Here is a 576,716-nt window from a genome sequence, read left to right on the forward strand (position 1 = left end):
TATTATTTAGTTACAGAACGATAATATTTGGTGGCAACAATCTGAAAAATGATACATCACATTTAAGTGATTTGATGTATAATTCCATATCAAGACTAATAGCCTTCTAGGCTAAAAACACTAAAACTAATGGAACAAACACTGCTTAGATCTCTTCATGAATAGTCCAATCTATTTTTACTAGAGATATTCATACAAAATAAAATTTAATTAAAAATATAAGTTTCATCAATTAAATAAATTTCATTTATTGTTGGAAGACATTTTCCTTAGCAAAGGTTAGAAATTGAAAACTAGGAGTTTCAGCAATCTACTAGAAGAGTAGAGATGTGTTGAAAAACTGGGAGTATTTTAAATTACTTATAAAAAATGATACAAATAGGAATTTTTACCAAAATGGTTCAACATGGCAATAGAACAATATTGTCCTAATAAAAATAAATAAATAAAAAAAGAACATATACGGTAAGTATAACACCAAGATAAATAACAGAAAATGAGGAAATAAAAATACATAACTTACTAATAGAAATATTTATTATTTAAGAAATAATTTAGTATAAAACACTAAATACATTATTTATACATAATCTACACTTACATCACAAAACAGTATAAGCTAAACAGCTTTAAAAATTAACATAAAAGTTAGCTACATCAGAATATATGCCATAGGGAGCAGGAAATGGTTGTCAACTCATCTGTGAATTTGTTGATTCTTCTGAACCTTTGGAAGACAAAGATAGTTGGTCTATGGATGACTGTTCCAAAGACTGATTCATTGATGTAGAGAAAGAGAAGTCTAAGCCATCGCTCTCAGCAGTGCTGCCTTTACTAGAACTGCAATAACACATTTCTAATTAATATTTTATGTGTAAGTACTAAAACTAATACTTAACCCTTTGCACTCATATGTCACCATACAGTCGGCACAATATGCTTCACTATTGTGTTTATATGTCACCACAATATACTTTACCATTGCTCTAGTATGTCATATTACAGTTACCATTGCATTCGTATGTCCCCATCCTATTTTTTAGTATTATGCTCCCATGTAGTCTTTTCTCCCCCAGCTGATGTTGAGTGAACTGAAGGAAGTGGGACAAGACAGCAGTGGTTCCAGTAAACCAGAGAAGCTTGTCACAGTGTCCCAGGCATCTTTCTCCACTTTGCTAACTGACTTTTGGGGAATTTACTACAAAAGTGAACTAGACAATCATGTCTTTCAAAAAATCTTCAATGGATACCTTTACACTGTGAGATTTATGGGAATGAGATGGCTAATATGTTTTGCAAAAAAGAGGGCTACGATTCTCCAAAAGCCAAAAATGAGTGCAAGCCTCCATTCTATTAAGATTCAGACATCACTAACATATCAAAAGATTTTTAGAGATTTTGCCACTCGGGCTTGTGATGGCAAGCCTTGGTGTGTTCTCCCAACAAACCCAACTTTAGTTCCTGATCACCCGCGAACAGCTGCAGTTGCATCTTTTAGACTATTGATGGGGCATGACTGTCTACAGAATCACTTATTTCGCATTGGACTAGCTGATTCGCCTTTGTGTGTTTTATGTAATAGTGGACAGCCAATGGCGGCAGAACATTTTGATGAGTGTGAAGCACTGACAAATTTTTCTTGTAAATTTCAGTGCTATTGGCAAGCAAGGAGTTTAATGGCCTAATGGCCAATGTAACTGGCATTTGACAAATAAATAAATAATGTGAATATTTTCAAAATTTTCAGAACCTAGTAGTGCTAAGCAGCTAGGGGGGAATACTGCTTTATAATTTAAAAAAAATTATTGTCTTGAAAACATTTAAGAAATAAAATTATAATGGAATTTTAAAGTATAATTCAGCTTTGACAAAAAGCATTTGAATCACATGGTTTCACATGATCCTGTTCTTCAAATATGGTGAGAGGTAATGTTTCAAAAGTAATATAACCACAATGGTTTCCTAACTTGGCACAGTTAGCCTTTTTTAAATTAGAAATTAATGATAAAGCTGTAATCGTTAATAAATATAATAGTTGTAATGAAAAGAATTGTTTGGCGAAAAGTCTGGTCACCAAGTAACATCTATTTTAGCATATCTAACCTATTAGCTCCTCTTAAAAATAAACAGCTCTAAGGTCATATGCAGCTTACCACAATCGGACTATAGTGATCATGAATTTTATATGGACTCATATGAGAATGAAGAATTAGGTTGTGGTAAAAATAACTGCACACAGATATGAAGAAGAAAATATTATTAAACAATGATGGTGATATTGTGGTCAAAAAAAGAAGAATGAATTCATGCAGGAGGAAAGATGATGATAGATGAAAGAAGAGACAACTGTGGGCCATGGAATGACATCGCTATTCAGGGCAATATACCCCACAGTATTAATTTTACTTCCAGCAATAAAAATGAAAGGCCACAAATTCTTAGTTAACTGTGCAAGATTTATACATTTTTTTTAAGCTTTTCTTTTCTGATGAACTTTTCAGAAAAATTATGGGAGACAATAATTATATTCAAAATTAAACTGTACACAAAAAAATTATCCTGTATTTAGTCTATATTTTTAGTTACCTTGAGTTTATGTTACTGTGGAAAAATTTCTCGGAGTTGTCCTAAATATGGCCACAATTACAATTTTTTTTATTTACCTCCTAAAGTTGCAAATTGAAATGTAATACAGTGTGTTTCAAAAAGAATATATGTATTTCGAATGCATATATTTATTAAACTGTATGACATACGAACATGAAACTTTACACACACATGTACGAACCTCTTAAGTTCAGATTACAGATGTTCAATATGTGCTCCATCAGCGACACAAACAATATCACATGGGTACTCAAATTCCTCCCAGACGCAGGCAAGCATGTCCATCGTCACTCATGTTATGACAGTACGGATCCGATTCTTCACCTCTTCCAAATTCTGTGGGAGTAGTGGTACATCAATTGTCTTTAATGAAACCCCACAGGAAGAAGTCACAGGGTGTCAAATTCGATTACTGTGGAGGCCAGCTGAGACATGCTCAGTCACCAGCTTCTTGACAACTAATCCAACAGTTCGGTAGAGTTTCATTCAGATAATCATGCACTTGTCGACACCAGTCAGGGGGGTGCCCTGTCTTGTTGTAAAATAAAGTTGTCTTTGTGCAGCCTCGGAAACAACCAGTTTTGTAACATAGCAAGATACTGCTGACCGTTAATTGTGTTTCCACCAAAGAATGAGTCCTAAACAGATGAACAGATATCACACAAAACACATTGATTTTGGGCGAATCTTGTACATATTTAATGGCTGCATGTGGGTTCTGTAGGCCCTAAATTCGAACATTGTGTTTGTTTACATGACCACTCACATGAAAAGTCGCTTCATTCCTGAACATGATGCGTTGTGAGAAAGTGTTATCATTGTCAATGGCATCAATAATCTTGTTACAAAATGCCACACGCTTGTGTTTGCCATCAGGACGCAGAGCTTGTAACAAATGTAACTTGTATGGCTTCATAACCAACCAACGTCTCAAAACATGCCAAATTGTTGTTGCAGGCAAATGTAACTCTCGACTGGCACAACGAGTTGATTTTGAAAAACTACGCTGGAAAACAGCTTGAATTCGTGCAACATTTTCGTTGGGAACATGAGGGCGGCCAGGATTCTTTCCTTTACATACACATCCTATATTTACAAACTGTTGATACCATCTGTGAGTGTTCCACTCATTCGGAGGACCACTTTGGTACCTCAACTTGAATTGTCTTTGCACTGTAATCATGAAATTGCATTTTGCAAACTCAAGAACACAAAATGATTTCTGCTGCGAAGTAGCCATTTAAAACATGTGACGGCTACCACGCAAAACAGAAGGTAACTGACAACTAGCGGCTATTAACTCTTTCGCCGCCCTCTCCTGTCCACAAAAATTTTTCCCAGCGGCCCTCTGTTTTTCGCAGTGTGTAATGTTGTTTTCTCTGTACATACATAACTTTCGTAATGGATGAATGTAAATGAATATTAAGTAAAATTATAAGGAAATAAAGCATAATGGAAAAGTAATTATATCTCTGCTTATTTCTAACAGCAGGATAATTTGATAACATCTGATCCAAGTGGTCCACTCCTCCTATTTTGTTGATTTAATCTTTTACAATTATTATTTTTTTACAGTTCTTTTCTGTGTTCCAACATCAATCATTGAGTTATTATGGACTGTACTCATCAAACGTATATCCTTATTGTCTTTCTAATTCACAAGCTCATTTTTTCTCTTTTTCTACTGAGTAGACATTGAAGACATCACTCACTGTCTTGTATCTTATGTAAAATGGCACGAATATTCATAAAACTCAGGGAAAATTCTATTAGAAATGAAATGCCTGATTAGTGCTGCGCTCTAGGAGGTATTAGAACAAACAAAAATAAAAACTCAAACAAGTAAACATTTAGAAAGCATTTCAAATGTTTAAAAGTTTTTAAATGTAGAAGAAGGCTTGAAGAACAATATGGCCGACGAAGAGGTTAATATAAACTAGACCAGTGGACGGCAAAGTGCGGCTCCAGAGTCGCATGTGGTTCTTTGGCTCCTTAAGTGCGGCTCTTGTACAAATATCCACGGAAGGCGCAATATTTTCATTTAAAAACAAACTTGGTAAGAAAAAAATTACATCTTATTTTGATAAATTAAAATTCTTCTATAAATCGAGAACATGTATAATTTTTTGTTTGAGTAAAAAGTTAGATAGGTAATTAAAACTTTGTATTGTTGTAAAAATATGTAACGAACATCGAGTTTTAATTTTGTTACACATAAACCATGTACAAGGTACCAGCATGCGCATGCATGCTTTTTATAAAGCAGTGAAGGTGAAAATTGGCATCACAGAGCAGCAGTTGCAGTGTGAACAGTTTTGTCTTATCTACCGTGTCTGCCGTTGTCCTGTCTTATTAAAAGTTGTATTTTTTAATCTAGCTGCACATCTTACAGGTATTGTTATACGATTTTATTACACCTACTATGTATGTTTGTGGTTACGGTACAAAATTTGTAATCGATTTTTCGATAACTTCTATTTGTCCAAATGTTGGAAATTTTCTTCCATTTTTGGTTGTATTAAAAGTTTTGTTATTCTGATGATGGACTAAATTATTTTTTTCTTTTTAGTGCAGTTATATATTTTAATAAAATTGTATTTTTTAAAAAGATTTTTTTTTAATTTTTATTTCAATCAATTTAATAGTAATAATAATTTTGTACTGGTGGCTTTAGAAAAAAAATATATTTGGAATATTTTTATAGGCACCCCAATTAACATGGCTACCAAAAAAAAAAAAAAAAAAAAAAAAAAAAAAAAAAAAAAAAAAACGAAAGATGAAAACCGCGAATTTAAAGTTGAGTGAACCGAGAATTTCGCGTTCATTCAAAACTTGATTGGACTTCCAACATGTCTTATTTGTAAGGAGAAATTCGCACATAACAAGAAGTCAAATTTAGAGAGACACTTTACAAGAAAGCACGCGTCATTTAGCACTAAATATCATCCTACCGGTGATGCAAGGAAGAAAGCAGTTGAGGAACTTCAGAAGAATCAAGAGTCGTCAACTTCTGTGTTTAATAACTGAATGCAATCTTTCAGCAATATTAATATGGCAAGTTTTGTTTGTAGCCAAGAGATTAGGAAAACTGAACACAGACGGCGAATACATAAAAAATTGTTTTGTAAATGCATCCGAAGAGCTATTTCGGGATTTTAAGAACAAAGCAGATATTCTGAAAAGAATTAGAGTTACCATTATCTGCCAAAACCATTAAAGATAGAACAATTAAAACGTGTTCGAATATAACCACCCAGCATATCAAAGATCTGAAATTGGTTTCGGCTTTATCAATAGCAGTTGACGAGTCTTGCGACATAAATGATACAGCGCAAGTTTCACTTTTTGTAAGATTTATGTCTCATTCAGGCCCTAAAGAAGAACTTTTAGGATTCTCACTCAAAGGTTAGACGCATGGAGAAGATATCGCCAATGCTGTAATTGAGCGTATGTATAAACATCATATTCCCCTCGATAAAATTGTGTCGATTTCAACAGATGGGGCCAAAAGTATGACCGGCGTAAGAAAAGGGGTTGTTGCTATTATGGAAGAAAAAATTAATCACGAGATACTTGTTTACCATTGTATCATTCACATTCACCAAGAAGAGCTTTGTGCGCAAACATTTACGGAAGAAATTTGTAAAGTTATGAAATTAGTAATTACCGTCAACTCCATTTTAGATAAAGCTGTTAATCATCGCCAATTCAAAGAATTTTTATTCAAAGAAGAATTCAAAGCAGAAGCAATAAGATTCGAAAACAAATTATACATTTTTGCACAGGATTTTGAAAGGAAACATTGTTTCACTTTCCAAGCCTGCTGAAGCATCACCAAGAAAATAATTCCTCTATTGATAAACGCCATTTTAAAACAATAATTTTAAATATGAGGGAAGCATTTCTCAGCAGGTTTCAGAAATTTAAAAACAGCAGAGCAACTTTGGCATTTGTCAAAAATCCTCTTAATGCTACGATAACCGAGTTGAAATTTTCTCCTTTTGAAATTGACATTAGTAGCTTTGAAATACAATTGCTGGATTTAAAAAACAAGGAGATATGGCACTCTAAATTCGAACATCTTTGTGTTGAATTGGAAGTATTGGAGAAGAAAAAGTGTGATCTTAGTTCACAACACAAGTGGTTTGCTTTGAATGACCTGGAGAAGGAAGACATGATCATTTTCAACACTTGGAATAGTATTCCTGACTCTTACGATCAGCTGAAAAAGCTCGCGTTTGCTGTTCTTTCCCTTTTCTGTTCTATATATATATATGTGAACAATTTTTTCAAGCATGAACATTATCAAGAGTGAACTGAGAGGTCGTCTTATTGATGAAAACTTGGAATCATGCCTAAAATTAAAAACAACATACAAACCTGACTTACTCAAACTTTCCAAGGAGATGCAAGCGCATTGTTGGCATTAATAAATATTTATTAAGTATTAAATTTAGTTTTATTTAGTGTAATAAAAGTTTACTAAACAAGCAGATTTGGCTCCTAATTTTTTTAAATGGTTGTAATATTCATATTTGGCTCTTTGGCTAATAAGTTTGCTGATCACTGAACTGGCTTGGCTATTGGCAGAATGATCTATGTATTCATTCTGCCAATAGCCAAGCCAGTGATTGATAGTTTGGACAAAATGACATTTTGTAATACGTATATTCTTTTTGAAACATGGTGTATGTTCCCAGGGTTCGTACACATTTCTGCACATAGAAATTCAGTACTTTTAAGGACCACTAATGGAAAAAATTAAGGACCTATCAGGAAATGCAAACTGAATAAATTCAATTAAACATATTATCTATGCCTAAGCTGCACTTTTGTAATATCATCCATAGAATAAAATTGATCCGCAAGTAGGCTACATTATTATTAAACATAATTATAAAACAAATTTGAAAATAAACTTTATAAAATTATCAAGTAGCATTAAATATTTTAGACTTGTAATAATTGGGTATATTTGAAAGAAAATTAGTGGCATTTTATTTACGTTTTACTAACAACGAGCTTTGTGTTAATTTTTCCTTTTGTCTCATTTCATCAAGTACTTGGTCAATTTGGAGGTTTAGTAAACAGCAGGCAGATTTTATGTCAAACGGCATAGATTAAAATGAGAAGTAAAATCATAATCACTATGATTTGTAACAGATGACTGGCTGTTGCCATCGTTGTTGCTTGCCTAGAGAGAGACCTCCTGGTCAGAACAGAGCTGAAAGCCTGATTCTTAACACTAGAAGTGCCATTGGGGTCATTTTGACCTTTTTTTCCAATTTTACGCGTTTTTTTTAACATACAGCTGAGCTTCGAAGCTGATATTTTTTTACTTTTTCTAAAATGTTTCCAAGTATACTATGCCAATTTTTCATATTTCTACGTTAATTATTTAAACAAATAATCGCAGATATACCTAAAACAGCCAACTGGGGTCATTTTGACCCTCATAAGAAAAACGACACTTGGAGCACTAGGCCATTCAAAACTTTGTGCAGATGATTTGTGGAATAAGAATTAAGGACCACCTGCGTTCAAAGAAACAATGTCACGCAATCAGTTCCATGAAATAATGCGGTATCTCAGATTCGATGTCCGAAGCACCAGAGCTGATCGTCTCGCCACTAACAAATTTGCTCTCGCTTCTGTAACTTGGTACAAGCTAATGGAAAACTGTTATTTATGCTATAATCCTGGACCAGAAATAACCGTTGATGAACAATTGTTGCCTTGTAAATCAAGATGTAGATTTATTCAGTGTATGGCGAATAAACCGGACAAGTTTGGCATCAAATTCTGGCTAGCAACTGATGTAAAATCCAAATATGTTTTGAATGGTTATCCTTATCTGGGCAAGGATGAAGAACGACCAACTAATTTACAACTTGGGGAAAGTGTAGTTCTCAAATTACTGCAACCGCATCTAAACTCCTGACTCAATGTCACAACTGACAATTTTTTTACTTCTGTGAAACTTGCAGATGAACTTTCTGCGAAATAAACCAGAATTGTGGGTACAATGCTTCTGAATAAGCGAGAATTACCCCCATTGCTCGTGACACTTCTTCGGCACGATATTCATCTTTTGCACTGAAAAATGGAAACAAAATACTCACAATATATAGGTGCAAGAGCAAAACGAATGTCGTGATTCTGAGCACGATGCACAGTAATGTGTTTACTGACGACAGCATAAAGAAAAAACCGAACACTGTCACTTACTACAACAGTACAAAATGTGGCATTGATGTCGCAGATCAGATGCTGAGGAAATATAGTACAAGTATTGGAAGTCGCAGGTGGCCTGTAAATGTTTTTTACAACGTCCTTGACATTGCTGAACTCAATGCTTGGATTATATTCAAAGAATCCTTGGGCACCTCTATTTCCCGTCGAGAATTTATTCTTGCACTCATGGAAGAACTACGAGTTGGTGCACTACGCAACAGATGCCTCCCGATTGCTCAAATACCGACACTTAAAGGAAAGAAATGTGCATTTTAAAGTTGCAAGGGACAAAACAAGACTGTTGTCAGCTGTGAGGGATGCCAGAAACCAATTTGTGGTAAATGTGTTGCTGTCACTGTCAAGCGTTCATATTGTATCACCTGCGGTAATGTATAACAAACTTTGGAAAACTTTGCATGTTTATTCCCAATTTATGTTTTTTGTAATTTTTTGCATATGTTCTATTTTCCTCTTTTTGCATTTGTATCTTTTGTTTGTTTTTCAAAGATTTTGTTTTTGTTATCTTACATTGAAAGATATGTGCTAATTTGCGCTAATTGCACGAAAAAAAATTCTAAAATATAAAAAATAAATAAAAATCTCTAAAAACTCTTTTACGTGGTCATTTCAGCATCATTTCAATCATTTACTGTGTTTCTACTTACATTTCTTATGAGGGTCAAATTGACCCCCAATGGCGGTTTTCGGTTAGTCTGAAATTCGGCTGTTCTAGTGTTAAATGATATTAGGATAATTACACATTAAAAGTTATTAAAAGGTAAACTAACAACATACAACAAAAATGTTTATGCACGTTTTTAATTTGAAGCCTTCCCAGAAATTTTGGCTAATTTATATCAATTTCCTTCTCTTTAAGTATCTTTTCTAAGAATTAGAAATTTGTTTCAATATGTAGACCAATGTTCCTACTAATTTCTACTCACTTTATTTCTGAACTTGTCAATCTGTCGACAATGTACTTATGAGGTTTTATCTGAACTGGTAAAAGTTATACAGTCCCAAACCACTGACAGATGTGAAGCAAATTATTGCCATGCCTGAAAATAACTATAAAGTCAGATAAAGGTTTAAATACACCTCTGTATTTAAACAGAACTTAGAACATAAAGGCTAACAAACAAAAAAAAAAAAAAAAAAAAAAAAAAAAAAAAAAAAACTACAGCTTGTGGCGATGTGACTAAACAGGAACAGTCAAAATCAAACTAAAAATGTGGACTAGTAGTCAAAGAGTACACAGTTTAATTTTAGTCTAAGTTGACTCAGTAATTCTATCGTCGTAACAAATTCAAATGTTGGCAACAATAACGCAAAGAAAAATCTTGACAAATTATCAGAACTCTCACGAACTAATACAGCATGTAAGCGGAGCCTAGAAACTCATTCTGTCTTACAATCCAAAAACCTCAAGCTTAAATAATATTTGATTAATTCTAACTGATCTGAATTCTGATGAGGAAATGGAAAGAAGCTATAGTAATGGTTGAAATTATAAACAACTGTTTAATTTGTAGAGACATTAGGTATATATTTTTGGAAGCAGGCAAGATGAAAAATGAGCAAACGCCTTCGCCGGAAATCGAACCGCGGACCTCTGGAATACCGAGCCAATGTGCAAACCACTATACCACAAAGGCTTGCTAGGAAAGCGAGAGAAATACCTTATACATTTACATAATAATAACTGTACATAATTTCGAAGAATAATTTTCTTTCTCTTCGTGCCTTCAGTTTCTTCAATACATTTCTTCATTTTAGAATTTTGGGATTTAATTAAAGATTTCTGTTATTCTAAAAAATTCATTTAGAATACATAGAATAACCCATTAATTTCATTTAACATTCAGAATAAATATAAAATGATATATGTCTGGGCTGATTATAGAACTGGTGTGAGAGAATTTAGTGACACTCTGAGCAACAAAATCCAGAAATGGCAAAACTTTTAGAATTTAGGACAGGCATTGGGTGCACAATTTTGGAAGGCACTAAGCAGCAGTTAATTTAGGACCCACAGAAATTGCTTCAGGTGGGAAAAGGTCTAGCATTAGCCCTGTGTATGATTAACTGAGACATATAAGATTAATCTTTTAAATTGTCAGTTTTCAATTTCTTTATTAATAGGAAAATTCCTTTTAGAGATGCTTGTGTATGTGATAAGATTAGATGCATTTTTAAAATTTTCCATGCCTGTGTATAGTGAAAAAATGAGAAAATAAAAGGAAGATAAACGTGTTAAAAAAAAAAGATTTCTAATATCAGAAATAAAACATTCAAATATTATGTTTTCATTGTTCTTTCAAAAGTTCTTTAAAAAGTAAGAAATTCACACAAACTTTCTGTAAAATATCAGGTTTTAATAAAAGTTTTCCGCCACTGCAAATAGTTCATGTTGCCATGTTTAATCATATTTTGTCAAACAAATTTTGGCATTTGAGAGAGACTTGCTTTAGAATACTTAGTTGTGAAATTTGTAAAAAAATATCATTAAGTACAAGGTGTCTAAAATGGAACTATCATGCTACCAGATTAGGACCATCATTTACTTCCAGTTCTGTTGCAAAACATGAGGCACAGAATGTCACCAAATCATATGTACAGCTTTAGATACTAATATTGTATCATATGACACTGTGAAGGTTTGGTACCGAAAGTTCAAAAACAAGGACTACGATATTCAAGAAGAGAGCACTTTGCCCAGTCTAATGATGTTGATGAGGCCTGCCTGCAAGAACTTTTGGAAGAAGATCAGTATGCAACCACTTGAGAGCTTGCCAAGCAGTTAGATGCTAATGTCATGTCCATTAGTCACACTATGCATTGCATAAACTTGACATACAAGTTCAATCACTGGGTGCTGCATGAGTTACGTTGCAGATAAGGATAGACGTGGTCGGGGCTGCAATAATCTGCTGGAATATCAACACAAGGACAAAATTTTGGACTGGATCGTCACTTGACGAAAAGTGGATTTACTTCAACACAGGCCAAAAAGGGGGTTGGTCAGCACCCAGTGAGCCCATTGGAAGTGTCGCAAAGCACAATTTAACTAACAAAAAGATCATGCTTTGTATCTGGCGGGACTGGTGCAGTTTTGTCCACAAAGAGTATCTGGAAAAAGGCAAAACCCTTAACAGTAAAGTGTACAGGGAGATGCTAGTCCATGCTGACGAAGCTATCAAGGAAAAAGTTGAGTTACAGAGCAAAAAGGTAATTTTCTATCAAGATAATGCAAGACCACATGTGTCTACATTCACTGGCTGTACTCTGTATGGACTCCAATTAATCTTTTCCCACACCCACCATATAGCCCCGACAATGCTTCTTCGGACTTCTACTTTTTTTCATATCTGCAGCTACATCTTGCTGGTGGTTCATTCTGCACAGGATGCCCGAAATGAGGCTGACCTGCGTTTGGACTCATGGCCACTAAGTTTCTGGGCCGAAGGCTTTGAAAACTACCAAAATGTTGGCAGAAAATCATACATTTTGATGATGATTACTACCCAAACTAAAGGTACTGCTTTTTTTTTTTTTTTTTTTTTTTTTTTAATGAGGTTATTCTGTTTTTGGACTTGCAGCCACCAATTTTCTGGGCCGAAGGCTTTACAAAACTACCAAATTGCATCCGTTGGCAGATCCCACATATCCATCATAACTGCAGGCTGAAAATCATAGATTTTTTTTGGGGGGGGGGAAGATTACTAACTGCACTAAAGGCACTGCTTTCACGCTTCTTTATGAAATTTTATTAAGAATGTTTTTTGGCTGAAAATTTTTGTTACAACCAGATAACATCCATTACATGTTACTACCATGAAGACATTTTTCATTTTGTCTCATTTTTCTGGAATCTTCTAGAATTGTGGTTCTGTAAATCTTGCCTTCAAATCCTTCTAAACTTTCCAAGTTTCTATGTCTAATATCTGAAAGAAAAATTAGCTCTACCAATTCTGTAATGGCAAAAAGGCAGAAATATTTTGGGGGAAAGAAAATCAGAGGGGGGAAAATGTAGAACTAATTTTATAGAGAAAACTGGTGCATATTCTGAGACAATTACACAAAGAAAAACTCAAAAGAAATTTTTAATTAATTACATAGCTATTTTGCTTTTGCCAAGAACCGTTTCAGATATTGTGCTTTATAGCATTTATTATGTTGTTTATTTTTCAGATTCAAAATATTGTATAAGTCACTAAAACAGAAAGTAATTTCACTATATAATATGAGAAGGAAAAACAAAAATGGTTTAATTTAATGTTACTTCTTAAATAGAATTTCAATATATTATCATTATTTTAATGAAATTTATCACAATTATAATGCTTAAAAAATCACTAAAAAAATTCATAGATCTCCGAATTAAAAGTTGTTTTAAAGAAGTTTACCTTAAAATCTCCAAAATGTTGATAAGTTTTCATATTTAGAACTGTCTATAAAAGAATTTACAGCTCCAAAAGCAAAAAGTTGTTTAAGAGATCTTCATCAGAAAAAATGAAATAATTTCGAAATGCTTATATTTCACTGCGTGCCCAGAAACTTGAGTATTGCATGGTTTGTATTAGAAATAGGAACAAATTATAACCCATTCAAAAGATAGCCGTATTAGTCAGTCAACAAAAATATTCCCCCAAAATCCTAATTCACACTCAAAATGACAGTAGTATAAACAGGCAGAAATTTCAGATGATTAAAAAGAAGGATTTTCTGCTGATTTTTGCTGAATTTAAGGGCCGTGCAAACCCTGGTTCTCATAAAAATGTTTTCATCTTAATCTAATGTGAAAAACATTCTGAGTGGAAGTCTCCATACATATATACAGTCAAAAGTCATTAATCCGGACTCGTCGGGACTTCGGCGATTTCGGATTATCGGTTTTTCCGGATTATAGATCATGAGTTTAAATCTGGTAAGACGGCATGCAGAAATTATGAAATTAAAAATATAAAACCGTAATTTATGAAATAAAGAGCAATTATGATCTAAACAGTATCAAAATTTACCAAAAAAAGCTTAATATTTATTTGTTTACTTTATTAAACATTTCTTTCAACGCACGCATGCGTAAAGCATACATTACGCATAGTCGAAATTAGAAAATTACAACCATAAGACTATTTGATTTGTATTCGTGATATTTATGATGACGAGGAATTTGATTTAAATCATATCAAAGACGGAGTACAACGAGATGAAATACTACATTATAAGCCGAATAAAATAAAAACATCTGCCCTGAAGACAAGGTTAGTGCTCGCAGATCAACTTCCAGTTTATTGCACAATGTGACGTACCCCCCCCCCCCAGCGCAGAGCAGCGTGAAATTGATAAACAGATTTCGCAATGGTTAGAGAAACAAAGGAGCCTTTATCCATTTTTTGAAGCAATTCCACTTTTTGTTTCATGGACATCGAAACATGCTTTCTCTTTGTAGATCCAACATCGGAAATTCTATTTGACGTAATCGAAAGTTCCAACTTACTTTTATAAAATTGCTCTAACAGTCTGCAAAAAAATAATAAGCTGGTTCCAATTCGAAGATTAAGGGACAATGCAATCTGCAACATTAACTGAAATAGATAATTAGATAATTTTAGCTTAGCTTATACCGTCGATTATACATTAAATGCGCATGTGTTAACGTATTACGCGCATGCGTACATGCATATGCACATGCGTAAAGGTATTATGCGCATGCGTTAACACATTATGCGTTGGCGCATGCGCAGAAAGTTTGTAGCTTTGAAGTCCGGACTAACGACTTTTGACTGTATATACCAAATGTTATACGAGTGCAATGGGTAAATTGGCGTCTTTGTAATATTAAACTATCCAATAATATTATAGCTTATAGGTTAATTACACAATACAAAAAAATATCTTCCTGAAAATCACACATGCTACAACAATCTTTTTTCTAACTAAAAAGAGTGCAATCATTTTGAGTCACATTTTTTCAGATAACAAGGAAATGCTTTCAATAATCGAGGATATTTTTACTAATAGGAACAATAAAATATAAATACCAGAAACAAATCAAATATGAATTTCAATAATAGGAATAAATAAATGTTTTTAATAACAGAAATAAATACAACATTATTCAAGTAAATGTATCTACTACAATAAATTTACATGTCTATATCTAGTTATAAAAATTTTTCCATTGGCAATTATTTTTTTTAAACTGCTGAAGCTCATATCGACGTTGGAAGATTAATAATATTCTTTGTAACATGTGTACAGGTATCCCATGCTTTATAAAAATACAGCATTTTCTAAAACTTTTCACATGGTACAAATATCAAAGATGCAGTTATTGTGAGCTTACATAGGAAAACGTTTCTATCTCAAAAACAACTAGACATACACACAAAGTAATATGAGACATCTAAACTGACACTAAAAACAAGAATATTGTATTAAATAAATTGGATTGGTACATTTAAGACGGCCAAAACACAAATGACCAAAATCTTAATAAAAAGTACATGCCAATCATAGTAGTTGCCTTAGGCATTCAGGCATTTCTGTCAATGCGTCAAAATGTGAATCCAAGGCCTAAATAACGCTCATGGCTGTAATCTCAGTAATTTCACAACTACCTTACAAATATCGTTGTGATTTTCAAACCTTCATATTAAAAGAAAGTTGCCAAGGAGGCAAAAAAGATCAAAATCTTTTTGAATAGTCCGATAAATACAGCTGGTGCAGAAGAGTTCAACCAACTTATGTATGCAACACAAGGACATCAAATCTGTTCACAAATGCTGCCTGTTTCAGGGCAGTTGCTAATATTTTTTGCCCAGTCTGGGTTAATAACTATCTATAATGAAGACATTATTTTACCTAGGAAGACACTGTTAATGATGCTACTACTAAAGCAACAGCATATCTTGACAGGTGGTTTTGGGAAGTGCCCAAAATGCTCATCTGAATCTAACGATTGGTAAATCCACATATCAGATGCAACAGTTTAACTCTGGTAACAGTTTGATACAGAAGCTTCCAAATATTTTTCAACATGAGAAAAATGATTACGACATGCTTTGTTCATAAAATTATGATCACAGGAGACCACAGATTGAAATTATTCATCTATTCTATTGCAACAAGATGCTGAAGCATGGTGAAATGGTTGTCATTTAAGCTCTTTCTCATTGGGATTAGCTTCCATAATCTGCCTCATAGAAATATCAGATAAGATTGTAATTTATATTAGTTTAGTACGTCTTTTAATAGTAAATCACTTGTAAAAAAACCTCGAAAGCCAAACTATGAATGGTGTGTTTGCAAGCTGTATGTGATCCAAATGTTGTATCAATATTATCAGCTTTAGAACTGGCAGAGTGATCCAATTTCAGATCGCGAGGAAAAGTCACATTCAGTTATGCACAGTCCATTGTTCCAGCCATTTATATACCTTTGAAACAAATTATCCTAATACCATTTTTGCACAAATGCTGCTGAAAATTAATCAATTCTAGACAAAAAGAAAGAAATTTAGAACCAAATCCACAAAGATATGAAAGAAATAGAATTAATAACAATGAAATCCAAATTTCCCCCAAAATATGTAAAATTCTACCAGAATTCGTCAAATCCATGGAAATATAGAGAAAGGAAATACAATATATATATATATATTTTGTATTTCATTTACATATATATATATATATATATGCAGAGGAATTCAAATGAACCCTCTTGCCTTGGAAAATCACTGTGTTTCTGTTAATCCAAAATTAGCTGATGAACCATTCTAAATTCAAAAATTCTGAAATCCTCCTCAATGCATTAGTGGAAGACGGTTATAAATGAAGATACATTTAAGTTTGTACATAAAGATTTGTTTCTGTACTATTTCATTACGTTTGTGAATCAACTGCATAATATAATTGGAACCATACATTTCACATTACATTGTTTAAGGGTTGATACCATGGGGTTCTAAATAAAAACAATCTATGTTAAAAATAACCATAAAATTTTGTATCAAAATTTTTAAATCAAAGAAATATTTAAGTTTCATTTCAAATTGGAAAGAAGGCATCATAAGCCGAAGAATCGTATCTCCTTTAATCTAGAAAATAAACAAAATCTTACATTTTTTCTTCAGTTACAAAATTCATATAGAAAGAAATACCTGTTAGAAATATTCAATGCAACCCCTTCATCACTCTGCATATTGGAATGTGAACTTCCTATGAATTTACCTTCTACTAGTATCAACTCCACAGTTCGGTCATGGGTAGATGATATGAAGATAGACTGTTCAACATGAGCTGGACCCACGTATTGAGGTTTACGAGCTTTCATCACTCTTCGAATACCACTTAAAGAAAAATACTTGCATTATTAGCTTAAATGTTTTAATTTTCTGCATAATTTATTTGCATCTAGCCATAATCTTTCTTCGGTAGTATGTACATAAATCTTAAATTACATAAATAAATCAACTATTTTCAAACACCAAGAAAAAAAATTACAATCATTAAAATACATGAAAAAATCTAAATGAAAGTAAAAATAAAGCAATATACCCCCCCACACACACACACCCAACAAAAAAATTGAACTAAAAAGGATGATATCTAGTGCAAAGGTTTTTGAAAACATATGCCACAAGACAAACTTGGGTAGAAAAAAAATAAAGATAAAAAGCTAACAAATGCAATGCACTGAAATGCCTCGAGCCTCCACTATGCTGGCAATAAAGAAAAAGTTCAAATTGTAAATATAAATATGTGCATGTATTTTTGTGTGCTTGCAATGAAATCTCATTCACGTCTGAATTTAGAACTGAAATTCTAAAACTGAATTTCTGTTCATATCAATAGCAAAATTATTTATAAAGAATAGAAAACAAGAGAGAAATAAAAATGAAAGATTATTTGCTATCTTTTGCTATTGATATGAATTTCTGTTCATATATCAATCGCAAAAGATAGCAAAATTATTTATAAAGAATAAAAAACAAAACAGAAATAAAAAGAAAAATTATAAAATTGAATCTACATGATCACAAAATTGTAAAACAATTCTTTTGATATCACATGCAATAACCTACAAGGTGCAGCCATTAATATCCAGGAGTGATCTAATAACTCCAGCAAATATTATATGAAACATATAACCATTTAATAGCTTTATAAGTAACCCCCACCTGACTTAATGCACTTCTGTACTCAGCTGCGTAAATTTCGGAAACTTCTTTCAGCATGCTCTTTTAATGTGGATGCCATTGTTTTGATAGTTTCAACGTCCTCAAATCTTGTTCTCTTCACCAAATTTTTCAGTTTTGGAAATAAGAAAAAGTCTGCCAATGTTGAATCCAGAGGGTATGGAGGATGCTATATCTCTATGACCTCATGATGGGCGGAACACTGTCGTGCAAAACCAGCCGACTCCCATTCTGTTGAAAACAAGGCCCTACTCTGCAAACTCTTTGTCAATGTCTGGGAAGAGCTGTGTAAAACTGTCCAGTAACAGTCTTGTTGAAAAAACAAATTCCTGATGAAATATCCTTCGCTATCGAAGAAAGCAATTAACATTACCTTGATTTTGGACTTTGGGAATCAAAACATTATTGGTCTTGGCGAGCTTAGAGACCACCAAGTTTCGAGTCCCTGGACTTTTTGAAAAATATGTTTTCTCTGACTCTAAAGGAATTTTCAGCTAAATGTAAGCCTTTAACTGGGAGATTGCATTAGTAATTGTAATAATTTTTAAAAGGATTGAGACCTGACTATGAATAATTCAACAAACACATTTAATGGCTGCACAGACTATGGATAATTCACAATTCAAATTACAGTACAGATACATAAATGATATTTAACAATTTAAAGCAATTTATAATTTTCCCAGTAAAAATGTATTATGTAATTTTATATGAAAAACAAATTACAGTAAATCCTTAAATCACGAATGCCTCTCTTCACAAACAAATTATCTAAACAAACAAGCAAACAAAAAACATGCCTCGGATCATTAACGATGTCTCAAGTTACGAGTACTCAAGCCAGCAAAGTATGATTTTTAAATTTATTTTGAGAAAAACCACCTATAATTAATGCTCAAAGACAGCCGGAAACATTGTAATATTTTCCACTGCTTAATTTTTATTAAAGCATGGTAGCAAATAATTTGTAGTACTTTGAACAAAATTATGAACAGATTGATTTACAGGCCTTGAGCACTATGACACTTGGGACTTTTTGTTACCTCTGGGTCTAGAGAACCATAAAAAGGAGCTCAATAAGAAAAAACTACAACTTCAAAGACAGCATCAAAAGGCAATTGGAGGAAAAATGTCTTCCCCCCCCCCAAAAAAAAGAAAGAAAGAAAAGGGTTCTTAGTCTTCAAATGCAAAATGGAGTAAGATGCAAAATTTTCATGTAAGACCTTGATAAAGTAGTATCAAACTACAGCACAAATATTTGCAATTGCAATGTTACGTTTTGATTTAGAAACATTTTTAAACGCAGGCAGTGACAAATCACAAGGGACAAATTTTCATTCAATTTTTTTAAACATAGACTCGGTCTTCAGCAGCATCGAACAGCCCTTCGAGGAAAAGCAAAGATAAAAGAAGATGCTTCCTAAATTCATTGACCTGAATATTTTATGGGAGAAAATTTTGCTTCTATACAAAAATACCTTTCTCCTTTTCCACTTACATAACCCACTCGGCTTTGCACATACAAAATTAAAGCCAGTTCTCATCTATTTTTCTGTTTAATATTATGTCTTTTTTCTTTTAAATATATTTAACGGTTTCCATTGGTTTTAAGTTTTGAGCTAGTGCTGAAAGTACTATCGTAAAACTTGAATAAATAATAATCCAGGAATGAATTAATCCATTTTTAATTAATTCCTTTGAAGAAATTTTTTTTTCAAATAACGAACATTTCAGTTCACAAAAAAACTTTTAGAAACAAATTAAATTAGTGAACTGTAGTTTTAGCGTAATTCTGAGCTATTTTTACTTTTTGTACATTAACAAGCACTTTTGGATCTTAACCAATATTAGCATGCATTTTTTTTTTCACTTTTAGCACTATTTATATTTTGAAAATCTTAATAGGTATTACTAAAACTTAAATAGTGATTTTGAAAGCATATTTCTGAAATTGCTCAACACAGCAAACACAGGCGGGGAGTCTTAATTACACAATCGTTTGACATGATGCCGTATGTTAGTGGCAGTAAATCAAATCATACTATTTTCAAGGTTATGCATCTAAATATCTAGTTTAGACATGAAAAATTCAGAAAAAACACTTACGATTCTGTTACGTGTTGGGAAAGTATTTCTATGACTTCGACAGAACTGAAGTGAATGACAAAAATGTAAGGACACCGATATGCTAAAATTAAGAAGAAAAATTTCAGCACACAATTTTCTCAACTAACATGGAAAAAGTGTTAAAGGGGAAACAAATCTAAAAAAAACACAGGAACTTGTTTTTTACCAAATGATAATGGCAGTTTCCACTTCAAGTCTCCGGGCCTCGTTCTTTGCCCTAACTCATTTACAAAAACTCCCATTTCTGTAAAATAATAATGCAATGTTTTACTAAAAGTAACATTTTACATAAATTTCGCTTAATTACTATTCAGTTTCTCACGATTTATTGAATAAAATAATTTTTATTTTCTAATTTGCATTTCTGCTTAGGTGATAATGCAGTTTTTATAGTAATATTTACCATTGAAGCAAAGCAGATATTCCTCGGGGTCATCAGGATGAGCAATTTGAAATATAGCAATGGGGAAACTACGAAACTGAGAAGCTCCATATACTAGACCAGCCAAACTTGCATCTTTACTATCAAGAAACCCTAAAAAATATGTATTGTTAATATGTGCAAACATATCTTTAGAAAATTATAAATATTTTGTTTATAAAATACTTTTCACCGAAACCTTCAATAACAGAAATGCATTAAAGAATAAATTATATACTTCTGAACAAAATATTTACAAATACAAACTTGGAGGTAATATTTTATTGCAAAAATTCAGCCAAAAGTGAAAACTTATAAAACTAAATTTAAATGTCAGCACATAAACAGCTACATAATGTTCATGGGTGCAAGTCCAATGCAGAACACAGAAAAATAAAATTTTGATATAAGCGTGTTTCAAGTTTTCCTCCTTGGTTTTGAAATGTGGGAATCGCACACTTAATGAAGGGATTAAGGAGAAAGTATTACTAAATAGTTTCATGGAAGTTCTTTTAATAATTATATAACATTATGAAATTAACATTACTTAAAAATATTTTTTTAAAAACACATTATTTTGAACTATATAGAAAGTTTATGAAAAGCAATAATGTAAAACATTTAGGTATAAGAAATTAAGTTTTAGAGATACAAATTTGCATTTCTCCCATTCATGATTGCACTGAGCTAAAAAGGCTAACTATATAAGGTGTGCAGAAGGATTCCTCCCCGAGGAGACGAACAAAAAACTGTCTTCCCGATTCTGAGCGTCCTGAAGTTTAACCTCCCTGCTACGCCTATCTGATGATGTTTGGCGATGTGGAGCGATTCTCTCAAGCGTGGTCCAGAAATATGATGCAAGGAGTCTTACTAAGGAACAGTTCATTGGAAATAAGAATCTACACAAGCATTCTGAATTATCTATCTACATCGGGAGTCCAGGTCTCTGTCTACCAAGTCCAGCAGTAAGTTGAACATCGGTAGTGTTTTTTCCCACCCCAAAATTTTTCTTCTTTCCTAGGTTTTTTCTGAAAGTATATGTATCTGATGAAGAAAACAAATGCAAATATACAAATAGAGAAATTGGATAACAGTAATTTTGAAATATGGTGTTTTCAAGTGAAAATGGTTTTAATCCGGTCAGAGCTTTGGGATGTCATGAGTGGGCAATTAGTCAAGCCAGAAACATCCGAAAGTAACTTAGCCGAAGTTGACAAGTGGGTTTTGAAAGATCAAAAAACTTTAGCAATTATTGCTCTGAGCCTAAAATCATCTGAGATAGTACACATTGAAAAATGTCAATCCTCTTACGAAGCATGGATGAAATTACACAAAATTCATCAGCCTAAAGGCCCTATTATTAAAGTTAGTCTCATGAAGCAGCTTATCTCAAAAAGGATGAACGTGAACGAAAACACGCAGGAGTATTTAACTTCATTCTTTGAAATTGTAGATAAATTAGCAGAAATAGGAACTGAAATTCATGAAGAATTTCTTACAGTTTTGCTATTATGTAGCCTAACTGAAGAATTTGTAAGTTTTAGAATCGCGATAAATTGCCAGACTTAAAAACACTTAAAGTTATTAGAAGAAGCTAAAAGTCGCCAATTTAAGGTGAAAGAAAACAGCCACGCTCAGGATGTGTTAGTTACAAAATATCACGGCAACGCAAAAAAGACTAAGAAAGCAAAAACCTTCAAATGTTATAATTGTAACAGAAAAGGCCACAAAGCATCGGAACACAGGCAAACCAAAAACAAAAATCCTAATCAAGAATCCCCTAAAGTAAATTCTCTCACTATTGTGAATACAACACGAGAATTAGGAGCACATAAATGGTATCTTAATTCGGGAGCAATTGCACACGTGTGCAATGACAAAAGTATATTTACATCAATAACTGAGACAAAAAGTGAAGTTCAGTTAGCAAATAATGAGTTTTTATAGGTTAAAGGGAAAGGCAAAGTTGAAATTTATACAAGTGTTAGTTCACAAAGCCTAATACTTAATGATGAACTTAACTTCAGTTAAGTTCAACCTAAAAATGAACTTAATTTTAGTTAAATTAGCAACTCAACGTAAATGAACTGTTTACTTTAGAAATAATCATGCATGGATTAAAGACAAAAATAAATGCGTAATTTTACATGCAATGAAGCAAAATTGTTTATATGTTGTAAGTCAACAGGATGTAATTGAGGTTTCAAATGCGGCAAAGGGTAACATAAATAATTCAAACAGTAAACTGAAATTATGGCCCGAGATGTGGGGGGTAATGTTACCCGCGTCCGTGATTATCCTTAAGTCACACGTGCCCCCTGGGTGGTGCTTAATGGGTAACTGTCACAAAGTCCTGTGGTTTAGTGGGATGAGGTTCAGTCTGATGATGAGTAATCTTATGACGACCCAACGAACCACTCTTCCCTGGGAAAACCGACGATTGTGGGGAGGATTTGAAATTCCGAGGACCTTTGATCTGGAGAGGAGGGGTCTTGGAGGAAGCAGCCATGTAGAGGATAGAGGAGAAAAGCTGAGTTTTGCGTCTCAGGCCGCCAGATAGTACAGGAGCCTGGGGCAGCCTAACCAGCATGTCCTAGCTGCTCTATCAGCTGGTGTATAATCTCGCCTGCCTTGTAGTTCCAGGTGGTGCCTGGGTGGGGTCCTGCATGGCAGAGCGGTGGGCTCTTCCGAGGTCACTGCTGGCTGCTGAATCTGGGGCTAGCCCCTCCAAACTGGCTCTTAGAAAATCGGAAGGAATTTTTCTCCCCCTTCTTTCAATCAGATACCAAAATGGATGCTTGCGATATTAAATTAGATAAAAACGCATCTTCTGAAATCCCCACTATAACCACTGTAGCTCCTTCTGAGGGAGTGAATGTGCCCTCGCGTGCAGACGCTCTTCTCTTCAGGACTACAGAAACCAGAACCGCTGGTGAAAGGGTGAATGTGCCTTCGGACACGGACGCCTTGAACCCAGTGGGGATGGATACTGACTCCTCTGTCAGAAGTACTGTGCCAGATGCGCAAGCGGATGACCAGTCACCAATGACGGAGGTTGCAAATAAAAGAAGAGAAAAAAGGCAACGCCAGAAAGAGTGGAAACGGATGGAGAGGGCCATGGAAGGGATCTCGATCTCTGGGGAGAAGGGAACGAAGGAGAAAACAGATAAAGCTGGGACCTCTGGAGTGACCTCCAAACCGGTGAGGAAGAGCCATCCAAGCAATGAAGAGTCTCGTAAGAGAGAACGCATTGCTGGTGACACCCCGGAAATGGCCCTCAAGAAACGACGGCTTTATAGTCAAGCTGCAAGAAAGGCAATCACTCTGCGAATCATCTGCAAGGATGACTCCAGAGACATAACATCAGTGGATTCAGATTTCATCACCTCTATAATTGATGACCGAATTATCGATGGCTCTATCACCACCTGCAGGGTCCACAAGACAGTCCTGCAGCCGAATGGCCTCAACATTGCATGTGAGGACCAGGAGACTGTGGATGTCCTAAAGACTTTAATTAATGATCAACCTGGCCCTGAAGAAAACCATCCCGGTTATCATGCCATGGCTCCCGGGGACAGACACACCCCCATGAAGAGGTTTTTCGCTTGGTTTCCTGGTAACAGGTCACCAAAAGATAACATCAAGCTCCTTGATGCCTGTAACAAGGGCCTGGATGTTAAGAAGATCGCCGTCAAGGCAGTTATCCCTGGAGACAGAGGTAATACCTTGGTGCTGGGAGTGAAACATGAGCTTATGGATTATCTGGAGGCTCAGAATTTCAAACTTTTTTGTGGTGCCCATGGCTGTGTACAGCTGAAGGAACCAAGGCAACAGGAGAAATCAATTCCTCCGGCCAAGGATCCTCCGAAGAAGCAGTTGACGGAAGAAAAGGAGACCGAAAAGGAGTCGGAACCAGAGCTTTCTTTGGAGGCTCTGGGGAAGACATCTGAATACTTTTCCCCTGTCACTACTTCTTTGAAGTAGTGGGCTAAGGATGCGGCTTTTAACTAAGTCTCTCCTAAAATCCTTCAGGGTAAGTTCTTTTCTCTCATTTAACCTGTTTTAATGGTTAAGGTTAGTCAGTTAAACCTGCAACATAGCAGAGCAGCTTCACACAATTTAGCTGCTCAATTAGGTAAGCAAGGCACTTTCGTTGCCTTAATTCAAGAACCTTGGGTGTACAAGGGTAAAATCCTTGGTAGGCCCATGAACGCGCACTTCCTTTCGACAGACGGACCTGATAAAAGACCTAGAACTAGCATTTACATTTCTAAAAATATAAAGGCTATGAAATTATCCCAATTTACAATAGAGGACTTAACTGCTGTTTTAATTAAGGATATAAACAGTTCACTGAGAGGAAACATTTGTTTTTGCTCGGTTTACATGGCTTATGACCTTAACATTCCGCAAGAATTTATAGATCTTGTGAGTTTCTGTGAAATAAACAATATTCCTATGGTTATTGGTGGTGATGTTAACGCTCACCACCTACCATGGGGCAGTTCTGATACTAATCCTAGAGGAGAAAAACTCATGGCACTTATAATGAATACCAACCTAACTTGGGTAAAAAGGGGAAATTGCCCCACCTTTGTCAACAGAAGAAGAGAAGTCATTGACCTCACATTAACTTCTTCTGATATTTATAACCTTATTGAGAATTGGCATGTAAGTGACAATCCCTCACTTTCAGACCATCGCCTTATACAATTTTGTATTAGAGATGAAATTCCAGCTGAATATTTCAGAAACATTAAAAACACAAATTGGGACCTTTATAAGGACTCCCTGGTCTCTAATGTCATTAACCTTCAGGTTTTAGACAATAATTGTACAGTCGAGGAGCTTGATACTCAAGCAAACAATCTGACAAATATTATTATTGAATCTTATCATGCATCATGCCCTCTCAAACGAAGGAAGTACCCTCCTAGTAGGAGAGTTTGGTGGACCAAGGAGCTTGAAAGCCTCCGCCTAAAGGTTCGGAGAGCTCACAGGAAAGCAGTCAGAAATAAATCTGAAGTTAACTGGTCTAACTTCAAAATTCTACAAAGGAAATTTAAAAGTGAAATCAGGAAAACTAAATACAACTCATGGAGATCATTCTGCACAGATATTCTGTCCTACCATGAGACTGCCAGAGTATATAAGATTCTTAAAAGATCTCAGGCGTCTCAACTCTCATCGGTTATGTGACCTGATGGCAGTTATACTATAAACTCTTTGGATACACTTTCGACCATGTTGAATTTTCATGTGGGGGACAAAAGTGTCACCTCTGACCCCCAGGAAAATCCATAGGAACTACTTCATAATCCATTAGATTTGGATTTTGCTAAGACAATTGTGAACTTTGAAAAGGCTAAAGCGGCCCTTGATGTATTTCTTCCCTTTAAATCTCCAGGGAACGATGGCATTTATCCAATTCTGCTTCAGAAAGGCTGGGATATTTTTGGCCACATTCTCGTGGACATATTTGAATCCAGTTTGGTTTTAGGATATGTTCCTAAGGTTTGGAGAACTTCACGAGGTGTGTTTCTTCCTAAACCAGGAAAAGAAACATATGAGAAACCAAACACATTTAGAATGATCACGTTAACATCCTTCCAGCTTAAGCTGTTGGAGTGATTGATTTTCTGGCACCTCCAGTCAGATAATAATCGGAACCATACCTTTGGCTTAGACCAACACGGTTTTAGGCCTGGCTTCTCCACTGAGTCGGCCTTACACCAACTCGTGGGGAGAATAGAAAAAACAATTATAGATGGACACTTTGCCATTGGGATTCTACTGGATATTGTAGGAGCCTTTGATAACATCGGTTTCGAGAAAATACATAAGGCCCTTACTGGAAGTCATATTCACCCTATGATAACTAGATGGGTCATCTTTATGATTAAAAACAGGAATATCTGTGTTAATCTCTCTGACTATGAAGTAAAGAGAGATATTACTAAAGGGTGTCCGCAGGGTGGTATTCTTTCTCCATTCCTGTGGAACCTGCTATTCAACTCACTCTTAGTACTTCTACGGGAGGAACCTGGCATGTCACAGGCTTATGCAGATGACCTTATTGTGTTATTACAGGGTTTCAATATCGGAACCGTACACAATCAAGCTCAGCAGATCTTGAATAAAGTTTCACACTGGGGTGATACAAATGGCCTATCTTTCTCTGCTGAAAAATCTGAGGTCATAGTTTTCACGTGGAGAAGGAAATGGAAACTGGCAGATTTATATCTGGGTAACCAGATTATCAGACGTAAGGAATGTGTTAAATACCTAGGATGTTACCTGAACAGTAAACTTACATGGATCACCCATATAAAAGAAAAGGCACAAACTGCCACAAATGTTCTAGTACTTTGTAGGCGAATCGTTGGTAAACAATGGGGCCTTAACCCAAAATCTACTCTATGGATTTATACTGCCATAGTCCGGCCAATGCTTTCTTACGGATGCGTGGTCTGGATCAATGGTATTAACAAAAGCACATATTTAAACATTTTACAAAAGGTGCAAAGACTTGCTTGCCTAAGCATTAGTGGGGCTTTAAATAGTACCCCTACTGCTGCATTAGAATTTTTATTGCAGATTCCACCCTTGAAATTATTCTTGAGCGGAGAAGCAATTAAAGCCATGAGATTGAATAAAAATGGCACATGGTGCCAAAGGACAGGTTTTGTTCATAAAAGCCACCTGAAAAGCCACATTGACATATGTCTGGACTTGGGCAATGAGATCCCTAAAATCTATATGCCCAAAGATGCAAATACTAAAACAATAGTTCCAGATAAACTATTCTCAACTCATATACCAAAAAGGAATGAGATAGAATCTCTATTTGACCTAATTCCAACAGGATCAATTGAATGTTATGATGGATCAGATGGATCAAAATCCAACTTCACTGGAGCTGGAGCTATTATAAGAACCAAGGGATCTGAAGAAGATTTCATCTATACCTTGGTAAATTAACAACTGTTTTCCAAGCCAAGGTTCTGGCGATCAATATGGTCGCCAGGGAGCTCTTAGCTAAAAATACAGATGATAAGTATATATATATATTCTCTCTGACGGCCAATCAGCCATCCTTGCCCTGGCTAATCGTGTCAAGTTACAAAACTGTGTTTTGAACTGTACTCAAGATCTCAATTCTCTGGCTCAGGCCCATACTACCATTAGTTTAGTCTGGGTCCCGGGTCATTGTCATTTTGCTGGAAATGAACTAGCTGATAAAGTAGTTAAAGATGCTTCGTAACTACCCATGTCTGGCCCAGAACCATTTTACCCAGTTTCATATCAAACTGTTAAAAAAGAAGTAAGAAGTTGGATAAAGAACAAACATGATGATATATGGTTTAAACTACCAGACTGTGCTCATTCTAAATTGGTGCTCAGTACACTTAACTTATCAGGTAAACTCATACACCTCAGTAGAACTAACTTACGCCAGGTAATTCAAATTGTTACCGGACATGCTTATCTGGCTAAGCATCTCCACAAATGTGGTCTTGTCGAATCTCCTCTCTGCCCAGCTTGTGGAGAAGAGGAGGAAACACCTTTTCACTTTCTGGGATGATGTCCGGTGTTTTCTGTCCCTAGAAACAAATTCCTTGGGTTTTCCTATATTACCTTTGATCAAGCCTTCTATACAAAGGGCTCTCTGGCATAATAGGGTTTCTGATGTATACTAAACACCTACAGGTAAGGTGAACTTGAAACCACAAGAAACAAGCATTGAGATGCCCTGTAAGTTCCCCCCTTTTTTTTTAAGAAACTATGCAGGGATTTCCCTCTCATAGCTGTGTTTTGGAATATAATTTGAAAATAGATATCAAACCTTTATACACTACCTGGTCAATTGGCTTGAGAAAGCACCTCTGCCCTCCTTATTTAATTTTTTTGGGGGGGGGGGGGGGCACTCACCATCGCACTCTTGTTTGGTCAAGAATTTGCGTTTGGTGGTTTGGGAGGGATTGAATCGGCTCTTCATCCAATAGGGAAGTAAGTTTTCACGATCCAACCGACACCTCGAACTTAGAGATGGGATCTTTTGCTGATACTATAGATTTGGTGTCAGTTTGGGATCTTATCTATTTATTTATTACTTACCTTTTACAGGAGTTACCATTTAAATCCCTTGATTTAAATGATCAAATGGCGGAAGAGTAATGGGCAATATTGCCTAAACTCTTTTCCTTCTTTTCATAAGAAGGAAGCGCCATTAAATGTTATCTTATGTTATGGCCCGAGATGTGGTCACTTAAAAAAGAATGCATTCCCACAAGTTGATACATGGTCTAAATATTCTGAAATGGAATAGACAAACTCTATTTTGTGAAATTTGTACAAAATGCAAACAAACAAGATTACCGTTCCCAAAGAAAATGAGCACAGTAAACTGTGACGTACTTGAACTTGTACACACTGATATATGTGGTCCTATGAATGTCACATCTTTAGGTGGTGCAAAATACTTCACAACATTTGTCGACGACAAATCGCGAAAAATTACTGTGTACACCTTACACAAAAGGTCCGAAGTTCTTGAAGCATTTAAAAAGTACAAATTTCAGGCTGAGAAAAAAAGGCAACTGAAAATACTCCACAGCGATAATGCAAAATAATTTAAAAGTCAAGAATTTAATTAATTCTTAGAAAAGCAGGGCATTAAATGCCAATTTTCAGTGGCATATAGATTGCAACAGAACGGAGTTCCAGAACGCGCCAATCATACCCTAGTTGAAATGGCCAGATGTCTACTATTCAAAGCAAAATTACCTCAAGGACTGCGGCTAGAAATGGTGAATACTGCCACTTATATTCGAAACAGATGTCTGACTAAAAACAAATCAAAAACGCTGAAAGAAATATGGTCTAAAAGAAAGCCTACAGTATCTAATTTCAGGATCATAGGAAGCAAAGCTTTTCGCTAACAACTTCAAAGAAAAACAAATTTCTCCCAAAAAGTGAAGAATACATTCTTGTTGGATATTCTGAGGAACTGAAAGCATATCATCTATGGAAACCTGGAACTTCTGAAGTAACACAAAGTCATGATGTCACATGACTTTGTGTTACTTCAGACTGTGCGGATAGCACAGTCGATCGGTACAAAGCCAGACTCGCCGCCAAAGGATGCTCGCAAAAGTATGGAAATGATTATACTGAAACCTTTTCACCCATAGTTTGCTACAACTATGTACGAACATTGCTCGCTTTAGCTGCCGAATATAACCTCAAAATACATCAAATGGATGTCCAAACAGCTTATCTGAACGTAAAAATTGACAAAGAGACCTTTACATCTCAACCTGAAGGTTTTGTAACTTTCAAAGGCAAAGTTTGCAAGCTGAAATATCAATCTACGGACTCAAGCAAGCGGGACGAATGTGGAATCTGAAATTAGATTAAACTTTGTGAAAACTTAAATTTGAAAAGTTAACGTCAGATAACTGCATATATGTTCAAAAAGGAACAGATGACTGTATCATAATCGCTATTTATGTAGATGACTTGATAATTCTGACTAAAAGTGAATCTTCCATGATACACATTAAGAAAACTCTCAGCAAAACCTTTCAAATGAGGGATTTAGTTAAATTAAAAACAGTGTTTAGGAATTAACATTGAGCATAATGAAAATGTATCAATTAGCCAAACTCAACACATAAAAGAACTCTTGGCTAAATACAGTATGCAAGAATGTAGATCTATATCAACACCATTAGATCCCAACATTAAACTATGCAATTCTTCAAATGTCGCCAAAGAAACGTGTAGACAAAATTAAGTATCAATCATTAATTGGATCCTTAATTTACTTGGTTGTATCTACATGACCTGACATTGCAAATTCTGTTAGTAGACTTAGTCAATTTAACAGTAACCTGAAATATTTTCACTGGATTCAAGAAAAATGCGTATTATAATACCTTAAATCTACAATAAATGTGAAGATAACTTATCACAAAACAAATGTTATGTAGACGCGAAATGGGCCGAAAATACTCTCAACAGAAATAATTTAGCGGCTATAGTTTCATACTAGCAGGAAGCCCGATTTCTTGGGAATCGCACAAGCAAAGAACTGTAGTGCTATTAAGCACAGAAGCAGAATACATAGCGTTAACTGAAGCTTCAAAAGAAGCCATGCACTTGCGTTTGCTATTAAGAGAGCTAGGTTTTTCGGAAAAGGTAACAGAAGCAACTGTATTATACAATGACAATCAAAGTGCACAACATTTAGTGAAAAATCCAGTTCATCCCTCTCGAACAAAACACATCGATACTCGATTTCATTACACCAGAGAGTTATACAACAATAAAGAAATTGACATTAAGTATGTGTCTACAACAGAAATGCCAGCCGATATTTTAGCGAAGAATCTCGGCAAGGACAAACATAGGAAATGCATGAATTTATTAGGACTTGAAATTTAACTAATGAATGTCATTTTTTATTTTGTTCTCTTTTCAGCTCATCGAGGGAAAGTGTTAGTGATAGAAATTTGCATTTCTCCAGTTGGCAATTGCGCTGAGCAGAAAAAGTGAACTATATAAGGTGTGCGGAAGGATTCCTCCCCGAGGAGACGAACAGAGAAAGATAGTCTGTCTTCCCGATTCTGAGGGTCCTGAAGTCTAACCTCCCTGCTACGCCTATCTGACGATGTTTGCCGACGTCATTCTCTCAAGTGTGGTGCAGAAACGTGATGCAAGGAGTCCTACTAAGGAACAATTCATTAGAAATAAGAATCTACTCAAGCATTCCGGATTATCTGTATACATCGCAAAATACATGCCTATATGAAAAGGACTGTTAAGCAGGGTCAAGTCATATTGTACCAAAATAATTCTAGTACAGTTTCTACGTTATCCATCATATAAATTCATTAATGTGTTAAAGTCCGACACGATACATTCATCTATGTTGTTGAATCTTAAGGATTGAAGACACTGATTAAATTTTATGTTTAATTTTCCAACATGGTGTATTTTATACTTCTGTAGCAGAGAACCTTGGTTTCTATACCCACCACTGCGCGTGACTCTCAAAATTCTGAAAAGAACACCAAATCTTCAAATATAACAATTAATAATGTTACCACACTGTGATATAAACTAAAAATTATAGAATAGCATTTTTAATGTTTCTCTGCTACGTTACTAATCAAAATACAAAAGAGAATGAATAATTTTTCAAGCTTAGATTCACATATGTTTCTAAATAGAATTAATTTTTTTAATTCAAATTTTAGATTGCAATAAAATGCTGAATAACAGCTTGCTGTTGTATTGCTGGCAGTTAAATTTCAGATCATCAAATTTCTTAGATATCGCAAAAGGTTTGCTATAAGATTTTTTTTTTGTTTTGTTTTGTTTTGTTTCCTGGAAAGACTGCACACTTTTCCTGTACCTTGAGGCTTTATGTTGACATTTTAAAAATAGGTTTCTTAAAAAAACTATAACAGAAGCAATTTAATGATAGTTTTTCTACTACTATGAGATCCTTTAGATCAGTAAAGTTGCCATGTCTCATTTTTAAAAGTTTGAAAAGGTTGCCTTCTTTTTTTTCTTTTTTTTTCCCCCTCCAGTTCTTATTAAAGAGGCATACTGAGATGGAACAGTGATGAGGCCTGATTTCAATGACTTTCACAGCCTTTTCAATTAAGCAATCCAATCTACTTCATTTTACAAGTGACCAACAAGCAATTCATCTGCTCTGCTTTTACTCTTCAAGCATGCCAATGTATACAAGTGACAGACAAACTAAGATGTGTCAATATTGCAGCCATTATATGTGAGAAATCAAAGAATGCAACATAGACACTACTGTCACTTATCAGTGCAGTCTTGAAATTTGCTATACCAACTAAAATATATGCTAGTATTGCTATTGAAAAGAAGATATTACTATGTTCAGAATGGTTGTAACCCAAAATTCATATTTTTTTAGTGCCAGTATTGCAGCCCATGAACCGGCCATCTAACTAGCTGCATCCATCAGTTGAGGTGAAGATGAATACCAATTTATCTTTATCTACTATTAGAATGAAAAAGCACTTTTGGTGCTATAGCTTTTTGCCATGTGTATCATTTAACATTTTTGCTAAAGTGAAACATTATTACATTATTTTTACATTATTAAAATAATAATAAATAAATACATTTGAATGTCAGAAATCTCAGCTATATGTAAAAGCTGAGATTTCGGACAGTCTAGTTAAGGTTTAGATTTCTTTTCTGTTAGGGCTAGATTTCTTTTCGGTCTAGTTAAAAAAAATAAAGATGCTAAATTTTTTAATTTTGATCATAAAAAGTTAAATAAAAATAAAAGCATGATTAGTTATCATTAATGATTATTACACAAATATCTAAGATAAAATTCCCATGAGGAATTTTCTTGTGACACATGTCTAGGTGCAATTAAGAGATAATGTTTTATAACATAATTCAAATGAAATTTAATTTTCATTCATAATTTCACTAGATTTTTACTGATTAATATTATAATATATTAAATTTCAGAGCTACTTGAATAACTTAAAATACCTTTCAGGATTTTTAATGAAACTCCACTGTTACATGTTAATAAAAACTTACTTTTTACACTATACAACTCCAGGTTCAATTCGTAAAAGCCATCAGTACCAAATATAACACTATTTTGTGAAAAAATAATACAGCTGCAAGGTTCATTTGTTTCAATAACCTTAAAAAAGGGCAAAAAATACAAATTCAGCAATTACTATCGATTGTAAATAAAATTTGCAAAATAAAATAAGGGAAGGATAATTACATACAAATGTTAAGTAATATGCAAATGCTACAAATAACTAATCTGTGAAAAATTCAATTTTAAAACCATATTACAGTTAATCTTTTTACATACATTATGAAACACATCATTGCATAAAAATGATTTCTGGTGCAAAAGAGAAGTGAGTAGCACACTAATATGAACTTCAATAGTAAAAACAAAACAGCAATTTTTACACTTGAAAAGTATTAATCAGATATTTCAAGTACTGAAGAAACTAAGCCCTGCCATTCAGATATATTCGTAATATTTTGCCATTATTGATTATAGAACTGCTAATCTAACATTAATATATTAATTGCATTTTCTTGAAATTAAGAATAAATTAATTGAAATTAATGCTTTCTACAATGAAATGTTGTGGGATATGAATAGAATAAGACAGTTTAGTAGTTTAAAAAGAAATTCTACAGTGTTTTAGTAAAATTGCAAATAGCTTCTTTTTTTAGAATGCAAGTTCTCTGTTGCCATCAATACCATTTAAATGATGTATTAATACTGAAAAGTAATGTAAATTCAACTTCAAATTGAAGCTGATTTTGAAAAAAAAAAAAAAAAAAAAAAAAAAAATCTCAAAAGCATTTCAAAAGGATGACCCCTCCCTTTTCTTAATATTCTGCACTGCAATTGTTTTCAACATAAAAGGGCTTTTTATAATGATTAAAAAAGAAAAATGCCTCATAACAAGCAACTTTGGTTAATGCATTTATTTCTTTATTGCTATATACATTTTTCTTCTACCTAACAGATTTAACGCACTTTGAATAATTTGTCACTTACTCTGTCTCTTGCTGCTTTTGAATGGTTGTGTAAGTTGCATAATCTTGTTTTATTCTCTAATTAATATTTGTATCAAATCTTGAAAATATTCTACACAAATCAAGAAAATGTATTCAATAGCTCCTGTAAATCACACCAGGTTTTGCAGTCACTGTGTTTCTCATCAACCCACAAGCCAAGTGATTTACAGTTTAGAATTGTCATCTTTATTTAGCATGGATTTCTGACAGGTTTCATTTGTGTTTTAAATAGGTCATTAAAGGAACTTCCTCTTTTGAAGAATATTAAGCAAGTAAATAATATACAAATGCAATATTTTAAACAGCAAAAAAACACAAAGCAATTGCCAAGCCTTTCTGAATACTCATCACCAAGATCCTTATAGTGCCATTTTACAGATGAAAAAAAAAGTGAAAGAGGTGCCAGATTTTAGGGTGTGCTGAGCCAGATGGGGGGAATTTGTATTTGTAACAAAATTTATATTACCAAAATTCTGGAAATGACTCCAAAAGTTTGTAAGTGAAAAGGCATCGACTGTAAACTTTTATGTATTGCATTCTAAATTAATAAAAATGGAAGTGTAATAAGACTATACCCATTTACTTTGGTAAATGGTACAGGTTGAAACAGGTACAGGTTATACCAGAAAAACATCTGATTGGCAAAAAAGCACTTAAATAATTCAGTTGCTGCTTTTAAGATTCATTCTTTACAATCCCTAGCTTTTAATAATCATATCTTTGACAGTTGTTCCTATTGACAGAAATATTTTGTCTTTGTAACTTCAGTAACGTTTAAAGAATTTCCTTCTAACCATCAAAAAAGATATTCTGCCTTTGGGGGGGGAGAAGAGTTGTCAAACCACTTTTTACATTGCAAAAAAACTGCCCAGATTTTTCTGAAGTCAAATTCCGGGTTATTTTTATTTTTTCCTATTGTAAAAACATGAAAAAGGCCTTTTAACAGCAAACATGAAAAAAATGCCTTCAACAGGATTCCAACTTCAGATCTCCCAAATGACAACAGAATGTGCTTCCAATGACACCATACAGGCATGTAGTAAGGAAGGAGAAAATTTCTTACATTCTCCACCACTTAAATGGTAATTGGAGAGAAAGGGCCTTAATTGTCAAATTCAGGTGGTGACAAATTATAGCCCACTATATTTTAATTCAGCTGCCATTTGTACAGTCATTAGGTTTGTTCTGGAGCATGATATATGAAGAATCAGCAATGCCCTTGCCTGGAATCTTAACACTGGACCTTCCTATTGCTAGCTAGATGCCCTTTCCAATCACACCAAGAAGGCTTATAGTAAGGATGAAGAAAAACTCCTTACACTGAACTGATTTGAAGAAATTGCTTTTATGAGTGAATTGACTGATTCTAGAAAATGAAATTACAGCTCTTTTACGGTACACTAACAGCTTTTATTATAAGCTTGCCAAGAATAGAGATCTGCTCTTTGTTCGCAAACTGGTTCATTTTACTGGGTGAGCTAATGTCAGACAGGTGAAAAATGAAGAATGCTCTTGTTGGAAGTATCCCAGGAAAGTTTGATTTCCATTTTAGAGGACAAAAGAATGTTATCTTCCTATGTTAAAAGTTACTTTTTCATCATTTCCCAACTTTTTGAAAAAAAATTATTCTAGAATTTTATTATTATTTCTGTGTAGAAAGGACGTTTTAGGCAATCTCAGAACTACAGTTGAAAGAAATCAATTCCAGGGGTTCGATGGAGTCGATTCTTCCAATACCACAACTTGCTCAATTCATTTCGGTCTTTGTTCCATCTTGCTAACCTCTCTAGATTCCTACTTTGTTCCTGACTTTTTTCATCAAAGTTGTCATTAGTACGCAATAAGTTATAAAAAAATGAACCGATTCATTTCGGTGAGCAAACTGCTCCCATGAGATCTTATAAAATAGTGATTTTGTCTGAATTCTCAAACGTTGTACTTCAAATTTAAATATTTGGCAAGGACCATATGAAACTAGATATCCATGGCAGAACCTGTTGCAGTGTAACAGCAGGTTACTTTATAACCTCAAAGTAAGAAGTTATACAGTAACCTATAGGTAATACAGTCAAACGCAACTTATGATGAACACAATTTTTTGATGCCATCCAATTCCATATAAATTTAATGTTATTTTACATTGCCATAGTGAACTCCTAAATGTATATAAATCAGATACAATAAACTTTGTTGGACATCTTGGACTGAGAATTGTAATTTTTGAAACATTTTCCCAGAATTTCTGCTGTTTTCAACTGAAAAATTACTAATTGTATAATTGTATCCTGATTAGGTATTAGAACAACAAGAAACACCTTTAAGTTTGTAGCGGCAGTGCCAAACAGGCGATATAGACTCAAAAACTCTGGAGAAAAGCACCAATTGGCGAAACAGTAAACCTGCTTGTCCCTACGGGCTGACGAGAAGAGAAGAATTTTCCACGGCAGTCCTGGGTAACAACTTCAGTCTGTGTGTGTGCGTCTGTGAAACAATGTGTCTTGTGCCTTTCACGTGATATGTAACTTCGATCTGGGACTGTACGCTTCCTTAAGCCATTATTATGTATCTATATTACTTCTCCTTATTAAATCTTATTCTTAATGTTAAATGCCTATCTCAATTAAGATTGCTATTTTTCTAGGTAAGGTTATCTATACTTTTTTTTGTAGGCACGCGTTACTCGCGCGTACCTCAAGTTATTTTTCTTTTACATTGACCCTCACTTTTCTCTGAATTTTAAACAAAAGACTATGTGAGGCAGGTGCAGCACTGAATTCCTAGGAAACCAGGACACATAATAAACATGTCTATGACAGTGGTCTCAAACTCATGGTCACTGAAGCAATTTTATGCGGCCCACAAAATATCTTTAAACCATGTATTTGTTGTGAACACTATGTTTATAGTTTTAGAGACAAAGACATGGACTGAGGTTATGTGTGCACCAGCTATTGAAGGAAAAAAGGCAGAATGAATAGTTTGGAGTTTTGTCTTTGTCATAATATGCTTATATATCATGCTCTGTGATTAAGGTAATGTTGGGGACTTTCTCACATTGGCACAGTCAGTAAATTAATTTTGCCAGCCAACAATGGGTAGCATTTCAGTATTCTGAAATTTCTGGTTAATGTTAAAAATAACTTATTTAGTAGTTAATTCAACTTATGAGAATTAACTGAATGAATATCAGTCTATAATATAATATTAGATATGAATGCATTTGAATTGCAATGTATAACCAGCAGAAATTTCTGGCACATATAAACCTTTTTCAACAGAAAATAAATATGAATTTGAATTTATTTCTTTGCATTATCATTAACCTTTATATTCTGGTAAATATTTAGTCAGCAGAATTATAGTAAATCTTGTTTGCTTTCATCACAAATGTTTTTAAACCTTGTTAAAAATTGTTCAGGGCTGTCAGATCGAGCATGTGGCCAGCATGCAATTGCCCCTAGTGGTCCGAATGCATTATGCATCAAGCCATTAACATGGGAAGATAACATTGAGTACCATTAATACATTAAAACAAAATACTTGAATCAGTTCTTGGATTCAATTCAAATACTTTCATAAAATTGTATTTATGTTTCCCTTGCCTAACGCTAAATCAGAAGTGAAAAAAATACAGCTGCTTTAAATACCATATGATGATTTGAAGGCTTCTTTTACAGGGTATTTACCCCTTTTGTTTTTGCATAAAACAGTCAGTAGATAATGGGGAATTTATAACATTTCTCTTCACTGTAGTTTTAAACAAGCAGAAAAGCAAAGAGATTTTAAATTCCCATAGAACATAACTCTTGTATCAAACATCTGTCAGCCTCTTAATCAACTTTTAAAATTTAGTTTGGCTAAAATTATTCCTCTCCCTCTTTTTAATTCCAATTTGTTTCTTAAAAGTACTTTAATAACTTGCCAAAACTTTTTTTAACTTTCAGATTCTATTTTGTTTCAAAAGCAATTGCTGTTATTTTTTTTTTTTTTTCCAAAATTCATATTTTTATTTTCCTATTTAAAAATGACATACTTCAGAGAAAATACTGCAGAATATTTTTTACGTCTAAAAAAGGTTGGATATGAATCAGATTCCCTAAGCCTTTCCATAAAATCACTATGAAAGTTGAATCCAAACTCAAATTTTGCCCAATTCCAAAAATTGATCTGCTTACAATTTAAAACAAGCTAAACAGGTAGCAAAATTGTACAACGGAAGAAATTTAAAGCAAAACTAAACAGGTATTTCCCCCCCCTCTAATACAGGTAATTTCCTTTCCTGGAAACATTCAGTAAATTAGATCAAGGTTTCCCAAACCTTTTCTTGCATAGACCCCTTTCAAAATAGCTAAATACACAATTTTTGGAAAAAAAAAAAAAAAAAAAAAAAAAAAACTGCTTATTAGATTTATGTTTTATTAGACTAGAAGAGAAACACGCTAATGTGACAATCAAAATCGTAAAAAACAACCTTATATTTAGCGTAGGTATAATGAAACACTCAATCGATTTCGAGGGCAGCTAAAGGTCCCTCCTCATCAGGAGAAAGAAATACATAGAAAGAAGAAAATAGGAATCACAGAAACACGTGGTGCTTATCAGCACTGCACGTGGTTATAACTAGATTTTTAATCAGAGTTGCACTGGCCGCCTACTTTTACTGAGCCAGGCTGTCTGATCAAGAATAAAGAAATATTAGCGAAGTTAAAATAGGGAGCGAGGGGCAAATGCACATTACGCTCAAAATCTGAACTTCAAATAATGGAAATGGTTGCTTTCCATTATTTGAGCGAGGGGCAAATGCACATTACGCTCAAAATCTGAACTTCAAATAATGGAAATGGTTGCTTTCCATTATTTGAAGTTCAGATTTTGAGCGTAATGTGCATTTGCCCCTCGCTCCCTATTTTAACGTCCCTAATATTTCTTTATGCTTGATCAGACAGCCTGGCTCAGTAAAAGTAGGCGGCCAGTGCAACTCTGATTAAAAATCTAGTTATAACCACGTGCAGTGCTGATAAGCACCACGTGTTTCTGTGATTCCTATTTTCTTTTTTCTATGTATTTCTTTCTCCTGATGAGGAGGGACCTTTAGCTGCCCTCGAAATCGATTGAGTGTTTCATTATACCAACGCTAAATATAAGGTTGTTTTTTACGATTTTGATCATGTTTTATTACTTTTAATTTTATAAATTTAAACAAGTTTCAAAAACCAGCTTTTAAATATACAAAATTTTGACTTTAATTAATGTGATGACTGCATCTGATGTTCTGATGGTTTTTTATTTTTTTATTTTAAATTATATTAAGCACAAAATTGCTTAACTTTTCAATGATATTCAACCTATTTCTTGTTTTTTGTAGTAAATTATTGATTTGACTAAAGCCTGCTTCTATTAGGTATAAGAAGAGAGCTGTAATGATAGTTCATTGTAAGTGTTTTTTCTCAGTTTTGGTAACAGTAAAAATTTCTTTAGTTTTGACTTGTAATTTTCCTTGCATTTCGCAATTTCTTTTTTATATTGCATAACAAATTTTTATATTAAAAAAAACCACCAATTTTTAAAATATATTACACTTTAGTGAATATGAAATTATATTATTTCTTCCTTACTACATGATATAGCTTTATATCAATAAATAAGTAACTATACATTTTATAATTGATTTTTTTTTGGTAATCAATGAGATTTTGATTATTAGAATTTGTCTTCTTTTAAAATTTAATCGACTCGTAGGGGATCAATACCAACTACGTTAGGAGCTCCGAGTTAGGTAGAAACCTTTCACTTTACCTTTTTGGGATAAAAGTTCTTTGAAATTGGTTCCCATTGAAAAAGCCTTACACTTTCTGAAGTTGCAATGCAAATATATGGTGATTCTGTACAAATATTCTCTTCCAGAGCGAACAAGTGGCAGTCTTTGATGTCAGCCAAAGATCTCAGAGTTGGCATTTGATTTGAAGAACTGTGTAGAGCACTCTGAAAGGCACTTAAATTTGCAAGACTTAACTTTCGATCTTCTCCTTAAAGAAATGCAATCGTTGTCATTAATGTGGGTATAAAAAATAAATAAAAAGATGTCATGTAACTATAAACACTCAGTAAGAAAAAAAAATGTATTAATTTTAATTTATATATATATATATATATAAAAGTACAAAGTCCGAGATTTGAACTCATCCAGAAATTAGATCATCAGTTTAAATCTAGTAAGATGGCATGTAGAAATTATAAAATTAAAAATATGAAATTGCCATTTATGATCTAAAGGGTATTAAAATTTATGCACACACACACAAAAAAAAGCTTAATATTTATTTGTATTTTCTTTTTACTTCTGTAGATAAACAATTTCTTATTTGGTTGCAAAGTTCAATTGTTCAACTTCTGTAATTGCTGTGCCAAGAATTCCGACCAACTTTTCAGTGGAAATTTTTCACTCTCTATCACTTTCTTTGCTATCAGTAGTGATATTTTCTGGATCTAGAACCACACTACAGATTTACCATCTGTTAATTGATTGATGATTAAGGCACTGTCATCATAATGAGAAACTTCTGTTATATCATCTTTATTTATTACTGCTTCTTTGCATTTCTTTACAAAATCCATTAATTGGAAAATTTCACCTCTGGTTTGCGATATCTGAAAATCTTTAAATTTGTGGCTATCATCTTCATCATCCTCACCATAAAATATAATAACTGGCCATAAAATATGCAACCATTTTTAAAAGTATCTGCAGACACATCCTCGCACGATCTTGTGATGCTCCACATAGAAGATTTTATGCTAAAATATTTTTTAAATTCTTAAATAGTCGTGCCATTATTCAAGAAATTTAGCATGGATTTTATAATAAAATTACCTAAATTTTAGCATTACCTTATATTTGCATTCCAGCATGTGCACTATTCCGATATACACAGATAGTGATGAACGTACAATTTGGAGGAAAGACTATTATGGATGCATTATATTTTACTAAAACTTCAAGTGAAGTATGAGCCAAAAAGTTGTGTACAATCAGGACAATTTTTTCATCATCCGGTAAACCAACCAAATTCAAATGTTGCCAAGCCTCGGTATGAAATGATTTTTCAAACCAATCGTTCATTAACACTTGTATTATCCATGCTCTTTTATTTTCTATGATATATAAAGGGGAAAATCCTTACTCCTTTAAATGCCTGAAGTGGTGTAATTTTTCTGATTATGCAAAGTCTACACTTGTGCATTCCTGCAGCATTTGGGTATGCTAAAATGCTAGTCTCGCTTTGGAATCTTTGACACCAGTTGAAGCCTTTTCTGTAAAGGTTGCCAAGATATTTCATGGTACACTATTAATGAGTTCAATGAATTCATTTGTAAATAGTTCAGCAGCTTCAGTATCAGCTGAAGCTTTTCTACCTGAAATTTTTAATTACCTTATACCATGGCAATTTTTAAATTTGGTGAACTAACTTGTTGAATATGTGCATTCAGTTTTCAAGTTCATTTCTTCATGAAATATTTTGGCTTGAACCATTAGCATTGGATCTATCAATGGCACCCCTCGCTGCGATGCTGTCTGATTCATTCAATCATCACTTTTAGCATAACGAATAGTTGTTTTGTTATTCATTGCAAATGGAGTGTCAGAATCCACAAAAATTCCCCTTTTTCTGTTTTCTTATGTTATATACAGTTGACTTAATGCCATACTCCTTGCATAATTTTGAGAAAGCTACACCTTTATCCAATTTTTGCAGCAATTACAATTTTGTTTAATGAACATCGAAATGTGCTTTCGCTTCGTAGATCCTGTAGCAGCTCCAAAATTAGAAATTCTTTTCGACATAATCGAAAGTTCAAACTTTAATTTTCAATAAAATTGTTGTAATAATAACACCCTGCAAAAAATAATAAGCTGGATCAAATCAGAAAATTAAGGAACAGTGCAATCTGCTATATTAACTGAAATTCCTTGGAATCAGTAAAGTTTAAATTTACTGATTCCAAGGTAAAGTTTAGCTTCAGTAAAGTTTAACTTTACTGATTACTCATGCCTAGCTTAAGAGCATCTACTATACATTATTGGCTATGCCTCATGAGATTAGTGATGAAAGACAAGTTGTTCAGCTAAATTTTGCCTTGCTTCTATTGTGCACCGAGACAACTAAGCTTGTATTATTTAAGTTATTTATCATACTTACTATTTCTTGCACATACTTAAAGTTTATATGAGTCCTGAGTAAATAAATTCCCACATATACTTAAGGCTTATCAAGGGCCGGTGCTAGCTATCTTACCACCTGATGCAGTTTCTAAATTCTGCTACCAAGCACCTCCCTAATTTCTAAATTTTGGTTCCCAGTGCTTTCTTTTCATAAATTCTTAAAATTTTGTCATCACTTAATTTTGTTGCTTAGTGTTTTGTAAATTCTGCCACCCAGTGCAGCCATAAGAGCTCTGGTGCCGGCTCTATGTTTATGTGCATTACAAATCAGTTATTTTTAATTCAAATAGCACTAAATGCAATATTTTATCCTATGGGTATCATTAATAAAATCTATTTTTAGCATATGAAAAGATTTTTGTTAAGTTTTTTATCAACATTTCTTAGTGTATTTAATTTAAATCTGTAATCATCGCTAACTGTAATGTCAACATAAAAGGTTACAATGCTTTTTGTTACTTAGTTACTATTATAAAAGAAACTGTTCAGACACTGCAGCATGAGACATTACTCAAGTTGTTATGTGTTGATAACCATGCAGTGTTTACATTATGCCAAAGGGGCATTTCTTGAACATTTTGTGTGGTACCTTTATTTATTAAATATCATGTTCTTTGCACTTGAACCATAAAATTAATTCAATAGCAATATTGCAAAATAATTTTTGAATGAGCAAAGCTTTAGAATTTCCGATACACAGTCTTGCGCACTGGAGATAAAAATGTTTCCCCACACACACTTTTCTGTACAGTTTTGACAAACAAAATTAAATGCAAATATTAACTGAACAAACTTTTTTTTTAATCTTCATAAAATGTTCCACAAATATTTGCAAGAAATTAAAAATTCAGATCAAATAAAATTGAATAAGAAAAACTATGCTTAATACCACTAGGAATGGGCCAATGGAATTTGCACAAGTTAATAAATTTCATTTATTGTGGAGAAACATTTTCCTTAGTAAAGGCTAAAGATTAAAAATCATGAATATGGGGGGATGCAACAGGGAGATGCAAAGAAAAACTGGACAAGACAGCAGCTTGCATTATGTACTGCATAAAACACAAATAAATTAAAAAGAATGTTAGAATGCTACATATAAAATGCATTTGTGAGAATTATAAAACTGCATTTACCATGAATTAATAATACAGCTCCAGTTTCTTCATTGCAGGCCATTTGATAGATGCAATCAATTCCTTCCATTCTATATCTCAAAGAACACGTAAACTTGTTAATGACTTTTAGGACAAACAAACCTTCTGCTGCACCCATCAAAATTATCTAAATTAAAGATATAATAGAAATATCAATTAAAGAAAAAGATTCAGATGTATAAAAATTAATTACTTAAAAAAAGATTAGAAGATTAGACAAGACTTACATTTTCATCAAAAATGACTGTACAGTTAGGTTCAATCAACTTATCTCCTTTCAAGGTCCAAATGGGTTTCCCAACAAGTTTCTAAAAAGTAACAAAGAATAAATTTTATTACTTTAATAAAAAATAGGTCTGTATAGCACAGCAAAACGTCTATGCAGAGGACTAAAAGTCCACACTGCTTTGGATGAGGTAGTATGGGTTTTAGAGTTTTACAGATCAATAGAGGTGGCCAAATAGCTCTGGTGACCCAATGTCCCATATGAGTGTTGAACCAGTTACCTGCGGACACAGACAGCCATTGTTAGTGAGCTTGCCAAAGAGATTTGAGAAGAGATAGAGGGGCTGATGGCCGGTATCTTCTGTAGGCTGGGCAATGAGAGAACAAGGCCATAAACCCAGTGCAGTGGGACTATACTATACAACCAATGGTAAATTTCTGGTGTTCTGTTCACTTCTACCTGTATTTATTAAACTGCTGCCCAGACAGGATAGTGATGGTGATTGCCATACTGAAAGGGGCAGATTCGAATCCTGATGGCATGGAAGTTAGTAAGCGGCAAGAGCAAACTCAAAATACATGGCGAGACAAAAATCATCTCAACGGGTTGGTGGTAGGGGAAGAAGTGTGAGAGACTCTCCCAAAATCCATGGACACTCCCTTGGAATTCCATCTAGAGTGGAAGCTTAGCAGTTAGCAAAGCCCAGCAGTAACTAATATGCCTACTTGGATGTACAGGTGTCAGCCTTTCTTCAACTAGTACCTACACTCGTTAAATTAGTTTGGACAAGTTAGTGATTTGAAAAATATTTTTAGAACTTGAGTAATATGCTGAGTAACACTTGATGTATTTAAGCGCTATTGTGCTGAACAACTAGGCTGAAAACTGTTTTTTCTCATTTTTGTCATATTTTGTCAGTTAGAAAGGTATAAAGTTTATGTTTAAATTTGTTTTCTATCTTTTTAATGGCATCAACAGCAAGGATAAATGTGTGATCACTTGTGCATGATGGTAATGATTTGACAATTTCTACATAATATACAGTATTATCTGTTATAAAACTGATATGTAGAACATTGGTTGACTGTGGATATTAGATTAGATACCGTTTGATTTAACATCACTGCATTTCTATTTGTTCTTAACACATTTATCACTGTTTCTATTTGTTTGTTGGGCGCTTCACGTTGGTGCATTATGGCGGGAGCGGGCGATTTTTTGAAAAATCCTCGCAAATTTTGTTGTTAGGTAAAATCCCTATAAATTGAAAACTACTTTTAATTTTTTATGAAACTGATTTTCTCAACTTTCTCAACTTCATCGTTATTATGAAAGATAAGCACTTTTTGTATAAATGAATATAGATGGTTATTTAATTACGGCAAAGCCTTGAGGGCTATCTGCCTAAGGGAATGGATGCATTCGTGGAGGACTTTCTAAGGGAAACTGGCTCGTATACACGTTACACATGGGGAAAACCACGAAAACACCCATGCAACCGTTCGCGGGATTCGAACCTCGGACAGAACTACCAGTGTTCAGCAACTTTACCGCTCGGCCGCTGGTGGGCCTAAATGAATATAGAATATACAGTTGAAAGTACAAAAAAAGAAAAAATTTATAATTTTCGTCAATATTATTTATTATTGAAATTTTTCAATAAACAAATAACTTAAGTAAATAATGAACACTAATAATGTTTTATAGTGTGATAGCTCTCAAAACATTTACCTCTATGAAAAGGTACACTGCAAAATTTACACATAAAACAAGTTTCACTTCGCACTTTTGAGATGCACACACTCGACATTTTCTTTTCTTTCTGGTTCCAACAATTTTTTCTAGAACATGTTTTTTCATATCCATTGTACAATCTTCCTGGTGGATCTTGTTTAGGCATCCTTTTCCTGAAAGTGAATGGTGCTGGCTCTTGATTGTTATCTTCGGTTCGTACTGAATCAGTAACCCAATGCAAAGCTATTTCATATAAAAATTTCTTATAGTTTACATTGTTGCTTTGTGTTGAATTAATAGACAACAAAGGTATTGAACAATGCACAATTTATCATGTACATTGTTACTTGTTTTGTCCATTTCATCGTCTTTCGTAGTATTGAATAGTAAGACAAATACTGATCTGATTGGTCAACACCTTTCATAAAGTTTTTATAATCAATCAATGCATTTGGTTTAGTTATTTTTTGGCATTTTGTTCTGTCAATATGACTCTCTTTCATTTCCGCCGAATATATAGACAAAAATAAGGCCCACTTCTTTCTTTGATAGCCAGATTTGAAGTAAAATATCCCCTTTACGGCGAAAGATTGTCTGTCCTTTTCTGAGATTTGTCTTTTTTAGACACTCAGGTAAAACTTTATTTTTTCTGATGGTTCCCCATACCCTACTTTCTTTCGAAAACGGGATTGAGTGTTATCAACACTATTATAATAATTATCCATATACAGATGGTGCCAGACATCTGTATATGGAGATAAAACTGTCTGTACTGTCTCTGTCAGCCGTGATCCCCTGAACAGAATAAATTTCAAAATTACAGATGTATCCTGTATCGCTCTCACATAACATTCTCACGAGTATGCCATATTTTATGAGTTTCTCCGCATTATAAACTCTGAAAAATAACAGTCTTCTCCAAGGCATAATGACTTCATCCAAGGATACTCACTGTTTAGGTTTGTATATGTTCACAAATTTCGGAAGAAAATAATCAATTATGGGCCTGACTTTGGTCAATCGGTCTGATTCATTGTTGATATTCTCGTTATTGTTGTAATGCCAAGCCTTCCATATTTGCCGAATCTATCTCTAGACATTGTTTTTGACAAAGAATGGCATTTCTGTGCAAGGATCTGTGGTCCAGTACTTGTCTCTTCTATATTTTCAAACTTGCTCCATGAAAATAATCAGTCCCAAAAATTTCTTCATTTCCGATATCGTGATATCCTTCCATTTCACACTTTTTTAATTATTTTGAAATTATTTATATTTTGGTAATAATACCTATTTGATTCTTCTACAAAATATGTGAACAAGTCATCTCCAATAAACAAGTTAAACGCATCAGTTGTAGATTCGGGAACAGTATCAACATTTATCCCAGGGGGACCTAAAAACTTCTCTAAGATCAGTGTATTATCAGTCGATGACTATTCTTCATGTTCATCAGAACTTGATTCAGACTCAGATGGAATAGCTCGACAGATAAATCTTCAAGGTTGTGGAGTAACGTCTTCTTTGTCACTCTCCTCCTCACTCTGCCTATCGATATCACTATCACACAAAAAATCTGACAAATTGTCCGCACAAATTTCCTGGTCACTGTATCTCATTTTCTCAGTATTTAGATATAAAAAATAACTATAAAAACAATTATTGAAAGAGTTCGATAGCAAATTTGCTTCAAGATAATTATAAAAAAATACAAAATATCACTAAAAAACTCACAATTTTTGAAAATAATATAGGTTTGCAATGTGGAAAATACCATTCTTCCTAAGGAGACGTCTAAACACCAAATTCTACCCGAATTCACTAAAAACAAAATGACTCAAAATTCGTAAATTTGCAGGTATAATGTGTTGTGATGAGCTCATTTATTGCTATTATTTATGACCTTACCACCCCATACCTAATCTGTTGTGGGAATGTTTATACCTGCGTAGTACTATGTATAACTAAGCGGCATAGAAAACATACACACATGTAGTAACTCGTATTAGCTACGTTTCCCGTGTTCTACCAGCAGTCCATAAAAATTGTATTACTACGTAATTCGCCCTCTATGCACAGATGGCAAAAAACGGAATGTTACGTGTCCCTGCTCATTTATCGCTATTATTTATGACCTTAACTTTCCATACCTAATCTAATGTGGGAATGTTTATACCTGCATAATACTATATATAAATAAGTGTCATAACAAACATATACACATGTAGTAACTTGTATTAGCTACGTTTTCCGCGTTCTACCACCAGTCCACAAAAAACGTATTACTATGTGATCCACCCTCTATGCACAGTTGGCAAAAAACGTAATTTTATGTGTCTCGACTACAATGTATTAATATATATGCCGCCCAGATAGGAAAGTGGTTAGTAACTCTGATTGCCATACCGAAAGGTTCGGGTTCAAATCCTGGAGAAGGTATCCTGTAAATCGTCTGTCCTTTCATAGGTGGCAATGGTGGCCCACTTATTAGATGCCTCCATAATAAAGTGAACACCGCTTCCAGCCTTAGTAGTGGCCAGTTCCTATAACAGCTAGTACCTGCCAGTAGAGAGGGGGGATATTATCTAATAATGTCTCTTTTAGGTACAAGCTTATGTTCAGAATACAGGATCTCCATTAATTTCATGCAATGAGGGGTTTTCTATAATTATAAAATGATCCCATCCATTGCATAAAAACTTATGTACTTGATGATCTGCATTAGATTTTTTTAGAAGATGGCGTTTTTACAATATATTTACTTAGATCATGCACTATGTGTGCTCATTTTCAGATTTATACTTCAGACTAGATAGGTATTATGCTAACAGGACTTGTTTAAAACATTTTAAACAATTTCACTTCTCTGATTAAAAATTATTGATTTTTATTACCTGATTGAAATCAACAATACGAGTATTTGAAAAAAAAGTTCAAAGGCAAATTCTTTACCATTTAGTAACTACCAAATCATAAAATTCACCCCAATTCCCTTGCCAAAGTCTTCCACTAAAAATACTTCTGTATAAAAATATCTAGTCATGGAGTTGGAGTCATGTTTGGTGGAGTTCTTAGTATAAAGCTGCTATGTTTGGTGCATGTGCATACATTTTAGATGGAATACTACCAAAACTCTAGGTATTGTTATCTTGTTCAGTTTATTTGATCATGTAAAGCACATGAGGGCTATATGCTTGCTATTTTGTTTGATCAGTTTTCAGCTATAGGCAATTTAAATTAGAACTTCAAGCAAAATACACATTCAGCATTAATTGCAGAAGAAATAGTCAACAGAATGCGGTACAGGAAAACTATTTGATACCAAGAAAATTCGAAAAAGAAAATGAAAGCTTGAGTACTTTTAAATATGATGAAATCTAAGTTAATAATTAATGTACGATAAGGCATTTTTTCCCTCCTTCCAGCATGTTTTCATGGTGTAACGAGTATGCATTCGAGCATGCATCCCTGGTGTAGCACCACACTCAGTGTGTATTTGAGAAGTCCAGGTTCGATTTCCTGCAAGGGCACTGTTAATCTTTCATGTCTTCTGCTTCAAAATAACCTAAATGATTCTAGAACAAAATATTATTTGGATAAACTTAGTAAAATACTATTGGAAAGAGGGTCAGTTTAAACAACTATAAAGCACCGGACCACTAACTTAGTAACCTATCATCTATTGACATACAACAAAATTAAATACAAATACTAGCTCATTAATTATTGTATGAATTTTCATAAAAAGCTTTTCAGATGTCCAAAGTAGATTATGACTATGCAAATCAAAATAATTTAATAAGAAAAATTACACTGAAAATCAAACAGTTGAAAAATGAAGTTTTCAAAATTTAAATTAAATCAACATGTATAACTTATGGCTAAACTTTTTTTCCCAAAGTTATTTTCCTTAATAAAGACTGAAAACTGGAAGATGTGATGAAAGATGGGCAGTCAGTAGCTAAAGAGATTTCCTCTTTTCAATTTCAGTGTTGCATAGCTGCATGAAAATCAGAAAATAGAAATTCATTAATTCATCATCATCAAAAAAACAACAGCTGATCAACAATGATGATGGCATTTATTTGACATAAGAACTTTGTTAGGTAACAAATAGAGTACAAAGTCTGTAATCCGGATGTCCATAATCCGGACCTCAAAGCTACAAACTTTATGCGCGCGTTTAATGTATAATGGACGGTATAAGCTAGGCTAAAATTATCTAAGGCATTTCAGTTAATGTTGCAGATTGCGCTGTTCCTTAATCTTCTAATTGGATCTGGCTTATTATTTTTTGCAGACTGTTAGAACAGTTTTATAAAAATTAAGCTTGAACTTTTAATTATGTCAAAAACAGTTTCCAATTCTGAAGCTGCCAAAGGATCTACAAAGCGAAAGCATGTTTCGATGTCCATTAAACAAAAAGCGGAATTGCTGCAAAAATTGGATAAAGGCATATCCGTCTCAAAATTATGCAAGAAGTATGGCATTGGAAAGTCCACTATATATGACACAAGAAAAAGGAACTTTTTGAATTTTTTGTGGAAGCATCTTAAACAACTCACATTAAAAGAAATGTTTAATAAAGTAAATAAATAAATATTAAGCTTTTTTTTTTGTAAATTTTGATACTCTTTAGATCATAATTGTTCTTTATTTCATAAATTACGATTTCATATTTTTAATTGTATAATTTCTGCATGTCATCTTACCAGATTTAAATTGATAATCTATAATCCAGAAAAACCCCTAATCCGGAATCGTCGAAGTTGCGATGAGTCAGGATTACAGACTTTGTAATGTACTTCATACTCAATTAAGAAAACAATGAGGGAACTTACATTTTTTTGGATACCATCAACTTCAGTCTGACTACTTTCGGCTAAATTTTCCAGTACAGAGACCCACATCTGCTTATCACTGAAGTTTAGAGCCATAATATACAAGCACCTAATTTTTTTTTTTTTTTTTAAATTTGAAAATAAAATAAAAAAATATTATATATGTAAATACTCAAATACTTTTTACTGCATTGTTGTAATACTATGCATTCAGCTAGTTACTTTTTTATATCTTATATGTAATTATTGATTTTTTTTTTATATATATATATATATATATATATATATATATATATATATATATATATATATGTGTGTGTGTGACAACATTCAAATTATAAAAATAGCTTAAAAGTGAAACTCCAGATATGCTCTTCGCGGCCCTTAGTGACCGGTCCTTCCCAAAATTTCCAGGAAGTTCGTGCTGCATCAAGCCTGTGCCCATGTAATGCCAGAGATGTGGATCATTGAGACTGGTTGTCATAGATATTTATTATTCAGCTGCAAGAATTAGCGTTAGCTGAACTGCGAGTTTACTCTGCAAATGATTTTAGCGATCAATTATATTTCTTGTGCATTAAGAGAAGGAATCCTTTTATATATATATTCTGCTTAAGCTATTTGAAGATATTTATTCTGCTGTGTAAAGTAAATTTTTATAATAAATTATTAATTTCTCCCTACTTATCCAAAGTGAACATTCAGAAAGAGAACTGGTAGCTGACAACAATATTGTAGAAATAATTACTCAACTGACCTCACTATTAAGTCAGATATGCAAAGGATAATTTAAAATGCTAGTTAAATGATTTAATGCTATGCTTTAAAAAAAAAAATCAGGTTTACAGTTTGCCAATGAAAAAAAATAAAGGAGACTAGTTATAATCAATATGAAAGAAAATACTTATCTTTTATTAACATGTTCACTGCCAAAGCAGGTATGGTGCATCTGTTCACATGGAACAAGATCCTATCTGCATTTTTATTATTTATTTTCCTATCTGCACCTAAACATTATATGCATTTTCTATAGCAATACTCACACTAAGTGATTTAGATAAGGCAACCAATAGCAAGTTAGCATATAACTGGCAGTAAACTCAGTTTGCAATCTATGAGTATTCTCGTAGATAGCAGCAAACATGCTAACTCATCCACAACCAACTTCAAGACAAGATGATGAAAAGGTTTCATTAAATTGAGAAGAAAAAGAAGATTTAATTTGTTTTCTTTTTACTGATAGTTGAAGGCTTGATGAAAAGGTTTCATTAAAATGAGAAGAAAAAGAAGATTTAATTTGTTTTCTTTTTACTGATAGTTGAAGGCTTTAGTTGAAAAGAAGCAAAAGTTGCTGGACTTATAAAGATATTTCAATACATAGCAATGTCTTGTCCACTTCTCTGTGTTAGAACATTTCTCAGAATGGCTTTTTTCCTTCTCATAGCAAGAAATTCTACAAAACTATCAAAAATTGTACATTTTTTATTACAGAAATTGAAAGAAAATTTTTGGAATAATTAGATGTGAAAAATCATTCATTTATCAAAAATAAATACAGAGCTAAAAATTGCAATTATCTCTGTAATGCTGGCTTTTTGCATACACATAAGTACGAGAAATTATTTATTTTACATAAAATAAAATCGGCTTTTTGAACACATGCAGGTAGTAATAAAACATTTTGCTTTATAGTTCATAATTACTACACATCTCAAAACTTTAATAATACTTTAATATTTCATTTCTGTATAGTCTATAAAAGTTTATTAACTTGTAAGAAAACTTTACTAAGTGAAACATTAAGCATATGCAACAAAATGTATCTGTCAGAAAGCAGATGTTTCACAACAAATTCAATAGCAAAAGAAAATACCCTAAAGACTTGTTCTTAGAGTCTGCTAACATCTGAAACAGAAAATTAAACCAGAATAAATAATGTGGGATACTCAAAAACTAAAACTTTGGAAATACCCGTACATGATCTGCAAAAAAAGTTGCCTATGATGCACGGGTAAAACTGTTAAGCGGTTAAACCACATCGTAGTTTGGCTAAGCTGGAGCCATGCAAATTATCCTTTGTTAACTTAACAGAAGTTCATGCTTCTTTTGCTAATGCTGTATTTTACTTTATAGTGAAAACTCTTCAAAGCTCATCTTTAATATTTTAAAAATCCTTTCTAATATTAACCAAAAAGATATCTAAATGTTAAAATATTTTCATATTATCCTGCTATGCTTGCCTTTATGTGCAAACATGCCATTGCATTCAATGTTGATCTATATCAATGCTGAGTTACTCCATACATATCACCCAAAGTATTTATGAATACAGATTTTAACTACGACAAAGAGTGAATGTTGTTCACGTTCACTCTTTGAAATTTCTCAATTGCCAGTTTCAAGTGATGAAAATAGACTATGAAAGATAGAGGGCAAAAATAAACACGAAAAAGGAAACACAATGAGAACAAAATCCATATCAGGAACAGAAAAAAATAATTTTAAGCATTATATAATAAAAGTAACAGAAATTTTATTAATAGATGTTCAGAATCAGTGTCATGGATTAAATAAATGCTAAAGTTCTGATATTAGTGTCAAATGAAATTTATTGGTAACACTGCCACAATAAAAAATAATGCAAAACTGAGAAGACAATACAAAAGTCCACTAAGAATGAGGATAACTCCAATACAAAAGTTCCTGAAAAATACGAGTCATCCAAAAATTTGGACCACATTATAAATAGTTGTACTGTGCGTAAGTACTAATACAGTGATTTTGCACAGCAAAAAACTACTTTTACTTTCTGCATATATGATTACCAAAAATGCATAGCTTTTAAAAATAAATAAATAAACAAAAAGTTAAAATCAACTTTGCAAACATTAGCATTGCAAAATGGGGGGAGGGATAAAAGACCTGTTATAAGTAAGCTTACCCGGCACATTCGTTTGACCAGTACTGTCCCAGTTTCACGATGTGGACCCTGCATGGTGTGGTGCTGGTGGCCAGTTTGTGATTTTGTCCCAGTTGTTTGGTAAAATTTTAAAAGTGCTAATTATACAAGAAGTAAAAATACTGCAGCCTCAGGTAAAATGGCAATTCAGCAATAAGGAAAAAAAAACTCTGTTACATTCATTGTTGCCAGTCTATATATATTGTACGAGGGCATTTCGAAAAGTAAAGATACACCGTACGCCAGAGGAAAAGAAAAGTTTTGGTGAGTAAGTTGGCAACACAGGTGTTAACCTTGAACCATTAGCTTTCTCCTCGCGGTCATTCGGCATTTCAACATTGATTCTGGTTGGAGTAGGTTGCGTTTAAAATGGCTGTGCTGATTCAGAATGCCGCCAAATGCGAAGTGCGCTCCGTCATACGTTTTCTTCACACAAAAGGTCAGCGACCAGCGGATATTCACAAAGAAATTGTTTCTGTTTACGGGAACATTATGAATTGACAAAATGTAACGAGACGGTGTCGTCATTTCTCTGAAGGTAGGACCGATGTTCATGACAAACAAAGAACAGGTCCGCCATCTGTGATCTCTGATGCCCTTCTTCAGAGAACAGAGGAAGCAATTCGTGCGAATGGATGTCTCAAATTGAAAGAATTGCATCAGATCATACCGGAAATGTCAATGACAACTCTGTATGAAGTTGTGACTGTCAAGTTAGGGTACAGGAAATTGTGTGCGTGCCGGGTTCCAACAGGCGGCAACCTTTATGATTGTGGGATACAAAAGCTTGCGTACCGACTTAACAAATGTTTGGATAACGGGGGTGATTATGTCGAAAAATAATAAATAACCCAGTTAATAAGACGTAACTGACGTTTTCTAAATAAATGCTTTTTTTTTTAAGGAATGAGAACCATTGTATCTTTACTTTTCGAAATGCCCTCATATCTGGATCTAAGTACTTTTTATAATGTCTAGATCTGGGACCACTAAATTTGCAATTTCAAATTTCATGGACCACTAACATACATCATATAGCCTCTAAATGTCTTTTCCCAAAAGCAGCAATTGTAAAAGTTTTTTTGGTTAGCTAATTATAAAGTTTAAAAAATTAAAAATTGTGAAGAAAAATTTATACAAATTTTCAATCATTTAAAAGAAAAAATACTTCATTTCCCAGTCTTGAGTAACAGGAAGAATATTCTCAATAATGAATATTATATGGTCTGAAGAAAGAGGCAGGATGGCTGAATCGACTGTAAAAGCTTTACAAAGATATAATATTAACAGTGAATTTTTTATGCCATTAAAAATAAAAAAGAATTTTTAAAGAAAGTAGTAATAAATATTAATTTCTTAATAATAAGATATATTCAATTGAGCTGTTAAAAATTTCTTTTAGCTGTTTTTTTTTTTTTTTTTTTTTTTTACAATTTATTTGTATTGAAAAATACAATCATAGGTACTTTCCTAGTAGATTTTATTGTCTGTTGTATTTTCCCCAAACTGTCCCACTTTGGGTAAAAAATATTATGGTAAGCATAGTTACAAGTATTAAAGTATTCGTTTTAAATCTAAATTAGTTACCTTTCTGGCCAACAGGTGGTACGTGGAATATATTCAACCTTCAACACATATGGAAGATCAGAAGTTGCAGCATAAGTCAATTCCGTAGCAGACACAGCACTAGTCACTACAATTTTTTCTTCGTTGTTTCCAAAATCTAAAGTTGATAAAGCTCTGTTTAAATCTTTCTCTTCAGAATTTTCAAAAATATAGAGTACAGTCCCAATAAGCTTCAGATATCTTCGATCCCAACCTTGCTTATTACTTCTAAATAAAAATTAATAATATGAGTTTCTTTTATATAATTAGCTAAACAAGTCAGTTTTATACGTTGAAACAATAATAAAAAATGAATTAATTAAAAATAATAATTAAAAAAATCTGATGTGTACACCACATGACTTCCTTGTACGGGATATTAAATTATACGCATTTTTTTCTTGAATTTCATTTAAATTGATTGGATCGATTTAAATCTACTTCGTCGACAGCGCATAAACCACAATAGAATAAATGCACTCTTTAAAATTCACTATATTTGTTTACTATAACGACACTCTGAATGCACAAAATTTATATCATTTGAAGAATTATCTTATCGTTGCCACATGTTCTATTCAAATACTATAATAAAGCTAGAACGATGTTTGAAAGAAATTAAGCAAACAAAACAGAAAAGAAACAGTTTTTCACAGACGATTTAGTATTTCTCAATTAATTAATTCAGTTCTCCTTTCGCGACAAAACAAAAATACATAAAAACTCAAAATATCTGTATTAAAAATTACGAAGTAAATCTTAAACACTTATTTCCTCGAAAAAATTCCAGAAAGGATTAAGCATGATTTAATTCGCAATAATAAATGAAGGCATTATTTTTGTTGTTGCGAAGCTTAGTCTCTCCAGATTGGCAACAAATCTATATATAATACAAATATGTCCGCCATGTTATTTAAAACTTAACCGCACTTAGACAGCTTTTAAATTGTTGATAATTGTACAAATATTGCTTCCAGAATTACGAAAGGCATAAAAACCTTAGACGGAAGATAAGAACAACATAATTCAATGATTTTTAAAGCAAAAAATGTACAATTTACAAACATATACGAGTAAAGGAACTGAGATCACTGTGCCGAGTAACAAAGGAGATATATATATATATATAAATAAATATAGTATTTATATACATTTGGTGCGGCCGATTGCAACCAAAATACGAATTGCACATCTACATGTTATAGCAGTGCTATATACAAAATTTCAACGTTCTGAGGCTACTCGTTTTCGAGTTATGCGAGATATGTACGTTCGTACAGACGCCACGAAAAATTCTCTTCAGAATTAATTTTAAAGCAGTTTTATAATTTTTTTGGAGGAAACGAGTCTTTTATTCTGTCCTTACGTACAGATATCACGCAAAAACATCGTTAAATTGCATTCGATAGCGGTCAAAATGGATATTTTTTTAAAAATATGCTGCCTGAAACTTTTCGCTATTACAATACTTCCTTTTTACTTCGTACAAGGAAGACTAACTCCCTTGGAGAAATCAAGTTTTTTTTCCTCCCCACCATTTTTAACCCCTTTGCAACAGCATGTTGCTGAACTGAAAACTCTCTGCAGATGGGTGTGCCATATATACATCAGTCCCAAATGCCACTAACAGCTGTGTGATGCACTAGTGCATGGCTGCTTGCATTGATCTTCCAAACGGGTGTGTCCAGGGTTCGTACACATTTCTGCAGATGGAAATTAAGGACTTTTAAGGACCATTAATGAAAAATATTATGGACCTTTCAGGAAATGGAGCTGAACAACTATACCACGAAGGCATCCCAAAAAGGTGGGAGAAATACCTTATATACCCCTCTTTTAAAGGGTTACTGGGGTTTTGGGGGGACCCAGTCACCAAATCCTGGGTGCGGAGAAGCATCATCCAATACCCTTTTAGTTTGGGCGCCACTGTGGAGACATTAGGTAATTTGGAAGCAAGCAAGATGAAAAATTAGCAACACCTTCGCCGGGAACCAAACCGTGGACCTATGGAATACGCATCCAGTGTGCAGACCACCACACCACGAAGGCATGCCGAGAAGGTGGGAGAACTGTCTTATAACATAAACATCACTATCTCATAAATATGGTCCGTATATGTTGATTTTTTCTTTTATGTCTAATTTTGCCATGTACTTAATCTATAGGTTTAGTAAATAGCAGGTAGATGTTATGTCAAATGGCATAGATTAGAATGAGAAATAAAATCATAATCAGCATGATTCATAACAGAAGATTGCCGAAATTGAAGGCTGTTGCCAGTATTGCTGCTTGCCTAGAGAGAGATCTGTGGATCAGAACAAACCTGAAAGTCTGATGCATAGACTCCAACCTTCAGCAAACCTTGTCAGTAGTCAACGCGCGAACGACATTTTTACAACTTTGAAAATGTGCGCGTAGCGTATGTTGTAATTAACCATTCATTAATTTTAAATTAATAATTAATTGTAATCAATTTTATTACATTTAAAATCCATATACATATAAAACTGAATAATTAAAAATATACCTTGTAAATTATATGCACATTTAATTAGAAATTTTCTTTTAACTCCTCAAGCATTCACTAATAAAAAGCACTTCAAATCACTACTAATCATAGAAAAAATCAGAAGCTATAAATCATATCTTTATTCTGGATATGATTTCTACAGGGAAATAAAATTTAAATAACCAAGAATGATACATATAAGTATTAAACAAAATACATATAATTTATGAATGCAAAGATTTATATGTAGCATGCTTAGCAAGCTTAAGTTCTGATTTTGAGAATGTTTTTTTATAACACAGTTCTTCATTTGCCTGCATATTTATTTTTTCAATCAAAACTGCTTCAAGAGTTTTAAGACCTAAATTTGGTCGAAATTCCGTCTGATTTTTTTTAACAATAGAAAAAATTCTTTCGCAAGCTGCATTTGAATGAGGTATTATTAAGACAGCAAGCATTACAGAAGGCAATACTTTGTATTTAATACACCCATTCATATTTTTTAATTTGGCAATTTCTCCCCATGCTATATCAATACGCAAATCTACAATTTCTTTCAAATCATCTACTTGATACATGGAAAATTCAATTTCTACTTGATTAAGACATTTTTCATCAATAATGGATGGAAAAGTATTCATCAAGTAAAGAACAGATGAAAATGAGACTTCAGTTGTCAAGTTGATGTCAGCAACTTCAGCATGTTTTAGAAATGGATCACTCAGTGGAAATTTATCAATTATATATGAACATGCAGTTACAAAAAATGCTCGCACAGAATTGAAAAATGATTTCACTTCACTTTCATTCAACTTGGCATTTTTTAAATATAGTCTTGTTTCCGCACCAATCACTAAATTTTCATTTTCTTTTTGTTTACTATACTTCTGAAATGGAATAGACGTTAGAGTAACATCTTCATTTTCTTTAGAAATTACTGATGGTTTTACGAATCTAACAAATAAATTCATTAAAAGTTCAAAAAGTTCTCTTCTCAATTTATGTATATAAGGAGCTTGTTGTTGCAAATTAATATTTACTGTTATAAACAAAGGCAAAGTATTTTTCAAAAATAACAAGTACAATTTGGTGGTCGGTGACTGTAAAATTTTTTTAATGTTTTGCAATCTCTTTCCTTCATTCTCACTGTTATCTGGTTTATCTCCAAAAAAATTTATCACAGCATCCCACTGTTCCAAAATCCTTGTTATAGATTCTAAAAGAGACAACCATCTCGTACTGCAATATTTCAAAATTTTATGAGATTTTGCATTCTGTCCCAAAATTTGTTGAGCAACTTTGAAGCTATGCTTCCGTTTCGAACTTTTCTCCAAGTAAAAATATATATCTATTATCAACATTTCAATTTCTGAGCCAATTAATTTTTCAGTAGCTTTTTTTGCAGCTATATGCAAGAGGTGGCACGGACAACCTCGGGTGATTATACTTGGTTGATGCATTTTGATAAATGATGCTACACCTTTAAACTTTCCAATCATATTACTAGCATTATCTGAAGAAAATGATAAGCAATTTTTCCATTCTAAACCTTTGTTTTTAAAGTTTTCATTTATACAATTAAAAATACCTCCTCCTGTATTATTCGTGCATTCTAAAATAGAAATCAATGAAGTAATTATCACTCCCTTTTCTTTACTGTAGTATGTTATAACCAATGGGTACAGTTTGTTATCATTGTTATCATTACTTCCATCAGTACTTAGAGAAAATGATGTACTGCACACTGATTTTATAATATCAGCAACAGTATTTTCTGCAAGCGTTTTCATAATAGCAGCAGTTTTGGTATGACCGCAGCTAAATTTTTTTGCTATGGCAGAATCCAGAAACATTGCTTTGAAAAGCTCTTTGGAATGATTTGAAACAGAAAGCGGTAGATTATGTTCAATTAAAAAACGAACAAAATAGCATTCAGCTTTTATAGGATCTGTTTCATCATCTTTTATTAAGAAATTTGTTATTTCTTTAGATTTTACGGTGCCAAGCTCTATATGCTTTTGAGAAAACACATGCCGTTTACAGTCATCTTTTCCGCCATGAGCAACTGAGAAGTCTTTGTTGCATACACTGCAGTGTGCGTGATTCACAGAAATTTCGGACGCATTAATACATGGAAATTCTGAAGAATATGAATCTTTAAACTTCTGCTTTGATAATTTTGGCTTCTTCGTTCGAGGCAGCATTATGATTAAAAATCTTTCACCTGATTCACAGTTCACAAGACACACGCTAAGCTCTCGCCGTAAACTACACAATGCAGCCGAATGCAGCCTAAACACTCATCAGCGAGGAACCTGGGAGACAGACAATTGGGTGGAACTATTGATAAGTCGTTAACGGTTGGAGTTACTGATCTACGATTGGCTAATTCTTCAAAACTAGGAACGCACTCAACACGTGATATATGATAACACGAGTATTCAGCCAATCATCGGATGAATTAGTTGGTTCCGTTTTGCGTACTGGTTCTCCTGCTCTTGTTTCTGTAAAATCCGTAGTTTTTTCCATACTTTTCGTAGCTCGTAGTTTTTCATGAATTTCCGTAGAAACTACGGAGAATCCGTAGTAGTTGGAGTCTATGCTGATGTAGTTTTGAAAGTTAGTTGTGCTCCATCTGTTTGATGCAGTTAGTGCTATAGCAGTGCAGTTAGTGTTAGTTCCTGAGATTGTAACCTATTTAATATATTTTAAGGTAAGCCACTAATGCTCCAGAGGTGATAAGTAGTTTTGTATTATTTTAAGTCTCACTAGATGCAAAGAATAAGTTTTACATTAACTTTTACATTGTTGTGCTGTATCTTGTGACTACAGTAAGGATTAATGAAAGGCAATAACTTGCTTTAATATGCAGAGATAACTTTGAAAGGTGAGTAGTTAGTTACAAATTATTAAATTAGGTAGTTAAATACCCTTAATCATTATACAATTAACATGACCACTATTAACTTTTATTTATTTTTTAAAAACATTTGTTGAAGAAGCAATATTAAAACCACAATCTAATAAATTTCGCACTTTAAAATGCATGTAATTTTAAATTGTCAGTTTTAAATCAATGTCATAACATTGATTCTTAAACAGTATCAGGGTAATCCCACGTTAAAAGATACAAAACATTTATCATTTATAGCAACAACACATAAGAAAATACTTATGCGTCTTTTTAATTTGAAGCCTTCCAAGACATTTTGGCTTAATTTATATCAATTTTCTTCTCTTTAAACATCTTTCCTAACAATTATAAATCTGTTTCAATACACAAACCAATGTTCCCACTAGTTTCTGTGTGCTTTATCTCCTAATTTGCAGGTCTCTTAACAGTGTACATTACGAGGTTTTACTTGATCTGGTAAAAGTTAAATAGTCTAAAACCTCTTATAGACATGAAGCAAATTATCGCTATGTCTGAAAGTAACTGCAAAGTCATATAAAGGTTTAAATAAACCTTACCTTTTATTTAGAAAAGAACTTAGAACATACAGCATGTTTCTATGTTGACAGAATCAAATACAGCTTGTGGTGATGCAATTAAACAGGAACAGTCAAATTCAAAGTAAAAATGTAGACTAGTAGTCAAAGTCTACATAATTTAATTTTAATCTCAGCTGGCACAATGCAAAGATGAATAAATACAAATTATTAGAGCTGGCAGAAACTAATGCAACATCCAAGTGGAAAGCAAAAACACTACCTTTCAGTCCCAAAACCTCAGTTTAAAAACTATCTGATTTGCATTATGGTGAGGGAATGAAAAGGGAAACTTATAGTAAAGCTAAAATTATAAACAACTGGTTAATTTGCATAATAATAACTGTATATATCATTGAAGAATAATTTTCTTCCTCTTTATGCATTCAGTTTTCTTCTTTAATTTTTTCCCTCTGCACTTTAGAACTTTTGGAATTGATTAAATATTTCTGTTATTCAAAAAAACCAAATGCATTTAGAATGTAAAGAAAAAGCTGATAAATATGAAATGATGTATAGAAAGGGCTGGTTTCAGGGTCGATAAGGCAGAAATTTTAGAATTTAGTGACACAACAAGCAACAAAATTTAGAAATGACAAAACTTTTAGAATTTAGGGCAGGCAGTGGGAGCAGAATTAAAGATCTACAGAGATTGCATCAGGTGGGAAAATGCCTTGTGTCAGCCCTGTGTATGTCCATTGAAACATACAAGGTGAATCTTTTAAATTGTCAGTTTTCAATTTGTTTATTAATAGAAAAATTCTTTCTTATAAATGCCTATCCATGTGAAAAGATTAGAAACATATTTGATATTTTCCAAACTTGTGTCTAGTAAAAAGTTGAGAAAATAAAGGGAAGATAAACATGTTAAGGAAAAAAAAAAAAAAAAAAAAACTTCTAGTATAAGAAGTACAACAATCAAACATTATGTTTTCATTGTCCTTCCAAAAATTCCCCAAAATGTAAGAAATTCATAACAAACTTTCTGTATAATACATCCATTATGTTTTAATACAGTGTGAAGACATTTTCATTCTGTCAATTTTTTCTGAAGCCTTCTAAGAATTGGGGGTTTGTAAATCTTGCCTTCAAATATTTCTTAACTTTCCAGGTTGCAGTTTGCAAAATCCTAAAGAAAAATTAGCACTACCAATTCTACAAGAGAAAAGGGCTAGAAATATTTTGAAAAAAATTAGTGGGAAAAGTGTAAAATTAGTTTTATAGAGAAAACTGATACATATTCTGACACAATTACATGGGAAAAATTCTTATCATGAAAAAATTAAAAGGAAGAAATTTTTAATTTATTATATAGCTATTTTGCTTTTGCTATAAACTATTTTGTAAACTGTGCTTTATAGCATTTATTACCTTGTTTATTTTTCAGATTCAAAATACTATATAATATGTCGTCAAAATGGAAAATATGCCATTTTATAATAGGACAGCAAAAGAAAATAAAAATGTTTTATTTTAATGTAATTTAAATATATTACCATTATTTTAGTTAAATTTATCAGTGTTATAATGTTTCCAAAAAAATTGTCGGAAAATTTCCAGATCTCAGAATTAAAAATTTTCTATAGAAATTAATCTTAAAATTGCCAAAATGTTGATAAGTCACTAAATTTAGAGCTGTTTAATAAAAGAATTCACATCCCTAAAAGCAAAAAGTTGTTTAAATGCTCTTAATTAGGAAAAAAAAAATAATAATTTTGAAATGCTTATGTTTGACTCCTTGCTCAGAAACTCCAGTATTACACCCTTTATATTAGAATTAGGAACAAATTTTAACCCATTCAAAAGATAATCATCATATATGTCAGTGAAGTGTCAAAAATATTCCTCCATAATGATAATTCACACTCAAAACAGCAGTTGTAAAAACAAGACAGAAATTTCAGATGATTAAAATTAAGGACCTTCTGTCGATTTGGCTGAAATTAAGAACTTTTAAGGACCAAAAATCGATTCTAAAAAACCTAAGGACATTTAAGGGCCATATGAACCCTGTGTGTCATATAGGCACATTCAAGTTCTTTACAAAAATTTTTTAATTGCTCTGATGGCACTTCGTGTCTACTATAGTTAGCTTATTTGAACATACACATTGTTGAGCTTGTGTTCATGAAGTACTTTCTGATTCTGGTGATTTGTTTAGATATACGAGTAGATGATATAAAAACAAAACCCAGCTGACGTGAAGTTCAGGCTTCATGTGATATAAACCAGTGGTCGGCAACTGGTGGCCCGTGAAGACCTTTTGATGGTCCGAACAAAAATTGGGACATAATATATATTTTTATGAAGGTTCAATTTAAAAAAAAGACGAATAACAACGCCTATTATGGAATATGGATTATACTTTTTTTTTTTAAATTTTAGCTACTACTTTTAGCAAAATTCCTTTTGAATTTAGGGACTTTTTAGCTATTTTTGCAAGTGTATCTAGTGACATTTGAAAGTGAGAATTGGCATCCATGGATATGCCACTTGTTGTGTCTAGCGGTGTGGGTTCAGTGAAGTGCATGACGCAAACAAAACAGACTAGTTCACGGCACAAACATTTATTTCTAACTCGTAAGACAGTAGCCATGCGCTATTTACGCAGTTACATTATATTCTACTCTACTCTCGTTCACAGAGGTTCTCGGGTATAAGAGTACTGATACTCTCGAAATCAGATGCTACATCCCTCCCCACTTATTTAGAGATTTAACTTCTGAGGAGCTTTGTGGATGCGCGAAGATCGTCTAAGTCCTGGCTGAGGTTGCTGCAACTCTTTATCAGGATCCACTGGAATGACTGGCTCAGTTTTCCTTGGAATTGACAATGTTTCAAGTCCGGCTGAAGTTTGCACAGCTTCACTTCTTTCTTCAATGACCTTATCCGGAGCCTGTGGCTTCACGTTTCCATCTGAAGTAGCAGCCATACGAGGTTCATAGATTATCAGTGCAGACGGAACCTCGCTCCCTACCGATATGATCTGATTGACGTGCCGGCGCAGTACAGTTCCTTGAACGTCAATGGTATAATGCAGCGCTCCATCCTTATTTGTCACTCTGCCAATTTTCCATCGGGAATTTGGCAATCTATAATCCCAAATGGCAACCTTTCCTCCGATCTCAGAATTTCTGTCTTTGAAATCATATATATTCCTTCGGATGCATTCTTCCACTCTTCGGTTAAGATTCGGAACAACTAAATCAATTCGAGTTCTAATTTCTCTTTTTAAGAATAACATTGCTGGACTTAACAAGGTTGTCATGTTTGGTGCCTTTCTATAATTCATGAGAAATATGGCAAGTTTTTGCTTAATATTTCCTGGATAACCTTGCATTGCACGTAATGCTTGTTTAACGGTGTAAACGTACCGCTGTGCTTGCCCATTACTTGTCGGTTTAAATGGAGCACACGTTTTGTGTTTAATTCCATTATTCCCTATAAAAGTTTCAAATTCCCCCGATGTGAACTGAGGACCATTGTCACTCACCACTACTAAAGGCAGTCCGTATCTTGCAAAACAGCCTCTCAAACATTCAATTGTCTGAAAGGAATTTGCTGACTTTAAGGTATACACTTCTAGCCATTTACACAGTTCACAATCGACACAGTTCCTAGAAACTTCTTCAATATCATGATCAATTCCCTTCCAAAAGATGTAAGATCTGGCGATTGCCTTCATTTTAATGATTCCTAAATGTCCTTGGTGTACCTCTTTGTGAATTTTAACTTGGAGTTTTTTCGGAACAACTACCCTCTGACCACTCATTATACAGTCATCTTGTGAGGTATACTCTGCTTCTCGACCTTCCAAACTTTCTTCAGATTTTCATTTCATATAAGGACTATTTAATTCTTCATCAGCTCGCGTTTCCCGAGCTATCTCCCTAGCTGTTACCGGAAGAGTTTCAATTTGGGAAAGTTGGAATATTTCAACATTATCCTTAATGCTTAAATCTTCGGACTTAAGAGGTAGGCGAAACAGGCAGTAAGCATTACCGTGTTTCTTGGCATTTCGATACACAATATCAAACTGATATGGTTGCAATATCAGTGCATAATGTAAGAGTCGGGTGGCTGTGAGAATAGGAAGTCCTCTTTTCGATTTGAAAATAGACACTAAAGGTTTATGATCTGTCACCAGAGAAAAGCATCTCCCCTTTAGATATAGATAAAAATTTTTGACAGCCCAAACAATTGACAGTGCTTCTTTATTGATTTGGGCGTATTTCTGCTCTGTGTTAGTCAGTGTCCTCGATGCGAATGCTATAGGCCATCAGACAAAACATGCAAGAGCACTGCCCCAAGACCTACCGGAGATGCATCAGTAGCTAGCATTAACGGTAATGTGGGATCGTAATGCATTAAAAGTGTGTCTGAACAAATTTCCTTTTTTATTTTTTCAAATGCGATTTGGCAGTTTTTTGACCAACTCCATTTAACATCTTTTTTTGTTAAATTATTTAAGGGATGAGCCAAAGTTGCCAGATTAGGGCAAAATTTGGCATAAAAATTCACTAATCCCAAAGAGCTTTTGATGTCTTGGACGCCTTTTGGCGTGGGGGCATTAGCAATTGCCGAAATCTTTTCATCCATTTTATGCAATCCATCGGCATCAATTTTAAGCCCTAAAAATTTAATCTCATTTTGAAAAAATTTACTTTTAGTTAAGTTTAATTTTAGGCCGTGCTCCTTGCATTTTTTGAAAAATATTTCCAATGCTTTTAAAATGAGACATCCGGCCCTGTCACTCGAGCATCATCCATAAAAATTTTAATTCCTTCGATCCCCTGAAATAATCCCTCAACATAGCGCTGCCAAATAGCTGGGGCAGCATTTAATCCATACATTAAGCGTTTACAAATATACAACCCCTTATGCGTGTTTATTGTTAATAACCGTTGGCTCTCTGGATGCACCTTCATTTGTAGATAAGCATGACTGAAATAAAGTTTCGAAAAATTTTTACCTCCATTAAGGCATGAAAATATTTCTTCAAGTTTTGGTAATGGATGCTGTGGCACTTCCAAATTAGGATTCAGAGTTACAGAATAATCAGCACAAAGCCTAATGGAACCATCAGATTTAACAATTGGCACAACTGGTGTTGCCCATTCTGAAGTCTCAACCCTTTTAATGATACCTTCTTTCTCAAGCTGATCAATTTCTGATTCAACTCTTATTTTTTAATGCGAAAGGTACCGGTTGTGACCTACAAATTATTGGCCGAGTATCAGATTTCAAATTTAGTTTTACTTCATTATTGTTAATTTCACCTAATTTACCGTCAAAAATTTCCTTATACTCCTCAAGCAATTTTTTTAAATTCAATTCACTAGAAGTTTTCAATGTTTTGATGGAATTCCAATCGAGATTGATTTGATACAGCCATTCTCGGCCGAAGATTGTGTGTTTTCAATGTTTTGATGGAATTCCAATCGAGATTGATTTGATACAGCCATTCTTGGCTGAAGATTGTGTCCAAATTTTCCTTTACAATGTACAGATTTAAAAGCAATTTTTGACCTTGGTATTCAACTTTAACAGGAACATATCCTAAAGGTACCACCTTATCACCCCTGTAAGTTTTAAAAACTAAATTTGTAGGCTGAATCTTTTTATTGGAAATTTTTCTAAATTTACTTATCGACATTACTGAAACTGTTCCCCCAGTATCAAGTTCCATGCTAACTGGCTTGTTTTCAATTTTAACTTGAACAATTATTGGCGGTCTTTTCGGCTCTTCCTCTCTTAACATGTGCGTTCTGGAGTTAAATCCATAGATGGGGACCTCATTTTTCCTAGACAAATAACATGCCTTTTCGATATGTCCAATTTTTTTACAAAAGCGGCATTCACTTGTTGCAAATCTACAGTTGTTTTTATTGTGATTTGCTTCTAAGCAACGCGAACAAGTTTCATTTCTACCCTTATTACTTTTAGCAACAAAGTTTTGTTTCTGCGGTTTGGACTCGTATTTCTTGGTTTTAAGTACCTTCAGTTCTACGGAATTTCCTATAATCTCATTTGTACCCTTAGCCGCCTTTTCCATTGCCAAGATTAATGTTTTCTCTAAATCAATATCATCTTCCTGAAATAATCGATCTAAGATATTACGATCTCGTAGACCACTAACGAAAACATTCCTTAACATGGTATTCAGCATATCCTCTTTATATTCACTAAGGAATCACTAACAAGCGTAATTCTGTGACATAACTACTAATTGATTCCCCCTCATGCTGTTTTCTATTAATAAACATGTGCCGACTAGGTATTATTAAAGCTTTAGGATTTAAATGATCCTTAAGAAACTTTTTTATTTCAGTAAAATTTTTATCTGAAGGATTATCCGGACAGAGTAAATTTTTCAACAAATTATACAATTTCACATTCAAGCTTGAGATCAGAACTTTCCCACGTTTTGCCTCTGGAACATTTTGAATGTCCAAAAAAGCCTCAAATCGTTCTATGAACGAATCAAAATTTTCTACCGTTTCATCGAACTTATCAAAAGAAACAGAAATTTTGTCTTGTTTATGTCCCGATTTCTCTTGCAATGCGACCATTAAAGCTTCATTTTGCTTTATTAATTCTTCAATTAACTTCTTTATCCTTTCAAAATAAAAATCAAATAACTTTTCTACCTTTTTCAGTTTTTGGGGAATACCCTAAATCCAAGTTTCGGTTTTGCCACTACGTCACGCATGTAACCGAGTGCGCCGAGTCGGGAACGATTTTCTTCTCACACAGCCTCATCGCCAACTTGTTGTGTCTAGCGGTGTGGGTTCAGTGAAGTGCATGATGCAAACAAAACAGACTAGTTCACGGCACAAACATTTATTTCTAACTAACTCATAAGACAGCAGCGATGTGCTATTTATGCAGCTACATTACATTCTACTCTACTCTCGTTCACAGAGGTTCTCGGGTATAAGAGTACTGATACTCTCGAAATCAGATACTACACCTCTGTTATCAATAATAGCACGAACTGGAATCCTCTTTCCTTTTGAATTACAAACATATGCTATTGTAGTCATTAATGACACAGTTTTTCTCTGTGTCAATAGGCAACTTGATGGATTTTTACAAGAACCATCTGCATTCCTGTTTATAATTGCATCACTAGAAGTTTCCGCTTTTGTTTTGTCTAACTGTTGATCGATGGCACTATTGCTGAGTAAACGATGATTATTTTGTTTACAATAATTAAACATTTGCGGCATAACACTATCAGTTTATTGATATTGCTTTGCGTTTGCCGGTTTGTTCTTGCTTTTCGTGAAGTTCCTTTTCAGTGATATGGAAATGTGAAGCTTTCTGTACAAGAAGGCAAGACTTTTGTACTTTTCATGTAATTTTTCAATGTGAACGAAATATGTGTAGTTTGCTGATTATTATTGTATAAATGTATTTACCTTTTTTTGAATTCATATTAGTGGTCCGCCAAATATAAAATTATATATGTAGTGGTCCGTGAAGCTCTAAGGATTGACGACAGCTGATATAAACATTGAACACTTTCCAATGCTTCAAATTTGTTTTTGTTTTCCTATGAGAAGATCAGGAACGAAGCTGTGGTTAGGAACTCCAGTTTGTATTCAGTTTCCATCTTCTTTAAATAGCAAACATAAGTTTTTTTTTTTTTTTTTTTTTTTTTTTTTTTTTTTTTGTACCAGTTAAGAGAGTTAAACTAATAGTGCAATGTCACAACTGTTGATTTATAGCTACTCCTTTGTAAAGGCAGTCATATTGTCAGATTCCAAAAGTGCGCTTCAAGTCCTTCTGAATAATCAATATAGTTCCCAAAGAATCTTAGACTGTAGGACTTTGTTTAAGGTAATGGCACACAGTATTTCTTTCCAATGGATTCCAGCTCACTGTGGAATTATGGGAAACAGAAAAGCTGATACATTGGCTAAGAAAGGAATTTTGGTAATGCAATGCATTAATCAACCGCTTTCTTTTCATTCAACTAAATTGTTTGTTAACCTGACTCTTAAGAAAATTCTTTAGCAAGATATGATTCAACATGCTATGGATAAGAGATGAAGGATTCTGGAGAAACAGACAACTTTCATTCCCAATCTTCCAAAAAAGACAGCAGTAGCTCTATTTAGATGTCTGACCAGACATGACTGTTTGTGAGACCACCTCTACAGAATTGGATTCTTCAAACTGCATTTTGTGTGACTCCAATCAGCCTATGATTTTTGAGCATTTAAAAATTGTATTGCCCTTTCTCGGTATGAGGACATTGTTAAAAAGTACTGGAGAGCCCATAAATTAATGCCTTATGTGCCAATGTTTGGCATTTGTAAAATAAATAAAAATAGTGCGATGTATAAGAGGAAAAAGTTCTTAATGGAAGAAGAGTATATTCGAATTGCAAAGCCTATTAAGTGTCCATTCGAGCCCATGAATCACTATTTTGACACCGAAGACTCTAGATTTAATGAGTATAGCGATTTTGATACCGAAATTTTGCCAGAGACTGAATTGGAAGTTTGTTTTGCTTTCACCTCACAATCCAGCAGAACAGTAACTACTCCATCATGAATTTGGATCGGTTAAGTAATTGAAGCCTTATGAACTTAGGGGAAATGCAGAAGTAAACTTAATTCAAAGTTATTTGGATGAAACTGATTTTTTCACCACGTTTTTTTGATAATCTAATGAACATAATAAATGAAGAAACTAATAATTTCTATGAACAAATAAATGAGTGAAAATCTTTCTTCATCTAAAGTCTACATACTCCTGTAGATGTGCCTAAAATGAAGGGATTCCTAGAATTAATTATTTTGTGGGAAATAATTAAAAAGTTTGACCTGCAAATGTGTTTCAATACTAATGAAATTATAGCAACTAGATTATCACACATTGCCTCCTTTCTGGATCATTAAGAATTATTAAGTTTTTTACAACATTTCATTAAAACAAGTCAAATATTTTATTTTGCATTTAGATTTTAATTATTATTATTATTATTTTTTTTTTCAAAATCTCTTGATATTCTGTATTTATAATAATATTACTATTAGATACTATGACAGAAAAAATCAAAACAATCGATCAAAAAACATTATATATATATATATTTTAAGTTAGGTATAGCAATCTAAAATACCCCATCTTGTGATCGTACTACTGCAACAACACACCATCTCCAAGGTGCGTTGTGCTGAGTGGCATACCATCACATAACAGGATTAAGTACTGATGCATATATGATATACCCAGCATGAAGGAGTTAATACAGAAACTCTTATGCAAACATACTTTCATACAAAGTTTGCACATATGGGAATAGCAATAAAATAGAAAATAATTAAGTACATATTTATGAATTTTAATTTCTTAGATTTATACTTTTTCTGTACCAGCACAATAATAAATGAAACTGCTAAAATGGTAAAAAATCACAAATAAAACAAACTTTTGAAAAGTCATTCTCCCAGCATCTATATTTGTTAAAAGTTATTAAGTAAATAATCAACATAGGTTAAGTTTTACAAAAATTATTTGAAAGAAAATTAAATTTTTCAACAAATTTTCTAGTCATGTAAAATTTGGACCATTTTTAATATATCTGTTTTTAACTTGAAAGTAATGTGAAAAGATATTTTTTTATTATTTTACATAAGTTTATGGTATTGCCAGATTTTTACTTAAATCAACTAAGAAATCTTAATTTAATTTAAACTGAATACATATACGTTTTTCTTAGCTAAATAAAATGAAAATTTCTTCTAATTAACAACAACAACAACCAAAAAAATTATATGCCTATTTTTTAATCTATGTAAATAAAATTAAAACAATATACTAAGCATTTAATTATAAATGTAAAAAATTATTAAATTAATGAAGACTTAAGTTTGTATAGAATGATATCACAAAAGTTCTGATTCCCAATATTTATTAAACTTAATCTGTATGAAATAAAAAGTGCAAATACAAACATAACAAATTAAAAATACCCTTCTTCAATATACAGATTAAAATATGATCCACAAAACCAATTAAATTTATAAAATTTTTTATTAAATTCTTTAACCATTTAAAAAAATAACATTTCTTACTTTGGCATCTTAACCCAACCTTCAGATATTTTATTTTCTGATTCATCCAAAGTGTTTTCAGATGAAGAATCGCCAATCGTAGATCTGAAGTGTTGTATAAATCCAGAAGGCAAGCCACATGTATTTGGTAATGAAGAAGCACATTTGGGATGACACATAATTGAACACTCTGCAAAGGAGGAGAAAATAATGAGAATACTCTCATCAAAGAGAAAAAGATTCTAACTGAATATAGGAACAGCTAGTAGAATAAAAGAAATAGAGGAGAACCTGGTAAGCTTTCCCCTCTAAAAAATCTGATTTTAAAAGTTCTAAAATAAATCTAAAAAACATACACTAACGCTGCTGAACTATAAGAGTTCTGATTAAGTTTCCTTCCTTAAGAAGTGAGATGTTTAAAATCACAAAATAACCATACGCTAAAGCTTAAACTAGTTAAATTCCAATTTATTGAGTTTTTTTGAAAAAGAAATCTGATTTTTAAGTTACAAACTAAATCTCAGAAACCAGATACTAATGTTTCCTACTTATAAAGTTCGAATTTATCAGATTTTTCTGCCTAAGAAATTTAAGTCCATGACTCAGAAAGTATATATTTTTTATGAAATTTTACCCACTTAGTTAAATTTTAAAGATATTAACAGTTAAAAGTTAAACTGACATGAACTCAAAGTTAGGTGGTTCCATTACTTCCCCTCAAGTTTCCTACACAATTAATGCCATAAAAATCATTGGAGAATCTTCCGTAGAAGTTTCTTGAAAAACTTAAAATATTATCCAAAAGCAAATTTTTTCTATCTTTTTCAAAAACTAGACAAAATGATGTCAGAAACTAATCAAGTTACTCTGTAACAGTGGTTGTCATTCTTACAAGCAACTGGATTAGGAAATCAAAAGCAATGATGTCAGTGAGATGCTCGACTCGAATAGCAAAGAAATGACAATCAATGAGTTTATAGAGATCTTAAACAAATCCTACTGAACAGGTAACACCTCAAAACCAAATTCATTAGAACAGCACTTGATAATATAGCTAATAATAAGCACAAGCTTGATGGAAGGTCTCAGCTCAGCTGAAAAAAAAGTTACAAATTTTGCAGAATATAGGCTCCAATGAAGAATGTGTTCCAGGAATAAAAAATATATATATATTAGCTTTCTATGGAAGAAAACTTATGTGCTAAAAATGTTAGAGTCATCAGATGAGGTTTTTTAAATTTTCTGAAAACATGGAAATAACTCTAATATGCAGCACAATTGTTTTAATATATTTTGTATTGGCATGGATTAAAACAACATTCTTCATTATGATAGAGTCCCATAAATTTGACCTAACACCAACTGAGAGGATGTTGAATTGCCAAAAATGTACAGTTTTACAGGGGAAAAAAAAAAAAAAAGAAAAGAAAAAAGTTGAGTGGTACTTTTCAGTTTCGCCAGTGCAAATCTCGCCAAACAGACTTTATTGGCGACAACAAACAGTATACACATAAAAAATTTTTAACAAATGTTAGTTTTAAGAATTTTTTATTTTTGAGGGCATAAACATTTTAATATCATTTAAAATTTTGTAAAAAGCCAATAAATAAAGAAAATAAATTTGTAAAAAGGCATTAATTTAAGAATTTACTATGCTTTCATGTTTCAACATCCTGATTCACCGGTTCATGTCACGTGACCCCATCACGTAAACTACGCTACAAAAATCTAATTCTCTCGGTAATTATCTACATTAATTTCAAATTAAATCTTAGTTTGTAATACAAGTTTAAATGCAACAATTATTTCAATTCATACGAATAGCTTACTCAGAAATTATGTAAAACCCCAGTGCTTTACTTCCCTAGTGCATTCTTATTAGAATCGATGAATTGACTTTATTAGAATTGAATCTATAACTTTGCCTTTTCTATATTTTCGCCTTCGGGCGAGCGGTGTAATTGCATTCTAATTGACTTAATTACCTTGAATTCCCTTAGGACATAAAATTGAACTATCTGGTAAAAATTCTATGTAGTTGTATGCCAGTACTGAAAGAAACAATCAATCTGAGAAGAAATGGCTGCAACTTGTTTTGAAAATGAGGCGTTAAAGGCTACCAGCGAGGATGTTCCGTTTGACATCGGTTGTACCATTATTGGCGACTTTATTGCTCAGCTGAGTTATTCACAACTCAATATTTTGTATAGATTTTATATTATCAATATTTTATATCCACGGCAATTTTATTAATATTTCTCTCTCTCTGAAGGCATCCAGTTTCATTTCTATTGTCATGTTAATTTACTATTACTTCTCCTTTGACATTTTCACTTGCACACATAGGTACAGATAGAAATGCATGGACATCAGAATTTTACCTCTGATCATACATATATAGTCCTGCTCCATTTTGAAAAAGAACACCCCAGGAGGGCAGACTGAGGGTCTCTTGCCCCCTCTTTTCCTACCATCAACCTCTCAAGAGGATTTTCAGATAACCATGTATTTTGAGTGCCCCCTTGCCGCTTAAGACACTATATGCTTACAAACATCCATGACGTCTTTGAGATTCGAACACTGCCCCATCGGTATGGCAGTCAGCATCCCTAGCCACTATATCATCTGGGTGGCCACTTGCACAGACACAGTCCTTATACGCATGGATTTAAAACAAGGACCTCTATACAGCAGTGGTTTCCAACCTTTTGTACCCGCGCCCCCCTTTTTTTTTAAAAAAAAATTGGTGCGCCCCCCTTTAAAAAACAAATTGTTGCGTCCCGTTAATTTATCTTAAAATCAAATTTCATAAATACTCAACTGATATTATAATTTATTTAATGGGCTACAAAATAATATACAATATTATGTAAAAATATAATACATTTATTATAAGAAATATAATAACAAAACAAAAAAGAATATATAATTAATACTACTACAACATAAAAATTTAATGCGACGGTTGAGCTTGTTTTTCAGCTCAAATTTTCTCAAACCGTGGTATCATTGAAGAAATCGCAGTTCTCAGTTCCTTTTCAATCATTAAGCAAGATCGATACTTTGTTTTTAAGACAGCTACTGCAGAAAAACCAGTTTCACATAGGTAAGATGTTACAAATGGCAAAAAAATTTCTAAAGCTTTGTTTGTCAAATTAGGAAAATCGTGCTTTACTCATAGCCAAAACGTAATGATATTATTTTCATCTCAAAACATCTGCTTAATGTGCTATCACTAGATAAGTCAACTATCATTTCCTGCTCTGCTGTCGTAAGGCCAAAATCATCATATTTTTCAATCACAAATGGGTTTCTAAATCCATTCACATTTGGACATGTCAAGATCTTTAAAGTACAACGAGAATTGCTTCCATAGACTGGTCAAATGATTATTAATAAAAACTTTACTTTCTTCTATTTCATCAGCAAGACAGGTAATTTTAAAAGTGGGAAACATGTCAAAGTTATTATTTTTCAAACTTATTATCCACAGTTTTAATTTTTTCATAAATGCAGTAATCTTGTCTTTCTGCGTAAAAGCATGAATTTGAGCCCCTTGCATTGATTTATTTAAAATACTGAGTCTTTGAAAAACATCAACAAAATACGCAAGTTTTACAAGGAATTTCATGTCATAAAACAAGTGTGCTTCATCTCTATTATTATCACTAAGAAATATGGCGATCTCTTAGCTCAACACCCTTTGAAGTACTTTGGCACGAAAAAGCCAACGTGCCTCAAAATAGTATAGAAGTGATCTATATTCTGAACCCATGTCATCACACAATTTTGTGAAAAACCTTCCTCTTAATGGGCTATTTTTGATAAAATTTACAACTCTTGTAATAACTTCAAATACTGTTAGTAGATCTTCACTCATATCTCTTGAAACAAGTGATTGTCTATGAATCATGCAATGCGTCCAAACTGCACGAGGAGCCACCTTTCGAACTAGTGCCTGTAGACCAGCATTTTTTCCTGCCATAGATGGAGCTCCATCTGTGCATAGTACAACACAGTTCTCCCACAGAATGCCATTTTCATTAAAAAAATTATCAATGATTTTAAAAACTTCCCTTGCTGTAGTATTGCATTCAATAGGTTTACAGAATAACATGTCTTCTCTAACATCAGTTTCCACAACATATCTTACATATGTTATCAAGTGTGCATCCTTAAGAACATCGGTAGCCTCATCTACTTGCAACGCGAAAGAAGATAGTTTTACTTTTTCTATTAATCGATCGCAAAGATCTTCAGATATATCGGATATTCGTCTTCCCACCGTATTATCTGCAAGTAAAATAATTTTAAGTTGATCAGCATATGATTCACCGAGCATCGTTTCTATCATGTCAATAGCTGCAAGTAGCACCAAAGTTTCTCCTATTGAATGGGGTTTTTTGCATTTAGCAATTCTATAAGAAACTTTATATGATGCAAGCAATGCTTTTTGTGTAACAGACATGGTCTTTGAAAACATTTCTTGTTGTTTATTTAAACTCTCTAATTTTCTTTGGAAAAATTCTCTTGTCTTGCCAACGTGATCTGCATGTACTTTTTCAAGATGTCGTTTTAATTTATTTGGTTTCATGCTGTCTGAGGCCAAAGTATTCATACACAGCAAACACAATGGTCGTTCTTGGCCATTAATAACCTTATAGGTAAATCCTAATGATAAGTACATTGGATCATATTTTCTATATTTAGGTTTACTATTTTGCGAAGATGTATTTCCGATAATTTCATAATCTTTTCTTTTGCCCTCTGCTTCTGCTTCATTTAATTTTCTTTTCAAGCCAGTTACGTATTTATCCATCTAAAAGGGGTATTATTTTAAATCAATAACTTTATATTAATTTAAAATACAATACAATTATATCAATATTTTCTTTTAATTTTTTGTCAAAATTAATTGCTGAAATATAAACAACATAAAAATAACTTGCGCTCTTCTTACATAAACGTGAATTTTTCCAATAACAATATTCATATTACTCAATTAAAACGGTTACTGGTAAATTTACGAGAAAGTAAAAAAGCGCTAGTAGTGAAAAAATAGTATATTAACATCGGTCAGGATGTTATTTTATTGTTTCGGATGTTTATAACCCTGGCACTTCGCGCTCGTGCCGAAAAACTACCTCAACATTAAATTAACATTTCCTGGTTAATAAGGTACTATTATAACAGTTATGAAATTTACCTCAATGTTAATTTATTTAGAAGTTACCAAAGTGAAGTGTTTCATTCTATATATCAATGTGGTTATCGCAAGCACTACTAACGAACTAATTCTGTTCACAGAAAACAGAAACAATCAGATGCTTCTGTTTACTGAAGTTTGGCGCGAGTAAGCACGAGAATACCCGGGATGTTGCGAGTGCTTATCATTTGATTCCACGCCCCACCGGTGCTCGGCTCCAAACATGAAAGCGAGATATTTCGTTCCAAGAAGAGTATGGATGGTGTAACAACAAAGTTCAAATGAATAAAGGTAAAAATATCTCTTACCTTTTCGAATCCGGGCGGCGAGTATTCCATCGACATGAAGATCGTCAAAACTGTAAACTAAATTTAAGGCACATCCTTCTATAGAGATTACAATAAAATTATTATTATTATTATATACATATATACAGTCATAATTGATTTACACTTAACATCCATGATAATTAAACGCGCTTTCAGATACAAAGCGGTTCCAATTCTTCTACTGCGTAGCAGTCCGACTGTCTCCTCCTACGCAAATCGAGTCCAAAGTTTTTTACTTAGGAATTAATTCTAAAGTTTGCTAGATGGCGTTGGGAGTTCAGAGTCAAGTTGTAACAGATGGGATGTTTTAGCATTTGTACCCAAAAAATTCACGGCGAGGATTGTGGATTACGTATACTGCTGATTCATTTTTTTGACATCTATTCGACTTTTTTGGTTTGTATTCGAAAATGATATTTTGGAAACAGCTGCATGCCCCCCTTGCAACAGTCTCGCGCCCCACAGGTTGGAAACCACTGGTATACAGAATGGATTGAAAGTTTAGCTTACAATGAGGTAAAGCAAAAAAATTAGCTTTATACAGTAGGATACAATCATAAACCTACTAACAGGCAGCAACAGAAAGGAGGAATGCAAGTGGTAATCAACAGTGTTATCTGAACTTACAACCACATCCTTTGGAAATTATATTTGGATAATTTTTCCCTCTTGATTTTCGTATGATAAAATTAGTAAAAAGGGGGGAATATATGACTAAAAATGGTATTTTAAAGTACTTACCTCTACATTTTGCTACAGGTCGACCAAAATGCACAGAATCCAAGCAAGCACAACACTTAATGCTTCTCATGCATGTTGTTTCATTAAATCTGTGGGGAATTTTATGCTTCATACCAGGAGGTTTTGTAAACTTACTGGCCAGTTCTTGGGATAACAGAACAGGACTATCTACTGAATTAGGAGAGTAGTTTGGAGAAAAAGTCAATGCAGAATGCACCGCTCGGGACATAGGAGAAAGAGGAATTTCACTATTGGAAGCTGCTGTCTTCATGAGGTTGCTAACTGAGAAAGATATTTAAAAATTAGCAAAGAGATATGTCACATTAGTAAATAACAAAACAAGATACCCACGATATATCAGTTTTCAGTTATTCAAAATAATGCATTATTTCTCATTTGATTTCCTTTAATCACACATTGCCTCTATATTTTTTATATAAGAAATATAGATTAGATATATAAATATATAAAAAATAGGTAGTCTCACAACAGGTGACCTACTGCCAGAGAACTATGGTCAAAACAAACAAAAATTACTGTACTAAACCAGACAAAAAGCAGCAATATACAAATAAAATACAAAGATTAGTTACTTTTATTACATTAGTGGATTACTACATTAAATTCTACAACATTACCAGAAAAATGTATTGATGTAATCCTAGAAAGGACCTATTATATCCCTTGGTAAAACAGAAAAACACGATCTAAGGCTGTACTCTTTTTTGATACATTATTCTCAACACTTTACAATTAAAATGCTATGCTTTAGAATAAATAGAAATGAAAGTTTAGGGCTTTATTATTTTTTGAACAACTATTAAACTTCTGTCATTAAAATGCAATGTTTTAGAATAGACAAAATGAAAACTAAAGCTCTATTCATCTTAAATTATTAATAAACTTCTACTACCAACCCCTGTGGCCATATTAAATTTATGTATAGGTATCATCTTGTTGGAATCAATTTTCATTGAACGAACAGTAACACAAAATATGCTAGATTATGAAGCTTGTCAACTTAATCTAAGATTAGTATGTTTTTTTGCTGTGATGGCTGAGAGCAGACATATGACTGAAGCAGTAAAAAAGCTTTCGTGGAAAAGAGTAGAAATATGCAGGCAACGTGTTAAACGTAGGGTTTTTACGATTCTGCAAAATATTTTACACTTTATAACAAATAAAGTAAGCAAGCAATAAACCAGTCTTATACTAAGAAAGAGAATCATTTTTTTAAACGTGTTTCACAATTCATACTCATTTACCAATCTCTTTTGCTTAAGGTGTGGGGTAATTTTGAGAATGTAGTGAATCATCCTGATGTAAGCAAGACCACAGAGGGAGTCAGTCAGGGACAAATCCCGATTTGCACTCATAACCAAATGCAAATAAATACAGGGTAAAGCACCTGTCATAGATATTGTCCAGTAAATCACCTATTGCAAGAACATAAAAAAACATATATAAAATATTAATTTTGAAGATACACAAAATAAAACTTACAGACAAAAATTTAAACTGAATTTAAAGACCTAAAAGCAAATTTAAAGAAGGGGCAGAGAATATGAAGGAAATGTACATAATTGAGAGAATTTGTTCATTCAACTAATTAATTTATATCACATTGCTAGTTTCAGTTACAGTGAAAAAAACTTTTTTTAATTTCCAAATTGTTAACTTTTAATTTTTAAAATAAAGATAAAAATCTTTAGAGATTACCATTTTGTATTACTCAAAACTTTTTGATATGTTTACTAATAATGTATTAGAATTATTCTAATTTGAATGATAGGTTATACAGAGTTTGTTTGCTTGGGGAGTAGTAAACAATGGATATGGAAACAACAAATATGGAGGCATAACTTCAATTACAAATCCCTAAAAAGCTACTACGAAAAATTTATGAATGATTGTATCATATTCAGATTAACAAAAATTATTTGTAAAGTAACGTCTGATGGAAATTTTAATGCGACAAAACCATAGGTTCCAGAAACCGCAACATTGAGTACAAAATATCGAATAAAAAGTAATTACCGAATAATGACGTCATAATCACCAAATAATAATGAGTCAAACAGAAATACTAAATTATTGACATCATGATAAAATTTTTTCCACCTCTAATCTGCATCGAGGTAAAAAAGCAGATGATTCACTCTTCTTTTAAGTTCACGATTCACGTTGTTGTATTTTCTGAGCTTTGTTATTTCACGAAATTATTTAGTGCTGCCTTTTTTTTATCCGGATATTTCGTGGATAAATTAAAAATATTTTTAATTTCAGCCCTTTTTAATACAATTACAGATAAGAAATGCACTCAGGATTTTACTGCTTGCAACGTTGAAAATCGTAAACACGTTGCATTGACGATAATGCAAAAAGTGCAAATTCTGCAAAAGATGGAAACAGGTGCTACTCCTCGGTTTGCAGTAGAATCATATGGAATTGTGACACGATTGTGTATGATATAAGGAAAAATAAAGAAAAGCTGTTGAAATTTTACAGCAACAGTGATTCTAACACCATAAATCCAAAACCATAAATCTTTGCATGAGGCAAAATCGGCAAATCTCGATGCTGTAATACAATGAATAATATAATGAATTTATATATGTAATAATAATTTAACGCATATAATAAGTTATTGCAATAATGTATATAATAATTTAATTAAATGTATCTAATATGCCTTATTTATTTTGCACTTTTAGTCTGAATATTAGAATTTATCTTTCCTGTCCTAAAATCTGCACAACCTCTGGTCCCAAGCTCTGCGGATTTCTAGACTTCTATCGTATTTACATTCTTAAACAAGATACTTACATTATAAACTTTGCATTATTACATTATGCTCAGATCCATGAAAATATGACTTACTTTCTCTCTGTAAAGCCATATTCTCAGCACGTGCTTGACTCAACTGATCTTGAAGTCTGCGACACCTGCTTTTTTCTGTTTCGAGTAGTTTCTCGACATCTCTGTATTGCCCAGGATTTGCTGGTGTGCTATCTTTTTTCCCAAATAGTCGAGAAATATGTGGCTGCGAAGAAAGTCAATAACCAATGTAAGATTTATGATAACTACAGTTTTGTAAAGTACCTGTTTGAAAGAATTCGAATTATCCAAGTTTTGCTTAACCCAAAGTTCCATGTTATCTGAACCCAATGCAATAAATAAGAAAAAGTCATTGAAATAGCCTCACTCAGAATTTAAACAATCTATAGACATGGGTTTTTACCAATAACTCAGACAGTGAAGATACGAACACTATTGTTACCCCCTTTGAGCTTAGTCTCGATTCATGCACACTTTGAGTAAAAAATCAGTTGGTTTTTAGTTTTTGCATTGGAGCTAAAGTATGTGGCTAGTTGTGCAACAGCAAAGCAGTACGAGACATTAGGGGCTGCTTGTTGAATAATGACTGGTAAAAGGAAACGTGTGGTTTTCATCACTAGAAGAAATATTTACTACTATTAACAGACTAGATCATGGTGAAATAATTAAAAAGTGGCTAGTGGATTGGGTATTGACGAAGTGACAGTTGGTGATAGTAGCAGGAAGAGGGAGGAAACTACAAAACTGACAACTCAGCATATATACGTACCTGGAAATGATGCCACAAAGACAAGAAAAATAATGAAAGATAGTGATTATGAACAGGCACCAAAAGCATTGTTTTTATTGATTTCAGCAGATGAGAGAGAAGGGAAGTCCACTATCTGGTACGATATTATAAGCTAAGGCTTTGGACTTTTCCCAGCTTTGTAAAGACGGTGAAGAGGAATTGACCACCAGCTCAAGTTGGCTTGATCCTTGCAATAAATGGTATGGCATGTGACAATTAAACATTGCAGGTGAGATTTTGTCAGCTAACTCAAGTGCAGTGACTTTCTTTATTAACAAGTTGAATATTCAAGAAAGCAAACTGAGATCACAGAAAATTTATAGCTGTTATGAAGTGGGTCTGAATTTCAAAAGTCAAGAAAGATGCTAGTGTAAAAAAATTTAACAGTTAGTTTCTGGCTACCAGTAAAGTAAAGGAAAGGTGACAGTTTTAGCATATAAGAAGCTTAAGCTTTTACTTATAGGAACAGTAAAAAAAATCAAAGGTGTTTAAAAATATGAATGTTAAAAATCTCCCTATAAAGTACACAAACCAAAAAGGTATTTGAATGGATTCAACAATATTCAAACTATTGTTCTACAAAGAGTTTGAATTACACATTCAGCAATTTTTGGATGAAAATTATTTGCCCATTATAAGATATTTCTCCCACTTTCCTAGCGTGGCTTCGTGGTGTAGTGGTTCTGCACGTTGGGCCGGTATTCCAGATGTCCGTGGTTCGATTCCTGGCAAAGGCGTTGCTAATTTTTCATCTCTCTGGCTTTCTCAAAATACCTAATGTCTCTACACCATAACACAATCTTAATTTTGAGGAATGCTCTCAGTCATCCTGATGAATGCCAGTTGGTTAGTGGAAAGATCTGGGCTATTTTTTTTTTAAGGTTACAGCGGATTCAGCATTTGGACAAAAGCATTTTAGAAAACCTAAAATGGATGCAAGCTCTTGAAACATTTATTAAAAGATTTCTTAAAAAAAAAAAAAAAAAAAAAAATGTTGAAAGGCTAAAACGGATTAAGCTGAAATATGACATTTACTGGCTGGGAGAATAGTGGAATGACATGAAAATCTCCCATTCTGAAAAGCTGGAATGATATTTTACTGTATGACAATGACGCAAAGTCAGGAAGCAAACGAAGAAGAATCAGTGGCTATCTAAAACCAGCTACAAGTTACAGAGGCAGTAACGAATGAAGATGTGAATAATTGAATGAAAGATGGTGAACAATTTGAACTGTCTGATGAGACCCTTTTATTAGTCATACAGAATGAAAGCTCTAACGACGAAGACGTGGGAATTGCTTAAACCAAGATCAGTTACATAGATGACTTGAGCACAATAGAAAAGGCACTGCTGTATATGAACAGCAAGACAACATGCTACCAGCCAATATTATGACGTCTACCCAATACAGGCAAGGCAACGATGCAGTACAAACAGAAATCTGTTACTGATTTTTTTAAAAACAGTGATATGTTACAATTTTTTTATTGTTAAAATAGTTCCTGGGGACTAATTCATTTTATAACAAAATTAATGAAAAATAATTCTCAGTCAGAGTTGCTGCTTCAAATTAATTTTATGACACTCTGGATATTAGATTTATAAAGATGCAGTACAAATGGACTCCTTAGTGAAAAGGTGTGCAAAAGCTAGATATAGTTATACAACGCGTGCCGATAAAATGACCAGGCAAATTAAAAGACCAAAGGATAAAATAAAAGAGTGAAAGAATAAATGCATGTTTAGAAAGAGTTAAATATCAGCTCTTGTGTCAAAGTTACTTAAAACTGGTTACTTGTTATTCGCATATCAAAACGCCACAGTTGTTTTCATTTACTGAGAAAATGTACAAAAAAATTTGCTTCAGAATGGAACAACATTATAACTTTAAATTTTGTTACAAATTAGGTAAATTTGCTACTTAAACAAAGATTAAGTTTAACTTAACTTGATTACTCTTCAATTTCAAAGAATGAGAGAAATTTAGAGAAAATTCATTCCTTAATAAAAGCTGACAGTCATATAACATTTTAGTAACTTTCAGACATGCTTGGGATAAGCAAAGAAATTTGTACGTTAATTTTAATTGAAAATCTGAAAATGAGGAAAGTGTGTGCCTGACAGATTGATTTTTTGATATTGACACAACAGCAAAAAGAAAATAGAAAAGCTTGCTGTGAAGATTTGCTGACCACTGCACAAAACAGAAAAACAATTTCTTAAAGCATATCATAGCACAAGCTGAGACCTAGTACTTACAGTATGACCCAGGGAAGGGAGAAAAAAAAGATAAAGTCACATGGAATGGACTGTCTTCTGCAATACAAAAGAAAATACGGATGTTAAAATCAAAGACTAAGGTGATTCCGCAATTCATGATTACAAAGGACTGACAGCTGGTCAAGACCGTCTTGATCAGTTTAAGCCATCTGGACCTATTCATGGCAATACTCCTCCAGTCTACCACATATATATATATATATATATTAATGTCATCCTCAACAGTAACAACCTTTTTAGCAGTAGGGCCACTAACAGAAACGACTTGGTTGCCGAGGGCCAGCAGCGTATGGAAAAAATGGGGAAAGGGTGATCAAAGCAATAAGACTGTTAATTTGCAATTCAGACATGTACACCGCTTTAAAAAAAAAAAAAAAAAAAAAAAAGAGGGACAGTGATCTCTCGTTCTACTGGGGCGATTCACAAAATTCAAATTGCGTTCTTCATGTCTCGAAAGCGCGACTTAGGATATATATTAGATTTATATAAAGCACTATTCTAACATAGGTATTTTGACACAAAAGCGGACTTTTTCTGAAATAACATACCAATATTTTTACATATTTCGATTCTACGACTCAAATTATGCCAGAATACCAAATTTTGTAAAAATCGTGCGAGTAGTTTCTAAAATGTTAGCTCTCAAAATTTTAGTTCCTCAATGTTAATTGAATGTGGCAAATATTTATTAATATCTCTTTTTTTTATTAAACTTTTTTGATTTTTTCTCTCACATTTCGAAATTTACATTTTTGTGTTTTATTTTTTAAATTTCTATTTTTAAATAATTTTTATAAATTTTTCGAAAAGAAATTTGAATTATAACCTATAAAATTTTTACCATCATCTTAAAGTAGGTGTATTTTTAAGCTATCTGCAAAAAATTAGATTTTTTTATTCAAAATTTTCTAAGATATACACGAATTTACATATTTTCGCGTTTTAAAATTTGGCATCTTTTTTTTTTGAGCGATAATAACGCCAAATGTGGTCTATGGATTTTTGTTACAGTGAATTGCCACAGCTATTTTTAAACTTAAATTTCAAGTAAAATTTTACAGAGAATTAATTATATGACATTTTCCCCCTCAAGGATGTGTAATAAATATTTATTAATACTATATGAAAAGCATTTTTTTTTTAAATTATAGATGATATTATTCGGTTTTTTTTTTTTTTTTTTTTTTTTAAATAAGAGTAAATTTTTACCTTTGGCGTTTTACCGTCTGCTACTTTACTTCTGTTTAAAACTGAGAATTTTCGTTTGATGTTTATTTGAATTTTATGACATTAACTGCATAATTTATTTCTAAACAAACTGTTGTTTTTGAAGTGGCTGAAAGAGCGGCTGATACTATCATCCATATTTTTAAAGCACAGTATATTTTTATAGAAACATAAATTTAGAATAATCATTTTTTATAAAAGTCAAATTATGATATAAACATACAACCCTCTAGAGACTGAATTAACGGAAGTTCAATGGTTATGTAGAAATGATCTGCAGCTACTTAATGGCTGGATAAGTCAGCAGATTCTGTGAACAAGTAAGAATAATTAATTATATAAACGACAACAACATTCTGGATTCAATTAACAACAAGGATACGATGTTTATTAAATGAATTTAAGAAGTTTTAAAACATAAAAAATCAACTCCTTTTTTGTCCTAAAATGTATTTTTGTGCGTAGCATATTTTCATTATATCCTTAAAATTCTAATTTAGAATGTAATTGTCAAGAACTGAATCCTAATCATCAGTAATATAATAAGTAATTATTACAGTTATTAATAAATCCTTCTTATAAAGTAAATGCAAATATTTCAAAAAACTTTCTGTCTGAATGCAAACATTTTTCTATGCAAATATTTTTAATTTTATATTAATCAAGATTGCACACCATATTATTTATTTGCACTTCAATTCTTACCGTCAGTTCTAGTAGAATTTACAAATCAATTATATTTAATTAAGGATTGGATTGAATTGGATTGGATTATTTAATTACGGCAAAGCACACGAGGGCTATCTGCCTAAAGGGAGGGATGCCTTCGTGGAGGACTTTCTAAGGGAAACTGGCTCGTATACACATTACACATGAGGGGAGAACACGAAAACGCCCATGCGGCCAGCCCATTTGCGTGATTCTAACCTCGGACTGAACTGCCAGTGTTCATCGTCTTTGCGCTTGGCCGCTGGTGGGCTATTTAATTAAGGAATGACCATCTAAGTTTAGAAACAGCGTACGTAACAACAATTCAATTATTGGCGCCGTATCTTTCATGTTACTCCCGATTGGCAAGCTACATGATTTTTAATGAGTATTCGGGCTTTGCTAGTAACTTCATTTGGAAATCGCGCTTAAACTAGGTTAGTTGCTTATTTGAACATAGAAAGAACATGAGAGCTATTTGATTAAGTTGCTTTCATAGAGAACCTTTGTAAAGAGAACCTAGAAAACTACGAAAACCAACCATGCAGCCTGGGTTAGACTTCGCAACAAACAATTAGTATTTAACAATCTTCAAATGCTAGGCAACTGATGAGGCTCCAATTAAATCTCCAATTTAATATTTTATTTGTAAATATTTAAAATATCGTTGTATTCTTAGACACAAAAAGCAGAATTTAAGTTTTGTTAACTCGTTAGTAAACTACCAAACCGTAGTGCAAATGAATATTCAATTTCTTTTGCAATAATTGTATTCACTTAATATTCTTGGAATATGAGCTAAAGAAGGAACGTTCTCGGAAGATTAAAGAAGTGTTTAAATCCAGTGATATTAGGTTTGTCTTACAAGCTCAGGATCAAAACGATTCTGCAATTGCATGAGTAGTTGAATTAAGCAATGACTTTTAATCTTACGTTATTCAGCCAGAAAACGTATTCCAAATATTTTGTATTGCATGACAATGCATCTTTTCATTATTCAATAACCAGTCGGAGAACTGCTTGTGCTCCGAAAATAAATATGTGTACTCAATCATCCTGCATGTTTTTCAAATTTGTCTTCTTGTGATTTTTTTGTTTCCCAAGAACTAAAGTTGCCTCTCAAAAGAAGGTTCTTTGACATTGAAGAGACAAAAGGAATATGACATCTACTTTTAGAGGCATGTCAAAAACAGATCTCTACAAACCTTCTCTTTCATTACATGTTTTGCAGTAAGACAAAAAGTTGCATCAGCGTAAATTCTATAATCTATTTTTATTACACTCTGATTACTTTATTAACATACAGTGAATATATACTAAATCTTTTACTTCAGATTAAGTAATTCGGAATTTTTGACGGAATTGTTGTCAGAACTAGGACTTAGAAGATAAGTCAAATTAAATATTTCGATAACCCAATAAATTCACGGTCGAAATTTCAATATTTTATTTTCGGAGGGAGGGGAAATTTTTTAAGTTTTGGTCCATTATACTAAGTATATTTGCTTCGATTCTTTATTTTTCCATAAAAGCGAAACTTTTACGCATGGTATACATATAGCGCATAGCTTCAAATTAAAATTTAATAATATACAGAGTGGTTATAATTAAAGTTCCACATTTAAACAGTCATAAAAGGAAAACTACTGGATCAAATGTTATCAAACTTGGAAATCGTGTATAGGAGGTCATGGGATTTTATTTTTCGCGAAAAAAAGGAAGTTTGAAACCTCACCACCAGGGGGGAAATGGCGATGTATGCAATATTGTTAAAAGAAATATGGGTCGGAATCTAACTTAACCTTTTGTTACACGGGTTTAATATGTTGTATACCCTAAAGAAACTTTCAAGTAGGCAAATTACCATTTAAAGGCATTAAATTCGATAAATGTCGAGTGTGCCATCCCTGTAAGTGAGAAATTCGTCCGTGAAAACCGCGAATTAGCGATTAGAAAACGTGAGATCGCAAATCACTCTCACAAGTGCGTACAATCTGGAAATCGTTTCCTTACAGATCGCTAATTTGTAATTTTTTAAGCCTGAATTCGGCACTAAAACATGAAGATACGGATTCAAAACGCTTTTAACCGATTTGAGCCAAAGAAATTCCTCATGTTATCTATCTAGTTCCATTGCATTCTCCTACTGCATTTGATTGCATAGCAGTCATTCCACACCGTTTACTGTTGAATGACAGCTAGTTTTATAACTGAACCATTTTTCTCTGAAGAGCAGTTGACAGCTGGACCACTGCGATTGCAGCTCAATTAGAGTCAATATTAAAATGTTTTGTGATACATGAACTGCAGTAACGTGGCATTTTAGATACTACAATTTTTATGCAGGGCTGCGCCCGACCTCACGAGTGTCGCACAGTTACTTAGGCAACATTTCACGAATGAACGTCTTATAAGCCAACACTTCTCCTCTTCCCACCAGACCTCAATCTCTGTGACTTTTGTCTAAGGGGTTATCTCAAAAGCACTGTTTATGGTGATAATCTAAACAATTTGGCAGAAATGAAAAATGTGATACACTGATAGCATTCCTCCCGATAAGCTAAGAGCTGGTGTTGAGAATGCTGTAACAGGATTTAACTTGCTTTAGGAAAATGCTGGACGCTACATTGAACATGCTTTGTAACACGTTTCGGAAAATATTAAACACATTTTAAACAGATGTTTTCGTGTCTTATTTCATTTAACAATATTGTATACAGTGCCATTTTTCCCCTGGTGGTGAGTTTTTTAACTCTTTTTTTTCCGCAGAAAATAATATCCCATAACCTCCTTTACATGATTCCCAAGTTTGATAACTTTTGGTCCGGTAGTTTTCCTTTTATGACCATTTCGAATTGAAACTTTAATTATAACCACCATGTAAATTAAACTTTAAAAGTTTGACAGTTTGGTTAGAGTCCCAGCTTTAAAAATATATATATAAATATAACCTTTTATATTAATCCTCTTAGAAAGAATGTTTTAAGAAGCTAATTTTTCTCTCGCGTTATAGATTGTATAAAAAAAACATGATCTTTAGTATGATTTAGATTGTTTCAGCCAATATAAGAATCGGGTCACTCGGTGGTACAGAACAAACCCTGCTGGACTGTTCTATTTCTTTGTCCTTTAGCAAAAATCTTTTAATTAAAATATTTATCTTTTGGACTTCGCTTTAAATTTTATTTATAGTTAAAATGACTAGAATGTGAAAAGCTGTCTTCAGCTGAAACGCAATTCATGTAACTGATATTTAAAAAAATTGACAAGAATGCAAAATTTATGGAAGTCTAGCAATCTAAAAATCTTAATTTTCTTGTGTGAGCACTGAAAATAACTGTAGAAGGAAAGAAGAAAATTAGGGAGAAAAGTAAGCGAAAATTTGCAGGGAAATTTGGCTGTCAGACATACCAAGATGTTTCAAAAAGTTGGACGCTTTTGAATATACTTTCAGGATACTTCAAAGAATTTAGGCGTTCAAAGAGAAAACACTTGGACGTGTACACCAGCAAATACCATCAATTGAGCTTGTGTTAGCAGAAAAGACAAAAACGATACCATTGCAAATTAAAGTGAGGAGCGACTGGTTTTAGACTATACGGTTGTATAAATTTAAATTACGTTATAGAACATCATATCGTATCATAAATGGAGAATCTCATGATTTTCTCAGTCGAATTATTTGAAGATTCAGGAGTTTATCCAGTATTGTATGTGGATGTCACCTAAAGGCGTTTTTTTCCCTCCTGATAAAACAGCGGCCGAGCGGTAAAGTCTCTGAACACTGGTAGTTCGGTCCGAGGTTCGAATCCCGCGAACGGGCTGGTTGCATGGGCGTTTTCGTGGTTTTCCCCATGTGTAACGTGTATGCGAGCTAATTTCCTTTAGAAAGTCCTCCACGAAGGCATCCTTTCCCTTAGGCAGATAGCCTTAGTGTGCTTTGTCATAATTAAATAAACCAAAACCTCTTGATGAAACCAGTCTTTCCTTTCATCTCATGCCTTCAAAATGTTTAACCTCTAAAGACTGATAAAGGTTCTGACGAAATACTTCGTGAAGAACTTTCTAAGGGAAACCAGCTGGCATACACAGTACACATGGGAAAATTCACGAAAATTCCCATGCAACGAGCCCGTTTACCAGGATTCGAACCCCGGAGTGAACTACCAGTGTTCGGCGACTTTACCGCTCGGCCGTTTGTGGGCCTTTATGAAATGGAAGGCGATAACTTTATTTAAAATGATTGTCAGAAATATCAAGATATTTCGAAAAGTTGGTTACTTTTTAATATACTTGCAGAATGCCTAAAGAAAAAAGAGCAAGAATAAAGTAGAATGCCTGAAGAAAAAGAGGAGAAAAATAAATTTTTGCGTAAAATTTAGTATTAGTATTTTTTTAATTTAAAAACTTTTAATCTTATGATATTTGATTCTTGCGATTTCAGAAATAAAATATATGACTAAAATATGAATAACATTTTAAGAAACTAAATGTAGGATAAAATTGTGTAAAGCAATGGGCACAATGATAAAACTGTTTAAAGCAGTGTATGCAAGTCATCCTAAGTTAAAATGTCGGTTATACATCTCTCTTATTTATATATATCTTTTCTGAGCGGAACATTGAAAGGCGTGTTAACTGTGCTTTACTGTATTTTCTCTTTTAATATATGCAGTATTCAAATGCATCGTAGTTTGGGTTGCAAAGTATTCTTCTGAAAGAAACGCAATTCAAATAAATAAAATCAAATTCTGGAAAATTTATATTAATAAATATATTTAAAATGCTCAGTTTGAAGGAATAAATAGAAAATTTTAAAACAATTATCTGAGGAGACAATGCAACACAAACAATTAAAATAAAAATATAAAAATTTTAAAATTACCTAAAATAATAACTATGACAAAATATATATATAAAGAAAACTATTTGAAAAAAATAAACGCTGCACCTTTATTTACGCAGTTCAAATAGGTAAATAGAAATTTTTAAAACAGTTATTTGAAAAAAACATGCAACTTAAGCAATTAAAATGAAATTCGAAAAAGAAAAAGTTACTTAAAATAATAAGTTATAATTAAAAATATAATATAAAGAATATCATTTGGAAAAAAGGAACAATGGTGACTTTTTTTCCTCTTTCGGGAAAGGAAACTAGGTTGCCATATATTAAGAAGTTCGCAAAGTGAACTACTCTTGGCGCAAACTAAACAAAAAGTGCCAACATAAATTTCTGAAATTTCTCCGTAAATTTCGCGCCAAATTTTACAAAATTTAATATTTAGGCGTAATTTGAGTCGTAGAACTGAAATATGTAAAAAAAATTGGTATGTTATTTCAGAAAAAGTCCGATTTTGTATCAAAACATCTATGTTAGAATAGTGTTATATATAAATCTAACATATATCCTAAGTCGCGCTTTCGAGACATGAAGAACGCAATTTGAATTTTGTCAATCGGCCCAGTAGAACGGGAGATATAGCACTGTCCTTTTTTTTTTTTTTTTTTTTTTTTTTTTTTTTTTTTTTTTTTTTAAAGCAGTGTACCATATCAAATTTAAATTGATTTGGTGACTATTATGTATGTATGTAAGCAAAGAGAGATGAGGTTTCCCTTTTCCCTTGCATGTGCTACTGGGACCAAAACACCCAGTTCAGCTTCCACCCCCCCCAAAAAATACAATTTATGCTTGTGCATGATAATTTAATACTTGTATACAAATATTTTAATAAAAATGTGTACAAATTAGCTATACTTAAATACATTAGTGTGATGCTCGAGTCTTAATTTTACCAACATTTTTTGATATATTTGGTTGAAAGGTAATTGTTGATATTTTTAAGACAGATTGCAAGTGCTGATCCGTAAGTTTATTTCTTAATTTTGACTTATTTAGATTCATAAGATAAAATGTTTGTTCACATATATAAGTACAACCAAACATGGTAGCACATCTGCTTGCATTATGTTTTAAGTACAAAAATTTGGCAGGTATAGAGTTCTATAAAAGTCCAGAATATTTAAATCACAGAATCTGGATTTGCATAAGTTAGAATTTTGTAAATCAATAAGTTATATTTAAACATTTTCAGGAGCTTCTTCAACTAAACAGAAAATGGATTCCCGAACAGTTTAAATTTAACATCATGCAACTCAAAGTCTGCAAATCGCTTTTCAAAATAAATAAGCAGCCTCTTCATTTGATCTGAATAATCCAGTTGTTTATCAGGAAAATTTTCTTTGAGTGTCTTCAGGTAAGGAAAGTTGACAAAATTTTGACAGCAGCTGGAGTTTTAGCTTGAAAGCAGATACTGCATTGGTCAGGTGATTTACGAACTGGTTTTTTCTTCCATCAATTTTTTATTTAAGTCATTCAGATGAGCTGTCACATTAACTAAAAATGCTACGTCACTCTTGAAAGATGGTTCCTTTAACATCCTTGCCATTTTCTTCAAGGAATGGTATTATTTCATCAATTAAATCAGCAAATCTTTTCAAAACTTCTCCACAGGTCAACCATCATACTTCAGAGTAATATATGAGATCACTATGTGGTGCATCTGTGTGTTCTAGGATTTCCTTAAATTATCTGTGGTTTAAACCATGTGAGCGAATAAAATTGATTGTATCGCTCACTACTTTCATTAGGTGGTCAAATCCTAGTTCTTTCGCTCATAGCTGTTCTTGGCATATGATACAATGATACTGAAGCAAATCTTTTCCTCTATCATCCAAATGGTTTCTCACTAGACTCATCATTGCCATTGTGAATTCCAATCATGGCTGGAGCTCCATCAATAGTGATACTAACAAGTTTGTTAATATCAAAATTACGTGCAGAACACAAATTGAAAACTGAGAGTAAAATATCAGTTTCAGATTTTCGCCCCTTCATTGAACCCATTCCAACAAGTTCTTCAGTTACTTCAAAATTTTCAGAAATTCCTTTGACAAACAAAAGAAGTTGAGTTGTTTAAGTAATATCTGTTGACTCATCAGCTGCCAGAGAAAAGTACTTAAATTTGGCAGCACAATTCTGTAATTGTTCAGTAACATCATCAGATAAATTTTCAATTCTTCTTTGAATTGTCATTCTGCTGAAACTTACAGTTTTAAATTTTCACGCAGCTTCAGGGCATACTTTCTCGTAAGCCAACAATATACATTCCTTTGCAAAATTGCCATCAGTAAATAGGCGACCACTTTTAGCAATTAAGGTTGCAATTCCCAAACTAACTTCAACACAGTTATCTAACTGTGAAGAAGCCTTTGTAAATACGTTCCTTTGAGCAAAGAGATTGGATTTTACGATTTTGATCCTCTCCCTCAAGTTTTGAAAATGTTGAGTGTTTCGTATCGCAGTTTCGCTTAATGTTATACTCCTTGCAAACACTAATCATAAAATTAGATATCAAGAATGTAATTCTATTACTTTTCTCCACAAAAAAATATTTCAAAGTCCAGGCCTCCGAAAATTCCCTGTTATCATCCTTTTTTTTTTTTTTTTTTCATTTGCATCCATTCATCATGAGAACTATCAAAATCATGTGGAACAAAAATTGCAAAAATTCCACTTTGGTTCTACTTTCAAAATAATATTTAAACAAAAAAGTGAAATATTCAAAACATGAAACTTCTTAATGGTCTCGAAAAGCAAAATAAACACACACTTGATAAAACAATGTATAGCCACGAAGCCAAAAGTGCAACGATGCCAAGCAAATGTATGCACCGCCTCGGATCCAAGCAAATATTTTTCTCTTCCACTTTACTAGCACATGCGTGCAAACACACTCGTGCTATGTCATACCACAGACGCTTTCTCAATCTTTTACAGGTGTTGGTCCTACAGGCTAGGAGCAATTTTTGTGTTCAGGCAGTGGATACAGCCTTTGGTTGACGCCGGGAACTTGACTCAATGGCAAATCTCACTTTGAGGGGACAGAATAGAATGAGTAATGAAGGGGAGAATGGTGAAATTTTTTCTGCTCGCAACTCCTTCTACAGATATCTGATATGTTAAATCACAATAAAAGTTTGGAAAGGTCTCAACGGGCCACAAGTTGTGCATCCCTACTAAAAAGCATCAAGCCACCTAATTGGTGGCCTTCCTTGCTTTCTAGCTTCCATAGGTTTGGAAAGTGTGAGTTGTTTTACTAGGTTTGTGTCTTCAGTTCTGTATAAATGACCCAAGCATCAAATCCTATGGCTTTTTATGACCTTGACAATATCAGGCTGTCTAAATTTTTGGTAAATTTCATTATTATACATTGACCATTTTCAATATTTTTCTTAGTATTTTACATTTAAAGATCAGTAGTTTACTTTCAATTATTTTAGTCATTGCCCAGCACTTGCAGCCGTATAGTATGATGGGATGTAACAGGGTTTATATTAATTTTAGTATTACGGCAGATAAATCAAGGTTTGAACTAGTTTTTAAGACTATGGTAGCATCTATTTGTGATGAGAAGCCTGCTATTAATTTCCATAAATAAATCATTATTAGTGACAATAGTTCCAAGATATTTGAATTGAGCCACATTTTCAAAAGCGTAGTAGTTCACTGTTAGTGACGATGGATTAGTTGACTTATGGGCAACTTGTAAAAATTTTGTTTTATCTTCATTTATGGTTAGGCCTGATTTTCTTGCCTCAGCTCCTAATAGATTGAATGATTCTGCGACATACTTTCTGGATCTACCCACTAAAGTAATGTCATCGGTGAACAATAAGATTTTGTATTGTCTTATGGTAAATGATTCCTCTATTCATAAGACCAGAAGCTCTGATAGCCTTCTCAAGGGACAGGTTAAATAGTAAACAGGACAGAGTATCACCCTGCCACAGACTTCTGTCAGTATAAAAAACTTCAGATAAATCATTCCCAAGTTTAACTCTACATTTTACCCTTTTAAATGTAGCTTTTGTTAGATTAATTAACTTAGCCGGTATTTCAAATTCCTCCATTACCTCGTATAGCTTCTGCTGAATAATGCTGTCATACGCAGCTTTAAAGTCAACAAAAGGATAGCAGATGCTAACATTGTACTCTCTTATTTTCCCAAAATCTGCATTCAGGGCATAAATTTGATCAGTACTTGACCTTCCCTTAAGAAATCCACAGTGGTACCATCCAATGACTTTCAACATGTGGTAATAACCTCTTGTAAGGAACATTTGAAAAAATTTTAAATATGGTACTCAAGAGAGTAATTTTGCAGTAGTTGCAACAGCCTTGTCTATCACCTTTTTTAAAGATGGGACAGATAAAGCCCATATCCCATTCAATGGGCAGCTTTTCCGATGTCCAAACCCTGCAAACAATAGCATGTATAGCCTTAATCAGATCAGGTTTGTCAACCTTCAACAACTCATTAATCCCATCAGGGCCTGCTGAACTGTTTCGATTAAGTTTCTTGATTGCAGATTCAATCTTAAAAAGACTTGGTAAAGTTCTTGTTTATCAGAATAGACAGGAAATATAATTCTATTGTCTATATCGCCTTTACCATGGAGCAAATCCTTTAAGTATTTCCTCTATCTTGCTACGATTTCACTCTTTTCATTCAGGAGGACACCATCTTTATTTGTACAGCATATTCCATTTGGCATGAAATCTTTACTAATATTGTTTATCAGCTGCTAATATTTTCTTTTTTCTTTTTGGAACTTGAAGCTTTTTTACAAAGGACTTATTCACTGCACATTTGCCCTCAAAAATCACTAATCAGTATTTTTACAAGGGTATGCCTTTTCAATTAAGAAACAGGATAAGGCGAGTTAGGAAGGAACATTTTTTATTGCGGGCAATAGTTTCTTTTACAAGACAATGTCAAGCTCCATACAGCACAGTCTGTACCAGAATATTTCATAAGCATTCAGTTGCAAAGCTCAATCACACACCATATTTTCTCGACTTATCACCAGCTGATTTTTTCCTTTTCTGAAACATAACATGGCCATGAAAGGAGAGAGATTTGAAAACACCTCAGCTGTTAAATCAAACGTTACATGTATTTTGAAATGGTTAGTTCGGACACCTTAAACAGTGCTTTGATGAACTGAAAAAAGGTTGAAAAAATTGTAGACTCCTCTGGTATTTATTTTGAGAGAGATAAATTTATCTGAAGATTAGAAATCTTTTGCTTATTTTATAAGAAATTGTCCAGTTATTTCATGGGCACACATTATAAGTAAACACAGTAGAATATTAAAAAAAGTACAAAATGCAATCAGCTATGGTTAGTATTTAAATGTTAAAATTAATAATTAAAAACATTCAATGTACATGATCGAATTCAAGCCACCCAACCTACAAACTTAGTGAAAATAAACAAAAATATCCCACAAAAGCATTTTATATATTTAGCAATATACTTTTATAAGTTTCTAATAGTTCACATTAAGGAAATGAAATATAAGTAACTGCATACATAAAATATAAATTACATTAAAGGTCCATTTCACACACGGATATCTGAAACACTACAGTCCAAAGTCCGAAATCCGGACTCCTCAGGACTTCGATTCCGGATAATAGATCTTCAATTTAAATCTGGTAAGATGGCATGCAGAAATTATAAGATTTAAAATATGAAATCGTAATTTATGAAATAAAGAACAATTATATTCTAAAGGGTATCAAAACCTACCCCCCCCCCCCCAAAAAAGCTTAATATTTATTTGTTTGCTTTATTAAAGATTTTTTCAATGCAAGTTGTTTAAGTTGCTACCATAAAAAATTCAAAAAGTTTGTTTTTCTTTTGTCATATACAGTTGACTTTCCAATGCCATACCCTTCGCATAATTTTGAGACGGATATGCCTTTATCCATTTTTTGCAGCAATTGCACTTTTTGTTTAACTCTTTTGCATCGAGAGACGACCAAATCTGTTTTCAACAAACATCGGAAACGCCCGTGTTTACGAATTTGCCTTGGAATAGTTTTCCTTTCCCCCTTCTGCAGTTTCATCCATTTATCCATTGTGTGCAGTTTCACCTTAGGGCTGGATTGCACCTGCGAACGTCAATAGCTTTCCGTATTTCTCCTTTATTTGCTTCAAAAGAATGATTGACATATCTTTTAACAACTCGCGAAACCAATGAGCCATACACTAACGTGGAGGGGAAAGAACTAGGTAGAAAATAAACGAGGCGTTGGGGCGGTTTGCCGTTGCCTGAATGAACGGGCGCTACGGGCAACTTCGATGCGAAAGAGTTTATGGACATCGAAACATGGTTTGGCTTTGTAGATCCTTTTGCAGCTCCAGAACTGGAAACTCTTTTCAATATAATCGAAAGTTCAAGCTTAATTTTTATAAAATTGCTGTAATACCAACAGTCTGCAAAAAATAATAAGCTGGATCAAATTAGAAGATTAAGGAGCAGCACAGTCTCCTGCATTAACTGAAATTCTTTATAGTTTGATACACAAGTAATTATACAGGGGTTCTACTCATTTTGCAGTACTTCCCAGTAAAAATGAGATAATTCCACAATGTGCATGGAAATGATGGATCCTGAATGAGTGAAATGCCTTAGAATCAGTTAAGATAATTTTAGCCTAGCTTAATAGCATCCATTATACATTATTGGCTGTGTATAACAAGATTGGTGACGAAAGCCAAGGTGTTCTGCTAAATTTTGTCTTGCTCTTATTGCATACTGAATTAAGCTTGAATTGTGTTAGTTATTTACTATACCTACGTTTATTTCTTACACATGCTTAAAACTAATCTGAGTCCTGAATAAATAAACTCCCACATATACTTAAGTATATACATACTTTTATCTAGGGCCGACACTAGATACTGCCTGGTGCAGTCTCTAAATTCTGCTACAAAGCGCCTTCCTAAGTTCTAAATTTTCGCCGCGCCTAAACTTTGGATCCCTAAATTATAAAAAACTTCTCATCTTTTAATTTTGCCGCTTTGTGCTTCCGCAAATTCCAAAAATTGTGTCTTCTCTAAATTCTCCCCTCCAGTGTCTTCCCTAAACTCTTCCCACTTCTGGGTTTATGGTGAATAACATAGCAGTTATTCTTAATTCAAATAGCACTAAATGTAATCTTTTGAACTATGAGTTTCATTAACAAAATCTATTTTTAGCATATAAAAAGAAATTTTTATTGAATTTTTCCTTGTTAACATTTCTTAGGGCATTTAAAAAAATCTATAATCATCGTCAAACGTAATGTTAGCAGAAAAGGTTGCCTTGCTCTTGTTATTCAATTACTAATATAAAAAAAAATTTACATATCACTGAAGGAGTTGTTACTGAAGCTGTCATGTATTGATAAACATGCAGTGTTGAAAGCAAAATATAATAAATAATGACTTTTCAGGTTGGTGTCAGGGATATAAAATAGGTGAATGTTTCGGTTTGAGATGTAATGCTAAGCAGTCACTCAGCTGCGGAGCCAAATTATTAATCTCACAAATTTATGCTTACATGATTGTTTTTTCATAACAATGTATTTTATTTAGTGCCTAAGTGAAATTAAGAATCGAAATTTTTAAGTGAAAATCTCCACGTTTTATTATGGAAGGAAAAATCAAATGCGCATACGTAAAACACACCCGAAAAAACGTTTGTGGCTTTGATGTCTGGATTTTAGATCATTCCGGATAATGGACGTCCGGATTTCGGACTTTGTACTGTATTCACAAAATCATATTGCAATTTGCATCAAAGTTATTTATGATTAACTAAAATTATTGCAATTAAACATTAGAATGACACCCATAAACTGTTTACCCTTTTCCTCTTTTCCATATTTTCTGTCTTTGATTGGAGAAAGTCAATTAATTTTGCTTGTTGAGATATGGTTTCTTTAAGCTTCACTTTTTCGTGTGCATGATTGACCTGCAATAAATCAAAAACTTAACATATTACAGAAATAATTTAAAATTTTTAAAGAGAAAATATTCAGGCATATAAACTTTAATACATTACAAATAACTTATGTTACAAAAACAAAACTTTCAGTTTACCTTTTCACTTTCAAGTTCATTACACAGATCTTCAATATTTGACTGTGCTTTATGCTGATTTTCTAAGGCATCATTAATTGCTTGAGTAAGTTTTAAGTTACTGGCTTTCAAAGACGATATCTGGGTTATGTGTCGAGCAGCCTTATAAAAAATAATAATTTACTACAAAATATGAAAGAAATACAGAAAGAAACAGCTAAATTCTATAAAATACTAAAACATAAAAAACCAAAACTAAAATTCTAATTCTCTAAGAACTTAACTTAGAAAGATTTGTATCTTATGAAATTATAACTTTTAAATGATGTTTAACAATCTAAATCAACATATTTATTAAACGCATTATTTTACAATCAATTGTATATTTTTGTTATCAATTGTATATATTTTTAAAACTAAATTATATAACATTAAAACATAAAGCAAATTATTTATACTATTTTCTGCTACACATTAAAAATATTTATTTAAATTAAAATTTGTTATTTTCTTTAGCATTTTAACATGGAAGATCCAAGTTTAATTATGAAATATCTATAAATATCAGTTTTTAACTTTCAAAAATTTTAATTAAGCTTGCACACCCAAAAGATACTGGTGTTTCACATGTTGCAGTTTAAGAAAATGTGGAAGTAAAATTTTCCATCTGTGGGCATATCAGTAAACAACAGGTACACTATGCAGCAAAAAAAAGGGGGGACAGCTCTATATCTCCCATTCTACTGGGCCAATTGGTGAAACTTAATTTGCATTTTTCATGTTTCGAAAGTGCGACTTAGGATATGTATTAGATTTACATATAGCATTGTTTTAATATAGGTATGACACAAAATCAGGCTTTTTTAAAAAATGACATGCCGATTTTTTTTCCATATTTCGATTCTATGACAGAAATTATGCATAACTGCCAAGTTCTGTAAAAATTGCTCAAGTAGTTTTTAAAAAATTAGCTCTCAAAATTTTAGCTCCTCCATGCTAATTGAATTTGGTATATATTTATTAATATCTCTTTTTTTTATTAAACTTTTTTTTATTCTTCCCTTCCCATTTCGAGATTTAGGTTCATTCCAAATAAAATTCACCCATTTTTTATGATTTAATTTTTAAATTTGTATTTTTAAATAATTTGAATAAATTTTTTGAAAAAAACTTTGAATTACAGCCTATAAAATTTTTACCATCATCTTAAAGTAGATGCAAAGTCTTTAATCCGGACATCCATAATGGGGAATGATTTATAATCCGGACCTCAAAGCTACAAACTTTCTGCGCATGAGTCAACGCATAATGCGTTAAGGCATGTGCATAATACCTTTACGCATGCGCATAATACGTTTACGTATGCGCGTTTCATGTATAACGTACGGTATAAGCTAAGCTAAAATTGCCTAATTATCTATTTTAGTTAATGTTGCAGAATGTGATGTTCCTTAATCTTTTAATTGAATCCGGCTTATTATTTTTTGCATACTGTTAGAGCAATTTTATAAAAGTAAGCTCGAACTTTCGATAATGTCAAAAAGAATTTCCGATTCTGGAGCTACCAAAGGATCTACAAAGCGAAAGCATGTTCCGATGTCCATCAAACAAAAAGTGGAATTGCTGCAAAAAATGGATAAAGGCATATTCTTCGATTCTCCAATCATTCCGAAATATGTTTATCAATTTCTGTGGGGAGATGACTCGGTGCGCAATGAACTGGAAGTTGATCTGTCAGCACTATCCTGATCTTCAGGACAGATTTTTTATTTTATTTGGCATATAATTTCTTACTAAATGCAGTATTTCATCTTGATGTACTCCATCTTTGATATGATTTCAATCAAATTCCTCGTCATTATAAATATCACGAATACACATCAAATAGTTTTCTGGTTGCAATTTTCTAATTTCGACTATGCGTAATGTATGCTTTACACATGTGCACATTGAAAGAAATGTTTAAAAAAGTAAACAAATAAGTAAGTTTTTTTTTTTCTTTTCTTTTTCTTTTCTTTTTTTTTTTTTTTTTTTTTGTAAATTTTGATACCCTTTAGATCATAATTGTTCTTTATTTCATAAATTACGGTTTCACATTTTTATTTTTATAATTTCTGCATGCCATCTTACCAGATTTACACTGATGATCTATAATCCGGAATCCATGAAGTACCGACGAGTCCGGATTAAAGACTTTTGACTGTACATGAATTTATGTCTTGGTGTATTTTGAAATTTGGCATATTTGTCACAAGCGATAATAACGCCAAATGTGGTTTACGCACTTTGTTAAAATTATTTGAAAGTATGAACGATGTGACATTTTTTCCACACCTGTACAGTTAAAAAAGCAGAGGAGAATAGGTTGCTATAAATTAAGAAGTTTTCAAAGTGAATTAATTACTCTTGGCACAAACTGAACAAAAAATGCGCCAAGATAAATTTTTTAATTCCTCACCAAAAATTACAAATTTAACATCTAGGCATAATTTGAGTTGTGGAATCGAAACGTGGAAAAAAATTGGTACTCTATTTCAGAAAAGTTCGATTTTGTGCCAAAATACTTATATTAGAACAGTGCTATATATAAATCTAACATATAACCTAAATCGTGCTTTCGAGACATGAAAAACACAATCCAAAGTTCGCCAATTGGTCCAGTAGACAGGGAGATATAGAAATGTGCCCCCTTTTTTTAAAGTCAAAAAGAGGCAATTTGCCCATAAGGACTATTAATTTCGTTTTGGCATTTTGCGTTGTTTCACTTTTCAAATTGTTCCCATCAAATATCATCACCCTGTATTATATTTAAAGAAATTAAATAATGAAGATCTGCAAAAATGTATGTATGTTTCTTGCAATGTGATAAAAACAACAGTACCTAGAGCCATCAGATTTTCAATAACGCAATCCTGCTGCAAATATGGCCATCCAGAAACCCAAATTTGAAATTTGTTTTATTATCAATTTCATATTTTGTAAAACTTTAAAGAATTTTTGATTGACAAACTCAAGAATTTCAAAGGGGCATTTTTTGGAAGCAATGGCAATGTTGTACAGAAAAAACATTTTTATCTGCAGCGTGTGAGACTGTGTATCGGAAATTCTGAAGATATGCTCATTTTAAAATTATTTTGCGATATTGCTCTTGAAGTGAACATTATGGTTTAAGTACGAAGAACATGATATTTAATAAATAAAGGTAACACACAAAATGTTTAAAAAAAATGCCCCTTTGAACATAATTTAAAATCTGAAACCTTTCAGTTATCCCCCCCCTCCCCAGCTGAAGCATTATGTAAATATACGCACCATAAGTTTTAAGTAAGATGCCATGTCAGAAGGATCAATTTTGAAATGATGCATTTTAGAGTAATTTATTATCAGCAGTTTCTCTTTTAGGAAAGAAAGGGGAAGCAACCAAATTAAAACAAAAAGAAGGCCTACGGACTATTGCAAATTAAAGTGAGAATTTTGATTTGCATGAACTTACATATTCATATACAGGGTGTTTCACAGATTATGGGACAAACTTGGAGGGGTGGTGCAGCATACTAAAACATGCATTTTTTTTATAGGAATGTAGGGTCTAAAATCAGGAAAATATGTTATGTACAAAATCAACGCATTGTAGCAATACAGTATTCACAATAAATGTTCAAAATTGCGACCACCAGCAGTAATACATGCTTGCTAACATTGCAGAAGGGATTGACGAACATTTTGAAAAATGACAGGCATTTTGCTCCCACTTGCAGCCACAATGGATAGTCGTGCAACAAGGTCCTCCAGTGAGTCATAAGGAGTCTCGTAAATGATGCTCTTCAGATGGCCCCATAAAAAATTCCAAGCTGGATAAATCTGGTGAATGGGGTGGCCATCGAACGGGTCCACGACGGCCAATACATCGACCTGAAAATGTCCCATCCAAGTAATTGTGAACCTGCAGGTGGTAATGGGCTGGTGCACCATCATGCTGGAACCACGTGATCATGAACGACAGCCGGAACATCCTGCAACAATTCTGGTACCATCTCTTTCAGAAAAATATGATAACAAAAGCCATTTGTACGTGCAGGTAAGAGGTATGGGCCTATGAAGTAGTCGTTAACAATACCCGGCCACACATTCACGGAGAAGCGGGTTTGGAATGCATGTGGAGTGTGCCATGTGGATTATGAGTTGCCCACACGTGAACTGTTGTGGTTATGGAAGATGCCGTCCTGTGAGAAAGGTGCCTCGTCCGCGAATAGCACATCCAAATGGAAATCCGCCTGTGCCACACACTGCTGCAAGAACCAATGACAGAAATGAACTCAAAGAGGGTAATATGTCTCTTGCAAGGGTTGGACTCTCTGCAAATGGTATGGGTGCAAACCATTTTCATGCAATACTCTCCAAACGGTGGAATGACTCAGCTGCAGACGATGTGCAATAGCTCTTGTACTTGTTTGAGGTGATTTATGCATAATGTTCAAGATGGTTTCTTCAATGCGAGGTTGTTGTGCACTCCTTCTTCCACTCCCAGTGTCAGAGGTGGCTTCAAATGACCTGTTTTCACACAGAGACTGATGCAACCTCTCGAACATTGTGTGTTTCGGCATACGCCTGCTTGGAAACCATGCCTGGTACAACTGTAGCGCTGCTCTGTCATTCCCATTAGCAGCACCATACATGAGATGCATGTCAGCTTTTCCCTGTGTGTAAACTAACCCATCACGCTTGACATCAGAGTTGCGAATGATCCTCTGATGCATCGGATCATGGTTTGTCTGGCTCACTACTGCCCTCTACCGCTGCATTGCCAGCCAATCACAGCTGTAGTTCCTATTACTGTTAGTGTTCCCCTTTTTGAACATTTATTGTGAATACTGTATTGCTGCAAAGAAACTTTAGACCAAAACTTCCTTTAAGGCAATAATGTTATAGCCAATTTATTAATACACATACATTATGAGACAAGAACTATAGCTTGCTTATACAAGTAATGACTATTAATTGGATTCATTCTTATTAGCAAAGGAAAATAAGACTTAAAGAGAGAAAAAGTATTAAAAACAAAGCTACTTCAATTTTAAAATAATTTTACTACTTGATCACTTAATAAAAAATGTTATTTAACTTTTCAAATGTGTGTCAACATTAGACTAAATTTATGGATTAAAACAGATAAATCTAAGTGAACTAAAGATAGATCAGAAATGGTACTTACAGACTTTTATTTCCCCCAAATACTCATTTTATATTTATACAGGGAGGGGGAAAAGAGGGCACCTAACAAGAATTCAGTATGTTGTAAAATTAGCTTAACAGGGTGAAATTCGCTGCTTTACACTACTAATAAATCCATTATCACATTTTTTTAATATCACGATGCTGTCAATCTTCAGCAACGTGTCTTCTTCAAATTAGGCAAAATAGCCAAAACAGATTTGAAATTAGCTGATGTTATACAGAAAAAATTATACAAAAATCATTATGATTTAGGTATATTTACATATAAATGGGAATTTGCAAAATATTAATTCCTTACCAACTTTTTTCGGAAGAATACATGAAAGAATTAATACTGAAGTACATAAAGCCTACAACTACTTTTCTTCGAAAATCCTTGTATATTCATTTCACTCCTCTGTAAGCCCTTACATTAGTGGTCTTCAACACTTGTGACCCGCTGAAGGCATTTTAATGGCCCTGCATTTGAATTTGAAGAATCTTAAGAAATTTGATTTCAAGAAAAATTGCTGTGTCAGCTTTTTGTCGAAAACAGAAATTTTTCCCTCTTATTCTTGATATTTAAAACATTTTATTGACATACCTGATATTATTTGTGATAAAATTGTCTGAAAATGACAAATTTAAGCAGTTTGCTTTATTTGCAATGACAATGTAGATGTGATGAAGGAATGCAACATTAAAAGACATTATGATACTAAGCATAGTGAGAAATATTCTGCATTGGAAGGTCATTTGCATTGGTAGGTGAGTGAATTAAAATCAAAACTAAATTTTCAGCAGACTTTCTGCATCACAGCAAATGAAGAATCAGAAAATAGTGTTCGCGTTAGTTACATGATAGCAGAAAAAATTGCTAAGCCTGGAATACCTTTTGTTTATAGAGAATTTGCAGAAAAATGTCTTCAGAATGCAGTTGATGTGCTTTGTCCATCAGAGGTCCAAGTCATATCGAATATTAGCTTGTCTGGTGTGACAGTAGCTAGGCATATAGAGGATGTTGCAACAGATATATTCAGTAAATTAAAATCCAAAGGCAATCAATTTGAGTTTTATTCTGTAGCGATGGATGAATCAACAGATACTGCACAAGTAGCCATTTTTATGCATGGCATTGATAGAGACAATTGTAGAGGAATTAGCCAATGTCGTTGCACTTAAAGGTATAACACGAGAAATAGATTTGTATTCGAGTCTGACACAAACTTTGGATAAATGTGAGTTAGATTTCAGTAATATATCTGCTGTAACCACAGGTAGTGCTAAATCTATGTCTGAAGAGAAAATAGGAGTAACAAAATTATTCCAATCTGATGTGAAGGCAAGTGGAAATAATACTATGATGACTTTTCACTGCATCATCCACCAAGAAAATTTGTGCAAGAACTCCTTCTCAAACTTTGAACATGTGATGAATGTTGTTTCAAAAGTGGTTAGTTTTATCTGGTCTAAAGGACTTAATAGCAGACAATTTCAATTGGTTGAACTGAGGAAAGATGCTTCCGCGCCTGTTTTCTTTGAAAAGCGAAGTTCAACAATTCATGGAATCTAAAGAGAAATCTATTCATGAGTTCAGTGATGAGAAATGGTTGAGAAACTTTGCATTTCTTGGCAATATTACAGGTCATCTCAAAGATTTAAACTACCACTTACTGGGAAAAGATCTACTTGTTCATAATTTTTATTATTTTGTGAAAGCTTTTGAGACAAAATTAATCCTGTGGGAAAGTCAGTTGCTAAATAAGAATTCCACTCACTTTCCAAAATTCATGGAGTGTAGTGTATGTCATGTCTACAATATGAAATTCATATAATTATGTACAATGCATTTCAAATTTGAAAGAGGAATCCAAAAGCAGATTTTCCGATTTTCGCGAAAATGAATTTTTTATCAGAATGTTCTCCTCGCCATTTTCAGTAGACGTGTCAAGTGTTCCACCTGAACTTCAATTAGAATTTATAGATTTACAGTGTGACTGCAGTAAAATGCAAGTTTCTTGAAAATCCTACTTTAATTTATTTTTATTCGAAGTACGTGACCGAAGACAAGTATCCAGGAATTCGTAAACATGCACTCTTTCATGTCTTCTATCTTTGGCAGTACCTACATATGTAAACAGCATTTTAATAAAATGAAAATCCTAAAATCAAAAACAAGAACACGACTGACAGACAGACATTTGGAGGAAACTTTACGAACTGCAACAATACAGATTAAATGGGATATTGAAGCTTTAATCTAGCAAAAACAATGTCAAATTTCACATTAATACTAAATTAACTACCATTTCCCACAAGTAATCTAAGTTTTTTTCCATTTTGTTTATTGTAAATACATTTTGTAGCATTGCTCTGTACAATCATATTTATGCTTTTTTTTTCATAGTTAAAAAAGTTGCAAAATATTTTAATTTGATTTCCATTTGACTTATTGGAACCAATGTATATATATATATATACACACACAAATCTATAACACTCTTCGCCTAGAATCAATTGTCGTCTTGCAAAACAAACCTCCCTTTTTTTATAAATTTTCTGACAGACATGTGGCCCGCGAATCTTTGTGAAGTTATTGATGTGGCCCTCAGGCGTGAAAGGTTGAAGACCCCTACCTTACATTATCATTCAAAAATGTATAGGAATAAGAAGAGAGAACAAACAAATAAAACAGAAGAGATGTGGAACTTTTAGACAACAGGAATGAAATACAAAATGACCAAGATAAATAACTTCTTCTTGCTTACTTCTTCTTTAATTTCATATAACTGGGTTTCTAAAGCCAATATTTTTTCTGTATACTTTTTAGCATCCTGATTTTGCAAAGACATTTCTTTTTGAATCTGAGCTGATTCTTCTGCTAGCTCAGAAGCAACCTTCTTGTAGTGCTGAAGATGATCTTGCAAAGTCTGAAGTTCAGCTTCATGTAAAGCATTTTGGCTTTCCATTTCAGATGTCAGTTCTTTAATATGTGTTAGAAGTTCATCTCTAAAAAATAAAGAATTTTCTGTAAAACTGCAGTAAACAAAATATTTATATGAAATTTCAGTTAGAAATTATATATCAGCTTTAGTTTTCCATATTAGTTCAAGGTTACAAATTATATATGTTGTTTATTTCCGCAATTAACAAATAAAAGCAACAATAAAAGAAGCGTTTCATAGTCTTTCACTAAAAAAAATTAATATCGAACATTTAACAGAAACTGTTGCAAATTTATGTAAATATTTGTGTTTGATTGCATTTTGATTTTTATGTACTTTTATGGTGTAATGTATTGTTTCTATTTATTTTATGTAATACAGTTATTTATTTTATTTTAACTGGATATGTAGCCACCTACTATAAGTCCTTGTGCATCATGCTGTAGATTACATAATGCTGAATCAATCAACATGTAATTTTAAGTATCTCTGTTAGAACTGCAAATACATGCAGAAGTTTCCGAGTGGGTCTGGACAACATTTCATGATTTACCATAATTTAGTGGTATTCTAAACATTTCTGAAAAATGCATTTTCAAAGCCTCAGAGAAGTGACTTTTCTTCTAAAAATGCTCAGGCAGCACTATAAATATGGATGCATTGAAATTGAGATTCAATCAACTCAGGTTTATGTAACTGTATTACAATCCTGATCAGCCTTTGCTTTGTGACTAATTTTTAGTGCTTTGCAGTATTCTCTGCATAATAAAAATATACTTCACCTCTGCTCCTTGAATTATTGATAGTTGTATTCTTTACCATACAAGTACTGTTCAAAAAAAGATTTAATTTTTTAAACTGTGCGCCAATGGCTACAGATAGCCTACTGCAGCTAATATTCTCACTTAGCAGTATCTTGGTAACATATCGCCTTTTATTCGATTCTCATTTGTGCATTTGTTGTCAAGAAATAACCAAATGAATGAGATTGTGCATAAGCTGATTTGGTGGGTTAGGGAGGGAAAAAAAAAAAAAAAAAAAGAGTTGTAGGAAAGCACCGCGAGTGCAAAAATCTGCGTAAGACGGAGGAAATTTTTATAGAAGCATTTCAAATGCTTAACCATACACAAAGATGACTGCATGAGCCGAACACAGTCCTATGATTGGTTTCACCATTTTAAGGAGGGCTGAAGATTGGTTGCCAAAGATCCAAGGATGGATTGAACACAATCTTCCACGTCAACAAATGATCAACATGTTCAAAGTGCATTATGAATTTGTACTACATGGTAAGGCAGTAAACAAAAAAGTCTACCACAGGATTTTAACATGCCTGAGAAATGCTGTGAGTAGGACAACTATGTCATAATCTCCTGACTTGGTTCTGGCAGATTCTCCCCCCCAACCTTTTCATGCATCAACCACTCTTAAAGCAATGATTTTCCCCTTATATTTTCTCTAAGAATAAAGCTTAAAAAATAATCATAATGCAAATAACTGCATGTAAATAGCTTAAAAATTGCAATTAGATTAAGCATATGAACAAAAGTTTAGGAAAATTGGTAAATTAAATTCATGTTAAATTATTTTTGTATTAATATATATACGTATATATATATTTTTATTTTTATAAACATAAATGACTCTTCAGAAACAAAATTACAGTTTCTACTGCATAAAAGTGGTTTTGATTGATGTAATAGCTAAACTTGACGTAATGCTGCAATTTTTTTAATATTCGGCATAAAACTGCCATTCTAGTTTTGCTTTCTTCATTTTTTAAGCATATTTTGTGTTTTACTTTTTATATTGCTGTTATTGCATAAAAAATGTTGTATTTTAAAAAATATTGATTCTAAAATAATTTTAATGTATTTTTCCCTTATATTTATTTCATATAATTTCATTTTTACTACATGATACAGCTTAATTAATAGACAAATATCAATTTTATTACTATTTTTTATTTTATTTAATTAATTTTTTGTAACCAATGGGATTTTGATTACGCAGATAAATTGCCCATGCACATTTGGCTGCTGATTATTGGTTCACTTCTTGATCACCGTTGACCCTGTTAATATCGAGCCCATCAGGAACTCATGCTGTAGATGATATCACGTTATGTTGTGTAGAAGAATCTAAATGATTTAATGTTTACCTACAGTCAAAGCAGTAGAATTAAAAATTACCATCTAATGAAATCCCAGATGTATGGGGAAGCTTAGCAGCTGAAGCAACATGACAATGGCATAGCACAATATGAAGTCTATATTATTAGGACAAAAATAGTTGTTATATATCAGAATACAAGATTATGAATCCATGAAAATGATACCAAGCTGAGAACAAAGCTAAATTAAAAAAAAAAAAAAAAGTTTTAAATGAACAATTTGGTTGTACCTGGTGTATTTTCTCCACACCTTTTAGATGTATTTTTCTGTCCTTACAAAATTAACTTTCTTAGAAATATGACTTAACACCACTTGTGTCTTTTCCTATAGTTTAAAGTTAGCTTTATTACAGTATAGTTTGCGTTAATGACTACATATACTGAAATCAATAAATATCTTTCAGATAACGTGAAATAGGAATTCTCCGGATTCTAATATCAATAAATTAACTTTACAAAGCAACTAATTTTTTCACACTGTTCGTGCTGCTGTATTTTCAGAAATAAACAGACAGCTACGCAGGTGTCGCAATATTTATTACATATGACTAATTGTATCAAAATGAATTAATTTCAAACCCCCTAAAATGAAAAGAATATTTGGGAGATTGAAAATATTTTACCATAGGTATTTTACAGATGAATAATAAGGAATTTAAACATACCTAGATTTTTCTTCCTCACTGAAAGAAGACTTGGCTTGTTTCAGAGATTCTTTTAAATTTCTGATTTCCTTTTCTAAATTACCCCTGAAATTTAATCAACGTAACATGAAATAGACATACATCATAAAAGGAATTATGCAAAATGAATATGATAACTAATGCTGGATTTTCCAGTAAATGCAAAAATTATGAAAATGTTTAGTCTAACACAAATAAATAATTTGCCATGCTCAAGTCAATAATGATACTCTCCAAGCAGCATTGGTCTGCACATAACTTTCTGTTAACACAATGAGTGCCACCATACAACAAAAGTTTTTGTTTTTGATTACTACTATTATTTTTCGGGGGGTTAATATATCAAATGTTTCCTAATGTCATGTAATATCATTGTAGAACATATTATATTTATACTAGCTTTCAGGACCATAATTAGTTTCATTCACTTGGTTGCATAAACTCCAAGTGAATGCAAACTAAACATGCAGACAAAGTGCCCAAATGTGTATTTTTTCCCATCAAAGTTTTATGTAGCACCAGGGCCAACTGAAATCATTACTTTGTTCGATATTCAAGCATAAAAAAGAACTGTTATTTGTAAAATCAAGTATATCTTTAATGATTGGTGGAAAGAGAAATGAAACATTTTGGGGAAAAAGGAAAGATTATTTGTTGAAATTTTAAGTACCTAAAAATATGAGAATGATATTTGATTTTGATTACAATGAAAAAAAATTACTGGACACAGGCACTTCCTGGCATACCTGAAAATATTTAATTTACAAAATAATAGTCTTTGCGGTTTTTGTAGTGCTGAAGGCAATGCACGACATTTCGTTGAAGACTATGTATTATTGCGACATGTTAGGGGAAAAACATGATAACATAAAGAAATTCTACTGCCACATTAAAGAGTTTAGATTTGCAAGAGATTTGATGAACTTTACAAATGGCAACAGAACAATACTAGGAATTTTGGTTTGATGTTTTTAACTGTATTTCTGATTTAATGTTTTAACTGCATTTTTTTTTGTCTGTGTTGGGTGTGCTGCATTAACCATGAGGACGATTATTATTGGTCAGAAGGATTGCAGCACACTCATATTACGTTACATAGAATTTGTTTCCTTTACAATAAATACAATGGAATCTGAATGTAAGTCACAATATGCAGACAGAATAGCAATAGGAATGGGATATCATACAAAAAGGAAGGACTGATACCAATAGATGTACAGCTACTCAACAATCAACCTTTTGAGTGGCCTGACAGAGATTTTTTGATTCTTGTTAAATATTAGCTTATCATTTTGAGATATATTCTTCCTTACTTCCTTTAAAAATGTAAGTCATCTTAATGAATGTAAATTTATGAAAATAGAGGTAAAAAAAATAATTGTACAAATTTAGCTAATAAATGCTGTTTAAATACAGATCTCCTTCAGAGATCCAAAAACCTGCACCGCTGAGACAGTTAAAATGGATTCTATCAGGCTATGGTCCATTTCCTATCTACTTTCACTCTAGAAGCATTTCATTTATAGATACCTATAGCTGCAGTGAATTAAAAAACTGCTTGTATTATCTATTCAAATGCCCATCAATAAAATATTTTTACATTTGTCATCCATCACAAATAACTCTAAAATATTTAGCCTTCCTTATGAAAAGGAAAGAACAAAGACCAATCATCATCAAAATAATGAAACTGGTAAAAAACATAGATAGCATTTCTGTCAACCCTGATCAAGTTTTCCATCAAAAGGAAACCTCCATTTCATCAAATTTCTCACCAATTCTTTTTTGGCGGAGGGATGTGGAGGGTGGCGGGGGAGTCTTTTACACACTTAGAACATGCATTAAATAATTAGCTTTCACTCTACAAGATCTGTTATAAGCCTCATTCCAGGCAAACACTTATCATAAAAAGTTCAACAGCCTCGCATGTACTATGAATTCATTCTCGGACCTGCTCAAGCATTAATTATCAGATTAATCTTGGGGAGAGGAGACCTACCCTACATTAAGTTGCATATGAATGACCCCATGGTAAAGCACTGATGCCCTCACCTGCTATCAACTGTCAACTAACTATCCAAACAACTGGCCTGTTAGACTAGTATACATGTATATAGTGTGTATTTGGATATAAATGAGATTTAATGTGTTAAAATCATTTAACTCAATGACTTCTCATTCTAGAATTTCCATGGCTAGTGCAAAAAGTAGGGGAATTTTAAACAAATGTATACAGTAGATTTGAAACAATTCTGAAAAATTATAATTTTACAAGAAAAATTGTGCTGAAAATCGATAGGGTGTGAGGGAATGAAATTTGCAATTGCTAAAAAAAAAAAAAAAAAAATTCCTTAGCAAAGGCTAAAAATTAAACACTGTGAGATGTGTGGGAAAATCAGGACAGTTGGCAGCTTTATTATTCCCATAATAACCCAAGGGAAAGGCATTTGTGAAACATCAATTCATATTACGAATGGCATTGCAGAAAAGATTTCATTTGTCAGGCAAAAAAAAAAAAAAAATTGTTTACTGTATCTTTTTATTTACATTACTACATTATCAATTTATTTTAATCTAAATTATTATTTTTTATCAACTTTACATTCCTACATCATAAATTTTAGTTATTCAAATTACTTGTTTTTTGTTAGTTCAGCAATAGTTTCTCTTCTTGCCTCCACAATAATTTCAAAGTCTTTGAGCTGTTCCTCCATCTCAATGCATGTACTTTTAAGTGTGTCATTAACCTATAAAAATAAAATAACTTAATTGCTCGTATAAAGAAAATCCATAAACTATTAGGTTTAAATAACTGTCTAAAAGCTGAGTCTTCTAATTATATATATATGTGTGTGTGCAAGAAAAATAAAGAATATGTAAAAGATCAAATTACCAGTATAAATTAATTTTCCTTCTGTATTCTAAAAACAGAAATCTCTCTGCACAGCGTCATTTCAAGATTAATCCATGTCACATGACTCTTACATAATTCTGATAATGTAAATGGAACTAAAACAACCAATAGTAATTTTATAGCAATATTAACTATCCAATCAAAATGCATTGAGAATCAAAACTAATTTAGTCTAAATTAAGATTTCACCCTGAACATAATATACTTGCTTACTACACTTTCGGCTCTTTCTTACTGCAAATTTATCTAAAACGTAAACTTTTTGGAATAGGCACAATTAATGTACCAACTTGTTTAAGGCCACAACATGTTTGCTGAAGTAAAAAATGAAGATTAAATTGCCTCAAATTTCCTATTCATTATGGATAAACACTTCTACGCCATCAAAATTCCTGCTGGTCATTACTTCAGAGTTTGATTTTATTACACACACACACATATATACATATATATATATGACTGGTACAAGCACACAATTATCTGTCTAAGACAACCACCTCCACAGAACATCTATAACAGAGGTAGTCAACCTTTTTATACCTACCCACTTCTGTACCTCTGTTAGAAGTAAAATTTTCTAACCACCCACCGGTTCCACAGTAACGGTGATTTACAAAGCATAGAAGTCACTTTACTTGATAAAATTTATAAAGCTGAGTTACAGCAGATTAAAACATGTAATAATAATTACTAACAAAGTACATTATGTCTGATTTTGCAAAGTTTAACAGAATAAATCTTTATAAAACAATTTACTATAGTTAAATATATCTTTTTATTTATACTTTGCATGCACAGAAATTACATTAGTTCATTGAATTATTAGCGAGGTACCCGAGGCTGATGCTAAGAAACTAAATATTGAATATCCAGTTAAATTTTTATGGGGGAACAAAGGTCTCCCCTTTCACAAATATTAAGGCAGTTTCTTTCTTTGGCCAGAATATGATTAACAGCACTAAATTCTGGTTCCACAAGATATGACATAGGGAAAGGTATCAATAAACTGGATACCATTTTCCACATATTTAGATACAAGACCAACATTTTTTATTTTTTTATTTTGCCATAGGTTTTCATATCTACCATTTTGGAATTTATGCTTACTTTTTTTCATCATATCTAATTTCTAACATTTCTTCTTGGCAAGTTGTATCAGCCTCTTCAGTATTTGCAGAACAAAAAGGATTTTTATTCAGTCACATACCTTCAGTTTCGAAATATCTTCAAATAATTTCTCTATGTCCAATTTAAGTTTGTTGAGGTGGTTAATGAATCTGCCAATATCCTATGAAGTTACATCATCTTTTATAGATGATAATTGAGGAAACTGATGAAATTCTTTCTTCAATAGATTATGAGGACATAGTTCAAATAATAGCACAAAACTTTTGCTACCTATAAGAGTTTCATTAGCTACTTGAAGCTGTAAATTGACATTGCTAAATCTCTTGAAAATATATGCATAGTAAAATGCATTTAACTGTTGACACAGTCTCATTATTAATTCAAAAAATTGTATAACATTATCATAAAATGTTACAAACTTAGACAAAAATGTACTCTTTGAAAGCCACCAAACTTTTGTGTGGTATAGTAACTTAATAAAATTTTCAATTATTGTCCAAGCAAAGGCTAATGAATGAAGACTTGTACTTAGATGTCTTCCTACAAGATGTTGTCTATGCACCACATAATGAATACTTAAAACATTTAGCACTCCCTGCTTCAAATAAGAAACAAATTGACGATAGTGAGCTACCATTGATGGTGTTCCATCAGTAGCATATGCAACAATATTATTTAAAGGAATATAATTTTTTCTGCATTATGTTCTCACAGTATTAAACATAGAAAATCCTTTTGTATCTGTGACGAGATTTATTGTAAATAGCATTTCTTCTCATAAAATATAGTTTTCAACAAAACAGCATAGATATGCCATCAATAAAGCATTATTACCTGCAATGGTAAGCATTATTACCAGTTGCATGAAAAATGAACAGTTTTGGAGAATATTTATAAGTTTGTTTTCAACATTAACTGACATTTCATCAATTTGTCACTTTCCTATGCTAGCGCTTAGGGCAATATTTTTAAAATTTGAGGTATATCCTGATGCATTACTGTTGAGATAAATTCTTTTATAGAGAATGTTATTACACTTTCTCCAATAGTATAGCTTTTACCACTTTTTGCAATTAATTGTGAAATGTGATAAGTGGCAATTAATCCTTCTTTGTTCATTATATGTTGTTTCTTAAAAGATGCAATAATAATTAAGATACAATAACACGCCAAACAAATATTAATTTAGAATTCAAACAACAAAAATCAGCGTTATATTTTCAAATTTTTACAGAACTAGTTTCGATGGTTTTACTGAACCATCATCCTCAGCTTCAAAAGCGCAAATGAACGAGATAAGATATAAATCTCGTTCATTTGCGCTTTTGCAACTGATGATGATGGTTCCGGAAAACCATCGAAACTAGTCCTGTGAAAATTTAAAAATATAACGCTGATTTTTGTTGTTTGATTTCTAAATTAATAGATGCAATAATAGTTGAATAATTTTTAATTTTTTTATATATTTCCTGAATATATTCAGCCGGCTTGACTTCATCATTTGGATGCTTTGCAGAAAGATGTTCTCGTAATTGACTTGGCTTCACTGCCTTATTTAGTATTGTTTTATGGCACAATAAAGTCACTGGATGTTGTTTATCTGCAACAGATTCTATGAAACCCACCTTCAGATACTCTGGCAAATAGTCGTGAGGGTATTTCTTTTTTTGAGACACGGGCTCACGATGTTTCACAATATTTTGTTGTAAGCACATGCTTGCTCTCAGAAACCTAACTACATGCCAGCTTTAGATTTGATTATGGAACGATTTAGCTTCACTTACGTCATGTGAACAAAACTTATGCACACAAAGTTATTCGCATGGTCGCAACTTTTGGAATGCTCTAAGCTTTTGCAATCCGGTATGCAAGATGTCCTTCCTGTTTCCTGGCATTGGTCAGGCAGGATCAGGTGGATGCAGACCAGGTGGTCGCAAAGGAGGTCTGGTGTGGTCTCTGTAAGAGAGACACCAGTCCTGGTCTTGACTGGTTAACAGTTAGTCAATTAGTATATAATCGCAGCGACAATTGGTTGCTCAGCTACCACCCACCATGAAAGCTGGAACACCCACTACAGGGCAGTAGGGACCAGCTTGAATACCACTAATCTATAAGAGTGAGGCAAAATCTTTGCCTTATGTAGAACTGTAAATATTTATCTCCGGTTATACTACAGTTTGGAAAAAAAAATCGTTGGAAAAGGTTATTTTAGGATCTTACATGATCATAAGGAGATAATAGCTGTGGCTTTGAGGGTACTTTGAAAAATTTACATGAGATCAAGTTAAAAAATGTGTGAATTTACTGCTTATTGTCACTAATTTATAAATAAAAAAAATACTATTTGAATACAGATGTATTTTGGTATATAACCAACTTGGTATATATCCTATTCGGAAGCAAAAACACTTTTGTTTTGGTACATGACATTTGTTTGGAATATAACTCGAATTCGATGAGTTATGACTTGTTGCACTATATTTTTTTACCTCTTTCAAAACATTGCTACAACTGCCCAACAACATCAGTACACTCTTTGTTACTATTCAGTAAACAGCCTGCCCTTTATAAGAATTTTTAAGGGATTTCATATTTTTTCTTTCATATATTTTCCCATAAATTAATTAATAATGAAAAGAGGAAGGTTAATGAGAGTTCTAGGAAAGTTAATGAGAAGAGCCAATTAACAAAGAAAATGGTTAGGATCAGCATATAGGTAAAAAAAGACCATCGAAAAGTACAAGAATGACATGCATATTTGGAACATGGCTATTGTTATGTAGAGAAATTATCTGATAGCATTGTAAAAACTAGGTGAATGATTTTATGATTTATGGAAATTTAAATTTTATTTTGATTCTGAATTATTTAATTTAAGGCTTTAATTTTGGGGAAAAACAGATGCTTCTGGAAATATTATTTAGTTTAAAAGAGTATTATTTATTTTCCTCTATTTGTAAATCTTGTACAAACTTTTATTCATTGTGAAAGAAGCAGGGAAAGGGAGGCAATTTTCGCCAAGTCATGATTTCGCGCGCTTTAGAATGTTCGAGAAAGAATTTTCATTGTTAGTTGACCTTAAGAGAGGAAAGTACGTGATGGAAAGGTCAAAGGTTGCTACTTGTCTTTCAATGTAAGTCATTCAGGTTTTGGCGATTGACGGTCCGGTTGTTGGCTAAGTGAAGAAGGGCGCGCATGCGCGATCACCCTTATTTCCGCATTCTGGAGTTGAAAACGAAGATTTTGCGATAATTAAGGGGGCGATAAGTGAAGCCATAGTGGGAGCCCGTTTGGTGAAGGACAAGAAGGAAATTTGAGTTGGACACACTTACTTTTGGCTGACTCTCGGACTGACTCGCTGATTTTTGGGCTTGCTGGACAAAATGTAAGTGACTCCGAGAGGTGTTTTCCGGCGGGGAGCGGCAAATATGCTCCCCGGCCGCGTTTTGGTTAAGAGGCGAGACTCTCTTACACACTTACTCTTGGACTCGCTGACTTTCGGGTTTGCTAGACTTGTGGACGTTGCTCTTGAAAACTGGCTTGAAGAAAATTGGAGTTTGATTCTCTCCCTTACTGACTGGTGGGTGGAACTTACTTGGGACGTTACCCGTGAAGCTTGGGATAAGTAAGAACAAGCTCTTGGGATGAGTAAGAACAGGCGAGCAGTAATTTCCTAGCAACAACGTTTCTGACCGACGAAATTTGAACGAGTTACCTGCGTGTTGACATAGGACTTTCAGGACCAAGCGGATAGCCGTCCTGGGCAGCAGTGCTCCTGTTTCTGTTCTACAGTAGTGAAGTGGAGTCTACATTTTTAGAACCAGTGTCAAGATGAGCCCGGCCGACATCAACGCGGGATAAGATAAGAGTCCTCCGCTTCAAGATGTCCCTTCAAGTTTTTTTTTTTTTTTTTTTTTTACTGCTAAGGACGTTTTTGAAAAGCTTTCCTAAAGTTCAAACACACCAAAAAAAAAAAAAAAATAAAACTTATCTTGAAGGGACATCTTGAAGCGGAGGACTCTTATCTTATCCCGCGTTGATGTCGGCCGGGCTCATCTTGACACTGGTTCTAAAAATGTAGACTCCACTTCACTACTGTAGAACAGAAACAGGAGCACTGCTGCCCAGGACGGCTATCCGCTTGGTCCTGAAAGTCCTATGTCAACACGCAGGTAACTCGTTCAAATTTCGCCGGTCAGAAACGTTGTTGCTAGGAAATTACTGCTCGCCTGTTCTTACTCATCCCAAGAGCAAGCTTCACGGGTAACGTCCCAAGTAAGTTCCACCCACCAGTCAGTAAGGGAGAGAATCAAACTCCAATTTTCTTCAAGCCAGTTTTCAAGAGCAACGTCCACAAGTCTAGCAAACCCGAAAGTCAGCGAGTCCAAGAGTAAGTGTGTAAGAGAGTCTCGCCTCTTAACCAAAACGCGGCCGGGGAGCATATTTGCCGCTCCCCGCCGGAAAACACCTCTCGGAGTCACTTACATTTTGTCCAGCAAGCCCAAAAATCAGCGAGTCAGTCCGAGAGTCAGCCAAAAGTAAGTGTGTCCAACTCAAATTTCCTTCTTGTCCTTCACCAAACGGGCTCCCACTATGGCTTCACTTATCACCCCCTTAATTATCGCAAAATCTTCGTTTTCAACTCCAGAATGCGGAAATAAGGGTGATTGCGCATGCGCGCCCTTCTTCACTTAGCCAACAACCGGACCCTCAATCGCCAAAACCTGAATGACTTTCATTGAAAGACAAGTAGCAACCTTTGACCTTTCCGTCACGTACTTTCCTCTCTTAAGGTCAACTAACAATGAAAATTCTTTCTCGAACATTCTAAAGCGCGCGAAATCATGACTTGGCGAAAATTGCCTCCCTTTCCCTGCTTCTTTCACAATGAATAAAAGTTTGTACAAGATTTACAAATAGAGGAAAATAAATAATACTCTTTTAAACTAAATAATATTTCCAGAAGCATCTGTTTTTCCCCAAAATTAAAGCCTTAAATTAAATAATTCAGAATCAAAATAAAATTTAAATTTCCATAAATCATAAAATCATTCACCTAGTTTTTACAACGCTATCAGATAATTTCTCTACGTAACATTCTTTTCCCCTAAGGAATTAAATTTTGGTTTACCAAAATTTAGCAGACAGACACTTCTTGAAATACCATGACTCATACTGTGCAATAAGGCTAAAGGATAACATAATGTAACAATATTTCACACGACTACTTGGTACAGTGACATTACTGACACATTAAATTTAAAGTCCAAAATGTGCAAGTAAAACAACAAGATTAATCAAAGCAATTACTAATTAAATATTCAAGGAAGATCATTAAAAAAACAATTAATCAAAACATCAATTAAATCACTTAATTAATTAAACCTAGAAATACTCAGAACACATACAAAAATAAAAATAAAATATAAGGCATTAATCACAAACAAAATATGTCTAAGATCAATCAATTTTATGACAAAAAGAATTTCTCTCTTTTTTTTTTTTTTTCCAGTTCATTGCATCACATTAGTGTTGCAGTCTCTGTGTGGCCACATTTCTGAACGTTTATTTATCTATTCATTCCTTTTCAGTCCATTAATGTAAACAATTTCACCTGAGGTCGAACACATTCTACTATTGTGACAATTTCTGCTGAGCACAATCATGGAGTACATTAAATGAGTACGGAGTTGTCAATGCAAGCGAGGGAAAACCCTGTCGTTAGAAATCATTGTGTTAACAACTCCCCCCTGCAGCCTTCAACGCGAGAAAATGAAAGCAACCAACCCCGGAATGTGAACTCAGCACCACAATACTCCTTAGTAGAGGAACTTGACCTTAAAAGAAACCAGATTTCACCCTCCTACGTCTCACCTTCGACCAAGGAAGAACAATCACTCTTTCAAAGTTGAAGAAGACTTTATCTTTCAATTTTTCCCTTACGATAGATAAGCCACTGAATGTGTTCGAATACACACACCTGAAGAAAGAAATAATCTAATCCAATTGCTCACACCACAAAAAAAATGAAATAAATAAAAATAAGATAATTAACGCGCCGCAGATACATAAAATACATTCCTGAGAAAATAAACACACTAATAATTCAAACAATTCCAATTAAAATATGTCACATGAACGTATTCAAATAAGGAGTAAAGACCCCTAAGTACTACGAAATTGAATAACTTCTAAGATTGAATCCCAAACAGTCACGTCTAAGAACAGAAGCGGCCTGATCAGGGCCAAGCATTAGAAAAGAAAAGAACGTTACAACACAAGGAACCTCGGAACCAGCCAAAAATACCCCACACAAAGATCAGAAAGAAGGAAAACGTGATTGTCCAAAAATTCAATCCAACCAAAATCAATTCCGAGAATGAACATAACGAATACGCTGTGCCAATTAGAATTTTATCCAAAACAATACCAATTAGAATTTTATCCAAAACACACAAAAATAATAGTAATAATACAACCTAATGTATATACAAAATGACGTTTGGCCAATAATTACAAACAGATACTACCAAGATACACATATAGACATAAAATGAAAATACAATTAAACTGTAAAAATTTCGTACATAATTCAAATGAGCAATGAGATCAGCGATACTTAAAAAAAATTTAAACTGCAATACCTAAACAAATACACAAATAGTCATTATGTTAAACCATATCAAGTCAAAAAATATTTCACTGTAATTCAAATCAAGCCAAAAAAAAATCAACCAGCAAGAGTGAAGTGCCGCTAAAAATTTCAAACCTCACGGTAAACACTAGTGAGTAACAACACCAAACTTAAGTCCCCTTAGTAAGACAACACCAAAAAAAAATCCAGTAATTCTAAAAATCCCTTAAGTCCACGAGAAAAAAATTCAACCTAGTCAAAGAAATCAATCAAAGCTGGACTGAAGCACGTTACTAGAACACTAAATAAAATATCACAAATCAAAAAGGTGTTCAAAACAAACCCCCCCAATTTAGGCGAAAACTGAGATCTATTCTGAATCAGACTCTTCCAAAACGTTGTATAGTAACCTAAGTAGCAGCCTTCAGCAACACCTCCACCCAAACAAAAGAAACAAAGTAACTCTTTACCGCGTCCATGTAAGCTGAGAAAAGCGCTGTATTATGAATGACAGACCCAAACTTTACGTATCAAGCAAACCTCCAGACACGTTGAAAGAGAACATAAGATCTCTTATCTCGGAAAGAAAAGTGCGCTGACTGAAACGTTACCAGTCTGAACCAACACAATGAAAAAAGATACAACAATAGTTTTCTCAGATAACAAGTTCCTGTTTCTCCCGGTGTAAGAGGTCAAGTGCCACCATGAAGTGCAAGTATTTACAAGAAAACGAGCTTTCAGGACATTACAACTTCACGCAAGACCTAACTGCAAGCAACAAATGCAAAGTTCTCAAAAGTGCTAAACTAAAAAAAAATACTCATAACTCGTAACTCAGAAATCCCTAAAAATCACACAAATGAAATTCATAACTCAAATTCTACTATTTTCCTATGACCACAGAAATCTCAATTCTTCCACAGAAACCAAACATCAGAGAACTTACATTTTACGGACCTTGGCAGAAACCACCAAAACAAAACAAAAACCTGATACAACTATCTTGATACTACCAATTCAAATACAAAACTCAAGCCAAAACAAGAATTAACCCCAAATTCAGCAACAAGTCCAACCAAGAAAGAAATTCAATAACTCAAATCAATTCTATTACGATTCACTAGCAAATTCAAGACAAACTACTTGTAATCAACAGAAAATTCCCACACATGAGTACAGAGCAAAAGTAACTAATCTTCTCAAACTTATTTCAAAAAATTCCATAAAACCAATTCCCGTTGTCACCAAAATTCTCATTAAAATTCACTTTCTACAATTCACAAGACTAACTCAATTTCTACTGTTTAAACAATTCTCACCTGACAACTTTTCACAAACTTAAAACTCAGAAGATAACTAATCCCAATTACTCTGACTCATTAAACTAATTAGAACTTCACTCAAGCTGATGAATTCAATCCAAACAAATTAAATATGCAAACATCACTATTGCTGATCTCAGGCAAAAATTCAAATCTAACCCATGTTCACTTTAAAACAGAATTTGGCAATTGAAAAACAATCTACAATTTTTACTCATTCATTTGTATCATTATGCCTTCAGAACTTATAAAATTCATTGCTCAATACTAAATTAAATTACTAACACATTACACAATATACTGGAATCATAATAAAACATTGTAAATCAAAAAGCAATAATATACTACGCTAGAGAATCATGAAAACATTGCATACATTTCACAAAATATTATTCAATTAAGTCAAAAAATCAAAATTTCTCTAACGTTACCCCTCACAATTACACATTTCACAAGATTCTAGGTTAAATAATTAGCAAAAACACACACAAAAAAAAATTTCTAGCTACGCATAGCTATGGCTTGTCTCATTCAGTAAAATAATTAGAGTCTTTAATCTCTTTCTCTTAGAAGTGCTCAAAAAAATGAGTCCAGTTTTTACCGACAAGCACTCGAAACTTTATACAAGGATACACAAATAGCATAGGATTATCGTGAAATAATTCATTTTCCATCTTGTATCAGAAATCAGAAATCAAAAGTATACATCCAGAAAACACTCAAGGATTTTCTACAGTAAAAATATACAGTATCTATTCTCCTACATTAAAAATATATATTTTTCCTAACTTTAAAGTTCAATTCTGTGTGCCTAACGTTAAAGTCCAAAATTCCTGAAATTCACACACATTTTCAAACTTTATCACTCTCGTATTAACAAATAAGCAAACACAAATCAAAAACTCTAATTAATCCTAGCACCTAAAATTTAACACCTTCTTAAAACAGTAAGTTATACGAAATAAAAAAATTCACAAAATCAGTTACTGATTCGATCCTTCACTAAGCAGAGGTCACGGCACTAGTGTTAAATAGCTTAAGTTCACGCCGGGAAATAATGTTATGAATCTTACTTCACGGCACCAATGTTATGTTAAAAAGTTTCGACACCAAGGTTAAATAGTTTTACTTCTAGGTACCATGTTATATCCGAAATTCCTATATTGTTAAATGTTAAATATGAAACTACTTGCCGTTAAAGGGAGTGATCGTATAGTGAAACGTGTACAGCATTTTTGCGTTGTGAAAAAAATGCATTCCGGGACCGCGCCGTGAGAGGATCGAAAACATAAAACATATACAAGATATAAAGGAAAAGTTCATATTAAATATATAAAGAAAACATACTGTAAGAGGTACCAGATTAAATATCAGTTTATTCAATTACAACACAATAAGAAAAATCTTAACCTCATCTGAGAGTCTGTTCATTTAAATTCATAAAAAAAAACTTAAGGTTTGTCTGGTGATTTAAAAGAAAGGAAAGGGAAACAATTTAAGGCCTGAGAGTTAACTTTTAGATTTGACGTTTTTTTTTTTTTTTTTTTACTGCTAAGGACGTTTTTGAAAAGCTTTCCTAAAGTTCAAACACACCAAAAAAAATAAAACTTATCTTGAAGGGACATCTTGAAGCGGAGGACTCTTATCTTATCCCGCGTTGATGTCGGCCGGGCTCATCTTGACACTGGTTCTAAAAATGTAGACTCCACTTCACTACTGTAGAACAGAAACAGGAGCACTGCTGCCCAGGACGGCTATCCGCTTGGTCCTGAAAGTCCTATGTCAACACGCAGGTAACTCGTTCAAATTTCGCCGGTCAGAAACGTTGTTGCTAGGAAATTACTGCTCGCCTGTTCTTACTCATCCCAAGAGCAAGCTTCACGGGTAACGTCCCAAGTAAGTTCCACCCACCAGTCAGTAAGGGAGAGAATCAAACTCCAATTTTCTTCAAGCCAGTTTTCAAGAGCAACGTCCACAAGTCTAGCAAACCCGAAAGTCAGCGAGTCCAAGAGTAAGTGTGTAAGAGAGTCTCGCCTCTTAACCAAAACGCGGCCGGGGAGCATATTTGCCGCTCCCCGCCGGAAAACACCTCTCGGAGTCACTTACATTTTGTCCAGCAAGCCCAAAAATCAGCGAGTCAGTCCGAGAGTCAGCCAAAAGTAAGTGTGTCCAACTCAAATTTCCTTCTTGTCCTTCACCAAACGGGCTCCCACTATGGCTTCACTTATCACCCCCTTAATTATCGCAAAATCTTCGTTTTCAACTCCAGAATGCGGAAATAAGGGTGATTGCGCATGCGCGCCCTTCTTCACTTAGCCAACAACCGGACCCTCAATCGCCAAAACCTGAATGACTTTCATTGAAAGACAAGTAGCAACCTTTGACCTTTCCGTCACGTACTTTCCTCTCTTAAGGTCAACTAACAATGAAAATTCTTTCTCGAACATTCTAAAGCGCGCGAAATCATGACTTGGCGAAAATTGCCTCCCTTTCCCTGCTTCTTTCACAATGAATAAAAGTTTGTACAAGATTTACAAATAGAGGAAAATAAATAATACTCTTTTAAACTAAATAATATTTCCAGAAGCATCTGTTTTTCCCCAAAATTAAAGCCTTAAATTAAATAATTCAGAATCAAAATAAAATTTAAATTTCCATAAATCATAAAATCATTCACCTAGTTTTTACAACGCTATCAGATAATTTCTCTACGTAACATTCTTTTCCCCTAAGGAATTAAATTTTGGTTTACCAAAATTTAGCAGACAGACACTTCTTGAAATACCATGACTCATACTGTGCAATAAGGCTAAAGGATAACATAATGTAACAATATTTCACACGACTACTTGGTACAGTGACATTACTGACACATTAAATTTAAAGTCCAAAATGTGCAAGTAAAACAACAAGATTAATCAAAGCAATTACTAATTAAATATTCAAGGAAGATCATTAAAAAAACAATTAATCAAAACATCAATTAAATCACTTAATTAATTAAACCTAGAAATACTCAGAACACATACAAAAATAAAAATAAAATATAAGGCATTAATCACAAACAAAATATGTCTAAGATCAATCAATTTTATGACAAAAAGAATTTCTCTCTTTTTTTTTTTTTTCCAGTTCATTGCATCACATTAGTGTTGCAGTCTCTGTGTGGCCACATTTCTGAACGTTTATTTATCTATTCATTCCTTTTCAGTCCATTAATGTAAACAATTTCACCTGAGGTCGAACACATTCTACTATTGTGACAATTTCTGCTGAGCACAATCATGGAGTACATTAAATGAGTACGGAGTTGTCAATGCAAGCGAGGGAAAACCCTGTCGTTAGAAATCATTGTGTTAACAACTCCCCCCTGCAGCCTTCAACGCGAGAAAATGAAAGCAACCAACCCCGGAATGTGAACTCAGCACCACAATACTCCTTAGTAGAGGAACTTGACCTTAAAAGAAACCAGATTTCACCCTCCTACGTCTCACCTTCGACCAAGGAAGAACAATCACTCTTTCAAAGTTGAAGAAGACTTTATCTTTCAATTTTTCCCTTACGATAGATAAGCCACTGAATGTGTTCGAATACACACACCTGAAGAAAGAAATAATCTAATCCAATTGCTCACACCACAAAAAAAATGAAATAAATAAAAATAAGATAATTAACGCGCCGCAGATACATAAAATACATTCCTGAGAAAATAAACACACTAATAATTCAAACAATTCCAATTAAAATATGTCACATGAACGTATTCAAATAAGGAGTAAAGACCCCTAAGTACTACGAAATTGAATAACTTCTAAGATTGAATCCCAAACAGTCACGTCTAAGAACAGAAGCGGCCTGATCAGGGCCAAGCATTAGAAAAGAAAAGAACGTTACAACACAAGGAACCTCGGAACCAGCCAAAAATACCCCACACAAAGATCAGAAAGAAGGAAAACGTGATTGTCCAAAAATTCAATCCAACCAAAATCAATTCCGAGAATGAACATAACGAATACGCTGTGCCAATTAGAATTTTATCCAAAACAATACCAATTAGAATTTTATCCAAAACACACAAAAATAATAGTAATAATACAACCTAATGTATATACAAAATGACGTTTGGCCAATAATTACAAACAGATACTACCAAGATACACATATAGACATAAAATGAAAATACAATTAAACTGTAAAAATTTCGTACATAATTCAAATGAGCAATGAGATCAGCGATACTTAAAAAAAATTTAAACTGCAATACCTAAACAAATACACAAATAGTCATTATGTTAAACCATATCAAGTCAAAAAATATTTCACTGTAATTCAAATCAAGCCAAAAAAAAATCAACCAGCAAGAGTGAAGTGCCGCTAAAAATTTCAAACCTCACGGTAAACACTAGTGAGTAACAACACCAAACTTAAGTCCCCTTAGTAAGACAACACCAAAAAAAAATCCAGTAATTCTAAAAATCCCTTAAGTCCACGAGAAAAAAATTCAACCTAGTCAAAGAAATCAATCAAAGCTGGACTGAAGCACGTTACTAGAACACTAAATAAAATATCACAAATCAAAAAGGTGTTCAAAACAAACCCCCCCAATTTAGGCGAAAACTGAGATCTATTCTGAATCAGACTCTTCCAAAACGTTGTATAGTAACCTAAGTAGCAGCCTTCAGCAACACCTCCACCCAAACAAAAGAAACAAAGTAACTCTTTACCGCGTCCATGTAAGCTGAGAAAAGCGCTGTATTATGAATGACAGACCCAAACTTTACGTATCAAGCAAACCTCCAGACACGTTGAAAGAGAACATAAGATCTCTTATCTCGGAAAGAAAAGTGCGCTGACTGAAACGTTACCAGTCTGAACCAACACAATGAAAAAAGATACAACAATAGTTTTCTCAGATAACAAGTTCCTGTTTCTCCCGGTGTAAGAGGTCAAGTGCCACCATGAAGTGCAAGTATTTACAAGAAAACGAGCTTTCAGGACATTACAACTTCACGCAAGACCTAACTGCAAGCAACAAATGCAAAGTTCTCAAAAGTGCTAAACTAAAAAAAAATACTCATAACTCGTAACTCAGAAATCCCTAAAAATCACACAAATGAAATTCATAACTCAAATTCTACTATTTTCCTATGACCACAGAAATCTCAATTCTTCCACAGAAACCAAACATCAGAGAACTTACATTTTACGGACCTTGGCAGAAACCACCAAAACAAAACAAAAACCTGATACAACTATCTTGATACTACCAATTCAAATACAAAACTCAAGCCAAAACAAGAATTAACCCCAAATTCAGCAACAAGTCCAACCAAGAAAGAAATTCAATAACTCAAATCAATTCTATTACGATTCACTAGCAAATTCAAGACAAACTACTTGTAATCAACAGAAAATTCCCACACATGAGTACAGAGCAAAAGTAACTAATCTTCTCAAACTTATTTCAAAAAATTCCATAAAACCAATTCCCGTTGTCACCAAAATTCTCATTAAAATTCACTTTCTACAATTCACAAGACTAACTCAATTTCTACTGTTTAAACAATTCTCACCTGACAACTTTTCACAAACTTAAAACTCAGAAGATAACTAATCCCAATTACTCTGACTCATTAAACTAATTAGAACTTCACTCAAGCTGATGAATTCAATCCAAACAAATTAAATATGCAAACATCACTATTGCTGATCTCAGGCAAAAATTCAAATCTAACCCATGTTCACTTTAAAACAGAATTTGGCAATTGAAAAACAATCTACAATTTTTACTCATTCATTTGTATCATTATGCCTTCAGAACTTATAAAATTCATTGCTCAATACTAAATTAAATTACTAACACATTACACAATATACTGGAATCATAATAAAACATTGTAAATCAAAAAGCAATAATATACTACGCTAGAGAATCATGAAAACATTGCATACATTTCACAAAATATTATTCAATTAAGTCAAAAAATCAAAATTTCTCTAACGTTACCCCTCACAATTACACATTTCACAAGATTCTAGGTTAAATAATTAGCAAAAACACACACAAAAAAAAATTTCTAGCTACGCATAGCTATGGCTTGTCTCATTCAGTAAAATAATTAGAGTCTTTAATCTCTTTCTCTTAGAAGTGCTCAAAAAAATGAGTCCAGTTTTTACCGACAAGCACTCGAAACTTTATACAAGGATACACAAATAGCATAGGATTATCGTGAAATAATTCATTTTCCATCTTGTATCAGAAATCAGAAATCAAAAGTATACATCCAGAAAACACTCAAGGATTTTCTACAGTAAAAATATACAGTATCTATTCTCCTACATTAAAAATATATATTTTTCCTAACTTTAAAGTTCAATTCTGTGTGCCTAACGTTAAAGTCCAAAATTCCTGAAATTCACACACATTTTCAAACTTTATCACTCTCGTATTAACAAATAAGCAAACACAAATCAAAAACTCTAATTAATCCTAGCACCTAAAATTTAACACCTTCTTAAAACAGTAAGTTATACGAAATAAAAAAATTCACAAAATCAGTTACTGATTCGATCCTTCACTAAGCAGAGGTCACGGCACTAGTGTTAAATAGCTTAAGTTCACGCCGGGAAATAATGTTATGAATCTTACTTCACGGCACCAATGTTATGTTAAAAAGTTTCGACACCAAGGTTAAATAGTTTTACTTCTAGGTACCATGTTATATCCGAAATTCCTATATTGTTAAATGTTAAATATGAAACTACTTGCCGTTAAAGGGAGTGATCGTATAGTGAAACGTGTACAGCATTTTTGCGTTGTGAAAAAAATGCATTCCGGGACCGCGCCGTGAGAGGATCGAAAACATAAAACATATACAAGATATAAAGGAAAAGTTCATATTAAATATATAAAGAAAACATACTGTAAGAGGTACCAGATTAAATATCAGTTTATTCAATTACAACACAATAAGAAAAATCTTAACCTCATCTGAGAGTCTGTTCATTTAAATTCATAAAAAAAACTTAAGGTTTGTCTGGTGATTTAAAAGAAAGGAAAGGGAAACAATTTAAGGCCTGAGAGTTAACTTTTAGATTTGACGTTTTTTTTTTTTTTTTTACTGCTAAGGACGTTTTTGAAAAGCTTTCCTAAAGTTCAAACACACCAAAAAAAAATAAAACTTATCTTGAAGGGACATCTTGAAGCGGAGGACTCTTATCTTATCCCGCGTTGATGTCGGCCGGGCTCATCTTGACACTGGTTCTAAAAATGTAGACTCCACTTCACTACTGTAGAACAGAAACAGGAGCACTGCTGCCCAGGACGGCTATCCGCTTGGTCCTGAAAGTCCTATGTCAACACGCAGGTAACTCGTTCAAATTTCGCCGGTCAGAAACGTTGTTGCTAGGAAATTACTGCTCGCCTGTTCTTACTCATCCCAAGAGCAAGCTTCACGGGTAACGTCCCAAGTAAGTTCCACCCACCAGTCAGTAAGGGAGAGAATCAAACTCCAATTTTCTTCAAGCCAGTTTTCAAGAGCAACGTCCACAAGTCTAGCAAACCCAAAAGTCAGCGAGTCCAAGAGTAAGTGTGTAAGAGAGTCTCGCCTCTTAACCAAAACGCGGCCGGGGAGCATATTTGCCGCTCCCCGCCGGAAAACACCTCTCGGAGTCACTTACATTTTGTCCAGCAAGCCCAAAAATCAGCGAGTCAGTCCGAGAGTCAGCCAAAAGTAAGTATGTCCAACTCAAATTTCCTTCTTGTCCTTCACCAAACGGGCTCCCACTATGGCTTCACTTATCACCCCCTTAATTATCGCAAAATCTTCGTTTTCAACTCCAGAATGCGGAAATAAGGGTGATTGCGCATGCGCGCCCTTCTTCACTTAGCCAACAACCGGACCCTCAATCGCCAAAACCTGAATGACTTTCATTGAAAGACAAGTAGCAACCTTTGACCTTTCCGTCACGTACTTTCCTCTCTTAAGGTCAACTAACAATGAAAATTCTTTCTCGAACATTCTAAAGCGCGCGAAATCATGACTTGGCGAAAATTGCCTCCCTTTCCCTGCTTCTTTCACAATGAATAAAAGTTTGTACAAGATTTACAAATAGAGGAAAATAAATAATACTCTTTTAAACTAAATAATATTTCCAGAAGCATCTGTTTTTCCCCAAAATTAAAGCCTTAAATTAAATAATTCAGAATCAAAATAAAATTTAAATTTCCATAAATCATAAAATCATTCACCTAGTTTTTACAACGCTATCAGATAATTTCTCTACGTAACATTCTTTTCCCCTAAGGAATTAAATTTTGGTTTACCAAAATTTAGCAGACAGACACTTCTTGAAATACCATGACTCATACTGTGCAATAAGGCTAAAGGATAACATAATGTAACAATATTTCACACGACTACTTGGTACAGTGACATTACTGACACATTAAATTTAAAGTCCAAAATGTGCAAGTAAAACAACAAGATTAATCAAAGCAATTACTAATTAAATATTCAAGGAAGATCATTAAAAAAACAATTAATCAAAACATCAATTAAATCACTTAATTAATTAAACCTAGAAATACTCAGAACACATACAAAAATAAAAATAAAATATAAGGCATTAATCACAAACAAAATATGTCTAAGATCAATCAATTTTATGACAAAAAGAATTTCTCTCTTTTTTTTTTTTTTTCCAGTTCATTGCATCACATTAGTGTTGCAGTCTCTGTGTGGCCACATTTCTGAACGTTTATTTATCTATTCATTCCTTTTCAGTCCATTAATGTAAACAATTTCACCTGAGGTCGAACACATTCTACTATTGTGACAATTTCTGCTGAGCACAATCATGGAGTACATTAAATGAGTACGGAGTTGTCAATGCAAGCGAGGGAAAACCCTGTCGTTAGAAATCATTGTGTTAACAACTCCCCCCTGCAGCCTTCAACGCGAGAAAATGAAAGCAACCAACCCCGGAATGTGAACTCAGCACCACAATACTCCTTAGTAGAGGAACTTGACCTTAAAAGAAACCAGATTTCACCCTCCTACGTCTCACCTTCGACCAAGGAAGAACAATCACTCTTTCAAAGTTGAAGAAGACTTTATCTTTCAATTTTTCCCTTACGATAGATAAGCCACTGAATGTGTTCGAATACACACACCTGAAGAAAGAAATAATCTAATCCAATTGCTCACACCACAAAAAAAATGAAATAAATAAAAATAAGATAATTAACGCGCCGCAGATACATAAAATACATTCCTGAGAAAATAAACACACTAATAATTCAAACAATTCCAATTAAAATATGTCACATGAACGTATTCAAATAAGGAGTAAAGACCCCTAAGTACTACGAAATTGAATAACTTCTAAGATTGAATCCCAAACAGTCACGTCTAAGAACAGAAGCGGCCTGATCAGGGCCAAGCATTAGAAAAGAAAAGAACGTTACAACACAAGGAACCTCGGAACCAGCCAAAAATACCCCACACAAAGATCAGAAAGAAGGAAAACGTGATTGTCCAAAAATTCAATCCAACCAAAATCAATTCCGAGAATGAACATAACGAATACGCTGTGCCAATTAGAATTTTATCCAAAACAATACCAATTAGAATTTTATCCAAAACACACAAAAATAATAGTAATAATACAACCTAATGTATATACAAAATGACGTTTGGCCAATAATTACAAACAGATACTACCAAGATACACATATAGACATAAAATGAAAATACAATTAAACTGTAAAAATTTCGTACATAATTCAAATGAGCAATGAGATCAGCGATACTTAAAAAAAATTTAAACTGCAATACCTAAACAAATACACAAATAGTCATTATGTTAAACCATATCAAGTCAAAAAATATTTCACTGTAATTCAAATCAAGCCAAAAAAAAATCAACCAGCAAGAGTGAAGTGCCGCTAAAAATTTCAAACCTCACGGTAAACACTAGTGAGTAACAACACCAAACTTAAGTCCCCTTAGTAAGACAACACCAAAAAAAAATCCAGTAATTCTAAAAATCCCTTAAGTCCACGAGAAAAAAATTCAACCTAGTCAAAGAAATCAATCAAAGCTGGACTGAAGCACGTTACTAGAACACTAAATAAAATATCACAAATCAAAAAGGTGTTCAAAACAAACCCCCCCAATTTAGGCGAAAACTGAGATCTATTCTGAATCAGACTCTTCCAAAACGTTGTATAGTAACCTAAGTAGCAGCCTTCAGCAACACCTCCACCCAAACAAAAGAAACAAAGTAACTCTTTACCGCGTCCATGTAAGCTGAGAAAAGCGCTGTATTATGAATGACAGACCCAAACTTTACGTATCAAGCAAACCTCCAGACACGTTGAAAGAGAACATAAGATCTCTTATCTCGGAAAGAAAAGTGCGCTGACTGAAACGTTACCAGTCTGAACCAACACAATGAAAAAAGATACAACAATAGTTTTCTCAGATAACAAGTTCCTGTTTCTCCCGGTGTAAGAGGTCAAGTGCCACCATGAAGTGCAAGTATTTACAAGAAAACGAGCTTTCAGGACATTACAACTTCACGCAAGACCTAACTGCAAGCAACAAATGCAAAGTTCTCAAAAGTGCTAAACTAAAAAAAAATACTCATAACTCGTAACTCAGAAATCCCTAAAAATCACACAAATGAAATTCATAACTCAAATTCTACTATTTTCCTATGACCACAGAAATCTCAATTCTTCCACAGAAACCAAACATCAGAGAACTTACATTTTACGGACCTTGGCAGAAACCACCAAAACAAAACAAAAACCTGATACAACTATCTTGATACTACCAATTCAAATACAAAACTCAAGCCAAAACAAGAATTAACCCCAAATTCAGCAACAAGTCCAACCAAGAAAGAAATTCAATAACTCAAATCAATTCTATTACGATTCACTAGCAAATTCAAGACAAACTACTTGTAATCAACAGAAAATTCCCACACATGAGTACAGAGCAAAAGTAACTAATCTTCTCAAACTTATTTCAAAAAATTCCATAAAACCAATTCCCGTTGTCACCAAAATTCTCATTAAAATTCACTTTCTACAATTCACAAGACTAACTCAATTTCTACTGTTTAAACAATTCTCACCTGACAACTTTTCACAAACTTAAAACTCAGAAGATAACTAATCCCAATTACTCTGACTCATTAAACTAATTAGAACTTCACTCAAGCTGATGAATTCAATCCAAACAAATTAAATATGCAAACATCACTATTGCTGATCTCAGGCAAAAATTCAAATCTAACCCATGTTCACTTTAAAACAGAATTTGGCAATTGAAAAACAATCTACAATTTTTACTCATTCATTTGTATCATTATGCCTTCAGAACTTATAAAATTCATTGCTCAATACTAAATTAAATTACTAACACATTACACAATATACTGGAATCATAATAAAACATTGTAAATCAAAAAGCAATAATATACTACGCTAGAGAATCATGAAAACATTGCATACATTTCACAAAATATTATTCAATTAAGTCAAAAAATCAAAATTTCTCTAACGTTACCCCTCACAATTACACATTTCACAAGATTCTAGGTTAAATAATTAGCAAAAACACACACAAAAAAAAATTTCTAGCTACGCATAGCTATGGCTTGTCTCATTCAGTAAAATAATTAGAGTCTTTAATCTCTTTCTCTTAGAAGTGCTCAAAAAAATGAGTCCAGTTTTTACCGACAAGCACTCGAAACTTTATACAAGGATACACAAATAGCATAGGATTATCGTGAAATAATTCATTTTCCATCTTGTATCAGAAATCAGAAATCAAAAGTATACATCCAGAAAACACTCAAGGATTTTCTACAGTAAAAATATACAGTATCTATTCTCCTACATTAAAAATATATATTTTTCCTAACTTTAAAGTTCAATTCTGTGTGCCTAACGTTAAAGTCCAAAATTCCTGAAATTCACACACATTTTCAAACTTTATCACTCTCGTATTAACAAATAAGCAAACACAAATCAAAAACTCTAATTAATCCTAGCACCTAAAATTTAACACCTTCTTAAAACAGTAAGTTATACGAAATAAAAAAATTCACAAAATCAGTTACTGATTCGATCCTTCACTAAGCAGAGGTCACGGCACTAGTGTTAAATAGCTTAAGTTCACGCCGGGAAATAATGTTATGAATCTTACTTCACGGCACCAATGTTATGTTAAAAAGTTTCGACACCAAGGTTAAATAGTTTTACTTCTAGGTACCATGTTATATCCGAAATTCCTATATTGTTAAATGTTAAATATGAAACTACTTGCCGTTAAAGGGAGTGATCGTATAGTGAAACGTGTACAGCATTTTTGCGTTGTGAAAAAAATGCATTCCGGGACCGCGCCGTGAGAGGATCGAAAACATAAAACATATACAAGATATAAAGGAAAAGTTCATATTAAATATATAAAGAAAACATACTGTAAGAGGTACCAGATTAAATATCAGTTTATTCAATTACAACACAATAAGAAAAATCTTAACCTCATCTGAGAGTCTGTTCATTTAAATTCATAAAAAAAACTTAAGGTTTGTCTGGTGATTTAAAAGAAAGGAAAGGGAAACAATTTAAGGCCTGAGAGTTAACTTTTAGATTTGACGTTTTTTTTTTTTTTTTTACTGCTAAGGACGTTTTTGAAAAGCTTTCCTAAAGTTCAAACACACCAAAAAAAAATAAAACTTATCTTGAAGGGACATCTTGAAGCGGAGGACTCTTATCTTATCCCGCGTTGATGTCGGCCGGGCTCATCTTGACACTGGTTCTAAAAATGTAGACTCCACTTCACTACTGTAGAACAGAAACAGGAGCACTGCTGCCCAGGACGGCTATCCGCTTGGTCCTGAAAGTCCTATGTCAACACGCAGGTAACTCGTTCAAATTTCGCCGGTCAGAAACGTTGTTGCTAGGAAATTACTGCTCGCCTGTTCTTACTCATCCCAAGAGCAAGCTTCACGGGTAACGTCCCAAGTAAGTTCCACCCACCAGTCAGTAAGGGAGAGAATCAAACTCCAATTTTCTTCAAGCCAGTTTTCAAGAGCAACGTCCACAAGTCTAGCAAACCCAAAAGTCAGCGAGTCCAAGAGTAAGTGTGTAAGAGAGTCTCGCCTCTTAACCAAAACGCGGCCGGGGAGCATATTTGCCGCTCCCCGCCGGAAAACACCTCTCGGAGTCACTTACATTTTGTCCAGCAAGCCCAAAAATCAGCGAGTCAGTCCGAGAGTCAGCCAAAAGTAAGTATGTCCAACTCAAATTTCCTTCTTGTCCTTCACCAAACGGGCTCCCACTATGGCTTCACTTATCACCCCCTTAATTATCGCAAAATCTTCGTTTTCAACTCCAGAATGCGGAAATAAGGGTGATTGCGCATGCGCGCCCTTCTTCACTTAGCCAACAACCGGACCCTCAATCGCCAAAACCTGAATGACTTTCATTGAAAGACAAGTAGCAACCTTTGACCTTTCCGTCACGTACTTTCCTCTCTTAAGGTCAACTAACAATGAAAATTCTTTCTCGAACATTCTAAAGCGCGCGAAATCATGACTTGGCGAAAATTGCCTCCCTTTCCCTGCTTCTTTCACAATGAATAAAAGTTTGTACAAGATTTACAAATAGAGGAAAATAAATAATACTCTTTTAAACTAAATAATATTTCCAGAAGCATCTGTTTTTCCCCAAAATTAAAGCCTTAAATTAAATAATTCAGAATCAAAATAAAATTTAAATTTCCATAAATCATAAAATCATTCACCTAGTTTTTACAACGCTATCAGATAATTTCTCTACGTAACATTCTTTTCCCCTAAGGAATTAAATTTTGGTTTACCAAAATTTAGCAGACAGACACTTCTTGAAATACCATGACTCATACTGTGCAATAAGGCTAAAGGATAACATAATGTAACAATATTTCACACGACTACTTGGTACAGTGACATTACTGACACATTAAATTTAAAGTCCAAAATGTGCAAGTAAAACAACAAGATTAATCAAAGCAATTACTAATTAAATATTCAAGGAAGATCATTAAAAAAACAATTAATCAAAACATCAATTAAATCACTTAATTAATTAAACCTAGAAATACTCAGAACACATACAAAAATAAAAATAAAATATAAGGCATTAATCACAAACAAAATATGTCTAAGATCAATCAATTTTATGACAAAAAGAATTTCTCTCTTTTTTTTTTTTTTTCCAGTTCATTGCATCACATTAGTGTTGCAGTCTCTGTGTGGCCACATTTCTGAACGTTTATTTATCTATTCATTCCTTTTCAGTCCATTAATGTAAACAATTTCACCTGAGGTCGAACACATTCTACTATTGTGACAATTTCTGCTGAGCACAATCATGGAGTACATTAAATGAGTACGGAGTTGTCAATGCAAGCGAGGGAAAACCCTGTCGTTAGAAATCATTGTGTTAACAACTCCCCCCTGCAGCCTTCAACGCGAGAAAATGAAAGCAACCAACCCCGGAATGTGAACTCAGCACCACAATACTCCTTAGTAGAGGAACTTGACCTTAAAAGAAACCAGATTTCACCCTCCTACGTCTCACCTTCGACCAAGGAAGAACAATCACTCTTTCAAAGTTGAAGAAGACTTTATCTTTCAATTTTTCCCTTACGATAGATAAGCCACTGAATGTGTTCGAATACACACACCTGAAGAAAGAAATAATCTAATCCAATTGCTCACACCACAAAAAAAAATGAAATAAATAAAAATAAGATAATTAACGCGCCGCAGATACATAAAATACATTCCTGAGAAAATAAACACACTAATAATTCAAACAATTCCAATTAAAATATGTCACATGAACGTATTCAAATAAGGAGTAAAGACACCTAAGTACTACGAAATTGAATAACTTCTAAGATTGAATCCCAAACAGTCACGTCTAAGAACAGAAGCGGCCTGATCAGGGCCAAGCATTAGAAAAGAAAAGAACGTTACAACACAAGGAACCTCGGAACCAGCCAAAAATACCCCACACAAAGATCAGAAAGAAGGAAAACGTGATTGTCCAAAAATTCAATCCAACCAAAATCAATTCCGAGAATAAACATAACGAATACGCTGTGCCAATTAGAATTTTATCCAAAACAATACCAATTAGAATTTTATCCAAAACACACAAAAATAATAGTAATAATACAACCTAATGTATATACAAAATGACGTTTGGCCAATAATTACAAACAGATACTACCAAGATACACATATAGACATAAAATGAAAATACAATTAAACTGTAAAAATTTCGTACATAATTCAAATGAGCAATGAGATCAGCGATACTTAAAAAAAATTTAAACTGCAATACCTAAACAAATACACAAATAGTCATTATGTTAAACCATATCAAGTCAAAAAATATTTCACTGTAATTCAAATCAAGCCAAAAAAAATCAACCAGCAAGAGTGAAGTGCCGCTAAAAATTTCAAACCTCACGGTAAACACTAGTGAGTAACAACACCAAACTTAAGTCCCCTTAGTAAGACAACACAAAAAAAAAATCCAGTAATTCTAAAAATCCCTTAAGTCCACGAGAAAAAAATTCAACCTAGTCAAAGAAATCAATCAAAGCTGGACTGAAGCACGTTACTAGAACACTAAATAAAATATCACAAATCAAAAAGGTGTTCAAAACAAACCCCCCCCAATTTAGGCGAAAACTGAGATCTATTCTGAATCAGACTCTTCCAAAACGTTGTATAGTAACCTAAGTAGCAGCCTTCAGCAACACCTCCACCCAAACAAAAGAAACAAAGTAACTCTTTACCGCGTCCATGTAAGCTGAGAAAAGCGCTGTATTATGAATGACAGACCCAAACTTTACGTATCAAGCAAACCTCCAGACACGTTGAAAGAGAACATAAGATCTCTTATCTCGGAAAGAAAAGTGCGCTGACTGAAACGTTACCAGTCTGAACCAACACAATGAAAAAAGATACAACAATAGTTTTCTCAGATAACAAGTTCCTGTTTCTCCCGGTGTAAGAGGTCAAGTGCCACCATGAAGTGCAAGTATTTACAAGAAAACGAGCTTTCAGGACATTACAACTTCACGCAAGACCTAACTGCAAGCAACAAATGCAAAGTTCTCAAAAGTGCTAAACTAAAAAAAAATACTCATAACTCGTAACTCAGAAATCCCTAAAAATCACACAAATGAAATTCATAACTCAAATTCTACTATTTTCCTATGACCACAGAAATCTCAATTCTTCCACAGAAACCAAACATCAGAGAACTTACATTTTACGGACCTTGGCAGAAACCACCAAAACAAAACAAAAACCTGATACAACTATCTTGATACTACCAATTCAAATACAAAACTCAAGCCAAAACAAGAATTAACCCCAAATTCAGCAACAAGTCCAACCAAGAAAGAAATTCAATAACTCAAATCAATTCTATTACGATTCACTAGCAAATTCAAGACAAACTACTTGTAATCAACAGAAAATTCCCACACATGAGTACAGAGCAAAAGTAACTAATCTTCTCAAACTTATTTCAAAAAATTCCATAAAACCAATTCCCATTGTCACCAAAATTCTCATTAAAATTCACTTTCTGCAATTCACAAGACTAACTCAATTTCTACTGTTTAAACAATTCTCACCTGACAACTTTTCACAAACTTAAAACTCAGAAGATAACTAATCCCAATTACTCTGACTCATTAAACTAATTAGAACTTCACTCAAGCTGATGAATTCAATCCAAACAAATTAAATATGCAAACATCACTATTGCTGATCTCAGGCAAAAATTCAAATCTAACCCATGTTCACTTTAAAACAGAATTTGGCAATTGAAAAACAATCTACAATTTTTACTCATTCATTTGTATCATTATGCCTTCAGAACTTATAAAATTCATTGCTCAATACTAAATTAAATTACTAACACATTACACAATATACTGGAATCATAATAAAACATTGTAAATCAAAAAGCAATAATATACTACGCTAGAGAATCATGAAAACATTGCATACATTTCACAAAATATTATTCAATTAAGTCAAAAAATCAAAATTTCTCTAACGTTACCCCTCACAATTACACATTTCACAAGATTCTAGGTTAAATAATTAGCAAAAACACACACAAAAAAAAATTTCTAGCTACGCATAGCTATGGCTTGTCTCATTCAGTAAAATAATTAGAGTCTTTAATCTCTTTCTCTTAGAAGTGCTCAAAAAAATGAGTCCAGTTTTTACCGACAAGCACTCGAAACTTTATACAAGGATACACAAATAGCATAGGATTATCGTGAAATAATTCATTTTCCATCTTGTATCAGAAATCAGAAATCAAAAGTATACATCCAGAAAACACTCAAGGATTTTCTACAGTAAAAATATACAGTATCTATTCTCCTACATTAAAAATATATATTTTTCCTAACTTTAAAGTTCAATTCTGTGTGCCTAACGTTAAAGTCCAAAATTCCTGAAATTCACACACATTTTCAAACTTTATCACTCTCGTATTAACAAATAAGCAAACACAAATCAAAAACTCTAATTAATCCTAGCACCTAAAATTTAACACCTTCTTAAAACAGTAAGTTATACGAAATAAAAAAATTCACAAAATCAGTTATTGATTCGATCCTTCACTAAGCAGAGGTCACGGCACTAGTGTTAAATAGCTTAAGTTCACGCCGGGAAATAATGTTATGAATCTTACTTCACGGCACCAATGTTATGTTAAAAAGTTTCGACACCAAGGTTAAATAGTTTTACTTCTAGGTACCATGTTATATCCGAAATTCCTATATTGTTAAATGTTAAATATGAAACTACCTGCCGTTAAAGGGAGTGATCGTATAGTGAAACGTGTACAGCATTTTTGCGTTGTGAAAAAAATGCATTCCGGGACCGCGCCGTGAGAGGATCGAAAACATAAAACATATACAAGATATAAAGGAAAAGTTCATATTAAATATATAAAGAAAACATACTGTAAGAGGTACCAGATTAAATATCAGTTTATTCAATTACAACACAATAAGAAAAATCTTAACCTCATCTGAGAGTCTGTTCATTTAAATTCATAAAAAAAAACTTAAGGTTTGTCTGGTGATTTAAAAGAAAGGAAAGGGAAACAATTTAAGGCCTGAGAGTTAACTTTTAGATTTGACGTTTTTTTTTTTTTTTTTTTTTACTGCTAAGGACGTTTTTGAAAAGCTTTCCTAAAGTTCAAACACACCAAAAAAAAATAAAACTTATCTTGAAGGGACATCTTGAAGCGGAGGACTCTTATCTTATCCCGCGTTGATGTCGGCCGGGCTCATCTTGACACTGGTTCTAAAAATGTAGACTCCACTTCACTACTGTAGAACAGAAACAGGAGCACTGCTGCCCAGGACGGCTATCCGCTTGGTCCTGAAAGTCCTATGTCAACACGCAGGTAACTCGTTCAAATTTCGCCGGTCAGAAACGTTGTTGCTAGGAAATTACTGCTCGCCTGTTTTTACTCATCCCAAGAGCAAGCTTCACGGGTAACGTCCCAAGTAAGTTCCACCCACCAGTCAGTAAGGGAGAGAATCAAACTCCAATTTTCTTCAAGCCAGTTTTCAAGAGCAACGTCCACAAGTCCAGCAAACCCGAAAGTCAGCGAGTCCAAGAGTAAGTGTGTAAGAGAGTCTCGCCTCTTAACCAAAACGCGGCCGGGGAGCATATTTGGCGCTCCCCGCCGGAAAACACCTCTCGGAGTCACTTACATTTTGTCCAGCAAGCCCAAAAATCAGCGAGTCAGTCCGAGAGTCAGCCAAAAGTAAGTGTGTCCAACTCAAATTTCCTTCTTGTCCTTCACCAAACGGGCTCCCACTATGGCTTCACTTACCGCCCCCTTAATTATCGCAAAATCTTCGTTTTCAACTCCAGAATGCGGAAATAAGGGTGATTGCGCATGCGCGCCCTTCTTCACTTAGCCAACAACCGGACCCTCAATCGCCAAAACCTGAATGACTTTCATTGAAAGACAAGTAGCAACCTTTGACCTTTCCGTCACGTACTTTCCTCTCTTAAGGTCAACTAACAATGAAAATTCTTTCTCGAACATTCTAAAGCGCGCGAAATCATGACTTGGCGAAAATTGCCTCCCTTTCCCTGCTTCTTTCACAATGAATAAAAGTTTGTACAAGATTTACAAATAGAGGAAAATAAATAATACTCTTTTAAACTAAATAATATTTCCAGAAGCATCTGTTTTTCCCCAAAATTAAAGCCTTAAATTAAATAATTCAGAATCAAAATAAAATTTAAATTTCCATAAATCATAAAATCATTCACCTAGTTTTTACAATGCTATCAGATAATTTCTCTACATAACACTATTACATAACATAAACCAAGTATGGTGGTACAAACGCGAAGAACAAAGGTGCTACTAAATCAGCTAATGTTGCAAAAGGGTGAAATCGATTACCAAACATCAGAGACATTAGAGAATGTTGACATGTTGCTTTTGATATGAATAGCAGAAAAACATTTATGTACAGTAACATGTGCAGTGCTTCATTTATGCAAGGTATATATTTTTTACCCACTGGATTTGCATTTTAGCATTAAACACTATTATAATAATAACAAAATGATTTTTATTAAAACTGAATCAATTATTTCCCCTTTATTTCTTTTCCTAAGTTCATATGATGTACGTTCAAGGATCTGAAATGGATTTATGACATATACCAAGGTACCACTGTATTTCAACACTGGTATTTTTTTATGCTCAGAAACACCAGTCAGTTTCAGAGGTGTCAAGAAGTGGTTGTTGTGCATTTCACTATATTAGTGGTTTTTTTATTTTTATATAATAAAATTTTCTGCAAAGAATTTTAAAAGATACATGTACACTTTGAATGAATTCAGAAAAGTTGCACAGATTTCCCATTTTATTTTATCAATACTATACTACCAAACTGACTTTTAAACTGAAATTTTTTGGGGGTTATTTAAAAATCATAATAAAAATAATTATTACTTTTTTATATTTGGAACATTCATTCTGCTTCTGTGAGAGATCACTTCTCAAAATTTTAATTTCTTCTAATAAAGCAGTTATTGTTTTGTCTTTTTCTTCACATTCCTTCAGCAAATTCTAGAAATTAAATAAAAATACGATTAAAATTTTTATAGTCCAAAACCTAGTTATAAAACTTAGATTATTGGTATAAATACACACCTTATTTTAAATAGAAAAACATACCAACAGTTCAAAAGTTTAGCAAATTTCAATAAGCAAAAGCTTTGATATTTATCACTTTTACCAGTAAACAGCAATTAATGTTTAAATGCTATAGTGAACCCAAAACTTTAATTAAAGCCAAATAATAAGAAATGTGAAATCATTTTTCATTCGATTCCCCCCTCCCATCTAAGATTTAAAATGATGATGATCAGGAGAGTTACCAGCTATGTGATATGCTTATGTACATGTTTTGATGACAAAAGTAAAACTCTTTCTTCATATTTTACTTTCAGCGACAGAGCTACAGGGTGAAGCAAGGCTGGCATCTGTGCATTCTCAAAGGCATGTTAGGTATCTCCCAGACTCAGTGACTGTTCAAGGTGTCTCCATTTTTTATGAACATCCCCGGGTTCTAAATTACCCAAACCTCATTTATCATGATTTTTCCTTCTTTCTTTATGAAGGTTTGTTAAAAAGGGAAAAAGGGGTTGTTTGCTCCCACTGCCAGTCGACCCTGATAAACTCAAAATATGCATTATTGTCTATCATGTTTATCAACAGCAGGTATGTTGTTGTTTCAATGGGTTGGACACTTGCAATGCAAGTGATCCATCAAGAATGGCCAGTACTCATCGGTCATTTAGCTGTCTCACCACTGAAAATGCTGCCCAAGATGGAGGAACAAATTTATGCCCACAAGAATGGAGAAAGTTCTGTCATTACTTTGATGAAAAACCCATTGGGGCATGGATACAACATTTTCCCACCTCTCTTCTTCCTTTACTACCAAACCATATCAGAAAACTTTTGGTTCCCCAGATATTTTGAGTGCCCCCTGTCAGACAGACATCATATACACTTACAAACATCCAAGCTACCACAGGGTTCATTGTTACAATAGTCAGCCTAATTTTATACCATCTGGGCAGCCTCCCATAGAGTACACACACTGAAAGTTTTACATATGCATCTATTATTGCATACAATTTTGATTTTCATCATTTTTACAATTCATCCTGCTTCTTATTTCCCCCTGCTTAGCAAACTGAATTTTTCAATATCATTATTATCTCTTTTAAATGAAATATATTGTACAAACAAAAACAGTGCTTCTAATTTTTTAAAAGCCTTTAAAGATTATAAAAACACCATATTTAGCATTATTAACATAATAAAACTTGAATGTACTAGAATAATGTTTAACTGTAGCAATATAAACAAACTCAGTTTTTCCCTAAAAGAAATTATTATCACTTAAAATATTTGTCACCTGTAATGCAGACACTACATTTTCTGATATCATATTAAAGTAACTACATTTTCTAACAAATTAAAAAAAAAAAAAAAAAAAAAAAAAAGACTGTGGTAACATACCACATTTTGCTTGGCAACCTCTTCATACTGCCCTTGACTTCTGGCAAATTTCTGGTTAATGTCACTGGACGTCTGAGGGGGGGAAATATAAATCGTAAAGATAATTAATATTCAGTTATGAAAAGGAAGTATCCAGTTCTAAGAATAAAATATTTATTATTTGTATTGTTTTTAAAACATTATATAATTTAGGAGGAAAAGAAAAAGCAAACAAATAAATAGTTTATGTTTTACACATACTTCACATGTATCTTTCATAGTTTTTACTCTTTCTTCAAGCTTTGCTTTTTCAATCTGAAATCAAAGAAAATAATCACAAAAATTAGTTAAACATACCTCTTAGGCATTAAGGGGCACAGTTTTTAATTTTTTAAACGTGTATCAATCTTACATATGCAAAAGATGCACATCAAAATTTTAATAAATATTTTATTTTGAACTTTTCTTAGGTTAACTTTAATTTTAAAAAAAGGAGGGATAAAAAAAGAAAATGGTAGCTCAAATTATTACTAAGAAATCACCAAGATTTGTTACCTTATAACTGAAGCCACTTGAGCAAATTTATTCCTGATAAGAAGGCTTGCTTTACTGAGAGGGTGGCTTGCGATTTAAATAAATTTACTTTGTGCTCATTTTTTTCATCCAAAAGATATAAGCCTTACACTAGCATTTTCGTGAAAAAAAAAAAAAAAATACTACCACATAGAATTACTATGCATGTGCAAGGAGGTACAAAATGGATGGATTAAAACTTTGTCGTGAATTAGGTAAAATCTGTACTAGGAACAAGAAGAAATGCATTTCAGGCCTTCATTCAAAAGTTTAAAAGTAATGAGCAAAGCCTGGATCTTGATGACATATGCATTTTTTAATACTATTTTCTTTTAAAGCATCTTTTAAGTTTTGGGGGCATTTGGGGGGCATTTTAAAGCATTTCTTTGAGCATTTTGAGTAAGCAAACTATAAAATAAAGTTACCCTTGAATCACATGCAAGCTATTCCAAAACACATTCTTGGGATTACACATTCACAGCTGTGTGCAATATACCTTTCTACCTCAATAAAAACCCTTTATTTATTTATCTCAGCTGGTTAGTTGTACTTCGAATTAAATTGCTAAGAATGACAACACTCCACAGACAAAATTGAACAAACTCTGACATCACACATACAGCAAATCTACAGGATCTTAATTTAAACTATTAAATCCTTACAAAAGCAAAATATGGAACTTGTCGATGGAATAAATTACACTAATAAATTAGGTGACATTTTGAAAGAAGTTTGTATGCAAAGTGGTTGAACTGCCATTTTTAAATCCTTTATATGCCAAACTTTACAATGAAAATGTCATTCTGCTTGAAATTTCAAATGGCATTCTTGCTATTTTTTCCCCCAAAGAAGCCTTTCTTGACCAATGTTACTGAAGGAAATAAGAATGCACTTTTATAAAGTATATATTTTACTTATGATCACACTTGAATCTTTCTGTGAACAAAGAGGCGGTGCTAGGCCCTCATATTAGATTCTCAATAAAGACGAATGTATTTTATATATATATATATTTTCAACACTAGATTTTACACTATATGTATTACTTCTTGCGTCCTCTCTTTAGAGAGGAAGTAAGAAGTGATAGCACATGCCCGATGCCCCCCTAGGTAATACTCCTAACACTCCCTCAAAATTTTACCTTTTTTATTGTTAGGAGGGTCAACTATGGTTAAGAAATTGGCTTGGGTTTTTGCATACTTTCCATACCAGCCACTATCCTCTGAACATAGTTTAGCACAGAAGTACTACCACACACAAAAATTTTTCACATAATTTGAGAAAACTAAAAATTTTCTTTCCTTTCTTCTTGTTGTAGGGTAATATTCATTTCTAGTTTCCAAAATTCTAAAAAAGACTAACTTGATCACACAAGTTATTTGTCTTGAATTTTCATTTTGTAAACACTTTGATAAAACATAAACCAGTTACCAAAAACCAGTTACCTTTTATTAGGCAACAGAGGTTTTTTGATATTTTGTACTTGAGCACCCCCAACCATCAGCAAATTAATCATGCTGATTTGTTGGAGAGGACACTCCAAAGAGTAATTCAAGGTTTTATTGTCTTCTTAAATACTGCATTATATTATTAGAGATTTATATTCAATTGTTTTCTTAAGGTATCATAATGTTTTGTATTGAATTTTTATATTCCTTTAAAATATGTAAATGTATTGTTAATTACCTATGACGAGCGGAATGAATGGAAGTAGTACATAACACATAAATTGTATATCTTCTAAGTTTTATATAAAAGATGTTCCCTGCAAAATTTCACAAACTTCTATTCAAAACTTACTATGGAACCATCTTTATTGAAAAAAAGTATTGTGGAATTATTTTTATATTGTGGACTTAATGGCATTAAGGGATTAAAAAAAAAAAAAATACCGAGAAAGGACTTTAAAGCAAAAATTTCACTTTTCAATGGACATTTTGAAGAAAATTGAGGACTTTTATGATTCAAATTTATTATTTAGTATTATTCTTACATATATTATTGTCCTATAATTCTAACTTAGATGTTTATTTATAAATTATAGGCTCATCGTAAAATTATATAATTAAGTATTTTCTAATTATATGAGAAAGATCTATAATACAGATTATATGAGTTATGATACATATATATATAGATTATATGAGTTATGATAGAGCCTGTAAGGTATGGCCTGGATGTTTTTCTTCATATCTTTCCTCATACTCTAAATTTTTCTTGCTATACTAATGTACTAATGCTTTACTCTCCCGCGTTCTCGTTTCAAAGGGGGGGGGACATTTAAAACATAAAAAATACAATGGCTTTGCTCTACGCGAACAGGCAACCTGTAATTAATTTTCCGCAATTTCAAGATCTTTTCCTAGACCAGTACTTTTGAAAACATTCTGGCATGTTGCATAATTGCTACTATAAATGAAGAGTTTGCTCCATTTTTCGTCAGATTGCTTTTCTCCTCCTGCCGCTTAAGACCTTTTTGCTGCCGCTCTGCCCCTTCTTAAAATAGTTATGATGTCGTAAACTTAACTTTAACCTTACTTTTATTTAAATTCTTATTGGATATGTAGTTTTGGAGAACCTTAAAGAATAATGATCTGCTATTTTAAGTGAATAATGACATAGAGTTTTAAAAAATTGAAATTCTTCTGTGTCTTCAATCCGGCTGTCTTCCACTTTATAACAACCACACCCGGATTCTGATTTGACCAGATTGCTAAACTTCATCATTTCCAATGCTGATCTACTGCAAGTATCATATATATATATCTACATGTTCCATAATTAATATATATATATATATATATATATATATGCATGTTCCATAATTAATATATATATATATATTATGGAACATGCAGAATACAATATAATCATAATACAAATAATTACGCATAAAGATAATTAGACTAAGAATATGAGCAAAAGTTTTGAAAAAATAGTGTATTACATTAACATTTTATTATTCTTAATTTTACAAATATAAACAAGTTTTCAGAAATTAAATAATAGAATAAAATTGCACAAAAATTTGATTTTAATTAATATGATGGCTGCCCTTAATGTATCAATGCAATATTTTTAATAGTTGGAATAAAATTGCGCAACTCTTAAAGCACCTTGTTTTATAACATTCAGACTGTTTCATTTTTACCACAGTAAATTACTGACTTGATTAAAGTTTGCTTATACTAAATACAAAGTGGAAAAGTCATTGTCAGTCAGTAATATTTTTTTTTTTTTTTTTTTTTTTTTTTTTTGGTTGCATAAAATATTGATATATTAAATATTTTTTGTGTATTTTCTCTTATGTTTATTTTATGATTTCTTCCTTCTGACATATTTCTGGTTTACATCAGTAGATTATTAATTATCAGTTTAATAATTAATTTCATTGTAATCAATGTTATCTTGATTATGCCAATCACTTGGCAGTGCACATTCAGCTATCGATCCCTTGTTTATCATCTACTACCTCTAAAGCGACGTTCCCACTGGGGTTTATCTGAGCTAACGGAGTCAGTTCCATGTGTCGATTAGCTCCGCAGGGCCTGCAGTTCAGATTTTTCAACTTGCTGCCCTATGGGAAAAAAGTGGTTTTGGAAATGGGTCGACTACATTAGTTGTGTTCGTTAGCTTAGATAAACCCCAGTGGGAATGGTCTTAAAATTTCATTGAGCCCTAGGAGGTCAATGCTGACTTCATTGGGAACTTCTACTTTAGTGGAAAGACAGATATTATGGCAATCTCAGCTGGTTGCAGTCCATTGGCTGTTGGCATCACAAGCCATCTCAGACACTAGTCATAAAGAGGTTAAACCTGAGGTTCCAAATGAGGTCTGCATGGATCCCCAGGGGTTGATGAAATTTAAAGCAAGTCAGTGATGATCAAGAAGTCGATAGCTCAGTGCACCAATTTTTGATTGGCATAATAAATATACTATGGATTAAAAATAATAATACTAAAATCGATAATTTATTATTTATTGATATAAAGTTATATATAGTAAGTAAGACATCAAAATAAATATATGGAAAGAAATACTCTAAAATTATTTAATATATTTTTAAAATCAATAAGCTTGTAACAAATAAATATACATAAATTTGTTATGCAAAAAATAAACACAAGAAAACATAATAAATAAATAAAACACAAAAAACGCAAAACTAAAACAGATGAATCAGGCTGTATATTTTTGAATGAGGTCATTTTGAAAATTAAGGAATCTTATGCCAATTATTAAAAACATTGCATCAATATATCGAGTACAACCATCCCATTAATTAAAATCAAGCTTTTGTGCCCTTAGAATCTGTGATTTTTTTTTTTCTGAAAACTTGTTTATAGTTGTAAAATTAAAAATAATAATACAAAAAATAATTTAACATAAATCTAATAAACCTTTCCCTCCCAATTTTTGTCCCTATTCTTAGTTTAATGATTATCTCTAAGTTATTTATGTGCAATTATTTGTATTATGATGTAGGTATAATATGAATATTATAGCAAAAATACAAGGGTGTTGAAAAGGAGAACATTCCTTTAAAAGAGATTAATGGAAGAAAAAGGGTCTGAATCCCTGGGTTAAACTAGTAACTTTACATTTTTTATCCATAAAGACTGGCCACCAGAGGATACAAATTTTTTAACCATCATTTTGGCGACCCCATTAACTCACGAGTTCCACATTTTATGTGTATCAAAATGTGATCAGCACTATACTATTACAGGATTCATATATTTTGTATTACTCACTGTAAATTCTTAGGGTGCTAGTGTTATGTTACTTCTGAAAATATTCAAAAAAAGTTTAATATTGGCATAACATAATAAGTCAAACCTTGCAATAATAAACTTTAAAGAAATGGAAGTTTTGTTCACTATATCTGATCTGGTAAGAAAAAATGGATTATCTCACAAAAATTTGTAAAAATTTAATGATGAATAAAGAAAATAACTGATTAACATTCTCACATCTACCAAAAGAATTGAATATTTAAACTAATTAAAAAATCATACCACAATTTAATTGCAATCATTATTAAGCACAGTTATTAAATTGGTTTCACTTCCCCCAGCCTCTCTGAATTGTCATTGCTCTTAGTTTGAAGCATTTTCCAGATATTGGCAGATTACAATCTTTGGATGGTTAATCATTTCAGCAGTGCTTCTTTATTTCCCTGCGATCTACCTTTCTCAGCTTTACCTCACACCCAAATTGTTTCCATGGGAAGAAATTATACAGTTTCAGTTTTTTTCCTATGACACACCAACTGTAGGTTAGGTTTGGTTGTGATTACAGCAAAGTCTCGAGGCCTAAAGGAAAGGATGCCTTTGTATAGAAACCTTTGTCTTAGAAGCCTTGTATAGACATACTCATGGGGTAAAACCACAAAAATGCCCACAGATCCAGCCCATTCATGGGATTCGAGCCTCGGATAAAACTACCAGTGTTCAGAGACTTTACTGCTCAGCCGCTGGTGGGACCTGTAGATTTGGATAACCACATTTCTGACATATATCGATTTATCTGCAACCATTCGGTATGCTTCTATGATACTTGCTGATGCCTTCTACATTAATGTAGAAGCTTTACGTCAACAGCTCCCCGTACATATTGATTTTTCACACAGAAGTAGAATGTAGAAAGTTTGGTAGAAGAATAAGTGAGAGTTTTGCTCTTTTGGAAAAGATAAAAAAATGAAGATAATTTTGTCATCTACAAGTTTTATTAATGCCAACTGACAACAATTATTTCTCCCAAGATATATATAGTATCAACATAAATATTCAATAACCTTTATAAAGAATTATATGTCTTACAAGAGAAAAGAATGCAAAACATTCATTTGAAGGATAGAACTTGGAGAACATGTATACTCAAACAAAACAAACTGATAGATAAAAGATTTCCATAGTACTTCTACTGATGGAAATGGTACTACGGAAGTTACATAGTACTAAATTTAGTACTTCTTTCCCTAAAAAAAGACCAAAATTAAAACTGCAAGCTTGCAAGATTCACAATTGCCTCTTTCCCTGAATGATGTAAATTTCAAAATTTTCAACATATCATCAGCCTTAAAGATAGTTAAGTCTGGCAACTCAATCAAAGAATTTGAATGGAATTAATAAAAAAACCATTCAGATTTTTTTTCGGGGGGGGGGGGGCGCAATGGTCATGTACACCACATGGTGCCTTAAGATGTGCTTATAATAATCTCATTCTCCCAGAGTTGGGTGTCACATCTGTTCTAGCATAGTAGTTATTTAGAACACAGAAATCCAAAATATTTCTTTCATTGGTAAATTCGATTTTCTCAAAGATCCTCACATCCACAAAGATTTATCTTGTTTAGTTAATGACTTAATTCTGATCCAGTTTTTCAAAATGCTTTTAAAATTTTATTAACTTAATTTCCCAATTTTTGTCACTATTTCTGCCAATAGATAGCGCTACCTCCTTGTTTGCATTACTTTGTTGGGTAAAAATACAATAATTTGCTAATTTTATGTTTTTATTTAGGTGTATTTCTCTTCTGTTCTGATAAGTATATATTCTGGTTAAGAAATCATTTTAAAAATTACCTCATGCAACTTTTCCTTTTCAGTGAATTCATTTTTCTTTAGAGAAAGCTCATCTTCGAGTACTTTCACTTGCTCCCTCAGTTCCTTTTCAATCTTGCTTGCTTCTAATAAATGGTCTTCCAAGCTTTTTATCTTCTCTCTTAGGTCTCTGTTTCTCTCACGCAAAGAACAAGCAACAGATTCTGCTTGTTGTTCTTTCCTTGTGGATATTTTTAAATCTAGCTTTGTTTCAGATAACTCTTTCTCTTTCTGTAAAAAAGAAAATTCTTAGTAAATTTCAGTATCAACAAAAAAGCATAATAATAATAAAATAACCAAAATATTTTATATATAAGCAATAAACATTTTTATGTATAAGCTTTTATGTAAAATGATAAAGCTTCCAAACAAGTACTAAAATGATGTTGGTTTAATTGCGTTATATATAGTAGTAATTACACTATTAGTTAAAAACACCATAAATATAAATAACACACACATCAATCACATATCCTGCACCCCACTTTTTTTTTTTACTAATTTTACCTCTTGAAAATGGAGAGAGGAAAATCAAGTAATGCATACCATCTCTGAGCAGAAGGTCTAAATTTTAAATTTTTGGGAAAAGTAAGTCCAGTACGAAAAACAAGTGTACTTTCTGATTAAATTGAATGTTGCAAATGATGTTTAAAGTAAATGTTCAAAATGGTGGCCTTCAGTGGCGATACATTTCCGAGTACGCGTCACAATCGATTCCGTACTTTGTGCCAAAGAGCCCAATGGGACTTTTGTGCACATCGCTTAAGCTCATCCCAAAGTATGTCAAGGTCACGAGGTTTATGAAAGTACACCTATCTTTTATTATGCCCCATAAAAAAAATCGAGCAGTGTAAGGTCTGGAGAGCATGCAGGAAACTCGACTGGTTCCTTGCGTCCTGTCCATTGGCTTGGTACATTTTGATCCAGGTATGCTCACACATCCCTATGATAGTGAGGAGAAGTGTCATCTTGTTAAATAAAATAAAATAATAGTAAATAATAAAACTTGGCATTACCATACATTGCAGAATGGCAGGCAAAATGGAATCAGCAATCTTTGTTAGGTACTTTTCTCCAATTACGGTACCTTCAAAACGGAAAGGCTAAATGAGCACCTTAGGAGACAAACCACACCACACAGTTACACCCCGCAAATTCACAGCCTTTTCAATAGTAATGCGAGGATCATCTTCAACCCAGTACACATAATTATGCCTGTTAGCAGCTCCATAAAGTTTAAATTGTGCTGCATCCGACCAAATAATGCTACTCATAAATCCCAGTTCACGTGTAAACATCTTCTGAACCCATTCACAAAATTGTATCCGACACCCATTCACAAAAATGTACCACTCGAGACCTTATGCTACTCGATTTTTTTTATGGGGCACAGTAAAAGATAAGGTGCACTTTCATCAACCACATAAGCTTGACACACTTTGGGATGAGATTCAAGCAGTGTGCGCAAAAATCCCATTAGACACTTGGGTGCGGAACTTGGAATCAGTTGTGACTCGTACTCAGAAATGTAGAAGGACACTATTTTGAACATTTACTTTAAACACCATCTGTAACATTCAGTTTGACCAGACAGAACATTTATTTTTTAAAGTGGACTATAACCTTATTTTTCCTAGAAACTTACTAGGTTTGAAAATAAATTGTCTATGTGTTCAAAGTGTGTATATATTTTTCTGACGCACCCTGTATTTTAAAATATCAGGTTTTTTATAAATCTTGTAAAGCTCAAAATTGTATCTCCTTCTCCACATATTTTCATTTATACAACTAAGAATAATACTCAGCAGAATTTTTCTTTCAAAAGTTGCAAAGCAATTTTTCTCAAGTTTTGTCACTGTCTAAGTCTCAGAACAGTTATGTTAAAACAAGTTTGTCAAATGTAAATAAAAAAACTTAATTAAAAAAAATTATTATTTATTTTATTTCATTTTTTATAGAAATCTAGATCTGAAAAATCATATTTTCTTCCTTTAATAGCTTTTCTACATAAATCAGAAGCTTCTAAATCATATATTGAAAAAGCTGGGGTTTATACAGGAGGTAAAGAGGAATATACAAGTAGATACTGTATATTTTTATATCTCAGTAATTTATTGGCTGTATTTATCTTGAAATAATTTAATTCAACATTTCCTAAATTCTAATTATAAATTATGTTTTGTGCAAATGTCTTCCACACAAGTAAAAATACACATAACAATTTTTCATTTAAATCTCATTTACTCGTATGCAACAATATTTCGCGGTAGCAGAGGACTACAAACCCTTATAATTCACCAATAACAAAATCAATAAATATCTGATTCTTCCTATAGACTCAATTCTTTTACATGCTTGAAAGTATATTTTACCATTTCCCTTTTATTATAAAATATACACAAGTTTTTAATAACTTAAGAAAAATTAAAGAATCATCAACTTGCCTAATTACTAATTATCAATCAGCAGATTTGTAAATAGCACTGCATGACCAATAAAAACATACCATCGGTTATCATGTTGAAACAGATACAGATTTCAGGAATTTTTTTTAATTGAACAAAGGCATGAAAATTAGTATGTAAAAAGTAGGTTGCTGCTTTGTATTCTAAATATCTAAAGAGAAAATTGAAGCAGCTATTTTAGAAAACTGATTCTAAAATATGGTTTGAAAAAGAAATTCAACAGAGAGAAACAACAGGCAGGTATAATGTGGTACAGTGATCAGAATGCACGAACTTCTTGATACCAGACTATGAAATCAGTTTTGCAGCACAGATTCCTCTTTCCAAAAGTATCTCCAAGAATGGCTTACAGTTTTGACTATAGTGCCTACTGATATTTGCAAATAACTTCAGAAATTTAATTGGACATCTGAGCAGATTCAGTTACGATTCCCTCTTGCAGTAGCATTCTTAGTAGCAGTGTGAAACTTGATGTGACTGAAGTTTAATGCTATCATTCGGTATTATAATTGAATTGCCAAAGCCCCACCAATTTATATATGAAAACATGGAAATATGTCAATGATTGTTATCAACAGATTGGTTAATATTATCTAAATAATATTAGAGAATGAATATTTTAAGCTGAACAAATGTTGCCAAATAAAAGATAAAACTGCCCAGAGCTAGGTCGTAAAGTAAGGGACAAAGTCACCAAGCATCTTAGATTTTGATTTAAGGCAACATTTAAGTCTTGGAACCAAGGCTCAGAGAAGGCAATAAAGAAGTGCTTTAAGCATGCCAAATTTTTAATAGTTAATAAAATAAGAGGAGATTAAGAATTAAAAATGTCTCCAACTAACATGAATCGTGATAAATTTTATGCTTGGATGGACATTGATGAAAAACACCAAGTTCCAAGTTCAGTGACAGAAGAAGATACCTGATAACTTTCATCATAAGCGAAAAAAATGCAATTTTAAATAATAAGAATATGAAATATTTGAAAAGACTTTTACTCTTTTCAGTTTTATTTGAAAAGAGTAAAAGAATAAAATGAAGAATAAAAAATCCATGGAATAAGAAGAGTTCATTGAGATATACTTTACCTCTTTCAACTGTTTATTGAAATCTGAAGAAGAATTATCTTTATTTTCAATATCTTCTTTAAGCTTGGTTAACTCAGCATTGACAATTTCAAGTCTAGTCTTGAGGTAATCATTCTCTTGCTTCAGATCAGAGTGTTCAACATAGCTATGTCTAATAAGATGCAAAGTGAAAATTGAATTAAACAAACATAAAATGATAATACAAATAGAACAGCGAGATATTGCTTTTTACATATAACATAACCCTTAATTATAACAAAATTATTCCTTAATCATAAATATGCTTCACTCAAAAAATCAATAATATTATAAATTATATTAATAAATAACTGATAACACTGATAAATTATAAAACAGAAATACGATGAAAATATTATGTAAATTGTGCAACTGCAAAAATAGAGAATTTAACCCCAATGTACAATTACATATGACCATGGCATGGAAGATGCTGCACATTGGTGTCCCCACTTACAAAATCCAAACCCTTCTAAGTGTACTTTGAAGAGTTCTTAGTTTTGCCAACATTGCACCTAAACTATAAATTTATTAATATAAATTTTGAATACAGAATGGAGGGAAGTGCTGAATTTATGGATAAGCATTATTTATAAGCATCCACTTCTCTTGTTCATGTCATTTTAATGTCTGAGCTGCCCCAGCAACCATCTAAATGCAGAAGAGAAAACAAGATGAGGTACAAAAATATAAAAACTGGTTATCCCGCGATTCTTTGAGTGAGTGCATAGACAATTTCCTTTCATAAATACACGTCCATCAAATTGCTCAGAAATTTAACAAAGTCATTATTTTCAATAACGATATTAGTCAGAACAACCGATTCACAATAAAAAAAAAACTGAAAAAACTTATGCCAAAGCCTACTTTAAAGCAGCAGTAGTTTGGCACTCATTTGACTCTATTGTTGAACAGATGACGGCAGCAAAAGCTATTAACTTGCAAATAGTGGCAGATATTTTTACAGAAGTTAAACTAATAGACTTAATGAATTTGATTTTCCTAAAATAGAAGACAGCTTTGCCCTGAATCCTTATATTTATGAGTTGTAAGTAGTGATGTGTTGCTATGAAATTGATTTTAATATTTCCTTTCTTAAATTCTGACATTTAAATGTATGAGTTCTAAGAAATTAATGATGTCATATGAAATCAATATATGAATTGCAGCCATATCACATTCATTAAAATCAAACTTTTGTGCAATTAGAATCTGCGATTTTGTTTTCGAAAACCTTTTTATTTTGGTAAAATTGAAGTTAATAATATTCAAAACATAAATCTAATAAACTTTTTTTTATACTTTTGAACATTTCTTAGTCCAAATGTTTGCTTTAAATTAATTAAGTGCAATTACTTGCATTATGACTTTGGTGCATATTATACAGAAAACTGTAAAAGAGTCAAAGAAGAAAAAACATTCTTTTAAAAGGGGTCAGGTATGAAATATGCTGAGAATCTCTATCTAATCACTGGATCCAATGTTCCTGCCCTTCCATATAACACATATGAAAGATAATTATTCAGGCCTACACATTGGCTTTAGTAGCATTTCACAGTTATAAAATAGCAGGTAATTATGTATTATTCGGTTGGCTGTGAAACTCTCCTTGAACAATAAGATTTAGTGCCAATTATGAATAAGTGTGACTTAACACACTTATCCATATCTATGTTATGAGTGTGACTTAACACACTCATAACACTTGGGCTTTCATTTTACATAACCCAAATGATTCTCGATTTAGGCACTTTTCCTAAGAACACAAATTAACTATTATTGTTGCACTTTTTCTTTTGCATTTTGAAAATATACTTAGATAGATAGATATATAGGACTTGTCTTCTATAGACCAGCGAACAGTATACTATTTTCAAAACTATGGGATCCTACCATAAAAAAGTGTGTATTTAATAGATACAATATGGTCAGCTGAATATGCTCAATAAAACAGTAACAGATTAAAACAACTGTTTAAGGAAGTTCATACTTGTGGCATTCTAAACAGAACTCCCTATAAATCGGAGGAAATAATAACAACAGAGGAAAGGCTTTTCACAAAGCACAAAAATGAAGCAGGTTGACTATTGTTTATTAAATAAACAGGTGTTAAGTTCCTTCAGAACTCTGTAGGAATGATTGGCATAACTTTGGTGGATTCTCTGCCAATTTTAATGGTTTGAAAGTAACCAACTTTCATGGTTGATGGAATAATATTCAATGCTAACACCACATTGTACTTAAATTAAGACAAAATAACTGTTTATATGTCACATAATAATGAAATTTTTAAGAATAGTTTTCTGACAGTCATTTTAAGAAAAATATGGCACTTTACATTTGGGCCAATTTAGCAATTTTAAAATATGTTTTTATTTTCATTTATTGTGCTGGAATACAAAATCACAAAATATCTCGAATTTGCCCTTTTCTATTCATCATTGATTTTTTCTCGAAATTCACTATGAACCTTTGAATTCTTTGATAAATAAAAAGCAAATCAAAGTTTTAATGTGTACTTTAGCACAGTGTTTTTCAAACTTTTTCTAGTCGGGACTATTTTCATTAATCTGAATGTTCTGTAGACTACCTTACATTTGGCATCTTCGAAGCCGGTTATTTTAGCATATGTTACTATTAGCATACTTATATTTTTAAAATGAAATGAAATAAAACTCCTTTCACTTTATATTGGTATTAAGTAATTAATATTAGAAAATGTATACTCATTTTTAATAATACAAGGTTATTAAAGTTTGGAAAATCTTTATTTCATCAACTATACATTAAATAAATATTGATACTCATATAAATGAGATGGATGAGCCTGTCAATTCTAGCACAGCTGTTGTTCTTATGCTTTAAGTTCTTATGCTCCACAGTTCTTATGCTTTAAATCCCTCTCTTGTTTGCAGAGACTAGAATGGAAGTCCATATGTAGGAAACTGGTAATAAATTTCATAAAATGTCAGTCTTGGAAATTAAAGTGATGCACGACTACCCTGTGCAGTTTCAAAACTCTGAGATTTTCAGCTATAATGTGGTATATGAAGTTATTTTAAATGTATTTTTGTCTTTTGTTAAATTTAGGAACACAATAGGGGCAGGCTCTGAAGACCGCAGATTGAGAAAGGCTGCTTTAGCAAGTTACTGAATTCAACTTTGGAATAAGAATTTCCAAATAATTTACTATTTCTCAATTAGCCTGCTCTGCCAAGCATATTTGAATACAATTCAAAGTAAATAAAAAGAAATTTTTAAAGGAAAAGAATTCAAGAGCTGAATATTTAAAAAACTTACTGCTCTGGTTTGCCATCATCAGGACTTGGAGATTTATATGAAATGTAAGAACCATCTTCAAATGGTTTCTTTAATTCCTGAATTGTTGAAGGCTGCAAAAATAAAAATATAAATTGATAAACATTAATATTTGAAAAGTACTATATTCTAATGTGAAGATTTAAACTTTTTAAAAATCTTAATTCCCAGAGCATTTGTAAAATTTAAAAAGGAAATTAAAAAATTTTTATGTTTTATTATTAAGGATTTCAGAATTAAATAATTAATTTATAATTTAAGGTTAAGTTAGAAATTCTATTTTGCATATATTTATTATTCCCATAGAATTTATTTATAAATTCAATATCATGTAAATTGTTTTTGCATAAAAATTCATTCATTCTTCTATCAACACATGAAATGTTGCATATTATGAAATGTTGCATGAGATGAAAATTACAAATTTTCAAAACAAGTATAAAAAGAAAATAAGGTTTCATAAAAGACCATTTAGAAACCAGAAAAATATGATTGTTAAAGTATATAATCTTTTTTATTATTAACTTTTTAAAAAAGAATCATTTGGAAATGTTACAGATCCCTTACAATGTTAACAACTTTTTTCTCTTTGAGAACAGATATTTCTTCTTCAAGCTCCAGGACAGAGTTCTCCAGCGTTTTCTTGGTTTTTTTATGTTGTTCTATTTCTTGTAATGAATTCTACATGAAACACAAGTAGAATTTTCTGAGTATAAACAATTGCTCCCCCCCAAAAAAAAAATTATACTTGTGAAATCTTGAGCTATAAGAAGGTAAAACTTTTGATGATGCAATAAGAAGATGATAAAAAATTTAACATTTATCTTTACACTATTCACAACTTTTAATCAGAAAATATTCTAGAAGCTATTAAATGTTTATTATTATGATTTTAGAATTTGTACACTATAGGAATAATTCATGAAACTGACAACAACAAATATTACATTCTTTCAATTGAAATTTAAACCCATTTATAAAAAGAACTTACTTTAGTAAAATTATTTATAACTGCCTCAAATACTAACAAAGAAAAATTATACTTCCTTGTTAAGATTGTACTTAAATCTAACATGACAATGTTTATAATGGGACCTAAATTAATGTTACAACTTATGAATGATCGATACAGTATAACATTCTAATATATTTAAATTCAATGGTTTATATGAATTCATACCTGCAAACCTACGACACTCAGAAAACCAGAAGATTTTTTTTATAGGAAATCAGGCAAATTTTCTCAATGACAAAAAGATTTTTTAAATCATAAAATATATAGAAAAAAATATATTTTTAATAGGGAATTAACTTTAAAGAGTAACTAATTAATACTTGAAAGTTCAATTATTAATTCTTAAATGAAAATAGTACAAATTTATTATTATTATTATTATTTGTACATTTTATTAGAAAATTAGCTATTGTATAATTGCTGAGAACAGTGACAAATTTTGCTTTCAGTATGAGCTTCCTAATTTTGTTCATAGCATTTGCCATGTAAGCCTGCTTTTGCTAATAAAAGTTTTCTAGTATGTTATTTCTAATACTGGATCTAAATTTAGTTCTTGTTTTAGTAACAACGCTGAAAATCCTCTCACACTCCACATTACAATGGGCAACTGTCAGAGTGAGTTCACTGTGCTTTAAAATTCCATCAGAAACTTTCAGTTTTCCAATTTAACTCCGTCAAATGTCAATTCTTGTTGGTTTTATAACTTTATCTAAGATTTCTCTATTTGTAAACTGCAAAATTATGACAATTTATCAATTGCAACATTAATATCATAGTCTTTCAAAATTAAATGAAGCAAAACTGGAAATCTATTCAAAAATTATGCATTTGCTAGAGCAGAAAACACCTGTAACTTTAGCACATAAAATCACTTCAACGTTGACTGAAAACTTAAGTAGTATATAATCATATACTCAGCAGAAGTAGCTTCTAATGTGGAAATAAAACATTTTTGTCGTCCTCTGAAAATTCTTCCACTACATAGTTGCAGCTCCTACTACCAAATCTTAATCTTTTTTCTCATTTTCTATTTTACCATAAATTACATGATACACAGAATTAGAAGACAAAACAAAAGTTTGTTTCACAAACTTGATAAAATGTCTTTAAACAGATACTAACCAATCATTAGTTGCAAAACACAAATTAATGGAGTTCTGGACTGTAGGACCATTGAATGATGGCAGAAAGAAGCATACAAGAAAGCAAAAAGCTTTGTTAAGATATGAAGACAAAAAAGTAAATATTGCTCTTCACAAGTTTTGGAAAGGAAAATGTTTCTCTTGTCAAGCAATTTCTTCATTTTGAGAGAACTTCATATCAGCTTTATGCTTATATTTTGTAGCATTATTTTGAGAATTGCCAATAAAATTGCTCACAGGTGCAGAAATTACTTTATTTTTCCCACACTTCTTATTAATAGTGAGAATAGTAACTATATATCAGTTTACCTTAGATATTTAACTCTATAAGCATTTATTTTTTCCTTAAAAAGTGTAAGAAGTGGGTTCCATTGGTTGAGGATTCTAGATAAACACTTCTCTAAAGATAACCAGGGTGTGCATACATATTTCAAAATTGTTTCTTATTTCAGTATTATGCAGCTGTGGGAATTGTTTCAATTTTCCCTTCCTTTTAGAACTATTTTCAAGATAATAATAAATATCAACATTATGTTTATCCACACTTATTGGTAAAGAAGCTGCCCCTTTTTCAGCCACTAAATTTAAAAGGCACAGGTTCATCTGATAATTTGCAAATCTGAATTTTCTTTAAGATGTTCGCAACAGCAGTCTTCAAACCTACCGTTACTGGTGGATTTTCATCACCAAGTGCTAAGCAATTATCCAGAGGAATTGCATTTTTTTTTTTTTTTTTTCTATATTTAATAATTAACTGTGCTACATTAAAGCTTGCCAAATCTTTTAAAGTGGGGGAAGAAAGTAAATTACATTCAATTTCTAAAGACACTCGATTAAACAAGAACCAAAAACTGGATACAGTTTTGCATCATTATTGTTGCATTAAAACAGCTCCATACTGCTCCACAGAGACAGAATGGAGCTGTTTTAATGCAATTAATAACTGAAGATTTATTTTTCATATCCATTCCTTCAACTATTGCAGGAATTTTTTTCCCTTGCACTTGAGTATTTCTTAGTGATTTCGCTATCGAGAAACATTTTTCTAAATAAAGCTGCAGCATGATAAAATGCATTTAATGGCAGGTTGTGCTCTAGTAAAAAGGCAGAGAACAAGTATTCTGCATTAACAACTTTTTGATCATTTGCTTTCACAGGAAAATTATTATTATTATTATTTTTTTTTCAATACAACTTCTATCCTTGTGTTTTTGTGTATGTACATACTTAAAAACATCGGACCATCCATTGTGTGAAATCAAAAAATCATAACGGCACGCATTGCAAATATATTACATTTCCTTGACAAATTAATAGAAGGAAAGTACATGAGTATTTTACCTTTTCTGCAGACACAGCAAAGCAAAAAATCGCAATTTCTTAAACTACTTCTCGAAGGCATGTGAAACTCTCAGCGCTCAGAAGCGAAATAACAACCTCCATCTTGCTTTGTGCTCATTGGCTAATATATGATCCGCAGTGATGCTTGATGCTCATTGGAGAATTGGAGCAATGTTTTAGGACATAAGCCATAGCAAAAGCATGCCATAATGTCTCACTAATGTAGCGATTCTGGTTTTCTTTCATATGTGATTCAGAGAAAAACCAAGCACTTTCAGATGCCAAAAAAACTTTTTTGGGGTGTAAATAACACGTAACTTGGTTAATAAATATTAAGCAAACCCACATAAAATCATAAGAAATTTTAAGAATAAGAGGAAGTCAGAAGAAATTTATTATAAAGTGGCAGGAGTACATCAGAAATCATGAGTTTCCGATACATTATTGACATTTCCATTAAATATGAGCATGAATAAAAAGCCAGAAAATATATAAATGGAGCTAATTAATTTATAATGTAATATAAATCTTATTCAAAGATTTGAAGATACAGATTTGATGAACTTATATTTGTACTTGACCAAAAATAAAAAAGCTCAATCATGAATTTTTGCACTCAGAATAATCACCTTGTTTGAGAATACAATTATACGTCATCTTTTTTATACAGTTAAAAATTATTAAGAAATAAAAAAAAACAGATAGACCAATGCTGATCTACAATCCATGATGAAGATAATATCTAATAATATTTCTCCAAAGCTATAAACTTTATCAGAATCAAAACACTACGTAGTGTCAAGTACGGAAGTAAGGAAGAAAGAAGTTTATAATTATTTATATAGAAATATGTGTATTTTTATTTATGTGTCAAAGAAAAATTTAATAATATGTAAAAGAGACAATGTTATTATTTAGTCTCAAATTTTAACTCATTTGGAAAATTTTCTTTAAAAAATCAGAAAGTTTTTAAAATTTGTTTTAGTTTAAATTAAATTAACAATTTTTAGTTTAGATTTATAGTTTATTTGGTTTAAATTTGTTTATTTCTAGCAAGTTTTTTAATGATAAATTGAACATAATAGAATTCTTTGAAATAAATGTCAGCCTGAAGTACTAATATTTAACCTCAAGCTAACATGAAGAAAAACATGTATGCATTCAGCAAGTTTGAGACCACTGCTTTATACAGTTTTATATGTGACAAATCTCAACCTATTTTTAATTACACAAAATTAAGTAATGTATTGAAAAAGCAGCTTTACATTCTTGATAGCTTCTCTTTGAGTTCTGAGTAATGCTATTTCTTCTTTAAGCTGTTTTACACTCTCCTCCAAATTTCTGTTTTGCTCCTTGTAGAGCTCTAATTCATGAATAGAATCCTATGGAAAAATAAAATCAATTTACATATAATAAATAAGTGGATTAAAAGCAAGTTTGAAACAAAATAGGCCATAACTAACCCTCACTGCTATTACAGGTTTTTGAATTTTCGCATCTTAAATTAATTTGGTTTCATAATGGCAGTTTATGTACTTATCTTCACAATGGGGGAAAAAAAAAAAAAAAAAAAAAGGAATATATACACAAATATTTTTCATTGAAGTCAACAGATTATTTGCAAAATGCATATACCTAAAGTAAAAGCAAATATTCCAGATGAATAAGAAAGGTCCACATTTGAATGATAAATGAGGAAACAAACACACAACTCAATTTCCCAGGGACAGATTAGCTGAATGCTTTCAAAGACAATAAGTTTGCTTATTATAGATACTGCAGAAATTATTATAACAAACTATGAGTGTAAAACTAATATATTTTAAATTAAAATACACATTAATGCATTTAAATTCATGAATCAATAAGCCCATATAATACTAACTAACTGCAATTTAAAATGATAATATACAACAAAAAGTCTGAGATCCAGACAGAAATTTAAATTTTAATGATAATGAATCTCTAAAGCCTGCAAAGTCTTTATACAAGGTAAGTAAACTTCGCAACCTTTTCAAGAAGAATGTACTGAATTTGATTCACTCAGATTTGCGTGGACCTATGATAGCTGCATCCATACTAGTTTGTGTTATTTTGTTCGGACTTCTGCAATTCCAGATCCAGGATTTTTCTGGATATTGGATCATTAGTTTAAATCTAGTAAAATGAAATGTAGAAATTATACATTTAAAAATGTGAAATAATGAAGCATTTAAGACCTTAAGGAAATCAAAATTATGGGGGGGGGGGTAAGTGCTCTACTTATTTATGTTGGATTCTAAATATCGACAATTTAGCTTATGAGCTTTCTCCTGATGCATGTGCAGTTCGCACTTATCCACACCATGATGACGTAATTTCTCTTTCGAATGTATGTATATGAATATGCCATTTTGCTTCGCTTTTTCTCCTGTACAAAACCATGTATATATTAATCTCATTAAAAATCTTGATTTGCTTTATAATCTGTTAAGCTCATTTTTCTTTCACAATTTTTGGTATCATTTTAGATTATTACTGTAGCTATTATATATGTTAAAATTAGCATTTAATAACTTTTTATCTTTATTTTACATGAAAATATATTTAAGAAATTGCTTATCTTGTAAAATAATTTTCGGAAGCGCTATTCAAAGTATTCCAAAGTTTTAATTGATAAAAATCCATCAATAAAGTTTAAAATTAATAAAACAACACAATAAATACTTTTTACAGTAAGAAGCAACAAAATTTAAAGACTGTGGTAAATCTTGAAGCAGGGAGAAGTATCACTTTCTAACTCTTTAGAAAATAAATCATCACACTCATCTGTTTTAGTAATTGGTTCATTAACCATACGAGTGTATTCTTCCTCTGTTAAATAGCACATTCACGCCATAACAGACTGGAGGTGAGGCTTTCCGAAATAAAAAGAGAAGAACCTAAAATATATCTGAAGGCAATGTAAAACGTAACAGAGCTCTACATCATAACCCTAAAAGACTGTACATATTAGAGGAAAAATAGAATAAAAAAAAAAGGAATTGGATATAAATCAGACACATGAATATTTATATAGCATGTGGCAATTTAAAGAGCCCACCTCTGTTTACGCTTCCCCCCACCCTCCCAACAGTTGAGCAAAATACAAAAGTCAGGCAAAATATATCAAACTCAAGATCAGGAACATACAACTGTCTCCATTTCAAAAGTAATGGACATAGGATGCCATCTAGTGGTCTTCAGAAAAATGTTCCAGCTTAAAATATGTATACACATTGCCCGTCCTCTGAATGCAATCTCTAGTGATGCGTAGATGGGAAGCCCAGTTGTAAGAGACGTTCTTAGGGTATGCATATATGGGACGCCTGTCTGGAAAGAGTTAAGCCTAATCTAGTGCAAGAGCTGTTAAGCCTAATCAAGGATAAGAACTAATCAGCTTTCTATCCAGCCTTTTCTTTATTGCTCAATCTTGTTTTGGCTGTGAGAAACTAAATTGTATTATATTATATTGCATTTGACTACTATACACAAAAGCTCACAAAAAGTAATTTTGACAACTGGAAGCCACAAATAGGAGCTGTATTGGTTAAAAATGCTGACTGGAATTATGTGACTGGTAAAGAACTCAAAGCTACTTCAAGGAACCAAAAATGAAAAGAAATGGCTTCAAGCTGATCAAAAAGCTCATGCAAACATAATTCTTGTCATTAATCCTAGTGTACTGAGTCTTATAAAGCACTGTATAACATCAAATGCTGTGTAGAATAAACTCAAAGCTGTGCATAAATCAAACAGACTTATAAAGAAGGCCACACTATTGAAATACCTTTTGTTTAGCAAAATGATGGAAAGTGAAACGATGTCTAAACATTTGAACAATTTCTTCAAAACAGTTGAAAAGCTTAAAGAAATGGAAATTGGCATAGCTGATGATTCATCATCGATTTTTCTGCTCTACAGTATTCAAGAAAACTTTGAAATTTTAAATGAACAATAGAATCAAGAGATGAAAAACCTAGTCCCGAATCTCTGAAAATCAAAATGCTAGAAGAATGGGAAGCAAGAAAAGGGAAAAGTCTCAAGATTCACAAAATGTATATTGCACTGAAAATAAAGGAGATCAACAGACTTCCTCATGGTGTTTAGGTAGTAGTTGCACATCTCACATATCAGTGACCAAAACCCATACTTAGAAATGTGCCCTGGAATTAATTTACTGTCAACATCTAAAGCTACCACAAATAATCGTTCAATGCTTCTTACAGAATAACATGCTAAAATAATAGAACTAATGGATCTATACCAGTGTAGGCTATTTGTAATGATGATCTTTATTATATATATATCCAAGCACTGGAAGAACTTTAATAGCACAGGTAAATAAATTTGTAAAGTGGAATCTTAAATTAAGTCATTTAAATGAGTCTGATTTGAAAAGACTTATATCTGACAACATGGTCAGAAATTTAAATTTTAATGATAATGAATCTCTAAAAGTCTTTATACAAGGTAAGTAAACTTCGCAACCTTTTCAAGAAGAATGTACTGAATTTGATTCACTCAGATTTGCGTGGACCTATGATAGCCCCATCCATACTAGTTTGTGTTATTTTGTTACCTTCATAAACGATAAATTATGTTATGTCGAAGTTAGTTCTCTTAAAACTAAAGTGAAAAATGTAGTCATTAAATGCAAAGCTGTCGTGAAAAATCGTTAGGAAAGAAAATAAAAATCCTTCATGCTTATAACAGTCCCGAATACTGCGGAGAAGAATTTAATCAACATTTTTAAGAATGCAGGATTAAGCGAAAATTCGGAACACCCATAACTGCCCAACAAAATTCAAGAGCTGAATACATGAACCGTACTTTTAACTAAAGTGGTCAGATGTTTGTTATTACAAAACAATCTTTCCCAATCTTGTTGGGCTGAAGCCTTGAATTGTGCTGTTCATATACGTAATTATTGCCTCACTTGAAGCCTGGGAGTAAATAAAACAACATAAGAGTAATTTTTTGGCATCAAGCCAAATGTACCTTAGTTCAAAGTACTTGGACAGAAATGTTTCATATTTAATAAAAGGTCTAAAGGGAAATTTGATCCTCAATCAGAACATACATTTTTACTCAAATGAATTGAAAGCATACAGGCTGTGGAATAAAAATTCTAGAAAAATTGTTATAGGGCATTATGTTAAATTAAATTTTCAAGAATTTGAAAATTGTAACTATCATAAAGATTTAGAAGTGTTATTCTTTGAAAATATTTCTAATAAAAAGAAGGAAGAACCTTTGAATGTACAGCAAATATCAGCTGATGAAACAACAAAAGACCCCTCGAATATGACAAAAGCATCTGCCGAGTCATTTGATAATGAAGATCTTGATTCCGAAGCAATAACTGAAATGCAGATTAAAAGGGGCAAGGTCGACCATAGAAAATCAAGACTGGATATCCAGGTAGACCAAAAATGCATTACCGTAATACAAATATAAAAAATCTGATGTATACACCACATGACTTCCTTGTACGGAATATTAAATTATATGCATCTTTTCTTGCATTTTATTTTAAATTATTGGACTGAATTAAATCTACTTCGTTGATAGCGCATAAACCACAATAGAATAAATGCACTCTTTAAAATTCACTATATTTGTTTACCAAAGCGATACTCTGGCACTATGTTCACTTAACAGCGTTACATTTCGTTCATATAAAAACTTGGAATGCATATAAATTTATATCATTTGAAGAATTATCTAATCGCTGCCACATGTTCTATTCAAACACTATAATAAATCTAAAAAAATGTATAAAAGAAATTAAGCAAACAAAACAAAAAAGGAACAGTTTTTCACAGACGATTCAGTATTTCTCATTCAATTAAATTGAGTTCTCAATTCACAACAAGGCAAAAATACATAAAAACTCAAAATATCTATATTCAAACTTATGGAGTAAATCTTAAACATTTATTTCCTCGAATAAATTCCAGCAAGGATTAAGCACGATTTAATTTGCAATAATAAAAGTAGGCATTATCTTTGTTGCTGCGAAGCTTAATTTCCCTAGATTGGCAACAAATCTGCTATTTTGCCAAGTTTAAAATGTAAACAAACCTGTCCGCCATCGCAAAAATAATTAGGTATAGCTGCACTTAAACAACTTTTAAATTGTAGATAACTCCACAAATATTGCATGCAGATTTAATAAAGGCATAAAAACCTTAACCCGAAGATAAGAACAACATAATTCAATCATTTTTTAAAGCAAAAAATGTACAATTTACAAACATATAAGAGTAAAGAAATTGAAATCACTGAGCCGGGTAACAGAGTGGATATATGTACAGTGGTGGCCAAAATTGTGGACACTTTTGGAAATTTTTATGTTTTTAACTTTGTATGCTTATAGGAAATGTTACGTTTCGCAAAATGCAAACTTGTATATATCATTTTAACCCTTTAACTGTCAAGTTATTTTGATGATTTGGGTACGCAAATTGTCAAATTTTTTTATTGGAAAAACCAAATGTAGCCGAAATAAACATCTCCCGATATATAATCATCGGGTATGACAATACGATGCACTCAAAAAAAAAAAAAAAATTTACCCCGAGAAATACTCGGGCGTGACATTTTCGAACACCCGAGATAATCTCAGGCATGACAGTTAAAAGGTTAAAGAGAATGTATTACTGAATTCAATACAAAACACAAAATTCAATTATTTGCAGTACAAAAAAAAGTTATATGTACTTTAATATAAATAAAAAACACAGTTATGAAGTGGTTTGTAATGTCTAGCTTTCCTGGCAAATCACTGTTCTTGTTCTGAGAACCAATCAAATGTTAGTAACTGCCAGTAGAAGCTGACATCATGTTTACACTTGAAAAAATTCATTATTTTGCTTTGTTCTGTACAAGGAGGACCTGTTTCCTATACACTGCGATTACAAGTAGGAATTTTTGTAAAAATTTTTAATATTTAGTCAAGAAGCTATGACATCAAATAAAAGAGTAGATTGGATACCTAGAAAGAGATGTAATATTATTGTGTTACGAGAAAGTGGTCTTTCCTATGCTGAAATTGCAAGACACGTGGGTGGTTCAGTGACTACATCTGGAGTCCAAAAGTTTTGTTTACAATATCAGGAGATAATTCAATAAAAAACAAAGAAGGAAAAGGCCGAAAAAGGTGCACCACATCTATTGATGTCAGAAGAATAAAAAGACTATGTCTTCAAGATAGAAAAATGTCATCAGCGGCCATCAGAAGTGATCTGAATGATGCTGGTGTTTCTGTCAGCTCAAGAATAATCAGGAGAAGATTAATAGATGTTGGACTGAGAGGTAGAATTCCACGAAAAAATACTTATCTTTTTTCAGCAATGAAAAAAAAAAGACTACAGTGGGCAAAGGAACACATTAATTGGACAGATGATCAGTGGTCACAAGTTATATGGAGTGATGAAACTAAGATATCGTTATTCGGTAGTAATGGGCGAAAATACGTAATATGTAGAATAGGAGAAGAGCTACATCCTGACTGCATTCAAGCAACTGTGAAGAACCCAGTTAGTGTTATGATTTGGTCATGAATGTCAGCAGATGGTATTGGTCACCTTCATGTCATCGATGGGACACTGAATGCCAGAAAATACATTGACACTATTCTAAAACCAAAACGTCTACCTTCCATCAGAGATCTCTTTCCCAAGAATGCTTCGTTTATTTTTCAGCAGGATTCTGCTCCTTGCCACACGGCCAAAATATCGAAAGAGTTATTTCGTATGAAGAGCATTAAATTGTTGTCCTGGCCAGGAAACAGTCCTGACCTCAATCCTATCGAAAATTTGTGGCACCGTTTGAAAACTCTTGTCCGAATGAGGCGCCCATCAAATAAAAGGAAACTAATTGAGGCTATAATTGTTTCCTGGCATCATGTAATAACGAAAGAAGAGCTTAAAAATCTTGTCAGCTCAATGAAACGTCGATGTGAAGCTGTAATCAAAAATAAAGGGTACTCTACTAAGTACTGATAACTCACTGCAATTATCACTATCTAATGTATATCTCAATAACTATTATCGTTTAACTTTTTTTGTATTGCAAATAATTGAATTTTGTGTTTTGTATTGAATTCAGTAATAAATTCCCTTTAAAATTATATATACAAGTTTGCATTTTGTGAAATGTAACGTTTTCTATAAGTATACAAAGTTCAAATACATAAAAATTTCCAAAAGTGTCGACAATTTTGACCATCACTGCATATATATACATACATTTATATATATTTGGTGCGGCTGATTGCAAAATACTAGGTGCACATCTACATGTTATAGCAGTCCAATATACAAAATTTCAACGTTCTGAGATATGAGAGTTTCGAGTTACTCGTTTTTGAGTTATGCGAGATATGTACGTCTATGAAAAATTATTTTCAGAATTCATTTTAAATCAGTTTTATAATCTTTTGAGGAAAAATGAGTCTTTTATTCTATCCCTACATATAAATGCCATGCAAAAACATAGTTAAATTGCATTCGATGGCGGTCAAAATGGATATTTTCTTTGAAATATGATGTCTGAAACTTTTCACATATTGCTGAAGAAGAAGATAAAAATCCAACATTAGAAGAATTATTATAAATAGAAGTTATGCTGAAAAACGGCATAAGGCTTTGCAAAGTGAATATGATGCACCTGTTAAAATCGGTGCATGGAAATCAGTAAAATGATCTCAAAACAAAAAAGTAAGAGGATGTTGCTGGATTCTTAGAATGGAATATAATGTAGATGGAACAGTTCAAAAGAAAAAAGATCAATTAGTTGCTGGAGGTTTTACACAGGAACCTAGAATAGACATCAATGAAACTTTTGCTCCAGTAGCCACAACAAGCTCTATAAGAATTGTGCTTGCATAGTGCTGAATAAGACTTTATTCTATACTGACTAGATTTTGTAATAGCTTATGTTAATGGAGATTTAAAAGAAGAAATTTTCATGCAACAAATTAACTAAAATAAAACAAATAACTGTGATTTATATGTTGAACTTTAAGATTAATTTATAATCCAATTAAGATCTTTTTAAAGAATTTCATGTTAAAGATTTAGGTAAACTTCATTATTATCTTTGAAGAGAATTTAATCAAGATAAAAATAATAATCGATAAAAATAATAAAAAGATAAAATAATAAAAAGATAAAAATAATAAAATAAAATAATAATCAATTTATCAACACAAATATGCTGAAAACATTTTACAAAAGTTTAATATGCAAGATGCAAAACCAGTACCAACTCCTTTAGATCGTAGTGTAAAATTAAGTAAAGAAATGTGTCCTTCTTAAACTCAAAAGGTGTGTGTGTGTGTGATTATGGCAAAGCCTCGAGGGCTATCTGCCTAAAAGGAGGGATGCCTTCGTGGAGGACTTTCTAAGGGAAACTGGCTCGTATACACATTACACATGGGGAAAACCACGAAAACGCCCATGCAGCCAGCCCGTTCGCGGGACTCGAACCTCGGACCGAACTACCAGTGTTCAGCGACTTTACCGCTCGGCCGCTGGTGGGCTAAACTCAAAAGGAAGAAATAAGCAATGTACCTTATCGCTGTCTAATTAGCTTGCTTATACTGAGCCAGATATTATATACGCTGTCAGTCATCTGAGTTAGTTTAATTACAACCCTGGAAAATTACACTGGTAGGCTGGAAAAGATGATACTTGAAAGGAACTAAAAATTATTGTTTAAAATTCCAAAAGACTGGTAAAACGCTCACTGGATACACTGATGCCAAATGGGCATCTGATGCTAAAATTAGAAAATTCTGTACAGGTTATCTATTCAAAATTGCCTGAAGTATGATGACATGGGATTCACAAAAGGAATAAACCATTGCATTATCAAGTACTGAGGCAGAGCATATCAGTCTTTCATAGAGTGGTAAAGAATCAGTTTATTTAGGTCATTTCTTAAATAATTAAATTTTAATTTTGAATATCCAACCGTTACATACTGCGATAATCAAGGTACACAGAAGCTCACAAAAAACTCACTTTACTACTAATGCACCAAACATATAGATATTATACATCACTTCATACGTAAGATTTATGACAGAAATGAAATAGATGTTAAACATATGCCAACTGAGAAAATGCCAGCTGATATACTGACAAAAACACTGATTCCTTTGAAACATTCAAAGTGCTGTAAATTAATTGGAATAACTGTAAACAATTTAATGCTTATTGTTTTAACTGCCTTAAGTCGAAAGCAGGATTGTTGGATTATAAATGTCCGCCGTTTAGCTTAACAGCTTTATCCTGCCCCATGTGCAGTTTCTGCTTATCTGCACCATAATGATGTAATTTCTCTTTCGTATGTATGTATATGCACATGCCTTTTTGCTTCGCTTCCTCTGCAGTACAAAACCATGTCTTTGTATAGCAGTAGCAGAGTAGTGCTGTACAGAATGTATATATACGAGGGCTATCCAGAAAGTAGATTACGTTTTGGAATAAAAAAATAAACAAAGTATAGGAAACAAATTTTATTATATACAGATGAAAGCCACACTCAAATACTACTTTTCTACATAGTCACCATACAAATTAAGGCATTTATCGTAGCGATGTACGAGCTTGGAAATTCCTTCGTCGAAAAATTCGGCCGCCTGCGCCTTCAACCACTTCGTTACCTCTTCTTGCCTTCCATCTTGCACAAAACTTGTGGTAACCAAGCTTTTCGCTGATGATTTCGTGCAACAAACTTCGCGAAATTTGTGGAAAACTCAAAGAAAGTTCCGTTATTGTGAAATTTCGATTTTCACGGACTTTAGCATCGACTTTTTCGAGAAGTTCGGCGGTCACTATGCTGGGTCTCCCACTTCGATCTTCGTCGTGAACATTGGTTCGGCCATTTTGAAATCTTATGACCCACTGACGCACTCCAGCTTCAGTGATAATGTTGTCCCCATACACTTCACGAAGCTGCCGATAGATTTCTATCGGTTTAGTTTTTTGCAGTCAGAAACCTTATTACTGAGCGCAGCTCGCGGGATTTTCAATTAACGCAGACATTTCAAACCGTCACAGTATCTGAACGGAGCACAGCACGAACCTCTCACTAGCACGGCTAGATGCAGACTGAGCTGCGCAACGCTCTGACCCCAAGATGGCCACGCTAGCCCCGCCCCTAGCGGACACAGACGGAAACGTAATCTACTTCCTGGATGGCCCTCGTACATACATATAAAAGAAAAATTACATCATCATGATGCAGATAAGAGCAAACTGCGCATGTCGCAGGAGAAAAACGGTGGACATTTATAATTCAACAATCCTGCTTTTGATGTTTGACGGCTAAAAAAATATATATTAATTGTTTACAGTTATTTCACAGTTTACAGTTGCAATCTATGTACAGTAGTACGATGAAGCAATACCTGTGTGAGCATATGCAAAGGAAGTTCTGCTGTTCCGTTCATTTTTCCCTGTTCCTGTTAATCTCTCTCATTAAAATACTGATTGATGTTAGAATTTGTTTAGGCATATTTTCCCTTTAATTTATTTGCTTTATGAAAACATTTCTTTCAATGTAAGTTGTTTAATTTTTTGGGTTAATATTATATCTGTAATTTTATAAACATTGTCAGTTGAGGTTTTTTTTCATCCTCCCTCAACAACTTTTCATCTCGCTCTTTTCACTATCAGTAGTGATATTTTCTTGCTTTAGAATTACAGTACAGATTTTGCTGTCCATTAGTTGGTTGATAATTGGGGTATTGCCAATGCAATGGAAAATATTCTGATCTATTATCTTCATTTATTATCACTCTTCTACAAATTTCCTTAACTGGAAAATTTTAGTTTTTGTTTGCAATATCTGAAAAACTTCAAATTCACAGCTATCATCATAAAGCTTAGCTAGCATCCACTATACATTATTGGCAATGAGTCACAAGACTGGTGATGAAAGAATTGTAATTCTACTAAATTCTGTCCTGCTGCTATCACATATTGACAAAGTTAGGCCTGAATTTAATTAATTATTTATTATATTAATGCCTATTTTCTGCACATGCTTAAAAATTAGTAGAGTCCCAAATAAATAAATTTGTTCATATATTTAAGGCTTATCCAAGGTTGGCATTAGACATTTTGCAGCTCAGTGTAGCCTCTGCAGGTCCTAGATTTTGCTGTCATGCACATCCCTCAATTCCAACAAATTTATATTCCAGAGCTTTCCCTAAACGCTTAAGATTTTGCGATACCTCAGTTTTATTCCTCAGTGCTTCTCTAAATTCTAAAGAATTTGCCTTTAGATAATTTGAGAAGTAGATTCTTCTTATAGTAATATTGTTTTCTGCATAACTGCTATTATGTTGTGTTTATTTTCAAGTTCTTTCTCATACTTCTTTATGGAGGTCACAAACTAAGGATAAATATTTAACATAAAATCCAAAACCAAATTTTCTATAATAGCAAAATTCATTTAAAGCTAAATTCTACTGCCTAGTGTGGTCACACCTGCTCTGGCATCAGTCCAGGATTTATCTGAATGACAAATCAGTTTTTCTCAATTCAAACAAATGTAGTCTTTTGGCCTATCAACATTATTTATGAATTCATTTTTGGATATGAAAAGATATTTCTGTTAAATTTCTTCTTGTCAACACATCCAAAACTTTGCAGTGAAGTTAGCTGAAGTCTCTAATCATTAGCAAACATGAAGTCCACATAAAAGATTACCATGCTCTTTGGTATTCAACTAGTAAAATTTAAAAAATTGTTTAGGCATTGATGTGCAAGTCATTTCTCAAGCTGCTGTAGATTGATATTTATGTGATGATGTTGATAGTTATGCAGTAAAAAAAAAAATAATAAATAATGATTTACTAGTTTGAGATATGTGACAAGCACAAAGACAGCTACACAGTCAAATTACTGATATATAGATTTAGGCTAATAAATGATTGTTTCTTCAATACTGAAGTATTTTAATTAATGCCAGTATGACGTTTTATTATCAACAAATATTACATGTGCAAGGATAAAACAAACCAAAAAAAGAGGGGAAAGAAGAAGGTTCCTTATTAGTTCGAAGCCGAAGTTCTGGACTCAAGATCATTCCAGGTTTTGGACTTTGTATATACAGAAACACTGAAAATATGAAAGAAGTAAATAAGAAATCTTAAAGTAAGTGTGTATTCCAGGGCATGTAAAATTCAGTTTTGAAGAACTGGTATCTAGCTAAGAAGAAGTTTCAGTTTAAAACTATGAAATATAGGGAATGATTAATGCTTTGTGCCATATGTAGTATTCCATCAAGTTAAAGGTGAATATCTAACAGATAATTTTATCAATATGTATGCAATGCATAAGTGCATTCTAAGTATTTAACAGAACCCTTTCAGGGATGGTAGTTTTGCCTTGAAACCGCATTTTCAACATTTTTTTAAATTTAGAAAATTTGGTTTTATTTTCTCAAAACCGCTCCTAAAATTAAATTAATTCTTAAAACTGATAACAGATGGCAGCACCAAACATTTCTGGGCATCCATTAATTGATATGAATCATTCAAAAATAGCTTCTTTTACACACTACTCTTTTTGACCCATTTTAAAAACAAAAAACCCAACAATTTTTAATTTTTCCACAATATATTTTATAAGCACGCATCAATGAATAATGAAATGTCCTTAGTTCACAAAAAAAAGTAATGGAACCCTTTTAATTTTGAATGTTTTCATTGCGGTTTCAGTATGAAACCACCGCCCCTCTGAGACATCGAAAAAAGGATCAGATGACGCAGTTGCAAGATTTTTTGCAGTTGTATTTATTGCTTTTGGATCACTGCTGTAAACAGTTGCGCCATATCTTCATTTGAGTGGCTTCAAAGATGAGGATTTATGGGGCTTTTGAGCGAGGGAAAACATTTCTTATTTTTCACAGAGACACAGAGCACACTGAAAAACACTCACAGTTGCGTTTTTATTATGCTTCTCTTAGCGGTCACTTTTCTCATGCTTCTAGTTCATAGTAAAATAATTGTATGCATCTTGATTTATTTTATTTTTACATATAATTTTCTTAGTTTTTAACATAATTTTAAAAAATATTTTATAGTTTTATGTAAGTAATTTAGTGCATTATTAGTTACTTTTTGCCTGATATTTTTGTTTCCTGTTTTAAATTTTTTATTTATAATTAAAAATGTGTGTTTATGCAAATATTACTTATTTCATTAGTTGTTCAGTAATTTACTAGTATAATCTGCAATTTGGGTTACGTTCAGATACTTTTCAGCAAAGTAAAAATAAATAAGCAAATGTTTAGTCTTAAATGCTCTAGATGGGCGCTGGTTTCAAGGCGAAAACGGTCCCCTTTCCATAAAGGGGGACGAAAAATTTTTTTTGAAACTCATTTATGTTGTCTATAGGACCATTGCATGTCATTATGCTTATTTTTTCGTAACTTTTAAAAAATCATAACATTGCGCCCCTGAAAGGGAAATTGATTTTACAGATCCATGCTTAGTACAGTAAAAATTGGAAATCTGGACATCCAATACAGATGTCCAGATAGAAAAACTGAACCTCCAAGAGTACCAGCCAAAAATAAATATAATAATAATAAAAAAAATTCCTCTTGTCTAGGAATGAAAAATATTATAGCAACAAAAAGCAGGTGCCTGTCTCTAGATTAGAGGTTTGTGATTGAGATCCATGTTATTTTCAAACACCAGCTATCTAGGAGTCGCACCATGGCCAATAGCAATGCATTGATTAACACTGTAATGATGTTGCCCAGGATCACACTTTCGGGCCTTGAGTAGATGTGGGTTTGACAGGGCCACAGCTACGGATTTTGTCATCCAATGCAATCTCTGCAAGTCCTAAATTCTGCTGCCGATACCTCTCTAAATTCTAAAAATTTTACCATCTTTAAATTCTACAGTTCAGTGTCCCTTACATTCTAAAAATTCTACCATCACCGATTTTTGCTACTTACTGCTTCTCTAAATTCTAAAATTGTTGCCTTTTCTAAGTTTTCACACTGGTTTTGGCCAGGTGCAACAATAAGTATGGCCACAGCAATTGCCATTGCTCTGGCACCAGCCCTATGTGTTATGTGTGAGGGGGGCAGCATTTTTGTATTTGACCTAAACAATAAATGAAGTTCTAATGTTGTCATGTCTATACGTCATCAATAAACTACATACAGTAAAATATGTTATAAACTAAACTGGAAATTCAAAATTTGGGTTTTCAGGTAAAAATTTTCAGGTGCAATTTTATGCGTGTTTAAAATCTGGTGGCTCTGATGCTACCATTTTTTCACAATGTGGTTAAATTCAAAGGACAAATACATTGTGTTTTGTAAAGTGGGAACATACTTATTTTACACAGCCTAAATTTGAAGCAAATACCTTACACTTTGTGAAGTGACAACAAAAAGTGCTTAAATCCCCAAGTTTTTAATCTGAAGTTCATTAAATTTGCACAAAATACAAAATAATTTTTGTATTTTGTGCAAATTTATGCCCTATGTGTTATGTGTGAGGGGAGCAGCATTTTTGTATTTGACCTAAACAATAAATGAAGTTCTAATGTTGTCATGTCTATATGTCATCAATAAACTACATACAGTAAAATATGTTACAAACTAAACTGGAAATTCAAAATTTGGGTTTTCAGGTAAAAATTTTCAGGTGCAATTTTATGTGTGTTTAAAATCTGGTGGCTCTGTATGCTACCATTTTTTCACAATGTGGTTAAATTCAAAGGACAAATACATTGTGTTTTGTAAAGTGGGAACATACTTATTTTACACAGCCTAAATTTGAAGCAAATACCTTACACTTTGTAAAGTGACAACAAAAAGTGCTTAAATCCCCGAGTTTTTAATCTGAAGTTCATTAAATTTGCACAAAATACATAATAATTTTTAAAAATTTAAAATTCAGGCTTCAAGGTTCCTATGTTGAGTGGAGGAGTACACATGTTCACGTTTAAAAGTAGAGATAATTTAGAAGATATAAATTACAGTTATATAACAGACAGGAAAAAAAAAAAAAAAAACTGGTCAGAATTACATGAAACCAAAATCTTATGAGTACATTATGACATCTCATTTACCCATTGCTATCACTAATTCCCACTTTCAGCCAAATACGATCGATAGGAAAATATATCAGTAGAAAAATATGAAATGGAAAAAACTTAAAAAAATAACCATATTTATTTACCTCAAGTTTCCGTGTAATTTGAGAAGTAGATTCTTCTTGTAGTAAAACTGTTTTCTGCATATCTGCTATTATGTTGTGTTTATTTTCTAGTTCTTTCTCATACTTCTTTATGGAGGTCATTAACTAAGGATAAATATTTAACATAAAATCCAAAATCAAATTTTCTATAATAGCAAAATTCATTTAAAGCAATACTCCATCTTTCGTAATAAGTGATAATAAGACTGCTGAATGCAGTCACAACCCAGAGTAAATTACCAAAGTTATAGAAAATTTCTTCAAAATTACCCCTAAGGTGGTAATCAAAAGAAGTTTTTCAATAGACACAGTATTTAAATATCTTTAATAAAGAGCATCTCTCAAACTTTAATCCTCTTACATTTGCAAAAATGTTTCATTGTAAAGGAAATTACCAAAATTTTATACCATTTCTTTCTGATTACATGTGTCCAAGTAGACAAACATATCTTTCTCAAAATTCAGTATGCTCAAAATTCGATATATTCTCAAAACTAAATGAACTATGTCTGTAAGATAATTACTTGACTTCTCAATGTACATGAGAAATGGTTTTTAAGTTTGTGATAAAACTTGGTTTGCAGGTTAATTGTGTAAAACAAATTTTCATGACTTGCAGCCTTAGGACATTTTTTAGTACAAAATTATATCGTTACTGAGAAACAATTATGCAATGGCTTATTTCTGCACTTCAAAATTCTGAGATCATAATTTGAAATTTATTGTCCAACTGGTAAATATAATAAAAGTTTCCTCTCTCTCTCTCTCTCTCTCTTTTTTTTTAAACCTTTTTATTGTGATTCTGAAAATCAACTCTCAACGAATAAAAGAGAACAGTTAACCAAACTCTTTAATGATTCCAGATATAAAATGAAATTCCAAGCAGAAGGTATGAATCATTTCTGGACACCACTGAAATGAAACATGGTGAACTGTACAATGGTTCTTTAAATATCATAATTCAGTTTGCTTCTATGTATCTGTACAAGAAAGGGTTTTTATCACTAACTCATAAGAACAAAGGACCAAAATCAACTTATTGATCAAAATCGATGTATGTTCCAATCTCAGAATTAAGCTTATTAGCATCCATTCAAACATAAAATAGCTGTGCAAAAATAAGCAGGCTCATCCAAATCACTGATATGAGTATCAGCAGTTCTTTAAATTTTAATTAATAAGATAAAAGTTATCAAAACTCTAATAGCCTTGAATTTGAAAAACAAGAGAAACTTCCATTTTAGTAATTTAACTGGCTGATAGTAATGTAGAACTAAATTAATTTGAATTAAACATATTTTAAAATATAAGTAAACTGTAGTAACATAAACTAACAAAAATTATTTCTAAAGGGGAGAAGACTTAAATAATCTACAAAACATTTCGTAGACATTAGGTATTTTTGAAAGCATAAGAGATGAAAAATTAGCAATCGCCTTCGCCGGGAATTGAACCACAGACCTCTGGAATACCGGCCACCATGCAGAACCACTACACCACGAAGGCACGCTAGAAAAGCGGGAGAGATACCTTATATACTCCCCCTTTTAAAAGGCAAATGGGGTTTTTAGTGGGCCCAATCGCCAAATCGTGGGTGTGCAGAGTCATCATCCACAACGCTTTTAGTTTGGGGGCCACTGTAGAGACATTAGATATTTTTGGAAGCATAAGAGATGAAAAATTAGCAATAGCCTTCGCCAGGAATCGACCCACGGACCTCTGGAATACCGGTCCAGCGTGCACAACCACTACACCACGAATGCATGCTAGAAAAGCAGGAGAGATACCTTATAATTCTAATTTATAAAAGTTGTCCCCAATTGAACAAAGTCTGAGAAATGCTGGTTTATAAAACTCAAATGAAAAAAGGGGGAGGAGAACAGAATTCAAAAGCATTGATTAATAAAATTATAATACTAAATGCAATATGACCAATTAAAATGAATAATTGGCAAAACTTAGATTTAGGATGATAAATACAGAAACACATTATAGAACCATCATGCAAGAATATTTCTTTATATGCATAATTTTAACAATATAATTTTGGTTTTACAAACCTGTTCATCTTGGGTCGGACATGAAACCTCAAGATTTTTTCTCTCCATCTCTTTCATTTCATTTTCTAACTGAACAATAGCTTTTTTTAGTGACAGAGCCTGGGCCTCGGCTTTCTCTTTAGCAGATGTTGCTGCTTCCAATTCCTTTTCTAAGGTTATATTCTTTTTCTCTAGCTTCTTAACAACTTGTTTTAAATCCTAGTGTTAAAACAGTAAAAAGAAACATATAATGAGCCAGTCACAAAACAAGAGCATTCTGAGGGAAAGAGAAAATGCAAGCAAAATAAGAATATGATTGCTAAAACAAAGTAATTAAATCAATTTTTTTAACTTGACAGATTTGAGATATAATATTTTTACAGATTATTATAACATGCCCCATTACTTATTCTAGAAATTTAGTTCATTTTCCAATAATAAGTACTTCACATATGTAGGCATTTATAATTTCTAGTTAGCAGTTAACTACAATAACATGTTGAGGGTAGGATGTTCATATCGAATCAAATTTATTGACACTTTGTTTTATTGCTAATAAAATTCATTTAACATCAAAAGAATGTATTTTTAAAGTTATACGCCAAACTGGGTTTACAGCAAAAATGTAAAAGTCATCGAAGTGACTTGCTCCGAATGGCAACAATCATAGTATATCAGAATGTATGGGACGATGATGTACCTTTCAGCAGAGCAGGAAGACATATAATATGGCCTTAGTGTTGCAGATTATACTTATATAACAGTATATCTACTTAATCATCTACTACCTTTTTTCCATCAAAAATTAAAACGTGATTTTTCTCGAGACACTTTTTTTTTTTTTTTTTTTTTTTTTTTTTTTTTTTGGAGGGGGGAGCATGTGGTACAATCTAGCTCAATTAATTGACTGATTGGTTTAAAATTTCACTGAAACAATTTTTTAACTATTGAACATATCTTCAACCTAATATACCATTACAAAATCAGCAATAAATATTGTTCATAATTGACTGCTTGTAAAAAGTAAATAAATTTTTTTTGGCAATGTATACTAAGTAGAATGACCTCTAGCCTGCACGGCTTTAAACAGGGAAAAAGTCAACTTTGAGCAACAATAGTGGCACTATTTTAAATTCTTATGACATAAGAAATTTTCACTTATATCCTATCCTTCATTGTCCGTATTACAATGTTCTTTACCAAAATTTAATAAACCTTTTCCCTCTTTACTCTTATCAAAATTTGTTTAAAAAAGAAAATCTGAAAGGTTTCAGATTTTAAATTACATCCAAAGTGGCATTTTTTAACATCTTGTGTGTTACCTTTATTTATTAAATATCACATTCTTTGCACGTAAACCATAAAATTCAGTACAGTGGCAATGTCACAAAATAATTTTAAAATGAGCATATCTTTAGAATTTCCAATACACAGTTCCGCACGCTGGAGATAAAAAGGTTTTTCATCCCTCATACAATGTTGCCATTGCTCGTTTTTAAATCATTGAGTTTGTTAATCAAAAATTCATTAAAGTTTTACAAAATATGAAATCAATAATAAAACAAATTCCAAATTTGGGCTTTCAGATGCTTATATTCGCAGTAGAATTACGTCATTCAAAATTTGGAAGGCTCTAGGTACTTTTGTTTTATCACAATGCGAGAAACATACATACATTTATGCAGATTCTTCATTATTTAATTTCTTCAAATATAATACAGGGCAATAGTATTTGGTGGCAATGATTTGAAAAGTGATACACCGTATATAGAGTTCCGATGTAAAATCATAAAACGAAAACAATAGTCCTTCAGGGACAAAGCCCCTTTTAACTAAAAAGGGCTGTTTACATGATCCTTAAGCATCATATCAGTCTCTAGTGACTGATGTAATTTACGGATGGACCATGTCAGTCACTGGTGACTGACACAATACTTTTTTCTGGACACCATACTTTACATTCAGGCCCTGCAAGTCATTAATAATTGATGATGTATAATTTCAAAAATTAAAATCTTTCATCAAATTCTATTCATATCTCTGGACACCAGAATATTAGTAAAATCAAATATTGCAGGTTAAACAGAAAGGAAAACAAAACAGGCTTGGCACCTAACATGTTAACTTGTTCATTAGAATTTTTACAATTGTTTATAGAATTTAGAAGAAAGAAATAACAATTATGAAACAGACTTTTATCGCCCTATATTTAAGTAAAATTGCTTACTTTAATGCAACGTGAAGACTATCAGATTGTCCAGAAAATAATGCAGGCTTTTGCAATGCTTTATCTTTCCTGTACATTTTTAGCAAAAGAAATATTTTGATTTACATTGGTTTATATATCATTTTGAAGCTCTATTTTCACTCTATATCCCTATAATAATCATTTTGTTCCAAAATCATTTTCAAAAATATTTACTACTTTTTGTTTAGATGTCAAAACGGGATTTTCCGCAAATTTACTTTTATGAGTACAAGCTAGGCCACAGCACAGCACAAACGGCTTGAAATGTCAATGAAGTATGGAGCGAGAAAAGTGTTAATGAATCTACAGTTCAACGGCGATACCAAAAGTTTTGTCGTGGAGAATTTGATTTCGAGGATCAAGAGCATTGTGGACGTTCTTCAGCTGTTGATGACGATGATTTAAAGATTTTAGACTGAAACAAACCTATGCATAACTGTTAAAAAACTTGGCGTATGCAAAACAATGATTTCTGATCACTTGAATCGTAAAGGAAAGTCAAAGAAGCTCGATAAGTGGGTGCCTCAATTGAGCAAAAATTTTTTTAAAAATCGCCGTTTTGAAGTGTTGTCTGCTCTTCTTCTCCGCAACAAACACAACCTTTTTTTTTGATTGAATTGTTACGTGCGATGAAAAGTGGATTCTCTCCAACAACTGGTGACCTTCGGCTCAGTAGCTCGACTGCGGTTACCCAAAATTGCAACACATGTGCTCAACAGAAAATGGCCACTTCTTCTCCATGACGAGGATCGACCGCACGTCATGCAACTGACCCTACAGAAATTGGATGAATTGGGATAAGAGACTCTCCCTCTTCTCCCATATTCACCTGACCTCTCGCCGACCAATTACCACTTTTTTAAACATCTGGATAACATTCTGCAGAAGAAATGCTTCAGAAACCAAGACGAGGTCAAAAACGCCTTTGACAGCTTTAGCACGTCCAGAACTCCAGAATTTTATTCTACCAGCATAAATAAACTTATACCTCGTTCGCAAAAATGCATTGATTCGGCTGGTACTTATTTTGATTAATAAAATTGTTTTTGAGTTGAGTTATGATACTTTAAAGATATAGGTTAAAAACCTGCATTATTTTCAGCCTAATAACTTAGTCTTACATAAGCAAAGCTGCTTACTAATGCAATGTAACAATCACAGTTTAAAAGTCTGTATTTTCAGCTGACATGAGCTGATGCAAAACTGACACATTTATAGCAGTAAAAGTTTTAGACCAAACGGAGTTTTCATCGAAATGTATAACAGAAGCCTAGTTGATTTGTAAGTGTAAGTAATTTCAGATAACCAGCAGTGTACAGAATATTCCATCTAATTCATATAATCTTAAACAAATACATCTACAAAATTTAAAAAAGAATAATTCCATGCTGTTTTAAAGATCAAATCAATGAATATATCAAAAAATAAAAAGGTGGACATTTTGCCCATGTAAATCAATTTTTTTCAAAAAAACGACGTCTGCTTTCTCACCAGGCACCAGGCTTATGAAATGATATGCATACTATGCATTGGACATATTGATTGCCTTTACTTACTATCTATTCAGAAGAACAAGCATGAACTACATGAGATTTAGTTTGTTTATTTCATTACAGCAAAGCATGTGAGGGCTACTTGCCTGAGGGATGCCTCCATAAAGAACTTTCTAAAAGGTACTACCACATTATCCACTCGATCACGGCAAGAATCACTGGGCAAAGCACTATGTTGAAAAAGTAAGCAACCCCCAGAATTTTACAAAAATGTATTTCATCTGGCAGCCCACTAAATGCATACGATTTAGAAGTTTGAGGATTATGTTTATGGTTTCTAATTGTGATTTTTTTGGGGGGGGTGTAACAAATCATAATGCAACTGTGTAGCTTCGCTTCTAATGAAAAAGAAAGTGCTGCATTTTCAGAAATATGGTGTTCTGCCTAGTAGTTGTAGTAGAATGTAGAAATGTGCATCTTATGAAGTTGTATTTTACAAACAATTGAATGTCTGAGTTACCTTGGGTAATTCATTTGGAGAAAATGTCTGATGAAGGTAACAAAAAAACTGCTTAAGATTTTAAAACACTTTAACTGAGATTTTAAAACTTTAACTGAGATTTTAAAACTTTAACTGAGATTTTAAAACAAGTATATGGCTGAATAGTATCCAACAGCTACAAAAATGTAAATATTATCCAGACTGACTTTCATCATCAACATTAAAGTAATGAAATGATAACTTGATTTAAAATGATGCATTAATTTATCTGTAACATTATTATAAAAATCTTGCAGCTTGAAAGTAGTCTTTGAACTGTTCTTGGGTAACTGTGATAATAACTTTCTCCAAATAATTGCAATTCTCTGAGGTCTTTTAAGCGAAAAAAAATTGATGTGTACATGGAAAGCAGCAACAGTTTGTTCTGTAAAGCAGATACTTCTGCAATTCACCATTTTTTTTTTTTTTTTTTTTTTTTTTTTTTTCCCCCTCCAAAGTTAAAACAAAGTGCTGTGTACACATACGAAAAGACTAAGAAAATATAAAGTTAACAGTTTTATTATGGACGTTTAGGTTTTTAATTTAGTTAAATTTGTCACTGGTTTGTGAAATTTTGAATGCTTCATTATGTATGTTTGCTTAATGTAATTTTTACTGTTTCATTACATATGTTTCATGCATTTTTAATTTCATTAGTTTATTGTTGTTTTATATAATTTTCAGTGAACTGCTATTTTTTAAAATGGCTACTGTTTTTCACACGTTAGATTGGCGAAAAATTAGTCACCCGCGATTGGACACTATCATGGAACAGTTTAGCAGATAATGTGATAACTTGCCCTTCCTCCCCCCTTTTTAAGATATTGTAAATAATAAACAAATGCATTCAAAGCATATTTACAATTTCAGTGGAACTGCAGCTCGTTTCACTTTCATTCAGAGTTGAATCAGACGTGAATGAAAGAAGTTTTTGTTCCTTCTGCAAAGAAAAAAAAAAAAAAATGAAAATCAGAATATAATCAGAGTAATAATAAAACACAGTATGAATAAATGATTTCATGTACTTCAGAACAAATAAGGCCAATTCTACAATTGGAATTGGTGAATTTCGTAATTACTTTCAGAAGTATATTATATTGAAATAAAAATTATTTCACTAAATTAAGTAACTGTGGTATCACTATCCCACAGCAGCATTTGCATAACAAGAATTATTACAGACGTCATAGCAATAACAATTCTTTATGACAATTTGCCTATTCATTAGTTAATGGATTGGCACAGTTCTTAGATATAATTAACTACCAACATTCTTCTTTGCAACAGACAGCTAGCTTAAAAGTTCTAGTACGCAGTCGCAGACTAGAAGATTCCATGCTGAGAATTTTTTGCCCCCTCTGTAGCTCCTCCAGAAAGTTAAGTAAATAAAAACAGCTCTGAATTACAAGAAAATGATGGAAATGAAAAGTTTTTCTTATAGTTTATTCTTCTAAAACAGTCTTTCCCAAAGTGGGCAATAACGCCAACTTGTGGGCGTTTGAGACCTAGAGGGGTGCGTTAAGGGGCCCAGAAAAAAATGGGGGGGTGTTGACGTGGGTTAGGGGTGCGATGGTAGATTTGTAATTTGATTTACTTTATATTTTAAATTTCACTAGAATTAAAACCTACCTGCTACACAATAACGAATACTTAGTTTATATTTCTACCCTGTATGATGGTATAAAAACTTAAAATACTTAACATAGATTTCATAGGATAGCCCGCACGCCATATGCGCGTATGTCGTAAAATGACGAAAAGCATACAGCTGTGTAAATGCATGAATCGCCAAATGTGGCAAACATTCCGGGGGAAAAGACTAACTGCGGGAGCTGATGCACTTATGATGTTGTGCTCCGTAGACGTACTGTCCGTTTTCGTTTGGAGAAACCTTCAGCGCTTTTACACATGCGTCAGGTCTGCTTCGAGTTCATCAAAATAGGATTGAGACAAAAGAGAAATGTTTACTTAACATGCGTGCTTCCGTGCTTCTGAAAAACTGATCTGAGGAAAAAGTCCATCTCAGCGTATTGCCCCTTTTCAGAATAGAATCGTCGACAGGTGGCGGTTTTGCAATACGAAAACGGACTGTACGTGGTAGCAATTGGCTGGTTCATCGATACTTGTCCTAACTTGCTCAGTATGATTGAGCGTCGAAAGAGATAAACGAGTTTGTGCATGTTTGTCTTATTCCTGTCGGTGCTTGCTGTATTTAAATCCTATATAAAAGCTCGTAATTCTTCTTATATTTTCATTAGTGGTTTCACGCGCTATCTTTAAACGAGTATTTAAGTTCAACACTTTATTTACATATTAAAAAAAAAAAAAAGCCATGTCGCAAGCAAAAAAGAAGAAACGGCAATACAGTGCAGAATATATTAAATATGGATTCATAGAAAATTCGACAAACCCATCTTTGCCTTTGTGCCTTCTTTGTTCAAAAAAATTTTCGAACGAAGCGATGAAGCCTTCAAGATCATTTAAATAAAATGCATCCAGATAAGAAGGACAAAAATGTAGCCTATTTTCAAGATCTGGAAAAGAAGCAGCCAAGTGTATCGAAACTTTTTTCGATGGCTGCCAAGCAAGACGATGACGTACTTCGAGCTTCATACAATATCTCTCCGTTAATTGCTCAAACAGGTAAACCACACATCATCGGAGAAATGTTAATTTTGCAGCAATAAAAGAAGTTATAACTACTGTGCTCCATAAACTGGCGGCAGATATAATTCGAAAAATTCCTTTGAGCAATAATTCTGTGCAAAGACAAATTGATGAAATGGCTGAAAACATTGAAGAGTCATTGTGCAATCATCTGAAGACTAGTCAATTTTCAATTCTGTTGGATGAGTCCACTTTACCAACTAATGAAAACAACTTTACCAACTTATTATTTGCTAGAAATTTAGAGACAGACACAAAAGGAGAAACCATATTTAAAACACTGGAAAGTTTTGTGATGAAAAAGGAATTCCCTTGAAGAATATTATATCAGCTGCTTCAGATGGTGCTCCAGCAATGACAGGGTCTCAAAAAGGCTTCATGTCGTACTTAAAAAACAAAATTCCTAATGTGATTGCTGTACATTGCGTTATACATCGACAGCATTTAGTTGCTAGAAATTTAAGTGAACGACTGTTTCAATCATTGCAACATGTCATCAGAGCAGTCAATAAAATCCGAAACAACTCTTTAAATGACAGATTATTTAATCAGCTTTGTGTTGCTAATGATGAATATTTCAACAGATTGATCTTTCACACAGAAGTGCGTTGGCTATCAAAAGGAAATTGTCTGACTCGTTTTTACAATCTGTTTGACTCTGTCATAGAGTTCTTCGAAAACAAAGACACAGCATTGCGCGAAAACCTCATCACATCAAAGAATTATATTGCATACCTGACAGACCTTTATACATCGTTTAATGATATGAATCTCCAACTTCAAGGCGATGACTTGAACTTAATAAAAACAAAAAATATCGTCGCTGCTTTCGTAGCCAAGCTGCTCTTACACAAGAAGAATATCGGCAGTTGTAAGTTCCATAATTTTCCCAATTTATCAGTATCCTGCAACAACGACGACTTGCTCGTCTACTGCCAACATTTGGAAAATCTTCACAGAGATTTCATTGAAAGATTCCAGGACATTTTGAAATTGGAAATACCAGACTGGGTGTTAGATCATTTTTCAAAAGTCAACATAGCAATATCACCCCAGCTGGAAGAAGAACTTATAGAACTGACAACGAACGAGGAAATAAAAAGCAAATTTAAAAATGGCTACCAACAATTTTGGCTACAAAAGTCAATTCCGCAGTTGTACCCTGGATTGTGGTCGATCGTTCAACAATTTTTGATATCATTCCCATCGTCATATTTGTGTGAACGAGGATTTAGCGCTGTGACAACGCTGCTTACTAAAAAGAGAAATCATTTGCAAGTTACCAAAGCAACTTACGACTGTTTTTGAGTAAAATCGAACCTGATATCAACAAACTTGTTAAAAATCATCAAATTCATCCATCCCATTAGATTAGTTTAAAAACTAAAATTGATTACCTATCTATATTGTTTCTTTTAATTTGATTAAAATATATTAATATTATAAAGTTGCATTTTAATTGCTCTCACTGGTAAAAATTTCTAGTTTAGAATGTAACTTTAAACACCAGAACCGACTAATATAGCACACTTAACTAAATTAATTAAAGTAATCAAATTGTGGTTTTTAAGTTTTATAGGTGTATAAAAATGCGGGGGAGATGAAAAATAATTGATTTTCAAAGGGGGCGGTAGAAGAAATAAGTTTGAGAAACACTGTTCTAAAAAAATATGAATATTACAATAAACTGAATGAATTGATTTAAATTTGAAACTGATTTGATGGGAAACATTAATTTTCTACAAAACAACTTTTCTTTAACACAATATCTTTTGCTTTTCAGAAATACACAAGCTTAGCTATATGCACATCGCATATTAATTTCAGAAAACTACTCTTATCAGCTTTTCAATTCATGTAAATTAACACAAATTCTTCAAAAATCTATAAATTTGTTTGTATTAAAATCACATATAATTATGAATTTGTAGTTTTGTGCTCAGAAATTTAAATTACATTTTTATGTATTATATTTTAAATTTCCTTCAGAAATTGCTTAGCACATGACATGTTTCCTTAGCAAGGTTTTACTGTATATGTCTAGAACCAATATGGAAATGCTCTTTGCACCAAAATGAAACAATTTTTCTTATAAAAGCAATTACACTTTTGTAATTTATTCATTTTAGATCACTGGTTAGCGAGTCACATGTAGCTCTTCAACAGTTCAATGTTGGCTTCAACAATAGCTTAAAAACAGTGTTGAATGACCAAAACTAATAGGCAATCATCAGATCCAAAAATTTTATTTCATGGTAGACTTCTTCTGATCTATATAATTTTAATCATGAACTATAGAGGAAATAAAACAATTTTTTTTTTATGTTGCAAGAAGTCATCTCATTTTAAAACAAATTACCCCTTTTTGCTCGAGATTCTGAAACAGAAACATTAACTCATTTTCCAAACCTGCCAAAACATCGCCAGGAAAATAATTCGATAATTGGCATTTACTATTTCAAACAATTTTGTATCTGAGGGAAACTTTAGGAGTTTAGAAATAACATAGCAACATTAGCTTTTGTTAAAAAAAACTCTTAGTGCTGATGTCATAGAATTGAATTTTTTCCCTTTAATATTAGCAATGGGCATTTCTGAAATGCAGTTACTGGAGTTAAAAAGCAAAGAATTATGGAGATCCAAATTTAAACACATTAAAGCTGATATGGAAAAACTGGAGGAAAATAAATGTGAACTTGGATCAAAACAAAAGTGATGTGCTTTGAAAGTCCTGGGAAAGATAGATATAATTTTCAACACCTGTAAACAGTATTCCTGACTCACATGATCAGTTAAAAAAACTAGCATTTGCTGTTCTTTCATTCTTTGGCTCTACATATTCATGTGAATAACCCTTGTCAAGCAGTGACCTTATCAAAAGTAAATTGAGAACTCTTCTTTTTGATGAAAACCTGACATCCTGCTCAAAATTAAAAACAATGACATATAAAACTTATCCAAACTTCCAAAATAAATACAAGGCCATTATTCACATTAAAATATTTTTACCTTAATGTAAAAAAAATAATAATATCTGTCAGTAAATGAGATTATTATTATGATATATGGCTTTATTTCAAGTTACTAGTTTAAACTGACTACTAAAAACATGATTCTTGAAAAGAAATTTTTGCTCTTAAAAGAAATCTTGCTCTTAAAAGAAATTGTACAACTCATCTTTGGCTCTTCTGACTAATGAGTTTATCAACCGCTGTCATAGGTTAGAGGGGGGAAAAATGTATATTTTCAAATAACATTTTGTCTCTAATATCTACCAACTCAACATATTATTTACCCTCAAGCTGAAATTCAACTATAAATTTCAATCATATAAGGAATATTTTGAAAGGGTCAGCATTTTCTGAAAAGTATTTCTAATTTTATTCGCTTTAATAAACAAATCAATATTCCCACTAGTTTTTTGCTTCATTCCCAATTTAGTTGATCTTTTAAAAACATATCTTTGAAGAACAAGTTATTTTCTCTTTATGCAATCATTTTCTTTCATTATAAGTTCCTCTCAATTTCAGAATTTTCAGATTTAAAGATTTCTGTTAATAAAAATACTCATTCTGTTGTTAAAAAAATGTATGTATTTAGAATGAATACAAGAAATTGCTAATTTTATTTCTTTGGTAATTTGAGATCCCTAAAGATTGTATCCGACAGCAAAATGCCTTGAATCAGCCCTCTGTATGTTGCACTAAGAAATATAAGAAGAATCATTTAAATTACCAATTTTCAGTTTTTATATAAACAAAAAATTTCTTTCATTTGACAAGGTTAGAACCCATTTTGAAATTTTCCATGATTGTGTCTAGTGAAAGCAAGAGAAAATAAAATAAAAAATGTTAAGAGAAAGACTTTGGGGATCAAAGGTAGGAAATTCAAATAATTTTGTTTTCATTGTTCTTCCAAAAAATAAGAAATTTCCTGCAAAACACAGCCTTTATGTGTTAATACCATGAAAACATCTTTCATTTTGTCACATTCTGATGCAATCGTAGGTCTATAATTTTTGCCTTCAAATCTTCCCGAGGTACAAAGGCTGAAATATGAAAGAAAAATTATCCCCACCAATACTATACGAGTAGAAGACTTTTGATTTTTGAAAAAGAGCAGTGTGAAGTGAATTTTACAAAGAAAACTGACACACATTTGAATATTCTGAAATAATTACATGGGAAAAAGCTCTTAGTTCACCAAAATGATTTTAAAATATGACAGAGGAAATCAAACTGTATTATAGAAATGTTTAGTTCTTAAATAAAATTTTAACATATTATTTTTAATGATACAGTCAAAAGTCGTTAATTCGGACACCCATAATCCGGAATGATCTATAATCCGGACCTCAAAGCTAAAAACTTCCTGCGCATGCGCCGCGTTGGCACATGCGCACAGGCGTTTTACGCGACGACCGTGACTACTGCGCATATGCGTGTGCGCAAGTGCAGAATACGTTTTCGCCAGCTCGTTTAATGTATAACGGACGGTGTAAGCTAAAATTATCTAATTATCTATTTCAGTTAATGTTGCAGATTGCGTTGTTCCTTAATCTTGGAATTGGATCAGGCTTATTATTTTTTGCAGACTATAAGAGCAATTTTATAAAAGTAAACTTGAACTTTCGATTATGTCAAATAGAATTTCCGATGCTGGAACTTCCAAAGGATCTACAAAACGAAAGTATGTTTCGATGTTCAACAAACAAAAAGTGGAATTGCTGCAAAAAATGGATAAAGACATGAAGAATGTGACAGAGAGGTTAGTGAAAATGAAAAAATTTCGATTGACAAGTTAGTCGGTATTCTCGGCACAGCAATTAACGGGACTTGAACAGCGGAACTTTGTAACTGAACAAGAAATTTTGTCTTTTTATAGAATTAAAGAGAAAGTATTATAACATAAAATGAAGCACCTTAAACAACTTACATTGAGAGAAATGTTTAATAAAGTAAACAAATAAATATTAAGCTCTTTTTTTTTTTTTTTGTTTTTTTTGTAAATTTTGATCATAATTGTTCTTTATTTCATAAATTACGGTTTCATATTTTTAATTTTAGAATTTCTGCATGCCATCTTACGAGATTTAAACTGATGATCTATAATCCGGAAAAATCGATAATCCGGAATTGCCGAAGTCCCTATGAGTCCGGATTAACGACTTTTGACTGTATTTATTAGTGTTGTTACACTTGTGTTAAAAAAAAATTAGAAACTCTTGCATATTTCCGAATAAAAACCTTTAATGCAAACTTATCTTGAAATCGTCAAAATGTTGAAAAATTTAGCACCACTCATATCTCAAAAGGAAAAAGTTGTTTTTGATGTAATATATCTTGAACTTCCAAAAAAAAAAAAAAAAGAAATAATTTTGAAATGGTTATGCTTCGATTGTAATATAGCCCCATGCGAAAAAATAGTATTCCACTGTTTATATTAGAAGTAGGAATAAATTCAAACAATACCATCAAATACATACTTGTCAATGAATCGCCAAAACATATTCCAGAAATGTTAATTCACACTCAAAATGGCAGTCACCAAAAGCAGACAGAAATGTCAAATGACTAAAATTAATGGGCTTTTGTCAATATTTGCTGAAATTAAGGACTTTTAGGGGCTATAAACTGTTTCCAAAAAATCAAAGGACTTTTGGAAACTGTGTAACAAGTTAAAAATTTTGTTTCGTAGAACATTCCACCCAAGCATAATTTTCACTTTCTTAAAATCTACACTTTGTTTTAAGAAACTTTGTGAGGATGTTTATATCTAGAATCAGTATTTGGGAAAAAATTATTGAACACTTAATATGTAATTTTAGTGTTTGTGCACACATTTATTTTGCATATAATGTAAATGCATACATTTACTTACAAAGAGTATTTCTAAATTAATGTAACAAATGTTAAAGAGTAGAAGATACACATATTAGATTTACATATAGAATTGTTCTAGCATAACTATTCTGACATAAAAATCAGACTTTTTTCCCATATTTCGATTCTACGACTCAAATTATGCTAATGTGTCAAGTTTTGTAAAAAAATGCACAAGTATTTTTTAAAAAATTAGCTCTCAAAATTTTAGCTCCTCAGTTTTAAAATATATTGTTACGAATTGTTAAATTTGGTATTGTATTATGTATTAATATCTCTTTTTCTTATTAAACTTACTTGATTTCTTTTTTACAATTCAAAATTTAAGTTCAATCTGAATAAAATTCACAACTATTTTCTAATTTATTTTCAAAATTTGTATTTTTTAGTAATTTTTATAAATTTTTTGAAGAAATACTTTAATTATAACTTTAAAATTATTTGAAAGAATGAAAGATACACCTTTTTCCCGTCGTGCATAATGAAAATATCTGATTTGTACACTGCATTACTTCCTTGTATGGAATATTAAATTATATGTGTTTTTTCTTGCATTTCATTCAAACTTATTGAATTGAATTGAATCTACTTTGTTGATAGAGCATAAACCACAATAGAATAAATGCACTCTTTAAAATTCACTATATTTGTTCACCATAGTGACATTCTGGCGCTAGGTTCTTTTAAAAACATTACATTTCATTCATTTTATAACTCAGAATGCACAAAATTTATACCATCTGAATAATTATCAAATCGTTGCCACATATTCTATTCAAACACTATAATAAATCTAAAACCATGTATAAAAGAAATTAAACAAACAAACAAAATAGTTTTTCACAAACAATTCAGTATGTCTCATTCAATTAACTCAGTTCTCACTTCGTGATAAGGCAAAAACACATAAAAACTCAAAATATCTATATTAAAATTTACGAGGTAAATCTTAAAACACTTATCTCCTCGAATAAATTCCAGCATGGATTAAGCACGATTTAATTTGCAATAATAAAAGAAGGTGTTATATTTGTTGTTGCGAAGCTTAGTTTCTCTAGATTGGCAACAAATCCACCATTCTGCTAAGTTTCAAATGTAAACAAATATGGCCACCATGGTAAAAATAATTAGTCTTAGCCACACCTAAACAACTTTTAAACTATTGATAATTCTACAAATATTGCATGCAGATTCACTAAAGGCATAAAATCCTTAACCAGAAGATAAGAACATTCTAAGATCTATTGGGAGACCAGGAGAGATGATGAAAAACCAGTAGCGCTAGCAGCTATAATTATTGCATGATTTTAAAAGATATGGGGAAAATACATGAAAAGAACAGGAAAGAAACTTACCTTCAAATAAATTAGATTTTGTTTTATAACATGAAATCAAAAGTAAACATTCTATTTGAGAGAGATTTAAAAAAAAAGTGAAAAGTTCCATATCACTTCATGGTATTAATAAATTATGAATTTGTGTATTTCTTAATAAAAAACAAATAAATGTCATTGTATAAATAAATGAAAATTAATCAGTCAAACGAAACAATAATTTAGCAATGATTATAGAGGTCTTACAAAATTAAATATTTTGAAAACTAGAAAAAGCAAAATCCTTAGCTAGAAAAATTAATAAAGAAATGTTAAAAGTTATAATATGCAGAATGGAATATTCCATCACATTACCAACCTCATGCAACTTCTTTTGGCATTCCAAAAGTATGAACTTTGTGTCTTGCAAACTTTCTATCAATTCAACTTTTTCCATCAAAAATTCATCTATTTTTGCATGTGCATCTTCGAGTTGCTCTTGAAGGCTGAGTTTTTCTTCATCATTATCTTTGTTAAATTCTTGACTTAAATAAAGAAAAGAACAGAAATTAAAACTTTACAAATTAAAAATGTACAGAAATTAAATTTCTATCAATCATTTCAAGATAGTTATTTCTATACTATTTTTTACACAAACATGGAAAAAGAAAAAATATAAAAGAATATGTTACAGCAATTAGGAAATATTAAAATCAATAATTTAAATTCAGGAAATATGAATTACAATAGCTTACTTTTTTAACATTTGTGTATTACAATGAAATTTTTTATCCTACTAACCCCAGTTTAAGAAACATTTATCAGAAAATTTGTGAAAAATATATTTATTGAACCATAGAAGAATATTACCAATTTTAGTTACCACATTCTATATGACCTCATCATCATCACCAGAAAAAATACAAGACTTGTGTCATAAAATTGCTGGATTTTTTGCTTGTTGATTATTGAGATAACATAAATGATCTTGGATATCCTGACTAGTATATGTTACAACATCGTGCAAGCTGAATCTTGTTATATGTGGTGCTTGTGAGTCTTCAGCAAGAAAGAAGGTACTTGTGTACTATTGCAACCACCTTAGAAGCTGCCAAATTGTCAGTATGAGCCAAACTCTGGCAACATGTGCATAACCATTCTTCAGGCAACCAGACTGATAACAATAATTCAGTTAAACAATGTTGCCATTTTCCTTTGCATTCCTTTTATTGTATTCCAAGTTTAAACTCATTTCATAAATAAATCTTGATATTTGTTGCCTTAATTTTAAAATTGCTCGCGGAATTTTCTAGCTATGGACGGATATTGCTGAGGTTTGCATAATAAAAAGTCTGAAATTTTGAAGTGAAAACAGATCGATGTGTACTTGGAGAAGAACAACACAAAAAATATATGAAAAGATTTGGAAATAAACATAAATGCTTTATTTTTAATGTGCCACATAAGCCTTATTTAATAATAAAAATTTGCATTTTAAATGTATGCTTTAATGCACTTCAATGTTTCTCAAATGTATATTGAAGGCATGTTTTCTTTTTGTATGTTGATAATATTTGCCAACTTTTGATAAATAGCAAAAATTTAGGAATCTTTCCATAAAAAAAATTGTAGAAACCGCTACTTGTATTTGATATGTAACTTTTAACTAATTCATCTGCCAAAAAAAAAAAAAAAAAAAAAAAAAAAAAAAAAAAAAAAAACATCGAACTGCACCAAGATGGTTATATTAATGCATAAGTACTGCAGGAAATACCTCATAAAAAAGTGTTCATAACATACACAAACATTTTTACTAGGCTTTGCAAACAGTATGAAAAACAGCATGTGTTGTATTATAAGAAGGTGGGAAATGCTGCCACATTCCTGCTATAGTTGAGATTCAGCCCTCAGTATTTCCCAGCCAACCAAAGCATCATCACCTTATTTCAGGAATGAATATACATATCCCTTCAAATACCTTCTCTAAACAAGTAAAAAACTGCTTCCAGAACTTCAGGAAACAACATGCTTTCCAATACAGTTCAAGTGGATTACTTTGATAAAACAGAAGTTTCACAAGTATGTAAGGGTATCTCTCCCAATTACTGCATTCATTGAAGTCATACATGAATGCCCTAATATAAGTACAGTAGGCTTTGGATTAACTGAGAAAGGATTTGCCAGATTGCTAATTGCCACCTTTCATTTAAAAATAATATTTGACATGACCCTCAGGAATCCAATAGCAATGAGCTTTTAGTAAACTATTGAGCAATAAGCTTTCAGTCACCTCCATTGATTGTTTGTAAATAAAATCTAATTTATTTATAAACTTTATGGCTCAATGTTAATTATAAATGCAACTCCTTTTTTATTACTCTGTTATCCCATGCAATGGACAGTGCTATACACATGCTCATGTACACCATCCCTTTTCATGCTTTAATATGAAAATATCACATCAATCATGGTATATCCTCACATCATATAATGCTTCGGATTCACAGATCAATATCTTAGCAACTACAAAATGTTTAAAAGCGTCATATCTTTAGAACTCTCGATAAAGTGTCACCATACATTTATTTTTACATTTGCTACATTATTTCTTTAAAAATAAGACAGAATAACATTTGGTAGCAGAATTCTTTTACTTGAGAAGTGATTCAACACAAAAGTGAAGTAAACACAAAACTGAGGATAGAGGCTAATGCATTTAATTCGTTCATAATGAGAGCTCTTCTTCATAATGAGTTTATTCTCATTGTGCTTTAGTCTAAGAATACATTTAATGCTTATAAATGCAGTATGTTATTCTCAGTCAGGTACCTTATTTTAAATAGCGAATTTGAGAAGTTTTGGATATCTCATAATGTAATTTTTAATGAAAATATGTTCATAACTTCAAGTAAACTATTACTTCCAGTTTGCTGTTCCCATTGATATAAAAGTTTTAAATACTAAAATAAAAAAATTTTGGATTACATTTTAATATAGCTTTCCATTAAAAACTGTTATGGGCTATTGGTCAAGCAAAGCACTAATTCTGGTCGTCCAGTTTTGCCAAAAATCATATCAAATCTTTGCATGAATTTCAAAAGCTTAATTACGGAAGCTTAGCTTTATGACTTAATTTGGTGTATGTGATTACAGTAAAGCCTTGAGGGCTATCTGTTTAAGGGACAGGATGCGTTTGTGGGGGAGAACTAATTTGTATATACGTTACACATGGGAAAAACCACAAAACGCCCATGCAGCCAGCTCATTCGCAGGATTCGAACCACAGACTTAACCACCAGTGTTCAGCGATTTTACCACTTGGCCGCTGGTGGACTCTTAGCTTTTTGGAAGTTTGATATAAAAATTATGTGGACAAAAAAAAAAAAAAAAAAAAAAGGTCACTAGCAGACAGACGTGATTGTAAAAAATAGTCAAAACGCGTTGTAGGGACCCTAAGTTCTTATTATTCACCATCAGTTTTTTTTGGACCAAAAACATTACACCCCTTATTTATGTATATAGGTTGATGGGAAATAAAAAGGTTATTTATGATGAAGCAATGGAAGAATTAACAATCCCATATCATCAGAATACAACAAAACTGTTCGTGTAAAATACAGAAGGAAAAAGAGCACGTGGAATAACAGCAATGACAACATTATAATGTCTTCAAATTAACGGTTTGCAATCCAAAACAATTCAAGCAAGTTCTCTGCCAAGGAGAACAAAATTTAGGGGTACAATTTTCAGAAACTTTATGAACATAAATGAAGAGAGAGGAACCTAATTAAAATGCGATTTGAACATGCAACAGACATTAAGTGGTTTCTGAAAGCAGGAGAGATGAAAAATGAGCAATGCCTTTGCCAAAACTTGAACTATGGACTTCTCAAATATGCGCCAACTGTGCTGACTACTACGCAACAAAGGCATGCTAAGAAGGCAGGAGAAATACCTTATAAAAGTACCTGTTTATACATTTCTAGTTACATTAAATTAGTTAAATTCTATTATCTTTTTGGCGAATATTCTTTCTTCATCATTTGATGTTGTCAAAACATGCGTGGACAAACGTAATCACAATTTAGTGGCACATACTGTACTGTACTTTCCACTGAGTTTGGCAACAGCTTTAGAAATGTGTTAAAAATATTCTCATAATTTCTTTTATAGCTTCCAAATTTGAAGTATGAAAACGTTTTTGCAAGAAAACTAGAAGCATTGGGATGGTTTCGCATTATGCAGATATGCTGTTTCAAAAGAATTTCAAAGTGACTTAAATTTAATTTATAATAAGTGATTCAGATTATAAAACAATTTATAATATGGTTCTGGTATAAAATATATTAATATTTAATTAAATATTCTAAATTTTATGACAACATTTTATAAATTTCTGTTAATACTTTTATTGTGTTATTTATGCTAAAGCTTTAAAAGAAATATTTTGAATACAAATTACTATTCTGTACTTAATGTTTTGAATTTAAATAATGAATTTTGTATTAATTTGTATAAGCAATTTGAAAAGAAATAATTTTTATTTAAAATGTTTCTCAGTGCCTGTCAGAGTTCTGAAATGCCACTCACAGCAGCTATGATTACCCTCATTAAAACACAATATGATTTTGAAATTTGTCAAAATCAAAAAAAATTTCAACTTTTTTTAATATTTTAGAAGATTTATGGTTAGCCAGAACAGAAATAGTTCCCCCTTTAATATATTTTGAGGTTAAATTTTGGTAGTGACTCTAGTCACAAATGATTCTTTGACATACTCCTGAATCAAAAGAAAAAAGCCATTTTTCATAAATCAGATGGTACTAGAACTACTGAACAGCCAAATTTTAATAACTCATATATAATAGTATACAATCGAATTTTAATAATCCATGTATGATAATATACAGCCAAATTGTGCTAATCCATGTATGATAGTATACAAATTTATATTAAAACTCAGTTCAAATCAGTAACAAACTACACATGTGATGATTAAAAGTCAGAAATCACAATACACAGAAATGCACACTATTTATCAGTTTGGATAGGCAACAGAAGGAGTAGCATTTATAGATGGTAATTTAAATAGTATTTATCGCACACGAGAAAAACCATAAAAACTACATGCTACCACTCCGTTTTGCTTTAAAAACTTAGTTCAGAATTACATTATAAACATTTGAAAATGTTATTTCTTTCATTAATATAAGGCCTTCAATAGGTACAAGTTCCTTTAGCATTTTATACTTCAGATTATAGTGATAATTTTCATTTTAATATATTTCTTTGTTTTTCAAAGAATTCTTTTAGACCTGCCTACTATCATTTGAGCAGCTTACTTCTTACTAAATTTTAACCTTTTGAAGGTCATCAATGACAAACTCAGATTGCACTTTAGTTATGCACTACAGTGTCCACAAATGTACACAGCTCACATTACAAGTTTCTCTTTGGTGGTAACAAATGAGTCCCACTCCCGAATTAGAATTTTGTTTCGATATTCACAGATGAAGGTGGGCTCATTTTTCAAAATAATCCAAAGATTTTTAACTTTATGAATAGATTGAACTTCAAAATTAATCGATTTTACTTAATGTAGATGGCAGGAGGAGTACAAGATAATTTCCTGCATAATAAGTGTGAACTTGGCAATTTTTTCAGGAATTTTTATTGCTGTATTTTGAATATGCATTACAGCTAGAAATGGTGCCATAGACAAAGAGACTAAATGATTTCTTATGTACTTCACACTCATGAGGTTTCTCTACTGTGAGTAACCATATGCTGTTTTAAACTACTTTTCTGAGTAAATGACTTTTTACATATATCACATACATGAGCTTTCTCTCCTAAGTAAATAAGCATATGCTCGTTTAGACTACTCTCAATACTCTGAACTAATCTGAGAGCTGATACTCTCTCTTTTATATAGTTTCCCCCATCCGCCCAGAAATTTCCTGTACCTTCAAAGCTAAAGCACACTTTTTTGAATGAGGAACCTAATCTTGAGAATTAATATTTGGGAAGAAAGAATACCTTAATCTTTCAACCGCTAAAGGGTTAATTTTACAATGAATTAGGTAACTTTTATAAGTAACTATATGTGTAAGATATGGGTTAGGCCTGACTATATGGGTTAAGATAACTTGACTATATGGGATAAAATGGGTAACTACATGGGTTAAGATATGGGTCTACAGTGACATACTCTCCGAAAAATTTGGAAAGTAAACATAGAAATTATGGGGAAGGGAACTAAAAATTTGTATCTTAAGCTTAGCACTGAGCTTGGAATAGATACAGGGCATCCAGTAACATTCCACTCTATACAAATACATCATAAAGATACGAGTGTTGGCAGCTTAATCTAGATGAATAGCAAGATAAAATTTTACAGAACTGCTTTCAAAGCAGAACTTTAAAATCCTGATTAAGTCATTAAAAAGTTATTACTGGTTACAAACCAAGCTGGTTACAAACTTTCTAGAAATCTGGTCCTCCCAGCAAATTGTGGAAAACTCACGAATACATGAAAGAGTAAGTACATTAGATAATTATCATACCATTACTGCTAATTAAACACCTAATTTATTTACATAATCAACTATTCAAAAACTTACTTGTTTTTCACTTCCCAAGACAGAAAGCATTGGCAAAAGGAAAACAGAATATTTTAAAACTCAAAAGTGATATTGCAAAAGTAATAAACCTTATAAGATCATTAAATTGTAAGAAATACACCAAAAAGCCATTACATTATAAACACCCATCTTAGACAATGGACTTCCTCCAGTTCATAAAATAAGGGCCATATTGATAGATCTCGATTCTATGATTCGGCAACAGCCAGATATTGTACCTGATGTATCTGGTAACATAATCTTAACAGCAAGTATTCCATTTCTTAAATATTTCACAGCAGTAATGAAGCAACATGTACTCACTTCTATATATTGTTATACAAAAGTTCAATCAGGTTTATGGCATTAAATGAAAAACAAATTCATTCAAAAACAAAAAATTCAAATAATTTCTCAACAATTCTTGCAAGGTATAATGACTTATTGACCTACAGGTAGGCTAATGATAATACTTTTTCTCCTCAAACCAGGATAATTTTGGGAAAATACTCACAACAGAAAATAAAACCTACTATGATAAACACATATGATTGAAAATGCTAAATAAAGTTGTTAAAGCAAAAACAAAAATCAGTTAGAAGAAATTTTTAATAAATCAGTTAAAAAATAACTTAAGTTAAGTATGTGTCACTACTGTGAATTATTAAAGTTATTAGTATGTTATTAGTATGTTATACTAATATGAAAGTTATTAGTATGTGTCACTACTGTGAATATTCTTTAAAAATTCTTTACTGGCATTAAAAATTCACTCCAATTTAGTTCACTGTTAATTTAGCAGCTTAACAAAACTGTTACAGTTAACTCAGCCATTCTACTTTTCATCAGACCATACAATATTCTTTAATACTCGTTCAATTAGTGCCGATATGTCTAAAAGGCTGAAAATGTATTCTCTTATTCCAACAAGATTAGGTAATGAATTTTCCCCCTTTGGAATAACCGAAAAGTTGTATCTATTTTTCTTCCCAATTTTCACTTTTACAGATTTTATAATTAGCTGACCAAAAAGCTTTTGCAATCCTTATTTCATCAAAAAGTTGGTGCACATCTATTTTATTATTTGTGACAGTTTCATAAACTTTTTTCCCCCTACCGAAAGTTTCAATTTCAGAGCATGTTAAATTCACTGTTGTTTACCCAAATGAAAGATTCTGCTCCACTAAAATCATATTTCCATAGCTCATTGTAAGAAAGATAATTGTCATGAAAAGCAGTAAATTCTTCTTAGATTGTACTGATATTAATAATGTATATTCAGCACTTTAAAAAATTACCAAGTAACTGATAAAACATAATAAACTCACCAGGATGCACAGACCACTTCATGAAACCAGGACTGTCCTGGTCAAGTGGAATGTCTGGTATATCTACACATAACAGCCTAATATCAGGTCCTATAACAAGACAGTAAGGCAGCTATATTTAGTTGAGAATATAGATGACCCGAATGGCTTGTATGGTATGCTGCAATGTTCAGACACTTAACAGTCGTCAAGAACCATAATGAGCTCTAAACTTTTGCATGAAATCATCACTGGTCCTTCCATTCCACTGTAATTCAAGTATGCACACTGGACCATCTACATGTTGCACCAGGAATCTGCATTCATCAAACTATGAAATTTCCTTTATTCATCCATAACACCTGTAGTGTGAAAGATATATCCATTGTCCCATTAACTGTCATTGATGGAACATACCGAGCATTTGGAGCTACCTAGATCTATTGATATGAAGAAGAAATTGATGAACTGCATGCTGCAAAACACTGTAGCTTTAGTCACCTAACAGCATGCTCAAATGTAAAAGCATACTATGTTAAGTAGAAAATGTAGGCTGTCATCTGTGTGATGTACTAGAAAGATTCATCAAGCCAGAAAACGTTTATCAGTTATCTATGATCCTGTATTCATCTCGAACTCTGCCATCACTAAAGCGTAATCATTTTTTTAGACTAGACTAAGTTTATAGCTATACAGAATGAAATGATATTCAAAGAAACATAGTTTTGCTCGCCACTTTTGTTAATGATGTAGTAGTGACTGATTCATCAATCTGTGACTTCCTTGTAGTGAAAAGTAGTACAAGGATGGACAAATCACAGTCATTTGTCCATCCTTGTACTACTTTTCATGCATAATTATGACAGGAATATATAAGTAATTGACAAACTCTGGGTGAATATAAGCATTCACATCGATTTAGAAGTCAAACTTCAAAAATCAGCATTTTACTTGCAAATAATTTTCACAGGACTAGTTTCGATGGTTGGCAAATGGATTGCACTTTGGCAGCTGAGAATGATGGTTCGGTGAAACCATTGAAATTAGTCCTGTGAAAATTTGCAAATATAATGTTGATTTTTGTTGTTTGACTTCTAAATTAATATTTGTTCGGTGTGTTATTTTAACCTAAATTTACATTGATATTTTTAATCGCCATCCAAGTTACTCAGTGAGTGAAAATCATCGATGAACCAGTTTTCCTTCTCTTGAACTGTGAACAGAAACAGAAGGGCTTCGGCTGTGACTTGTATACATACTTTGAAATTGTTTACTTGAAGCTAGCAACTTGTTATTGAAAACATAAATTAAAGTAGTCGTTTCAAGTAGTTTGTATTAGCATCTTCGAATAAATTCTTCCATCCGAGAAGAGAATTCTTTCAGCATAAGGGACCAGGTATTCAAAACTTGACCTTATATTCTTATCTACATGGCACCATTTTTACTTTTTTTCTTGCTATGTGATATCTGAGTTATAGCTTGTTCCTAGGAAAAACAGAATTCCATCACTGTGTGAAAAATTGAACAGAATTTCTTCAGCAACATGGATTCCTCATCTGATATTTTATATTTTAAGTTCTTGTGTACACATTTAGGAGCATGAAAACTGATTTTTACATTATGGTTTGCAAGCTATAGGCTAAGAATGGTTAATCTACATCATGACTTAAAGATGGTTAATGCTCTATAAAGCAATGCATTTCTTACTATCTAAGGTAAATTTGTCTATTAGGCACACATAATTATTTTTCACCTTAAATTAACTCTGCAGCCTTTTCATACCATCCCTTATGGTAAACATAAAACTAATATAACTATTTGATAAATTAACATTTCGTCTCATGACTTTCTAAATTTCATACATCTAACTTAATCACATTTTTCAAAATTTCTTTACACCATGCATATTCAGAAATACTAGTTCTGAGAAGCAGTATTATCACAATTTGTTTTTTGTCAAATTGTGATAAATTAGCAATTTTTCTCATTCTGACATGTAACACAATGGTAAAAGAAAATTGGTTTTATGGTCTGTGCATGTGTGTGTTTGTGTATGTACACATGTATGTGTATGGTTATATAGTGCCTTGTGACACTAAGAAATGTATGTATGCTTTACAAGTGAGCTTTCTTTAGCCTGGGGATAGTCATAAAGTAAATGTAAGTCCAAATGTACAGTGGAACCTCAAAATATAAGTTAAATTTGTTTCAGCATTGAGAGCTCGTATAGCGAATTTCTCTTATCTAGAAAGAAACTTCCACATTGAAAATAATGGAAAATCCAGTTAATTCATTCCACACCCCTAAAAATATCAACATAAAAATCAATTTTTCTAATAAATAACAACGGTAAATAAAAACCGTAGTTTACCTTTATGAAGAGTCTTGACTGGCGTTAGGGAGATGAAGACAAAACGGGTTACTGTGGGGGAAGGAGAATCTCCCTCTGATTTAGGAAGGCTCTCTCTTCCTGGAAATTTTACCTCACGGGAAGCAGGTTTTGGGTCAGAATCTTTTAGTCGCAGGTTGCTTTACAAAAATCTTATCTAATAACAATTGCTTCTTTCTAAGATGCCTCTAAAATGTGACACTACATTGTCATTACACATGTTCAAGGTGTGCCCACACACTGCTTTATTAGGGTGATTTTCTTCAAAGAAAGTTTTCACTTCTTCCCACTTTGCCAACACTTCTTTAATTTTACTGAAAGAGAGGGCCTCGTGTCTTGTTCCCTCCTCCCCTAACGAAAGTTTTTCTACCACTTCTTGCAGCTGTTCCTTGTGAAGTTCTTTAAGTTGGTCCGTTGTAAGTCCTTCACTATGCTCCTCCACTAACTCATCCAGATCAGCACCATCCACATACAGACCCATACTTTTCCCCAGCGATACAATTTCTTCGACTAGCTGCACTGTGTTGTCCACAAGTTGAGGATCGAAACCTAAGTCAGGGATAATCTGAGACCACAGTTTTTTCCATGCTGAATTTAGGGTCCTTACTTCTTCCCAAGCATTATCAATAAGGTTTAAACAATTTAGCATATTGAAGTGATCCATCAAAAATTCTCTGAGGATCAGGCTTGTATTTTCGGTCAGTTCAAAACACCTTTGAAACAAGGTCTTCAAATACAACTTTTTAAAGTTGGAAATAACTTGCTGGTCTATAAGCTGGAGAAGTGGAGTGGTGTTGGGATGAAGAAACTTTACTTTTATGAGCTGTAATTCCTCCAGCAAATAAACTTCAAGCCCTGGAAGATGTGCAGGAGTATTATCAAGAATGAGCAAAGCCTTGAGTGGCAACTTATTTTCATGAAGGCATTTCCTCACTGAGGGACCATAAACTTTAGTGACCCACTCGATGAAAAATTGCCATGTTACCCAGGCTTTGCAATTGGTCCGCCACATCACACTCAGTTTATTTTTATGCAACTTCCTTCTATTGAAAACTTGTGGATTTTCTGAGTGGTAGACGAGCAACGGCTTGATTTTACAATCTCCACTTGCACCTATGCAAAACAAGAGGGTAAGACTTTCTTCTATTGGCTAGTGGCCAGGGAAAGATTTCTCCTCTTGCATGATGGAAATCTTAGGTATTTTCTTCCAAAAAAGAGACCTGTTTCATCACAATTAAACACCTGCTGAGGAAGAAACCCCTCACTAGTAATAAATTGTAGGACCTCTGGCTAAAATTTATCAGCAGCAGCTGTATCAGAGCTCGCAGCACCCCCCCCCCCCGTCACACAACACTGAGTACACCGATTTTCTTTAAAAGAATTTTTAACCATCCACGGCTTGCCTTAAATGTCATCTTATCTTCAGTCAACGTACCTGGTGTTTTCGGAGAAGATCCAAGTACAGATTCTTAGCCTTAACGTAAATGATAGCCTCTGACAACGAATCACCTTTTAACTGCTTCTTGTTAATCCACGGACAGTGCTTGGAAGTAAAGGTAACATCAAGTTTCTTGATTGCTTCCTTCTTCATCAGAATAGTGTAGATCAGTGTGGTCCAACCTTTAGTTACCCGAGGGCTAATCAAACATTAGTACAAGACAGTGAGGGCCAGAGACATTATAAAAAAAAAATGAATTACATATAAATCACTAGTGTAATACATCACTTTATTTTACAGTCCAGAAATTAATATAATGATTGGCACTGCTTTTTTGAAACAAGTTTATCAAAGTCCACTGTAATTTCAGTAAGGCAAAGTCTCAGGCTCAAAGCACTTTCAATGCAATTTCTTGTTTTTAATTAAAATTTTTTGAGAGCAAGCAGATAAAGCACTTTCCCACACATATGTACTAACAAACAGTGATAACATTTTCAAAGAGAATTTATGCAGTTTGGGAAAACGGTCTTTAAAAATCAGTTTCCAGAAATGTTGAGTGGCATCAACCTTTTTAGGCTGGTAGAATGGATCTGCCTGAAGATCACAAACTTCTATTTGAAGGTCGCAAGGCCCTTCACTTACATCAATCTTCATGGGGTTGCTTAATAATGAAAGTTTTGTTTTTAGGGAATCAAAATCCTGGAACTCTTTCTTGATATCAGTAATTATTTCATGAAACATACTAAAATTTGTGTCATTTTCTTCTTTCAGCTGCTGACAAAATGGGAAATGTGCCGTATTATTTGCATTCAATGCAATTTGCATTACATTCAGTTTTTTGCGAAAGTCTTCAATATGTCAAAAAGCTGGGATATATTTTGTTTTCTGCCTTGTAATTTCAAGTGTAAAGCATTTAGATGGGTTGTTAAATCTGTCAGAAAAGCAAGATTATTTAAAAACTGGATTTCTTACAATTTTTCTTGATACTCATGCCCAGTGTTTTCTTTTTTGAGGAAAGCAAGAACTTTATTCCTCAATCCAAAAAACTGTTGCAGACAATTTCCAGCACTTAGCCAACGTGCTTGACAGTAGAATGAAATGTCACCAAACTCAGCATCCAAATTGTCCACAAATGCAATAAATGCTCTGTGTCTCTGAGCTTTACCTCCCCTTATTATATTTACAATATTTACAATGGTTTTCATTATCTGAGCCTTATAATTTTTGTTATTTAATCATTATATTTATTATTTAAAGAAGTAAGAAGGGTCTTTTGTTTTTCCAAATGTTTAACTAATTTATTTATTTATTTATTTATTTTCCCAGTAAAGAAGGGTGAGTGCCAACAAATTGAATAAGAGGGCTGCATGCGGCCCGTGGGTTGGACCATGCTGGTGTAGATCATTGATATCGAATGGCCGTAAGTCTTCGCTAATTCCATCACTCTTACACCATGCTTATATAAGATTTCTTTCTTAATTTCGACGGCCATGGCTTTCCTCTTTTTCTTTGCAGCACTATCTGAGGCAATAATCTTCTTGGGAGGCATCATGAAATAATTATTTTCATGTTAACTGTAAAAAACAACTTATAAGTGCACAAACATGTAGATCAAAGAACACTGAGCGATCTGACGAGGGGATTCCCCGGGTCGAGCCGGATCGGGAAAGAATTTGGAATGCCTCTTATGAAGTACTTGCTTTAAAAGTCCAGATGAACACTAATCCATATGAGACACATCAGGGAACTTGGGTGAGATGCATTTAAAAGGAATGGCTTCAATTCCACTTTCATTTCTTATTTTTTCAAAAAACAGAGCAGTAGATTTAAAATCCAGTAATAGCCATAAAACCTTTAGAAAAACTTTCCTTGTTTTCTTTGAACCAACATATTAAGTCTCTTTCTCCTCTTTTCTGGTAGTAAACTTATCTTTTTCTATTACAATCAGATAAGTATAACCAAACGTCACCAATTGTAACTAAAGTCAAAAGTCGTTAATTCGGACACCCATAATCCGGAATGATCTATAATCCCGACATCAAAGCTACAAACTTTCTGCGCATGTGTCGCGTTGACACATGCGTAAGACCTTTATGACTGCGAATATGCATGTGCGCATGCGCAAAATACATTTACGAATGCACGTTTAATGTATAATGGACGGTATAAGTTAAGCTAAAATTATCTAATTATCTATTTCAGTTAATGTTGCAGATTGCGTTGTTCCTTAATCTTCTAATTGGATCCGGCTTATTATTTTTTGAAGACTGTTAGAGCAATTTTATAATAGTAAGCTTGAACTTTCGATTATGTCAAAAAGAATTTCCGATTCTGGAGCCGCCAAGGGATCTACAAAGCGAAAGCATATTTCGATGTCCATCAAACAAAAAGTGGAATTGCTGCAAAAAATGGAGAAAGGCTCCTTTGTTTCTCTAACCATTCTGAAATCTGTTTATCAATTTCACGCTGCTCTGCGCTGGGGGGGGGGGGGGGTGTTGGAAAATATGGCCTATTTTAACCCTTTTTCTGCATCATCTCTCCTCCTTGAAATATTTATCTAGTTTAGTTCTTATTTTAAAGGGATATAGTAGTTACTTCTACTTCGTTTTTCACTGCCACTGTTTGTATTAAGAACGGACTGTTTCAGCCTAATTAAGATGGAAAAACGAAACTTGATGTTACGTCATCTGGAAAGCCGAATCGTGCCAATAGCTGATTGGTTGCCGTGAGATGACGTCATGTCTACTTCAGGTATAAGTATCTCGCATCGCTCTGGCTCATTCCTTATAGTTCCTGTTTCTTTCCTCCTTGGTGTGCAGTTTCCAGCCCCCATTGGAAGACGATATTGCGATGCGTACAGTCCGGTGATAAGTACCGTAGTTCCAGTCTACAAGATGACTTTTCCTGGATTCTCAAAAGAGGATATGATGTGAGCGACTGCCATAGGCAGCATGCATGTTCTTCATGAAGGTGGCATTTAATACAAGTTAGCGGCGATGTTTTTCTAAGCTGTGATTCCCCGTGTTTAACTATAGTGAGCAGCGTTTTGCCGGTTTCACGTGCTTTCAAGGATTTAATTTTAATTTTTCAGGTGCCTTCTTGAACATGAAGAACCGCATAATTTCTGTTTAGTGATATGTTTTTCGCGTATTGAATGCCAGTACTTGGATCAGGTAAAATATTATTTAATAGTGTAACATTCTTTAAAGTGATATTGTTTAAATTTATTCATTGTGTTTTTATTTATATATATTGTTAATAAATTAGTTAAGTTTAAAACCTTTTTTTGTTCTCAATGTCTGCACAGCACATAACTTTAGGGAGCTTCTATTGCTACTGCTGCTAAATGTTTAATTTTTACAACTTTAAACTTTGTTTTTGCATCAGGGTGGGAACGCTGCAGCACGCAATGAACTGGAAGTTCATCTGCAAGCACTATCCTCATCTTCAGGGCAGATGTTTTTATTTTATTCGGCTTATAATGTAGTATTTCATCTCGTTGTACTCCGCCTTTGATATGATTAAAATCAAATTCCTCGTCATTATAAATATCACGAATACAAATCAAATAGTTTTCTGGTTGCAATTTTTTAATTTCGACTACGCGCAATGCATGCTTTACGCATGCGCGTTGAAAGAAATGTTTAACAAAGTAAATAAATATTAAGCTTTTTTTTTTTTTTTTTTTTTTTGATAAATTTTTATACCCTTTAGATCATAATTGCTCTTTATTTCATAAATTACGGTTTCATATTTTTAATTTTATAATTTCTGCATGTCATTTTACGAGATTTAAACTGATGATCTATAATCCGGAATCACCGAAGTCCCGACGAGTCCGGATTAACAACTTTTGACTGTATATACAGTAAACTCTCGCTACAACGATACCCGATACAACAATAACTCCCTCTACTACAATAATGTTTTGTGGTCCCGGTGATTTTGCATATAAACTAATGTTAATCTCCCCTCAACATTGCTATATTCTCTAGAACAATAAACCTCTGTAAAACGATTTTTTCAATCTAAATTTCAGTATTATTTTCTGCCTTTATAATAATATTTTGATTTCCAAATGCTTTTTTTTTTTTTTTTTTTTTTTTCGTTTTCTTTTGATATTTTTTCCGTCTATTAAGACTCATTGTGGATATTCAACTTATCCCTGAATAAATAGCTATTGTTCAGATTTCAAAACAGAGGAAGACCACCCTTTTGGGAATTGGAGTGGGTGAGGTGGGTGAGGTGGGTGAAGTGTAAATGTATGCCTAGTCTCATTTCCCAGTAAACTTTGGAATTCTGATAAGGTTTAAGGACATCTAGACCTGTCTGGTCACCTTGTCACAGAACAAGTGCCCTTTGTTAGAGGAACAGGGGGAGATGGAGGCGGGGTGTTGTTAAGTGACGTACTGAAAAGTGAGTTCAAAGGTTGTTTTATAGTCTTTAACGATTTTGAGTTCTACGCGAAACATTTGGTTTAAACTTTTCTTTCTTTCACGCGATATTGTTCCCTAAGATGGCAGGGCGAAAGCAACTATCTTTTCGAGATAAACTGAACATTATCAATGATATTGATGAGGGAATGAAGCAGATTGATGTGGCTAAGAAACATGGATTATCGCAATCTACAGTTGCAACGTTCCTAAAGAAGAGAAAGCAAATCGAAGATGCTGTAACTTCAAATGAAATTAACCCAGAGCGAAAACGACTGAAAGTTGCGACAAATGAAAACATTGATGCTGCTGTTTTAAAATGGTTTCAAGAGATGAGAGCAACAAATGTCCCAATAAATGGACTTTTTTTATGTGCAAAAGCACGGAAATTTACAGCAATGCTAGGGAAAGAAACTTTCAAAGCTAGCAATGGTTGGTTAATGCGTTTTCGAGATCGTCATGGAATAACTTTCCAAGAAGTTCAGGGATAGAAAAAGTCAGCCCCGATAAACGACGCAAATGAATAGTGGCAAAACAAGATGAAAGAAATCTTAGAAAAGTATGCTCCAGAAGACATTTATAATGCAGATGAAGCTGGGCTGTTTTTCCAACTCCTACCCGATCGAACATTGGCATTCAAGGGTGAAAAGTGTTATGGAGGGAAGAAATCAAAGCAGAGACTTTTGTTCTTCTGTGTACAAATAGCACAGGAACGCATAGAATACAACCTCTCGTCATTGGTAAATCATTGAAGCCAAGGTGCTTTAAGAACGTGAAAAGTCTTCCCGTGGAGTATAAAGCAAATAAGAAGGCTTGGATGATGTCTAAATCTTTTTCCGAATGGTTACAGAAGTTAGACAATGAAATGAAGAAGAGAAAGAAAAAAATTGTTTTGTTGATAGATAACTCACACGTCATTTCCAAAGCTACAAAATATCGAAATCGCTTTTTTCCCTGCCAATTGCACTTCAATTTTACAGCCTCTTGATATGGGCATAATTAAGTGCTTCAAAGGATATTACAGAAAACGGTTGGTGGACTCCATACTTGTAAACTTTGAAAATAAAGTAGAAGACCCTTTCAAAGCTGTAAATGTCAAGGAAGCGTGTGACAACATTGCTGGAAGTTGGTGGGAAATAACAGAAAAAAACCATTCGGAATTGCTGGACAAAGGCCGGTCTTTGTGTTATGGAAGATAAGAAATCTGATAATGATGAAAATTCCATAGACAATGATCTCTCAGATGATCAAGAATGTGTTTTGCACATCAAAAAAATCCGTATCCCAACTTGAGGAAACAAGCGGTAAAAAGTTTGGAATTAGTATAGAAGACTATTTAACAGCAGATGATGATCTTATGGTTTTCGCAGGAGTTACTGATGAAGATATTCTCTATGAAATTACTGATGAGATAGGAAACAATGATGAAGATGATGATGATATTGATGATGATGATAATAATACAGGTCCATCGCAGTCCTTATTGTCATCCCAGGAAGCTCTTCAATCTGTGAATTCTCTATTTCTATTCTTATTTATTTATTTTTTTTTTTTTTAGTATTTAAACCACTACTAATAGTATTTTACATATTAATTTCTTCTAAATATAGACTTAAAAGTAGTATGTTATGCACCTTAAACTAATAATAAAAAAAAAAAAATCTTATTAAATGCTCAAAATATGTGGGCCCTCGATATAACAATATGCCTCTCTACAACAATATATTTATTTGGTCCCTAAAATATTGTTGTAACCAGGTTTCACTGCATTTCCATTTTTCACCTGCCAAATAATTTTCATACAGCAAATCTGCACAATCTTATGCTGAGAAATAACATGTTTCAGCATTAGGCAATATATATATATATATATATATATATTAGCTTTAAATCAGATTTTATAATTTTGTTCACAGTTCCTACAGAGATACTAAAAGATTTCGCAATAGCTTTTTAGGGGGCTGGATTTTCCTTTAAAACACGAGATGCGATTTTAGATTTAATAAGAGCTATACGTACCTTTGTTGGGTATGCATTTTTTTTTTTTTTTTTTTTTTTTCCTTTTTCCAAGTTAGATGTAAACTTTGACCTTTCTTTCCTTTCATATTAATTATGTCACTTATTTTGCATGTAGAAATATTAAAACCATGCTTTTCACTTCCTATTTTTAATAACTGAATAAGAGTATTTCTCTTTGACAGAGCAAAAATATAGCCTTCGATCCATTTATTTTTCAGCAACATTTTAAAGAAAAGAATATTTTTAATGCTGAAGACGATAATTAAACCATATTCCAATTTGATGCCATTATGTTTGTATTTTAAAATTAATATTTAAATTCATGGACAAAATCAAAATTGTTATAAAAATGAGCAAACACCGTCTGTACACATGCATATCAGCCAACTGCTACTACTACTCTCTCTTCCATTTGAAATAGTTTAAACAACTTGCTGCAGCTCAGCTCATACCCATAATTTTTACTTGCAGAAACCCCTGTAAGCACTGTTTTAAGTGATACAATGACATACTAAAATCTCAAGACTATACTGAATCATGCCATCAGTCAGTGAAGATTAGGAGTGGTTTCATTACCAATAACACTGCATAATAAATCACATACTGCATTATATAATTTTTTAAAAAAATGTGAGACCACACAAACAATTTTTAAATTAAAATAAACTATCTATGCAACATTTATTTAATAGATGAAATAATTACCTTCTCATTTTTAAGCGTAGAGCATCCTGCCTGTGCTTGGTTTTCATGCAGCGAACAAGCTGAACTCCTTTTTGTTCAATGAGTACCCTGTGCTCACGTTCATAACTGAGCAGCTGTTTTACTTGCTAAACAAAAATAATAAATTTCAGTCTTCTGTGGCTCACATTAATGTGATAGAAGTAACTTTGCAAGTTTTTTGTCAAGATACATAATACATACACACCATCACATTTTGGGAAGGGAAATGATTACATTAGTAAATTTAAAGCTATTAAAGAAATTACCCAAAGCTACAGAATCTTTGGAAATTATAACAATGAACTCGCATTTCCTGTTTGAAGAGAGCCTTATTGCATTTAAATCTCTTTATGTGAAAAATATGTAGTTTATTTTTAAGAAATGAACTGTAAGTGACAGCACAGTACAAAGTCCGAGATCTGGAATCTTTCGTGCTTCAGTTGTTCAAAAGATTTTGGAAATTTCTGAATTTTAGATCAACAATTTAAATCTAGTAAGATAATATGTAGAAATGGAAACTAAGGCTTACTTAGAGGCTGTTTAGGTGAGACAGGAAAATGCTAACCCTCTACAGAACTGGCACAACAGCAGATGTAAACAGTATAGGAGCACCGAGTGTCGGATTTAGGGAAGGCACAAATTTTAGAATTTAGAGGAGCACCATGCCGCAAAATTTAGGAATGACAGAATATTTTTAGTAGAGGCATTGGGCAGCAGATTTTAGGAGGTGCTGAGCAGCAGAATTTAGGACCCACACAGATTGGCACTGGGCAGCAAAATGTTTAATGCTGGCTTTAGGACCTCGACTAGAAGGTCACCATTAATATAATGTTTACCAATGCATTGTTACTGGTCATGGTGTAACTCCCTAGCCAGTAGGCATTTAAAAATGATATGCAGAAATCTCAGTCTGGAGAAAAATTATTAACAGCCCACCTGCTTTCATTTGTTGTTATATTCTCCATTACTAGACTTTGTGAGCTAGGGTGGGTAATATTGTATTCTATTTCATTTATATTTATGCTGGTTATCTGGATTTCAGACTTTGTACTGTGCTGACTGCCACCTGCAATACAGCCATCGCAATCTTCTCCATTAAAAACACATTAACACATTTAAAGTAGCTGGAATAGTAAAAAAAACATTACAAGCTCAATAAGCTGAACTATCCAGAAAGCTAAAAAAACACTGCATAATAAAACACATGCATGCTGGACAAGTGAAAATTCCTAATTCTTGAATGAATAAAAAAATGCAATTCATGCTAGAAAAGCTAAATGAATGGAAAAAGAACTTTCCAGTCTAAAATTATAAAAACAGTCATCTTATTTGTTATCAGCTTGAATATCAAAAGCCTATATTAAAAAAAATCAAGAGGGGTGCGTTTCTGACATAAAAACTGATACCTTTTTGAAGGCTTTAAATATATGAAAGTAAAACATCTAATTTGATTAGAAATCTCCTCACAAAAATTGCAGAGATCCTATCAAACTTGCACTAGTCATTGTGGCAGAAGTCTGGAAAAACAAATCACTCTTTATTTAGTTAGATTGCCAAGAAATGCAAGTTATGGATATAGCATAATAATTATACCCGTTACTAATCACAGTTTTTTTTTCCTGTTGTTTCAAGTCATAGTTCTATATGCACTTTGTGCTGGTTTAGCTTATTTGCTTTTCTTAAAAGGAAAAGACTACTAAAATTTTTAAATATTCTGGTTTCTTGAGTTTTCTGGTTAGTTGAATGCTGTTATTGTACTTATTGCACTTTCCCTCTGACCATGAAACTTAACAGAAATTCAGCCTAACAAGTGCAGATCATTCTAGTGGAAATTCGAAATGAACTGATTGCTACTTTTATTTAATTAAACCAGCTGTTTACACTATCAACCACCTAGAATAATTACTTGGATCGTACAGAAATGATTGATTCAATGGCTCTCACAACGAAACTATTACACTATGCGAAGGGAAAACAAGTTAAATAGACACAAGGATGCATGAGCTACTCAGAATGCATAGATGAAGCTGGCCACAAGCGAATGGTATAAATCAGTGTCCATCCCTTTCGCCATCGTGTCATCATTGAGAGAGTCGACAGCAATGATAGAAGGTGACTGTCACAGTCAGTGTTGGACAGCCTGATTCCTATGGAAGGAAGGGATACAGGGTAGTGAGATCCATCATTGCATGGTGTCGGTGTACAGGAACAAAGCACCCTCAAGGCATATCATATCCCGTTGGTTGACCAAGTTCTGCAGTGGAGTGGAGATTACAGCCACAGGTGTCAGCACAGGACGACCAGCAACATCGCATACAGCAGCAAATGTGGCAGCTGTGTCGGATTCGACCATGGCGAACAGGCACATAACGTTCAACAAGATGCAGGAAGAGACAAGACTTGCGCAAGAAACATTGGAGGCAATTGTGCGTGGTGCTCTGGAGATGACAAATGTGTGTGAAAAGTGAGTGGACCTCGGACCTGAAACCAAGACCTCACACTATGCCTTGCTTGACAACATGAAAGATGCAGTCAGGGGCCAACATGTTGAATCTTCTGCCGAATTGTCCATAGATGGTGCACCAACACCCCACAGACTGGTTTACCAAAGTCCTTCGGACCTCCCAGCCAGATGGCAGAAGTGTATTGACAGGGACGGGGATTATTTCTAACTGACGTACTATCAGTTTTTTGTTAATAAATTGTATTCTGCTCTATGGCAGCATTTCTGTCATTCACTTCTGTACAACTTAAATATTATAAAATGAAAAAACATACAGTGGTTCATATTTGTTTTCAGATACTAGTGCTTTTAAATTTTATTCGAAAGTATCAGTTACTAAATATTACTCTGAAATGACTTCCTTTTCTGTCAGGTATGCCACTGATAACACTTTTTTTTAAATCTGCTTGTTTTGAAAAAAAATTACTCCCATGTTTTTGGTTTTAAAAAAAGGTTGTTTATTCAAAAAGCTCTGAAAATTAATTTGTATAAGTATCCGAAAACTTTGGACAAAGAGTTAATATTTAATAAAAACATGAAAATAACAGGAGATTCAATATTTCATTGGATATCCTTTAACTAAAATTTTAATGAACTTTTGCATAAATTTTAAAAATGTTTTCATATAAGAATGTTCCATTTAGTTCCATTCCTCCCTAATATTTGCTTTTAGAAGAGCTTTTGAAAAACAATCATGTTTTTTAATTTTTTCCTCCAACTCACTCCATAAACGTTTGATAGGATTTAAGTCCGAAGAATATGGAAGAATATTGATAACTTCAGAATAATTGTACACTAACAACAAGTGAAAATTTGGGGCTGAATGTTTACGGTCGTTATTCTGAGGCAGTGAAATATCACTAAACAATTATGGCTTCACTTTCATGCTTAAGTAGGTAGCCAGTAGGTTTTTTTGAATTCAATTCTTCATTCAACTTTCGCCAATTAATAATTTGTTCATTGTACCATAATAGAGGGTGTTTATAAAGACCCGGACCCATTTTGATGTTTAATAACTCATAAAATAATAAAGATAGATTAAAATTAATAACAGAAATGGTTACATAGACTCAAAAAGTTTCATGACCCTTGTCAATGAACTTCCACGTCTGCCCCCTTCGTCGCACGGAGAATAATAAGTCAATATTCAATTTCACGCCAGGTACCGGCAAGCATGTCAGCATCCACAGAGGCTATTGCAGTTGTAATTCTGGCTTTTAGGACATCAATGTTTGACACTCTCCTCCTGTAAACGTTGTCCTTTACAAATCTCCAAAGGAAAAAGTCCAGTGGCATTATATCAGGTGATCTGGGTGGCCAAGGAACCCTTTCTTGGGTGGCCAGGAAGATGGGTTGGCCTCCTCGCCCAACCCATCTTCCTGTAAAATGGTCATTCAAGGAACTACGAACGATGGTACCCCAATGAGGTGGTGCACCATCTTGTTGCAAAAAGACATGTGGCTGAAGCTCTTCTAGTTGTGGAAATACGAAGTTTTCCAACATGTCTAAGTATACGACTGATGAGACCGTCTTTTCTGTAAAAAAAGAAAGGCCCAATGACTCGGTTGTGCATTAGTTCACACCACACATTAACCTTTAGGGAATCCCTTTGTGCCTCACGGTATTCATGGGGGTTTTCAAATCCCCGTATGTGCACACTATGGCGATTAACAATGCCAGAAAGATGCCAAAAACAAAAGAGAGAAAAATGCAATTAATAAACAAATGATATTTAGAAAAGTACAGATATTTAGACTGGAAAATGAAATTATCTGAAATTAACCACACGAGCAGACGATATTTACAAAAGTAAAGATATTCAAACCTGAAAAGGAACATATATGTTAGTCCATCAATAAATGCCAAAGCTCTTCTAGTTGTGGAATGAAGTGTGCTTACATCTTCATTATTTTATGAGTTATTAAACATCAAAATGGGTCTGGGACTTTATAAACACCCTGCATATTGAATTTTGACTCAGTTGCAAATGCAGTATTGCTTCAATGCAATAAATCTTTACTCAGCACACATTTTAAGAATGCCAAGAGTATTTTCTTGTTTTCTTGATGACAAATCTCCTTCTGGCTGATCATCTATCATATCCATGTGGCCTAATAACTCTTCTAACAGTCTCAGGCTTTTATTAAGCCCAGGCTGTAGGCTTAACTTTCATTAAGCCCGAACTTCATTAACTGTAGCCCAGACTTCAGTGCATTTTGAAGAGTTTCATGCAGCATCTATTATTTTATTATACGGAAGACAGTCAAACCATCAAAAATTTTTTGGATATTTTGAATACTTTCAACATTTATAATGGTAAATAATTAAATTTCTAACAGATCTTATTAATGCATAGCATCTAGCTATGTTCATATCAGCTACAAAATTGTTAACATATTTTGCTGAATAAGTAGTAATTTCCAAATGCAGACCACATTTCTTGTGATGTAGTTTCATTTAAAACAAAAATTTATTGCATGAAATATCACCTGCTAAAAGATCCCAACAAAACTTTGAAGTGTCCGAATTATTATGTAATTGTTGTTTGACATTTCATGAACAAATTATTTTATTGCAAAGGATATTTTGATATTTATTTTGTAACAAGCAAAGCTTAAAAAAGAAAAAAATAATATTTTAGAAAACAATTTGGAATCTATGTTTAAATATTTAGTACGAGATCCATGCAAACATATTTCAAAAATACAGTTATCTGAAAACAAATGTGAGTCACTGTATAATGATTTTAATGAATCCAGTTAATGTATAAAAATATTTAAAATTTTTAAATACACGTCTCCTTTAAATGCCTTTTTATTTAAATTGGTTGGATTAAAAAGTAGAAAAAATATTATTAAGAACTGAATTTATTGCTTTTAAATTTCTTGGTTTCTTAATCATTAACAGATAGATTCAATTTGAACATTAAATATCTACGCTTTACTGAATGGCAATGCAATGAAATATGCCGATGGAAAGCCAGGAAACAGTAAAATAATTTCTATGCCAGGTAAACATATAATCACACAAAAAAAGGAAGCCAGATTTCATAACTTGGCTTTAAATTTGCCACTGTGACTCTTTTGTAAAATACAAGCAGAAACAAATGACGTTAATTTATACTTACTTTTACTTCAGCTTGTAATTCACTAACTAAGTGTTCTAACATTTTTTGTTCATTTCTACAACTTTCAAGTTCATTTGTTTTGGTTTCCAAATCTCTTTTCAAGTTTGAAATGTTTCTTTTTAATTGATTTTCCAGATCAGTTAATTCAAACACTTTAGACTGTAAAGTTGTTATTTCTCTTTTCCTTGGAAGTGAATCAAAATCAAGAGAAGAACAAGGAGAAAATGTACTTGAATCATCAGCAGAAGATAACCTGAAATTTTAGACAGAATAATTTGAATAAATACTGAAAGACATCTGTTGTTTCCTTATTTTTTAAATTCTATGGAATAAATCATTATACACGCAAGTTACGAAAATAATATAATGAAATACTTGGGAAAGTTTAATATAAAATACTTCAATGAAACCAATCAGTAAAAAAGAAAATCCAGGATATTACAAAATTTCGAATCACATATTTTCAAAATTTATTATACATTTTTGTTCATATTCATAGTCTGTTGTATTTAAAATATTTATTCACAATCATTTATATTATAATTGTGTCGTATGCTGTATATTATATTGTAAGGGAGCCAATTAAGTTGTCTTTAAAAGTAAATGAAGTGGCCCATTCATTTAAAAGTGGTCAGTGCAAGAAAAAGGTTTGGAATCTTTGGTCTAAATATGTGTAGTCTTTTCACTACTCATTGTATATCCTTAGATTGCCTCAAGATTACTGTTTCAGAGGTTATGGTGAATTTAGAAAGAAAGCTTAGGCTGTCATCTCCAAATATGGTGAATTTAATATCAGCTCAAGGTATTAATAGGAACTATTTCTACAACAAGCACACCATTTTATAATAACTTATCTAGTCACATTTGGAATTGTCCAGATTTTAAAAACAAATGGCTCTCCATCTAAATCTGTCATTTAAATGTTTGTAATTTCAAAGTCATTTTATTGAATTACAAGCTACCTGACCATAAAAACCACATAAAACATCACATGCTCAAGTATCACTTTCTGTTCACTTCATAAACTGACAATTTCTGGCAGCTCCAAACCAAATGATATGCAAATTTCATTTCATCCATATATCTTTACAGTTTCAATCTAAACAAAATATGTGTAAATCTCTAATAAATCAGACTGGATCACAGTTAAAATAATAAACAGAGGAGCGTTCTTCCACACAACATTTATTCACGAACACCAAAGACGAACTGATACATATACATAATTGACATCACAGTTTCTTTTTACAAACAAACACTATCGCCATCTATTGGCGATCTATGGATACACAATCCTAAATTTAACACTCCCCCCATGCATCCGTAAACGGATGCATCAATTTTACTGAACTTCAAGATTATAAAGTCTTTCAATTGATCTTTTAACAACACCCTTATCCAACTGAATCTCACAAGTTCTAATTCTATCATCTCTTCCATGAAATAATTCCTTAATTCTACCTATCTTCCAGTTACAGCGTTTCACATTATCTTCTCGTACAAGTACAACATCATTAATTTTAAACACGGGAGAATTCTTTGGAGTTTTTGAAAACATGACTGATCTTAATTCTAACAAATATTCTTTATAAAACCTTTTCCAAAAATGCTCTAATATTAATTGCCTATGCTTCCATCTTTTAATCAATTGAGATCTTGTAGATTCTAGTTTAGATTCAGGTGAAGGTAAAACAGTTAATCTAGATCCAGTTATAAAATGAGATGGTGAAAGAGGATCAGGTTCATTTGGTTCATTGTATACATAAGTTATAGGTCTAGAATTAATAACAGCTTCAACTTCAACTAAGACAGTATACAGTTCTTCATAATATAAAGAAGCTTTACCTAAGATACATTTTAAACAAGTTTTTACAGATCTTACCAAACGTTCCCAGAATCCGCCCCACCAAGGAGCACCTTCTACAATAAATTTCCATTCAAACCCATTTTTACCAAGGAAATTTAGAACCTTTTCATCTTTACATAATTTATACAAATATTTTAATTCACGATCAGCAGTCTTAAAGGTTTTAGCATTATCAGAATATATAACTCTACAAATACCCCTACGTGCAAAAAATCTACGTAAGGCTTGAATGAAGCACTCTGTACTTAAATTTGATAACAATTCTAAATGGATTCCTCGAGTCACTGCACAGGTAAACAATGAAATATACACTTTTGTACCATCCTTTAAATACAAAGGGCCAGCGAAATCTATGCCACTTACCTCAAATGGTTGAGCTTTCTCCACTCGGTCAGCTGGAAGAGGAGCCGATATCTCGTGTCCAGCTTTAGCATTATATTTTTTACAAAATCTACAATCATGTAACACAGATTTTACAAAACGTCTAGCTTTTAAAATCCAAAATTTCCCTCTTACTTGTGCTAAAGTTTCATTTACACCACTATGAAGTACCTTTTCATGACAATTCAAAATAATTAAACGAGAAAAATAATTATTTGGTAATATTATAGGCTGAATTTCATCGACATCTAATGATGATTTTACTAATCTACTTCCAACTCTTAAACAACACTTTTCATCCATTACTGGATTTAACCCAAACAATTTGGAATTATGAGACAATGGTTTTTTACATTTAACATCATTCAACTCTTCAAAAAAATACTCACCTTGTGATAAGATAATCCAATAACACATAGCATTACGTATTTCATTTTTGGTCACAGGACCAATCACTCTATTCTGTGACTTTAAATTATTAATGAATCTAAATACATATGACGTGACTCTTAAAAGTTTACCTAAGTCACTAAAGTTTTCTATTTTTAACACAGGTTGTAAAGGTTGAACACTGCTAGTAACTTGAGTCACAACTCTTTCTTCAGCACTATCTACTATGTTACAATGCTCATTCACTTTAGGCCAATTTATTTCATCTTGACGAAGCCATGGAGGTCCATGCCACCACACTTGATCTACTACAAGATCACTCACTTTAACACTGCGTGTGATTTTGTCGGCTGGATTATCTGAGCCAGGACAATGATGCCACATACTCGGAGATGTTTTGTCTTGAATTTCGGACACTCGATTTTGTACGAATGTTTTCCATCGCCGTGGTGAGTTTTTTATCCAATGAAGCACAATAAGAGAATCTGTCCATAAATGAATCTTAGCTTGAGGACAATGCACACGGACTGTAGTTACAAGTCTTGCACCTAACACTGCTGCCATAAGCTCGAGTCTTGGTAAAGATAATTTTTTCAGGGGAGCCACTCTGCTCTTGGCTATCACTAAACTTGTTCCACAATATTTTAAGCTACGGAATTTCATGTACACTGCTGCTCCGTAAGCACTTTGAGATGAATCACAAAAACAATGTAGTTCTAGTGTTTCAGGTGTTTCATCAACATCACGAAAATACCACCGAGGTATCTGGATATTAGGTAGATCACATAGTTGCCTATACCATTTGTTCCACTTGTCTTGCAATTCTGGTGGGATAATTTCATTCCAATCAACACCTTTCAGCCATAAATCCTGAAACAGAACTTTTGCTTGAATAACATATGGAGCAAGAAACCCAACAGGATCGAAGATTTTTGAAGCAGCTTTTAAAACACAACGTTTTGTTTGGTCATTTGACCAGATGAAATCAGTAACATCTTGTGCATTAAAACAGAAGATATCCTTAATTGTATCCCATTGAAGTCCAAGAATCTTTGAGGGGGAATCACAGTCAGGCAATTTAAAGCTAACGAAGTTGTCACTTGATTTATACTGGTTTTTTACAGTATCCGAATTAGAATTCCATTTGGTCAAAGTCATTGATGCCTTTTTCATTATATCATTGGCTTCATGATATATCTGTATAGCTTCCTCCTCCGTATCTGATCCACAAATAAAATCGTCAACATACATGAAGTTTTCAAACATTTCTACAGTTCTGGGACGGATGTCTTCAAATTTCTTTATATGATGCTTAATGCAAGCGCTCAGCAAAAATGGACTTGATTTTGCTCCAAAAATTACACGACACATCCGATAAACTTGAATTCTCATCAATCCACAAAAATCGCATTGAATCCTGATCTTCAGGTGCAACAGAAATTTGTAAAAACGCTTTCTCAATACCTGACGTAAATGCAATTTGATGAAGTCGAAAATTTATTAAAACTTTCAAAAGTTCAGGAAGAAGATTTGGTCCTTGTAGTAAATTATCATTTAGAGATTCATGATTTTTTTCCTTTGAAGAAGCATTATAAACAATGCGAAGTTTCGTAGAATTATGATCTTCACGGATGACAGCACGGTGAGGTATGTAGTAAGTTCGTCTCCCAGATGGAGTACCAAGATCGACCTTTTCTATGATTTCTTCCTTAAGCTGATAGTCAATCACTTCTTTATATTGCGCATAAAAGTTCAAGTTTGATTTAAATTGTTTGATCAGATTTAAGAACCGTCTTTCAGCATTCTTAAAATTGTCTCTTAAAGTCACATTCTGATCTTTCCATGGAAGTCTAACTTCGTATCCATCACCTTTTTGTGTAATCGAGTTGTTAAATATTTGCAACGCAATTTCATTTTGTTCTTCGTCAGAAATATTTTTAATTCCTATAGATTCAATATCCCAAAACGATTTGACGCTTTTTAGAAGTTTCTCTTCTACACTTACGTTTAAACACGCATCATGGATTTGAAAATCTGATGAAGGAAATTTGCCTTGTATACACCACCCAAACAAGGTTTTCATAGCTACGGCATTTCTGTTTATCCTTTTTATTTCTTCGCTTGCTATTTTCCACATAATGTCTGCGCCGATTAAAACGGAAATATGATTCATTCCGTCGGCGCCGCCACAGTCTGTCAAAGTGACGCCGAATGCTTGGAGTTTGGATTTCATTTCTACATCTGGTACTCGTATATCAGCATTTGTTATGACTGGTACTTCAATGACTTCGAGATTTATGGATTTTTCAGGGTCATTAATATTTCGGAGCGTAAGTTCAACTTTCTTTCGACGCCAACGTTTCCCGTTCTTTTCACCGAAGGTATGCAGATTTAAAACAGTTTCTCCTTTCACTGGTAACTGTAATTTTCTTGATAAATCTTCTCGAATTGCAGAGATTTGGCTACCACCGTCAAGAAGACATCTCACAATACAGTTCTTATTTCTGCCCTCAGCCACAGCATATACCGTTTGAAGCATAATATTAGATCCAGTTTTGGCAGAAGAATTTTGAACAATTTCCGCGGATGTTTCGGTTTCCTTATTTTTTACACTGGAGACAGCTGATGTGGGATTTACACACACACTTTCATGATGTTTACCGCGGCACTTTTTGCAGGAAAACTGTTTGTTCTTACAGTTGATAGCTAAATGTTTACATCCAAAACACAGAAAACATTTTCCTGTACGTTTCAAAATGTTTCGTTTCTCTTCAGAGTTCACCTCAGTATATATATATTTCGTATGATCTTCTTTATCACAAAATATACATTTGTATCCAATTGTTGATAAAGCTGAAGCAGTCGGAACTTTCGGTTTATAATTCGGATAAACTTTTGTGCGTTGTTCATTTTGACGAAAGTATGGTTTCTGATTCGTTCTCGCAGAGTTCATTAAACTTGCAGCTTCTCGACAGTTAACTTCCTTTTTTAAGAATTCTATAAGTTCCTTTATATCAAATCCTGCTTCCATATTTCGACTTCGATTAAATTCCAAATTTAATTCCTCTGGAAATTTCTGCAAAATGATAGGACAGAGAATATTTCCATAACTTCCAGAAGTAACGTTTAACGATTCTAAACTTCGAATGTTAACTTCGCATTCATCGTACAGCTTACGCAGTGCTTGAACATTTGAAATGTTTCCCACTGGTTCAAGGGATAATAATTTATTCATATGTGAAGTGATAACAACATCTTGTCTTCCAAAATTTCTACTGCAGAATCATAATTCTGGTCACTTAAAGCGAAACCGGAAATGGCAGCTAAAGCATTATCTCCAAGTAAGGATTTTAGGTACGCAAATTTTTCAGTTTTTCTCAATCTACTATGATTATGAATTGTATTTTCGAACTGGTTCCAGAAGTCTAACCATTTACACGAATCTCCGTAATAAGTTCCGATTTGCAGACGTGGTAACTTCACTGTTTTCGTTTCAACTAGAAGTGCAACATTAGCCGTTTCATTCTGATGAACTGTTCTAGAAGATTCCGAATTCTTCTTCAAAAATCATTGCATTCTTCCTCTCCATATAACAGTTTTATCCTGGTATTCTTGACTTAAGGTAACTTCATTTTCAATCTCCTCCGAAATTACTTTCGTTTCTATTTCTGAATCTAAACTTTTCAGTTCATTGATTTTCTCAATTAAATGTTCATATAAATCATCGATTATCTCAATTTTCTCATTTAGCGGAATATTATTTGCTAAATTTGATTCGACTTTGGTTATCAGTTTCGTAGTTAATTGTCTAACAACCGATCGTTTCTTTTTCAAATGTTCAAGAACGCCCTCCATTTTCAAAATATTCAGTCTGTCAATTGTCTGGTTCGTAATAATCCCGGTTTGCAGGCACCATAAACAAAATATGTGTAAATCTCTAATAAATCAGACTGGATCGCAGTTAAAGTAATAAACAAAGGAGCGTTCTTCCACACAACATTTATTCACGAACACCAAAGACGAACTGATACATATACATAATTGACATCACAGTTTCTTTTTACAAACAAACACTACCGCCATCTATTGGCGATCTATGGATACACAATCCTAAACTTAACACAATCCTTCCTACTGCTAAATGTACAATAATACTTTGAAAAATATGTATTACCTAAATTTTGAGCACTAAGACACAAAAATGAACTGTTATTCTTGTTATCATGTTAAAAATATTCACGTTACAGCAAAGAATGTCTACTGTGAACAATAATGTTAAACACAACACACATTAAAAGAAAATAAATGTAATGTCTATAATATTGAGATAGCATATATTTCCTTCAGAGAACACTTGTGTATAGCTCACATAAATGCTTTTAATAATGCAGAATAAACAAACTCTTTAATAATGCAGAATAAACAAACTCTTTAATAATGCAGAATAAACAAACTCTTTAATAATGCAGAATAAACAAACTCGGTTTCTACAGTGTCATATGTAATTTTATTTATAGGTTTTTTTAATGTGTTGGAAATTTTCGTATGGACTTTATATCAAGAATATTAACAAAAAATTTTTAAAAAATTAAAGAAATCTAAGAACAAACTTTTTTTTTACAAATTCTTCTGTTTGGGATATTGGCAAGTAAACAGTTACACAATCACGAAATAAAAAGTTTATTTTTCTTATCATAACTCACCTTTCTACATGAGTTTCAAATGGTGAAGTGTAAGTAAAGCCAATGAAAGGTAAATTCTTTCCAGAAAATTCTCGCTTAGATTTCAGATCTCCTATAGATGGCCGATTTTCTGGCTCAAAATCATCAAAATTAGAAGTGTCATCGACACTTGATACATTTGGCACAAAAGGTGGGGCAGCTGTAATTAAAAAAAAAATAAGGTATAATATATATCTAAATGATTACATATAATAATAATAGTAACAATCTTTATATGAACACATTAAAATGAAAATCTGAAATGATTCAGATTTTAATGTCACATTAGAGGATTTTGTTAAGTTTTTTTAAAACTCGCATCGAGCACTGAATGTTATTAATCTGCTCTTGAAATCATTCCTGTTAACACTTTTTTTTTTTTTTTTTTTTTTTTTTTTTTTTTTTTTTTGTCCTTTTAGCTTTACTAAGCATCACTTTCTTTGCACTTATGCCACATAAAGTTCAAGAACAAAACCATAAAATATTTAACAGCAGCATATCTTTAAGAATTGGATGTTGCTATACAATTTTTCATATTCGCTACACTAGTGCTTTTTTTAAAAAAAAAAAAAACTAGCTGTTTAAATGGCGAACTGGCTAAAAGAATTAGAAAAAAAGAAAAAATACGTAATGAACAAGATTAAATTTAAAATGCATTTTTATTCAAATCAACTGGATTAAGAAGTAGAAAAAATACTCTTAAGAACTGCATTTATTGCTTTTCAGTCATCTGGTTTGCTACTCAATAACAAAGATTAAATTTTAAAATTAAATATCTTACATTTTACTGAATGAAAACACACTGGTGCATTGAGATAATGAGGTAGTGGCAAAACATTGCTTTCAAACAGTCAAATCTGTGGATTAAAACTGAAAGATAAACATCTTACATTCTGCCAAATGGCAACAGTCTGGCATCGTGGAGATAAAAGTACTATATTTCAAACAGTATTGCCATTTCTCATTTTCAAATTGCTGAGCTTGTTAAACAAAAATACATTAAATTTGAACAAAATATGAAATAAACCAAAAACAAATCTAAAATTCAAAATCTGGACTTTGAGTTGGCCACGTTTCAGTGGTGGACTATTATTCAAAGTTTGGTGGTTCTAGATGCCATCGCTTTTCACAAGGAGCATACATACATGCATGCACTCAGATTTTTCATTATTTCATTTTTTTTTAAATAATCCATCGCAATAACATTTGGTGGCAACAATCTGAAAAGTGATTTAAACAAAAAGTGAGTTTTGAAACTAATCTACATCTTTGGTGCTAAAAATGCTAATTATACAAAAGAGATTCTACATTTTCGTCGAAATTTAGTTTTCAGTCTATAAAAATGATTTTAAATGTTTAAAGCTTTGAAAAAGAATAAAACATAATACTCACTGTGGCGGATATTATTCCAGTCTATATCTATAAACAAGGGATGAACAATAAGCTGATCATAGCCAAATCGAAGAGAAGCCTCTTGAAGCAAGTTTTTTATCAAGTCTATCAACATTTCTGAAACTTCTGATTCTTCAGGTGGAAAATTTAAAGAATTCTGAAACAATTAACTCCAAAATATAACGCTGTGTATAAATTTTTAAATTATGTAATATAAAGGAAGGAATACCATATAAAATAAAAAGTTTACAGTCAATTTTCAAACATTAAAACATATCAACCACTAAATAAATATATCAACGATAATCATAAATTTTCAATAATTATTCTATTTTAAGTATTATTTTCATTAAAATCAATTTATAAAGAATAACTCCATATTACACTATTATACACTTTTGGAGAATTGTTAAATGTAATTCAAGGACAACAAATACAATAAATGATCAAGTAACACAATTCTCAAGACATTTTATTTTAAAAAAATGAGATATTTCTAATTTTCTTAATTTATATATTCTGTTAGGATAATACATGTAATCTCTCACTTACAATTTTCACTTACAAAAAAAAATAAGGTATAATATATATCTAAATGATTACATATAATAATAATAGTAATAATCTTTATATGAACACATTAAAATGAAAATCTGAAATGATTCAGATTTTAATGTCACATTAGAGGATTTTGTTAAGTTTTTTTAAAACTCGCATCGAGCACTGAATGTTATTAATCTGCTCTTGAACTCACTCCTGTTAACACTTTTTTTTTTTTTTTTTTTTTTTTTTTTTTTTGTCCTTTTAGCTTTACTAAGCATCACTTGAAACAATATACATTATGGAAAACAATATACATTATGGAAAAAAGTACTGTGAATTATTGGGGGGGGGGAATCCTCAGTTCTAGTAAACAATAGAAATTCTAATCAGTCTTTACCCCCATATTTTAAGGAAAATATTTCATAATTGTTTTTATTTTTTCATCAATAAATGTCACTTGACAATAGATGGTGCTTTCATCAATAGTAACTTGACTTCCTTCTGATTCCTATTGCCTTATCACTGGTTTCTCTTTTGTCATTTGCATACTTGCAGCTGAAGAGGAAGGTTCTATATTTAAACCTTCTAAACCAGTCCTTCAAACATGAATATTATGCTAAATCTTGTTGCTTTAAGTTCTCCAATGATCATTATTCGGGTGATATTTTCAAGTATTATGAATTCAGTTCTTGCCCCTGACATAGCAATATGCAATATAGTACAACAAGCAAAGCACATGCAACATGCCAGCAGTTAAGGATGCTAATGACAATCCATGTGATATGTTCAATTACTCAAATTCTAAGGTCAAAAATTGGTGACTGTGTAATTTACATAAATATTTGCATTGATTTTTCTGTGTATTTTGTTGCATATTGAATTTTATGCATTTTAAATTACTATATGTTAATTTTTACTCATTTAAGCATATTTTAGAGTAATTTTGTATTCCTTTATAATAAATTTCAAGTAATCTTTCCTTCATCACTTAAAACACTTGTTAGGTATTCATCTGCTTCTACTAGGTCTTAAAGACACTTTATGAAACTTCCAGGAAACAAATTCCAGGATTTTTTGAAAACTTAGAGGAAGTTTTTGAGAACCTCACTGACAATTATTTCTAGAATATTCTGGTAATGCCCTTCACTCTTGGTCTATGGTAAATAAGAAATAAGTCATTAATCAAGTGAAAGTTAGTCAACTTAAATAGATGGTTCAAGTTTCGTTCCTCATCTATTAGTATGGAGGTATTAGAGGTAGTATTAGAGGTTCCAAGTATTAGAGGTTCAGCATCAGCTAAATAATTTCCAGAAACGATATAAACTTTTTCATTGAAGGCATTATGAACAGTTCGTAAATAAATTTTTGCCCTTTCCTAATTAAAATGCTGTGAAAGTACCTGACTACATTTTTCTGGTTACATTTATATTAAATTAGTTGAATTCCATAGTTATTTTGAAGGCATTTTTTCTCATTGTTTAATGTTATCAAAATAGTTGTGGACAGACATGATCACATTAGGTGGCACCTACTGTATTCATTTGTATCTTGAATCACATGCAATGCACAGCAGTCTCTAATTTAGAAACACTATACCTACTATAATAAATTTGCATCTAAGAATTAAATTACTTTAACACTTTTAACATTCTTTGTGCTTACTGAGGGTTCAACTGCCCATAATAATTAATCAATGGTGAATAACAGTTCACCAGTACTCTCTTCCACTTAATAGTGCAATAAACAACAAATTAAATAAGTAGTCAATACTTTCGATTTCGAGATCAATAATTTTACCTGAGTATAGATTAAGTTTTCTGAAAATTCAAAGCACATTAAGACTATGTTATAATTAGGACACTAATTTTATTGCAAGAAAAGGCAAAATTCCTGACGGTCAATGATTAAAGATGAAATATATATACATATATAGGTTTCTTCTTTTTTACTATAATATTCAGTCTAGTAGTCAGTCTATAATTCCAGCCTAGCCACATAGTGCATGTTGGCTGAGCTAAGAGTAAATTATAGTACCACTCTAAAACACAAAAATTTGCCGATTACATATGACTTTGATAATTTAAAAAAAAAAAAAAAAAAAAAAAAAACACTTCCTTTGGGATTTACAAAGCATTACTAATAAGAGTTGTTCTCAATAACTTTCAAATCAAGTTTTTGCCAAACTAAAAACTCAATATACAATATTTACATACTAAACCAACATTCTCTTTAGCAATCAATTGCATTACAAAATTAGTTAAGTCCAATTAAAGTACTTTCTTAATTTCCCAAAAAGAATACATAATTTCATACTGGCTGTTACTTAAAAATTAATTTTACATGCATGAAAACATGCATTTACAAAAGAAATTAAATATTTACAATACAATCCATTTAAGTAATAAAAAAATCAGAAATTAAATTCTTTGATTTTTCAATGCCATGTATAAATTTTTAAATACTGGATTTTTTCCACTATTAATTGTGATAAAATTATATCATGAATGACAGTTTTTTTGTTTTAAAAAGTATTGCACACAAATTCTGGAATGGAAGCTATAGTTTACGAAATGGTTAGTGGGGGAAGCAATTATATCTATCCTATTAAATAATATGTAATTGCTGGATCATCACTTGTATAATATTACGACAGTTACAAAATTCTGAGGGGTCAAATAAGCAGTATTTTTTCCCTTTTAAGAAGTCAACAGAATTTTGAAGAAAAACGTATTAGAATTGAAGACTCTCCCAAAAAAAAAAGGGGGCATTTAGAGTATTTAAACGAAACACTAATAAAAAATTTCATTTATTGTTTTAATTCTGCAGTTTGCAAGTCAATTGAAGAAACATCTCTGCTCTTTTTTTAATTACAAAATTTTAATCTGCACTTGTGCTTTCCCCTTTTTTTTTTTTTTTTTTTACTTTTACTTTTACTATCACATACCTTTTTGACTTTGAGTGCTTGACAATATGCAGCACGATCAGATTTGGTACATCATAACAAATCAGGAGTTATATTAATATTCCTCATACCTCCACTAACTTTTATGGCACAATAAATAGTTCACATTGCTATTTCTGATTGCACTATAAAAATTTACTCTATACCTGCTGGAATGATGCTCACGCAATACATAATTCATCAAGAAAGTTATCTCCTTCCAATGTTGGTTCAAAAAGCACTTTTTTGGAATATCAGCATATGAAATTCCCCAATTTTTCCAGATTTGGGATAAAATATTTAAATTCCCTGACTTTTCCCGGTTTTCCAGGTAGGATGGCAATTCTGTATTTATACAGTCAAAAGTCGTTAATTCGGACACTCGTAATTCGGAATGATCTCTAATCCGGACCTCAAAGCTACAAACTTTCTGCGCATGCGTCAATGCGACACGTGCGCGTAAGACCTTTACGGCTGCGAATATGCATGTGCGCAAAATACGTTTACGAATGCGCGTTTAATGTATAACGGACGGTATAAGCAAAGCTAAAATTATCTAATTCAGTTAATGTTGCAGATTGCGTTGTTCCTTAATCTTCGGATTGGATTCGGCTTATTATTTTTTGCAGACTGTTAGAGAAATTTTATAAAAGTAAGCTTGAACTTTCGATTATGTCAAATAGAATTTCTGATATATATTTACTAATATGTAAAGGATTTACAAAGCGAAAGTATGCTTCGAAGTCCATTAAACAAAAAGTGGAATTGCTGCAAGAAATGGATAAAGGCATATCCTTTGTTTATCTAAACTTTGCTTATCTTTAACGCCGCGGCATGCAATTAATTGGAAGTTGATCTGTCAGCACTATCCTTATCTTCAGGGAAGATGTTTTTATTTTATTTGGCTTATAATTCTTTACTAAATGTAGTATTTCATCTTGATGTACTCAGTCTTTGATATCATTTAAATCAAATTCCTTGTCATTATAATTCGCTTGCGATAGCGAAGAAAGTGACAGAGGTTATTGAAAACGAAAAAATTTCGATTGACAAATTAGTTGGTATTCTCAACACAGCAATTATAGGACTTGAACAGCAGAACTTTGTAACTGAACAAGAAATTATGTCTGTTAATAGAATTAAAGAGAATGTATTATCACATAAAAAACGAAGCAACTTAAACAACTTACATTGAAAGAAATGTTTGACAAAGTAAACAAATAAATATTAAGCTCTTTTTTTTTTTTTTTTTTTTTTTTTTTTTGTTTGTAAATTTTGATACCCTTTAGATCATAACTGTTCTTTATTTCATAAATTATAGTTTTATATTTTTAATTTTATAATTTCTGCATGCATCTTACCAGATTTAAACTGATGATCTATAATCAGGAAAAATCGATAATCCGGATTCTCCGAAGTCCCAACGAGTCCGGATTAATGACTTTTGACTGTATATACTGTAAACTCTTGCTGATTTTGGACTTGCAGAATGAGATTTTGCATATATGCGCTATGTTAACTGCCTTCCTTTAATGTGTCCAATGCGAGAATTTCATTTATGCACAGTACACTACAGAGCATTGGCTGCACTGTAACAGACTATTTAGTTTGAAAATTCATTAATTAAAAAAGTCAAGCATTACTTAGAACAGCAAAATCTGGCTTTAAAATTCTAATTCTTGATAATGCTCCAGCCACAATGCTGATGTCCCCGTAATATTGCATCCAAATGTATAGGTTTTATTTCTTCCACCGCACACCACTTCCTTAATAAAACCAATGGATCAAGGAATCATTAAAACATTCAAAACTTATTATGTTTATATCTCTGCAAATAAAGCACTAGACAAAGCACAGCACAACATACTAATGGCATTTTGGAAGCAATTCAACATAAAATACTGCACAGAAATGACTAAACTTGCATTAGAAAAAGTGAATTCATCAACAATAAATACTTGTTGGCATCAGCTCTGGCCTGAAGCTGTAAACAATTTTAAAGGATTTCGGTCAAATGAAAATAAAGCCATGGAAATCACACAAATTTCAAAATAGGTGGCTAAGAATTTTCAGATATGAAAGAAGGAGAAATCAAAGAAAGTTGAGAATGATGATCATGAAATGACAAATGAAGAATTGGATTATCTTATAACACCAGCCAACAGTGAAAGCAGTAATCGTGAAGAAGACAAAGAGCATTTAACATACCAGAAGTTTAACCAATTTTTAAAATAGGCACAAAAACTGTCGAATTCTGTAATCAAGATTGACACAAGTGAAGAAAAAAAGACACTTTGTGAGAGTTATAAGAAAACTTTGTACTCCTTACAGCAAAATGTTTAATGAGCTGCATCAGACGTTGTCCCAAGCAAAAATCACCAGCTATTTAAGAAAAAAAAAATGATATATTTGCTTATTAAGCAGTTATAGAAATCCTTTCAATTAACATTTATTTTATTTTCCCCTTCTCATTACAATACTATTTATGTTTATTTAAATTATACATATTTTCTTAATCTGAGAATGCTAACTTTGTGGAATGCAGTTTTGCCATATGCGCAATGTGTTATCAACATAATCTCCAAATTCGGAAAGGGTTTACCGTAATGGAAAAAAATTTTTCACAAGTTGCATTCGAGTGAAGTATTTTTTATTATGACAGAATCCAGAAACATCATATTTTAAGACTGCTTTGAATGACCCGAAAACTGAAATTTGAAGATTGTGTTTTAAAAGTCAATTTAAATAGTTTCTGGCTTTAATAACATCCATTTTATTAAGAAATTTCATAATTTTGATTTGTTTTTAATTTTATAGTGCTAATTTCTTTATGCCTTTGAAAAAATACATGTTATTTACAGTTACCTTTTATCCTATGCGCAACCAAAAAGATTTTGTTGCTAAAAATGCATGATTTACTAACACTTTAGAAGGTTTAATGCATGAAAATTCTGTAGAATATGAGCCTTTAAATTTCTGACATGATATTTTTGCTTCATATTCTGAGGTGGCACAATGCACAAACTTAAAAAATTTCCAGTTTAGTCATAGCTCACAAGAAACGCGTTACATTTTCTTGCAAACCAGATGAGACCTGCCAGGTAAACAAGCCCTTCATTGCAGGATGCTTGATTGGAAAGATAAGGGTCAGAATTCATTGATCTATGATTGCCTACTCTTCAAAACCAGTAAGACTATTAACTTAACACGCGATACATGCCATTAGCATTTCACCAGTCATTGGATAAATAAGTTGATTCCGTTTCAAATACTAGTTCTCTTGACCCCCTTTCAGTAAAATCCAGTTTTTTAAGAAATTTCCATAAAAATTATAGAGAATCCATAGCAGTTGGATTTAATATCAATTATGAATAAAATAAGCATAATATTATTAAAGCATGTTACCTGCTAATCGGTACACAATCATGCAAACTAAATTAACCAAATAAATATAATCAATCTATTTATTTATTTATTATTGATATACAGTCTTACCTTAAAATTCATGATGTTATTGTAGGTGACGAGGACTTTCTCACTAGCAAATGGCGTGCAGCCAAATACCATTTCATAAGTTACTATACCTAAAGACCACCAATCACATTCAACTCCGTAACTTTTGCTGTTACTAGGACCAGCATTCATAGCAGTTAAGACTTCTGGTGCAACGTAATCTGGTGTACCAACAGGCATGCTACTTATAACCTAGTGTAAAAAAACAACACCCATGAATATTAAAACAGAAGTAAAATTTAACTGCTAGTAATAGTAAATTAAACATTTTTTCTCTAAGCCACAATGTATGGCATTCAAAACAATTTTTATTAATTACAATAATGCTGCAAATGTTCTTGAAAATTATTTGTATATATTACATATTAAATGTACTTTAAATTACAGCAGTTAAAATATTAACAAAATAAAAACTAGTGCATTTAACTAGTTTCAAATCATCTATTTTTATTGAATAACAGTTTTATTTGAAACAGAGACTGAATGGCAGCACACAACTAGCTATTCACCAGATAAGCATCAAGGTTTCTTTATTTAAAAAAATTATTTCATTTACTTTAAAAACGTGATGGGGTTTGACAAACTGCTGTAATAGAAACACCACATACTACACACCACCACTTAGATTCATATTTAAAGCAATTTATGTGGTGCAGATTTCAAGAAAAATATTTTGTCGCTCTTTTAAATGCTGTTAAGGACAAATTTATTAAAACTGATGCCAGAATAATTGGCACCAGTTTTAATAAATTTGTTTTGTCAGACAATCACAAGGCTTAAGCTCATGTTTATTTAATTTTTTATATGTTATATTCATAACTTGCAGCTCTTGCTTATCTAAGTAATTAAAGAGTGACCTATTGCTTCAAAATTCAGTCAAAATTATTGATGCAGATTTAGAGCAAAAACTGCCAATTTTTGCAGCCCACTGGAAAATATACAAGTACCAATTAATTTTAATAATAGGATAGGATAAAGATTATTTTTAGATATGATATTTGTGTGATGTACACCTTGTATAAATTTAAAAAAAAAAAAAAAAAGAGAGACATTTCTATATCTCCCTTTCAACAGTGCCAATTGATTAAACTCGTGTTTATTATGTCTCAAACGCACGACTTAAAACAAATATTAGACTTGTACAATCAAAAGTCGTTAATTCGGACACCCATAATCTGGAATGATCTATAATCCGGACCTCAAAGCTAAAAACTTTCTGCGCATGCGCCGTGTTAACACATGCACATAGGCATTTACGCGTGCGCGTAAGACTTTTAGGACTGCGCATATGCGTGTGCACAAGCGCAGAATACGTTTTTGCGTGCGAATTTAATGTATAACGGACGGTATAAGCTAAAATTATCTAATTATCTATTTCAGTTAATGTTGATGATTGCGTTGTTCCTTAATCTTCGAATTGGATGCCGCTTATTATTTTTTGCAGACTGTAAGAGCAATTTTATAAAAGTAAACTTGAACTTTCGATTATGTCAAATAGAATTTCCGATGTTGGTGTGTGGTGGTGTATTTAATTATGGCAAAGCACACGAGGGCTATCTGCCTAAAGGGAGGGATGCCTTTTGTGGAGGACTTTCTAAGGGAAACTGGCTCGTATACACGTTACACATGGGGAAAACCACGAAAACGCCCATGCAGCCAGCCCGTTCGCGGGATTCGAACCTCAGACCGAACTACCAGTGTTCAGCGTCTTTACCGCTCGGCCGCTGGTGGGCATTTCCGATGTTGGAGCTCCCAAAGGATCTACAAAACGAAAGTATGTTTCGATGTCCGTCAAACAAAAAGTGGAATTGCTGCAAAAAAATGGATAAAGATATGAAGAAGGTGACAGAGAGGTTAGTGAAAACGAAAAAATTTCGATTGACAAGTTAGTTGGTATTCTCGGCACAGCAATTAAGGGACTTGAACAGCGGAACTTTGTAACTGAACAAGAAATTATGTCTGTTTATAGAATTAAAGAAAAAGTATTATCACATAAAACGAAGCACCTTAAACAACTTACATTGAGAGAAATGTTTAATAAAGTAAACAAATAAATATTAAGCTCTTTTTTTTTTTTTTTTTTTTTTTTTTTTGTAAATTTTGATACTCTTTAGATCATAATTGTTCTTTATTTCATAGATTACGGTTTCATATTTTTAATTTTAGAATTTCTGCATGCCATCTTACGAGATTTAAACTGATGATCTATAATCCGGAAAAATCGATAATCCGGAACTGCGAAGTCCCGACGAGTCCGGATTAACGACTTTTGACTGTATATAGCACTGTTCTAACACAAGTATTCTGATAAAAAATTGGACTCTTTTAAAACGAAAATTTTTTTTCCATATTCCAATTCTCTGACTAAAATTATGGCAAAGTGCCACATTTTGTAAAAAAATCGCACAAGCAATTTTTAAAAAATTAATTTGGCTGCTCAACATTAATTGAATTTGATATATGTTAATTTATATTTTTTTTTATTAAACTTACTTGATTCCTTCTTTCACAATTCGAAATTTAAATTCAATCCAAAAAAAATTTGCAGCTATTTTCTGATTTTTTAAATTCGTATTTTTTACAAATTTCTTTAAATGTTTCGAAAACAATTCTGAATATTAACCTATAAAATTTTTACTATCATCTTAAAGTAGACGTACTTTTAGGCAAACTTACAAAAAATGAGATGTTTTATTCAAAACTTCCAAAGATACATGTGAATTTATATAATGGTGCACTTTGATATCTGACCCATTTGTTTCAAGCGATAATAATGCCAAATGTGTTTTACGTACTTTGTTAAAATTATTTGAAAAAATGAACGATGCACCTATTTTTCTGCTCGTACACAGTGAAAAAAAGAAAGGAAAATAAGTTGCTACAAATTAAGAATTTCACAATATGAATTATTCTTGACACAAACAAAAAAAGTGCGGCAAGATAAATTTTTTAATTTTTTGGTAACTGTCTCACCAGATTTTACAAAATTTAATATTTGAGCATAATCTGAGTTGTAGAATAAAAATAATATGCCATTTCAGAAAAAATCCAATTTTGCATCAAAATACCTATGTTAGAACAATGCTATATACCAGACATGGCCAAACTGCGTCTCACGAACCACATGCGGCTTTCTGACACCTCAACTGCGGCTCACGATCTACTTGGCATACTTTGCCATCTGAAATGTGACTTGTTTTGAATAAATATAGTTTAATTTGTTTAATACAAATGGAAATTGAAATCATTCAGTGCCACATTTTTTTATTAATCGCTAATTTAATTTCTGATATTATGCATGTAAAAATTTGACAGATTTTAAATCTGCTGCTGGCTTATCGTCAGAGCAACAAACCTATAAAATAACAAATAATTCCATTTCTGGTAGTTACTGTTCTGGTTATGTTACTTTTTGAACAGCAATAGTCATCGGAATACACTAATAAAGTTAATCTAAGACGCAATGCTAATGTTTTTGTTTAATTACTCTCCCTAATATTTTTTCTCTGAAGTTCATTTTACTTCAGGCAGTATCTGCTTACATTCCTATGTGATCCCATTGTTCACAACAGTTGTGATCCACCTGGAAAACTTGCTACTCATTGTAGGGTTGGACCTTTTATTAAGTCTTTAAATGGCATGAGTAACTGCTGAAGAATCTGTTTCGCCTTGCAGTCCATATAGAGCTCTTTAAATCTGAAGAAAATTTTACGAGGATATTATTTTGGTGGAGTGAAACATCAGCCTCTCACTTAGTTAGGAGACTTTTCAGTCAAACTGCTGCAAAATTAACTTCCTAAGCAAGTCGGGCATTTTTATGCAGTTGCTTCATTGATTTTGCAACTATTCATAATAATATGCTCAATGATAATTTTTCCCACATGAAACTTGTATCCTTCATAATCCTAGGCAGAGATCATAATTTATTTCACCAATGGTTGTGCATGCTGAAATATTTGAAGTCGGAAGAATTACTGCTTTGACAACAATTCAAATTTTAGTCAAAATGTTTAATTCTCATTTTATCAAATATTGTTATTCCAGATAGAAATCTTTCACAATCATCAAATCTTCATATCAATGTTTCATCAAGCAATGAGAGATCAACAGAGCACAAACGACTCTCTTCTCCTTATTCTAATGATAATTTTTCGTCATCAAAGTTTCTGTCAAAATCGGCATACTGATATTGGTCAAATGTTTTCAGCTTGTGATATTTCTCGTATTTTTCGATTTCTTGTTCGATGACCTTCTTTCTTTCTACCTCGCACTAGGTTATAAGGTATTTCTCACGCCTTCTTAACATGTCTTCGTGGTATAATGGCCAGCACACTCAGCGCATATTCGAGAGGTCCGAGTGTCAGCAAGGCAACTGCTCATTTTTCACGTTACCTGCTCTGAAAAAACCTAATAGTCTCTACAGTGGCACCCAAACTAAAAAAGGTGATGGATGATGATTCTCCACCACCAGGATTTGGCAATTGGGTCCCCTAATCCCCAGTCATCCTTTAAAAGGGGGAGTATATAAGGTATTTCTTCTTTCTTAGCATGCCTTCCTGGTTTAATGGCCAGCACACTTGGCGTGTATTCGAGAGATCCGAGATTCAAATCGTGTTTCTCATTTTTCACGTTTCCTACTCCGAAATATCCTAATAGCCTCAACAAGGTTAGAGGCATATCTAGAATTTTTTCATCCCTTAGTACTGCCGCTCAGCAGCTGCACTGGTTGCCCCGGGGCATATATATATATATATATATATATACGACCTTCCAAAATGCTATCATTTGCATTGCGAAGCTACCAGTAAAATTATTTGCAAAGATTTGGAATGCATGACCTTGACATACAAAGAAGGATATTATTTCAGAGAAAGGGGGAAGACCTGGGGAGGGATGTTTCTAAAACTGCGAAAATAATGACTGCCCAGTTATTAGAAGTGTTTCTGTTTGAGTAAAGCGTATTTTAGTTATTGCGCGTCTTCCATTTCCGTTTACTGTTTGTAGTAGGTGCTTTTTTTGTGAATATGCATGCCACTGAAATAGATGATTACTTTCCTTCATCTTCAGGATCAGACACCTCAGAATATGATATTACGTGAGATGAAGAGGATTGTGACCATTCTCCAAAAGATGCTTGACATTGGGTATGTATGACTCAATATGAAAAATTTGCCTATGCCGCCTCCCCGCTTTGCATTTAGGTATATTGATTTTACAAGGTATAATACTAAAACCTGACATTACACTTTATGGGTTTAAAAATAAATTGATTGAAACTTCATTTTGGGGATCTTTTTTATTGTCTTTTTCAATATACATCTTTTTTATTATACAAGCATCATTCTTATTCATTATTATACACATATATATTATTCATTATAATATACATCATTAAAAAAGTTAACTTTTTTTTATTATACTTTTGCAATTTCGTATTTTCATTTTTTCTTTTATTCTTCATTTGTGAAAGTAAACAGGTTTTAGACAGCAAAACTTGCGTTTATTTTCCCCTTAATATATTGCATAACTATGCGCGTCTGTGTAAAAAGTGGTGGCACTGGGGAGTGAATTTTGTACGTTTTCTGCAGCAGTTAAGCGGTTTTAATCTGTTGATATCTTTTGTCTCCCTATTTTTCGATCAAAATGTATGTCTGACACATCCTTCATGAAAGCTCAGTAGCCAAACGAAATGTTGTACAATGATCCACTGCTTGATCACTACAAATTTCAGGCAATGTGAAATTTTGCTCCTGTAATCGTTTATTTTTAAAGTCTGATCTTTTATTCTTTAAAGTATCCTCTGCCTACAGACTCCATTTGACATTTATTTTCTGTACACAGTTTAGGTAACCCAATGGAAAGTTGTACTACGTAACCATTAGACTAACAATAATTTATTTTAAAATTTCTTCTGGGTTATTTTACTCAAATTCAAAGCGAGATGGTAAGTCATTTGACTGCCTTTATGGGTCCAATAGTTAGAATATGGTGGATCTGTATACCTATTTGGCAAGAACTTAGGAACTAGCTTAGGAACTGTGCAGATGTCTGCCGTGTTACAAAAGATCTCCGAAATCGAAGATCTGTCATGTCCATACAGAAAAATGAAGAGTTACGCATTCATATTGTATCTACATCTGCGAAATAAATTCATTATACTAGTGACAGGTATGGTTTCTTTCTGCAACACTGGTTTTGATTTGTATGTATTTGGAAAACAGATCAAAAATAAACAGCTAGATTGTTCAGCTGGTAGACAGAGTTCGGCTGGTAGACAGATGGAATATGTGCTTGTCAAAGCCTTTGTATAGCCCAGCATGAACTACTAGATTTATTAGCAATAGGTTATGTATGTAAAGAATTATCATAAAGATTCAAGAGGTGGTTTTGAGAATTTTCAATGATGCACATGGACTTGATTATCTATGTCCAAAATTATCAGAACAATTCAAGAGATAGTTTCAAGAATTTTCAGTGATGCGTTAGTTATTCCAAAGTTTTGAGAAAAAAATTTTAACAGTTTTTTAGGTTAAGATCCAATGATTTGAATGATCTCAGTATGTCGTTCCTTATGGTAATTTTGTGTAGAAACAAATTTACTTTTTAAGCAAAAGCCTAAAGAAGTTAATAGGTTATTTTTAAATAAATATGCTTTCTCAAATAACAGTTGCTCTGCAATGCATGTTGATATATATATTATTTAATTTACTCTTTCTAAAAGACTGCTCATGAGTTAAAAAAATTAAAAAACTCAATTTTCTTTTACATAATGATTTTTAATTTACTCAAATAACATTTTTTTACTTAACTGCATACCAATGAATATGCTTCCGATTAATTTTACTTCTACTAAAAACAACAACTACAGTCAAAAGTCGTTAATTCGGATACCCATAATCCGGAATGATCTATAATCCGGACCTCAAAGCTACAAACTTTCTGCGCATGCATCGCGTTCACGCATGCGCACAGGCGTTTACGAGTGCACGTAAGACCTTTACGGCTGCGAATATGTTTGTGCGCATGCGCGTTTAATGTGTAACGGACGGTATAAGCTAAGCTAACATTATCTAATTCAGTTAAAGTTGCAGATTGCGTTATTCCTTAATCTTCGAATTGGATCCGGCTTATTATTTACTGCAGATTGTTAGAGCAATTTCATAAAAGTAAGCTTGAACTTTCGATTATGTCAAATAGAATTTCGGATATATATTTACTAATATGTAATTTGTATCTACAAAGCGAAAGTATGTTTCGAAATCCGAAATCTGTTTATCAATTTCATGCCACGGATTGGAAGTTGATCTGTCAGCACTATCCTTATCTTCAGGACAGATGTTTTTATTTTATTTGGCTTATAATACCTTACTAAGTGTAGTATTTCATCTCGATGTACTCCGTCTTTGATATGATTTAAATCAAGTTCCTAGTCATTATAATTCGCTTGCGATAGTGAAGAAAGTGACCCAGAGGTTATTGAAAACGAAAACATTTCGATTGACAAATTAATCGGTATTCTCAACACAGCAATTATAGGACTTGAACAGCGGAACTTTGTAACTGAACAAGAAATTATGTCTGTTTAATAGAATTAAAGATCACATGAAAACATGAAGATTAAAGATCACATGAACAGGAGATATAGAACTGCCCTTTTTTTTGTGTGTGCAAGGTTTATGTATGTGATTCAAAATTTACCCTTACGTTCAGTTTACAGATCAATAAATTTCAAGGTACGGTTTGATTTATTTGATTATGGCAAAGCCTGCAAGGGTTACTTGCCTGGTAAATTTGAAGGAATTGAGTAATCTGGAGCAGTATATCAAAATAACATAACATGAAGATGTATGCAGTTCCAGCATCTAATACATTCATAAGTACATTTTATAATTGGATTTTTAATTAAAAATACAGTTGTAGAGACATCAGGATTTTTTGGAAGTAGAAGACATGAAAAATGAGCAATGCCCTCACTGGGAATCGAACCACAGACCTCTCAAATACGCGCCGAGTGTGCAGATCATTACACCACGAAGGCGGGAGAAATACCTTATATACTTCCCCTTTTAAAAGGCGACTAGGGATTAGGGGACCCTAGTCGCCAAATCCTGGTGGTGAAGAATCATCATTCACCACCTTTAGTTCCAGTGCCACTGTAGAGACATTAGGTACTTTTTGAAACAGGAGACGTTGAAAAATAAGCATTGCCCTCGCCGGGACTCGAACCACGGACCTCTCGAATACACGTCAAGTGTGCTGACCACTACACCATGAAGGCACAAATCAGGAAAAGGAGAAAGAAGGCAGGAGAAATACCTTATACAGTAATACAGTCAAAGAATATTTATTCGTATATAGAAAAAATTATAAGATTTACTTATGAAATATTAATTTTAATTTACGCATGAATTGGGAAAAATCTAATTCGTTTTTTATGGCCATAAGCCCAGTCGGCGGGCAAATAATGCATATGGTCAACGTCATACTAGGAAAAAGAAATAGCCGTGCGTTTGTCATAAATTATGTTGAGTGCGAGCGATAATTTTGTCGAATTTACGACAGATGATTTCCAGGCGGCCAGGCACTCGAGGATCCAATAATATTTGGTTTACTGGGCCGCTGACAAAAGATATATATTGCAGGGCTAAATAGCTGAAGACTGTCGCGTAGTTTTCCAGAGATCGGTTTGTTTTTCCTTTGGAAAATCGTGGACCTCGGAGTGGGCTTTAGTTGGACGAACATTGACCCGCCTCTGATTAGAAGTACAGGGCCACCCATGCATAGTGGAGAAAATCTGTGACTTTTTGGGAAATGAATATGCCCCAGTCAACACTTTTTTAATATATAGTGTGTGACCTAGTAATGAGGGATCATTATTGAACATTTAGACGACCTAAGTTTTACTAAGTTTAGAGTTGATGGCAAGAGAGAAAGAGTACTGTTAGTGTGCAAGTATTCTGTGTGAAGTGCCTGTGAGGTCAGTAGAGTTCCGACATAACGAATTATCTGAGCCCACATTTCTTCCGGTAAGCGTAACGGTAGTAAAAAGTTTCTTTCCTTCTAAAAAGGCAGTTAGCATTTTTCATTTTTAATTTTTCCTCACCTAAATATTAGATACAATGAATATGGAATTCAGTGATTCGTCTGAGAATCCGTATCTGGAAGCATGTGAAAGAGACGAAGAAATAGAATACTTTCATCATCATCGGACACGGCAACTGATAGAAATACCATGGAGGAAGAAGTTTGGGAGTCTGATGTATTTGACCAAGATGATGACGCAGAATGGCGGAAAATAGCAGAAAAATCTGCATCAGAGGAAGAGTATTTGGAAGAAGAAGAGCTACTGATCGAAGAGATTGACTGCGACGATCCTGTTGCATTATACAGTACAAAGTCCGTAATCTGGACCTCAAAAACACAAACTTGTGTATGCGCGTAATGCACTTACGAATGCGTGCTTCCGATAGTGAAGAAAGTGAAAGAGAAATTATTGAAAACGAAAAAATTTCGATTGACAAGTTAGTCGGTATTCTCAACACTGCAATTACAGAACTTGAACAGTGGAACTTCATAACTGAACAAGAAATTATGTCTGTTTATAGAATTAAAGAGAAAGTATTAACACAAAAAACGAAGCAACTTAAACAACTTACATTGAAAGAAATGTTTAATAAAGTAAACAAATAAATATTAAGTTTTTTTTTTTTTTTTGTAAATTTTGATACCCTTTAGATCATAATCGTTCTTCATTTCATAAATTACGGTTTCATATTTTTAATTTTATAATTTCTGCATGCATCTTACCAGATTTAAACTGATGATCTACAATCAGGAAAAATCGATAATCCGGATTCGCCAAAGTCCCGACCAGTCCGGATTACAGACTTTGTACTGTATAAATTATTCTTCACAGACGAGACATTGGAGATCATCGTTGAAGAGACAAATAGGTATGCTAAACAGTGCATAGTGAGTGCATATGGCAGGAGACAACATCAACAAGCATGGAACTCCGCTACAAAAAGTGAATGGAATACCTTTACTGGTATCTTGCTTATTATGGGTACAGTGCAGGTACCCAAAACTCGACTATATTGGTCCAAAAAGGAGATGTATGCGAATGCACGTATACAGAAAGCAATGAAACGAGATTGATTCTTAGCAATATTGAAATACTTGCACTTTTCTGATAATGAAATGGCTAGAACCGAGGATCGGTTACATAAACTCCGAAATGTAGTTGATAAAATTCTTTGCACATTTAAAGATGCAGTAAAATCCAGTAAAAATATAGTAATTAATGAAAGCATGGTTCTGTTTAAAGGAAGCCTTAGTTTTTGTCTATATATACCAGGTAAGCAGCACAAGTACGGAATAAAACTGTACAAACTCTGCCCTCCGGGCGGATATACATATAATATGCATATTTATTCCGGAAAAAATGAAACGAGAATTGTAAAATCACGTTCTCATGATGTAGTCATTAAACTGATAGGAGATCTATTATTCAAGGGCCGGATTTTATTTACCAACAGTTTTTATACAAGTATTCCTTTAGACGAAGATCTTCTCACTAAAAGAACATATATTTGCTGTATACAGTCGAAATGAATAGAAAATTTCTACCACCGTAGGCAAAGCAAAAACAGAAACGGGGCAACATTATATCTCTTGAAAATCGGAGCGGCATAAAATTTTTAAAGTAGACCAACAAAAGACACCTGTGCATGTTAACCACTTTGAGATCTCACAATTGCGCCTTTCTTCGTGGAAAAGATAAATTAAAACGAGATACCGTTTTTTCTTACAATAGTGCGAAAAAGGGTGTTGATATATCTGACCAAATGCGTTCCTGTTATAAATGTTTACGGAAAACGGTAAAATGGTATTGAAATGTTGTCATGGAGCTAATATGCAGGACCTCTTTAGTGCATCCACAAAAAGTGGGGAACCAAGCATTACCAAATTTTAAAATTTAGAGAAAAATTTATTGATTATCTATTGAAGAGTGTTGAGAATCCCCCTAGTGAAGAATTAATAGTAAGTAGATGAAGGAAACATTTTTTAAGTTCACACCAAGGATCCACGAGGAAGATGAGGAAAAGATGTAAAGAGTGTTACAAATACTTCACAAACTTAAAAGGTGCACAGTACGCCACAAACAAAACAAAAAAAGTAAAGACCTTTCGTAGCAGTTGTCCAAATAAGCCAGCACTTTGTTTATATTGTTTTAAAAAATTGCATCGGTAACATAAGTAGTTATATTTTGTTATATTTAATGTACTGATTAAATTATAAGTTATGTATTTTGCGTTAAATGTTTGATTATAAGGTAGAAATGTTAATGTATAATGTTAAATCAATAAAATTACTTTTTGTACTACGTATTTTTTTATATACAAACGTGGCCCATCGGTGATGCATGCCGCCCCATGGAACAATCTAGTAAGGACCACCGGTGGGTCAGGCCGCCCCATGGAACAGACAAGCATGGGCCACCGGTGGGTCATGCCGGTGTCAATGTGTTGAAGTTAAATTAATTTTAATTAATTCTGCAGTTATTGTGTTTATTTAGTCGACTTTGATTTTTGAGTGAATTATAAAATTTTCAATTCTTTAGGTTCACTTAATTTAATTTCAGGCATAAGAATTGATAGGTAAGAATCCATTTGCTTTGCTTTAATTAGAGATTGCTTTTCTGTTGTCTCCACAGAACCAGATAATTCTGCATATTGTTTTCCAGCAGACAATCATTTGCACTTAATTTACAAGGGTAAGTTGAAAAATAAGTTTCCCCTGTCGACTGTGGTCAGAGTTGTGTATGAAAGTCAAAAAATAGAATGAGACATTAAAGATATGACATACCTTTATTTTTCCACATAGGTACCAAGTACATTGAGACATTTGTCATATCGCTTGATAAGCTTCAAAAAGCCCTCCAGGAAAAATCAGGGCTTTGCATATGGAAGAAGCGTTGAACAGCTTGTTTCACTTCAGTATTGCTTCCAAAGTGCCTTCCCCCCGAGATTTTTCTTCAAAGCTGGAAACAGATGGAAGTCGCTTGGTGTGAGATCAGGGCTGTATGGCGGATGGTGTACGCGCTCCCAACCAAGAGTTGCAATATGGTTTTGCGTTGCCGTCACCGAATGTGGTCTGGCATTGTCATCCAACAGCAGAACGCCAGATGTGAGAAGGCCAGACCGCTTTTTCCGAATCACCTCTTTCAATTTCGACAGGGTGTCACAGTAGCGCGTAGCATTGATGGTTCCAACCTCCAAAAAGTCCAGCAACAAAACTCCTTGGGTGTTCCAGAAAACTGTGAGGAGCACTTTACCTGCAGAGGGTCTTGAACTTCTTTCGGACAGGTGATGACGGATGTTTCTACTCCATAGATGCTGCCTTCGATTCTGGCGTGAAATGGTGGACCCATATTTCATTCCCCATCACAATCCGAAACAAAAAGTCATTGCCATCTTCATGGTAACGCACGAGATGTTCCAGGCTGACCCCCATGCGTTGTTCCTTTGTGTGTCGAGGTCAATTGTCGGGGCACCCATCATGCTGACACTTTTCTGTATTGAAGAATGTCGTGGATGATGTTTTGAGCTTACTCGTGTGCGATTCCAAGTTCTTCCGCTACTTCATCGATGGTGATACCCCAGTTCGCTCTAATCATGTCATCCACCTTCCTGACATTTGCATCTGTAGTGGCCGTGCGCGTCCGTCCAGCTCTCGGTATGTCCTCCACTTGCTGACGTCCATCACTGAATGTCCGACACCATCTCCGCACCATTTGCTTCGACATCACACCTGGCCCATAGACTTCCACGAGGCGGTTATGAATTTCTGTTCCTGATACTCCATGTGCCCATTCATAGCGGATAACCGCTCTCACTTCCTCCTTTGACCACGAATTCAAAACGCACCTTCTCTCCATACAGGGTTCATAGCCACATTTTAGTTAAAAAAATAAGCACCTATAAGCACTTTTCAAGCACATTTTAAGGAAAAAAATAAGCACCTGTCTAATTACATTATACACAACTGCATAACCTTAAAAGAAAAATTAAGGCTTGTAATTTTAAATATAAGCAATGCGATATTTATTAAGAAAATGAGCATTACTTCAACCATGGAAAACAATTTTTTTTTTTTTTTTTTTTTTTTTTTTTTAAATTTTAAATGACAGTTCAATTTACAGAATTAGTGTACAATGAGAAGAAAAAAAAACTATGCAGAACTAAATTATATTACAAGATTTAATGATGAAATTTCAGTTCAAAATATAGAAAATAAATAATAATAGGCCATATTAATTGTATTCGTTTGGCACCTAATAAAAAATACAATTTATTTTTCCACTCATATTAATATTTAAATAATTTAACTTAAATCAAAATTCTGAACAATTTCTAAATTTTCATTGCATAACAGTTTTCTCTTAACATATATTCCAAGCAAAGTAATTTAAGTAAAAAAGAGGCCCATTTCTGAAATCAAAAGACGGGATCATGCAGTCTCCTTTAACAGTAAAAGCTTAACTAACCCGCATACTCGGAAATTGCCAAATATTCCGGATAGTAACTGGAAAAAAAGGAGTGGGAGAGATAGTAGCTGTTCTTTAGATTTCTCGGCTAAATAAATGATTTTGACATTTCGATATGTGCATCATATAAAAACAGACCAACGGAACTGAGAAATATTCTTTCTGTGCTTAGAAAGCACAGAAAAACTCTTTTAAGTGTTCATAAACAAATCTCAGACTGAACATCAAAATGAATTATCTCTGCAAAATACCGCAAACGTTATTGCGCAATACGTGCGGCGTAATTCTTCCACATGTGATGTTGCGCAATCGGAATCAACAGCTGCCGGTATTCGGAGAATAAAGAATAAATAAAGGAAAAGAAAGAGACCTACTATTTTGGGGTGTTTCTGATTCTAAGTTTCAACAGACTGCGTTAAATTTCCGGAATAGAATCAATCTTCGCTTAGGTTGGGTAGACCGCAAAAACTTTTAGTCCTATTCAATCCAGATTGGACAGTGTGGGGGGGGGGGGGGGAGAGAAATTATTTTGACTATTCGATTACTTTCCTTTTATTTAAGCCATTCTGAATATTATTCCCTAGAAAGCTAATCTGTGTAAAAACACACCCATTTTTGGAAATTTATCTGTACTTCAGCAGTTACTGCAACTATATTTTTATAAATATTCATGCATATACTCATAATATAAGCATAACGATCATAATAAACATGAATATAAACTGACCACGCGGAACGAGAATGCAAATTATTAAAATCTTGATAGAAATTCAAACGTGTGTAGTATTTGGGTGGGAGGAAAAGAATACCGAATGTAAAAGAATTTTCTACCATTTTCGCAATTCTTTGACCAATAGAACGACGTGCACCTGTCTGTACTCTCACGCGCACCATAGATTACGGTAATGCAGAGAAAGGGGGGGAAAGCAATTTCCGGGAGTATGATTCACCATCTGACGTTGCATATAAGGAAGAAAAGTTGTTTATTTAGTTTCGGCTTTGGTACGGGAAAAAAATGCACGTTCATTAAAAAAAAAAGGATTAAAAAAAAGCACTAAAAGCAAAAAATAAGCACTAAAAATTAAAAAAATAAGGGCCTTAAAGAAAAAGTAAGCACTTATAAGGGCCTTTATATTTTATTTTCAAATATAAGGACTTATAAGCACTTGTAAGGACCGCTAAGAACCCTGTCCATACCTAACGGGGCTCAAATGAGAGGCAGGTCTCCGCTTTGCGCAGGCACTGCAACAGCGCCATCTGCTTAATTTGCAGCGACCTCTACCCAATGGTGTATCAGTGACTTGCGCGTTTTCCTGCTGTGTCGCCTTTCACCCATAGCCGTTCAACGCTTCTTCCATATGCAAAGTGTGAATTTTTCTTGGAGGACTTTTTGAAGCTTATCAAGCGATATGACAAATGTCTCAACGTACTCGTACGAGAATAATAAAATAAAGGTATGTCATATCTTTAATGTCTCATTCTATTTTTTGACTTTCATACACAACTCTGACCACAGTCGACAGGGGAAACTTATTTTTCAACTTACCCTCGTATAATTGCACTTAACTATAAATCTTGTGTTAAGACGCTCTGTAATTCCACCAGAGAAAAATTTAATAGTTGTTCAACGATATAAGAAATAGTTCTTAATAAAGGTATACTGATTTTATAAACTGGTGAATGAGTTATCTAATTATTATTAAAAAAAATGATAGAAAGTATTACAGTAAACCTCCCTCCCAACACAAACTCGCTTAACCCTTTGAGTATTGAATTATTTGAAGATTTTTATGGATTTAATTTGTTGCTATATGGATTAATGTGTAAAAGGAATTAATAAGTAAAAGAATTTTATTTGGAATATACTTATATTGGTGATATAAATATATTTTTGAAACAGCATTTTAGTTACAAAATATAAATAAATATATAAATGAAACAAAATAGAAATATTTATATAGAACAGGGATAATAATAAAGATAAGTGGGATTAATCTTATTTGCAACTGTAAAATATCATAAACAAATGTCAGGCAAATGTTTGCAATCATTGCCCACTGGCAGGGGTGGCGCAAACATCAACACCTGCTTCTTAAATTCAGATGGCGAGTCAGACTCGTCCACCATAACTTCGCCCAACTAAGCAGATGACGAGTCTCACTCTTCAAATGTACTTAAAGGGTTAATGTGAATACTCTATTAACATGAAAAACATTTCAGTCCTGGCAGCGAAGTATTTGATCCTATAGGAAGTATAGATTAAGACGAATTTCGGTTAGCACAAATTACAAACTCTCTTTTTAGTCCATTGCGTCATTAGATTTTATCATTTAACACAAGCTTTAACAAATTTTCATATTTTTTTCCTGTTGTTTCTCTGCTAGGGCTGCAATTCAGAAATGTTTCATCTTGTTAAATGAAAACTTCCCAGAATGCAGTGTCTTTTTCAACATATAGCCAGCATGAATAATATTGCTTGATAATCTTGATCATTGCATCAACAATGAGTTTCAGGCGCATTACCATTGAGCTTCAATCAATAAATGTAATTCTCTGTTCAGATGTGCTTTTCCTTAAAAGTTAGCTAGTACGACAAATGTTAAATGTTGAAGTATTCTGAATTAATTAAAATTACTATTTGCCTTTTTCAAATGGTCACCAGGATGACTTAGTATCTTCTCTTCTTCCTAAAACTCAGTAGGAGACAACATATTAAATGAATAATTCCAGTTAAAAATTAAATGAATTTACAATAAAATAGTTACATAGATTTACCGGACTTTAGTTTAGTTACACATGAATTTTCAGCATGTATCAACAAGTCTTTATTCTCCGAAAGTTCTAGCAGCACTGTCCAACAGACCTATTAATGTCACTGTGGTAGCTTTCAGGGCACTACAACTAATATCAAATTGCAAGCAGTGAGAAAGGTATGCATTAAAATGCACTGGTGTATTAAAACAAATATTCACAGGGGGCATAAGTTATCAGATAAAATAAACAGATGTAATTAGTTCAATATATTAATGTTCATATAATAAACTAATTAGCTATGTTAGTATTTTATATTTAAGCCCTCTGAACAGATGAGAACTCATTTTTTTAACATAATATTAATTAAAATTAGATAAGATGATTTAAGATAACAATCCTAACTTCCATACACTTTTGGTCTTTTCTAAAGGTTGTCTTAGAGAAGACGACTAGTGGAGATGATAAATATCAATTTGCATAATGGTATTCACGAAGCCTTTGTGGAGGACTTTCTAAGGAAAACTAGCATGTATTCAAGTTACACTTAGGAAAATCATGTAAACACCCATGCAGCCGGCCTGTTTACCAGGATTCAAACCCCGCATGAATTAACAGTGTTTGGCAACTTTACTATTTGGCCACTGGTGGGCTCAAAACATACTGAAGTGTAGTTTGTTGGTTTAATACTCTTGTAATAATGAAATTATTAATTCATGACAAAAATAAGTACTCACTGTACTGAAATACAGCTTTGCTGCGAAGTGAGAACTGAATTAATAGAATAAGAAATATATCTCTAATGAAATTCCTGGAAATAAGTTTAAGTGAAATGCAGGTGAAAATGCATATACGAGGGCTATCCAGAAAGTAGATTACATTTTGGAATAAAAAAATAAACAAAGTATAGGAAACAAATTTTATTATATACAGATGAAAGCCACACTCAAATACTACTTTTCTACATAGTCACCATACAAATTAAGGCATTTATCGTAGCGATGTACGAGCTTGGAAATTCCTTCGTCGAAAAATTCGGCCGCCTGCGCCTTCAACCACTTCGTTACCTCTTCTTGCAGCTGTGCGTCGTCATCAAAACGCTGCATAGCCAGCCACTTCTTCATTGCTGGGAATAGGTTGAAGTCGCTCGGTGCCAGGTCGGGACTGTACGGCGGATGAGGAAACAACTCCCACTTAAAAGATTCAAGAACTTTACGAGTGACATTTGCCGTGTGGGGCCGGGCGTTGTCGTGAATCAACAAGATCTTAGAGCTCAACATTCCTCTGCGCTTGTTTTGAATTGCTCTTCTGAGTTTTTGGAGAGTTTGGTAATACCTTTGAGAGTTTATTGTAGTGCCTCTTTCCAGGAAGTCCACCAAAATTACACCTTTTCTGTCCCAAAAAACAGTCGCCATCATCTTCCTTGCCGACATTGTTTGCATGCATTTCTTGGGTTTTTGGGGAGAACTTGTGTGCCCCCACTGCATTGATTGCAATTTCATTTCACAGTTCACATGTTTCACCCATGTTTCGTCACCAGTAACGATGCGATCGAGTAAAGAGTCACCATCCTTATGGTAAGCGTCCAAAAAGTTCAACGCTGCAGCCATTCGCTGATTTTTGTGGTCCTCTGTCAAGATTTTTGGAATCCATCTTGCACATAACTTGTGGTAACCAAGCTTTTCGCTGATGATTTCGTGCAACAAACTTTGCGAAATTTGTGGAAAACTCAAAGAAAGTTCCGTTATTGTGAAATTTTGATTTTCACGGACTTTAGCATCGACTTTTTCGAGAAGTTCGGCGGTCACTATGCTGGGTCTCCCACTTCGATCTTCGTCGTGAACATTGGTTCGGCCATTTTGAAATCTTATGACCCACTGACGCACTCCACCTTCAGTGATAATGTTGTCCCCATACACTTCACGAAGCTGCCGATAGATTTCTATCGGTTTACAGTTTTTTGCAGTCAGAAACCTTATTACTGCGCGCACCTCGCAGCTTGCGGGATTTTCAATTAACGCAGACATTTCAAACCGTCACAGTATCTGAACGGAGCACAGCACGAACCTCTCACTAGCACGGCTAGATGCAGACTGAGCTGCGCAACGCTCTGACCCCAAGATGGCCGCGCTAGCCCCGCCCCTAGCGGACACAGACGGAAACGTAATCTACTTCCTGGATGGCCCTCGTAAGTTAATATTCTGTACAAGAAAGTCATGTGGTGTACATATCAGATTTTTTTTTTTTTTTTTATTTTCAGAACTTGGCATTAATTTAATTAATTTAAGCTAGAGGGAAATATGCAAAAGAAATATGATAATACTTTTTGTTCTGCAACTTTACTTTTGTAACAACTTTTCTTTGTTAATCTAAACTTATTATAAAAGTTTATTAAATAATTAATTATAAAACTTTTAAATGAAATTTTAAAGGAAGAAAAACTACACACACACGCATTAAACATATAGCTTATATACTACTATACATATAGCTTTGGAATAAACAGAACTGATTGCATCATAATAGAAAAAAATGGGCTTCTAGTATTTCTGCTTGTCAGCAAATTTGCATTCTCCCTTCCAACTGTGCATTGCTGAAAATAAGCAAATTCATATGTAACTATACAGTCCCATAAGAGTGGTGTAATATATGGAATCCTGACATGGAAAGGAGCTGTCAGATATTATGATGGAAACAGAAATCTAGCCGAATGCCCTAGACAGCATTTACATGAAGTATCATACAAAGCTGTTGCAGCCAGTATCCGACGACATACCAGTCAAGTTGATCACTTGTTATCCATCCTACATCTTCTTCAAGTTATGCTTTCTCTCACATGCCATAGGTTGACATACCCTATTCATCAGTTTTTGTCAAGTTCCCAGAAAGTACCTATTAAAGTTTAACTTACAGCATGTATACTCTTTGCTAAAACTCTCAGCATCATCCAAATTAAAATTAAACACTGCTTAAACATTGTTTTGTCAAAAAAATACTATATACAGTTTAAGAATTTCATAATTTCTTTAACAAATGCCGTATAAATAATTTCTGGATCAAACATACATAATGAATTACATCACTCCAAGAAAGGAAACTAAATATGATTAAAAATGATTTAATATCAATTTCCACAGAACTTTTACTGTCATGATAGAAATTAAAAATGTAACTCTTTGATTTGTTTAGTACACAAAATATTTTAGGTTGATTGTTAAAATATACATTTTGGTAAACATTTTAATACGCAACATGACCACAATATACAACGCAAGTCTTTATCTCGGCCTTTGTTTTTGCAATTATTAGATATATACATATACTTCTGATTATTAAAATGTTTTAAATATTTTGCCATTTTAAAATTTGAAACACCAGTTTTGCAAATATTATGAAACCACACTTTTTATAAATTCCTCTATTCCTTTATTTAGAAAAATTTTGCATTCCTCATAAAATACAAAAGGTGTGACTCCAATTTGTCACCAAGATATTTAATTACGAAATCTGTGATTTTTGACACATTCAATTTTCATTGAAGGGTCAGTTAGTAAATGAATTAGAACAAATCAAGGTTGATTTTTCCCCTTAAATGCCATTCAATGATACTGTTTTGTGATTTACTCTGTGTCTTTGTTTATAATTTTGTTATATTTTGTACGTCTAAGAATTAAAATAATTTTAAGTTTTCAAGGTCTGAAACTACATTAGTAATATTCTCAAAGTTTTACTACTTTAGAATCATAATCTATTAGTTGTAGAAAAAATTAATTGAAGTATATAAATATTTTTCATTTTTAATTAATGCAAATAATATTATGAAGTGGCTATGTAATATTATGAGGTGGCATACACTGACTTTTTTAGAACATAAATTCTCTAAGATTCTCTAAGAACATAAATTCATAAATAATGAATAAAATCACCATTTTAAAAAAAAATTATTAATCAATATTTTTCATAATAACCTGCACAGAAATGCTCATCATGGAACCTCAAAACATCAGAAAACTTTCTCTAAAATTTTGATATTTTAATTTTAGTTATGTGCAAATGCAATATAATTTAACTCTTTTATTTATGTACAGAATGATCAGATTCTCAATTTTAATATCAAATATCATGGTTAATTTTTGTGATACAAGAATCAAACTTTTATTTTTTATAGTGCAAAATTTTCCTAAATATAAGTATAGGAATTATTATATATTACTGGAGGAATGAGTAAAAACTTAGATTTCATATTTTATACAAAATTAATTAAAAATATCAACATGAATCTTTGCAACATTCAAAACATTTTTATAAGTAGAAGGATATATAGCTACAACCAGCAGTTACAAAAATAAAGGCTGGACATGTTGCACATGTGATGATCTCTGTCATATTAGGTAGTGGTTGTCTTAGAGATTAAATATTATGATTATCAATAAAGGATGTTTCCTCATGGTCTTAAAAACATTAGCTACTTTTACAGATGGTTATTTTGGGAGACAATTGTCATAAGAGGGAGCAATATATTTTGCTTTGTTTCTTTTAATATTCTAGATATCATCCTAATGATTGAAAGGTTATGAAAACAAAAATTTAAGTAATATAAAACTACCTAATAAATATTGTGCAAACTGAGTTCTTAATCAACAGATCCAAAAGAAAGGAATATTCATACTGACTATGGCCCACAAGGGTTAATATTGATTTCGAGATTAGATTTGTTTTGACTCAAAACACTAAAAGACTATCTGCCTAAGGAGATGAATGCCTCCATAGAGGAAGTTTTAAGGGAAACTGGTTCACATTCGTGTTAGATATGGGAAAAACATGCAACCAGTCTGAATTTGAACCTAGGTTGAACTATTAGTGTTCTTACCACTTTGCAGTTGGTAAGTGCAATTTTTAAAAATCTTCAACACACATTTCCTCACACATAAATGTGCTAAAAAGACAAATTTTGAGATACCATAATATACATAGAAGTCAAATATATATAAATCCTATTTTTAAAATATAAAAAATCTAAGAAATAAATTTATGAAATAAAGTGCCTTACTTGTTTATGAGGATTCAGTTTGGAAGCAGAACCAAAATCTGCTAATTTAATATGGCCCGTCCGATCAATCAATATATTGTCAGGCTTTATATCCCTATCATTAAAAATATATAACTTAACAATAAAGAATAATAGAATATACTGTATAAGAGTAATTTAATTTAAAAAATTCAAATTAAAAATCATAATGAATGTGTAATCATGCAAAATCATAATGAATTAAATAATATACTTGAGATCCAAGACAGCAAATCAATGCAATAATTTCTCAATCTGCAAATGGGAACCTAGTGTAAAATGAATGGAAATCTTGTATAAAATATGAACAGGAATTTTGTGTAAAAATTATGTTACCTTAATTTTTATTTTTAAGGTCCCCACAAAAGGAAACTGAAGAATTCGGTGAACATTTTCCAAGCTTTTGTATCTTAGGGAGCCTTTGAATTAACACATTAAAGGCAGGAGTCATAGTACTATGATTTATCTCTACTGTAGCTTAAAGGTGGGAGTCGTAGTACTATGATTTATCTCGACTGTAGCTTAAAGGCGGGAGTCGTAGTAATACGATTTATCTCGACCTTAACCTTCGCATTTATCTCGACTGTAGCTAGCACATGGATTGCGCAATGTGGTTTGCAATCACATTGCGCATTTCATGCGTCCCTTTACATTTGTATTTAGTATGTTTTGTAGTTTGAAGCTATTCGGCTGTTCAAAGTCTACTTACAGTAAATTCTGAAATCCTTCAATATGGTTTCACGTGAAAATAAAGATACATATGCAGACGATTTGATGGACATTGAAGAGCCACAACCTGATACATCAAACTCGGCACCACAGACTCCACGATATAAAATTGATCTGCCTAGATGTCTTTCGCTAGACATCAAAGAGCACAAATTAATTCGGATGGAAAATAAAGGCAAAAAGCTATATGCCCAATGAAACTGCGTAGTCTGTGTGGCACATTAATTTGCAATGCACCTCTTCACCGTGGCGAGTGTTATCAACATTATGACACTCATAAAAAAACACTAGATTCTTCTCATAAATATGTACTTTACAACATTTTTTGTAATTAGTGTTTAGTTCTTTTTTAATATTTCTTGTAGTTTTAAGAGTTTAAATAAACTTTTTAAAGTCTAAATTTTTTTTACGATTACACAAAATATCGCCCGCTCTAGGACGAAAAACGATTCAAAGCGGTCGCCGCGTTACCTAGGATTACTTTCGTCAAGATCCCCCGCCTTTAATGTGTTAATATAAACATCTTGAGAAACTCCTCACTATTCTGCCTCTTTCACAAACTTAAAGAAAACAGTGTATTTCTTCATAATAATTGATTCAGATAAAAGACAATTTGCACTTTTTTTTCCAAACTTGTGATGCATTTAAAAAAAAAAATTTAAAAAACTTTCCATTGAATCATGCAGAAGAATTAAGCCTATACTAATAAACATACACACAGAGTGTTGCCAGATCTTGGAATTTTAAATTTACTGTTTTTGACAAACATGCGCTCCTAAACTTTATGCAATTTTGCAACTTCATCATTTTACTGTGCTACTTCTTGCTATCTGAAAAAATGTTTAATGTGTCATAAAATATGTGTATGCTAATATAGTTTATATATTAATTTATAATAAAAAATAATTTACTTCAATAAAAGTTAGCAGCTGACAATCCTGTGATCGTTATAACCTTAGTTTAATATCTTGGTATATGGTATAAACTACAAGATAAGTAAATATATATTATAACATAATTTATGAGTAATATGAAAAATTCATCACCTTTCATAACATTTTGCTTAAAATTATTATGTTTGAAAACTCATTACAAAGAATGAAAATATATAAGACAAAAGTATATTACAGCTATGTAAATGTGAACTGAGTACAGGTAAAAAATAAATCCCTAATTCCAAAGAATTATAGTGTAACAATCCAAATGTGAGTAAGCATCTAACAATGGATATTGAACAAATTAACTAAAAAATAATGATATAAATTAACTGAGAATTAATTTTAAAAAGAAATAGAAACTTAAACAATGAAAAGCTAGCAATATGGTTTTGATATTTTAGTAACTCAAAACTAGCATACATATAAAACGAGTAAGAATCAAATTACAGTCCATAGCTTACAGCACACAGAAACTGACTTTGTGATGACATCAAAGATCATGTAAACTCACGTACCTATAATGTAGAAAAATAAATAAAAATCTGAAAGCTTTCAGATTTTACATTATGCCCAAAGGGGCTTTTTTTTAACGTTTTGTGTGCTATCTTTATTTATTAAATATCATGTTCTTCGCACTTAACCCTTTCCAACACATTACCTTTTAAAGTTGGAATTTCAACAAAAAAAAAAAAAAAAAAAAAAAAAAAAAAAAATTGGTAGGCAGTCTAATCAGCCCTAGAGGAGTGATTACACTGGTAAAATTTTGTAAAAATAGCTCTTACCGTTTTAATTCTGTTGGTGTGCCTGGAGCAAGCGAGCATTGGTGGGAAGAATGTAATAGAGTAAAAGATTTTCCCTAAGATTAAAAAACACTAGATTCTGAATACGGTAGTAGATTTAGCATTACCCAGGGCGTGCCACGGCCAGGCCTGCTACTCTACCCCCCCCCCAAAAAAAGCTCTTCTTGGAAATATGATTACATGTGTATAAGTGAAAATAAATAACTTGGGTATATGATATTTACATTTTTAAGATTTCATATTTACACTTTCATCTATTTTTTTCATGGTGGTACTTTTTGAAGAAAGTGACACCACCTTCAGAAAAGCACAACCCGACATTGCATGTTTTGCACATGTAGCGAGATCTACATCAGATTCACTATCTGAAAGTAATTCGTCTAGCACTTTCAGTGCTTCAGAAATGGTTAGCCCTCTCCGACCCATTTGCAAAATAATTAAAAATCAGAAAAAATGAACTAATATTATATCTACAATTATAAAATTATAAAATTTAAAGTATAAAACAAAATGAAATAAACGTCTACAACTCAAAACTATTAAAACATAGAGCTAACAAAACTTCTTTGAACGAAAGCAAAAGAGAACTGTTCTAGTGAAAAACCAAACAGCTGACTGATAAACTTATTTTGACTTTCAGAAAATCACCCCCAACAATTTCTTATTTGATAACCAAACCTCCCCTTGCCCCCCCTGCCAAAAAAAAAAAAGAAAAAAGAAAAAAAGAGAAAAACAGGAAATGAAACACAGATGTGGATCCACCTTTCTGTTATCAATGACCTGACCGATGAGCTGCAGAGAAACAAAGATACAAGTTTTGGTCTTGTCCTAGCCTATCAATGAGCCCACTCTGGGCACACTTGATGCTCGCTGTTCAATTTTAGGCAAGATATCAAGGTAAAACTTTAAAACTTATATAGAATAAGGAGAATAGCATACAGCTAGGAAAATAACATAGAATTTTCGATTCAAACAATTCTTTTATAGCCTTAAAAAAAAAAAAAAAAAAAAAAAAAAAAAAACTGGAAGATTTCTTTGCAAAATGTGGGTCTTTAAAAACTAAATATGGCTAAAATATATGAACAGGTTCATGTTGTGCTGCCATCTAGCATAAATAAAGAGGGTTCAGAGTAACCTATAAATCCTTTTTTATTCAATTTTTCTGTGTGTACGGAAGGAAATTTTTATGTGTGCCCACAAAGAGTTAAACCATAAAATTCAGTTCAACAGCAATATCACAAAATAATTTTTAAATGAGCATATCTTATCTATCTGAGCAGTTGTTTCCAAGAATGCTGGGACAGGATGCAAGCACTCATTGCCGCCCACGCGACATGTATTACTATTACTATATACTACAGAATGGCCCTTATTTAAAAAGCCTGCACCGTATACAGTTCTAAACAGCCATTAATAACATCGAAATGATTAATAAATTCCTTTAATAGTACTCAACTGACATATATTTGGGCAAATTTCAGATTTAGAAAAATTATACTGATTTGTAAAATTAATAATATCAAAGTGAATTAGCATAATTACTAATATAAAAATAAATATACAAATTACTCAAAAGTGAATTTACAAATGCACTTGTGGGTACATTACAATTGCCCTTAAATCATAATTTCTCACAAAATTCCCAGAAATTTCTTGAATAAATGCAAGCATTCCAGTAAAACACAGGTCTAGATAATTGACTGTGACAAAGCATTTTAAAGCTATCTCCTTTAGAAGGGATTATTTTAAAACACTCTAAGGAAAATTGATTTGTATTAATTTTTGCTTATAAAGGACTCTTTTTTTTTTTTTTTTTTTTGTTTTGTTTTTCCCCCTCAAACATGGTGAAGGAATGAAAATACAATGCAGCCAACTTGTTTAATTGTCATAAACAAAATTTATTTATTAACCAACAACTCAAGGCAAGATGAGAGCAACATCAAATATCCAAAATTTTAAAATACCTTGCAGAAGAGTCAAACTTCTTTTCTTTTAATTTTTTAAACATTTTCTTATAAAATCTTTCTTTTTATATATTTCCTTATTATCCTTAGGTCTAGACCTAAGGATGCTGTATAAAATGTTAATTTTTTTTTAATTTAAAAATGACAAAATATGAACATTTGCATCATTTAAAACATTTTCAAAGAGATTGGTTTATTTGATTACGGCACAGAATGCATTGGCTCTCTACCTAAATGGAAGGGATACCTTCACAGAAGAATATCAAAGAAAAACTGGCTCTTACCAATATGCCTACGCAATCAGCCTCTTCACCTGGAATCAAAGCCAAGTCAGACTACCAGCAATCAGTGATTTTACCATTTGGCCACTAGTGGGCATTTTTTAAAAATGGAAGTGTATCTTTATTACAAACAGTTGCAAAAATAACAGCAGGATAAGAACTTTTACAGATATGGTTGTATGTGTATATATTTATGTACTATAATACTTTTTTTTGCAGCACCTTTACATATATGTGTGTCTTGAAATATGTTCAAGAAATTAAGGCAGAATATTAAAAGAAAAAGAATCTATGTATAAAGTACTAAAGGTATTTTGATATTATAATTTAAAATAAAATACTGCTTTCTTATGGAAACTTTAGAAAATTTAGGATTTTGGAACAAAGCCGATGGCCTGGTCCTTCGAGGAACCAATTCCTTGAACGGCAAACCTCTTTTTCATAAATCTTAGATTATATTGGCATACCTGCCAACTTCGAAATATGAAAAACTGAAAGGTTCTGGGATAAAAACCAGGAGTTTTTCGTGCTACCTGATGGCCTTTCAAAAGAACCCCAGACAAACCCCCTTAAATTTGTTGTATAATGCATGTTATACAAATACTTAAGACTCTAATGTAAAACATCTAAATATTTAATTAGATACACAAAATCCTATATCTCTGCTTAATTTCCTTCTTATAATTGTCTTACACTTTTAAACTTGAGAAATACCAAATAGGGAAAGGAAAGTTATAATTTATCGAAGTATTTTGAAAAACAACAAAAATAAAATTAATAATTAATCTACATACTGTTGTGTAGATGAACTTAATAAGGTACATATTAATGTAAAACCAAACTGAATATATATTAACTGATTAAACATTACTTAAATTTTCATATACAGTTCTACATATGTCTACAATATATTAAGGCAATTCAGGTGAAATAAAACTTAATAAGAAAAAGTTGAAATCACTAGGGGTTGGGGAAATAGAATTTAGACAATCTAAGTTTCATTTATTGCTGAAAAAAAAATCGCTTTCATAAATTAAAAAAGGGGGGTTAAAAATTAAAAACTGGAAAATGTGTCAAAAAAGAAAAACTAAGAGAGTTGCCAAAAATGCATTACAATTAGAGTTAAGAAAATTTCATCAAAAACAGAACAATTATGGTTTGGTTTTTACTCCAATGCAATAATACTAGGTATGATAACACAGGTTTAAAAAAATACTAAAAAGGGAATTAAAATATACACACCTGTGCACATAGCCCATTGTATGAAGATTATGAATTGCAAGAACTAGCTCTGCTAGGTAAAATTGACACATGTCTTCAGGAAGAACATTGTCATACTTTTCCAGCAGTGACAGCATGTCACCACCAGGATGAAATTCCATGATCAAATACAGGTTCTGATTGTCTTGAAACGCATATTGAAGTTTTGTCAGCCAAGGACTAGTTGATTTAGCCATAATATCTCTTTCCTCTTCATAAAAGGCTACCTACAAAAATTTAATAATTTTTACATAAAGCAAAGTAACAAGATATTTAGAATCAAAATTTCATTATTTTTGAATAAGGACATAATAAAGTGGAACCTCGGATAACAAGCGCCTCACTTTAAAAACAGTTTGGTTCATGAACAAGTTATTTGAATAAATAAGTGCCTTGAATGACGAACAATGTCTCGAGATATGAAGACTTATTAAATCATGATTCATGATTTTCATGGTGTTTTATGATAATCTATCTCATATAATTAACACTCAGGGACTTCTGGAAACATATTTTTAATATTTCCCATTGCTTAAAACTTATTAACAAAGACTGGAAGCAAGTGATTTACAAGACAATGAATTCTGCCTGGAGGAAGATGTTATTTCAGACATGTAGGATATCCACGAATTCCTCTGGCTCTGATATCAGTTAGAGTATATTTAAGTGTGCCCCTTGGATTATCACTAAGCTGTTGTTTCATTTATCACCAAGTTGTTGTTTCATTTATGGTATGCTGAGTAGTTGAATGTTTTGGAAACCCTATTATGACATAATTGGTTGTGTGATTGCTGTGAATTTGAATGACGGGAAAAGATGTGTGAAGGCTTGTTTGTGTGTTGGATGTTGGTCAGGACAGCGATTGCCAACCTTTAGAACTTCACGAACCACTAAATGTATAATTTCTTATTTGGCGGACCACTAATATGAATTTAGGGTAAAAAAAAAGGTAAATACATTTATATAATAATAACCAGAAACCATTTATTTCATTAATGTGAAATGCAGCTATTAAAGGTAACAAAGTTGTACAGCAATTATTTAAAAAATGAAAAATTTAAGATTATTTTAAGTATTACACATTTTTAGTGTGATATCTGTTCCTGTTTGTTTGAAATTAGTTTATGGATTTTTTTTTTCGGGGGGGGGGTCTAGTGATATTACAGCAAAAAGAAGAGCCACGTTTATTTCAAGCTGAGATCTGTGCAGAGTTTTAATTGCTGTTAAATTGTAAACACCTTTTCGTGCAAATATGTTGTTAAAAATTTTCATTCCATTTCCACTCACTGATGGGTATTCATTTTTTATAGAGAGACAAAAATAAGGTCTTAATAAAGATTGCTGGAATTTAGTTTTTAAATTGTCTCGCAAAACAGATCAATCTGGCTTTCTTTTTCATTCATGCTGAATTTGCTATCTTCAGTGTTTGCTGACAATGGATCCATTATCCACATATTTCCTTGCCTAGGATCATTTTACTTTAAGTAATGACCAAAACATTCTGCCAGTGACTGTAAGTGCTGTTGAATAATGGATACTACTTGCTGGTTGAGATCTTTCTCTCCCATACTTGCATTAAAATTTATAAACATTTGTATATTTCCTTTTACAATGTTTGCCACAGCGATATTGTTTTTGAAAAGCATCATTTTACTTGTACTGTAAACACGTGCTTAAGTTGCACTTGCATATGTTTAGTTCTAATAACAGAGGAAAAACATCTGCCAGGTATGCAAGCTTGGCTACTCACTCATCGTCGGACAAGAGTTCTTGAAATTCCGGATTATTCTGCTGCTGAAAAATAATTTGATTTCTTCACACAGGATGAACAGTCGAGTCAGTATTTGGCCCCTTGAAAGCCATCTCACCTCAGTGTGAAGAAAAAAGGTAATTATACAGGGAACCCATTTCTTCACAAAATGTTTCAAATAGTCAAGAATTAATTGCTTTGTGTCGAATTTCATTTATGATATTAATAACATCTGATAATACTTGGTGCAGTACTGGGGCATTTTTTTTTTACCACAAGATGCTCACTATGTATAATGCAGTGTGTAGACAAAAAGTCTGGATGACTTACATTTTTCACCTTTGCAACAACTCCTGAGCAATGTCCAGTCATGTTCAGTTCAATCCTGGGCTGAAGAGTTTTAGCAGACTTATTACTTTCAGTTTAGGAATTACTATTAGTTTCTGTACAGCTTTTTTTTTTCCAAAAACCTTTTCATAAGCTTGCAATACACAAGGCTTAAATAATTCTTCTCCGTATATGGCTTTTTGTTTTTCGCTATTTGAAGTGCTATCAGATAGAAAGCCTTTGATACGGACTTATCTTAAGGAAACATATTTTTAAGGTATCTATACATTTTTTGAAAATATTCAAATAATTTCTCAGCTAAATTTGGGTGTTTTGATTCCAAGTGTTTTTCGAATTTTGAAGGTTTCATGGCATCATTAGATTCTGAGAACAGGTAATACAAAAAAGCCGTGGATTCAGCTAACTACCGGGTTCTGGAAAAAATCTAAATTTCAAAGTAGTCTGAAACATTCCCCCCCCTACCTCCAGTTTGTTTAAACTTTCTTTCTAATGCTGTCTGAACGTGATGAGGAACGTAGATGCTTTGATTCATTAATCACCTCCCAGTAAGTGAAATACTGTATTTGCCAGTGTATAAGATACACTTTTTTCCTTTGAAAATATGTCTGAAAAACGGTGTGCGTCTTATGTGTCGTTTGTGAATGGGTCAAAGCTTCATGGGATGCTGTGAAAACAGAGACAGTGGTTAAATCATTTAAGAAGTGTGGCATTAGCAATGTACTGGATGGTACAGAGGACAATTTGTTGAATGAGGATTAAGATGCTGATTTAGAAGAGGCTTCAAGTGACTCTTCATTTAGCTCTGGAGATGAGTGTCTGGATTTGACAAAAAAGATTGGCTAATCTTTGGAATATGGTAACAGGTAGTTTGGCGACATTTTGGTAAGGCGATAAAGGTTACTAGCTAGGACTTTAGCAATAATCTTTGAAGTACACAGCTCGAATCACAGATTATTTTGTCTCGGAGAAATGATAGATTATGAGACATGTAATGTGAGATTTTCCGGAAAATTCCGATCGTGATTTTAACTAATAAGAACTTAAAAACAATTTCGCTGCTAAAGTGCAGAATCGCCTACTTATTTGTTTGGCGTTTTTTACAAGAGTAAGAAAAATTGGATTATTGTCAATTTTCTTTGGCTTTTTAAGTGAAAATAGGTCAATGTGTACATAGATAAAGTCAAGAGTGTGCGCAATGCCATTTTTGTGCAATTCTGGGATTTTTTTTAAGTGAAAATAGGTCGACGTGTACATGGACACCGTGTATGTGCAATTCTTAAAAACACTGCAAGCAGTTTGCGATTCTGCACTTTCTCCCAATTTTGCACCTAATCTTCGTCATAATTAAGCATTTTTGTTCCATAAAAGTTCTAGTATAAGCGTAATTTGGCTAGCAGATTGTTGGAAAAAATTTTGAGTAAAAAAAAAAAAAAAAAGAACATGCCTTTACTTCGTGAAAACAAAATGGCGTCCAAAACAAAACTAGCAGGTTGCTATAGCAGAGTTGGTCGCCACATTTTCGCCAAAAAATCGCCAAGTTATTATAATCCGAAGATTCACCAAAAGATTAAAAGGTGTTCTTTCCCAGATACATTGGGTATTTGCAGAAACCATTACTTTGTATTTGTATTATTTTATATTTAAAATATTGTAAATTCATTATAATAATCAGTAATAAAGTTTTATCTTTCAAAAATGTGTACAAAAAAGAGGCTGCGTCTTAGATGCTGGCAAATACGGTAATTCCAATTTCACTAGTTATTCTATCTCTAGTTTTACTAAAGAAAGGCAAAATATTTGCTTGCTTTTCTCACTCATTATGCGTCTACTATCTATTTTATTTGAATCTGAAAACCATAAAAAAATTAAAGAAAATTATTAACGAGTGGAAAATGCCTGTAAAAAGAGCACAAATTATGTCCTAATTTTTTTGCAGATCATCAAAAATTTTCCATGGATCACTAGTGGTGACCATCAGTTGGTGACTGTGGGGTTAGGAAGTACATTGTTATTTTGCGATTTACACAGTAAAATGGCTGAATGTGGTAAGATTAATTTGAAGTTTCTGTACGATTTGGAATGAAAAAGGAAAAGCACTAATTAACTAGTGTGTAAATGAAGGTTTACTTAGTAGCCATTATAAGTGTCCCGTTTGTACGAAGAAAATGCGTATGGTCGAACATCGGAGGATACTGGCACTATAGAGGATATTTTTTACTTTTATTTTTGTGAATTTATGTGGCGATGCCAGTATACAGATTCTAGTTCAGATAATTTTAGGAAGTTTTGGGATGCTGTTAAGGAATTATGTTTTACTGAAGACTTGGAAATTTCTAAATCTGGTAAGCGGATATTTCTTTTGTGTAGTACTAAGATAAATTTCCTTTTTTATGCTATTTGATTGTTTGACTTAAAATGTAGTTTATTGAGATTATATATTTTTTGTTGGCTGTTCCATTGACTTTTTTAGTGAAAATAAATCGATGTGTACATGGACAAAGTCACGAGAGTGTGCAATGCCAAGTTTGTGCAATTCTCTGATTTTTTTTTAAGTGGAAATAGGTCGATGTGTGCATGGATACCGAATTTGTGCAATTCTTCAAGTTGTGTGCAATTCTTCAAGTTGCTTTGTGTAGCAGCGATTTTTGTCCCAAAAATCACCACTACATAAAGTCAAAATAACAAGTTGAACAATTGCACAAACTCGGTGCCCTTGTACCGCCAAAAATCGCCAATTTTCGCCAAGGGGCACCCGTAAATATATTTTTACCCTGAGGTCTTACTTTTCTGGCACTTGCTTTAGCTTTTTTGAACATTATAATATTTGACAAAGTGGGGTATCTACAAAAAATTCCTTATGCTTTACTCTTTTTACAGTGCACCATGGCAATCACGATTCCACCATTATTTGGAATATTTTGCCAGTTTCCCTGATGTTTTAGGTATAGAGAGTGTAGCTGCCTGAAAACAACATTAGTAATGCCTTTCATTGCATCATCAATGTGCACATCTTTTATCATTTCCTTTAGGAGCCCTGCCACAGATGAAAATAGTTCTGCCTGCTCTATCAAGTAGAAAACGAGATCTTCACATAGGGTTTACTCCTATTTGCGCAAGGGATACAAAAATGGGAAAATGATCTCTATTATATGGATCATTACTAACACTAAATGTATCGCAAAAGGACAAAAGAGACGGTGAACAGATGGCAGGGTCAAGAGTATGAAATGACCTTGTAGGCTCATGGAAGTACATGCCTTTTTCATTATTGTGGAAATAAAGATTCCTTCGATCATCTGCTCAATTTGTCTTCCTCAAGGATTTGTGTCCTCATTTTCCCAGAGCAGTGACTATGACTGCTTGCCAATTTTCGCCAAGTCGCCTATCATAGCAGACTATGACTGTTAAAGGTTCAGGCAGCTGTTTTACAAGATAATTTAAATCCCACTGATAAATATGATCATTCGGAGCCAAATAAAGAGAACAGATTAAAACTTCAGTATTCAAATTTGTTTCTGTAGCAGCAACTTGGAGGGACACTGTCAAAGAAAGTGCATTTAATAGATAGTCAAGCGAGGACAGCAGACTTACACCTTCACTGCCACTCACCTGCTAGATTATCTTTCCTAGTGAAATAATATCTTTTGCCTTGACCTGTACATCAACCTCTTTGTAGGCAACCGGCTGCAGCCCGGTTGCCACTGACTTTCGTTTCAAAACTTTGACTGCATGCATAACTGCCGCTTGGATTTCACTGGAGGAAAGGCACTCCCATGGATCAACTTTGGAGGTAGAGGTGCAATAACATTTTAAGGGCTTGCAAAAGCCCAGTCTGAGAGTCTCCTCACTCTGGCATACTGCCTGGTCAGTCCATCAACTGACCTTTCTTATGCATCTTGATCCACCGAGCAGTACAGACATTTTGCCAGGATTACGCATCGACAAAAGTTTTATGTACTGAAACAGATATAGCAACTTGCCCAAGATTGGATCCTTGAAGCAGAGAAGCAAACTGCATAACCAAAATCATATCAATTTGCAAAGCTCCCAAACGGAGATGCTTTATGTGTCTTGGCTCAACAAAGCATGCCTGAATATGCTTGTTTATTACAATGGAAAAATTTTTTGCAGTTTACCAGAAGAATAAATAATACAAGGAAATGGAGTCTGTTACTGGTTTCATTGCCATTAGTGAAGGTATATATTCATTTCACAGATATATTACCAGATTCAGTATTTTGTTTCTAAACTTCACTGCTTTGAGGTTTTTCCATCATGCTAATATGTACATTTGTTGAAGCCATATTTGAACAAAGAAAAAATTCGGGTCCGAGTGCTCCATCCACCATCGAACCCTACAAGGGAAAAGAGAATCCTGTGTTAATGCTAGCTATATGTATACGCAAAATGAAGCGCCACAGTTGGTTTTCTCGAAAGCTATCGTATGTTATCCCCAAGTCATAGATACTAAGGTCGGAAAACAGCAGATTGACACCAGTGAAAACAACTATATGCCTCCTGTTTAGCCAAAGCAAAGGCCAAAGTAAAGAATTGAGAACAGTACCTCACTCCTCAACTACTAGGACCCTCCTTTCCAATGGCACAAGTCTCTACGCATGGCAAACACATGGACAGTTTTCTTGCCAGTCGTAGCTAAAATGAGAGCTTTAATAGCCTATTATAGCGAGTCCCAACCTCTAAAGAGGAAAACCACAGGGGAGAGAAACAGGAGATAGTAGTAGCTAAGAGGAGAGGAAAAGAGAGTAAATCATTAGGGATCCAGGATCGTGACACCCGTCTCACCAAGATGATCCCCTGAAGGTTTAAGTTACCTTTGAACTGCCACACCCATACTCACAAAAAGTGAACCTCTGTGGGCAGTTAAATGAATTAAAATATTAAGTAGGTTGATACATAATTGGAAAAATTGCTTGCCATAAGGAATGATTAAAATCTTTAATATATCTCGAAAAATGAAAAGAAATCTCTTCACAAACTCATCTTCAAAACCAAGAAACGAAACCCAACAGACTGAACTTCTGCCTCTCAGAATTAATCTCTTTGTTATCATTAATGGGAAGTGAAAATAGAATTATCATTCTTGTTGAATTTCAAGCTGACATAATAGTCTCCCATACTTTCATGAAGAAAGTTTTCCTAACAATTGAATGGCTTTAGATTAATGATAAAGACAAGTCATTTTATCTGCATTTCATTTTTTTCTTGCATTTGAGGAATTTAAATAACAAATACTTCAGTTACATACCAACAATAATACTTAAATAACTTTATCTCTTTATTATTCCTTCAAAACATGAGATTAAAAATATATCAATAGACAAAAAAAATGAACAAGTTATTGAAGCAATTATTTTTCTATATATATTTTTCATTTTCTATTTCAATTTTCATTTCATTTTATGGTGTATTTTATTTTTATCTTTAAATACTTAAAAGGTTATGCAGAACGAAGCATGTTACAGCTCTCTTGGATTATTCAAGTTTGATATTTCAGATTATTACTCTTTGAGAAAACAGTTTGAAACATAATACAATATAGATTATTTATATTTTTATATTATTGGTATTTCCACGAATAGTAACGGATCATTTCTAATTTTGATTTATAATTGAAATGTAATAGGTTTCTTTGTACAATTTTAGCATTTTCTGGGATGATTTAATCTACTTCTACTAAATTATTAAGTTTTTGAGAAAATAGTGATATATATAATCGTAGAAATTCAACTAAGAAAATGAATAAGTAATAGATACTTTTTTTGCAATTGTATTTACATTTTGTTGAGAAAGAGTTTCTTGCTTGCGAAGCACTTTCATGGCATACACATCTCCAGTCGCTTTCTCTCGCACCACTTGAACTTCTCCAAAATGGCCCCGGCCAATAATCTTCTTAACTTCAAAATCTTTCAGATTTACTCGCAGGGATTTTAGTTCAATCATTACACCTTTAACTGTTTTTATAAAGAGGAAAAGAAATCCATGATTTATTGAGCAAAGCCTCTAATTATTATAGACATTTCAGAGATTAATATTACTTCAATTTTATAAAAGCAAAGAACCATCATTATCTGGAATTTGCAATAAGTTTATGTTTGGGTTTAATTGGCAGATTTTAACAGCCATTAAAAAAAAATCAATTTGAGAAACAGACTTCAATAAAAATAAATAATAATTGCTGTAACCTTTACCAGAAAAATACAACCTGACATTTCAAATTGACCATACCAAAGTCAGGCCCGCACTAAGCCTAATCGGTGCTGTCGTGCAAATGTCTAGCGAGGGCCTTTATGCAGTGGCGATATTAAAGGGACATTGCTTATAATTAACATTTAAAATGAAGCATTATTAACATAATATGAAAAACAAACAACAAAAAAAACATTTTATCTTTTATCTAAATATGAAAATATTCTGTGCTTTGTTAAAAACCACACTCAAACATATTCATTGAAGAATTATACATTCATTTATGTTATAAAAAGCCGCTCAACCGATACAGTGGTTAGCGTTGCTGACTGACGTGCCGAAGGCCTCGTGTTTGAATCCCAGAGAAGACATGGATGTTTGTAAATGTATAGTGTACATGCGGCATGGAGGCACTCAAAATAGGCGAGGCGAAAGTCCTTTTGAAGGGATGGTGGTAGGGAAGAAGAGGTGGGAGACTTTTTGACCCCCTCAGGGTGCTCTCTATCAAAATTGGGGATGAAACTGAGCTAAATCGCACTATCACCTGTAAGGTGCTCAAGGCTGTTGCCAACGACAGACGTATCTTGCAATCATTGCCACGAGGAATTTTGTAGGCTTGGGCTGACTATAGGCCAGACAAGTGAGCATTAGTCAAGAACAACATGATATAAAAAAGTAACATTGCAAGCGAAGTGAAATAATATACAAAATGCATTGCATGCCAAATATCTAGCTGAACATTATTTTTTATCTTAAAAACAAATTAATATACATATCTAATAAGCTTGCACTGAATAAATTGTTGTTCGCAGCGTAGTTTACGACAAGGTTCAAACTGTGATTACAACAGGGCCCAAACAATGCTCTAGGGCTGATATCTAGGGATATATCCAAAATTCTTTTCTGCACACCGCTATGTTGTTGACAATGATATAGCGTAGAGTTTCAACTGGCGACGCTACATTTCCTCCAAAAGTTTACGAAAACTGCAGTTCATGCATAAGACCTATACTATTTATATCACTTTGATTTTTATCAGTTAATGCTTTTTGCAGTTTTTGATATAAGTTGAGATGATCTTGTAAATACACTTTTGCAAAAAAAATCGAAGCACCAAGAAGGACTTTTGCAATCGTGACGAAATTTGGTATGCAAAAACAACTTAATCGAATATGCAAATGATCAAAGTTTCAAGGCAAATGAACAGGAATTGCGATCATAGCGTGCATTTCTAGTGTGCAATTTGCAAAGTATAAAACCAGTAACAGAGGTGGCAAATTTATCTTTTTTTTTTTTTTTTTTTTTTTTTTTTTTTTTTTTTTTTGTTGCTGCCACTGCAATTCCATAAAGAAGCAAGTAAAGATGCCATTACGACAATATTGAAGACCTTACAGACAACTAAATGACTTCGAACGCGGTCGCATTGTAGGGTTGCGTGAAGCTGGGTTGTCATACCGAGCAAAAGGCCGCCACCTGCAGTGCACAGACACTGCTGTGCAAAGATGTTGGCAGCAATGATTGCTACAAGGAAATTGCTGACGAAATGAAGGCTTCGGAAGGCCAAGGAGTACAAATGCAAGGCATGATAAAACCAGCGGTATCATTGTTGACTATTCATGGTACCTACAGCCACGTCTATACCTCCCGTGGTACCGTCCACCATCTCACGGTGCTTGTCCTGAGGCGGGGTTATGCTAACGGAGGCCTTTAAGACGTTTGCCTTTGACCCCACCACATCGACGGAGTCGTCTGGAGTGGTGTCGCAGCTGATCATCATGGCTGCTATCAGATTGGCATCGTATAGTGTTCAGCGACAAATCCCGCTTCACTCTTGAAGCAGATGACCACCATGTTCGTGTCTGGAGAGGACGGGGCCAGCAGTCCCAATCAGCCAATCAAAAGCATACAGACATAACCCCTGGTGTGATGGTGTGGGGCCCTATTTCTTATGAAAGCAGGTCATCTTTAGTCATCCTCCGTTCATCTTTAACATCTCAACGATATGTTGATACCATCCTGCAGACGGTTGCATTACCATTCATGGCACGTCATCTTGGGGCCATTTTCCAACAGGATAATGCCAAGCCACATACCGCTCACATATCACTGGACTGTCTCCGTGCGGTTGATACTCTTCCTTCGCCAGCAAGGTCATCAGACCTTTCACCAATCCAGAATGTCTGGGAGATGGTAGGCCGCCAGATTCGGAAATATCGCAGATCTGGAGCGACAACGGATGAATGCCTGGCAGAATGTGTCGCAGGATGACATTAGGAACCTCTACCACTCCTTACCTCGGCGAATTCAAGCATGCATTGCCACCAGGGGTGGTTCGACCAACTACTAATTATAACATTCGGTGGGTGATTGTAAGCCGTGAACAGGTGATATGACCTTGATTTTTTAATCATTTAATTATCTATGTATGAGCTATACACATATTCAATTTCGTCAAAAACAACAACTTCCTTCATGGTGCTTCCTTTTTCTTGCAAAAGAGTGTATACGTGAATGACAATTCGTGATGCCGATGCGTATGTGAGGGTACAGGGGGCACCGTAGACGCGTTCGACAAATTGCTTAGTCCTTATTTTGTTCTACAGTGTTTAGTTATTTGGGCAACATTTATCTTCTTTTTTTGGGAGGGGGGGTTGATTGCTTGTTATTGTTATTCTACGTAAAAAAAAGGTACGAGCAGTTACATATTATGTTAAACTTAGGTTAGCTTTTTAATTCAGAAAAGTGGCGATTTGAGCATAATTACTCGAAAAATGTGTTTCTTTTTACATGAACCATTTGTTTATTATAGTAAAAATACTTATCTTTCGAGAAGAAAGGATTGACATATTTACAGAGTACCAGTGAATTTAAAATATACCTATTTGAGATTTGGAGTGAAGTAAAAATACAGAAGGTATTCTGAAATCAAAAACTGGCCATTTTCCGATTTTGAGCTATACGGAAAACCGAAGGAAAACGTTTCGTCATTTTCATTGTCTTTAAATTTTATTTATTTACTTTAATAAACAAAACAGTACCACCCCCTCCTTGAATTATTTGGTACTGACCTAATAATTAATATATTTTCCAAGCAATGGTTAAGATATACTCACTTTTTCAGAAGTAAGGTAAATTATTTCAGTGACTTTCCAAATGTTTTTAAGAAGGAGTGTTTTACGCAATAGCTCTTATAATAGTTATTTTCTGCTTATATGTTTATTTCCACTTTTTCTGTTTTCATTTTTCCCTAGATGTCAGAAGAAAAAATTGTTTGAGTATCAGAATGTAAGAAGGTTAAAAAAAAGGTGAAAGGTAGACCTTAATATACCAGAACTTTGAAATTACTCAGTTTTTCCAAAACCCTAAGAATACCCAAGCTGATGCTACTAGCACTAGTTGTCCATCAAAGTATCAGCTACCATTGAAATTACCAAAAGAACCTAATAATCAGAAAGAGTTTAGAAAGTGTTTTCACCCGAGAATTACCTTTAACTTCAATGCAGACGGTCCAAAAAAAAAAAAAAAAAAAAAAAGAATAAATACTATTGAAATCTACAATTTCTGCAGTAGATATGCATTTGTCTGTGTTTAATGATTCTGGATTATGCCCAAGTGCATTACTACCATCCCAAGTTAGAGACGTTAATAGAAAATGGTCCTTGGAGATAAAATTCAAAATAAAATAATTAGCTTATTAGGGAATAATACAAAGCAAATTATTTTAAATAAGGTCAAACAGGCAAAGCATTTTTCTATTTTACTTGATTTGACCCCTGATGCCAGCCATCAAGAGCAGATATCAATTTGTACGAGGTTTCTTAATTTAGAAAATACAGACATACTGTAAAGTGCTGAAGAAAGGTTTTTAGTATTTTGTATTACCACAGATACGTCCAGTGGAAGACGAACAACGTTCTTATTAAAGACTTTAGAGGAAAATGGTTTAGATGTTAGTAATTTACGCGACCAAGAATACTACACAATGGTTCAAATATGAGAGCTAAACAGTTTTTGAGTACCGTAATTTCCGGAAGAAAGGCCGCATCAGCGTAAACGCCGCACTCGAGAAAAATGGCGGGGAAAAAAATTAAAATTACACAGAAACGCCGCATCAGCGTAAACGCCGCAATAGATTCAATTGCGCGTGACATCGTCGTGGGCCGTATAGATGCAAAAACTCAACCTAAGTCCTGATATATGACATACCAGTTAAGAAAAATGCATGAAATGAAACCATAACTCAAAAATGAATTAAAGGTAAGAAATGTATAGCTTCTGTGCCGTTTAGAGACATTTTCAAAAATTTTCCGCTCCCTAATTAAAAACTATCTAACAAGTACTTGTACCCAAACTGATGGGATCTGTATTTGGCAGAATGCCAAGAAAAATCAATTCATGCTGAAAGGAAAATACGTCAGAGTTCGTTATTTCGAGGCAGGTGGAGTCGTGTCCGCCTTTGAAAAAAATTGCAGAAAAGGCAGGGGTGGGGAGAGGATGGGTCCTGGAAGATTCATCAAATGGCAGAGGAGAGAGACTATTCAAACTGATGAGAATGTTTATTTGAAAGGGGGAAGAATGTTATTGTTCTGAGATCTCGTTTAGGGTGAATAAGGCATGTAGGTCCGTTCAAGGGAAAGAATGTAAACAAAATAACATTCCCAAAGCAACTGAGTGGTCTTTTGTGTGGGAACAGCACCAGTCTATGCAGGCCATCCAAACTATGTACAATGACCATCATAGGAAATATTTTATTTTTAGTGCACCTAAACGCCGCATGGGTAGAAATGCCGCACCCGCTGAAAATTTAAGTTTTAAACATGTAAACGCCGTGGCGTTTCTTCTGGAAATTACGGTAATTATGCTCAAATCGTTGCTTCTCCAAATTAAAAAGTTAACCTAAGTTAAACATAATATGTAACTACACTTAACTTTTTTTAATGTAGAAAAGCAATAACAACAAGCAATAAAAAAAAAAGATAAATATTGCACAAATTACTATGTTTGCAACAGTAGACGCAAAATAAGGATTAAACAATTTGTTGAATGAGTCTACCCTTACATATGCTTTGGCATTAAGTATTTGCAAGTTCAAATAAAACAGAAGAGAACACCAGAAACGAATCCTGCCCGTGGTTATAATTAAATAAGACAGTGTGCTACAGCCTGAGTAAAAACTTCAAGGCCAGTAAAAATTTTTAAGAAAACGTAAAATGAAACAAAAGGGATTCAAATAATATTAATTGTTAAAGTTCATTGATAAGAAATAAATGCTATAAACATAATTTGTAAATACATAATTATGAGAAACGTGGTTATTTACAAAGTTAGTATTTCTGCTTGAGTAAAAACTTTAAGTCCACCAGTCATTTTTTTAAAAATAAATAGAATATAATCATGTAATTACCATTGCAACTACTAGCTTGTGATAACGCTGCAATTTTCATATTTGTCATACATTTCTTCGAAGTATTGGTGATCTTTGTGAAGATGGCGAAGGGTAAGAAGTTAACTGATCGTGAAAGAGGAGAGATCGAAGCTTTGTCTTCAACAGGGATGAGTAGTTGTGCTATTGCGATAAAGATAGGAAGATCAAAGACCGTAGTTAATTTTTTTTTTTTTTAAATTGAAAGACCATTATAGTAAAAAGAATACTGGGGGAAGATTTAAAGCTTTGTCCTCGCGTGATGAAAGAAGAGTTTGCCAACTTGTATCTACTGGAAAGTACTCAACCAGGAAACCGATTCCGACGACAGGCTTGAAAGTTTGTCAAAAAACGATTTATAACACAATTAGACGGTCTGGAAGGTTCACTTATACAGCAAAATTGACTAAGCCTAAGTTACTGCAGAGAAACAAAATAGAACGTTTGAACTTTGGCCAGAAAGTCATGACCTGGGACAACCAATCGATAGAAATTATTTTTTCTGGCAAAAAAAAAAATGGAATTTGGATGGACCAGATGGCTGGAATTTCTACTGGCATGATATAAAAAATGGAAAAGAAATATTCTACAAGCGCCAATTAGGTGGAGGCTGTCATGACTTGGGGCTGTTTTGCTTACAATGGTGTGGGATCAATTGCATTCGTTTCAGGTAGAATGAATTCACAAGGATACCAAAATGTCCTAACAAATCATCTTTTGCCAAATGCTGAATGTCTTGCTGGAGAAAACTGGAAATATCACCAAGACAATGCATCGATCCATTCGAGTAACAGCACAAAAAATTGGTTCCAAGTCAACAATGTTGAAACTGTGAAATGGCCAGCTAGATCACCTGACCTCAACCCAATCGAGAACCTTTGGGGTGACTTAGCAAGAAGAGTTTATGCAAATGGGAGACATTTTACATCAACAACAGAGCTGAAATCTACTATCGAAGATGAATGGTATAAAACCGACCCCACCCTTTGTCAAAAATTCGTTTCATCCATGAAAACAAGAATATTTGAAGTAATTCGAAGAAATGGCTCCTACACAACCTTCTAAGAATTTGTAATTTTTTTCTCATATGTTAATTTCCATGTTGGTCTTAAAGTTTTTATTCAGGCTCAAATATTCATCTGTGTGTTCTGTAATATTTTCTAATGATAAAATATTTGTAAATTAATTTGTCTACTTTTTTTACTTTTATTTAAGCTCAATAATTATCAATCAAATGGTATTTTAATCCCTCAGTTTAAATGTTTCCATTTTCTCAAAAATTTTTACTGGCCTTAAAGTTTTTACTCAGGCTGTAGGAGGAAGAGGCACTCAGAGCTGGCAAGCTCGAGGCTGCCCTAACACAGTTAAATGCCCCAACCCCTAAAGGCTATCCAAGAGACCACTAACCTATCGGTCGAGCAGACGAGCTAAGACTAAGCTGAGTCGACAGCAATACTCAGCAACTCACATTCCACGTCCCTGTTCTAGAGGGATGATAAAAACATTTGCCATCAACAGGGGCCCCAACCCCAGACAGCAGAACTAAACCACTTAGACAGTGTCAGATAGACCGGGCCACAAATCCGGCCTGCTAACACTACATCATGGTATACAGATGTCGGCTTTAGGCGCTTTCCCAAGGGGAAACGAAGGAAGGATATGAACATGCAGTTTTGAGGCCCCAGTCACACTGGAAACCTGAAGCAGTTAAAAGGCTCGCTGAATTTTCCAGCTCCATCGACGGGATTGTTTCACACCGGCCAACCATAAATATCTGACTAACCATGAATATATAGCTTCATCCCAACCAACAGAATGGACAAGGCAGTACCATATGGTACCTGTCGAGACTAAAACAGCCATCACCAGCGATGACTCCAGTCCTGTGGAGACTGATTTTAAGCACCCTTGACCGAGACTGCCTAGGTACAGATCCCAAACAGTAGCTTCTCAGGTTTCACCTTAGTCGATCCCCCCCCAGAAGGGCATTCAAATGGGATAAGAATTTTTCTGTTCAGACAGGCAACGATACAAACAGCTTGTTTTAATGACTACCCGGTGCCTTTCTGAATTGGCACTGTCGTGCACCGCATGAGCTTGCACCTATTGTCGCCACAGGCCTGACCAAAGTGTAGGAAAAGATGTTTGTAGACACTGGAATGTTGGTAATCTATCAGCCAAAAGCCAGTATTAAAGCAGAAAATTGTATTTACATTAATTGTTTAGCATTTTAATTACATCCTTTAACCCCTTCGAGCTGGGTAGCGTAAACGCGCGCTTATCGCTGAGGCCGGCAGTGTCTTACGCGAGCGTCTCTCCAGGGCCGGGGGCTTTTTTGCTACTAAGCCTAAATCCGTGAAATTTCCGAAGTATCAACGCATTGTTTAATAATGCTCTATAGAGTATTTAAACGGCTTATGCTTTATAAATATTTTTATATATATACTTTAATTACCTTATTTCTTGTTTAAATGCATATTTTACACATTTTATTTTAATTACTCACCATTTTATGAATTTTAACATTATACATCTGAAAACTAAATATATTACTTAAAATTCTCTTTTCGTATGAAAAATTTGAAAACAGGGATCTACTCACAGTCCTACGTTACATTCCTTGCACTCGTAATAACTCATTTGCCGTTTTGAAGGATTTTTCCGGGAATGTGAACAAACGAAGCATCGTCGTCTCATTTTCTTATCAGTCTCTTCTGAACAAAGTTTTGGAAAATGTCTTTCAGTTAATCTTTCAGAATCAATATCAGAATATCAGAATTTCAGAATCAATATCTGAAATATTTTGCATCATTTCTGCTATTTCATGCTCTGTTAAACATTTTCGACGCTTCGACGTTGCAATGGTAAAAACAAAGAATTCACATCTAACAAGATCTAATTATTTTCTAAAAACTGAACTGAAAACCGAAATACCCAACGCTTTAGAGCAAATAAAATTTTTCTACTTACAGTAAACAACTACCACGTGCGAATAAAGTGCGATTTAAAGAGACGTCATAAATCACGCCATTCGGAAACATTTATTTCCCAGTTTGTTTATATAATCAAAAACACGTGTAGGTGAGTCATGCTTCTCTCATTTCGAGTAGAAGGTCTAATTTACATGTATCTGAAACCATATGGACATACAGTGCCATCTTGTGACAGAAATTATAGTTTGAAAAACGTTCCAAAGTACTGGCACAAATACGTGACAGTCGGTAGAGAATGGAACAATCCTCTGGCACACCTGCGTGTCGGCCGGTAGGTAAGTGCGTTCGTTGCTGGCACGTATACGTGACAGTCGGCACGAAGGGGTTAAAAAATTTTACAGGGAGGGGAAAAAAAACCTTTAAGAATAGGCATAGCTAACAAGTCACACTATGTTCAAAATGCTGAGACTGGACAGAGCTCAATATACAGCAGAGCCCACAAGCTCAGCCTACCATGGACTGAGAACGATACAAGTTACTAAAAATGCAGAGTTTCATAACAAAAAACGACGAGTTAATCAAAACTCGTACTTCATTCAACTCCTATATCCATGGCAATTTTATTAATACTGTTTGTTCTCTTAAGGCATCCACTTCCATTTCCACTATGATATTAATTTGTTTTCTTCTTGTTTGAAATTTTTACTCTTACAGACAACATAACACTTGTAAACCTGGCTATAAACTGAGACTCCCCCCAAAATGAACTGAAAGTTGAGCATACAGTAAGACCCCGCTTAACGCGGGGGATACGTTCCATCAAAGTAGAGTGTCATGCGAAACAGCGCTAAACGAGGCTATCTTTACATGTAAATATTGGGGTTAGGGGAAGATGGCTAGGAAATTGGTTAGGTATTAAATTTAAAAAGTATGTTTTTTTAATAAAAATAGAACCAAACATTTATTTCTTAAAGCCCAAATTAATACCACATTATTATTTCTTGCAAAAATAAAAACAAAATATAAATAACAAAACGAATATTCTTAAAAAAAAAACAAATAAAATTCTCAGTCAGTCATATTTAGTTAGCCTTCTGCGTTTTCAGTGTTCTGCCTTTTTGTGACAAAAGCATCTAATGTTGTTTGCCTTTTTTTTTTTTTGCGTTGTTCTCTTAAAAGTTCTTCATAAACGGATAGAGCATCTCTAACACCACGCCTTACTTTTGAGCTCCTGTCAAAATTCGGATCATTTTCAATGAATTGATCCCTTATTTCAGTTATGGTAGACAAACTCCTTTTTACAAACGTCATCGAAAGTTCTTTTTGCTCTTCTTCTGAATCACTGCTGTCAACATTTTTGTTTTCTTCTTGTTCAGTTAATTCCTTGAGCTCATCATTAGAAAGACTAGCCGCTGCTTCTTGAATTATTTCTTCGACATCTTCCACATTTACCCCTTCAAAATATGTCTGTACAATACCGCACCAAACAAGAAATACAAGTACACTCTTTCGGATATGTATTTGAAACCTATCGCTGCATAATATTTCGGGGAATCCCCATATGCTGCGAGCGATTTCGTGGAATCCCCGGGTTGATATAAAAGAGCGCTAAACCGAAACAGCACTAAACGAAACAGCGTTAAGCGGGGTCTTACTGTATAATATAAAACATGCATAAACATTCAGATAAACCTGATAATAGCTAGCAACAGAAAAGAAAGCAAGTGGTAATCAACAGGAGTTACCCGACTTTCGTTAACCACTTTCTTACCGAGAGGAGGAATGGGATAGATTGAAATTTCCCTTAAAAAACAAAAACATGTTGTCAGATTGTTATACAGGTTCCAAGAAGTAGTGTCACAGAGAGAAACTGATAAAAATTACAAAAGTGGAATACAATAACAAATCTTTGAACAGAACAGGAAAATGTACAGCACATAATTTCATTTCACGATCTTTCAAGCACCATTGTTTATTTTTTATCATGCCTCTTATTTGAAATTAATTAATCACAGACTTTTTATCCACGTGCAATTCCAAAACTGTGAATCCATGGCAAGTGGGGGGGAATGCTTTAAATAAATATTTGTTTCTTGTGAAAAATCCACAAGCAAAAAAGAAATTGAACTTGCGAATTGCGCAAAATTGAACTCGCAAACTGTGTTAGGTTTTCAACAATTAATTAAACATCACTTACGTCAATAACAGTTTGGCAAATTTTTTACGGCCCTCAGAAAAGGAGTAGTGCCAAAAAAAGTTGGGAATCTTTGTGATATCCATTGTTTTCAGCATGCTGAAGCAGAAGATAAATTCTCTACATAAGTAACAGGCTATTTTAAGTATTAAACTATTTTAATTCTAATACAATTTTTTCCAAAATATCCCCCTTGTCAGATGTCCTATTTATGACTTTTCACATAATACACAAAGAATTTCAAGATAACAGTAAGTAGAAGGATAAGCTTTATAAAAAATTCAAGCTTCGACCCTTCTCAAAGATCACATTTTTATCACAGTAAGTTAAAGCATGCAAAATCGTGGCACTTTTGTTGACAGATGTTATATGACTGGCGAAATTTCATTCACGTACGTGTTATGGTAAGTGCATTTTATTGTTTTCATTTTGCAGAATGTTATGTTCCTTGTTTTTTACTTCCTTGTACGAAGTAACAAGGAAGTATTGTAATCGCGAAAAGTTTCAGGCGTCATATTTCAACGAAAATATCCATTTTGACCGCTATCGAATGCAATTTAACGATATTTTTGCGTGATATCTGTACGTAAGGACAGAATAAAATACTCTTTTCCTTCAAAAAAATTATAAAACTGCTTTAAAATAAATTCTGAAGAGAATTTTTTGTGGGGTCTGTACGAACGTATGTACGTATCTCGCATAACTCAAAAACGAGTGGCCTCAGAACGTTGAAATTTTGTATATAGGAGTGCTATAACATGTAGATGTACACCTCGTATTTTGGTTGCAATCGGCTGCACCAAACGTATATAAATATATTTATATATATATGCACTCTGTTACCCGGTTCAGTGATCTCAGTTTCTTTACTCTTATATGTTTGTAAATTGTACATTTTTTGCTTTAAAAATGATTGTATTATGTTGTTTTTATCTTCTGGTTAAGGTTTTTATGCCTTTAGTAAATCTGTATGCAATATTTTTAGAATTACCAACAATTTTAAAGTTGTCTAAGTGGCACTAAGCCTTTTTTTTTTAATGGCGGCCATTGATGTTTACATTTGAAACAGGAGACTAGTGGATTTGTTGCCAATCTAGAGAAACTTAGCTTCGCAACAACAAAGATAATGCATTCATTTATTATTGCCAATTAAATCATGCTTAATTCTTTCTGGAATTTTTTTCGAGGAAATAAGTGTTTAAGATTTACTTCGTAATTTTTAATATAGATATTTTGAGTTTTTATGTATTTTTGCCTTCTCACGAAGTGAGAACTGAATTAATTAAATGAGAAATACTCAATCATCTGTGAAAAACTGTTTCTTTTTTGTTTTGTTTGCTTTATTTCTTTTATACATCATTCTAGGTTTATTATAGTATTTGAATAGAACATGTGGCAACGATTAGATAATTCTATTCTTTAAATAATATAAATTTTGTGCATTATGAGTTATAATATGAACGAAATATATACGTTAACTGTTATATAATTACTGGATTATATAACAGTTAACTTAGTTTCCGTTATAAAATTATTATATAGGTTAACTGTTATATAATTATTAATACTGTTAAGTGAATCTAGCGCCAGAGTGTCGCTATGGTAAACAAATACTAGAATGAATTTTAAAGAATGCATTTATTCTATTGTGGTTTATGCACTGTCGGCAAAGTAGATTTAATTCAATCCAATAAGTTTAAATGAAATGCAAGAAAAAATGCGTATAATTTAATACTCCGTACAAGGAAGTCATGTGGTGTACACATCAGATTTTTTACTATTCATTTCTGTTGTTATATGTATTGTTTGCAATTTATTTTAGTTCATTTTGTTGATTTATGCGCAATGCCTAGAATGTGCAATTGTAGATGTTTTTTTAAGTTTAAACAGAGCGCTGTGTACATGGTATTCTTTGAAATTTATTGTTGTTAAGTTAATTTTATTAAAGCAAGGTGCGTATAGTTCGTAGATTCTTTCGCTGCCTAGATTGTGCAATTTGTAGATGTCTTTTTAAGTTAAAACATATCTTTGGGTACATGGATTCTTGTCAAATATTTTTGGTTAGAAACTTTACGTTTTTGCTATCTAAATTTTTTGTTTTCGTTTTGGATTTTTAGCTTAAATTGTGTGTGCAAAAAACACATTTTTGGACACATTTCAGGCTTAAAGTTCGAAATGTAGACCAAAAATTTAGATAGTAATATGGCACTGTGGAGTTTCTCGCCAAAACGTTTGGCAAGAAATTTGGCGACCTGAGGACGCATATAAGAGTAGTTCCGTACTTTTTTAAGACTATTTCCTAGAAACCTTATATGAAATTACAAATATAAAATAAACTTGCACTAGTAACATAATAGATATTAATAAATACATTCCTGCATTACAAAGTATTTGATAAATAAATTAATTAAATGACATTAAAGAAAAATAATACTCACATTTATCAATGAAATTTGCTATGTGTTTATCCTTCCGCAAATAATCAACATTGCATTCCTCATAAAATGCACACAAAGCATCAAGAAGGCCATCTCGGTGCAGCAAATATTTCTTTGGAATGTTGTAACTTGATTTTCCAAGCAGCAGCTGATTCAGACGTACAAATCGGCTAGCAATTGTTTCTTGAGTCTGGTCAGACATTTTAAAAATAACTGCAAACAAAAATAAAAAACTCAAAAAAAAAAAAGTCTTAAAAAATTCTATACAGTATTTATTTTAATACAATTAGTAAAAACAAACTACTTAACCTGCAAATAAATGATATGAAATGAAAATCTAAAAATAAGATAATAGAGTACAAAGTCTTTAATCCGGACTCGTCGGGACAGGCGATTCCGGATTATAGATCATCAATTTAAATCTGGTAAGATCGCATGCAGTAATTATAAAATGAAAAATATGAAACTGTAATTTATGAAATAAAGAGCAATTTTGATCTAAGGGGTATCAAAATTTACAAAAAAAAAAAAAAAAAAAAAAAACTTAATATTTGTTTACATTATTAAACATTTCTTTCAACGTAAGTTGTTTAAGTTGCTTCATTTTTTGTGCTTATACTTTCTCTTTAATTTTATAAACAGACATAATTTCTTGTTCAGTTCCACTGTTCAAGTCCTGTAATTGGTGTGTCGAGAATACCAACTTGTCAATCGAAATTTTTTCGTTTTCAATAACCTCTCTGTCATTTTCTTCACTATTGAAAGCGGTACATTGAAACATGCTTTCGCTCTGTGATCCTTTGGCAGCTCCAGAATCAGAAACTCTTTTTGACATAATCGAAAGTTCAAGCTTACTTTTTATAAAATTGCTCTAACAGTCTGCAAAAAATAATAAGGCGGATCCAATTAGAAGATTAAAGAACAAGCCAATCTGCAACATTAACAGAAATATATAATTTTAGCCTAGCTTATACCATCCGTAATACATTAAACGCGCATGCGTAAACGTATTATGCGCATGCGTAAACGCATATGCACATGCGTAAACGCATATGCACATGCGTAAACGCACATGTGCAGAAAGTTTATAGCTTTTGAGGTCCAGATTATAGATCATTCCGGATTATGGACGTCCAGATTAAAGACTTTGTACCGCATACTGTCAACTTCAATTAGTAGACATCAAAATACAGTACATGGCAAAAAAATGGGTACTTTTCCGTTTTGCCAGCGCAAGCGATAAAGTCGCCAATAATGGTACAACCGATGCCAAACGGAATATTCTCGCTGGTAACCTTCTACGCCTCATTTTCAAAACAAGTCGCAACCATTTCTTACCAGATTGATTGTTTCTTTCAATACTGGCATATAATTTTTATCAGATAGTTCAGTTTTATTTCTAAGGTCATTTTCGGTTATTAAGTCAATTAGGATGCAATCACAGCTCTTACCCGAAGCTGAAAATATAGAAAAGGAAAGTCAAGGGTTAAATTCATCAATTCTAATGAGAATGCATTAGTGAAAAAAAGCACTGCAGTTTTACATAATTTCTAAGTAAGCTATTCGTACGCAGTGAAATATTTCTTGCATTTAAACTTGTGTTCCAAATTAAGATTTAACTTGAAATTAATGTAAATAATTACTGAGAGCATTAGATTTTTGTAGAGTAGTTTACGTGAGATGAAATCACTTGGGGTCACGTGATATGAACCGGCGAATCAGGATGTTGAACCATGAAAGCATAGTAAATTCTTAAATTAATATCTTTTTACAAATTTATTGTCTTTATTTATTGGCTTTTTATAAAGTTTTAAGCGATATTAAAATGTTTATGCCTTCAAAAAAAGAATTCTTAGAACTAAAATTTTTTTAATATTTTTTATGTGTATACTCTATGTTGTCGCCAAGTCTGCTTGGCGAGATTTGCACCGGCGAAACGGAAAAGTACCAAAAAATGATTAATAGCTAAAATGCTAAAATATTTTTAGCTCATACTAAAATATTTTTCCAAACATCAGTTTCCATTTAAAAGAGTTTTAATCTGAAAATTTTAAATGCAATTTCATATTTTTCATTAATTGAAACTATTCAAATTTTGATAATGCAAGGTAGATAACAGATAAAACACTGCATTTTTTTTTTTTTTTTTTTTTTTTTTTTTTTTTAAATAATAGTTACCTGACACGTTTTCAAACTATCATTTTGAATTTTGAATCAAATTACAAGCTTTCTAATGAAATATTAAAATTCTGAAACATCATGAAAAATGCAGCTAAATCAAAAACCAAAACTAAGAATTAGATTTATATGCAAAATAGACCTTCCCCCCCCTCCGAGGAAAAACTAAGTATTTATTAGTTTTAAAATAAGCTATAATGCAAGTGTTTAGTACTTAATAATACTGACTTTTAAATCATATCGGTTTCATATTCATTGTTGTATCAGTTTTAAATTGATTCCTTTAAAATTAAAATAATAATATTGATGTTTAAAAAAAATTTTTAACTTTTTCATTTCTCTTATTGCCCTTAAGTTCAGATGAAAACTTGCAACCCAATCAAAAATAATGAAGAAATCGGTGATCTGCGCAGTTAAAATACTATTTTTCTAAACAAATATTTAAAACATCCTGTTAACAGCGAAAAGGTATTTCTCAGCATTGGGAAAAACTCAACAAACGATGAAACTAAGCATGAAGTTATGCGTTTACAAAAACATACATTCAAAGCTATTCGGGCGTAACGACTGTAGTTGTCTTTCATAAAACCAGAAATGAAATTATCAAGCAATGAAAAAATAATAAAACTTAATAACTTAAAAATAATAAGTGGAAGCTTAACAACCCTAGTTCAATTTTTAATTCTTATGAACGCCGCTTTAAATTTCACTAACGTATACCAACGACTCTGAATGATTCAGAAGCGCCGCTAAACAGCATTCATAACTTATGCAACTATTTAAGCCATGAGAATTCAACTTACTGCGAAAGAGGTTGTAGATACAAAATTAATCCATATTCATTAAATAATTAACATGACACCACCGCTTCAAAACTAAATAAACCGCCAAGCGTAACGATTTAACACTTTCAACCTATCGCGGTTATGATCAGAATTTATTCATTAATTACGATTAGCAGTTACGAACTTTCTCTTCTTGAAACCTTTTGCTCTATGTTATGAAGTTAAAGAAATATTAATCAACAAAAGCAAATAAAAATTATTATAAAAGTAGAGAAACCCAATTTTTTCTCTGAGTTTTTTCAAGTTTTATTAAATTTCTTGCCTTGTTTTCCAAGTTGTTTAATTTTTAAGGTTTTACACGTTGTTCAATGAGTTTGCACATATCATTAAACGAATCAACAAAATCTGCTAGTTTTTATTCAGAATTCTGCACTTAGAGTAACACTTTTTCCTGTAAAATTTATTGTCAAGTGTTCTAGGGTAAAATTTTCCGTTTGGACACCGTCGAGACGAAACGACCGGTTTTACCGCCCAACCGGTATAGCGATTAGCGATACTGACTTTCGTACCGAAGAGCCTAGGTTCGAATCCCGCTGAAGGCATGGATGTTTGTTAATGTATAGTGTCCGTGAGGCATGGTGGCACTCTAAATATACGGAGAGCCGCAAGAGTAGTTTTAAATTATTCGAAAATAACTATGGATTTAATATGAAAAAACACTTTAATTGCAGATATTTACAAAAATGTAGAAGCAGTTTTCTTACCAAAACGATAGAGCTTAATTTTAAAACATAAAACTTAAACAGAGTTGAGTTGTAGCTGGTATTACTCAAACAACCTCCCACCTTGCAATTTATAGGATACCTATAAATTGCAACAAAAGTTATAAATAAAGTCTATTGGGAATTTTAACACGTCGACCAGCTTTAGTAACAAAATCTGGGACTTTGGGTGAGGAATCATCATCTTCGCTGGAATCTGAATCATTAGCTGCAGAGCGTAGAGGTATATTCGTAAAGGCACTTTCATCCCTTGGAACATCTTGGGCAATGAATGGTAACTTTTCCGAACTGTTGATTTCTAACGGATAAAGTCTTTGGAATGGTCTCAACTTCTCTCCATCAGCTCTTCTCACTCTGGCAACTCTTGAGTGCCCATCTGCTTCAGAAAAGACTTCAATGACGATTCCTAAAGGCCAGTTGATACGCTTGTCATCAGTTTCTGAAAGAGCGACCTTACCAACTCTTAAAGATTCTTCCCAGCTCTTACCTTTATGAATCAACATTGCTAAATACTCATTCCGAAATCTCATTCTTAAATCCTGACTTAATTTTAGAGTAAGAAAGAAGCGGGAGTTAATGGCTTCAGGCTTTCAGAATTGTCTTCAATATATGTAAGTGGCCTAGAGTTTATTGTAGCTTCGCAGTCACATAGAATAGTTTCCAACTCTTCATAGTCAAGACTTTTCCTGCCCAAAATTCTTATTATTATCTCTTTCAACATTCTAACCATGCGCTCCCACCATCCTCCCCACCGGGCGGCTGTTGGAGGGTTAAAATTCCATTTGATTTTCTTGATAGTGGAAAACGACATGATCTTCCCCCAATCCAAATTTCTTAGGGCATTGCTTGAACAATGAAGTTTCTACCGTTGTCAGTGTAGATTATATTTACTCTACCTCTTCGAGCAAAGAATGTTCTTAAAGCCAAAATAAAAACTTTTGTAGACCGAGAATTGACTAATTCAAGATGGACAGGCCTATAAATGGCACATGTAAAAAGTACAACCCATGTCTTTTCGCCAGAGCGCAAATACAAAAGGCCTGCGAGATCAATCCCCGAAACTTCAAAAACTGCAGCAGCCTTTATTCTGTTCTTAGGAAGAGGTGCAAAAGGTGCTTCTGTAGGTTTGGCCTTGAATCTTTTACATGAAATACAACTAGAGCTAACTTGTTTCGCTAATCTATTGATCGAAATAATTCAGTAATCTTCTCTTAAATTGGCAATCAGAGTTCGAAGTCCTGCATGTTGTAGTTCACAATGCTTTTGCCTTACCAGTCGATGAATAATCTCATGGCTTCCGGGCAACAATATGGGCACTTAAAATTTTCCTCTTCAACTCTCAAGAGAGAAGCTTTGTTCTGAGTCGAACAATATTATTTTCGTCTCTAAATGTTTGCATGTTCTTCAAGATTTTCATTTTTTTTCCGGCAAAACTTTCCTACTGAATTAATTTTAGTAAACAATGTTCCGCTGATTGAACTTCTTCATAAGTCAACTCAGTTTTCTTAAGTTTTTCTTTTCCTTGGCAGTTTTTAATGAAACGAAGTAGCCGGGCAAGTATTCTAAGAATCTTCGTATATTTTGAGAAATAAAGTAAATTGTCAGGGAAGTTAACTGATCCATGCTCCACATTACTGATTATCATTTTTCTCTCTTTCGATCTAACCAAATTAATTTTCATCAATGACTTGTTTTTCACTTAATGGACAAAATTTTTGTGACTTCCATAACCATTCTGGACCTTCCCACCATTTGCTTTTCAATAAATTCTTAGCATCACAACTTCTTGAGGGAAATCTGCTGGGTTAATATGCCCTGGCACAAAATGCCAGTCATTCGGATTTGTATTCTTTCTTATTTCTGTGACTCTGTTTCCTACAAACGTATTCCAAGAACTCTCTCTTCTGATTTAAGTTAAAGCAACAGTTGAATCAGTCTAAAAATACGCTGTATTGTCTTTCAATTGCAGTCCGTCTACGACTTGACCATATAATCTTGATAAGATCAAAGCTCTCAAGACTTCTAATCTAGGAATTGTAATCTCTTTGGTAGGTGCTCTTGACTTACGCGTTACTAACTTGACTGAAATCTTCTCATTAAATTCAGAACGTAAGAAAATACAATCAGCATAGGAAACTTCACTGGCATCACAGAAACAATGTAGACTTATTCGGCATTCTTCAAATGGACCTGCGACGAGTCTACGTGGAATCTTACATTCTTTCAGTAAAGATAGTTCCTTGACCCAGGCTAAAAATCTATTTGATATATCTATTGGAAGTACATCGTACCAATTAATTTTCCTCTTCCAAATGCTTTGAAGCAATACTTTTGGTATCAATGAAACGGGACATGTTATCCCAATAGGGTCAAATAATTTTTGGGCAGCCGATAACACAACTCTTTTGGTAATCCCCTTTTCTGGAATTTCAACCATACTGCCGCAAAAATGTTCATCGGTTTCAGTGTCCCAAGAGAGACCTAGAATTGAAGTGAATTTGACATGTGTCTCTTTTGAAATTTTTTCAGAAGTAACCCAGCCTCGTAATTCGAATTGTGCTGAAGACATCAGCTCCTTAGCTTCAGAAATAAATTTTTCTGCCTCTTCTTTAGTTTCTAAACTCGTAATACAGTTGTCCACATAAAAAGATTCTTTGAGTTGACAAACTGTATGTTTCCTTTCATCCGGAACGTTCTCTAGATGGTAAGCTATAGTTGCTTCTAGTAAAAATGGACTAGAAGAAGCACCAAATACCACTCACCAATGTCGGAGAGTGGTTATTTCTTCTCGTCTTGATAAATCCTTCCACCACAGAAATTTAAAATACTCCCTATCCTCTGGATTCAAACTGATTTGTAAAAATGCTTTTTCTATGTCTGATGTTACTCCAATTACGTTTTTCCGAAACTGCATTATCAATTTGGGTACCAATTCTAATAAATTTGACCCTATTTCTAAACAATTATTCAAGGAATTTCCTTTGGAATCTTTCGTCGAAGCATCAAAAACCGGACGAATTTTTGTTGTTGTTACACCAGTTTTTATCACAGGATGATGTATTAAATAGTATCCTTTTTTCTCGTCTTTATCTACAATTTCAATAACTCCATCCCGAACCCACTCATTAAACACATCATCGCATTCTCTTAAATGTCCAGATCGTATGAGATTTTTGGTAGTTGACATTAACCGTTTAGTGGCTAATTCTGTATTCGTTTCTAATTCTGGACGTCCACTTTTCCATTGCAAACATACTTCATATCTTTTGTCTTCTTTTCTTTTAATAGTTTTACGGAAAAAATCTACCGTCTCTTCATCGGTTACCTGCCTTGACTTTACTTCTGAGGAACATATTATACCGATGACATCTAGGCTCCATAATTCCGTCAAATCTAAATTATTAGCATATACAATACTATCCAAAGATTTTGAGTAGTTTCTTTGTTTACCTTGAAGCGTTCATCCAAGTTTTGTTTTAATAGCTACCAAATTATTATCAATGGGCTCAATTCTCCCAGCCAATAATGCGCCAAGATAATCTGCTCCTATTAATAAACCTGTTTCAGGCACATATTCTCCTGTATTACTTAAGCGTATATTTTTCTTTTTAAAAATTGGATAAATATCTGGATCCTCTACACGTGGAATTATGCCACATATATGTGGCGCAATTCCACGTTCTTTTCGTCCAAAACTGAAATAGTGTACTTGAAATTTGAACAGAAGCTTTGTAATTTAATATTGTAGACATTATGGGACTCTTGTTTAGTTTCACTGCCCCCAAAAAGACCATGACTCATCATTTCTTGATCTACAAGTTTCAATCTTAGTTTCTCCGCAATATCTCTTCGTATGAAAGATCTCTGAGCACCAGTATCAAATAATCCACGAACGATTCCGGACTTGTCACCATTGATGATTTTCACCAATACAATTAACAATAACGTTGGAGAATTTTTTGGTGACAAAAGAAGCTGTGCATCCGATTCAGATTGTTTGTCTTGTTTTGATTGATTTATATTTGGACACATAATGCTGTGGTGTTCTTTCTTGCATATAATATACTTTAAATAAGTTTTGCAGAACTTAGAATTATGTCCTTGTTTCAAACATACGAAACAAGCTCCCTTTTCTTCAATGTTTCCCTTTTCGCCTCCAATAACATCTTGGCAGCTTTAAAACATTCTGAGGTACTATGAAACGACTTATTACAAAATATACAATGTTTGTCATTTTTCTCAGCTCTTTGCTTTTCATTAGATACAATACAAGCTGCAGTGGGAATTTTTTTTTTCGTTTTCAATTTTTCAAATTGATCATTCGCAAACCCTGATCGAGTAACCGCTTGTAACCGCTCTTCACTTTCGACTTCCAAACGAAGAAATTCTAATAAATTTCCTAACATGTTCATCTTGCCTTTATTTTCTACACGGTTATGTATGCGTTCCCACTCCTTGATAAGAACTTCTGGCAGAGCTGATTCTACTAAAGGATATAACATTGCTTCATATTTTTCAGACATTACCCCATTACCAAGTCTCTAATGCTCGCAGCTGAGTCTCCAATTTATCATAAAGAATCCGCAAAGTAAAATTTTCGCCACTTTTCACTTGCGTTAAAACTAGATTTAAAAGTTCACGAACATAAATTTGAATTAATAGTTCATCTTTAGCAAAACCAGATTTCAGCTGTTCAATAGCATTATAACAGTTTTCGTCAAGTGATGGAAAACTTGCAACTAAATCTCTAGCCGATGAACCTTCTTCAGTTGCTTGTAAAAGATACTGAAATTTATCATCTGCATCAATGCTATCATCATCATGAATCTTTTTAAATTGTTCCCAGAATCCTAGCCAGTTTTTAATATTACCATCAAAACTAATTCAGAAGTCAAACAACAAAAATCAGCGTTATACCTACAAAATTTTCACAGGACTAGTTTCGATGGTTTTACCGAACCATCATCTTCAGCTGCAAAACCGCAAAGGAACAAGATAGGAAATAATGATTAGATAAGATAAGAAAGCCTGGACAAGAATAAGCAAGTGGCGCCATCTGTTGGCGAAACCAGAACTAAAACATAATTTCTCTAAAAGCCGAAGGCAAATTTGGATTGGAATTAGGATCGTTAACTAGAACAGAAAGATTTTTATGAATGTGAAATGCCTCTAGAAAATCCAGTTCTCCAATGGAAGATGTTTTTTGAATAATTTTGGCAGCAGAAAAATTGAAAGTGTGATTTTCGGACCAACAATGTTGAGCAACAGAAGACCTCTGTGTTTCCTTTGTTCTAACATATGCCTCATGTTCTTTGACGCGAAATTTTAAGGCTCTCTTAGTTTGGCTAATGTAAATTAAACCACACTGGCAAGGAATCCTATAAATACCCCAGGAATTCATATCCGGAATGGGGTCCTTGAGTATAGAAGTTGGAATTTTATTGATGGGAGAAAAAACAACCCGAAAGTTAAATTTCTGCAAAATATGTGCAACTTTATAGCTAATTGATGGAAAGAAGGGAATGACAACAGAATTTTTATAATCTCCTAAAATAAGAGTGTGGCTTTTAGTGTGTTGAGATGAGAATTTTTTAACTGCTTGATTAATAATGTTGGATGAAAAGCCCCTGTCAATAGCTATTGCTTTTAAATAATTTAGTTCTTCATCAAGGGCTAGTTTGGAGGAGCAAACTTGAAGAGCACGGAAAACATAGGAATAAAATGAAGCTAACTTTTGTTTAGTCGGATGACATGATTTAAAGTGTGGTGGAAGGCAAACCGATGAAGGTTTACGGTAAACTGTAGTACTGAAGTTGGATGTGTTACGTGTGACCAGAATGTCGAGAAATGGAAGAGAATTACAAGTCTCAAGTTCAAAAGTGAACTGAATAGCAGGATCAATAGAATTCATTGTTGAAAGAACTTTATTTAAATCATCTTTATTACCTTCAAACAGGGTAAAAGTATCGTCTACGTAGCGGAACCATGCCGGGAAGTTTAAAGTTTCAAACAATTTTGATTCATAATAATGCATGTAGATATCAGCCAGGATGGGACTGAGGGGACTTCCCATGGCTAATCCCTCAGTTTGCTTGTAATATTTATTTTGGAAAACAAAATGTGTTTGTTTCAAACAGAGTTGAGTGAGAGAAATTAGCTCATCAATTTCGATGTAAGAGAAATGAAATTCGCGAAGTCTGGTTTCTAGACATCTTAATGCACCCTCCACTGGGACATTGGTGAATAATGATTTTACATCAAAAGAAACCATGAGTAAATTACTAGGAGAAATGTTTTTAACCTTTTTTACAAACTCTATTGAATTTTTTATGGTGTAAATGTTATTGTCTAATAGAGTGGAAAATCTAGAAACTAAATATTTAGCTAAAGGATACGAGGCAGTACCTAAATTTGATACAATAGGGCGGAAAGGAATACCACTTTTATGAATTTTGGGAAGAGCATATAATCTGGCACAATTCGCAACAGATGGGATAAGCGAATGTTTTAAGTTGCTTGAAATGATTTGCGAAGATTTGATCGCAGTTTTTATTTTGGATAAGTCCGAAGGTGAAGGATCTTTAGGGATCGGATTACATGGTCCTTCGTTTAAGAGTTTAGTGACACCATCGATGTAACCCACATAGCACAAAAACATCCTTGGGATATCCCAAGGATGTTGCTCGCGGGATATGCGCACATCCTCAGGACATCCCGGAATATCCCGCGAACCTCCTAAACACCTCCTCCCGAGTGCTTAATGTCACATCCCGGGATATCCTCAGGACATCCTAACCAAGTCCCATCGACAGCGTGCGGGATGTTATTAGGATATGAACTCCTACTTACTACATCCTCAGGACATCCCGTAATATCCCAATTTCCTCCTAAACTCATCCTCCTGAGCGCTTAATGTCACATCCCAGTATATCCTTAGGACATCCTATCTACGTCCCACCGACAGCGTATGGGATGTTATCAGGATTTGAAACACTAGTTACAATATCCCTTTAACCTTTTAAATACATACTCTCAACTGCTTAGGGTCACATCCCAGTATATATAATATACACATCCCAGTATATACAAGAGGAAAATTCCAGTGAAAGTATGTGAAGGTGTGATGATCTAAAACCTACTTTTTTTTACACATATAGTCTTAAATCGTTCTCCTATGGTTACTATGGAAAAATCAGAAATGTTGAAAATATTTATACAACTTATTTTGTTTTTAAATCTGAATTTGTGAATATATTAAAACTGAGCAAGGAAATTAAAATGAATTATTAATACAAAATATTAAAACTGAAAATTTTGCTTTTATTTTTAAGATATTAAAAATCTTTTGATCATTTTTAAACATCCAATAGCCCCCAAATTGAATTATTCATAATTAAATTATTTTACAAAATCAGTTTCTAATTTCAGTTAATTTGTATTAAAAAGTGAATAATAAAATTACCCATTTAATAATCTTTACATAAATGAATCATCTTTCTTTAAAACACGTAAGGAATTTATAGTGTTTTGATGACACTGTTGGGAAATTGTTAAAAGGAAAAAATTGTATTTTTAAAACCAAATCAATTCCTAGCCTCAGAATAAATAAATATGTTTTCATAACATGAGAATGCTGCAGGCTTTTTTATATATTTAATATTTAGTTGTAAAAATTTGACATTATGTTAACAATTCTTTATATCATTCAAAAGGTAACTCAAGAAGCTCTTTAAAATTCTTTCTGCTCACAAAATTAAAAAAAAAATCTGAAAGGCCTCAGATTTTAGCAGTCACTCAAAGAGGCTAAAAGCTTATGAATGTATAGATTATCAATACAGATGGGGCAGTGGAAATAGCAAAACATTTTATAAGATACTGACACCAGAAAGTTATATATCTTCTATATATTTGAAAAATGAAGAAATATATCATGTAATTATGTAGAAATATTAAAATGTTTTCAATTAGATATATCATGAATTAAATGCATTTTAAATCAATCAGATTAAAAATTAAAAAAAGCATTGTTAAGAACTGTGTGCAATGCTTTTAAATAGCTTGGCTTGTTAGTCAATAATATATTAGATTTTAAAGGTAAATATGTTAAATTTTGCCAAATGGCAAGACTTGAAAAAAAAGCGAAACAAGTTTACGACTGACGATATGAAGTCAAAAGTTCTGAAAATAATTTGCAATGGTTCATTGGTATTATTTTATGCAAAATTCGGTAAAATGAAATTTACCCGTTGAAATCAGCACCAAATTAAACTTTGTAAATTCTAGCGCATGTTAAAGGTTGTCTCATCCAGAATTTTATTACTAACCATTCATTTCAGAGCAAAATAAAACAGTAATTGCCATTTATATGACAATCAATATCAAAAATTTAAATCTGCATTTTACGCAACATAGAAAAACTTCAAAAAATCTACTGTTTACCATGTAATTAAGGCATTTTATTCTGCTATCAACTCTACCAATTATTAATTCTATTAAGTATATTCAGTTTACTTTTTCTGCTCAATATATGCAATGTAAAATTTTCCATAAATTTATTAATTCATTTTATCTTGAGGTGAGCTTTTATTCAACTCTCAATGTCAACGAAAATGTTTAGTTCATTTTTTATTCGGTCTCAAAAGAGAAATCAAAATACGTGGATTTATGTACGTGTATTTATGAATCAAAATACATGAGAAATCACAGTGAGAAAAGCACTGCTACCTTAAACTGTGATTATATATAACAAATGCAGTGAATTATAGTTAAAAAATAGTGAAAATATTTATATTTCTGAACTATTTCATATATAACATTTTCAGTTTCGCATATGTGGCAATTTAAGAACTTTTTTACGTATACCAATTTTTTGAAATATCTGCAAATTTTTGTATCTTCAAGGAAAGCTTATTCTTCCACTTTTAGTATATAAGTAATGATAATTTACCAGATAAAATTACTTAATGGGGAATACAGAAAAATATCTAACCACTTACCTTTGTGACTTCATCTGCAAAGAGACTAAAAAAATAGTTCAGCTAAATCTGCTATAATAAATATTTATAATAATGCTAAATTATGCAATATCTATTAATATGACAAATTTTTGTAAAGCTATTTATTTGGATGAAAAATAAACACATTCAGAAATTTATGGCACTATATTATGATTAACAGAGGAAAAACACTTTTCAAAATTCAAAATAGTTTTTATTAATCCAATTTATCACATTTTATTTGAATTCATGAAAAACAATCTTATATCCATGTATTCTTATGTATATAAGAACTCTTGATAAATTGGATCTCTGTCATTGCCTTTCACAGCACCTAAAATAAAAAAACACTCACAATTACTATATGTGAATATAATTCATAATTAAATTTAAACAAATGACTATTAGAATGCAAATTAAAGGAAGCATTTAAAATATTTTAACATTTAGTACCTATAAACAGAGTAGCAATTATTTGATTTTTCGATTACAGTAAAATAAACATGGGGGTGCCTTTTAAAATTTTTTATGTCAGAAAATAAACTCAAACCACCAGCTGAACATATGATCAGTTTTATCAATCAGCCACTGGTAGGTAACCTGGATACCGAATCAACATATAAAGTTGCCGAGATAAAGAGAGAAACAAAATTATGATAATCACATCTTACCTATTCATAAAACTATTTTAAATTTAATGTGTAGGCAAGTCCAAAAAGAGTGAGAATGAATTTATTTTGCAACACAAAGTAAAGTCTTGCAGGAGCAAAAAAAACTTGTCTCATGAGATTGGCAAGTAAAAAATAATTAACTGCATCTGGTAACATTTATCTGACAACACATAAGTAATTGTTAGCTACGTGCAGAAAATAAAATCTGATCAGGGGCGTAGCTAGAGGGGGGCAAGGAGGGGCATCTGTCCCCGGGTGCAGAATCCAAGGGGTGCCAAACTGATGTTAGAACATTTTAGAATTAAATGTTTTCCATCCTTGGCAAGCAGTAGGGGGCGCGAAATCTTCAGTTGTCCCTGAGCGCTGAAAACCCTAGCTATGACTCTGAATCTGATCATGTTAATGCAATTTTAAACTTTTGAATTTAACTGCAGAAATTTACCAAAGAAGTACTTGTAGCAGTAGTAAATGAAGATGTGGCTAATCTTTACTGTATGGTACACCTTGGTTTCTGTCTGAAAAAAAATCGCAAAGTGGTATTGGTTGTTTGTGAAATGTGGAAGCCCATTGCGTCAAATAAGTTTTTCGGTAACCCTAATGTTGATAATGTTGACGAAAGTAGCCTTTGGGGAAAAAAAAAACTTTTTTTTGTCAATAAAAAAAAGTTATTTCTGCAAATATTGCCAACGTGCTGTGATAAATTTAGTTTTGGGCTACTTTTTTTAATAGTAAACCTTTTGTACGGTCCCAGGTTTTTGGTTCTTACCATTCTTTTCAATTGCTGTGTTTGGTTGCACGGAAGTGGTATGGTCTTGTATTTTGAACATGCTATTTATTATTTTGGTGTGGGTACCATCGTTTGAGTATGTCTGAGGTGACTAAGAGACGAAAAATTTAATTGAATTGCTTACCTGGAGGATGGTGGTGGGAAGCCTAAACATACGCATGTGAAAAAAAAGGTATGTTAAAAAAATGACGTTTCATTAATTTTTTTGTCTCTGTGTGTTAATTTTTGTTAGAAGATTTGTTGTTTAATGTTTTTATGTTAGGAAATATGTATTTTTGGTAACTTATTCCTCTCTGTTTGTGTATTTTTGGTAGTCTGTGTGTTAAGACAGTGGCGAATTTTTCTGGTAACTATATTTTTAACTTTTTGATTTTCTTAAAGTGAAAATAGATCAATGTGTACATGGACAAAGTTAAGGCAGTGCACAATGCCCAGTTTGTGCAGTTCTCTGTTTTAATAGGTCGATGTGTACATGGACACAGAGTTTGTGTATGTCTTTGACTTCTTATTTTGGTTTTGTGTAGCGGCCACCTTGAAATTGGTGCCAATCCTCTCAGGTGACGATCTTGATATAAAAAAAAGAAACGATTCGCCAAGGGTTACAGTAGAGTAAATTTTTACCAAAGATGTTCTACCATAATCACCATTTCAGTGGTTTAAACACTAGTGGAGCAGTATGCAGAGATGAAGATTTGAGTTTTGTTTACACAGCATGATGGTTTAGGCACTTCAGCCATTACAGTGAACAAAATTATAATAAACATAGCCACAATAATTGTCTATAAATATTAATGTATAACACTGCATTAACTAATATATTTCTTATGCTAGTATATACAGAATCCTTAATCGAAGGGAAAATCAGAAGACTGTGCATGCATTTTCCTTTAACTGAAACATGGATTCGACCATACAAATCTCAGTCTTACGGGACATGCCACACTATGCAGATAGACAGTAAAAAGTGCTTGTGTTGTTTTTATTCGTTAGAGGTATGAAATAAATATACTTCTAGATTTTAATTTTTTCTTTTCTTGTTTTACATTTGGATTACCTATCAAAAGTAAGGAATTTTGATATTATTACAATATCGGAGTTAAAATAACAATTATCGGACATGTTAAAGTAATGAAAATTTTAAATTAGGTTAAAAAGTAACCCTTAATGTGGCATATTTTTGAATTAAACTCTATCGACATTAAAAACAACAAAACGTCCCTCTTTATTAAAGACTTTAATTAACTAATTTTAAATACGGAGCTATGAATGAATTTTTTCCCTTGCATGTTATAATAACTGAAACAAAATTACTCTGATACAGTCAAAATTCCTAAATACAAGTACATAAAATTTACTTTAGCAATTTAAAGAGATGAGACACACTGAACACATGAATAAATTTCTATCAAAGAATAATTTATTAAATTTGGCCCATTCCATAGTAAACTTTAACCATTAGATTACATTATTACACCATGTTATCAGTTTGAAAAGCAAGTCATATGCCAGATCTTGGATGTAAAAGAAATGCACAAAATAATATACAGATTATTGAAAAATGATGTATACCAATGTTTATAGATATGATTAAATGTAACAGAAAATTTACTGTCACAACCACATTTTTAAGTGAAATGTATTATTTTAACATTTTACAATATTTAAGGTATGGCATTAAATGCAACATTATGTGCCTGGATATAAGTTAGTAAATTAAAAAAAAATAATAATAATAATCAAAGAATGAATGTCATGAAAAATTTCAAAAACAAGCAGAATTTAATTTAGACGACCTTTAGACACTTATGATAAATAAATTTGAGGATTCTTCACCCAAAATTAAATTATAATTAACTAAAACCAGTTTGACTGACCTTCTACAAAATCCTTCAGCTGCAATTTTTTCTAGCTTGAAAACCAAATTCTTCTCCACATGGTAATAACATCTTAACCAGTTGAAATTCCTGCAGAAAGTTTGATAACACAGTAATACAATTAATAGAATAGAAAAATCAACACAAAAGTATAGAACATCATTTAAACTTAACATTATTACAAATTTTGGTGCTTTCTGACTATCTGCAAAGCTGTGAAAATTGGCAAAATGGTTAGTTTATGGTTCATATCTACTGCTCTGTTTACAAGTAGTAATTCAAATAAGCACTTTATAAGAAACAAGAAATTTTAGGATGCACACACACAAAAATATATACATTGGTCAATATTCACATATTTTTCATCCAATGGAATACTATTCAGAAATAAAGATTAAATATAAAGCATGTAAATACATGTGTGTGGTATGCACATTCATAGTTTGCTATTATCGTGTGCATACTCTTGCTGTTTTAGCATAAGTTGAAGCTGTGAAGGCAGATGATAAGAAAGTATCAGAATTTTTCATGTATAAGAAAAGATTGCCCTGACAATAGTATCTCAATTGTTTAGCACTGACATTTACATAGCACATTAGAAATATATAGTAATATATGTATAATAAAAAGATAATTGCATATTATTAATTCATTTTTTAAATGCCAAACTTTAACAATTCTTTCACATATAATTAAACAGAATTCTTTCACATGAACATCTAAAATCCATTCTTAACTAAAGAATAAATAATAAAACCGTGTAAATTTCTTATCAAGCCCATCATTTCCGAAATGTGTACTTCTGAAAGTTCCCAGCATTTCTCAATATATTATTAAATTACTAAACTAAGCATCAATGATCGTCATGTTTGCTAATGTGGCAATATCTTTCACATTTCTTTGTTACCACAAGTAACAAGTAGGCTTCAATAAATCTTTAACTGTTACATGCTACTTTTGTCTAAAATTTGTACAAATAAATAAATTAAATGAGCTCTTTATAATATGCTCAAAGAAGTAATTTTGTATGAAAATTTGTATGTTATATATTGGCCTGATTAATGATTCAGGAAATAATTCGGGTTTTCAAAGTGCTTCCAATAATTAAAATTTCAGCTTGTGTCAAAATAAAATCTATAACACAAAGATAAGCAAATTTCCTTATGAACAATGCATTTTAACATTATTCAATCACTGGCAATCACACAGTACTGATTGCTTCAATAAACATTACTGTAACTGTGTTATTTAAAAGACTGTAATGTTTTATTTCTTTAATTAAAACATTACAGTCTTTTCCTCCTTCTAACACCAAAAGAAAACCCAGATAAGAAATATAAAAATATCAGTAAAAATAAATTATATTATTGAATGACACTTTACATTAATTACACTTATGCATATATTATTTTATTATAAATTATTTCAAAATCAAAGAAGAGAAGGGGGAGAAAAATTTAATATTGACATTTCTAAAATGATATAAACATTAATCATTTAGTACAGTTTGTTATTTCAGGCAAAAAGAATTCACTTTTCTGGATAGCATTTATATTTCCATCTCACTTTCAATGAAACATTAAGAGAAATGCATATAATTTAAACACCAATTTATTTTATTTATCAGACAGATTATGTCAACTCGAAAAAACCTATCAGTAAAATTCGGTAGTAATAATTCTGAATGTTAGGCAACTTGCAAGATTCAACAAAAATTATCAATATTTTTATTATAATGACAATACTACAGTAACATGAACATAAAATTAAACTGCATATAACTATAAAATAAGCCAGCATATAATAATGGTGCATTGGTTTCTAAAACAATGGACTCGATGAAAAAATACATGTATTATGGTAGCTATTCATATTCTTCAGCTTTTCTAATATTCTCACGTTCACTTTACATAACTAAAGTATCTAAAATACAATAAAAATGCAAACAATATTTAAGAGAAAATGTTAAAAGCAATCATAAGCATTTGATTGAATGACCATATTTTGTCTTCCTGCAAGTCGAATCTTAAAATGATATGCAGTTTGAAAAATGCTTAATCCTTTTATAAAATATTCAAAAAAGATTAAAAAAAGGTACTGTTCTGTTATCAGGACCGGGTTCAGAATTGTATTTATGTATGCTTGTATATTTGTATGTTTGTGTGTCTACATATACACATACTTACGAACACAGGTTCATACATTTCCGATTCTGGTCCCAATAACAGAACAATACCCCCAAAAAAACTTGAATTACAAACTAGATTAAGATAATGTTTCAACCATACATATTTTGGACAAAACAATGCAAACTCTTATTTTAATACAATTGTTCAAACTATTTAACATAAATTTATTGCTGCAATAAAATAATAAGCAATCTGATCACACATATTATTTTGAAACTGAATGCATAAACTAGACTAAAAAAAATTCAGTCATAAACATTTGGATAGCAGGGCAAATTAGATATTTGAAAAGACAGCCAGCCATTGAGATACACTAATTCACGACAGAATGCTCATGGCGCAGCCATTTTGGATTTCGTTTCAAATCAGACAGATGTTTACGGATTTGCGGAAGAATACGAGGAACTAGTAGTTTGCCGGATACAATGTGCAATGACGCGAAAGAATATAGTTCTGTAGAAGTTCTTACATTATTCCGTAATAAACAGTACTATTTCCTAATTTTTAGTTATCTAATTAATTAATTAATAGGGAAATAGTTAAATAATGCCGAATTCATTTTTAATGAAATGTAAAATTTTGCATGTATGGGACGACCACCTTCCGTCCAATATTTCTGAGAATATAAACAAATTTTGGAATCTGAGAGTATCAGTAAATAAATATGTAGAATATCGCCTCTCAAACGACCACTTCTGAAAGTGACCAATAGTTCTGAGATTATAAATAAATATTGATATTAAGCATTATTTCTATAAGACGACCATCTCTATATAAGACCAAAGTTTCTAGAATCTTGGATAGTCATCAGAGATGTATCTTTACTGCGAAATTATCGCACGACTGCAATTCAATATCAGTAACAGATCGCGCGATTGAAAAACATTTTCTGTCCTGTACTTAGAGGAAAAAAATTTTCCTTATGAGGTATTTCTCCCGCTTTCCTAGCGTGCCTTCGTGGTGTAATAGTTCTGCACGCTGGGCCGGTATTTCAGAGGTCCGTGGTTCGATTCACGGCGAAGGCGGTTGCTAATTTTTCATCTCTACGGCTTCCGAAAAAAATCCTAATGTCTCTACAGTGGCGCCCGAACTAAAAAGGTGTTGGATGAGGTATATCCACACCCAGGATTTAGTGATCGGATCCCCTTAAAAAAAAGTCGGCCTTTAAAAAGAGACGTAATATAAGGTATTTCTCCCGCTTTCCTAGCGTGTCTTCGGCCCACCAGCGGCCGAGCGGTAAAGTCGCTGAACCCTGGTAGTGCGATCCGAGGTTCGAATCCCGCGAACGGGCTGGCTGCATGGGTGTTTTCGTGGTTTTCCCCACGTGTAACGTGTATACGAGCCAGTTTCCCTTAGAAAGTCCTCCACGAAGACATTCCTTCCCTTAGGCAGATAGCCCTAGTGTGCTTTGCCATAATTAAATACACCACCACCACACCTAGCGTGTCTTCGTGGTGTAGTGGTTCTGCACACTGGGCCGGTATTCCAGAGGTCCGTTCTTCGATTCCCGGCGAAAGCAGTTGCTAATTTTTCATGTTTCCTGCTTCCAAAAAAAATACCTAATGTCTCTATACCCAAATTTAAAAAAAAAAAAAAATCGTTTCCGTAATTAAATATATCTATATCTAATTTTACCTATATTTGTAGTAGGGTTTGTAATCTGTAAGTAATTATACATGTAATTTATACATTTTTTCTAAAAAAAAAATATATGTTATTTAGAATTTTGCAAATATTCTAGAAAATGCTAATCCATTGAAAAAAAATCTTTTCCATGACTAAATAAATTTTTAAAAATGTCAGAAAAAATAGCAGTTAAAATTAATAACAAAATAACAAGAATAAATCATCAATCATATCAATATTTTTAATGTACAGCATTTAGAAACAACTTAGTAAAATACATATGAAAAATAAAATAATGTGCAAGTTTCAGATGTGCAATGTCAAAAAATTAAAACTGGTAAATTTGAGAACAAATATCCTCAAAATGTTTGACAACGAAAGTCCTCCGGACAATGCAGAATGAATGTCCTCAGGATGTGAAATTGGTGAACTCCTCAGGACATCTGAAAGTCAACATCTTCAGGGCATCCTGTCATATCCCGGGACATAGCGACTTAAATAAGACATCCTCAGGATGTTAAATTACGATCTCCTCAGGACATCTGAGAATCAACATCCTAGGACATCCTAAGTATGTCCCGGGATATTGCGACTTAAATAGGACATCCTGAGGATGTTTTGTGCTATGGGGGAAGTGTTCTTATCCATGACGACTATCTGGCCACCTTTGTCGGCCTTTGAAATGATAATATCCGGGTTAGAATGAATTTCGCGCATTGTAGCTCTTTCTCTCGCAGTTAGATTTGGTTTCAAAGGTTTATTATTGAATTTCACATTATGAGCGATAAGATGCCTAATCATTTCTTTCTGTGAATCTGAAACTTTACTGAACTTGAAAGCTTTTTCGATAGGAGCCAAAATCTTTGGAATCGAGGGTTTACAGGTTTGTGAGAAGTTAAAATTATATTTTAGAATTCTCTCTTGTTCTTCTGAAAGACTAACATTAGAAATATTAACTATTGGCTTGAACTACTTGAACTGGAAGACTGTAAAAGAAGTTTTTCGAATTTAACTGCAAGGGTGTTTTTATGACGGTTAACTGCATTCTCCGTTCTAGACCAAGACTTTTGCTCAAGGCCAGTGAATTTTGGATATGATTTAGCGAGTTCCAGATGAAGCTTATAGAGTTCATGTTCAACTTTGGACAATTGTTGACGTGTATCCCTTATAATACGTGTATCCTTTATTGAATTCTAAAATATAATTTTAACTTCTCACAAACCTGTAAACCCTCGATTCCAAAGATTTTGGCTCCTATCGAAAAAGCTTTCAAGTTCAGTAAAGTTTCAGATTCACAGAAAGAAATGATTAGGCATCTTATCGCTCATAATGTGAAATTCAATAATAAACCTTTGAAACCAAATCTAACTGCGAGAGAAAGAGCTACAATGCGCGAAATTCATTCTAACCCGGATATTATCATTTCAAAGGCCGACAAAGGTGGCCAGATAGTCGTCATGGATAAGAACACTTACATCGATGGTGTCACTAAACTCTTAAACGAAGGACCATATAATCCGATCCCTAAAGATCCTTCACCTTCGGACTTATCCAAAATAAAAACTGCGATCAAATCTTCGCAAATCATTTCAAGCAACTTAAAACATTCGCTTATCCCATCTGTTGCGAATTGTGCCAGATTATATGCTCTTCCCAAAATTCATAAAAGTGGTATTCCTTTCCGCCCTATTGTATCAAATTTAGGTACTGCCTCGTATCCTTTAGCTAAATATTTAGTTTCTAGATTTTCCACTCTATTAGACAATAACATTTACACCATAAAAAATTCAACAGAGTTTGTAAAAAAGGTTAAAAACATTTCTCCTAGTAATTTACTCATGGTTTCTTTTGATGTAAAATCATTATTCACCAATGTCCCAGTGGAGGGTGCATTAAGATGTCTAGAAACCAGACTTCGCGAATTTCATTTCTCTTGCATCGAAATTGATGAGCTAATTTCTCTCACTCAACTCTGTTTGAAACAAACACATTTTGTTTTCCAAAATAAATATTACAAGCAAACTGAGGGATTAGCCATGGGAAGTCCCCTCAGTCCCATCCTGGCTGATATCTACATGCATTATTATGAATCAAAATTGTTTGAAACTTTAAACTTCCCGGCATGGTTCCGCTACGTAGACGATACTTTTACCCTGTTTGAAGGTAATAAAGATGATTTAAATAAAGTTCTTTCAACAATGAATTCTATTGATCCTGCTATTCAGTTCACTTTTGAACTTGAGACTTGCAATTCTCTTCCGTTTCTCGACATTCTGGTCACACGTAACACATCCAACTTCAGTACTACAGTTTACCGTAAACCTTCATCGGTTTGCCTTCCACCACACTTTAAATCATGTCATCCGACTAAACAAAAGTTAGCTTCATTTTATTCCTATGTTTTCCGTGCTCTTCAAGTTTGCTCCTCCAAACTAGCCCTTGATGAAGAACTAAATTATTTAAAAGCAATAGCTATTGACAGGGGCTTTTCATCCAACATTATTAATCAAGCAGTTAAAAAATTCTCATCTCAACACACTAAAAGCCACACTCTTATTTTAGGAGATTATAAAAATTCTGTTGTCATTCCCTTCTTTCCATCAATTAGCTATAAAGTTGCACATATTTTGCAGAAATTTAACTTTCGGGTTGTTTTTTCACCCATCAATAAAATTCCAACTTCTATACTCAAGGACCCCATTCCGGATATGAATTCCTGGGGTATTTATAGGATTCCTTGCCAGTGTGGTTTAATTTACATTAGCCAAACTAAGAGAGCCTTAAAATTTCGCGTCAAAGAACATGAGGCATATGTTAGAACAAAGGAAACACAGAGGTCTTCTGTTGCTCAACATTGTTGGTCCGAAAATCACACTTTCAATTTTTCTGCTGCCAAAATTATTCAAAAAACATCTTCCATTGGAGAACTGGATTTTCTAGAGGCATTTCACATTCATAAAAATCTTTCTGTTCTAGTTAACGATCCTAATTCCAATCCAAATTTGCCTTCGGCTTTTAGAGAAATTATGTTTTAGTTCTGGTTTCGCCAACAGATGGCGCCACTTGCTTATTCTTATCCAGGCTTTCTTATCTTATCTAATCATTATTTCCTATCTTGTTCATTTGCGATTTTGCAGCTGAAGATGATGGTTCGGTAAAACCATCGAAACTAGTCCTGTGAAAATTTTGTAGGTATAACGCTGATTTTTGTTGTTTGACTTCTGAATTAGTATTTATTCGGCGTGTTATTGTGTCTTAATTACCATCAAAACGTCTCAGTTCTAACTTGGGTAGACGGAAATTTCGCTTGGTTTCATTTACTACACTGGAAGTATCACCCTTTCTTTCAGTGGTTGATAACATTAAATCAACTTTCGTTTTCACAGCAACCCACTGATTTCGATAGCTTTCCGTTAAATCCATATCATTGGAAAATTCATCTTCATTCAAATTTTCAATTTCTAGCCATTTTACTTTAACGTTTTCATCTAACTGAAATAATCTGTCAGCTTTATCATTAAATATATTAAATACAGGTATTAAATCAATCTTACTTAATGCTTCATCTTTTAGAACAGTGTCCACTTCTTTAAAAGAAGTTGTGAAATATCGCAGTAATTGTGTTCTTTTCCGTCTTAAATTATCCATAGTCCTGTTCTACGGACGCCAGTATTTTAAAGGATTCGAAAATAACTATGGATTTAATATGAAAAAACACTTTAATTGCAGATATTTACAAAAATTTAGAAGCAGTTATTCTTACCAAAACGATAGAGCTTATTTTTAAAACATAGAACTTAAACAGAGTTGAGTTGTAGCCGGTATTACTCAAACAGGTAGGTAGGAGAACAGGGTGGGGAGATCCTCACACCCATCACCCCCGGGTGCCCTCCATCAAAATTGGGGGCTGAACTGAACAAAGTCATACTGTGACCTGTATGGTGCTCAAAGCTCTTGCTAACGACAGGCGCAAACTTGCGCTCCTTGCCATGACGAACTTCATGGGCTTATTTTGATGTTAAAGACAGAGAAGTGATATAAGACCCAACAACAGATTTTTAGAGCCATTTTAGAGCACTTCTTTCCACAATGAACCTCGTAGGCTTATGCTGATGTTACAATCAGCGAAGTGATATTTATTTATACAAATGCCAGACATTAAGCCACTAAGCCGTTAGTCTTGATATTGCTTCCCAACACCTAAGAACAATAGAATAAAAAGATATGAGTGAAGTGCATTCGTCAATATGCTTCTTATTCATGAACTGTCCAGAATTACAAAGAGTACAGACTGAAGAGTCCTTCAGTCGAATTTTGAAAAGATGGGCATATAGCATTTCATCATGCGAGCAAGAGACGCCGCAACAGCCAATCAGCAAGAGGCGCACATCATCATGTTTTACGTCACATCTTCTCTCTCGCCTTACAGCCTATTTTGGCCAGTGCTGTTAGTAGAAAGAGGCTACACAATTCTCCCGGTATAAGTTTCATTCCTGTATGCTTAATAAAATATATTTTTACATCAAATGCTGTTTCATTCATATCCAGGAATCAGATAAACCAATCTTACTCTCCACCTTTAATGGTAATCTCCTTCAGTCATTCAGTCAATCGTGTCTAGTCAAAAGACGAAATAACGCCACAGCTACAGGAGGAGGAAATTCTCGAGCAACTGGCATTGAACTAGTGAGACACTTCCGGGCTTTTTGCTTAGCTTCATTTGATAGGAAGGAGGCAAACGTCCTCTTCTAATTGAATTGGGAGTTTTGTAGAGTTAAAAGTGGTTATTAGTGGTTTGTGGAATAGTCGTTCCTTCCTTTGCCAGGAAATCACCTCTTTCTTTTCCTCGATACCACAATGAGCAGGAATCTACTGCAAGATAATTTAGTCAGCGAGAGTGTTAAAAATTTGAAAAATCTTCCTACATTTGTAAATTAAATCGGAAGTGCAAAATTTATTGTTGGAGATAGGCTGCAATGCCGCTTTTCTATCGGACAAATTAACAGCCCGAGGGAAAGTGCTCTTCCAAACTCTTAATTGATTCAGAGCAATAAATATAGCCTCAACTTTTCCATAAAAACTGGTAGTATCTTGTCCCACTGCCTTATAGAATGCAAGATGGTTACAATAAATTCCTGCACCAGCTCCAGTACCTCGCTCAATCATGCATCCATAGATGTAAACTTGGGTCCAGAAATTACTGGGATATCTTCTCTCAATAGTTTTATAAACAATGGTTCTGATCTGGACAGTGGACATCTCTATCAATTTCCTCGTCAGGCTTAAGATATACCAAGAAGTCCCAGTATTCAAGAGGGCACAACTGTACAGTGATTATATTCATTTCTCGAACAAAGCCTAGATCATTTGCTAATTGATAAACATTCTGATTGAAACCCACTTGTGTCTTTAAATTTCTTTCATTTTTAAAACTGTTATTCCTTCAATTTTATTATTTGGCATCCTTAAAAGTTTTTGAAACAAAATTGCTGCATTTTTACGAATATCATGCATGACAGGAGAAACAATGGTTAACCCTTTCATAGCGGCTATGAGGGTGGATTCAGCTGCACCTTTTATTAGTGCTCTTCCAAACTCTTAATTGATTCAGAGCAATAAATATAGCCTCAACTTTTCCATAAAAACTGGTAGTATCTTGTCCCACTGCCTTATAGAATGCAAGATGGTTACAATAAATTCCTGCACCAGCTCCAGTACCTCGCTCAATCATGCATCCATAGATGTAAACTTGGGTCCAGAAATTACTGGGATATCTTCTCTCAATAGTTTTATAAACAATGGTTCTGATCTGGACAGTGGACATCTCTATCAATTTCCTCGTCAGGCTTAAGATATACCAAGAAGTCCCAGTATTCAAGAGGGCACAACTGTACAGTGATTATATTCATTTCTCGAACAAAGCCTAGATCATTTGCTAATTGATAAACATTCTGATTGAAACCCACTTGTGTCTTTAAATTTCTTTCATTTTTAAAACTGTTATTCCTTCAATTTTATTATTTGGCATCCTTAAAAGTTTTTGAAACAAAATTGCTGCATTTTTACGAATATCATGCATGACAGGAGAAACAATGGTTAACCCTTTCATAGCGGCTATGAGGGTGGATTCAGCTGCACCTTTTATTAGGCGAAAAGATTGCTTTTGTAATCTTGCCAAAACGTCGACTGCATTGATGGAAGCAGTCACCAAAACTTCATTACTGTAAAAAATAATGGTCGAATGTACATTTTATATGTATTTAATAAAGTTTCAATGTTACACCCCATCGACAACCCGGCAGTCATTAAAAAAACTGGAAGTTCTCCTTTCACTTTTTTCCTTTATATATGAAGAAATATGTTCATTCCAATTCAGACGTGAATCAAGTTTGCATCCCAAATAGGTAGCGCTATTACTAACAGAGATTTTTTTACCACGATAAAGAAGGTGGGACAAAAGTGCTATCTGTTCAAGGTAAAAAACTAGCAATGAGTTTTGTCTAGATTTAAAGTCATCTTATTATTCCTTCACCAAAGATCCAATCCCTCCAAAGTATCATTAAGATTAGCATTCAGGCTTTGCTGTCGATTCTTTGGAGCACAGCTCCAGAAGACTAGATAATCAGCGAACAGTGTATTCTTAACTGCGTTTTATCAAGGGTAGACATCAGAATATCTAACAAATCGTTTATATAAATATTAAATAATAAGGGGCTCATTCCAGCGACGTGAAGGAGACCAGACAAGTGATTTAAGTCATAACAACAGATTTTTTAAAGCCATTTGATTCATTTGCAATAGACATACAAAAAAGCAAACACTTATTGTAATGATATTGTAAAAATACTGATAGCGTAGAATGTTCATCCATAATGAAGAGGAAATGGGTGTCAGAGGAAGATTAAATATTCACCTTCATTTTAAGAAATACGTTGGAGGTACAAACAACTTGGATCACTAATCGTACCTATTTCAAAGCATTTACATTTTTTATCGCTTTGCAGTAAGAAGAGAGCAGCAGGCAACATCCTACTAGGCCGAAGTGTAGAAAGCAAGTGACTTCTGCTCAGGATGAATTCTTAATTCAGAATGGGTTAATGGCTCATTCAACTGAAACACCGACGATCACTCAAATGACGATCGTTGCATCCAGCGTTAACGATCAAGTTTAAAAACGAGTGGTTTTGGCAATCAGTTGAAATACTTCCCTGTCTTCTAGGGCTTTCCTTATTTTGCATAACAAATTTATTTTAAGTTTGGTACCTGTACTGAACTTCTCCACTTCCCCTCACATTTTCTTGCCAGGATGTAAATTTAAAGTTAAAGGAAGTGAGTATTTAAACGGGTGAATCTCTGAGTTTATTCAGGGCGTGTTTTCGCTAGTCAGCGCACGTTCCGTTGCTATTTTGTTGGTACGGTAGTAAGCTTCTTAGCCATTCCGGATTACCATCCTGCCGTTAGGCTTTTGTGAGTCGACCTGTTAGGCGTAATTTAACGTGTTAATCCAACACTACTTTATTTTAGATTTTGACTTGAATTATTCTACGTATCAGTTTCACCGCAAGTTGACGGTGCCATTGTAAACCACGAAGATCGTGCCTTTCTGTTAAGTATTTGAATTAAATAAAGGGTTAATTTCACCCCTCTTTTGTGATGGTAATTTATTCCCGTTTGTACGAGAATTCGCCAGGTTCCTTGCAGAATCTAATTTAGTTTATGTGGAATAACAGAGAGAGAGAGAGAGATCTTACAAGTGGCGCCCGAATTCTTCCGAACTCATGAGTGATAACGAAGCTACAGTTGAGGCAGCCCCACCGCCATCGCAAATTCCACCGGCTCCTGATAATATAATGGAAGGCTTTGGTTATCCCGTTGAAACAATGCGGGCCTCCATGAAACCCGCATGTTTTTCCCTGAATAAACATGAAACATTCCCTGAATAAACATGGATGGAAGAACGTCGGTCACTAGCTACCTAGAAAATTAAGATAACCATTTTTTTGCTTTAACCCGTTCCCAAAGACCAGAAGTTTACTATAGTAACGACCGCCTTACGAGGACAGGCATTAAGCTGGTTTAAAGGTATCGAGAAATTTCGTCTGGGGAGACAGGCAGCACCACATATACACTGGTTATCATAAATTAAGGAAAAATCACAAAAATATCGACAACTCCCTCAAAAATAAGCCAAACCGTGTAAAATTTGAATATGTTGCCAAGTAAGAGTAGCTAAGTAAAACTGCTCTGTGCAAATTAGTGGCGCTGCTTTCGGAATACGTCATCTGCGAGGAGCATAAAAGTCCATGTTTGAGAGCAAGCCCACATATTTCACTGTGACAGTGACATCAGAAATCTGAGATAGCCAATTCGTAACAATGACCTCCAGGTACCATTTCCCTGCAGAACTGCGATGGAGAGCCATTGGGAGACTAGAGGCAGGACAAAGTCAAACAGAATTGGCCAGATGGCTAAATGGGAGTCCTTCTATGGTTCATAGACTTTGGAGGCAATTTCAAACCACAGATTCGGCATCTAGGAGGTTCAGCCAAGGACGGCCAACTGCTACAATGAGCGCCGATGACCGATATTTGGCATTATGTGCACGCAGGAATAGAACCGCTACTCCGACTCTTCTTAGATCCTCCCTTGGGGCAGCCACCGGAAGGTTCGTGTCAACGTCAACTGTGCGTAGAAGGCTTCACGAAGGTGGTCTGTATGCGAGGCGACCAGGCATTTGTGTGCCGCTCACGACAACATGTCCACTGGAGGCCTAATCAATGGAGGGCGGTTTTCTTTACGGATGAGTCCATGTTTAGTCTAGAAAGCTATAGTAGGAGTTATTTGATATGGAAATAACCTATAACCCGTTATTATCCGTCAAACATGCGTGAAAGAGGTGCATATGAAAGGGGCAGTGTCTGTGTTTGGGGTGACATCTCTTTGGGAGGACGCACAGACCTCTATGTCTTTCCAAGGGGAACCGTGAATGCTCAGATTTATAGAGATGACATCCTTGATGTTTATGTGCGCCCATACGCCGGGGCAATAGGTGATGCTTTCCTGTTACAGGACGACAATGCAAGACCACACAGGGCTCGCATCGTATATGATTATCTTCAACAGGAAACAATTATGCGCATGGAATGACCAGCTCGATCCCCGGACTTGAATCCTGTCGAGCACGTTTGGGATGCTTTAGGGAGACGTCTAGCTGCTCTCAATCCGCCCCCTCAGACCATTGTCGCTCTTGCAACTGCTTTGCAAAAGCAATGGCTCTCGCTTCCTATGGAACTGATTGACCGCATAATTGAAATCATCACAAATCGCTGTATGGGCTGTATTGCTTCTAGAGGCGATCATATTCCATATTAAAGGTACTTTTCCTATAGCAAACTGACACCTTCGATTTGTTTATTTTATACATGTGCTAATTTCTATATTACCATATTTTTCTGGTAATTTCTTTTTATGTTATTTGATACATTAGTATGTGTTGTATATTGTGGGTAAGTTTCATTAAATTCTACATGTAACTTTTTCAGTAATCGTGATTTTTGTGATTTTTTCTTAATTTATGATAACCAGTGTACTTTCAAAAATTTTAAAGCTTCTGTGGTTAAAGCGTTCCCTATGGTCAAAGACAGAGCTTTGTCTTTGACCATAGGCAACGCTTTAACCACAGAAGAGAATTGTACAGCAGAAAAGAAGAGAACTGTACAGCATTGTTTTAAAGAGAATTGTACAGCAAGTACAAGGACTGTCGTATTTCATTTTACGCAAGGTCCAAGCTGCTAATTTGTTATATATGGTAAAACCCCGATGCAGAGTTAATTCAAATTATCTTGCCTTGACTATTGTTGCAAATTCAGGATTATACTGAAGTGAGAAACCAAGCACTCTGAAACAATTGCCTGAGCTGGCGGTGAAACTCGAGAGTAGGAGGGCAGCAGAAAGTACGCGTACGAGAAGTTTTCGCCAGATACCAAACAGACAGTTTTCTAGGCCGTATGCAAAACAAGCAAAGAAATCAATACTGGGGATACGTTTTAAGATAAGAAGAAAGGCAACTGCCAAAATAGGCCGCAAGATTATAAAAAGAGGGCAGTTCACAAGGAGTAAAACTAGGACGGGTGGCTAACAAAAGGAGGGTACAGTCACCCTACTTGGATAAAAATCCCTCAAAAGTTCTACTGAATGCGGTGATAATAAAAAATTTCTCCTTAATTGTGATTGATATTCGACTAAATAAGGTGCCAACAGAGGCCTTGGTGGATAAAGGGGCGCAAGCAAATTTTTTGTCGGAGCATTTTTTTAGAAATTTTAAAAATTATAGGTTATTTACAATCCAAAATACTAAAGTTTTTGTTCATGCATAGGTAAAGCGACATTTAATGTGGAGATAATAAATGAGGTGCAAAAATCTATATTTTTTGTAGTTCGAAATCTACAAGCTTCGGTAATTTTAGGGAACGATTTCTTGAAAACAGCGGAAGCCCAAATTAATTTTAAAAATAGCGATAACTCCCTCAAAAATAAGCCAAACCGTTTAAAATTTGAATATGTTGCCAAGTAAGAGTAGCTAAGTAAAACTACTCTATGCTGCGTATGAAGCCGCTAGAAGTGGAAGCTGTGAAATAGCCCGACGTCAACCTGGAACATGTGAGAACCGAAGACAGTAGAAAATTACAAGAGCTGGTAAGAAATTTTTCTGACTTTTCGGAAAACCTGCCTCACCCAGATTGCACATCATGAAATCAATTTAAAAAGTGAGAAGCCCGTGACAGCCAGGCCATATAGATACGATCACGTTAAAGAAAAGATTATAGAACAGCGTATTCAGCACATCCTTGAAAATAAAATTATTAAATCTATAAGTAGCCCTTATGCTAGCCCAGTAGTAATGTGTAGAAAAAAAAATTATCTGCCTTCCTCAAATTAAAGCCTGGAGGCTAGCTATCGACTAGAGAAAATTAAAGAGTTTAACTAAGTACCCAGTTTACCCCTTGCCTATCATTGAAGAAATTATACGAAACATTAGGTCAACCAAGTATATGACCACGGTAGATCTCACCTCAGGGTATTTTCAGATAGCGATGAAACCCGAGGATGTGCCCAAAACGACATTCATCATGAAATCAGGCACTTAATGCTTTTCTTAGAATGAGTGCTTTTCGGCTTATGTGCAGCCCCGGTGACTTTCCAACGGACTATGGACATTACATTAAGACCTGTCCTCGGTAAATCCATGTTTATTTATCTCGACGATATCATTGTCTCAAGCGAAAATATTGAGGCACACATAAAAGATTTAAACGAAGTTCTTACATTATTAACAGACGCAGGACTAAAACTAAATGCTAGTAAGTGTAAATTCGCGGCAGAAGTTATCAGGTACTTGGGCTATAAGGTTTCAAAACGGGAAATTGAAACTGAAGATTCGAAAGTAATTGCAATAAAGAATTACTCACCGCCCAATACGGCGAAAAAACACACTTCTTTCTTAGGCATGTGTTCTTATTATAAAACACTTATAAAGGTTTTAGCACAGATAACCAAACCGCTGTTACAATTGAACAGAAAGAAAGCCAGATTTTCGCGGTGTATTTAGTGGTGGGGTGTATTTAGTTATGGCAAAGCACACTAGGGCTATCTGTCTAAGGGGGGATGCCTTCGTGGAGGACTTTCTAAGTAAAACTGGCTCGTATACACGTTACACATGGGGAAAACCACGAAAACGCCCATGCAGCCAGCCCGTTCGCGGGATTCGAACCTCGGACCGAACTACCACTGTTTAGCGACTTTACCGCTCGGCCGCTGGTAGGCTCCAGATTTTCGTGGATAGCTGATACTAACACGGCATATGAAAGACTGAAAACGGGGCTAATTCAACCGCCGGTCTTAAAATTTCGGGGACGAAATTTTCGGCTGATGCTTCGAATTTTGCTATAGGTGCGGCTTTGGCACAGAATAAGCAACCCATGGCGTATTTTTCAAAAACTCTACATCAAACACAGCGTAACTGAAAGGCTACCGAAAGAGAAACTTTGAACGTACTTTTAAAGTTTATTTTGGTAAGAATAGAGTTTATTCGGAGTTGTGCTTGAAGGAGAATGTGATGTTGGGTGGGGAAGAGGAGATTGTGAAAACTGATAAAAGTAAATTTGGTAAGTAAAAATATCATAGAGGGAAAAGAGTCGAAGAGAGATGGGTGTTTGGTTTGCTTGAGAGAGGGACGGGTAAATGCGCGTTTAGAGTGGTTGAAAGCAGAGATGCTGAGTCATTGTTAGAAAATATTAAAGGGATCTCTCCCAGGATCAACAGTTATTTCGGATTGCAGAAAATTCTTTATGAAAATCCCAGAAGTGCAAAACAGCACAATTCCCGTATTGAATTAAGACTATGAAAGTAAAGAAAATCGCGAAAGGCCGCTTGCGGTACTACGTAACCTGAATTAATTTTTGTTTTGATCAATCTCGCTATTGCTGTTATATATTTATTTCTGTTCATGTTCTTCTTGTCTTTTTGCTACGCATTATAATTTTCTATGCATTTTAATTGTTATGTATCAGTATTGCACACTCACATGCACATCCAGAACTGTTTTTGGCAAATAAGGCATTTCTTTTACTGTCAATCATTACTATTCTGTCATTAATTGCTGTGTAATCAAGTGTATGTTTTTGCGCACTTATTCTTCTACTTCAGCGGCTGATAGTTTCAGGTGTTACTCTCGATCGGACTCTTTATGTGTTTTCATTGTTTACCAGACTTTGCTACCCGCGCTATACATTTTATTATCAACTGTGACTTTGCTACCCGCGCTGCACATTTTATTGTGAATTGTGACTTCGTGTTCATTCTTCTAAAGAATTATTCAGAACTCACACAGAATCGAAAATCGACACCGTATTACTCCGGGTTAGTGATCACACGCGGGAACCCATCACAGCAAACCTCTCATGTTTGCCTGAGCCGACAATTTTTACAGGTACCATATTAAAGTGTAACTAAGGCTGCGTTCCAGACGGCGGCGTAAAGGGCGTAGAGGCATAGTCATAAGGATATAAAATACGGGAGTTCCGTTCACATCTGCGAGAACGGGGTGTAAGCCGTGGCCAATGAGAGAAGCTAAATTTGCGCATGCGTTGGATGTGTCTACAACTTTCCCGCGTTGTTCTCCTGCTCGATTGATTTCCTCGCGTTCGCTCTGCTTGTTTTGTGACCGCGAAATCTTCTGTAGAAAGCCGCTTCGTTTTAGCTTCGCTGTGATTGGTCGACGCTTATCCCAAACTCGGCGTAAAGTTGAAAACTTTGAACCCTATGCCATGAGCCCTAAACCAGATTTAGAGACGTAGCACAGACTGGTTGCCTTGGCAACGGAGCTCGGCTTTAACCACTTATGCCTTTTACGCCCTCATCTGAACGCAGCTTAAGTGGCCGTCGTACTTAGCTAAAAAAATTCTTTTCTTTTTTTTCGAAAATTAATCCATTCTCCCCTACGAAAAATTTCAAAATTTCAACCCTTTGTCAATTTGGCCAATATATACCAAACTATGCTAAATTACCTAAGATCTAAAAGCACATATGGGATCTTTAAGAATCGAAAAATGAATTTTACTGATAGGTGAAAAAAATGACTTAAATGTTGAACTTATGGAGAAATCGAGAAATTTTGTAATTGATAGTAAGTTTAAATAATTATTGGATACGTGTCAGCTTGTAAGCATACACTTTGGAATTCTAAGTTAATGTTGGAAGTGAGGAACCTAAGAACTGATAAGCGAACAATCGCTAGAGTTCGAGGACAAGAAACAACAAGAGAGAAGGGTAAATAACCCTTTATTATTTTGATAAGACTTAACAAAACTCCGCATGGGAGTGTACAAATAAAGTCCGCACTTTGGACTTGAACTTAAAAGACTAAGAATTAAACTAAAACTAAGATTAACTAACTAAGTATAGCCAAAGCTATCAAGGTTCAATGAGAGTTGGCCCCTTAACTTATTTTACTACGAAGCTTAGCAAGGGCCTGAGTACGGCCGAGCGTAAAAATAGCTTTGAGAGAGAGAGCGGCCAAAAAGGCAGACGCGCGTAGCTCAGAAACTCTGATTCTCTCTCTGTCTCAGTAAGTAACTTCGTGGTTTAAATACCGCTCCTTCTCATTAAATATTCAGAAAATTCCAAAACTACATTCTGGCCGGAAGTAGTAAGTTGAAGTTAAGAATTTGACAGGAAAGGAAGTTTAACTTAAAATTTAACTGTTAATAAAATTAACATAATCCTTACATAACTTCCGACCAGACTTTAAATACTCGAAAAATAAGGTCTCAAAAACAAGGTCGTTTTGAGACCTTAACGACTAAACGACTAAACCTTAACGACCTAAACGACTCTTCCAACTTTTAAATTAACTGAAAACTTACTCCAGCTACACTCTTCCAACTTTTACATTAACTAAATGACTTTAAAGTTTCGTTTTTAGGGCCAACTTTACAACAATTATAAAAGCTAGACTAAAGCTAGGAAAAATAAAATTTACAATGTGTCCTTTCTGGACATTATATCTTGTCATACATCTTCTTCCTACATAGACTCTTTATTCTGCTAGACTTATGTCAGGTCTTGATCCTTCCATATCTGGAAGGAAATGTCATTAGTAATGCATTTTACAAAACTTTACTTTAAATCCTAGCTTTACGCTTTTAATTCATCATTTTGCCCTTATGCACTTTCATTCATACTACAGATTTATTTTACCCATGCTTTCCAGAAAATGTACTGGAAATGTACTTAGGGTCTTCTATGTTGTGTTACCGCGAACAAACTACCGCTACGCAACACCTAACTTTGTTAAATTTGACACACTAGACCTGCCAAGACTCCCTACACGAAACTGTTTCCTACTGTAGTAAGCAAAAGCTTATATTTTACTTTTAAACTTGTTAACTGGAGAGCCTAACATTAAACACATATATATAAACATTCCATTCTTCCATAACTCCCATACACAGAAATAAAAAATTATTTTGTACGTCATTTTAATCTTTACGATATTTCAACGCCAAGATCAAACATTTCTACATGAACATGAACATTTAAATATTTACACATCACTTTTGAATTCATTTTACATCAACAGTCATAGTTGCTTCATTACACTTTACCAAAACTTACACGAAATCTTAACTTTACGTTAACAGATTATAGTATTCCAATAGTCTTCCGACTAAACTTATTCACAATTTACTTCTCGCAACTTGCGAGTTCTTAACAAAAAGTATTTAACGCTAGTAGCTTCTCGCCAAATTACTAACATAAAAATCTATGCTTATGAACATTTACAATCAAAATATCGCTATCTGCGATTTAAGTTTTCTAAACATATTTAGCAACTTATAACAAGATGATATAATTTGAATTAGCAAGAAAAATTAGCAAAGAAATTTTCACTATCTTTTTCTGTATTCCTGCATCCTGTCATTACAGAACTGATCAAAATGTAGAAAACCTGATAACCTCCAATCTTCTTCTCGATGTTCGATGTTCCGTTCCGTTTAGTTCCAGTGCTTTCCTTTTTTTCCCTTATGTAGGAATCTGGGACTCTTGCGGGCAGTTTGTGGATTCTGGAATGCCAATTTCCTTTTTGGCTCCGGTGGGGCTCTCCGTCCTTCAGGGTCTTTGAATCTTCTCTTGGCCCTTCTAACTTGTTGCTCCGGCACGGTTGTGTCTACTGGTCTTTTCTGGCTTTTCGATCTCCACGCCGGTCCTCCTTGGGTCTGCCTTGTAGTTGTTGATGCTGGAAACTGTGCTTTACGTCTAGTTTTAATTCGTCGTTGAATTTTCTCCATTCCTGGAACCTTGTCAGCAGGCCTTCCTCTTGTGGTCGATGGCACTTGAGTTTTTGCAGCATCCTCGGTTCTGACTCGTTGATCTGTCGGTGCTAACTTTCTCCTTTTTCTTGTGTGCTTGTAGCATTAGTAGTATGGGTTTCCCTGGTCGAAGCTTGCTGGCTCTGCTTTCTATTTTGCGTTGGGAGACTCGAGCTGTACTCCTGAGCTGGTAGGCTCCTCTCCTTACTTCCAGGATCCTGTAAAATATCCTGCAATATTTTAAAGTCAGTGCGGCTGTAATAAGGTTTTAACTGATCGATATTTGCCACCAGTTGTTTGCCATTTTCGGCCTTTAAATAAAACGTGGCTTCTCTTATTCTTTCCACCATGTACGGCCCTTCAAACCTGGGCTCAAACTTCGCAACTCTGTGCCGACGATAACGAATATTTCAACTTAAGAACTTTTTGTCCGACTTTATATTCCAATTCCCTTCTATTTCTATCATAATAAACTTTTTGTTTTTGTCTTGCTATATCAGAACTTTTAATTGCTTCGTCAATAATTTTTTGAACGTCTTTTAACTCGAATTCTTCTTGTCTTTGTTGCACAAAGAACAGCTTATCCAACGGCGTTATGATTTTTCTTCCTAAAAATAACTCCGCGGGGGTTTTTTGCGTAGTATCGTGCTTTCCGGTTCTCAAGGCAAAACCTAACTCATTGACACAGCTGTCGCAGCGGTCATGAAATTTTTTCACATATCCCCTGATAATTTTTACAATATTCTTATTTACGCGTTCCGCTATAATCGACTGCGGTCTATATGGTACCGTTTTTAGATGGCGTATGCCAAGTCCTGTGCATAAATTTTTAAATATACTACTAACAAACTGTTTTCCGTTATCTGATATTTCTTTTAGTGGGGCCCCGTATTTTAGTATATATTTATTTAAGAACGAATCTGCGACTATTTTAGCTGAAGCTCGTTTAAGAGGGATTATTTCTACCCATTTTGAAAAATGGTCAACGATTGTTAAAAGATATCTGTTTTTATTTATTTTTGTCCTAGGGTAGGGTCCTAGCAAATCTATTCCAACTATTTCGTTTGGAAAAGTGGTCTTTATGTTTTTTAAATACCCGGCCGAACTGTAATTAACATCGTTTATTAATTGGCACATATGGCACGACTTAACATACGTCGTAACAACTTTCTGTAACTGCGGAAAATAAACCGCTTCGCGTACCCTCTTTAGTGTTTTTCGTATCCCGAAATATGCTGCAGAAGGTAGATCGTGCAATTCCTCTAAGATACTTAAACGTAGACTCGCTGGGATTACTGGTCGGTATTCCTGATTTTCATTAGTTACCTTTGTGTAAAATAACAATTTGTCGATTATTTCGTAATGCTGTGCCCTATTGCGAATAGCCGTTAAATCTATATGTTCAAATTTTTCAGGGTCTTCCAAGTATGCGTAAATATCTTCAAACTCTGGGTCCTTTTTTAATTCTTCGATTATTGTTTCACGGGACTCAATAACTCTTGAGGTGAGCATGGCACACTTGATTGTGTTTCCCTCTTCATCAATTTTTATTCGCGAAAGGACATCGGCGACCAAGTTTTCCTTTCCCGGTGTGTGTTTTATAATTAAGTTGAACTCTTGTAATTTTAAAGTCCAACGTATCAAGCGAGGCGATAAATTTTTTCCTGAATACAAGCGACCCACTGCCGCGTGATCTGAGTAGACCGTTATCGGTGAACTTCCGAAGTAGACACGAAACTTCTGAACTGCTAATAACACAGCGAGCGTTTCTCGCTCAGTAGCGGAATAGTTCCTTTGGGTAGCATTCAATGTTTTCGAAAAGAAGCTATAGGTTGCCCATTTTGGGAGAGCACCGCTCCAACTGCATAATCGGATGCATCCGGTGAAATTTCTAGACCTTGCTCGCCTTCTGGGAATTTAAGGACTGGAGCATTGATTAGGGCATTCTTTAGTTGTTCAAACGCGGTGTTCGCTTCGGCTGTCCAAGAAAATCTACTTTTCTTTCTTTTTAGCACTAGAAGAGGCTCAACTATTTTCGCAAAGTCTTTTATGAACATTCTATAATAGGAACATAAGCCCAAAAATGAAGACAATTTCTTAGCCGTATTTGGGGGAGGATAACTTTTAATTGACTTAATTTTTGAATCATCAGTCTCTATGCCCTTATTAGAGATTTTGTACCCGAGGTATCGCAATTACTTTGCCGCGAACTTGCATTTTCTTGCATTTATTTTGAAACCGGCCTCGTTAAGTAAGGCAAAAACTTCTTCCAGATGTTTCAAATGTTCCTCTAATGTTTCGTTGGTAACTATGATATCGTCAAGATAAATAATCGTACTTTTACCTAAAACTGGCTTTAAGACTATGTCCATAGCTTTTTGGAACGTAGCTGGCGCTCCGCTCAAACCAAAGGGCATTCTTAAAAAGGCATAGACGCCTGACTTTGTTATAAACGCGGTCTTCTGGACATCCTCCGGCTTAACGGCGATTTGAAAGTAACCCGACGTGAGGTCTAGGGTTGTCATGAATTTAGTCGAGCGGATGTTTCTAATTATTTCGTCAATTATTGGTAGGGGATATGTGGGATACTTTGTTATACTGTTCAACTTACGATAATCAACTGCAAACCTATACGCGTCCGGGTGTTCAGGCGGTAGTCCGTTCTTTTTTTTACAAAGGACCACCGGACTTGCGTACGAACTCGTGCTAGGCACGATTATTTTATTTTGTAGCATTTTTTCAATATGTTTCTCTATAATTTTTTCTTTATTTTTGTCGTATCTGTATGATTTCGACCGGACTGGAGGGGACCCAGTGTCTATGGAATGACTAACTACCTGACAAAAACCAGGTTTGTCGTTAAACAAAGAATTAAATTTTCTTACCAATCCTTCAATCTTCTTTTTCTCTTCCAGATTCAAATGTTGTAGATTCAATTCCGGCATGGAAATTTCATCTTCTTCTACCGGGTCCATGTGCACCTGAAACGTAGAATTCTGAAAATTAAGATTTGCGCCTGATGCGCGTATAAAATCGATCCCCAATATCACTGACGTGAGCAAATTTTTCACAACTAAAAAATTAATTTTTAGGACCTCGTTTTTAATCTGAACATGCAGTGCGGTTTTTCCCAAACATACGCACTGTTTGCCTTGGGCGGCAATTACTTTTTGTCTCGTCGCTTTAAACACTCTGTAACGACGAAAATGTTTTTTGAAAAAATTTTCCGATAGGAATGAACATTGTGCCCCTGCGTCCAGGAGTGCAGTGGTTGGTACAATATTTACCAAAATCTGTACCTCCGGCATAGCAAGATTTTGTACTACGACTGTATTTAAACAAATTTCTGAGGGGTCTTCTGTCCCACTCGGTGACCGTTGCCCCTTCTCGATCACCGGTTTGCGTTTAAAGTCTGGTTACCTGCCGCCTCTTTTCGCTGATTTTTATATCCACCGCCCTTAGATTTATCTGCGCTCCTGTTATTAAACTTTTCAATTTTTTCCCGTCTGCCGATACGCCGTGTGCTGAACTTGTGGTTTCTTTTGGGGAGTAAATCTTGAGTACTGGCCAAACGGACTTGCACGCGCTTTCTCTGAGTTGCTTCTACTTTGAAATTTCATTGCAAGCTGAAAGAGAATTTCCAATGTTTGCGGATTACGCACTTCGAGAAAATCTTGCGCTGACGGTAGAAGACGTGGCAAAATTATTTCAATAATTTCTTTATAGGGCTTTTTCCCGTATAATAGATTAAAAATATGAACTTTCCTTAAAATGAATTCTGTCAAATCCTCGAAACCGCCTTGGTATTTGCTATATAATTCTGATTCAAGCTTCGCACGATCTTTAACAACTGGAAATGCTTTAATTAATGCAGATTTAAAATTTTCCCAGTTATACGATTCAGATCCTGGGTCCCCCATTGCCATCAAAAGTGTCTGTTGGTTTCATGGCTGCATGCAGCGTTTCCACGAGGAATCCAAACCTTTCTACTGGATTCGTGGATGTTGTAGGCACCTGAAAGTTCGGAGGGGTCAACGTAAACTTCCCGGATTCTAACGACATGGTCCGTTTATAATTCTTTTAGGGCGCCAATTGTAAGGTACCTCACCTTGGAATTCTATGTTGGAAGTGAGGCACCTAAGAACTGATAATCGAATAATCGCTAGAGTTCGAGGACAAGAAACAACAAGAGAGAAGGGTAAATAACCCTTTATTATTTTGATAAGATTTAACAAAACTCCGCCTGGGAGTGTACAAATAAAGTCCGCACTTTGGACTTGAACTTAAAAGACTAAGAATTAAACTAAAACTAAGATTAACTAAGTATATCCAAAGCTATCAAGGTTCAATGAGAGTTGGCCCCTTAACTTATTTTACTACGAAGCTTAGCAAGGGCCTGAGTACGGCCGAGCGTAAAAATAGCTTTGAGAGAGAGAGCGGCTAAAAAGACAGACGCGCGTAGTTCAGAAACTCTCATTCTCTCTCTGTCTCAGTAAGTAACTTCGTGGTTTAAATACCGCTCCTTCTCATTAAATATTCAAAAAATTCCAAAACTACGTTCTGGCCGGAAGTAGTAAGTTGAAGTTAAGAATTTGACAGGAAAGGAAGTTTAACTTAAAATTTAACTGTTAATAAAATTAACATAATCCTCCCAAGCTAAACGTGACTGTCAGCTAAACGTTACTGTCAGCTTAATGCCCTGTTGACTAAATGCCTTGACAGTTAAATGTCTCTTATCTAAATGTCCTGACGGCTAACTGTGCCGGCTAAATGTCCGTATCGGCTAAATATCCTGTCGGCTGAGTGTCCGCGTCGGCTAAGTTACCGTGTCGGCTAAATGTCCTGTTGGCTAACTGGTGTCGGTTAAGTGTCTTGTCGGCTAAGTGTCACGGACCCGTTATGCAGATGATATGGCGATTTGGCATACTTACTACGGCAATGATAAATCTGCTTACATTTTAAAGCAATCTCTAAGAACATTCGCAATAGGTCTCAGAACCTCAAAATGAAATTTAATCCACAAAAATCACTCTTCACAGTTTTCTCTAAAGATCAAAGGACAGAAATCATATGAGGCCCATCATTATAATGGATAATATACCTCTAGCACACATAGATAACCCAAATTACCTTGGAGAAACTTAACTTCACAAAATAAATCAAGAATTTCGGAAATAAAGCTCTAAAGAAACTAAAAATCATAAAAGCTGCACTAACTGGGGAGTAAATAACTTTCACAAACATAGTAAGACCACACCTAGAATATGCTACCACAATCCAGGCCAGTGTTTCAACAACAACACTCAATTACTTAGCGTTCAGGTCAAAAGCAGTAAAAATAATTAGTGGCGCAGTTTCCTCTGCCAACAGTGAAAAAGGTGGTTCATAAATGTGGCCTCAAAACTCATAATAATAGAAGAAAGTACCGAACCATCAGCTTCATTAACAAAGCTAGAAGCTGTTATTCCGATCATCTCAAGATAAATCTTTGAGAATTGGTCCAGGAAAACCAGAATTAAAAAATCATCTGTTTCGATTTTGAAATAAGACAAATGGTCGGTCTTGATCATTGCACTCTTTCAATACTTAAAGAACATTTACTTTTCACGACTATTTCCAAGAACACTACAACGATTGTACGAATTTGCACGAATCTCATTGAACCACGTTCGAAAAAAGAATTAGCAATACTATCTTTCCAAAGGATATGCAGACTATCGAAACAATATCAGAAAGTAACCTCTTCCATGCATATATAGTGACTGCTAGCTGATGAAACTATCCAAAACGACGGGTTTGACGTACATATAGTGCTACCGAATGGTACAGTACTACACATAAAATTGGTACAGGCCTTAAATTTCACCAGCGAGCTGACAACAATAAACAGATCCTTACATGGATATTATTTGCTTGAGAATACGGAAAAAGTAAATGGTTTGGTTATCATCTGTGATTCCAGAGCTTCATTAGAGGCAATATTTAAAAATCAGTCAACACTTATCAAAGATACTCAGCATCAACTGAGGGAAACTGACGACTTAAATGATCTGCATTCTACAGTAGATACCTGCTTAAGTTGGCATTCCCGGAAATGAAATCGGAGACAGGCTTTCAAAGGAGGCAAGAGATCTCAACGACGGTAATAACATTTAAATTACTCTTGAAGATGCATATACTATCGTAAGGTGTCGACTTTGAGAAAATATCATAAAAAAGTACCAGATTTATGAAATTAATGCTATTCGAGCATGACAAAAACTACAACTCGACTCAGAACCCAGTACTTTTGGGGTATAGGGATAGAAATAGATGGCACTACGCCCTTCAAAATCCTATTCCCTGCAATAACTGTGACCTATGGCATTGAGTCCTGGCCATATTTTTGACTGTCTCGCAATTATAAGTTGCTTATTCCTTTTGATCCCTAGTGGTTCTATTTTGGGAAAATCAGTGAGATAGCTGGCTGCCTCTGGTCTACACATGGACTTTTGCGATTAATTTTGGGACCTCGTGGGCACGATACCGCCATTATCCATTAAAAAAGAACTCTTAATATTTGAACTTAAGCTTTATGTAACCTTTTTTAATAAAAAAAAACATGTTTTTTTATTCGGTTTTAAGGAACTGAAATGCATTATTTTTCTATCTTAACTCTATTATCTCTGATGAAACTACACTCTATAAGTAAAAAAAGTCTTTAATTACAGTATAGTAACTGTATTTCGTTAAAACCATCTCGAAAAGCTATCTAGAAGTATCTTTGTAACTATCTAGAATGTACTGCTTTTGGCTACAAGGAAAAGATTTAAAAGAACTACCCGGATGTTTTGTCTCTCCGGCAGGACTGTAGTCCAGTAACGTAGAACTCAGTATCAAATACCAAGTACTTCATAACTTCGGTTATTTGGAGTTTTAAAGCACTTGGTACGCATCCGCAATTAGTTCAATGAACAGAAGAGAATAAATATTCTGCACATGAGCTAACTCTGAAAGGTTACCTATAACACAGTACCAGCAGATTTAGCACCAGACATGCTGTTAGTCTCGATCATATTTTTTTTTTTTTTTTTTTTTTTTTGTTTTTGTTTTTTGTTTATATCACTTTCCAAGTAAACTAATATCATCACTAATGTAACCATGTAACTAATATTATTTTTTAAAAAATGATTTAGATAATGTAAAAGAAGTATGGCAGGGCAAATAAAAGGATGTTGCCATTAAATGTTATCATCATGCTTAATTTTTAAAGAATTGTATAGCAACACTTAATAAAACACATGACTTCTGGCGGGCATTCTAAAGATTTGCTGGTTTAAAATATTTTATTGTTGCATTTTATGTGGCTTAAGCGCGAAGAAAGCGATGTTCAGTGAATTAAGGTGAAAGAACAGTAGGTTAATAATAAAAAGGCCAAAAAAAGTGCGTAAATAACTGAACATTGATAGCATGAACTGAAGAGATCGTGATGTTTAATAATAGATTTGAAAAGACAAAAAGAAGATTGTGTCAGCTAGGGTGCGTACAGGAGCAGATTGCTAAACTGCTCCTGTACGCACCGAGAGGATAAAAAATTTTAAGAAACCTTCTGACGGAACGTTAAAATCTGAATCCTTTCTGATTTTTTTTCTTTCTTTTGAAAAATGACCTTTTTATATTGCTTTGATGTGTATGTTTTCTTAATTTTATAAATAAATAAAAGGTTCAAGACACATGTTCTGTTCCATAAATACAGACATATTTACGGAAGAGTACTTCACATTCCCCACAGAAAAATAATAAAAAAAAATATGGTTTTAGTGTTCATTACTTCTATTGCGGGCTTTTAATATCGAGAAAGTGGAGCTTACTGGTTTGCATACTTATAGAAAAAGAATGCTGTATATTGCTACAAGATGAACCCATAAATTGTAAGGTATTTTCTCTCTCCTTCCAGCATACCTTCGTGGTGTAACGGTAGCACACTTGGCACGTATTCGATAGGTCGAGGTTCGAGTCTCGGCGAGAGGATTGCTCATTTTTCGTGCACTCTTGCTTCAAAATAACACAATGACTCTACAGTGGCATCCGAACTAAAAGGTGGTGGACAATAATTTGCCGCCACCAGGATTTGGTGATTGGGTCCCCTAATTCCCAGTCGCCCTGTAAAAGGGGGAATATGTAAGGTATTTACCCCTCTTTCTAGCATGCCTTCATGATGTAACGATAGTGCACTCGGCATGTATTCGAGAGGTCCAGGTTCAAGTCCCGGGAGGGTATTGCTCATTTTTCATGTAGTTCTGTTTCAAATTAACCTAATGACTCTACAAAGTAGCTGGATTAATTAATAGACCAAGTGATAAAATAAAATAGTGAAAGAATAAATGTTTACTTAGAAAGAGTTACATCCTAACTCTTGCCAAAGCCAGTTTAAATTGGTTATTTTGCAGTTGTAAGGATCCTAAGTTTTACTAACGTTTATTTTATTTTAAAACTGTACTATCCCTTCTTATTTTCTACTTCCGGCCAGAATTAAACGCTTTAACTTATTTATGCAAATTGTCTTGCTAACGCCAAGTACTTAAGTTGTGGCTTTTTGTCAAGCAAGAGAGAGGAAGGAGTTATTGGAAGCAAGCCGCTTGCCACTGTAGTTTTACGAGTTTTCACTCTGTTGCTGGTTGCCTTCAAGGCCAGAGGTTTAGCCCTCTTGATAATTGCAGACGTATCGTAGTTTTAGCAGCTCGGCGTACTACATAGGTACCTTTCTTTAAATGAAGGCCAATCGTAGTGCTAGGCACTTGTATACTAATTCAAAGTTAGTTTTTAGTTAGAGTTTTAGTTAGTAGTTTTTATATTCTTACGTTCAGACCACAAGTGGCTGGTCTCTGTATTCCGAAGTTTCGGCAATTCCTGTAAAGTATAGAAAATAAAGCGTTTCGTATACCCTTCCTGCTTGTATTGTCTACTTCCCACATTCTTGAACATAGCTGGAGTAAGCTCCCTGTTCCTATTCAGGACCATTCATGTTTCCAAAGCAAGTCAAAAGAAACACTAGTCCTGATAGTGGCGCCCGAAGAAGAATAACCATGGCCGAGTTTCAAGAAGAACCTGAGGTGCCTGCAGCAGCGGCTCAGAATCCAGAAATGCCAGCTGCCGCCCTGGAAGGATTTGGTTACATCGTCCAGACCATGCGCGCATCGATGAAACCAGCAGCAACCTTTGATGGAAACTCACCGGTGACGACTTTTTTCGTAAAATTGGATGACCACTTCATGCTATATCCAGTCCATGAGTTCCAGAAAGTCACCTTAGCTACCAGCGCTTTGAGGGGCCAAGCGCTTAATTGGTTCAAATGTATAGGAAGAAACCTCTTAGGTCAAGCGGGAACTCCCACCTATACTTACGAAAATTTCAAAACTGCCTTAGTAAAAGCCTTCCCTGTTGTAAGAAATCGTGCAAAATTGGAAGCGGAACTCTTCAGCATATACCAGCAACGAATCGAAAATCTTTCAAGCTTTATTTAAAAAAAAATTCACGTCTTTAAACTCTTGCATGGAAGCCGTTCGGATCCTGAAATAATCCAAGTAATTTTGCCTAGGTTATTTTCCCAAGTACAAGACTTTATTGAATTAAGGAACCCGACTACACTGGAAAAGTTATTTGAGCTATCAATCCAGTTTGAAAGTAGAAGAACGGCGGACATTGAAAGAAGACGCCAGTATGAGCAACGAAGCCAGTTTGGTGCGCCAAGACCACAGCAAAGGCAAGAACAGGGCTACGGAAGCAAGTCGAATCAGTGGTCAAGGAAAGCTGAGTATCCAAAAACAACCGTCGAACGTCGACAGTTCAATAGTAAGCGAGAAAAAAAGTCTGAAGGCCAGCGGAAAAAGAAGGAAGGCATGGAAAGGAAGAAAGAAGATTTAAACTAAAACGGATTTCTGCTGACGGGAGGGTGCGGAAATCCGAAGGCCAAGAAAACCCCTCTTCTTTCAAGTTAAATACAGTTATTGTGAAAAATTTGATTCTTCCAAAGATTGAAGTTTTGGTGAACAATATACCAGCCACCGCACTCCTGGATACAGGCGCGCAGTGTTCCTGTGTGGCAGAAGATTTTTTTAGGAAATGCTTCCGTAGATACAGAATATATAATTCGTATAATACGACAGTGTTAGCTGCGCAGGGGGAAAGATGCAAATGCATAGGTAAAATACCACTCTATATTCGTATTAAGGATGAGCAAGTAAAGGTCATGTTTTTTATCGTAAAAAATCTACAAGCACATGTAATTTTAGGGATAGATTTTCTTTCAGAGGCAGAAGCAACGCTGGACTTTAACCAAGCGTCCCTTAAGCTGACCATGAAACCAGTGCTAGAAGAAAAAAAGAGAACCACCCACGTTAAATCTTAACCACCTGCCTACGGGAGAGCAACAAAAAATCCGCCAAGTGGTAAGTGAATTTGCTTCGTTATTTAGTGATATTCCCGGATTTACTCAAGTGACGAACCATAATATCGACACAAGAGATTCACTGCCAGTTCGCCACAAGCCGTATCGGTACGATAAAAATAAAGAGAAAATTATAGAGTGGCACATTCGAGATATCTTACGTAAAAAGATCATAAAGTCCATCTCAAGTAGTTATGCTAGCCCAGTTGTGTTATGTAAGAAAAAATAACGATTATCCAGTAACACATCCGAAACGGGGGCGTTTCGCAATTGACTATCGTAGATTAAACTCCATTACTAAATATCCGGTATATCCGTTACCTATTATTGAAGAAATTTTAAGGAACATAACTTCTACGAAATACATGACTACGTTAGACCTAACGACTGGTTATTTTCAAATAGGTGTAAAACCAGAAGATGTGCCTAAGACTGCTTTTATAACTAAGTCTGGCACTTATGCATTCTTGCGTATGCCGTTTGGCCTTTCAGGGGCACCGGCTACATTTCAGCGATATATGGACATTGTGCTAAGGCCTGTTCTAGGAAAGACCACATTTATCTGTTTAGACGATATCATTATTACTAGTGATAATTTGGATCAACATATAAAAGATTTGAAAGAGGTGTTTTCATTATTAAATGAGGCCGGTCTAAAAGTTTATGTTGAAAAGTGAAAATTTGCAGCCCTTGAATTAAAATACTTAGGATACAAAATATCTCAGAAAGGAATCGAGACGGACGAATCAAAAATATTAGCTATTCAAAAGTATCCGCCGCCAAATACGGCGAAGAAGCTGTCTTCTTTTCTAGGACTTTGTTCATATTATAGGTCCTTTATAAAAGACTTTGCAGCTATTGCTGAACCATTGTTAAAATTAAAAAGGAAAAAGGCAAGATTCTCGTGGACGGCCGAAGCCAATAGTGCGTTTGAAAAATTAAAGCAAGCGTTAACGCAAACCCCTGTTTTGAAATTTCCTGAGAACGATGAGAATTTAGAAATTTCAGCGGATGCTTCGGATTATGCGGTAGGAACAGTACTTTCGCAAAATTAGCAGCCCGTTGAATTTTTTAGTAGAACTTTAAATGAAGCTCAAAGAAATTATTCCGCGACTGAGAGAGAGGCACTTGCAGTTCTGTTAGCAGTGCAAAAGTTTCGAGTCTAATTTGGAAGTGCGCCAGTAACAGCGTATTCTGATCGTTCGGCGGTAACTAGATTGTACTCAGGGAAAAACGTATCCCCAATGTTAATAAGATATGCACTTAACTTACAGGAGTATAATTTAATAATCAAACACACCCCGGAAAGGAAATATCGTAGCAGATGCCTTATCCAGAATAAAAATAGATGAAGAAGGTAATACTGTAAAGGTCGCAATGCTCACAGCATGTACGATACATTCCCGAGAAACTGTAACAACCGAACTCGGTAAGGATCCGGAATTTAAAAATATTTATGATTATTTAAAAGATTCTGAAAATTTTAGCCACCAAGATATTGTGGCGATGAGGAATACGGAGGCCCATTACGAACTAATAGATGGTCTATTATTTTATACAAAAACTACGAATTCCAACAACGAATTTCGACCTGTTATCCCAGCTAGTCTTAGATTAAATATACTGCAGGAGTTGCACGACTTGCCTTTGGCCTCTCATGGTGGTAATCGAAAAACCATCCAATGCGTATGCGAAGCAGTTTATTTTCCTGAGCTGCAAAAGTTAACAAGGGCGTATGTCCAGTCCTGCCCAACATGTCAAGCAGTTAATTATATTAATTTCCGCCCGCCCGTGTTTCTAAATAGCATTAAATCAGAATTCCCAAATGAAATAATTGGCATCGATTTATTGGGCCCTTTCCCGAAAAGTCAGTTAAGTAAAAGTCGGTGTCTCCTTGTTATGGTTGATCATTTTAGTAAGTGGACCGAAATTGTTCCCTTAAAACGAGCCTCCGTGAAATTAGTTACTGATTCTATTTTAAATAAATATATTTTAAAATACGGGGCACCCCTAAAAGTTACATCGGATAACGGTCCTCAATTTGTAAGTAATATATTTGAAGACATGTGCCAAAAACTGGGCATACGTCATTTAAAAATGGTCCCGTATCAGCCGCAATCAAATATAGCGGAACGTGTCAATAGAAATATAGTGAAAATTATTCGTAGTTATGTTAAAAATTTTCATAAAAGCTGGGATAACTATGTCAATGAATTAGCTTTCGCTCTTAGGACCGCAAAACATGATACGACGGGCAAAACTCCTGCTGAGTTATTTTTAGGCAGAAAGATTATAACGCCGTTAGATAAATTATTTTATGTACAACAAAGAGCCCCGGAATTTCAAATGGGCGATATAGAAAAATTAATTAAAGAAGCAAAGAAGAACACTGAAATAGCACAAAGAAAACAGAAACTGTATTACGACATGAAACGACGGGGAGTAACTTATAAAGTAGAGGATGAGGTGTTAAAAATTAAGCATTCACTTTCTTCAGCACCAGAAGATAAAATTGCCAAGTTCTATCCACGATTTGAAGGACCATATGTCATAGAAAAAGTAACTCAGGCTGTAGTGGTGTTAAAAGCCAAGAACGGTGAAACCTGCACCGCAAACTTTGACCAGATAAAACCATTCTATAATCGTAATAAAATGCAAATATTTCAAGATCTTTTGCAGGATGCGGCACGGCAGGCACAATCTCCAGAGGTGGCACAACGACAATCACAAGGGCAAGCCATGAGTAGACAGGTGCAATTGAAAAGAAAGTTTCCCCGCTGGGAAACTGAAGGAAACAAGAAAAAGAAGCCGTTCCACCGACGAGGAAAGAGAGGGCACGACCACCCCCAGAATGAAGAAGGGAGAAGTTCGACTAAGCAAAGAGAGCCAGGAGAAATGGCAGCAACCATAACACGGCTCCGAAACGGAAGATCTACCCATCGGATAGGAGTCTACACAGCAAATGTCTACGAATTGACGAAGAAAAACCAGCTGCAGATGCAAGGAAGCAAGAAAAGTTTGAACAGCCAGCAACGAGATCCAGGCAACAACGAAACAGAGTTGTCCCGGTTCCGCCAAGACCAGCTGCCATCAAACGGCCAGGAGTACAAGCAGATGTTAAAAAGTTCTCCAAGGGTGACGGTACTGGAAAAAAAAAAAGCTCACGGAGGAAGGAACCGAAGGGCGAACCTGCACAAGACGGAGGATAAACCAGACGGTAGTCTTCGCCACTTTCCAGGACTGAGCAGCAAAAAGGATGTCTGAATATAACAAAGATAAGTAAAACTTTATGTTACTTTGAAACTTTGCAAGTGGCAGAATTTAAGAAGGTTTACCTCATGTGAGGACTACCTTTATTGCCAAAAAGGCGAGAAATGAGTTTTATTTATTTTGTTATTATGTTTTTCAATTACTCGCGAGTAAAACTAAAATTATTATATAATAGGAATGTGTAAATACTTGAATATTGTAAAAGCATTGGTAATTTTTGAGAAAGGTACCTTAAGAAAATTGTGAAATTATTGTATAAAATTTTATTTAAAAGATTCTGTCAAGAAAAAAAGTTTTAGTCTGAAGAACTTTTGAAATATAGTATTTCAATGTAGAAGAATTAGCACTTGCTTGGAAAGAAATAAAAGTTAACAAACATTGTACTACTAATGTATGTTTTAAAATGCGTAAAATTAACGGCATGTTAATATATCCTTATGTACAATGTGAACTGTTATCTTAAAAGTTAAGAAGTACTGTGATATGTTAAAAGTGAAAATGTTCGAGTAATGACAAAATTTTAACGTATCCGTATGACTGTAAAAAGAGCAAATTATTGTGAATATGTGCTAAAGGTTGAATGAATGTAGTTAGGCTCTCTAACGCATACGTCATTTAAAAATGGTTAAATTAATTAACTTCAAAAATTAGTTAACTTCAGAGTTAGCAACTTTTGAGAATAGTACCTCAGGGTTCAGAGATGAATATAAGGTGTGGTCTGAGGTCTGGTTATGTTAAATTTTAACACGTTAGTGTTTTGATTGCAGACGGCAGTGTTGAACTCTTGTACATAGACAAGCACGTGTTTGGTGTTTTTCTTTACAACACATGTCAGAGAGCACGGGGAGATAATTAAATAATGGCATGAATGAAATAAGAATTTTAAAAGAGAAATATAAGTATTCATGTTACTTGGTTACTTGCCATTTAATTGTTTAACAGTTCATTAAACTAGTTTCCCTTCCAGATCTCTGGAAGGAACCAGATTCAACTAAGAAACTCCTGTTTATAGATGCAGTACAGAAGTAATTGTCCATGGAGTTGATCATGTAAAAACGACTTTTAAATTCTAGATTAGATAGATTCTAGTGAGAAATGTTTGTAAAAGATTGGCCTCGCGTTAGATTCTAGAGCTAAAAGTTTTCAACAAGGTCGTTTTAGACCTCAGTTTCAAACTAATTAACTCTGGCGGGAAGTATGTAAGTATCCTAAGTTTTACTAACGTTTATTTTATTTTAAAACTGTACTATCACTTCTTATTTTCTACTTCCAGCCAGAATTAAACGCTTTAACTTATTTATGCAAATTGTCTTGCTAACTCCAAGTACTTAAGTTGTGGCTTTTTGCCAAGCAAGAGAGAGGAAGGAGTTATTGGAAGCAAGCCGCTTGCCACTGTAGTTTTACGAGTTTTCACTCTGTTGCTGGTTGCCTTCAAGGTCAGAGGTTTAGCCCTCTTGATAATTGCAGACGTATCGTAGTTTTAGCAGCTCGGCGTACTACATTCGTACCTTTCTTTAAATAAAGGCCAATCACTTGTATACTAATTCAAAGTTAGTTTTTAGTTAGAGTTTTAGTTAGTAGTTTTTATATTTTACGTTCAGACCACAAGTGGTTGGTCTCTGTATTCCGAAGTTTCGAAAATTCCTGTAAAGTATAGAAAATAAAGCGTTTCGTATACCCTTCCTGCTTGTATTGGCTTCTTCACACATTCTTGAACATAGCTTGAGTAAGCTCCCTGTTCCTATTCAGGACCATTCATGTTTCCAAAGCAAGTCAAAAGAAACAGTAGTCCTGATACAGTTCAAAATGCCAATCTCATTTTTATTTACTCAGTAGACATTGTAAGGAAAATTTTCTTCCAGGAAAAACAACGTTACAACATTAAATTTTTTTACATATTAAGTAAATCTGCTACCGAACATTAGAGATGATTTGAATAGTATATGGTGATGCACTGTTATCAAGAACATAAATGCATGAGTAGTATAACTAACTGTTTTAAATGTGGGTGCGAAAGTGTTGAAGATGAACCAAAGATAGGGCGCCCTTTAACCTTAAAGAATGAGAAAAATGTGTAGCAAATTCGTTCTTTAGAAAAAGCTGATTAGACGTGTAAGAACTCAGCAATTTTCAGACATGCTTGGTATAAGCGCAAAGACAGATGTTGGTTAATTTTAATTGAAAATTTGAAAATGAGGAAGTTTTGTGCTCGATTTGTGCTTCAGAGTTCGACAGAGAAGCTTGCTGTCAAGATTTGGTGACTACTGCGAGAACGGCCAACAGTTTTTTAAATTGTATCATAGCGGAAGATGAGACTTGGTTTCTGCAATACGACCCAGAAACAAAATGACAGAGTGCCCAAAGGAAAAGACTGTGTACCCCTCCCTTGAAAAAAAAAAAAGAAAAAAAGAAAAAAGAAAGAAAGAAAGAAAAGAAAACCCCACGGATGTCGAAATCAAAGACTAAGGGGATACTATTTGCATTTTTTTGGTTACAATAGACTTATTCACCATGAATTTGTCCCTGAAAACCAATCACTTAATTCTTATTTTTACAAGGAGGTGTTTTTCGATTACGAAACAGGATAAGGGGAATTAAGAAATAACATTTTGAATTTGGGCAATGGCTTCTTTTACATGATAATACTACGCCCCATACAGTCGGTACAACAATATCTTGTAAGCAATCAGTTGCAGTAATAAATCATTCAGCATATTCTTCGAACTTAACGCCAGCTGATTTTTTCCTTTTTCCGAAATTTAATATGGCCTTGAAAGGACAGAGATTCGAAAACGGGTTGGGTATCAAGTGTTACATGTATTTTGCAAACGGTTAGTTACGACGCTTGTAAACAGCGTTTTGATGACTTAAAGAAAGTTGAAAAAATTGTATAGACTCCTCTGGCGATTATTTTGAAGGATATAAATTTATTTGATGGTTAGTAATCTTTTTCTTACTTATAAGAAAAAGTCCGGCTGCTTTGTGGGCGAACCTTGTATTCGTATAAACATTTCAATTCTAGCTGTAACTCTCTTGTAAGACATGGATACAAAACCTGAGAAGAACTATCAAAGCTGTTTTCTAATCATAAATTATTTCTAATCCCAAATAGATCATATATGCCAATGGAAAGAATTGTTTCTAAGAATCTAAAACTCAAAATTAATTAATAAAGTAACACAAGAGAAAACTGAGAAGGTAAGTGAAGCCCAGTTCCGGTACTTCTCAGTTTTGGGGGGTCAAATAGTTCTTTTATGTAAGTGAACCATAATTTCAGCAGGTATCAGTGGCGTAAATAAGGGTATGCAAGGAGTGCCGTCGCATAGGGGCCCGAAGGCTTAGGGGGGCCCTTAAATGTCCTGCTGAACTACATTTACATGTTTAAACTTAAAAGACGGATTCCATTACATATATAAAGAAGCTTTAATTCCTTTTCCCTTGATGAGTTCGGAATTAGAATTTCAATAAAAGAAGATAAATTATTATTTTTATATTTTTTATCTTGTATTTTTCCCCTTTTGCTTTGCATTTTTATGTTTAGAATTTGTACTACTATAAATTCTTATTTTAATTTTGATATGTTTTAATATTGTGTTAAACCCCTTTTATACGATTGTTAATATTAATATAGTTGAGGAATAGCCTTGTTTTGACTCCAATTTACTTTTAACTTTAGAATCTTTAAGTATATGTAGATAATAGAATTCGTTTACTTTTAAGTTTTTAAGGGCCCTATCTATATGGTGCAGTAACGCAATTCTCTGTATGTCGCAGATAGGAGGCCCTTGGAAGTACCTGAAACAGCTAAAGTCAAGTGTTTGCAAAAGTTAAAATTCCAGCATTCGACTATGAAATAATAACTTCATGACCTACCCCAGTTTAGGGATAGGAAGAAGAGGAAAAAAGTTTCTTTGTATTCCTTAGTCTCAAACCTGAAAATTATTAAAGGCGACCTCCTAAAGGAAAGGTTTCTCCTTTTGCAATCCCAAATCAAAAAGCGGCGGAAGTGGAAATTAATTTTAACTATTTATTATAAAGTACTTATTTTATATATTAATTTGTTTCTGTATAATTCGCGTTATGATCGAATAATCAGTAGACATATTTTCTAAGTATAAATCAAAGAAGTAACTAGGCAGGATTCTGGTACTTTGGAATGAACTTTGCAAGTTAAGAGAAATTGTGGTATATTATTTACAGTTCGTAATTTTCATAATACATTCATTCCGGTAGCGTTTAATTTTGTTCATATATTGAATCTCTTACTAGCTTTTCCATTAAACGCAAGTCCAAAAATCAGTCCTAATATTTATTCAATTTGAAATTGAATTTATTAATGTGAATGATTCTTAGAATTTAATATAACATGTATTTCGTTGGTTCGCATAAACGGCGTATCACTTTTCCAATTGTTGCCACCAAATAACCTCACCCTGTATTATTTTTAAAGAAATTAAATAAGGAAGAATCTGCATGTTTGAATGCATAGTTCTCACAATGTAAAAAACGATGGTACTTGCAGCCTGTGCAGTCGCACCAAAGAGCAAGGTAAGGGACAGAAACATTTTGGATTTAGAAGCACGATTGACATTACAAAATGGCAAAGTTAAAGGCGGATCGATTTTTTTCCTCTGTTTCTTACATTAATGAGCTGGAGGGGAGAATCATTCGTAAGTATCAATTGATAACTCCAGAATATATGCTTTTCTTTCTTATATAAGGACAGAAAATCATTAACGTAAGTTGAGCAGTTGTGGCATGAAAGGACTTTCCCCCACCCCTATGTCGAAATGCCGTTCTGTTCTAAGGAAACGCTAAGAATTTATGACACCACATTTAGAAAGGAGAGATTTCCCGTCCGGCATAGGGATCTTTGAATGAATTCAAGGTCCGAAAAAAAGGGGGAAGTTTTACGACAGGCTACGAACACAGATGCTCAAACATTAAGCTGCAACTATTTCATTTAATTTCCGTCGTAAATTTAATGAAATTGTTTTCATTAAATTTATCAAAATTCATTACTTTTTCACTCGTGGGGGTAGGAAATGGAAATGGATGAATATTTTTACTTGAAATAATGAGTAATTAAATATTTATCAAAATTTTCAAAATATTCGCACATTGCAGAGAAAATGCAGGTTAGGAATTCTTTCAAATCCCTAATCGAGAATTAAATCTGAAAGCACAGAACTCGTTTGAGGATTTACTTGATTTGCTTTAGAAAAGAGAAGAGCTGTAGTGTTTCTTAACCTGTAAATTACCCATCTCCTACCAAAAATTCACACTTATCCGTAAAAGATAATTCTGAAGACATTAAATTTGTTTTGAAAGTAATATATTAATCTCTCTTCGTTTGAAAAAAATATCATAAATTACAATTTTTTTTAACAACGTGAAACATTTAAGCGTAAAATTGAGTAATGCGCAATAATTTGTACGTTATTTAAACGGAATTGAATTAAATTATTATATAATAATAAAGCACTCGAGGACTCTTTGCCTAAGGGGAAGAACGCCTTCATGGAGTACTTTCTAATCGTTATTTGAAATTAAATTTTACAATTTACTTTACACAGCTTTCAATACGTGAAATCATCAAAAATAATATAATAATGAAAATAAAAATGACATCACACAACTAAAAGTATATACTACTTCGTAAATTTCGATAAATTAATTACTGAAAATATTAAACATATCAATGGCAGCGTTGCCCTAATAGTTTTAAGTTAAATTTCAACATCTGAAAGAACGCGAATTACATTGCTACACTACACAAACGAATGGAATATTTCAGAGAAGAATGCTCCCCCGTTATTGCAATATTTCAATAATTTTTGCAAATTAAAAAATTTAATTAACACTTTTTAATAGTAAATGATGCGATTTTCACTCATAAAATCCCTTTGTACATTATTCTCTTTCATTTCGGCATCACTGCATAACTTTTCTAAGACATAAATAGCTTCCGTTAATATATGTTCCCATACATTATATTTATTTTTTATATTTTTGTCATTAAAAAATTAATGATTAATATAAAAAATTGATACTGCTTAATTTATAAGCAATGTGAGGACTGGAAATCTGAGGTCATTAATTTCTGAGACATAAATAGCTTTCTAAGACGCAAATAAAACATAACAATAATCATAAATATTAATGCTCCTAAAATAAATCCGCTTTTCTTAACTGATTTTTGCTTTCTGATTCACCTGGGGTACAAAAAACCTATTTTCATAAATGAAGTTTTGCGCATTTCTCTACGAAGTACGCAAAACTTGTTTCATACAATTTTTTTTTTTACTAATTATGAAGAAACTTTCTACTTGTTTCCTAAACAAATATTTATGTGTATTACTTTTAGAATCCACGCGACAGAGTGTGAGTACTCATCTTCAAATATACGTTAGTATCAATAAGCTTAACTCTAAATTATTAAACATTTCTGGGACCTTGAAACTTAGAAGGGAATCGTCATATTTTGCTACAGAGGGTATTTAAATTTAGATTAATTTTAAAATTTCCATTTTGTATTACACAATCATTTTCAAAGCTCTTTGGATACATATCAATAAAATTTGTTTCTACCTGTTTATGATTAATCGTAAACTTGCGAAGAGTTTCCTAAAAATATTCGAATATCCATAATTTTTACTGTTAAATATTTAATAATTATACATTAACTGAAATGCATTTATAGTACTGTGGAAAAGTAGAAAGATATTGCAGGTGATGTATTATGTATCATTGGAATATGACAATAATAATAGTACAATTTGACTGAAGGGAAAAAAAAAAAAAAAAAAAAAAAAAAAAAAAAAAGATGTTTCAGCGTTTTTTAAAAGGGAAATGGACAATGGACATCTTTACAGTAAAGTCTTGGATGAAAGTTTTACTGTGACTCAACTTGGGGAGACACTGGAAATTTATAGTGGAGGCGGGGTCCCTTTCTTCGTTAAATAGCTGCATTGAAGTGTGAAACGCTACCCCCTCAAGTTATACTTGTAAACTGGCTGATGACTCAGAACAGTAAACTGAACTTAAACTTGCTCTTATTCTAATGCCACTTCTCTAGACTATGGCGAGAACAAACAGAAGTTTTTCTTTAAAATTAAATTTCAAAGTGATCTCAAATATAATTCTTCATTATAAAGGTAAGTTATTGATTTGTAATATCTAAATTAATCATAAACTAAATTCTTATAATTTAAAACCTCAATTCAGCCAAACTTTTAATCCATTTATCTGAAAAATCCAAAATTATCACCATTAACAATGCAAATATCTACTAATATTAATAACGTATTGTTTGTTATATTACCATGAAATATTTTTATGATAAATATGAAATATAAATATAATCTATGTTTCCATACATTAAGAAACATCATAACAGGCCAAAATTAAAACAAATTTTTTTAAACACGTCCTGCGCTATAGTGCAGGATCGATCAACCCATCACTCGGCTCGACAATCGAAAATCAATCGACTTGAATGGAGCTCATCAACATCTAAAAAGCATTTCTATTAATATGCAAGATATGAGAAACAAGTTTGAAGACATTATGAAAGAAGCTAAGTTTATTCCAAATAAATGGGTCATAGAAATTAAATTTGAAAAATAAAAGAGAAATAAGGAACCTAAAACACTGTCATTGTTAACGAATACGGAAATTATTAACAATGTTTCAAAAATACAGAAAACATATAAAGAAGACTTGCACTGGAAGTACAACTTTTATTATTTATAAATACTTTCAGAACAGAAATCTAAAATTTAAAATCCTTTAAAGATTTAGCTAAATTTGCAATGTTAAAATATTATGACATGACAAGCAGTTATTCGGGAGTGTGCAATTTACTTATATTGTATTTATCATTACCTGTAACCACAACCACGAGTGAGAGGTCATTTTCACTACTGAAACTAATAAAAACATATTTAAAAAACATACATAAGAAACAGCATGACACAAGATCGGTTGTCGAACCTTTCACTATTGAGCTTAGACGCTGAGATGGCTGAGAAAATGGACGTCTAATTATTGATAAATAATTTTGCGGAAATGAAGGTTAGGAGACGCAAATTTTAAAAGAAGGATTTTTTTCTTTATGATGAATTTTGGCCACCAATGTTATCATTAGACTTATTGAGGGAGGAAAAAATTAGAGAAGAAGAGCAGTACGGACTGAGGAAAATAAAAAGGAAACAGTTAAAAACTTTATTATTCTTTTAGCATTTTTTTAATAAAAATCATGTATTCAAGTAGTTTAGTGTACCAAAAGGTTTTTTAAAAAGACAGAAAAAAACTTTACCATACATATTTTCTACAAAAATTTATGTTCAAATAGTTTTCTTTATGAAGTTTATGATAAATATGTTTTATATTTAACAAATGTATCATTTACATTATAAAAGTTCTTATTTATTACTTGTATATTGTTGCATAAATCATGTTCGAAAGGTAGGGTACGAACTGCGCCAAATTTGATATCACAGAGTACTATACATTAATGTAATAGCCTTTCTGTACGTTTATCAATTATCTTGTCTGTCAGTTTTTATAATATAACTAATTATTTGTAAGTTTGCTAACTTAAGCGAAAAAACTTAGGCGCAGATTTTATATAAAAATTTAAAACATTAGTATATAAAACTTCTTGGATTTTTTATAAAAATCTCCGCAAATCTAGGCTTTCTACCTTTTCTTAAAGCTATACGTCGACATGTTCCTTTTTTTATATAGACTTATTCGTTTATTATCAGTATGCATCTCAGTGAAAGGAGAGAAAAATCTGTCTCTCGCACTCACACAAAAAGTCTTACGTAACTGAATTAAAATCATCTAAAGTCAAATACCCAGACTAGCAAAATTTTCATTTCACCAGTTACTCAAGGGAAATTATTTTCCTTTTTATTCTTTCTTCATGCTACGTACCTTTCAACTGGTTCCCTGAGAACGTGCTTTTATTTTTTAACAATTAATCCAGATGTGATAAAAATCATCATGTAAACATTGGCACCTGGAATCCTTGTTTTTTTTTTTTTTTTTTTTTTTTTTTTTTTTTTTAAGCTCATTAAAATTATTGGGAAAGGGGCCCATGAAATTTTTTGCATAGGGGCCCAAGAGTTCTAGTTACGCCACTGGCAGGTATACATTATTATTTTAGGAGTTAAATACTTCCTTTTATGTAAGTGAACCATAATTTTAGCAGATTTTATTATTATTTTAGTAACAAGTAAATCGATTCTAACTTCTGAAAGCCTTCCTGAGAATACTTTCCCTGAGAAACAAACCCTTGGACGAAAGCTGAGATTTTTAAGGAAAGAAAAGCCCATACCCCCATGTCGTAGGCTTATTCTCCTAGAAATCCATCGTTCCCGAAAATGCTAAAAGTGATCGCTTTAGTCGAGCACGTTCCCTGCGGAGTTCTTACAAACATTTCGGACAATATAACTAAATACGGGGAACGAAATGTTTGAGCCTTGCGTTTGTTCTCAAGTTATTATTGGATCAGAATTGGGGAAATTTTTTTCTGCTGTCAGATTTTGTTTCACAGCTAGAATTGTATCGGCAGGGTATCTCGGTCACAAAAGTGTCCTATTCTTCTCCCTTTGTTTTCGAAGTTGCATTTCACTGTTAAAATTTCCTTCCACATTCTCATACTATTTCTAGTTTTCTGTCTATTCTCATTAGTGATGCTTTAATCGTTTTTCATTATTTCATTCATGTGCTTTCAAAAGAATGGTTTTTGTTCCTATCGTTCCTTCAAATAGTATTTTATAGTAAATATGCAGGATTTAAGTTCGGGCGGTGGCCGGCTGAACTATTTTTTAAGCTTTTTGTGAAACTGTAATTCCAGGCAGAGCCCCAGATAAGAGAGGTCTGAATCTTTTTTTTATTTAAATATTTATCAGTAAGTAAACAATTTATTCAATTTTTATTTATCTCTTTACATTTAAATGAATTTTAATTTAGTTTAATTATTTTCATTAGCTATTTTATTAGTTATTTCAATTATTTATTTTCCATCTCCATCCTGAAGACCCTTCATACTGTCTTTGGCACGTAAAATCCTTTATTCGTTTTAAATTTTAGAAATTAAATTCTGAATTTTCCGTTTAATTTTCTAAAGAATTTGATGGTAAAAATTTCATGTATTTGTGATTTTAAGCAGTTTTACCATTACTGTGCTTGAAAAAATTACTTTTACTCATTGCTTGGAGTTATCTAAAAGAGTGTTTAGTGCTTCATTTGTTGTCTAGATGGCAGCACCAACAATATGAAATACTTGAATATTGTTAATCCTGAATCTGGGAAGAACACAAACATTAACACTGAATTTTTATCAATCAAGTTCTGCGCAGTTTTTATGTGTAAAAACAATGGGTATGTCTCGTGGTGCTTTCTTATAGTACACGGTGAAATGCCTGAAAGTATTTTTACGAATTTTCTCAAACATTTGGTTCAGAATTCAGAGTTGCTTGATTTTTTTTTAAAGAATTTATAGTTATATTTCAATTTTATTTTTTCAAATTTCAGTGAACTTTTTTATTGCTGTTCTTAGAAAATTTATAGGTATTTTAAATAAAAAAAATCGCTTAATATTTTTATTATGTACTAACCGCTCGTTCGGCCAGCCGCTTAAAATAGTTACTCACATTATAAAATATGTATATATATATATATAAATTATGATTTTAATTGAATCTATCTAATTTCACGAGTCCATCTAGCAACTGATAACAACGGAAGTGAGGATATTGTTTTAGTTTGTTCATTAATAACAGAACGAATTTAAAAGAAAAAATAAATATCTTACATTCTGTTGAACTGCAATACACTGTCCGTGGAAGATAAAAGTATTTTAATTTGGGCAGTGGGAACACATTTCTCGTAAATTTCTAAATTTTGCTGATTGAATTCAAAAGACAAGTATACTGCTTTCACCCTTGAAACATCTTGCATTTTTCCGAGTGCCAACAAACTCTTTTTATATCGCTGAATTTTTGTCATTTAATTTGAAATATAAATATTTTACGCTTTGCAGTGTGGCAACTCCAAGTTTTTAAATCGCTGAGTTTTTATTCAAAAGTTCCTTAAACTTGCACAAAGTAAGAAATGAGGCTGCTTTTACACTCACTCTTTATAAACCCCCTTTTCCCCTGTCTTTTTAGCTTTATTCTTAAGCATCGTTTTCTTTGCTCTTACACCTCACACAATTCAACAGCAAAATCACAAAACTTTTAATAGTAGCATATGTTTAGAAATCCCAATTCAGTCCTAAGTCCCAATTCCCCTCCCCCCCCAAATTAAGTTCAGTTCAGTCCCAATTTTTCTATATTATTCTTTCATGTCTCGCAGTTCATCTTAACAATGTTCAGTTTCCTTACGAAGATACCTTGCAAAACATTTTTAATTCAAAAGGTGGGTTATTCGTCTCGAAATGGGATTTTGCGTTGGTTCATTACAAACGGCATATCACTTTCCAAACTGCTGCCCTGTATTATCGCCCTATATTATTTTTAAAGAAATTAAATCATGAAGAAACTGCATATACATAATTTCCTCGTATTGTGAAAAAACGATGGTATTTAGATTCATCCAATTATGAATTAAGTAGTTCTTCACTTGAATATGTGCACCTGGAAGCCAGAATTTTGAAACTGGTAACTGTTTTTTTAATTTATTTCTTATTTTGAAAGACACTAATGAATTTTTGATTAACAAACTCAACGATTTGAAATCGAGCATTTCGAAGTAAAATAATTTTATCTCCAGTGAGCCAGACTGTTGCCGTTGTAAAAAATTTAAGGCATTTATCTTTCAGATTTAATTAACAAACTCGACTCTATGAAAGCAATGTGTTGCCTCGGCCGAAATAAAATACTCTCATCTTATACGCGGCAGCGTGTTGCCAATCGCTAAAGCCTGAGATGATTTAATATTTAATTTATAAGGTTGTTGAGTAACCATATAAATTTCGAAATTTCTAAGTGATTTAAAAGCAGCAAACACAGTTCTTAAGAATATTTTTTTCTACTTTTTAATGTGACTGATTTAAATAATGTGCATTAAAATCATTAGATATTTAATTATAAACATTCAAAATTTTTATGCTATTACACTAAATGAACTCACTAAAATCACTATATACTTTCTCTTTTTTCTGATAGCTATTTTAAGTGCCTAGCCGCGTGATCGGCTTGTTTTTTAAAGAAATAATGTAGTGATAAATATGTATGGCTAACTCTAACACTCTATCGGGAATTCTAAGGATATGCTCTTTTTAAATATTTTGAGAATTTTCTATTGAATTGAACTGCATGTGGTGTAAGTGCGAAGAAAAACGCTGCATAAAAATAAAACTACGAGTGAGCACAAGAGCCGACTGCGGTAGACTTAAGCTCCCCGAGAGCGCAAAAAAATTTAAAAAAAAAAAAAAAAAAAAAAAAACTTCTTTTTGGCGCCTGCTAAAATGAAACCTTTCACACATTTTTTGTCTTTTTATTATTAATTTTTATTAACTTTATTTATTAAATAACATGTTCTTTCCATTTACATAAAATTCGATTCAACAGCAAAATCACAAAATGTTTAAAATCAAAAATATTCTTAAGAACTGTGCTTATTATGGTTTTAATCGCTAAGTTTACTTTTTAATAACTTTTCACATTAAAATTTTAAAGTGTCTTAGGATTTACTAAATGGCAGTACGCTATCACGTGAAAAATAAAAATATTTTATTTCCGGCCGCGGCAACACTTTGAAATTGAACCATAAATTTCTTATATTTATCTGAACGACAACAGCTTTGCGCACTGGAGATAAAAATGTTTATTTCGAATAGTGTTGCCACTGCTCGCTTCCAAATCGTTGAGTTTGTTATTCAAAAATTCACTAAAGTTTTACAAAATATGAAACAAATAATAAAACAGATTCGTGCTTCCAGGTGCACATATTTGGGTGGAGATCTAAGTTATTTCAAATTTCGTGGTACCATCGTTTTTTCGCAATGCGAGGAACATGCAAGCATACATGCAGATTCTTCGTTATTTAATTTCTTTTAAAATAATACAGGGCGATAACACTTGGCGGCAACAATTAGAGAAGTGAGTCAGCTACCTAAAGTGAACCGACATTTACAGAGATACGTCGCAAAAGCACGTTTCGAGACTAATAACCCCCTCTGCGCTAAACAAAATTCGAAATTCAGTATTCGGGTTTTGAGGTTCCCCAAGCCCAGGGGGGAAAGACTAGGTGTGTTCAAAATTTGATGACTATAGGTGCCACCGTTTTCCTGCAACCCGAGAAACGCACACATATATATATATATATATATATAGTTTTTTCATTGGTGCTGCTTTGGTAGACGGTTGCACGGATTTTTGGCGATTTACATTGGCGCAGTTTTTACAATCGTCAGCCATCTTGAAAAAAGCTGTTTTTACGTATTTTACGCATAGTAAAGCATTCGAAACTTTAAGCAAATAAATATCGTTAAAAATAATGGATTAATTTTTTGTTGAAAACGTTGTTTTTTAAGATGGCTGGCAAATGTAAATAAATACATTTCCTAAGAATATAAAATACTAAAGTAAGGTTAAATTATTACTTTCATATAACAAAGAAATAGAATAAAAACACCGCTATAAAAACATTGCGCCAACGTTTAATTGGATTAAAATATTACTTAAATTGAATATCGAATTAAAAACATCATACCAACGTTTAAAAGAATTAAAATATTACTTAAATTAAAATACTTTAAAATAAGTTTTATAGTACATAAATATTTAACATTAAAAGATATGTGGCAATAAATATCTCGGCAATTTTTGAAAACAGTATATTGATTTTTTAATAAAAATTGAAATATACAATTATAAAGTAAAAGAAAACTATATACTTTTTTTTAATTTTTTTTTAAGTATTTTACCTGTTGTTTACCACAAAAAGAAATCGGAATCATAATTTAGATATCAATGAAAAAAATTTGCCGGTAAAAAAGGAGGAATGTGTAATACTTTTTTTTTAGAGTTACAGCGGTTATTTCTACCACCGTGACTACAATACCATATACGGCCGTCCTCAGAATCGGCTCCTTTAATGATCTCCATCTGTGATCCACATCTCTCGCACTTCATTAAAGAAGCAATTAGCAAATTTTCCTCCAAAAATTTAAAATAAATTTCCTCTGACCCTTATAACAATTTATAAATAAAGCTTTGATTAGAAAGCCAGGTTGGCCAAAATAAGGTCTCAAAGGACAATTTTTTTATTCCTATACCAATAATTCTTGGTAATTACCAATAACAACATTCATCTTCGAAACGGACATATCCATTCGCTTTGAAATCTAAGGAATTCGAAGAGATGAATAATAAAATTTTAAAATGGCGTCATAATGCAGAAATATTCAGTAACCAACCAGGGAGCTGATTATATCACGCATAGAATCAAAATTATTTAAATAACCATACATAATAAAATCATTTTTAAAAAAAATGCAAAATTAAATTGCATTTTAATATTTAACAGCCATAAATAATGTTTAAAACCTTAGATTAAATTTATAGATATTAAAACCAATTACTTTTAAAGTAAGTTGACGTCATTGATTACATCATCCACACCATAATGTAAGGATTACGTTAATTTTATTAACAGTTAAATTTTAAGTTCCTTTCCTGTCAAATTCTTAACTTCAACTTACTACTTCCGGCCAGAATGTAGTTTTGGAATCACTCTGAATACTTAATGAGGAGAAGCTGTATTTAAACCGCGAAGTTCTACTTGCTGAGTTAGAGAGAATCAGAGTGTCTGATTTTGCGCCCGTCTGCCTTTTGGCTACTCTCTCTCAAAGCTTTTATTACGCTCGGCCGTACTCAGGCCCTTGATAAGCTTCGTAGTCAAACTGAGTTAAGGGGCCAACTCGATTAGAATCTTGATAGCTTCAGCTATATCTCTTTAGATAATCTTAGTTTTAGTTTATTTCTTAGTTTGCTCAGTTCAAGCCCAAGCGTCGGCTTTTAATGTACACTCCAAGACGGAGTTTTGTTAAATCTTATTGGAATAATAAAGGGTTAGTTACCCTTCCATCTTGTTGTTTCTTGTCTCACGAACTTAAGCGATAATTCGCTAATTAGTTCTTAAGGTCTTCTTTTGACTGCAATTACACAGTTGTAAACCTTACAATAAAATTATATAAAATATCATAAACAATAAAATTTTTATTTCAAATAAAAATGCAAAATTAAATTGATTTTTAATATTTAGAAGCCATAACTAATATTTAAAACACGGAATTTATGCATAATAAAACGCATTATTTTTTAAATAAAATGACAACAAATTATCGGTTACCATAAATAACTTGTCCAGCAATAGGTTCACCATAAGTCGTATCGCCCCCCCCCAAAAAAAATCGCCAAAATCTGTGCAACCGTCTCTTACAAAAATTAAGTAGAATTGTTAATTCTACGTAAGCGCGAAAATCAAAGGCTCACTTAAAATTCAGGAGATTGCTGGCGTGTTCCCTTCGCTGGAACCACTATATGGAAATCTTCCGTATAATAGATTTGTATAATTACCGTCCAGATTTTGCAGAGCACTTGATCTTCATTATATCTCTTTTTAGTAAATTTACACTTTATATGCTATGTCATTCCAAAAATTAAGCTTCGAATAGGAAGAATATTTGCACATCGTACTGTATTACCTAGACCTGAAGAATTTCGTTTACTTCCAGATTTTTACCTTATGTATGCATAACCTACATTTATTCCATTCGTAGGAAAATTTACAGTTACATGAGAGATTTGAAATACTGAAGTTCATATGAATGGGAACAAATCCGGCATTCTGTCATAATTTACTACTACTCTGAATAATAAAACTTTTTAAGATAACATCAGTTTCATTCACGTGAATAAAATAAATACATTTTCCAAAGTCACCCAAGAAATCTATCACAAGTGTCAACATGAACGTTCTACAAATATATTTTTAATGTTTAAATAACACATAAATTGAAGATAAAACAAAAGAAAAAGCATCGAGAATTCATCGGCATATATTAACAGCAAAGATAAATTAGTTCCCAATAGCAAAGAGAAAACAGTTTCGAAGTGTCCGAAAGACTACCGAGAGCACACTCTCAAAACGTTTGCGAAAAGACAACGACATCACAAATACATAAATTTTATGGAACATGACACTATTTAAAAATTTTTATGGCATTATTTTAAAATTTCGTTCGAAATTTTAGTTCTGATACAAGAAAATATTCATTTAATTATTAAATGTGAGTATTCGTGTATGCGTTTGTAAAGAAACAAATATGAAAAATTTTGAATGTTTTCTATTGCGGTAGTAATACTGGTAAGTTAGTAAAAGTTTTTGTACTGAACATATATATCTACGAAATTCTTTGCAAAAAGCGGGTAGTTAATAATCATTTCGATACTTCACTAGAAATCAAGTATTATAGATGAACAACGATTTAAAAATTAACCAAGAGTAAAATGAAGTACATGTATAAATTATTTTGCTAATCAGTTATGAACGTTTAAGTAGGATATATCCAGAATCTTCAAAATTAGTGATGAAACGTTCAGTTTAACCTTTGAGATTTTACTAAAGAAGTCTCTGTAACAGTAAAATGCTGGTTAAAATTGTACTAACAGAAGGGAGAAAATATGCCTTTTTAAAAATATTCGCATGATATGTAATAAAAATGAAAGCATGTCCTCGGTTCAGTAATGCAATACAAGATGTTAAGTTAGAAAAGTTTCTAAACTGAGTTTTTGCCACATACGAAATGCATTGAAAAAGCGAAAATTAGCAATATATCAGCACTGGACTCGGAAATGAATTTTCAAAGATAATCAAGTGGTATGAAAATTAATTAAAAAGTATAACATATATAAGTTTTTCTTCGCAATAAGTTATGAATGTTTTCATTTCAGTAGAAGGAAGTGAGAAAGTAGAAATTTGGTAAAGAAACACTCATTTCAGCGTTTAAGATTTTATTAAAAAGTGCAATAAATACATATGTGTGCGTTAGTAAAATTCTACTTGAAAAATGTGCAGTTAGGGGAAATATGACTTTCTTCTCATAGTCACTTGATATGCAATGCAATAAGTTAAAATATAACAGTGGTTCGTCAATAAAATATATTAGTTATGTACGGTTAATTGTTCATTTCGAATATGATTCCTAGTAACTTAAATCAAAGCGCAGATGTTTCTGATGAATGTAAGATAATTTCTTAGACATGTTTCCAATGAAATTAATATATAAACTTCTTCTAAGAAAGAAATAGACTTCATGAGAAAAATCCATGACAGTTCAAGTCAGTGATTCTTGGTAACTTAGACAAAATATTCAAAGTCTGTATGAGCTGGGTTAAAAGTCTTCATTATCTACATACGAATACGTCAATGTCAGAGAAAATTAATCTATCCCTATAGAATACTAAGATCACAATTCCATTTATTTTCTTAATTTCTGGTTCAGCGTGGTAGTGTTGTTGAAACTATTTAGTAAAATTTTGTTCCCAAGACTTTACGAGGCATTGCAAACGATAAATAAGAAAATATTTGAAAATTCAATGATTTGCAGTGGTTTCAAAGTGTTCAAAAAATTAACAATAAGGTACTAAAAAAAAAAAAAAAAACGGTTTATGAAAACACGAGCACATTACAGCCATCCGTAAATAACTTCCATCAAAACTGAAAATTTCATACTCAAAATTTACTTTGGACGCAGGAAAAGAAACATTACAGGGTTCAAAATGAAGATACTCATGTAAACTTTCCGAAATGAAATGTACAGTATTTCAGGAAATATGCACTTCTAACTTCTTCGTAATTTTGTTAAATTTATGTGAGACACGAAATGCATTTGTGTGAGGAAAAAATATGCACTTCTAACTTCTTCGTAATTTTGTTAAATTATATGTAAAGAGCGTATGTGAGACACGAAATGCATTTGTGTGAGGAAAAAATAACAAACATTTAACTAGATGACAATGAATCAAATTTCATTTGAAATGTAATGCCATGAAAAGTAGAAAAAATATATCTGTATGGAAAGTCTTGATGATCATTTTTGAATGCGATTTTTTTTTCGAATAAAAAATAGTTAAAGGACTCCTAGGTTAGTAATGAACTACTAAATTCGGGCAATTTTCATCAAAAACGCAGTAAGAAGTGTTGATAAAATATTACTTAAATTCATTAGCTTCGTGACTTCCCTCAGACATTGGCAAGACCAACGGCTGTCAGGGCAACACGAGATAACTCTGTGTTTAGTAGGTTACTTCAAAGGATGGATTACTCAATTATGGCAAAGCACACGAGGGCTATCTGCCTAAAGGGAGGGATGCCTTCGTGGAGGACTTTCTAAGGGAAACTGGCTCGTATACACGTTACACATGGGAAAAACCACGAAAACGCCCATGCAGCCAGCCCGTTCGCGGGATTCGAACCTCGGACCGAACTACCAGTGTTCAGTGTCTTTACCGCTCGGCCGCTGGTGGGCGGTTACTTCAAAGCTATGAAAGAAATAACGTTTGGGGAAAAAATATCGATATTTTCAAGAAAAACGTTCTCTTATGCTCTTTCGATATTATGCAAAAATTAAAACAAAATGCAAAAATTAAATAAATACGTAGATAAATCTCGGGTAAAACGTAAATTAACGTGAAATGCTTAATGAAATGAAGTCTATGTAAATGGAAAAAATAATAGTTCATATACAGTGCATCAAAATTTTGCTACCGATCTATGAATTCATGGAAATCAGCGAAAAAAATGTTATTTATCACATTCGCTTGCTTACGGTATATTCTCTTGTCGTTAATCTTTCTGCTTTTGAGTTTTATTATTTCTGAAGTTGTAATATTTCTGAATTTGAAGCTTTAAAACACAAAATCACTCTGATTTATCAAATTGTGCCTAAATGTAGAGTACAGTCAACCAAATGGAAGATTTTAGTGTAAGTAAATATATTACAGACGAAATAAAATTAAAAATTCTTCATTATTTTTCATGCTCTGTTCATGAAACTAGTCAAGGTTCTTATTCCCACTTATCACATTCGGAACATTTTCAGAAAAAATAGTTATTTCTTGGTTATGTTTTTGCATGTTCAGATACTAATTTTGTTGGAAATATGGCCATTTTCTTATTCCATTTTATATTTCACTATTACGGTTTGGCTTGAGAAAAAGTTTTCCCATGGATATGCCATACTTCTCCTATATGTCTGCCACTGTTCTAATAAATTACATTACTAACAAGTGTGAATAAAATCTCTAGTTGTACAGGAATTATCTTGAATGTTTCCTTAATCTGAAACGAAAAATGTAACCCATGTGAAAAAATAGAGCAAGTTTAGATCAAAAAGTTCTTCCACGAATAAATTTTTGTTGCTTGGTCCTTACATGCTTTTCTGTATTTATCACTTAAGTTCATTGTGTACCTATCTTTTATATAAATTGTGAAGTATTCCTGTTTGCGTTTGAATCCTTTTCATTGATTTTAAAGTACATACATATTTTGATCAATGCGTGGGGAAATGAGGAACTGTTGCACCGAGTGGTTCTAAGCACTCCATACTGCATCTTTTAAAAATACAGCCGGTTAAAAGAGAACTGCGTTTCGTACTTTGTGAAATGTATTTTATTTATTTATTATGTGTCATGCTCATGATAAATAAAAATGTTATACATGTGCGCAGGATTGCGTGCCTCAAATGTTTAATTAAAATAGTGCTTTTCTGAAAGTGTGGTCTTTCTTGTGATAAGTCATATTAAAATGCGTTAAAATTTTTAAAGTTGGTGACTATAATAGATCATTATATGGAGTTTCTGTCATTATTACCTATTATGTATAATTATTTGAGTGTAGTTTTATTTACTATCTATGAGAAGTTAAATGTCAAAAAAGCTGCAAAAGTTCATTATTAAACAATGTCATTTTGAAATTTCTATCTTAAAATGACTTTGTTAGATCTTTTTAAGTTAATTATTATGTTGGATGATTATTTGGAACTCTAATCAATATTTTGTGTAATGTATCATAACTATGTAGGAGTTATTTGTCAGGTGTGATAAATTAAATTTCGTTCTCAAAAGGCTGTAAGATTTCAGTGTTAAACAAATTATTGTCAATGTGAAATATGGGTATCTTTCAGTTAAGTTACAATGAATACGTTAATACGTAAAAAGTTAATTAATAAGCATAGCAAGTACACTTATTAATTTTTGCTATGAGCCTCAGCAAAAATTAATAAGCATACTTAGTGCTTGAAAAAAATATTCCAAATTAACAAATTTTTATATTCCAAGTTGGAAAAAAGGCGATAAAGTTTCATTTTCATGGCTGAATATTATTTCCATATGTATTATAGACTTTAAGTTCTTCTTCACAAAATGTGACTATAATCCAGATTTAAAATAATACGTTACAATGTGAATATTCTTCTTTGTAGTTAAAAAATAAATCGATCTTCTGTGTTTTGTTAAGAGAGTAAGGCTGTGATAAGTTCAAATTCAGTAGTGTTTATAAAGTTCTGCGGTAAATGGTGGAATCAAATTAAGAATCCGAGTCACATTTTCACATGAAAGAAAAATCAACGTTCAGTGTATATTTGGTGATTAAAGTAGGATATGTGCAAGAAAATACAAGATACTTTTGTAAAATATTTAGTTAATTTAATTTATTTTGTCAAATATTAAATTTAGGAAAATTTGTATTAGTAACATAAATGAATCTTACTGAATAAAAGGGAGTTTTCTGAATATATACGTAGAAATGTCTATAGAGTAAAATAATAAGAAATGAAGTACTATTGATATGTATCTAAACTTAACTGGGTAGAAATGCCCCATGCATTGGTATGAGAGGACTTCATACCATGAAAATTTTATTGCTCCTTATAAGATTTGTTTAAAGTCAGTAGGTCTTGGAATAACGAAATTTGCGTAAGTCTATATTTAATTTTTTGGGGAAAAGGAATCAGAAATACAGCATGAATATGTTTTGTAAGTTAAAAATAAGGGTAAATGTGTAAATGGAAAGTGTAACAATTACATTTATCAGACATAGTTAGGTGAATCCTTTGAATAAAGGTAAGACGTGTAAAAGGGAATCCGCGAAGTTTTGTGTAGTTTTCCAAAAAGTTAATACAGTCATTAATAGTTAGTACAGTACATTAGAAGAGAAAGTTCTGAGTATCTCCAACTTAGTAGTAAAAAAGTAAGAAATGTAGTATTCCAGTTAAACTATATAGAATGAACATTGTGTATATTGGTTTAAAGTTACAGAAAATATTATCTAGTGAAGTTATATGCATGTAAATTCCAGCTTAAAATTTCAAAGACAGAGAAATGTAGGTAAGTTTACTTTTGGAGAAATGGAAATGTAGCATCATATTGTATTTAAAACAAGGGAAAAAAGTTAAGGATAAAATAAGGATGTAACAAAAAAAAAATTTAAAGGAAAGGAAAAAAAAAATGAAATTTACTTTTGGAAGTAAAATGCATAAGGGAGAAAACAAAAAACTGCATTTGTGTAAACAAAAAACTAAAAAAAAAATAAAATTATGAAACTATATATTACTTTCGTAAAAAAATAAAGTTAAAATGTAGTAACACCTTTTTTTAAAATAAAAAGCGGAAAGAGAAAATTAAATTTGTAAAAATAAATATTACTTCTGTAAAAACAAAAAATTAAAATAAAGTAAAAATACGAAAAGGAATCAATTTTGGAAAAAAACTTTTGCAAAGTAAAAAAGGGAAAAGGAAAAATTCAATTCGCAAAAATATATATTACTTTTGTAAAACCAAAAAGAAAGTTAAATATAAAAAAATTAAGTAAAAATACGAAAATAATAAATTTGAGAAAAAAAATTCTTTTGCAAAGTAAAAAAGTAAAAAAAAAATGTAAATTCACTTTTGTAGAAATAAACGTCAATTTGCGGAAGTTAAAAATAAAATATATAATTTTGGGAAAGTGAAAACATATTAAATCAAAAATTAATAAATTAATTAATAACTTAAAAAATAGTAAGAATGAGATGAAAAATGAAAACAATTAAAAATATCTTAATAAAAAAAATTAAACTGTGCGAAAATCTTACATTTAAAACAGCAATGAATAAAGTAATGATTAAGAAGCCAAAAGAAATCCTAGCCGTCGTGTAAAAACAAATGTGTGACGAGGTTCTCATGTCAAAGCGCATGCGCAGACTTTCAGCATTATGACATCAATGGTGCAAATACGTCAAAGGGACCAAGAGGGTTTCAAATAACAAGTCTGATAAGACGACCGGGTAGCCATGTGGCAAATAATTAAAAATAATAAATTAAAAGTGATGTCATTCCAATCACGTGGTTCAAGAGATCGTTGCCATAAAACCTAAAAAATATTGTCGCTGTCACAAAAAATAGAAACTTTGAAAAACACAATATCGTTGCCACAGAATAAAAAGGAAACTTTAATGATGTCATTCCAAAGCATCGCTTTCAGAAAAATCACAAGATGTCGCTGGTGTCGTCACTTCCGGTTCCAGGCCCCTCTGGATACTGGCCACGCCCCTTTTCTGTGACGTCACTTCCGTCCGCCCAGTACGGTGGCTTACTACTCCCGTGCAGTGCAGCGCGGGACGAATATTAAAAGAAAAATAAGCCAGAATAAAAAAATATCTCTTTTTGATTTCGAGAAATTTCTAGAAAAATCTCTCGTGTGATTTAAAAAGCTTATAAAAAGGAGGAAAACCTCTCGATTCCGTTAGTTGGTTGTTGTTTTAAGAGTTTGTTTAGAAAATTGCTCTTGTTGTCTGTAGCGAATTCGCGGATTAGCTTTCTCTAGCTGTTTTGAATAAGTTCTGTTGAATGTTCGAGTAGTTAAAAGATAACTACCGTGAGATATTGTAATACTGTACGAAAATCTAAGGAAATTGAAGCATTTTGATTTATTTGTTGTGATAATAATAAATTTTTGTTCATTTTTCGTCGGATTTGTGCATTCAATTCATAACGAAGCCGTATGCACGCAACAATATTTACATGCTTGATAAAGTTATTGAAAATTGAGAAAGAGAGGCAATCTCTCCTTTTTTGCAAATCCAGAATAGTAAACACTTCAGGAAAAAAATTTGGTAGCTCAAGGAGACTTTCAAAGATTTCTTTCAGTGGAACAGACGTGTCAAATTCATAGCAGTTAACAATGAGGTTTCAAACTTTTAGATTTTTAATTTTTTCTGTGATTTGTAAGTTTTTGTTAATGATCCAAAGTAGTTTTTATCAGTAATAACTTTATCAAAAATTACTTTACATTGTAGAGACATTAGGTTTATTGGAAGCAGAAAAGATGAAAAATAGCAAACGCCTTCGCCGGGAATACCGGCCCAGCGTGCAAAACCACTACACCACGAAGGACGATAGGAAAGTGGGAGAACTACCTTATAATATAATGATTTAAGTAGGTTTGTGAAAATATAATCAAAATTCTTATTGTAGTTTTTTGTACTATTTGCAATAAATCTAAATTTGAAAGGATTTTTATGAAATTTTGGAATTGCATATAAATTGGCAAATTTATCATTTGTAGTAAAAAGAGAAATTTTCCATGTTTTAGGTAAAGAGAAAATTTTGTTGATTATTCTCCTTTTTTATTTTTTGAAATTTGGTATGTCATTGAACTGTGATGTTCTTTTTCAATAAAAGAATTGTAGTACTTTTTTCTTTAAGTACTAAAATTATTGCTTGCTTTTTCAATTTTGGTAGCAGTAAATTGTTTTTCCAATTGGGAAACCTTCTGAAATATATCCTTCCAATCCTTAAAAAGATGAGTATATAAACGTAGTAGAGAATTTGCTTTCAATATGAAGTTATCTATATATGTAGAAATACTTTCGAAACAATTGAATTTAGAAATGTATTTAACTGGTCTAAATTTTGTACACTGCGCAAAAAAAAGTGGGGGGACAGTTGTATATCTCCCGTTCTACTGGGCCGACTGACGAAATTAAACTTGCGTTTTTCATGTCTCGAAAGCACGACTTAGGATATGTATTAGAATTATATATAGCATTGTTCTAATATAGGTATTTTGACACAAAATCGGACTTTTTCTGAAATAACATACCAATTTTTTTCCATATTTCTATTCTATGACTCAAATTACGCCAAACCACTAAGTTTTTGAAAAAATCGCAGGAGTAGTTTTTAAAGAATTAGTTCTCAAGATTTGGGCTCCTCAATGTTAATGAGTTTGGTATATATTTATGTTGGTTGTGCATTAGCACTGAAGGCGTAATGAGTACGTTTCCTCAAGCACAGTTTTAATTAAAGAATCACAAGTCAAAATTTTAACTACGAAATCTTTATTTAATAAAATAGGATAATTCTGCTTAACTTAAGCATAACAATAAAGTAATAATGTTCACGGGCATTAAAAGACTGAAGTATTGAAAAGAATAACTTACACAGAATCATTATAAGTCCTAAATCACCAGGCTTACCTATTTTAGGCAATAAGAAAAAAGAAACAGCAATATACTTTGACACCGCACCTGAAAAAAAGAAAGTACTACTGGATTAGACCTTTAGCCAGGTACAAGTAGCTAGGGTAAAAATCGAATATACTGCATTGCACACGAAATTTACTTTCTCTTGCCAATATATATCTTGGCGCACGTTCGTTTCGTATGCCTTTCGAGTTTTATTATGCAAAATACCTAAATTTATGCTAACAATGCCCCTGTTTTGCTAATGAAACTCATATCAATTGCAATTCATTCCTGCAAAACTGAAATTTAGCTTTAGGAATTGGTTTAGTCATAATATCAGCAACCATTTGCTCTGTTGAAAGATAAGCAAGTTTTACTATTCCTTTGTTATTCAAGTCGCGTATATGATGAACTTTTGTATCAATATGTTTTGTGCATGAACTGAATTTTTCAGATTCTACAAGTCTTATAGTAGACTGATTATCTTCAAATACCTTTATCGATAGAGTTTGGGGTAGATTGAAATCTTCTGTTAATTTTAATAGCCATAATAGTTCTTGCGTAGCTTGCGATAGTGCAACATATTCAGCTTCTGCTGAGGATAAAGACACACAAGTTTGTTTTCTTGAAGACCATGAAATACAGTTTTTTCCTAATAAAATAACACTTCCTGATGTAGATTTTCTATCTTCAATATCTTGTCCCCAATCAGCATCTGAATAAACTGTAATATTAGGTTCTTCACTCGACGAAATTTGTAAGGATAGATTCTTTGTCGTATTTAAGTATCTAATGATTCTTTTAACAGCATTCCAGTCCTTTTGACGTCGATTATTACACCTTCTGCTGAGTATGTGAGTTGAAGCTGTGATATCTGGTCTTGTGATAGACGATACATACAAAAGACTTCCAATAGCTTGGCGAAATTTATCATTTGAAGTTAGGAGATTTTCTTCCTTGTTTAGGTTATAATAGTTCGTTTCCATTGGTGTGCTAACGGGTTTCGCTTCTTCAAGTTGAAATTGCTTGACAAGTTGATTTATTTTATTTTTCTGTGATAAGAGATAACTTCCATCTTCCTTGCGATTTATTTCCATGCCTAAGAAATATTTAGCTTCACCAAGATGCGTTATTTGGTAACGTTTCTTTAAATCATTAATTGTTTGAAGAATTAGTCCTTCTTCTGTAGAACTTATTAGGATGTCATCAACATACACTATTAAATTAATTCTTTTACCACGAACCACTTTTGTGAAAAGACACGGATCTGCTTTGCTTTGACTGAACCCAAGATTCTTCAATGTATTTTCAATTTCTGCATTCCAGCACCTAGCTGCTTGTTTGAGACCATAAATCGACTTCTGTAATTTACAAACTTTATGTCTTTCTTCCGGAACCACGAATCCTTCTGGTTGTTCCATATATATTTCTTCATTTAAGTTGCCATACAAAAAAGGCTGTTTTAACATCTAGTTGATGTACCTTGGCATTATTATACGCTGTCCACGCTAAGAAAACTGTTATCGTAGTGTGTTTCACTACTGGTGAAAATGTTTCATCATAATCACTGCCGTATTTTTGAGTAAATCCTTTGGCTACTAAGCGTGCTTTGTATTTTATATTTTTACCAGTTTCATCATATTTTGTCTTAAACACCCATTTGCTGTCTACTTCATGTTTTCCTGGTGGTAATTCTGTAAGTGCATAGGTTTCATTTTCTTTTAGAGAATGTATTTCTTCTTGCATAGCCTTGATCCAAGCTTCTTGTTCACGTTTTGGTAAGTTTAGAATTTCTTCAAAGCTTTCTGAATCTTTATTTTTAGGTAAGATTGATTCTTCGTCTTCTGCTTTATAAGAGAATCTCTCCGGTGGGACTCCTTTGGTTGATCTGCTAGAAACCCTTCTTTCTACATTTTCTTCACATTTAATTAACTCTTCGGAACTTTTTGAATCTTCTGTAAAATCATCGACAAGAGATGTTTCTTCATTATTTTCTTCATCTTCTTGCGAGTTATTGAAGTGAACTAATTCTAAATCTTCAGCATTATTTTCTGCATGCTTGTTAGATAAAGATGAGTTTTCTGAAAATTTAACAGTTCTACTTAGTATTATTTTTCTTCCACCTGCATAAATCCTGTATCCCCTATTTCGTAAATCGTATCCTACGAATATTCCTTCTTCGGCTCTGTTGTCGAATTTACGCCGTTTTTGTTTGTTAATGTAATAAAATGCTTTACAGCCAAACATCGTAAGTGATTTAAGTTTGGTTTTCTACCATTCCACAATTCATATGGTGTTCTATCTGTGGCTTTAGTTGGTAACCTATTTTGAAGATATGCAGCAGTAGCTGCTGCTTCAGCCCAGAATCCTTTCGGTAATTTAGAGTTTCTTAGCATAGCTTTTGTCATTTCTATTAATGAGCGATTTTTCCTTTCTGCGACGCCGTTCTGTGCCGGACAATAAGTATCTAATGATTCTTTTAACAGCATTCCAGTCCTTTTGACGTCGATTATTACACCTTCTGCTGAGTATGTGAGTTGAAGCTGTGATATCTGGTCTTGTGATAGACGATACATACAAAAGACTTCCAATAGCTTGGCGAAATTTATCATTTGAAGTTAGGAGATTTTCTTCCTTGTTTAGGTTATAATAGTTCGTTTCCATTGGTGTGCTAACGGGTTTCGCTTCTTCAAGTTGAAATTGCTTGACAAGTTGATTTATTTTATTTTTCTGTGATAAGAGATAACTTCCATCTTCCTTGCGATTTATTTCCATGCCTAAGAAATATTTAGCTTCACCAAGATGCGTTATTTGGTAACGTTTCTTTAAATCATTAATTGTTTGAAGAATTAGTCCTTCTTCTGTAGAACTTATTAGGATGTCATCAACATACACTATTAAATTAATTCTTTTACCACGAACCACTTTTGTGAAAAGACACGGATCTGCTTTGCTTTGACTGAACCCAAGATTCTTCAATGTATTTTCAATTTCTGCATTCCAGCACCTAGCTGCTTGTTTGAGACCATAAATCGACTTCTGTAATTTACAAACTTTATGTCTTTCTTCCGGAACCACGAATCCTTCTGGTTGTTCCATATATATTTCTTCATTTAAGTTGCCATACAAAAAAGGCTGTTTTAACATCTAGTTGATGTACCTTGGCATTATTATACGCTGTCCACGCTAAGAAAACTGTTATCGTAGTGTGTTTCACTACTGGTGAAAATGTTTCATCATAATCACTGCCGTATTTTTGAGTAAATCCTTTGGCTACTAAGCGTGCTTTGTATTTTATATTTTTACCAGTTTCATCATATTTTGTCTTAAACACCCATTTGCTGTCTACTTCATGTTTTCCTGGTGGTAATTCTGTAAGTGCATAGGTTTCATTTTCTTTTAGAGAATGTATTTCTTCTTGCATAGCCTTGATCCAAGCTTCTTGTTCACGTTTTGGTAAGTTTAGAATTTCTTCAAAGCTTTCTGAATCTTTATTTTTAGGTAAGATTGATTCTTCGTCTTCTGCTTTATAAGAGAATCTCTCCGGTGGGACTCCTTTGGTTGATCTGCTAGAAACCCTTCTTTCTACATTTTCTTCACATTTAATTAACTCTTCGGAACTTTTTGAATCTTCTGTAAAATCATCGACAAGAGATGTTTCTTCATTATTTTCTTCATCTTCTTGCGAGTTATTGAAGTGAACTAATTCTAAATCTTCAGCATTATTTTCTGCATGCTTGTTAGATAAAGATGAGTTTTCTGAAAATTTAACAGTTCTACTTAGTATTATTTTTCTTCCACCTGCATAAATCCTGTATCCCCTATTTCGTAAATCGTATCCTACGAATATTCCTTCTTCGGCTCTGTTGTCGAATTTACGCCGTTTTTGTTTGTTAATGTAATAAAATGCTTTACAGCCAAACATCGTAAGTGATTTAAGTTTGGTTTTCTACCATTCCACAATTCATATGGTGTTCTATCTGTGGCTTTAGTTGGTAACCTATTTTGAAGATATGCAGCAGTAGCTGCTGCTTCAGCCCAGAATCCTTTCGGTAATTTAGAGTTTCTTAGCATAGCTTTTGTCATTTCTATTAATGAGCGATTTTTCCTTTCTGCGACGCCGTTCTGTGCCGGACAATAAGGAACCGAATTTTCATGGAAAATGCCGAGTTTCTTTAAATAATTTTCAGTAATTTCGTTACAGTACTCTGTACCGTTGTCGGATCTGAGAACCTTTATTTTCTTTCTAAATTTGTTTGTTGTCGATGCAACATACTGTTTAAGTTTGTCGAATACTTCATCTTTTGAAGTAATAAAATAAATTTGAGTATAACGCGAATAGTCATCAATGAAAGTTACGAAATATCTTTTCCCTCCTAAGCTGTTGACTTCAATTGGCCCACACACATCTGTGTGCACTAAATCCAGTGGATTTTTTAGATCTAAAACTAGTTTTGGGATAAGGTGTTTCAGTTAGTTTCGCTTTTACACAAGTAGAACATTCCACACTATGAGTGCATTTGCTAAGTTTAATGCCGTCTGCTAAATCATTTTTCTCAAGTGTTTTTATGGCATCTATATTTCTGTGGCCTAATCTTTGATGCCATTTTAGTATACAGTTCGTATTAGAACATGAAATATCATTAGCTAAGTATGCTTTCTCGTCAATTGAGTTTACGGTCAATTTATATAAACCTTGCTGAGCGTTGCCGTCGGCTACGAGTATATTGTTACGCTTTATGTAACACTTATTACTATCAAATGTAACAATGCAACCTTTATTCGTAACAGAAAGTAAATTACTATCTAAACCTGGTACATACAATACATTTTGTAATTTTATTTGTGTAACCTGACGCTTTAAGTTTTGAACTTTAAAATAACCTTCACCAATACCATAAGAATTTAATTTACCACCATTGGCTACAGTTACTATTTGTTTATTAGAGTCATTTAACTGAGAGAAAAAATTCTTATCACTCGTCATATGAGTTGAGGCTCCTGAGTCGATAACCCATTCTTGCGTTTGCGTGTTTTTATGTTTATTTTCACACTTTTAGAACTTGATTAAACTGAATCTGCGAATTTTCAGTTTCAATACTTTTAAGATACTTATTTTCTTTAAGTTTTGTTATGTTTTGTACACTTTGCGCATTTGCTATTTGGCATGCATTACTTTTATTTAATTTTGAGAATAATTTCTTGCTTTACTGTTATTTACATTTGTTTTCGGGGAAGTTCTAGCGTTGCGTTTTAAATGAAAACAGTCATTTATCGTATGGTTATTTCTCTTACAATAAGCACAGCATCGTGATTTATTTTCGCTTTTACCTTTTAAAACAACTGAATCGTATTTTTGAACTTTCTTAGTTTCCACACGTCTACAATTCTCATCTATTAGTTTGTTTTTAACATATTCTAGCGACAATTCAGCTTTCGATTTACTTTCTATCGCAGTTATTAAGGAGTTGTATGAATTTGGTAGAGAACGTAGTAATATTGCTATTAAGTTATTTTCTTTAATTTCTTCACCTATACTACGCCGCTTTTCAGACAATTCTAGTACTCCTTTGATATGTTCCTGCATTTTAGAACTTTCATTATATCTAATGGAATATAGTTTTCTAAGAAGAAATAACTTATTTGTTAAATTTACACGTTCATGGACACATTTTAACTTTTGCCAAACTTCTTTTGCAGATTTACTATGCAAAACATGGATAATTTGCGAATCCGAAATGTTTAGACACATTAAAGCTTTAGCTTTACAATCATTCTTTAACCAAATATCAGTATCATTTTCCGGTTTTTCTTCGAATACAACATCATCTAAACCTTCTTTTATTAGAAGTTGTTTTATTTTAAATTTCCACACTGAATAATTTTCATCTGTTAACTTTTCTATACAAATTGATTCTTTTAGAATAGACATTATTATTTGTTACAATTATTCTTCTAAACTTTGTAACTAGTATTTTCAACAAGGAGTTTTAATACTTTATGCCCCTGGAATCTTACAACATTACAAAATTTCAATTTATCAGTCTCATAATCTTTTGTTGGTTGTGCATTAGCACTGAAGGCGTAATGAGTACGTTTCCTCAAACACAGTTTTAATTAAAGAATCATAAGTCAAAATTTTAACTACGAAATCTTTATTTAATAAAATAGGATAATTCTGCTTAGCTTAAGCATAACAATAAAGTAATAATGTTCACGGACACTAAAAGACTGAAGTATTGAAAAGAATAACTTACAGAGAATCATCATCAGTCCTAAATCACCAGGCTTACCTATTTTAGGCAATAAGAAAAAAGAAACAGCAATATACTTTGACACCGCACCTGAAAAAAAGAAAGTACTACTGGATTAAACCTTTGGCAGGTACAAGTAGCTAAAGTGAAAATCGAATATACTGCATTGCACACGAACTTTACTTTCTCTCGCCAATATATATCTTGGCGTACGTTCGTTTCGAATGCCTTTCCAGTTTTATTATGCAAAATACCTAAATTTATGCTAACAAAAGAATTAACCTCTCTTTTTCATTAAATTTATTTGATTCTTTCTTTCACATTTCAAAATTCAAATTCATTCCAAATAAAATTCTCCCATTTTTAAAATTTTTGTTTCCAAAATTTGTATTTTTAAATAATTTTTATAAATTTTTCAAAAAATTTTTGAATTATAATGTATAAAATTTTTACCATCATCTTAAAGTAGACGTATTTCTAAGCATACCTGCAAAAAATTACAGTTTTACTTCCTTGTACGAAGTAAAAAGGAAGTATTGTAATCGCGAAAAGTTTCAGGCAGCATATTTCAACGAAAATATCCATTTTGACCGCTATCGAATGCAATTTAACGATGTCTTTGCGTGATATCTGTACGTAAAGACAGAATAAAATACTCTTTTCCTTCAAAAAAATTATAAAATTGCTTTAAAATTAATTCTGAAGAGAATTTTTCGTGGCGTTTGTACGGTACGTACGTGCGTACGTTCGTGCGTACGTACGTATCTCGGATAACTCAAAAACGAGTAGCCTCAGAACATTGAAATTTTGTATATAGGACTGCTATAACATGTTAGATGTGCACCTCGTATTTTGGTTGCAATCGGCCGCACCAAACGTATATAAATATATTTGTATAGATATCCACTCTGTTACCCGGCTCAGTGATCTCAGTTTCTTTACTCTTATATGTTGGTAAATTGTACATTTTGTGCTTTAAAAATGATTGAATTATGTTGTTTTTATCTTCCGGTTAAGGATTTTATGCCTTTAGTAAATCTGTGTGCAATATTTTTAGAATTATCAGCAATTTTAAAGTTGTTTAATTGCCGCTAAGCCTTTTTTAATGGCGGCCATTGATGTTTACATTTGAAACAGAAGACTAGTGGATTTGTTGCCAATCTAGAGAAACTTAGCTTCGCAACAACAAAGATAACGCCTTCATTTATTATTTAAATCATGCTTATATAATTTTGCCTTCTCGCGAAGGGAGAACTGAATTAATTAAATGAGAAATACTCAATCGTCTGTGAAAAACTGTTTCTTTTTTGTTTTGTTTGCTTAATTTCTTTTATACATCATTCTAGCTTTATTATAATATTTGAACAGAACATGTGACAACGATTAGATAATTCTATTCTTTAAATGATTAAATTTTGTGCATTATAATATGAACGAAATATATACGTTAACTGTTATATAATTATTGGATTATATAACAGTTAACTTAGTTTCCGTTATAAAATTATTATATAAGTTAACTGTTATATAATTATTAATACTGTTAAGTGAATCTAGCGCCAGAGTGTCGCTATCGTAAACAAGTACTAGAGTGAATTTTAAAGAATGCATTTATTCTATCGTGGTTTATGCGCTTTCGGCGAAGTAGATTTAGTTCAATCCAATAAGTTTAAATAAAATGCAAGAAAAAATGCGTATATTTTAATATTCCAATTTAATATTCCAATACAAGGAAGTCATGTGGTGTACACATCAGATTTTTTTATTCAAAACTTCCGAAGATATACGTTAATTTATATATTGGTGCGTTTTGAAATTTGGCATATTTGTTGAAAGCGATAAAACATCAAATCAGGTTTACACACTTTGCTAAAATTATTTGAAAGTAGAAACGATGTGACTTTTTCCGCTCCTGCACAATGTAAAAAAATAGGAATGAGGTATCATTTTTCCCCCTCCGGCATAATGGAAGGGAAAGGAAAATTTGTTGCCATATGTTAAGAAGTTCGCCAAGCGCAAACTGAAAAAATTACGCCAAGATAAATTTTTGAATTTCTCCGTAAATTTCGCACCAAATTTTACAAAATTTAGTATCTAGGCATAATTTGAGTCGTAGAATCTAAATATGGAAAAAAAATTGGTCAAAATCGGACAGAACAAAACATTGTCTATGTTAGAACAATGTTATATATAAATCTAATACATATCCTAAGTCGCACTTTCGAAACATGAAAAACGTAATTTGAATTTTGTCAATCGGCCCAGTAAAACAGGAGATATAGAATTTTTTTTTTTTTTTTTTTTTTTTTTTTTTTTTTTTTTGTGCAGTTTACCTATTTTTATAAGTTGCTTGATTTCTTAATATGATCAAGATCCGTTTAACCCGGCCTAAAAGTCTTTTACCCGGCTTTTATTTTCGCAATCGTAGACATACACTCCTAATTACAGAAGTGTTTTAAATCACGAAATTTTTCACATTTGGGCAGTGTCAAATAAAAAAAAATAAATAATAATAATAAAGTTAATTTTAGACAATATATATTGTAACGTATTTTGCAGTATTTAACAAAATAACAGATGATCTTCTTAGTAAAACATAAATCTTATTTTTAGTTTACGGAGATATATAATTTGAATACAATGTTTTAGTTACAAATGTTTCGTACATCTACTAGCTGGTAAAATTTTCAGAATAACAATTTTAAACAATGTTTTACGTTGCTGAGCAATGGTTTCATGATACAAATATGGAGAGATACAAATATATTCGACAGAGTGTAGAATCGATATTGCATAGCATCGACAAGAACAGAAACAACGGTGCATTGGATCTACGAAATGTAGAATTGACACTGCATAGGATCGACAAGAATAGAAACAACGTTTGCATTGGATCTACGAAATGTAGAATCGACATTGCATAGGACAGATAAAGCAACATTGCATACGATCTGCCCAGCATTGAACCTGCACAATGTAGAATCGCCCCTGCTCAGGACAATACAGCGTAGAATCGACATTACATAGGATAGAACACAATGTAAAATCGATACAGCTCACTATCGATACCGAGTATAATCAAAAGTGGATATGATCCACAAAGCGTAGAATCGACACTGTATATGGTAGATATGATAGACAGAGCGAAGAATTGGCGAAACATAGGGTCGACATTGCATAAAATGGTTGCTGTGTGAGATCGACACTGTATAGAATGGACACTGTGTGGGATTGACACTGCAAAGAAGCAAGCTTAGAATCAATAGATAGCGTTACAGAATTTCCACACCAAAATACGACCAACACTAGTAAGCAGGGCTTAATTTCTAAGATTAGAAGTACCGGAGCCCTATAGAAGACTGTCAGCAAAGAGGAACAAGAGTAAATAAATAAATAAAATTACTATTAAACTCATTAATAATTGTTAAATTAAAGATTTAATTATTAGCAAATTAATTGATAGTTATTTAATTAATGTTATAAATTGTTATTTAACCAATAACTATTATATAATTAATTAATTATAATTTAATTGGTAATTATTAGATAATTAATTATTATTTATTGAAATAATTAAAGATTAAAGTAATTAAATAAAATGTAAAGAGATAAATTGAAATTTAATACGCGGTTTTTAATATAATTTTATTGTTTAAATAAAATTTTCAAGATAAAATTTCTACTGAAATTGTTATTCAATTACATAAAATAGTGCGCAGCCTTCTTATTCAGGGCTCCTGTGCGTTTCGGCTGGAATTATGATTTATAACAGAAACTAAGAAGCACCGGAGCCGAGACCCGGTGGGCTCCGGCCCAATTTAAGCTCTAATCGTAGGGAGGAAGTCCTTTTATCATCACAAACAAATGAAATATACTTAAATTATTGCTGATGAAAATTCCAGGGCAAAACAGAATGAGGGTATAAGTGGGTGGAAACAAAAAATCAGAGGAAGATTGCTGAGAGAGAACGTTCTCTTTGACCGCGGGTCTCTGCTGATATAATTATAGCCATAAAGCAGATGTGTGTAAGGGGTAAAATGAGTCCTGAATCTAACTCCTAAGGATGAATGTAAAGTTGCTAATTACGCCCCCCCCCCATTAGTGGATACTGTGGGAAGACGATGTATGGGACGTGCTTCAGCAGTTTATCTCAGTATTTCACTCTTATTGTACTCGCTGTCACTTAACGCACATTTAAGAACACAAATTTTCTTTCCTGCGAGGATAACTAACTGTAAGCATCGATAACAATACACTAAATACGATGACATGGCGAGAAATTTACGCGTTCCTAAACAAACTTCCTCCCCCTAATTTATTGCTTTTTTTAAAGGGAAAGTTTTTCGCATGTGAGTGAGGGGACTTTACTTGAACGTCTCATGAGTTCGTATTTCTAGAGAAATAGAGTATTGCTAGGTCTGCTTGTTGTTAAACTAAAACGTTAGGAATTCTAAATGGTCCCCCTTTAAATTGTGGTTCAGTTTTATAAATTGAAGAACCGAGGCTCATCTCATTTAGGGCTCCGGTGCGCTCCGGCTAAAATTGTAATTTATCTTAAAAATTGAGAAGCACCGGAGCCGGGCTCCGGTGGAATTTAAGCACTGCTAGGAACGGCATATGATCAGCATATTAAATAAAAAAACATGAAGTTCTCCTATTGTTTTTAAGTATTTCTTTCAATTCACAAACGCTTTTGCGGCTTTAATGCAATATACATATTTAGTTGCGATATTTAGGAAATCTTTTATGGCAATGGTAAAAAAACTAGTCTCAAACTAGCTTCCCGCGGAACACTTGCCAGTTCCCGGACCAATTTTATGCGCGAAGACATTTATGTTATGTATTTCTTGCAAATACGGTATCGCAAAAATGTCAAAATTTTAGTTGTTAGAATACGCACACACAAAGAAGTCAATTCATTCAAAGTGTGATTTAAATCTGATTAAAAAGATTTGAAGATAAAGACTTGATTAACTTTTATTCATACTTGTCAAAATATAAATAAGCTCTGTTACGAAATTTTGCACTAAGGAAATGCCTTTGTTTGGAAATGCATTTTTCATGTCAACAGTTTTTTTTTTTTTTTTTTTTTTTTTTTTTTTACAATTGAAAAGGAAAAGAACCCGGTTGCAGATGATCGTCAACAATTTGTGTTGAATATATATTCTAGTAATTTCTCTCCAAGGCTGCAAACTTCACCAAAACCTAAACGCCATCAAGTGCCAAACTGCAGTAAGAAACAAAGAAGTTTATAAATTATTTACATGCAAACATACGTATTTTTATTGATGCTGTAATGTTCCCCTTCTCTGTAGAACACTTGGTCGCCCGCCCTGAAAGAAGGCAGAGAACGCTCTTCTCGCTTCGGCCGGAAGAGAGGAGCGGACTTTCCCCCTGGTCGCAGGTGGGAGTAAGAAGAGATTGATATGTGGAAGAGAAAAGATCGGACGCTGGTTTGCATGCTCTACTGTAATGAAAATGTATTTTAAAGTTTTTCTAAAATGTAATCTGTACATAGTTGTATGTATAAGTAAATATTTAGCTTAATATCTTTTTTATTTAACGAAGTTACGACTATGAAGAAAAATTTGTTACATAAGAGATATAAATTAGATTATTATTGTTTATTCTCAATTTTTGTTGCAGTTATTAAATTTTTTCTGAAAGCTTAGAAAGTCTTCGTAATTCGTTTAGTTTTAGTTTAAAAGAAAATAGTTTATTTAATGATTAATTAAACTTGTTAGAATTATTTGACAGAAATGCCAGTCAGTAGTAACCCACCGTACCCGTGCTACGGAAGTAACGTCACAGAAAAGGGGCGTGGCTTGGATCACGTGACCGGAAGTGCCGCCATGTTGTTGAGTGGCTTCGAAGCAAGGAGGTTAGAATAGAAGGAGGGAGGGTTCGCAGTTTCCTCCACTATCGGGGAATGAAACTCCGCCGAACAAGCGGCGTCCATGTTTGTGACTTCAAAACATTGCATTACGGCAGTGATATGTACGTGTTTCTAAGCTGTTCTGTGCATTTATTTTCCAGTAAAAATATGTAAAATTTATAATGAAATCCCTCGCTATTGTTGAATTTTTGTTTTAAAGTAATAAAGATGATATCCATAATTTACTATGTACAGCAAATTATTAAGAAATAGTTCGAAATCCAAATGCATGCGCATAACATTAAAGCCTTTAAAAAATGATGTTTCTGCATATTTCACGGATTTGCTTAGGTTAGAAAATAAATCTTAATAAAATAAAACAGATTTATGTGAATTCATTGATTTCAGTTTATGCGCATTTCATATTTATTAATCTCAAAGAAACTGCCTTTAATAAAGTTGAATTACAGAAATACACCTATATAAGTTTTTATAAGATACATACATTTATAAGATACATCTTTCCACATGTTCAATGGTGTAAATATTTTACTTAATTTTATCACTATACTGCCCAGAAATTTGTAAGTTTATGCAAAACATTTTTAACAACAGAACAGTTTATCTTAACTTAAAAAAATGAATAATAATTAATATATAAAGAAAAGCATTGCTTTCTTTAACACCTTTACAATTAATAAAAATAGTAACAATTGATTTCTTACTTTTCATGAAAGTTATAAAACGAATTAACTAAAACGTTCAAATTATACAATTTAAATCCTACCATATAGCATTGTATCTTAAGGAACGAAGATACCAGCTATAAACAGAAACATTAAAATGTATTTAATATATTTTGATTATAGTTATATTAAATAACCTATTTTAAGTCCTTTTTTTTCACATCTGGAAAGAAAACCACATGACATTGTGATATTTTTTTGACATAGTTGTCATATTACATAAAAAAAGAAAATTAATACTTACGTGTGAAAAATAATGCCCGGAATTTTTTTCGAGAATCTATTTGTGCATCCATATGCAATACAAGCTGACATGCTTCAAAAAGAAAAGGAAAAAATGTTGCAATGACAGACTTCCTTGCACAAGTCACGGTGATAACAGGAAGATGGCCGCCAAGCTTCACCGTTTGAGTTGAACCTTCCCTCCTTCTATTTTAACCTCCTTGTTTCGAAGTGGAAGTGTTTGTTTGAAAGTGGAAGTAGGAGTGAATGGAAATTTCAGAATTTAAGTTTTTTGGAAGTTTCGTTTTTATTATCTGGCAACGAGCTCTTAACCACGTGTTTGGCAGGACACCACTTTTAATTTATTGTTTTTAATTATTTAATACGTGATTAATTATTTAATACGTCATTACTTTTAATTATTTACTCATTTTTATACGATACATTTTAATTATTTAATCCGTCATTAGTTTTAATTAGTATTAATTGATTCCATTATATTTTAATCCATTTTTAATGATTTTAGTATCATTTTCCCTGTATTTTAAAAATAACTCCACGGCTGAGATTCCAACTCGCTATCTCTGGGATGGGAGTCTAGCGCTTTACCGCTCGGCTACCCGGTCCTTTTATCAGACTTGTTATTTGAAACGCTCTTTGGCCCTTTGACGTTTTCCACCATTGATGACATAAGGCTGAAAGTCTGAGCATGCGCTTCATTTGTTTTTACACGACGGCTAGGATTTCTTTTGGCTTCTAAATCATTACTTTATTCATTGCTGTTTTAAATGTAAGATTTTCCCACAGTTTAATTTTTTTTATTATTAAGATATTTTTAATTGTTTTCATTTTTCGTCTTATTCTTACTATTTTTTAGTTAATTTATTGATTTTTGATTTCATTTTTTTCCTCTTTCCCAAACATAAATTTTACTTTTAACTTTCGCAAATTGACGTTTACTTCCACAAAAGTGAACTTAAATTTTCTTTTTACTTTTTACCTTGGAAAGTTTTTTTTTTTTATATTTAATTTTCTTTTTGGTTTTACAAAAGTAATATTTATTTTTACGAATTGAATTTTTCCTTTTCACTTTTTTTATTTTGCAAAAGTTTTTTTTTTCCAAATTTTTTTTACCTTTTCGTATTTTTACTTTACTTTATTTTAATTTTTTGTTTTAACTTTCTTTTTGGTTTCACAAAAGTAATATTTTTATTTACGAATTGAATTTTTCCTTTTCACTTTTTTATTTTGCAAAAGTTTTTTTTTTCCAAAATTTATTCCTTTTCGTATTTTTACTTTACTTTATTTTAATTTTTTTGTTTAAACTTTTTTTGGTTTTACAAAAGTAATATTTATTTTTACAAATTTAATTTTTCCTTTCCGCTTTTTATTTAAAAAAAAAAAAAAGGTGTTACTACATTTTTAACTTAATTTTTTTTTACAAAAGTAATATTTAGTTTCATAATTTTAATTTTTTTGAGTTTTTTGTTTACACAAATGCAGTTTTTTGTTTTTTCCCTTATGTATTTTACTTCCAAAAGTAAATTTTATTTTTTTCCCCTTTCCCTTAATTTTTTGTTACATTTTTATTTTACCCTTAATTATTTTTCCCTTGTTTTAAATACAACATCATGTTACACTTCCATTTCTCCAAAAGTAAACTTACCTACATTTCTCCGTCTTTGAAATTTTAAGCTGGAATTTACATGCATATAACTTCACTAAATAATATTTTCTGTAATTTTAAACCAATATACACAATTTTCCTTCTATATAGTTTAACTGGAATACTACATTTCTTGCTTTTTTACTACTAAGTTGGAGATACTCAGAACTTTTCCTTCTAATGTATTTTACTAACTATACAAAACTTTGTTGATTCCCTTTTACACGTCTTACTTTTATTCAAAGGATTCACCAAACTATGTCTGACAAATGTAATTTTTACACTTTCCATTTACACATTTACCCTTATATTTCACTTATAAAACATATTCATGCTGTATTTCTGATTCCTTTTCCCCATAATAAATACAGACTTACACATGTTTCTTTACTGTAAGACTTACTAACTTTAAACAAATCTTACAAGGAGCAATAAATTTTCATGGGATGAAGCCCACTCAAACCAATGCATAGAGCATTTCTACCCAGTTAAGTTTAGATACATACCAATAGTACTTCATTTCTTCTTATTTTACTCTACAGACATTTATACATATATATTCAGAACACTCCCTTTTATTCAGTAAGATTCATTTATACTACTAACACAAATTTTGCTAACTCTTTGAAATATTTTACAAAAAATATCTTATATTTTCTTGCACACATCCTTCTTAAATCACCAAACATACACTGAACCTTGATTTTTCCTTCATGTGAAAACGTCACTCGGATTCTTAATATGATTCCCCCATTTACCGCAGAACTTTATAAACACTACTCTATTTGAACTTATCATAGCCTTACTCTCTTAACAAGGAACAGAAGATTGAATTATATTTTAAGTACAGACAAGAATATCCACATTGTAACGTATTATTTTAAATTTGAATTATAGTCGCATTTGTGAAGGAGAATTTAAAGTCTATAATACACATGGAATTAATATTCAGCCATGGCAATGAAACTTTATCGATTTTTTCTCAACTTGGAATATAAAAATTTGTTAACTTGGAATATTTTTAACGTATTCATTGTAAATTAACTGAAAAATACCCATATTTCACATTGTCAATAATTTATTTAGCACTGAACTCTTACAGCCTTTTGAGAACGAAATTTAATTTATCATACCTGACAAATGATTCCTACATAGCAATGATACATTACACGAAATATTGAGTAGAGTTCGAAATAATGATCTAACATAGTAATTAACATAAAAGACCTAACACAAATAATTTTAAGATAGAAATTTCAAACTGACATTGCTTAACTCCTACAGCTTTATTTGATATTTAACTTCTCATAGATAGTAAATAAACCTACACACAAATAATTATACATAACAGGTAATAATGACAGAAACTCCATATAATCTACTATAATTACCAACTTTAAAAATTTTAACGCTTTTTAATATGTCACAAGAAAGACCACACTTTCAAAAAAGCATTATTTTAATTAAACATTGGAGTCATACAATCCTGCGCACATGTTTTTATTTATCATTAGCATGACACATAATAAGTAAATAAAATATATTTCACAAACTACGAAAAGCATTTCTCTTTTAACCGACTGTAATCTTAAGAAAAGATGCAGTATGGAATGCTTAGAACACTCAGTGCCACAGTTCCTCATTTCCCCACGCATTAACCAAAATATACATGTACTTTAAAATCAGTTAAACAAATTCAAATGTTAGTATTCAAACAGGAATACTTCACAAATTAGATGAAAGAGAGGTACACAATGAACTTGAGTGATAAATACAGAAAAGCATGTAAGGACCGAGAAAAAGATGTATTCGTGGAGAACGTTTTAAGATAAAAACTTGCTCTATTTTTGCACATGGGTTACATTATGCATTTCAGATTAAGGAAGCATTCAAGATAATTCCTGTATAACTAGGGATTTTATTCACACTTGTTAGTAATGTAATTTATTAGAACAGTCGCAGATATATAGGACAAGTATGCCATTTCCAAGGAAAACAATTTTCCAAGACAGACGTTAATAGTGAAATATAAAATGGAATAAGAAAATGCCATATTTCCAACAAAATTAGTATCTGAGTATGCAAAAACATGAACAAGAAACGAATATTTTTTCTGAAAATGCTCCGAATGGTTTAAGTCAGGATTAGTTTCATGAACAGAGCATGAAAAAGAATGATGAATTTTTAATTTTATTTTGTCTGTAGTACATTTACTAATGCTAAAATCTTCCATTTGGTTGACTGTACTTTACATTTAGACGCAAGTTGATAAATCAGAGTGATTTTGTGTTTTAAAGCTTCAGATTCAGAAATAATACAACTCAAAAGCAAAAAGATTAAAACGACAAGAGAATATACTGCAAGCAAGCGAGCGTGATAAATGACTTTTTGGACTGATTTTCATGAATTCATAGATCGGGTGCAAAATTTTAATGCACTGTATATAAACTATTTTTCAAATGTATTACGATCACTGTTTTCCAACTTTACATAGACTTTAAGTACGTAATGTTGCGCGCTTCCAACCTGCACGCAACAATATTGGTGACTGCTAAGAACTGGAAAGTAGACAAAGTCTTTAGAAGGGTTTAAATCCCTTTTTATTCAACTTTAGAAATTACAAATGCGTGCTCTTGACGCTCAGAAACTACGCCGACCCGGCGGTAAAATAAAAATAAGAAACTAAAAAAAGAATACTAACAAGTGACTAACTACGAGGCTCTCTAAAAGTAACTAACCTCACCGCGTTCTAAGATACCGCTGATAATTCAGCAAACTTCTGAATATTGCGTTGAAAGATTAACAATCTGCCGAGGCAAGCACACAGGCCGAAACGCGTGGTTCTTCAATTTCTAACTAGCCACCTCCACGCTCGTGAAGCAAGAAAAGCACACTTTCGAACTCGTTTCCCTTCTATTTAACTCAGATTACTTCCGCTGACAATTTGAATTCTTGCGCGTTCTACTAAAATTTACATACTCTTGCATTGGCAATTCCAGGGGAAAGTAAGGCTTGACAGGAAAGATAGTTTAAACTTAAAATAAATGTTAGTTAAAATAAATATAAACCCTACAAGTAAACATTTCATGTTAATTTACCATTTTTTCCTGAGATTTATCTACATATTTACTAAATTTTTGCATTTCGTTTATAAATATAATACCAAAAGTACATAAGAGAACATTTGTTTCTTGAAAATTTCCATAATTTTACCCAACTGTTATTTCTTTCATAGCTTTGAAGTAACCTTTTAAACACATAGTTATCTTGTATTGACCAGACAGCCGTTGGTCTTGCCAATGTCTGAGGGAAGTCACAAAGCTAGAGAATTTAAGTAATATTTTACCAGTACGGAGAATTCTTACGGCGTTTTTGATGAAAATTGACCGAATTTAGTAGTTCATTACTAACCTAGGAGCCTTTAACTATTTTTTTTATTCGAAAAAACACACCAGAAATTATCATCAAGATTTTCCATACAGATATATTGTACTACTTTTCATGCCATTAAATTTCAAATGAAATTTGATTCATTGTCAGATAGTTAAATGTTTGTTATTTTTTCGCATACGAATGCATTTTCGTGTCTCATATACGCTCATTACATATGATTTAACAAAATTACGAACAAGTTAGAAGTTAAATGAATATTTCCTGAAATACTGTACATTTCATTCCCGAAAGTTTACATGAGTACCTTCATTTCGAAACCCCTAATGTTTCTTTTCCTGAATTCAAAGTAAATTTTGAGTGTAGAATTTTCAGTTTTGACAGAAGTTATTTGTGGGTGGCTGTGATGTGTTCGTGTTTTCATAAACCGTTTTTGTGAAACACCCTATTGGTAACCTTTAGAACAGTTTGAATATTACCATCTTTTACCTTACTGCTACTGCAAATCATTGAATTTTCAAATATTTTCCTTTTTTATCGTTTACAGTGCCTCGTAAAGTCTTGAGAACAAATTTTTACTAAATAGTTATATCATTCGATTTAATAATTTTGTTACACGTTTGGAAGATTTAACTTCACTATCACGCTAAACCAGAAGTTAAGAAAAGAAATGTAATTTTTATCTTAGTATTCTATGGGGATAGATTAATTTTCTCTGACATTGACGTATTCGTATGTAGATAATAGAGACTTTTAACCCAGCTCATACAGACTTGGAATATTTTTTCTAAGTCACCACGATGACAGACTTGCATTGTCATAGACGTTTTTCTCGTGAAATATATTTCTTTCTTAAAAGTTTATATACTAATTTCTTTAGAAACATGTCTAAGAAAATACCTCATCTTCATAAGAAACATCAGATTTGATTTAAATTAATAATAAAATAAGAATCATTATTTTGTAAATATATTTCTCTTTGACTCAAAAGTTTCTTCTTTATCATATTCGAAATGAACAATTAATTGTACATAACTAATATATTGTATTGATGAACCAGAGTTATATTTTACCTTACTGCATTATATTTCAAAGTGAATGTGTTTTATTGCATCTTTTAATAAAATCTTAAAAATGATTTTATTAAAAGTGTTAATAATCTTAAATGAGTGTTTCATTACAAAATTTGTACTTTCTAACTTCATTCTACTGAAACGAAAACATTCATAACTTACTACGAAGAAAAAGTTTTACATACTATACTTTTTGATTAATTTTCATACCACAGTATTATCTTTGAAAATTTGTTTCCTAATCCACTGCTAATATATCACTAATTTTCGCTCTTTCAATACACTTCGTACGTGATAAAAAAACTCAGTTTAGAAACTTTTTTCCTTAACGCCTTGTATTGCATTGCTGAACCGGGGCCATGCTTTCATTTTTATTACATATCATGCGAATATTTTAAAAAAGCATATTTTTTCCTTCCGTTAGCACAATTTTAACCAGCATTTTACTATAACAGAGACTTCTTTAGTAAAATTTCAAGGGTTAAATTGATCGTTTCATTATTAATTTTGAAGATTCTGAATATATCCTATTTAAAAGTTCATAACCGATTAGCAAAATAATTTATATATGTACTTTGTTGTCATCTTGGTTAATTTTTAAAGCGTTTTTTAACTATAACACTTGATTTCTAGCGAAGTATCGAAATGATTCTGAAGGCGTTCTGAAGAACTGACTAAAAATAACAACGAATTTTTGGACATTAAACGTATGCTACAACGTACCCCTTCAATTATTTCTAGAAGTATTGATATATATTGCTTGTGTTTTTTTTCAAAACGTAGGCTACAACGTACCCCTTCAATTATTTCTAAGTATTGATATATATTGCTTGTGTTTTTTTCAAAGTCGTGCATATCATCGCAAGGAGCTTCAGCAAATCATCAATGTGATCTGTTCCGTTCCGCTGACTTCGCCAGTAGTGCAATAATTCTTCTATCATTCAACTTTTGTGACAAATGTGATACAATAGTGATTTTCGCTAAATGTGCTACATCAGTAATTTTTCTGCAACGTGCTACGGCAAAATTCTTCCCTCAGTGTTCGAAAGTAGTGAATTTTTTTCCCATGTGCTACAGGAGTGATTTCCTTTTTCCTTCGAAAGTGCCTTAGCAGTGTGAAGTGGTGATTTTGTGTGTGCGCAATACAAAATGAACGCATCATTTTTTTTTTTCTCAAATAGGAGTTTCTTTTCAAATGCATTTCGGTAAAATATTATTTGTGTGTGTAATTGCTGACCCTGTATTATTTGTGTGTGTATGATTACGTAATTTTTTTCTGCGTGGTTAAAATATTTATTGTTATCATGGCAAAATATCAATAGTGTATCCTCTTGCTACAATATTTGTGCTGTTAAGTGTTTATTAATTAAAGTGAAAATTATCTATCAGTATGCCCGACGATATTCCACCAGAGCCACAAATCACACGCGTTGCGGTGAAGCCACCGCCTTTCTGGAAAAATAATCCTTCATTGTGGTTCGCTCAGATCGAAGCACAATTTTCTATCGCTCGCATTAGTGAGGATTCTACAAAATTCAACCATGTAGTTGCCGCAATTGAGTCTGATATTCTGAATTCAGTGCATGACTTAATTCTCAAACCACCTGATTGTGATAAATACTCCAAACTGAAACAGCGGCTCATTGAAATCTATTCAGAAAGTGAATCTTCAAAAATACGTACTTTACTACAAGGACTTGAACTTGGAGATCAGCGACCTTCATACTTGCTGTCACGAATGCGTGATCTGGCAGGAAGCCATTTTAGTGACGACTTGTTGAAGTCACTATGGCTTTCGCGTCTCCCTAATAACATACAAATAATTCTTGCTGCTTCCAATGAAGATCTAACCCGTTTAGCAGCAATGGCTGACAAAATTAATGAACTTGTTACTCCAGCTTATGTCAGTGCTGCTAATGCTGCACCTTCCAGTTCATCCCTCGAACAACAAGTGGCTGAATTGACCAAAAAAGTATCTGAACTCTCTACAAGTCTTCATGTTTCACGGAGATACAATCGATCCAATCAGGGCCCACGTAATAAATTTCGTGGTCGAAGCAGGAGTCGATCTCGTCACAATACTCGAACGCAGTACAAAGAACCCACAAGTGGCATATGTTTTTATCATATGAATTTTGGCGCTCAAGCTCGCAGGTGTGCCCCTCCATGCACTTTTGAACAAGCGGGAAACTAAATGGGCGGTCTTCTACTGGCCAACAGAATGTCCGCCATATCGACAGACATAGTACTGGCTGATCGTTCAACTCAGTTATGTTTTCTAGTAGATACTGGAGCTGACATATCAGTGCTCCCGAGAACTAAAACAAATGCTCACCAACTTAATAAACTTGTACTGTCTGCAGCCAATGGTACCCAAATTGCAACCTACGGCACCAAACTATTGACACTTGATTTAAACTTGCGCCGGACTTTCAACTGGCCTTTTATTATTTCGGATGTAACTCAATTATTGGAGTCGACTTCTTGACACATTTCCACCTTCTAGTAGATGTCAAGAATAATTGCTTAATTGATGCTACAACTCAGCTGACATCACAGGGCCAAGCTTCTCACATATCGAACGTACCTACCAACATAAGTGTTGTATCGGGCAGCACACGGTTTCATCGGTTATTAGCAGAATTCCCTGACATTTTAAACCCATCCAAATCAGGTCAGCATACTCATCAGCCAGAAGTGTATCATCACATTGAAACACATGGCCCACCTGTATTTTCCAAGCCTCGTTGTCTCTCTCCAGAGATGCTAAAAGCTGCTCGCAAAGAATTTGAATTCATGCTAGCACAGGGAACCATTCGCCCATCTAAAAGTCCATGGGCCAGTCCACTTCACATGTTAAAAAGTCTAATGGTGACTGGCGGCCTTGTGGAGATTATCGTCGACTTAATGCCGTCACAGTCCCTTACAGATATCCAGTCCCACATATCCAAGACTGTACCCATCTTTTTCATGGAACAAACATATTTTCTACCCTCGATCTTGCCAGAGCATATCATCAGATCCCAGTGCATACTGAAGATGTGCCCAAGACCGCAGTGACTACACCATTTGGTCTCTTTGAGTACTTATATATGCCATTTGGCCATCGCAATGCTGGCCAAACATTTCAGCGTTTCATACACCAAGTACTGTCTGGCCTCGATTTCTGCATCCCATATTTTGATGATATCCTGGTTGCATCTACAGATGCGGAAGAACATTTTCAACATCTGCGTCAGATTTTCACTCGCCTTAAAGATCATGGATTAAAACTAAATCCATCCAAATGTGTACTTGGTCAACCCTCAGTTTCCTTTCTTGGATGTCTTATCACCCAGAATGGAGGAAAGAGTTAAAGCAATTAACGACCTACCTCAGCCCAAAACCATCTCTGAACTGAAGCGTTTTCTAGCAATGTTAAATTTCTACCGACGCTTTCTGCCAAATGCCGCAAAAACACAAGCCTGCCTACATGAGTTTCTAAAGAATAGAAAAAAAAAAAAAAAAAAAAAGATCAACGAGCTGTCCCTTGGACTGAATCTGCATCTGCAGCATTCGTTCAATGCAAACACGATCTGGCAAATGCAGCCACACTTTCTTATCACTCACCTAGTGATCAGCTCTCTATAATGGTAGATGCATCTGACACGGCCATAGGAGCAGTGCTTCAAGCCCATACCACTAAAGGACTTTCCCCAATGGCATTCTTCTCCAGAAAACTTACTACTGCAGAAAGGAAATACAGCACATATGACAGGGAGCTACTTGCTGTGTACTGTGCTGTTAAATACTTCCGGCACAACTTGGAAGGACACGACTTCATCATTTTCACCAATCATCGACCATTAACCTTCGCTTTTAGAAAAAACTCTGACTCATGTTCTCCTCGTCAGCTTCGACATCTGGATTTCATTGCCCAGTTTAGTACAGATATCAGATATGTCTCTGGTACTAATAATTGTGTCGCTGATGCCTTGTCTCGGTAAACAATATCAACCTCACTACCCCAGATTTCTCTGAAATTGCAAAAGCTCAATTGCATGATGAGGAACTCAAGAACCTAATCTCAAATCCACAAACCTCCCTTCAGTTACAACCGCTGCACATTGATCCAACGCTTAAAATTTACTGTCACATAGAGAACAATAGAATACGTCCCTATATTCCTGTCAATTTTAGACGTGAAGTGTTTAATGCCTTGCACAATTTGGCACATCATGGAATCCGTGCCACCAAAAAGCTGATCGCAGACAGATTTGTCTGGCCAGCAATGAATCAAGACTTCACAGAATGGACTCGTTCATGTATTAGATGTCAACGGTGTAAAGTATCCCGTCACACTCACAGCCCCATTCAACAATTTAACCTTCCAGCAAGACGCTTTGATCATGTGCACTTAGACTTGGTTGGCCCATTGCATCCTTCAAATGGTTACACTTACCTCCTCACTTGTATTGATCGGTACACAAGATGGCCTGAAGCCATTCCTATTGAAAATATATCCGCTGAAACTGTAGCTCGAGCATTCATCTCCCAGTGGCTTTCAAGATTTGGCATGCCTACCACCATCACTACTGACCAAGGCCGACAATTTCCATGTCACTTGTTCGCATCCCTCACCTCTCTTCTTGGCATTCGCCATATTCGCACAACACCATACCATCCATCTGGAAATGGGATGGTGGAACGCTTTCACCGATCTCTCAAACAAGGTCTGAAGTGCCACAGTAGCACACACTGGACAGAAGCCTTACCCCTAGTCTTGCTTGGTCTTCACACAGCATTCAAAGAAGACATTGGTAGCACTTGTGCTGAACTGTTATATGGTGCAACCCTCCGTCTGCCAGGTGAATTTTTTCACCCAGAATCTACTCCAGTTATCGACTCTCCAACATTCCTTCAACGTTTACGTGAGACCATGAGGTATTGCTCTCGCCAACCCCAGCATCTTCGCAAAACCAGCCAAGCTATTTTGTACATCCTGCGCTTGAGACATCTTCGCACGTATTCGTGCGCAACGATGCAATTAAGCCAACTTTAACACCTTCATATGATGGTCCATTCAAAGTTGTCAAACGAACACCGAAACATTTCACCATCATCTGCAATGGCAAACAATCCGTGATTGGAATCGATAGTCTCAAACCAGCATTTCTAATGCAAGATTCAACAACTTCCTCATCAACATCACTCCCGGAAGAAAGCTAAGTTAGTAAGTCTTACAATAAAGAAACATGTGAAAGTCTGTATTTATTATGGGGAAAAGGAATCAGAAATATAGCATGAATATGTTTTATAAGTTAAATATAAGGGTAAATGTGTAAATGGAAAGTGTAAAAATTACATTTGTCAGACATAGTTTGGTGAATCCTTTGAATAAAAGTAAGACGTGTAAAAGGGAATCAACAAAGTTTTGTATAGTTAGTAAAATACATTAGAAGGAAAAGTTCTGAGTATCTCCAACTTAGTAGTAAAAAAGCAAGAAATGTAGTATTCCAGTTAAACTATATAGAAGGAAAATTGTGTATATTGGTTTAAAATTACAGAAAATATTATTTAGTGAAGTTATATGCATGTAAATTCCAGCTTAAAATTTCAAAGACGGAGAAATGTAGGTAAGTTTACTTTTGGAGAAATGGAAGTGTAACATGATGTTGTATTTAAAACAAGGGAAAAATAATTAAGGGTAAAATAAAAATGTAACAAAAAATTAAGGGAAAGGGAAAAAAAAATAAAAATTTACTTTTGGAAGTAAAATGCATAAGGGAAAAAACTGCATTTGTGTAAACAAAAAACTCAAAAAAATTAAAATTATGAAACTAAATATTACTTTTGTAAAAAAAATTAAGTTAAAAATGTAGTAACACCTTTTTTTTTTTAAATAAAAAGCGGAAAGGAAAAATTAAATTTGTAAAAATAAATATTACTTTTGTAAAACCAAAAAAAGTTTAACCAAAAAATTTAAAATAAAGTAAAAATACGAAAAAGAATAAATTTTGGGAAAAAAAAAAAACTTTTGCAAAATAAAAAAGTGAAAAGGAAAAATTCAATTCGTAAATAAAAATATTACTTTTGTAGAACCAAAAAGAAAGTTAAACAAAAAATTAAAATAAAGTAAAGTAAAAATACGAAAAGGAAAAAAATTTGGAAAAAAAAAAAAAAAACTTTTGCAAAATAAAAAAAGTGAAAAGGAAAAATTCAATTCGTAAATATAAATATTACTTTTGTAAAACCAAAAAACAAATTAAATATAAAAAAATAAACTTTGCAAGATAAAAAGTAAAAAGAAAATTTAAGTTCACTTTTGTGGAAGTAAACGTCAATTTGCGAAAGTTAAAAATAAAATTTATGTTTGGGAAAGGGGAAAAAAATGAAATCAAAAATCAATAAATTAATTAAAAAATAGTAAGAATAAGACGGAAAATGAAAACAATTAAAAATATCTTAATAATAAAAAAAATTAAACTGTGGGAAAATCTTACATTTAAAACAGCAATGAATAAAGTAATGATTAAGAAGCCAAAAGAAATCCTAGCCGTCGTGTAAAAACAAATGAAGCGCATGCTCAGACTTTCAGCCTTATGTCATCAATGGTGCAAAAAGTCAAAGGGCCAAAGGGCGTTTCAAATAACAAGCCTGATAAGAGGACCGGGTAGCCGAGCGGTAAAGCGCTAGACTCCCATCCCAGAGATAGCGAGTTGGAATCTCAGCCGTGGAGTTATTTTTAAAATACAGGGAAAATGATACTAAATTCATTAAAAATGGATTAAAATATAATGGAATCAATTAAAACTAATGACGGATTAAATAATTATAATGTATCGTATGAAAATGAGTAAATAATTAAAAATGATGAGGTATTAAATAATTAAAAACAATAAACTAAAAGTGGTGTCTTGCCAAACACGTGGTTAAGAGCTCGTTGCCACAAAAAATAAAAAAATAATCGTTGCCACACAATAAAAACGAAACTTCTGAAATTTCCATTCACTCCTACTTCCACTTTCAAACAAACAGTTCCAAACCACTCAACTCCACTCGACAACATGGCGGCACTTCCGGTCACGTGATTCAAGCCACGCCCCTTTTCTGTGACGTCACTTCCGCAGCACGAGTACGGTGGGTTACTACTCCAGTCTAAATTTAATATTTAGCTGTCAATATATTTCAGTTGCAAAGTGTAAACAACAAAAATGTCCTGTAGGTATCAAACTTTAGACTTCAGATAGAAAATAAATATAAATTGGAAATCTTTTCTCTTTGCGATATTTTTATTATTATTCATGTAAATTTTAAAAAAATATTTAGTAAGCGGGATTTAAAATTTATTTAAAATATTTTTTTTAATTTAGGAGTAAAATTTCCCACTTCGTTTTAAAAAGTGTCAAATCCATCAGCTGTTTTCAGATCGTGCATTCGGCCCTCATGCAATCTGAGTTTGAGACCACCGTTCTATAGTATCTGGATGCTTCTCATTTGCCGTTGCTTCTGATGACGAAGTTTGGATGCCCGCAGGTTAAATTCTATTTATTTTTATTGTAGCGAAATTTCTCTAACTTCTACAGCCTTAAGTCTTTTAAGCAGATGAAATGCTTCACATATGTTTACTCTGTTTTTATGATCCTTTCATTAAAATTAAAATTTTATTTTAATTTTAAAAGGGACAAAGAGTGTTTCAAATAACAAGTCTGATAAGACGACCGGGTAGCCATGTGGTAACGTTCAGGTCTTTCATCTCAGAGATGGCGGGTTCGAATCCCGCTCGTGGAGTTAATTTTAAAATTCAGGGAAAATAACATTAAATTCAATAAAAATTAATTACAAGTAATAATTAAAATAATGACTCACTAAATAATTAAAATACTTATTAAAAAGAGTAAATTAATGACGTACTAAATACTTAATCACGTGTCAAATAATTAAAAATAATAAAGTAAAAGAGATGTCATTCCAATCACGTGGTTCAAGAGATCGTTGCCATAAAACCTAAAAAATATTGTCGTTGTCACAAAATATAGAAACTTTCAAAAACACAATATTGTTGCCACAGAATAAAAACGAAACTTTGATGATGTCATTCCAACGCATAGCTTTCGGAAAAATCACAAGATGGCGCTGGTGTCGTCACTTCCGGTTCCAGGCCCCTCTGGATACTGGCCACGCCCATTTCTGTGACGTCACTTTCGTTCGCCGAGTACGGTGGCTTACTACTCATGGGGAATAAAACAATTTTATTTATATTTCTACTAACATTAGCTATTTAAATACGAAATCCGTAACAATATTATTTGTTACAAACAAATTGTACTCCAATGGGAAGTTCGTATCTAACCTCTGCTTGCTTTCTACAGAATATAAATTGCCTGAAATCCTTTCAGAAGATGATTTCAAAAAATTTGACCTCACTTTCAGATATATTGATGACACTATTACATTCAACAATAATAATCATTAAAATCATATTAAAATTAAATATCTACCCAAACTGTCTAAAACTGAACAAGACCAATAAAAATCCATTAATTAATGATTATCTGGATCTTAGCATATATAATCTTAAAGAAATAGCACTACTTGATAAAGAACAGAATTTAATTTTTCTACAATTAAACTTATAAACTGGAACACCAACATTTCTAAAAAAGTTATATCTAATAAAATTTTTAATCAAATTACCAGAATTAAAAAAGTTTCCTCCGAAATTCAACAACAACAACAACAACAACAACAAAAAAAAAAAAAAAAAAAAAAAAAGGAAAGAATTCTTCTCACTAAAATTTTACAAGGAAATTTGATTCCAATTAACTTTATTAACTGTTTTCTAAAAAAAGACAGAGTAGTCTCGACACTATAATATATTTGGTGACCAGAAAAATGTCCACAGGTAAAATGCTCACAGGTATAAATGCTAACGGGAAAAAAGCCCACACAGAAAAAGCTCACATGGAAAAATATTCATTTAGAAATATGCTGACATAGATTAAAGCTCCCATGGATATATGCTCACATGGAAATAAGCCCACTGATAAATAAAATACGTAGAAATATCCTTAGATTAATCAATCAATAATTAATCGATTTTGAAACATCGTACACCTACTTGAATTGTTCAAAGAAAAATGATTTAAATTACCAAAACATCTATGTGATATATATTTCAAAAACTGTATAACTTATGTATAGATTCAGTTGCTATATAAGATTAACAGATGGGCCATTTTGAATTCGGAAAAGGAGAGAAAGAAGGAAGAAAAAGAAACAGATTATATAGTGAAAAATTATTACAATTTTAATCGTTAAAAAATAAAATAATAGTAAATATAAGGTACACATTTTATAATATAAACATTTAGAAGAATAAGCAAATATAAATAACTATTTTACTTAAATTACGTAAAATACTTTATTATATATAAATCATAAACATATATTTCAAAAAGGTTTAAATACATAAACGTGCTGAATAATAGCTAATATATGTAAATATCTAATTTTATCATCGATTTCATCATAGTTTTTTATATGATTCGCGATCACCCAATGTAAGTTTTCATATATATATCTGGGTGTCTTTCTACTTTACTTTAATAATGACACCAATGTTAAGATTTAGTATTTTAATGAAAAAAAGAGAAACATAGAAAGATGAAAAGAAGTAAGATACAAATTTAGCTCCATAGCATAGGGTGGCATCACAATAGTGGTAATCCTCACACCAAATGGGAATGTTTGACAGTCTCTTAACTACTACGTAATAGAGCTGGAGCAAATCGTATGTATTCGTTACCGAGTAACGGGTACATCGGTTGACTCGAAGTACCGATTCGGTACTCACAAATTCATTTCGTTACTCGCATTTGTCGTATGATGCGGTTTATTCGAGTACGAATGATGCGGTTGCTATTCGTATACATATGATGCGGTTGCTATGCGAATACGAATGATGCGGTTTCTATGCGAATACGAATGATGCGGTTGCTGTTCGAATACGAATGACACATTTGCTAACAATACCCGTGTGCCACATTTTTCATTGATAATTTCGAATTTTTTTGGTTAATTCATCGGGCAAACTCTTGTTTACATTATGTGTTTTAGTTGAAATATTGTTTAGTTGTTGATATTTAAGAAAATGATCAATTTTGATAGCGTGAAGCGTTATTTTGTATTTGCTTTTTACATTTAGATTTATAGTGCATATTATGTTTGTAATTTGAAAATTTAGATGATTATTGATTTTTTTCTTGAGCGTGCCATAGGGAGATTTTATTGATTTGAAATATTTATATACTGCACTTAGGTATTGTTTAAATAAGAATATGTAGGTTAATATAAGTTCTTTACTTCCTTGTACGAAATAAAAAGGAAGTAAATATTGTAATCGAGAAAAATTTTGGGGTGTCATATTTCAACGGAAATATCCATTTTTGACGATTACAGAATCCATGTGAATTATTTTTTTTTGGATGACGTCTGTACGTACAAACACAATTCCCCCCCCCTCAGAAACGGATTGTTAAATGTAATCCCATTTACTCTAAGCTGATACTTATGATTATGACTCTAAGCTGATACTTGAAAGGGATTTTTTCGTGATGTGTAAGTACGTATATATGCATTTCGCATAACTCAAAAACGATTAGTTCTAGAAGGTTGAAATTTTGTATATGGGCCCGTTGTAACATCTAGATATGCACCTCCCTTTTTTTATTGCAATCGGTAATACTACAAAACGTAAATATGTATATTTTAAAGAAATTATAATTAAATGTAAAGTACATATATATATATATATCCTTAAAATTAAATGTAAAGTACATATATATATCCTCATAATTAAATACAAAGTACACACATATATAAATATAAAATAAAAGCCAAGTAAGGCGAAAATAAAAGCCTTGGTTTTTATTTTATTTATTTATTTATCACTAAGTAAGTTACTTGACTTTTATTATTTTACCAGAGTATAGATAGAAATTTGGTTATGTAGCCTATTCTTCTAAAACGACGTTTCGTCGCTGCCTTACCCCAACAATTCCCTTTTTTTTCGGTTTCGGATTATTTGGTTACGGCAATGCACACTAGCCTAAGGGAAGGGATGCCTTCGTGGAGGACTTTTTAAAGGAACTGGCTCATATGCAAGTTACACAGGGGGAAAGCCACGAAAACGCTCGTGCATCCAGCCGTTAGCCGGGAATTGAACCCCGGAACGAACTATTAGTCTTCAGCGACTTTACCGCTCGAGCGCTGGTGGGCTTTTCGATGTTTGCAAAATAGGTGTTCACTTTACGATAAAGCAAGCACCTGTTTTCTTCAATTAAAACAGGTTAGACGATATGACTCTTACTACTTCATTCTCACTTAGCTTTTGATTTCTAATATTGATTCAATATTTTCTGTAGACATTCTGATTAGAATAATGGAATTCAAACATGTGCAAAAGGTGTGTATCTGAATATAATTAGGTTTTTATAACATAGGGCCCATTTTATTAATTTCTAAAACAATATTATCGCTGTTTTGAAAGAAAGCAAAAATGTGACAAATGTATAATGAACATCAATATACATGCTTTACTAGAAATTCACCCTTTCGTCATTAGCGGTTCTGATGAAAGGAATGGGGAGAAGAAGCAAACGAAATAACGAATAACGGACAAATTACGAAATCTAATCTTTAATGCCGTCTCCCAGTTTCTTTAGCCCACCAGCGGTCGAGCGGTAACGTCGTTGAACACTGGTAGTTCGGTCTGAGGTTCGAATCCTGCGAACGGGCTGGCTGCATGGGTGTTTTTGTGGTTTTCCCCATGTGTAAAGTGTATACCAGCCATTTCCCTTAGAAAGTCCTCCACGAAGGCATCCCCATCCCCATCTCCCCTTTAGGCAGATAGCCCTAGTGTGCTTTGCCATAATTAAATACACCAACACCAACCCAGTTTCTTTATTTGTATTTGGGAAAGTTTTATTGTCATTATGAAAAGTGAAATTTGATATGGATACCGCATAACTTTTTAAATTATGCTTATTTTTGCTGCACTTCATTTAAACTTATTTTCTCGAATTATTCTAACTTAAGGGGACTCATACACCTTAAAACCCATAAGATGTTCGAATAGGTGACTGTTGCAAGAATTGGGATAACTTATTTATTTTAAAAGCAATTACTACCAACTTTTTACAGCTGACTACATAATATAACTGCTTTCTAAAATAGTAATCAGAAAGTTTGTGTTGCCCCAAACATTTTTATAATTTAATCCGCTTTGTGACAACATTTTTCGTCACGTTTCCAACTTGCGCGCACAGTTTAAAACATTCTTTTTCATAATTTAATTCCATATTTAATATATAGCTTTTATAAAATTTGGAAACTACTGTGAACCTAAAATTCTAAAAATTTCATGTTAAACTTTTATTTTATTTTTAGTTGAGTTTATAAAATGTATTTTATTTACAAAATTTGTAATGTTTTCGTCCATAAAATTTTTCAGTATTAAAATATTCACCAGATTGTTGGTTCAGTTAGAAAATAGTGCCCATATAAAGAATTCCATCAAATTTCAAGTATGTACCATTAACCATTTTTAAAATATCATGCGCGCAAGGTGGAAACATGGCGAAATATTTTGTCACAAAGAGGATTAAATTACAAAAATATTTGTGGCAACACAAACTTTCTGGTTACTAGTTTCCAAAGCAGCTATATTATGTAGTCAGCTGTAAAACGTTGGAAGTAATTGCTTTTAAAATAAGTAAAATATCCTAATTCTTGCAACAGTCACATTTTCGAAGATCATGAGGGGTTTAAGGTATATTAATCCCTTTAATTAAGCGATACCCAAAGGCAAGTTACAAATGGCATCAAACACTGCAAATTTTGAAATTAAATTTCCCGGTCAATCTCTGTCTACGGGACTCAAACTTCTTGTATTTTTATTTTTTCATAACGAGTATAAAACTTTGCCAGCTATAAATATAGGAACCAGAAGACAACATTAAAAGTTAGATTACACAATTTGTCCAAAATTAATTCTTTTTAAAATTTGACATTGACAAAATATGAATGTTTTCGTCATTTAAAATACTTCTGTATTTTTGTTGCACCGTATTTAAACTTGCTTCTTCGAGTTATTGACATTAAATTACATTAATTCCGTTATCTATTAGAAAATAATTATAGCAAATCATCTAATTACGACATCTCTAAGAGGTCACTTTCTAAGAGATCTGTATTTTTGAGAACATAAACAAACATTGGTAGTGAACATCACCTTTTTAAGACCACGACATGTAAAATCCTCTAAAAAGCATAAATGGTTACATTTAAAGAGGACCCGTTGCTTTTAATAAAGAATGTAACATTAATGTTAATTATACATGTTTTTGGTGTGTGTGTGCCAAAATAGTGATACCGTGGTTCTGTTGCTTTAGAAATGTGTGAAATTAAAAAAATGGATACTATATAACAAAAATGTTGTTATATTTAGATACAACACCTTCTGAACACGTCTGAAATTCATTCTTCTGCTCAGCATAATTCGTCTGCATAAAATAATAAATAGCATTAGAAATCAAAAGCTAAGTCGAAGTAGAAACAGTCATCTCTTCTAAACCATTTTAATTGAAGTAAACAGACGTTCGTCTTATCGTAAAGTAAACACCTATTTTTCAAACAGCGGATAAAACGGGAAAGAGGGAATTGGTAGGGGAAGGCAGCGAACGAAATGACACTTTTTGGAGCTGGAATGAAATGAGAAAGGACGAAAAGGTACTAAGCCAATAAGACAAGGTCTGGTATTTTACTTTATAATTTAAGAATTATTTTAATTTTTATTTATCTTTACATTTTTGTTAAATTTTACTTATAAGTATTTTATATTTCACTTGCTAATTATTATGTTACTTTAATTATTCATTATTTTAATCACTATTTTTTATTATTTTAATTATTAAGTTTTTTACTAACTAATTTTTTATTATAAAGCAGTTATAAATTATAAGCAGTTAAAAAATTCTCATCTCAACACACTAAAAGCCACACTCTTATTTTAGGAGATTATAAAAATTCTGTTGTCATTCCCTTCTTTCCATCAATTAGCTATAAAGTTGCACATATTTTGCAGAAATTTAACTTTCGGGTTGTTTACTCTCCCATCAATAAAATTCCAACTTCTATACTCAAAGACCCCATTCCGGATATGAATTCCTGGGGTATTTATAGGATTCCTTGCCAGTGCGGTTTAATTTACATTGGCCAAACTAAGAGAGCCTTAAAATTTCGCGTCAAAGAACATGAGGCATATGTTAGAAAAAAGGAAACACAGAAGTCTTCTGTTGCTCAACATTGTTGGTCCGAAAATCACACTTTCAAATTTTCTGCTGCCAAAATTATTCAAAAAACATCTTCTATTGGAGAACTGGATTTTCTAGAGGCATTTCACATTCATAAAAATCTTTCTGTTCTAGTTAACGATCCTAATTCCAATCCAAATTTGCCTTCGGCTTTTAGAGAAATTATGTTTTAGTTCTGGTTTCGCCAACAGATGGCGCCACTTGCTTATTCTTGTCCAGGCTTTCTTATCTTATCTAAACATTATTTCCTATCTTGTTCATTTGCGGTTTTGCAGCTGAAGATGATGGTTCGGTAAAACCATCGAAACTAGTCCTGTGAAAATTTTGTAAATTAACGCTGATTTTTGTTGTTTGAATTCTGAATTAATTTTTTATTATTTTAATTACTAATTAATGTTATTATTGTAATATTTATTTTATTTTATTTATTTTTTATTTTATTTTTCCCTATTTTCCTGACGGCCTTCCGTAGGCGCTTTTGACTTCTGACTTTTGTGACACCACAAAAAGAGGTGAATTATTTCCATCCAAAAATACGACGTAAAACTCCCTATCGCATAGGGCCGTACACCGATCCCTAGGGCCGTATACCGATAAAATAGGCTCAGGATACGAATACCGATGGATTTTACCGAAAGTAACGAGTAACGATACGATAGTAACGAGTACTGGTTCACCGAGTAACGAATACATACGGGTACACAATTTCTCGTTACTTCTACAGCACTACTACGTAATACTTCTTAGGATCCGTTCACCACGTTGCCGTCGCAGCATCTCTCCCGCGCAGAAGTCGAGAAGTCAACTTATCACACAGCTTCGAGAATCATCTAGCTGCTGATGCGGTTGCCAGGTGCAGGAAGGAGAAAGGTGGATACGTTGTAAGATCGAATGTCCACACGGCCATTCTGCCTTGCCGGGCGTCCTCGCCTGGGGGTTGATCTGAAAATAAAGGAAAAAAAAAAAAAAGCAGAGAAAGTGAAAAAAAATCAATGTCCAGGTGGCGAATGTTAGCTTTCTGCACCACCGGTTCATCTTATCAGCACAGGTTGACATCATAATGGTGTCGTCATGGCGTAGCTTTCGTACTTCGTAATAATCAGAGGGATGTACTGTCTCATACTGACCGAAGAATTTGGGACGAAGTTTAAGTCCAAGTTTCAGTTCAAGTCGAAGATTCAGTCCATGTGGAAGTTTCAGTTCAGGTTGTATTGGTAATTGATCTTCATGTTTATATTTGCAGGGAGGTTTGCGACGTTTCTTATACTGTCGTATATGTGCTTGCTGTAAACGGAGGAGGTTCCGTTGAGCTTCAATGCATAATGCAGCTTTTTCATCATCATGCAGTGTCAGCAATTTCATTGTCTTTGAAGTTCGTTTAAATTTTCTTCGTTTATACTTCCAGGCTTTCTTCTTGCGTTCTTTTGGGCGTGAAACAGATAAAGTGTATGAAAAGTAATTTTTCTTCCAAATATTTCAGCATTCTTTTTTGCCTCGAAAGCTTCAACTGCAATGTCAGAGACAAGTTGTTTCCTTGGATTATTTTTCTGTTCTTTGGGAATTTCTGCACTTTTAGCAGGTGTTTTCTCGTTTGCTTGATCAGGACATGCTGGTTCAAACTGATTCAGTTTGTTTTTCACAGTTTCTTCAGTATTCTGCACGCTTGGATCATTAACGACATCATCATCATTAGCTTCATGACTGTCATCATCATCATCGTCGTTGTCATCACCATCATCTTCATTGACATGATCTTCATCAACAACAGCAACGTCATCTTGATCAACATCATTATCACCATCTTCATTAGCTTCATGAGTGCCATCATCATCATCAGCACCATTAGCGTTATAATTGTCGTCATCATAAATATCATGATCTTGATCCATGTCGTCGTCTGCGTCATCAACAACATCATCCATGATTGGTATCAGCATCATATTTGTCATCGTGATCATCCAAATCCAAATTGTCATCATCTAAATCCAATTCTAAATCGTCATGTGCATCATCATTATCATTTTCCTTACTTGTTTTCTTCAACTGATTTTCATTTTCTCTTATTTTCTGAACATCTTCCATAGTAGTGTTAACTTCGTGTGGTTTGTGAGGAGTAATGATATGTTGAACTTCCTCGCGAATTTCAGATTTTGAGATGTGTGAAAGATCAGGTGTAAATGTGTGATCATGAGTAACATTAGCAACATTAACAAAAATTTGATCATTATTATTGTTGCATAAATGAATACCATCTTTATCAAATGTAAATCGAGTTTGTTGCAAAAAGTCTATTCCAATAATGGCATCAAGAGGAATCATATAGTCTTTTACTACACGGATTTTAGCAGGTAAAATAGTGTTTTGAATTTGAATGTAGTCCTGAAAGAATCCAATACTTTGAACTGTGTCTCGGCCAAGTCCTGAGAATGTAATTCTGGAAGGATGTAATGGTGGAGAACCAATTTTGCGGTATGTTTTCTCCGTAATAAGTGTTGATTGTGAACCAGTGTCGCAGAGAGCAGTTAACTGAGTTCCTTCAAGTTGAATATCAACATGCATCGGATGTTTAGAAAACTTTTGAGCAGAAAGTGCATTTACAGTACTATCATATGTAGAACAATTAGGAGCAGATTCCGTGGTCGAACTACCAGAACGTTCGGGACAGTTGGAATGAACGTGACCATAATTGTGGCAGCCATAACATGATTTGTCATTAGATTTATTTGGACAAGTATTGCTTTGTGACCTTTTAAACCACAAGAATAACAGACTGGTTGAGTGTCTGATGTACATTTAGCATCAATTTTAGCATTGGGAAAGGAATTTGTAAATTTCTTTGGAGTATTTTGCTTCAAATGTTTTGAATTGTTAAAGAGTTTTTCATAAATCTTCAGTTTTTCTTTAAATTCAGGAATGGATTTACAACCGTATAAAATTATTTTGTTGTTTGATGAATCAGGAATACCATGTATCACATACTCAAGCAAAGAAGAATCATCCATAGAACCTTTGTGCGAAGTCTCTCATAGCTAAAAAATATTCTTGTAAGGTTTCAGATGTTTTCATGTGACGAGATTCCATTATTTTATGTAAGTGAAGGGTATTAATTTTTCCGAAAATTCATCTAATAAATGGTGTTTTAACTGTTCCCAATTAGTAATTCCACGAATTGATCTTATTAATGTTAAAGCTGGACCTGTAAGACATTTTTTAACAAAAATTACTTGGTGTACAGGATTCGTGATCTCATAGAGATTAAAAATATTTTCTATGTCAGAAATAAAAATTTCAATGCTGTAATTATCCCGAGAGGAAAAGGGTTTGATCAAATCAACAATGTCCTTTAAACCAAAACATTGAAACGGAACAGTCTGTGTTTGCGGGTGAGTCGATATCAATAAATTTGCAGGCGCACTTTCAAGAGAGATTTTTGCCTCCATTTGTTTACATAAAGAGTCATCTGAAGCGTGATTAATGGCTGTTTGGGCGACGCTATGCGTCGAGGGTGAACTTTGCACCAAAGCGTCTTCTTCAAGGTCGCTGTAGTCAGCGGAATCTGATTTTAATAACGATACATCAGTTAAATTCGTAAGAATATTGCGCTTAATGCTATTATCCTGTGCACACGGGATTTGACTACTTTTGGCGACTTTATGATGAGCAGTGAAAACGGGACATATATGATGAGTAGTTAACGGGTCATTCAAAGAAAATATATATTTAAACATAGTATATACTATGTATATAGTATATATACTATGTGTGTATATACATATACTATGTGTGTATAGTATATATATAGACGTTCTTTGGGTCATTTTTGGTGTTGGCGATAATTTTCAAAGTCGCGCCAAGGCTGCACCGTATACTAGGATTTTACCGAATATTGTTAGCACAGTTTTCATTATCGGTGGAAAATTCGAAATGCAGTAAGTTACATATGGCAATTAAATCTGTGAGAGAAAATTCTTTGATAATTTTTTGTTTCGTATCTTCAAAGTTAAATGGTTTGGGAAAACCAGAAAAATTGCGTAACGTAGCACGATTCTGCCGATCACCATCTGAGCCAAAAACTAAACGATGTAAAAGCTTGATATGCTTGGTACTGACAGTTTTTAATGACTGTGCAATGTTGGGATAATCGTTAAGTGTAGCCATTATTTATTAGTTTTGTTTTTACCAAATATGAAATTCACAAAATATGTATGTTTCGATTTCATCAAATGTTATTTATCTGGTTTCAGAAAATAGTATACCAAAATATACTCTTAATTTTTCATATTCTTCAAAATAATATTAATTCTTCTTAGTATATTACACAATAACTATGATGTTAAAACACTCAAAAATCATAAATGAAATTGTGAACATATGATTCAAACAAATCTTCTTATAAGACTATGTTAAATAGAATTTCACGTTAAGATATGATATCAATATTATTAACATCGAATAATATTCTATAGTCCTTGTAAAATATAGGCATTACAAGAAATAAGAAATTTATGCATCAAATTCAAAAACGAAAGTAATTCTTCAAAGTAACTTTTTTAATACATCACAATTCTGTAAATAGTCAGTAATGGATTTTCATCAAAGTCAAATACCTTTAGTTTATTCAATTAAACTTCATCAAAACTGTTTAATTAATTATCATCAACATCAAATTCGAAAACGGAAGTGTTAATTCTTCAAAGTAATAATCATTCAAAAATAAAATGAATTTTCATCAACATCAAATGCCCTTTCGCTTCTTCAAATAAACTTCATAAAAAGGCGTCATCCAATATTCATAATAACTTGAAAGAATATTACTTCCTGATTAGCATTACTTCATCAAATAGAATTAGTTCTACTTACGTGTTGACAAATCACAACAACTGGGATCTGGCGATATTATTCCATTTCCAAAGTATTCCATCATTAATAGCTATATTCGGTATGTGATATGGTAGTCTAGGGGGTTTAAGAAGCTGAAGAGAAGAACAGATTTTAGTTCAAGAGTCGAAAGAGTTCGTGGGGCCGAGCCCCCATGTGGGTGTTTATCTACTTTACTTTAAGAATGACACCAATGTTAAGATTTAGTATTTTAATGAAAAAAAGAGAAACATAGAAAGATGAAAAGAAGTAAGATACAAATTTAGCTCCATAGCATAGCGTGGCGTGGCATCACAATAGTGGTAATCCTCACACCAAATGGGAATGTTTGACAGTCTCTTAACTACTACGTAATACTTTTTAGGATCCGTTCACCACGTTGCCGTCGCAGCATCTCTCACGTGCAGAAGTCGAGGAGTTAACTTATCACACAGCTTCGAGAATCATCTAGCTGCTGATGCGGTTGCCAGGTGCAGGAAGGAGAAAGGTGGATACGTTGTAAGATCGAATGTCCATATATATATATATATATATATATATACTTCAGTACTCCATGTATTTACAATAGCTAATAATAAACGTCGACAGGCTAAATCATTTTTCAGTCCGTCAAATAAAAACCACATACTGGGATGGCTAGAATTAAATAATGAATTTAGTACCTTATGAACGCTTTCGTAACAATTTGTGGTTTTAGGTGATTTTTCGAAGACTGCTTCATAATGATTCCACACTTCGATTGGAAACTCTGGTCTTCTAGAACTTTTTTGGTTCCAAACTTAAATAACTACATTCAAACACCAATTTCTATAAATACACATCAAAATTATATACACATCAAAAATAGAGTAAAAAACAAAAATTAACTACTGGCAGTTTACAGGAATAAGAATGTAGTATAGAGCAGTAGTATAAAATATTATAGTACATGCAAAATTTTATTGTAGTTTTCATTCTTTTATATACCGCCTCTGAAAAGGTTTATGTGAGCATTTGTCCAATAATTTTTTCAAATGATCAAATAATTTTTCTTTTAAAAATTAAGTATGTGTGCGGTGTTCAAATGAATTAATTATTGATTGATTAATGTAAGGATATTTCTATTTATTTATCAGTGGGCTTATTTCCATATGAGCGTATATCTATGTGAGCTTTTTTCCGTGTGAGCATATTTCTAAGTGAGCATTTTTCCATGTGAGCTTTTTTCTATGTGGGCATATTTCTGTGTGGGCTTTTTTCCTGTGGTTTTTTTCCCTCTAGAACCCTATATTTTTATTAACAGAAGGCCTACTTTATTCCAAGTCGTTATGATAAGCCCATGACGTGAAGACATTATTCTTCTAACCTCTGATTCGTTTTTTTTCCCTTACTGTTTGCTTTACAAAATTAAAAAATAAATAAATAAATAAAAATAAAAATTACTTGCTTTTAATTCACCTTTTGGGTGATTTCTTCTTGCCATTGCTAATTTGTTTAACCAACAAAGCCAGACTGGCAACCATTGGCGTTCAGTTTGAATCTCGATCTTTTGTTCCGACATTAGCAAAATTGGAAGGTTGTGGTGCTTCCAGTTCTCTGGTAGTTTTTATATATATTTTATAATTGCATTTTATTTAAGTTTATTTTAGTAAAATTCTTTTCTGTTACTGGGCATTAAATTGATACATAAAGATTTGTTGTTTTATTATTTCATTACATTTGAGAATCAACTGCGTTGGGGAGGGAATCAGAATTTTCGGGTGAACTGCTGAAATTAAAAAAAAATTAGTATGGTTCATAAGCTAATTTTGGATTAACAGAAACGCAGTGATTTTCCAAGAAGAGAGGGGCCCTACTACGTCTGATTTACCTCCTTTTGATAACGTTGAATCAGGTATTAATTGCATTTCTCTGCCTATATATTTTTTTTATTAGTTTTGCATTTTCTTTGTAGAGACATTAGGTATATTTGGAAGCAGGCAAGGTGAAAAATTAGCAACGCCCTAGCCGGGAATCGAACCTCGGACCTCTCAATCACGTGCCGAGCTCGTAGACCATCGCACCCCGAAGCATACCAAGAAGACGGGAGAAACACCTTATACACTCCCAACTTCAAAGGGCGACTGAGGTTTCTAGGGAACCCAATCGCCAAATCCCGGGCGCGGAGATTCATCATCCACCACCCCCTCAATTCGGGCGTCCCTGCAGAGACATTAGATATTTTTTGGAAGCAGGCAAGAGGAAAATTAGCAGCGCCTTCGCTGGGAATCGAATCGCGGACCTCTGGAATACGCGCCCAGCGTGCAGACCATCACACAACGAAGCATGGCGGGAGAAATACTTTATACCTTTTTCTGTATTTCTACTGGTTTGATGACTTTCAGTTGATTTTTTACATATTTGTGGGGAATTTTAGATTTGACGGTTTTAAATTTCTTTTATATCTTTGGGGATTTGGTTCTAAATTTCTTTCTTTTTGTCTCTTTCTCTCTCTCTCTCTCTCTCTCTATATATATATATATACGTACATGTAAAATAAAAATTACGTAAATCAACTTTATAATTTTATTTAGGAATAGCTTCTTAATTCCTAATTTTTAATTTGATTATTTCCTCTTTATTCTAAAAAAATAATAATATTTCTGTACTGCGTCATTCCTAGATTAATCTATGCCACACAGCTTGGGTAACACTGATGACATAGTTAATCGGAGCCTAAACTCCGAGAACTGAAACCTTTCTAACTTAAAACTAAAACCTTTCTCTTAACAAACAATCTTATTGAATAAATGCGCACTTCACTTGTATCTCTGTTGCTGTTTGGACGCCATTTCATTTCGCTGTGCTCTCTTCCTATCGCAATAGGATTAAAAAGTGTCAGTGTTCTGAAAATAGGCCCGATTAGAGTGCCAAGTTTATTGTGGCCTCAAATGTGAATTTAAATAAAAATGAAATTTAAAATACCTCGACTGGCAAGGTTCCTATTCATTATGCGTTAGCCTTCTACGCAATCAGAATTTTTCCTCTTCAGTATGGATCTACGTTCTGTGCCATCAGTATATCTGCGTTTTTACATCTCAGTGTTCCTACATCAGCTCTTCTAATTTTTTTTTATTACATATAACTTGAACCAAACATTCCCCACTGCGTTGTTTAATCATAAAATTTTTATCAACAGTTTTAAATCAACGAAATAGTCAAGTTTCTTTTCGAATCAGAGAGAAGGCATCATAAGCCAAAGAATTGTGTCTCTAATCTAGAAAATCAACAAAATCTTATATTTTTTCTAAATTTCAGCCACAAAATTCATACAGAAAAACATATCTGTTAGAAATATTCAATGCAGCACCTTCATCACTTTGGATAACGGAATGTGAACTTCCTATAGATTTACCTTCTACTATTATCAACTTCATAGTTCGGTTATGAGTAGAAGATATGAAGATAGACTGTTCAGCCTGAGCTGGACCCATGTATTGAGATTTGGAAGCTTTCATAACTTTTCGAATACCACTTTAAAAAAGTACTTACATTATTAGTTTAACTATTTTCATTTTCTATATAATTTAAGAAACTTTATTAAAGATATGGATTTATTAAAGATATTGATATTATTAAAGATATGGATGTGGAGATAATATGTAATTGTATTTGAGGTAGTGGAATGGAAATACACTGCTTTCGAATTGCCGAATTTCCGGATTAAAACTGAAATGTTACATTTTGCCAAGTGGCAACAGTCTGGCGTAGTGAGATAAAAATATTTTATTTCGAAGAGTGCTACCATTTCTCTCTTTCAAATAGCTGAGTTTGTTAAACAAAAATTCCTTGAATTTATTCAAAATAGGAAATAAATCTTAAAGACAAATTTAAAATTAAAAGTTCGGGCTTCGAGGTGCTCATGTACAGGGGCGCACTGAGTATATTAAAATTTGGTGGCTCTAGGTGAAGTCGTTTTACGCACAATATAGGGAACGTACATGCATACATACAGATTCTTCAATGTTTATAAAAGTTTTTTTAATAATACATCTTTATAACAATTGGTGACAACAATTTAAAAAGTAATTAGGTCGCAAAAGGGATACAGACAAATTATGAGTTTCGAGACTAATAGCACCTCTCGTACTAATAATTATTTATAAGAGAATATTAGTTTTAAGCTACTATGCGTAAAACTAAAGCAGCGGTAATTAACTATTTTCTTTGGAAATTCGTGACAAAATTATTTATCATCTAAATTAGATAAATCTCTTTTTAGTTATAACAAAGATAGAAGAATTCAGAATAAGTAATTAAAAGTGTGCATGAATGCTTTAAGCTTCTAAGAATTCTATTCGAATTCTGGTTAAAAAGAGAATATACTCTTTCTTCGATCAAAAACGTTTTCTGAGTATACACTATCAAAATTTCCCATTGTACCATGTTTTCGGAGAGTTTTTAATATTTCAGTTACGGATAGTTCTTTTTTTCAAAACGGAAAAAATATGAGTGAATTTATTTGCAAAATCATCACCTATACCAGACAGAATTTGAATTGTTACCTGAAAGTGGCAATTCGAGACTTATGGCCTTTTTGCCCCTGTAAATCAGGTCCTTGCATACAATAACATTTTTACACTAAATTTATTTCTGCCAGAAACTGTGAAAATTCTAACTCAGTTTTTCAAAATCTAAAACGCCAAAAAAGGCGATATAGTCGCCAAACATGACCTAGAAAACGGCACAGGTGAATTGTTTGGTCTTGCGGTTATTTCGTTTGCGATTGGTTGATAGAATCTTACATCATTTTCGTACAGGTAAGTTGTTTCCCTGGGTTACTGTCGAGCGTTCTTTCAAACGTGAAAGGTGTGCTGCAGACGTGGAAGAACGCTCGAAGTTTTTTAAGGCTTCTATTTTATACTGTCTGTAAAACTGTTTCTCAGTCTGCTCTTGTTTTTAAGCATCGGAGGCATCACAATTTGCGAGAGAAGCCATAGTTTTTTTATTTTTTTTTAGCCATTATAAGTTCAAGACAACTGCAGACGATTCTTTGCCGCTACGAGAACTTCATTTTACGTTCTGTGGTGTTCATATTCCGTCCTTACAAAACCATTAGATCAGAGTGTTTTCTGAAACAGGATTTTACACTTATTGCCCGGATTTAAATCGAAGTTATGAATGAGTTTTATTTATTTTGATTTAAACGGCTGCATTATTTTGAGCGCTACTTGTATCCACTGATAGGCAACTTCAGGAAAAGAAAGTAGTATCAGGAAAACTGCGGATTTTGTTTTGTTTTATTTTGTTTTCATTCGTTGGCATCAACTAAGTTTTTAAATGATGGAAGGCTCGTGTGACAGTACCAACAGCTGATCCGGTTCGCAACTGTCATCGCAAAGAATTCAACGAAAAGAGGAATAAAAGTTCTTATGGGCAGAAAAGTTCTGCGGACTAGATGTTCTGAATAAGTTGTAATCAGAACAGCATGACCACATGCAGGGTAGAAGATATGCAGCAGAAAATGTCAACTTCTCATAATTTCTACGGAGATCTTGAGGATTACGTATGTCAGATGGAGAACCAGCAAGCCCAGAATAATATTGACGGTGACGATGTTTTTGCTCAGCTTGCAAGAAAGGAGAAAGATCTGATCTTAGCTGCGGAACTCGGCAAAGCTCTTCTGGAAAAAAACGAAGAGATAAGTCGAGCGAATGAAAGACTCACAGAAGAATATTCTCAGCAACTCGAGGTAAGATCTCCATGAATAAATTCTTTGTCGAACTTAATAACGCTTTTACTGTTTTAGATAAAACATAATGATTTTTTCTTTTATATGTTTTTTGCTAGTACTTCCAGCTGGAAGCATTTATATCAAAAAGACTATTTAAATTAATTATTTTAAGATTTTTATATTATAACTTCATTTTTTTAACTTCTTCTTAATTTTATCTCTTGATGGGAAAAAATAAAGCTTCCCCCTTTTAAATGAAAATAATATTTATTATTGTCAACTCATATAAATAAATCTTCTGAATAAAACTGAAACTTAATTCGAAGCGAATTTCAGTTTAAAAGCTCAGGCATTTATTTTAGCAAAGCTTTTTGGTTTATAAAATAGTACAGAGAGCAAAATGCCGGGAGGGGGGAAGTAAATTAATGAAGACTTATAAACGAAAACGTAATTACTAAATGCTAGCACAGATTTAAAATAAAAATTAAAAAAATAAATAAATAAATAAATAAATAAAAACTTGCAATAAGAAAACTCTAAATTACATTCTGACTTCTCAAAAAAGAATTTACCTTTAAAAATTATAAAAATCACAAAGAATTATAATCTGATCTACATATTAGAATTTAAGTATAACACCTGATGCATTTAAAGCGGGACAATTACAAGAGACCTACTAGGTTTGGAATTAATCTTTAAAAATTCAAAATGTAGGATATAAAAACGGTGAATATATTGACCATGAATCCAGACGACCTTAGTCTTCTGTAGAGACCTTAGAGCAGAGGCGTAGCTAGGGTTTTCAGCGCCCGGGGACAACTGAAGATTTTGCGCCCCTCTCTGTGTGCCACGAATGGAAAACATTTCCTTCTAGAATTTCGTACCATCAATTTGGCGCCCCCTGGATGCTGCGCCCGGGGACAGATGTCCCCCTTTGCCCCACCCTAGCTACGCCACTGCCTTAGAGAGGTATTAAAAACATATTAAACTGATTGTATTGTATTTAATATATTTACTACATTTAATACAAGATGTTAAGTGTTAATGATAAATAGTAGAGAAAGAAACTTTCTACGATATTATTTTAATACGAATTAAATACCATGTTAAAAATTGTTGCCCTTATTTGATAAATGAAAAATTTACTTATTTAAGATATAAGATATAAATGCACTATTTTTTCACTGGCCTTACTTACGCAAGATACTTTCAACAAGTGAAATGGCAACAATTTTGTTTTGTCACTATAGAAAGAACTTAACACAGCCGAACGGGTAAAACTGCTAAATACTGATAGTTCGATTATGGTTCAAATCCCAGAAAAAGAGCTGGCTGCCTGGGTTTGATTGGATTTCCCCATGAGTAATGGGAACAGGAGCCAGCTTTTCTTAGAAAATCGTCCGTGAAGGCATCACTACTCTCAAGCAGACAGCTCAAATGGGCCTTATTGTCAGGACAAGGATTGGAAAATTCGCTTGGTAAAAGTCTTAACACTTTCTTCGGGAGGTTAATAATTTATTTAAAAGTTCGGAACATTTAGTCGATAATTACAAAATAATATTATTATAATATATTTATATTTTATTTGACATTTATTAAATAATGGCATTTTACAGATTAGATTTATGATTATTCATAAAAAATGAATTCATTAGTGGAAAATAGTTTAAACTAAGGAATGATCTTAAAAGTGAACATTCCAAAAATGTTTCTAATGTTGTATTTTTCTATATCTTTATTTCCTTCAGGCTAGCAGAAAAATACAAAGAAATAAAGAATTTTATTGAGCATTTTTAGCATGCTTTTGCATATCACGCCTCTTTGACTAACAAATGCATTTATATTAGGTGCAGTATTATTGAGGAATTATGAATTAATTATTTTTAATTTTGGTTTCAATTATTTTAGTAAGTTTTAATTTTTTGCGATCGAGCACTTTAAAAAAACCAGAAATACCCCAAATTATTCAGATTAAATACATTATATCTAGTTAAAATTAAAATTACGAGGTTTTAAAAAACATTTTAATTATTTTTGGTATGCTCCCAATCAGAAACACTCATATCTAGATTTTACATTCTTTTACATGGCTTTTCTCATATGTAACGTATATGAGTCAGTTTCTCATAAAAAATCCTTCGTGAAGGCATTTTTTCCCACAGGCAGATAGCCCTGGTATGCTTCGCCATAGCCAATAATTCAATCCAAATCCACACACTCTCTTGTTCATGGGTTCACTTGCATAGCACATTGATAATCTAGAATGTCATTAATTAAAGACTAATTATCATAGCTTTTTAATTTAATTATTCCAATTACTTTTTAATTTTTATAGTTTTTTATGTCAAAAATTTTTGAAAAGCTAACAGTAAGCACGTTTGGAAAAAATAATTCAAGAGTGTAAAAATATGTTAAATATTTAATATAGAAATTTGATTAGACATTTCTTGATTTAAATGCATTTTTTTAAATGAATCCTATTAAAGAGTAGGAAAAAATTTTTAAACTGCATTTATTGTTTTTAAATTGATTCGTTTCTTAATGAATAATCGACAGATTAAATTTGAACTTTTAAAAATCTTACACTTTACTGAAAGGTAACATCCTGGAGCGTAGAAGATAAAAGCATTTTTTCTTCCGGACAGTGGGAAACATTGCTTTTAAATAGCAGAATTTGTGGATTAAAATTGAAAGAAGCCAATTATTCTGACAATAGCATAACGTGCTGGAAATATAAATGTTTTATTCCGAACAGTGTTGTCACTGCTTGTATTCAAGTTTATTAATAAAAAAAATCATTAAACTAGAACAAAATATGAAATAAATCAATATAAAATTCCAAATTCGAGCTTCGAGGTGTCCATGTTCAGAGGGAGGACTGCAATTATTCAAAATTAGGTGGCTCTTGGTGCTGTCGTTTCCCCAAAATGCGCGAAAAACGTACGAAAAACCTATAGATTCTTTATTATTTAATAGAAGAGATAATATGTTATTCTATTATTATACAATTGAAAACATGTATTATTATATTATAATTATATAATTTTTGGAATTACTTTACTTTAAAATCCATTCCACTCATGTAATTATTCAAATAGATGATTTATTGGCATTAATTTTGAAGAAAGTTTTATAATTATTCCAGCTCTGAGCATTGTCTAGTAAAATATTAAAATCTTTATTTCTAAGGCCACTTGACAACAATATAAAAATTTTGAATAATTTTTAGAAAATTTGCATTATTTGCAAGAGACACGAAAAACATAATGAGGTGCGTTGCTAGCTATCAGTAGCTAAATATGATTTCTCGCTCCTAATTCTTAATGAAAATATTTAACACACTCAAGAAATGTTCTAAAACTGTAATAATTCATCATTGATTTCAAATAGACACGGTGAATGCATTTCAAAAGATAAAAGCTTATTATGTTTAGGCTGATTACGTTTATGACTATAATAAAACCTTATTATTATTATTGTTAGATAAAGGCTGATTATTTCTTTAAGTGTGCTGGCATTCTTGTAGTGGATTCCTCCACAAGCAAATTAACATGAAAATTAATTTGCTACTTGGCACCCCTATGTCGAGATGTTCTTTTGCAAAAAAGCGGAGTTTTGCTTTTCGATTATTTTGATTATCAAAGCAATCAAAATCCTATTTCCATAAGTAGATAGTAGTACGAGGGCCATCCAGGAAGTAGATTACGTTTCCGTCTGTGTCCGCTAGGGGCGGGGCATCTTGGGGTCAGAGCGTTGCGCAGCTCAGTCTGCATCTAGCCGTGCTAGTGAGAGGTTCGTGCTGTGCTCCGTTCAGATACTGTGACGGTTTGAAATGTCTGCGTTAATTGAAAATCCCGCGAGCTGCGAGGTGCGCTCAGTAATGAGGTTTCTGACTGCAAAAAACTGTAAACCGATAGAAATCTATCGGCAGCTTCGTGAAGTGTATGGGGACAACATTATCACTGAAGGTGGAGTGCGTCAGTGGGTCATAAGATTTCAAAATGGCCGAACCAATGTTCACGACGAAGATCGAAGTGGGAGACCCAGCATAGTGACCGCCGAACTTCTCGAAAAAGTCGATGCTAAAGTCCGTGAAAATCGAAATTTCACAATAACGGAACTTTCTTTGAGTTTTCCACAAATTTCGCGAAGTTTGTTGCACGAAATCATCAGCGAAAAGCTTGGTTACCACAAGTTTTGTGCAAGATGGATTCCAAAAATCTTGACAGAGGACCACAAAAATCAGCGAATGGCTGCAGCGTTGAACTTTTTGGACGCTTACCATAAGGATGGTGACTCTTTACTCGATCGCATCGTTACTGGTGACGAAACATGGGTGAAACATGTGAACTGTGAAACGAAATTGCAATCAATGCAGTGGGGGCACATAAGTTCTCCCCAAAAACCCAAGAAATGCATGCAAACAATGTCGGCAAGGAAGATGATGGCGACTGTTTTTTGGGACAGAAAAGGTGTAATTTTGGTGGACTTCCTGGAAAGAGGCACTACAATAAACTCTCAAAGGTATTGCCAAACTCTCCAAAAACTCAGAAGAGCAATTCAAAACAAGCGCAGAGGAATGTTGAGCTCTAAGATCTTGTTGATTCACGACAACGCCCGGCCCCACACGGCAAATGTCACTCGTAAAGTTCTTGAATCTTTTAAGTGGGAGTTGTTTCCTCATCCGCCGTACAGTCCCGACCTGGCACCGAGCGACTTCCACCTATTCCCAGCAATGAAGAAGTGGCTGGCTATGCAGCGTTTTGATGACGACGCACAGCTGCAAGAAGAGGTAACGAAGTGGTTGAAGGCGCAGGCGGCCGAATTTTTCGACGAAGGAATTTCCAAGCTCGTACATCGCTACGATAAATGCCTTAATTTGTATGGTGACTATGTAGAAAAGTAGTATTTGAGTGTGGCTTTTCATCTGTATATAATAAAATTTGTTTCCTATACTTTGTTTATTTTTTTATTCCAAAACGTAATCTACTTTCTGGATAGCCCTCGTATTACTTTATACTTGTAGTAGCAGCATTACTTTTATACTGGGCACTTTTGTTGGACCGGACACCACCTTCATGCATTTATCCACTTCTGAAAGGTTTCCTCGAGCTCGTGTTTCTGTCTTGACGAACTTCCGTAAGAGCAGTGGTGTATCTAGAGAAGGGCCTGGCGGCACACTGCCGCCAGGCCCTTCTCTAGATACACCACTATATATAATTTTATAGGGGTTAGTCAGATGAATTGTAGAGACAGATGAAGAATAATTAGATTTTAAATTGCCATAAGAAATTAAACTGAGAAGAAAACATTTTTGTTACTATAGATTAAAGTATTCAAAGAAATTACATGATTTCAACAGCTACATACTTTTGTTATACTTTCTTTATTCCTTCGAAATTTTTAAATGCAAATTATGAACATTAACTAAGTATGATCAGGATAACATTTCTCGTTAAGAAAAAAGTATTTCAGTGTTTTCTTTCTGTCACTGTTAAGGAATTCGAAACAGGTTCGTGAAAGCGCAGTCCTTTTGAATTTTTGCAGTTTATTTTAAAATAAAATTTCCGCAACAATGTTCTAAATGTTACAATGTCTCATGCTGCTAGTCGTGAGAAGCGTTTTCTAAACAAAAATCATTTAAGAAGTATTTACGAATCACAAATGTATATTTTACTTTTAAGGCATTTTTCTATAGTGGCTATATAAAAGCAACAGGAGCATTCAAATAAACTTCTACAATGTCACTGATTTTTTTGAAGGGGGGAATATAATCTTAATATTGGAACAAAATTTATCTTCCAAAATAAATGTAGAGTTTTAACTTATTTCTCTACATGTCGTTTTGACATTTTAATAGCTATTTATTTATATATCAAGAGGGGCGGCAAAAGTTTTATCTACGCCACTACATAAGAACATCAACACTTTTATGCTGGAAGGCGTTGTTTTATTTTTATATTAGTTTGATAAAGAAATGATAATAAATATTTACAGAAGGACACTATCACCTTTATACCAATAATTTTGCTGATATAAGGATGCTGCTATCATCTTCATGCAGAGGATTCTTTCTATATCAGGCATCACCTTATACTTCCTGGAACTAAGAGAGTAGAACTTTCATTTTCTTTCACCTATAGGGGATATCGTCTACTTGCATAAGGCTTTTGTTGCTCGCCTATGAATAGGTGTATTAGGGGTCTCGCTTTGACCGGGACTCGCCCAGTTTGAGGACATGTTCCTTGAATCCCGGCTAGTTTATTCCAGTTATTTGGTAAAATTTTAAAAGTACCGAGTATACAAGAAGTAAAAACAATACAATATCGGGTAAAACGGCTTTTATGGAGTTAAAAAAACATCCTTTGTTACATTCGCTATCTAAATAGCATAATTTTCATATCAAGACTAGGGTTAGACGAGGGTTCAAACTTATTACCCATTATACTAACAGAAGTACTAGCAAACTTTGCACCCAAGAGTTTACTTCTATGAAAAATTTTTTTAGAGCCTGATAGAGCTTTATAGACATCTGCATGAAACTTTACAGGTAATCCTCGATAGATTATCCATAAAAGAGCTACTCTTCTCTATAAAATTCCGTAAGTAATTTTATAAAGCTTTCACTGAACAAAAATCTATGTAAATTTTGTTTTTTAGATTCAAATAGAAATTTTATAATGGTATTCTAAAGACGCTTGCAAAATTTTTAAACTTTAACCAATGCAGAATTCACGTAAAATCAAAAAAATATATATAAAATGAGTTAAACGATTCAATTTATGCTGTTAACTATGAAATTTTAATTCTCGAAATTAGTGCTTTTAATTATTGTACATAAACTATATATATTTAACGTTATTATTAGTAATAAATTGCCTAATACTTGCGCTAAAGCTGCAAAGTAATAAAGTAATAATTTATTTTCTAGTAGATTATTTAATATATTATCTCCTTTGAAAATAGAGTAGCTAAGTTAGAATACTATTGAAATGAATTTATACATCAGCATATTTAGAACTGAATTATTAAAATGGAATAATTAAAAGCGAAAGTGCAACCAACAAACTAAATAATTATCCCAGTGACCAGGTGACTTTTCAAGGGGAACAAACTAATTTCCGATCAATTAACAATAATTAATAGATGGGGAAGGATTTTGTCTTTTTCTTAAATAAGAATCAAGACTAAAAAAGCTTTTTAACAAGACTGTCTTAAAATTAATAGATGGGGAAAGATTTCGTCTTTTTCGCAAATAAGAATCAAGACTAAAAAAGCTTTTTAGTAAGACTGTGTTAAAATCATTCAAATTCCTAATTAAGAAGCAGTAAGAAATTGGCTGTTCTGTCTTACTTGAAATGTAATTTTCTAATCGGAATATATAATTATTATAAGAGTAAGTTGTATTGCCGTACTTGAGAAAATTGCTCCCCGACACTTTTGCCTTTTATCATATTAAAACAATGCAAACTTTGTTAAAACAATTAGACAATGAAGAAATAATGTACAGAAATATATTCTCATAAGACTAAAAAGAAACATTAAAAAGGTATGAAATAAAGAAGCCGAGGCAGATGAAATCTTCATCTTATTTCGGTAAACATGTTGCAACCGCAAAAAACTTGGCACATTATTTGTGCCTGTTTCAAAATGCTTACATTTTTTATATATTTGCAATAAGAAGTGAGCAGCAGACTGCAGGCCAGCTAGGCCGAAGAGTAGAAAGCGAGTGCTATATGTTTAGGATGAAACCTTTTTTTAAAGTGAATTAGTTTTAGTTCTCAATACATTTTTAATTGGATAATTAATACTGCTGTAAAATCATTATTGGGTGTTTGGATTTTGGTTCCATATATATCATCACAGTTATATAAGAGTCATATGACATGAATTAGTCTCGAAATGGCTTATGCAGATGGAGATTATTATTTTTGGAGTACAGAAGAAATTAATTTAGGCTTATAATTTAAATTAAAATTTGTTTTTATGGTTTTTGACTTACGATCGGCATTTGGACGATATCATTTTCAAAACGAATCGAAAGTGAAGGTGAATATGAAAAACAATATGGTAAATATTGTTTTTCAAATAGTGAAATAAAATTTTAAATAATATTATCATTGCTTATCATTGCTTTTATTTATGTTTGAAATCGGGAATTTATTTCTGCCGCATTCTGGTAAGAGAAGTGGTCTCTTAAATTTAATTAAGCTTAGCGGTTGTTTAAAACATATTTATTTTATATAAATAAAAAAGATATTGAAAAAATTTAATTGAGGGGAAACTCCGTTTTAAAGTATTTTATTCCTTCCCTCTTTTCATGTCATAGATTATTTCAAAATTTAGGTTAAAAAATTCTATTAAAAATGAAAATTTAATTCTTTTTTTTTTTATCACAAAACAAAATTTTGTGGATTTTGTAATACTTTTAAATACTCAGTATAGTTTTTTGTAGCACAGGTTCTCAACCGAGAGAGAGAATTTTTTCTCTGGCTGAGGGAATTTCATAGTTTTAGGAGGGGGGCGGGAATATGTTCATCTTTTATCTACCTGTTAAGGATTTAGTTTTAGTTTATAAATATAAAGAACTACTTTCTTTAAAGTTTTGGTATTTATGAATATTTTCTATACTTTTCTTGTAATCTAAATTTACATATATATATATTTTGAATTTTGGAAAGAAGGATGAAGAGGACTGTCCGTCTAGCAGGGGTGAAAGGGTCGAGTGACATAAAAAAGGTAAGAAACCACTGCTCTAGATGTTTTCCACTAAAATGATGTAAGATGTCTTTCTTACATTGAGCTATGAGAAAACAGTTTTGATGGAGCAGAATGTTTTACTTGGATAAACAAAACTGAACTAACAAGGTCTGAAATTGAAGCTTCAGGTGAAAAGATTAATGAAACTGTCAAAAATAATATAATAAACATGGATAAACTTTATGATAAAGTAGTAATTGCGAAAGTCTTTTTAGTCAGCTAATTATAAAATGTGAAAAAATAAAATGAGTAATATTCATTCATTTAAAAGGAAAGGTATTTCATCGTACAATCTTTCTCAAACAATAGAATGCATGTTCAGCATGTTAGAAACATCGGCAATAGTCGAAAGAGCATTCTCAGTAATGAATATCATATGGACTGAAGAAAGAGGTTCACAGCAGCTGAATCGACCTTAAAAAGCTTTACAAAGCTGCAAAATTATCAGGGAATTTAATTTTAGTGAATTTTCGATGCTATTAAAAATAGCAAACAATTTTTAAAATTCACTGTTGCTTTTTATTAACAACTTCTTCATTTAGTTTTTTCCATCATATCTATCCTAGTAGGTATGTAGGTATTTTATTTTCTATTATGAGTATTTTCTCAAAATTGTTTTGGTTTAAGCAAAAAAATATTTTGGTTATCCTACCTATAGATCAATAAGCCATGCTCTCTTCCAAGAACAGTAGAGGGATTATTTGATTGAATTTCATTTAATGCCATCTCCAGATTCATTGTTATGAACCTTATTGAACTTTTGTGTATCAGTATGGAGAAGTGAGCTTCATTACTGCCTTGAAATAATGGAACACCTGCTATTGAGATTATACTACCAGATACTTCAGGTGCATCAGCCCATTGCGGACTAACGGAATCGAGATCTTTCAGTACGGTAATTATTTTATGAATTGGAGGAAGTTCATGATCTCAGAGGGGTGTTAGTAATGCTGTCTTGGAAAGTGAAAAACAAATTTTGAACAGTTGATTATGTAACTAAGTTGGATGTTCAATTAGCAGTGAAAAGAGGAATAATATAATAGTTATGTAATGTACTTACTCTTTCGAGTATTGATGAGTTTTCCTCAATTGGCTCGGAAATCCGGATCCGGTTAAAGTTTGTAATCAACTTTTTTTTTTTCCCAGAGCATGAGTAATAACTTATTGGTGACTTAATCAGGATTTTTAATTGTGCTTTGAAAGCAATTCTGTAAAATTTTATCTTGCAGATTATATCAAGATTGACAGCACTCATATTTTTGTGATGTATTTATATTGTATGAAATGTTGCCTGGCTGCCCTGTATTTATTCCAAGCTCAGTGGTGAACTTAAGATACAAATTTTTAGTTTTTTAGTTCTACGTTTACTTTACAAATTCTTTCAGAGAGTCTGTTACTACAGAGGCTTAACATAGACTTAACATATAGAGTTATTTATAGAAATTAGATAATCCTTTGTAGCTTTAAAATATAGTAGGCTGCATAAATAATAAAAGGAGGGCCTAAAAGAAAGCTCTGAAAAACAGTGAAATGTGTTAAGATAAGATGATAAGAGTACTTAGATAAAGTTTTTCGTTGGCAAACACTAGTTGATCGCTTTAAGAGTACCGAAACTCATATGATTAGATGCTCTTCAGTAAAAGTATAGTTTCCAGAAAGCCTCAATACAGAAAGCCTTACAAACCTTGTAAATATTATATAAATATTCGATCAAAGTGTATTTTGTCTTGTGTATTTCATATAGTATAATCTGAAAATAAGATTATAATCTGACAATAATATAAGAATACAAAAAAGAAAATTGTTATAATAAAAAAGATTACGAAGAGAAACTGAAGCATCTTAACAGTTCTTTTTAGTGCATTTGAGCAATAAGTTAACATATCGTACAAATACACTAAATTTTCTATTTGCAAGATGAATCGTCTATCTGTAACTACATATGTATTGAGTATTATAAGGTATTTCTTCCGCCTTCCTAGCGTGCCTTCGTGGTGTAGTGGTTCTGCACACTGGGCCGGTATTCCAGAGGTCCGTGGTTCAATTCCCAGCGAAGGCGGTTGCTAATTTTCCATCTCTCCGGCTTTTCCAATTTATCTAATGTCTCTACAGTATGAGACGCAAAATACTATAGATATTACGCGAATAACTAAAAGTAGGTGTCACTCAATTATCTGCACATATACGCACAAAACACTTTTTTAATTTATACCATTTTAGCTAAATATAATGATAATAACAAAAAAATCAATTATTATCTATCACATTATTGTTGTTTATATGAGATAAAAAAAATAAAATCGAGAGGCTTTTAAGCGTGCTGAATTTTAAAGCATAATTTTTAGAAAAAGGTTTAGTGCAACTGCCTTTATTACAAAACTCTCTATGTTATTACTTCCCTTGCTCTTTAAAATTCTGTTAATTTAATACTTTTCGGGTCACTTTTCGATTTTATATTGCTGATTTGTCATAGTGCAACATACGGTAAAGTGAAAACTGAAAATAGTTCTTTTTTAACGCGAAAGAAGATTTAAACATTATAAATAAACACACATTGCTTTCGATGGCTGTCTTTCTTATGCTGATAAGCATAGAACTGCTCGATTAAAAGATAAATGAAAAAGGTTTAAATGACGAGCGAATAAGCAACAGCCTTATTTACACTGCAGAATACAATAGTTTGAACACGAATGCAATTTTAGTAAAGCATAAAGAATAAAAAATAAAATCACAATTTAAATTTTATGATTATTTAAATTTCTCTCTTGATTACTGTCAGGTAAAGTGCATTTAAAAAAGTAAAAATGAATATAAAATTGAAGAAATTACGAATCTTTAACCATCCACTTTCAGTAGGTGATTTTACAATTCACTCTTTTTCTCATTCCAATAGCATGAAAAGTCTGCCCCCTTCCCATTTTTTAAAAATTGCTTAAATTTAAACTGAAATGAGGAAGTCTAGTTCACATCAACCGTGAAGGCGGCACGTGTATTCTGTACGCATAAGTTTGAAAAAGCTGCATATATTTATTCATCGCGTTGTTTGATTGTTTAAACGCGTTAGTATTTTTTCTAGCGAATATGAGTAGATGTTAGAATTCAAACCCGGAAACTTTTTCTGACTTTTCCACATAAAAATGAAAAAGATTCTTTTTAAAATTTGCTTCACCTTTTTAAATATGCCGAAAGGAAGATTTTATTCAAGTTCCGGAATTTTTATTTTTATTTTTAATTTTAGTATTCTATTTTAACTTCCTTTGCAGTCAAGTTCTTAGTAATTGTTTTTATGACATTAAATATGCGGAAACGTTTGCAAAATGAACATCTGTCATATATTTTAAAATTAAAGAAATATAATTTAAAAAAAAAGCTATTGGTACATTAGCCTTTTATTCAACATGGGTATGATAATTAATGAAATCAAAACAGAAAAATAATTCATCATGTATTTTAATGGGAATAATAAATTAAATATTTCATTTACAAATTTTATCATCAATTTTATATCACAAAAGAAACCAGTGTTTTAATTATAACTATGCAATTTTAATTACAATTGGAGAATTATAATTACAATAATTACTACAAGGTAATTATGATTACAATTACAGTTTCGCTTTGAATTATAATTACGCACATTTCTTTAGCCCGTAGCAAAGCACAGAACATTATTCTAGTCTAAAGTTTCCTGTTATGCTCTCGAGAAACTTGCAGCTTATTTTCGAGTATACACGGTTATGCACAATAATTGCATATCTTTGCCATAATATAAACGGGTTTAATGAGTTTAATGCAGTTAAGTCAGTCCAAGTTATCTCGGGATAAAAGGAATTACATACATTACATATAACGAATTAACTCGGGTTATGTCCTTAAGCGGTTAATTGAATTATCATCAGACAATACGTTGAATAAACATAAGAGAGAGGAAAAGAAAAATTTTTGAATCGTTTTTACAACTCGAAGCAATAATTTTTACAAGCCGGATATCTTCACCAAATGTAAATAATGTAGCGAATAGAAAAAAAAAAGTGTAATACTTAACAGTAAGTTATAAAAGTATAATACTTTTCAATCATCGTTAAATACAAATAATTTTTGCATACACAAGTACAAAGATACTACGTCATTTCAGGCAGGAAAGCATAAGCAGGGTGGATATGGCGGAAGTTGATATGGCGGAATCTAGAAAAAAAGAAACGTAAGAAAAAAAAAGGAACGTAGTAAAAAGAAACGTAGGAAAAAAGGAATGTAGTTAAACGAAACGTAGGAAAAAAGGAACATATATACCTACGCAATATAAATACTCGCGAAGCAGTATGCATAGGTGCACATGTGAATCTAAGCTGTGATTGGGTAATTTTAGTTTTAGTTACCTTTTTCAAGCCGTGTTGTGTAATTTGGAATATTCTCGAATTTGGGAGAACAGGTAAATTTAGGGGGGAGAACACCAAATCTAGGATAGTTAATTTTGAGGTTACCAATAATTTCTTAACATAGCCATATTATTTTATTATATCTTACATATATATATATATTTTAAACCCCAAAAGGGCTCTTATTCTCGAAACACTACTTTGTTTTCCCATGTTTCCTTTTTCATTCGAATCTGTTGCCACTCGGCAAAATCTAAGATATTTATCTTTCCAATTGAATCAGTCTGTTATGAATTCATAAAAGAAATTATTTAAAATCAATAGATCCAATTCTTAAAAATATTTTTTTTTTCAATTTTGAATTGTATTGATTTAAATAAAATACATTTAATACTTGATATATAAAATTAAAAACATTCAGTATTTTTATAGACTGACATTCTATATATGTCTTCACTTTTCAACTAGAAGATATAGAACGTTCCCATTTTCCTCTAAATATGTATTCATTAGTCTCCTATGAAATGTTTCTCTATTCCACCTCCTAGCTTCTATACTGATAATCTCTATCGATAGCCCTTTTGGGCGGCCGTTAAAATCACAAACTTTTCAGACCCTTTTTTTTCGAGGGGGGATAGCTAATTAATATAATACTAAACAAATCTAGTTTGCAATGCGTTCAGCTGACGATTGTTTTTTAATATTAGCCGTTCTAACTTAATTAACAGAAAATATTCCTAATGTCATGCATTACAAACCTTTGCAGAAGGATTTGGTTATTATTAAATGCATGAAGGCATTCGTATTTTCAAAAAACAAAAATGTGTTCCATAATTTAGACTCATCACATGACAACAAAAACTTCACTACAATGATTCATCATTAATTAGGAAATTTATGAAATATAAATATTTCATACTTCTGTGTTCTGCATCCTGTAGATTTCGTAGTTATTCTATTACAGCGCACGTATTACCAATGTTTCATATGCTACTGATAATATAGAAACACAACACATTTTAAGGACCTTGACCGCCTGTAATCGTTTTCTGACAATTCTCGTAACTGTACCAAAATAAATAAATAATAACCTTTAATGCTTTTCTTCATTTCCAAATCAAGTTCAGTTAATTCTAGGTAACCAATAAAACAATCCCTTGCGTGTGAATAGTTTTTCTCTGTTGACGAATCATCGTCATAGCAACGGATTGACTCTGTCCAATTTCGAGCGAATGCAAATCTACTTCCGTAATGTCATTCGAGATACAGACGATACCTTTCTACGGCCAGCTCCTCACTTCAAAATTTTCTACACTATTCTATCATCTTATTAATTGAAAGTTGGAAAATGGCAAAAGTGTTTGAAAAGGGGAAGAGGAAGGGGGGAAAGAAAATCTGAAAGCTTTCAGATTTTAGCTTCCTATCAGAGGGTTTGTTGAAATATTTTATGCTGTCGCTGAGCTCATAGTTGACCAAACTACTTTTGGACTCACTCTTGTTAGCACAACTTTTTTTGGCTTTTTTATTATTAAACACCGCTTTCTTCCTTTTTACGTCACACAAAATTTGTCAGTAAAATTACAAAATTTCCAGAAGCAACGTACTTTTAGAATTCCTAAGAATACCTTTTTCTATTTTTAACTCCAAAGGGGTGAAGAATATCACTATAAATGTTGGTTAACTTTAGGTAGCTGATTCACCTTTGAAATTGTTGCTAGCAAATATTATCGATTTGCATCATTTTTAAAGAAATTAAATTATGAAGAGTCTGCATAATTATGTGTAAAAACAACAGTACCTAGAGCCATCTAGTCTTGAATAACTTAGTCCTGCACCCACAAATGGACATCTGGAACCCCAATTTTCGAATTTGTTTATTATTCACTTCATATTTTCCCAAACTTTAATGAATTGATTAAGAAGTTCAACGACTTGAAAGCGACCAATAGTAACTCTGTTCAAAATGAAACATTTTTATCTCCGGCACCCGATACTGTTGCCATTCGAAAAAATGCAAGATATACTTTTATTTTTAGCCCAAGAAAGCGTTAGAACAGAAGGGCCATTAGTCTCAAAAAGGGATTTTGCGTTGAATCACTAAAAAAGTCTGAATTCCTTTTCAAATTTTTGCCACCAAATATTAAAGCCCTGTATTATATTTAAAGAAATTAAATAATGAAGAATTTGTATGAATGCGTAATATCTACTTGTTTATCTTCTGATGTAAGAGATGAAGTATGTGTAGGAACCACATAGGAGAGGATAAAAAATACCTTTATTAACTCTTTAAAATTTATAAATGCGTCGACTTGACTCTAACACACTACGCCTCACTAGGGCGGTAACTCAAATAACAAAAAATAAACTAAGAATTCGAAGATATTAACAAGCAGTAGAATTACTCTACAGGGCTCAGATAATCCTGTTATCTGAAAACCGCGTCGAAATTTAGTGGCAGCAAAGTAATAGCTGTTACGCCACTTTAACCAGCAAGAAATGCAGACTCAGAAGCTCACGCTACAAAGCTACATTGTCCACACTCCCTAACTTTCCCTTCTAGAACTCAGTATTTAAACCTTTTCTCCTAACGGTAGAATTTGCATTAATTCATGCGCGCTAGCAAATTTAAATTTTCTGGCATTAACAATTAGGGAAATGAAGGCTTATAGGAAGGAACAACTGGTTATTAAAATTAAATATAAATCCCTACAAATGTACGCATGCTTTTCGCATTATGAAAAAAAAACAACGGTACCTAGAGGCATCAAATTTTGAATAATTTAGTCCGCCACCGGCATATGGACACCTGGAAGCCTAAATTTTGAATTTCGAATTGGTTTTATTGAGTATTTCATATTTTGTAAAACTTTAACCAATTTTTGATTAAGAAACTCGATTTCAAAGCGAGCAATGTAACATTTTATCTTCAGGCGCGGGAGACTGTCTGTCAGAAATTCTAAAAATGTGCTGCTTTTAAATATTTTATTATGTATTTCAAATTTTGTAAAACTTTAACGAATTTTTTATTTGCAAACTCAACGATTTCAAAGCGAGCAGTGAAAACACTGTACGATTGAAAAAAAAAAAAAAAAAAATATTTCTAGCGCGCGACACAGTCTATCGGGAATTATATCGATAGGCTGTTTTTAAATATTTTTAGAGCAAAGGAACATTAGCCTAAGTGCTCTGGAAATGTATATGTGCACGTAAATAACCCCTCCCCCTTGAGCGTAATATAAAATCTGAAAGCTTTCGGATTTTATTTATCTATTTATTTTTATTAAATATCGCCTTTTTGACGCTTATGTGACATAATATTCAACAGCAAAATTCCCAAATATTTTAAAACGGCATATCTTTAAAACTTTCGATAGACAGTCTCGCGCGCTGGAGATAAACAAAAGTTTTTCATTTAATTTAGTTTAATTCAGGCACCTGGGCTTATGTGCCTTATCTTGTATGGAGCAGCGTAGAACAAGTAACATAGTGTAAATACGTAGTTTTAATTAACAAACTCGGCTCTACGATAGCAATGTGTTGCCGCAGCAGAAAATAAAACACTTTTAACTTTCATGCGCTAGCATGCTGCATTCAGAAAAGCCTAAGATACTTTCGAATTTAAACTGGAAGGTTGTTGAGTAATAAATTAAGCGATTTAAAGGCAATAAACACAGTTCTTAAGAATATTTTTTTCTACTTTTTAATGTGATTGATTTAAATAAAGGTATATTAAAATCATGACATTTCAAATTAGAAATATTCAATATTTTTATGAAATTACAATAGCTGGGCTCATTGAAATCATTAATACTTTTTCTTTTTTTTACAACTGCTTTAGGTGGTTGGCCACGCAAGCGGCTAATTTTCAAAGAAATTATAAAGCGAATATAAAAACATATGTGACAACTTCTAACGCTCTGTATTGAATTACAAAGATATGCTGTTTTTAAATATTTTGTGATTTTGCTGTTGAATGAAATTTTATGCGCCGTAAGTGGAAGGACATGATATTTAATAAATAAAGTTAACACGTAAAAAGTTTGTAATAAAAAGACAAAAGTTTTGTAAGCCATTTTACTAAGAAAACTAAACATTGGTATGATAAACTGGAAAAAGGAGTGAAAATAAAAACAGAAAAATGAAAGCCAATATTTAATACACTGTATCGGGAATTCCGAATATAAGTTGCTGTTAAAAATTTTTTGATTTTGCTATTGAATTGTATGCTGCGTACGTGAGAAGGAAATAATGCTTAATAGTAATGCTAAAAAAAGGGGGGGTTAGCAGAAGTAAGTGCAAGAGCAGACTGGTAGAGTGCAAACTCAGCGAGGGCGAAAAACACTTTAAAATCATTTTAACAAAACTTTTTTTTTAAGAAAATGGAAACGACCGGTAAAATCTGAAACCTTTCAGATTATTTATTCATTATTTTTATTAATTTTATTTTATTTTACTTTTTAGTCTTTTCTTAGTTCATCCTATCAACGTTTCAGTTTTCATAACAAAAAGACCTAAAGAACGTTTTTTGTGTCTTTAACCGTGACTTTCTTCACACTCATATCACATAAAATTAAGCAGCAAAATCACAAAATTTTTAAAAGCAACCTACGTTTAGAATTCCAGATACTGTGTTCAGTGCTCACATTGCTATGATTTTCAATTCATCCAATCGATACTTCATTGTTATCGATGTATCGTTGCTCAGTTTTCTTAATAAGATGACTTATACAACTTTTCTTGACGTTTTAGCTCAAATAGGCAATTTGCCCAGAAGGGCTATTAGTTTCGTTTTGGCATTTTGCGTTGGTTCCCTATAAACGGCGTTCCACTTTCCAAATTGTTGCCACCAAATATTAGAGCCCTGTATTATATTAAAATAAATTAAATAATGAAGAATATGCATGAATCTATATGTGTTTCTCGCACTGTGAAAAAACAACGGTATGTAGAGACATCAAATTTTGAATAACGTAGTCCTCCACTCGAATATGGGCATCTGGAAGCACAAATTGCGAATTTGTTTTATTATGTTTTATATTTTGTAAAATGTTAACGATTTTTGATCAACAAACTCAACGATTTCAAAGCTAGTAATGGCAATACTGTACGGGGAAGGGAAATTATCTCCAGCGCGCGATACTGCGTATCGGATATGCTCTTTTTAAATATTTTTTGATATTGCTGTTGAATTGAATATGGTAAGTGCGTAGAATAAATGAAGGAAACGCACAAAACGTTATAGAAATGCGCCCGTTTAACTTGACGTGTTCAATAAGTTTACTTAAGACTGGAAAACAAAAGCAAGAATTCTTTCGTGTATATTACAGAAGTAATGAAAAATATGTCATACAATTGTTTATGGTACCCTATTTTAAGCAAGTAAATCAAGCAGAAAACTACCTAGAGATTCTAATCTTTCGTTTCTGCCCAAAGCCAATTTCGAATGAGAACAACAATTTGTCTTCAATTCCTAATTTAAATAAATAAGACAGCGGTGAGATATATTCGAAGTAACTGTCTTCTATTACACGTGGGTCCTTCGAACAGAATTTTTATAATGTAATAGTAAACCCGGTTACAATGTGCCCAAATTAATGCATCATTTTTGGCAACGCGAACCATTTCTATACCGGTAATTATTTAATAACAGATCTTAAGTTTCAGATTTTAAATCTTTTGTTTCAAGTTAATAGCAATTTTTTTCAACGACCCTGAAAAGAAATTTTGAATCAAAAATTGATGAAAGAAAAATTTGTGAATGCACTTTTCATCTTATCTTCTGTATCAAAATTGCAGAAAATCAAAATTATGGAAGTCTTAAGATATAACAGACTTTTTCTTGAAAGTAATTAATAAACTATCTTAAATAGTGTTATGGATTTTTGAGTTACTACGCCATTGCCATCAAATTAGAAACCTTTTACTAATACTTGTAGCTCTTACTGCCATCTTGAAGGTTTTGTGTTTCTTTATTACTGTATCAAAAATCTGATGCGGACATCACATGACTTCCTTGTACGGCCTATTAAATTATACACACTTTTTTCTGCACTTCATTAAAACGTATTTCCTCAAATTATTCTCACTTAATTAACCGATCACTCCAGGCAACTTGAAAAGGACATCAAAAATTGAAAATTTTGAAATTAAATATCCCGGTCCAATTTTGTCGTACTTATAATAAACTTCTTATAAATTTATTTTTTCATAACCAGCATAAAACGTTTCCAAACGTACAGAAACCGGAAGATCGCACCGTTAGTTAGATTTCGTTATTTGTTGAAAAACATTATTATTATTTTTTTTATTTGACATTGCCCAAACACGAATATGTACACTGCTCAAAGAAAAAAAATGGGACAGTTCCTATATCTCCCGTTCTACTGGACCGATTGACAAAATTCAACTTGCGTTTTTCATGTCTCGAAAGAGTGACTTAGGGTATGTATTAGATTTATATATAGCATTGTTCTAATATAGGTATTTTAACACAAAAACGGACTTTTTCTGAAATAACATAACAATTTTTTTTTCCATATTTCGATTCTACGACTCAATTTACGCCAAACTACCAATTTTCGTAAAAATCGCACGAGCAGTTTTTTTAAAAAAATTGCTCTCAATGTTTTATTTTAGCTCCTCAATGTTAATTGAGTTTGGTAAATATTTATTAATCTCTCTTTTTTTATTAAACTTATTTGATTCTTCCTTTCACATTTCGAAATGTAGGTTCATTCCAAATAAAATTCACTCATTTTTTATGATTTATTTTTAAAATTTGTATTTTTAAATAATTTTTATAAATTTTCCAAAAACGTTTTGAATTATAATGTATAAAATTTTTACCGTCATCTTAAAGTAGACGTATTTTTAAGCATACCTGCAAAAAATTAGTTTTTTATTCAAAATTTCTAAAGATATACGTGAATTTATATATTGGCGCGTTTTAAAATTTGGCATATTTGTTGAAAGAGATAAAACATCAAATGTAGTTTAGACATTTTGCAAAAATTATTTGGAAGTAAAAACGCAGCGACTTTTTTTTCCGCTCATACACAATGTAAAAAGACAGGAACGAGGTGCCTTTTTCGAGAATCGAAATATGGAAAACAGTTGGTATGCTATTTCAGAAAATGTCCGATTTTGTGTCAAAATACCTATGCTAGAACAATGCTATATATACGAGTAAATCGATCCTAAGTCGCGCTTTTGAGGGATGGAAAACGCAATTTGAATTTTGTCAATCGCCCCAGTAGAACGGGAGATATATAACTGTCTTCCCCCCCCCCCGCAGTGTACGTCAATTTTAAACACTTCTGTAACTGGAAATTTTTGACTACGATCAACGGTTCTGAAAATAAATGCGAGGTAAGAAGTTTTAAGGGGGCATATATATATGGACACTTTGTACTGCAGATTGCAGTAAAAAATAGGACATGCACAACTAGATACTACAACAGCTTATATACAAAAGTTCAACGTTCTACGGCTTATAGTTTTCTACCTATGCGAGATACATACGTATGTACGTACGTACAGACGTCTTGGAAAAAAATCAATGTTACAATTCTTTTTGCAATAAAGAGGCCTTTATTTTCTCCGTATGTACGAACGTCACTCAAACGAAATTGTAGAGCCATATTGAGGGAACGGTCAGAATGGATATTTCCGTTGAAATATGATACCCGAAATTTTTCGCGAATATTATACTCCCTTTACTTCGTACAAGGAAATAAGAAATAAAAACGCGTATGTGTATGGTACCGCATATATAGCATTTCCTCACTCTTTAGTTCCTCCCTCTTTTTAGTCCTGGATAAATTACAGCTAACTATCACAATAGTGCTTATTTATAAGAAAACTACATTCCAATAGGAATAAAAAGTAATAGTAACGTTACGTTATAAAAAGATATATCTTCATCTCTATTTCCCTGTAACCGGGATCTTACCCGTTCTTATTGTCGTCTGTGCTGCTCCTTACGTCTCAAATCGTTCATAAATAATGAAAGTGCAGCCGGCTTAGAGAAATCATAGACTAAATGCCATTTCGTGTTTGTTTCGCTGCAATGGGTTGGTTCTTCTATTATACTGGCGTAGAGATCAACCGTTTGAAGGGAAAGGTTCAGCCTGATCTTCGCAAGTTATTTGAAGGGTTTGTTAGCAAGATAAAAACAATCACTACGGGGATGAATCTATTTTAAAATTTATGGAAGCTGATTCTCTTAACTCTTTGCTAAAGGAAATATTCTGAGGATATTTTTTAACTTTCAGAACCTGCCGTTCAAATGCTAGGGAGAGAAATACGTATGGAAATGCAGTATATTGGTTTGTTCCTTGAACTGTTGAAATATGACAGCACTTAAAACCATCAAATTTTGAACATGTAGTCCTCTCTCGCATATGTCTAAATCCGAATTTTGAATTTCGAATTTGTTTTTGATTTACTACTTTTTTGTACGAAGTAAAAAAAAAAAAAAAAAAAAAAAATATTGTAATCGCAAAAAAATTCTGGACGTTATATTTCAACGGAAGTATCCATTTTGATCATTCCCGAATCCTCTAGGACATTTTTTTTTTTCTTTTTTCTTTTTTCTTTTTTTTTGTGTGTGTGTGTGTGTGTGGGTGTAGCTGGACAATATTGCCTATGGCTAAATAATGGGTGTCCACCACACGTCACCATATCCATATCCATATACGTACGAACACAATAAAGAACTCTTTAATCCAAAATGGATTGAAAATAGACTTTTCCGTGACATATGTACGCCCACGTGTACCTCGCATAACTCAAAAAGGATTACCCGTAGAACATTGAAATTTAGCATATGAGCCTTAACATCTAGTTGTGCACCTCCCTTTTTTATTGCATTCGGCGGTACAAAAAGTTTATATATACGGTACACCGAACCCCTTACCTGGCATTTATTTTCGCAATCGTTATTCGTAGTCATGTACTTCTAATTAAAGAAGCGTTAAGCTGAATGTCTTAAAGGCGGTGTAGCTGCTCATCGGATGGTAAATAAATTAATTAAAGAAGCGTTTGAAATGACGAAATTATTCATGTTTTGGCAATGCCAAATTTAAAAAAAAGATAAATAACGAAATATAGCATTTAATGCAGTCTCTTTTTCCTAGACTTATGCTTGGGAAGTTTTATACTCGTTATGAGAAAATAAAATGAGAAGAAGTCTGACTCCCGTACGACAGAAACTGACTGGAATATTTAATTTCAAAATTTGCAGTTTGTGTGTTATTTTCAACTTGCATTGAGAAATCGGTTAATTAAATTAAAATAATTCAAGGAAGTAAGCTTAAACGAAGTGGAGGAGAAAAATATGCGTAATTTCATTTTAAACTTTTTAATGACGATTGGGTTTTATATATTGTAAGGTATATCCTAATTTTATGACAGTTATTTTAAGTTTATAGCACTTTCCTATCTCTTCTAGCTTTAGCTTACAATTCCTTACCAGAATGAGTTTTTAGAATCGCGTTAAATGCGAATGAGAAGCAGAATAGTATTCAAGTCAAAATGCTACTGACTTCGAGAGAGAGAGAGTTAGGATTTCTGAATAGCGCGCGTTTCTCTTTTGGCTACGTCTCTCCTGTTATTACGCTTGGCCGTATTACGTGCTTTTTGATAGGTTCGCTAATTTAATATTACGGGCCAACTAGCTTACAATTTGTGTTAGCTTCGACTAAATCTCTTTAGTTATTTCTTAATTCTTACATTTATTAAGTTTAAGTGCAAGTGGAGACTTTGTTGTACGTCCTGAGAAAGCGGCCATCTGTGAATTTGTGAGTTTGTGATGTTGGATTGAATTATAGTGCTCTCGTCATGTTGCATGTTACAGTAAGACTTATGAGCAGTTTTCAAAATGTACTTTTTGATGGTTTCGATTTTTGAACCGGTAGTGTGATATTCCTCAGAAAACAAAGAGCGTTGATATTTTCCCTAAGGGCTTTATTTTGCAAAATTTGAAAATTATAGAAATTTCTTTCTGTAGAATGTCTCCGTATGGGGGAGGTGTAAAGTAAGGATGGATAGATTGTTGTTTTATATAATATCAACTTATTATGAAGAGAAAGAGTGCTATGTTTTCCGAGAAGAGGTCTTAAATTAGATACGGAAATGCAAATTTTTTTTTTTTTTTTTTTTTTTTTTTTTTAAAGTTTGGTAAAATGAGATCTACAAGTGAGTTTGATAGCGAATATCATTTCTAGGTATGCAGCTTTCTTCAGATAACTTGGGAGTAGATGGTTAACTGAGGGACTCACCTTTGCAAAACAGGACTGAATTTAATTTTTTAACATCAATTTGAAATTAGCCAATCTGCACGCCATGTCTGTAGCAAATCAAGATAATGATGAAGTTGAGATTTACTAGGAATGTGTTTCCACTGTCCGATACAAATATTCTTATCTTCCAGATGCTTGCCTATTGCCATTCGGCAAAGGGTAAGTTATTTAATTATTTAAAAAAAAAAATTGGCCCACCAGCGGCCGAGCGGTAAAGTCGCTGAACACTGGTAGTTCGGTCCGAGGTTCGAATCCCGCGAACGGGCTGGCTGCATGGGCGTTTTCGTGGTTTTCCCCATGTGTAACGTGTATACGAGCCAGTTTCCCTTAGAAAGTCCTCCACGAAGGCATCCCTCCCCTTAGGCAGATAGCCCTAGTGTGCTTTGCCATAATTAAATACACCAACACCAACATATTTAAAAAAAATTAAACGCTTTATTACTAATTAACAAACTAAGTAATTTAAAAACATCAACATCTTTATTATTATTACTTACTAGCTGGGTTACTGAAATTGCAGAATTTCCTATTACAATTTAATACATCAAAGAAAAGTTATCATAAAAAAACTTTCAAAAATAAATCTGAAAGGGTTAACATTTTACCAGTCATCCCGCAAGAGTTCTTTCAAAGTTTAATATCGTTTATAGGTAGAGATTATCAGTAGATGGAGCATAGAAGGAATAGAGAACATTATAGAGGATACTGGACGAAAAGACGTTGAAACTACCAATGTTAACTTTATAAATCTTTTGTACATTTGAAAAGTGAAAAAAATGAGGAACGTCATTTTGTAAAAATTTTCAATACTTTTAATTAGATATATCGTGTATGAAATGCACTTTTGTATCAATCAATACCATTCAAAATTAAAAAAATAATATTCTTAAGAACTGCAGGTATTGCTTTTCAGTAGTTTAATTTATGATTCCATAACAGACAGATTCCTTAGGAAAGACAAATATCTTAACATCTTGAAGAATGGAAACATATTAGAATGAAAAGTGAATCAATGCAAATTGTGTTTCGAGACTATCAGTCATTTTAAGTTAATTAATAAGTAAAAAATCTGATGTGTACACCACATGACTTCCTTGCACGGAATATTTAATTGTACGCATTTTTTCTTGCATTTCGTTTAAACTTATTGGATTTAATTAAATCTACTTCGCCGACAGCGCATGAGCCACAATAGAATAAATGCATTCTTTAAAATTCACTCTATTTGTTTACTATAGCGGGACTCTGGCGCTAGGTTCACTTATCAATATTATATTTCGTTCATATTATAACTCAGAATGCAGAAAATTTATATCATTTAAAGAATTATCTAATCGTTGCCACATGTTCTATTCAAATACTATAATAAAGCTAGAACGATGTATAAAAGAAATTAAGCAAACAAAACAAAAAAGAAACAGTTTTTCACAGACGATTGAGTATTTCTCATTCAATTAATTCAGTTCTCACTTCGCGACAATATTTTATGTTTTATGTTTTATGTTTGCAAAAAACAATCTGTAGAAAAAACAGATAAAAAATAAATAAAAATGCAGAAAACAAATAAAAGCTGCAAATAAAAATTTTTTATTTGTTTTATGCAGAAAACAAAAAGTTTTTGAATCACTGAGATTTTAATAAAACGTTCTTTAAATTTGTACAAGATACGAAATGAAAAAATAAATTAAAAATTCGGACTCCGAGGTGCACATATTCTTGTGGAAGACTATGTGAGAACTCTAGGTGCCACCAACTTTTTCCAAACGAGAGGAACATGCATACATACCGATTCTTCATTACTTAATGACTGATTCTTAATAAGAACTTATTCTGTTCTGAGAAATACATTTTTCTAATTTAGAAGATAATTTAAAGATTTTTTAACTTTTTGCAACAAAGTCTTATAATGGACAGGATTATATCATAAACTGAAAAACAAAATTACTTTTTCGAGGAGTTAAAAATTCTGCTTAGCGGAGCAACATGGTGGAGAGAGGGAAGTTGGCTGCTGGCATCCATTGCAGGTATTTGGGCTTAAATTCCGCATAATGCAAGGACGTTTCTGACTTCATAATATTCGTGAAATGGAGATACACGAAAACTATGGCTATGTTATATCTGTCGAGAGGTTGGTGGCAAGTGAAGAAAAGCACGATAGCTATGGATTCATTGTACGGATTGTTCTGGATTAAATTGAGTGTGGAATGAAATTTGCACTCAAACTCGCGGAAGATTTGGTGATCATGATTGCTATTGCTCGCTTTTAAATCGTTGAGTTTGTTAATCATAAATTCGTTAAAGTTTTACAAAATATGAAATTGATAATAAAACAAATTCCAAATTGATTGTTCCACTAATACTTATGTTTTCTGACCAATGAGATGAGTAATTTTTAAAGCACTCATGTTTATTTATGAATCCTACTATTAGTACTTGGTTTGTGCGGCTACTGTGTCTTGCCATAGATTTATAAGGAATTTACTTATTCCCCATCGTGTTCCTTTGCGGTGTAGCACGTCAGCCTAACAGTCGGAAGATCTGGAGCTCGAAACTCTACAAGGCCATCGGCGATTTTTCGTGTTTTCTGCCTCTAAAAGCCTACAAATCAAGCTATAAAATAAGTTTTTTTAAAAAAATTTGTAATTAGACGAGGCGTAATTTCCTCTCTAAAAAACAACCTTGTTTCATCTTGTAGAATTATGATAAAAAATGCATTAATTACAGTGGTGTATTAATTTCCTCGTTATTAAAGAAAGCATACGGAAACTTTTTTCACTTAATCCCATCCTCGTATTAAAAAAAGGTCCACAAATCCTTCCCGATAAGTATTACGTTACTCTCAGTTTATTATCGAGCTTTTCCCATTTCGGACTGAAGAGGTTGATTGGCCAAAAATAATGAATAAAATAATATAAAAATATCTGAAAGGTTTCAGATTTTAAATTACGTCCAAAGGGACTTTTTTTAACGTTTTGTGTGTTACCTTTATTTATTAAATGTCATGTTCTTAACTTAAACCATAAAATTCAGTTCAACAGCAGTGACACAAAATAATTTTTAAATGAGCATATGTTTAGAATTTCCGATACACAAGTCCGCGCGCTAGAGATAATTCCCCCCCCCCCCGTAGAGTGTTGCTATTGCTCACTTTTAAATCGTTGAGTTTGTTAATCATAAATTCGTTAAAGTTTTACAAAATATGAAATTGATAATAAAACAAATTCCAAATTTCAAATTTGGGTTTTCAGATGCCCATATTCGCAGTACGATTATGTCATTCAAAACTGGATGGCTCTAGGTACCGTTGTTTTATCACAATGCGAGAAACATACATACATTTAATGCAGATTCTTCATTATTTAATTTCTTCAAATATAATGCAGGACTCTAACATTTGGTGGCAACAATTTGAAAAGTGATACGCCGTTGATAGTGATTCGACGCAAAATCGCAAAACGAAAACAATAGTCCTTCAGGGACAAAGCCCCTTTGGACTAATAAATAAATAAATTTACTTTGATTAAAAATAAACGAAAAAAAATTGGGCGAGATATTTGTTACCCTCACGTCTTTTACACAATGTTATAAATGTTTACATTCGAAGTTGCTAATCATGAATAGTTTCTTTGCAAGAACGAAAGAAAGTAGCATATCCGAAAGAAACTACTGCTACAACAGTCAATTACGTCATCTCTGCTATTGGAAGTGACTTGCGTAGTAAGATTTAAGGAATTTATCACACGAGTGGAAATAATCTTGGAAAAACTGGAGACTTTAAAATCTCTTCTCTTAGTCTACAAACACCATTTTCAGTTGATTCAGTTTAAATGTCATCCACTGTCAATACGTTGGTTCACTTTTTATTCGAGTTCTGTTGCCATTCGCCAAAATGTAAGATATTTATCTTTTCAACTGGATTTTTCTGTTATGGATTAAAAAACTCAGCTATTTCAAGGAACAGATGCAATTCTCAAGTATATTAGTTTTTGATTTTTGAATCGATAGATTGAAATAAAAATGCATTTCATTCATGATATATCGAATTAAAAACATTTAATGTTTCCATAGAATGGAGTTCTATACTTTTTCACCTTTCAAATATACAGACGGTATAAGAACGTGCCCATATCAGTCTCAATGTAAAATGATTCGCTATTCTACTTGGGTCATCTCTATAGAGAATCTCACTGATAGACCATAATATTAAACTTGAAAAGAATCTTTTTGGACATTCGTTAAAATCTGAATATTTGAAATTTTCTTTTCTTTCTTTTTTTTTTTTCCTCTTTTCTTTCCTTTCTTTTTTCTTTTAAACATTTTCCCAAGAATCGTAAATTTTAATATATAACGAATAATAGTTCTCGAGAATCAAAGCTAAAAAATTTCTTATAAATATCGATATTTCCTACAGTAAGGATTTTTAGTATAAATACTAGCTAAATGGAGTGTAATATCCGAAAGTTCGATATATGTAGCAGTGTTATAACCAACTTGTGAGCTATGTATTTCAGCTATTGTACGAAGTCTGGCTATTATGACGAAATTCTCAACATATCCCGAAATATCTAATAATTTCATTAATCTGATAAAGAATGCATGGGAATATTTTATGAAACGAATAAAATATTCATTTTCAATAATCCAAGTACTAGAGTAGAGGTAGAAATTATATAAACTCATGCTTTCGATGTTCTTAATGATTACTAACTACTTCGGGCATTTGTCAGTTAGTTGCTAAGGGCAAAATATTATGCATTTGTTATTTAGAAAATCTGTCTCTTAATTAACATCTAAATAAACAAAGCAACACAAATACTCCTAATTAAACAGGAAAAGAAATGATATATTTCTTTTAATGCTAATTCTTTAGGGAATAAACAAGTATTTGAAGTAATTTGTTAACTCTAAGAATTCTAAATATCAATAGCAAATGACGTTCCGTTAGAAAAAGACATTTCTAAAACTTAAACTACGAAATAATATTAATGGATATATGGCAATATGCATCTTAGAAAGTTATATGTATCAACTTAATACATTCAGGAAGAGAACATATTTTTGTCAACTTAGCTGGATTTGTCATAGCATCTGTTGGGTAAGGACAAAAAAGCATTTGAACACATCTTACTGTTGTCATTTCTAAATTAAATGCTCTGTTCTAATCGTTTATAAAAGTGTTCTTGTTTTTAAAGTTAAGTGTGGTCAATAAAAGGGTTTATCATTCTATTTTAATTTTTTTCGCTATTGAAATAAATAACCAAAGACATATATTTCGTATATTTAGTAATATTAATGAAAAACGTACCATTCCTTTGCCCAATAAAAAAAGCATTCTCTGTAAAATCTAATAATTCGTTAATAGGATTCATTCATTTAGCATAATTTCGCTGAATTGTTAAAAGTATTGTACCCTGCGTATGGGTTTGTAAAGGTTTGAATGCACACAGAATCGATGATAGTTTGATAAAATTTATTTTCCCAAAAGAAAACTTTACAGCTCTGGAGCTTTCTACTCGTACAGCTCTTCTCAGTATAACAGAGTACAATTAGTAGTTGCCACTTTAAACTACTAAGAACGTTAAACACAACCAATGAGAAGCGCATCCAAAGAGCGAAGCTCGCACGGAGATCTCTCAATATTCCGAAGTTTCCTCTGAACTGAAAAACACTGAGCACAGATACTCATTCCGGTCTTATATAGTTTTCCTCTGGTACTTTCCATTTCATGAAATTAATACAATTCATATAGGGTTGTAATCATATATAAGCACCGGAAACGGTTACAGTTACATAATCATTTAGGCTAATTACATTCATATAGGGACCGGACTAAAATGTTACCAAATGGTCTCCAAGTCTGGCGATTTTTGGCAATTTCACGCTACATTTGGCAACAAAAATTAGTCTTTAAAATTATCTCCAGCTTCGCGATATTTCCCCGATATTATTATTATTTTAACAATTTAGCGAGATAATATTTACCTCAATGTTAAATAGACTTGACCCTGTAATCTTACTTTTCCCGCGGAGCTTTTGTCTTTTGAGGCATTTTATGTTACACTGTACTAAAGACATTAAAATTCTACATATAATTTCACTGAAATTTAACAATATTTAAATTATTCCATAAAATATTTACATATATTTTTCATCAGATGTGCAAAGTGTTAAAAGGTAATAAAAAGTGAATTTTTTGAAACCGATCTGACTTAAAGGGCCAAATATTTTGTTTTTCTTTTTTAAAAGTGTAGCCGAACTGGCAAGGCTGTTTATATTTCACCAAGCTCCTTCGATGTAATTACTCTAAGGAATAAAAATAATCATAATAATAAAAGAAAAAAGAAAAGAAAAGAAAGAAGCAGAATACCATGCTCTAATTGTTTTCCGAATTCCAAGAGTATTCGAGCATAATTTTACAGATTTTATTGTGGCAAAGGTAATTAGTACTTATTTCTGAAGAATCATCCGATTTGTTAACGGATTCATCTGTGTTTAATCTTGTAGTAAATGAATTCGTATATGGAATAGGTCGTGACCATTGGATAATGACTCGTAATCAAACGAAATAAAGATGGTTTTTTTTTTTTTTTTTTTTTAGTTAAATTCTGTTTCAGTTCATCAGTCGGAATTTCTTCCAGTTCTCAGGCATTTTTTTAAAAAATAATTTTCAGAATATGCTTTTTTAAAGCCTGTGATTAAAGACTGTAACAGATTCCATCTTATATAAAAAATAATCGCACTGTATTAGGTAGTTGTAGGTTTAATGATATATGTTTCCAACGTTCGCTGATATGTTGCGAAACAAAAAATTGTAAATTTAAAACTAGCTTTTGTTGAAATAAAACATATTCATTGTTTTTTTAATGAATAGAAGATTAATTTACAATCTGACATTTTCATATTGCAACTTTAATATTAATAACCTTGCAATTAAATACATCAACTTACTGTACCAATACCTAAGAAGGTTTACCATAAAAAGAGAATTGAAGAATAAAATGACATTTTCTATGTACATAACAAACATTTATTTAAACTACGAAGACGTTGAACAGCAGAGTAGAAACATGATATTACACAGCACTTAGCACTTCTCGCTTACATGCAATACTCACCATTGACTTTGGCTAACTACCCATTAACTAAGTATAAGTATTACGCAGCAGAGAACTTGCTTATCACGCGCATGCGCTAGGGAAATCGACGGCGGTTGCCAACAAGAATAATTGTAGTTTTCACATGCATCGAATATTAAAAATGGTGTTAAGAAGTAATATAAAATATCTTTTGAGACAATTCTCTTTTTTTTTTTTTTTTTTTTTTTTTTTAAATGGCATTGAGCAATCTTACTTTTATAATGCCGAAGATTACTGAAAGGTTTTACGTATCATCCACTGAAAAAAAAAAAAAAAAAAAAAAAAAAGATCTCACTCTTCTATCTTTATCAAAAAAATTATCTATTATGGTTGCGCATGATGTATTTGCAAGGAACAGAATTTTATCACTAACTTAAAACAATAGCTTTTTTTCCTCTAGAGATGTTAAAAAGAGTCTCGCACCCATCTTGCAGCAGAATACTCAATACGCTTTTCGTCCTGCGTAGCAGGCAAATGACAGTTGATATTTTTTATTTCGCGAACACTCCCGCAGCTACTTTGATGTAACGTGTGAATAAACAGACAAATAAAAGAGAAAAATATTCGACTGAACCGTTATCCCTCGAACATTGGCCCATGCTGCTGCAGACCAGAACGAAACACTCTGAATTCTTTCGATTCTGGGACAATTCTCGGCAACATCGAGCAAAACGGCTGTTGTTTTTTTCGCTTTTGATCCTCTTCGACCCGAAAGATTGTTTTATCTAACGCAATGACGTCATTTTCAATTTTACACTGCATTTTGTTTTATTTATTTTTTGCCTGTAGACTAATTCTTTTTACTTTTTTATTATTTTATTTAATTTTTTCTGGTTATGATGTAGTTAATGTAGTATGTCAACATTGATGTCAACTGAACAATGTTGATGTCATCATTCCTGAAATTATCACAGCAGGATTTAACCTAGCTTTTAACGCTACACATATCGCTGGTTCTCAAAAGCCACTTGTTCGCTAGCCAAACGAAAATGTCTGCCATTTTAGTAGATCGGAAGTTTAGTGTTAAAATTTCAACAGAAAGCAGAAAAAAAAAGCTTTAAGAGAGGACCTTCTAAGTTTCTTTTCACATCGACCCCTTTTAAAGGAATTATTTCTTTAATCGAACCCTTAAATTTTTCTCTGTAATACAACTTAATCAGAATACAAATAATTGCATAGAAAATAACTTAATAAGAATATGAGCAAACGTTTTGGAAAACAAAAATATTTTATTAGGCTTCTGTTTCATTACTTTTGTATCATAATTACTTTTAATTTTACAATTATAAGCAAAATTTCAGAAATCAAATCACATATTCTAATGGCACAAAAGTTCGATTTTAACTAATGCCATGGTTGCGAGTGATGTATTGATGCACATTTTTTTTCTTCAATATTTGGCATAAAACTGCTTAATTCTTAAATCACTTCATTCAAAAATACCTAACCAGTTTCCTACTTCCCATTCTAGTCTTCCGTTCTAGTTCTAGTTTTCGTTCTTCGTATTTTGTTATTGTGTTTAATTTTTTAGTGCACTGAAAAAAAAAGTATGAAATGTTTCCAATTTTAAAGCTGGTCACCTAAAAGGGTTTGTTAAGTTTTTTTACGCTTTTGCTGAGCTTGCAGTCTACCGGTCTGTCCTTGCACTCACTCCTGCTAATCCTTTCTATCTCTCTCTCTCTCTCTCTCTTTTTTTTTTTTGTTATCTTAGCTTTATTATTAAGCATCGTTCTCTTCGCACTTACTCCGTATGCAATTCCTCAAAATCACAAAAGTTTTAAAAGCAGCATATGTTTAGTTTTTGGTTTGGTTTTATTACGACAAAGCACTCGAGGGCTATCTGCCTTAAGGGGGAATGCCTTCGTGGAGGACTTTCTAAGGAAAACTGGCTCGTATACACGTTACACATGGAACATATGTTTAGAATTTCTGATGCAGTAGAAATCCAGACATACATTTTCCTACTTTTTTCAGTTCATTATATCAGTATTCAGTTTTCTTTGTAAGATGGCTTACAATGTTTTTTTTTTTTTTTTTTTTTTTTTTGTCTTTTTATTGTTAACCTTTTGTGTGTTAATCTAATTTATTAAATATCACGTTCTTCATACATATGCCACATAAAATACAATTCAACAGCAAAATCAAGATATTTAAAAACAGCATAACTTTAGAATTTCCGATAATCTTGCTCGCTGGAAACAAAAATATTTTATTCCACACAGTGCTGCCGCTGCGCGCTTTCAGATCGTTGAGTCGTTTTTAAAAAGTATGGAATAAATGATGAAAATATTTAATATCCTTCTCTGAAAGCATTGAACACTTTTTATTAAATAGATCATGAATTCAATGCATATTTATTATTTAAATCAATCCGATTCAAAAGAAAGAAAGGAATATTTCTAACTGCCTCTGTTGTTTAACTTATTTTGTTAATCTACGACACAGAGATTCACTTTGAGAGATAAATATCTTACATTTTGCAGAATGGCAATAGACTCGAATGAAAAGTGAAAGGACGTATTTATAGTGATTCGATGCAAAATCCCATTTCGAGATTAATAGGTCTTTTTGGCTGAAAATTGGGTATTTAAAACTATTATTGATTTAAAAATATGATAAATAATTTTAGTGCACTTTATTTTATATGTTGTTTTCCTTGCCGTATGATGTAGTTTGTATCAATAAATAATTAATTATCAATTTATTGATAATTTTTTAGTAACCATTGGCATCTTGATCATGCTGATTCATTGCCTGTGCGCATTCAACTATCGATGCTCAATCGATCCGTTGATAATCAATTTAAACCCCTTTAAAATTTCATCCCTATTCTGTCAACACCGACCTCGTTGGGATTTAAACTAATATTTTTGAATTACATGCAAGGGAAATTAATTAGTTGGAAATTTCTTTAGATTTATAGTTATCCATTTATAATTCAAAAACGTTGCTCTGTTGAAAGTTTTTCGGATGCCCTTTGAAAAAGATCAAAGAATTTTCAACTGTGCATTTAATTGTAATATTTTTTTATTTTTATTTTGTTATTTTATTGAATTGTTTTGCTTTTATTCCAGTCTTGGACTTTTACCTTCTGTTAGATCGTTAACAACCAAACTTTTTATTGAATTTTTTTATTTAAATATTTATTTATTATATTTTGATTATTTAATTAACTTCGTTACCAAATGGGCGACTTTAATGAAACTCCCAATTTATAAAGTCTTGCATATATATGTGATTTGGAAAAGTCACAACCATGAGACATTAAAGCAGGAAGTAATAATTGCAGATGCAAGAGATTTAATAAGAAGCAGCCGGAGCAGATTTAAATAGTATTCTTCTTATTTTAGTTAAACATTTTGCGGTCACAAATAACTCATGCTTGGTCCAGAAAATTCACATTTCTGACATCTTTCTGGTAAGAAGAGGAGCAACAAGCAGCAATCTAGCTAGACTGAAGTGCAGAAGCGAAGTGGGACGTGTTCAGGGCAAAATCTTAGTTCATAGTGAGCTAGTTTCAGTTTCAATACTATCAACTGGATAAGTAATAAAACTCTAAAATTATAACTAGCTGAAGACTTACGTAAGTTGTTTTCTTCAAAAGGTATTGAAGCGTTATATGATGGGGATTAATTTAGAAATGGTGCATTACAGGAACAATTATTATAAGCAGGCGCAACTAGGCTTTCCAAAAGCCACAAGTCCATATTTATATCATTTTAAAAGTAATGAAACTGGTTTCAAATGGAAAAAAAAACTTCTGATTTTAAACAATCAATGAACAAGTGAATGAAGAATAAAGAATAAACTAGGGACAATTTGCCTTTCCTATGTGAGGATATGTCGAAGACAACGCGAAGTTTTGTGATGTCTTTGTTTTTTAATTACAGCTTGATGCGATAAAAAGTACTCTTTTTCAGTTTTCAAATATTTTGATTCTTTCACAATAACTTTTTATAAATGCTGATCTATCACAGCTATATAATATTCATGAAGCTTAGGATTCTTCTTAACTTTGTGCCACAACGACTCAAATCATTTTTCCTGCTACCTCAAAATTATCTAGTAATTTCCCTGTATGCTCGTTCCACGGCAAGCAAGCTATATATATGTTGTCCTCAAAATATACGGGTTCTCGAAATTTTCTAAAGCTAATATTGTTTCTTAAGCTGCGACTGTCATCAAATTTATTAGAAATTCCCAAAGCTTCCAAATGCCGTAAATTTCTTATCAATCCGAACGTCGAATGTATTTCTAAATTATTTTTTAACTTTTTATCAAATTCTGTACATTAAATGTTTTTGACGCATTGCATAAATTTTGTGTTCTTCTCACAGACCACTCCAATTTAGTTTCTACTGCTACTAATAAAAATGTTCAGAAATAACGCTGCTCCCTTCCTGTAACGTATCCATTCATCCATTTGTAAAAGCATCCACAAGCAAATGGAACTTTGCAATGTAATTTTTCTCTGCAAAATTGTTTCATAGAATCAGTACATTATCTTTATTTGTTTTTAATGTTGTTGAATAAAAATATTAAGTTCCTTTACTAACAAGAAATGAAATAAAACAGTTACGCTTGGATATTGATCAGTTTAACTTTATTAACAACTTTGTAAATAGAAATGAAATAAATTAGTTCCTTTCTTTTGGACATTGAGCACTTTTAATTTCTCATATTTCATATACCTATATTTTAGTTGTATAACAGCCGCACGCGAGTTGCGCTATGACAACTCCTGATATATATATATATCTGTAAATTAAAAGATATATATATGTCTTTTAATTTTTAAAGCGTTTAATGATGTACACTTCATTCAAATGTTAGGCAATAACTTGACAAAACTTTAAGGGAGGCTTTTTTAAATTAGTTCTCGTGGCCGGTTCGTAAATACTTACGGTTTCCTTAAAAATCGAATTTGGAAAAAAAAAAAAAAAAGTGTAGTTTCTCTTAAGTTAATTTTAAAAAGTATTTTTAGGGAAATACTTAATCCAGATCTTTATAACATAGAGAATGAAGCAAAATTCTAAAACGAAAGACAGTTACACTTTCTGGGGTCTTAATCCGCAATACAAACATACTACACACGCAACCATTCTTCAAGCATGGTGAAAACCTGCAGCCAATATATGCATGCATTATTTATCGAAATGCCGAATTCTGTTCTGTGTCGAAGTGCCGCGTGGGTTTCATATTCGTTCCGCTCTTAATAATTGCCGCCTTCGGCCATTTTTCATTTCCTTTCTCTCTTAAGAAGTGTTTTTAGTCATGCTCTCAATCTATTTCATGCTATGTCGTACAGTTCTTTTTGTTAGAGCTTTAGATGGATAATTATAATGTGTAAAAGTTATTCCAAAACGAGAAATGCTGAGGTGTAAGCTCGAAAATCGTAGGTGTAATTAAATTAGCTCCAAGGCGTCATTACTGAGTTTCGCGAAAGATGGTTTGGTTTAAATACTTTGAGGAGTATTTTGACGTCAGAGACATATTTACCAGAGGCTCTCAGAAATTTTTAGAATGTTTCTTTCAGCTATGTTACACTGTATTAGATTCTTCAGAGCAGAATAATCACGGGCTCTGAGTCAAGCCACCGATCTTCCATTTTGACAGTTGGTATCCATTGTCATTCATAGCGCACATACAGCGGAATTCCTTCCAACACAACCATACATCTACCATCCACACGCCTTGGTAACGTTCCTAGTGCGGATAACAATGCTCTTCTCCACATTAGTGGCTGTGTTAAATAGTAGGTTACGAGTGGCCAGTGGCCTTAATGTTTATGATGGTCCTCAGTGTAATTTTATTTTAATAACATGTTTATGCTGACTGCACCACCCTATGCCAATGACACAGAGGATGAGTGCCGTTAATCACGGATTCAACTGTGACCAGCGTCTTGACAATGATCGTTATTCTTCTGCTTAAATTCTATTTTAGTAATCTATATCTTCTGCTGTCTCAGAGTTCCCAACCTTTCTTTTGTATCGACTCCTTTTAAAAGAATGTATTTCTTCATAGAGCTCCTTACATATGTCTCTATAATATACAGCAAACAAATAAACGTAATAAAAATAACTGCACATAAAATAACTTAAAGATAGCAATTAGACCAAGAATACGAACAAATGCTTTGAAAGTTTTTTTATTAGGTTTATAGTTTATTACCTTTTAGTCCAAAGGGGCTTTGTTCCTGAAAGATTATTGTTTTCGTTTTGCGATTTTGCGTCGAATCACTATCAACGGCGTATTACTTTTCAAATTGTTGCCACCAAATGTTAGAGTCCTGCATTATATTTGAAGAAATTAAATAATGAAGAATCTGCATAAATGTATGGTAGGGTACGAACTGCGCCAAATTTGATCGAAGATCCCCGTCCCCCTCTCATCTAATACGCGAACTGCGCGACGTTTCCTATCCCCTATTTCTTTCCCAAGAAGATTGGGTGCTACAAAAAGTCATTTATCGCCATTAATGGGACATTCTATTGAGACTGCAAGCCTTTATTTTCGTTTATCAATATTGTAAAAATTGTGCATGCAAAACAAATATTAATTTAAAGTCTGGAGTGTGCTAAAGTAAAAATAAATTTCTTTTACACTCATTTTAAAGTTTTATGATAGTTAAAGGAATGACGAGCCAGATCTTTTTTATTCTCTGTAAGAATTAAAAACTTTCCAAGTTGTAGACACACAAAACTGATACATAATCAACCTATCAAATATCGGATTTGTAGCTCACCTTAAATAATTTTCTTGTCTAGATAAATATTAACAAATCTTCTTAGATAGCAGAATGGTTTTAACTTTAAAATTTACGTTTTAGGTAAACAGTTCTAATTTAATTTAAAGAATTCTCTTTATTAAATCTAAAAATTGGACTTCTAAATCGTTGTAAATTCACACTAATATTATTGCAATATATTCTCTTATTAAGCTTTCCATTTTTACTCATTGAAGTTATTTTAAGGTTATTTAACTTTGTTACAAATTTCATATTTTAATACTAGAAAAGTTTAAATATTTATTCTGTTTTCCACCTGATGTACTTTGGCATACATTTAATTTCTAATACATATTTAATTAATAAATTAATAATTATGAGCGTCAGCAGAATTTTCATAATTAACAAAAGAAAACAAAAAAAATTAACTCCCTTATATTCATATCCTGGGATTTTGAGTTCCCTTTTAATCCATTCCTTTTTCACATATTGTTGCACTGTACTCAAGTTTTCATGTATGCAGAATTTATATACTTTGTATTGTATTTATGCCAATTTATATTTAAATGATAATTTTTACAAATTCTTGCATCACAACTCTAGTTAACTGAAGATGTTTCTAACACCTTGGCAAAGCTTAATCTTCAGCATGTAGCTTATTTTCGAACCTAGTTTTAGGCTGACTTATTTGTAAAATTAATTACTTGACATTATTTGTTAACAAAGATGGTGGCTAAATCACGCTAATAATATTTCTAACTAACTGTTGTAATTTATAATGCAACGAGTTCATGTGATTTATAATATAATTCATTTATAATTTTTTCAGCAGTGTTGAAATTAACAGCAGATACTGATAATGTTATACATTTAGATTACAATGATTTAGATCACCATTGCCTTCTTCACTCATGCTTTTATGCTACATTCCTAATACAGTCAAAAGTCTTTAATCCAGACTGGTCGGAACTTCGGCGATTATCGATTTCGGATTATCGGTTTTTCCGGATTATAGATCATCAATTTAAATCTGGTAAGATGGCGTGCGGAAATTTTAAAATTAAAAATATGAAGCAGTAATTTATGAAATAAAGAGCAATTATGATCTAAAAGGTATCAAAACTTACAGAAAAAAGCTTAATATTTATTTGTTTACTTTATTAAACATTTCTTTCAACGCGCGCATGCGTAAAGCATACATTACGCATAGTCGAAATTAGAAAATTGCAACCAGAAAACTATTTGATATGTATTCGTGATATTTATAATGACGAGGAATTTGATTTAAATCATATCAAAGACGGAGTACATCGAGATGAAATACTGCATTTAGTAAGGAATTATAAACGGAATAAAATAAAAACATCTGCCCTGAAGATAAGGATAGTGCTGACAGGTCAACTTCCAGTTCATTGCACGCCGCTACGTTCCCCTCCCCCCGCAGAGCAGCGTGAAATTGATAAAAAGATTTCGGAACGTTTAGAGAAACAAAGGATATGCCTTTATCCATTTTTTGCAGCAATTCCACTTTTTGTTTGATGGACATCGAAACATGCTTTCGCTTTGTAGATCCTTTGGCGGATCCAGAATCGGAAATTCTTTTTGACATAATCGAAAGTTGAAGCTTACTTTTGTAAAATTGCTCTAACAGACTTCAAAAAATAATAAGCCGGATCCAATTAGAAGATAAAGGAACAACGCAATCTGCAACATTAAGTGAAATAGATAATTAGATAATTTTAGCTTAGCTTATACCGTCCGTTATTAAACGCGCATGCGTAAACGTATTATGCGCACGAGTAAACGCATATGCGCGTGCGTAAAGGTATTGTGCGTTTACGCATGCGCAGAAAGTTTGTAGCTTTGAGGTCCGGGTTATAGATCATTCCGGATTATGGACGTCCGAATTAAAGACTTTTGACTGTATTTCATAATGGCATACAGGTGAGTTTAACTCATTCATTAAACATGTAAATATCTAATTCAGCCCACTTTTGTTCTTACGTGTGCTGTAGCTTCTATTTTCTTTAATATATTGTTCAGCCTAATTTCAAAAGGTCTTATGATCAAGCGGAAAAGTCACTAAACATTGGTAGTTCGACCCGAGTGCCTAGTCCCAGTGATCCTCCAGCTCTTTTTTTTTTTTTTTTTTTGTACTTATTTACTGTGTAAAAATGTAGCGTAAAAATTTCAATTCTTCAAGTAAAATTACTTTTTTAATTTATTCTTTAAAAATATTGCAAAACTTTTTACCTTTATCTTAGCATATCTTTTTACAAATCCCTCTAATAAGAAAAAATAAGGAAAGAAATTAACTCGGTTTCGGTGATTGATACCTCGGTGCAAATTATATGTAATATTTTTCCAAAAGCATAGAGTTTATATGGATATCAACAAATTAAGGATTATTTCTCCATCTAATTTTCTTAACATGTTTATTCTAGAATTTTCTTTCACACTGTAGCGCTTAACTTTATGAGTTTTATATAATCATTCAATTTCTCTAGCCATGGCAACTTTGCATACCTTCTGACAAGTATTTATATTTTTAACCACTGTATTATTTTAATTCCTGTTGACTATCAGTACATTATTCACTTGTTTCACAAGTGCAATTTTTATTTTATACGCAAATCTACGTAAAATAGCATTAAAACTTCAGTTATGCGAAGCTCCTGATCGATTGCTTGTTTTCGATTGAATAAAAATTAAGCTTAATGTTACTGTTAATTAGTTTGTTATTAATTTAATTATACATTTATAATTAATTATATGTTCAGATATTTCCCAGTATATTACTCAAACCTTTGCATCCCAGTTTTTAATTTTTGGTTAAAAAAATAAACTTTTATTTATTGAGAGGCCTGATTGATTATATTAATTTGCAGTATTGTTTATCTAATTCTTTTCTTCTAGATAAATTTTAGAAAAAACTTCTTAGCACAATAATTTAAATGTATTTACAATTTATACGTCAGTATTCCAAATGCATAGTAATGTTGTTATAATAGATTTAATGCTAAGCCTTTTTTTTTAAATTTAACTAAATTTAATTTTTGCAAACATTTACATGATTACTTTAATTAACAAAAAATATTTTTAGCACACTTTAACACACTTTGATATGGAATAATTTTTTGCACGCTAGTGAACTCTAATAGATTTTTCAGTCTAGTTCAGACATCTTGATCATTATTGATGTAATTTATTAAAAATATAATTTGTATGCTTTATAATTATTTAATTTATGATATTATTATAATAAATGAAAGATGTTTGTAATGCTAATATGTATGTTTACCAATACCTTTTATTTTCTTTGTTAGCTCTCGTATTTATTACTGTTATTCAAGTAATTAGGCTGCTTGTTAGATATTTTTTACTTGTTATTGTGATATGTAATTCTATTTATTTGTTTTTATTTTCCTCTTGACAACAATTGGCTTCGAAAAGTTAAATTGTAACCCTGTAGGTAGCAGGGGGAAGAAATTTTGATTGGCGCAGTTGGACTATAGCTCGACCCGGGGGGGATTTTCATTAGCGTAGTTGGAGTACACTCAAATGTATGTGTTTCTCGCATTGTGATAAAACAACGGTACCTAGAGCCATCCAGTTTTGAAAGATGTAATCCTTCTGCGAATATGGGCATCTGAAAGCCCAAATTTGGAATTTGTTTTATTATAGATTTCATATTTTGTAAACCTTTGACGAATTTTGATTAACAAACTCAGCGATTTAAAAGCGAGCAATGGCAACACTCTACGGGGGTAAAAAAACCTTTTTATTTCCAGCGCGCGGAACTGTGTATCGGAAATTCTAAAGACAAGCTAATTTTAAAATTATTTTGCGACATTTGCTGTAGAACTGAATTTTCTGGTTTAAGAACATGATATTTAATAAATAAAGGTAACACACAAAGCGTTAAAAAATGCCCCTTCGGACGTAATTTAAAATCTGAAACCTTTCAGATTTTTTTAATTATTATTTTTAGTTAAAATGTCGATAAGTATTAAAAAATAATATCACAGGCTCTAGTTGCACGAAAGTGTGATTTTAATGATTGGATTATGAATGATGTATCGATGCTGGCATACAATTACTTCTCTCAGTCCTTAAATCATCTCACTGAAAAATATTCAACATAGTCTTGTTTCCTGTAGTAAATTATTAAATCCTCTTAAACCTGCTTCTAAAAGAGAAGAGAAGTCAATGATTTTAATTCTGTAATAACTTTCATTTTAAAATGTTTCTCTCAAATGACTTTTGAATTCCAAAACTTAGCGCCGCCCTGTGTTTTGGATAAGATTTGGGCTCGAATATCCTACTTCCATGCAATTAACTCTTATTGCACCAGAGTATCAAAATCAAATATATTGCAGTTCAGCTGTTCCATATTGCCGCATTCAAATTTTCAGTGTCTTGGAAAAGAGATGCCTTTATCCATTAAAAATTTAAATATAAAAATGAAAATTTTCTTTAAATTTTGCAAGCGGCTTGTACCCAACATTATATCTTCTCAGGAAATTTTGATTGCGTTTTTTGTGTTCCTGTGCTTTATTTTCTTTATATAGTACTTTCTTCATAAAAATATCACATACTTTTAAAACGTATTATTATTATTATTGATTTAAAAAATATATTAAATAATTTTTGGATAATTCCTCCTCATTTTATTTTATATGATTTCTTCTTTACTATCTGATGTAGCTTTACACCAATAAAAATTTATTGCCTGTTTTATAATATTAATATATATATATATATATATATATTGGATCAATGGGATCCTCATCCATTGCCCTTACATGCTGGACTATCTACCCCAAGTCGATTGTCAAGGGCCTAGTTGGGAACCCTGTGTTAACCTATACTGAACAGACAAACCTTAGTTTATATATTACAAAGTCAAGATTTACCATCCGTTTTTTTATATTTAAATTTTCTTAGCACTCCTTCCCGAAACTTTTCAGTTACATTATTTCAATGGTCTCAAATTCAAGTCGCAATCGTACCGAATGCATAATCTGAAAACAGCTGACGAAACAGATATTTTTGTAGCAAATAAAACTGTTTTTAATATCAAACTAAAAAAATTAATTAATTTTAAATTTCGCTTATTAAATTTTGTCAAACCTTGCATAAATAATAATAGTAATATCGCAAAGAAAAAAATTCAAATTTATAGTTACTTTTTACTTGAAATCAAAAGTCTGCAAGATATTTTTATTTATTACACGGTACAGTAACAGCTAAACACTAAATGTTTAGACTGGCATTAATTTCAAATAATTAGTAACATGTTTAATCAGTCATTGAATGAGTTACTTCAATTTAAACTAAACAAATTGTAAGGTTTAGCCTAAGTTGCTAACAGTTATTTTTATTTAAAGCCACTGTCCTATCTCTCCTAATTTCAACTTACAATTTCCTGCCAGAACGTGTTTTCAGAATCGTGGTTAAATGCAAATGAAAGAGGAGAAAGTATTTAACATTGAAGTTCTACTGACTTCGTTAGAGAGCCAAAGATTATGACTAGCGTGCGTTCGCGTTTTAGGCTACTCTCTCTAAAGCTATTTCTACGTTCGGCCGTATTTCAGGCCCTTGATAGCTTCGCCGTTTCGTTAGCATTAAGGGGCCAACTCTTGTAGAATCTTGATAGCTTCGGATACATCTCTTTAGTTAAGTTTTATTTCTTAGTATTCCTGAGTTCAAGCCCAAGTGGAGGTTTTGCTGTAAACTCCAAGAAGGAGTCAACTGTTAAATTCCTATTGTGGGAAATAAAGGGTATTTAACTCTTCTCAAGTTTACGTTTCTGTCTACTGAACTAAAGCGATTATTTGCTTATCAGTTCTCAAGGTTCCTCACATTTATCTATAAATAATAGGTTGGGACATTACAAAATTATGACAACTTTCCTAGTGGGGACGAAGCTTGAGAATAAATAATGAAAACCTAGTATCTCTCTCTTATTTAGTAAATTTTTCTTTGACACATAAATAAAAATGAAAATGTTTGTATGAAAAAAAAATTGTAACTTTTTTATTTCACATTACAGATAGACACTGAATGGCGTATGTATTCCGATAACATTTGTATCCTCCCAGAGACGTTACTAAAATTATCTTCATTACGGATTTTAGATTTCATCAATCAATGCAAGTCTTTTCTTAATAGTTTTCAGCCGTGAAAAAAAATATATAAATACATATATTTTTTATATTTATATATTTTTCATGTACCAGTCCATTTACAAACAATGCGAGATTATTCTTAGTGCAAAAATTTGTACTGAGTTTTTTTTTTTTCCGACAGATACGAGTAAAATTTAATCAAATGGTGTATCTTAAAGTCTTTGAATGAGACTTCTGTCACACTATAACTAATTAACTCCATTTATAGATTTTCTGATGCATTATTCAGGTTGTTTTTATTGGTAATGAAAGTAAACTGGGACTTCAAATAAATAAAATCTTGAAATGTTTGCAAGATCGTATTTGTGGCAAACACATAATTAAAATGTATTCGCTGGCCGCAAAAAATTACTTGAGGGCCGCCGGTTTGAGACCACTGTTGTACATAAATGAAACATTGCGCATGATACTATATATAAATATTTTTCTGTTATCCGGATCAAAAACAATTTCTCAACATGCTCTATCTTCGATTTTCGTTTGGTAATCGATTTCTCCTCCTTCACAATGTTAGCCGATTTAATAGCCTCTTTGTTTTCTCACAGTTGTAGATACCGTAGTTCTCGCCATACGGTACGCAATAGCTAAGTCCCGGATGCGCGCGCTATCTTCTGACTTTTGAAATAATCTCTCCCCCTTCCCATCGTTGTGATCCTAACCATTTTGTTCGTTGCTTGGCTGTTCTCATTAACTTCCTTGAAACTTATTGCTTTATGGCTAACGAATTTATAACATGTTTACGCGATAAAAAGCAGATAATTTTGAGTCATAGAGGGAGTTGTTTACTGAATAGCAGCAACAGGCATACTGATGCTCATGGGCAGTCCATTACGGAAAGCAATGCTGGCTGCGGAAAGAAATGTTGTCTTGAAAGAGGTAGTGTGCAAACGTAGTGTGCGAAGTCTTGACTCATCGAACTGTGAAGTCATATTCCAAACAAATATCGTATATCACAAAATTTTTAGCATTCAAAAAGGATGTCCAAGCTGGACTTACTTCAAAGTGGATATGTAGTCAAGTACAACTATATTTTCTTTTTGTATTATATGTTTTGAATTAACCTGTATATTAAATATTTAAAATTGCATCACTTAGAAAGTCTATTGAAATAGAAGGTCAAGATATGTGGCCAAATTTCGGCAGAAATACAGAATTTTCTGTAAAATCTTTAAAGAGAACCACGAAGAGATTCCTTCGGTAAGTAGCTGGCAATGCCAAGATTTGCGCGATGCTGAATCTTTGAAATTTTCTGATTTATTTTGAAGCGAAAACAGACCGCTGTGTACTTGGAAAGAAGAAGATTGCAAAAAAATTATCGACAAATTTGGAGATGAATGCAAGTGTTATCTTCTTTAATGTATCACGTAATCCTTATTTAACAATTACAGTTCGTATTTTAAATTGCTCAAGCGTATTGGTTTTCCGTATGTTGATAATGATTGGGAATCTTTTAAAGAAAAATCGCAAAAACCACCAACTTTTTAAAAACCTTTTACCTTTTCAAAAAAATCGCAAATAGCGCCAAGATAGTTGAGTTAATACATTAGTACAAGTTAAATGGGGATTATAATGAAAAAATATATTGTAATATTGATGAAAATTAATGAAATTAAAAAAATAAAGCTAAATTCTTAAAACCATGGAAACAGCGTATATGTATAATAAAAAAATAACATGCTGTTTAAATTTGGTGGACAAAATGAAATCTTGTGCGGGGTCCCATTTTTATAGAGTTGGAGAGACTGTATGGAGGATAAAAATCTCCGTGTTTCAGTCAGTGATATGAAAAATGTATGGTAGTGTAACACAACGTAACGGGTAACATAACGCAACGTAACGTAACATAACTTAGCGGCTTTACACAAATGTTGGAAAAACTCCTCTGCTAAAGAAATTTTTATCTTTAAAAAGGGGGGAGTAAAATTAACGAATTTTTACTTTCGTTTCAGGCGGGAACCAAAAGTAAAGAGTTGAGCCTAATCGAAGTGATTGCCCTTCATTAAGGGCATCCAATAAGATCACGAAAAATTCTATCTACTGCAAACCGCTTTCCGTGCATGTTACAAAGGTTGTACCACACTCGCTTACCACTTTCGTTTGCTTCATCCCCAATCCGACGACACTTAGCAGCCGAATGTTTAACAACTCAGGCCATCAGACAGATTGATATTTAATAGATTTCCTATCCCCGAAACATAAGGATGATTTATCTGGAACAAGCACAAAAAAAAAGTCAAATCCTGTAGCGGTCACGCATGAACGCTAATTCCCACACATACCACTACGTTTCCTGATCTATTTTGTTCTGTCGAAAGAGGATAGTGTAGTGGAAGCCTCGTTTAGCTTGAATGGAAGACTAGGAACTATTTCTATTGTTGCCTATTTCTATTATCACATTTGTGACTTAATGTGATAACTCAGTTTCAGTAACTGAAGAGCCACATAGAAAAAGAAATTTCTAATTCTTATTAAGTGCTACCACCGCTAGGGTGAGCGGTAAAGTAGCTGAACGCTGTTAGTTCGGTACTGGGTTCGACGAACAGGCGCTTTTTTTTGCCTATATATTTGTTTCCGTAGTTTTGCTCATGTGTAACGTGCATACGAGCCAGTTTTCCTTATATATATATATATATATATATATATATATATATATATATAAAAAAAAAAAAAAAGACCTCCTTAAAAACTTTCTTCCTCTTAGGCAGATAGCCCTAACATTCTTTACTGTATAAGGTATTTCTCCCATTTCCCTAGCGTGCCTTCGTGGTGTAACGGTAGCACGCTGGGCCGGTATTCCAGAGGTCCGTAGTTCGAATCCCGGCGAAGGCGGTTGCTAATTTTTCATCTTTTCTGCTTCCAATTAAACTAATGACTCTAATTGTTCTGTAGAAGGAGGACCTGTTTCTTATACACTGCAATACGAAAGTACGAATTTTTGTAAAAATTTTTAATATTTAGTCAAGAAGCAATGACAACAAATAAAAGAGTAGATTGGACACCTAGAAAGAGATGTAATATTATTGTGTTACTAGAAAGTGGTCTTTCCTATGCTGAAATTGCAAGACAGGTGGGTGGTTCAGTGACTACATCTGGAGTCCGAAAGTTTTGTTTACGATATCAGGAGACAATTCAATAAAAAAAACAAAGAAGGAAAAGGCCGAAAAAGGTGCACCACATCTATTGATGACAGAAAAATAAAAGGACTGTGTCTCCAAGATAGAAAAATGTCATCAGCGGCCATCAGAAGTGATCTGAAAGATGTTGGTGTTTCTGTCAGTTCAAGAACAATCAGGAGAAGATTAACAGATGTTGGACTGAGAGGTAGAATTCCACGAAAAAAGCATTATCTTAATTTTCAGCAACGAAAAATAAAAGACTATAGTGGGCAAAGGAACACATTAATTGGACAGATGATCAGTGGTCACAAGTTATATGGAGTGATGAAACTAAGATATCGTTATTCGGTAGTGATGGGCGAAAATATGTAAGACGTAGAATAGGAGAAGAGCTAAATCCTGACTGCATTCAAGCAACTGTGAAGAACCCAGTTAGTGTTATGATTTGGTCATGCATGTCAGCAGATGGTATTGGTCGCCATTTCATCGATGAGACACTGAATGCCAGAAAATACATTGACACTATTCTAGAACCAAAACTTCTACCTTCTATCAGAGATCTCTTTCCCAAAAATTCTTCGTTTATTTTTCAGCAGGATTCGGCTCCTTGCCACACGGCCAAAATATCAAAAGAGTGGCTTCGTACAAAGAGCATTAAATTGTTGTCATGGCCAGGAAACAGTCCTGCCCTTAATCCTATCGAAAATTTGTGGCACCGTTTGAAAACTCTTGTCCGAATGAGGCGCCCATCAAATAAAAGGGAACTAATTGAGGCTATAATTGTTTCCTGGCATCATGTAATAACGAAAGAAGAGCTTAAAACTCTTGTCAGCTCAATGAAACGTCGATATGAAGCTGTAATCAAAAATAAAGGGTAGCCTACTAAGTACTGATAACTCATTGCAATCATCACTATCTAATGTATATCGATAACTATTATCGTTTAACTTTTTTTGTATTGCAAATAATTGAATTTTGTGTTTTGTATTAAATTCAGTAATAAATTCTCTTTAAAATGCTGGGGAAATCCTGCAAGTTAATCAGCGGCACATCCAGCGGAACTTGGAACTTGGATTCGATATCTAATTAGAAATATTATATATTTTTATGAAATAGACTCCTTCATATCATTATATATATATGTGTGTGTGTGGTCACTAGCTGGACTCATTCGTATCATTATATATATATATACATATATATATGTGTGTATGTGGTCACTAGCTGGCTCATTCGTATCATTATATATATATATATAGTGCAAGCAGCTAGTATCGTAAATTAAACTGATTTTGATTTATATTAATTAGGTAAATTACTTAAAATGAAAATTTATATTTTAAGAAAGCTTCAAAATTACTGAGTTTTTTATGCAATAACGCACTGATTAAATTAAAGATCTTACGTTTTACCGAATGTAACACTCCTAAAAGTCCCTATGCGGAGGAGGTAAATAAAAAATAAAATTTCGAGTAGTGGCAACACTTGTCAATAAATATAAAATAACAGTGCAAAGATTTTAGAAATATTTTCTGAACGCTTATCTAACAATAAAACTTAGGTTGAAAAATATTGCTCTATTTTAGAAGCTAAAAAAGGCAAAAGAAAAAGAGATTTTAATTTCAAGATCATTAAAAAATTTTAGAATTCCTCATAAACTCGTAACAATAAGGATATAATCCAAATTAGCTTTTCCCAAATAATATTAAAACGAAAGTCAGATTTGCCAACGTTTCTAGTTTAAGCGAGTAATTACATTTTTAGCAAAAGATGTGCCTTGCGATAAGAGAAGCACATCTGAGTAAGAAACATAAAGCGTACAGTCACGCGACTCGCAAGAGCTAGAAAAGAAAAATTTAAATTTCGAAATTACTTGTTCCTAAGCTGAATGTGTCAAGTTTGTATTTCGCATCTTATTATGCACTGATGAATTCTTACACTCTGATGAATAACAGAGCTTGCTCAAGCTGGAAAACTTGCTATAGAAAAAAACGCAACGAATTGTATGAGTAATCTAAAAAGGTTATCGGAAAGGAGGGAAATGCATAACAATTCTTTACATTCCATTTAATAAGTGAAATTTTCAGACATTACATGTTTCCTCTTTCTCTAACTACTAATACTTTTCAGAGCCTACTTTTAATTTTATTCATTAGAGCAAAAGAAAAATCTGATATGATCAGCACATGACCTTCCGCCAATTTCATATTTTAAATAGCAACGAGCTATAAGTAAAGTATCACTTCTGGTTGATTGTTTGGAAGCCCAATGCAATTGTTATTCTAATAAATAGAAAGGTCAGTCATAAGAAATTTTTGATTCTATTTCATTACGTATCAGTGGCCAGATATCAAAACGAGTTTTTCTAAATTTATACATAAATGTTTGGCTCTTTATTAGCTCAAAACGGCTGTTAGTCTGGAAACATGATTTGCGTTAATTTGCTTTAAATGTCGTCCACTATCAATGCACTGTTTCACTTTTCCTTCGAATCTGCTGCTATTCGGGCAAACGTAAGATATTAGTCTTTCATATTTAATCTGTCTGTTATTCATCAACAAACTAATATTACGTGCGTATGAGATTACAATGGATTCAATTCAACTCCCCCCCCAAAAAAATAATACAAAATAAAATAAAACCAACAAAAACTTAATAAAATTTATTAAAAAAAAACACTTTACAATTCTGGAACTCTTTGTACAAAAGTACTCGTGCAGTTCTTTTCGGTATGACGACAAAGCATAATCAGTTGTTACCACTTCAAACTGCTAAGAACTTTAATACAAGGCAATGCAAAAAGCCTCAAATGCGTAAGCTCACACAATGATTTCTCAGTACTCTCAATACGTTGAGCTCAATTCTGAACTAAATTGAAACCTTTATCGGTATCGGTTATGTAATGCCGTGATATTGCGAAGTCTGCTCAATAAAAATGTTTCCCTAAAGGCACTTCACGTGAAAAATACATCAAGTGAAATTCCCAGAAAAAAAATAATAATAAATGTGGAAGAGAGGAGAGCATTTTTTCCTAGGTTTTGAGAGATCAAACTAAAGTCCTAATGGGCTGGAATATGAGATTAAAAGCATAGTAGAGATAAAAATGGATACGCAAAATGCAAATAAAAAATTCAAATACAGAAAATAACTACATACAATATATACAAATACAGAAGTATATGTGTTTAAGTTTATGTGGGAAAATCGAATTACTTAGGAAATGACATATGGACGTAATTCTTTATTCTGTTATAGAATTTCGTATTGAAACAAGTTAAAATTCATGAGATGGTTACAAATAGTAGCTTTTTTGTATAAATTTCTATTGATTTTGTTGAGAAACTTATGAATATTCACAATATTGAGGTCCTCGTGCAGCCTTTGATTGTGCACGTTGAAGTGTGCTTTAGTAATGATGCGCAGTTATTTACTTTGTACTTGCTGGAGTTTGAGCAAGTCATTTTTGGTAAGATTAGTCTAAGCCAGTGAAGCACAGGTAAGGACTGGAAGCACAGTTGAGATACAAATTTCGATGTGATATTTTCAATTAAGTTTGCTACTGAAAGTGATACTAGTATGCTAGGCTTTGCGAATTTGTAATAATTTCATCAAAAAGAATCAGGTTTTTCTTAGGAAAAATATTCATGTACTTTTTACGAATAATTAACAGCTTAAATTTAATGGCATTTATGGATATTATCCATTTTGTGCCCCAGTTTTTCAGATACTGGTATTAACTCTTGGAGCTTTGGGATCGCATGGTTTGCGAAGTTCTATTCCATTCCATTCCATTTTCCTCTCTATATTGGGCGTAGCCTGGATGGATTGCAAGCTTTTTGCCAGTTGTCATAAACTAGAATTTCCTGAAAATAAAAAACATGGTTGAACAAGTCCAGAGGACAGGATTTTAAGGTAGTAGGAAGAGAGTGACTACCGTGTCACTATAGGTGTGATACATCGTAAGATGGATGGAACTAGTATCGAATATCATGCTATTGCTGGCATCAACTACGAAGAGTTATAACCAGTATATTGAAATTCGTAAATAGTAGCATTTGCTTGGTTTACCTATACGGTGTTTTAGCACCACGCAAAGGCGAGGATACACATGAATATACATGAAATATGGATAGAGCTAAGACTGTCTCCGGTCTTGTATAGTTTTCCTCTATCAGCCGAGAAATATTGCTAAAAGGCGCACACAGTTACAAAGCCAGCCAGATGCAGTTATTTACACAGAGATCGGACCAAACTATCGCCAAATGGTAGCCAACTTTGACAATTTCTTGCCAAATGTGGAGACAAAAAATAGTCGCCGAAACCATCGCCAACTTGGCCATTTACCTCAATGTGTAATGGATCCACATCCTGTAACCCTTTTTTTCCGACGATGCTTTGTACTCTTGAGGCCTTTCATGTTACATTATATAAGATACACTACAATTACATACAATTTTACTAAATTATTTACTTATATACAAATTTCGAACATTGTTTAAAAGCAATCGATGCAGTTCTTAATTTTTTTAAACTTTTTAATCTGATTGATTTAAATAAAAGTACATCTAATTCGCAATGCATCTAATTTAAAACATTCAATATTTTTATAGAATTAAATATTTTTTCACTTTTTCAATATACAGAAGATATATAACATTCTCATGTTCATATATAACGTTCATCTATAAACTGTTTCGCAGTTTCATCTGGGCCATTTTTATCGATAATCCCAACTGTTAAACCCCATTAAACTTTGAAACAGTCCTTTTGGGAAACTGTTAAAGTTTGAATCGTTTCATATTAAAAACAAAATCATTAAAAATTATGTTTTATTGGGCAGCTGAATAACGTATCGTTGAACTGTTTTTTAAATAAAGAAAAATGGAAAGTTAGTACTATTTAAAGTACATACTTTGTAAACGAATTAGTAATTTCCTTTACTTTTATATGATTTCTACTGTATCCACAAATCTAAATTCATTTTGATCCGAACTTATATCTCCACAATATTTAGTTATCAGACAACAAATCTTAGTTTCTGAAATAATTACTGCTTTTCGTTCCAAGATCAGTAAGAAGTAAGACCGTAATCTGAAGTTTCCAACTTGCGAATCATTTTACTTTTTTTCTTTCCTCTTCCTCCCATCTGCATATGCTTCTTAACTTGAATCATTTTTTTAAGGTTATCACGAAGAGTAAACAATGCATCTTAAACTCCTTCTGTCGATGTCTGTTTCTGAGTAAACATAATCAAGTTTTGGCTTTTGGAATGAGTCAGCATTTCAAAGATAATTCGTGACGCAACAAGTTCACCGTATCAGACTTTTTTTCCCCTGGAAAAGATGACTAATATGTTTAATAATTGACAAGCTTAAAAAACTTGACAAGTAAAGAATTTTGAAAATTCAGGACGATAATATGAGGAAAGGCTAAATCTTATCTTAAATCTTAGTTAATTATTTTCTTATATTCTTGTATATGTAAATCATGTTTTAAATCTTAATTAGTACTAGAATATTTATAAACAGTTAGTCATACTGAAAACACTTCACTTATTTTTAATGTGGTTTTTGCTAAATTCAGTACAGGTGTATGCAGGTTTCGATGTAATACCTGGATTCTATAAGAAAAAAAGTTTTGGCAGCTGAACCTATTTGCTTGTTTGTTGAGTTGAGTTGATTACGGCAGTGTCCATCGAAAACATCAGGGAGAGAATCGGCGCAGAGAAAGCAACGTAAGGAGAAAATACAATCTTACAAAACGCAACAAAATCGCACGCAAAATTTTTTTATATTCTCCCCCACTTAAAAAACTATTTGGAGAGGAAAGAAACTCAGCCACTGAATTTATTTGACGTCGAGTTCCCGTTCACTACATTTTAATGGAACACCACTTGTAACGTTGATTAGATCTTTTACAAGCCAAGAAACCGAAGAAATCAACTACAATCAATTGAACTTCAGGTTGCTTTTAACTGGACATACTTTCAAATACACCACGAAGGTGCGCGATGCGAAGGGAGAAAATTTATTATGAATTATATGCAAAAACTTTGAAAAAAGTATAATTTCAATTACATTCTCACTTCCAATAATTTTGCTTTTCAATATTTTGCAAAATCCATCTTTATTTGTATTAAGTATGTAATATTAAACTATTAAAATATAAATTAATTTAGTCCATATCTGTTTAAGGTTTAGGGCTTTAAGTAAAAGGGTTCCTCAGAAAAATGCCAACTGAGAAAACACAGTTTAAAGAATGTTAATTCTTCAAATGATCGTTAAATCATCTCAGACTTCCTAAATACTTTCATTACTGAATTTCAGTATCTATGTATCTAAAATAAAACATATTACTATTCAAATGATTAATAAAAACGTAAATTACAAGCTTTTATTTGAAATCTTATCTAAACGTAAATATTGCAAGAAAAGCCATAAAATGTAAGTAGAAGTTTTCGTTACCTGTTTTTATTTTGTAAAACAAGATAAAAACTATTTTAATACATGAATTAAGTATAATATATTTTCTATGTCGCTATATTCATTTTTCTAAAAAGTCAAATTTGAAATTTAAACAGGCATTAAACATTTTATTCAAAACTGCTCATCAGCATATGTGATTTCTCCTCTTCTTTTAGCTATTTTGTCTCGTACATAAAATGCATTTGGAATTATTTAAGAGTGTTTTAGTTAATTTAGAAGGTATTTCTCCCGCCTTCCTAGCATGCCTTTTTGGTGTTAGTGGTCAGCACCCTCGACGCGTATTCGAGAGGTCCGTGGTTCGAGAAATGGCGAGGGCATTGCTCATTTTTCATCTCTCCTCTTCGAAATAGCCTAATGTCCATTAATCCCCAGTCGCCTTTTAAGGTAACTGCCTACGTTCGGAGCACTTTTTTTTAAAAACATAGAATTCTGATGAAATATATATTTATTTAGTCAAAATATGATATCAAATCATGAGAATAGGTAAATTTTTAGGAATATTTTTATAAATTTTTGAAATATATGCAATTTTATGCAAATTTTTAGGAGAATTTAACACTTACGTTAAATGCCGTATATTTTTTCTCACAGCATATATTTCAATTTTTTTATACTGTATACTACTACAACACTTATCTGTGTTATGAACTAAAATGTATATGATATTTCTAAAATTTACTAAAATATGTGTAATTACATGAAAAAACACAGTTTTTTGTAAAATATTTCTTATCGTTTTATATAGAAATACTTATAAAACAATCAAATTAATAAATATTACTTAGATTGTAGCTTAAAACCTAATAAATAATATATAAAACACTTTAGTGAAATTTAATAGAGATATCTTTAGAACATTTTGAGTAATTACATTTCTTGTATGTAAATACACTAAAAAAATTAGTTTTTCAGAAAACGCATTTAAAGATTTCATTCACATTAACCGAAAAACTGTTCTGTTGTATTTACACACTTAAAATTCTCCACATTTGTACATCACACCCTCCATATCTTTATACTTAAGTAATTTTGATTTCCTATTTGATTTTAATTTTTTTCTGGCTATTTTCGAAATGAGCGACGAATGAATTTTCGAGTTCTTTATTCTTTCGTTATCAATTCCAAAGTGATTTTTAATCATTTCTTGATCAATTGATATGCCTAAATGTTCAAACACAGGAAGTAATCCAAGATACCCTGAATTAAAATTAAAACGGCTATATATGCACCCAGCAACATAGTCTTTATACCTAATCGTAATGTTGCCAAACCCAGTTAAAAAAACCGCAATGTTGCCAGTCCCAGTTCAAAGAATTAAGTCAAATAATTATTGCCAGAAACAAAAAAAAGTACCCAGAATTAAAATGAAATGTTTTAGCACAATTTTACACACAAACAGTTAAAAAAAACACGGATAACAACATTGTTTACCTTTAAGTTGAGCCTTTTAAATGGCACTTCCGGTCTTTCTGCTTTCACTTCCAGTGCAGCTAATTGGCTATACCTTCTCTTCTAATTATCACAAACGTAAAAATGAACCATTTTCGGAATCCTACAAAATTGACCTTTCAAATTGGGCAATAAAAAAAAATCGAATTTTTTTCTCTGAAATCGTTTTTTTAACGTAGGCAGATAGATACCTTAAAAGGGGGTATAAGGTATTTCTGTCGCCTTCTTAACAGGCTTTCGTGGTTAGTGGTCAGCACGCTCGACGCGTATTCAAGAGGTCCGTGGTTCGAGTCTCAGCGAGGGCACTGCTCATTTTTCATTTCATATGTGGTACGGCACGATTTTCAATAATGCTGCAGTCAGTCAGAAGCTTGACCACTTTCGTTACGCCGCCTCTTTCTGTTCATGACATATAAAAATATGTGGAGGGGGGGGGGAACTGCCAGTTAAAAACTGGAAAAAATTTTTTTTCGAACTTCACTTTAAAATAAGTCAGTTTGTACATATAAACAGAGTTTGGTGATAGTTGCGGTCATACCTAATTACATTCCTCTTTTTCTATACTGTTTTTTAATAAGTAACTGAATCAATTGAGAAGGAAAAGAAAAGAAACGCTAAGGTGGATGTGATATTTAAAGATCTGTCAAAAATTTTAAAAGCCTTTTTATACCATTTATTATCGTCAGATCGTTTTAGAAGTTTTTCTCAGTATAGTAAAACATTTTTTTTAGCGAAAAATTGAAAAATCTGTAATTTCATCGATTTTGGTATTTTAAATAAGTTTCTTTAATGATTAATCTGATGTCCCGCTTTATTATGTCTTTGTTTCAGCTTTATTTATTTTATTGCGTACATTATCATAATTTATTTACCTGGGCCGGTATTATAGTCCTAGCGAATGTTTTACCCACTCGAAATCCGGGACATGCTTCTATTTATACTTGTACTTCTCATTGCCGCCGAGAGGGTATAATGCAGTTGTCTTCCAGTTTTCTCGATTTGCGGAACACTTGGAACTAGAAAGTTTTTTCAGGGAACCCCATCCTACCCTTAAATATATCTTAAGATAACATATAAAGTAGATCAGTGTGGTATAGATACTTAATGTAGAAACAATAAATGAAAAGTATTATATTTTTTACGAAATAACTATAACATAAAATTAATGCAATTTACTAATTAATTTATTAACTCGTGCTGCAAGTGTAACTTACCCTTGCATTATACTTAATGTCAGGGGTTTGCTTGCAATTTGCTTACACAGAGTGTCAAAGTCTAGTTCAATTGATGTTACCTGCAGTTGCATTTCATATTCAGCATTTAATTTGTTTCTATATTTTGTTTTTGTTGCCCTATATGTTGAGAATTTTTTCATTTAAATACGTTGTTACGAATGACATTAAAATGCTTATAACCGTGTGAGAAACTTCTAAGTATTCTGCATGAATCTGCAACAGAGAATATAGAAGTTTCTCTTGCTTAAATTTAAATTTTAACATTGAGCCTTTTGATGTATTGTTGTTTCCTTTCCTTTATTGGCTTGTCAATGCAAGCCTTCTGATTTATCGCAGTACTTGAACGGAATTTTTACCCAGTCGTATTTTGTTTTTTCTTCTGAGAAATGTTCTCTTATAATTTTCTTTAACTGAAAAAGGGGTTCCGTAGTATAATTTTTTACACTGCCGTGTAAATTATATTAATTTTATATTTGAAAACTGTTTACTTTTGCAAAACATTGAACGTCGACCCGAGGGATTTAATGGAACACAGTCTGAAGACAACTGGTACAGTGGTTAGTGATGCTGATTGCCTTACGGATGGGCGCAGGTTCAATCCAGGGAAAAGCATGAATGTTTTAAACGTATAACGCATGGAGGCACTTGAAATACCCAGTGAGCCGAAAGTCCTCTCTGGGGAATTGGTGGTATGGGAAGTGGGGGAGGTCCTTTAGATTCGTCCCATGGAGGTATTCTGCATCAAAATTAAACCAATTCTCGTGAGTGTGAAATCGGTAGCGAACTGTAGTGCACCTTGGGCTCCAAACTTCCCAGAACTGTGTTCTTTGGCAAATTATAGAATTTCCTTGATATATTTGCAACAACAGAATTCATGCAGAGATGAAAGTTAAGAATGAATTATTATCATTTGGCAAAAGCTTTTCATAAATGGCAAGGAGAGTTCAAAAATCCGTCAGTCAAAATTTGTAATGATGACTATAATGCTTGAGTTATAGGTATTTTTTATGTGCTTTACTTTACTTTGTAAACTTCTGTTATTTGTTTTCTAATGTGTAATTTATGTTCATGCATCTGATTAGCATTTTCTTTACTATTTCGACAGCTTTCATATCTGCTTACCTGAATTATGTATGTAGCTTCAGCCTGAATATTCTCAATGAATTGATTGTTATTAATCATTTAAGTTATTTAGAATTTCGAAATTTTAAACTTTTTCAATATGGGGAACGGTCTGTTAGCTCAGGTATCCCGTTGTCTGACACTACTCAGCCTTGGGCAACGTTCTTAGTAATAAGACGGTTAAATGACTGATGGATATTGGCCATTCCCGATAAATGCATTAAAATGCAAGTGTCCGACTATTTTAAACAATAACAACACTCGTTTCCATGTATACTTCAGAGTTATCAGATGTTTTTTTCTGAAATCTTTTTCATGTGATGCTCAAAAGCTTCCTTTTATAAATATCTCAAACTGGAAAGCGTAACCACGGAATGCGCGACTGCGAACGCAAATGAGAGTGGAAGCTTCGCACTGATTTATGCACAAAATAAAGGCTCTAGCGATAGTATTCCCTTACTTTCCGTTGCGGAATGGCCACGGAAAAATAAAAACTGAAATCCCCCAGCCTCGAAAAAGTGGTTCTTCCGTGAGGGATTGTGGCTTAAATATAAATCCTCGCAGCATCTGTTCGCGTGAATCTCTCCTGGTAATTAGAACTTGCGACCTTGACGAAACCTATATTTAAATCGTACAGAAAACGTTATGTTACACAAATATCATTTCTTTATGAAAGTTCTGCCCCTCGGTAAAAACCGTAACGATTCATTCCCGAAATTTCGATTTTTACAATCACGCGCAGGGCATATTTCAATCATGAACTGAAATGCAGTTGTTTATGTCGCGGAAGAGGAAAATTATCTGATTCTACATCTGCGTGCCAAAGAGTTGTTTAATATTCCTCGCAATGTTAGTTCTTCTCTCAATTGAACGTGTCTGGGATAATTCTAGGAATCGTAGCTAAAAAGTGTGAACACTATATATTTTTTTTTTTACAAACAGGGAAATTATTCTCGAGATCCAATATTTCACGTAGCTGTTTTTGAAATAACTTCCTGAAAGATGAAATATTACCCAGTATTTTTGATATTCTACGAGTTTGTTAAACGAATAAGAAATGACTTATACAAAACGGGGAAAAAAAAAAAAAGCGCAAATAGTGTTCAGTTTATAACTCGAAGAAAATAATTTCTATCACAGATGGTTGTCTCTGTCTTGGTGAAATCTACATCATGAAAACGTCAGCACACTTGGTACCATTATTATTTTCAGTTTACGAATTGAAGAAAGCAACTTTCGTCGAGGTGCTAGTAACTTTATATCAGAACATCTTTATTTACAATCAAAACTGGCTGTAATGAGCTTCAACGAATCGGACGTTTGGTTCTCTATAATTAGTGTTCACTATATCCGATCCCATAACGGCAAACGCGGATGGGTGGGGTCTGACCGTCGCGGCAAATGTGCATAAAAGTGCCGGCACCCTTATGCAAGTTGACCATTGTTAGCCTATGCACAAGGATGCCTTAGCATTAAGACATCAAGGTGCCCTTATGAAATTCAATATAAGCGGGGAAAATGCAAACGTCATCAAAATTCTGGAACGTTCCTTTAGCTTCCGACTTTTAGTTTGTTTAAGATATTAACGGTATTTTTAAAAACTTAAATATTTAATTTTTAAAATCGTGAGAATTTAACTTCTATAATTATTAATACAGTTAACTCTCGGAAAGCGCAGGTGACGTCATTAATATATTACGCGTACCGCAAAATCGCGTTTCGTAAAGTTAGAACTTTCTATGAAAAAAATGTGTTAGGTATAATTTAGATTAATAAAGTATGTATAATTTTAAATCAAGCCTACATGTTCTTGTAATTAAAAGCTAAAAAACAAGACAAGTGTTCATTAAAAAGATTTTTAGTACAATCTTATAAATGTATGCTACACTTATTTTTTTTTTGTTTGTTTTACTTTGTTTTCGATGTTTTAAACGTTTCACGGTGAGAAGCTCAGAGTTTTTCATTTTCTCTAAAAAGCTATCTTTTTTCTTCATTTGGTTCAATTTACAATGCAAAATCAGACAGTTCCTGTGTCATTTTTTAACAATTCGTTTAGCTCCTTGTAAGTTAATTGAGCTTTATATTTTTACTTCCTTTTACGGAATAAAGTTCGGCGAAAAGGTTCGGTTATCAGATTTCAATAGAAATATCCATTCTCACAATTCCCGAATCCATTCTGTCTTTTTTTTGGGCACCACATTTTTTTTCCCGCCCCCACCAGCACATCTGTGCGCCAAACAGACTAAAGGACTCTTTATTCCAAAACGGATTGTAAAAATGCATTCAAACTGGAGTTTTTTGTGACATCTGTACATACCTCCATACGTATGTATCTAGCATAAACTAAAACGATTAGCCGTAGAACACTGAAATTTTGCATATGCGACTGCTATAACTTGTGCACCTTCCTTTTTAATTGCAATGGCAGTACCAAATATATATATATATATATATATATATATATATACACTTTTGGTACTGCCGATTGCAATTAAAAATGGAGGTGCATAACTATATATATATATATAGATAGATAGATATAAGCATAGACTTAAAGAATCTAAAGTTAAAAGTAAATTGGAGTCAAAGCAAGGTTATTCCTCAACAATATTGATAATAGCAATCGTGTATAAGATGTTTAATACAATATCCAAGCATATCAAAATTAAAATAAGAATTCATAGTAGTACAAACTCTAAAAATAAAATAAAAATGCAAAAGGGGAAAAAATACAAGATTATAAAAATATAAAAATAAAAATTAATCTCCTTTTACTGAAACTAATTTAAAACTCATCAGGGAAAAATGAATTAAAGCTTCATAAAAGTCGATTAATATGTTTTGAAAACGTGTTTCGTTCTCTTGGTTCATTTGAAATCAAAAACGGAAAACAGAATCTATTAAGTTTTTTTTAAGACGCTAAAATTCATATAAAACCGAAAACTCGAATCTCAAATGTATCAGGATTTTCCCTACACGCCTTCGAAACACTTGGTAAAACGAATAAAACATAACATTATGCTAAATTAACTACTAAAAAAAAAAAAAAAAAAAAAAAAAAAAAAAAATTACAATATATAAAAAGACCATTTAAAAAATCGAATTGGTCTAAAATCATTATAAGCAAATCCCAAATTCTAAAGCAAATAAATATAAAGAGTGAAAACAAATATACTTTAGACCAAATTGTCATTTAAACAATAAAAAATTTGGTGGTCCCCGATTATGCTGTGCTAAACTAAACTTTTAATGCCAAGTAAACGAAAAACTTTTCACAAAGATTCTTTAAATAATAAAATCAAATCTGAGATTCATCAGCTAAAAACTGGAAACTAATTGGAAACAGAAAAAAAAAAAAAAAAAAAAAAAAAACTCGCAAACTTATTAAAATTTTAGGACGACCTTCTAAATGAAAATATACTTAGTTCTTCAGACGACCAAATTGTGCTCTTTGTAGAATTCAAAGCTGCTCTGTAGATGCAAAATTTGCAGTTCTTGAAAAAGAATGCAATAAGGTTCAAAGTGTCCAATAGCGGAACTAAATATTTAAACATGTGTTCAAAATTGTCCTATCCTATATTATAGATATAGATATATGTATACTCACATACATCCCTTACCCGGCGTAAAAGACCTTACCCAGCCTTTATTTTCGCAATCGTTAGTCGTAGACATGTACTTCGAATTACAGAAGTATTTCAAATGACGAAACTATTTGTGTTTTGGCAATTTCAAATTAAAAAAAAAAAAAAAACTGGACAAATAACGAAATCTAACTTTAAATACAATCTTCCGATTTCCATACTTATATTTGGGAAAGTTTTATAGTCGTTATGAAAAAATAAAAATTTAATGAATTTAACTCCCGTACGACAAAAATTATATTGTTATGGGGATATTTTATTTCAAAATTTGTAATTTGTGATTTCATTTTCAACTTGCCTTGAGGAATCGGTGAATTAAGTTAGAATAATGAAGGAAATAAATTTAAATGAAGTGCAGCAACAATTTGTGTAATTTAATAATCATGTGGACAAGGAAGTCATGTGGTGCCCACATTAGATTTTTTTTTATTATTATCCCTGCTCATATCTATTGGTGTTATAAGATCGTCCTATTAGTCAATCTTCATTTCTCGATAAATTCTTTGATTTGGCAGCAATGGATTTCTATATCTAAAAATCCATCTCTGCCAATTGCTTTTGTTTTATAGTTGTTGATAACTTGTGGCCAGAACTGATGTTGGCAAAATTTTAGTGTTGACGGATGAACGTTGACCTGCACATGAATGAAATTTTAGTATTGGGAAAATTAAATGGAAACAATTAAAACTCTTATATCCAAAACCACGCTCCGCAAATCCGCGCTCGGCAAGTGTTTACTGCGCAAAAATCACAGTAAATCATCATAACTATTTTAATCACTGTAGCTACTTTAAACTATTTAGTTAAGTAGCTTTTAAACTATATATAACTAGTTAATAATTATTTAATAAAACCCAAACTATTTAATAAATTCACCGTAACTATTTAGTTACTTATTTCTGCTACTAAATAATTAAGGATCTGTATGTATGTCCCTTACATTATGAAGAAACGGTGGAAACTTGTCTAATATTTTCTAATCTGTTTTCTTGCATAAATAATGGATCCGGATTCAGAAATGTTATCAGGTTCAATGTTCCTTCTTACCTTCTTCGGGAACATGCGATGACCTGACTCGGAACAGAGAGCTTACTAAAGCTATGTTCACTAATTGTGGAAAGTAGACAGGATACACAAGAAGGGTATACAAAACCCTTTATTTTCTCTATTTACAATAACTTCCGTACTTCGGAATACACAGACCCGCTACTTGGGGTCTAACGTAAAAATATAAAAATAGAACTAAACTCTAATTTAACTTTAAAATAATAAACGTGGAAGATTGGCCTTATATTAACAGGAAGCGTATGTAGTACAGAGAACTGTGAACACTACAATACGTTTAAAATTATCAAGAGGATTAAAACCTCTGGCCTGGAAGGCAACCAGCAACTGCGTAACTTCTAAGGTAAGCGGCCTGCTTCGACTCACTGCTTCCTCTCTCTCGCTTGGCAAAAAGCCACAACTTAAATACTTGGCGTTCGCCAGACAAACTTTGCATAAAAACCTTAACGCTTATAATTCTGGCCGGAAGTAGAAAATAAGAAGTGATAGTAAAGATTTAAAATAAAGTAAACGTTAGTAAAACTTAAGATCCTTACATACTTCCCGCCAGAGTTAATTAGTTTGAAACTGAGGTCTAAAACGACCTTGTTGAAAACTTTTAGCTCTAGAATCTAACGCGAGGCCAATCTTTTACAAACATTTTTTCGCTAGAAACTAGAAATTTAAAAGAAAGAAATTTGTTTTTACAATAGCAGCTCCCAGGATACACAATTTTTTTCATCTGTACTGCATCCAAACAGGAGCTCTTATTCAAATCTGGTTCCTTCCAGAGATCTGGAAGGAAAACTAGTTTAATGAAATGTTACACAATGAAATGGCAAGTAACATGTATAATTATACTTCTCTTAACATTCTTATTTCATTAACTATTTTAATTATCTCTCCCCGTGCTCTCTGACATGTGTTGTAAAAGAACACCAAACACGAATGTGTTTCTGTCTACGTGTTCCACACTTCCTCCTACAATCAAAACACTAACGTGTTAAAATTCAACATAACAAGACCTCGTAACACACCCTAATTTCAACTCTAAACCCTGAGGTACTATTTTGAAAGTGTCTAACTCTGAAGTGTAGCGTCAGAGAGCCTAACTACATCATTCAACCTTTAACACATATTCGCCATGATTTAGTCTTTACAGTCACACGAATAACAAATTTTTAACATTACTTTCACTTTTACCATATCACGGTATTTCTTAACATTTAAAATAACAGTTCACATTGTATATAAGAACATATCAACATGCCGTTAATTTTACACATTTGAAAACATACATTAGTAGTACATTGTTAACTTCTATTCTTTTCAAAGCAAGTGCCAATTCTTTCTACATTGAAATACTACATTTCAAAAAGTCTTTCAGACTAAACTTCTTTCTTGCTAGAATGTTTTAAATAAAATTTATACGATAACTTTTTACAATATTTTAGTCTTTACACAACGCTATTATACATCAACTTTAGTTTTACGCGCGAGTAATTGAAAAAACATAATACCAAGATCGGTAACAACTCATTTTTCGCCCTTTTGGCGATAAAGGTAGACCTCGCATGAGGTAAAACTTCTTGAAATCTGCCACTTGCAGTAAGAATGAAAGATTAACTTAAGTTTGCAAAGTAACATAAAATTTTACTTATCTTTGTGATATTCGGATATCCTTTTCTGGGCCCAGTCCTTAAAGGTATTGCAGATAGTTGTTTGATTTATCCTCCTTCTTGTACGAGCTCGCCCTTCAGTGCCTTCCCTGGAAGCTTCCTTTCTTCACCAGTTCGGTCACCCTTGAATACCTTCTTTTTCTCCTCTGCTTGTGGTCTTGGCCGTTTGATGGCAGCTGGTCTTGGCGGCACCGGGAAACTTCTTTCGTGTTCCTGCTTGGACCTCGTTGCTGGCCGTTCAAATTTTCCTTGTAACTTTTCCTCCGCCATTGATGGCCCTTCCGCAGTTCGGCGACATTTGCTGCGGAGAGTCCTGTCGGATGAGTAGATCTTCCGTTTTAGAGCCGGGTTATAGTTGCCGTCATTTCTCCTGGTTCTCTTCACATCCGTCGTCCTTCTCCCTTCTTCATTCTGGGGGTGTTCGTGAACTCTCTTTTCTGGACGGTGGAACGGCTTCTTTTTCTTGCTACCTTCAATTTTTCCGCGGGGAAATTTTCTTTTCACTTGCTCCTGCCTCTTAATGGCTTGCCCTTGTACTTGTCGTTTTTCCACCTCTGGAGCTTGTGCCTGCGGTGTCTGCCGTGCCGGATCCTGCAAAAGATCTTTGAAAATTTTCATTTTATTACGATCAAAGTAGGGTTTGATTTAATCAATGTTTGCGGAGCAGGTTTCACCATTTCTGGCTTTTAACACTACTACAGCGTGAGTTATTTTTTCTATAACATATGGTCCTTCAAATCGTGGAAAACATTTGGCAGTCTTATCTTCTGGTGTTGAAGAAAGTGAATGCTTAATTTTTAAAACTTCATCCCCTACTCCCCGTCGTTTCAAGTCGTAATATAATTTTTGTTTTCTCTGTGCTACTTCAGTATTCTTCTTTGCTTCCTTAATTAGTTTTTCTATATCACCCATTTTAAATTCTGGGGCTCTTTGTTGCACATAAAATAATTTATCTAACGGCGTTATAATCTTTCTGCCTAGAAATAACTCAGCAGGAGTTTTGCCCGTTGTATCATGTTTTGCGGTCCTAAGGGCGAGAGCAAATTCATTGACATAGTTATCCCAGCTTTTATGAAAATTTTTAACATAACTACGGATAATTTTCACTATATTTCTATTGACCCGTTCCGCTATATATGATTGCGGCCGATACGGGACCATTTTTAAATGACGTATGCCCAGTTTTTGGCACATGTCTTCAAATATATTACTTACAAATTGAGGACCATTATCCGATATAACTTTTAGGGGCGCCCCGTATTTTAAAATATATTTATTTAAAATAGAATCAGTAACTAATTTCGCGGAGGCTCGTTTTAAGGGAACAATTTCGGTCCATTTACTAAAATGATCAACCATAACAAGGAGATAGCGACTTTTATTTAACTGACTTTTTGAGAAAGGGCCCAATAAATCGATGCCAATTATTTCATTTGGAAATTCGGATTTAATACTATTTAGAAACCCGGCCGGGCGGAAATTAATATAATTAACTGCATGACATGTTGGGCAGGACTGGACATACGCCCTTGTTAACTTTTGCAGTTCAGGAAAATAGACTGCCTCGCGTACGCGTTGGATAGTTTTTCGAATACCAGCATGAGAAGCTAAAGGGCTGTCATGGAGCTCCTGCAGGATATTTAATCTAAGACTAGCTGGGATAACAGTTCGAAATTCGTTGTTGGAATTCGTAGTTTTTGTATAGAATAATAGACCATCTATTAGTTCGTAATGGGCCGCCCTATTTCTTATCGCCACAATATCTTGGTGGCTAAAATTTTCAGGATCCTTTAAATACTCATAAATGCTTCCAAACTCAGGATCCTTACCCAGTTCGGTTATTACAGTTTCTCGGGAATTTATTGTACATGCTGTGAGCATTGCCACCTTTACGGTATTACCTTGTTCATCTATTTTAATTCTTGATAGGGCATCTGCTACGATATTTTCCTTTCCGGGGGTATGCTTGATTACCAGATTATATTCTTGCAGCTTGAGTGCCCATCTTATTAACCTTGGGGATAAATTTTTCCCTGAGTACAATCTAGTTACCGCAGCATGATCAGAGTACACTGTTATTGGCGCCTTTCCAAAATAGACTCGAAACTTTTGCACTGCTAACAGAACTGCAAGTGCCTCTCTCTCGGTCGCGGAATAGTTTCTTTGTGTTTGATTTAAAGTTCGGCTAAAAAATGCCACGGGCTGCTGATTTTGCGAAAGTACCGCTCCTACCGCATAATCCGAAGCATCCGCTGAAATTTCTAAATTCTCATTCTTTTCAGGAAATTTCAACACAGGGGCTTGCGTTAATGCTTGTTTTAATTTTTCGAAAGCACTATTGGCTTCGGCCGTCCACGAGAATCTTGCCTTTTTCCTTTTTAATTTTAACAATGGCTCAGCGATAGCTGCAAAATCTCTTATAAAGGACCTATAATATGAACAAAGTCCTAGAAAAGAAGAGAGCTTCTTTGCCGTGTTTGGAGTCGGATACTTTTGTATAGCAATTATTTTTGATTCGTCTGTCTCTATTCCTTTCTGAGATATCTTGTAACCGAAATATTTTAATTCAGGGGCTGCAAATTTGCACTTTTCGACATTAACTTTTAGACCGGCCTCATTTAATAAAGAAAACATTTGTCTTAAATCCTGTACATGTTGGTCGAGCTTATCACTAGTAATAATGATATCGTCTAAATAGATAAATGTGGACTTTCCAAGAACAGGTCTTAACACAATGTCCATGCATCGCTGAAATGTTGCCGGGGCGCCTGAAAGGCCAAACGGCATACGCAAAAATGCATAAGTGCCAGACTTGGTTATAAAAGCAGTCTTAGGCACGTCCTCAGGCCTCACCCCTATTTGAAAATAACCAGTCGTTAAGTCTAAAGTCGTCATAAATGTGGTTGATTTTATGTTCCTTAAAATTTCTTCTATGATCGGTAACGGATATACCGGATATTTCGTTATGGAATTTAATTTACGGTAATCAATAGCGAATCTCCACCTTTTTGGATGCTCCAAAGGATAGTCATTATTTTTCTTACATAAAACCACCGGGCTAGCATAACTACTTGAGATGGGCGTTATGATCTTTTTACGTAGCATATCGGTAATATGCCATTCTATAATTTTTTCCTTATTCTTATCATACCGGTATGGTTTTTGACGAACTGGCATTGAATCTCCGGTGTCAATACTATGGTTAGTAAGCTGAGTAAATCCTGGAATATCACTAAATAACGAAGCAAATTCACTTACCACTTGTCGGATTCTTCCTTGCTCGTCATTAGGTAGGTGGTCAAGATTTAACATCGGCGGTTCAGCCTTTTCTGCACGAACTGGTTTCATTGTCAGCTTAAGGGACGCTTCATTAAAATCCAGCGTTGCTTGTGCGTCTGAAAGAAAATCTATTCCCAAGATTATATGTGCTTGCACATTCTTTACTATAAAAAACATCACCTTTACTTGTTCGTCCTTGATACGGACATATAGCGGTACTTTACCTATACACTTACATAGTTCTCCTTGCGCCGCTAACACTGTCGTATTATCCGAATTATATATGCGGTATTTCCGAAAATACTTCCTAAAAAAATCTTCTGCCACACAGGAACACTGCGCGCCTGTATCCAGGAGTGCGGTGGCTGGGATATTATTCACCAACACTTCAATCTTCGGAAGATTCAAATTTTTCACCATTACTGTATTTAACTTGAAGGAAGAGGGGTTTTCGTGGCCTTCGGATTTCTGCACCCTCCCGTCAGCAGAAACCTGTTTTAGTTTAAATCCTTTTTTGTTTCCATGCTTTCCTTCTTTTTCCACTGGCCTTGAGACTTTTCCCCTGGGTTGCTATTGAACTGTCGACGTTCGCCGGCTGTTTTTGAATGCTCGGGTTTCCTTGCCCACTGATTCGCTTTTTCTCCGTAGCCGTGTGCTTGAGTTTGCTGTAGTCTTGGCGTACCAAATTGGTTTCGCTGTTGATATTGGCGTCTTCTTTCGACGTCCGCCGTTCTTCTACTTTCAAACTGGATTGCTAGCTCAAATAACTTTTCCAGTGTAGTCGGATTTCTTAATTCAATAAAGTCTTGCACTTGGGGCAGTAACCTCGGCAAAATCACTTGAATTATTTCAGGATCCGGACGGTTTCCATACAAGAGTTTGAAGACGTGAATTTTTCTTAAAATAAAGCTTGAGAGATTTTCGATTCTTTGCTGATATATACTGAAAAGTTCCGTTTCTAATTTCGCACGATCCCTTACAACAGGGAAGGCTTTTAGTAGGGCAGTCTTGAAATTCTCGTAAGTATAGGTGGGACTTCCTGCTTGACCCAAGAGACTTCTGCCTATACATTTGAACCAGTTAAGCGCTTGGCCCCTCAAAGCGCTGGTAGCTAAGGTAACTTTTTGAAACTCGTGCACGGGGTAGAGCATGAAGTGGTCATCCAATTTTTCCAAAAAACCGGTTACCGGTGAGTTTCCATTAAATGTTGCTTTTGGTTTCATCGAAGCGCTCATGGTCTGAACGATGTAACCAAATCCTTCCAGGGCGGCAGCTGGCATTTCTGGATTCTGAGCCGTTTCTGCAGGCAGCACAGGTTCTTCTTGAAACTCGGCCATGGTTATTCTTCTTCGTTGGGCGCCACTATCAGGTTCAATGTTCCTTCTTACCTTCTTCGGGAACATGCGATGACCTGACTCGGAACAGAGAGCTTACTAAAGCTATGTTCACTAATTGTGGGAAGTAGACAGGAGACACAAGAAGGGTATACAAAACCCTTTATTTTCTCTATTTACAATAACTTCCGTACTTCGGAATACACAGACCCGCTACTTGGGGTCTAACGTAAAAATATAAAAATAGAACTAAACTCTAATTTAACTTTAAAATAATAAACGTGGAAGATTGGCCTTATATTAACAGGAAGCGTATGTAGTACAGAGAACTGTGAACACTACAATACGTTTAAAATTATCAAGAGGATTAAAACCTCTGGCCTGGAAGGCAACCAGCAACTGCGTAACTTCTAAGGTAAGCGGCCTGCTTCGACTCACTGCTTCCTCTCTCTCGCTTGGCAAAAAGCCACAACTTAAATACTTGGCGTTCGCTAGACAAACTTTGCATAAAAACCTTAACGCTTATAATTCTGGCCGGAAGTAGAAAATAAGAAGTGATAGTAAAGATTTAAAATAAAATAAACGTTAGTAAAACTTAAGATCCTTACAATGTATGTAGGCATGCATGTATGTATGCATTGTATGTGTGATAATACATACACATACTTACGGGGTGCATTACTGAATCCTGTCTCAATAACAAACAAGTATCAAGAAATACCTCTAGGATGTCACTCTGTCTTTATTTAATTTTTACAGAGCTGCTGGCTGCATAGGATTTTTGTGTTCCCCCTCTCAGTGTAATGGGATTATGAGCCAGTTTTCCTCAGAAAATCTTCCACAAAGGGTATTCCTCCTTTGAGCAGATAGCCTGATGTGTGCTTTGTCATTTTGATTGAAAAATAGCAGTAACCTTTGTTATAATGGGATCGACGGGGCCAGAGCTCAAATAGTTTAATTAAGTAGGGTTACATTAATTTAGATCATAGACTTCGAATGGAGTCGATATGGATCCTCTGGGGATGGGTTGTTGAAATTTTAAACGGGTAAGTGATGATCAAGGGATCACTGGGGGTCGATAGTCAAATATGCACTGGCAACTAATCGGCACAATCAAGATCCCATTAATTAGAAAAAAGTTAATAAAATTGATAACTAATATCAATCGCGATATCATGTTTTAAGGAAGAAATCACATATTATAAATGTAAATCTGAAATACACAGACTTCATTTTAAAAAAATCAACAATATTTTTTAAAAAATACAATTTTTCAAGCAACAAATACTGTAGGAACTTCAAATCTGCTTTTATTCCTTTACTCATTCTGCTTTGAAACATGTTGAGACAAGTTGTCTTCAAATAGTAATTAGAATTTGTGATTTTGTTTCTGAAAAGTTTTCTCTCTATTCGTAAAATGGAAGGTAATAATAATGGAAAAAAAGAAAAGAAAAACCTGTAAACATTTAGATTGTAATATCACAAAAGTGGGTTCATTAAGGTTTTGTGTCTCTCTAAGCATCGCAGGTTATCAGTCTGTTCTTGGACTCATTCCTGCTAACATAATTTTTTTTTGTCTTTTAAACTTTACTATTAAGCATTGATTTCTTAACACTTACGCTGCGCACAGCTCAAGAAAAAAGTTATAAAATAATTAAAAGCAGCATAGATTAATAGCAGCTTCAGAATTCCCCATAGAATATTAGGTATTATATAGAATATTAGGTAGTATGTAATAATTTTAATGAGTCCAGCTAATTTCATTTCATAAAACTATTTGATATCTCTAATTATTCATTTCATGATTTAAAGGCATTTTTATTTAAATTCATCAGATTAAAAAGTAGAAAAATACTCTTATGAATTTTGTACATAGATAGATGATTTTGGTGAACTGTTACATTTTTCTATGTATTTTAACATGCAAAGCTGATAGAAATAACGCTATACTGGGAAAACAAGAATACAGGGACAAGCGCATTTAACATCAAATAAATGGCTATTTCGCTAATTTGGCAAGATATCGCCAAGCTGGCAACGGTATTGGTGACTAATTTTTGTCGCCAAACTTGTAGGGAAATAGCCAAACGTCGCCAGACTCTACACCCATCCAGCGACAATTTGTCACGGTCCCTGTATTCCCGTAAATAGGCTTGTAACTGATTTATTGCAATTGATGTTTTATGTAACTGTAACTGTATTCAGCCCTCATATGCTTTCCTGCAAGTTCGAGAAGCAGAGATTACTAGAAAAACCTCGGCGGCCGGAAAACTTATACAAGACTGGAAAGCATATTAGTCTCTCAGTCGTTGTAGTTAGGTGTTACATAGCTCAGAGTCGGAGTGTTGAGGCAACTTCGCTCTTCAGCTGCGCTTTGCATCCTGCTGTGTATAACGTTCTTAGCAGTTTGAAGTATAACTACTGATTATATCTCTTTGTGATACTGTGAACGAACACCTGTGCGTGTATTTCTGTGGAACGTTCCAGGACTCTGAAGTGTTTCTTTTGATAAAATAAATTTTATTAACCTATCATTGAACCTGTGTGTATTCAATCTATTACGAACCCGTACATACGCAACAATGTTTTAAATAATTGCATTTATTGCTTCTCAATCACTTGGTTTGCTGCTCAGTGACAGAAAGATTAAAGTTTGAAAGTTAATTTCCTTACTGAATGGCGATATGCTGGTACCTGGAGGTAAGAAGTATTCTATTTGAAGCAGTGGCAGCAAGTTGCTCTCAAATAGCCAACTTTGGGAATTCAAGCTGAAAGACGAATATCTTACATTTTGCAGAGTGGCAACTTTGTGGCACGTCGGAGATAAAAATGTTTCATTTTGAGCAGTGTAGGTATTTCTTGCTTTCAAACCGCTATGTTTATAAAACAGAAATTTGTTAAAGATGTTAAAAATATGAAATAAATTAGGTTTCGGGATGCCCCTTGTTCGAATGGAAGACTATGTGTATTAATAATTCGGGGAGAGGGGCTCTAGATGCCGTCGTTTTGCCCCGATGCGAAAATTATACATACATACAAGCAGATTCTTCATTACTTAATTTTTTTAGAGCAATACATTGCGATAACATTTGGTGGTGACAATCTGAAAAGTGATTCGAACGAAGTGAGTTTCGAGATTAATAGCACGTCTGGTGCTACTAAAGAAAACGGAAATTTAATAAACAATTTTTCAGAACTTTTGTTTATGTTCTTAATCTAATTACCTTATTATTTTTATTATTTACGTACTGTTATTTGTGTTATGATTCTGTTGTAGATTACAAACAAAAATGTAAGAGGCCAGTGAAAAAAACCATTCTTTTAAAGGGGGTGGGTGCAAGAAAAAGGTTGGGAGTCCCTGATTTAGACTAAGAAGAAGTAAATAAATGTATTTTGTGGTGAAAATTTATCGTGTGGTAACAGTACCTTTGTTTTAACGTTGTGAGTATGGAATTTTTTATCTCGAACTCTATTATCTATCTAAAAAACATTACTTCCTAACTTTAAGATGTTATTGCAATTTTTAAGATATTCATAGTCTACAATGACGGCAATATCACACTGACCTTTTTCCCTGCAATTTTATGAGTCAGCGCACTACTTTGAAAGAGAATTATTACAAGCAGTTCCACTTTCTCCGTTTTGTTATCAGCCGTTACCCTTCGAAAGCCTTGTTCTTTAAGAGCCGAACATCAAAATGCTTTATTCCAGAGGGAGATTAAGAAAAAATATTATCGCTGTATTCGATAATATCTTCTTGGCACCATAAAACTTGAGTATATTTTCGTTTTTTTCCTGCATTTAATTCAAAACCATTCAAGGTATTTTTTCACGGAGAAAGAAGTACATGAGATATTAAGCAGGTGAAGTTTAAAATACTCTGTTTCCTCAGGTATGTGTTCTCATTCTTTACTAATTTTATCGCCCAAAAATCGAGAGTGGAAAATTATGGGAATAATTTAATTTCCATAGATTGCTGTTATAGTATTACTTCCCTGTAACTTGAATCTCGCCTATTTTTATCGTCTTCTCTGCTACTCCTGGGCCTCAAATAATCAATAAATAATTAGAGATGGCGAATGTGCATCCGACCCTGCGAAATCATGGATTAAATATCACCTCGTGTTCGCTTCGCTGTGACGGGTCGGTCTTGTCACAGAATTCAACTGTTAGAAGGGAAAGACTCGGCATGGCTTTCACAGGTAATTTGCGAAAGTCTGTCTTTGTTAGTGAGACGAAAGCAATCACTACGTAGATGAACACATTTCTGGAATTTAGGGTAGCTTATTCTCTGGGCGCATTGATAAAGAGGAAAATCACACGAATACTTTTTAAATTTTCAGAACTTCAAGCTGAAAAGCTAGTGGAATATGCAAGGGAGAAAGATATGGGAGGAAAACGGTATTATTTCCGTTTTAAAATATTGCCTCTTTATCCAGATAATAACTGCGAAATTGTAAAGTACTCTCGAAAATTTAAATTTCAACAATAAAATAATAATTATGCTATACAGTTTTGAGGCTAAACCTGATTAATTATCTAATTGTACTTATTTAACCTTTCCCTCAGTTATCAGCCCTCCCGGTTTCTTTCGAAATTTCGTTTTCCCACCTTCTTTAGTGATTTTCAGCATAATTTTTCTTATTAAATTTTATTTGATCTAAATTATCTTTATCCATTGCAAACGTTTTTAACAATTTATACGAATTTTCAACTAATTTTTAAGCAGATGATATTTGAATTTCATTTCGTTTTATGGCAACGCATGATATATTATTGAATTTATTCACTCTGTAGTATATGCATTAATAATTAATTTTATTGTATCTAACAATACTCTGATAAATAAAAGCTCTTCTTCCTTACTCTGATGTGTTTAGTAGGTGTAGCAAAATAATAAAATCGAGTTAACCAGACAACATCTAATTAATTATTAGTAGATATATATGGTTATTATTTAAATTAACCAGTTATTTATAATTTTAGCCCTTACTGTAACTTCTACCTCGCGTTTCCTCACCAGAATGCAAATCAGTTAGCTAGTATTTAAACTAAGGTTTTTAGATTGTAAGGCAGAGCATGTTCCATCCTCTCGAGGCCACGATATTTTAGTACGGCCATCCCTGTTAAGTTTGTAATTATTCGGCTTTATTACTGCCGATATTTAAATTTATATGCCAGTTAGAGTTTTCGAAGCCAGCTTAGATTTAACTATAGTTGCAATCTAACAGTCTAACAGTGCAATCTGTTGCCTCAGTAAATGTTACAGAGCATGTTTACATATTTTTAGAACGATTTCGATGACGAATTAAAAAAAAAATGTTTTGGAATAAAAATTTCTGGAAACAACTTATTATTTGAAATGAGAAATATCGTCCGCTACTTTAAATTTATTTTTTTTTTCAAAGCGCTGCAAGTAAGCTTTTACGCTTTTTCCGAAGAAGTAATATTCCTATTCCATAATTTAAAAAATATTGTAAAATGCGCGGTACTAAAATTTCTAAATGCAAAATAAACAAAATTATTAATAAGAAAGGGAAAAACCGTTAATCATTACTTGTCCATGGAAACAAGATTCAACGGATACTCGAAAAAGGTGCGTACTATTTCTAAATGTTTCTAAAGTTAAATCGTCAATAACAAGAGAAAATTTCGCCGATGCAGAAATTATTCACAAATACTTTAAATACAACTGTAATAATAATCAATAAAATAATAATCTAAAATTTACAATGTAAAAAAGCTAAAACACATGATGTTAAGCAGCTTTTACCAAGGCATATGACTCAGTGTGGAACAACTTGAAGAACCCTGTATGATAGATGATAAATGGAAATATATTGTGACCCTTAATTTACGTGAAATACTGCAAAAAAAAAATGTCTATTTATTATCGAAAGCGAAGAGGAAAGAAATGTACAAACCTAGTTTCTTCAATGAAAAAAAAGTTCAAGTAAGGGAATTATGATAGTAGCAGGATCCTTTTACAATAGGGAATCAAAAATAAGAAAAGTGTAAAAAGATTTAAAATTAACTCAAGGTACTATCAACAGAAACTTTTACGTCTGATATTTACAGAAGAAATTCCATTTCTTTGTCCCAATGAATTTCAAAGAACGAAATTTCATCTAGACAAAGCAACAACTGATACTTCGACAAGCACCGTTGTATTCCATAAGAAATGAAAACTGATACTTCGACAAGCACCGTTGTATTCCATAAGAAATGAAAACTGATACATGTATTGCATGCATACTTCTCTAACGCATTCCTGCGAAGACCCCTGATGTTTCACCTATGGAATATTGTGCCGTTGATCTCTCGAAAAGAGCTCTTTCTAAGCGCATATCCATCATTATTGACGGACTCTGCAAAGTAGTGGAACAAGAATGGAAATCAGTGTCTCTGAAAATTTTACGAAAAACGCTTCTGGCATAGAAAACACGATGCAGAGTTATAGTCCAAAAATAGGTTACCAGATAGAACATTTTAAGAAGTACTCTTTGCACTTTAAACAATCGTTCTAAAAATTGTCTGTAGATTTCATCGTCTGTAGATTAAAACACCGTCTGTAGATTTCACCAAACGTTATTGCTGCCAAAGTATATAAGCTAAAAATAGCACTCCCATACATTTATTAGCTGCATTTGTATACTGCCCTTTAAAAATTTAATTTTTTATACCTCAGATGATTTTTGTTGTTTGATTAATTCTATATTTAAAAAAAAATCTGAAAATATTCAGATTTTATCGTCACACGTTAGAGATTTTTTATTTTCACTGAACTCACAGATTACTACTCTGCTCTAGAACTCACTCCTCCTCCCACAACTTTTTTCTTTTTTTTATGTGTGAGTTTATTTCTATTATTAAATATCGCTTTTTTCGCACATAATGCCATATAAAATTCAAGAGCAAAATCAAAAACGCATATAAATTTCAAGAGCAAAATCACAAAAATTTTAAAAGCAGCACAGGTGTACTGTTATCGATTCACTATTGAGTACTGCCATTAATTTTTTCTTCGCCTTTTGTCATTTCAGCCTATTAATGTTCATTTTTCTTAGTAAGATTATATTCATAACTTCATCCTTTTATCTCTCTTCTTACGCCACATAAAACTGAAGCCACTTTGTACTTAGCCACATAAAACTGAAAAGAAAAATCACAAAATATTTAAAAAAGCGTGATTTACTCGGCTTCACTCGGAGGGGCTTATGTCAGCCAATAGAATAGTAGTAGTAAAGAAAAAAACTTCACGAGATAAAAAGAAAACTAATTACAGTTTTGAAAACAGCATGCCTATTTAACTCTGAAGCAGCTCAAAAATCGAACTCAGAAACTGTGTTACCAGTTGTTCCCTAGTGAGACAGGCAAATTAAGTTTGAAAGTTAAATATCTTATGCTTTACTGAATGCCAACACTCTGGCGCATGAAGATGAAAGTATTTTACTTCATTTATTTTTATTTATGACAACACATTGCTTCTAAACACAGTAGAAGCCGGTTAATGAGATGGCGGTTAATGTTATCAGTCGGATATTGTAGATTTTCCGAAGTTCCGCCCGTTTGTATATGAAAGCATAGAAAATACATTTCTTATTATGTTAAACATTCGGTTAATATGATCAAATTATTATAGAATATTTTTTAAACTAAAAAAGTCTCCAAACAAAAGACAATTCACCAAATAAGGTTAAAATAGATTAAAAAAATTGTCAAGTGGCATAGAAATATCGACAAGTGACAGGTTAAATCGCCAGATATCTTGGTTTCGATTTATATCAAACACTTGAAATCAGGCTAAAAAAAGCAGCCATTGTTTAACATAAATCTTGAATAACTTTATCAATTGGAGGGCAATTAGACATTTATCTTTCTTCTTGTGGGGAGGGGGGGGAACTTTTCTTTGGGGGGAGGCAAAAAGACGAAGAGAGAAGAGAAAATTCTTTGGCTGGCTACGTGGGCATTCCCGCGAATGGGCTGGCTACATGGGCGTTTTCGTAGTTTTCCCCGTGTGTAACGCGTATACGAGCCAGTTTCCCTTAGAACGTCCTCCACGAAGGCATCCTTTCTCTTAGGCTGATAGCCCTCGAGGCTTTGCCGTAAACAAATCAAATAAACCATCTCTTTCGATGAACGATGCCTTCCAAATAGTCACATTAGGTGTAAAACATTGGTGAAATGATTTCTAGAAACGTCATGAACCGTTCACAGATGTACTTTTTCATTAAATATATTATGAAAATTTTGTAAGCTAACTTTCGCATTTCCCTAATTAAAATTGTGGGAAACTACTTATTTACACTCTCTTTTTTATGTTAAATGAGTTAAATTCCATTGCCGTTCTGGAGGGTATTTTATGTTCATCATTTAATGTTATCAAAATAGCCCTGGACAAACATCACATTAAACGGCGTCTACTGCAGTTAAAATTGAAAGACTTATATTTTACATTTTGCCGAATGGCAACAGTCTCGCGCACTGGAGAAAGAAACACTTTATTTAAAAGGGTGTTGCCATTACTCGCTTTCAAATCCCTAAGTTGGTAACTTGAAAAATCATTAGATTAGGATAAAATATGAAATAAATAAAAACAAATTCGAAATTTAAAATTCTGGCTTTGAGGTGCCCATGCTCGTAGGGAGGACTCCATATGCTTAAAATGTGATAGCGCTAGGTATCGCCGTTTTTCCGCAATGCGAGAAAAATACGAACAGATTCTTCATTATTTTATAGTAGAGAAGAGGCAAAATTCTCAGCTATTTTTAAGATCATGTTTGTAAGTGGCACATTCTTCGACCTTGGTAATATTTTGCACCCCGAATTTGAATCATGCGGATCATGTGAGTTGAAAGTTGCTTTCCAGTCAATCGTGTCCTTACTTCGATCTGCAATCCATGATCCGGTGTAAAATGCGTCGCTCTACTTTTCAAAGTTCAGGAAAGATTTGGAACTAAGATTTAAGAAATAACTCATTCGATTTCAATAATGCAAGATTCCTGGTTACGCTGTCTTCTCTATTTCTATTATTAAATAATGAAGAATATATATGTATGTGCGTATGTTTCTTGCATAGTGGAAAAAGAGGTGCACCTAGAGCCTACGGATTTTGAACCGAGGTGTCCCTCCTATATAGGTTCCTAGAATACACAGTGCTGTGTGAAACCGTATTATTCGTAATTAATAACCAATACAAAAGACAGGCCTGCATTCCGAAAGCTTTTAAAACATTTTTTTTTAATTTAATGGTTTTTCACTGTTGGGCGACATTTAAATATTTTGCAATGTCCGATCCCTTTTCTCCTTTAAACAGACGATTCAAAATTTGTATTTTCATCCTGAAAGACATACATTTTCTTTTGAAAATTGTTTTCTTCTTTCAAATATAATTTGGCACTGAAGTATAATTTCGAAGTAATTACGCCTAGAAACGAAAAAGCTAATTTGTAACACACACGTAGAAAGTTTTAAAAAATATTCTTCCGAAATCACACTTACGTAATTTGTGAAATCTACCAACTAAGCGCTTGGAGCACAAGATACATACTGTGTAAATAATGGGCCCGACTCAATTTCGAAAGAATTTCTATGCGAGAGAATGCGGATTTCCCCGGAATATATTTTATTTTTGTGTTTATGAATATATATGTTGATATTGTGCACTGCACACGTCGGCATAATGCATAAATTAATTCTATAAAAGTTTAGAATAAAAATTTTGTAATCGAAGTATGTAAATATATAGTAAAAGGTTTTTACGCATGTTCATTCATGTGCTAAAAGGAAACGGTGTTGCCTTGCTATACGAAGGTTTCCCCAGTTTCTTTCTTCTGTAATTTCTTGCCCTGTGAGTGTAACAGTGAAATTAGGTTATGAGAGAGATACTTGCACACATAGACTTTTACATGAAAATATGCACCTCGAATCACGAATTTGAAATTTCCACTTCGTTTTTCATTTATGTTATGTTGTGTGAAAACTTAATGAATGTTGGTTCACAAAGCAATTTAAAAGAAGTGTATAGCCACTCGGCAAAGCTTGAGAGATTTCTTCTTTGCTCCAATGAAAAAGAAAACAACGCAAAATCCTGTTTCGAGACTAATAGCGCTGACTTCGTTCGAGATTAAAACTTCTAGAAAAGTTGACAATGTCTGAAGGAAAGAAATAAGCTCATCTACACTTCATATTCAGTACTTAAATGTTAAACATCAAGATGCTTTGTGCACAGTAAAATAAAATGCTTTAAAGTATTTTTCTTTATTCGAGACCTTTAAAAGCACCTATCATATTAAAAAAAAATTACGATGAACTGAAGTATTCCGTATAACCCATTGTATACACTGGCGTGCAAAAATTAAGGACGAGACGGTTTTTTCAATATAACTTTGTACAAAAGCTTTCCAAATCAACACATTTAATACCGTAAGATCCCCAATACGTAAGGACATGAGTAATGTAAGCAACACTTACTAAAAGAGAAATCAGAGGGATAAAAAGAAGCTTTATTGAAAAAGTAGCATGGAGCGCAATGCGACTGAAGGCCGAAACATCCCTGTGATGGGTGTCCAGCAAGAAACATCCGGTCTTTAATAGGGGATATGATCTCCCCTGACTGCTAGGCAGGTTTCACAGCGTCTGCCCATGCTGAGAATGAGGGTGTCAATGAGTTGTTGAGGTATTGCTGCCCATTCGTCTTGCAGCGCCAATCGAAGCTCCGGATTCGTTACTGGTGGTAAGGTACGAGCTGCCAAGCGTCTGCCTAGAAAATCCCATACATGCTCGAAGGGATTGAGATCCGGAGATCGTGCCGGCCAATCCATACGTTCAATATCCTCACTCTCTAAGAGCTGTTCGGCAGCTACTGTGCGATGACATGGTGCATTGTCGTCCATGAAAAGGAACTGCGGACCCATAGCGCCTCTAAAAAGACGCATAATGGAAGAAGAATCTCGTTACAATAACGGGTCCCGTTGACTGAATCTGCGTCGAAGATGTGAAGGTCTGTACGACTACCAAGCATGATGCCTCCCCAAACGAGAACACCGCCACCTCCATACCTGTCCCTTTCAATGATGTTCGAGAGATGATTGCGGCTTCCCCTCTCTCTCCAGATGAGTATGCGATGAGAATCGCTACTCAGACTGAATCTGCTCTCATCTGTAAAGAGTACTCGTCCCCATTCATTGTCTCTCCAATTCCGGTGTTCCCGGCACCACAGAGAACGCCTTCTCCGATGGGCAGGCGTTAGAGGTACACACCGTACAGGGCGTCGTGCAAACAGACCACCACCGTGCAGTCTTCTGGCCACGGTAAAACGCGATACCGGTCGTCCAGTCGCCTGTGTCGTGTGTCTAGCGATTTCTCCCGCTGTCTGCCGCCTGTTTCTTCTGGCCTGTAAGGCAATATACCGGTCATCTGCGGGTGTGGTTCCTCGTGGACGACCACTACTAAACCCCCGGATAGCTGTTCCTGTAGTTTGAAGTTGTCTCTAAAGTCGTGAAACGATGCTGTGAGCAATTCCGAACTCTACAGCCACACTTGTCACACTGCGGCCTTCCTCCAACTTCCCAATGATTCGACCTCGGGTAAAAGCATCCAGATGTCGTCTAACAGATTGATTATTCGCCATTTCTCGCTGAGGCAGCAACTCGGTGTGATTTTAACTGCTATACGGCGTGCAATCTCTTTGCCAGAAATAGTGATCTTACACCGACAACATGCTTTATACTACTCAGACACTGCCCCATTATGTCTACCTGCATATCTGCGCATGTGCTACCGTACATCACCTTACTTAATCTCCTGATTGGTCTTTCTGTCCGCTCTGCCTCTTCGTTCAGCTGATATGCCAATTTTTCGACTTCGTCCTTAATTTTTGCACACCAGTGTAATTCCTATTACACTTGGTATCTAGAATCGTTTAACTGAAACGATGATAAAGTTAGAGAAGTTAGAAAAGCAAGTTTTGGTTTATTATTAAAATCATTGAATATCATGAAATTATGATAGCTGGAGCCAATGAAATTATACGAACTGGATTCATTAAAATCATTAATTTCTTTTTGTTTTTAATAACTAGCCGCTTAAAATATTTATTGAAAAATGAAAAAATATGTAATAGTTTTTATGAATCCTAATATTATAATTTTATGGGTATAGTTTCGGTTAATAATAACCGAAACAAATCTACATTTATTGCTTTTAAACCACTTGGTTTGTATAAATAAAAAAATAAATAACTTACGCTTTGTTGAACGACAACATACTACAGCATGAAAAATAAAATACTTTTATGGGAGCAGTAGCAGCATATCCCTTTTAAATAACTTTTATTTTTATTGAGTTAGAAGGACAACTATATTGCGCTTTAACGCACCTCTTTTATATCACCGAGTTTTACGATTAAATTTGAAACTTAAATAGCTTACGTTTTGCTGAAAAGCAACACACAGCTTCTATATCGTTGAGTTTTTGATCAAAAGTTCGTTAAATTCGATTAAGAAACAAAACAAATAAAAAAAAAAAAAGTCGAAATTCAAAATCCCGTTTTCTACGTAGATGCACATACAGTGGTTCGCAAAAGTGTTCGAACACTTACGAGTTTCAGTGAAATATTGCTTTATTCATTTACAAAAAATTAATATTTTAAAATGAAATTTTTTAATAATAACTGTAAATTTTTCTTAGCAAAACTACATTAATTATTTTATAAACATATTAAAACTTCTTTTTTGGAAAATCAATAATAAAACAAATAACAGAAAAGTTAGCTTACAAAAGTTTTCGTACACTTTAAATAAATCTACATATATTAGTAAATATTGTGATATTTTTGTCAGTTAGTATCTTGTAGTATATACTGCAGTATTTATAACAGCTTTTAAACGTCTAAATACCACCAGTTATCTGCATCAGTGTTCCTGCATTTTCCCATCATTACTGATTTTAGTTTGGTTTTTGTTTTAATGCTGTGTCGTCTTACTCTAACCTCTCATTCTCTCCAGACGTGTTCTGTTGTGATTAAGTCTGGTAACTGAAGTGGTGTTTTCAGAACTTGTGGACAATTATAAACACCCAAAAGACGAACGTTGAGGGCCGTGTGCTTAGAATCCTTATCCTGATAAAAAAAAAAAAAAATAAGTTGTTTCCAGTATCCAAGTTTTGGGCAGATAATTTTAAATTATCTTTTAAAATATTTAAATAAACATCATGGTTCATTATACCATCAATAAATACTGAATTATTTTATCCTGATGCTAATACACACTTTCACACAAGAACACTTCCCCTAGAATGCTTTACTGTACTATTAAGGTCTCGGTATTAAGTCCGTCATTTGTTTTCTCCATACAATTACACGCCCATCGGAATCAAAAATGCTAAATTTGGTTTCATCTACAAATAAGACATGATTCTAATACGCTTTGGGATTATTTACCATTTGTTTTGAGAAGAAAAGCCTAAGCTTTCTATTTTTTGCACTTTCAAAAAATTTGCTTCGAGCAGACTGCCCATGCAATCAGCTGATCTGAGTACTCATCGACCAGTTTTAAAAGGAATCGAAGTAGAATTCCGTAGAAATCTTTAAAATACTTAAACATGTTCACAGATTTTCGAAGTATAAATTTCTCATCACGTTGAGTCTTCTTTGCCGGACAACCTCTTCTTACTTTATTTTAGATCCGATTTTCTTCCTTAAAGCGTTTTATCACATACTGCACCGCAGAATGGGATAAATTTCCAAATTAAGCGATATCCCGAATCAAATTTACATTCTTATGATAAAAATTATCAATTTTCGAATGCTGTTCGTTGTTTCCTAAGAGCTGTTTTTAAATATTAAATAAAACATAATGAAGTAAGCAAGCAAAAATAAAGCCAAACAATTTTAGGAACGCCCCCAAAATGCAAAAAATAAAAAACAGTGGTAGATGATAATTTTATTTATGAAATTTTATGAAAATGTTTCAGTGGACGATCACTTTGTGGCATATTTTATCTGTGCCTACTTACATTTTTTAATTTTTTAAAAATCAAATAAACCAATATTAAAAATTTTAGTTTGGTTTTATTCAAAGTCACGTAAAGATGATATGAAAAAGTATTGGGCTTTATATTCGAATTTATTTCCGGGTTACAGCGCTTTTTCTACAACTTCTTAAAAAATGTGCGAAAACTTTTGTGAGACACTGTTCGTGTAAAGGATTCCCTGCGTTCGTAATTTGGTAGCTGTAGGTGCTGGCCACTTCTGTGCAAAGTGTTATCTATCTATCGTCTGCTTTTTATGTATTTATTCTAATATAATCATGATAACTTCAGTAAATATAAACGATATTTTATTAATAGACGTTTTGAGTGGCGACAATATTTAATTTCAATTTATTGTTATTATAAAGAATATTCTTTAAATGTATATACTAGAATGCAGGATTCTCTCGATTTTTTTTTTGGTAGAATCATATCCCGTAAATAAAAATGTCTTTATCTGAGAATCTTTGTTATGTAATGTTTCTTTATTAAAGAAATTCCTTATTAAAGGCTTTGGAGAGCCTGTAGCTCAAAGGTAGATAGCTTAATAGTTTGCATTTGCACAATGCGATTAAATTTGAAAGACAAATGTACTACTTTCTGTCAAGTGGCCGAGTTTTCTGATTAAATTTGAAACATAGATATATTACATTTTGTTCAGTGGCAAAACAAAACTTTTAAACTGATAAATTTTTAATAAAAAAATTATTGAATTCACATGAAGTGGGAAATAAATAAAAAAAAATCGAAATCTAAAGTTCGAGCTGCGAGGTGCATATGTTCAGGTGGTTCGGGACTACGTTGTGTTCAAAATTTGGTGTATCTAGGTACTGCAGTTTTTCCACAATGCAAAGAACATACAAACAAATTCTTCATCATTTGACAGCATAGAAGTCTTGACAGTGGAAAAAACACCAGAAGACAGAATACTGAAACCTAAAACTAAGAGAAATTAAAATTGAAAGGGAATAAATCCATTTCGCTGTCCGGATAACCTCAGACATCAAACAAAAAATTCTTAAGATCGTGAGATAGTTAGACTCCCAGCGTCTTCAAATCTCATTTTCCGAAAGAGAATTCTCATTAATAAACGATATTTCAATTGCGCCGGGAAAACAGACTAGACGGAAATGCTTACTCTCTGACTTCCGGTTGCCGATAGCTCTGCGTGCCTGATTTCTGCTTCAGATAAACCGTGTCGGAAATGAGATCGTAATCCAATCAAGGAATGAAAGCATTTAAAAGCGAGTTATTTTCATTTTGTATGCTGCTAAAGAAACATAAAAGGAAGGATTTTTAATATTCAACTCTCTGAATCGTTTGGAGCTGAGGTGAGAATGGAGCATTCATTACGCATGGCCGACGCATTCGGAAAAGGTGGTTGCGGAATATTTCTCGCGGTCTTATATTTGTTAGTATGCCGTTCCTCTCATTCTAATTCCTTATATCAATACAATGGAACCTCGATTCAGGAATTTATTTCATTCATGAAGAAGTTATCACCCGAAATGTTCGTAAACCGAAATCATTTAGGAATTAATTTAAAATGGAATAATTCGTTCCAGGAGCACATATAATTGGGTGCCTGACTTCCGCAGTGGCTTAACGGAGAATACTGATTTAGCATATTTCTGTATTGGCGAGTCAAAAACGGTAACCGATTTGCGTATGTGTGAGAATCAATCGTAATTGCACTCTGTCAATATAGTGGTTTTTCATTGCAAAATGCTCATTATGCTTATTATTTTCAAATGAAGTCATAAATCTTGAAGTATTTAATTTAGGTACTTACATTTTATCCCTCGAACCATTGACGGAAATTTAGGCAACAGTCGCCAATCGCCAGTCGTTACTGCAGAATTCTAAAGCACGATATCATCCATAATTGGCGCTAAATAGGGTTACGTGGCCGGTCGATGGGATAACACATAAGTATCTTAATTTATAACAATACACAATTTTGTTAGCAATTTACTAAAAACATAATATACCCTACTGCTGTCTGCTCGTACTGCGTTCTGTCTGCTGGTACTGCTCGTCTTTATTTCGCCATTTCATTTTTCCCCGCAGTGCCGTGAAAATGATATTTGTGATCCAATAAACCAATTCTGGGCACGACGACTTTTCTTCTTATTATAAATGCTGACTTCGTCAATTGGTTTCTTTTCCAAAGTATAATTACATGTTATGCTCAATTTTACAAATTCTTTCTCTTGGTAAAATACCTTTTCCTTGTAATAAATTATAGTATCCTTTTAAGTTGACGGTTGCCTGAAAATAGAAAGCACGATGAATATTTGCAATAACCGCTATAGTGAGAGCAAAATTTTCATTAGCCAAAGAAACAAGAACTACGAGCGCGCCCAATAATTCGTTAGATTTTTAAATTGAAGGTAGAAGAAATGCATATGCAGAAATTGGTAGCCGTTGATAAATCGCTATATGTTAAAAGAGAAAATTTTCGCTATACAATGAAATGTGAACTACAAGTACGAACGAAAAATTGTTATAATTTAAAAGCGACCCTAAAAGAAATTCATATGCGCAGATCGGTAACTATACACGTTTGCTTCTCGCCGGTGCAGAAACGCGCGAAATCAACATTCTCTTTAAATCCGCTGCAGAAGAAAAGTATCGATGATTGCTTATTTAAAGTTTACAACATTACTTTGTGCACAAGTTCGTAACCAAACACTTATAGAAATTATCTATATAAAGGAAGAAAAGTGTCCGTGTTTTTGTCTTCATGCAAATCTAGTTTCATTCCCATCTCTATGAAATCTGGTACACTTGACTTTCAAAATAAAAAGGTCACTGTCCACGTAAGATTTCTCAAAAACCATACCATGGGGGTCCTCATTTTTTATATACATATAGTTAACGATAATTTAATGAACTTTTAATAGAAAATTCAGCAATTAGAAGCTTTGTGTTGGCTGCCACTTTGCAAATTTTAAGATATTTAACTTGTCAAATTTAATCAGAAAACTTGGCAAAATAAAAGATGTGTGTTACTCTAAAGCAAAATGCAACATACTTGGCTTTCGGATTTAATAAACAAACTCAGCGATTTAAAAGAAAAGTGTTGCCACTGCCCAGATTAAAATATTTTTAAGTGTTTTATCTTTGAGAAAAACGAAATGTATTTAATTTTTCAAATTTTAAAGATAAACTAAGCGATTTTAAAGCAATAAACGCATATTCATTTCAGTTATGATTAATTCCTAGCTGGAGACGTGAAATTGCACTGTCTGGGTTCATTATAATCATCTGCATATATATAATGTGAACTTGTCTGTGCAAGCGAAAATGTCCAACAACAAGCAGAGGAAACAAATCAACATGATAGTGGAAATGCAACGGGTGTCTTAAAAGACTGGGTAAAGTAGAAAGTATTGAAAAAATTGCCATAGATTTAAGGTGTTGGACGAAATATTATGAGTCGTGAATAACCCTTTACTTATTCTGTCAAACTTGTCATTTTCGATAACTTGTCACTTTCGCAGTCCACAGCAGTGTAATTTGTGAGATTTCACTCTAATTAGATAGTAAGTATCGATTTCAACTACCTTAATAACGCTTCGTCTCAACTTCTAAGTAAAGTAACTCCTACACAAAAGAAAGTTTAGAATAAACCTTTTTATTAGTTGGTTAGCCTAGCAATTATGCAACCTGTAGAGTAACTTGAAACAACTCCGGAATTTGCTGGAATTTAAAGAAAAAAATTAAAGTAAAATTTTAGATGTTAAATTACAGTACAAAGCGCATCTACAAACTTTGGATTTGACCGTCAGACCTTGACGAACAGTTAACGGCTAGCAAGGCTAAAACCGATTCATGTAATTGAGACGCTGGGAGAAATAATAGCTGCATGTGTTTTCCCTCAGATTCAATAGCTCTACCCTTTAAATACATTAACTCATTCATCCCGCAAATCGCTTTTATTGATCAAAACATACATATTTCTTCTTCAGATCCCCGAACCTAAGAAGAATACCATTTTTACTTTTTTCAAGTGCCACTATGCAGAGCAGATCGTCGTTCCAAACTGCATGTTTGAAGAGGTGAACGTTGAGGAAATCGTTCTTTATAACTGTTATTTTCCACCACTGTCGTGAGAAAACTCCCACACTCTTAATTGAGATGCGAGTGCATTATAAACTGGAAGGCAGGTGAGTGACCTACGTGACTCATACTGCGTAGGACAGGCCCCTCCTTAGCGAGGAACATCTTTATTTTTCTTTAAATGTAGTCGTTTCTAGTCTTTTGATAAGGGAAAAAACTTTGTTGCTTTATTTTATTCATAGCCTTTAAATGCAATTTAGATTTACCAGCAATTATGCATGGAACATAAACTATGTATGCCGTTAATCATAGGCCTTGGTTTCGAAGAATAACATAACGAGTATGCCGGACACCATCCGAATTTTTAATGAGAACAACAGGAGGGATCTGACAGGTTCGGCCAATTTGCACGAGTGTGCAGGTACTTTAATGCAAGTTGACTATTGTTCGCCAAACTGCAAGGACGCCTTAGCATGATGCAACATAGGTGCCCCTCACTCTTATGAAATTCAGTATATACCATGAAGAATGCCCCCTTTATCAAGATTCTGAGATATTCCTTTGAAGGTCTAAATGAATAGTTTCCGACTTCAATTAAAGGTTCCGGCGCCTTTTACAAATTAGTCATTTTTCATCAAAGAGGTGTCCGGAACCTTTAGGAAGATCAGTTTACATCACGAAGAATGCAAACTTCATCAAGATACAGGGTCACCCATGGTGGGATCTCTATTTTAGAGAGTAGCCACCGACGCTCATAAAGGTGTCTTCATCTTTATGAAGCCGGCATTATTATTAGGTTCAGTTTCTTACTTGAAGAAAGCAAGTTTCGTCGAGGTACTGGTACTTTTATGGTGGTTTTTGTCTTGGCAAATAATTGTCGATTTGTATAAAAGTGTCGACATAGCTCCATCAGCCCCTAGAGAACATCCATTGCGCTGTCGGATAAACAATAGCCCATAAGCATTCATCCTTAAGGATTTTTAATGTTTTTTTATTATTATTCAGATTAAGTTGACGAATTAATTAAAAAAGATTTATTCTTAACTTTCTTCTGTGATGGAGTTAACCTTACTTACAGGATAAGACGGGTCGATAGGTCTTCTGACTGTCTTCAGGAAAGCCAGAGTTTACTTACAGTATAAGATGGATCGGTAAATCTCTCGACTGTCTTCTGGGAGCCAGAGTTTAATATTACAAGTAGTAAGGTTCCCCCAACAGTGGTGCCAAATGTGTAGTTAAGGATGCTTGGAGATAGTTTAGCCCCTGGAAGGTTGGAAGTTGCAGGAATGCTGGCAAACTCGATCGAAGGTTTCGGGTATTTTGTACATGCCATATGAGTTTCCATGAAGCCAGCTGTCGGTTTCCATGATACGAAAGAAATGACTATAGATAATCTTCATCGCGGTTTGTAGATGCTCATTGGTCAATCGGGTTCTTGTTTTTTTAATATTCTACTGTGGGGGGGGGATGCTGTTCACATATAAATCGAGCGAGTAATGCGATTGATCTCAATGGAAAAATTCACAACTGAGCTTATTTATTTTTTAACAAGTCCGAATAAAAGTTAATTAACTCTGTATCTTCAGATTTTTGAATGAGATTTATATCATACTGTAAACTAATTAGCTCCATTTATAGAATTTCTAGTGCATTATTCCTGTTCGTTTTTAATGCAAATGAAAATAGTATAAATTCGGACTTCAAATAATTAAAATCTTTACAACAAATACATAGCTAAAATGCAATTGCGGGCCTAAGTTTGAGACTACTAACCTACAGACTGACAATTACCGACAGCCAATCCACAGGTCACTGATAAGGGCCAACGTAGTAAATTTAATTAGATTAGTCACTGTCTATGTAGTTGGTCATCGCTGCTCAATGAGTCTCTAGTCGCTGGCAATTAACCTGTAGGTCATCGGTATAGAGGGTTCAGTGATTTTAGATGGCCATTAAATTTAAACCGGAGCATATCAGTGACCATCAAGGCCATTGATCACTCGTGATCTATGGGTTCCCAATCATTGGTGTAATCGCAGCATAACGTAACTTCGGCAAACGTTTCTAACTTCGGCACAACGTTTCTAACAGTTCTTGTACAAATTAGTTATTGAAAAATGCCCAACCACTTAAGCAACGATTTGAATATCAGATTTATTGGAACCGAGACAAATTTGAAATAAATAAACAAAAAGCGTCCAATTTTCGTGCACTTCCGAAAAGTGTGCCTACTTTTATTTTCCGAGCACTTTTTCCGTGCAAAACCAGACTGAAGGCGACCATTATTTCCTACGTTATGACTCACTTCAGACTGACTCATTTTTCCTCCCCCCGTTCCGCGTTTCTTAACAAGTCTCCTTGGCAAAGAGAGAATACCTGCTTTCTTAATGCTAGCGACTCTCATACTACTTGAGAGGGAAACAGAAACTAGTCCTTCGAGGAGGACCCGCTTACTTCCTCTCTTGCTAAACATCAAGAAAGAGAAAAATGCTGATTAAGGAGAAATATTAATATCTTACTTAACTGGATAAGATGCGATACTTGTAGCAATTGCTCAACTTTGAAGGCAACTCACGTCAGATTTCACCGCGATGATTTGTTTGTGTAGGACACATCGTTGAAAATTCGGTAGAATCCAAGGAATTCAGCTATCAGGAATGGAATTATGGATACTTGGAGTGGGAATTTATTTGAATTTTCAGTATGTAGAATTCTAGCTATCCAAATCGTTTGGTTTTCTTTCGAGTTAATTTGGAATTACGCTTGCTATTAATTTATTTACGTCTCTGATGTCAGTCAGATGCAGTAAAGATTTGACGACTGGGTTCCCAGTTTCCCTTTAAGTGGTGGAGGGAGGGGATGTAAAAAAATTTCTCCTTCCTTACCGGGCATATTTTGGGTGTAATTGGCAGTATATCTCACTACTACGAAACAAACTTAAAACTCTCATAGACTACCTGGCAATAAACTATTAAAATCTAAAAGCAATCTAAAAAAAAAAAAAAAAAAACATTCAGCACAATCAAAGTCTTGACCGAGTCTCTAATAACCACAAGTCATAAATACTTATCTGCCGAAGTAATTCCGTAAAATTCAGCCACAAATTTTTAATTAAAGTAATTAAGTTTAAATTAAATTTTGATATTCTATAGAGATTTTTGGCTAGGCTTAGCGATAATAGAATGCTCCTCCAATAAAGTACAAATGCTGATAGTCATATAACAGGTGGTACAGCAACTCAGCTGGTGGTAAGTAAGTTAGAAAATAAATGCATCTGACTAGCAGTCGAGAGGTCCGGATATCGAATTCCAGTGAGTTCATTGTTCATTTTTCATGTTTCCGGCTCCGAAATAAATTTAATAACCCTAACTTGAAAAAAGAAGGAAAGAAAATGAGAAAGGATTCAGATTTTAATGTCGCACTAGAGAATTTGTTGAGTTTTCGTATGCTCTCGCTGAGCATAAAAGTGCAGTTACCTATCTGCTGTTAGTCTTCCTCCTGCAAACACAATTTTCACTTCTTTGTACGAAGTAAAAAGGAAATATTGTAATCGCGAAAAGTTTCAGGCAGCATATTTCAACGAAAATATTCATTTTGACAGCTATCGAATGCAATTTAGCGATGTTTTTGCGTGACATCTCTACGTAAGGATAGAATAAAGGACTCTTTTCCTCCAAAAAAAATTATAAAACTGCTTTAAAATGAATTCTGAAGAGAATTTTTCGTGGTGTCTGTATCTACGTACGTACGTATGTATCTCGCATAACTAAAAAACGAGTAGACTCAGAACGTTGAAATTTTGCATATAGGGCTGCTATAACATGTAGATTTGCACCTCGTATTTTGGTTGCAATCGGCCGCACCAAACGTATATATCCACTCTGTTACCCGGCTCACTGAGCTCAGTTTCTTTACTCTTATATGTTTGTAAATTGTGCATTTTTTGCTTTAAAAATGATTGAATTATGTTGTTCTTATCTTCCGGTTAAGGTTTTTATACCTGTAAGAAATCTGCAGGCAATATTTGTACAATTATCAACAATTTAAAAGCTGTTTAAGTGCGGTTAAGCCTAATTTTTAAATAACATGGCGGACATATTTGTTTACATTTGAAACAGCAGAATAGTAAATTTTTTTGCCAATGTAGAGAGACTAAGCTTCGCAACAACAAAGATAATGCTTTCATTTGTTATTGCGAATTAAATGATGCTTAATTCTTTCTGGAATTTTTTCGAGGAAATAAGTGTTTAAGATTTACTTCGTAATTTTTCATATAGATATTTTGAGTTTTTATGTATTTTTGCCTTGTCGCGAAGTGAGAACTGAATTAATTGAATGAGAAATACTGAACCGTCTGTGAAAAACTGTTTCCTTTTTGTTTTATTTGCTTAATTTCTTTTATACATCGTTCTAGATTTATTATAGTATTTGAATAGAACATGTGGCAACGATTAGATAATTCTTCAAATGATATATATTTTGTGCATTCTGAGTTATAATATGAACAAAATCGATAATATCTACAGCCCAAATGAAAAATGTGTTAAATGTTTAGGCGTTTATTTCGATCAAAAACTAACCTTCAAAAACCATATGGGAAATATCTGTAAAAAAGCTAATCAAGCAATAGGCAGTGTCTATGCACTCATAGGGAGAAATACTAAACTTAGTCTCGCTACAAAAAGAGTTATTTATCTAAAATCACTTATCCGTCCGATTTTACTGTATGCTTCCTCAGTGTGGGCTGCAACTGCAAGAACTCATCGAGAAAAAATACAAAGAATTCAAAACAAGGCCATCCGAATAATTACAAATGCGCCTTGGTTAGTACGAAACAGCACTCTTCACAATGACTTAAAAATTAAACCCACGGATTCTGAAATTCTAAAAGCTTCTCATAACTTTTTATGAAATGTGACAGTCATTCTAAGAATATCATAAAAAAAAACAAAATTATGATTATGATTTCACAATTGAACAGCGCCACAAGAGGCCCTGCACTATTTACCATAATAGTCGGTGGCAATGTATATATTTTGGTTTTCTTCTTATTTAGCCAAGATTTTACTTCATTTTCTTTACTTATAGTTTTACTTATCAAATTACAAAGCGCTATGGACTTTGTTCCTGCCAAAGCAGGTAGACTTTGTGTGTAAATAGTTTTTACTCTTGTGAAACGTTTCAATGTACTGCAAATTGTGTTTTTCATCATTTTACTTACCAATCATTGCTTATCAGAAGAATTACGGACGGCGGCCCAACAGCCTCCATCGCTAGTAATCTCTGAGTTCTAGCACAGCATGTGCACAAGTACTTACATATTATTGGATACAACTTACTCGACTCTTCACGCATTTAAAAGTCAAGTATAATATATTGGTAAAGGCCGTTAATGGTCGATTGCCTCTTACTAAGTGATAAGACACAGACATAGTTATAATATGAACAAAATATAACGCTGTTAAGCAAACCTAGCGCCAGAGTGTCGCTATGATAAACAAATATAGTGAATTTTAAAGAGTGCATTTATTCTACTGTGGTTTATTCGCTATCGATGAAGTAGATTTAATTAAATCCAATAAGTTTAAATGAAATACAAGAAAAAATGCGTATAAGTTAATATTCCGTACAAGGAAGTCATGTGGTGTACACATCAGATTTTTTTCTTTTAGTAGCTGCATTATTAAGCATCGCTTTCTTCCTCACACATTATATAAAATTCAAGATCAGAATCATATAATATTTTTAAAAACTCTATGCTTAGATTTCTCTATGAAGTTTTAGGGTTTGCCATATATTTTTTAATTTTCGCAATGGTATTTCTTTAGAAATTTGTCGCTTTAGTGCTGAGCCGCCTAAAAGAGTTATCATAAAAACGAAAAAGTATAAACAGATTTTAATGAGTCCAGCTATTGTAATTTCAAAAAAATACTTAATATTTATAATTAAACATCTCATGACTTAAATGCATTTTTGTTAAAATCAGTCAGACTAAAAATATTTAAAATCTGTCTTGGTTTGCTTCTCAGTAAAAGAAAGATTATTTTGAAAATTAAATATGTAACATACTGGTGCGTGGAGATAATAACTATTCTATTTGAGGTAGTAACAACACATTGCTTTCAAATAGCCAAATTTGTGGATTCAGATTGAAAGATCAATATCTTACATTTTCTCAAATGGCAACCCTTCGAAGAAAAAATTGTTTTATTTGGAATGGTCTTGCCACTTCTCGCTTTCAAATCGCTTAGTTTATTAAAGAAAGTTTTGTTATCACGAAAAATGTTCATTATTAGATTTCAGCTGAAATATCCATTTTGATTCCATTCCCGAATCCATTTTAACTATTTTTTGCGCAACATCTGTACGTATGGCCAGAATAAAGGATTCTTTATTCCAAAACGGACTGTGAAATGGATTCAAAATAGATTTCTTTGTGACGTCTGTAAACATGTACGTAAGTATGTGCCTCGCATAACTCAAAAACGATTATCCTTAGAACGTTGAAATTTTGCACATGGGACTGCTATGACATCTAGTTGTGCACTTTCCATATATATACTCATCCCGTTACTAGCCTTTAGTTTTCGCAATCGTTGGTCGCAGTAATATACCTCCAGTTATAGAAGTATTTTAAATGACTAAAATATTCATATTTTGGTAATGTTAAATGTTTTTAAGAAAATTAATTTTTCATAAATAGCGCAATTTAACCTTTTGATTCGTTCTCCCAGTTCTTATACTTATATCTGGAAAAGTTGTATGTGAGTTTTGAAAAAATAAAAATACAAAAAACTTGACTTCAGTGCGACAAAATTTAACCGCGACATTGAATTTCAAAATTTGCAATTTCTGAAGTCATTTTTAACTTGCCTTGAGTGATCGGTTAATTTAGAATAATTCAAGGAAATGAATTTAATTGAAGTGCTACAAAAAATGTGTATATTTTAATAAGTCGCCCAAGGAAGTCAAGCAGTGTTCAAATCAGACTTAACAAAAAAGGAAAAAAAAAAAAAAAAAAACGCATTGTCGTGCAAACCATCCTCCAAATATGTCTATGACAAGCAGTCGCATCCGTACGTTTAAGAATCAATAAAATTCAAGAATACTAGATAATTTTTAAGCCTACTTGCTCGCTGTAATTTTTGTTGTAATCGATTATGGCAAACCATGCGAGAATTATCTGATTTTTATTGAGTGCTTAGATATTTTGGTGACACGTAACGATTATGTTGCGCATCGTAAAATTAATGTAGTTGCCTGTAAGTAAATATATGCACGCATTTTGTGCATATAGCATAAACTATAAGAAAATGATTATCACAGAGTTTATTTTACTTAGCTCGTTTGGTCAAATCTTCTGCACTTTTCCCCCAATCACGTATGGGTAATATTTCACACAGATTTTGTTTAGATTTATTTTTATTATTGGAACTGAATGCGGTTTTGTGTCATTATTTTTTGAGGATTTTTCTGCGTACATCGGAGCTTAAATATCAAGTAAATCATAACAGAATTTCGATTTTTTGCGCCATCCGATACATCAGAATATATCAACCAAAATTTATTTCGAATCTGTAAAATAATTTACGAATTTTCGGAGAATCTTCCAAAATGATTTGAAGTTTAAATCTACGGTACCTCGGTTAACAGTGGTGGTTTTTAAAATCAAGTGAGTCAAAGAAATATTAAAAAGTAAATAAGTAAATAAAAAAGAATGTGAAAGGATTCGGAATTTAACGTTTGTCCAAAAGGAATCCTTAAAAGTTTAGTAGGGTTCATCATTAGATATTCTTCATAGAAATGGTCCAGGTGGAACAGTGACACATTTTAGAGGATGATAAATGAATATACATTTATACTAATATGGGGACGTTCTATACCTTCTATCAGCACGAAAATTGTAATAACATTGTATAAAATGTTGAATATTTTTAATTGGATATATCATGAATGAAATGGATTTTTATATCAGCCAATATTCTTAAAAAGTAAGGAAAAAATAATAATGTTAAGACCTGCATCGATTATAGTTCAGCTTGCTAATTTATAATAGACAGATTAAATAAGAAAGAATAATATCGAACTTTTTTCTGAATGGCAACTGACTCGAATGAAAAATGAAACAACGCAAAATAGCATTAATTCGAGACTAATAGCCCTTTTGAACTAATAATATTAATAATAATAGTAAATTCCGGTATCTGTACGTATTTCTCGGGAGGAGGACTGTTTGTGTTCAAGATTTGGTGGCTCTGCATGCTACTCTTCCTGCAATGTGAGGAACATATACATACATGCATGAAACATACTTGCATACATACATGGAATATGACTAATCCGAAATTAATTATACTCTAATTTTGTAAACAAGAACATCGTTGATGGCAAACTCTAGCATTTTTTAGATTCAAACGCTCAACGTTAAGTGACATTACCAACAGAGTTAAGCTGTGAACGGCAGAACTGAACACAAATGTTCCAAGCAGTGCTCTCTACTTGAATACCTGAGTTCGAATGCCACCCGCTTGCCCTATATTCCCCAACGCCCTTCCGAAGTAGGCCAAGCCGGCCACGAGCAGAATGTGCAGAGCCCGCAGTTTCAACCATGTCCTTGGCTCTTTTTTGCTAACATACCTACACAATCCTTGTCGTGTAAAGTAGCCAAACGGAATGACGCCAATGAAAATGGGTGATTGGAAGTGAAAGCTCGAGTTGGAAAAATAAAGCTTTGTTTTCGGTCTGCATTGGATTAAAGGAAATCGAGATCCGGTTGTGCTCCTTTAGTTATTCGATGCGGTTTTTTTTTTTTTTTTTTTTGTTCAGTTGTTTTCATTTTTCATAGATTTTTAAGCTACTACTACTTTGCGCAGTCAGCAGTGGAGCAGCTGAAACTTTTGCCGCCCAGGGCTGTTCCTGCTTTTGCCACGCCTCTTAATATACGAATAAGTAATTAAAAAATGACATACAGCGAAAAAAGTAAAAACTCTACGTTTATTTTTGAAGAAAAACTGTAAGACTATCTGAAAATTATATTATAATTTTCCTTGATATTTTTTTATCTGCAAAACCTTGAATGACGTTGTAGAGGTCTATTTGATTGTTATGGAGTATGCTGCATAGACAGGATAGAAAATTTTCCTGAATACAAAATAGATATTTGTAGACCTTGAATACTTTTTTTAGGACTTTAATTAGAAAACGGTTTTTACAACTCGCAACACTTAAGCAATTTTTGAGGAAATTTCACAATAGTAGTACAATACTTATAACCTTGTTATGGCGACAGTAGTTAAGTTTGGTTTGGTTTATTATGGCAAAGCACGCTAGGGCTATCTGCCTAAGGGAAGGAATGCCTTTGTAGAGAACTTTCTAAGGGAAACAGTCTCGCATACTTGTTACACATAGGGATAAACCACGTAAACGCCCATGCAGCCAGCACGTTCGTCTAGATTCGAGCCCAGGTCGGAACTACCAGTGTTCAGCAATTTTACCGCTCAGCCGTTGGTTGGCCGAGAGAGTATTTACGAATAAACTACACAAATTCAAAATACCGTCCTTTTAGTTTTCTGTTTATTTTTCCCTGACAGTAAATGAAATATTCTCCTTTCTTAACGAAGAATTCTTCGCTATCAATGCCACCGTGATCATTATACAGTTGATTATACAGTTTGCATTTATTTAGCTATTTTTAGTAGAATTATAATTTAAATTGTTTTATTTTCCCGTGCAATGCAATGAGTGGCGACTTTTAAGAGAAAGCTATGCCGAAAAAGTAAAAATACAGGAGCAAGCGAATTTAATAACTATATATCTTGTAATTTATATTTAACTCGTAATTTATATTTAAATTAAATAAATACAATTGTGTGTTAGATCTGTAACTGAAATTCTACTCTTTTGCTTTCCAGAAAATTCGAGAAAATAAAAATTACCAGAATGTTCTCGTGCATGATTAAAAAGCTTTAAAAAGCCGGAGTGAAACATCTCAGTTCAGTTGTTTACTACGTGTTTGTTGTTAATTGTAGCGAATTCGCTGTGAGATCGGATTAGCTTTCTCTGCACTTTAGATTAAGTTCTATTTAACGTTTTAGTAGTTTAAAATATAATTACTGTAACTACTGTGTGATATTTTGATATTGTACGAATATCTGCGAGGAAAAATTTCAACATTTTGTTTTATTTCTTGTGATAAGAATAAATTTTATTGGCTTTTTATCGGACTTGCGCATTCAATTTATTACGAACCCATACGCACGCAACAATATTTTCATTCAAATCTTTCAATGGAATAAAATAAGTATATTGTGTATATAGCTGTTGAAATCTCATGGTGGTTTCTTTGAATATTTTATTTCATTTGAAACACTGCTGTCACTGCCCGCTTTTAAGTTTGAATTTATTCATCATTAATTCATTAAATTATTATAAAATATGAAATTAATAGAAAAGAAGTTCAAAATTCCGGTTTCGATATGTCCATGTTAGGATGAAGGACTACGTGTATTGAAAATTTTGTGACTCTAGGTGCCGTTGTTTTTCCGCAATGCGGGAACATACATGTATATACAAAACAGAGTCTTCGTTATTTTATAGTAAAGTTAAATTTACTCATTAATTATAATTTTGCACATTAAATTTCAAAGTTAAATGTCTTACGCTTTACTGATTCTCGGATTCTTCGGAACTCTTCTAGTGCGTGCTGAGTAAGTCACTCACATTGAAGTGATCCTCACAAATTCTCTAATATGGACCTCCCACGCGTTACATCTGTTAGTAATCAATGTCGAGCGTGTAAAGCTAAACTCTTCCGCTTAATTGCTCTTCCAATTAAAGCTAAACGCTTCCCCTTAACTGCTCGGAGTAGCTTTCTATCTGTTGATAAAAATTATTCATTTATAAATCCATTCTATGGCTTACTATGTTTTGACTGGCCTGTCTGGGTATATCCATGTAGAACTAATCGAAAAACGCATAGAAATGGACTCTACGAAAGACTGTAAACTCTCCATAGTATATAAGAAATATTAAAATTCATGAAGAATTAAATATTGCGCAGTTGTCTCCCTTTTATTATCAGATGGTTCAGAATTTTCAGACAGTAAGTTCATATAATGAACTAGAGCACCTAATTACTATAATTATTATTGAAAAAAATCTAATATGCACACCACATGACTTACTTGTACGCCTATTAAATTATGCACTTTTATTTTTTTTCTGCCGTTTATTTAAAATTATTCACTCGAATAATGCTAACTTGCTTAATTGATCCCTCAAGGCAAGTTGGAGATGACGTCAGAAACTGCAAATTTTAAAATCAATTATCCCCGCCCACTTTTGTTGTAGGGAATTCAAACCTCTTATAATTTTTGCTTTTTCATGATGAATATAAACCTTTTTCTATACGTAAGTATAAGAACCGGGAGACTGCATAAAAAGTTGCATTTCACTATTTGACGCAAATTATTTATTTTTTAAATATGATTATTATAATGAATATTTTCATCATTTGAAATACTTCTATATTTAAAAGTATATGTTTACATCCAAGGATTGTGAAAAATCAATGCCCGTATATATATATATATATATATATATATATATATATATATATACATATGTAATATGAAACAATTCTTTTGAAAACCAAACACAAACATGCCTAGCATTTTCGCGCATTAAGCTGCAGAAAAATTATCGTTAAAGACATAAAGTAAGAAATTTAGAACTAATATTTTACAAAGACCACAAATTGAAATTCATAATTAATAAATTTCCTCCATAAACTTTAACATTTAAAAAATTCTTTGTTGCATTTATATGATTATTTGAAATTTATTAATAATGAATTTCAGTTTCTGGTCTTTGTGAAATATTAATTCTAAATTTATTACTTTATATATATTATATTCTTTTCGTGCTGCCGATTGCAGTAAAAAAGGGAAGTTGCATAACTAGATATTATAGCAATCCCATATACAAAAGTTCAACGTTCTACAGCTAATCGATTTTGAGTTATGTATTCATTTTGAATCCATTTTACATTCCGTTTTGGAAAAAGGAGTCTTTTACTCTGTCCGTACGTACAGATACTCCGTACTCAAAAAAAAAAAAAAAAAAATGTCCAAATGGATTCACGAAAGGTCAAAATAGATGTTTCCGTGTGAACAAAGGACCCAGATTTCGAAAATCGAACATAGCAGAGGATAAGCTTACAATAAGCTGGAATGAAAATAATAGAGGCAAGGTGAAATTACATGTTTGTAAAGTTTCTTGAGTGTAAAAATATCTGCTACGTCGGGATAGACTAACGAAGAATCTGCACAAAATTTGTTTGAAATAATCGAAGGAAAAATGAAATGAAAAGTTAGGCAATGACATAAAAATGCAAATTACAAATTTAATACACTGAATAAAAATCAAACATAATAAAAAAAACAATTTACTAATAAACTAGTCTGTAGAAGCAAAAACAGTGTACAACAGAGGAAGGGGAAAATAATGCGAAAGTTTTTTCAAATTTCAGAAATAAGCGCTAAACCGCTAGTTTACCGAATCAGTAAAGAAATACGATATTTTTCTTTTTTCTTTTTTTTTTCCATGAAAGGCTTCCAGTTTTCACTTTCAAACTCTAAAAATCTTTTGAAAGGTGAGCAGTAAAATAAGCTTCAAATATTAACGTGCATTTTACCGAGTAAAATTTCGAGTCTGCATTTGTGTTAAGCCCTGTTTAAAAGTTTTCATTGCGGAACTTGTAAAGAGGGCAAAATAATAATAATAATAATAAAAGAAAAGTGAAGAGAAAAGAAAAAAGCTTCAAACAAATCTTTAAACTTTTTCAAAGAAATTTCAAAATTAAATATTACTGAAAATTTCCTAAATAACGAAACATCACAACTCACGCATAAATTTACACAATGTTTTACCCATTACTCTTACACGAAATAAATCATCTTGCTTCCGAAGCATCACATATCTAAAGATCTATCTTTCAAAGTAGATCCATGAATCCATCGTAAATCTAAAAGAAATACCGTCTGATTGATGCATTAAGGCTTCCAAAATTTGATAGTGGAGATCCACGAAATGCCAGTGGCAAACAAAACCATTTCAGCTCTCCAAAAACAAGAAGGCTTTGGCGAATATTGATTTATTTTTTCCGCTCCTTTGGAATAAGGAATATAAGTATAATCTACGACACCAACGTGGCTTTAACATCACCTGCGGGAAAGTGGTTGTCACGATGAATGAATTAATGACCCTGGGCAGCGAAATTCCAAGCCCTTGGGAACTATTAAGCTCAGCGTTGTGCAAAAAGAGAAAATAATCACACAAATTTTCTGTGATTGTTAACAGAAAGAGTTATTTCCGGTGATTTTTACATGGGCATCTTTTTATTTCGTTGCCTTGCAAAATGGATGTGAATATATGGACTTCATCCGCTTTAAACAAAAACGTGCAGAAACATAGACTGTCAAATTGTTTATAAGTAGCATTTCGGTAGTGGTCTTTTGGATCTGTTTGGGTGTGGTTGTTCTTGTCATTACACTGGTCTGGCTGATCGTTGATATGTATACGCTTTATTAATTAAAAATTGGCGTATTTTTTCATCGTGGTAACTAGAACAAAACCGGCCTTCTTCCCTTAGTCGAATAAGTCCTTCATTCCGGCCAGGTATTCCCAACCTTTTTCTAGCATCCAGCCCTTTTAAAGTAATGCTTTTCTTCATCGACCTTCTAACATTCTGATCTACAATATAGAGGAATACAAAGTAATCATAATACAAATAATTGTACATAAATAACTGCAAGATAACAATTATACTAAGAATGGGAACAAATGTTTTGAAAAAAATTGCTCATTAATTTTATGTTTTATTATCTCTTGTATTATTATCATTATCGTTAATTTTACAAGCATAAGCAAGTTTTCAGAAAAAAAATCACACATTCTAATGGCAGAAAAGCTCGATTTTAATGAATGTGACGTCTGTTCTTAATGTATTGGTTTTTTGTTTAATATTCAACATAAAATTGTTTAACTTAATTCTTACATCATCTAGTTAAAAAAATTCAACTTTTTTTGTTTTCCATATGAAATTATTGAACTAATTAAAGCCTGCTTCTACTATGCAAGAAAGAAAAAAAGTCAACGATGTTGGTTCGATAAGAACTTTTATTTTAGAATATTTCTCTCGGATGATATTTAAATTCCAAAATTTAGAATATACACATGCATTTTGAATAATAATAATAAAAAAAAGAGACTTGTGCTTGAATTTCCTCCAATGCAATTGAATTGACTTATTCTATTTCCCGTCGATAGCTGTATATCATAATAGAATAACTCCACACACATTACACAGTTTCAATACATTTATTTTCCATAGCGACATTCACGGGCTAGGCTTCACCTTACAGCGTAACATATAAATCGCAACTTCCAATGTACCACAAAATCAAGTTTTTCGCAGAATACGTTTCAACGCCAATTCCGGCGGCGCATGCGCCATTAGCCAACATTCCGCTCTGGCGTCAAGTATTTCTCAGCTAATACAAAACACTCCCTGCGTTGTGTATTAGCTGAGATTGAATTATTTCAATAAATTATTTCAATATTGAATTATTTCAATAAATGTAAATATAAAGGCACTACAATAAATTACTTCACAATAACAAATCACAATATTGAAAAATATACATTCAAATTATTACAACAAATACCAGTTTATAGTAGAAATAAACCATCATTGTACAGGAAGTATACATATATCTCGAACATTTCGTTTCAACAAATGCTGATTAGGCAATCTTACAGTTACTACTCTTACTACTGAGATACTCAGAGCATCTGGAGGAAGCCAACAGATGAAATTTTATAGAGGGTCAGTGATCATAAAGGGCTCGACTGCGGGGTCAAAGTCGAAAATATTCCACCAAACTGATCGGCATAATCAAACTCCCACAGATTACAAAATAATAAAAATAGAATTGAATAGTCATTGAAAAGGATTTTATTTCCTCGGAAGATTTATTGTTATGTACAAGCCACTTGCGAAATTTAAAAGAAAATGTTAATGTTCCTTTCCAAGACACTGATTATTTGAATATGCCTGTAGGACTGATAGAACTATTGACTATATATCGCGAAGATGATATCCGTCCTAGTTCGTGCCTGATATATATCGATTGATATATCTGATCCTTATATTATAGTACAAGATGAGCTGATTGAATTGCAAGAAGATGCTCAAGCATCGGAGAGAAAAATCCCGAAATAAAAGGCGTCACAGAATAACATTACAGTTATTGGTTTTTCCTTTCTTTTATTTAATAGAAGCAAGTTTTGATCAAATCTGCAATTTATGGAAAACCAGAAATAGGTTGAATGTTTCTGAACGGGATAATTTAAGAATTAAATTAAGCAATTTAATGCCAAATACTAAAAAACTTTCATGGATACATCAAGTGCAGCTGTCCCATTAATTAAAATCAAAATTTTGTGCAATTAGAATCTGAGATTTTGTTTTTGAAAACGTGTTTGTATTTTTAAATTAAAAACAATAATAATATAAAAAATAATAAAGCGCAAATTTAATAAACAATATTTGAAAACATTTATAAGTTGAGTCCAGCTGTTATCTTTAAATTATTTATGTTGTAGAGACATTAGGTTATTTCGAAGCAAAAGAGATGAAAAATGAGCAATGCCCTCGCCGGGACACGAACCACGGACCTCTTGAATACTTGTCGAGGGTGCTGACCATTACACCATGAAGGCATGCTAAGAAGGAGGGATAAATACCTTATACACTTCCATTTTTAAGGGGTGGCTGGGGTTTAGGGATCCATTCGCCAAATTCTGGTGGTGAAGAATCCTTATTCACTACCTTTTTTTTTTAGTTCGGGCGCCACGTTAGAGACATTAGGTAGTTTTGGAAAGCAGGAGATGCGAAAAATGAGCAACGCTTCCGCCGGTACTCGAACCATGGACCTCTCGAATATGCGTATAGCGTGCTGACCACTACATCACGAAGGCATGCTAAGAAGGTTGGAAAGTACCTTATAATGTTCAAATATTTGTATTAATATATAGTATGCTGGATATCGCAGAGAAAAATGTGAGGGTTATAAGAGGAATACTCTTTTAAAAGACGGTCAGTGCAAGAAAAGGGTTGGAAATACCTGTTATAAAACGTCTTTGATGGGCGATTTCCTTTCATGACATCACAAAACACACTTAGATTTTTCTGTCATCCACGTCATTTCATCGAACTATTCCCTGCTTACAACATTATGAAGTAAGCCAACACATTGTAGTGGTCTATTGCAATTGCAATGCTGCAATTCCTGTTATATCTACGGCATAGGGAGATATATTAAATGCAAAATATGCATCTGTAGATCTTAAATATTTCCAATGCTTCCATCAATCTTGAGGGAAGTTCATTGTATTATTACAATATTTGGAACTTTGTTTATTGAACTTGAGATTAAAAAGAACTGCCCTCTCACGTTCCTCTTTCGTTTTCCCTAGTAATGACTGATATAAAACCCCTGAAATACTTCTTTCTTATTCAGAAATTCTTCCTTATTAATGTCACCGTGATCATAATGTAGTTGATATTCGCAATATACATTTAAATCTAGTGAGTGAGTGAGTGCCACCAAGGAAGACCACTGACCTGGCCTTAGCCTCACAGTGTGATATCTTCCTAGCAGAAACCATCTACTCTCTGCTCTACCCTGCTCTGGAAACGCAGCCGAATAGACGGCTAAGAGCCTCATAAAGTCTACATGTAAGCTTAGATGTTATTGTTCGGGGAAAGAGTATTCTGTTACGAACTTCTTAAAATTAAGCAAAGAAGCAATCAAAAGACTGTTAAGAATCGCTGTCAGAATAGACAGAAACTTGTGTTAGATAAAGTAAAGATAGGAGGACTCTGCCTGATAATTTAACTGCCGTGGATTTTCTGGACTTGCTAAATGTCTACATGCTGGTGCTAATCCTGACACAACTGTCAGATATTTATGGGGCTTTCGTAAAGTCATTAGTCCTGCATGGAGGAAAGATGTAACTATTAAATTATTGCACATAGTAAACTTAAAAAAAAAAAAAAGAAAGAAAGAAAAGAAAGAGGATTAAAAAATGATTAAAAAAAAATCCTAGCGCCCAAACATAATTTAACGCAGATTACTTTCCATGTGCCTGACTCTTATGTAAGAACATTTAAAAGACTGTATACCTGTTATCACTAAGATAACAAATTCCTGCATAATTTAGTTCTTTGCGCAAACTTAAAACTGTAGTTGTTTTACAAATTGAACCATGCACCTACATTTTCTTTCGTAGTACTCGCAGACAGGATAATACATACATAAGTACAAAACTGAATATTAAAGTGAAAAACTAACATGATACTGAGTACAGAAATACAGAAAGCTGATCCCTAATGCCTGCATACATAAAACTAAAACTAAAACTGATAAATATAACACATAAAACTGATCATTAAGTAATGCTATGTAGTCTAAATCCTAGCCAAGTACGAACTGACCTTCATAGTACATGCAGAGAAGTAATAAATGCGAACCATACTCAGTAAAACTGATATCTTATTCCAAACACTTGAATACATAATGCTGATACATAATTACAAAGAGAACCTTACCTACATTAATTCCATAGTTACTTTTATCACCTTAGAACATGCACATAATTTATTAAAAAAACATAATTAAGTACGTAATGCTGATCACTAGGGAGAGATTCAAACATGCAATTGATCACATAAATACAGATATCTCTTCCTTAAGATTTACATAAAAAGTTGAACATTTATTAAAATTAAGAACGCAAAAATGCCATACCAATAATAATATCATTCACAAACTTAAGTTGGGGTGATAACATAAGTTGACCTTGCCCTTCTTGAACCTACTTATCACAAACTTGTAATTTACACTCATGTCCATAAATTAAGGATAATGCAAAATCAGGCAAAGGAAGAGTTAGAAGCAAAACAAATTTGACTTATTTGTAAAGCTTATTTATTAAACAAAAGGTAAAGAGCAAAAAAAGATGCTATATGTTTGATATTATTAAAAAAATTAGCAATTTTTTCTCCCTGAAGCAAATTACAAAAAACAACTATTTACAGAAAACCAATATTACATGGTTGGTATGATTGTTAATACATTGCATGTCTCCCAGACGATGCAATACAGTCCGTACAACGCCTAGGCATGCTGAGTATCAAATTATTGATCTGATCTTGGGGGATATTACACCACTCAAAAAGCAATGCTCTCCGAAGTTCCAGTAGACATGTAGGAGGAGGTTGACGGGCTGTAATTCGTCGGCCAAGCATGTCCCACACGTGATCTGCTGGATTCAAGTCCGGTGAGAATGCTGGCCAGTCCATACGGGTGATATCCTCCGATTGAAGGCATTCGCTTATGATGTTTACACGGTGAGGACGGGCGTTGTCATCCATAAACACAAATTGTGCGCCCATGGCGCCCCGAAACAAACGTACATGCTGTTCCAGAATGACATCTCGATAGATTTGGCTTGTCATGGTTCCAATTTGAACATGCAGGTCAGTTCTGGAACCCAGAATAATTCCACCCCAAACGAGCACTCATGCACCACGGTAACGGTGTCGTTCAATGATGTTTTCTTGGTGGTAACGGGTACCTGGAGCTCTCCATATGAAAGTCCGGCGAGAATCAGATTACAAGCTAAACCTGGACTCGTCAGAAAAAATCACACAAGCCCACTGTAGCGGTGTCCACAATGCATGCTCTCTACTCCAGGCTAACCGCAGGCGACAGTGAGTTGCAGTAAGTGGAACGCATCTGACAGGTCTACGAGCATATCGACCAATCTGCCCTAAGCGTCTGTATACGGTCTGCCTTGAACATGTCGCACCAGTGGCTGACGAGACAGGTCTGAGGCTGTGCTCCGCCTGTTTCTTTTGGCAGTAACTGCCAAATACCGGTCCTCATTCGGCGTTGTAACTCTGGGGCGACCTGTGCTGTAACGTCTACTCACATTACCATCATCTTGGAATCGTTGCCAAAGCCTGGAGATGACACTCTGGGCAATTCCAAGTTCGTGTGATACTTCAAGTTGGGTACCTCCACATTCCAGACGGCCGATAATTCTACCACGTAAAAAATCATCCAAATGCGTCCTTTGTGTCATAAGTATTCGGTTATTGCACTGAAATGCTTATAAAGCGCCTGCGAATAATTTTACTTCTTTGCCTGTATTCCTTATATATCACTCTCTTACACTCTCGTCATTGTCAGGTACCATCGGTGTAATCTGGTTGCTTCCTGAAATTCGCATATGATTCTTGAAGATGTGTGTAGTGATTTTACAAGTGATATATTTATTTTAGAGTTCGATTTCCGCGTGACTCCGAATTATCCTTAATTTATGGACATGAGTGTAAATACACGATTAGTATGTAGCGTTGCGCGCCTCCAACTTGCACGCAACCAAGAGGTGACTGTTGAAACTGGATAAAAGACAGAATCTTGTTAAGGGTTTAAGTCCCTTTTTATTCAGCGTAATAAATTACAAGTGCGTGCTCTTGACGCTCACAAACTACGCCAACTTGGCGGTAAAATAAAAATAATAACCTGAAAAGAAACTAAAGACAAGACTCTAACTACGAGGCTCTCTAAAAGTAACTAACCTCACCGCGTTTTACAATACCGCTGCTAATTCAGCAAACTTGAAGATCACGTTGAACGATTAACAATACTTCCAGGCAAGCACACAGGCCGAAACGCGGGGTTCTTCAATTTCTGGCTAACTACCTCCGCGCTCGTGAAGTAAGAACAGCACACCTTGAACTCGTTTCCTTTCTATTTAACTCAAAATACTTCCGCTGATAATTTGAATCCTTGCGCGTTCTACTAAAATTTACATACTCTGGCATTGGCAGTTCCAGGGGAAAAGTAAGGCTTGACAGGAAAGGTAGTTTAAACTTAAAATAAATGTTAGTTAAAATAAATATAAACCCTACAAGTAAGTGTAGGAAAAACTCATTGCTGTTGAAGATTTTACTGCCTCAATCTGGTCTTGCGAGTCCTAGACATGTACTTTAATTGCAAAAGTAAAAATTTTAAAGAATATAGGCAGGTTGTTGCCATAGTCCTAATTATCTAAGTGAGTCTTGGGTTGTTGAGAGGTCCAAGGTGTGTGCCCCGCATACTTATCAGATTGATTTAGTGGTGATTTGTACATTTTATGATTCAGCTATTTTTTCAGCTATTTTTTAGCTATTTTATGAGCGCTAAGCACTTGATTATTTCTGTTTGGGGACACTTATCGTCGTATTAGAGAATACTTTCTCTGACAATGGCTGATTACCGCTTGTAGCTTTTTATTTGCTGGTTTATTTGTTCTTATATTTGCCACCCATTGTGACCAGTAAGCTTGACTTGGCTTTCTCATATGATACTGTGCCGTGTTTGTGCAGTGGAAGACGTAGTGGTCTGGATCCCCCACCTCTCCACTTTAACATCTTTCTGTGTCACTCAGGCTGAATCTATGCAGATAGGTCAGGAATGGTTGAAATCTAGTAGTGATTAAACCGAATACTTTATCTGGTGCAAAAACAATTTATCCCCTCAATTTAATTCCCTATGGCAATTCAGATTCTTCATCTGCCTCAATGAACTAGCCCCTATAAAATAATGTCAATAAAAATTCTAAAAAAAATTGAAAGGTTTCTGATTTTAAAGTACGTCCAAAGAGGCGTTTTTTTAACGTCCTGTGTGTTACCTTTATTTATTAAATATCATGTTCTTTGCAGTTAAACCATAAAATTCAGTTTAATAGCAATGTCGCAATGAGCAATGTCTAAAAATGTTTAATAATTGTAGCAATGTCTAAAATGAGCATATCTTTAGAATTTCCGATACACAGTTCCGCGCGCTGGAGATAAAAAGGATTTTTTCCCCCTGTAGAGTGTTGCCATTGCTCGCTTTGAAATCCTTGAGTTTGTTAATCAAAAATTCGTTAAAGTTTTACAAAATATGAAATCGATAATAAAACAAATTCCAAATTTCAAATTTGGTCTTCCACATGCCCATATTCGTAGGAGGATTACGTCATTCAAAATTATATGGCTTTATGTACCGTTATTTTATCACAATGCAAGAAATATGAATAAATTTATGCAAATTTTTCATTATTTAATTTCTTCAAATATAATGCAGGACTCTAAAATTTGGTGGCAACAGTTTGAAAAGTGAAACGGACATTTATAGTGATTCAACGCAAAATCGCAAAACGAAAACAATAGTCCTTCAGGGACAAAGCCCCTTTGGACTAATAACAATCCCCAGACGCCATACAAAATGTCGTCCGGGGATAAACGCTTTGACACTTCGCCCTATTTCTTAGCAAGACTGTTTATCAATTTAATTTTTGAACAATATTGTTATTATGAAATATGAAATATTGCAGGTATTAAACCTATTACTGACAGTATGTAAAAGATTTTAAGCACTATACGTGTATATATTAATGACAGTATATGATAAAAATGTCCCAGTATCTATGTGCATTTTATGCATTTGGGATACATCCTAACTTTCTCAAATTTCATTTATTTTTACTTTCTGAAATTTATCTAAAATTTATCTGAAATCTAAAATTTATCTGGAGATTTATCTGAAAGTTTTTACATTAAAGTTTAAACAAAATCTAATCTAAAAAAGATTTAGCTTTTCAATAGTTGTTTTAAAAAATGTCTTGTGTGTGTGGAACTATGAATCTGAAACTCGCCTTATTCAACAGTCAAATAAATTTTAATAAAAAATATCTTGTTTTATATATAATCTACACATAGTTCAAATTCTTTACATTTTTTTATATTGTGTTTATTTGGAAAACAAAGATGGAATTCTGACAAATTTTTGCTAGTTTTTATTAAATCCAAGAAGCATATATTTATTTTGATACATGTCATTCCCAGTAAATCACTCTCTTTTTTCTATTTTAAAATGTCAAGTGATATTTTTTTTATATGTGTATGTTGGCACATTATTCTGTGTTTGTACAATTGTTATCTATACAGTTACTGTTAAGTTATCAACTTCAGTCTGAACTGTGATGTTCTAATTTTTTACCCCTCTTTTTTTTTTCTTTTAGGTAAGTGTGAAGAAGCTTTAATTTCTTTCTCTGCCAAGTTATTCATTTGCGGAAATATAGGTAACTGTAAGTTATATTTTGTTTGATATTATTTAATAATCTCAGATAAATTAAACAGTTTACTGTAAAAAGAGTTAATCTGAACTTTAATATATATTCTGCAATTTTTTTTTTTTCCTGAGGTGCAATTATATACTTATTAGAGGCCGGAGTACATAAAAAAATTGGAAAGATTTGAACGTAAATGTTTCCTTTAAGCATATATTTCAGAAAATTTTATGTTATTTTATCAAACATGTGTTTAAGAAACATTTGAAACACTAAATTTCTCTGGAATAAGTCACTATAGACTCGTAATTGCATTTAAGAAAGTTATCTTAAAAAAAAAAAAAAAAAAAAAAAAAAAATCATGGTTCGTGGTTCCATTTAAGAAATTTATCAATCATAGTTCCGTTTAACAAATTTATCAAAAAAAAAAAAAAAAAAAAAAAAAAAAAAAAAAAAGTGAAAATATTGATTCTTTGCTCCATTTAACAAATTTATCAATCATGGTTTCATTTAAGAAATTTACCAGTTATGGCTCTATTTGAGAAATTTACCAAAAAATATAGTGAAAATCTTGGTTGCCGGGTAGCACATTTTAGTTAAAAATATAAATTTTTTATATCACCTCCAAAGAAAAAGAGCAATCTAAAACAGTCGGATTACAGAATAACGCTCCAAAAAATAATTTACCATTAAAAAAAATTTAAATTATAATTAAAGAAACTGAAAATACAAAAAGCTGCATTCTTATCTTCGTGTTCATATTTATTTAACGAGGATAAGATATTATTCAAGAAGCAGCTGTACGATTATTTTAGATTGAACTTTAATGATACAATCATCACTGATTTAGAATCACAGTTTTTCTGAAATTATTTGGGCTTTTCAAATGACACCCAAGGGCTTGTTTTATCGCATGTTTCTTAAACGTATGGGTGTCATATCGTTTGTATTTTATTTCGTATAATGAGTATAAAAATTTCTTAAATGTAAGTACACAGAAACCGGGTGCCCTCACAAAAAGCTAGATTTTGTAATTTGTGCAAAATGGCCTTTTTTTTTTTTTTTTTTTTTTAAATCTCTCGGCAACCCATATACTACACAGGGGTTAGTGTTCTCGATCCAAAATTCGACAGTAAGTTTCCAATGAAAAGCATGAATTTAAGGTCCCCATAACACTTTTTTTCTATTTTTACTATGATGTATCTGTATGTATACGTATGTAACGATTTTTTTATCAGTGATAACTCATATCAAACTTCTAAAAATTTCTAATTTCCGTACTGAAGCTTTCTGCGTTCATATAAAGCGTTGTTGTACCTCACTGGATACCTGAAACAGAATTTAATGAAAAACTATATTAAAACACAATCCTAAAATTTTCAGCTTTATTATTTAAAACTTTTAATTCAATGAGAAAAATAATGTATGAGGTTTTGGCTAAACTAAATAAAGCGTTAACGGTACTTTATTTAAAACTCTGTACAGATTTTCGTGAAAACACGTATTATTATATAATGCAAAACTTCTCAGATTTGGCATTAAAACTAGTGAATGTATATACAATTGTAGAATCATTAGGTTATTTTGACGCAGGAGATATAAAGAATGAGCGATGCCCTGGTCGGAGCTCGAACCTGGACTTCTCAAATACGCGCCATGTGTGCTACCGTTACACCACAAATACATGCTTGAAGGAGGGAGAAAATAGTTTATATACCCCTTTTTAAAGGGAGACTGGGGATTAGGGGACTCAATCGCCAGATCCTGATGGTGACGAATTATTATTCACCACCTTCTTGAGCTCCGGCGCCACTGTAGAGTGATTAGTGTTTTTTTTTTTTTCTTTTTAATAGCAGGAGATGTGAAAAATATGCTATGCCATCGCCGAGTCTCGAACCTGGATCTCTCGAATATGCACCGAGTGTGCTACCATTACACCACGAAGGCATGCCGGAAAAAGGGAGAAAATACCTTATACATTCATCACTCAGAACAAATATATTAGATTTTGACTATATATGATTAATCGGAATTGGTAATTTATTTGAAACTCTTGACATATTTTCGTGGAAAAATGAAGAATCATTATAATACGAGTTTAAACCAAAATAATGCAGTGTGTATTAAGGCTATTTTTGTTCTTTCTATATATGATATTTATTTATATCATTTCACAAAAGAGAATGATTTTTATAACACCGTTTCATTTGTAGAACTTAAAAACTCATGTATTGCAGGCATGTGACAAAACTGCCAATTGCTATTTTTTGGAAGGCACAACAGCCTATACTAATTTAGAAAACACCTATTGCTTAATATATGAGTGATCTCGGATTGCACATTAATCATTATTCAGCTGATCATTCCAAAAACTAACGAACATTGTTGACTGACACCTCAGTATAACGGGGATACACTTGCAGATCAAAATGAATTTAGATTTTCTTGTACTATAGAAACAGCGGAAAAGAAAATGAAATTTTGATATTCGTTTCAAAGTATTTATTGTTGTTGTTGTTCTCTTGTCCATGTAATTTATGGGAGAGTCGTTGCCAGAGCCTCAAGGAGGTTGGACTTCTACTTCCATCCCACTTTTTAGGGAGAGCACCCAGGAGGGGTGGTCCGAGGGTCTCGCACCTCTCTCTCCCAACATTAAACCACACGAGAGGACTTTCAGCTCGCCATATATAGAGTGCCCCCATGTCACAGTATATATGGCGAGCCCCTCTAATCACTGTACCGTCTGGGCCGCAAAGGTATTCATTTTAAATCTGTTATAAACACTGCATGTTTTTTATTAGAAATCAGTTCAATGATACGCTATTCGACTGCCCAATAAAATGCAGTTTTTAATAAAAATATAAATAAATAAAGGGGCAAACCTTTGATAATGTTGATATAAATCTAGAAAATCATTTGTTAGACATGGCTAATTAAATCTGATAAAGTATAATGAAAAATTTCATATCGTAGACCTGCCTGTTTATTGGAACAACCAATGAGAATTTGTTTCCAAACGATAGACCGGAAGTGACACTTTACTAAAATCTCCTTGCTAATTAAAACATGTAATTGACAGGAGGTCCTGACCTGGCCATATTATATTTTTTAAATTTGAAATTGACAAAACATGACTATTTATGTCACAGGAACTCAAATCAGGAACATTTTAGAATCGGAGATAGAGTGCGGATAGCAAATGTTAAATATTTTGCCTTTTAGGTTATTTGAACTCTGCAGAGTGGTTGTTTTTAACGGCATTGTTTCGTGTCTCAACAAACCCTTCAGACCGGCACACAAGAGCTTCTGTATCACAGTTCGCTTATCAATTTGTAGGAATATCATTGTGCTCTTATCTCATCTCAGCTGCCATAGGATACCTCATTATCTCTGGATGAAATAGGAATGGAGATATCAAAAGAAAGAGGTTATGCTTTCACGGAATATCGGCACTGAATTGTGTTTACGGGATCTGCCTAAAAAATGGAGGCAGACTGAAAGAAAAGGCGATAATATATCGAGCGCTCGAGTATTGTGGTGATAGTTAAATACGAGTGGTTGGTAGTTGTCAATAGATATATCTGATTCACCATTGATTTTTCGTATCGTAAGAGGACATTTTTAAGTCGGGGGAAAAATAGTATGAGTACAAATAATAGCCTCATAATTATGTTAAAAATAATTCATATTAACTTGAATCATTCAAGCAGCTCTGCAACAATTAATGATTCTCATCGAATGAAATGAATTATCGTTAAATGTTTTTAATTTCTGAACTTTGAACTTGTAAAATTCAGTTACCTCATAGATTCTGTCTTTCTCTATCTATTTTTTCAGGACCAGAGGTACTATAAATAAACGCAGTCGCGAACTCCATTCTTTTTGTCTGTGTCATGCTTGCGTCTGTATTACTTTACAAATAAAAGAATGTTGCTACGGAATTTTATCGCTAAGTATTATTTTTAAAGAAATAATGTAACGAGTATAAAAAATATGGTAGCATAAATAAAAGGATGCTTCCACCAATTATTATTCCATACATATTTAAAAATATAGCAAATACTAAAAAATGTATAGCAACACAAATAAAAGGATGTTCCCACCCAATGCTATCATCATTTGTTTCTAAAGAAACAGCGAATACTAAAAAAACGCATGATAATACAAAATGAAAGGATGCTGCCACCCAATTTTATCCCCATATATAGGTATCACTCTTATAACACGGTTTCTTACTATACTGTTATACTGTTATATACATTAGATCAGGGGTCTCTAAACTATGACCGTTTGAGGGCCACATTGCAAAGAAAAAAAAAATTGTGATGCCACATTTCAAAGAAAAAAAATTTGCGGGGCACATATACAATATTTTTTAACAAATTGAAATAAAAATTAGCTCGATGTTATTTTATTAAAATAAATGAACTTCTTTTTATTTTGAATATTTTTTAATTTGAATTAGATATGTATGGATACATATTTAGTATTAATTCGTTAAAGTTTCGTTTCATTTATTTTAGATTTCATAAAAATGAAAAAAATTCAAATTAATGAGATGGATGAATTTGCTTTTGTTGAACAAGCAAATCGATATCGGGTTCAATAGACGAGGTTTCAATTCTTTATGCATTTTCAGGATGTTTGTCAGTGATCTTTGTCCTATTTTTGTTTTTGTATGCTTAGTTTTGAAAATAATTGTTTACAAATGTGGGTATGTACTGCCAAAAGCTGAAGACATTAATAAAGCATGACTGTGAAAATTAGGATATTTATCGTGGGGTAGGTAATCTTTATAAAACTCTAGTAAAGAAACATTTTAAAATTTTTTCAGTTGAATGTCATTTTGCAATTAATACATCATGACATACTAAGACGTTTTTATTCAAATTTTTATTTCAACATAAAGGCCAATGAATCGATTATATATGAATGTAATTCAAACATTTATTTTTTTAATAAAAGTGTGTAAATTTAAATACTTTCATAATTTGCGTTTGGGGGGCATTTTAAAGACTTTTGTGCGGCATGCGGCACGGTAACACGGTTTCATTGTATCACATTAATGAATATGCGTAAACCTCTTATAACACTTTATGTGTGTACATATTTTGATAATACGATTTTTATTCTTAACATTTGCAAAATTAAGTTACATTTTATCCATCCTATTTAATAACAATAACAACATATTATTTATGCACACAAAAATAAAATAAATTCCGTATTCTCTCACTTTGAAATTCTTTTGAAATTAAATCGCGCCCATTATTTACACAGTATGTATCTTGTGATCCAAGTGTTGTGTTGGAAGTTTGCATAAACTTCGCAATGAGGATTTTGGAAGAATATTAAAAAAATTGGTTATGTGTTATTAATCTGCTTTGTCAGTTATTAGGAGTTAATTATTGAGAAGTTATATTCCAGTCTCAAACTACATCTAAAAGTAAGAGAACAGCTTTTAAAAGAAGGTTTATTTCTTTGAGATGAAAACGGAAATTTGGAATTGTTTGATAAAAGGAGAAAAACACATCTGACATTGCAAAATGTCTAAATTTAAATGAGGCAGTGGTAAAAACCATTAAAAATATTTTGTTTTTAAAAGTTTTTGGAACGTAACCCTCTCTTTTTTATTAATCGCTCAGTCTCATACAACACGATTTCGTACGACACGTTATTTTCTAGAAACCTATCTGCCGTGTTATAGGAGGGGTACTCGCCTAATGTTTTAACAAAAACTACACCGAATATTAAAAAAATATATGGCAGTACAAATAAAAGGATATTGCCATTTAATAACTCAATATTACCATATATATTATTTTTACAGGAAAAATATAGCGAATATAAAAAAATATGTGGGAAAACTTAACACTGTATTAGGAATTCTAAAGATAGGCTGTTTTAAAAAGTACTTAGAAAGTAATTTTTAATAAATAAAGTTAAAAAGACAAAAGGTTAATAATGAAAAGAAAAAATATATTGTGTAAGCCATCTTACTTAGAAACCTGTACATTGATAGGATGAAATGAGAAAAGACTGAAAAAAAAATGAATGGGAATATTCTATAACATTATATAGGGAATTGTAACTATATGCTGCTTTTAGACATTTTGCTGTTTTGTCATTGATTACGACATTGTATACGACAAAAGTGCAAAGAAAGGGCTATTTAACGATAAAGTTAAAAAAAAAAAAAAAAAAAAAAAAAAAAAAAAAAACAGCTCTCTTAGCATCAGGGAGTTCGACAGTAGCACTGCGAGCTCAGGGACAGCATAGAAAGACTTCACAACCTCTCTGGTATGACGTTAAAATCTGAATCCTTTTAGACTTTGCTCTCTCTCTTCTGATTTATTTCGAATCTTGGGAGAAAATATATTTTTTATGAGAGAAAATATTTTGTACAAATTTTTAACACCCCTCAAAAAGTATTATTACTTTCACACATGTATGAGCACACACATATCTGTATGCAGATTCTTCATTGTTTAATTACAGACACTACAGGTGTGTTTAACATATTTTCGGAACTTTTTCGATAAAGAATTTTAAAAAAGGAAATGTTTTTGAATAAAAATTTCTGGCAACTGCTTATTATTTGAAATCAGAAATAGCGTCTGCTGCTTTTGAATTTATTCTTCTTTGAAAGTGTCGCATAGTATAAGCAAGCTCTGGATTGAAGGATACGTTTTTGCGCTTTCCGAAGAGAAATATTTCTGTTCCAGCATTAAGAAAATGGTGTAAAACGCATGGCATTAAAGTTTCTAAATGTAAAATAACCACTAATTACTAAAAGGAAAGAGAAAAACCGTCTATCATTACTTCTATACGGAAAGAAAACTCCAAATGACTACCCGAGAAATGTACGTACTGTTTCTGATGTTTCCAACGTTAAATCATTGTGAACAAGAGAAAATACGCCGACAAATCAATTGCAGAGTCTTTAAATATATCTGTTTCAACAATATATAAAATAACAAACCATGATTTACGACTTGAAAAAGCTAAAATGAATAATGTTCACCAGCTTTTGTCGAGGCATGTGGCTCGACGCAGAACAATCAGTAGAACCCCGTATATAAACGATTTAGCAGCAGATAAATTGAAATACATTGTGACACTTGATGAAGCATAGGTTTGCCTAAGTGACCGTAACAAATAAATAAATTAAATTAAAAAATTAAAAATTTAAAAGAGGGTATATTTATTATTGAAAACGAAGATACGATAAATATACAGACTTGGTTCCTTCAATTCAAAGAAAGTTTTAGTAAGGGATTTACGATTGTCGCAGGACTATCTTACAGTGTGAAATTAAAAATATAAAGAGTGAAAAAAATGCTAAAATGAACACAACGTACTATCCAATTTTGCGTTCAATAATTACAGAAGAAATTCCATTGCTTTATCCCAGCGACTTTCAAAGACAGGTATCAAGAGTAGGCAGTAACTCAGACTTCGAAAAGTACCACGTCATTCCTCTAAAAAATAAAGTCCGATGCAGGTATTGTACATAATATTTTTTCAGCGTATTCTTGCGAGATACCCTGACGTTTCACTTCTGGAATGTTTACCTTTGGTCTCGAAAATAGCTCTTTCTAAATGCAAATCCACTGCGACTGATGGACTCTAAGAAGTAGTGAAAGAATAATGGAAATCAATTTTACGAAAGCCCTTCTATCGTTAGAATCCCGATGCCGACTTATAGTCCAGAAATAGGGCTATCAAATCGAACATTTAAAAACATAGCCTTTACATTTTAAACATTAACTGAATGGCTCCGAAATTGTTCTAAATGTAATTCTGTGTGTGTTCTGTGTAATACCTTTGAATAACTATTTATCCGTCTATGTCACAGTTATTTCCGATAAGCTAGATTCTATATTAAGGGTACTGAGTTATTATTTATAACTATATATATATATACGCTAGTGAGCAAACCTTAAGAGACAAATCCCTTTTGCAACATACAACCATGAAATTATTCAAAAGGGTGTTTTGCAATCAGTACAGTGAAAAGCCAACTCAGTAGAAATAGTAGGCATAGTAGTACCTGTACATGCAGATATTAGCACGAAGACGTCAGAGGGTATGTCAAGTCATGGAAAACACAAAGAGTCAACGCGCGCAGTTCAAGGCGACTTAAAAAGAAACGAAAGCGTATTTCCAAGCATTCTTCTGTAAGTTAAAGTTAGATTAAACGTGCAGTATGGCTACAAGAAAATATCAGAGCACCTTTACACGTGGTAGAATGATTAGCAAGCTTGAGAAAGGGCGTAGTTTGACGTCTGTCGTCTAAGATTTTGGAATTGATAAAAGTGGAGTCTGACGAACTTGAGAGGCCTTCCAAACCACAGATACAGCGTAAGAATGGTTAGTGATGGTTGGCCTAGAGAAACCACGGTGACTGTTGAGGGATATATCTCACTGCAGGCGAAAAGGTATCGAAACCAGATAGCGGGCAGCATTGCTTAGCAGTTGCGGACAGAAACTGGAAGACGGGTATCCCAGTTTACTGTGACCAAATGATTTCATAAAGGTGGCTCAATCTCAAGCTGCCTGAACGCTGTGTACTATTGACAGCAGCCCGTTGGCAGCACCGTTTACAGTAGTGTAGAGAAAAAGAAGACTGAACACCTAATCAATAGAATCAGGTCCACTTTATGGATGAAAATCATTTTCAGTCTGATAAATGATTCCCGGCGCCAGTTGATATGGAGAAAGGCAGTGACACGCTTTCATCCAACAAACATCAGGGAAAGAATCCGTTGGAATGGTCCTGGCGTGCTTGTATGGAGAGTCATTATGATGAACAGAAGGATGAATTCGACCTTTTCCTAGGAACCATTGGTTCCAACTTCGTTTTTGTGGAGGACAATGCACAGTCACACAGGACTCACGCTATTGAGGAGCTCCCGAAATATGAAAATATTCACAGAATGGATTGGCCAGCGTGCTCTCCTAATTTAAATCCCATTGAACATGTATGGAATACTTTACAGAGACGCCTGGGGGCATAGTCTTACTCTCTGAAGATCACAAGCGGGCTGAAACATATGCTTCTTAAAGAATGGGAACTCTTACCCTGTTAGATAGAAGAACTGTTAGATAATCTGGTGTTGAGTATCGACAGATGGTGCAACGTAACCATTGCATTTGGGGATATCGTATTCCTTACTAAGGCTCTTTGACTTGTTTTTTCTCCTCTTGCCCGGACAGTTTCTTGTACCAAAGCCATTCTATCTATAAAGCCTTTTTCTATTCGTTCCAATGCATCCTCTTCATTCTTTGTTGCTATACTCTCCTCATCTTTACAAACACTACATTGTTCTTCTGTAGTATGAATTTCATGTCACCCAAATGATTTTTTGCGGGATCAGAAAAGTTGCTTAACTTTCACATTGTGTAGTTATAGTATAACTTAACATAAATTTTAGGTTAGTTTAGTTTAATCGGTTGTGGCAAAGAACTCACAGGCTACTTGCATAGGGGTAGGATACTTTCCCAGAAGACCTTTTAAGAAAAACTAATAATAATTTTAGAAAAATCATATTATAAATAAGTATAATGTAAATTCTAAATGAATTTGCTTAACAGCTCATAAATGTATCAACCTAAATTTCAGCGAAAGATGAAAATATTCTTACGGTATTCTGGCATTTGACACGATCCATTTATCTTGACATCTTCAGAAAAGTAATTTCTGAGGTGTCAGACTGATATCGCGTGATCCGCTTGGCAAAGGCTGTTGTTTTTCCTCTGCCTGCCAATAAAAGAACCCCCAAAACACGAAAAAGGTTCTAGTCCACGAACGACAAGCATCATTAACGGTAGCAGAAAAATGGCCTGTGAAATCATTCTCTGTCAAATTGTGAATTAATCAAGCATCATCCCTTTTTTATTGCTTCCCTGAAAGGACAATGGAGAATTAACGCCATTTGGGAATAATAAACATAAAGGCCGGGCAAAAACTTTTGTGGGTATGATGTATATGAGCTACTAGAAAATTATTATGCCCCTAAAATTTTAGCACCAGGTTCAAAAAATTTTTAATCTTTGCATAATTTTCCCCATTATTAAGGTTTTAAAGAATGAGCTCCCCTAAATTTTAAAATTGATTCAGTTACAGGGATAGTTTTCCTCTTGTTAAAAAAGACAGATCCTCGCAAATTACGCCGAACCTTTCCCCATTTCATCCTGTGAAGATTATACCGAACCTTTCCCTTCTAACGGTTGAACTTTTCTCCATCCTAATACAAAAATCGACCTATCACGGCTAAGTGAATAAGAACTGACATTCAGTCTAGGATTTCACCTAGTCGTCTGCCGTTTACCTTTTCTAATTATTTATGAATGATTTGAAGCCGAAGAAGTAGCTGAGACAAGGATAAAAATGGGTGATATTCGAGTTGCAGAGAATTAGAAAAGAAGATATCTTATTGGATACTGTAATGTTGACATTACTATGTATTCTTATTTCAATATAAGTTTCTTTCAATGAAATAATATTGTGATAGTTTATATATAGTTTATCTATGACCACTTTTCATTTATTATGTTCTTACTGTAACTGCGACTTTAGGAAATTAAATGTTTTGCATTATTTTCGCCTCTGAATTATCGGAAGATAAAATTAGGAAAAAAAAGGCGAGAAATACGGTAATCGATCAATTTATATACCAAACTAGAGATAATTCAGCAGCAAATTTTCTGAAATTTTCATTCGTCCGAAATCTTAAGCCAACTCTTATTTTTTATTTCACTATGGTTTCTAAACAGCCGGATCTATTTCCCAAATCCTAAACTTTACCAACAGGCAATCATCTACCCAAAACATCGTCTACTAATAATGCATTAAGATAAGCAGTTCCTTGAAATGAAGTACCACTACGATTTAAATTTCACTTAGAAAACATATCAGATGCCTGAAACAAGGGGTAACAACCAAGATAAGAGAGATAATTGTGTGCAAAAAAATAGTTTTCCGTTAGAATAATATTTAAACAAATTTCTCGCGATCAGTCATCGTTTTCTCATTAATCGTCTAGTTCGCAAAGACTGGCGGGGGAAAATTGCATATCTTACGTTTTTAATTAGCCTTTTTTTTTTTTTTTTTTTTTTTTTTTTGTTCCCTCCCCTTTTTAAAAAAAACATCGATATTTCTGGGTCGGTTCATCTCTGCACATGCGCATGGGGAGTATCTACATTTTCCATTTTGAGTGTTTTCCTTTTGAGCAAAGCAAGCAAGAAGAAATGAAATCGAAATGGTTAAGATCTTAACAACCGTCCAAAAGGTTTTTTTAAGCTTGTTTACGGTCTCGGTGAGCTCGCAGCCTACCAGTCTGCTCTTGCACTCGCTTCTGTTAAACCCCTTTTTTGTTTTTTGTCATTTTAGCTTTGTTATTAAACATCGTTTTCTTCGCTCTCACGTCACATACAGTTCATCATATCAATATGCAGCTTTCTTAGTAAGATGGCCTTTTTTCTTCTTTTTATTATTATATGTTAATTTTATTCATTAAATATCACGTTCTTCGCACGCAACGCCACATAAAATTCAATTCAGCAACAAAGTCACAAAATATTTAGAAACAGCCTATTTTTAGAATTCCCAATAGATTGCTAGAGGTTGCCATCCATTTTTCATATTCGCTATATTATTTCTTTAAAACTATCCGTTCGCGCTGTCAGTCGCCTGAAACAGTTATCATAAAAAAATTATATAATGACTTTAATATGTCCAGCTAGTGTCATTTCATAAAAATATTTAATATCTGTAATTAGACATCTCATGATTTTATTACCTGTTTATTTAAATTAATGCATTAGAAAAAAAATATTCTTGTGTTAATTGCTTTTAAATTGCTTATTTTATTACTCAGGAATATTCCAGATTAAGTTTGAAAGTATCTTAGGCTCTACTGAATGGTAACACGCTGTCTCCGGAAAGATAAAAATATTTATTTCCTGCCGCGGCAACATATTGCTTTCACAGAGCCGAGTTTGTTAATTAAAACTGAAAGAACCTTACATTTTCTCGAATGCTAACATTATGTTATAGGCCGTTAATAGTCTCACGTGTTGGAGGTAAAAATGCTTTATTTCGAGCAGTGTTGCCGTTGCTCGCTTTCGGATAATTTAGTTTGTTAATTAAAAATTCATTAGCTTCACAAAATGGGAAATAAATAATAAAACATATTCGAAACTCAAAATTCGGGTTTGCGGGAGCATATGTTGTTGTATAGGATTACGTACTTCTAAATTTGATAGCTGTAGGTACCGCCTTTTTTTTTTTTTTTTTTTTTTTTTTTTTACAATGCAAGGAACATACATACAGATTTTTCATTATTTAATTACTTAAAAATAATACTCGCAATATTATTTGGTGGCAACAATTAGAAAAGTGTTACTCCGTTTATAGGGAACCAACGCAAAATCCCACTTTCGAGAATAATAGCCTCTTTGGGGCTAATAAATCAGTAATAATAATACTGCATTGTTTAAGTTTGCCTCCAGATGATTCGAAGGAATGTAGATCGATATTTATTTGAATACTCTTAAAAATTCTCTCCGTTTGGGACGAAAATTCTGGATTTAATAAGCTTTATTTATTTACGTCGTCTCTAATTTAATACTTCGAAAAGCGAAGAAAAGTGAACGCTCACACGTTTGTAGCACAGCATTTACTACAATAGCATCAATATTCCTAATAATGTACGTTGGTGTATTATATTTTAATGGCTGATTAATAATAAAACAATTTTAAAGTGCGTGTTTGGTTGTTAAAAAGAGAAAAAAAATTACTCTATATAGCACGAAATAACTGAAACTTCTTGTAATTTATTCTTTATAATGTGTAACAAATTTTCATTTATATAAGATTATATAATTTATATATTATATATTTATATATTATTTCATTTATATAAGATTTATATAAGATTAGATTTCGTAATATTTATAAATTTGATTTTTTTTTTTTTAAATTTGAAAATAACTTAACATCAATCCTTTGCGTCATTTAAAACATTTTTGTCACTGGAAGTCTACTACAAACGGTTGCAACATAAAAAGCCCAGTAAGGGCATCTGTGAATTCGGTTTATAGCTTTAATTTTCAAATACTTATTTTTATTTTGGAACAAGCCTTTCGTATACATTGTAATTTCACACCTACGTTAGAATGAGTTTTCAGGATTACTATTTATACAAATGATGTAGAAGTGAGTAAGCTGAAATCTGGGTCACTTCAACAGGAAAGCGTGTTTTGCTTTTTCGGCCACGTTGTTGCTATTAGTCTAAGCTTGCTATTCTACTGCCGTACTTCTATGTGCCTGCTAGTGTAAGCCGGTGATCGTTAAATAAGGGCCAACTCCGTTAGTTGATTCTGTGCAGCTTCGGTTGGTGAATTTTATTTAGTATTAGATTAGTTTTATTATATTTTCTATTTTGAGTTAATGTCTAGGTGGAGGCTTATTGTATGCCCGGGAGGGGCCATCTGTTAATTTATTTTGAATTGGAATAAAGGGTAATTTAACCCTTCTTTCAACTTGTCACTTACTTCATAAGAATTCAGCAAACAGTCGCTACACAGTTCTTCAGAATCTTAACTTACAAGAAAATCTAGATTAGCTAGGATATTGCAGGTTTATATACCGTATTTCCACGCTCATCCCTCAACATAGTTTTTATATACGAGGTCTAATTTTTTGTAAATTGCATTCTTATTTTTATTCACTGTGTTCAATTTGTTTTGCAATTTTTGTATTACCATTTCATCCATTTTATTATTTTTTTTCGTATTTATTACTTGAAACGTATTCTTCATTAAGCTACCCAAATATGGCACGTGTTCTCACACATAAAAAATTTTGCAAAATTTCGCAAATATTTTGCAGTTTTGCTATTTATTGGAATTTCATATGGCGTAACTACGAAAAAAACGATTCTCACTAATAAATCTTTAAAAAATATATAAAAGTTTAACAGTAGCGAGGGCGAAAGCAGATTGGTAAACTGTGAGCTCAGAGAGAACATAAAAAGCCTTAACACACCCTTTTTGGGCGATCGTTAAAATCGTTTATTGGTTGTTTTTGTTACATAAATCTGTAAACAGAAAAGCATCCTTGAAATTGCAGGGGAACATCTGCTTTTCAACGCTTTTATGTGCACGTAATGTGCTTCATGTGCGTTAAACTTCAAGTATGCACTGAAATTATTAGACAAATATAAAAGAAAAAAGCAGTGAAATCAATGCTCTAACGCATGAATAGAGACTCGCAGTAAACCTGGGCTGGCGAAAAATGAACTGCCAAGAGGCTCTTTGTCGGTGGTGGTAGAGGTAATGGCTATTGTTTTATTGCCGCCTTAATAGCAAATAGCACGTGCACATTTTTTAGTGACGGATAGTAATCGGCCAACTTAAACTATCGGAAGTGACGTCCTACGAAGCATAATTTGAAAAGGTGATATTTCGGTAAGTTAAAGGACTTAATGCACGTAGTTCTTGTACCCAGTGGCGTGCCGATGGGTGGGAAGACCTCCCCGAGCCTTGAAAGAACCTTACGTTTAAGTATATATATATATATATATATACCTGTACGTAGAAAATATAAATTAAAAAAAATTGTTTTCTTGGAGGATGGTTACGTAAAAAATGTGCTGTTTGTTCTAAAAATGTATATAAAAAATGTGCACCCCTTTATTCCTTGCACCTTGTTAAACAGAAATTGAACAATTTCTGAAGTTGACTTCAAGGAGTGTGCACTGAAAATGCTAAAGTTTATCGTGGGAATGGATTTCCAGAAATCGATCCTTAACTTATATTTGGCTCTAAAAGCTTTTTGGATGGAGCGTATTTCAGTTGCTTCTTGCGAGACAAGCTTTTCAAAGGTGAAGTTGATTAAAAGTTGCCTTCGATCAATAATGAGGCGTAAGGGAATCCCCCGGGCATTGATAGTTGGAATATTCGCCACTAGTTGTACGCAATCAAAACTGAGATTTAGTAAAATATTAGGCGCAGGTAATCCAAACCCGAGAGAGAAAAGGAATGAAGGAAAAAATTGGCGTAAACATATGTGGGGGCACCAAAATCTTTTAAAGTTTCCTGAAAATCTTAATCCGGTCTTGCTTACAAATCTGCCAATTTTTTCCTTGCTTAATGGACCTTTTAACTGAAGAAGAAAGACACCATTAAAAAGTTGGAGAGAAAAAGAATAATAAAAAAATCTGAAAGCTTTCAAATTTTGTATTACGCCCAAAGGCGCTTTTTTAACGTTTTATGAGTTACCTTTATTTATTAAATATCATGTTCTTCGCACTTAAACCATAAAATGAAATTCAACAGCAATATCACAAAAAAAAAAAAAAAAAAAAAAAAACCATCGCGTGTAAAATATCCGCGTTTGAAATGGCACGCGATGTTAATGTTAATGGAACGCTTTGAAATCGCTGAGTTTGCTAATCGAAAATTCGTTAGTCTTACAAGGTAAGAAATAGATAATAAAACAAATGCCAGATTCCAAATTTGGGTTTCCAGATGCCCATATTCGACAGGAGGACTACATTATTGAAACTTTGATGTCTCTAGGTGCTGTTGTTTTTTCACAATGCGAGAAACATACATACATACATACATACATGCAGATCCTTCCTTATTTAATTTATTTAAATATAATACAGGGTTCTAATATTTGGTGGCAACAATTTGAAAAGTGATTCAGAATTCTATAAAGAACCAACGCAAAATGCCAAAACGACATTAATAGCCATTCTGGAAAAATTGCCTCTTTGGGCTTAAAAAAAGAATCTCATATGTACACCACAGAATTTCTTGTACGGAATAATAAATTATACGCAATTTTCTGCATTTCATTTAAACATATTGAATTAACAGTTAATGAATTTTGAATTAAAATTACTTCGTGGACAGCGCATACACCACAATAGACTAAAAGCACTCTTTCAAGTTCACTGTATTTATTTACCATACCGACACTTCGGCGCTAGGTTCACTTAAAAGCCTTACATCTCATTCATTTTATAACTTAGAATGCACAAAAATTATATCATCTGAAGAATAATCACAAGTTCTATTTAAATACTATAATACATCTAAAACGATATATATATGGTGTACACATCAGATTTTTTAAAAAAATATTTGCTCTACTATTTAGATTTGGGATGCAAATTGTTAAAGATATATTAAGATTTACTTCGGTTATCTTCACCTATAAGAAGTGTTCCTGCTTGCAGTTGTAAAAAAGATAAAAAATGTTTGGTTCTTTTTTATTTCCTTGTACGAAGTAAAAAGGAAGTATTGTAATCGCGAAAAGTTTCAGGCAGCATATTTCAACGAAAATATCCATTTTGGCTGCTATCGAATGCAATTTAACGATGTTTTTGCGTGACATCTGTACATAAGTACAGAATAAAAGACTCTTTTCCTCCAAAAAAATTATAAAACTGCTTTAAAATGAATTCTGAAGAGAATTTTTCCTGGTGTCTGTACGTACGTACGTATGTATCTCGCATAACTCAAAAACGAGTAGCCTCAGAACGTTGAAATTTTGTATATAGGATTGCTATAACATGTAGATTTGCACCTCGTATTTTGGTTGCAATCGGCCGCACCAAACGTATATATCCACTCTGTTACCCGGCTCAGTGAGCTCAGTTTCTTTATTCTTAAAAGTTTGTAAATTGTGCAGTTTTTGTTTTAAAAGTGATTGAATTATGTTGTACATATCTTCCGGTTAAGGTTTTTATGCCTTTAGGAAATCTGCAAGCAATATTTGTAGAATTATCAACAGTTTAAAAGCTGTTTAAATGCGGTTAAGCCTAATCTTTAAATAACATGGCGGACATGTTTGATTACATTTGAAACAGCACAATAGTAGATTTGTTGTCAATCTAGAGAAAATCATGCTTAATCCTTTCTGGAATTTTTTGGAGGAAATAAGTGTTTAAGATTTACTTCGTAATTTTTAATATAGATATTTTGAGTTTTCATGTATTTTTGCCTTGTCGCGAAGTGAGAACTGAATTAATTGAATGAGAAATACTGAATCGTCTGTGAAAAACTGTTTCTTTTTGTTTTGTTTGCTTAATTTTTTTATACATCATTCTAGATTTATTGTAGTATTTGAATAGAACATGTGGCAACGATTAGATAATTCTTCAAATGATACAAATTTTGTGCATTCTGAGTTATAATATGAACGAAATATAAAGCTGTTAAGTGAACTTAGCGCCAGAGTGTCGTTATGGTAAACAAATATAGTGAATTTTAAAGAGTGCATTTATTCCATTGTGGATTATGCGCTATCGACAAATTAGATTTAATTCAGTCCAATAAGTTTAAATGAAATGCAAGAAAAAATACGTGTGATTTAACATTCCGTGCAAGGAAGTCATGTGGTGTAAACATCAGATTTTTTTTTCCCCTCTTCCGGCATTTATATAATCGCCGAGCTTGTTTTTTCGTACTGGAATGATTAAGTCACCAGGGTGCCTGTGCACGAGACACTATTCCAGTCAAATAATTTGTTTTCATACGAATCATGTCAGTTCAAAGAATGTCAAAGTTTGTTGATTAACTTAAAACGTAAATATCTTAGGCTTTGCCGAATGGAAATACATTGCTTTCAAATCGCCGAGTTTGTTAATCAAAATTTAATGAAGCTCACGCAAAACATAAAGTAAATTAAAAGAAGTTCCAGCTTAGATGCGTTCAACATGTTCAGATGTCGGACTAAGTGTGTTCTTGCCGCCGTTAGATTTTTCATTATTTAATGGTAGGGATTATAAAAATTCATTGACGTTTCTGTTCATAGGACTATTTATTGTAGAACTTTTTAGTCATCCTTCGAAGATGGGATTGAAATTCAAAGCGTTCGATGTCCTACATACTAAATGAATCTGTAATCTATTTATATGTAAAATTATAAGACGAGTTAATTAGTGCGTGCTTGATTATGAAACATGCATGGAAATACACTTCCACTTGACCATACAGTAAACGTCGCTTAGTGTAATGGCGATCAATGTTATCAATCAGATATTGTTAACGAATTGCCCGTTTGCATGCGAAAACATAAAAAATACTTCGCCGAATGTGATCAACAATGACGGTTTAATATTATTATCAAATTATTACACAATGAATTTTTTTAAACTGTTGTAAAATTGCTAAACAAAAGATAACGTCACCAAATAAGGTCAAAATAAATTTCCTTTACTATAGTTCTTGGTGTATTCTCTTCCAATATGATAAAGACAACCGTGTACAGAGGAACCTGTTTCCTGAGTTTTAAGATCTGCTGGACTAACCAGCTTCGCAGCTGGAATCTGCCAATCGCTTTTTGAAACAAATCCAGGCACATCATGCGAAAAAGTTTGTGAAGATGATTATGATAAAAGCGCAAAATTTCCTATGCTGAGACAAGGGATGCCTTCTGTTACTGTTATTAGACTAAGGTGTCCAGACGTCCCGCTTTTGGCGGGACAGTCCCGATTTTTAACAATTTGTCTCGCGACGTTTTAAAAAAGTCCCGATTTTTGAAAGCACGACAAGCTAGGAAACGACGGGAGAACCGGAAGGGAATGTACGGTTTTCGGCGGCTATGGTGGTGGTGTATTTAATTATGGCAAAGCACACTAGGGCTATCTGCCTAAGGGGAGGGATGCCTTCGTGGAGGTCTTTCTAAGGGAAACTGGCTCGTATACACGTTACACATGAGGAAAACCACGAAAACGCCCATGCAGCCAGCCCGTTCGCGGGATTCGAACCTCGGACCGAACTACCAGTGTTCAGCGACTTTACCGCTCGGCCGCTGGTGAGCCTCGGCGGCTATGAGTTTCACCAGGATACGAGTTTTTATTTTTGTTAATTCCATGACGTTAAACTTTAATAATAACAAATAATTGTCGAAAACTGCTCATCAAAGTTCTCATTGTTGATCAGTTGTTAGAATTCAACCAACATTGTATGGACTTAATGAACAATGGTATTTTTTGGCATTGGCAACGACGAAAACATTTTTTAACTTTCTCTCAGACGATACGCATCGTATTAGTGCTAGTTAAACAAGTGATATTAAGAAATGAGTTATTCAGATAATTTAGGTAAGTAATTTATTTCACAAATACTTATATTTTCTTGAATTTAGCAGACATTGCTCGTATTATTTATATTTTATAGTGGCGGCAAACAGAGCGCAGGCCTTGAAAGTGACACTTACGGCTTACGTTACGGTAAATTCAGAAGAAGAGAAAAAATAATACAAGTTAGTTTTGTTATTATTTAGAAAGAAATATTAAAATTAAAATAATTTTTAAAATATAGTTACTTTATAACAATAAAATTAATTTAATTTATAAAAACTAACCATAAAATATGTGCTTGTAATTATGTAAATACTTACTATGTTTTAAGCAATATGTATATAATAATATATAATTTTAATTTCTTTTAAAAAATTTAACATAATGAGTAAGAAAAGAGGATGCAAATTCAACGATGCTCTAAGATATGAATTTCCTTTTATTAAAAAAATACCAAAAGCGATTACATGGTAAAATGTGAGAAATATCATGGTGAATTTTCTATTTCGCACGGCGGGAAGAATGATATGGATACAGAACATGCAGAACATATGGATGGAGATACAGAAACATAAAAGGGTACTTTTCCGTTTGGCCGGCGCAATTTCCCATTTCGCCGGCGCAAGCGATAAAGTCGCCGAAAATGGTAGAACTGATGCCAAAGCGAATATCTTCGCTGATAACCTTTCACGGCACTTTTTCAAAACAAGTCGCTGAGATTTATTATCAGATTTACCTTTTTTTTTTTTTTCAATATTGGCATACAGTTACATAGAATTTTTTTAATTATAATATTAAAATAATTCTTGCATTTAAACTCGTATTCCTTACTGAGATTTAACTTGAAATTAATGTAGATAATTCCTGAGAGAATCAAATTTTTGTAGCGTATTTTACGTGAGATGAGATCGTTTGGGATCACGTGATATTAACCTGCGAATCAAGAGGTTATACCATGAAAGCATAGTAAATCTTTAATTTAACGTCTTTAAATTCTTAAATTAACGTCTTTTACAAATATGTCAAAAATGGATGAAAAACCAATGAAAATTTGGGATTTGCCCAGGACAGAGGAAGAATCCGTCAGATTCTTTCAAGCGAAAGGCGTTTTGCCTAACATTGCTATTTGGGAAAATAATCATGAAATGAAATTATATTTCGGAGAGGAAATTCAATGGCGTTGCAAGCTTTGAACTTGCCGCAGTAAAAGAAGTATACGGAAAGGCACATGGTTTGAATCATCGAGATTGAGTTTCTTGAAGTGTTTAAGATTCATTTATGGTTGGAGTGAAGAATTAACTTCAGTTAAATGGTGTGAAAAGCAGTTGGAAATCAGTCACGGAACAGTTGTGGATTGGAATAACTTTTTTTACATGCGAGAGGTTTGTGTGGATTCTTTACTTAAATGTCAACAACGCAAAATAGGAGGCCCTGGTATGATCGTTGAAGTGGATGAAAGTACGTTCACGAAGCGCAAAAACAACGCGGGACGGATTTTACCACAACAGTGGATCTTTGGTGGAGTTTGTCGTGAAACAAACGAATGTTTCCTTGTGATGGTGCCAAACCGATCCATGAGTATTATATTAGAGGCAATAAATGAAAACATCGAAAAAGGAACTACAATATATTCCGATTCATGGAAATCATATTGCACTGAAAAACTGGAAGAGGAAAGTTTCGAACATTTCAAAGTGAACCATAAATACAATTTTGTAGATCCGGAAACTGGAACGCACAAGCAAAAAATTGAAAGACTATGGGGAAGCGCAAAATGGCGGAATAAGAAACACAGAGGAACTGCTCGGCATCATCTAGAAAGTTACCTCGCCGAATTTATGTGGCGAAAGGACACAAAAGACCCATTTGAAAAAATTCTAAACGATATTAAAATATTTATGCCTCCAAAAAAAAAAAAAAAAAAAAAAAAAAAAAAAAAAAAAAAAAAAAGTTTAAAATTCTTAGAATTAACATTTCTTAACATTTTTTTATGTGTATACTGTGTGTTGTCGCCAATAAGGTCTGCTTGGCGAGATTTGCGACGGAGAAAGGGAAATGGCGAGGTTTGCGCCCGCGAAACGGAAAAGTACCCATAAAAGATATTTAAATAGTGCTGCATCTTCCTCCAAAGTACAGGAATTATTTTCGGAAAACAACTTTTGAGACGAAGAAAAGGAATCAGCATTAGCAGAATTTATCATGCCATTAATCACAATCATTCCTTCAGATCTGTGGACTGTACGTCACAAGTTGTACAAAAGTTTGGGCTAATCTTTGGAATATGGTAACAGGTATTTTGGCAAGGCGATAAAGGTTACTAGGTAGGACCTTTAGCAGTGTACACGGATAAAGTCAAGATTGCACGCAATGTCATTTTTGTGAAATTCTGGGATGTTTTTTTAAGTGAAAATAGGTCGACGTGTACATGGATGATACCGTGTATGTGCAGTTCTTAAAAACGAGGCAAGCAGTGGGCGATTCTGCACTTTCTCCCAATGTCGCACCTAATCTTCGCCATGATTAAGCACTTTTGTTCCATAAAAGTTCTTGCATAAGCGTAATTCGGCTAGTAGATTGTTGGAAAAAAAAAATGTTGAGTTAAAAAAAAAAAAAAAATGCCTTTACTTCGTGAAAACAAAAAGGCGTCCAAAATAAAACTAGCAGGTTGCTGTAGCAGGGTTAGTCGCCAAATTTTCGCCCAAAAATCGCCAAGTTACCATAATCCAAAGATTAACCAAAATTTGCCTGTGCCAGAACAAAATCCGAGGCAATTGTGTGTAATGTGCTTTCCTCATATGTATTTTCAGTATTATTTGAATATATGAATATATGAATTTTGAATTATTTGAAATATATGTATTATTTGAATTAAACAAAAATTTAGAAAAAATTAATTTAATATCCATATATCCTGACGCATCTAATCATAAGGATAGAAAGTTATTTCCAATCATTATTAGATTTTTTTGATTCTGAAACTTGCATAAAAATTATAGTTTTAGATTTCGTTTCTTTGCCCGGCGAAACTCCTGAAATAAATTTCAGTTCCATTATTAATATTTTGGGAAAAAATTAAGCATAAAATGATTGCATATTGTGCAGATAACACGAACGCAAATTTTGGAGGAAAAGCGAGAAGAGGTACAAATAATTTCTTTTGTAAATTAAACAAAAATCTTAATCAAAACATTATTGGTGTTGGTTACACAGCGCACATAATACATAACGCCATTCAAACAGTTGCTGACTTGTTGCTCGTAGCTATGGACAATATTGTTATTAAAATATATTCTTATTTCTATATATACGCTGTGCGCGTTGAAATGCTTAAAGAAATTTGTGAAACTGCGAAAGTTGAATTTCAGGAAATACTTGGATACAGTAAGACGCGCTGGTTAACTCTTTTGCCAGCTGTCGAAAGAACTTTGAAAATATACGATCCTTTGAAATTCTACTTTCTATCACAGGATAAATGCCTTAGAATTTTAGAAGAATTCTTTGAAAAGGAATCTTCAAAATTTTGGCTAAAGTTTGTACACAATCAAGCAGTTCTTTTTCAAAATGCTATAAAACTTATTGGAGGTGACAAAATTTCGGGTTTCGAAGTAGCAAATGAAACTAATAATTTAAAATTTCAGTGTCAAGAGCGGTTGGAAAATAATTTTCTTCCGTTAACTAGCCGTAATAGTATAAACCAGGTAGAAGGACAAGGTGAAATACATCATGCAGATATCACGAATCAGGTTAAAAAGTTTTATAGTAACTGCATAAATTATTTAGAAGAATAGACAGTACATTACAATGATATTGAACATTTTCATTCAATTACATTAAAACAAGAACTTACTTGGAATGGTATACAAAAATCATTCGATCATATTACTCAAAATTTCCCATATTAGTACATTTTCCCATTATTGCATAAAAATTCCTATATTTCCGAAAATTATCTTTTTTAATGAGGTAGCATTATTTAAAAAATATATTGATAACGAAAAGGTTAAATCTTGGGCATAAAAAAAATCACAATAGAAAACAAACGGTTAGAAATATTTCATCATTTTGAAACAAACCATGTTTCTTACAACAATACACTAAAAATTGTGGAATACGCGCTGTCCTTCCCAGGAACTAATGCTGCGACTGAAATGCGTTTTTTCTACGGTAAATAAAATCTGGACATCAGAAAAATCACAATTCAATGTTGGCACTTTGAAAGCCATTTTATGCGTGAAATATAATCTAACAAATTCTTGCGAAAAATTTCATGAACTTTTAAACAACGACAGCAATTTACTAAAAAAAAAATTCACTCAAATGAGAAATATGCCAAAGAATAAAGTAATACTATACATAATTTTTTAAATGTATTATATTTGTAAATTGTACTTATGTTGAAATAAAAAAATGTATTACAATACTATTTTTCCATTCTATAAAAATTTTATTTGGCTCCATATAGACCAAATTTTTAATCAAGAACCTCCCGCCCTCCGTCAATGGTGCCTCGCTTTAATAATGTTAAAATGCGGTCTTTTTGATTCAAGAACTCCCTTCCCCCCCCCAGTCAATGGTGTCCCGCTTTTCCAACGTTAAAATCTGCTCACCTTAGATTAGACGGACAGCATCGGTCAAATCATTCTCAGAAACATTATGAACAGTTCATAAATGAGCTTTCGCCTAACACTTTCAGAGATTGCACTATTCACGAATTCCTTTTCTAATTAAAATAGCTATATTTATGTAAAATTAGTTAAATTCTTTACCTGATGTGAAGCATCTTTTTTCTCATCGTTTAATATTATCAAAATAGCTATGCCCAAACGCAATCACATTAAGCGGACGTACTGTAAAAATGTAATACCGATTAGGATTCGAAATGCCTTGCTGCAAGGGCAATTACTGCTGACGGTGTTAATTGCTATTTTTGGGCTTATTCTAAGGCGAAGTAAAGAGGCGTTCATAGCCCATTGTCTGACACTTCTTGATGCGAAAAAGAACACGACTCTGACAAGAATGAAAGGCCTTGCTAAGCATTCCGATTCAAAACTAAAGAAACACGGATTCTGATTTGTAACTCGAGTCTCTGTACTAAATGGCCATCAAAGCTGAAACACACAACGAACCCATGTTTTTATCACAGATCACATAACTATCGTGCAGGTTCGGTGGATTTCATATCCGCCCGACGAATGCCCACCCTGCCCTCCTGCTCCCGCAAAGCAGGCAAACGGGAAAAAAAGGTAAAGAAAATTAAAAAAAACAGGTTTCTGATCTCACGCACGGCTAGCGAATGGGTCCCGGCTCTGCAAAAAGGCTTGTGAAATGGCTAAGTCCGCCAACACACTCCCGTACAAAATATCCCGTCAAATAAGAAGAGGTGGATTTAAAAAAAATCGTGTGTGTGGTATGGGTCGTTGTTTTTATTATGTCTGGGTTTTTCATTGTCACTTTGACCTTACTTTTCACAGGTCGCTTAATCATTGCTTGGGTCATAAAAGTGCGACTTGCATTAAGCTCCAGTTTCGCCAACACTGTTGGATCCAGCGTAGTTTTGTTTCGTTTGGATATTGTTAGAGTAGAATGCTTTTGTAGACAAAAAGATATTGTTATATTGTTAAGCAGTGTACGGGCAAAAGGATTTGGGATTTTAGGGTTACTTTATTCTTTATTTGGACATTGCTGTGATAACACTTTTTCTAACTACTTTATAGCTTCGGGCTTCAGAAATACCTTCAAATAAGGAAAACCAATGGTATGGCTACAGGGAAAGAGACGAACGGCACAGTTGAGGGGCGGTTCATTTTGCATGAAATATTATTTCAGGCTTTTATAGTGGTTAGTTAGCTGGATCATCGAGGCAAGGGAAGAATAGTTATATTCTAAATTACCTTACCGAATTAAATTGAGAAGAAAAGGCCTTTTTTACTCTAGATGAAGGTATTCAAAAAAATCACCTAGTGATTTCAACAACTATATACTTTTGTTATTCTTTTTACTTCCTTGTACAAAGTAAAAGAAGTATTGTAAGCGTGAAAAATTTCGGGTATCATATTTCAGTGGAAATAACTATTTCGATCGTTCTCGAATCCATTCGGACGATTTTTTTGCGTGACGTTTATACATACGGGCAGAATAAAGAACTTTTCTTTCCGAAAAGGACTGTAAAAGGGATTCAAAAGGGATTTTCTTCGTAACATCTATACATACGTATGTATCTCGCATAACTCAAACAACGATTAGACGTAGAACGTTGAAATTTTGTATATGAAACTGCTATAACATCTAGTTGTGCACCTCCCTTTTTTATTTTTAAAGGCAGTTCCAAACGTGTATATGTGTACCCACCCCACTTACGGGCCTTTAGTTTTCGCCATCGTTGGTTGTAATTATATATTTCCAATTACAAAATTATTTTAAATGACAAAAATGTTTTGGTAATGTCAAATTTAGAAAAAAAAAAAAAAAAAAAAAAAATTAATTTTTGACAAATAACGAAATCTAACTTTTGCTGCGGTCTCCCGGTTGCTATACTCATATTTGGGAAAGTTTTATATTCGTTAAACCTAGAAGTCTGCACAAACAAACCTAATGAATTAAGCATGATAATATTACTTTTTAATAATTCAATATCACTGTTTTAGTTTTATTAATTTATTTAATTAGCATAATTTACAGTAAAACTGTCATTGGTCGACACGTTATGAGATAAGTGATTTATATGGAGATTTACGGGTGTCGAGTTTTCAATGTGCGGGCAAATTCGAAACAGATGATGAACAAATAAATAATAAAATAGCTTCTAACTATTTAAGCTCAGAAAGATCAAGTTTCTGTGCTTAAATTTATTCTTTCTAATATTCTAATATACTAGTCAGTTTTTCGTTAAATAGAAACAGTTCTCTAGCTAACACACTGAAGCTGTTTTACAATGAAAATCGTTTTAAAATCCATTTAAGAATGTCTTCAATAGTAGTCTACTCCCCTCTTCCTCTTCATTATATCTAAATTCTCTTCAAGACTACGCAAATTATTCCAAATAATTTCTATATCACCTTGAGCTCGAAGAAAGAGATAAATGTAATCCATTCATTACGGGTAGAACGTCATCTTCTGCGCTACCTTTTCCGTTAGAAATTTACGCACATTCCGTTTTCTACTAAAATTTCTTCACTTATTTACCCTCCTCAGTAACAAAGTTTATCATTAGTTGTCAGATGTTGTTTATACTCGCCGACTCTATTTTGTGAATTAATGTCGACCATCTCTGCATGCATTAAAGAGCTCGCTAAAGAAGATTCCGTTGAAAAGGTGGATAAATTTATGTTCACTCCTGTGGATTGCTTTTTGCTAGGTTTATCTTTACAGCACAGTACGTTGGAGCAGTGTCTCGCAAACAGGGAAATTCTCTTTCCTGGGGGCATTTGAATTATTCAAGAGGGCTTATTACAGGCTGTGAGTATCAGAGGAGCAATAACTTTATCAGGTTATCAAAAGACAGACATTAAGTTATCCAAAAATATGATGTATTACCGAACTTAGTATTCTTTTTTCTAAGTAGTTTTTTCCTTCTCAGCCAACAGAATAACTGCCTTGCCTAAGAGCTTATAGGTTTCCGTGCTCCAGGTGTTATCATTCCCAATTAGTGATTGCAATATTGAACCAAAAATACATTACTGGTATTCGGTATTTTTTTAAACTTTGCACCGAAATACCTGTATTAAGAAATTTTAAAAAAAGGTTCAAAAAACGCAGTTATTTTCTTTTCCATATTTATTACTTTTATATGAAAAATGCATAAACGGAAAAAATATAAAGGAACAAATGTTATAACCAAATATTATTAATAACAACAGTAAATTAATAATTTATAACGTTAGAAACAAGAAACGTTATATAAAAATAAATCATTACGTTATTACATTACAATAAAGGGACAAAGCATAGATTATTACTGTTAAGAAGAGTAAATATCGCATAAAAATCTTGTTTGGTAGTCTGATATGTAATAACTGTTAATCGAGAAAATTAATTTATTAAGTGTATGTTTTTGAAATGGCATCGTAAAATATATAACGCATCTATTAAACTGGCATTAAGTCTAGAACGTATTTCTCAGCACAAAATAACCTGCAGTTGAAAAAGGTCTTTCTACATCCGCTCTGGTTGGGGGGCATTGTTGATAATGAGCGATACACTTTCTCTAAATTTGCTTCGAAGTCCTTCATTTTCTGACAACTCGGTCTCGGATAAATCTATTTCTATAATATTTTGGTATTATTGTTTGTGACAATTTTATTATTTATAGCTAATACTGAAAATACCGCTTTTTAACCTTAGCAAATACCAGTTTCATGAAATTGCAAAATAGCGCAAGATACCGGTATTCGATATACCGGTGTACCCGGTAGCATATTTCGCAAGTGCACATCAGCGCAACCACTGAGGGAGGGGTTTCGAAAATGGACCAATGAGTTGCTATTGCTCTTGTGACGCTAAATCTTCGTGCATGTGAGCGTATGTTGTTTACGTTTTAATTTGCATTTGTTTCGCAGTTATTAATATATGACGTAATAGTGGAAATCTTGTAGTGCTTTCGTTGAGTTTAATTAATCGCTGACATTTTACTTTCGAGATTTTTATCACGCATTAATATTTGGATTGATGTTCACGGCATATTATGTGGATTAAGAGAATTCAAGTATATATATTTTTTTAACTGAGATGAGAATGACTGAAAGTGTTACAATGAATTTAGTGTGTAGTTGCTTGCAAAGTTCTTTTTTATAACAATTTAAAAGGCAAAAAAACAAAATCAAGAATAAATTTCTTTCATATATAACATCTTTATTATTCTTTGTAGCGCTCACTAACTCCTTACTGATTTCAGACATGACAACACTTCGAAAACTAAACTAAAACTATAGGTGAAGTGAAAGTAGTAGTTATTATCTAGTAGAAGTAGTTGTAGTTATTATGACCAATAATAATTGCTGCCTACATCACTCCCCTACCAGTAACAAAGTTACGTTACTCTGAAAACATGGTGGGAGAGAAGATAAAAATATCTATACAAATAACATTGATACAAACATATGAATTGAAATTATGTACACAAAGAAAAACATAATTAAGTTTAAATTAATATGAAAGAGTTAAGTTCAAGAAGAGTCAATAACGTCATTGAAACGAACTGGAAGTTTTACTTGTCTTCCACAGGCATGTTAATTTTTTAGGTTGTTCTAGTTGCTGACTTGGCACTGATGTTTGCTGTTTGTTTTGGCACAGATGTATGATCACTTTTTGAAGTTGGAGACAAAAGTTCATTAGGTTGTAACACATAAGCTGATTTTAACCTATCCACAGAGATGCTAACTTGTTTATTTTTAATTGATAGAAGAAAATATTTTGGGGTTCTTTTCAGTACCAAAAAGGGTCCTTCATATGGGGGCTACAAGGTTTTTTTACTCTGTCAACCCGTAGAAACACATGCGAGCATGTGTGCCAATCTTTTGGGATGAAAATCTTTCGTTTACATTTGGATTTGAATTGATAGGGCTTTAAGAGGGCCATCTGATTTCGAAGATTACTTGCAAAATTATCATTAGACATTGGCATGTTTGATTCTTCAAAAAATTCGCCAGGTAATTTAATAGTTTTGTCATAAACCATTTCAGCTGTTGTATACTTAACAGTCCTCGTGTAGAGCAGCTCGCAAACCCATAAGAACTGTTGGTAATGTTTCTGTCCAATGAAGAGAATTATGAAATCTAATAGCTGTTTTTAAAGGACGGTGTAGACGCTCAATTTTCCCATTACTCTGAGGATGGTAAGAAGTTGTATGGTTTACTTTTACTCCACATAGCGAAGCCAAATTTCGAAACAGTTTTGAAATGAATGGAGTTCCTCTGTCAGTAAAAACACAAGAAGGTACACCAAATCGTGTTATCCAATGTTCATAAAAGGCTCTTGCTATACTTTCTGCTGTGATATTTGATAACGGTACCACTTCCATCCAAAAGGTAAACCGATCAATACACGTCAAACAATAAGTGTATCCATTAGAAGGTGAATAAGGCCCAATTAAATCAATGTGCACGACACTAAATCTTTCGTCTGGTGCTTGATATTGAGAATATTATGATTTTGTATGCTTAGTTACTTTATTTTTCTGACAATCGATACAAGTTTGGGCCCACTGCTTAACATCTTTTTTTATATCCGGCCAAATGAATCTTTTAGTAATCTCTTTTACAGTACTTCGGATTCCAGGGTGAGCTAAACCATGAATTGCATTAAATATTTTCATCCGAAAAGTTTTAGGTATGAATGGTCTGATATTAGAAGTAGAGGTATCGCAATATAAGAGTTTTCCTGGCGGTAATTGGTGGTGTTTAATATGCAATGATTTGGAATGTAATTTCAACTATTTCAGTTCATCATCGTTAATTTGTGCATCTGCTATCAGGTCAAAATCAACAACAGGTGAATCGATGTCATCAATTCTTAGATAGGCTGTCTGCAACCACATTGTTTTGACCACTTATATGGCGCAGGTTAGTAGAGAATTGTGAGATATATTGTAGCTGCCTTAGTTGTCTGGGAGAGGCTTTATTATTATTTTGCTTAAAAGCAAATGTTAAGGGCTTATGATCCGTATAAATAGTAAAATCACGGCCTTCAAGTAAATGTTTAAAATGTTTAATGGATAAATATATACCCAAAACCTCGCGATCGTAAGCGCTATAATTTTTCTGGGCATCATTAAGCTTTTTTGAAAAAAGTGCAATAGGCTTCCATCCATTTGGTTCTTTTTGTTGAATAACTGACCCAATAGCCAAATCAGATGCATCTGTGAGAAGTGCCAGAGGGTAATCCGAATTGGGGTAGGCCATCAACGCTACTTGAGCAATATCTTGTTTACATTTTTCAAAACTTTTTCTGGTTTCATTGGTCCATAGTATTTTACGTCGATCTTTTTTTGTAGATCCTTTCAAAAGTTCATGAAGAGGAGCTTGAGTTTCTGCCGCATTTTTTATGTAATTACGATAGAAATTGATCAGTCCTAAGAAAGAACGAAGTTGGTGTATAGTTTCTGGCATGGGTATTCTATTATAGCTTTAATTTTCTGAGGTAGAGATTTTGAACCTTCAGCAGATATTTGATAGCCCAAAAAGTCTATTACAGGTACTCCCAAAACTGATTTGCTAATATTAATTCGGAGACCATATTTATCTAAACGCTGAAAAACTGTTTTAAGATGTAAACGATGTTCTTCCTCGCAAGAAGATGCAATCAGCACATCATCCGAATATGGAAGCACGAAGTCTATGCCATAAAAAACTTCATTGATGAACCTCTGAAAGGTCGCAGGGGCATTTTTGAGACCAAAACTCATGACATTGAATTGGTAAAGCCCAAAAGGTGTGATAATGGCAGTTTTTTTCTTTATCTTCGTCTGCTACTGGAATGTGAAAATACGCTTTAAAGAGATCAGTTTTAGAAAATATAGTTTTGTGAGTTAAAATATGTTGAAAATCTTGAATTCGAGGAATGGGATAACGATCAGGTATAGTTAAATCATTCAGTCTTCTGTAATCCCCCACACGGGCGGAAAAAAACCGTCTTTCTTTGTCACTATGTGTAGGGGACATGCCCATTCTGAACTGGACGGACTAATGATGTTATTGTCTAGCATATATTTGAATTCTCTTTTAGCTATTGCCAACCGTTTAAGGTCTAATTGTCTTGCTTTACAATTTACAGGTTGTCTTTTAGTTATAATATGATGTTTCACATTATGCTTTACAGAAGAAATAAGAAAATTTGGTTTTGTGATACTAGGCTACATAGCAAATAAATCAGAATAATTACATAAGCTGCCCATTGTATTTACGGTTTCATTAATAGAGATGGGTGCGATGTCACCATAAACTGCAAGGTTCGTCACACCATCAATTAACCTTTTATACTTTATATCAATCAATAAATTGTACCTATTTAAAAAATCTGCACCTAATATGGGTTTACTAATTTTTGCTACAATAAATGGGAATTGAAAATCTCGGCGTAAACCAATATCAAGAATTGAAACTTCTGTACCAAAAGTATCGATTTCTGTATTATTTGCAGTATATAATTTATAGTCACTAATAAGTTTGTGTTTAGAAGTACGAGGAATAAGGCTTACCTTTGCTCCACTGTCAACCAGAAAATGTAAACCTGTTTTTTTTTTGTCCGTGATAAATAAGCGGGATTTATGGCAATTTTCTTTATTTACAGCAGCAGAGTCTGCCGCTAATTCTACTGCTGATTTTCGTTTTCCTGGGAGTTGTTTTTCCATGTAGGGGGCTTTGCATCTATCAGGAAAACACGTTTCTCGAAAACGAAAGTGGAAATAGCAGTACTTGCCGTTAGGGTTATAACGGCTCCGAGACTTACTTCGATCATTAGATGATCGACTGCTATTTCTTGAGCGAGGACGAGAATTCCTTGTGACACTTAGTTTTTCGAGTTTATTATCCAAAGCTGTAATTTGTTGTCGTAATTCAGCAATTGCATCTGCTCCTGGAGAAACAATACTGCTGGCACAGTATAGTTCTTTTTTCGGCTGCATTTCGATGATACGATCGGCCATTAGAGCCAGTTTTTCGATATCTTCATCACTAACGATTAAAGTATTGCGCACAGAATCTGGTATTTTCTGCAGAAATAGTGTTTTAAGAACTTTCCGAAACGCCATCGGTAGCAAGATTTCGCATTTTTTTGTAAAAGTTGACTAGGTTTAGTATCTCCCAAGTCTATGCCTGCTAGCAGTCTCTGTAAGCGTTTATTTTCACTTTCTTTAAAAGTGTTCAAGAGACGTTCTTTAGCAGCAGTATATTTGGTTTTGCTATTGTCACTTATAATATCCCACAAACTTTCAACAAATTTTGCTTCCAATTGCGAAACTAAGTAGTTGAATTTAGTTTCCTCGGCAGTTATTCCACAAATAGAAAACTGTGCTTCTACTTGATAAAACCATATCGCTGGCTTTTCAGCCCAAAAGAAAGGTATTTTCACACTTACCCGTGCTATTTCTTCTTTAATCGCCGATTCTTCACTTTCTGACATCTTTATCAATAATTCCGAGGTCACCAAGAATGTAGTTGCTTGCAAAGTTCTTTTTTATAACAATTTAAAAGAAGAAAAAAAAAGGAAGAATCAGTTTCTTTCATACATAACATCTTTATTATTCTTTGTAGCGCTTACTAACTCCTTACTGATTTCAGGCATGACAACACTTCGAAAACTAAACTAAAACTATAGGTGAAGTGAAAGTAGTAGTTATTATCCAGCAGAAGTAGTTGTAGCTATTATGACCAATAATAATTGTTGCCTACAAGTGTTTTCTTATTTCAGTGCTTGCATTCTTTTGATTTTTAAAGTGTAAGATTCAGAATACATATGATCTGATTATATTCATTGTTAAAATTAAAAGTTATATGTGAATAAATTGAATATACTCGTTGTGAATAAGATAAATTCACTCTGCTTGATGAGTATTTCTTGTGTAGACAGTGCACTTAAGAGTGAGCAGTTATTAAATGTGAAATTTAACACACTAAATGCAAATTAGTAAATGTCACTTTGAATAAAATTCTGCAATGGTTATTATTATAGAACATCTTTTTCATATAGACTGCAATAAAAAGTGCTCACTTCTATTTAGATATATAATTGGTGTAAATATTTTTCTCATACGCATAGTTTTATGTTAAGATTGCATTTCCGCTCAGATGTTTATCACATATTTCTTTCTTTATCTTATTTACCATTTATTAAGCAATATTTCACATCGATATTTTTGCGAAGTAGACAACATGTGCTTGTATTTATTTCAACCAGGTAGTGAAACCTTCATAATTGCCTATATTTGATCTAACTTCGCAATGAAAAGTTTCAGAAGCAATCGACGATGCTTTAATTATTTTTTACAAAAAAATTGCGTGGCAGAATATTTTCAGCCATCTTGCTTAAATCTTAAGCCACGCGAAGGGTCATGTGACATGACAGAAATATTACTGGATGCTCATTGGTCCATCCTAGAAGCCACTCCCTCTGTGGCTACACAGATGTGCACTTGTGAAATATGTGTACCGATACTGCAATCACTACCCCCAATGCCTTATTTAGTCGAATGAGATTTTAGTATTCTGCGTTGACTTTTGACAGTAGTTTTTGCCTACACCTTTGTGAATTATGACTTCTGTTAATAAATTAATAGTATTGTTAAACTGTTAACAATACAGCAGATTTGTCCTGCTTTTTTAACTGTAAGGTTAAAATACTATTATCATTATTGCTGTAATATTGTTATTTATTCCTATTCTAGTAAGCCCTCGATTCTCTAACAATTCGAATAACGCTTTAAATTGAATGACTAACCAACTATCTGTGTTCTGTCCAACGTTCAAACTTCTTTTTCAATCCCCAGTCATTTGTCTCGATTGACGTTTTTGATGTGTTAATACTGATATTAGCTCGTCCAGTGCAAAGAGAGAACTAAACTTCTTTGACTGCTCAGTTTTGACATTAACTCGTTGAGAGCAGAGAGAAAACTAAAATTTTTTGACTGCTCTATGATCTCTCTCCGATTGTTTATGATTACTCTAATTTTCAGAAACGTTTCTTGTAAACGTAAACATTGATCAGCTGAGGACTTCCAAGTCATATACATTGTTTTCTCTTCGATTTCCTTTTTTAATTTGCCTTTCTGAATCATGTTAACTAAGATGCTGATGCCGCTACTAGCGCTAGAAATAATTGCTAAAGTAACAATATGGCATACGATGCTTATCTGCCTAAGGAGAAGAGTTCTGTGTGGAGGGCTTTCTGAGGAAAACTGGCTTATGTATACGTCAGACTTGGAGAAGAACACGGAAAACAACCATGCAGCCACACAGTTCTCTGGGTTCAAATCCAGGTCGGAACTACCAGTATTTAGTGACCTTAACTACTCTGTCACTGGTGAGCTCATCGATATAAAATAACCGTTTGATTTTTTTCTAATTAGCATGCCATCCTCTAAGGTATGATGGTCAAAGGAGAATGTTGCCATTACGTTGGACGAAATAATAGAAAAATTAAATTTTGTAAAAGAGTCTTAAATCATAAAATTAATTAAAAGAATAAATTTATGCTGTTAATTACAGAATTTTAATTTCTAAAACGAATGCTTTTAATTATTGTATATGCACCCATGATAAGGCAAATGATCTCTCAATTTTAATTAAAAATTAATTTTAATTATAGTTCAGTTTAATTAAAAACTTAACTATAATTTAAGATGTATTCATATTTATTTAAATATTTTCTGAAATCAAAGCGAAATTGAAAATTTCCATTAGGGGGAGAAAATCATATAAAATATACTTAAAATTTTTATTTCTCCTTTCCACGTCACAGATCATTTCCAAATTTAGACAAGGTTTAAAAAATTCTATTAAAAATTAAATTTAATTCTTTCTTTTCAGTCCCGAAAGAAAATTTTGTGGATTTTAGAATCCTGTTCAATATTCTATGAGATCTTTTATGAAAATTAAATCAAGGAAATTAGTTTAGAATTCTTTAGAATGATATTTTATAAATTGAATTTGATGTTTTCAGTAGAATTAATTGTATTAGTTGATTTCATGATTGCTATATTAAATTCTATTCTGGAACCTTTAGAAACTGCGTACATATTTTTAGTAAATCTCTGTACGAATTTCTACTGACTATCTATATACGAGGCGTATTCGGAAACTAAGTACCGTTTTGGAAAAAAACAAATAAATAAATAAAACAATTTTTTCGAATCCAATTTTATTTTTACATGAAAATACATGTCTTAAACTATTTTTCAACATAGTTTCCGCCAATGATCAAGCACTTGTCATAGCGGGTGACCAGTTTTTGTATACCATCGTCAAAGAAACTTCCCGCCAGTTTCGATAACCACGACTCCACAGCATTTTTCGTGTCATCGTCAGATCCAAAGCGCTTGCCACTTACGATAATTCAAGCGGTCAGACACAATTTCGAACAAAACAGCACGTGAAATTTGTGGAAATGCCTCTGAAAGAGTTATCATTGTGAAGCATCTGTTCTCATGAATTGCTTCATCAATTTTCCTTACCAAATCATCGGTGACAACAGAAGGCCGAGAACTCCGAGCCTCGGCGTGGACATTTGTTCGACCTGCATTAAACATTCTTACCCACTTTCTCCCCATTCCATCACTTATCGCGTATTCACCGTAAACTTCTGTCAGTCGACGATAAGTTTCGGCCGGTTTAACATTCCTCGCGTTCAACAATTTAATCACGGCACGAATCTCACAGTCAGCGGAAGAACTAATTGTCTTAAACATTTTGAATGTGCACAGCAAACTGAAAACACAACATAGAGCAACCAAAATGGCGACAATTGAAAGTCAGTGAACAAGAAAGACTAGTGCGCATGCGCGGGACGCCTACCACAGCGCTGCGACGGCGCTAGAATGAAACGGTACTTAGTTTCCGAATACGCTACGTATATCTCTGCATAATTTCTGCTATTTTTGTTAGGGTTATCTCGAATAAAGCGTGCATGCTTGTGATTGCTTATCTCCTTGTTCAGGGTGAAATATCGGTTGTTCCTTGAGGTGCAACTTCCATAAAAAACGACGAAATGACCAATAAGTTTTTAACATTCTGAATGAATTTTTAAAAAAATAAAAAAATAAAAAAAGGAGTATCTGGTCATTAGACAAAGCATTCTAATAAGCATTTGCAACATCTGCTAGTAAATTTACTGCTCTTGAAACGATGTTTGGGGAGGGTTGTGGTTGAAAAGAATTTTTGATACAAAGAGAATTACAAAATTAATCGTCTAAAATATTTAATATAAACAAATATATTTAAAAATAATTTAGCATAAACGATATTTTTATTATTATTGCTGTTGCTGTTATCTAAAAAAATATGAAGCAAATTTGTTCTCATGAATAAATTGCTAAAGTAAATAATAATTTCCTATTAGTTTTCCACAGAAGATGAACAGAACAATACATTGTCAATGTTTTTTTAACATTTATTTTTTTAAGCGTGAAAGAGTTCTACACACGCACTAAAAACACCGTAGGAAGAAAGAAAAGGTTTTTAGGAGTTCCACAAAAAAATTAAAAATTGATAAATGTAAGTTTGCCACAGAATTACTGTTTTATAGGTTCTGGACTTGAAGCAGTTTCAAGAATAAATTATAATAATAAACAATTATTAAATTAATTAATAAAAATATTTTATTTACAATTCTTGTGCATATAATAGTTGCATTCGAGTAAATTGTAATACACGTCCAATGAAATTGCAGTCATGCGCCTTTCTTTTCTAGAGATCACATTTAGCTTAGTCACTGGTAAAGGAATTCCAATTGATTACGCTGCAGTGGGTTAAATCTGGGTAATCAGTATTCTAGGCTAGATTTTTTCTCAGAGTCAGCAAGTCTGTAACTAATCAATTCGAAACGTATACACTGGGGGACCCCACGGGAAATAGGTCATCAGTAGCATCTTTTCAGCATTTTTCGAGACAATAATTACTCTTAGTTTTATCTTATGCCCGCTTTTGGAATTTCTGTAAATTTCTCGGAAAGTTAATAATTTTATGGCAAGTTTCGCAGCGTGAATCATTTCATTCCTCCTTCTGCCTTTCATTTCTTTTTCTCTCTCTCTTTTTTTTCTTGCCTGAGTTATTGTCTATTAATGAAATGTTGCAGTTTTGACAGTATTCTTTGCAAAAATATTAAAATTATCCCATCAGTACAAATTAACAAATATTGCAATCAAAAAATTCTTACTGAGATATATTATATATTAGGTTAGAAACATTTTTACTTCCTTGTACGAAGAGAAGGAAGTATTGTAGTACCGAAAAATTTCGTATATCATAATTCAACGGAAAGATCCATTTCGCACGTTCCTGAATCGATTTTGACCATTTTTAGGGGTGACATCTGTACGTACATGCAGAATAAAGGACTGTCTTTTGCCAAAATGGATTGTAAATTGGATTTTTCGTACGTATGCATCTCGCATAGCTCAAAAACGATCAGTCGTAGAACATCGAAATTTTTTGTATTGGACTGCTGTAACACATAGTTACGCACTTACACAAACACACACACACACACATTTAGCTTATTAGCTTAAAATATGTGTGTACATGTATATATATATATATATATATTACGTATTTTTTTCAATTATTGTTCATTGAACGGGAGTTGGTTTGTTCCCCTTGAAAAGTCAACTAATTTCCGATCAATGACAATGATTACATGTTTTTAATTTTTCCTTTTACAATTGAAATTTTATTCTTCATGATGATTTAACTCCAGTCCCCGTTAAAACATTATTAACATTTTGCTTTCAAATTACTTCAAAACATCTTTCAAACTATAACTTACCAGTATGGATTCACTCTTTTAAAATAATTCTACTTTAATTAAACTTAGGAGATAATATAATCAATTAATCAATACTATTTAGGAAATAAATTATTATTAACTAACTTTGCAGCAATTGCGCAAGTAGTAATAACTTGTTTTCGCACTAAATGGATTTAAGATCATACAACATTTGATATGCTAAATAGCAGCTATTAGCGCTATTTATCTCTTGCCTAATGTACCCACTTTATATATTATCTCCATACTTTTTTAAGTTTTAAAGTTTTTATACAAAAACTTTAAAACTTAAAAAAGTATGGAAAGTATTATACAAAAACTTTACTGTATTGAAGGTTAGCAGCCTCCTTACTTTTATATCTTGCTAGTTTATCTCAAATTGAAATCATTAAATGTCATTCCACTAGATGACAAACTTGTAAATTTAACGCCATGCCTGCTACAGGTAAACCCAAAAAACAATTTCTATGAAAAACATTTAACTGTATTTTACATGATTACATGCGGTACTTGACATATTAAATATATAGGACAGACTAAAAACAATCTTAACTTTCGAATCAATAACCATAGAGCTCAAATCAAAAAATTCAACGCACAAAAAAATAGCATTAAAATAAGTACACCATCACAACTCAATACAGCAGAATTAAAACACTTTAAACACCATAACTTCAACTCTATTCAACTTCAGATACTAGATATAATACCCAATCACAAAACACGAATTTTTCAGGAATCTCTCTATATACTAAAACAACGTTCACTTTATCCATGTGGACTTAACACTTATATACATAGTCATAGAGATACTTCTAAGAAGTCTATTTTCAGCCAATTTAAGCTCTACAGCAACAAAACGCAGAGAGGAAAAGGAAGCAAAATAAAAAATAATGCGAGATTTTTATCCACTTTGGATACACTTGCATTGAAAAAACAATTGAAATGTTTTTTTGACTCAGACTACTTTCCCAAGAAACTTCTCAACTGGTTGCACTCCTGTACTAATAAATTCCTTATCACACTAAAATATTCATTCAAGAAAGCTACGATGACATACAAATCATTAAAGACATGATTCTTGATTTTAGTCTTTTCAGACTCTCTAATAGTCTCACTCAATGCAAAATTTATTTTAAAGTCAATTTTCTGCATCCGCAGTTTGACAATATTCATTTCTCAAGAATCATCAGAGATTGTAAAGATTACTTCCCCGCAGTTGACACAATACCAATGGTTGCATTTAAATATCAAAGGACCTTAAGCAACTTGCTCACTAACCACCATGAAATAGATGAAACAGCAGAATGACATTGTAAGACACCAATTTACAGCAATTACGTAGATTCTCATCACCAGCACATAATTACTGGCAACCTGAATATCATACAAAACTATCAACTAAAAACACTAATGAGTTATGGTACAAAATTTAGACCAGTCAGAAACATGACTACAAATTACTGTTACAAGACTTTCGAAAACAACATCAACGAATTTATAGTTAAAGCAAGCTATCAACTGAATTTTCCCATAGATACCTTCTTAAAATGGAAAGCTAAAATTCTTCAACGCATATCCACAGAAATCAGTCACCTCAAATTTAAAAGTACACTGAACTGGTCGAAACTTACATCTGATATTAGTAAATTAAAACAGCTTTTTACTATTACAAAAATAGATAAAGCAACTAATAACTTTAGTATTATATGAAAACAATTCTACACTGAGATTATTCATAAAGAACTTCTCAACGCAACTACTTATCAATCAGCCAACCTTACAGAAACATCTATAATAAACAGGATTAAAACTTTTCATAAGAAACTCAATATTACTTTCAATGCAAACTACAACAGATTTACTAATCTTTATGCGATTCCCAAATTCCATAAAACACCATTAAAATTTAGATTTATAGTTAATGGAACTAATAATTACAAGAAAAATATAGACTATTATTTTTCAATTCAACTTAATAAAATCTGTAAATTTATTTTCAATGATTGTAACACTAATCATAACTATTGCTGGATCATTCATAATAACACTCCTGTCATTAATACCATTCATACCATTAACATCTAAAACATTAACTGCTATGACTTTGAAAACTTATATACCTCACTTCCTCTAGAAGAAATCTAGACCACTCTACTTGATCTACCTAAACTCTTTCCTGATATGCTCAATATCATGACTCTTGACAAATGGAAAACCTACTTAAAATGCACACTTTTTCATAACTACATCAAGTTTCAAAATCAACTTTTTAAACAAGTAAGAGGATTGCCAATGGGCTTACATTCCAGCACCTCGATCTGTAATATCTTTTTATTTGTCAAAGAATTTAACTTCCAAAAACATCTACAACCACAAGAGTTAAATTACTACAAACACACCTACAGATATATTGATGACCTTATTACAATTAATAATTTTGGTAAAATTGAACACTCCGAGATTTATCCAAATTGTCTTACACTTAATAAAACTAATAATTCACAAAATAGCATAGACTTTCTAGATCTTCAAATCATTAACTACAAAAAAATTTTACTTTTTGACAAAACAAGAAACTTCAATTTCAATACTAACAAATTAATAAATTGGAACTCCAACATATCCAAAAAAGTAATTAACAATACTATAATTAATCAAATACAACGAATTAAAATTATATGCACAGATACAATAGATTTACAACGCGAAATTTTACTCCTAATTAAAATTTTCAAAAATAATCTAATTCCCATTCAATTTATCAACCATTGCCTTAAAAGAGCAGGCGTTAAATACTCACTCTAAATCATTTAACTGATAGGGATATGATAATTTGTTCCTAAACCTGAGAAGGCGGTATAAGTTGGATGACTGTCAGTTGAAGGATTTGTATATAGTGTAATTACTCAATTGTATATATTGTAAAAAGCTAATTGTCTTCAGACCTTTACTGTTACTATACTGTTACTAAAAAAATGGGCCTATGTCATGACTTTAGTCTGTCTAATAGCTCTTGAACAGTGAAAATTCCTTTTTCCTTTCTTAAATTCTTAATCATTGCGACACGACAATTAGCCAGAAATTAATTAATTTCCATTCACTAGTATTTTCAAAAAAATCTTAACAGACAGTCTCACTCAAATAAGAACTCCACATAATACATCCCTCAAGAATTCCAAGTCCCACCCACTACCATAAATTACTTCACCCAAGTCTTACCGACTGATATTATTCAAAGCCCCCACTGCCGCTAAAAATTTTCGGACACCCTACACTTATGAGTCAGACACGAAGAGAACACTTTGCCAACTCCCCCACTAGAAAGAATGTAAGTTACTTAATACCTTTTCTGGCCTTTATATGTTCATGTACATTCACTGTTCTTATTATATATTATTTTTTATATTATATTATTTTTATATTGTCTTTGATTTGTTTTTACAAAGTTTGCATTATTTATCTTATTTTGTAATCTTCTATGTTTATTTCTACTTTACTTTGAATTCGATTTCATAATGACAATTTCCAATGTTTAATTTTTACAAATAATATAGAACTCAAATGCATAAACATGAAAGTGTTGGGGACGGTTACTCGGGTTAATTAGGATTTCTCTACAGTAATTGCTTTTTACTCCAAATTGAATTGACTAAACTGCTTCATAAGAATAAGTTCTTTGAGTATCAGCATTGGATCATAATCCCTTCTATTCGCGGAAATATTTGGCCTGACTAGAATTGCCGGTTTGGCTTTAACTTATAACTCGAGTAAAGACGAAACACTTTCGTATTTACGTATTTTTTTCAATTATTGTTCATTGAACGGGAGTTGGTTTGTTCCCCTTGAAAAGTCAACTAATTTCCGATCAATGACAATGATTACATGTTTTTAATTTTTCCTTTTGCAATTGAAATTTTATTCTTCATGATGATTTAACTCCAGTCCCCGTTAAAACATTATTAACATTTTGCTTTCAAATTACTTCAAAACATCTTTCAAAATATAACTTACCAGTATGGATACACTCTTTTAAAATAATTCTACTTTAATTAAACTTAGGAGATAATATAATCAATTAATCAATACTTTTTAGGAAATAAATTATATATATATATATATATATACAATATATAGCCTTTATTTCGTATTCGTTGGTCGTAGTCACAAGCTTCCAATTACAGAAGTGTTCCAAATGAAGAAAATATTCATGTTTTACAAATGTTAAATTTAAAAACAAACTAAACTTCGGACAATTAACGAAATCTAATTGTTAATGTCGTCTCCCGGTTCCTATAAATACTTAGGAAAATTTTAGTCTCGTTATGAAAAAATAGAAATACAAAAAGTTTGACTCTCATACGATAAAAAATTCATTGGAATATTTAATTTCAAAATTTGCAGTTTTGATGCCATTTTCAGCTTGCCTTAAAAGATCGTTTAATTAAATTAAAATAATTTGAGGTAATAAGTTTAAATGCAGTGCAATAAAAGTTGTGTCTAAGTTAGCAGGCCGCGCAAGGAAGTCTGGTATTCCCATCAGAATTTTTATTTATTGCATTAATGCTGAAAATATTAACAAGGATTTTCGTTCAGATATATAAAAAGTATATATATTTTAATTGTATTCAATTGTCAGGTGTTTTTAATCTTACTCCCCCATTTCCTCTCCCATTCTCATCGTCTTCTATCAGTCTCATAATTTTTTTTTTTTTTTTTTTCTTCTGAGATTTGGTAGGCGACACGTTTATGTTACTATGGAAAGGAATTCCATGTATTTTTGTTTACACCTGTTAGTTTACGGTCAGTTTTAACATCGGGGAGAGAGGGGGGGAAAGCCTTTTTCGACATATTTTACTTTTTTATTTTCACAAAGGCAAGAAAGTGGCTGAGGCTCACAAAACGATATGTCAAATTTATGGTGCCAGTTGCTTAACAGAACGCATTGCACTCGCATCAGACAAAGTTTAAAAAATTTCGTTCTGAAGATTTTTTCCTTGAAGATGATCAACGTTTTGGCCGATCTTCTGAAATTGATAATGACAAAATTAAGGCCATGATTGAGTCGAATCATCGTATAATCATCGTGTGAGAGATTGCAAAAAGGTTAAATGCATCACATACAATAATTGAAAGCCACATTAGTTATCTCTGGACTCGTTAAGAAGCTCGATATTTGTGTTCCACATGAATTTAAAGAAATTCACTTGACACAACAAATAAATATTTGCGATACGCATTTTAAACGTAATGCAATCGACCCTTTTTTTTTAAACAAATTATCAGTGGTGATTAAAACTGGATCGTCTACAATAAAATTATTCGAAAAATATCATTGTCCAAGCATCATGGATCAGCACAATTCATATGGAAAGCTAAACCGCACCAGAAAATGATCATGCTGTCGATTCGGTGGGATTACAAAGGTGTTGAGTTGCTTCCATGAAACCAGACGATTAACTGAGATGTTTACTGCCAAGATCTTATGAAATTCCAGGAAGCAATCAAAGAGAAAAACTAAAATTAGCAAATTGCAAAGAAATCGCATTTCGCCACGACATTGTGAGGCCTCATACAGCTTTAGCAAAGCGTACGAAATTATTAGAGCTTGGTTGGGAAGTGAGGTTGCATCCCCCTATATAACTCCGACTTTGCACCATCGGATTATCATTTATATTGAAATTTATAAAATTTCTTAAATGTAAAAATTTCGGTAATAACCATGATCTCTAATTTATTAGGCTGAGATTTTTGGTGATAAAAATCAACAGTTCTATGAGCGCGGAATAACGAAGTTACCAGAAAGATGGCAAAAGGTCGTCGAACAGAATGGAAGATATTTGACTGATTAAAGTTCATTTTTTATATAGAAAAAAAATAGTTTATTTATTCATTTTTTTTTTTTTTTTTTTTCATTTTAAAAACCGATAACACTTTCTTGCCAGTCCGATAGTTAATATAAAAATATATACATCCATAGTTGCCATTAAATGTTGTCTATTCTCCAGTGGTGTAGCTAGGGTGGGGCAAGGGGGGACATCTGTCCTCGGCCGCATCATCCATGGGGCGCCAAATTGATACTACGAAATTTTTTAATGAAATGTTTTCCATTCTTGGCCCACAGAAAGGGGCGCAAATTCTTCAGTTTTCCGCAGGCGCTGGAAACTCTAGCTACGCCTCTGCTATTCTCAATGCATTCTTTCACTTTTCATTCAAGTTTGTTGCCATGCGGCAAAATGTAATATATTTATCTTTCTAACTGCGTTTGAGAAAACTAAGCTACTGAAAAGCAGTTGATACAGAGGAATATTATTTTCTTTTCTTTTCAATCGGATTAATTGGAACAAAAATGCCTTGAATTCATGAAATATCTAATTTAAAACCTTCAATATTTTTATAGAATGGTGCTTTATAATTTTTCCATTTTCAAATAGGCCCACCAGCGGCCGAGCGGTAAAGACTCTGAACACTGGTAGTTCGGTCCGAGGTTCGAATCCCGCGAACGGGCTGGCTGCATGGGCGTTTTCGTGGTTTTCCCCATGTGTAACGTGTATACGAGCCAGTTTCCTTTGAAAGTCCTCCACGAAAGGCATCCCTCCCCTTAGGCAGATAGCCCTAGTGTGCTTTGCCATAATTAAATACACCACACCACACCACACCACCATTTTCAAATAGACAGAAGCTATAGAATGTTGCTATGCTAGTCTAAGCATATGCTCATTCTAGTATCCTGTAACATGTTTCGCTGTTCCATCTGAGCCATCTCTGTCAGTAATTTCCTCTGATAAATTCTATTAAACTTTAAAAGGTTCCTTTTGAGCCATTGTTACAATTTACACCCTTTTAGATTTTTCTTTCCTTTTTCTTTCTTTCTTTCTTTCTTTTTTTTTTTTTTTTTCGTCTAAAGGGTCTTTGTTCCTGAGGGACTATTGTTTTCGTTTTGCGATCTTGCGTCGAATAGCTGTGAACGTCCGTTTCACTTTTCAAACTGATGCACCAAATATTATCACCCTGTATTATATTTGAAGAAATTAAATAATGAAGAATCAACTTAAATGCATGTATTTCTCGCATTGTGATAAAACAACGTTACCTAGAGCGATCAAATTTTTAATGACGTAATCCTACTGCGAATACGGGCATATGGAAGCCCAAATTTGAAATTTGGAATTTTTTTATTATCAATTTCAGATTTTGTGAAACTTTAACGAATTTTTGATGACAAACTCAATGATTTCAAAGCGAGCAATGTGCAGAAACTACATTTTTATCTCCAGCGCGTGAGACTGTGTATCGGAAAATTCTAAAGATATGCTCAATTTAAAATTATTTTGTGATATTGCTCTTGAACTGAATTTTATGGTTTGAGTGCGAAGAACATGATATTTAATAAATAAAGGTAACACATAAAATATTAAAAAAACGAATTTTGGAGTAATTTAAAATCTGAAACCTTTCAGAATTTTTTTTTTTCCCCCAGCTCTGAAATAAACCTAATGACACTACAAGTGGCTCGCGAGCGAAAATGTGATGAATAATGGTCGATTAGGTTCCCTTCTCCGCCTTTTAAGTGGGGAAGAATGTAAAGAATATTCTTCTTTCTTGCCCCTTGTCTTCGTGATGTAATCGTAAGAAATAATGGTAATGGTGTAATCCACGTAATTGCTGGTTTTTGCGTGTTTTCTGCTCGGAAGTTAACTGTAATCGGAAGTTAACTGTAAGTGTATCGTCACGTGAATGTTAAAAATTTTTGGAAAGCTCCACTAAAGTCATTTCTAATATCCAAAATCGTACATTTATTTTGTGTGAAAATGTATAATATACTTGTTAAAACATTCCTTGATTTTAAATGGTTAGTTAAACAAGCTGCAGTGTTTTAAATCGCTTTTGCGCGAATGAAGGTGGTTTCAAAACTAGAGCCAATTAATTAGGCTTAGCTCTTCTTCACTCTTAGAGGGGCAAAGAGTTCTTAGTCTTCTGTGCCTACTCTGCATTCAAATTTCGAACGTAATGCAGGAAGGGAAATGAGCCATTAAAGAATTAACTTTGAAGGAAAAGTAAAATGCTTGGCTACAACAATAGGATGAAAAATTTAGTATTTAGAGTTTGCGTGATGTGAATTCTTTCCTGAGGATTGTTCGGTTTGTTTTACTTAAAGCTGCTGCTCAGATGCAGCTGAGAAAAGGTAATTAAGTAATGAACTTATTTAAATTGAATTAAAATTAATTGTTAATGAGTCACTGTATTCATTCGAAATAATGTATATGTTTTTCTTTTTTTCACACGGCTGGCAGTTTCACAGTCGTAATAATCATAACGGCAGGAGTGCCAAACTAAGAACTTCATTTGATAAGCTAAAATTAAAGGGAGCAACAGAGGGAAGATAAAGAGTATAGAATTTAAGGAGCCTTTCCGTAAATTACGTAAAGACAATTATGAGTCTATGTGAATATGCTTGTAAATATAATAACATATATGTAATGTTATTATATTTGCTTGTAAATATATGTAACATAAGGTCAGACCGGAAAGTATTTGGTACAATCAAAAGCTGAAAAGCATTTGAAACTCAAATATACATTTGACGCTGCTTAATGTGATCGAGGTTAATTTTATCATTCGGGTAGGGTTCTCGAATTGCCGTTTGCACACGAAAACATGGAAAATTCATCGCTTATTGTAATCAACCATTTCGTTAATATATCAAAGTAAGAATAATTTTTTAAAAAAATTGTTTAAAGTCGCCAAATAATAAATAAAATAGCTAATAAGTCAAAATAGCCTATATAAAATTGTCAAGTATTAAAAAAGTGTCTCCAAGTAAGAGATTAAATCTTCAATCTGCTTGTTTTTGATTTTAGTCAACCCTTTCAAATTAGGCAAAAAAGCAACCTTAGTTTGGCGTAGATTTACAATAATTATGTTAGTCTTGAGCCTTATGAAATATAGGCGAGTCTTCTTCAAGTACCAAAAAATTTCTCCTGAATATTTTTGCCATGCTTCTGGGGGAGTTTGGCATACGTTTCGCGGCCCTGCCGATTGAAGAAAATGTCTGTTAGCGATTCAGATGCTGATCTTCTTGTGAATACTGTTGTAGGCTGAGGTTAGATCCCGCTTTTGTTAAGTGGCGTGTTTGAATAGTCACTCTAGATTTAAATTATTGAACTTTATATCAATTTTGAAAGGAATCTTTAAATTTTAAACCAAGTCCAACTTAGCTAGTAATTTTACGCTTGTATGCTTTAATCTCTTACATATAGTGAGGTGGAATAAAGTTGTTTTTAATTCTTTGTCAGTCTGTTTGATGATTTGATATTCTTGTGAGGATAATTCACCTCGCAAAATACAAGTAATGTCGTACTGTTATTGCGCGGAACTTCGGCCTAGATAAGTTATTTGGTTATGGCAAAGCACTCGAGGGCTATCTGCCTAAGAGGTGAGATGCCTTCGTGAAGGACTTTCTAAGTGAAACTGACTCGTATACACTTGCTAGACCTTTCGCAGGAATTCGAATCCTGTAGCGAACTACCAGTGTTCAGCGATTTTTCCGCTCGGCTGCCGGTGAGTTTTTAGAACCTCTTAATAAGTGTTACAATGTTTTTCCAAGTCGAGCTTTTAAATCGCTGATTTTGCTTGTCAAAATTTCATTAAATTCGCCCAAAATATGAAATAAATTTTTAAAAAATCGAAATTTAAAACTCAGGCTTGATATACACATGTTCGGACGGAGGCTCAAAATGTTCGAATGTATGCTCAAAATCTGGTGTCTCTAATTGCCGCCTTATTTCACAGTGGGAAGAACATATACATACAGATTCCTTATTATTTAATACAAAATTACATACTAATAATAAGTGTTAAATAAAACACAATGAAACATTATTAATTACAACTGCTATCCCCCCATGCAAATGCATCCTGTGGTTAAAATCATTTTAAAGATCTACTTGGCGAATTTAAATACTGAAAACTGAAAGCAGTGAAAAAGAATAGTGAAGTATAGTAATTTCGTAATTCATTTCTATACCCTACAGAAAGAAAACCCGTTATGTCATTTCTTGGGCGTGGGCCCGAAGACATCTGCTCTTAGGCTGGCAACATTAATCCTTTAATCTCTGCATTTTAAAACTCTTCTCAAGGTCTTCGTGCGGCAATGCTAACGGAAGAAATCACGTTGTAAATGACCGCTCTAATCTGCGGAAGAGGCGATAAAGAAGAAAAGAATTACGATGCCAGCAATTCCATTGTCCATTTTCCTTAATAGGCTTGACTATCTCGATCTCGAACTCCGCGTTCCACTGCCCTTGAGGAATAATGCCCCGCCCTCTAAAATTTACAGGCTGTTGTTGTCTGTGTGGTTGTCTTTTCTTTTCAATATCGTCTGAATCGTAGATGGAATGGATGGATGGAGTTGTGTGTCAGTTATGAATATCCAAAATTGCAAGAGACATTACAGTTTTGTGTTATCTGGGATTTGGAAAAATGCTCTGAATCTGAGCTGTGCATTCTATTGTCTTCTTACTCAATTTTAATGGTAATGAAAATAATGTAAATTCAAACTTCAAAGATCTAAAAATCTTGAATCTTTCAAACACCGTATTTGCAACAAAACTGAAATGTATTGACGGGCCACATAAGATTGCTTTGGGGGTCAGTTTGAGCACACTGGCGTAGATGATAAATGTATGGCAACCTAACAAACATAAATGTTTCAGAATCTAGTAAATCTCTGGTTAGGCTGTTTTTCATGTCAGTACGTAGAGGCATAATGAAATGTTGAACTATAATAAATGCTTCATTTCTTCTTCTATTGTTCACATCTTCTAAACACTTGCCTTTAACTGTTCAGATGCAAGCAAGTGACAGAAATGTCGATTTGTTTCGCAGCGAACACCGATGATAGCCATCATTTCACCATTGCCATTGCTTTCGAATCAGTAAATGATACATTTCTTATCAAGAAATCGTGTGAAAGTTTCCAAGCCAGTTAGTGGAAAGCAGAAGGCTTTTCACACTTTATGAAAACAATTTTCTGCATAAATTTTCTCGTTAGCATAAAGATTTGGCGTTTTGAAAAGAATCGTCTGCTGCTATTTCGTTTTGACTGGAATGCAGATTAAAAGATTTATTTCAGAAATGGCTCCTAAAACTGACAGATGGCTCGAAGGTTACCTTAATGCACTTCCCGAAGAAAGGTTTTCGTGTCAACATTTTGTAAAACTATGGAAACATCAGAAGTATTTCTAATATATTAAATTTGGAAAGGAAAAAGAATCAAACTGAAAGTAAAAATGAAAAAGGTATCCTCAAAAGTGAAGTTTGTGATCCTGAAAAGAAAATCCACCGACTCCTCAAGTAAGAAAAGGAATGAAATGTATCCCATTTATAAAATACATGTAAAATCACTTGCGCTTTTCATATGGACTTCTGCGCATTTGGTTCGTTAAAATAGAACCTTAAGAAAACGGCATCCAAAAATACTGAGCTAACTTTGGAAAATGAACCAATTGAAATAATTTTGATTGAGCGGCGCTAACAAAAAGTTTATTTTCATGGAGAGTTCGAGGTAGAGCTATAACCAAGAATCAGGTGAAATACGCTCTTTAACAATACGCTAAAAAATTAACGATAAAATTAAATACGCTAAAAATTAACTATCAAAATCGTGTACATAAAATGCGAACAACCACTTGTAGAAGTTATTATCTTCCAGGAAAATATTTTGAATTAATTGAAACAGATGTTTAAAATTACCAATTCGTTTAAAATATACTATTTAAGTTACAATTGCCATAACAAGAAAGATTTCTTTGCCTAATGGAGATATTTAAAATTAAAAAAAAAAATTACAGTGCTCAAATCGTTAAACTCGTGAAATATTTTCTCGTTGAAAAGTTTCTAAACATCGAACTTTTAATTGAAACTGTTGTTTGTAATTTGTGATTATTACGCATGGTTTTCTTCCATAATCTCTAAATTGCGTGGCGTCAGCAATAATGCTTTAGATTATTATTTGTTTATTCCACAAACTTTACCTTCTCGCTTCATTGCTTTCTTTCGAAGAACTCAATTCAAAACTGTGATTCCAAGATTACCTCATATGGCTTTCGTTTGCTTTCGTCAGTTGATAGCAAGAATAATATTACTCATAAGTAGCTTATGCTTTGGTGAGAATCTTCAGAAGAATGTGATATGTATATAGAAATTGAGAATTGGCTGGAATTTTTTTAAAAAATGAATTGAAGTGAAAGCCCAAAAAGAGGTGTTGCTTCAAGATATTGTATTCATTAAATATTCAGATGATTCCACAAAGACATCTCTCCCCATGGTCAGATAACCCTTGAGTTTATTGATCCCTTGAGCTGGTCAAGTAACCTATCTTAACCTTAAACTAGTAGTGAAAAAGCGCTGGTGTTGGGGTTTGCTCGAATTCCTTGTTCCTTTCTGTTTATTTTTTCAAAGTAATCGTTGTTCATTCAAAGAAATATACATATTTTAAGTATCTTAATTGTACTTACAATGCTCTTCCTCTAACTATTACTCTCAGAATTTTTCCGTTAGTCTAAAAAAGCTTTCCGCTTGATGAACTATATTCCCATTAGCAGCAGATTTTCTTTGACTGTATATATTTTTCATCAAAATTAAAAGATAATGTAATTTAAAATATAAAAAACATGGTTACTAAGTTAATGTTGCAACCAATACTCAATGCTGCAATTATTTATGTTAATTAAATACAACTGAACACAAAATACTTCCGTGCATATGTTAGTGCCGGAAGTATAAAAATTCGGGGACTGACAATGTAGTGCGCAATAGATGCATGTTGGAATTCTAGTCTTTAGTGTTGTGTAAAGTGAATGTGGTTTTTGAGAGTAGTCAGTATTCAGTAGTTATGGCTCAAAGGCATCATTTAAGTGAAGATCAAAAGTGGCGAATAATTGGAAGAATCGAGAGAGGGCTAACACAGAATGGATATCGCCCAAGATCTGAATATCCCTCAAAGTGGTTAAAAGTTTAGGGTCGCTTTTTAAATACTGGATTAGTTCACAGACAGCATGATCAAGGGCGACCAAGAGCAACAATTGCGTCAGAAGTCAGTTTTCTGTCGTCATCGGCTTGAAGAAACCGCCAAGTTTCTACAAGAGATTTGGTTTTAGACCTGTAGACTGCCACAACAACTCGAATCAGTCGTTCTACTGCTGCACGAAGGCTTAACGAGATCGGACTGTATGCGAGAAAACCAATAGTTTGTCTTCCACTTACTCCAGTTTGCAGATGGACCCTTTTAAACTGGTGCTGTCGTCATGTTCAATGGAGTCAAAACAACTTGGCCTGAGTATTGTTTATGACGAGTCCAGATATAGTCTGAACAGTGATTCTAGAATTGTTTTGATCTGGACAGAGGAAGCAATATGCAACTTGACTTTCTTTGCTCGTGATATATCCCGTTTTCGCAACCGCGGTGAATGGTTTGGGCAGGAAACCATGACAACTGGCCGCACCGAGCTGCATATCTTTCAAGGAGGCTGTGTAACATATATAAGCTGTATAACGTCCGAGATATAAAGACGAGGTATTGGAACTCCGACTTAAATTGTCTAGGTGGGATATTGACCCAGAGGTTTTTCTAATGGATGATATTCTCGGTTTCATCGAGTATATGTGGAGTCAGAATACTTGCAAACAGAAGATATCACTCAAATGTATTGGCCACATTACTCACGAGACCTGAACTCGACTGAGCTTGTGTGGAATGCCTCAGGGCACCGAATCCCACCCTGGACCCTCCAAGAGCTTAAAAGAGCACTTTTAGCAGAGTGACGTGAAATTCCACGACACTTGATCAACACTTTGGTAAAGTCTATGAAATCAAGATATGAAATATGCATATCTGTCCTCACTATCCAGCACCGAATCCCTCCCTGGACCCTCCAAGAGCTTAAAAGGGCACTTTAAGAAGAGTGACGTGCAATTCCACAACACTTGATTAACACTTTGGCAAAGTCTACTAGAAATGCATATCTTATAGACTGGATCAGACTGATATGAGAAATACATATCTGTCCGAGGGGACTTAATTTATTAATTATTTTCCAGTTTACATAAATTTAGTTTTAATTTCAATAATTTGCGAATAATCAACTGCAAAACGTTGTAATTTATGCTTAATAATTTTTTTATCAAGTATCAGTTACGTTTTATTTTTCTCATTATCCGTTAGTTTTGATGAGCAGTGTAATTCAGATTTAACAACAAATCTTAAATTTGAAGCCTTTAAGAAAATTTAATCTTAAGCGTTATATAAAAACAACTTTTGGAAAATCGTCGTTCAGCCCTTGAGCTTTCTAGAAGATAAATTGATATTAGAGAACAACAAAATTATGAGTAGCAGCTTCTGGCATAGCTCATGCCACATAATTAAATATACTCGTTATTTTGTGAGCTTATTTATTTATTTAATAAATTTTACAGACTTCTTATTTAAAAATTTTCTTGCTTATTCACAATAATTTGTATTTGCAATTTCTTTATAACGTAACAAGTTTAATTACACTGGTATTTGGTTTTTATAAGATAAAGAGTTCAAAGATAAAAAAGTACTTTTGTTTTGAAAGATAAAGTGTTTAGTGATAAGGGTGTTTTTGCAAAATATTTAAAGCTAAAATGCTTCATATGCTAATATTTTTAAGATAAAGTGTTTCTATAAAATAAAGCTCGAACCATTTTTTTAAAATTTTCATAGCTTACTGCTGGTGATAGGATTTAATATGAATGGAAACCCAAACTAAGAAAATATTTCAGATGCATTACACAGCCTGCCTAGAGTGCAACTAAGAAAAAGGGGTTTCATACAATAAGCTTTTATTTAAAATGGATGTGATAGTTAATGAACTGTAAACTGAAATATTTATAAGTTATCATATAGTTTAAATGGGAATAATAGAATAAAGGGCAGAGCTATTTGCAGGATTCATCTGAAAATTTAATTCGCAAATAATGAAAGCGTGGGGTCCATAAAAATTAAAAAAGATTGTGCCTCATACATTTGTCAGATTTCGCTAATTAGGAGTCCCACGCTTTTATTATTCGCCATATACAATTGTAGATGAATTCTGTAGATACAGTTATTTACTCTAATATGCCTATTAAATTACATTTTTCTGTTTTCAGTTCATTAATTATCACATTCATTTTACATAAAAACTTAGCGTATAAAATCTCTTTTTTTTAATGCATTTTCTTTCCTTTTCTTTGTTTTCGGGGTGTCTTATTAAGTTATCATTGATGAAATTTTTATTATTAAAACGGAGTTAATTATAGCTATTGAAACGCAAGCTAAATTATAAGAAAATTATGAAACAAAGATAAATAACTGAACACCATTCAGAGAATGAAGAAATCGCTTTGAATATTTAGTTTCAGAAAATTAGATGGGGTATGAATGTTTACAACGAGCATTTCACTCGAAGCTAAAATGTAAAAAACGATTATCGCTAATCCGTTATTAAGTGCGCCAAGATGGAAAACTCAAAAGCAATTTTTAGCGAGAACGCTCCCCCCCCCCGTCTGCTTCAGACTATAACAGTTTTTTTTTTTTTTTTTTTTTTTTTTTTTTTTATGTAGAAAATAGCTCCATGTATATTGCTTAAATTCTTTTTGTTTTAAAAGAGGCTGAAATTTTTAGTATTATAAACCATAAAAATTTCAAAACTTTACATTCGACGCACTTTTAGATGTTGAAATTAATTTAAAATCATAAACATCGATTAGTCTAAAAAATCAAGCGATTTTCATAAATTTGACAAAAATTCCGAAATTAAGTTACAATTTTCGCACAAGCTTCACTGAAAATATTTTGTTCTGTTTTATCCGATAGTGCAAGCAGTAAAATCTTAGTTTATTCGTAAATCGAAGATATGCGCGAAAAATCGTTTAAACATTAAATTAAAAAAATCTAAATCGGATTTTGAAAAAATCGCTTGACCACATTGTATTGTCATCGATCAACAGTGCGTGTACAAATATAAATTCGATAGCTTACCAAAAAGTGGGTTAAAAATCGATGACAAAATTTTGCTCACAATAAACTAAACACTTATAAAGAGGAGACGAATTGCGTAATTTCAAAGCGAACTAAATCACAGATTCATTACGAATGCTTGCGTTGCATACATCTGCTACGAAATGGTCATGAAACAATGAGGCATTATCAAAACTACGTAATCCGAGCTTCGATAAACACAAAAACTGAAATTTACTGCATCCATTTACAGGCACTTGGGCATAAAATTACTATTTCGTACTATCATAATTTTCGAGGCATGCAAACTAATTTAATATTGATAAAATGCAAAACTCCATCATACTCATCAATTATTGAATACTTCAATAAATGAATGAATCAATGTATGAGTATGAAGATTATAAATTTATGAAGTCTGGAATATGAATTTATGAAGTATGGAGTATGAAGGTATGAAGTATGGAGTATAAAGTTTGGAGAAAAAGAAAGAGTCTTAAGTTTGGAGAAGAAGGTATGAAGTATGACGTATGGAGTATGAATTTTGGCGAAGAGGAATAAAGTATGGCGTATGAAGGAGTATGAATGTATGAAGTATGAAAAGAAGAATGAAGTATGTAGTATGAAGGAATATGAATGAATCAATTTTCATAGTCCTTCAGATTCTCGCTGAATTTTTTAATATTTCCTTTAATGGAATTTTATTCTAATCGTGCATTTTATTTTTGCTTTCCTATTTCAACCCTGAGCATGAAACCGGTTGAGTGAGCTTGCTGTCCTTTCAGAAACAGTTGAGTGATTAGTTACTCGACATAAACTTTTCGGAAGGCCGCATGCCTCGGATCATCCTATCAGAGCTGAAGGCAATGATTCCAGTGAGTAGGTGACACAGAAAGAAAATTTTCGGAAAGCTTAGCGTTAGCATAACGGGGCATCTATTTCTATCATTAAGAATCCAACGAACGAAACAGAACAAAAACATTAGCAACAATATTTCGAAACTCCTTTTTTGCATTTTGAAATATTTTGGAATGAAAAATGTTGTAATGCTCAGAATTGCTCTCTGCAAGAATGTGTTGACTATATTAGCTGTTCTTAATTGATAGCAATGATAATCACTAATTGCTCTTGATGTGCCCAAAATGGATTCTATAACATCTTGATGTTCTCCACTTCAGGATCATTCATTTAAATAATTTATACAGCATTTGCACATATTCCGATTTTGTTGAAGATTTATGCCAATGGTCTCAAACTGGCGGTCTGAAGGCCGAATACATTTCGATTATGTACTTGTTGCAAATATGGTACGGTGATGGTTTAAAATCTTTAGTTATCTGAAGAGCGAATTTACATTTCTTTCATTACCATTAAAAATGAACATGAATAACGCACCAAAAAATCTATAAATAGAGCTAATTAATTTATATTGTGATATAAATCTCAATCAAATATTTGAATGTACAGATATGATTCATATTTATTCTTATATGTGAAAAAAAAATAAATACGCTCAATTATAAACTTTTGTACAAAGAATAAACGCTTTTTTGAAGGAATATATGAAGAGCTTCTTTTCACAGTTGAAAATTTATAATATAAGAAAAGATGCTGATGTACCCATGAGCATTTGCAATATGTGATGAAGATAATTTCTCTCCAGTCAGAATCTCCAATCTGTTAATCAGAATCGAGCATGATGCTGTAGTAAGAACAGCATCAAGTATGATGCTGTAGTAAGAAATAAAGAAGTTTACGATTATTTACAAACACATATTTGTATTTTTATCTGTACTTCGAAAAAATTTTAATAAGTAGGAGAAATAGACTTTTCCATTATTTATTTTCAAATTTTGTTCCACTTGGAAAATTTTCTTAGAAAATTTATAGAGCTTTCATAATTCTTTTATTTTAAGTTTAAATTAAAATAACTGATTTAATGATTAATTAAATATGCTATAATTACTAGAAATAAATGTCAGTTTGAAAATTTATTATTTAGCTCTCAGTTTGTTTCTTTGAATTACAAGGTGTAACCATAAAAATGTCATATAGGTGCCAAACTTCAGATTTCAGATAGACAATAAACACAAAATTGAATTTTTCCCTTTGTCATATTATTATTGTTCATGTATGTTTTGACAAATATTTAGTAAACAAAATTTTAAATTTATTAAAATATTTTTTAAATTTTGTCAACCAAAAACTTCCATTTTTTTTGTCTTATTAATTGTTTTTCTATTGTGCATTCGGCCCGCATGAAATTTCAGTTTGAGACCACTAGCTTATAAGTTCCCGCTAACCTAGTTCCCGGTTTCTTTGGAGGCCGGTCAAACTGGGCAACGCCAAACTTTAAATAAAATTACTTTCAAGTTAATTACTCCTCCTTTGGTTAAAACACTAAAGCATTTTGTGATATACGGATTTAGACCTTTGTATATTTTTGATATTGCTCAGGCATATACTTCTACTTCTGTTAGAAATTTGCACAGCTTTTGATTTTGTTACAAGCTCGTCCAGTGGACAGCACGTTACATATCTTCTTCGTAAGTGAAACTTTGAACCAGTTTCGATTATATTTAATTTCAGACCTTTGGTTGTGGGGGGTCTTAGTTTTATTAAAATTGTCAATTTCATTGAAAACTTCTCCAGATTAGACAACGTCTTATGCCTCTTCTAGTTAATGTTCTAAATCAACTTATGTTGCTCCTAGTTTTAGGACAATGCTTTTAGTTTAATGTCCTCACTTTCCAGAAAACAATCCACCAGCTTATTTTATGTGGATGACCATTGTCACTCATAAAAATAAACTGAAAATTAAACTACAATAAAGAAATACAAAAGCCATTGAAGCCGTAATTCCAACAAATCTGCAACAACATGGAACACTATTTCAACAGCCTGCTCTGCGACGTAGGAAACAAATTTCTTAATATGCTAAGGTGAGAAGAAAACTGCAAACATCTGTTAGGATTTTTTTCCTTTTAATTATTTCGATATATTTTAACAGTTTCCTGAAAAATTCTTAAAATACTGTCATTTTCTTATTGTCACCTTGTGCGTAACATATTTCACAATATTTCAGAACGACAACTATACAACTCATTGCGTGTAGGTCATTTACCTCAAATACCGAATAAATAAAAGAATTAAGCTCGTGGCCATTCAATTCCCTAGGATGATGGACTCTTTTGTTTCCGATGAAATGGTTAGATTTCAGAAAGCCTCTATTGAAAAGTCCGTGAGCTCATTTGGGTGAATCCATTTCCTATTCTCGACTATTGCTGGTCAATGAAGCAGAAGGTTTTCCTACTTACTCCGGTGGGTGGGGAAGGAGGGCGGAGTTTATTGGCATCGAGAGCGGGAGGAAGGGGACACCAAATGTTTCGTGAGTTGCCATCACGAACGTACTCATTAACTGCAATAGTTCGATGACATGTCTCTGCTGTATTATGACGGGCAAAGAACACTGTGATTTGTGGACTTTTCAAGGCAATAATGTTGTTTCAAGTGGTACATCGATCCTATGAACACGAAAATTTAATAAGCAGCCTTGTAAGGAATTTTTGCCACTGCATGCCTTCTTGGTGTAAGTGATAACACGACTAGTTGTCAATCGAAAGATCCGAAGCGCGAATTTCGGTTAAGGGCACTATGTTGTGTTTCCTGCTTCAAAAGCTTAACAGACTCAATATGGTGATCAACGGAAGCTCTCTTGGATCTTAAGCTTTCTGAAGCACCGGGAACGAAGCCCCTGTACTCTATATGATGTAAAAAGCTTATGTTTTCAATTCATCAGTCGGGTGCAAGGAATCGCAAATTAAGGATTGTTGTGCAAACTTGCTGCTAAGCCGATGAGCTTGGGTTCGAATCCTGCGTAAGGAGTAGATGTTTGAAGCTATAATAACTTTTAAGCGCCAAGCAAAGGCGCTTAAAAGATGACACACTTTGTTTTAAGAAGTTTCTTGCTGAAGCTGGTAGTATGAATACGAGATTTTTTCATTTTATTGCGTGGGATGCTATCCTTCAATAGGTAGAGTTAAAGCAGATAACCTTTATTGCTTTATCTTCATAAAAGAAAATAAAATCTTGATTCCACTATTATTTGCACAGCTTTATTTTAGATAATGGGTCTTATTTATTTTCCTACATAGATTCCCTTCGAAGCTATACATCCTTTGCAATGTTGACTTAAGTTTCTGAATTAATTCTTGGAACATTCTTTTATTTCATTACTACAGTTTTTTGAATTCTTGAAAGGCTCTCAAAATGAGTTAATAGAGTAAAGACTTGAGATTAGATTTCTTTTATTTAACTGAAATTAACTAAGCTTATCTGTTTCAAGAAACTGAAAACAGAGCGTAAATGTCAAAAGTTTGGACTAAGGGGGGGAGTTAAGCAGAAATATACTTCTTTTATATATATATATATATAACAAGCTGCTTGAAGACGGTCTCACTGTGCGAAGGAAAATTACTTGCTTCTTTGTCCTTTGTCTTTGTATATTAGTGATCACAAACTTACTGTCAAGGTGTGCATATGGTTCCCGAAGCAGTTTTACGCTAAAGCATTTAAATTATATATTTGTTGCAAATACGGTGTTCTAAAATTTTAAGATTTATGATATTTGAAGTCCCATTATATAGAACTATTGATATTTGAAGTTTATGTTATTTTTGCTTCCATTAAAAAGGAACCTGAATAGCGCATCGGAAAATCCATAAAGGGATTTAATTAAATTTACCGATTCGTACTTGCCAAAAGATAAATCAGTTGCAAATTTTTGCACTAAACAATTATTTTTCTTGGGATTACATTTGTATGTAAATAGTTTCTTTTCACAGATGAAAATAAATGTGAAACATTCGGTCAAGCGCAGAAAGATACGAAACCTTCAATCAGTAAAGATGAAAACTCGTTTTCTCCATCTTAGTGCACAGCATTCCGTCTTTCACATCTTTATACCAGTGAATGATTCAGAATGAGAAGGAACTAAGTACAATATGCAGATTAAGCTTAAAAGAATTATCCAGCTACAAACTGCTGTACAAACAATTTATTTGGCACATTTGTATGTGTGATACATCAAATTAAACATTAGTTATCCAAGTTTCTTGTAACCCGTTACAGATGTTCTGTGGGAGATCCTTTTGTTACGACACTTACATCCACTTTAAAGACGATTAGACGAAGTACACGGGCTTTACGCAAAGAAATGAGGTTTGATTTAGGGAAATGGAGATAAATTTTTTGAAATCGCAGGTAGACAGGGATTTTCCTCCTATTTTAACTCAAGCAGAATTGTGCAAAATTTTATGAGGCTTAAATGAAACTGCAAAGGAGGGTAAAACTAACAAAGTGCCATGTAACGGCCTTAATGAGAACTGGAATTTGTTTTGTTACGTCTTTTTTCGGAAATTTAACTTTCAGAAAATCACCATTCACTTGGTCGATTTCTTCACCGTTTTCGAAAACTGATAGGGAGCTCACTTAAATTCTGCTTTAAAAGTTCTACACCGTTCTGCAAGATTCAGTACTGTTCTAAAGAGTAAATGCACTCGGTGTCATCTAACGGTTTTGTAAGAACTGATAGCGAGAACGTAACAGTGAAGTGATAATATTTGAAAGCAATGTGCGTTTATGGCTTTTAAATGCAATTTGTTAATTAATAACATAGTTAATTTGAACGAAAAATTAAATATCTTATGCTTCTCTAAATCACAAACCACTGCATCGCTGAAGATAAAAATATTTTAATTCGGGTAAGGCAGCACATTTCTTTTAGATCGCTGAATTTGTTTACTAAATTCGAAAGACAAACATATTGTGAGTGATAAGTTGTATCGCCGAATTTTGTGATTAAACTTGAATCATTTGAAGAGTGGCAACACAAAGCTTTACCGATAACACACATGCTTACTGCATTATAACATAGATGTGAAACTTAATAGCCAGTCATCAAGAAGTTATGAAATCATTGTTAAACATTTAGAGTTTAGCAGTTTACAACATTGCGGATATTGCTGGACATTTGAAAGCAAGAACATTTCAAATATCCTTGCAGAAGTCTTTACTGTTAATCAAATCTCATCCCAAATGGGGAGGGGGGGGAAGGTTCTATTTGGCGGTTATAGTGCCTAACCCCGTTATAATATTTTAATATTATAACATTTATGTTTACGTTTTATTAACGAAAGTTTAACCCATTTCTTTCCTTTCTGCCTCTTTTGAAGATGAGTTTCGTATGTAAATTTTGAGTGGCAAGCAGTTTTACTGTAAATAATAGAATTTCATGAATAGGAATGTGAGAGTTTTGGCCTGCCCTGGGTATTCGAAGAAAGTCTAATATTAACGCTAATGCTGGTCTTGCTGAGAGTACGTTACGGAGTTCAAAAAGTTTCCACACAGTTTGGAGGCAGAACTTATTGTTTTGAAGCTATTACAAATGGTAACATTTTTGCCGTTTTTTAAGCAAAATTCCTATGGCCTTTCAGTCAGCTCCAGAAAGTTTGATGAAATAAATTGAATAGAAAGATTGTGGCTTACTTTTTTAAGACTTTTTTTTTTTTTTTTTTTTGATTTTATCAAGTCCTCTTGCCTTCCTGAGGTAAACAATGTGGCTTCAATTTGTCTTTTCACCTCATTTTATGTATTAAAATTTAATTTAGCACTTGGGGCGCTTCTGAGGAAATTTCTGTCAGTCTCTTCAGCGAAGATGTCTGCCTTTTATAATATTGACCTAGCCTCTATGATTTTGCTTTAAAAGAAAATAACATATACGAGTACTTAAGCTACAATGAGTGAAAAAAAATCTGAGCGTTGTTGTGCTTAAGTATTAAATATTATGTACAAAATATAATTGAATGAAGGCATTATGTTATTATAAGCAAAGAAACGTTACACATTAAAAATCATATTAATTTAAAAATATACATGTGGAAAAGCGAAGTTTGCTAATTAATGCATATCAGGATATTAAAACTTTTTATTCTTTACAACTTAAAACTTTAGCTCATTATCTTGCTCTCTTATTCAAATACTTTTTTTCTAGGAAAGCTGTATGTTTTGTACACTGCGAAATGAAATAAAATGCATTAGGCTTTTGCATTAAAAGCTTTTTGAGAGAGGAAATAAATCTATTATATATTTTAATTTAAACAATCACGAGTAGTGAGGTAGAATAAACTTAAAGGATTTCTAATTCTGTGCCTGTTCATTTGGTGATTAGCTACTCCGAGTAGTGACTCTTCACCTCGCAGAACCAACGTAACGTCTTATTTTTCAGATAATAACATCACAAAGTTAGTTGGAAGTCGCTCCAGGTATTACAGTATTATATCACTTACATCTTTATTACTATAATTTATTTTCAAACGCATACCTGTGGAAAATATCAGTTATTACCTCAATGATTTAACAAAAGCTGAAATGCGGAACGTGTCAGATTCATTAAAAGAACCACAAAATTACTTTATGATGGTAAACACTGCATTATTACCTCAAGAGCGGCTATTAATCTCGAAATGAGATTTTGCACTGATCCACTATGAACGGCGTATCACTTTTCAAATTGTTGCCACCAAATATTATCATTCTGTACTACTTTTAAAGAATATAAGTAATGAAGAATCCACTTATATGTATGTATGATCTTCTCCCCCCTTCCCCCACTATGAAAAAGCGACAGTACTAAGAGCCATCCAGTTTGAACAAAGTGGTCCTCCACTAGAGCATGAGTACTTGAAAGCCTGAATTTTGAGTTTCGAATCTGTTTAATTATTTATTTCATATTTTGTAAAATTGTAATGAATTTTTGTTTAACAGATTCAGCGATTTGAAAGCGAGCAGTGGCAATACTGTTCGAAATGAAATATTTTTATCTCCAGGGAGCGAGACTCTTGCCATTTAGAAATACGTAAAATGTAAGGTAAAAATGTAAGGTTCTTTCAGTTTTAATCAACAAACTCGGCTCTATGATAATGACGTGTTGCCGAGGGCAGAAATAAATACTTTTATCTTCCACGCGACAGCGTATTGCCATTCTGTAAAGCCTAAAATGCTTTCAAATTTAACCTGGAATGTTACTAAGTAATAAACTAAGCGATTTAAAATCAACAAACATAGTTTTTAAGAATGTTTTTTTCTACTTTTCTAATGTGATCGACTTAAATAAACATGCATTAAAATCACGAGATGTCTAATTAGAAATATTAAATATTTTTATGAAATTGGACTCATTAAAATTATTATAACTTTTCTTTTTTTATGATAATTGTTTTAGGTGGCGAATAGCACTAACGGGTAGTTTTTAAAGAAATAATATAGCGAATATAAAAAAAAAAATAAATAAATAAATGTATGGCAACTTCTGGAACTCTAATGGGAGCACTAAAGAACGGCTGGTTTTAAATATTGCTAATTTGCTATTTCGTCTTGAATTTGATTTGGCGTAAGGTACGAAAAATGTGATGTTTGTAATAAGTTAAAAAGAAAAAAGTGTGCTTGCAGGAAAGAGTCCACGATTAGATTGGTAACCTCTGCAATGCTCAGCGAAAACGTAAAGAATTTTAACAAATCCTCTGGTGCAATGTTAAAATCTGAATCTTTTCAGATTTTTTCTTTCTTTTTTATATCTTTATTAATCTGACATACGCTTACTTATGGAAGAAAGATGATTAGAAGATCTACAGCAGCAAAAGATTTCTATCATTTTAACTAGAACTAGTTATGCTGGTCTTGCAGCAACCCTAGTATGTATTCATCTTTTTCCTATTTTTTTTCAACATTTAATTTAAATATTAAAACTCTAGCCACAATACAAATCCAGGCCAGGTTGATGAATATCGCACATGACTAGTTGTAATATGACCAAGATGTCATTTAGACTTCGAGAAACCAGTTCAGGCTGTGGAATTTTGAAACAATCGTTGTAACACACCTCAGTCTCAGCACGAACGTCGGGATATTTAGATTTGTGTTGGCATTATGGCATCGAGGAAAAAAAGATGAAAACTTTTTCATTAGGTGGACAATTTACATCATGTTTTTCTTTATCTGCTCTTGGAAATGAATCAATTTGCAAGATAGGACAAGGAAAAATACGAGTTCGTTTTGATCTGTAAGTAGTGACCAGTTTCTTTCTCAAACCGCATGTGCATGCCCTAAATTACGCGTAATTTAATTCTAAATTAACATAGAATTTCTAGACGATTTTTTATGCATTTTCGAAGAAGATTAAAGTTAATAAATCGACATCAGCCTAAGGTCGAATTTTGCTTTAATTTTAAATTTCAAATTCATGTACTTTTTTTCCTATGTAGTATGCATGTTTATTGTAATATTGAATATTTTGTACACCTAAAGAGATCGTTTCCTTTTCCTTGAAAACTTGCACCTTACCTGTAGTTAACTTAGTGTATTTTTATTCTTGTTTAAAGACATGAAAGATTCTTTTAAATCTTAGCATCTTCATTTCACTTTGCCCAAGTGCTAGTCCCAGAACCGTCCTCCACTCTAACCAACATCTACAGTCTATCTACGTGGCATAAAATCATTCATTTATGACGCGTGTTTTTAAGTACCATAATGATACACAGAGTGTTTACTCATTTTTAGAAAAGTTTCGAAAAAGAATTTCCAAAAAGCAACTCTTTTAAGCTGTCAACAGGTTTCTCTTGCAATAGGAAAATTGAGAAACGGAATAGGGAAAAAATGTGTTAAAATCAACTCAATAAAATTACTAACAAGAGAATTTTACGTATTCTATCCTGTTGACTTTCAAAGAGTAAAACTTCATCAAGACAAAGCGACAAGTACCTGTGCATTCCTTGAAAAAATGAGACAAGTATTGCATGTGTACTTTTTCAACGTATTCCTGCGAAGTTTCTTAACGTTGTCATATGGACAACTGCGCCTTTGTTTCTTGAAAAGAGCTTTCTCTAAGCGCAACAGCCCACCGCTGAGCACTGGTAGTTCAGTCCGAGATTCGCATCCCGGCAAACGGGCTGGTTGCATGGGCGTTTTCATGGTTTTCTTCGTGTATAACGTGTATAATCCAGTTTTCATTAGAAAGCCCTCCCCAAAATCAGATAGTCCTCAAGCGCTTTGCTATAATTAAATAAAACAAACCTTTCTAAGTACAAATTCGCGACGATGGATGGTCTGTGGATAGTAGTGGAAGAGGAATGGAATTTAGTAGCCTTCGAAATTTTTCAAAAAGCCCTTTTATTATGGAGGTTACAATGCAGATATACAGTAAAGAAGAAAGGCTATAAAATACTCAGCACATTAAAAAAAATACTCCTTAATTCCTCCTCAAATATTAGTTTATATATAAGTCGCCGAAATCGTTCTTCAAATGTGTAAACACCGTCTATGTTACATAAATGCAAGCAAACCTTCTTTAGCGGTTTTATTTTTATATGAAAGCTTGGGCCTTTATTTACATTTTTATGCATACTAATGTAAACACTTTTATGCCCTAAATATTATGCGAATTAACACTTTTATGCAATAAATTTCCGTTTAATTTCATACAAACACAAATACTTTTCAACTTAATTTCACCTTCACTAAGACAATTATCGTATCATACGACCAGCTTCTGAATTCCATCTTTATGAAATTCTGCCGTCTGATTTGATAATCATTTTTGGTACTCAGTGGCAGAAGACTTTCCCATAATTTAAGCGTTCTGTCGCAATTTTATATATATCACTTTTTGAGACACTTGTGTGTGTGTGTGTGATTATGGCAAAGCCTCGAGGGCTATCTACCTAAGAGGAGGGATGCCTTCGTGGAGGACTTTCTAAGGGAAACTGGCTCGTATACACGTTACACATGGGGAAAACCACGAAAACGCCCATGCAGCCAGCCCGTTCGCGGGATTCGAACCTCGGACCGAACTACCAGTGTTCAGCGACTTTACCGCTCGGCCGCTGGTGGGCCTTTTGAGACACTTGAAAACTTCCTTAGATAATGCAGAAATCATAAAGCATTTGCTTTCTCGAACTTTTTCATGAACTTTCTGCACCGTTTAATAATGAATGGTCGTCCATTTGATTCCCTAACCACAGTTTACGATATCATCATTATCTATGAAGTTTCCTCAAGTTTTAGTAAGTCTTTTCCAAGAAAACAGAACGTTTAACTCATCGAAAGTTGTACTCGGGTTGGGTGCCAAAAATTATTATCAAATCAGGTGGCAGATTCTTTGAAGATGGAATTCAGAAATTGGTCTTAAAATAATGCATTAATTTAAATAGAGATTACGTTGAAAAATAAATATTCAAGCTTTCATGTAAAAATAAAATGATTAAAAGTGATCCTAAGCAAATGGCAAAGCAAGGATTTCCAGTAGAAAAGATTTCCAATAGCTATACCATTAATGTACTAGAGTCCCATAATTTAAGTCAATATATTACAGATCTAGGGTAAATGTTTCTCTAATTCTTCAGATTCAACATCATAGGCTGCATAAAAATAAAACCTAACAATAGTTTTCTTGCAAATTTTTAAAATTTCCTGAAAAGTTTTCAAATTTTCTGCATTATCGGATACTTTATTTCATAATTATTTGATTAATTTGTTATATTTAATAAATTATTAATATATTAGCTATTTATATTTAATTCAAATTATTGGTTTATATTCTTCTAGAAATCTTTCTCTCGTTCTTTTTAACATCAGAAATCAATATTGTTGTTTTCGTTACGTAAAGGCAAAATGGAATAGACACATACATCACTTGCGAGAAATATTGGTTGCATGCCTCATACAGAAACGATTAAGTAAAAAATGTCCGCAGCTAATTCTTCAGTAACTAAGTTCTCCTTTGTTAGGTTCAAAAGTATCCACATGACTTTAAGGTGGAATAATATGTTTGACTTTAATATTTTGTTATTTTGTGTATAATTTACAATTTTAATTATTTAATTACTCATGCTGTACCTGGAATTTCTGGGATTCATTCACAAATTAGTAATAAGCCAGTTATAATAATTTAGTTAAAAATTATTTCAGGTGTTAAAGCGAAAGTGAATGCAAAAATCAAATTGCATTTCTTCTTCTTTTTTTAATTTTTGTCATTTTTCATATTTTTTAACGTGTATACCTGTCTGTGTGTTCGACATATGTTTATTTGAAATAACATGATAAATAACCACTTTTATGTAACAAATGCAATGGCTCATATTTATTTCCGGATATTTGTATTTTTTAAATTTATTTACATATACAGTGTCTCACAAAAGTGATGGGACACTTTTGCTTTACAAAAGGAAACTGTAACAAAATAAATTAAAAAAACATGTAAAAATTTTTGTGGGTGTGTTTCATACTTAAATTTAGTAACAATTATTACATAACATACATTTTCTCAAAATATTAAAATAATAATTTAATAAAAATACAATTGTTTAGAACGGAGCAAAAAATGGCTCACATAAGGGATGAGACACCATTAGATACTACTACGTACTACAATAAAAATATTTTTGGCGTTTTTATTTTTACTTAAAAGCAATTAGCAATAATTTATAAAATCGTCTGCAGTCTTTCTCTCCAGTTTGTTGTGTGGTTTTTAGCTCTGCGCAGCCATGAATGCTAAACGAAAAGAAACTTTGCCTGAAATTCGAAAATTAGTTATTAATTGGCATATTGAACGTGAAAAATCTATTAGAGAAACTGCTGAAACAGTTAACATGAGTCGTTCAACAGTTTTCAATATCATTAAACGATATAAAAGGAATCATATGATTCAGGATAAAAGAAGACCTGGCCGACCATCAAAGCTATCCAATGGAATAAAGCGAATTATTGCTCAAAATATTTAAAAAAATCCAAGAATGAGTGCTCCTAAAGTTGCTGCTGATTTAAAAGCATTATATGGAGTAATTGTTAATCCTGAGACTATTAGAAGAGTAAATCGATCTGCTGGATATCACGGTAGAGCAGCCAGGAAAAAATTCTTCATAAGTGAAAAGAATAGAAAACTCAGACTGGCTTTCCAAAATGCAACATAAATAAGAATTCTGATTACTGGAATGAAGTTATATTTGCTGATGAGAGTAAATTTAATACATTCGGTTCTGACGGTAGAATCTGTGTAGAGAAAACCCAGGAAAGAATTTCGCAAACAGAACTTGGTGCCAACAGTAAAACATGGTGGAGGAGGAGTTATGGTATGGGGGTGTATGTCGTCCGCTGGATTTGGTAATCTTGTTTTTATTGACAGTATAATGGATCAGTACAAGTATATTGACATTTTAAATCAAAATTTGAAATCTTCAGCACGAAAATTGATCCTTCATAACGGTTTTAAATTCTAACAGGACAATGACCCCAAGCACACTGCTTTGAACGTTAGACTCTGGCTGCTGCATAACTGTCCTGAAATAATAAAAACACCACTACAATCTCCAGACTTAAATCCCATAGAGAATATTTGGCAAGAATTGGAATCAAGAATTCGCAAACACATCATTTCTTCAAAACAACAATTAAAATCATTGCTTCAAGAAGAATGGGGTAAAATCACTCCAGAAATCACAAAAAAATTAATCGAATCCATCCCAAGAAGATTAAATCACGTTTTAAAAATAAAAGGAAATCCAACAAAATATTAAAACATTTTAAGAAGTAACATTTTTGGATAAATATTTGATGGAAAAGTACGTGTCCAATCACTTATGTGAGCCATTTTTTGTTCCGTTCTAAACAATTGTATTTTTATTAAATTACTATTTTAATATTTTGAGAAAATGTATGTTATGTAATAATTGTTACTAAAATTAAGTATGAAACACACCCACAAAAAATTTTTACATGTTTTTTTTAATTTATTTTACTAGAGTTGCCATTCGTAAAGCACAAGTGTCCCATCGCCTTTATGAGACACTGTATCTTGTATTAAGTATTAAAACATAGTCTTAAACTTTCTTTCTAATATATTATTTTTTTCTCTATTTTAAGCATTGCTTGTTGCAAAATAAATGTGATCAGAATATTCCTTGTAATAAAATAATTTGTTCTGAAAGTGTTAATCACTAACTCAGATAATAATTTGGACACTCCAAACTTTTATTGAAATGTTTTGGTAGACAATATTCCTCGCTGTAAGTTTTAAATAAAGGATCATCATAAGAATTATCGTCTGCATTTGGAAATTTTTCCTTGTTTAGCAAAATATATTAACAGTTCCATGTTTGAAGTGAATACAGAAAGACGCTGCAAACTAAACACCAATTCTACTATAAATTTAATATTTCATGTTTTTAAAGATGAAAATGTATTCGAAATATCCAGAACATCCTTCATGTAAAGCCTTTAACTATTTTTGATGTAACTGGACCGCATTCTATACTAACACCAAAGAGCCACAGATTTATTCTTCGAAAATCAAACACGACTCGAAAGTTAGTATTGTAAAACGTTCAGCAGAACAATAATTTGCAATTAAAATTTAGCCCTAAAACTTTTAAAAGAGTCATTTAAATCAGTACTTCTCAACCTTTTTTGGTCCACGGACCTGTGGCTTTTTTCCCTCTCCCTCCCCCCAAAAAAACTTTACAAGGTATTCAAGAATTACTACATAAGTTAATTGTAATACTTTTATTACCATTTGCCTACAATCATATTTAAATGTAAAGATAAGTAAATATTGCAATTATTATAAATCAGTATAATTATCATGTATAAGTAAATAAACCTTTGAGAAAAATCATACAATTAAAAAAAAAAAAAAAAAAAAAAAAAAAAAAAAAAAAAAAAAACTCAAAAACCCTTGCATATAAAAACGGATCAGTTACGGTCCCTGGACAAGCGAATGAGGGTCCCTCATCTACCATACCTGAAGCCCCGCTTGTCAACCTCTTCTTGTTCTCAAGTGGCAACAATTTAAATAATCGGAATTAATAATAATGCTTTCGTTGGAAAGAGCATCTCTACAAACAACACATTCAGGTTTTGGACAATTTCCTTCTGACTGCGGCCGAAGGACAAAACCATGTTTCAAATAGTCTGCGATAT

General features: G+C 33.0%; 2 protein-coding genes and 1 long non-coding RNA gene across 8 annotated transcripts in view; 1 reads left to right on the forward strand and 2 right to left on the reverse strand.

The window, feature by feature from the left end:
* Positions 1-515: 515 nt before the first annotated feature.
* Positions 516-284,867, reverse strand: LOC118202431 (citron Rho-interacting kinase-like). Of its 6 annotated transcripts, none has more exons than XM_085818648.1 (40): positions 284,737-284,867; positions 281,756-281,968; positions 268,358-268,533; positions 260,446-260,690; positions 254,474-254,567; positions 233,106-233,315; positions 226,127-226,283; positions 224,717-224,894; positions 217,376-217,628; positions 211,728-211,852; positions 193,193-193,358; positions 183,814-183,891; positions 178,691-178,888; positions 176,613-176,735; positions 161,629-161,745; positions 156,848-156,939; positions 153,530-153,680; positions 149,959-150,207; positions 143,059-143,112; positions 142,819-142,890; positions 141,238-141,354; positions 111,776-111,885; positions 109,121-109,204; positions 106,106-106,346; positions 98,145-98,285; positions 97,909-98,016; positions 80,185-80,347; positions 77,305-77,586; positions 71,050-71,218; positions 54,943-55,188; positions 50,397-50,505; positions 43,826-43,906; positions 43,578-43,725; positions 40,017-40,246; positions 33,204-33,312; positions 20,574-20,705; positions 20,337-20,414; positions 20,150-20,231; positions 17,006-17,194; positions 516-840 (listed from the first exon to the last, which is right to left on the reverse strand). In XM_085818648.1, exons 2-40 carry the CDS (start codon positions 281,955-281,957, stop codon positions 693-695), a joined length of 5,907 nt encoding a protein of 1,968 aa, XP_085674774.1. In that variant the 5' UTR covers positions 281,958-281,968; positions 284,737-284,867; the 3' UTR covers positions 516-692. The 6 variants fall into 6 exon arrangements, with proteins under 6 accessions (XP_085674774.1, XP_085674765.1, XP_085674762.1 ...); XM_085818639.1 differs by having other exon boundaries at positions 40,017-40,243; positions 268,337-268,533; XM_085818636.1 differs by having other exon boundaries at positions 268,337-268,533.
* A 9,821-nt stretch (positions 284,868-294,688) lies between these two features.
* On the reverse strand, positions 294,689-300,391 carry LOC146999185 (uncharacterized). Its single transcript, XR_015041677.1, has 2 exons — positions 297,829-300,391; positions 294,689-294,830 (listed from the first exon to the last, which is right to left on the reverse strand). It is a non-coding gene; the product is annotated as an uncharacterized LOC146999185 (long non-coding RNA).
* Positions 300,392-398,996: 98,605 nt separating this feature from the next.
* LOC118193848 (bicaudal D-related protein homolog) overlaps positions 398,997-576,716 on the forward strand; it is a 287,866-nt gene continuing 110,146 nt past the window's right edge. Inside the window, exon 1 of the mRNA XM_085818676.1 lies at positions 398,997-399,905. Coding sequence (XP_085674802.1) covers positions 399,642-399,905 — 264 coding nt within the window. The 5' untranslated portion in view covers positions 398,997-399,641. The remainder of the gene's footprint in view (positions 399,906-576,716) is intronic.

This window comes from Stegodyphus dumicola, chromosome 1 (assembly GCF_044657685.1).
Source record: "Stegodyphus dumicola isolate Sdum_Otavi_A_Nest chromosome 1, ASM4465768v1".
Taxonomy (NCBI): Eukaryota; Metazoa; Arthropoda; class Arachnida; order Araneae; family Eresidae; genus Stegodyphus; species Stegodyphus dumicola.

Bases quoted from the DNA above. Each gene is read 5' to 3' on its own strand.
- LOC118202431 (XM_085818636.1), bottom strand. From the start codon at position 281,957: ATGTCTGACCAGACTCAAGAAACAATTGCTAGCCGATTTGTACGTCTG. The intron at 176,736-178,690 runs GTTTGTAAAACC...ATTTATCCTTAG, and splicing joins GTCCGACCCAAGATGAACAG to TTAATGACCTCCATAAAGAA. The intron at 161,746-176,612 runs GTAAATAAATAT...ATTTTTCCATAG, and splicing joins AAATTACACGGAAACTTGAG to GATTCTATTCATGAATTAGA.